Consider the following 476,781-nt stretch of genomic DNA (forward strand, 5'->3'; position numbering starts at 1 on the left):
CCCCAAAAACAGCCTATGAAAGTCAGGTTCCAGGCCAAGTGAAGAAAGCCAATGTTAAGATGTTAGGGAGTTCCCTGTCGGCGAAGCGGGTTAAGGGCCCAACGTTGTCACTGCAGCGGCTCTGGCAGGACAGGACAATGTGCCGCCCACGGGCCTCGGCAGGAGGACCACTCAGGACGCGCTCCCGCAGGAAGAAAGGGGGGCCATGAGGAGTTAAGGAAGCAGGAGTGAGGAGAGCCGCCTGCGTGCTTGGATTGAGGAGTAAAACCCCAGCTCTGCAGGGACCGTCACAGGGGCGTCTCGGGGTGGTCGGGGTCGGACCGTCAGCCCCGCTGACCAGGGCCTTGTCAGGCCTCATGCATGGTCACTGGGGGAGGCTGCTTTCCAGACCAGCCTACTCCGGGGTCCCTGACCACCCGCCACACCCCGGCATCTGGGGTTACCATCCCCCTGGAGCAGGAGGGAGCACAGCCACAGCCTCAGTTAAGGATTCGCACGTGGGAGTCTAAATTATGTTGAAATCATCCACCCATATTTTGACTTTGTACACACCCCTTCTTACCTGCCGTGACCCTTCAGGAGGTGGCAGCACAGGGCCCCAGGTGCACGGTGTCACGATGGAGACGGGGTTTCCTCTCCCAGCTCTGTCTCTTGCCAGCTGTGTGACCTTGGGCCAGAAACCTAACTTCGCTGAACCTCAGTTCCTTTATGGATTAACCACAGCGCTCCCTGTCCATGCTCCACGGGTGGAGCGGATCCTGAAAGTAATTAAGATGTGGAAATCCCTACGGCAGAGCCTAGAAACGCTCAGGAAGTGTATTTCCCGTTTGCACCATCGGTGCTCTTAACCGCGTGGCCACTGGCACACCCTGCACACGGGGTGGCGGGGTGGGGGGCGGTTCACAACCAGCAGAACTAGAAATGGAGCTTCTGTCCACTCTGGTCTAGACACTTGCCCCCCTGAGCAGGCTCCACACATGCTCTTAGCCGATGTCATTCTTGGCATCACAAGCAGAAAACAGTAATTCGGATTTTGGCCTCTTCATCTCGTTTCTGCCAACCGAATACCCAGTCCTTACCCGCCCCCCAGGTGGCCGCAGCAGCCACCCAGCCCTTCGGCTGCTCTGGAGCCCGCCCGGCCGTGCCTTCCTCAGACACATGGCTGTCAGGCTGGAGCTGGACTTCGATGCTGCAGCATCAGCGGGAACCCTCCGCTTCCTCTCTCAGGTCCCGTCCGATCGGCGTGTTGACGCTACTCTGTCTCTTTCAAAGCTCACTCCCAACAGCATAAAGTGGTCACGTACCCGAAAGCGAGTCCTTCAAATCGCCTGATCCAGCTCACGGGCAGAGACCTCCGTCCACACTCACCCTCGGCCCCTCTGCCGAGGGCAACAAGGTCACCCCATGAATCGTGGACCTTCCCTGGGCTGCCCTGGCCCCTCTGCTCTGCCGGCGGCTTTCCTGTCAAAGAACCTGCCGATGGCTTTGTGGGCAAAGAGAAGGAAGACACGAGCCCATGAGGGCAGCAGCCCTTGCGCGCACCAGGGGCTAAGTGGCCTGCAAAAGCCGCCGCGCCCCGTGGCCCTGGGGGGGACGTCTCTCTCCCCCATGCGTCTGCGAGGGAGGGCGCCTGAAACGGAGCTGGTCTCTGTCCCAACAGTAAGGAGCTGCTTCCTTTTTGGTAAATACAAGATACAGTAAGAGAGACACTCCGGGCCCACGGCAGAGGATGGCAAGACGCACGGAAACCGCCCCTTTCTATTAAACCTACTTGTTTTCTTCTCCGAAAGCTTGACAATGAGCCGTCATGGCATCCGCGCCCTGAGAACATGTGGGAGGAGCCCCTTCGTTTCAGCCCCCCCCCCGCCCCCACCGATGTGCAGCCCGCTGACCCTGACACGCAGCCCCTACGGGGGCCCAGGGCCAGCCAGCTCTCCCGCCTTCCAAGGCAGCCTCGGGGGTCCCTTCCTGCCCACCGGCCCCAGCTCCCAACTCCTCCATCCCCCGCGGAAATTCATCCTAGTCCTCGGATGAGGCCGATTTGATCTAGTTTTAAAGTCAGTTCCGTGTGACAAGGACTTAGCAGGTGACAGCTGCGTCTCTCCCACACGAGCGCTGCTTGAAGGGAGCATCCAGTAATCAGGCCTCTCCTGAGAGGGGGGTGAGGAGAAGGGACCGCGGGTCAAGGACGCGGCCAAGGGCGGAGGCAGAACCAGGCTGAGTGTCGGCCAGCAGCTCCTCCCTGCTTAGTGCCCCCAGGCCGAGACTGTTACGGGAGCCCTGCACAGGGACTGAGCCGTGCGTGGGGACTGAGCTGTGCGTGGGGACTGAGCCCCGCATGTGTAAGCAGACTGTACATCACATACATACGCGCTCAGCCCCCCAACCCCCACACGGAGGCCACCATCAGGGCCTCACTCTGCCGTCTATATGTGTCAGCATTTATTCCAGTAACGCCGTTTGATTCTAGAGGTGGCCCCTATACAGCGAATGTGGAGTCTTGGGAAGGCCGATTTGTAACGTGCTTCTAGTGCCTTCCAGCTCAGAGACGCTGTCCGACACACGGCCGCTGTCTAAGCTAAATGCATACGGGCGCCTCGCATGCCAGTGGAAACGCGCGGGAGGCGTGGGGCCCCGGATCCGGGTTTCTGCACAACGCCCGGGAGACGAGCGCCTCCCTGCGGGCCAAGCAGCGGCTCAGAAAGATCCCGGGACCCATTCCAGAACCTCTGGAAATGGGCTCGTTTTCATGCTCAAAAAAGAGAAAGAGGGGTTTGAATATTGATGAAACTGTTGCTGTAAGGCCGGCAAGGTACTATCAAGTTTCAACATTGACTTCACTCGGAGCTCTGAGAGCCATGCTGGGTTCCTATGGGGTGTTGACCGAGACACCCCAGCCGCAGCATCCCTCCAGCCCCCCCAACACTCACAGAGCGTCGGAGCCTCCGGCCCCCGCCCACCCCCAGTCGGCCGGGCCAAGCCCGCAGCGTGTGGGCGTCTCTTCTCTTCCAAGGCACCCATCTGCTGAAACGAATGATTTCTGACTATAAAACCCAAATTACTCTTTCACTCAAAAGACTTACAGCCTGTCTCCCTGGTCGGGTAGCCCCTCGGGAACACAAGCCGTGGGTGGCAGCCTGGGGTGAGGAGACCACCACGTTCCCCCACCACAGCCCAGGACAGGTTTGGGGGGACAAATCCCTCTTGATCGGAGCCTGGCCTCCGCGGCGCTTGGGCCCTGGTGCTGGAATTGGGGTCGAGTAAATACCACCACCGTCTGCCCTCTGCCTCCTCCCCAGTACTGGGCCCGCCTGTGCGGGGCTGGGCTACGGGAGGGGCCGGTCCCTGCCCGGAGCTCATGGAGGGAGGGGGTTGTGGGGAGACACAGCCGGAGCCTGGAGCACACTCCGTCACAGAGCTGGGGGAGCCCAGGAAGAAGCTTTGGGGAGCAGGAGGCAAGGAGCTGGCCGGGCTAAGGACAGACACGCACGGAAACGGCAGCGGGAGGAGGAAAGGCCAACACCTACAGCAGATAGCTGAGGGGCAGGCGGCCGAGGGGCAGGTGGGCAGGAGAAAAAAAATGCTCGGGCCACGGGGGGCCTGGCCACCAAGCCATGAGCCAAGACCCAACTGCTCCACCTGCAGAGGGGGAGCCACTGAGGGACCCTGGCAGAGCAAGGGGCTGGCAGGCAAGTGGGCAGCCTGCGGGCCAAGGCAGGAGGGCAGCAGGGCAGTGGGCCCCCCCGAGCTCCCGGAGCAAAGTTGCACCTGGCAGTGCCCAGAGTGGCCGGTCTGTGGCAGGGCCGCGTGTGCAGTGGGGAGGCAGAGGTCAATCGGGGTTACCAGGCCCCAGGCCGTGCCAACCCTGGGCACAGGAGTCAGAGGGAGCCAGGAGGGAGGGGTGCACACAGGGCAGCAGGCCTAGCCCCCCAGAGCTGCTGTGCGGGGCTTGTAGAAGGGGCCCGCTCCCTCCAGCTGCCCTGCCCACAGGGGAACGGGCGGCAGCACCTCCACGGCTCCCAGGAAGGGGGCGAAGCTAAGTGTCCCGACCAAATCCTACTCGACACCACGCGGGGGGTAGGGCATGAGGCGCCAGGAGCTCTGCCCTGGGAAACTCCCTTAGAGACACCACTGGCGTGCATTTCTCTTGCATAAAAGGTTTTATTTAACCACGAAGAATGTCTGCCCGGCCACACATGCACACACACGGACCCGCGTGCACACGCAGCCTTGCACGTCAGTACAGATGGGGCTCGTTCCCGCGTCCCGACCTGCTCCCTGCACCTGACTCCCTGCATCCATGCACTGGCTGCGCAGACCCTCAGCTCCACGGGCGGCGCTTGGGGAGCTCTCAGTTCCCACCCAGCTGCCTCCCCAGGAGGACCAGGGACGCGCCTAGAGACACCTTAAACCAGCGGGAAAGACACCCCCAGCGCCTTTGGGCTCACGCCTGGTCTCTGGGCTGAGGGTACACGTGTGACCCAGATGGTCGACTCCCTTTGTTTGGGGATTTAAAACGCAAAAGCCCGTGGGAGTTTGAGACCACTTCCAGGAGAGCCTCCAAAGCTGAGAAGCTTGTGCTTCTGGAAGAGTCAGGTGATGGAGCAGGCGCGGGGGCAGCGGAAATAAATGGGCCCACCCGCGGGCGAGATGCCAGCGTTGTCATCATTTTCCTTGAGAAAGTACCGCCGTCTTCCCTCTCCGCTCACGGTCAGCCTCGCTCCGTCGCTCCGCGCGGCTGGGCTGGAGGGGGTGCCGGTAGCTACGGACCCCCCCCCCATGAGGATGGACTAGAAATAAAGTTAACCGGGGTCGGGCCAGGAAGGTGCTTCCAATGCCAGTCGGAGTCTGGGTTTATGTTTTCATCTGAGTGACAAGAAAATGAGACACTTTTGCAGTTCAATTGCTTTAAAATAGCTGTGGCAGTGAGAGCACATTTCCATCCCTTGGGGAAGGGGCACACTCAGGCACGCCACACACACGCACACTCACACACCACACACACTCACACACACATGCCACACACACAGACACACCACACACACTCACACAGACATTCCACACACACACACACACTCAAACACAGGCACGCCATACACACACACACACACAGACACACGCCACACACATTCACACACACACACACGCAGACACACCACACACAGACACGCCACACACTCATACACAGGCACACAGACGCGCCACACACTCACACATACAGACACACACAGACACACACACACACACACACACACACGGAGCTGCCTCCCTACAGGGAACCCCCGCAGACAGCAGCCGCACCCACAGCGGCCTGTTTCCCACTGCAGATCAGACCTGGAGGGGCTGAGGGGGCCTCCTCCCAGGAGCGCAGGACCTTCCCTCCAGAGGGGGGCCGGCCACACACACCCCCCGACTGCCCACGTGCGGGTCTGTGGGAAAGCGGGGCCTGGGCAGACAGAGGGCAATTCTTTTTTTTTCATGGCTGCATCCGTAGCAGATGTCTGGGGATCGAACCCACACCTCTGCGGTAATCCGAGCCACTGCAGCTGGATCCTTAGCCCACTTGGCCCAGTCATTCTGAAGCGCCAGCTATAAAACTGGCCTGTATAAAATGGGTCAGGAAGAAGGAACGGGGCACTCTGGCTGCCATCCTGGGGGCAGGACGCCCCCTGCAGCTGGAGGGAGGGCAGAGCTGGAACAGCATTTATCCCCAGGGAACAGAGACGGAAGCCTCTGTCTGCGGTGCAGAGCTCTGGCTGGGGGAGGGAGCTGTCCACTCCTAGGAGTAAGGCTTTGAGAAATCGAGATGGGGGCGGGGAGCAGGCACCAGGAGAGGGATCCCAGGGCCCAGACACAGACCCTGGGCAGAAAGCAGCCAGGACCCCCAGAGGGGACTGGGGACCCGCCCCCAGGACCCTGTTGCCCAGCCCCTTGCCCGCGGTCGGGGCGGCTCCCGGGGGACTGATGATGCATGAATCAGGGCCCCATCCCACCCCGCAGCCCCGTGGCAATTTTTCAAGGCCAAGGCTAGCGGAAGAGGCCTCTTTCTGCAGGAGGGCGTCACCGGGCCCTCATTCCCAGATTCCCTGCGGGACCGTCACCGTCCGTATTTCAGAATTAGCATTTTGTACCATCGTCCAAAGCCGTTTGGATTGTTCTGCAGCCATAACGCGAAAGAAGTGAAGCCGTTCGTAACAGGACGTGGAGGCGACTAAAAGCAGCCGGACACACTCGGCTTTGCTGGGCCAGAGAGGAGGCTCCGCCAATGGCACCTTCTACATCTTGATTACTGATCGTCTCAAAGCAAAGTCGTAAACACGGAAAATAACGGCCATTACACCCGGAGAGAGGGACAGAGAGTTACAGCCGGAACCTGGGATGTCAGGTGCGCAGACCCGACCCCTGACCTCTCGCCCGCCAACCACTGCTGCCAGGCCAAGGGCTCTGCCAGGTGGTGAGTCTCTGCATCGGTGCCACATGAGGGGGACAGCCACAGGTCCCCAGCCCCGCCGGGCTCTGGCTCAGCCACTCCAGCAACAAACCTCTGCAGGAAAGCCTTGGCGGGGCGGTGGGGGGGAACGGGGGGGTAACCAAGACCCCAAATGAGAACGGCCGCGGCTCCCGTCAGAGCTGCTGCTGCAGCCGGTCCCATGGCACTGCGTCTGGCAGAGACTCAGAGGTGGGGGGAGGAGGGCAGGCTTCCTGGTGGAAGGAGGCACAGGCGGGCCCCACGGAGGCTGGGCCAGGGCTGGAGGCACCCACGAGAAGGGCTGCATCCCTGGGATTGGTAGGGACGCAAGTACGGGTCCCTGTCTTTCTCTGCTTGGTCCTGAGCTGGAGGCAGGGACAGAAGTCGGGGGAGCTGTCATCGCTGATCAAGTCCTGGCCACGTGGGGCTGCTTGTCACAGGCCGACCTGGTGGTCACTGAGGTGAGCGCGGGCTTCCCCGGGTGGTGGCCGCAGGGTGTGTGCTCAGGGCTCAGCCTTCTGCAGGCTCAGCCTCTGGGGGCCATGGCCAGCACTTCCACGGCCTGGGGATGGCCAGCAAGTGTCCCGGACTGAGAGTGAAGCCCAGGAGCAGGAGGCCCTGCTCAGGCAGCGGGTCCCAGCGGGAGCTGGACCCACTGAGCAAAGGCCAGCGAGGTTGCCTGGGCAGAGTGTCCGAGGGAGAAACGCTTCAGAGGAAGGCTCAGCGGCACCCACCTCCCTGGCGGGAGGGGACGGAGGAGGGATATGGGCTCCTGCGGGGCAGGGCTGCCCACAGTGAGCGTGGAGGCGGCAAGGTCAGAAGCACCCTGACCGCCCTCTCTGACCATGGCCTTGGATGGACAGAACCCCTCCCCCAGACTCACAACACAGGCCCTTTATCAGAGACACCCCGACACTCACTAGGCCACCTCGGCCTCCGCTCACGACAAGAGCACTGAGTAGGAGACAGCCGCCAGGCCAGCGCCACCCCAAGGTCAGGTGGGAGGCAAAAACAGGTGAAAACCTAACCACCAAATCCCAAGGCGGACCTCGGGAAGCACCTGATCTCCTCCGCAGAGGCGACCTGCCTGCCGCCGCGGCCTCGGCCAGGCGGAGCGTGCACGCGATGCTGGGGACGCGGGAAGGGCCCCTGTCAGAGAGTGGAGGGAAGCAGGCCACCACCGAGGGACAGACAGCTGCGCCCGAGACCCTGTCCAAGCCCTTCTCTCCTGCAGCCCGGAAGCCAGTCGGGGTGAGAGGGTCAGAGGCCCTGTGGGGCCGGGCCCAGCCCTGGGAGCCTGGGTCACCTGGCCAGGGACCGTGCCCCTACATGGGGGTGCGGTGGTCGCTGCTCCAGGGTCCGTGCCTGGAGATCTGCGGTGGGCACTCTGTCCTCACCCTGGCGTTGCTGCCCCTCCTTCCCCAGGCCGTGTCCCCACGCTGAATGGATGTGGGCATCAGGAGTGGCCCGGGAGCCCGACCTCAACCCCTAGAGGGATGCGTCTGCTGTGCTGTCGGTGTCCGAGGACTTGGAGGGACTGCTGGGAACGAGGCCGCAGTCACCATCTCCTACGCTTTCGGAGCTTTCCTCCTCATCCGTAACAGCAGGGTCTCAGCACAGCTACTCCTGGGACTGGAAGCAAGAGCCGCCCCTCTTCCTGCAGAGAGCGCGGGTTCGAAATCAAAACGGCCAGTGTGCACACTGAGCTCCGCCTGCTGTGCAGAGTGCGTGGTGATCGCTCCAAATGTCTCCGAGATTCTCATCAAATAGGAAGCTCAGCGGTCTTCCTCAGAGCTCCCCGCCCCTGCCTCAGCTTTAGACGGAAAGGGGATGAGGAGACAGGGCCTCCCAGCGGACCTCAGCTGCCCCGCGTGCCCACTTTCTTACCGGATCACCCTTGCCTGGTGGACCAAGGACCCCCTCAGCGCCCACAGGTGGAGGAGCGCCCCCACCGCTCCCTGAGGCCTTTGGTCTGGGCAAGAACTCAGCGTGGGCGTGGCCTCTGTGGGGGTGTGGCCTTAGTGGAGGTTGGGCCTTGGTGTGGGCGTGGCCTCCGCCTGGGCGGGGCCTCGCTCTGGGCCTGGCACCCCTGCTCTTCCAGGCAGGACCGTCGCGATCACCCCGGCCTCCCTGGCAGCGCTCAGTGAACCAGTCCCCTCGCACCTGCTGGGTGAGGACTCCAGCCACCTTGCTCCGTGTGTGCTCCACGTGGTGCGCTGTTCTGTTCTCACAAACCCTGGAGGACCCATCTCCCTGCGCGCCCTTTTACAGAAAGAGCCGCGGAGCCCTGGAGAGACCTGTCCTGTCACAGCCGGAGTGCGTGTGAGCCAAGCGTCCTGCCCCCAGCCCTTCCTCATGCTCTGCTGCGGCGTCTCCAGGGCTCGCCTGACTCCTTCCCTGCAGACTGCGGGCTGGACCCGCACCTCACGGCCCAGTGAGTTAAAAAGAACTCATGGCCAAGATCAGGTAGAAGGTCAGCAGTAACATAAGCCACTGGCTTCCACTGCTTTATTCCAATGCATTCAAACCAACATTGGAACAAAGCACTCCGCCACGTAACATTCGTTAATGACTTATGTTTAACCCCCCACAACAGCCCATAAGGCAGACACTCATCATTCTCAATTAACAGATGAGAACAACAGGATTCAGAAGTCACTTTCCCCAAGTCACCCAGCCAACGAGTGGCAGAACCAGCTCTCAGCACGGTGGGCACGCGGTCCTACTTCCCAGAGAGCCGAGCGGGAAGGTTAATGAGCCCGGGAGAAGGCAGGGGGCGTCCCATCCTGTGTGACCCACGGAGACAGAGAGCAGCTGTCTCTGCTCACACACCAGGCAGGGCCCCCGCCACCGGGCACAGCCGCCTCGCCACGACCACCCTTCCCGCCCACAGCTCTGGGTGGGCGTGGCGTCTGTGGGCACTCACCCCTCAAAAGCCCACATTGGCCATTAAATATGCTGCCACCATGGGTGGCATGTTCCCAAAAGTCCAGGTTTATGTCCTGGACAACGGCACGGCCCAATCAACATACACAATCTTCCCATTTATTTAGGGGAAAATAGTAAAATGTGTACATTTATCCGATGGGAATTCTTCAGGTAACCAGCGTAATCTAGCGGATTAGAAGTCATGGATACTTTTGAGAACCCAGGAAAATGCGGGGCTTCTCCCCAGAAAGCACACGCACGTGCACGTTTCTTGTGCATCTTGGACAGAGTGTGATGCAGGATGAAAGATACTTGTTTTAAGGAAAATATCTAGAAATTGATTTTATCAGATGATGCAAATCACAAGGCCTTGACGACAGTGAAAAAGAAACTTGGAGCTATAAGCCCCTGTGAGTTTCCCCAGAAGTCACGCCAAACGCATCTTGGTTCTATTTCATCTTGAGCAGGTAAAGGTTTACATATGGGTGATGTAGATACACGCACAGAGAGAGAGAATAAATAAAGACATAAGGTTCTTTTTTGGCAGTACCCATGGCATGGGGAAGTTCCTGGGCCAGGGATCAAACCCGTGCCATAGCAACCACCTGAGCTGCTGCAGGGACAAATCCAGATTCTTAACCTGACGAGTCACAAGGGAATTTCAAAAGTAAGTTTTTTTAGTTAAAGTATGGTTGATTTACAATGTTGGATTGATTTCTGCTGTAGAGCAATATTTTTTCCATTATGGCTAATTACAGAATATTGACTATAGTTCCCTGTGCTGTACAGCAGGACCTCATTGCTTATCTATTCTAAATGGAATAGTTTGCATTTGCTAACCCCAGACTCCCCGTGCTTCTCTTACCTCCCCTCCCTCCCTCTTGGCATCCACAAGTCTGCTCTCTGTGTCTGTGAGTCTGTTTCTGTTTTGGAGATAAGTTCATTTGTGTCAATTTTTAGATTCCACATGTAAGTGATATCTTCTGGTATTTGTCTTTCTCTTTCAGACTTCACTTAGTATGATCACCTCTAGGTCCATCCATGTTGCTGCAGATGGCATTATTTCCTTCTTTTTCGTGGCTGAGTAGTATTCCATTGTATATCTGTAACACCTCTTCTTTATCCATTCGTCTCTTGATGGACATTTAGGTTGCTTCCATGCCTCGGAAATTGTGAACAGTAGACACATAAGTATTTGTGTGTTATGTGTATGTATCCAATAAAAACATATTTTGTATAACTATTGAACACAGGAATTATTAATTAATATCATTTTTTACAATTTTCCCAAGAGTTTTGTGAGAAGAGGATTCATAAATTATAAACATATGCATGCCTTGTCCTAAAACTATTTATCCAAGCATAATTACAGTCTCATTGGCCATGGAGTTGTTCACAGCCCCAAATTAAAGTCCCATAAAATGACTCTGGGCAGTTCTAGATGAGAGAGAAGTAGCTTGAAAAGACTCCAAAGTATTCAGGTCAGAATAATTTTCACAATTAAATAAAATTTAATTTTTCATTCATACGATAAAAGATTATATCGGATTTCTCATTTCTTGGAAAATCAGGGAGAACTTAATAACAAAGCCCATAATTATCTGCAAAGACCAAATCATGATTAAATTATCAGGAGGCAGTTCCTCCTAAAACTATTTCTTTAATTAGCTAAAGCTGGAGTATATATGAATATTTCCAGAGATATTTGCATACACTCACAACAGGCGAACCCGATACTAGCTAAAATATAATTTTTCTAATATTATATTAGAAAGATGTTTAAATTATATTATCACGTTTTTTCCGTGATTATTAGACACTCTTGAAGTATTACCATAAACTCTCTAATTTAGAAACTGAAAGTGACTCTCATTCTCCTTCATGAGATGTTTTCGATTCCATTTACAAATAGAGGGAGGTTTTCTCAAAAGCTGAGATGTGCTTCCTAGAATATGATTTTCAACAGCTCTCCTGCCCAAACTGCTCACAGATGATCAGAGGAAAGTCCACCCAGATGGGCAGGAGAAGCACCTTGTGGCCGGTGAGCAGGTGGCGCAGGGGTCCCACCTGGAGAAGAGGACCCGACCACAGAGATGGGCGCCCACCGAGTCCATCTTTCAAGCCTCCGCCCCGGACCCCTCCCAGGCCATACGCGCTGACCCGCCCAGAGCAGAGGGCACCCTCGGACTAGGACAACACAGTTTGCTAAAGGCATGGTCACAGGTGTGACATGCTAAAGCCACAGTCAGTTTGCTAAAGGCATGGTCACGCTGCCTCTGCAGGGCCCGGCACCACCTCAGGAGGGCGCCACCGAGCCTAGCGGGGTCAGCTCCTAAGCGCCTGGAAGGGTCGGGGGATGGACTCTGCCCTCGCTGTCCTCTCCCTTCCACCCTCCTGCCCGCGTCCTTCCGCCAGGCCCTGCAGAAGCCAGGGGGCGAGGGGCCCACAGCTGTAGCCCCTCATCCAGGCCTGAGAGGGGAGTGACGGGCGAGGTCCACGGAGGCGCTAGGCGCGCGTCCCTGCGTGGAGACGGGGCGGCTCCACCTGCGGAGACCCCGCGCAGAGGTACCGCTCGGCCAGCGGCCGCCCTGGAACAGCACCTGCCCCTTGCACACGAGAGGACTTTCTTCTTTGGTCTGGGGAGACTGAGGGGAATGGCGACAGCTCTTTCCTAAGAGCTGCCCTCACGCCCCCACCAGGCTGTTAGCCCCAGGCCACTGCAGCCCGACGCTGGGTTGTCCTGGGAGTTTACCTGTTGGACTCCTGGGACCAAGTGGGGCGGGAAGAGGAAGGCAGGGATAAAGTCCGGAGCTGCTCCTGCAGGTGTGTGAGGAGGAGACATTTTTCTGTGGCCTCCTCTTCTGATGATCCTCTAAACGGCATTCAGACGACATCTGGGAGCCGGCAGCCCCCACCTCGGGCAGGAGTGGGCACTGGGCGAGGGTACCACTGGGACCCCACCCCAGAGCCCAGGAGAAGCCTGCACCCCAGGAAGGAGAGGACCCCAGGCCTCCGGAGGTGCTTCCTGCCCAGAACAATGACCAGGCTTGGCCTCCCAACCTCCTCCCACGCCCGCCCCTTGTCCAGACAAGCCACATGGGGACGTCGTGGCCTAGGACTCCTCCGGGGGGAGGAACAACTTCTGTAGCCTTTTGCCAAAATATTACAAAGCATCTGCAGAAGCCCAGTGCCCTGCGGAGGCCCCAGGTTGAGGTCCAGTTCCTTGCCCAGCCCAGAGGCCGACCATCCTGGCCCATCCTTCTCCTATAGGAGGACATGGCTGAGCCCTGGGCCCGGCAGAGACGAGGCACAGCCGCCCCCTGGGGTGTGGGGGCCGGGGGCTCGGCAGGGCCGCCCAGAGCTCCCCGGCCACACGGTCCTCTGGAACCTCTTCAAGCCGGACACGTTCTCAGCAGAAAGTCTGCCGGCTCGGAAGCAAGACGTGTCCCCGAAAAGATGCATCTCCCCTCCCACAAAGAGTAAAAATGGGTTTTAGGAATTAAAATGCAGTGAATTCAAATTACAGTCTATCCAAATCATGATACTAAAAAGGAAATGCAATATTCATACACAACGTGTCATCTTAATTAATTTGTCTGTATTATTTCAGGAGTTATAAAAAAAAACCCTGGGTCGTCATCTAGAGAGAACAGCAGTGTAAATAAAGCATTTGAATTAATTCACCATTCACCTAGTCGGATTCATGGGAGGGAACTTTTGCACTGGGAGGAGAAGTGGGCTAGACAACATATTCCCAGAAAAAGGTGCTTGAGAACAACTGTCTTTCACAGAGCATAAGATTTTAATTTTGATGAAGTTAAAATTTTCAATCATTTCTTTCATGGATTCTGTCTTTGATGTTGTATCTAAAAAGTCATCACTGGAGCTCCCCTTGTGGCTCAGCAGTTACAGAATCTGACTGGCATCCATGAGAACACAGGTTCGATCCCTGGCCTCGCTCAGAGGGTTAAGGATCCAGTGTCGCTCTGAGCTATGGTGAAGGTCACAGAGGTGGCTCAGATCTGGCATTGCTGTGGCTGTGGTGTTGGCAGGCAGCTACAGTTCCGATTTGACCCCTGGCCTGGGAAGCTCCGTATGCTGAGGGTGAAGCCCTAAAAATACAAAAGACAAAAAAAAAGTCATCACCATACCCAAGGTCAAGGTCATTCAGGTCTTCTCTTACGTTATCTTCTAGAAGGTTTATAGTTTTGTGTTTGCGTTTTACATTTAAATCTATTACTTTTTTTTTTTTTTGCTTTTTTAGGATTGCACCTGTGACATATGCAAGCTCCCAGGCTGGTGGTTGAATCCGAGCTACTGCTGCCGGCCTCCACTACAGCTCACAGCAGCACTGGATCCTTAACACAGGGAGCAAGGCCGGGGATCAAACCTGCATCCTCAAGGATACTAGTCGGATTCGTTACCCCTGAGCCATGATGGGAACTCCTATGACCTATTTTGAGTTAATTGTCCTGATAGGTGTATAGTCTGAGTCTACCGTTTGTTAAAGAGACTACCTTGGCTCCTCTGTGTTGCCTTTGCTCCTTTGTCAAAGATCAGCTGGCCCTACTCTCGTGGGTCTATTTCTGGACTCTCTCTCCTGGCCCGGTCTGTGGCCAGTACCGCACTGTCTTGGTTCCCGCAGCTGTACAGTAAATCTTGACAGTGGGGTGGCGTCAGTCTTTTAACTTTGTCCTGCAGTATTGCGCTGGCTGAGTTTTGTGCCTTTCCATTAAACTCTAGCATCAGCTTGTCAAAATCCACAAAACTTGCTGGGATTTTGAATGGGGTTGTGTTCGATCTATAGGTCAGTTTGGGAAGAACTGGCATCTTCACACTGTGAGTCTTCCTATCCATGGACATGGGATATCTCTCCATTTGTTTTGTTCTTATGTGACATCTTTCATCTTTTTTCCTCGGCTAGGCCCTGTGCATATTTAGTTAAATTCATACCTGAGGTTTTCATTTGAGGGCACGCTGATATTAATGATGATGTGTTTTTAATGTCAAGTTCCACTTGTTTACTGATGGTGTAGAGGACAGCGGTGGATTTCGTGCATTAACTTTGTATCCTGGAGCCTTGTTGTAATTGCTTATCAGTTCCAGGAGTTGTGATTTCTCCTGTTTTCAGGTTTGTTTGGTTTTTTTTTTTTTTTTAGATCTTCTATGTAGACAATTATGTCGCCTACAAACAAAGACAGTTTTATCTCTTCCTTCCCAGTCTGTACACTGCTATTTCCATCTCTTAGCCAACACTTCCATTACAATGTTAAAAGGCTGTGGCAGAGGGGACACCCTTGCCTCATTCCTGATCAGCATACATTTGAGCAAGAACTTCCTCTTCGTACATTTCCCTTCCTAAAATTGACTTGTTCTGCGTAGTCCTCTGGGGTGATGGCATACTTTCACAAATGCCTAGACTCGTGCCCTATGCGCCACATAGAGAATATCCAAAGCTGGTTTTGTTCTTAAAGAAATGAGCGTATTTTGTTTTAAAGAATCTGGAGCTTCCCATAGGTCCCACATCAGGACTTTCTCCAGGAAACTGGAGCTAGTAGTGCAGTTTCACCACAAAGGATGATGCCAGCACTGGAGTCTGGGTGCCGCCAAGTGCAGGTCTCAGCCTCCCAACGTCCTCACCCCAACATGGAGTCGCAGGACTGCAGGGCAAGACCACATGGCTCCTCAGGGGTTACTGTCCCAGGCCGGACCTCTGTGCCAACTCCAGTTGGACACGCATTCCTCCGCGCTGAGGCACGCCCCCCCGCCTCTCCCCCCCCCACTCTCCCTCAGCTGCAGCAGAGTAACGAGAACCCCTCCTCCAAGGATCATCCTGTCTGCACTAGACCTGGAGGCTCTGTGGTGCCCAGCAGCTCCTCAACTCCTCCTGCAAACAGTGCGTCTGCTTCTGACTTCACCCACATCCTAACCAGCCTCAAACGCCCGAGACTGGCCACCAGGTCCCCATTTCTTAAAGGAACTTCAGAGTCTTGAAAGAAGAAGTAAACCCATGCCAGTAAAGAGAACTTTCTGCTTTACAAAAACATCTGGGAGACAAAAGGAGGGAGAGACCTGGCCCTCCCTCTCCGCACTCCTTCCTTCCCCCAGAGACTCCTGAAGACAAAAGTGCCACCTGATGGTGCGTTGCTCCCCAGGGACCCACCTCGGGGAGATGGGTAGAGATTGAGTAGAGATGCTCGTTGAGTAGAGATGCTCAACGCCATTTGTCATGAGGGAAACGCAAATTAAAACCCCAATGAGGGAGTTCCCGCCGTGGCGCAGCTGAAACAAATCCAACTAGGAACCATGAGGTTGTAGGTTTGATCCCTGGCCTCACTCAGTAGGTTAAGGATCTGGCATTGCCCTGAGCTGCAGTGTGGGTTGCAGACGTGGCTCAGATCCTGCGTTGCTGTGGCTGTGACATAGGCCAGCAGCTATAGCACCGATTAGACCCCTAGCCTGGAAACTTCCATATGCCTCGGATGCAGCCCTAAAAAAGCAAAAACAAAACAAAACAAAACCCACAGTGAGATGCCACTGCACATCCACAAAAGGTTCAGATTTAAAAGACTGAAAAAAACAAATGCTGGTAAGAACGGGCAGCGTCTGGAACTCTCACCTACTACTGGTAAAAGGCAAAATGATGCAGCCACTCTGGAAAATAATCTGCCAACTGCAGCATTAAATATGTACTTGCCAGGCAATCCCATTCCCCCCGCGAGCCTGAGAGAGATGAACATACGTTCCCGTGAAGACATGCTGGCAAATGTTCATAAACGCTTTATCTCTAATAACCCCAAAGTGGCATCAACCCGGATTCTCACTGCGTGTGAACGCTGAATGAATTGTGCGTGTTCATCAGGGGAAGAGGTCTCGACATTTACAAGGAACGAACTACTGATGTCAGCGGTAACGTGGATTCATCTCAAAAACATTACGCAACGCGAAAGGAGCCAGACGCAGAAGACCACAGACTGTGTAGGTCCATTCATGAGAAAGTCTAGAAAAGGCCAGCTTTCAAGGGCTGGAAGGGAGAGGAGGGTGGGCTGCCGAAGAACCCAGGACCTCCGTGGGGCAATGGACCCGGTCTGTGGCGACATGACGATGAGCCGTTGGAACTCATGGAATCGTAGGCTTTGGGTTGGTGGATTTTCTTCACATACATTTTACCATAATAAGGCCGACTTGAAGGATCTATCTTGCCAGTCCCAAGTGAAAATCCTCTGAGTCCTCATTGCCCACAAGGCAGCATCAAGGTCCTGCGTGACCTGCTCCCTGACTGTCTCTCTGGCCTCATCTCCAGATGCTCACCGCTCTCTCCTCCTCCCCAAACCCCACACCCTCCACTGCAGCTGTAAAAACCCCCCAAATCCTCATTTCCACGGTGTTTCCCCCCTCTGAGTCCTCCGCCACCATCTCCTCCGCCTGGAACACCCTCCCTCATTCTCTCTCATCTACACGTAAACTCCCCTGTTCTCTAAGCCCAGTCCCAGCATCTTCAGAGACCACTGGGTAGGGTTTCTCCCAGGAAAGAGCGTGGGTAATGCCCCCTCCAGCCAGACTTTCTGCCAAGGCAAAGTGTTCATCTTTTTGAATAAGGTACACAAACTCCAAAAAAAATATATATATATATATATAATTATAATTATTATTAGCAGATCTTTATAACCACTTACAAAAAAGATGAAAGAAAATTTACAATTACAACTAATAAGAAGGTGTGGCAAGGCCGCCTCTCATAACCTCAATACACAAAGATGAAAGCATTGTCACACATCAGCAATAACGAATTAGGAAATGTGATTTATAAAAGGCCCTGTTTACAATCGCGAAAAAAGAGGGAAAAAAATAAGTTCTCTAAAACTAAATCCATCCTAAGATGTCCCAGATATTTATGAAGGAAGTACTAATAAAACACAACTCAAGGGCATTTTTAAAATGTGACTACGTAGAGAGTCATTCAATGTGGATGCGTGGAAGACCGAATTTCATGGAGATGTCAGGTCTCTCCTAATCGGTCTGTAAACTCAAAGCAATTTCCATCAACAAGTCCCAAAGGGGTTTTTGGTGGGAAAGGGGAGGGACTTGCAAAATATATTCTAAAATTTGTATGAACAATAAAGGTCCAAGAATAGTCAATTGCAGACAGAAGAGCGTGGAGGGCGGACCTTCCGGCCTTACAGAAGCATCCAGGCTCTTCGTAAAACTGCAGGGATTTCGGTGAGTCCTGTGAGGGTCCCGGAGCAGACCCCTAGGTCGGTGGAGCAGGGGAGAAACCCCGGGAACCGGGGTAGAGCCGCCGCCAGCACACCTGCGCTGCGTCCGTCACACAAGGACACTTTGCAGGTCAAAGGAGAAGAAGACTCTTCAGTGTTCAACTACTAATTCCAGGATGTTCGACTTTCCACGTCGGAAAGATCATAGAGCCCTTCTTCTCAGCAGAGGCCATCGGGAATTCCAAACGTGTGAACTGCCTAACGGCAAAAAAAACTGAGAAAAAAGGTCCGAGAATACTCTAATGAACCCCAAGGAAAGAAAAGGAGAAAAACATAAACCATGAAGGAAGGAAAAGACTCATACAATGTGAACTTTTAATATGACGGAAGACACCATAAACAAATTAACAACGTTAAGGCCCAAACTAGGAGGAAGGTGCGAGCAAGTGATTTCCTAAATTAGTGCTTACTAATTAGTACTAACTAATTCGGATCTAGGAAGTGTAATGATTTTCCTACGGCTCAATAAGGAAAAGAGAAAGAGCCCATTGGCCCCAGGGCACCAGGCCTCTGCGGAGGCCACTCCTGGGGTCAGGAGCTGGATGTCACCAGGAAATGCCCAGGAAAACCGAGATAAGCTTTTCCACCTGCGGGCAGAGGCGAAAGCCGGCGTCAGGACCCACAGTTCCAGAATGGGGGCGGGGGGGGCACATGTGGGTGGAAGAGCAGGGCTTCCCTCCGGAAGGAAAAGGAACCAAAAATGTGAGCTGCTCCGGGAAGAAAGCAAATCCCAGGGTTGGCCCAAACCAGGGTTCCCAGCCTGGGCGGCCCAGGGGACCCAGCCACCTGCGGTTCCCACGGCTGGGCTGGGGGAGGGGCCGCACCTGGTGGGTGGGGACCGGGGAGGAGTCTGTGGCTGCAAATCTGTGGCTGCGAATCTGAACCCGCCCTGCGCACACAGCCCAGACCTGGCAGCCAAGCGTCGAGTGACAAGCGGGGTGTTGTGTCACCCAGGGGGTTCATGCACGGTCCTTCTCAGCAGGACCAGTACTGCCTCAAAGAGCAAAACTGGAGTCTCCTCCGTAGGGAAGAGGGCGGCGAAAACCCTTACTTTGTGCACTTTAATTTCTCCTTTGAGGGAGAAACTAATTCATTTCATTACATTTTAAAATTAATTTTATTTTCCTCCTGAAAGGGGCAAGAATGGGAAGGGGTTGAAAATAGGGCCCTACGTGTACATTTTAAAATGCACACAAGCTGCACTCGTGTGTGAGTATCTGTGCACAGGAAGGAAGGTGTCATCAAGGCTGACAGGGCATCGGTTTCCGGGCTGCGGGAGGTCTCGGGACAGAAGCGTGGGATGGTGTCGGAAGCTTCCGTTTCATCTAAAATGCTCTATTTCTTGGGAAAAAATAAAGATGTGAAATAAACAGCACAAAATGTCAACATTTGCAACAATAAATACTTTGGTATTTCCAATTTTTTTCATCTGTAATCTTCCCTGAGTTTTTTTATTTTCCAAGTACAAGATATGATACTGAATTATTTACAGATGAAATGTGATACCTCAAATTTATTTTAAAAGGCTGCAGGAAAAAATGGAGTGGAAATAGATGAAACATCTTGGGCAAAATATGAGTTCTCTATTTCGGCAGAACAAATTACCCCCAAACTTAGCAGCTGAAAACAACAGGCATTTCTTGCCTGAGGGTTTCTGTGAGTTAGGACTTCGGGAGCGGCTAAGCAGCAGCTGTTTCCCGCTCAGGACCCGCTGGCCCCAGTGGCATCGTCTGCAGGCCTGGGGGCCGCCGCATAGGCCTTCTGGGGGCCTCAGGACATGGCACTGGATTCCCCCCCCACCACCGTGATGCAAGAAAGAGGGCGAGGAGAAAGCCAGGAGCCCTTCCTTTGACCCCAGAAAGAGGAAGCTGTAGAGGCCTCAGGGGGAGGCCCCGACTTTCCAGCCAGACCCCAGGATTCTGGTTCCAGAGGCCGAGACCCCACTCACTCCTAGCAAACACTTGGCCTTCACACATCAGAGGCAGACTCTGAGCCGCCTCTTTATCCCGAAGGGACTTCATTGGCTTATTTTAATCAGCTAGTTCGAGAGCAAAAAATCATGTTGCAAAATAACTATTCTTGCAAAATGGGAGCAGATATAAGTTCGACAAAGTTAGAAATTAAATGACTGTTCTTTTGCTGAGACATATGTTAAGCTGGTCTCTCATTAATCTTCTTTCTGCTCTAAGCCTGTAACAACCTGGCTACTAAATCTTTAAGCCACTGCATCATTACTCTTTTATAATCCCCAGTGCAAGGGCTCAGAGAGAAGCTCATCCTTCTCAAAGCTTTCAAAGAGCAGCGGTTCAGACGGGGTGGAGCGGATTTCCGCTGGACACCACTGTGCGGAGGGCCGTCGGGGAGCAGGTGCATCGCAGGGGCCGGAGGGGGGCCACTGACCTGCACCAGCACCTGACCCGGTGAACAGAAATAGGGGAAGAGAAAAACACGGAAGAGGGTTGAATACGATATTTACGCCCTCATGTGGGGGCGACTGAAGTGGTAAAAGTTCATCAGAGGACCCAGAAAGGCTCACGGAAGAAAGCAGACTCCCTCCCCAGTCAAGCTGTTGGTCACTCTGCTCCAGGGGTTAAACTCCGGCCCCACTGTTTCTTCTTGAAGCCCTTCTCCCCCCGCCCCACCCCACGGCATCCCCCTCCCCTGGGGCCAGAGGGAGAGGGGGCCCCCCTTGTTGCTGCCTCCCAGCCTGCAAGCGCCTCGCCCATGTGCCCCTCCCGCAGGCGACGCACCAGCTGCTGGGCGGCACACACTTGGTCCCTGTGCCCAGGGGTCCCGGCATCTCGGCCTGGCTTTTCCGACCCCCACACACAGTCGGCTGACCTGTGGACGCCACAGCAGCACTGAGCAGTTTCCTGGCACTGAGCAGTTGAGGGGCTTCTATTTCCTCATTGCTGCAAATCGTCTTCCACGCACGGTCCTGTGCAGAAATGACGTCTCCAGGATCAGCCTCTGGAGGCGAACCTTCTGGATTGGAGAGTTTGCACTGTGTAAAGCTCTCGACGCCCACAGCGGCCCGCCTGAGGCTTGTGACACGCCTGCCTTCCCTGGTCCCGCCCACCCGAGCTCCATTCATTGTCATTGTCGCAGTTTCAGGTGACACATGGTGTCGCTTTATTTCCATTTCTTTTGCCTGACTGCAGATGAAGTCAGCGTTCTCTCAGGAATGTGGATTTGGGTTTCTTTGACTTGGGCTGTTAGTGGTCGGGGGGTGCAGAGGGGAATTGAACCCACAGACCACAGTCAAATCCGTGGCTCCTCTTCAGTTTAGCTGCTCCTCAAGCCCCCGTTGTCTCAGCCCTATGGCCTCCGACCATCGGAGACAGCCATTACCAAGGCCGCTGTGCCAAGGGTGCTCCCAAACCTTCCTCTCAGCCACACGTGGATGCCAAGCTGAGGCCTGGTGAGGCGCGGGCTTGGCCTGGCCGCCAGCCCAGTCCCTGGGCGCGCTCCTCGTCAACCCGCACTGCTTTAGGTTGGTCATCACTATTGGCGTCAATGCCGTTCATAAAGGGCAGCCCCCTGGAAGATGGTCTGTCTGCCCACTTGACATTGATAAGGTGACGGTACCAGCCGCCTGTGAGAGCAACCTGGATTCCCAGGCTGGTTCCCCTGGTAGGGGCCCCCCGCTTCTGACTTTGTCTCTCCCTCCAGGTGCACAGAAAGCCAAGGGCAGAGGTTATTGATACAGACTTGAGGATCTCAGAGAGAAATGAGCCTCGACACAATTGCTCTGCAGTCTTTATTTCTATCCTCAGAACCTGCTTCCAGTGGAAATGCAGATAATGAGAAAGCACTGATTAAACGGTCCCTATGAATATTCATGGAATCACCTGGACTTTCTGATCATTTTGTTCCTTCTCCCGTGGCTGTCTCTGAATAGCAACGCTTCCTACCTCCTCCAAAGAGGGCACGTCAGCGCTGATTAGAAAACAAAGGGGAAACCGAGTTTGAATTTCTGGTGGGGAAAAGAAATAGCCTTCGGTAAACAAAATCATCGGTTTCAGGGTCTAATTTGGTCTTCAAATTTCCACCTGCGAAATCTAACCTCCCATAGTTTCTTCGTGCAGTGGACATGAGGAATAAGACGGAGCCCTCAGCTCTCAGGTGCCACCGGGTCAGCTTCCCTGCGATCAATCACTGAGGATCCAAAAAATTGGGGAAAAAAAATTGAGGACGTTGCAAACAGCAGAACTCGGATTTGCCGCTGACGCCCACTGATCACATGACATTTACACCGAATGAGCGACTCTTTGCAGAGAATGGACACTGCGTGAGGTCTCAGGGCGGCCTCGGGGTGGTGAAAGAACCAAGGAGGCGCGTGGCTCCCACACGAGCCCTTTGCCGTTTTACAGAAGGGATGTGAGCCGCCCCGGATGAGGGTGTCTGTGTGGGTCCTGCAACCGATAAGCCTCCTCAGATTCAGCGGCAGGACCATGTTTCACGCAAACGGACACGCCTTTCACCACGCCTTTCACGAGCGTTGCCGATGCTGTATTTTCAAGGGTCCTGATTCCGTGGCGGAGCTCCCTGGGAGAAAGGCTGGACCAGTGTTCGCACTTGGCCAAACATCGGAAGGGAAAACACTCCCAATGTTTCTTTAAGCTGAGAACTTGAATGCGTCTGGATTTTGACGGGATTTCTGTGTCCCAGGGGATGTCTGATCTAACCCACGCCTCTGCAGGAGGCTTTCTCCTCAGTCACCAGGTGGGGAGGGGGGTGCACTCAGCAGGTGCAGCACAGGTGACCAGGCGTCATTCCCGCTCACCCAGCCCGCTACCTCCCCCCACCCCGCAGCAGCCCGGAGGGTGGGGGTGAGGATGAAAGTTCAGCTCCTAATCACAGCCTGGTCCCTGGTGACCAGCCCCACTCAGAGTCCCCTCCATCACCCAGGAAATTCCAAGTGGTTAGGGAGCACTCTGTCAGAACCCAGGGGCAGAGGCCATTTCACACCCGCCCCCACCCTGGGTGAGTTTTCACTTATCTGACTCTACTGAGCGCCCCTCAGCCCGCAGTCCCTCACTCCCCTTGAAAACGCCTGGCCGCCTCCAAACAAATCCAGGTGGAGATCAATTTGTTGCTGAAACTCAGCCTCTGTGCACGGGTGCCAAATAGAAACTCGAGACAGAGTTTAGGGTGGAGAAAAAAAAATAGCTTTCTTGCTTTGCCCGACCAAGAAGGGTCACAGAGGGCTAAAGCCTTAGAGACGGTGCCCCCTCCCCACTTTGGGAGACATCGGGAGGTGGTCTTACAGTTTGGGGAGTGAAAAAACAGGGCCGCAGATAAGGATCAGAGGAGAGGCAGCTTGCGGTGTGTTCAAAGCTGGTGTGCGGCAGGTGGTCTTCCCATTAACACCTTCCGTTTGTTGGGGGTTTCGTTGTGCAGAAGAGCTCAGAGATATTAGGTGTAGTCCTCCAGGAGGGACTGGGACCGGCCCGGGCTGCAGGGTTGTCCCCTGACGGCTCCTCCCTGGTCTCTGCACCCCCCCTTCCCACGTGAGCAGCTGCCCTTTGGACTCAGGGAAGGTCGTGGAGGCGGAGGCTTCCTCCCTAAAAACCAGCAGAGGACACAGAAAGGCTCGTGTGCCCGGGAACCCGCGGGGCCCTGCTCGGTGACAAGCTCACGCTGGCCTCTTCCTTGTCACAGTTGCTCTTACTGATTAAAACCCATCCTCACCACTTAGACCAAGTCCGGCTTCATCGATCTTCCAAGATACGGCTTGTGTGACAATCATGAGCCGTGGTGCACAGAGCGCGGCACCCCCAGGGGACATGGCCTCGGGGCCAGACCAGAGCCCGTGTCTCCGCCCCCAGAGTGCCGTCTGGGACGGGCGCAGTCCCGCCACTTACTTCCAGACCCAGAAATACTGAGGGCTGGGTCTTCTCCGTTCTCCGAGGAAGGCAGCCCCTCTGAAGAGGAAGGAGGTCACGGAGGTGACTTTTATCGCTGGCTCCCTCGCAATGGGGGTGGCACCGTGGCTCTGTGCCCGCGTCCGCACCATCCCTGCCACTGCCGGGGCTGTGGGTCCTGTGGAGGTGGGAGAAGCAGCAGCACAAAGGGCCAGGCCCCGGCAGGAGAGACGTACCCCAGGTGCTGACACCCAAACGCTCAAAAAAAAGACAGAATCCTTGTCCAGGGCATCCAGCCAGAGGGGGCAAGTCCAGTGTCCTGCCTCACGCACAGACAAGGTGACCTGGTACGTGACATGGACAAGGCCAGAGACCACAGGACCTCCTGATGCAAAGGGCCAGGCTTGGGCACCGCCAGGCCCCAGGGGTGGGAAACGGCCGTGAGAGTGATAGGGACGGTGTAGACGCAGGCGGTTGTAGGGTCCCAGGAAAGGACCACAGACAGAGAGGGCAACCTAGGGGACATCGGGAGACTCTGAGTTAACAGCTGCTCCAGAAAGCCACCGGCACAGGCAGGCTGCTGGGCTAGTGCAAGTGCGAGAAGTGCCTCGGGGCGTGGGTGGGGGTGGGCTGAGGCCTGCGGTCAAGTTCAGACCAAGGGCAGGAATTTAAATCTGCTGACTTGAATACCGGACACCAAGGAGGAGCTGCTACTCCCGGACAGGAAGAGGCGGGCTTTTCCCACCCCCACGCCCCTTGGAGGATAAAACTGTAGCCCCCGGATCCTGGGGCAGAGCTTCCGTGCCTGCCCGCTGGCATCTCTCACAAGCGTCCTGTCCTAATAAATCCATCACTTTGTCTCTCCCTGAATTCCTTCTGCGTGGAGCCATGAAGAACCTGAGCCTCAGTGAGTCCAGACACAGGGTGAGGGATTCTCGTTTAAAACCCTGGGTTCAAGTCCCAATCTGGGTGTAGGCCGGGTTCGAGCCCTGGCACGTGGGTTCAAGTCCCAGACTGGGTTCAGACCGGGTTTGTGTCCCGACATGTGGGTTCAAGTCCCAGTCCGTGTTCTGGCCGGGCTCGGGCCGTTAGTTCTGGCAGTTTCAAAGGGGCGTGAAGGAGTCCCGACGCCACACTGGGAGTTCCCGCTCTGGAGCCATGGGTTAAGACTCCCACCGCAGCCGCTCAGGTCACCAAGGAGGCTCAGGCCCGACGAAGCGGGTTAAAGAGCTGCTCCTCGCAGCTCCCAGGCCAGCAGGAAGCTTCCTCGAGCAGACAGCTGCCCCCTGCAGCCAAGGAGAAGCCGCCCCCACCGGGACCTCTAGCTTCCGCTGGCGACCGTGTGTTCAGAACAGCCCCGGCCCCCCGTTGTCTGGGCCGGCCTGGCGCTGGCCGTCGCGTGCTTGTCCTGAAGTGCAGTCCCTCAGTGGCTCCCCCAAACTCGATGTTGCCTGCTGAATCGCTTCCCTTCTCCTTTAGAGGCTGGTGGCAGGAAGGACGGCAATTCCCAGGTGAGACCCGCTCATCCGCCGCAGGGCTGCCACGCGTGATCGCGGGCCTGTGCTTTGCCCAGGGTGCAGGACAACAAACCCCAGGGGGACATCATGGGGTCCTGAGTCAAGGGAGGGAGCCAGTGACTCGGGAACCAGCACTCCCGGTCTGGACCCTGTGACCGGGGAGCTCTGCAGGTGAGCAGCCCTGGGGAAAACGGGGCCCGACCAGGTGGCCCCCCTCAGTGGCGTCAGGGGTGGCCGTATGGGTCTGCTTAGCTGGCTTCCAAAACCCCAGTGGAGACAGAGCTGGGAGCAGTGGCTCCTGGGGAGCGCGGGTGGGGACAGAAGGAGGTAGCATGGAGCAGGTGGCTTGTCGGGAGGAGGGAAATCCGGCCAGAGGCCCTGCTGTCCAGTCACTGCTGTGGCTGACAGCCGATTCCAAGGGGCTCTCGGAGACCTGCGGGATTCTGGCCGGGGCGATGGCTAGCCCGGCACTGACCACCCACCAGGCACGAGGCCTCCAGGCTGTGCTGTGTGCTCACACCCAGGACTGGAGTTCCTGTCGTGGCTCAGCGGAAATGAACTTGACTAGTACACATGAGGACGCAGGTTCAATCCCTGGCCTCGCTCAGAGGGTTAAGGATCCAGCGTTGCTGCAAGCTGCAGTGTAGGTCACAGACACGACTCGGACCTGGCATTGCTGCGGCTGTGGTATAGGCCGATAGCTGCAGATCGGGTTTGACCCCTAGCCTGGAAACCTCCATGTGCCCTAAAAAGAGCCTCAGGACTGAAGCCACGTGAAGGGCCAGTTGTCACAGCAAGGCCAGTGTGAAGCAGGAGAGACAGACAGACCCTACGAGTCAAAGGGCATCTCTCAGAGGGGCCCCTCGGCCGATTATCAGTGTCCTGGTGACAGTGTGAACCCCGCCTTCAGAGAGGGAGGGTGAAGGTCAGAGGGCAGTACAGCCAATCATAAATACACGTAACCCGTAGTCACCCCGTAATTGTCACATCTTCACATTTATTTGTTATTTTGGAATGTCATTTCTACACAGTAATAATTATCCATCTTAATTACGAGTAGGTAATTCCAACTTAATCAAGACCTGTAGAAGCAATACATTTGATTTATTAAAATTTTGGAGGAAAAGATTGTCTTGAGTTAAATTTCCAAACAATTAGAAAAGGCACCTTACTGTCTCCGGCCCCGTGACCTGAGCCTCCGCCGTGGCATCACCCGAGGCCCCGATTCCACACGCTGGCCCGGCTCTCTGCTCCCTGTGAGTCCCCGCCCTGCCCCCGCTCAGCGGCCAGTGCCCAAGCTGCACCCGAGCTCCTCAGCCTGCAGGGAGGAACCCAGTGGGGGCGTGAGACACCTGCTCCTTGCCCCCCACCCCCAGGAAAAGTCAGCTCTGAGATGCGTGGTCCACGGAGGCTCAGAATCCCCTTCCTGGCGGGGCCCCAGTGTCCACAAGGACCCTCACCCCCCGACCCAGCTCCTACTTCCTGGTATCGGCTCCAGAAAAACGTACATGCCCTCCCATCTTCTGCTGCTCTCATTTCAATTAAGCGCTGCCGTGACCACTGCCGTGGACGTCGGCCTGTGTTTGGAAGCAGAAGAGCCCTTCACGTAGCAGCAAGATTGGGGCATTTTTCCCAAGTGACCTTGAAACAGAAAATGATGAAGAAAGCGCAAATCGCTCCAGGCATCCCCACTCCAGAGCGTCCCGGGTGAGCTCGCGGAGCAGGTCAGCCACGCAGGAAGCCGAGGTGGGGCCGACGGTCAGAACAGAGGCACCAAGAGGAGGGTCCTCGTTTCCCACCGGGAGCGCTGGTGGCAGGCGGCGGGGGCCCTCAGTGGACGTGTCCCCTCAGGTCAAGGGCATGGGCGGGTCCCCAAGGACAAGGAGCCACCTTCCAGGAGGCAGCACCAGTCAGGACAGACGGGGACCCACTCTGGCCAGAGGTCGGAGGGGTCCCCGGGAGGCGGGAGATGTCAGTCCCCAGTGCCTGAAATTGGGGTCCTTGGAGTCAGGAGTCCGCTCTGCCCCCCATGGCCACGGTGCCACCTGAGCCAGTCTTAAACCCCTATTTCCCATGCAGACCAGGGGAGGGGGTAATAGTTGCCCGGGTTGGTGCGATTGATGCATTAATGGGTTGGTTCCCAGCGCAGCAACCGCAGTGCAGTGGTCATGGGACAGGTACCATCTGTTGCAGGTCAGGTCCACCCCGGCCGACCGAGACGGTGCCTAGTGGGCAGGGCAGTGGTGGGAGGCCCTGGAGGGGAGGGAAGAACAGGGTTGCCAGAGGGGTTGGAGCCCTGGAGCCACCCCTGGGAAGCGTCCCCAGGCACCACACAGCGTGGAGGATGGGGTTGGGGTCCAGAGGCACATCGGAGGAACCTCCCCTGCAGCCTCCATCCCCAGCGGCCTCAGAAGAGACGGAGCGCCCCGGAGCCTGGCAGGGGCCCCAGGGAGGGAAGTCAGCTTCTGCTGGATGAGAAGCACTCTGGAACAGCAAGCAAGTGAGAGGGTGCTTCCGAGGCACTTCCCGGGCCGCAGACGGAAGGGTGGATGAGGACGGGCAACGAGATGGTTGGCGGCGTGACTGGGAAGGAGCAGAGACACAAGACAGGCGGCAGCCCGGTGCGCCTGCCACACTGAGGCATCGCACTGCCACTCGGCGCGCCCTGAGTGATCGCCGTGGGTTTGGCCTCCGCCACTCGGGTGCTCCGGAACCCACGGCCCCGGAGGCTGCTTTGTGGGGTCCCCGCAGAGTTCTGCCTGCTGCCCAGAGCTGGCCACGGCCTATGTTCTCGCCCCTTGTTTTTTCTCAAAGGCATTGTTGCAGAGGGCGGTCCCTGCGGATGCAGCCAATGGCGTCTTGGCCATCAGCTGACGCCTGGTGACCCTCCCCACCACGTGTGGGGTCTCCAGCTCGGAGGAATGCCCCTCCCCAGAGAACCGTGTCCTGGGTGTGCAAGAGGGGCTGCAAGCAGAGTGGTCAGGGGTGCAGGGAGGTGGCCGGGGGTCCTCAGGGTGAGAGTGCTGGGCTGTGGTGAGCACAGACCCGGATCCCGGGGGAGGGGGGTCATTAAAAGGGAAGCAGAGAATGTGCGTGTGTGTGTGTGTGTGTGTGTGTGTGCCTGTGTGTGTACCCATGAGCGTGTGCTTGTGTGTGTGCCTGTGTGCGTGTGCATATGTGCGTGTGCATGTGCCTGTGTGTGTGTGCATGTGCGTGTGTGCTTGTGTGTGTACCCATGAGTGTGTGTTTGTGTGTGTGCCTGTGTGCATGGGTCTGTGTGTGTGTGCCTGTGCACGAGCCTGTGCGCATGCACATGTGTGACCAAGGCCGTCGGTGGCGGGAGGGCAGAGGAGGCCCAGCTTAGATGGAGCCCCCACCTCTTCCTCCACTCGCCCCCCCGCCCCGCTCTCGTGGCCACTGACCCCGGGCTGATTGCCCTCAGAAACACCGCATGGACACACAGAAGTGGCTGACCAGCCGTGGGGCCTGGAGCCCAGGCCGGCTGACACATGAAACAATCCAGCACCGCGAGCAAGTTCAGGTCCAGGGTCGTCGCGGGAGGCGCAGAGCAGGTGGGAAAGAGACCGGAGACGCCAGGCCGCTGGCTTTGAAGGTGGAGCAAGGGCCTTGAGCCAAGGCAGGCAGGGCCTCTGAAAGGGCCAGCACTGCCCACACCTTAACCTCAGCCCCCGGAGACTCACTTCAGGCATATGACCCTCAAACCGTAAGATAATGAATTCATATACTTCTTTAGGTGCCAAGTTCATGATCATTTGTTAGAGAGAAAAAAGCATTTTTAAGAGATCCATCACACAGGTATTTCAAAGCTCTCTTTCCCTGACATTTTAAGTGGTCCGTATCAGCCGTCAGGGCATTGGGAATGATTAGAGGACATTTTGCTTGCAGTTCACTAGGTTTTTTTTCCTAACCAAAATCATGCCCCTCCTTGGTCTAAAGAGGCATTCTCCCTGGCTGATCTAAATTCTAAGGAGCCGGATTAATCTTAGTAAACTTCCTGAAAACTGCAGGTCTCAGGGATGAAAGTCATTTAAATTAAATTATTTATGCAGATATATGAAACCAAACAGAATTGCATGACCATGGAATGCATTAGAAGAAGGAAGTGTGGACAGTGAAGGGCGCTGGGATGCCAGGGGAGCTTGGGCGTCACCTGTGCGGGTCCAGCGGTGACCCCGATGCGAGGCTGGGCCAGGTGGGGGCGCCGGAGACCCTCATCCGCCACTGACCGAGCTCACAGCCTCCCCCCACCCCCCGCAGCAGGTACACTGGCCTTGGATGCTCCCAATCAAACAAGAACCAGCATTTCTGATCTCTCTTCGCTTGGTCAAACTTGGCAGGTAATTACTCGGATAACCCAAAAGTGGAAAAGGCTGGACATCACGGTCTCATCTCCAAATGTTTCCGCTGGACGTCGTGATGCACAAGCCAGTCTGCCCCACGTGTCCTCCAAGCCGTCCTTGCCACCAGATTTAAGGGGCTCGTGGGACCATGGTACAGCCGCAGACCTTCCCGTGTCCGAAAGGGACGGCGGTGGCACAGGGCCACGAGCATCTCGCACAGTGAAGTCTGGGCCTCGGTGATCACCCCCGCCCCCCAACCACAGGGATTTGGGGATGAAGAGACCCCGGTCGCCGAGGCCTCCACAGAGGGGGCAACAGAGGTCCTGGGCCACAGCCCCTCTCATCACCCCCCACGCGGTCCAGGGAACAAGGTCACACACAAGCGAGTGGCATTTGGGCTCATCTGGGACAGACCCGTGGGCTATAGATGGAGGAGGTGGAGGGCCAGGGAGGTCCCTCAGGCCTGGCGTCGAGCTTGTGCAGGGCAGAGGTGACAGGGAAGGGCCAGAGGGCACAGCAGAGTCGGGGGGCAGGAGGCGGGGTGCTGGGCTCCCGTCAGAGTTGGCTGAACAGGAAGCTGAGTTCAAAGCTGCACGGAGCTGGACCTCGTGGACGTCTGCTCCGGTGTGTTCCACGGTCACCCCTGTGCTCATCTGCCTCGGGTGGGTTCCAGGTACAAACCTCTGCTCCCGGTGTGCTCCGAGCGTGCTCCAGGTGTAAAGCTCTGCTCCCCTGAGGAGAGAGAGCTCTCATCTCCTCCAAGCCCAGCCTCCCTGACGCTCTACCAAGCGGGGAACTCAGGTATCAGGCTGACTCGGGATGAACAGCCACAGGCAGTTAGCAGGGCACGGGGGTGCAGAGGAGGGAGGCAGGGGTGGGGGTGGCGGTCCGGGAGCAGCAACCTCTGCCTGGGGCTGGTCTGCTGTCCCCCACACTGAGGACAAGGGCCAGGCAGCCAGAGGAAATGGCGCGGAGAGGGCCCTGGGGGGAGCTGAGCCCCCAGATCAATGGGGGGAGGGAGCTACAGAGGGCGACCCCCCAACTTCCGCGGGTTCAAGGGGCAGCCACAGGCCAAAGTGCCGAAGCGGGCAGCCCAGACTATGCACCACGCAGCCGCATGGACTGAATGCTCGAGTCTCCCAAATTCACATGCGGAAACCCCAGTGGGATAGCATTAGGGTGGGGCCTTTGGGGTGATGAGGTCCTGAGGGCAGAGCCCCCTGATGGGCGTGGTGCCCTGCTAAGATCGTGCCCTTATAAGCTCTAGTGCCCACGGAGCTCCCCCACTCCTCCGCCCAACTGGGGACCCAGTGAGAAGAAGGCGCCCGCAGTCCAGGAAGCCAATTCTAAGCCGACACTGAATCTGCCGACACCCCAATCTCAGCTTCCCGGCCCCCCAGCCTCCCGAGCTGTGGTTCCACGGGAGGCTGCGATGGGCTTGTCTGAATATCGTCCAGGCCGGCAGGGACCTGAACCCACTGCTCAGGGAGAAGCAGCCTGGCCCTCGGCCAGGAGGCTCTTTGCGGCTTTGCCTGCAGGTGCAGAGGGGGGAGGGGCCGTGGAAGGGGGCTGAACCCCAATTTTACACCTCCCATCGCATGGCCTCCTCTTCCCTTCATTCCTAGACCGCGTCCACCACCAGCCCTGCGCAGAGGCCAACGTCCAAGTCCTCCGTTGCTACCGGACTGGCTTACGAGACAAGCTATTAGCCCTTATTTGCCAGATTGAAAGCACATCTAATACGTGTCCCTTCCCTTGATGTTATAAACTTTGTCTGCAGACCTTCTGAGAGGAAGAAGATTACGGAATATTAATGGGAACCAGAAACGAAAATCAAACACTGGGTGGCATGATTACTTTAGAGTTCAAATTTTTGTCAAAGACTTGAAAATTCTTATTTCTTAATCCTGTGCTAGACAGGGCATCAAAAGTCAGGTCAATACTGGGCACAGGCGCTGGGTAGACCCTTCCACGAAAAACTCTGACGGCCACTTTGGGGCCAACAAGCCCCCAGGTCCAATTATAAGACGGCCCCTAAGTGTCCCACGCTCTGGGCCATGTCACTTTGTGCTCCCCTGGGGGCTCGTGGCCGTGTCACTTGTGCTCCCCCAGAGCAGCAGGGGGATGACTGGAGGCAGAGACCCTGTGTCCTAGGACCCGAAGGTCATTTTCAAAGACTCCATTGGGCCGCATCGCTTGGGGTTTTTGACCGCGAAGCTCACATCTTCTCAAATGTCTCAGTGGGTAGATGTGTTTCTTGAAAGAAGTTCCATTCTTCAAACAGTAGCGCGTAGTCACAAAAGCAGTTTGCAATAAAAGCTAAACAAAGCATCCCAAATAAAGCCCTGGATTCCAACGCTTTCCAGGTTCCGTTCCAAATGCAAGGGGGTATTTTCTGAAATCGGCAGAAGCTCGGGAGCTGCGTGGCAGAGCCTGGCAGCTCCCTGGGCTGTTTCCTAAGCCCCCTCAGCCCAGCGTTTCAATCCTCTCCCCAGGTGACTGGCCCCTTAATAAATAAAAACAGGTCTGATCCTGCAGCAAATGGAAACCATCGATCTCCTGGAGCTGGAGTAACAGAGTTTTCTTAGAGGGTTTCTCGGCCCATCCCCAAGCGCACCGGTTGTGGGAACCAGTTTGCTCCAAATAAAAACATCCACTGGCTCGGAATGACCTTGGGGAGGAAGCCAGACCCCTGGGGGCTCGCAGGCAGGACTGGTGGAGCTGACCTCCGCCTGGTGCCCCCGGCGGCTCCAAGGAGGCGCAGCAGCGCAGGCCAGGGAGCAGTTTCCTTCTGTTCCTGGATCCACTGGGCCGGAGGCCCGTCTCTAAGGAGCACGTCGGAGGCGCCCTCCTTGCCCGTCTGTGCCGTCCACGGTGAGGACAGGGCGTCCTCCTGCTACGGTCACACGTGAGGCGGAAGGGCTCTGAGCCTCGGCCGCTGCGGGGGGACGGACCCCCTGAGCACAGGCCTCTCCCCGCGTCCTATTTCCCTCCACGGACGCGCATCCTCCCTCTAAGTACACTTGGCCTCGGTTTCTTGCTGCACGACGTAAAAGCATCTCCCGCAGCTGTACCTGAATCCTGCCAGCGGCAGGAGGGGTTTTCGCGTTTAAGCTGTAACCAGGGCCCGAGTGGGGCAACGCACTTGGGGAGGCCTCCAGCCTGCGGTCACCTCCAGCTCTGCTTTGTCCCCGTGGAGGTCCCATGTGGGAATGTCCAGGGGTCTCCTGGGGACATGGGTCCCCTCCCATAGGACGGCTGGTGTGTGGGCAGCCATGGGGAGTCCAGCTGTGCCCTGACTGCCACGTGGCTTTATTTTTCCTACTTTAAATTAGATCTGACTCCAGACGCCCCTCCAGGCTGGCGGAAAGTCTGTCTCCGTCATTATCAAGGACCCCCACCCACTGTTCCACAGAGTAAAGTAGGCAGAGGCTGCCCAGCTTCCTCCCAGTGGGTGCCTGGAAGGTGCCACCGTCAAAGCGATCCCCCCACCCAGCAACCCCATCTGGGGCGTCTGCCCCGGGGAGTGGAGGCCCAGTGGCTGCTCACGGCAGCTTTCCCCCGACAGGTGCGTGGGTGAGCAGCTCATCCCTCGCGGCTCTGAGCAAAGGGAGCGACCCATGGCCGTGCAGCTCCACGGGGAGGAAGCAGCCTCACCCCGGCCTGCAGGCTCAGCTGCAGACGTCCTCAGAAAGACACCTGCAGTGCTGGGAGCACAGCGGGGCTGCCCGGGTCAGGCTTGGGCACTGACCAGGAAGGAGAGTCCCCGTTCGGCACCCTGAATCCCTACCTGGCCAAAATGACACCAAGAGAAGAAAAATCGCCTTGACGGAGTGTTGGCTGTAAACATACATATTTCTCAGAAAGAACAAGTCAAAGCAGAGGGTCAATGACTAGAAGGAGAAAAGCCCAAGACAGCGAAGCCTTCTTTTAGCCAGGGCGGGGGGGTCTCGTGGGTCTCGGTCCCGTCCCCTCTCCTTTGTCCTGCAGACGCCTGGCATCTCCCCCCACCCATGGCCATACCCTCCGACCTCATGTCCAGTCAGGAGAGGCCCTTGGCCAGGGCCACCAAGGCTCCCCTGTCCCCACGGGACAAGACAGGGCATCACCACCAATGGCCAGCCTCTCTGAGGACAGGCTTCTTTTCTGACCGTGGAGGTGCCCCCAGGGCAGGCCTGCTTCCCCAGCGCCCCTCGGCCACCTTCCCACACCAGCACGTGGCCGCAGGCGCTGGGCGCTTGGGGAGAAGGCCCCGCTCCGCCACACCCACAGGCCGAGGCCTGCGGTCAGCGCCACAAACAGCTGTGACCACGTGTGTGTGGAGGCAGGGGCGTTTACGGGTCCTGAGCTCCCCCTGCTCACACAGAGCACTGGCCCCCCACCCCACCCCCGACTGGGCTATGCTCGTGGGCCGCCCTTAGGCAGGGGCTCTCCTGCAAGGGCAGCTGAGACGCCCACACGGGCCTTTCCAGCCCACCTGCAGCCACTCGTGCCCAGAGAGAGCGCCCAGGCTGCTGCCCCCACCGGCTCAGGCCGACCACCCACACCGCCCGCAGCCGCGCCCCCGACCCCACGAACTTCAACCGAGAGAAGGGGACTCGCTTCCATCCGGAGAAGTCTGAATTATGTATGGCTTGGGAGTGGCCCTATTTCCTACATAAAATATTGATTTGATTCTTTTGAAAACAAACAAACAAAAAATGCAGGCAGGAGATGCGGAGGAAAGGTCAGCCGCGGTGCGGACAGAAGCTCCCAGGACGGGGCTCCATCCCGGCCGGAGCGCCAGCCATGGCCACCATCGGCAGAGACTTCATTTACCAAAAAAAATGAGTTGATTCACTCACGCAAGCTCAGGCCCTCAAAGGCGGAAGGAGCTGCTGCCTGTCTCTACTCCGAGATGTTGCTGCGGGACAAACCCCACCCGTCAGGATGACGGGAGACCCTTTGTGAGAGCAGGGCCCGTCCTGTCCCTGGACCCTAAAGCCCCTCACTGCTCCTCTAGCACCTGGCCCCTTCCCCACCTGGCCCCCGCTGGTCCACGGCCTGGACCCCGCCCCTAACATCCGCGGGGCCCCTCCCTACACCCCCCCATCCCTCCTGTCACCATAGCTTTGGGGTAACTGCGAGGCCGAGCAGGGGGTGGTCTGGCGGGTCCTGGCCCCCCTCGTGGGCACCTGGGCCCCCTGGGGAAGGCGAGCAGACCTCACTCTGGGTAAAGCACACCCCACCCTCTTCCAAACCGGATTTTGACATCTCTTTTTTTGTTTTTAGGGCCGCACCCATGCCACATGGAGGTTCCCAGGCTAGGCGTCGAACTGGAGCTGTAGCTGCCGGCCTACACCACAGCCAGAGCAACTCGGGATCCAAGCCACATCTGTGACCTACACCACCACTCATGGCCACGCTGATCCTCAACCCACTGAGCAAGTTCAGGGCTCGAACCAGCGTCCTCACGGATACTAGTCAGATTCGTTTTCACTGAGCCACAACGGGATCTCCACAAATGTGGAATTTGGATACTGGACCATGGAACCACCCACGCCTGGGAGGTGTGCACAGCACTCCGAGCACCGTTCCCAGACGACCCGTGCCTGACAGAAGGTATAACACGCATCACGTCACGGAAGACCTGCTCAGGTGCAGGACACACCTGTGGCGCTCCCTGCCCGGGGCGTGGCACCCGGAGGTGGAGTCGGGTGCTGAGGCTATAACCCCAGCACCCCCACTTGTGGGGTTTGGGGTTGCTCCAGAGGAGAAGTTGGCAGTTCTCTGCAAAGGCTCTAACACACCTCCCACTCTCATATTTGTGTGAGGCTGCATTTTCTTCAAAAGTTACACAACACCAGAGCATGAAAGAGCGGCCGCAATCACCAGAGCCGACTACAAGCCAGACAGCCCAGCAAGCAACACCTACCGGTAACACTGCCCTTCTCGCTACACATTTTTTTTGGACTTGGAAAATCTAGCTTTTTTTCCTCGTTAAAATATGTTACTGGAGTTCCTGTGGTGGCGCAGTGGTTAACAAATCTGACTAGGAACCATGAGGTTGCGGGTTCAATCCCTGGCCTTGCTCAGTGGGTTAAGGATCCAGCATTGCCATGAGCTGTGGTGTAGGTCGCAGGCATGGCTCAGATCCCGAATTGCTGTGGCTGTGGCGTAGGCTGGCGTCTACAGCTCCCATTAGACCCCTTGCCACAGGAACCTCCATATGCCACAGTAATGGCCCTAGAAAAGGCAAAGAGACCAAAAAAAAAAAAAAAAATGTTACTTATGTTAACACACGATGGATTTATAATTGTTATTTCTAAATGAATCCATTGATAACTATTTAAAATTCTCTCAGCTTTAATTTACGCTGTGGGGACACACATAGAACGGAGCCATGTTAACAGAAGCTCTTTGGAGGCCCCTTTAATTTTTAAAGGGTGTAAGTTTGAGACCCGTTGCATAGACGGGCAAAGGCCCCTGCAGGACTGGCGGTCGTGGCCACGGCTCCTGGCAGAGCAGAGGGGAAGCAGGTGTGTGAGCCGAGGCCCTGCCCTGTGCACCGTGGCTGTGACGGCAAATTTAGCAACCGCAGGAAAAGCACAGCAAGGACACCAGCGGTTTTGGATCAGGGCCCACCTCCAGGCCGGGGTCCACCTGCAGGTCGGGGCTCCTGAGGCAGCTCTGCAGCCCCTGCCCACCCCACCCTGCCGGCGGGCAGTGCGTTTCTCCGAAGCTGCTTCGGTCTGTTTGGGGGGCAGGCGTTTCTGTTCAAGGGGCAATTGCTGCGCTGCTTAAGCTAAAGCCCCATCGTGACGGAGGTCCCCGCCAGACAGGAGGGCTGGGGAACAGTGAGACTGGAAGGAAGAGTAAATGGACTACGTCTCTATTTTCTCACTGTGGATTAGCATCTCGGAAAGCAGAGAACAGCTGTGATTTCTTAAACCCATTTAATAGCAAGGAAGCTCTTTCTGTAAGTTCTTTATAATGTCGGCTATTAGATGGATTTTTTCGCTGATATTAAAATTGATTTCCCGTCATAGTCATTGGCCGGCTGGGTTTTGCTTGATGGACACATGGGTAAGCAACCCCCTGCAGTTCGCCCGCAGTTAGACCATCTGTCTGCACCACCGACTGTGGTTCACACGCCCCCCCCACCCCAGATCGCGGCCGCACACACAGGCAGGCTCCGTGCAGGCACTGGGGACGGATCTTTCTAGGAGGCTTGATGGAATCTGCGGGGGTCTCAGAGCCTCGATTTTCCCAGTGAGGCCAAGGCCAGACCTATTTCTGAACTGCGGTCATGCTTCTTTCACTGTGAGGTTGCTGTTTAAGCCACATGAAAGCCGTGAGCTTCTCGACCCCACTCGAGTGTCTCCCGGGCACTGGGCTCAGCATGTGGGTGGAGCAAGCGTGGATTTTGCTGGGGGAGGAACAACCTCTGTTCCTTCAAAGGCAGTCGGAGGCGTCGCACGGTGCTGGGAGAACGGGCTTCCCAGGTCATGGAAATGCCCCCGGCCCGGCTCCCATCTCTTGTGACTGGCTTTCTCCTAGTGAGAAATCAGCATTGACCAGAAGTGGCAGAGGCTGCTGTGGTCTGAGCTGCAGGACATATGAGGCCACGTGCTCAGGAGATGCTGAGATGGTGAGAAGGGTGGTGGGTCCCCAAGGAGAACGCATGAGGAGGCTCAATACAGGGGGCTGGTCTGAGAGGGCCTTGAGGGTTGCATAGGAGTCCGGTACACAGACGCAGGAACCAAGGGGGAGAAGGAACTTGGACAAATGAGCTGCTGAAATGGGGAGTGGAAGAGCCGGGGTGCTCAGAGGTGGGTGCACACGTCCAGGGCAGAGGGGACGCTGATAGCTGCAGGTTTGTGTTCTGTCTCCACGCAGTCGGGGCTATTAGGCGCTTTGGATTTGGAATCGGCTTGTCCCCCGGGTCCTCGGCTTCTTCCGTCCAGATGCTGCAGGGGACTCTGCATCTCGTGCTGCAGCGTGACCTTCCGCGGACACGGGTCTGCATCCCTGACTTGCTGCCCCTCCACTTTCTCCGCCTCACGAGACGGGGCGTCCTTCTCCCTGGAGGAGTCACAATTACCTCATCATCGAAACATTCCGGCGATGTTTTCATTTCCCCTCGTGCCTGGGTCATAGTTTCATTGGTTGTTTTCTTTCTAAAGCAGCTTTGATTCCTCACGAGGGCGAACTGGAGTCAGCACACCTGTTTGCCTGAAATCTGTGTTTCTGCTAAAAAATGTAGGTTGTTAAATGTATACTGATGAAGCTGATTTGAGCCCCCAGGAAATTAAGGATGACGACCCCTCCCCGCTCTGTCGATCCCGCCCCCACGTTGCTTTAATAATTGTCTTCACGGCCAGCTGCAGCGAGGATTCCCAGCCGTTCTGTTTGTGCTGGAAGTTCCTTTGTCACACAAAGGGCCACCCCAGGCCCTCTGTCTCTGGCTGTCGGGAGCGGTCAGTCACCTGAGCCACCAACTACAACCCTTGTCAGTGTGGCTTTCAGTTTTTTTCCAACAAATTGTTAAGAGATGAATGAGGATTTCACAACTGACGGGGTACAAACGCCAAGGAACTGGGCTGCATTCCCCCCAGGAGGTCACGGTGTTTGGTGAAGGTTCTGGGCAGGTCTGCAGTGATGGCTCGACCCCACAACTTCCGGGCCTGGCTGAGCACGGGGCACGACTAGCAGAGACCCTACTGTACCTGCAGAGTCCTGGTCCCAGAGGCCACTTGGGGAGGATGCTCTGGCGACAGAGTAGCCGTGCGAAGTGTCCTGCAAGGGCAGGGCGTCTCCCCTGCAAAGACCCTGAGGGTAGGGACACACCAGGCATCCCTGGGCTCCCGTGTCCCAGGGCCCGAGGTTTGCAGGTGCTGTACTTCCATGCAAGCCCCCTCCTGGGCCAGCATCTCAGGTGTTTGCCAAAGAAAGTGTTTTCTTGTCTCCGTGTTTGAGGAAGGCGGCTTCCCTTAGGACTTGGCAGGAACGTCCCTTTGACAGTGGGGGATTCTCAGCCCCACAGCACAGCAGACTGGTCACGCTCGGGGGTTAGGGGTGGAGGCCTGGGCCCCCACTGCCAGGACAGAACCTCTTGGGGTGACACTGAGTGGACACGGTGCTGAGAGCTGCTCTTCTCGGAGCCTAGCTCTTTTGGGGGACTCTCTAGGGTGGACAGGGGCGGGGAGGGGTTTGGGGTCACCCCCCCCGGCACACTGCTGACCTCTCAGACGCGAGCTTTCTTTGGAATGGGGGCTCTTAACTCCTGCTCCTTGGGCTACTGGGACAGTGACACTGTCAGGGGCGCCAAGAACCCTGACCCCAGGTGAGATTTGGGGCAGCCCTGTGGGCAGGTGGTGCCTCTGTCACATGATCCCTTGAATGAATTCTTCCTCCCCCCACAGACGAGATTCAGTGCCCCCAGGGAGGCTGGCCTGACTCGCGGTGATTTTGTTTGGCTGAAGCTACTACAAATGCCCCAGATCTATGGCTTGATAAATGTAATTTCAAAGGGTAACATCAAATAAATCATCGCAGTCGTCAAGTTATGTTTAAATATGCTCTGTTTACAAAACCGGTTGTGCTGGGCACGAACCAGATAACGTCCTTAGTGGGCACAGTGAAAAGGAATCGCCCCATCCAGTACCAACAAACGTGTTCTAAGGAAAGCATCGCTAAACACAGCCAGCCGGCCACTAAGTGAGCCTGCAGGTTTGGAAAGCACTACGCGTCATGTATGTTTTTGGGGGGTCGGGCCGGTACTACCTCTCCTTAATCAGCCTGTAGGAAGGTTTGCAGCATCGCTTTCTGCTTCCAAGTTCCCGCGTCGGCCTGACCCCGACCCCACCCCACGAAGAAGTGGGTGATGCTTGTCTGAGGTAAAGCTGTATTCCACTTGTCGCACAAACTTCTGGACACAGAAGGTACGGTTTGGAAACTGCTGTTGATAAAGCTGATGAAGCTGATTAAGCACCTAAGTTTGAGAATTCCCATGGGCCAGACATTTCCACACAACACACCGTGGGGTCTGAGCAGCCCCTCAAAATGCAAAGCATATTAAATACAGAAAGAATGGTTTTCCTCTAAAGGGTGCTGAATAATTGGATGTCCAGATGCAAAAAGAAAATAAAAAATCTCAACCCAGCCTTTGCACCATCAACAAGAAGTAACTCGAATGCATCAGAGACCTCAATGTGAATCCTAAGCCACAGAACTTCCAGAGGAACGGAGAGAATTTGTAAATTTGGATCCAGCGAGTGTTCTTAGATAACGATGCTGAAATCTTGACCTGTAGAAAGTTAAGAAATTAAATGTTCCCAAAGTTAAGAATTTTGTTCTTCAGAATAGATTGCCTGAGAATGAAAGGACAAACGCAAATCACACATTTATCAAAGGCCTTGTATTCAGAATATGCAAGGGACATCAAAACGCGGCAGTAAGAAAACAACAACCCGGCTTAACAAATGGGCAAGAAACGTGGCTGGACGCTGCACCCCGTGGGCACACAGGTGGACGAGACCCCGCAGAAGAAGCGCGCCACTGTCGGTCGCTGGATGTGCCCTCGGCGCACCTCAGGCTGCACTGCAACATGGCTTCACACCTGCGGGAGTGGCTGACACAGGGAGGAGGTGGGACACAGCTTATTCACAGATGACACCAGGTGCTGGCGAGGGTTCGGAGCCAACGGAACGATCCTAGGCTGCTGGGGGGAGGAAATGGTGTGAAAACAACCTGGAGAACCAGCCCGGAGATTGCTCATACAGTTACATACACCTGCCGTGTGGGCCAACAGTCTCAGGACTAGCCGTTCACCCGGCGGCAACGAAAACTTAGCTGAACCTCTTTGTGAATATTTATGGCCACCGAGTAATTGCCCAAAGCTGGAAACACCACAAATCTCCCCGACAGGTAAGTGGCTAGACTGGCCCGGGTGCAGTAGGACAGTGGAAATTTCCCTGTGATAGACGAGCTTGAACTCCCGATCCACGCCAGGAGTAGCTCAAGGGCTTGACTCTCCGTGCGGGAAGCTGGCCCCCAGGCTATGCAGTGCCTGGACCCACTTCCATCCGAGCCCAGGAAAGGCACAAAGGGACAGGAGCAGGTGCGTGGTGTGGGGGAGGGCAGGGCTGGGACAGAGGGCGGGGCAGGGGACAGAGGAAGGGGTGGACCACAAAGGCACGCTGGGCAAGGTCTTGTGTGTTGTGTGGCTGCTTAACGACGTTATGTGTTTATCAAACCTTAGGGAGGTGGCCGCCAAATCGAGTGAACTGCACTGTATTTAAACTCTAACCGAGCATCTCCAAAGGACCGAAAGAACCAGCATAGGTTTCCTTCAGTTGTTCATGCAGCGCCACGGCCCACAGGCCCTGCCCGCGAGCGCTGGGCTCTTGCTTCCCTTCCGAGGTGAAGCCGAGAGACGGGGCAGGGGAAGCAGACAGGTTCTCAGCGTCTCTGTGGGACAGGGGTGCTTGCTGGCCATGTGGGCCCCACATTGTGCGTGCAAACAGCTGGTGGCTCGTGCAGCGTGAGTGTGGGCAGAGGGGAGGCGTCTCACCAGTTGGGGGGTTGGCCAGGGTCTCGGCCGCCTATGCCTGATGTCACTTCTGGTCTCAGGCTGATCACATCCGCCCCTTTGGCTGGGAGACGCGTGGAGCCCAGCAGGTGGGCCCCGTGTCCTGGTCCGCCTGTGTCCTGAGAGGCAAGCCCCGTCCAGGTTCTCGGCTCAGAAGGGTCAGGAGGCTGAGCAGACCCGGGGAGGGTGGGAGGGGACAGGCCTGGGTCAGACGTGAGGTCGGCTGAGAGTCCCCGCGGGTCAGACAGCCCCTCCCCGGCGTCTCTCCAGTCCGAGGTCCTGGGAGGAGGCGGAGCCACGGTGTCGCCTTCCTGGTCCCGCGTGGGGACGTGGCTGCGTTTCCTCGAGCTGTGTTTGATGCACAGCATTTAGCCAGCAAGGCCCGCAAGCACCCCTTTTGTTGTCTTGGATGGACGGCCCTGACCTGGGAGATGTGACTTCCAGGCGCTGCCTGGGGGCCTGGCTGCGCTCTTGCTGGGCCGAGGTGTCTGCCGATGTCTGGGGAGGTGGGGGGCCTGCCATCTTCCTCTGAGAGACCCCTGGAGGTTCCTTGTGAATGTGCTCAGTTAAAAGGCCCGACTCCTCGCTGACCTCCTGGCCCGGGTGCGAGGGGAGCTGGGCCGAGCCTCACCTCAAAGCCGCTTCCCTCCCCACACGGCTGTGGGTCTCCAGATTCCTGCTTTCAGGGTCGGAGGGACGTTTGCCGGGAGCAAACGGGGATGCCAGTGAAAATGCCCTTCACACGCACAGCTCTGTGACTGCAACCAAATGCCCTGCCGTTGGTAACGGGCCTCTGACACGGGAGGAGGCCCAAAGAAGTTGGCAGGGCCAGGTCCTGCCTGGGTGATTCTAGGAGCAGCGACCCAGTCTGAAACCAGCACCCAGAACCAGGGAGAGGGCAGTCTAACCACCTGGACTGACCCTCCGGGGCCCACCCGCCTGCCCTGCCATCGCATGAGTGATCAAGCCCAGGCCTTATCTCCACGGCAGGATGCGCCCAGCAGGAGGACAAAGCTGCCCCCCGAAATGGCCCCAAAGTCCCGGTGGCTTTCAGTGGGACACTCTCTTCTTGCTGGGCCTTATGCCCGTCACAGGTGTCCCAGGGCATCTTCTCTGCCCTCAGCGCCCCCGAGAAGCAGACCCAGGTCAGGTCTTCAGGGGAACTCAGAGGAAGCCCGGGAAGGCTGAGTGGACCGTCAGACTGTGTGACCCTGAGAAGGGCGGGGGAGACAAAGGAGGTCGGCCTTGACCTCTGTGCAGCTTTGGGAAGTTGGGTCAAATCACCATGCGAGGCGTGAGCCTCTCCAGGGCCGGCCAGCCCGCCTCCGTGTCCTTCCCTGTCACTGTCCTGGGAACGAAGCCTCCGCGCCAAAGTGGGGTGCGGATTCCGGCAGATGCTCCTCCAACCGGGGGCTGAGAGCTGGTCCCCTGGATGCCACGGCTTCGTGCTGAAACCAAGCAGGGAGCAGTCCTGCCCGGGTGGGAGAGGACCCAGCTGGTGGTCTTCTGGCCCTGCTGGCGGGAAGCAAGCACACTCCTCACCCTCCTTCTCCGAGGGCCTGTCACCTCCAAGAGGGACCGAAAGAGGGCAGTGCTGTGTGACGCTGGAGCCGTCAGCCCCGGGGCTCTGCACACAGCTCCGGGGAAATGACCACACAGACGGAAGAGGGTTTCTCACTGCAGGACCCGACGTCACGAAATCTTCTTTCCCAAGAGGCTCTCTCATCCTCGGCCCAGGTCCCTCCATCCGGATGTCTGCTGCCTCTCCTGCTGGGAGCCTGGGGAAACGGGAGGAGGCCAGGCCACTCCACCAGGCTGTCCCCCGGCGGGTTCGCTGTGTGGATCTTGGTCAATCTCCAGCAGCAGCCACGTGGGGCGAGGGCAAGCAGAACCAGAGGCAGCGACATGGGCAGGAGCCGCCACGGACCACGGGGCTGGTGCCTCCACCCTGCAGGGTTCCCACCCCTGTTCGCCGCCCTTGCCGGGACACAGGACATCTCTGGGGGCCTCCACCAGGGCAGGGCTGGCACTGTCACTCCACCCAGCATCGTGGGGACCACTGCAGCAATGGGGGAACTGAGGCTGGGGTTCGCAGGTGGCCTGCGGGGTTGAGGAGCACAGCGCCCACCCGGGGTGCAGCCTGCTGGTGCTTCCAGACACGGAGGGAGGGCAGAGGACCCCCTCCCCACCTCCTGTGGACACCCCACATGGCTATCGGGGACTTCTGCGAGGTGCCATGGGACTGGAGGCTTCACCTCCCAAAGGTGTCCATCTGCTCCGTGCCAGTCAAACTTGCCCACCGCACCCGCACCCCTCTGCCCGCCCTCAGGCAGCCTCAGCATTGTCCCACCTGGGCCAAGCCCCGCCCCCCGGGGGCCCCAGCTCTCCCCTCCCCAGGACCACACGACGCCTCCTTTAGTCGTGCTCCTACAGTGACCCCACCCTGCTCAGAACAGAGGCCACCTGGAAGCTAGGCTACTGCCCACCTGCCCAAGGCAAGCTCTCACGTCAATCACGGCGCCAGCCCAGGGTGCGGGGGGCGGTGGGGGGCAGCTATAGTAAAAGTGAAAATATCACCTCCCTAGAACCATGCTTATAACTTGAAGGGGAAGGAAACGTGATTAGTTGCACATCAATCATCCTTTTTTTTTCTTTTTAAGGCCGCAGGTGCAGCCCATGGAAGTTCCCCGGCCAGGGCACAAATCAGAGCTGCAGCACAGAAAGGGATCCCAGCCGCATCTGCAACCTACACTGCAGCTCACAGCAATGCTGGATCCTTAGCCCAGTGAGTGGGGCTAGGGATCAAACCCGCATCCTCATGGATACTCGTCGGGCTCGTTTCCTCTGAGCCACGATGGGAACTCTGCACATCATACTTTTAAATGCAGTGGCCACTGAACAAAGAGCCTCAAATATGGGGCTTGGGGGGGGGTGCAAGGAGCTCCCTCTGCTCCACCCCCCTCCCGCCGCACTCAGGACCCTCTGCCCTGGGGCCTCAAACCCAGACTCAGGCTCCCAGGAGAAGCCCAGTGCTGTGCGCCGGTCCCCCCAACACCCAAGGGGAGCCGAAGCCTCTTCTCCAAGGGGCCATCAGCTCGGAGCCCTTTCCGGACTCACAGTTCCTCAAAGGCAGCCTCTGGCCACACCTGCCTTGGCCAACTGCCCAGCAGAGGCTCCCTTCCTGTCACCCATAGGCTCTGCCGCAGGCCCGGGCCTGAGAACCCCTGAGACTGAGATTAACCAGGAGGCCACAGGCAGCTGGCTCTGCCTGCAAAGGGGGTGCTCAGGGGGCACCAGAGTCAGGAAGCTGAATGCACAGAGGCATATGATGGGGGTGGGGGGGTGGCCTTCCAGCTCAGCGACAACCCGGAGGGTGGAGGGGGGCGGTGCTCCAGGCGTGGCTGAGACGGAGGAGGTGCTGAAAGTGCACCCCAGGGGGTGGACAGCATCCAGGGCCACTGAAAATGCCAGTCCCCCTCCCCTCGGCTGTGTTACAGCCCCAGGCCTGGGGGCAGGAATCCACACATAGCACTCCCCACAGTGACACTGACCAGGCCTGGGGACCAAAGGACCAGGACGTCAGTGCAGCTCCCTGGGGGGAGTCTTTGCAGCCGCTCCTTGAAGCCGTGCTTGTCAGGACAGAGAAGAGGCTTGACACCTTGAAGAGCACAGACACCTCCGCAACCTCCCCAGAGCTGAGTGACAGCTGGTGGCTCCTCAGACCAGCCCCCAGGACACACAGCTGTTGAGTGTGACCCGGAGGCTGCCAAGGGGGCTCCCTAAGGCTCACAGCTGGGCCCCAACCGTGTCCTCGCAATCTGAGGGAGGAGAGGAGATGGGGGGAGCCGCCTGAAGCTCCTCAGGCTACGTGTCACCCCTCCCTAGATCAGCCAGCCCCTGAGGGAGCCCTGTCCCCAGCTCTGCCTGCAGGGCTCCGAGGCAGTCGGCCTGGCGACTCAGATCCCTCTAATGAGGGCACCCGCCTTTGCAGGCAGACAGCGCCTCTGCGAGAGAATTTACAACGACACTTGGTAATTGAAACTCCAGGGGCTGATTCCAGTCCTTTTCGAAGTTCAGAAAGCGGCCTGCCTCTGTCATTAACAAGCCAGGCACCCACATCTCTGGAGTCCGCCCACCGTACAAACAGGCCGTCAGCAGGACACTCTGAGTCCTTGAGCTGTGTTAGAAAAATGTGGGAACAGGAACAGTGTCTGAGTCAGGCAAGCCCAAAACCGTGATGACAGCAGGAAGTCAGGCCACAAGCATGGGCTGTGCATCAAAGCTTGTCTCAGCCCAGCCACAGCATCCCTGGTGCAGACAGCCTGGTCCAGAGCCCTGCACGTGGGGCTGGGTAGGGGGGGCCCCAGGAAGGATCCCCCTGCATCTGGCTACAAGTTCAGGGAAAGCTGGAGGCCAAGGGGCCCAGGCAAAGACATTGGACTGAGGTTCACATGCTTTGTCCACAGCGTTTGGCTGAAAGCAATTTTTTTTTTCCTGCTTTTGAGGGCCACACCTACAGCATAGGCTAGGGGTCTAATTGGAGCTACAGCTGCTGGCCTACCCCACAGCCACAGCAACGCCAGATCCGAGCTGCATCTATAACCTACACCACAGCTCACGGCAACGCCGGATCCTTAACGCACTGAGCAAGGCCAGGGATTGAAGCTGCCTCCTCATGGATACTAGCCGGATTCGTTTCCACTGAGCCACAGCAGGAGCTCCCTGAAAGCAATGTTTTAAAAGAAATTTAGTCAATGTATTTAAGTCAAAGCAAAGTTGGCAAACAAGACAATGTTAAAAAGTGATGAAAAATGAGAAGATTCTGCTCTGGTTAAGATGTAGTCAGCACACTGCTCCCACCACTTCCACTGACTGCAAGTGAAAGCACCAGGCAGGAAAAGGGAGGAAGGCAATGATCTGAGAACCCTGAAAAGTAAATAAGAGCAACAAACTGGAGCCAGAAATCAAAAGCCAAGGGAGGTAACCTGGCAAAGTTCCTGGTTTATTCCCTCTCATTCTCCCAGGTTGGACTCCAGGCAGCTCCAATCCCAAGTGCCCCGCAGAGCAGCCAAGAATCTCACTCTCTGTGGTCAGAGGACCACTGCTCGCTACAGTCATGCACTGGAGGCAAGCCCCTCCCACAGTGCAGCATCCCTCCCGCAGTAAGTCCCGGACACCACTGTTGGGCCGCTGCTTCCTCCCAGAGGCACATCCCAAGCAGGGGCGGGAGGACCTGGTTTCACAGGGAGGTCAAAAACCAGAGCTGGGGCAGGGAACTGAGCCCAGGGAGATGGGTAGAGGGTGGTCACTTCTGCTAGACTCGTGTGGAAACACGAGTGAGATGGGTCCAAAGTGGAATACCAAGGGCTCTGAGAACCGAACCACATAGGATGGTGCCCATGGGTAGCACACGTGAGGGACAGATCTGAGTGACATGGAAAAGGCTTTGAAAGCTGAACCGACTTTGGTCCTATATTCTTCAGGAGGTGGGTCATGACTCATGGCCTGAATCTTATTGGCCTCATTATCTACTGAAACAAACCCAAATCAACATTCTCTCCAAGATGTAGACAGGACTCAGGGTCTATCTAGGGTACAACCCAAAATTACAATTTAAAAAAAGAAAGAAAGAAAAACAAATACTAAAACATCAGCAAATAGAACACAAAAAAGGCCATGAACTGATGCCACTCCCCAGATGACATAGATGTTGGAATGATTAGAGATTTAAAACAACTAATATATCCATCCTCCCTGACATAAGGATGAACTCCCATCAAAAATAAGACAGAAATTGGGGAGTTCCTGTCATGGCGCAGTGGTTAACGAATCTGACTGGGAACCATGAGGTTGAGGGTTCAATCCCTGCCCTTGCTCAGTGGCTTCACGATCTGGCATTGCCACGAGTTGTGGTGTAGTTCGCAGACGCAGCTCGGATCCTGTGTTGCTGTGGCTCTGGCGTAGGCTGGCAGCTACAGCTCCAATTAGACCCCTAGCCTGGGAACCTCTGTATGCCACGGGAGTGGCCCAAGAAATGGCAAAAAGACAAAAAGACAAAAAAAAAAAATAAGACAGAAATTGTCAACAGGGACATAGACAACATAAAAGCATCCAATGGAAATTTTACAACTTATAACAATTGAAGTAAAGAATTCACTGGATGGACTCAGCAGAATGGAGGAAATTGTGGGTAAACCTGAAGAACAATCAATAGAAATTATCCTAAATGAACAGAGAGAAAAACATTAAAAGAAAAATAAACAAAATCTCAGGACCTCTAGGAAAAATAGCAGAAAGTCTAATCACTGGAGTTCCAGAGAAGAGAATAAAATAGATGTAAATATATACACAATAAAATAACAGGTGAAAACCTACTAAATTGGGCAAAAGAAAAAAACTGGAGACTCAAGAATATTGGTAAGTTTCAGGATAAACTCAAAGAAAACCATACCCATACACATTATAATCAAACCACTAAAAACTAAAGATAATGGAGAAGTATTTTAAAATAGAGCAAAATGATGCATTGCTCATATGGGAAAAGAAGCTGAATGACTACAGATTTCTTATCAGAAACCATGGAGGCCAGGAGACAATAGTACAACATTTTTAAGTGCTGAAAGAAAGAGCTGCCAACCCAGAATTCTATATCCAGAGAAAATAATCTTCAGTGAGGGAGCAAAATAAAGACATTTTCAAAAGAAGGAAAACAAAGAACTCTCATGAGAAGACATACTCTGAAAGAAATTCTAGGGGCAGTTCTTCAGGTGGAAGGGAAAGGATGCTGGGGGGAAAGTGAAATTTCAGGAATCAATGAAGAGCAACACAAGTGGAACATATGTGAGTGAATAGAATAGATGTTCTCCTGTTACTTTTACTTTATTTTTTATTTTTGTCTTTTGTCTTTTTAAGGCTGCACACACTGCATGTGAAGGTTCCCAGGCTAGGGGTCTAATTGGAGCTGTTGCTGCTGGCTTACACCAGAGCCACAGCAATGCCATATCTGTGACCTACACCACAGCTCATGGCAATCCTGGATCCTTAACCCATTGAGTGAGGCCAGGGATTGAACATGCAACCTCGTCATTCCTAGTCAGATTCATTTCCACTGTGCCACGATAGGAATTCCCTTTCACATACTTTAAAATATGTGTAATAAAAACCAAGTATGATCTGGTGGCATTCTCAATGTGTGTAACTGTGACATATAAGATAACTCCAACAGGATGGGGAATAATAAAGGACCTGATTATAAGGCACTTGACGTGTAAAATATTAATTTTTCAGTAAGCTTGGGAAATATCAGTGCATACACACACACACACACACACACACACAAACATTCCCTAGAGCAACCACTCAAAAATTACACAAGGAGATATAATATAAAAGCAAATAATAAACTAAAATACAATTCTAAATTCAAGAAACCCAGAAGAAGGCAGGAAAATGGAAACAAACAGAACACAAATAATTAAGTGATAGAGCTAAATCCAACCATGTCAATAATTATATTAAATACACATGGTTGAAAAATACAAATTAAAAGGCAGAGATTATCAGATTGGATTTTACATACTGTCTAAAAGATTAAATGTAATGATACACATGAGTTAAAAGAAAAGGATGAAAAACAGTAATTAAATGAAAGCTCGGGTGGCTATATTAAGAGCAAACAAAATGGAATTTGGAACAAGAAAAATTACCAGCCAAAATGAGAGCCGTCACATGATCATAAAGTGTTCAATAAACTGAGAAGACATAACAGTCCTAAATGTATATGCACCTAACACCTGAGCTATAAAAGATACAAAGGGAAAACTGATTGAAGTGAAAAGAGAAATACAGTTATTACTGGAGATTTCAGCACTTTTCTCTCAGCAACCACAGAAAAACAAGGAGAGAGAAAATTAGCAATGATTTAGAAAACCTAAGCAACATCATCACCCAACTTGACTGAACTGGCATTTATAGAACACTTCTTCCCAAAACAGCAGGATACACATTCTTTTAAAATGTACATTGAACATTTGCAAAGATAAACCATATCCTGGATCATAAAGCAAGCCATCACAAACTATAAAAAATAGAAATCATAAAATGTATGTTCTCTGACAATAACGGAATTAAAGGAAAAATCAATATCTAGAAAATCTCCATATACTTGGAAGTTACAACATTCTAAATAATCCATGGGTGAAAAGCCACAACTAAAAGAACTAATATATTTAATTAAACCAAAATTAAAATATCATATATTGAAATTGGAATCAGTGCTTAAAATAAAGTTAATGGCATTAAATGCATATATTAGAAAAGAAGAAACCTCTCAAATCAATAATTTAAGCTTCCACCATAAGAACTAGAAAAATAATAGAACTACCATATGACCCAGCAATCTCACTCTTGAGCGTATATCTGGACAAAACTTTCCTTGAAAAAGATACATGCACCTGCATGTTCCCTTGCAGCACTAGTCACAATAGCCAAGACATGAAAACAACCTAAATGTCCATCGACAGATGAATGGATTAAGAAGACGTGGTATATATACACAGTGGAATACCACTCAGCCATAAAAAAGAACAAAATAATGCCATTTGAAGCAACATGGATGGAACAAGAGACTCTGATACTAAGTGAAGTAAGTCAGAAAGACAAATACCATATGATATCACTTATATCTGGAATCTATTATACAGCACAAATAAACCTTTCCACAGAAAAGAAACTCATGGACTTGGAGAATAGACTTGTGGTTGTGGAGGGGGAGGGGGAGGAAGTGGGATAGACTAGGAATTTGGGGTTAATAGATGCAAACTATTGCCTTTGGAGTGGATAAGCAATAAGATCCTGCAGTATAGCACTGGGAACTACATCTAGTCACTTATGATGGAGCATGATGGAGAATAATGTGAGAAAAATAATGTATATATGTATGTGTGACTGGGTCATTTTTCTATACAGTAGAAAACTCACAAAACACTGTAAACCATCTATAAGAGAAAAAATAAAAATCGTTTAAAAAAATAAAATAATAAAATAAAATAACCCCCAAAAAAGAAACTAGAAAAATAAAGAGAAAATTATCCTAAAGCAAACAAAAGGAAAGAAAAATTCAAATAAGACCAGAAATCAATAACATTGAAAACAGAAAAATAATATAAAAAAATCAATGAAACCAAAAGCTACTCCTTGGAAAAAGTCAGCAAAATTGATAAATTTCTAGCCAGTCTTACCAAGAAAAAAAGAAGATACAACCTGCCATTATTAGGAATGAAGGAGAGGATATCACTGTGGACCTCCGGACTTTAAATCATAGAATCATGAATAACGCTTAAAACAATTCTATGCACATAAATTCAACAACTTAGATGACAGGGTTTCATCTAAGTTTCATTTCTTTAAAGATGCAAATTATCAAAACTCCCTCAAAGAGGGAGTTCCATCATGACAGCAGGAGTAAATCCTACTAGCATCCATGAGGATGCAGGTTTGATCCCTGACCTCCCTCAGTGGGTTAAGGATCCAGTGCTGCCGTGAGCTGTGGCATAAGCCACAGACACAGCTCAGATCCCACATGGCTGTGGCTGTGGTGTAGGCCAGCAGCTGTGGATATGATTCGACCCCTAGCCTGGAAACCTCCAGCCCTAAAAGCAAAGAACAAAACAAAACAAAGATTCCCTCAAAGGGAAATAAATGATCTGTCATCCTAAATATGCTAAAGTAATTTATTTGTAGGAAATAATAAGGGTGACAATGAGGGTGGAAGGAAGGAGAGAGGAAGGGAGGAAATCTCCTTGGAAAAAAAAAGTGGGAGTTCTATTGCGGCTCAGCAGTAACGAACCCTACTAGTATCCATGAAGATGTGGGTTACATCCTTGGCCTCTCTCAGTGGATTTATTATCTGGTGTTGCCATGAGCTATGGTGTAGGCCAGCAGCTGCAGCTCTGATTCAACCCCTGGCCCAAGAAGTTCTGTATGCTACACATGCAGCTCAAAAAAGCAAAAAATGCAATACAATACAATATAATACAATACAATACAATACAATACAATACAACTCCAGGACCACATGGGATTCACTGGCTAGTTCTATAAAACATTTAGGAAGAAATAATACCACAAGCTAAAACCTCTTGCAGAAAATGTAAGAAGGGGTAGCTCTTCCCAACTTATTTTTATGAGACTACAATTACCTTGATATCGAAACCAGGCAAAACAGTACACAAAAGAAAACTGAAGACTACTAATACTCATAAACAAATCCTCAACACTAACAAATTGGATTCAGCAACCTATTAAAAAAAACAGTAACACACAATCAGCTGGGGTTTGTTCTGAGGATGCAAGCACATTTGTAAAGTAATCAAATAAATCTACCAGATTAATGATTAAAACCATTATGAATAGCATCACACTCAAAGATGAAAGACTACTTTGCTGTAAGACTGGCAACAAGCCAAGGATGTCTTCTCTTTCTTTTGCCATTGCTGTTAAACAACCTACTGGATCCTAGCCAATGCAATAAGAAAAGAAAAATAAATTAAGAGGCATAGCATGAAAAGGGAGAGAAAATCTGTCCCTATGCACAGAAAACATGATTAACTATGTAGAAAATTACAAGGAATCTACAAAACTTCTGGAACAAATACGTGAGTTACGAATCTCCTCACAGAATATAAGGTCAACATATAAAAATCAGTTATTTTTCTGTATATCAGCAGTGAACAATTAGAAAAAAAAATTTTAAGTAATGCCATTTAATATACCTCTAAAAAATGAAATGTGTAGGCATAAATCTACAAAATATATCAAAGACCTATAGGCTAAAGACCATAAAACGCTTGTGTAAGCAATCAAAGAAAAATCCTAAATAAACAAAAAGACATACTAACACGTTCATGGATTGAAACACTCCGTTTAGTTAAGATGTTATTTCTCTCCAAAATCATCTATAAATTTACCATAATCCCCAAAAAATTCACAACAGGATTTTTTTTTATGGACATTCCGAAGCTTATTCTAAAATTTGTATGGAAAGGCAAAGAAAGCATAATAGACAAAAATTTTTGAAAAAAAGACAAAGTTGGCAGGCTCATGTTGCAAGATTTTTACTTATTCTAAACCTGCAATGATTAGGCTTGTGTGATATGGATATACACAAAGATCAACGAAACTAAATAGATCAGAAATAGACTCAAATATGGTCAGTTGGTCTTTGACAAAAGTGCAAAGACACCTCAAGGGAGAATGAAATATCTTTTCAAGAAATGTTTCTGGAACAATTGGACAGCCATGTGCAAAAAAAACGAAAAATGGACCTCAACCTATACCTTACACATTATACAAAAATTAAGTCAAAACAGACTATCAGCTTATATGTAATATGAAAAACTGTAATGCTCTTAGGAGAAAAAGTAGGAGAAAATCTAATTATTTGGGTTAGGCAAAACGTTCTTGAATGGGACACCAAAGGCCTGACCCATAAGAAAAACTTGATAAATTAGACTTCATCAAAATTAAGAATATCTACTTTTTGAGAGACACCATCCAGGAAACAAAGAGACAAGTCACAGACCATTAGAAAATATTTAAATCACTTATCTCATTAAGGACCCATATCAGAATACGTAAATAATTGTCTAACTCATAAGAAATCTAACAACGTGGTGTTTTTAATGGTAAGACTTATCCTGAAAAAAAAAAACGTAGATGGCAAAAAAGCACATGGGACATGATGGTGTTTCTCGCTCTTTCACTGGATACTGCTCTCCTGCGGCCTCATGGGCAGACACGTCGTCTGCAGGTGCCCATCCCTGGGCACATCCCTGCCCCTGCCCCAGGTCTGTCCCTGCACGTTGGCACTGGCCACACAAGGGGAGACACAGAGCAAGTCAGGCCCACAAGCGGGGCAGACGAATGGCTGGGATGGCATCTCCTCTGTGGCCTTTTCTCGGAGGAGCTGGATTTATGAGCTTTGGTACCGCGCAGCGGCAGGAAGCCAAGTCTGTACAGCACAGCTGCCTTGTCCAAGGGCACCAGCTGTGAACTCCCAGCTCTGAGGACTCCAGCCTCCTGCCCTGGAGACGCTGCGGAGGTCAAGCACCCTATCCCCGCCACAGCTAACGTAGATCCCCGCCCTCTGTCCCCGTGGCTGAGATGGCACAGAACAATCTGCAGCAGACACGGGACCTGGATCATGCCGAGCTCTGGCTCCAGCTCCTGGTTCCCTGTGAAGCCAGCAGGCAGCAGGGAGCCAGGTCCCAGCCAACCCCCTCTGGCAAACCAGCCACCAGCCAGGGCGCTGCCCAGACGACCGGAGAGCAGGAGGGGCTTCAGCACTCCTGTGGCACACGAACATTCCACACACACACACACACACACACACACACACCAGCCCGGATGCCCACAGGGTGTGGGGCTGCCCCAGGCAGGCCGAGGGGCCTGACCCTCATGGTGGGAGTGGTTGGGCCCGTTAACCAGACCCGGACACCGTCTCAGGCTTGCGGTCAGCACAGCATCCCTTTGTGGCATTTCCCAGCCTGGCCAGCCCTGAGGCCCGTCCCCAAGCGCAGAGCCCTCCTCGGTGCCAGGCCACACTGCTGGTCACAGCCAGCCCATGGACCAGGCCCACGTCCACCACAGTCAGGGTGCTGCTGGCGGCTTAGCAGGTGGGGCAGGAGGAAGGAGGGGCACCCAGGGCCGGAGGGGCCCAGCCCACCGCCCCCGCAGGACACTGGTGTTTGACCCGTGACATCACGGCCTTGGCGAGCACCACCTTCCGGGCTGCGGGCGGGTGTGACGTTCAGCCAGGCCGCCGCCCCCGCATCTGTTCTGATGTCTGGGCAGGCCCTGTGCGGTCAGCGCCCGGCCACTCCACTGTATCCGCAGTCTCTCCTCCGATGCTGCAGGCCAGCTTCCCTGGTGGGCCTGGGCATGTGGTCCGAGACCCTCGGGCACAGTGAGACAGCACCAGCCTTTGCAGGTTGCCCGCAGTCCACGCTGTGAACTTGCCCATCCTCCTTCGGGAGTCTCACCTGGGTCTGACCGGGTCCCAGCAGCTCTGTACACCACCCACCTGCATGGCCCTCGTGAGCGCCCGGTCCCAGAGCAGGACAGGTTGACCTTAGCAAGAGAGCCTGAGAACAGGTGCGGGGGGTGGTCCTGCCCAGGCTGGAGCTGCCTTCCCAGGAATGTAGCTCCTGTGTGCCCCCCACAGGGGGGCGGGGGCTTGGCCTCGGGCAGAACACGTGAGGTAGTGGAAGGCAGACGTGAAGCAGGTGACTTCCGAGGCTGGGTCCTAAAACATGATGTCGCTTCTTCTTGCTCACCCAACCCCCGGGCCTGGCCTGGTCACCTCAGGCTCCCGGTCATCCAGCCATAGGAGCGCCCAGCCTCGGGGTGGTCCCAGCACCCGCTGCGCCGTCCCCCCCAGCCTGCCGGCCTTGCCAGCTGAGGTGCCCACACTGTGGGGTGGAGTTGAGCCATCGCCCTCTGTCTGTCCAACCCCCGAGCTTCGGACGCGTCACTGCAGTGAACTGGCCACTGACCCCTGGAGCCCTGGTCCCGCAGCTGCCGCCACCGCAGCATTGCCCGTTCCAGCCAGAGGGTGCGTTTTCATTTGCACCCCGAGATTCAAAGCTTTGGGCAGCGGTCGACGTCCCCAGACGCAAACCCCCAGAACCTCTTCTGTTACCTTGTGCTGACGAGGAAGGGGCCTCCTGCTCTAAGCCACCGTTAGGGCTTCCCCTCCCGTCTCCCAGCAAAGGATGTTGTATCTCTCTGTGCTGAGCCGGGCAGGGGCCACGCCTGGCTAACCATCCTCGGCCAAGGCCGTCGTGGACTCCAAGGGGTCCCAGGCCGCTGGGCAACAGCCTCTTTCAGGGGCTTTCTCGGGGACCTGCTGTTATTCACCCTCCTGCTCTGTGGGCGCCCCAGGCAGCAGCGTTGACGAGCCCTGTCTGCCCCTGAGGCGACACCTCTGTCGGGGCAGGTGGGAGGGCGCCCCGTGCGGCCCTGGGCAGAGCGGAGCAGCGCTGCGGCTGGCACTCAATCCAGAGACTGTTCGTTGCCATAAACACACCAAGATGTGTTTCTTCAAGGGTGTTTGACAATCTCCGGAGGCCACCTTCCCACGTCATTTTTCTAACAAAAACATGGTCTTTATGTCTTTATTCCAGAAGAAGGAGATTTACCTCCCTAATAACGGGAGACCTGACGTGGGCAGCGGGTGGCGCGCTGGAGTGAACATTTGCCTTTGCAGCGCCCTTCTTCCTGAGCGAGGTTTAACTGACAACTTGAGATTGAACAGAGCGAAGCTATGAAACATCTGGGAAACTCGAGAAACGCAGGCTTTTATAGCCTTAAGGCTACCGGCAATTTGATAAACATAAGATGTGGATAATTTAAATGTTTAAGCATTTAATTACTAGTGAATGGGAATGTTTTGTTTTATGTTGTGTGGCTTATTATTTCATAAGTTTTCGTTTAAGCATCCGGGAACGGGAGCCAACTTTCTGTCTCCACGTCTCTCTTCTTCGCCATTCTTCTTCCGAAAGCAGCGCCCTGGGGAAGCCGGGACCGGGTCCAGAGCAGACGTCTACTCTCTGCCACCAGCATCTTGAGCAAGACTCGCACCCCTCGGGTGAGGCCCCCCTCCCTGTGCCCCCAAGAGCATCGTGCAGAGCCGGAGCCCACACATGACCGGACAGAGCTCCCAGGCTGCTGCCTACAGCCCAGAGACGCTGTGCCAAGACGCAGAGGGAGAGACAGGGCCAGGCTGACCTTGGGGGCACAGACCTTACCCTCAGCTGATCCAGACATAAAATCTACCTCAACACAAGCTTTTAAACGTCTTTATACAGGTAGCCACAGACATACAGCTTAACAAAATTAAATGCCTCTGCTGGCGTTATAAAACCGTTTTAAAGCCTCACCTTTGTCCTTGCCACTTTGCACCTGTCTCCCTCCACCCCACCAGCTCTCCCACCTGCCCCCAGGTAACCGGGTTGAAAGTATCCTATGAAAGTGTCTATATTTTTCTCTTCAATCACATGGACATGAATATACAGCTACTTAGGCAAATACACATTCAGAGGGGGGGTTTGCCTTTCTACACTACAAAAATAAGAACATGACATGTACGTTTATTCTGAGACTGGCTTTTCTCCTCTAAGGAATTCCAAGACGCCCTGCCCAGGCCCGCCTAGCTCTTGGCATTAGTCAGCTAACCCTCCATGTCCATGTCCCTCCACCTGGGCACTTGAGGTGCTCCTAGGGCTTTGTCTCCATGAAAAAGTGCCAGTCAGCATCCTGGAACAGTAGCCCTTCTGGATGCAGGGTGTTTGTTGTATAAAGTAGATACTCAATGAAATTACTGGGTCAAAGGATTCGTGTATTTTCAAGGTTAATAGCTGATGCAAGAGAAAGCAGTCCTATGAACAAATGTGATGGGAAATGCCCACGTGTGGTCACTATGGTAATGGGAGGAGCCCACGTGTGGTCACTATGGTGATGGGAGGAGCCCACATGCAGTCACTATGGTGATAGGAGGTGCCCACATGCAGTTACTATGGTGATGGGAGGTGCCCACATGCGGTCACTATGGTGATGGGAGGAGCCCACGTGCGGTCACTATGGTGATTGGAGGTGCCCACGTGCAGTCACTATAGTGATGGGAGGAGCCCACTGTGGTCACTATGGTGGTGGGAGGAGCCCACTGTGGTCACTGTGGTGATGGGAGTTGCCCACGTGTGGTCACTGTAGTGGTGGGAAGTGCCCACGTGTAAACAGTCACTATGACCAGAGGGGCAGTCAAGGAAGATTCACCCCAGGGCTCCCTTTGCAGCCCCCACTTTCACCTCTCATACTCTGCCCCTGAGACTAAACTCTCCACGTGGGAAAAGAGTGAGAGCTAAGGTCTCAAACACAGTGCAAATGTTGGGTGCTAGATTCCCCGGGACTCCAGAATCTGAACAGGTTTCAGCCAAGCTGCCCGCTTCCAGCTCCGGCTCTTGCCGTGATCACCTCACCACGCTACACACAGCAAGTCAGCTTCTGGGTTGCTCTAGCACCGTCTACACCGCACCGCTCTCCCAGGCCTTGCTGACCAGAGCCCCTGCTGGGCTGGCTCCATCCATCACTGTGCACTGACCTGCCCAGGACTGCAGTTTGCTGTTCCTCCAGGGCAGTGCCCAGAGCCACCAGCTGCCCCTCCCCCAGGGCCCCCCACTCCACCACCCATGGCTTGTGGGCTGACAGACACTGGGCTGGGGAAGGGGGTGGTGAGACACAGACAGATCCTTCTCACATGGACAGCTGGGAAGTGACAACGGTGACCCACCCGTGAAACGGGAGGAGAGGCGGGCCGCCCGCCTGAGACAGGCCTCCTGACGGGGAGGATGAGAGGACAGACATTCCCACAGCGCATAGGTCCACCACGCCCAGGGCCGCTGGAGCCCAGAGGGGTGAGGCCGGGCGGTCACCGCAGGGCAGAGCCACCGTGGGATGCGGGTGTTCAGCCAGGAGTGACGTGTTCCCCAGGACCCCCAGGCACCCCAGCCCTCGAGCAGCTAGAGAAGGCCCAGAGTGGCCAACTTCCTGTCATCAGGCACCCAGGGAGCCAGAAGCTCCTCCCGGAGCTGCGGGCACCCCAGGCCAGTGACCCCAGCGCCAGCACGGCACCACCTGCCCCAGGACTCATTCCAGTTCGGAGTTGACAGGCCTCGTCCCGAACACCGCATGGCTCTCAGCCTGGGTACCGCCCGGAACAACGTCAGCAAGGGAGAGCCCGGGCACCAAGAACACGGTCGGGGGCGGCGGGCGCAGGCTCTCGCTCAGATCATCTACGACCTCATAGTGAAGAGGGGTTTCCGCTTTTCACAGCAATGCTTAACCCTCCAAAACCCCAGGGGAGCAGCCAAGCACCAGTGGCAGAGCCCAAGCTCCGCGACCGAGGCCACTGGGGAGGGTGGGCGGGCAACAGGTGCAGGACACTCAGCAGAGGCCTGGGCACAGCGCTACCAACTTGGCTGGGAGAGGCTTCCAGGGCAGGCTGGGAAAACAGAAAAGCCCACAGTCATGCTTAAATTATGTTAAACTCTGCACAGTTTTGGTGACCCCTGAACTGCAAAAGGATCAGGCAAAGATTCCTGCAGCGGAACGGGCTGTATTCCCCGGCTCCTCCCAGCTCGGCCGGGGTCTACGCAGGCAGAGAGTCAGGGCGGCCAAGGCGGGCAGCCGGCATCCTTGCAGCCGCACGCTCCATCTGAGTAATGAGGCCGGAGGAGACACCTCCAGCAGGCGGCCCGCGGGAACCTTCCTGGATGCCTCTCCTCCCAGTACCCACCCCCCAGGGCTCCCCCCACCCGCCAGGCACCGAAACAAGTCATTCCAAGCCAGTCTCATTCTGAGATTCGCAAATATGCTGCCTGGTTTTTAAAGATTTGGCATCCGTCAAATGCAAAACGTTACCTAGCCCCCTCAGAGGATGTGAGTTTCATTCAAGCCTTCTGTGAATTCTGTAAATACTTGGTAGCTTCCTGAAAATAGAGCAATTCCAAATTGAAATCAACAATGCAAAGGCAGGAAAATCTTTGTGAAAATATTTATTCATACAGGTAACTGATTCCCTCAAAGCAGAAAAAACACCAAAGGTGGACTTTAGCTGGAATTTCAGATCATCAGACAAAATAAATGGCTTTTCTACATTTTATCACTCACTTTATACCCACTGTAACAAACCCTCTGTGAGGCAAAATAGTCACGCTAAATAATTAATGCCCACACTTGGTGCCAAAGCCGCCTGTGAAGACGTGGCCTCTTTCGATGATGCAGGAGAACATTAATTCAGCTGAAATCACCAGATCTGAAGACGCCGGGGCGACAGGGCCAGTGGCCGTGCCCACCCCTGCCAATCCAGGCAGGAGGGGCAGGATGGGCCGCCCCAGCCCCTGGCTCCCCTTCCCCTGCAGCACCCGCCACCCGCAGAGGCGCACCTGCCGTCACACGCAGGCAGGGGAACAGGGCAGGGCGCCCCTCCTCAGAACCAGCCTCGCTGCGCAGCAGGACCAGGCGCTGGGCAACTCCATAAGGATGCCACCCCAGACGCAGGAGGTGGCGGCCCTGAGCCAGCCTGACTGCAGGCCTCACCTTCCTCAAACACCCTCAAAACCAGAGACCCTAACACGGAGGGCATGCCTGCCCGCTCCCCCTGCGCCCCGCCCCTGGACCTCTGGCTCCCACCTGCTCCTGACCTTTCAGAGGCCAGCGCCACCCTCTGCTGAGACAAAGGATGTGAGTCTTACTTTCAACACGCACACTCTCCAAGGTCCCGGGGCGGGGCGCTCTGGCTGCCCCTTCACCCTCTGTTCAGAGGGGTGCAGAGCCGAGCCCCAGCATCTTGACACCAGGTGACAAGCGTCGACCCGAGGAAGCTTGTCTGGTGACAGTGGGGCTGAGCGGGCTCAGGGGAGGGGAAGACGGGGCCCGGGTCCCTGAGCCCCGGGGAGGTACAGGAGGCCTCGGCTGGCTGCCTCGGGGCCCAGCAGGAGCGTGTGGACGCCTGTGTTGGGCCCTGCGCCGCCCTCCCACCTGTGTCCCAGGGTCTTGGTAGGTTCTGGGTGCTTCAGGCAGGCCATTTAAAGCACCAAACAGGAGCCCCAACCTAAGATGCACACACGCCGATGCACGAACTGCCGGAGAGAGTCCGTTAGGAAGTGTCCACGCACCTGGAAAGTGAGGGGAGGAGGCGGGCGCCCGGGTGTTCGGGTGACCGCTGTGGGTCCCCAGGGAGCCGGGCAGTCGTTCCCCCCGACCCCCGGGGGGCTCTGCTGGAGGCCAGCACGATGTTGCGGGAGACGGAGCTCCGGTGAGCCTGCTGCTCTGCCTGACCCGCTGGTCCGGACAGCAGCGCCTCGCGGCCCCACAGCAGGGCTGGCCCCTGGCTCGCACCCCTCCCAGGAGCCCCTGTGGGCCCCGCAGCTTCTGCTCCGCCTGCCCAGCCCTCGGGCTCCTTTCCGCCCTGGTCGTTGCCCTGGGGGACCAGTGCCTCTGTCCGTCCTGCGTTTGGACCGTGAGACGGAGCCAGTCTGACCATCGGGTCTTCTACACTGAGCCCAAGGTCAGGGTCACGGACCGGCCTGCTGCCCTTGACCCGCATCTGTGACCAAGGGCCCCCAGCGCGGCCTCGGAGCCCAGGAGAAGCGGCAGGAAGGGCGTTTCCCTCGGAGGTGAGCAACCCCGCCCTCCTTTGATCTGAAGCTCCGCCATCCTGAGAGTCTGTCGGGGAAACGAGTCTGGGGGTGGGGGTCCTGCTCCCTCGTCTGGGCCTCACCGGACACTCCCTCTCTGGCAGGTCCTTGACACCCCCAACCCCACCCCGCACCACCCCTGAACCAGCCCTGGCTGCCCCAGGAGTCACGTGTCCAGGGCGGTGGGCAGGGGGCTGCCAGGTGCCGCACCCACCCCTCCTCCATTCCTCCCGAGACCACCGCAGACCCCGGAGGAGCCCCACTGCCCCCAGGAGCCCCGAGGCCGCCCGGGGCTGTCGCAGGACGTCAGGCCCTCCGGAAGCTTAAGGCCGATCGGAGCAGTGAGGCCTGTGAGGTTGAGATGGTTCCGAGAGGCCAGGTCACAGAGGAAAACAAACGCTTCGCTTCAAACCCTCGGTTTCGCGAAAGAGCAGCTACTTTCCTGAAAGCACTGGTCCGTTAGCCCCATGAAGCACAAGCCAATAGAGCTCCGGATGAGGCTCCTGCTGGCCGCGTGGCCTGATCACAAGGCTTTTACCAGGGGGAGAGACTGCTCATTTCACCCCCAGAAGCGCCTTTATGCATGAAACACCTGCCCGCCACACAGACGGAGGGAGGAAGGGCCATTGTCTGCAGAGCCGCCCTTTGTCTTCCGGCCTGTGTGGCAGTGACTGTCCCGAGGCCTGAGCCACCGTGGGTCACCTGGCCCCAACGGGGTGGGCAGGGCGGGGCGCCCAGGCCTGGCCCAGCTCAGTGCCCAGTGCCACCTCCTGAGCCACCCCCTTGCCCCCCACCCCCCACCCATGCAGAGTCCTGAAAGCTCACGTACTCCCTACGCCTGGTGAGGAGAAAAGAGGCCCAGCCCTGCACCATGGGTCCCCCCAGGGGTCCTTACATGTCCTGCTGTGACCCTTCCAGCACCAGATGCAGTAACCCTAAACAATGCATCCCTAAGCAGCTGCAGAGCAAAGGAGGGGATTGTAGGGCGGGGCTGTGCCTCCAAAGCCTGGGAAATGCCACATTTCCCCAAAGCCATCCCACTCCTGGGCCTTGTGCTGAAGCACCACGGGGGGTTAGCTTGAGACAAAGGATGTGGCCTCTCCATCCATTGAGCCCACTGAAATGACTTAAGAAGCTGTTTTGTCTTTTTAGGGCTGCACCCACGGCATGCAAAAGTTCCCAGGCTGGGAGTCAAATCAGAGCTATAGCCGCAGGCCTCCACCACAGCCATGGCAATGCCGGACCCCCTACACACTGAGCGAGGCTAGGGATCGAACCTGCGTCCTCGTGGATACTAGTTGGATTCATTTCTGCTGCGCCACAACGAGAACTCCCAGAAGAAGCTTTTTGAATGTAAACCCACAAGCATGAAGCCAGCAGAAGGAGTCGTCAGAGAGAGACGGCGGAGGAGTCTCCCCAGAGCTGCCGAGGGCTGGCGGAGTGGTGAGCTCAGGGCCGGGGTCCGCACCCCGCCCCAGGCTGGGGGCATGGTCAGGGGCCAGGATGTGATCCCCAGAGCACAGCCCGGGAAGTGAGGTGCGGGTCAGGAAGAGCGGGTCTGTGCAACTGCAGACTCCCCACTGCCCACGCGGCAGAGGCCGGGTGTCCCGGGCTGCACAGACCCCGAGGGGACTGGCCCGGGGACCCTGATCGTGCGGTGGGGTCCAGTGCGTTTCTCCTCCTGGCTGAGACTGTGCCCCCAGAACGCTGCCCTGACTGACACCCAAGGCAGGAGGCCAAGGAAACAGACGCCCCGAGAAAGGGCCTCCAGGAGGAGCCAGCCCCCTGCCTCCACCGGCCCGCGTGCCCACCCCTCAGCCAGGCCCCCCGGGACACCCCCGCCCCGCCCCGCCCCTTCCACTTGCCTCCCTCCTTAGCAGTGATGTGCTACGGAAGACGGAGGAAACTGGAGGAAAAGCCTCTTAAGTGAACAGAAGTATAGTCGGGACAGAAAACGCAGGTACAGAGGGAAACGCTTTAAAATTATAACTAGTCCTGATAGTGACAAGAAAAATCCGAAGGCCCCTCTGGGGAGAAACAGGCGGCAAAGGATGTGTCCACGTTGCCCTGTAGAGCCGCCGCAATCGAAACACAGGACTAAAAACTAGGAGTTCCCGTTGTGGGTCGGTGGGTTAAGGACCCAACGTAGTGACCGTGAGAATGTGGGTTCAACCTCTGGCCGTGCTCAGTCGGTTAAGTATCCCGCGTTGCCGTGGCTGTGATGTACGCCGGCAGCTGCAGCCCCAGTTTGACCTCCGGCCTCAGAACCTCTACATGCCGCAGATTCGGCCCGAAAAAGGCCAAAAAAAAAATTAAAAAATGAAAATACAGGACACCTCCATCACCCCCAAAATTCCCTCCTGCTGCCTTTTTTTTACCTGTTTATTTTCTTAGGGCCACATTCGCGGCATATGGAGGTTTCCAGGCTAGGGGGTCCAATCGGAGTTACAGCTGCCGGTCTACACCGCAGCCACAGCAGCACCAGATCCAAGCCACATCTGTGACCTACACCACAGCTCACGGCAAGGCCAGATCCTTAACCCACTGAGTGAGGCCAGGGATCAACCCCGCGTCCTCACGGATGCTCGTCGGGTTCGTTCCCACTGAGCCACAGTGGGAACTCCTCTCCTGCCCTTTAATCAACCCTCTTCCCACCCTCAACCCCTGGCAGCCCCTGGTCTGTTCCTGTTCCTCTGATTTCACCTGTTTTGAATGTCACGCGAATGGAATCATAGCTTGTGTCGTCTGGTTTCTTTCACACTCGTAATACACTTGGGGCCCATCCTCGGTGTTGTGGGGCTTAAGCCAGCCCCTCTGCTGCTGTGTCATCACTGTCCACGGCACAGGCACACACCATCTGCTCCTCCACTCGCCCGCCAGCTGATGGGCTTCTGGGTTGTTCCCTGCGTGGGGCAGTTGAGAACGAAACCCTCTAGTGTGCGTGGACAGGTGAAGTGAAGGTACTTTTTATTTCTCTTTTCTGGGAGTGGTACTCTGCCTTTTGTTGTAAATGCATGTTTAGTCTCTTATAAGGAACCGCCTCACTGTCTTCCAAGGTGGCTGTGCTATTTGGATCCCCTGCCAGCTGCGAATGAGATTTCCTCTCGCTCCCGTCCTCCCCGCTCTTGGTCCTGGCGGCGTTTTTTGCTTGTTCTGTCTTTTAACCATTTCAATAGTGGTATCTCCTTGAGGTTTAAATTTGCATTTCCCTGATCTCGCCAGTGAAGCTGAACATCAGTTCATGCACTTGACATTCATGTCTATTCTTTTGCAAAGCATCTGTTCAACTTTTTTTGCCCGTTTTTAAATTGCATTGTTTGTTTGCTTATGATGGAGTGTTAGGATGTAGTTTCATATTCTGAAAACAAGTCTTTTTTCAGATACATGATTTGCAAAGAATTTTTTTCCTCCGGTTTGTGGCTTGCCCTTTTCTTTTCTTAACAGCATCTTTCAGAGGAGAAATTTTTAATTTTGATGAAGTTCTGTTTATCGGGGGGTTTTTTTAGTGATCCGTGGTTTTTATATCATACTTAAGAAACGTGTGGGTTTTTGTTTTTTGTTTTTAGGGCTGCACCCATGGCATATAGAAGTTCCCAGGCTAGGTGTCAAATCAGAGCTACAGCTGTCAGCCTACACCACAGTCACAGCCACTCCAGATCCGAGCCATGCCTGTGACCTACACCACAGCTCACAGCAAGGCCGGATCCTTAGCTCAATGAGCGAGGCCAGGGATCAAACCCGCGTCCTCATGGATCTAGTCAGATTCGTTTCTGCTGTGCCACGATGGAAACTCCAAGAAATGTTTACCAAACCCAAAGTCATAAAGATTTTCCCCTAGGTTTTCAACTGGAAAGTTTTCTGTTATTCCTGTGGACATTTTCCATAGGATGGATTTCGGCTGAATTTCCGCTTCTCCCATCCAATTTCTCTGGTCTCCTCCAAACACGGTCCATCTTCTCTGATAAAAATCTGCCTCCTGGGCCCCACGAGCATAGGCATCGCCCCCCGGGGGGGTGGGCCTTTCTTCCCAAAGCTCACATGTTACTCCTGTCGATGTTTCAAGTTAAATCGAGAGCTTGTTGGGACAAAGACGCAATGAAGGAAATAAAATGGGGGGAATAAATTAGCCGTTAATCAAGTAGGAAATAATTGGAAATTCACGTACATTTCCTGGATGGCTTAACTTGCGGATATGCTCAGAGTCGTACCAGGAAAACGCAATTGAAGCTGAACATATAAAATCACCCCCGGAGGGCATATATAGTCAGGAAATCAGAAAGCAAATGAGTAAAATTACTAAATTCTCGAAGCCACTGCAACCGCGTCGATATTGGAAAGCATCAGCAAAGCGGCCATGTCTGGACACCTCCCGTGAACTCCGCTGGCTCCGTTGTCAGGCTGGGACACGGTCCACGGTCCTGGCAGGTGGACCTTCCTTGCTCTTTCCATCACAGATGCTTCACCGAGCAGAGGTGGGAAACTTCCTGTTGTCATCCAAGGAAATTTCCTCTCAGAGCCAATCGTGACTGATTCACACACAAGTGGACAGCGACTGAATTGGTGCTTTTAAAAAAAGCTTCTGAGGAGCTCCTGTTGTGGCTCAGTGGTAGCAAACCTGCCTAGGATCCATGAGGACGTGGGGTCAACCCCTGCCCCACTCTGTGGGTTAAGGAGCCGATGTTGCTGCAAGCTGCAACTCTGACTGGACCCCATCCTGGGAAGCTCCATGTGCCGCAGGTGCAGCAGGTGCGGCCCTAAAGAGAAAGAAAAAGTCTGAGTCAGAGGCCGCAAAATAAAATAAATAAATCTCTTAAAGCTACACAACAAACAAGTTTTTTAAAGTTTATTTCACATGGGGGAAAAACGATCTCATTTGATAACCACTTCCTAGAGAAAAGAAGCCAGGTCCACACTGTAACAAATGCAGGGATTTGAAACATGGGGCAGAGGGAGGAGAGAGAAAGAGGAAGGAAAAAAAAAAATCCCAGGGCAAAGAGGCCGTGCAGATGGACGAGGCCGGACTGGAACAAGGAGCTGGGGACCAGCGGGAGCAGCAGAGAGGAGAGGGGACAACAGAGCTCAGGTCCACGACCGACTCTGGGGAAATGGGTCCCGTCCAACCATTTCGAAAATGCAGCCACTTTCCCAGCAATGTATTCTGAATTATCAATGTGTAAAGTATGCATTTTCTGTAAATGGTGAGAAGTGGGATACGTGTGCAGGGATGATTCAGGTTTTAGAAGGTTGTCTTGCAAGCCCAGGTAGGAGCCGGCCTGGATCGATTTCCTCGGATCATCGCACTCACCCCAGGGCATGATTTTTCATTTCAGGGATTCTCAGTCCACAAGACGGCTTCATTCCAGAAGGCCTGGCGGCTGGGCCGGAAACCTAGATCAGCGTCAGATGTGAAGGCATTTTCCGTGTCACGCCAGGCCCTGATTCAGTCCAGGGACGTTCGGGGAATAGGCAGGGGCCCGTCTCCCTCCAGCTCTGATCCAGAGCAGGCAACCGATGGAGGTGCAGCCTGGGCGGCCGAGCGCCTGCCATCCGCTTCCGGACGCTGCCCTCTGCTGCCCAGAGGGGGCACGGCGGGCTCTCCCCACAGCCCAGGAGGAGCTGGACCCCCAGGGCTCCACGCCCACCGCCACCACCCAGGAAGCAGGTCCCCGATCCCAGCACCCCTCCCAGACAAGGCTTCACCTGTACCTCCTGGCTGCCCCCCTGCGCCGGCCCCCCCACCCCGCCCGGAGGCAGGAGCCCTGAGCGTAGGATGAGTGAGCGAAGGCACAAGGTAGAACAAGCCAAGGCAAAGCCCCCCGTGACCCCGCCCTGGAGAAGGGAGTTTCAAATGCAACAGGCGAGTGAGGGCATAGCCACTGACCCACCTCCTGCTGCTCTGAGAGGAAAAACGTAAAGAATCGATGCTAACGATTCACAAGGTTTTTGCCTAGAACTGTCCCTGTCCCGCGGCGCGAGGGCCTGGGGAACATGGGGGGCGGCTCACGTGCCTCCCGTGGGGCAGGAACAGACGTCCCTAAAAGGATGATCAGAAAGAGTTAAAGGGAGTCGCCTTGGGGCGCGGCTGGTTCGGGATCCGGGCGTTGCCTCCCCTGTGGCACTGGCTCAATCCCCAACCCGGAGCTTTCCACATGCTGCGGGTGGGGCAAAAAATAAGAAGAAGATAAATAAATAAAGCTGTTCGGCAGGTGGCACCCATGGAGTCCGGGCTCCCGTGACCCCTCCTCTCGAGGGCCACCCGAGCAAGCGGCCAGCTGAAGGGTGACTGGCCGACCCAGAATGGAAGTGCGGGGCCCCCTCCATCCTTCTTTCTGGGGGAAAGGTTTATGGGAGGCATGGGGGCCTGGGGGTGGCCTCCGGACTGTGTCTCTCTCTGTGGGGACTGGGTCTGGGGGCCCAGCTGTGGCCATAGGGGGATGGGCAAGCTGGGCAGGGCCAGGGGTGACAAAGGGGACGGTGGGCAAGGCCTCCTCGGCCACCCAGCCCTCCACCTCCCTGTGACCTGAAGCACCCCGCAGCCGAGGGGATCTGACCGACACCTGCGGACTGATTCCTCCAAGGCCAGCAGAATACACGACTCTTCTCACACCAAAAGAATGACAAAGGTCCTAGTTTGCCTACTGACCAGCAATGAGCAATTAGCATTTGAAGTTTAAGAAACAGGAAACTCTGAGGTATATATTTAGGTGAGATGATACTGCAGGATCGGTATGCAGGAAACTCCAAACGCTAATGAAAGAAATCAAAGATCTTAGTAGATGGAGGGGGACTTCCCAGTGACTCCGCCGCGTAAGGATCCAGTGTTGTCACTGTGCTGGCTCAGGCCACTGCTGTGGCACAGGGGCAGTCCCTGGCCTGGGAACTTCCACATGCCTTGGGCCCAGCCAAGAAAACATTTTTAAATAAATGGGGAGTTCCCGCTGTGGCTCAGGGGGTTACGAACCTGACTATGTCTCTGTGAGGATGCGGGCTTGATTGCTGGCCTCCTTCAGTGGGTTAAGGATCCGGTGTTGCCACAAGCTGCGGCACGGTTTACAGATTCGGCTCGGATCCAGTGCTGCTGCAGCTCCGAGTCAACCCCAACCCCAGGAACTTCCACATGCTGCAGTGAGGCCCTGAAAAGGAAAATAAATAAGTAAATAAGTAAATACAAGGCCACTGCGAAGAGACTGACGCACGGCTTCCACAGTTCAGGCAAAAGACCCAAACAGGCCATTCCCAAGGAGGCCCGCTTTGAAGGACGCGCTCTACCCCATTTCAGGAGCTGCTGTAAAGCACAGACACACAGGCCCATGGACAGGCCAGGAACCCACGTCAATACAATTTCTGGATTTTTCACAGAGGCCAAAGGCAATTCAGAGAAGAAAGTGTGGTCTTTTCAAGAAGGAACAACTGGATGCCCACATGAAAAAAGAAAGAAAGAGAAAGAACGAATGAAAGAGCCAAAGAACCTGCAGGCAGACCTCACGCCATTCACAAAAATGAATGACCTCTAACGGGAATAGGGTTTGCTTTGGGGCTGATGATGCTTTTCAGGAATTAGCCTTCGTTTCCTCATCTGTTACGTGAGTGTGACATAGGACTTACCTCTGGGAAAGGACTGAATGACCCCAACCAAGCACAGACCGTGGCTTCCGACCCGGAGCAGGAGACACGGTCAATGGTGATGTTCTCTTACCTTCTCTACGCGGCTAGAGCTTCCTCTTTCACGAGTGCCTAAAACGCTGGCTTAGATCCTGCGTGGCTGTGGCTGGGGTGCAGGCTGGCAGCTGCAGCTCCGATGTGATCCCCGGCCTGGGAACTTCCATGTGCTGCAGGTGTGGCCGTGAAAAGAAAAAAAAAAAAAAAAGATTTGTTGAGAGACAAATATTGTAGGGGTGGATGCTTTCAATTAAGAGCAGAGAACATAAACTGCTTAATTAATAGATGAAATAATTGGGAAACACTTCTGTTCTCTCTGAAAGTTAAGGCACTAAGTCACGAGATGAAATGAAGAACAGAGAAGCCGAGACTGAGGAGCCAATGCCACGCTGGGCAAGGGCACCTCCAGTGCCAAACAGCAAACGCCATGTCCCAGCTGGGGGCTGTTCTGGGCAAAAGGCGGGAAGCCGGCATCTGGAGCAAGGGGGCTTTTGCGGGGTCAACGCCAGCAGCCAGAGTGCCTGGGTGCCCTGCCTGTGACTGGGCTTCTGAGGCCACGTCTGCCCCCAGGCAGGGCACATGGACTCTCTCTGAGGCTCCTGATGGCAGCGGCTCCCTGGCTGGAGTGAGGCAGACGCAGGGCGTCCAGGCCTAACTGCTGACAGTCGTCGAGGCCTCAGGGGGCCAGGCTCGCCAGGCCACCCACCCCCGGGCGTCGGGAAGGACCCAACGCGCGTGTCCAGGAGAGGGCTTGTCAGTTGTCGAGAACTAAATAAAGGCTGGGTTATTATTACTACGATTCCTTTACCAAATTAACCACCCAAGGCTCATGCTTGAACTGTGCTCCCGAGCAGAGCAGGCAGGGGCGGCGGTGCTTATTAAAAATTCCAAGGGGCTTGACGCCTTTTGTTGACCTTGGCCTGAATTCTTGCCTTTCTCGCCTCATTAAATCCTATTCCTGGAGCTGTTATTAGCGCCTCCGTCTCGCCCCTGATTAGATAATGAGCAGGATCCCTCACGTCAGTGGCCCCCATTCTCATGACCCCCCAGCCCGAGGCACCCCACTTTGGCTGCGCGCGAGTTTGCCGCGGGGGCAGGCTGATGAGCTGGGCATCGCAGACTATGCCTCTCATACCAGTTCTGAAAAGCTTGCTGTTTGCAGGGGGGCAACTAGTGACTTCTACAAATAATTAGGTTGGGATTTGATCTACCCCGCAGGAGCAGGACACGAACGACCCCCTCCATCAGCTGAATTCTCATCTTGAAGTTGGGGACACCACGGGGACAGTCCTCTCTGACAGCAGAGAGGAGTCGTCCCTTGGTTTCCTCTTTTGAGCTGAGCCGGGGCCACCTCAGGAGCTGCCGGCGGGCCCCCGGCCCCGCAGTCTGCGACAGTGTCCGCCCTCGGGCCCCAGCCCTTGTCCTCCCCAAGTATTTGCGGCTTAAGTTAGAAACACCGGCCCGGATTTCTTACCGGTGCCAGGACTACGGTGTAGGCTGCAAAGTCGGTTTGAGGTTTAAGGCGGGTGGACGAGAAAAAAATACACGCACCAGCTCAAAAGTGAGAAAAAGACTCAAATAGACGTTTCTCCAAAAAAAAAAAAAAAAATGGCAATTAAGTACAGGAAACGATGCCTATCCTTCCTTTTCAGGGAAACGCAAGTCAAAACCCCAATGAGATCCTCATCCGAACGGCTATCTTTCAAAACAAAAAAACAGCAAATAGCAGGTTTTGACAGGTGTGGAGAAACCGAAACCCTTGTGCACTGTTGGCGGGAGTGGAACATGGGGCAGCGGCCGTGGAAAAGAGTATTGCAGCTGTGCCAAAAGCCAAAAATGCCATCGGCACAGGAACCAGCAACTCCTTCGCTGAGTCTGGACCCAAAGAAGCAGGAGCAGGGACTCAAGCAGGTCCGTGTGGACCCACGGTGGTCACGGCACGGTTCCCACTCCCCCAGAGGGAGAAGGAATCGGGGCCCATCAGTGGATGCGCGGGCGGATACGCAAAAGGGGTCCTTCCGTTCAACGGAGCAAGTCACTCAGCCTCCGACGGACGGGGATTCTGGCTCAGGCTACCGCAAGGGCAGCCCTTGAGGACATCGTGCTGAGTCCCCAAAGGGCAAAGACTGTGATTCCACTTACATGAGGGCCGGAGATTCGTAGAGACAGAAAGAAGATACGAGGTTACGCGTGTGGGGGAGGAGCGGGGAGCTAGGGTTTAGTGGGGACAGAGTTTCAGTTTGGGAAGATGAGAAACTTCTGGAAACCACGGTGGTGACGGTTGAACAGCGATGAGAGTGTGCTTAACGCCCCTGAACTGCGCCCTTGAAAAGAGTTGAAACGGTAGGTTTTGTGTTGTGTGTATTTTCCCGCAATCTTTAAAAAGTACAAATAAAAAAACACTTTTTAAAAAAGTGCATGTGCCTCGTAGCTCAGTGAGTTAAGAATCCTGTGCTGGAAGTTCCCACGGTGGCTCAGCAGAAATGAACCCAACTAATATTCATGACGATTTGGGTTTGATCCCTGGCCTCGCTCGGTGGGTTAAGGATCCGGTGTTGCCGTGAGCTGTGGTGTAGGTCACAGACGCGGCTCAGATCCCATGTTGCTGTGGCTGTGGTGCAGGCCCATGGCTGTAGCTCCGATTCGACCCCTAGCCTGGGAACCTCCATTTGCCATGGGTGTGGCCCTAAAACAAAGAAACAAACAAATAAAAAAAGAATACTGCGCTGCCACTCTGCAGCTCTGGCTACAGCTGTAGCATGAGTTCTGTCCCTGGCCTGGGAACTTCTGCAGGCCATGGGTGCAGCAAATAAATACACAAATACATACATAAATAAAAAGTTCAAGATGGGTCCCTTAACCCCCCTGGACTGAGCTTGGACAGACAATAGCTGGGCTAGAGGGACAAGGCAAAGGCACATGCTCAGAAGGCTGCGGGCACTGCCCTGGGCCCTGGGAAGAGGTGAGGCCTGTGGCTGTGGTCCATCAGCCTCTGTGCCCAGACCCTCTGAGACCCGAGAAAGCCCTTTGCCAGCTGGTGGCCACAGGAAAGGGTGGAAACCCGCTTATGTTCTCACAACAATGAGCGCAAATTTTAACTGGACCATATTGAAACTGTCCGGTATCTATAAGCCACCAACACCGTAGACCCTGAGAGTCTTTGCTGTGTGATTCAGCAGATCCGCGTCCTTGAAGACCGCAGAGCAGCCCTGGACCCTGAGGCCCGGGGTCAGGCCCAGCTCTGCCCTCTCACACTAGGGGACGGCCGGGTGTTCCGAGGCCTGGGAAAGTCTCCATCTGAGATGTTGAAGAGCTTCCGTGGATCTAAAGCCTGAAGATCTGAGCAGAAGATCTGGACCCTCTAAGGGCCTTTATAGGCAGCGTAAAAACAGACCAATAGCCGAAAGCCTTCCAAACAGGTCTTCGAGTCTAAGGCCGGGAGACGGACTGGCTTCCCTGCCTCCATCCAGGGCAACGCCTGGGCTTTGGTGTCTTGAGAAGCTGAGGACAAAGGCGGGTACAAGTCAACACTGGCTCCCTAATCACAATCATTGTGACTTTTGTGCTGAACCTACATTAATGGATGGATTTGGGGAGGGCTGGGTAGACGACAGAAGAAAGCTGGACCTGCCAACAGGAGGTGGTGGTCATACAGTGCCACCTGATCCCTGCATGCCCTTAAGGCAGCCTGATTCTCCCAGCATGCATAGCAATGGTCTGGGCACCCTCACGATCCTGGGCTTCTCCCAGCATGCACAGGGGCGGCCTGAACTCCCTCTGATCCTGGGATTCTCCCAGCATGCACAGCAGTGGCTACACCATCCCTGGAGGCCGAAATGCAGACCCACTGCTCCAGAGGCTCCTTGCCCTTCTGTAAAGAGAGGGATGAGCTCTAAGCCTCGTTCTAGAGTATATGCCCCGTACAGTAACCATTAGCCACACAAACTATTACGCTCAAAGTTAAATTTTTAAAAAATTAAATAAATGTGCACGTCAGTTCTTCAGCCACATGAGCCACCTTTCAACAGCATCATGTGCTTAGCAGCCACTCTACTGAACAGTGCAGGCCTGGAACGTTCCATCTGGCATGAAATTCCCTGCACAGAGTTCTCCCAGGGTTAAAACCTCCGGCCACGTCCTCCCAGTAGAGCTGTTCCAGAAGCAAGAGGAGAAACCCCAGAGCCGTCCCGCCTCCTGCCAAATGCTCAGCTTACACACTGTTTCTGGAACATCTCCCAGTGTGGAAGCAGCGAATGAAACCACAGCCGTGGTGATGCCCAGGAAAACGGAGGGAGCTCGAGAAGGCTGGCTGGAGGTGCCACTGGCGGCCCTGCTGGGGCGCATTCTCAGATGGCACAAATCCGCGTTTCCTCATTAAAGCTCCAGCATTATCCATTTAAGGCATGGCGCTGACTTTTCACCTCCTAAAGTCTTCATAATTGCTTTATTATTATGCCAGAGTTTTATCTCCGTTGAAAGTTTCTTTTTTTTTGCATCCTATTAAAAACGTTAATAAGCTGTAGTTAAGACCTTACCGTGCAATTATATTGAGCAGACTAAATAAATCAACAGTGGCGCTCCGTCCGTTCAAGTGAAAAGGCTGAAGCGCTGCTGACTTAACGGACGTTTTCACAAGCCGGAGACGAGGAAGAATTTGGTGGTGTCCAAAATAAGCATATTTGATTGATGCTGATAAAGATGTGGGGCCATGACCTGCAAAGCCCCGGGTCGGGAATGGGGGAGGCAAGTGGGCCGGCTGTGCCAGACCCCGGGGTGGGACAGGGGAGGCATCCCAGGACGGGAAGAAGGCTACAAGGATGCTTCCACGGACCAGGCTCCGCCCGGCTTGGCGCCTCCACCTCGAGTGTTTCTGTCTCATTTACGAGCCTGTGAACCCATCTGAGAGCAGCATTTTTAACAAGCTGCACTCCTGCCCTTCAGTCAGCAGGGTCCCCGAGGTCTATGGGGGGCAAGCTCTGCGTGGGGCCCTTGGGGCGCCAGGGGGCAGCTCGCCCTTGGGCAGTGTCCTCGGCTCTGTTCTCAGGAACACGGCTTCCCCTGGGGGCAAAGAGAGATCTTCCCTGAGGGAGGAACCGGCCCTGCGACGCCGCGCTCATCCCTGCCCAGCCAAGAGTTTCAGCTCAGACTGTCGCATGTCCACCTAAGGCCACCAGGGGTGCGGATCAAAGGCCTGAGGGGCTGAACCTGGAGACGGGCCTGGTGGGCGGGAAGGGGCGGCGGCAGGGACAGGCCTGCGGGGTCGGGCAGGTGAGGCCCACATGGCCCTCCTGCTCTCAGACACTGAACCACTCACCCAAGGTCACCCAGGGAGAAGTGACGGGGGGCTACCACGTGGGTGGGATGACACCTGACCCAGGGCTGCTTCAACATTCTCCAAATCCAGAGTCCTTGGGTGCGACCTGGGGCTGCCTGCTACACGCAGAAAATATCATACAAGTTTAATTCACTTTTTTTTTTCTTTTTAGGGCCGCACCCGCGGCCCACAGAAGTTTCCAGGCTAGGGATTGAATTGGAGCTGCAGCTGCCAGCCTACACCACCGCCACAGCAACACAGGATCCTTAACCCATCGAGCGAGGGCCAGGGATCGAACCTGCATCCTCACAGACACCTGTTGGGTTCTTAACTCACTGCTCCACACGGGAACTTCTAATTCACTATTTTTTAGGTCCAGTATTTCACTCTGTGTAAAATACTCATCCGTCTTGGTACAGACATCCTGCTGGATGGGTCACCTCGGAGTAACGTGCGGTGCGCTGTGGGGCAGCGGGAAGGCGGGGGTCATCCAGAGGGAGAAGCGGAGGCGGAAGCCCTGCCAGGTGGCCAGAGACCCAGCCAGGGGCACTTTTTCTTGGCTGAACACTTGCCCTGTTGAGGATGAGGCCAAGGCAGCGGCCAGCATCAGAGCATTTGAACTCAACCTGCCTGCCGGTGTCCACAGGCGAACTCCGCTGCCATGGGGATCAGCACGGCCCCCCATGCCTATGATTATGTGTCTGACTAATGGCAACAACGACGGGGCGCCCGCGGGACCCAGGGCCCGGGGACCAGGGTGGGCGGCCCCCGTGTCCATCCGCCGTCCCGGGGGCTCTGGCCTGGCATCTCTCGCCTTGTGGAGCCTGATGTGTGACCCGAATTCGGAAACAGCGCTCAGACCGCTTCATCACACACCCCGTGAAGCCGTTTCCTGACCGCTCTCCTCGGCGCTGGTGGAAACCCAGCCACGTGGAGATGCGCGGCCGGGGTGGCCGAGGGTTCCCGGGGTCCCTTCGGGGCTGGAGCTTTGCCCCCAGCGGCCACCCCAGAGGAAAGGCCAAGGCCCCGAGACGCCTGAGAAACAGGCACTTCCTGCGGAGGACGGGCAAGGGCCTCAGGGTCCCTCCCTAAGACCCCTAACGCGGGGACAAGGAGGGGGAGACGAAGATAGGGCCGGGGATAATCTTGGAAAATAGAACCAGAAAATCCCATTAAACAATGCCACGACGTCTCGTCTTACATCCTCTTATTTTCTGCAAATTAGCCAAAGTCCAGCAAAAATTAAGGACCTTGAACCCACGGACGGGGCCCCACCCTTTAAATCAGGTGTGAGGGCGCCACCCAGTGGCGATTCCCTCCTGTCAGTGGTTTGCGGTCCCTTTTTAAGTCTGGTTTTAAAGGGCGCATTCAGCATCTTCCTTCTAACCTCACTTATTCAGGAGCCCGGACGTCCCACAGCCCACCCAGCACAGCACCGCCCCCGTCCTTCCAGAAGGGCCTCTCGGCTGCTCCTTCTTTGGCTCAGAGGAGGCTGCTCCCTAGCTGGGCGGAGCAGCCTTACCATAGGGGTCTCTCTGTGAGTCTCTCCAAGTGCTGCCAATGGTGGAAGGGGCTCAGGGGGCGGGGGGGGGGGCTTTCTGCCCGGGGAGGGCAGGTGCCAGGACCCTCAGTCAGGGAGTGCGCAATGAATCCAAATTACCTCGAGCTGGTCACACAGGTGGCTCAGACAGGATGTTTGGCTTCTTTGGGGGGCAGCCAGGCCCAAGGACAGATGCCAGGCTCTGTCTCCTATTGCTGGCCATGGGCATGACCCCATCCCAATCCTCCAGGCCCCCACGGTCCCCTCCAGGGCCCCGCAGCAGTGGGCCTCAGCAGGGAGCTGCAGCAGAGGCTCTGTGGCTCTACCTGGGGCCCTGGGCAATGTCACTGTCCCCTTCCCCTCAGTCCCAGGGTCAGAGAAGGGGACCCCCTCCCAGGTGGCTTTGGGGACCCAAGAAACCAACGAGGCCACAGACCTGCAGGGAGGGGCTGGCTGGGGAAGCTCGCTTCCCACTGCTACCCCAGAGGCGGGGCTGCTGGGCCCCAGGCCCTAGGGTGGAGCCTAGGGGGTTGAAGTGTGACCCTGTCCCATGGTCTGGGGGAGGGGACAGCACTCGCTGCTCCCCCATCCCCCCCTTGGCCCCCTCCCTCTCGCCCTGTGGCTGGGAGGCGGGCACTGTGGACCCCAGCCCCTCCCCTGGAGGGGGCCCAGCTTGGGGAGGGGAGAGGAGAAGCACTTTCACCTGCTCCGACTCAAAGTCTCCTCTGGGAGCCGGGGCCCCGGGAGCCGTGACCTCGGGCCTGGGACCCGGGAAAGGCCTCTTTTCTCCCTCTACCTCAGTTTCCTCACAGGTAAGAGGGAATCAGAGGCGTTCAAGACAAAAATGTTTGAAAAGAAATTAGATGCACACACGGCCCCAGGTGTTTGTATAACCAGAATGACCTAGAGTGTGTTCCGACTAGTTTTATTGAATGTATTTGACCTCAGGCACGGCCTAGAGATGGTAGCGGGTCTGGCTCGCCATCACTCCTGTGGCTGGACTGGTACGTGTGCCCCCTCCTCAAGGCACAGCCTGACCATACTGCTCATTCCTGGCCCATGCCCGGTGGGGGGGCGCGGAGATGGGGACCGGCCAGGATGCCCAGGCCACCGGCCCAAGACACAGGTCTCTGGAACTGGGATGCGATTCTGCGGAGGAGGCTGTCGGCTTCTTGACGGCAACCTGCCCTCCTGGACGTCCCTGGAGAGGATCCGGGTGTCCAGCCCCCGCTGGACCAGGAGCTCCTCGAGGCCAGAGACCCCCTTCCCAAGCGTGGGCTCCAGGGCAGAGCCCCGGCTCTGATCAGGGGCTGAGCTGATTGTGAAAGTGGGACGAGCGCCCCAATTCCCGCCAGGAGCTGCTTTAGAAGGAGGTCACCGTCCCCAGGGGGGGCCGCTCTTTCTGCCCCGGGGGGTAGGGGGCTGGAGAAGAGGCCCAATGGCCCCCAGCTGGATCCCCCCTTCCCACCCTCTGAGTTTTGGCCACATAAGCCCTTCCCGGTCCCAGCTGGCCAGTGGGGTACATCGGCCCCGGAGGGTCCTGGCTGGGGTCCAGACACGTGTGGGGGGCAGGTGTCCGCAGTGAGAGGGCAGGTTGGTACCGGCTCCCACCGCTGGCCGGAGACCCACCTCCCAGGCCCTGGAAACCCCTGATTTCCCTCCCCCCTTGTCTCACGTGCTCACCTCACACTTTGCCCCAGATCCGGGGGAGCCCTGCCCCCTCTTCTGGGGCCCATATTTAGCAACAGAGACCAGGCACTGGGCTCACGCCCTTCGAGAGTCAGGCCGTTTCTGTGGACAGAGCCAGGAAGATCGTGGGGCGTGGGTGTGTGTGTCTGTGTCTGTGTGTGTATCTCTCTCTGCGACTGTGTGTGTCTCTGCGACTGTGTGTGTGTCTGTGTCTGAGACACACAGTGACACAGCTGGGATCTCAGGTTTGCAGTTAACATCTTGGATGCTCCCTGCGTCTCTCATTTTGGAAACCCTGGCTCTTGCTTTGTCCCCAAGGGGGGCTGTGATGAATGGTGAGTTCCGGCTCTGCCCCCCCATCCCAGGCATCTGCAGAGAGGCAACCAGCATCCCTGGCTTCCTAGAGAGACCGGGGGGGGGTGGGGGGGGGAAGAGGCTGGGTCATTCCCAGCCATGGTTGGCCTGGGTCCTGAGGCAGCACAGGTGGCACCTGCCAGGAACTGGGCTTGGCTCCACTCTGCCCTCAGCCTGAGCCTCTCACTGTCTTGCCCACAGGGAGGGCAGCTCACACCTTCTCCTCTTGGCGTCTGGACTTGATTTTTCAAATTCAAGTAAAAGTCAATCAGAGGATGTGTTTCCTCCTGGGGTTTATTTGGCACGTTCATCAGCACATCAAACTCACAAACACGACAAGACCCTGGCCGTGGAGCTGCGGTGCCTCTCCGAGCAGAGGCCGTATTTCAAGAGCCAGACCCTTGAGACCAGTGACCCAAGGGCCAGCCCTGCCTCGCCCGGGCCAGCTACAGCCCTGGACACAGAGACCATGAGGGAGGAAGTCCTGTTTCTGCCTGGCTGTGACCGTGGGCAAAGGTCGGCTGTCAGAGGTGCCAGTTGAACTGTCCACCCCCAGGTCGGGCGTGGTCCTCAGCCACCAGGGCCACTCCGTCCTTAATGTGCAGCCCAGTGGTCCCCTCCCCGCGGGACGCGAACACAAAGGCTCTGCATTTGCTGCTGCCCCTCCACGCGGCTCACCCAGCCAGCACCCTCGGCCTCCCGCGTGACCCCCGCGCCAGCGTCCTGAGGGCCCCCGTTTATTTCCAAGATGCTTTCGTGGGCCAGGGGACCGCATCCGGGAGCGCCCACCCCCGCCTGCCCCGGCAGCGCCCTCCCGCATCCCCCCGCGCGGCCAGCAGAGGGCAGCAGGCGGACGCGAAAAGGCGGGGAGGGCCCGCGTCCACCCCGGCGCGGGGATGGGGGCGGCAGCCGGAGGCGCTCCCGCGTGTCCCCCACCCTTGCTTCCACTTGGGCAGCGAGGGCTGGGGGCTGTGACCTGCCTCCCCGCCTCTAAAGCTCAGCGATAACGGGAGCTCACCTTCACACACAGGTGACAGGTCGCAGCGGCCTTTCCCTGCGACCTCACGACCCCTCGTGGCAGAGCGGGAAGGCTGCTCCTGCCGCCAGGTGAAGACAAACTCATCGGGGGCGGATGGGAGGTGGGGGCGCCGGGCGGCATTTGGGAGGGGCGTGCGGCCACCGGCACCCGCCCCAGGCAAGCCGTCCGGTCACCACGCTCCCACCCCAACGGGGCTGGCTGGGGCCCACGTCCCGCCAACCGCGCCCAGGGGCTGCTGCGACAGCCGCCCCTCCAAGGTCAGGACCACGCGGGGGCGGGGGAGCGGGGGCCTTTCAGGGCTCGGACTGAGCGGCGGGAAAGGCCGGCTCTTTGTGTTTCAAGCTGGTCCCGGAATCTGACCTTGGGGGCGCCAGACCCGGGGCTGCCCCGAGAGTGAGCCGCTCTGCTGCAGGGGGCTTTGCGCCCCACCGGGGCACCTCTCAGAAGCCACGCTCGCCGCGGGCTGAAAGCAAAGCTCATCAGAACAGAGGGCAGGTCCGAGCGGGCTCTGGAGCGCAGGTGCCTTGGCGGCCCTTCGCTGGCTCTGAGGTCCCCTGCTCGGTCAGGCTGCCCCCGGAGAGAAGACTCAGACTGTGGAGGAGCCTTTGAAGAACAAAGATCCCCAACACGCAGAATTCCTAAGTCACTACGATAAATGGGGAAGATGTGACATGTATTGTGCGTAATTTAAAATTCAAATCGACTCCCAGAGAAGGGAGATTACAGGAGATTCTGAACTGGGCGCCTTTGATTGGGATGCTTTTGCTGTCCTGGGGGCGCCACCCTGCTCTCGGCCGCCTTAATTTGTACACGCTAGAGAACAAACCTCTCTGTGGAGTGTCATGAAGCTAATGCTTTCGGTTTTGAAAGGAAGGTATCCCCACCTGTGAATTATTTCTTTAGGAAAAAAAAAATGCTTACAACGAGCAAGTGTTTTTCCTTCTTTTCTATATCGGGTTCAAAAATAAGAGCCATGAAGTGGCTGACGTGATCCTCCACAAGAGACGCCCAACCTGGGGGGAAAGAGCCTCCCCCGCCAGGGAGGGGGGCTGTGCTCCCTCCACCCCACAAGGCAGCTCCCCTCACCCCCAAGACCCAAGTCAGGACCTGCCCCACGCTGCCTGCCGCTTCCCCATCGGGGGCCCCTCAGACACTCCCAGGAAGGACAGCAAAGCAGAAATGAAAGGATGGCAGTTCCTGTCGTGGCTCAGCCAAAATGAACCTGACTAGTATCCAAGAGGACACGGGTTCAATCCCTGGCCTCACTCAGCGTTGCTGTGGCTGTGGTGCAGGCCGGCAGCCACAGCTCTGATTCCACCCCTAGCCTGGGAGCCTCCATATGCTGCAGGCGCCGCCCTAAAAAGTTAAAAACAAAGAAAAGTAATGAACAGACGACAGGCATTTCAGCACATCCCTTGCACAGCATGGCTCTGCCATCGTGGATGGCCGCAGAGCCTTCCACACAGATTCTGCAAAACAAACTCTTTGAAAAGAAAAAAAAAAATCAAGAGAGAGCACAGACCCCAAAGGAAGAGCCATCCCTGTGCCACTGTGGTCACGACCTGGAGGGACAGCCACCTCCAGTCCTGCTGGCCTGGCCCCTGCACCTGGCTCCCTGCTGCCGGAGTGGCTATCCTGAAAATGCAAAGGCCCCAAAGAAATGAGAAACTTCTAACAACCTTCACACACAGCCCTGCCGGCTCCCTTCACCTGCAGGCAACCTCACCCTGCCTCGGGGGCTGAGGAGGGCAAGGCCAGGGCATGAAGCAAGGACCCTGCTGGCCTGCTAGGCTCTGTCCTCCAAGGCCACTGCAGGCTGGAGTCACTGCCCTCAGGGACTCAGCTTCTGGTCCCTAAACCAAGGGACCGCCCTGGGGTAGGATGTGAGGGCCCACCTTTCAACCCTGTGCGACTTCTCAGGAGAAGCAGGTGCTGACTCTGGAACAGGACTTTTTGCCAGGACAGGTTTCAGAGGACACGCAGGGCAAAGAGTTGCCTCGCAGAAACACCACCAACCACAAGCCAGCGGCCCGGTGGGCGCAGGAACATCGGAGTCTGTTTTGACAAGAGCGTCGGCGCGGCTCCCTTCCCGAGGAGGGGGGGCCCAGGGCCACGAGACGCAGGCGGTCGATGCCACTGCAGTCCTCCAGCCCGATGATGGGAGACCTTCCTGGAAACGGGAGGTTTTCTCTCCTTCCTCAGCTGTCAATCATGCCCATCTCGGAGTTCCCTTTGTGGCTCAGCGGTAACAAAACAGACTGGTATCCATGAGGATACGAGTTCCCTTCCTGGCCCCACGCAGGGGGTTAAGGATATGGTAGTGCCGCAAGCTGAGGCTAGGTCCCAGATTCGGTTTGGATCATGAGTGGCTGTGGCTGTGGCGTCGGCTGGCAGCTGCAGCTCCAATTCGACCCCTAGCCCAGGAACTTCCCTATGCTGCAGGTGCAGCCCTAAAAAGAAAAATAATGCCCATCTCTGCCCACACGTCTGAGGGCAGGGCATGCACCTCTGGCCTGCTCCCTTGAAGCTGCCTGAGCCGAGGCAGCCTTTGTCTCTGGTCCCCGATGCTCAGGGGTTTCTGACGACACCGGTGACAGCAGGACTGTGTGAATCAAGGGCTCCTGGCAGCTGCGTGGTGATGACCCATTTCAGAGATGGGAAAATTGAGATCCACGAGGGGAAGCTCACAGAACTGGTCCAGGGCAGGGCTCTGTGGAGCCAGGATGCGGGGATGAGCAAGGCGCTCTCCAGGCTGAGGGCGAGGGGATGCGGAACCAGCATGCGTGGACTTTGAGCCCCGGGGCGGGCATCACGTGGGCAGCTCAGCCCAGGCCACCATGCCAGCATTTGTGCTGTGGAAACTGGCAAACACGGCAGATCTGGGCTTTTTCTTTTCTTTGAAAGTTGGTTTCCCATTGCTTATAAATAATTAATGAGAAAGCTATTTGTGAAAACACATCCATTCGACTTGCGTTCTCTTCATATAAAAAATGTATGATTGCACCCACACGGTCACACATCAGAGCGGTAGTTTTGTTTTGTTTTATTTTGTTTTTTGTCTTTTTAGGGCCGCATCTGCAGCATATAGAGGTTCCCAGGCTAGGGGTGGAATCAGACCTGTAGCTGCTGGCCTCCACCACAGCCGCAGCAACGCAGGATCCGAGCCACACCTGGGAGCTACTCCCCAGCTCACGGCAACACTGGATCCTTAACCCACCGAGCAAGGCCAGGGATCGAACCTGCATCCTCATGGATGCTAGTCGGATTCGTTTTGGGCTTTTTTGTTGCTTTTTTTTTTTTTTTTTTTTTTTTTTTGCTTTTTTAGGGCCACACTCACGGCATGTGGAGGTTCCCAGACAAGGGCTCAAACTGGAGCTGTAGCTGCCTACCCCACAGCCAGAGCAATGTGGGATCTGAGCCAAGTCTGCGACCTACACTACAGCTCACAGCAGTGCCAGATCCTTAACCCACTGAGCGAGGCCAGGGATCGAACCTGCTTCCTCAGATTCATTCACCACTGAGCTGCGACAGGAACTGCTGATTTGTTGTCTTTTTCATGGCAGTGGTTTTAACCACAGCTTTCCATCTAAACATCTAGAACATGCAGCTGCCATCTGGCAGAAAGCTTCCTGAGCAGCCCTGGTGTTAGTGGGAACCCCACACCCTCAGGGGTCTTGCTAACTTTGGTCTAGTGCCCAGTTGCAAGAGAATGGCAGCCAGAGTGGTCTCGAGACAAGCAGTTCCTTCTGCCTGCTCCTCACACTGAGGCCCCTTCCCCAGGGCGCTGAGGAGGTGGGCAGGGGTCTCCCCGTACATCCACCTCTGGTGCCCCCCCTCTTCTCCCCCCCTCTGCTCCAGAAGCCCCCTCACCCAGGTCCTGCGTCCCACCTGCCCCCACCCCACGCATCCCTCTTCCCCAAGCACACCAGGGCCCTCCCGTGAGGCAAGCTGGTGTCAGCTCTTCACAGAGCCTCGTCCTCCCCACGACCGCTGCCCTGTTCCCCCCGTGACGTCCCTAATTTACATTACTCACCAGGCTGCTATAACCGGAGCTCGTGTGGAGACCTGATGTGTTCTGAGGGTGTTCTGATCAGGCTGGGGACCCGAGAGGGTTCCAGAAGGCTCATGGCCCCTGGCCAGGGACCCCAGGGCGGTGAGTTGGTCTGAGGTTCCTGGAGACAGAAGGCAGAAGGGTTTTGCCAGGCTGCGTGCGCTGCTCCGAGATGCCAGCACCGCTCCCCAGCAGCCCACTCGCCCCAGCGGCAGGTAAACCTCCTGTGTTCTTGCTCTTAGTTCATTGATGGGCACCGCTTTGCTCAAAATCACGGTGAGAGCAGTGTGCTGAGTGATCGTAGCAAACGGACAAATGGAAACAAAGAAGAGCAGGGTATGAGGAATGGGGTGCAGGACTGGGGTTACTCGCTTCTAAGACACGGGCGTTGCTCAGGACGTGGAATGGGCCACTTAACACGACATTTGGATGAGTTATAAAGGCTATATGGCAGGAGTTCCCGTCGTGGCTCAGTGGTTAACAAATCTGACTAGGAACAATGAGGTTGCAGGTTCGATCCCTGCCCTTGCTCGGTGGGTTAAGGATTCAGCGTTGCCGTGAGCTGTGGTGTAGGTGGCAGACGTGGCTCAGATCTGGCGTTGCGGTGGCTCTGGCGTAGGCCGGCAGCTACAACTCAATTAGACCCCTAGCCTGGGAACCTCCATATGCCGAGGCAGCAGCCCTAGAAAAGGCAAAAAGACAAAAAAAAAAAAAAAAAATTAAAAAAAATAAAGTCTACGGCAAGTTCTAGGACAACAACTTTAAAAAGTGAAAAAGAAGACGTGTCGATGCTAAGAAAGAAGACAGACATGGAATCATATAAAATGCTCCATTAAAATCAAGGCAGCGTTCTCCCTGTGGCACACGGGGTGAAGACTCAAAGGCAAGTGGCTCGGGTTGCTGCGGCGGAGGTGAGGGGTCGGTCCCTGGCCTGGCGCAGTGGCTTGCAGGATCCAGCATCGCCTTATCTGTGGCGTAGGTCTCAACTGCGGCTTGGACTCAATCCCTGGCCTGGGAACTTCCATATGCCACAGATGCAGCCATCAAATATAATATAATTTAACATAATTAATATAATATGATATAAATGTCAGATAAAAACAAGAAGCCAGAGAAAAAGTGGGCGACAAAAAAAGAAAAAGTGACAACACCGGGTCCGCACCCACTGAGCAGCCAGGAACTCCCTGGAGATGAGTTTTTAGCTGCAACACTAAAAGCATGACCCATAGGAGAAAAACTTGATAAGCTGGACTTCATTAAAAGTAAACACTTCCGTTCTGTGAAAGACACTGTCAAGAAAATAAGACAGGCCATAGACTGGGAGCAAATACCTGCACGACAAATATTTGATAAAGGACTCGTATCTGAAATAAAAAACCTGATTAGAAAACGGGCCGGAAACTGGACCGTCCCCGGTGCAGGTGGCAGTAGAAGCGTGCGGTGCTCGGTGTCGCACGTCATCAGGGACACACAGGGCTTCATCGCCTCCGAAAGCCCTGACGAGCTCAAATGCCAGCTACAGCATCAGGGGCGCCAGGCAGGCTCCTTCATCGCTGGCGGGAATGCAACACGGTACAGCCCCTCGGCCAGGAGCCTACGGAAGCGGTGACTTCAATCCCTTTCGCAGGACAGCTCTTCCGGGTCTTTGCTCTTCGACAGCCAGTTATCGTGTTTCATTTCTCACGCACGCCTGGACCCAGGGCCCTCTTCAACATATGCCTGCACATCTTTCCCTCAAGATGGATTCCAGAGCAAAGGGTTCTGGGATGGCGTCAGTTCTCGTGGCCTGGCGCCCCCTCCCTTTCTGACCCCTAGGGATCTCACTGCGCATGTGTAATGGTGGAGGTCTCCTTGACCCCGGGAGTGGTCGGCGTGGTCATCTTACCTCTTCCACTCCCACAGAGCTCAGCTCCCGCCATCACATTTCTCCTTGAAGTGTCAAAGAGAAGGCAGGCCCAGTTTACTCAGCCTGACAAGGCCCAGCCGTTCTCAGCCCCGAGGCCCATCTACCTCCTGCCTCGGCGAGGCCAGGCCTCTGTAGGGGCTGCTGCGTCTGCAGCTCCCAGAGAAAGGCTGCTCCCCCCACCTCAAATGAGCCTGCATGTGCATGAGTTTCCTGTGGCTGCTGTAACAAACTCCCACAAACTTAGTGGCTTAAAACAACACAAAGGTGTCCTCTTACAAGTTCTGGAAGTCAGACGTCTCAGCTAGATCTTACAGCCCTGCAAGCAAGGTGCTGGCAGGCCGGCTCTTCCTGGAAGCTCTGGGAAGCACCAGGCCTTGCTCTCTCGCCTGGGGCCACATCCCACCAACCTCCCCTCCTCCCTCCATGAAACGGCACAGCTGGTCTCGGGACTTAATGCAATGCAGGCTCTCCATGTCTCAGTGTGGAAGGAATTCAGCGAGAGGCAAAGCGATAGGTAAGGAATGGATTTACTGAGGGACAGACACACTCTGTAGACAGTGTGGGCCGTCTCAAAAGGCGAGAGCGGCCCTGCAAGAAACATGCCACAGACAGAACACAGGAGGGTTCATGAACAGAGAGTGGCTCCGGAATATGGGGTGGTGAGTTGTTAAGGGCTAGGTTAATTTTTGTGCCACTTTCTACAGCGAATGGAAATGCCTGGACCAGGGATCGAACCCGTGCCACCGCCGCCACCCAAGCTGCTGCAGGGACAATGCCCAGTCCTTAACCCACTGTGCCACAAGAGAACGCCTGGACTAGGTAATTTTATAGGCCAACAGGCGGGAGGATTATTGCAACTCTTTCAGGAGGGGGCTAGGGTGTTTCAGGAATAGGAAAACCGTCTACTTTTTGGTCTGTTATGGTCAAGTCTCAGAACTGTCTGGGACCTTGTGGCCATGTCATTTAGCATGCTGATGCATTACAATGAGCAAACAAGGAGACTCAAGGTTTACCGGAAGTCGAGTCTTAGACCCAGTTGGTTCTAACCAGTTTTTGCCATGTCCTTTAAAGGGTGTGCTCAGCCCTTTCGCTCCTGTTTCAGTATCACCGAAAGAAGTTATGATTTCAGACACATCAACGCCACAAATGAATAACCCCCCAACAGGCCCCAGGAAACGCGCTCACGAATGAAGGTACAATGGGCCACAGTATACCGCACAACCATTTCCTTAGAATGGTATAGGAGGGGCTCAAGAAACCCCTGAACTAGCGGTCTGGTAGACAACGGTGAGCTCTGCGCAGGTCGGCCGTCAAAGGTGGACACTGATCTCTGCAGTACAGCCAGGGGTAGCTGCCCACAGGTCTCAGGGCGGCGCGCCCCAGGTGCACACCTGCTCCGAAGCTCCGCCCTCCTGCCGCAGAGCACGCTCACCATTGGCTGCTCCACCAGAGGACCGCGCGCTCATTAGCCGAAGCCGCGGGGGACCCGCGGGCTGGGGTTCGGGGTCGGCTGGCGCCCTCCAAAACTGCGCAGAGAGGCGGCCGGGCCCCCAACAGATCTTCAGGGCAGCGCCAAGCCCCGGCTCACCCACAGCCACCGGTCCTCGGACGCCTCGCGGCCACGAAGCCTCCCTCCCCGGGGGGGCGGGGCGCAGCGCGGCTTGCGCAGGCTCAGTCGGCGCGTCCGCGCAGTCCCGCCCCCTCTCCCCGGGCCTTCGCCCCGCCCCTCTCGGCGCAGGAGGCTTCCCGGAGGCCCCGCCCCCGCCCCGGCGGCGGAAGTGGCGGAGGGGGATGACGTCATTGCGCGGGGTGCCGAGCGCTGGGTGCCATTTTGAAAAGGAAGAGGTAATCCCGCGGCGGCTGCTTGGCTGAGGTGTTCGCGGTGGCGGCGCGGCGGCCGCTTCCTTCTCCCGCCGCCGCCTCGGCGCCCGCCCGCCATGGCAGGTGAGGGGCCCGCGGGGGGCGAGGGGCGCGGGGCGGGCAAGGGGCTGGGGGCGCCGAGCGCGGGCCTGCTCCGACGCGCGCGCTGCGCCCGCAGGAGCGGGAGGCGGCGGCTGCCCGGCCGGCGGCGGGACTCGCAGTGGTGCTTCCCGCAGGTCAGAGGGCCGTGGACGAGGCCGTGGCCGCAGGGAAGGCCGCGCTCGGCGGCTCCTGGCCGGGGGCAGGTGCGCGGGGCGGGGGCCGGGGCAGGTGCGCGGGGCAGGTTCGCGGGGCCCGCGGGTTACCTAAGGAGTCCACGGTCACGGAGCCTGCACGTCTCGGGTCTCCCGAATGGACTCTGGGTTCTTTCCTCTGCAAGTGGCTGCTTCCCGCGTTTAGTGGAACTATGGAAATAATTGCAGAAATTGGAGGCTCGGGGAACATGAAATTGAGGTACCTGCACACTGTCAGGAACGGGGCGGGCGGTCTCGGTTCTAGACCAGCTTCTCTCCCATCACCGGTTCTGCTCAGTTTCTGCTTTAAAAACAAGGTTGAACCCCTTGATCCTTGCGATTACTTTCTAAGGTTCTGAAGTTCCCCAATTTATCGTCAGACTTTTCTCCCTCCTCCAGGGATGTGCTTTAACGGTCCTGCTGCAGATCGCATTCCTGAGCTGTACGGCGTTACTGGGAGTCGGTGGTGCTTCCTGATGACGGTGTCGGGGGTCGGGCCGCGGGCGGGAAGCTGCGCTCCGCCTTCCCTGGTGCGCGGCGGACGCCGAGGCGGCTTTGGAGACTTGGGCGGTTTAGAGCGGAGAGGGACGCTCCTGCTCCTCTCTCTCCCTCCACGTTGTGAACCTTGAACCTTGCCTTAAAAGTGTTTGTCTTTACGTGAACGCGAGTGGCTGACGCGCTGCGGTCGCGGGTCGCGTGCCCTTCCCCCACCTGGCCGCTTCCCACGGCCTTTGTCCTTCCCCTGTCCTTGCTCTGCACCGTCCCCGGCAGTGTGACACCTGGAAATCCTTGGCCTTGTGAGACGAACAGTGCCCGGAGTAAGCAGGCAAAACTGCCTGAAGAAACTTGTAAGGATGTAGATGATTTGAGATTGAATTGTTTCTTTTGCATTCATCTAAGGTCTTTTTTTTTTTTCCCTGTTTGCTGTGCCAAATGGCTTTTACTCAGTTTCTATTGGGAGCACAGCAGAATATGTTTATTTACAGGCGGGGAAGTGGGGCCCTCCATGCCTGGCTTAATTTCTAGTTTCTTTTCCTTTTGAGAAGAAGTATTAGGTGAAGTAATACAACTAAACGGTGTATTTTAAGTTTGATGTCACACTTTGATAATGGCATTTTACTTAAAAACATTTTGTTCTCTTTGAATTAAATTGGGGTTTTTTGCGACTTTAAAACCGTATTTTAAGTAGAATTTTGAATGTATCTGAAAGTTTGGTATTTTGAGTTTATACTTTTTGTAAGACTTCTTTGTAGTGATTACGCACATGTTTTTGATTGTTGTATGCATTGAAAGCTCTCTGTCTTACTCCACTTGTTTTAGCTTTAGTAATCTGTTGGGGCTACTGTGTCTGTTAACATTGACCATTGTATCAAATAGTTGGGATAGTATTTGTTTGAATTGTATTATTGCCATGAAACTTGACTATAAGGGAAAAGGGAAAAGTTTTGTTTTGTTTTGTTTTTCTTTTGGGGGCTGTACCCACAGCATATGGAGGTTCCCAGGCTAGGGGTCAAATCAGAGCTGCAGCCCCCGGCCTACACCACAGCTCACAGCAACGCCAGATCCGTACGTAACCCGTTGAGCAAAGGCCAGGGATTGAACCCACATCCTTGTGGATGCTCGTTGGATTTGTTTCCTCCGAGCCATGATGGGAACTCCCTGGAAAAGTAATTATTAAGAGCAGCGAGGATAAGGAAGCTGGTTAGGAAGCTGGTTGTGCCCAGACTCAACCTTGATGAGAGAAGTTGATAAGTGATCACTAATGGGAGATGCCTAATTCAGGGGAGGTTATTGTGCACTGAGACTTGGACTGTAGACCTGGAGGTGTAGGCAGTTTGTTTGTCCAAGTCTGTGGCTGGTGGAGTGTCTGGTTCTTTTCCACTTGGGGGAGTTCTCCGGCAGCCCTAAGCGTGGGCCGTCTGCTGCTTCCCCCGCCGTGGGTGATGAGAAGGTGACTGGATTGGCCTGGGCCTCTCTCCACTAGAGCGACACCTCGTGGGCGTGAGGGGTATGGGGGGGAACGTGCTCTCCCCTGACTGTGAAGGTCGCGCAGTGGGTGCAGCGGAGAGAGGCTTTTGACTCCTTGTTTTTAAAACTAATCGTTTGGGGGGACTCCTGAAGAAACGAGTGCGGGGTTGATGCACTGTGTAAAATTTGATGATGGCTTTTTTTTTTTTTTTTTAGAGTCAGGTCAGCCACAGTGCAGTCAGGGAGTCCCGACCCCCTGCAAGTAGAAATAGAGGTGGGTTCAAAAGGAAACTAGTGATTGTCCTGCTGGTGGCGGCCTGTGTGAGTCAGTCACTGGTGACTTGCCTCTGTCTCTTTCCCCCGCAGCAGACTGGCCATGGTGGTAGGTGTTGCCTCTGCAGGTGGGATAGGTGAACTTTTATGCCCACATGAGTGAGAGTCAAAAGAGTAAAGCTGGGAAGGCTTCCAGAAAGAAGGGAGAAAGAGGCTGTTAGCTTCTCCTCCAGCTGTTTGCGCCATAAACAGTGACTGCTCTTTGGAGGCTGTGAAATTTTTGTGCAGCTTTGCTGTGTCTGATGTCTAGTCACAGTCACCCAGCCCCTGCTCCTTCCACTACATGGCAGCTGTCATTGTCCATCTCAGTAGAACGTGAGCTCTGCCTAAAGCCTGAAGGCTGGTGTTCCCTCCCCACCCCACGTGGGAGCTCCGACCTGGAGGTGAAGGTGGCTGGCAGCTGGGGAGGCTTCTTATGCGCTGGAGCCTGCATCAGTTCAGTCTTCACCCAGCCCTGGGGAGGAGGGACTTTGTTCCCAGTTTCAGATGCGGAGGCCAAGGCACAGAGCAGCTAAAGTGGTCAGCGGAGGGGCCGGGCCAGGGTTTGAGGCCCCGTGTGCTATCCGCCTCGGTGACCAGTACCGATGAAGCCCCCACTGTGGCCACAGCTGCCCAGCCTTGGGATTGCTCTGTCCTTCCAAGACCAGGAGCGAGTTCACCACCAGGAGTTGTGGGAAAGTGCCCCTGAAAGTGAGTGGAAATGAGATGCCTTTGAAGGAAGTGCCTGTCCAGATGACCCAGGAGCAGCGCCCTCGGCTACCGGTGTGGCTCCCTTAGGGATCCAGCACTGTCGCTGCAGCTGCTCAGGTCACCCCGCTGGCAGGGGAACGTCCACAGGCTGTGGTCCTGGCCCCCCAAAATGATGCAAAGTTAGTAATAAGGGTTTCAGAGTGGCCATTCTTCTTTGGGGGGGCACACCCACGGCATGTGGAGGTTCCCAGGCTAGGGGTCGCATCGAAGCTACAGCTGCCAGCCTACACCACAGCCACAGCCACTCCAGATCAGAGTGCAGCTGTGACCTACACCACAGCCCTGGCAACGCCGGGTCCTTAACCTACAGAGGGAGGCCAAGGATCGAACCCGCAACCTCATGGTTCCTCGTTGGATTCGTTTCCGCTGCACCACGACGGGACCTGCGGAAAGGCCGTTCCTAAGGTGTCTGAAGAACAGACAGCACGGAGTCAGTGAACAGCCGAACCGCACGTGTGCAACGAGCGACGTGATAACCGTGCCGGCCAGGTTCCTCCAGCAGGACCGCGGCCGCCTTTTTCAGGGAGGCTTTTTCTCTGCTGCCTTTGTATGACGGTTGCTTTTCCTGATTTTCTGGAGGAACAGGAGGGATTTGCCATGAACTGCTATCTGGTTTTATATAGTTTTTGTATAGCTTAATAGCACCTGGTTCCTTTCATATCAGAACATGTAGTTTTAAGTGTCTAGACTTATTATTTGATGGTTTTATTTTAATCAGTTGGGTTTTGGGGTTTTTTTTTTTTTTTGGCTTTTTGGACCTGTACTCGGGGCATGTGGAGGGTCCCAGGCTACGGGTTGAATCAGAGCTGCAACCACCAGCCTACACCAGAGCCACAGCAACGCCAGATCTGAGCCACGTCTGCGACCTACACTACAGCCCTGGCAACGCCGGATCCTTAACCCACTGAGCGAGGCCAGGGATCGAACCCGCAACCTCGTGGTTCCCAGTCAGATTCGTTAACCACTGCGCCCCGACAGGAACTCCTCAATCAGTTTCTTAGTTCACGAGTCCATTGGTGGATTAGACAGTCTTTTTGTAAAGAAATAATGCTTGACAAGACTAAAGGTTCATCTGCTTAACTCACGCTTGAGTCTGGGGAGTCGTATAAGGAATATAGTTATCTGGTTGGTCTGGTATGGCCTGGTTGTCTGGTTAATCTGTGTGGCCGGCCTTCCTAGGAGGGTTTACATGGACATTATGAAAGGAAGAAGCATTTGAATTGGGGAAGGGCAACAAAGACAAGAGCACTTGGGCCTCAGTAGCGGGAAGTTGTTGTGTCTCCTTGAATATACGTACGTGAACGACTTCAGCTGAAGCGCGCTCCTTCAGGTCAGCGGAAGGCCGTGTCTGTGTGTCAGACTTCCCAGGCGTGGTCATTGTTTTCAGGGTATGGGTATAGTTTTCTCTGTGTTCAGAAAATGTGCATCTGGTGTTACTGATTTTTTTTTAAGTTGACGTGGGACATGGTATCTGATAACTTGAATTATTTTCAGTCTGTTGTCTACATTCCTTTGTAGAATTCCCGTTTCCTTAATGTTTATACCTGTGCCACGGAAAAGGGCCTTCAGGAAAGGCTCTTCTGGGGGAGCCCTCACGATGGGCCAGCCGTCTTGCAGTTTACCTTAGGGGCGGGTCTGCAATTAGAAAATCGGACATGGAAGGGTTTTCTTAGGACTCGTGCGTTCCTGCGGTGTCCTGTTTGTTGATCGAGGACAGGTTCATTGTGGTGTCTCTGAAATCAGGCTGTCCTGGTCTTCGTGATATAGTCAGTTAACATTTATGGTAGGTCAGGTTATACTCTTTGTTTTGTTTTGTTTTTAATTCCTTAATTTTGAAAATCTGTTATTTTGGAGTTCCTGCTGTGGGTCAAGAATCTGACTGCAGTGGCTCACATTTGATCCCTGGCCCAACACAAGTTGAAGGATCCAGCATTGCTGCCGCTGCAGTGTAGATTGCAGGTGTGGCTCAGATCCAGTCCCTGGCCCAGGAACTTCCATGTGCCAAGGGTGTAGCCATTTAAAAAAAAAAAAAAAAAAAAAAAAGTGTTTTGGTGGGAAGTTCTGGGCTCAGCTCAGTTCTGCTGTTTAAGTTTGAAGGCACATTCTTTTCTTTGGCTTTTTGTCTTTTCTGGGGCCGCACCCATGGCATATGGAGGTTCCCAGGCTATGGGTCCAGTCAGAGCTGAAGCCACCAACCGACACCACAGCCACAGCCACACAGGATCCTTAACCCACTGAGCAAGGCCAGGGATCGAACCCACATCCTCATGGGTGCTGTCGAGCTCCTTGACTGCTGAGCCATGACGGGAGCTCCTGAAGGCACGTTCTGAACATCAGCTTTTTGCTTGTGTAGAAACGACAACCTGAGGTTCTGCTGCGGTAAAAGCAGTGCGGTGCTTTTGAACCTGTAAGGTGCTGGAGGCGTGTGAGGCCAGCTGTTGGCTGAGTCTCGTTGCAGCTGCCCTGAAACGGGGAAGCAGCGGTTTCTCACTTGCTGCAGCCTCCACCTCTCGCCCTCGCCCAGGTGCCTCCCACAGGGCCTGGCCTCTCACGTGCCATCATCACTCAGTGATCGTCCCCACCCTTGGACCTGCGCGCCCATGCTGTGCCCAGCGTGATCGCGGGCAGTTTCGTGCTGCTGCCCTGCTTTGTGCTGAGACCCAAGCGCTTTTAACCACCGTTTACTCTTCGTAGAGTTGACAGCACAGTGAAAGTGGCAGAGGCTGTGTTCGCGGGTTGAAGACAGTTTGACCGCGAGACCTCGCGGAGGTTCTTGGACCCTCGGGGTCCACGGACCGCACTTTGAGAACTCCTGCTTTAAAACTAGCCATGGACATTAGGAATAGCAGACCAGGGCAGATTTCATGATTAACCCTCTCATCTTTATTGGATTTTGTTGGTTTTGCCTCAAAATATAAAAGGAGAGAATTTTCTATTCAGAGTGAACCAAATGATGCACCTGTACGGAGCGTAAAGGTGGACGCATTCCTCGCTCCGTGGCTGTCATGGGACCTCTTCACAGCGTGTTGTTTTTAGGCTGTTTCCTAGTCTGTTATCTGTGTCGTTTTGTTGTTAAATTTAGCTTGCGTATAAGCGGCAGGGTTTTTTTAAATTTTAGTTGAAGCGTAGTTGATTGACAGTATTACTTTCTGCTGTACAGCGAAGTAATTCAGTTATATATATATATATGTGCATTCTTTTAAATGTTTTCACGGTGGTTTGTGTAGGACAGTGGGTATAGTTTCCTGTGCTGTGTCGTAGGGCCTTGTTTATCCCTCTGGGTTTAAGAGCTTCTCTCTGCTAAGCCCAGCCTCCCCCTCCATCCCCCAGCCCTCCCCCTTGGCATCCACAAGTCTGTTCTCCGTGTCTCTGAGTCTCTTTCTGTTTCATGGATAAGTGCATTTGTGTCGTATTTTGGATCCCACGTGTGAGTGATATCACGAGGTGTCTGTCTTTCTCTGTCTGGCGTACTTCACTTAGTGTGATCATCTCCAGGTCCATCCACGTTGCTGCAGATGGCCTTGTTTCCTTTTCATGGCCGAGTAGTATTCCATTGTATATACGTGCCACGTCGTCTTTATCCGTTCGTCTGTTGGTGGGCATTTTGGTTGTTTTTATGGCTTGGCTGTTGAGAACAGAGCAAGCAGCCGTTTTAAAGGTCCTGACGGCGCGTGCATCCTGTTGTAGAGAGTTCTGCCGCTTGCTTGCTTGCATTACTCCCTGTGCTGTACAGTAGACCCTGTGGCTTAATTTATTTTATATGTAGTAGTTTGTTAATCCCCTTTTTCTAAGTTTTAATTGTTCTTCTCCAGGTATCTGTAATAATGAAGTAGATATCCATTAAAACGTATCTTATTACTAAAGTTCTAGTATCATAACTGTGAAACAAAGCAAAATAACAGCCCAGCTGGTGCTTTGTTGAAAGGGCTTCAGTGCCTTTGTCAACAAGCCGAACTCTTACTGCGCGGGGCTGCTTCGGGCTTTGTTCTGGCCGTTTGCGGTGACCTTTGTGTGTACATGGCTTTTTGTTGGTTTGTTTTGTTGTGCATTTTAGGGCCGCACCTACCGCATATGGAACTTCTCAGGCTAGGCATCGAATCAGAGCTACAGCTGCCGGCCTACCCCACAGCCACGCCAGATCTGAGCCCTGTCTGTGACCTACACCACAGCTCACGGCAGCCGGATCCTTGACCCACTGAGCGAGGCCAGGGATCGAACCCACATCCTCATGGATCCTAGTCGGGTTTGTTAACCGCTGAGCCATGACGGGAACTTCTGTGTGTCTGCATGTTATAAAGAAATGTCATGATTTCATTATTTTGGGGATACACCTTACATGTGAGGGAAATATTTTAAATCTTAAGACTCGGCCATCTGCCACCTCACATGTTGTTAACTCCATAGTTTGCTTTTAAAATAAACAGCAGTGGGAGTTCCCGTCGTGGCGCAGTGGTTAACGAATCCGACTAGGAACCATGAGGTTGCGGGTTCGGTCCCTGCCCTTGCTCAGTGGGTTAACGATCCGGCGTTGCCGTGAGCTGTGGTGTAGGTTGCAGACGAGGCTCGGATCCCGCGTTGCTGTGGCTCTGGCGTAGGCCGGTGGCTACAGCTCCGATTCAACCCCTAGCCTGGGAACCTCCATATGCCGCGGGAGCGGCCCAAGAAATAGCAACAACAACAACAAAAGACAAAAAAAAGACAAAAAATAAATAAATAAATAAAATAAAATAAACAGCAGTATACATTCATAATGTTAGCTAAGAAATGCTGACCTCTAACAGCCCACTGGGTCAGGAAGGCGCGACGCTCTGTGCTCTTTGCAGCACTGTTCACAGTCAAATGTGTCCCGAGTGAAGTAGTGTGATTGTATACATTGTTCTAGAAAAATCTCCTGACGTTCCCCGCCAGGCGGCAGAGCACAGCTCGGGGCAGGTGCCTTCTGCTGGCGGCCTCGGCTCCAGAGGTGGCATCTTTCATTGTGAGAAACGGTGCAGAGCTTAACGTGGACGTTTTGATCACTCCCACGTGTGCGGCGCGGGGGCGTGAATCACCGTCACAGCGCTGCGGTGGGAGGGCCACCACCCCACCGGAAACCAGGTCACCGTCGCCACGAACGTTGACGACACTCGCTAAATAACACCCCGCCCCTGCTCCTCTGTTTTCCGTCTCTGTATTTGCCTCTTCTGGGAACCTCTCACGGCTGGAATTAGGTAGTAGGTGTTCTTCTGTATCTGGTCTATTTCACTACAAGTAATGTTTTCAGGATCTACTCAGATTGCAGCATGTATCCGAATTTTTTTTAAGACTTTATTTTTTGAAGCTGTTTTGGGTACAGACGGTACATTTTAGGTTCAGGGATCATCCACGTTCCGCCCCCCTCTCCAGCCCCCCGACCATAACGGCGCATTTGCTTCAGTCAGAGAACCCCGACCTCTTGATGGTGCCCCGTCCGTGGGTTTGGACACGTTCCGGACACGTGTCCACCGGCGGGTAGTGTCGTGCTCGGCGCCTTCACTGCCCCCAGGTCCTCCTTCCTCTGCCTGCTGCCCCCCCTTCCCTCGGCCCCGGCCACCACTGACTGTCCTAGAGTTGGAGACGTCTTAGCCTCGTCCGACTGGCTTCTTTGACTGTGGATAAGCCTGTAAAGCTCTTGCGTGTCTTTCCTGGCCTGGTGGCTCGTCTTTTCTGTGTGTGGTCATGTAATGGCCCGTCGTCTGCGTGGACCACAGTTTATTAATTCACTCGCCTCCTGGTTGCGTCCGGCTTTCGGCAGTGCTGAACGAAGCTGCTGCTGCCCCGTTCGGGTGCAGGATTTTGTGCGGGTGTGTGTTTTCAGCTCCCCTGGGTGAACGCCAAGGGACGCAGCTGCAGAGGCAGCCGCACGGAAGCGTGTTCATCCCCCTCGATTCTCTGCGCGCCTGCGTCCTCGCCTCCGCCCGCGCAGGGGACTGCCTGCTCCTCGTCCTTCAGCACGGGCGGCGTCAGGGTTTGGGACCTGACCGCTTCCCTGGGAGTGGAGTGGTGACTGACAGCGTCCGGAGGGCGTGTGAGGCCGGGCATCTTCCACGCACTCTGTCATCTGTTTGTCTTGTTTGCCGAGGTGTCTGTTCAGGTCTTCTGCCCATCTTGTAATTGGGTGGGTTGTTTTCTCGTCGAGTTTTAAGAGCTCTTTGTGTGTCTTGGATAAGAGTCCTTTATCAGGTGTCTTTTGCAAATATTTTTTCCTAGTCTCCAGCTTGTCGTCTCACTCTCTTGAAAGTATCAGAATTTCCTTCCACTTTGTGGCAGATTAGATGTGGATTTTTTGAAGTAGGGAACGATATGTTTCAAGCCTAATTTTTGTAATGTTTTCAGTCCCTACACTTAAAATTTTTCCTCTGAAACAGTAACTGTATTCCTGAAGAGCTGTTTGGAAGTCGAATTATTTATATGCATTGAGCGAAATTACTGGCCAGAGTAGCTTGTTACGCGTTTATTCTAAAGTGGAGGATGACAAAGGGGGGGGGGTTAATTGCCTCCAGTTTGGTGAATCTGACTTGTTTTACCATAATCTACTTATTTTAGAATTCCTCTAACTTTGACATCTCTGAGTTCTTTCACATGTGCTTAAATATGCTTTCTGCTTCGTACAGGGAAGAGTCCCAGTGCCATGTGCCTCACAGGTGCCAGTGGAAGGTGGCGTTTAGGGAGGGACATTCACAGCCTTGTTTCCTCAGGTGGTGGACGAGGTTTAAAGGTCATTTCCCGGATTCAGAGAGAGCGTATGCTTCTTTCGGTACCGGTTCCTCAAGCTCATGACCTTTTTTATGTGGAAGACAAAAATTCCAGCCGCTGTCTTTTTGCTGGTTTGAGTCTGAAGTCCCAGTGAAGAGCCGCGTGCCCGGGCGGGCAGCAGGAGAGGCGGCCAGCGAGGCAGCGTTGCTGGGGGCGCTGAGGGCCTGGCATCAGGGGCCCTGTGAGCGCCTCTTTCTTTGCTTCTCGGTGCATCCATCCCGCAGCTGTGGAGGGGACCGTGAGCTAAGCCCTGCTGTGCCCCGGGGATGTGGTCCTAGGGTGGATGCCCCCGAGATGAGGGCTCCCCTGGGCAGTGGGCCTCTGAGCTCCAAGTGAAGAACGGGCGGGCCCCCCAGGGCTGGGGGCCGAGAGGCAGAGCAGCCGGACGCTGCTGTCCAGTGGAACCCGCCGGAGGGCTTGAGACCCGAGTCGTGGTGGTTCAAGGAACCGAGAGGCCTGGGCCATCTGGCGGAGGGGCGAGGAGAAGGGGCGTGGTGGCCTTTTCCAGAGGGCAGCGGGGGTGTGCCTGGTGCGCTTCGTGGGAGAAAACCTCATCGCGTTGGGTTGAAGACGTAACGGCTGGAGCCTGCCCTGGGCACAGGGGGGCTGGAGTTCCACTTGGGAAGAGCGGAGCGAGGGTGTTGGCGATTGCGTGACCGAGACACCGAAGCGAGCTTCGTGGCCAGCGAGGGCCCAGGCTGGCTTCGGAGCAGACGTGGGTCCTGGCGCGCAGAGTTCTCTTCACCGGAAGGATCGCTGAGCATGACGGGAAGCACAGGTCTCCTAGGCGCCACCCGAGTCGTCTGCGGGTGCGGGAGAAAGGAAAGTGTATCCAGACACCCCCGTGGGCGAAACTTGCTCACTTTTAGCACAGGGTGGGGGGAAGGGCATGAAATATTCTGTATGCGTCGGCTTTTCCTTGAAAAGAGTGGGTGTCTCTCCAAGGGCTGGAGTTGTCGTGACGCAGGTTAGTGTGGTTTCCGACGCTTTGAACTCTGCCGCCCTTCCTCAGGCGAGACGTCTAGGGAGGCCCCTGGAAAGACAGACTGGCTAAGAGACAGAACAGCGGATGCGCCATGTCCTCTGCTGCCTCCGTCTCTCCGCAGATGCTTGAGAGAAGCAGCTTTCAATGGAAAGGGCATAAAAAGAGTGGGGATGTCGCAGGAGAGGGAGTCAAAGATTTTAGAGCAGGGCTTTGTTTGTTTAAAAGAACTTGAAATGATTTAGTCTACTTTTAGAACAGTTAGGTGACAGGAGCAAGGTTACAAGCTGTGAGTGACCTGACCCGGTCGTTTTCTGGTGCGCTCGTGTAAGCGGTCCGTCCTGGTCCTAGGATCCGGGATCCAGTGGCGGGTCACCAGGTCCCCTCAGTGCCGACGCGTCTGAGCTGCTCACCGGCTCTTGGCCTCTGAGATCCTGGCCTAGGGCCCCGGCCCCTCGATTCCTCCTCCTGCCCCCACTCCGCCCTCCTCCCCGCTCTCCTGCTCTGTCCCTTCTCCCTGTTCCGCCCCCTCCGCTCGGCTGGATTCCAGGGCCGGTGCTGTGTCCCGTCCTGCCTCTAAGCCCGAGCCCATCCCCTGGCAGGACCCCAGACCTAGACGAGCAGAGCATCAGCCCGCACGGGGCACCGCATGCGGCTCCGGGGCCACGCTGGGTGGGTCCCGCACAGTCATTCGTGCCCAGAAATGCCAGCCCCAGGAGGCGGGCAGGGACCTGGCCTTGTTCCTTGTGTCCCCGGGGCCTCGCACAGCGCTGGCGGAGAGCCGGCCCCAGCCCGGAGAGGACGGCGGCGGGCAGCGGGTGCGCCCACGCTCTCCCCAGACCGCCTGCCCGCGGCCCCTGCGCCTGGGCTGCCCTCTCCTGGGCCCCCAACATTTCGTTGTTAAAATAGGCCTGTTGCAGCTCTAATTTTGATTATGTCCATGTACATTTAAAAAAAAGTTTTTTATTTTGGTCTTTTTAGGGCCGCCGCACCCATGGCATATGGCAGTTCCCAGGCTGGGGTGGGATCAGCTGCATCTGCCGTCCCACAGGCATGGCCATGCAGGGTCCTCAACCCATGAGGGAGGCCAGGGGTCACGTCCTCTTGGATACTAGTTGGGTCACTACTGCTGAGCCACAATGGGAACTCCGGAATTAAAACATTTTAATTGTATTTTCGATTTGGAACGGGGAGAATGCTTTTGTGAACATTGTGTATGTTACCGTTCATCCTTCTAAATCTTGGGGCAGCTTGGTGAGTTATAATTTCGCACTCTTATCTTGGCAGTAGATACCACGCAGCACTGCCTAAAAGGACCTGAATACCAGACCCTTTTCAGCAGGAGTCCCAGTGGGCGGTGGGGTTTGAGGGGTGATTCAGCAGGAGCATTTAGCGGATTGCTGAGCCAGGGCTGTCTCAACTTAAGTTCGCTCTTAGCTCCTGAAGTTTGCCGTTTTAATGATGTCTTTAGAGAAGATGAGTTTTTTGTTTTTGTTGGTCATTGTTTAAACCTAAAGAGATGCTAGGTTCAGATATGAACTAGCCCTACGGTGAACCTCAAGCCGCTGCTGTAAAGTGTGTTCAGTATTGCGGTTTTGAGACGCTGTCATGTTAAATGTGCAGTGACACTCAAAGGTCGAGTCAAGGTGGTGACGGATTTGCACGGTAGCAGGTCCCTAAAGGGGTTCGAATCGATAGGCCTAACCGCCGGGCAGCTTTCTCCCCGCTTCTCCTTAGTTTTGTGGGTAAGAGAAAGGGAGCTCCTGCATTCCATGTGCCTGTAAAATGCGCTGGCCGTTGCTGTGGCCCGACCGTCTCCAGGGTGTATCTGCATCCGCCGTCAAGCAGCAGTTGGGGCTGCAGCGCCACTGAGACGCAGCTGCTGCTGGTTAAACCGCCCCAGCTCTGCACCCGAAGCTGCGCTGAGGTTTCAGACTCCGAGGAGGCGTCCTGAGAGCAGGGCAGGGCCCTGGGTGGTCGGGAGGACAGGATGCTTGGGTGCGGGGGTGGGGGGGGAGGGCTCGAAACCTCCGGCTGCACAGGGGCCGGCAGGGCAGGTGATTTTCCTGCCCACGGTGCCCCCTCAGCCCTCCCTCCTCCCTCCCACATCTTATCATCCCTCCACTTCCCAGAGTTGGTCCTCGGCTTTTTGCTCTGTCTTCACTACAACGTTCAGAATTGTTCTGAATGTGAAAATACCTCTCTGCAGGGGTGCCCGTGGCTCCTGCCCCTCTGACAGGTGCCCAGGCTCTGGCTGCCTGCTTCCTTCGCTGTCACTGCTGTGGGGTGCTCACGCGTGACAGCCAACTAGCAGCCCCTGCCTGGAGGCTGGTCGTCACAGGGGATGGGGACACGTGCGTCCCCGCGGCTCACTCCTGGAGGATCTGGGCCAGCTCAGCAGACTCCACGTGCCAGAGGGTGACCGCTTGCACCTCTGTGGGCCCTGTGGCCTCTGTCAAAGCCGCTCCCCTGCCCGGTCTCACAGAGGCAGCCTGGGCGAGGGTGCACGCGGGAGCCCTGCCCTGCCCTGGGAGCACACGCTGGGTGGAGGGCTGGGGAGTCGGCTTTCTTACTTGTTTCTTACAAGTGGCGTACTTCTGAGCATCATTGTTTGACGTGGTTGTACCCAGGATTTTTATTAACGTTTAAACCTGTGTGGTGGGTCATGTGGTGTCAGATTGAGTGCTGGGTGTTTCTGCACTGTGCACTCTCTGTTCCTTAAAACAGCCCCACGTTTCCTTGCAGAGTAAAAGCCGCCCTCATTCTCCAGGAGAACGTAATGCTGACAGCAGCTGCCAGAGTCGCGAGCCAGAGTTGGACAAGAAATTGAAGAAAAATGAACCAAATTAGGTGGTTCCTGCAACAGAATGCTGCGCATTTTCTGCTCTCTACAAATGGTGAGGGCTTTTTTTTTTTTTTTTTTTTTTTTTTCCAAGAAAAAAATCTTCTGTGTGTAGAGTCCTCTTTATTTTTAACCGTTTTCTGGAAATTATTTCTGCTTTAAACTCAGGGGGAGGTTACATTATTAAGTAGATAGCAGGCAGCAGGTTGAAAACTCACAGCATGCGGAACACACACTGGCATGTTGGCTTCTCAGCGCTGCATGTGTTCCTGCGCCTTCGTCCTTCCTGCGCTGCAGACACTGATGGTGAGGCCCCGGCTGAGCGGGCCGCGTGGGACCCCGGAACTGCCTACTGTATGTAACAAGCGAGTGGTGGCGCAGGATGTGGGTTTTCTTTCGGTGTGGAGAAGGAGGTTTTTATTTTCAGATAAGACTGTTCGGCTGTGGGCAGTAAGGGACGGGATGTGAGGGCAGAAGCTGTAACTTCAAGGATGAAGTCGGGCAACGTGGAGGCCCGTTTAGAAGCACCGTGCTCCGGGCTGTGCGCTGTTCTCTTTAGACCGTGCACACCACTCGCAGACGCATCGGTTTAGAGGGAACCTTTCTTTTTTACTTTTTAGGGCCACACCTGCAGCATGCGGGAGTTCCCAGGCTAAGCGTCGCATCGGAGCTGCAGCTCCAGGCCTACCCCACAGCCACAGAGGCGGTGGGATCAGAGCCACGTCTGCGACCTGCTTCTGCTCACAGCAGCTCAGGATCTTTAACCCACTGCGTGGGGCCAGGAACTGAACCCACATCGTCACGGATACTAGTCAGGCTTGTTACCGCTGAGCCACAATGGGAACTCCTAGAGGGTACTCTGAAGTGAAGATACTGTGAGATCTGCTGCTTTTTTGTTTGTTTTTTGGTTTTTGTCCTTTCAGGGCCGCACTCGTGGCATATGCAAGTTCCCAGGCTAGGGGTCTCATTGGAGCTGTAGCCGCCAGCCTACGCCACAGCCACAGCAACGTGGGATCCGAGCCGCGTCTACCACCTACAGCACAGGTCACAGCAACGCCGGATCCGAAACCCACTGACCAAGGCCAGGGGTTGAACCCACCCCCTATGGGTCCTAGTCGGATTCGTTTCTGCTGGGCCACGCCGGGAACGGCTCCTCCTTGGTCATTCAGTTGAACGGTCTCTCTGACAGCTACTGTGTGACTTCGTTTAGACAACTGAGGACCAGCTCTTGGTGTCAGACACTTAGAGAAGCAGAATCTCCTGGGATGCGGCAGAAGTCGTGTGTGTGGGGGGTATGGACACCACAAGTGGGACTTTGGCGCAGGTGGCGCCTGCTTGCTCGTCCTCCTTGTCCCTCCGTGTTGCCCTGCTCCGGAAGCGCCTAGAGGGCACCCGCGGCTGCAGCGGGTCGGTGGGCTCTGGCCAGTCCGGCACGTGCTGGGCCTGCTTCGGGCCCCCGTGGATCCGCCCCCTCGGGCGCCCCCGGCCGCAGTGGGGTAGTCGCCCCCTTCATGGCCGTGGCCGCCCGCGCTCAGCCCTCCCTGTGCTTGCGGACTTCATGGACCTCGAGCTGGCCAACGGTAGGGGGTGCTGCCGGCCCCCAGGCCCCGCGCCCGTCTGCAGCAGCAGCAGCAGCAGAGAGACCGTCGGGCGGTGCAACAGGCGCCCCTCGGCCCCGTGTGCCCGGCCCTCCGAGCCTGAGTCCTGGCTGTTGCTGCGTCTCGCGCAGAGCCCCGTCCTCCCGCTGAGCCTCCTCTGGGACTCAGGCGGCCTCGGCTTGACGGCCTGGCCTTGCTGATCGGACACAGGTCGGCCCCTGCGCCAGAGGGCTCCCTGGGTGTCGCTTGTGCCTCTGCGCTGGGACCTCTGCTGAGGCCGAGACGCGCCCCTGACTGTGCGCAGAGCTGGGCTGCTCCGGCAGCCCGTTCCCTCGGGCGAAGTCGAGGCTTTAGTCCCCTGTGCCTGGAAGGCCCGCCCGCCCGCCCGCCTCGGCGAGGAAGCTTTGGGTTCGGTTTTTATCTTCAGCCCTGACGAGCAGGCCTGGCCTGTAGAAAACCAGGAGCCCGTGTGTCCTGGAAAGTGCCAAGGGCCGAGAGGTGACGCCGCCCTGGCCGAGGGTGCCGTGGGCTTCGTGTCCGGACGCTCTGTCTCGCAGGGAGGCCTATGCGGAACCTCCGCAGAGCCTGCTGTGAGGCGTGCTGCACGGCCAGTTTTCCAGACCCTTCTGCCCCGTTGCCGCTTTTATGGAGACTGAACTGTTTTAAAAAGAATTCTGTGCTTCTGGTAGAATTCCTGCCGTGGAACATGAGTCTTTTCTCATATCTGGGCTACATTTTCAAGACAACAGTCTTGGATAAACAATTTCCCAGCAGAGTTATTTATTTGAGCAGATGCTCAGTAGTACCGCCAGCTTGCTTAGAATCAGCTTCAAAGGCAAAGCTAACAGACATAGATTCCTACCATTTTTTGAAAAAAATCCAAAGCAGCTGAAAATGAGCAGCAATACAGACCCTGTGGCCTGGAGCTTCCTGACCCAGAGGCAGGCGCCACGGTCATGTCACTGCCGAGAAAGCAGATGTGTCGAGATAGGATGGCACCAAGGACGCACGTAGCATCTTTCCGAAGAGGGACTCGGGTTTAGAGCAAGTCAGGGCGCCCAGCAGGGACGGGGGACTCTCCCGGTGGGCTCTACTTGTTAAAGTCAGGACGGGGCCTGCCTGCTGGGGGCCCGCAGTGACTCACAGGCTCCTTGGCCCCAAGCAGCGTGTCCGCGCCTCGAGTGGCGCCCGTCGCATGCATCTGTGCTGGGCGGGATGTGCTTTGCTCCCCCGGGACCTGCAGGGAGGCGTTGGGTCAAAGCCGGGGCCTCGCTGGGACGCACACAGAGTGTCCTGGCCGGTGCTCTGGGTTCGGTCCCAGGCCGGGTCCGGGGAGATGTGGGTTTGGAGCCGCGGTGAGGCTGGGCTGGCGCTTCGGGAACACGGGAGGCTGGCGTGGCATCGAGGGAGGGCTCGAGCCCTGCTTGGACTTTAAAGTGACTTGTTCTCTGGCTTTTAAACAGAAGCTGAAAACAGTCTGTTTTCCAGGTTTTGAGGCGCCAGAAGAGCCCAGCAGTAGGTCCTTCTCCGAGACTCCCTGTCAGTGAAGATGCGGGACCTCAACGGGGAGAGCCGGCCCGTCCAGACCGCCAGGTGAGGCCACGGTGGGGATGCTACCCACCGTGCATGCGACCGTCCCCCGACCTGCCCGTGCCTTCACTAAGGGCCACGCGTGCCTCCGAGGCGAGCCGTGTCCCTGTCCGGGACGACTGCACCCTCGACACGTGTGGGCGCTGCTGGAACGGCTCCGACGGGTGAGGCCCGCCTCGGGTCCCAGAGGCAGCCGGGTGGGGCGCAGGGCCGCCCCTCACCTCGCTTTCGAGTCCATCCGTGTATGAACAGTGAGGGTCACGTGTGCTGTTTCCTGCTCAGCGAGCGGGTGACAGCTGTTTGTGTTGTTTCCAAGATGAGTGGAAGAGCAGGCGGGGAGTTATCCTGTGGCCTGTGGGACGGCGGCGTGTTCCAGTTTGCGTGTGCCCTGGGGACACGTGGAGCAGCACCTCGGAGGTCTGGGGTGCTCAGACAGGAAGTGGGGGTGGCCGGGCGGCGTCCTGTCCTGTCTGTAACGTTCTAGCAAAGGAGGGGTGTCGCCTGGGCCCGTCGTGGGAGCGAGCAGAGCGGGGACTGCCGCTGGCGGTGAGACCCGGGCCCTTGCCTCAGACACCTAGAGACGGGTGTGGCACCACCATCTCTTCCGGGGCAGTTGGGCTCACAGACAAATAAGGCCAGGAGCACAGAGGAGTGGCCTTGGGGCATCAGCTGGGACCAGGGGCCTGCAGCGCAGGAGGGCACAGGGGCCATGGCCTGGCACCCGCACCAGGTTGGCCCTGGAAGCTGGGACCCACAGGAGGGGAAAAGGCATCCGTTGACCTTCAGGCGGAGCCTGAGGGCAGTCTGTCTGTCCGAGACCTTGGTGGGGGGGGGGGTGTCACTGTACCCGCCCTCCCTTCTGCACAGGGCCGGGGGGCCCGTGTTTGTACCACCTGGGAACGTGTTCCACACGCTGCCCACGGGCCACCTCAGTGTCTTCGCTATGTGGGGGGGCTGCATCAGGGGCAGCGCAGCGCAAGCCTCACACAGGCCCAGGTGCAGGGTTGGCATCCTGGCCAGGGCACCGAGCCCGGGGCCGCCGCTTTTCAGAGCGGTAGACAGGCTGCTGGGAGCACATGCGCTGAGAACACGCACACCTGGGGGCGCCAGTGTGGGCGACGGTGGGCTGTGACCCTGAGAGCTCAGCTCCCGACACAGAGGGTGTGGGAACGTTCCAGCAGAGGAGGAGCCAGAGCCTGAACACAGAGACGACCCGCCCCCTCGGAGAGGAATCAAGCGGGACTCGCCGAGCTGAGCAGAGTCGTGGAGGGTCCTGGAACCACAGGCCCGAGCAGCACGAGGAGACCCGGAATCCGTGAACGGGAGATGGGATGCATTCTGAGAAAAACGTTAGATCATTCTAAGAAAAACCATCAGGAGAAATCACCCAGCATGCAGCTCAGGGACCCAGAGAGGAAGTGTGGACGCCGGGTGCAGGGCGACCGCGCAGCTCACCGCCCGCAGGCCCCACCTCTCCCAAGTCCAAGGCGCAGCACATGCCAGTGTCCCTGCGGGGTTCGGAGAAGCCAGGAGGCTGCGTGTCATTGTTCTCTCCCACGTTCATCCTTTCTGCCTGTGGGAGGTGTCCCATCAGACACTAGGGGACTTGCCCGCAGCCAGGATCAGCCCTGCGCGTGTGAACCAAGCGGCAGCCTTCTCGTGGTGTCTGGAAGCCCGGCCTGACGCTGCGGTGACGGCCCGGAGCGCGCAGGGCGAGCGGGAGGCCCCTGGTGACACTGCTGTCATGGCTGCAGGCGCTCGGAAGCCGTGGCTTGGACTCGGCAGCATCTGCCCTCAGCCCGCCATCCTCCCTTCTGTAGGAAAAGACCAGAAGCTTCTCCCAGCACGGTAGAAGCGGATCGCGTGAAGCACGACTCGCTCTGGAGACCCGGACGCTGTCAGAACGCATCCTGAAGACATGGGGCCTGGGCCCCGGCGCAGCTCTGGGGTGTGTGTGCTGTGTCGGGAGGTGCTGCCTTCCTCCGGTGACAGGACTCTTCCCGACTGCCCAGAGCCTGTCGAGTCACAAGGAAAATCTCCTTTAAGTTAAAATGCGTGTAAAGCCTGTATGACCAGCCGCGCGTGAAGATGGTGGCGGCGCAGTGGTGTCTGCGGGGCTCGGCTGGGAACCGCGGACGAGTGCAGGAGGGAACAGACGGGTCCAGGCCTGGAAGGGTGAGCCCGTCGGGGTCTGTACCCTGGCCGAAAACGCAGGGCGCAGGGAGAAGCACGTACCCGTTGCTCTTTCCTCTAATGAACAGACGGTGGTACTTTGTATCGACATGATTATACGTGTGGCGTTCAGTAGGCAGTTCTCACTGCCTTTCTCCTGACCATTTCCGGTTTTCATCTCTTACTCCTAGAAAGGACTGTTGCGTGGCCTTGGGGGTCACGGGCTGTGACCCGCTCCGTCCGACGGCTGGGCCGGGCTGGGCCGGGTGGGAAGGTGGGTTCCCAGTCGCTGAGTCTCCTGCTCTCCTGTTTCGAGCAGCGCGACCACGACCGGATCCAGCCACAGCTTCTTCAGGATGTTCGACGGGAACCCGCGGAGGGACGTTAGGCTGGAAGCGTCCAGGGAGAACAGCAGACCTCGTGCCAGCCGGAAGCCCCGCAGAGCATGCAGGGCGGTCGGAGAAAGACGAGAGGAGCGTGACCAGCCTGGACTTCATCCGGAGGTTCTCCCTGCCGCCTGGCGCCCAGCTGAGCGCGTCATGGCTGCGGCCGCCACCAGCAACCTGCGCGACCTCCAGGACAGAATCACCTGAGAGGCGACGGGCCCGCCCGCGGCTTGCGGCGTCGCGCCCGGTCCTCCTGGCAGAGGAGAGGCCTCCTGCTTCCCCGGGCAGACAGGGAAGCCCGGCGGGTCCCTGCACTTCTGCTTCAGGTGAGCCCCGGGTGCCGCCGCTCAGGCACGAAGCCCGCAGCCCGCTCGACGTGGAGCAGACGGACGGGACTGGGGAAAGGCCGTCCCCCAAAGCGGGCGTGTTTATGTAGGTCTGAGCCTGTCCTCCAGTGTATAGGTCAGAAATTAGCATCCAAGAGAAGGGGCCTCGGATCCGGTACCTCCCCCCCGTCCAGTCCTTCCCCCTCCTCTGCTGTCATATTCCGCCTCCGGAGCAGCCCGGCTGCTGTCCCTGGCCCTTGGCCTTCTCTGCGCCCAGGGCAGGTGCCAGGTGGGTGCGGAGCTTCGGCCGAGCAGGCTCAGGCAGCTTTAGGCCCACACACCCCTGTGTCTCCTGTGTTTCCTGTGACCATTTATTTACTCAAAGCAACACACTCTCCCGAGTGTTTTAAAAGCCAAAAGTAAGAATCGTCTTTTGGACTTAATTGCACATAGTGCAAGTCTGCAGAATTCACCTTGAGACTCTCTTGTCCTTCGTTGACAGAGCGCTGGAGCGTGTGCAGAGCTTCTGACTCGGAGCGCACCTGTCCCCAGGTGAGGTCTGGGAGGAGCCTTAACTGCAGCCACCCCTGAGCGGGAAAGGGCAGGAGCAGCAGCAGCACAATCCCTGCTGGGACGTCGCCACCTGCCTGAGCCTCCAGTTCGCCATGGCCGGCACGGCCACGCTCTGTAAACCTGTGTGAAAAGTACTACGGGGGGACCTGCACGCCGGACTTCGCGCTGCGTCTCAAGCCGTCGGAATTCAGCCGTTTTAACTGTTGGGTGATGCCACCTGGACCTTGGTGGTTTATTTTTAAAGTAGGGTCTTAAATAACAACGCAGATTTCCCAAGACCAAAATCCCAGAGGTGACACACTAAGTGACAGGAACCTCACCCGCAAGCCCAGGTCGAGGTGGTGTCCGGGGGCGGGACAGCGGGCTTCCAGGCTCCCGCGAGGGCAGGGCGCGTTCTGGTTACGGGCGCTGTGGACGGGCAGGAACGAAGCGTCTTGTCGTCCCTTCCTCTGAATTAACGCGGACGGGGCCTCCTCAGTTCACCTTCATTTGGGAATCGAGGGTCACGAGTACATTTAACTTAAAGCTGGCTCTTGCTGTGCGTTGCCGGAGGCATAGCTTACAGATCTGACATGGGGAACAGAGTTGCTTAAGTACCCGTCAGCCCTGGTCCCTAAGGAGCAGCAGTTCTGGGAGTTCCCGTCGTGGCACAGCAGTAATGAACCCAACTGGTATCCATGAGGACGCGGGTTCGATCCCTGGCCTCGCTCAGTGGGCTAAGGATCGTGAGCTGTGGTGTGGAGCGCAGACGTGGCTCAGATCCCGCCTTGCTGTGGCTGTGGTGGAGGCTGGCAGCTGCAGCCCCAGTTCAGCCCCTAGCCTGGGAAGCTCCACATGCCACGGGTGTGGCCCTAAGGTCAAAAAAATAAAGGAAAAAAAACTCTAGTAAAATGGGATTGATTGTATGTATTTGTTCAACTCTTTTGACCAAAAAGCGTAGTAAATTTGGAATGTTTAGCTGGACTTGTATCGCGTTCGGGACAGCTTCTCCGCCCTTCCCTTGAAGACACACTTCCCACCCACAGGAAACCAGCCTCTGCCTCCGGCGCAGCCTCGCGGGCGTGTGTTCAGGCAGCCGAGTGGCCGCATGGCCCGGTGGCTCTGCTCTGTCACACAGTTGTGACCCCTCAATGCCCCTGGTCCCTCCTGATGAGGGAAACCCTGTGGTTTTCAGATGTACCGTTTATTTCTTCCCGTTCTCTCTTTATGAAACATCTGTCATTTTTCTTGTTTTTCTAAAACTTGCCCCTCTTCGCTTGTGTATCTGTTCCTGAAAGAGAACATGTGAGCCTGCATCGTTGCTCTTATGCCCGGAGCGTGGGTGCTCGGGGCAGACGTGCTGGTGGGTGGATAAGCCTCACTCGTGTGGACTCGGATGTGCCCCTTTTGGGAGACACGGAGCCTCTGCGGCCCGTCCAGCCCAGACCCCGCGGGGGTGAACGGTCCGCGAGCAGCAGGGCCGCCAGGAGCCACCCCAGCGCCCACGTCTTTACCTAAGCGGGGGACGGGGACACAGACTTTTCTTCTGACTTGGCCGGAGGTGTGGGCGTCACCGGAAAGCAGGCCCGGGGCCACTGTGGCAAGGGCTGGTGGGTGCCTGTGCCCTGCGGGACGGCGCTCAGGCTTAGGGTCATAGCATTGTCACACACTGCCCCACAGGTGCTGTGCTGGGCACGTCCGGTGGTCAGGCTCAGACCTGCCAGCCGGCCATGCCCCAGGGCTTTGCCGTGGCGCTGGGATGCTGGCCTGGGTGGAGACACCCTCATACACGCACAGGCACACACGCACGCACAGGGTACTGGGCACTTGACTCGCGCCGGCACTGGCCACGGGGTTCCCGAAAGCCAGCTGGGGCCCCACAGAGGGACAAGCCAAAGCTCGAGGGACCCCAGGGCAGGAGGGCTGGGAACACAGGATGAAGGCTGCAGGGGGCTGGGCTCCACCTTACTCTCTCCAGAGCCGTGGTGGCCCTGAGTCCTGAGGACCTCGAGGCCACCACTCGGGTGTCACACCACTCATCCAACAGCCCAGCCTTTCCCTTCGTGCGGCCACCTGAGGTCCAGCGGCACTGGTGCAGTTCTGAGTCCAGGGCAGGGCCACGGCACTCGGGGAGGGACAGGCAGCTGGTGGTGGCCAGCTCTGTGTGTTTGGGGTCTGAGGGACCCCAGGCCAAGGCGAGTCCCAGGAAAGCTCCTGGGCCTGGGATCGATCAGAGCCGCAGTTGTGACCCACACCACACCTGTGGCAACACCACTGTGCCTCAACCCACCGTGCCTCAGCGGGAGCTCCGTGTCTTGAGATGCCCCATTATGAGTGGGATTGTCGGGTATCTGCCTCTGACCCCGCGCACAGCATAAACGCCCTCGAGGCCATCCACGCTGTCTCAAGGGGCGGGACTCCCTGCTTCTCAGGCCCAGCCGAGTTGCACGCCCTGTACCCCGTCTTCATCCCGTCCTGTCGGCGGGCACCTAGGGTGCTTCCCCACTTGGCGATGGTCCGTATGCTGCTCTCAACATCGGGGGCGTGCGTCTTTCCAGATCAGTGTCTCGTGCTTTGGGCGAGTCCCCAGCAGCGCGTTGTGGGCGGTATGTCAACGTTCGCACCTGGTCACACCTGTGCAGGTGTCATCTCTGAGGGGAGTATGGCGACGTCTGGTCCCTTCCGAGGCTTCTCTTGGGCCGTACTTTTTGTTACACAGACACAGACGTGACAGACCCCCACTCCCCTTCTTTCTGCACACGAGGCAGCAGATGTGGACACGCCTGCATCTCGCTCTTCGCGCTGCACGGTGGCCCTGGCCGCCTCCCGCCCTGCCGCCGACAGTTGAGAGGAAGTGCCAGCCCCTGGAGAGGCAGAGGCTGGACTGGGTGGGCCAAGCCTGCACCCCCGTGCCCAGGGGACCTGGCCCTGGTTCGGGAGGCTGAGGAAAGCGTCGTCTGTCTCCCCTCGTGTGCTGCCCTCTGATTCGGGAGTGACCCAGACGGGAGCCCCCAGCGCTCCTTCCGTCGGCGTCTGCCCTGCGCCTTTCTGCCTGCCCCCCAGTCCTTGTCTCGTTGCCTCGTCTCCCAGGCCCTACCAGCCCCCCGAGTTGTCTTGCACACTCAGCCTCGTTTGAGGACTGCTGGCTGTTTGCCGCGACGCGCCTGCAGCCTTACATTGCGGCGGGAGCACGCAGAAGAGGTGCCGGGCCTGGAGGGCTGCGGCCGCTGCTTTCCTGGGGAGGCCGCGGCAGCACCCCTTCTCCCCACCGCGTCTGCCCAGCAGGGGCGCCGCCGCTCCTTCTGGGTCTGAGCTGTATCTAAGGAAGAGCCGCCCCTTCATCCCACCTGCCAGATGCTCGGTCAGTGTGGGCTATGGCATCTGGGTGACAGCCTGCCACCCAACCTTGCCCCCAGGCTGACCGGGTTCGGGCCACTTCGGCACCTCTCCTCCTGGCACGTCAGGTGCCCCGTGTTGTAACACCTCCTGGGTTACTGAGGACGGGTTAGACCAGGGTCTGGCTCCTTGCTGGCCAGGTGTCCCTGCTCCAGGGCCTTCTCAGGGAGCTGGGGAGTGTCACGTACACACACACACACACACACACACACACACACACACACGAGCTGGGGAGTGTCACGTACACACACACACACACACACACGAGCTGGGGAGTGTCACGTACACACACACACCCATCCCTTGGGAGCCTGAGCGACGCTGACACATCCAGTCAGACCAGCTCTGCCGCCTCCAGCCGCCTGCGTGTCCACATCGTTGCTCTAACCCTGCGGCACCCGGAGTCGCCCACCCTCCCTGTGGCCTGCCCTTCCCACCTCAGCCTCCCCGGCCCCACGTGGACTCGATCACTGACCTGGCAGGAGGCACAGCGGCCCGGAGGCTCCAGGTCAGCTGCACGGGTCCCTTCTCTGCTTCCCGCCTCCCCACATGCCCCATGGGCAGCTCATTCATTTCTGGCATATTCACCCCAATTATTTTGCACAAATGAGTGGATCTGCATGCTTTCTTTGGCTCTCTCCTGCGTGAACGCTAGTAAGCCCTGTATCTCCTCTTTGCAAAGGCTTTTTTTTTGTTCGCCAGCCTGCAGCTTGGGCTCAGCAGATTGAGCTCTTGAGCCAAGGACCGGTCACAGATGGGTCACCCACACAGCTGGCGCCAGGCCTCCAGGTGGGCCTCCACTCTGGGTGGTTTAGCGTCCTCACCACCTGGCGGGTGGGGTCCGGGAGGGGGGCAGGAAGTATCTGCCAGTGTACAGCTCAGCCTAGAATCCAGGCGGGAACAGACTGAGCTTCTGAACTTGGCAGCTGTGTTAAGACTGCCTGTCAGGTCACTCCTGCCTGGGGTACATAGCTGCTTCCCCACCTCATTCACTTAGTCCATTCTGGAAACCACTCATGATCAGTTCCAAGGACCCTGACGTGTTTTCTCAAGTTGTCATCCTTGTGCATGTGCGTTTTCAAATCATTAGAGCTTCCTCTTCAGGGTGCTGGAAGTGGACTGTGCAGGAGGTTTAAGATACTGCCAACTGCCCCTGGAGCCAGCCCTACCTGCAGTCCTCCCAGCATCACTGCAGTCTGCAGTTGGGCTGCTGATTCAAATGTCTGGAGCAGGAGTAAGCTGCTTTTAAAGGAGCATCCAAGGGCTGTTTTTAATCCAAAGTGGTTCTGCTGAATGTTTTATAAACTTGCTATTTAATGAATAAAATGAATTAAGTGTCCACTCTAATGTGACAGCGAGATGAGGAAAGCCTCTAGGAGGCCTGGGCTTATGCCATCAAGACAGTAACAGGGCTGAGATGAAGAGAGAACCCAACACAGACAGGAGTGGAGAAGAGAAGGAACTAAGGTTTTTTGTTTTGGTTTTGTGTTTTAGGGCCGCACGTGTGGCATATGGAGGTTCCCAGGATAGGGACTGAATTGGAGCTGCAGCTGCCGGCCTACACCACAGCCACAGCAACACGGGATCCGAGCCGCCTGTGACCTGTGCTACAGCTCATGCCAACACTGGATCCTCAACCCACAGAGCGAGGCCAAGGATTGAACCCACGTCCTTATGGATACTAGTTGGGTTGGTTACCACTGAGCCACAAAGGGAGCTCCCAGAACTAAGATTTTTAAAAGTGAAGAAAGCCACTTGATCACACAGGAGATTTAGGATCGGTGCTCCAGGAGGAAGGCAGAGATTATACCTAGAACCCTAGTCATCCCAGGCCAGGGGATGGCCTGTACCTCCACATCCACGAACCTGTGGGAGACACTGGCAGGGCGCCAAGGCCTCCAGGATGCAGGCAAACCCAAGTGGGGGCAGAGCTGGGTGGCGGGCTCGCCGCGCCCTCGGGGCGCTGACTCAGGACCCCAGACCTTCCCGGGAGCACCTGGCGCCTGCTGAACACCAGACACATTTGCTCTGAAACAAGAGGGAACCCCCTTGGCCAGAGCAGAGCGGGTCAGTGGGGCTCAGGTTTATCTTAGTGGATAAATCAGTTTGGGGCCGTAGGCAGCTACTTCACGGTCATCGTTTAAACAGATTTTAAAAATTCGCATGTTAGGTTTATTTTCATGCGGCCCAATTTTAGCATGGAAGAGCGAAACACACACACTAGCCACTATCCAAGGGGAGCCGTCTCACGGCATCAGAAAGCCCGTCTGACGCTCGGTATTAAGCCACATGAAAGTACAGTCGCCAAGAGGTTGGCCAAGGTTTATTTTTTTCTATTCCAGCCTTTCTAAGTAGACAGAGGAGCTTAGACCCAAGCCGATTCTGAGCACACAAAGCCCAAGCAGGCTAAAGCCAGCAATGCAGACGGAGCAGCTTCCCCGTGTCCCCGGAGTCTCAGCAGCGGTCCCGTGTGGGCCGGGACCGCCCGCCTGGGCGGATCTGTAGCCTGGGTTCTACAGATCAGGTGGCAGAGCCACGGGCACAGCCAGGAGGGCTCTGCGGGAGCCAGGCGTCCGCTTCACACTCGTCCGCAGTAGTGAGGCCGTGGCGTCCATGTGGGTAACAGACCCCGCAGGCAGTCTTTTCCTATCGAGTGCCTAACTCAAGGCTGCAGATAACCTGTTACAATACTAGATTCGTCATGACTAGGTGTGTTAAAATTATTTATGCTGGGACGTCTGTCATGTCCAGAGACCGGTCGCTACAGGTGATTCAGGAGACGCGAACCAGTGACGTGCTTAGGACCCACCCCGGGAGTGGGTCCCAGGCAGGCGGGCAGAGTCGTGGTGTCTGTAACCTGGCGAGTCAGGACCGCGCCGCTTACACAAGAGCAGGCGGGCGTCGCGGCTTCTTCCGCGAGCTGTGCTGCGCGCCCACAGCCCCGACGGGCGCGCCGGGCCCCGCTCTTCCTCAGAAGCCGCTGGGGGACGTGGTCAGACGCCTCCCGATGTAGATCCTGAGAGGAGAAGGAGCGGGTAGCCGAGGGGGCCGGGGCCGGGTTCCAGCTTATTTAGGGAAGGAGGGGGCTGGCGGCCTCCTAGCGGACCTGTCCTCACAACCTGTGCTGGCATCTGCATCAGCCTGTGCTTTAGGGAGGAACCTGATGGAGGAAGCCCCCCGGCCTGCTCTAACCGCAGCACCACGCAGGGGACGCAGCCCGGACACGCCGCCGGGAGGGAGGCGTCTGCCCAACTGGACGCGCTCACTCCTCTCACTATGACTTGTCTGTCTTCACTTTCTGGGCCGTACCGGGGGCATGTGGAAGTTCCCAGGCCAGGGATGGAACCCACACCCCGGCAGTGACCTGAGCCACCTGCAGTGACAATGCCAGGTCCTTAACGTGCTCAGCCACCAGGGAACTCCCACTACTGTTTGAACTGACCACGCGGCTAAGCCGCCCATGGGGCCAAGTTTATCAGCACCAACCTCACAATGACCGTGCCCCCCAGGAGCTCAAGTGTGGTGTGGGAGGAAGGGGCTTCCGAAAGGGCTGCCCGGGGAGGGGGTGGGGGCGGGGCAGGGAGGGGGAGTGTCCTCAGGGCCCACGGGCCTGCCAGCGGGGGCTTCCTCCGAGGGAGGGGGTGCACGGAATCCTGACAAGTCCCCAGGGATCTGGGGCAGGAAGGGCAGAGACCAGCTGGGAGCCGGCTGCAGAGTCCATCCTGAAACAGCGGCCTAACCCCCGGCCAGCCAGGCCCCCAGTGTCTGACTGCAGGTTCTGGAGGAAGCTCCAGAAAGCAGTCCCTCTCAGCTGCCTGGGCGAGGCTGCCAGAGCGACTTGGGGTGGAGCCGGGGGGCTGTGCCCAGGGGAAGCCAGGACAGGGCCAGGAGGGCCCCGGGCTCCAGCACATCCAACAGGAGGCAGGCGGAGTTCTGGTCTAGGGTCTGCGGGTGGGAAAGAGGTGGTGGGAGGGCTGGCATCTCTGCCACATCCACGGGACCTGGGGGGTGACTGTGACTACGCCTGGCAGCACCCACCTAAAGCCCAAGCTCGTTGACAAGCCAGTTGTCCCCCGAGCTGCAGTCCCAGAGCCCCCACCCCCACCCCAGCCGGACTAGGCCCCTGGCCCCTAGACAGCACACACCCATGCTGCCCGTCCCGCGTGGGTACCAGAACCCAAGGCCTCGTTCCTCCTCCGACGAGGAGGCGCGGCTCCGCCGGGCCCAGGTGCAGCCGCCCTGCACACAGCGGTCCAGGCAGAGGGGTCGGCCCGAGCCCCCAGCCTGGCTCACCGCTCCCAACAGCTGCACTTCGGAGCCCCGGGGCGGGGCCCAGGGGGTCACCTACCCCAGCCCGATGGCCAGCAGGTGGGACAGCAGAAGAGACGGAAGGAAGACTTTGAGGAACTCGGCCGAGAAGACGCCCCCCTTCTTCATCACGCTCGTGTTCCTCATGCTGAGCGTGGTCGTGCGCTTCGGGTGCTTGAAGAGGAGGAACTCCCTGGGCGGGCGGAGACCCCCGCCATCAGGAGGCGGCCCGGCCCCGCCCCCAGCCCCGCCCCCGCAGGCCCCGCCCCCGGGGAAAGACCCCACGGAGCCCAGGGACTCACTTGGCGGGGGGGACGTTCTCCGGCCGGCTGGACCAGTCCCAGATCCAGTCCGAGTTCTTCTTCAGGAGGCTCTCCACCTCCCTCCTCCTCTCCATGTAATCCTCCTCGGACTGGGTGTCAATGGAAAGCGCCACGAGTGGGGTCCCGCGGGCTCCACGCCCGCCTGTGCTCACCTCCCACCCCGGTGGCAGACCCGCAGCCGGAGCCCGGAGCCGGCCGGGGAGGGGGACGCCTTCCCTCCCCTCCGCACCCCGCCTGGCTAGGTCCCAACGCAGACACTGCCCCCCGGCAGCCAAAGGAGGACACGGGCGCCCACAGAGACGCTGGCCACGCTCCTTGTCCTTCCGCGAGACAAGGAAGCGGCGGGAGCAGGGAAGGCCCGTAAACAACGCAAGGGAGCCACTGCTGCCGCGTGGGAAGGAAGGACGGGCCCCAGGCCCTCGGTACAGCCCTGCTTTCAGCCTTGACGCTCCCACGGACGCTAAGAGCTTGAAAAGGCTGCGGCTCGGGCGCTGCTCTCTCGGCCTCTGCAGTTCCCAGCAGCCGAGCCCGACCACCTCCAGCTCTGCTGACACGCGGCCGCGCCAAGCGGGCGGGACCCAGACGGGACGAGGTGCTTCTGGCCCGAGGACCCCGCTGAGCTTTGCCCAGATGCGGCGCCGCCGAGGTGAGCCAGCCGGCCGCGCTGGCCGCCGGCCCACAGTCCACACGGCGGCGGCACCGGCTCTCGTGGACTCCCTCCTCCAGAGGGTGTGGCCCCACAAGCGCCCGACCGGGAAGGCCCCCTGCATCCAGGGAACTGCTGGAGGGACGTCAGGAGAGTGGCCAGAGCCCGGAGGCACCAGCCTGCTTGGCTCCTGATGGCACGCGCCCGGCACGGCCTCGTCCAGCCGCCACGGCAGATGGAGGGCAGGCCAGGCCCCCTGGACCCACACCGCCCACCCGACAGACCCACCGCCTGGCTCCCGGCCTCCCTCTGGGTGACCCTGGGTGGGGGATGGGGGCGGGAAGCCCGGGAGCCCCTGTGAGGGGCTGAGGACGGCCCCGCCCGCCCCCAGTCCCCGTTTCAGAGGACCCCAAAGCCAGACCCACACGACTCGATGACCCTGCAAACGGCGCAAACAGATCACAAACGTGTGCACCTGCACAGCTCACCTGAGCGCTGTTCTTTTCTCCAACACTGTGTGCGTCCGTCTCAGAAGCTCTGTTCGTGTCCTGCGGCGTCTGCGAGCGAGGCGGGCTGAGCAGAATGACCACAGGACAGAGCGCGCGTTAACCTTCCCCCACGAGAGCAGCCCCCCAGGCCAGGCCAGAGCCGTCCCCAGCACGGGGGCCAGGCCGGAGCGAGCGACCCTCTGTCTTCGAGGAGCTCGGAGGCCGGGCCGTTAGCCCCGAAGCAGGGACCCCACGGACAGCCTGCAGGCACTGCCCCCGCCAGGGTCTGAGGAGGCTGGAAAGGAAGCTCGGGGCTGCGACGGCAGCGACCCAGCAGCTCGCGCTGAGACGCCCGCCTTCCCGCCCACCTGTCGCAGTGAGAGCTCTTGGAGCTGCTCCGTCCAGATTCGTGCTGGGCATCGAGCAGTATCTTCTCCATGTCGCCGTTATAAATAGAAACGGAGTCTGGAACGCTGCTCCCGCTCCCGTTACTGCCAAAGTGCAATTCTACCCAGGAGCCTGATGGGGACAAAAAGAGGGACACGGCTGCAATTTCCTACCCCCAACCAGCGCACCCCTTCCACCCCCAAGACTCCCAGGGAACCGGCCCTGAGCCGGGCAGGAAGACCGTCAGGCCGGCTCCCGTCAGATCGCGGGAGCCGGCCCCGCCTCGCCCTTCCGGGGGCCCAAGCGCCCCTGGGGAGCGGGACCCCGCGCGTGCAGCCCCACTGCCCCCAGACGCACTTCGGCGGCTCCAGGGCGCTCGCCGCTCACGGCGGGAGGAAGGCGGGTCAGCGAAATCCTAGGGATTTGCGAGTGAAGGAGAGAGGTTGAAACTGTCACCTGTCACCGACCCCCACCTCCCAGCGTCCCGCTCTGACCTCGAGGCGCTGTCGCGAGCCTCAGAGGCCAGATAAACACAGCGAATGCAACAGGCGACTGCTGCCGACCCCTGCCGCCACGGCCAGTCACCAGCGCTCTTCCTCACCCGAACCGACCTGACCTCGTTAGAGCCCCACGCAGATGGACCTTTCCAGATGGCACAGGAACAGAGCGCCAAGGTCCCCTGCCCACCTGCGCAGCCCATCCACAGCTTCCGCCCCCGACGCTACCAGCCGGCAGAGCCCCGCCAGCCCCACCACCCGCAGGCCCGGAGGAGCCCCGGGGACACGCGGCTGGGAACGGGGGCGAGTGCCAGGGCTGCGGGCTGGCTCTGCCTCGGCTGCCCGGGGCGACGGCCCTGGACTCCAGGAGGCTCTGAGGGGCCTCACACGCAGATGCAGGGCCCGGCGTGTGGGGCCCACAAGCCCACCGCCTCTGAGGCTGCGGGGCCAACAGGCGCGTCTGGGGGCCGCGCACTTGGTCTCTAAGGGCTGCGGCAGCAGCTTGTGCACTTTCTCTGCGTGTCTGATCTCGAGTGAGGTTGCGCCGGCCTTCCCGGGATGCTGGCCCCGGGGGCACTTTGTGGAGCTCGATGCTGGCGTCTGCTCCCTTGCTCTGCGCGGTCCACCCTCCCTCCAGCTCAACGCTCCGCCGCCGGGCCTTGCATCAGGCAACGCGTTCTCCTGGGTCTGCCGTCCGGGGTCTTGAGGTGGACGTGACCGATCCGAGTTCCAACGTGCAGCCTCCCGCTCGCCTGAGGTTGTGTCTCGCGCACGATGCACGGGCCTGAACGTGGCCCTGCACGAGTGAGCTAGACGCGGCTGGGATAGTCCCTGTGGCTCTGTGGCCAGGCCAGAGCCCCCTGCGTCCCCCCCTCCCGTCCTGCTGCTTATCAGTCAAGCTGGCTGCGCACGGGTCTCCGGGGCCCAGGTCCCCGTGGTGTCGCACGGGGCAGGGGTCGTCGTTAAGAGCACGGAGCCAGCCAGACTCTACCGACGACCGTCACCAGAGCACGGCAGCCACCACGGGCCACCAGGCGTCAGGCCCCATCCATCTGACGGAGCCTGGCCTGCAGCCCGCCCGCAACAGCAGGGGAGCGAATCCAAGCTCCAGGAATACAGCGCGAACGGCCGCCCACTTGGCCGCTAAGAGAACCGTCCATTCCAGGCCATGCGCCCTCGGCTCAGCCTCCAGTGGCTCCGTCCACCGGGCCCGCAGCAGGCGAGCCAGGCTTTGTCTGGGAGCCCAGGACCCACTGGACCAAGGCCCAGGCAGCCCGGCCCTCCGCGTCGGCCGAAGCTGCAGGAAGGACGCCAGGTCTCCCGTCCGCCAAGGACGCTGCCCGCCGTGACGCAGGCCCGGGAGCCCCAGGCCCCGCTGAGAAAGAGGCTCGGGTGTCAGAGCCCTTCCCGCAGGAAGGTGACACCCAGCCAGCCGGCCCGCTCTCCCCATGCGTGGACAGGACCGCGGGGCACTGCTCCGGGCAGGGTTCCCTTTTTCTAGGTTCTGCCTTAGGCGCGGGGCCTGGCTGCCAGGTCACGTCCCCTTACGGTGGCTGACGTTGCGAGTTGTGACACAGCGTCTGACGTGACAGTGTCTACACCAACCACCAATGTTCCAACACCCGCTAGCTGTCCAGTGTCCATCCTGACACTACCTGGAGTGCAGACGGTAGACGTCTACCTAGATGGCCCCGAGGGGACACCCAGGCCACCCGCACTGCCGCCTGGTGGACCTCCAGCTCCCCCCTCCCCCAAGGAACTCACTGGAACAACTCACAGAACCCGGAAAACTGCTTACCCGGCCCCATCCCAGAAAGAACACGACACAGGAACAGCAGCTGGGGCGAGGGTGGGGGGCTTCGGAGCCACGGGCCTCCTTCAAACCTTTTCTCACCCAGTCTCTAGGCTGCCCCCGGGTGGGTGCCCAGTGTCCACCCTCATCTTTGGTCTCTCCCGCCCCCGCCTGAGGCTACCTAGGCCCCCGTCACCCCGTTAGCACGGGCCCCGGTGTCTTCCAAAGGAGCTGCTGGCAGAAGGCGCGCTAGTAACTCTCAGCTGCTCCTGCGGCTCAAGGAAGTCCACCGGTGCCGGGGCTGAGCTCGGGGCCCGGAACCGGGGACAGCGATTCAATACAGGTGTTTCTCAACTGAAATACAAAATACGGGAGTTCCCATCATGGCTCAGTGGTTAACACACCCGACTAGGAGCCATGAGGACACGGGTTCGAGCCCTGGCCTCGCTCAGTGGGTTAAGGATCCCGCGTTGCCATGAGCTGTGGTGGAGGTCGGCAGCTACAGCTGATTTGACCCCTAGCCTGGGAACCTCCATATGCCGCGGGTGCGGCCCTAAAAAGACCAAAAATAAATTAAATAAGTAAACATCAAGAAATACAAACTTCTCAGTTTCAGGAGTGTCTGTTTATTACACCGGCAGGGTCTGCTCAAGCCTCTGTGGAAACGAGCATGTGCTCTGCAGAATCGTCTCGTACAAAGTCCCATCCTCAAGGAAAACCTCTCGTTCTGGGTTGCAGAGAGCAAACGCTTGGGTCCAAAAGCCGAGTTCTAAGAACGGATTTATGGGAGGCCAAGAGCTTGACTATTAACCCGCAGCAAGTGGGCGGCGGAGCAGCTTCCCGGAAAAGGAAGCCAGGGTTGCCACTGACCCCCTTCCACCTGCAGTCACGAGCGCCCTCGCCTTCCTGGGCCAGAAAGATGGGAGCCAGGCTGCTTCACGGCACTGCCTCAGCAGCACAAACAACCTGTCAAGTCACTGGTACAATGAGGCCTCAGAAAAAACAGGTGGTGATACCTCTGCCCAGACTCGGGCCCCTGCCCACACCTGCCTACCACGCACACAGCAGGACACAGGGCAGGTGAGCACGGCAGGTGAGAAGGATGAGCAGCCTCGGCTGCTCATTCGAAGTCACATCACAAAAGGGGCTGACAAGCCTTAGACTTGTTAGCCCGTCTTGATGTTCATTCGTTTTGTTAAAACACAAACTGTGACCCCCTTTCTCCACAGTCCTGCCTCCACAGTGAGACGCCAGGCCCTGGGTCCCAGAGCCCCCGCACCCTGGTCTGGGCTGGCAGGCCTCCACCCAGGCTACCGAGGACGGCCTGCGGCGCCCTCCCCGCTCTCCGGAGTCCCACCCCCGGTTCGGAAGGCTGGGTCAGAACCCAGTGGGGGCATTTCCTTTGCAAAAACTCTAGCGGTGATGAAGGTTTGGAAACTGCTAGGCAAGTTCCTACGAGACAATGGGATCGAGGTCCCAGAGCCCCCCCCCCCCCCGAAGCGCCCCCACCCCAGGCAGAGCGGCTCACTAAGCCTGCAGGCAACCACCACCCGAACCAGCTGGGGTTTTACGAAGTGACAGTTTTAAAAAGCTTCTCAAGCTGGGTGGGACAGGACAGAGGCCTGATGAACTGGGAAGTCGACCAGGCAGGTCACCGAGGCTCCAAGAAGCAGGAGCTGATTAGTCGCACCCTCCGCCTGCCTGGCGAGCGCCCTGTCGCTGAGGCTCCAAGCCACCCACCAGCACCCAAAGGAGGCGGCCCTGAGAAGTCACTGCGGCCTCATTCACTCCTCTCTGGGCCAGGACCTAGTGTCTGAAATGTCACCCTTCTGCACCGGACACATGCGCTACTCACCTTCCTCTCCATGCGCCCGGGCCCCTGGTGGGCTGCTGGTGACAGCAGAACCCTAGGGCTGCAGGAGAAGGGCTGGGGCGGCCTCGGGCACCCCAGGGCACCTCACGGCGCTGGTCAGGCCCCAGCAGAGCAGGGAGGGCGTTCTCCAGGACAGTAAGTCTCCCCCCCACACACACTCTAGCAGCTGTTTATCTGAGGAAAAGGTCGAGCTGCCAGTCAAGAGCTCTGAGTGGGAAGGACCAGGAGTCCAGAGGGAGCCATCAACTTGGCTGTGAACTCGGGAGACACCCAGTCAAAGGCGGGAGCAGAGGGGAGAACGCGTGCTGCTGTCCGTCGGTGGGGCTACCAAGGCTCAGCGTTCTTTCCAAGGTAAACAAGAGGCAGTCAAATCAAAACAGAGCTGAGGACAGGCGCCACCAACCCGGGCGGGGACTCACGTTTCTCAGGGCGGACCCGGGGCCCATGTGACCCTCTGGGCAGGACCCTGAGCAAGTGCCCCACAGCACGTACCCAAGAGGAGCCCAAAGAGCCCAGCAGGAGTTTCCACTCGGCCTGCAACTGTCTTTTTATAGAATAAACAAAACAGAAAAACAAATCTTTTAACTTGGGAGCTGGCCTTCTGCATTGCCAATGACTCAGCAGTTTGGTGTGTCAATCAAGGAACGGAGATGGGGGCTCTGGGCGCTTAGAACCCTTCCAGACACAAATCTCAACCACCAAAGCACGAGGTCAGAAGCGTAGACCACGGCATCCTCGGTGGTGAGAAAAGACAGATTCAATCTCAACCTGTTTCCAAGAAGATAAGCAGTGTTGAAATTTAATGAGATGACAGGATTTTTAAACTGTCGTCTTAGTTCTAAATGCACATTATACAACGCATTACACCGAGTCTTACTTAGGAAAAGCTTGTTGGAAGGCGTAAGAAAATGTGGCTCACTAAGTTCAGATAACAAAAAGGTTTTCAAAAACTTAAAAATGCACCCGCAAAGGTTTCGACGGTCCTCTCCAAACTTATTTACGTGCTCCCGCTGCCTAAACTCTTGCTTCAGAGGATCCAAAGGTCGCGCGCACGGCCCCTCCTCCAGCCCGCGGCCGCGGGGCTCCCCAGGGACAGGACCGCGAGGCCGGACCCCGCGAGCCCGCTTTCCGGGAGGGGCAGGGGGTCCCCGCCTCGCCGGCCGCCAGTCCGCGTCCAGCTTGGCTTTGGAACGACCCCCAGGACGAGAGAACCTGAGCTTCAGGGAAGAGCTGGCGGCGCGCCCCCGCCGTGTCTAAGCGGCCCCCCGACGCTGACCGGCGCCCCGCACCCCCGGCAGCCCCGGCAGCCCACGTCCCCCAGCCGCGCCTCCGGACCGAGCCGACGACGCTGCAACCACGTCCACGAACTCCACCCGCAAGCCAGGCGTTTGCTCGCCGGTACCGGCACGGGCCCTGGGCTGCGCCTCGGCCGTCCGGGGAGGCTGCACCCGCCGCGCCCCGAGCCCGCGGCGCCCGGCCTCCCGGGGGTCCCCGCGCAGCCCCTCCACCAGGCCGCCCGGGCCCGCTCACCGTGCAGGCTCTCCTCCTGCAGCCCGGGGGCCTCGCTCTGAGACATGGCGGCGGGGCGGCGGGGGCCGGAGCCGAGCTGCGGCCGCAGAGGGACGGGGGGAAGCGGCGGCGGCGGCGGCGGCGGCGGCGCGGGCCTAGCAGCTCGAGCGCGGTCGGCCCGCGGCCCGACTGACTGACGCTGGCGGCGGACGCACGGCGGATAAGCGGCGGCGAAGCGGCGGCGCCGCCCATTGGCCGCGGGGCGGGGCCTTCGAGGGCGCGTGCGGCGCGTGCGACGCGTGCGCGGGGCGGGGGCGGGGGAGGGGTCGCCTGAGGAGCGGAGCGCGCGTGCGCTGGCCGGGCGGTGCGGAGGGGGCCGCGCGTGCGCAGGCGGGACGGGGCGCGGGGCGGGGCGGGGAGACCCGGGCCGGGAGCGCGCGCCCTGGGGGGCGAGGCGTGGGAAACCGGCAGGTGCGTGTCGGACGTGCGGGCCCCGCGGAGAAACCGAGGCCGGCGGGAGGCGGGGCCTGGCGGGGCCTGGGCGTCGGTGATACTGCCTGAGGCCTGACCGCGCTCCCTCTGACCGCGGGGAGGAGAGCAAGGGAGGCGGGGCAGCCAGCCGACGGCGGCGCTGGCAGTGTGGCCGGCGTCCTGAGGCCACCAGCCGGTCGCCCCTCTCCTCAGTTGACCGCCTTTTGTACGTCAGCCTGGCGGGAAGTCAGATCAGAATCTCTGGCAACAAGTCCGGGATGCCGCACATCAGCCCTGTGACCACAAGGCCTAAATGGCCAGGACTTGATCAGCGATGACAGCTTCCCCGATTTCTGTCCCTGCCTCCAGCTCAGGACCAACCAGAGAAAGACAGATAGGACCAATATTTGCGTCCCTAGCCAATCGCAGGGACGCGGCGGATGCTCTTGAGAGGGGCGTCAATCTTGCTTTCTCTCTGGATGTCCAGGAGCTGGCCTTGCTTTCAGGCTGACTGTCCTTCTCATTTTCACTTGCTCATGGTGCGTGGAGCCCACGCCGCCCCTGTCCCAGCGGCATTCTAGTTGGGTGCAGCCAGGAACAAACAGAACAGCGTGTCCCTGCAGAGGCGCGAATTGCAGTCTCTCAGTGTTCCCACCCCAGCCCTCCCCAGGCGCCCCTCCCAGCTCCTCGGCCCCTCTTCCTGGGGAAGCAGCTGCGGTATTGAGCCTTAGGGCCCACAGACACCCTGTGTTTGGCCATCATTTAGGTGTTCTTTGACTTTTTTCTCAGCAGTATCTTGCAGTTGTCAGGGTTCAGGGCTCGCACATCTTTTGTCAGAGGCATCCCTAAATATTCATACTTTTAATGTTATGGTGACTACCGTTGTTAAATCTCATTTGATTGCTTTTTGAAAATATATAGGAATATGGATTTTACTGTCATCACGTCTTGCAACCTGCTAAGCTCACTGAAGTTTTTTATAAGTCCTCGAAAAGACAGTGGCACCTGGTTTTCCTTCCCCATGTGGAACCCTCTACAGCTTCCAGCAAGTTCCATCACCCAGAGGACGCCATGCAAGGAAGTGGCAATGCCGGGACTTGAAGACCTGCTCCAGTGACAGGCCCTACTCTCACCTGCCCTGCCCTGAAAAACAGCCTCAGTGGCCTAGGGAAGTCCCCAGGTCAGGGGTCACATCTAAGCTGCAACTGCAGCCTACGCCACAGCAACCCTGGATCCAAACCACTTCTGTGACCTACACCGCAGCTTATGGCAATGCAGGATCCTTAACCCGCTGACTGAGGCCAGGGATGGAACCGGTGACGTCACAGAGACAACGCTAGGTCCTTGACCAGCTGAGCCACAGCGGGAACCCCCAGTCTGGTTTTTGAAGCAGAGGTCATCAAACTTTTTTGCTCCTGTATCCCCGAATAAATTTTGAAAAACTCGCCCTTCCGCATTCCAAGCAGACGTCTAAGTTTTGCATCGTCAATGTAGAGAGTCGTAAAGGAGGTCGTGTCTGGCACATCATCGTTTTAATCCAACTTTTCATAACACTTTTAAATGTATACAGTGGCCACGAAGTCCTAAGGCAATTTGATATTCTCATCACCCAATTAAAATATGCGTTAATCAGTATCCTTCTAGGGAGTTCCCACTGTGGCTCATTGGTTTACGAACCCAGCTTGTGTCCATGAGGATGCAAGTTGATCCCCGGCCTTGTTCAGTGGGTTAAGGATCCAGCGTTGCCATGAGCAGTGGTGTAGGTCGCAGACACGGCTCAGATCTGGCATTGCTGTGGTTGTGTCACAGGCTGGCAGCTGCAGGTCTGGTTTGACCCCTGGCCTGGGAACCTCCATATGCCACAGGTGTGGCCCTAAAAAGCAAGTAAATAAATAATCCTTCTTTACAAGAAATTTTAAAATGCTTTTTTCTTCTTGAACCTACATTTCAATTTCACTTTTTCCTTGCAAAGAAGACATAATGTAATATCTTTTTTTTTTTTTTTCCGGTCCTTTTAGGGCCACACCCATGGCATGTGGAGGTTCCCGGGCCAGGGGTCAAATCAGAGCCATAGCTGCGGTCTACATCACAGTCACAGCAATGCAGGATCCAAGCCGCATCTGCAACCTACACCACAGCTCACAGCAACACCAGATCCTTAATCTACTGAGCAAGGCCAGGGATCGAACCTTTGTCCTCATGGATACTAGTCAGGTTTGTTACTGCTGAGCCATGATGGGAGCTCCTTTTGAAAGTATTTTATTAAGCACCCTATCATTTCTCTCTGTCAAATGGCTGTGGCTGTGCATTTAAATGTAATAAAAATATCCTCTGGGACCTAAGGCTCTTTAAAATTTCTTTTAATGGGGTTATCATTCTGATGGTCAGCATTTCCCAATTCAGCAAAATAACAAACCTCAAGTTTTGGTAAGTAATTATTAAGAATGGACAAGGGCGTTCCTGTGGTGGCGCGGCGGAAGCAACTCCCACTAGGGACCATGAGGTTGCAGATTCGATTCCTGGCCCCGCTCCTTGGGTTAAGGATCAGCGTTGCCGTGAGCTGTGGAGCAGGTTGCAGATGCGTCTCTGATCGGGCGTTGCTGTGGCTGTCGTGTAGGCCGGCAGCTGTAGCTCCCATTCGCCCTCGAGCCTGGGAACCTCCACATGCCGCTGGTGCGGCCCTGAAAAAGCAAAAGAAGAAGAACGAGGCCAGGAACAGCAGCATTCAGTTCACATTTTCCTTTCCGTGGCTGTCAGTCCTGAAAAGCCGGTCACTAAACAGACCCATGAGAACTGAAAGCACTGCGGCCCGTGCGTGTTCATGGCTCTGATGCCCCAGCCCCTGAACCGGTGGGTTCCATGCCAAAGGTCACATGGGGACCTTTCACCCAAAAACTGCAGCAATAACACCAGCTGACGATGAAACAGGTCCATCTTCAAGTTGGTTGAAACTCGAAGAATTAGAATCTCCCTGGATTGCCGAAGGGTTTACCCACTGGTGTGGTCACACCCTTTCGCAGCCCCAAACACCGCATTCCCAGTTGTGCCTGGGGAGTTTCTGGAAGTTTGCACAGCCCAGGGCAAAGCCGCAAGGCAGTCAGGATGCAGAAGCAAGTGGGAGGAGGCAGTGGTGGAGGGGGTGGGGGTCGATTTGGGCCAAGAACTTGATCTGGCCCAAACGCTCCTACCGCTCCCCTCGTTGAAAGGCCTTCGAGCGGCACACCCCAGCTTGAGACCCCTGAGCTGCGGGTATTCACCGAAGCCCTTCTCCTGCTGGTCTTGGTGGACGGGGAGGTGGGGGAGGTGGGGGAGGTGGGCGGGCAGGCCTCCCCAGGCACCCCCCCCCCCCCCCGTCCCCAACAAGGGAGGGCCACCAGGGAGGGGCCAAAGGAGGCTGGAAGGGCAGAGGCTGTTTCCTCCTCCAGCAGCGGGTGCTGGTTAAAGTTTAGAGAACCAGAAATAGACATTTAGGTATATTATTTTTTAAAAAACGAAGTAGAAACATCTTGAATTTGAATATCAACACTAAGGATGTGGGAGTTCCCGCTGTGGTTTAAAGGGTTAAGAACCTGACTAGTATCCATGAGGATGCAGCATCGATCCCCGACCTCGCGCCACTGAGGTTAAGGATCTGGCGTTGCTGTGGCTGTACTATAGGATCAACTGTAGCTCTGATTTGACCCCCAGCCTGGGAACCTCCATGGGCCGAGGGTACGACCCTAAAAGGACAAAAAAGTCTCCAAATGACAGATGTTTGAGGGGCACAGAGAAACAGGAGCCTCCTACACCGTGGGTAGCAATGTAAACTAGTGCGGCCGCTATGAAAGCAGTATGGCGGGTCCTCAAAAAACTGAAAACAGGAGTTCCCGCTGTGGCGGATGGGGATTGGTGGCGCCTTGGGAGCGCTGGGACGTGGGTTCATTCCCTGGCCCAGCACAGTGGGTTAGGATCTGGCGATGCTGCAGCTGCAGCTTAGGTCTCAGCTGTGGCTCCAATCTGATCCCTGACCTGGGAGCTCCATATGCTGCTGGGCGGCCAAAAATGACCCTCCCCCCAAAAAAGTACACTAAAAATAGGGTTGCCTTATGATCCGGCAAGTCCACTCCTGTGCGTGTATCTGGAGAAAAAGAAAAGATGCAGGCACCCCTATGTTCATAGCGGCACTATTCACAACAGCCAAGGCATGGACACAAGCAGCCTTCAACAGATAAATGGATGAAGAAGATGTGATACACACACACACGCACTGGAATATCACTCAACCATAAAAAAGGAGGAAATAATGCCATTCGCAGCAACACGGCTGGTGAAATGAGCAACGCTAAGTGAATAAGTCAGACAAAGACAAACATCATAAGCATCCCTGACCTGTGGGCTCCAAGTACTCCACAGGAGTTCCCGTTGCGGCTCAGCGGGTTACGAGACTGGCGAGTATCCGTGAGCATGTGGGTTTGATCCCTGGCCTCGATCAGTAGGTTGGGGATCCAGCGTTGCTGTGAGCTGCGGTGTAGGTCGAAGACGTGGCTCAGATCCTGTGTGGCTGTGGCTGTGGCCAGCAGCTGCAGCTCTGATTCAACCCCTAACCTGGGAACCTCCACATGCCGAGGGTGTGGCCCTAAAAGGTAAAATAAACTAAAATGAATACAATAAAATAAGATGAAAAGGAATTTATCTACAAAGCAGACTCACAGACACAGAGAACAGACCTGTGGATGCTGAGAGGGAGCGCGGAGAGGGGTGGATAAAGGATGGATAAACCAGAAGAGCCTCTGCGCAGCTCAGGGGTTTGCATCAGTGAGCTGTGACAAGTTATAGTGGAAAAGAATACAAACTAGAGATAGATTGATAACTGAGTCACCTTGCTGTAGACAGAAATTAACACAATATTATAAATCAACTATACTCCAAGAAAATTTAAATAAGAGGTAAAAATAAAAATATCCGCTAATGCCATAGTGATGAGGCTGTATTGCAAGGATCCTTGAGGATGCAGGTTCCATCCCTGGCCTCGCTCAGCGGGTTAAGGATCCAGTGTTGCCATGAGCTGTGGTGTAGGCTGGCAGCTGCAGCTCCAATTCAACCCTTAGCCTGTGAACTTCCACATGCCGCAGGTGCAGCCCTAAAAAGACAAAAAAATAAATAAATAAATACATAAAAGGGCAGGGGCCATGGAGGAGCCCTCCCCGTGCCAAGCAGGAACGCCGTGAACAACCCATGACAGCCGTCCCACGAGTCCACACTAATGTGAATCAATGATCGAATGAGAGTCGGGGGAGAACAGGCAAAGCTGTCGCATGGAAAAATTCCAAGTGACTTCCTCCCCCGGGAGGGACGCACACCTCCCCTTCCGTGTGGGCCACCCTCTCCCGCAGGGAGCCGGGTGTGAGCAGCGCAAGAGCCACCCGACAGAAGGGCCTCGGCGGCCACGTGAGGCCAAGGGCACCAGCCGAGGCTGTGCTGAGAGTCCGCGCCCTCGGACGGATGAGAAGCACATCTCCCTGTGCTCGTCCTTCCGAAGACACGCCACCCCGGTTCAGCCACGAGACCCTCGCCGGACAATTCCCAGGAGACGGACATCTGACCACATGCCTGTCCGTGCACAGGCCTCCAGCGGTCAAGCCATCAGCAACGCAGAAAGGCTGAGAAACGGTCACAGCCCGGAGGAGCCGAGAGACCAGAGACCGGATGAACGCTGGCGTCCAGGTCTCCTCCTGGGGCAGAAGGATGACATCGGGTAAAAAGGGGACAACAAGAATAAAACCTGCACTTTAACGGTAACGTGTCCGGGTTGGCTCGTTAATGATGACGCACGCACACCTCGATGGAAGCGGTTAGTAATGGGGAGACCGGACCCACGGCCATGCTTCGGATCACGTCCGTAACTCTTCTGTAGATCTAAGGAAGTCCTACCAAATGACAGTTATTAAAGGTAATACATGGCATGCCCCCTGTGGCACAGTGGCTGCAGGGTCTGGTGTTGCTGCAGCTGTGGCTCAGGTTTGGTACCTGGCCCGAGGTGTGGCCAAAAAAAACTTGCAGCAGGTGGAAGACGTTAATTACGTGATGAGCAGCCTGTATCCGTGACAGAAGCGCCTGCAATTCTGAGAACTGGCCTCAAGGAAATGGGACCAGACCCACCCTGGAACAAAGACGAGCTCTACCTGCAACAATCTGGGTGAGGCTGGTCAGACCACCCACAACCGACTTCACAGCGAAGGTCAGACTGACAGAGCCGTTTCTGCACGTAGCCCCTCCCTCCCGCTGGGAAAGCGCAGGTGCACTGGTTGTCAGTGGCGGAGGCTGGGGCAGAGGAGTCTGTTCTCAGCCCCGGATCCACCTTCTCCCCCGGTTGCCAGCTTCCAAGGTAAAGCGAACTTTCCTTTCCTTTCCTACCAATATTTGTCTTGTATTCTTTGAGAGTCAGCAGCCAGACCTGGGTTCAGTAACATAAGGTTGGTTTAATGGTATATGTATTCCCCATGTCCGTGTGTTTGTTTCTTTTCTGAACATAGGTTCATTTGTGCCGTATATTAGATTCCAGATATAAGTGATATCATTGACAGAACATTGTAAATAAACTACAATAAGTAAATAAATTTTTCTCTTCAAAAAAAATAAACCCAATAGTATATTTACATGTCGACGGCAGCGCTGGGGATCGAACGAACATGCGTCCTGGTGCTGCAGACACACCAGCAACCCCATTGCACCACAGCAGAAACTCCAAGATTCATCATCATTTTAGATGCAGGTAATTATTCAGGGCACCTCCATAGCATGACACACCCACACACACCGAAAACAGGCTCGGTGAGCTGGCAAGGGGCAGGCGTGCTGGCTGATTCATCTTTGGGTAGAAGACCGTAGTAGTTTTTGCTGACGGCTCAGCTCCTAAAGCCCTGCCTGAATCCCAACTTCTGGTTTATAGGAACTTAAAATGCCAGGTCTCTATCCTCAGCCTGTCTCCCGGCTGGGAGGGGAAGAGGAGCTCCAGCTTCCCGGGGGTGGTGGCAGTCGCAGGCTCCAGTGGCTGATGGGGCTCCAGGGCCCTGGCCATGGAACAAGCGTTTCCACTTACTAACTGGACCGGGAGTCCAGTCTGACTTCAGCCCTTCTGGCTGTGTGACTCCCCTCCGTCCCTCCCATTTTTCAGGGCTAGCCCTGGAGCCTTTCCAGCGATTCTGTGCACCCTCCAATATTCCTTCAGGAAATTCCTTTCCCACGGACATCAGCCGGAGCTGGTTCCCACCACTTGCTACTAAGAAGTCTTTACCAGAAGCATCATCCTTACTGTGAAAACTAGCTCAGCCCCTTAAGTGTGTGACAGGCCAGGGTGCCATGACTGTTCTGACCTGGAAGCTTGAGGCAACGCAGGAAGGCAGGAAAGAGAAACGAACATTTTCTCTATTTCTTTGTGTGTTTATGTATTTACTTTTGGCGGCACCCATGGCATGCAGAATTTCCAGGGCCGGGGATCGAACCTATGTCACAGCTGTCACCGGAGCCACAGCAATGACAACACCAGATCCTTAACCCACTGATCCACCAGGGAACTCCAGAGAAATGAACTTTTTAAAAAATTTATTTATTTATTTATTTATTTTGCATTTTAGGGGTGTACCGGCAACATATGGAGGCACCCAGGCTAGGGGTCCAATGGGAGCTACAGCTACCAGCCTACACTACAGCCACAGAAACGCAGGGTCCAAGCCACATCTGTGACCTACACCACAGCTCAGGGCAACGCCAGATCCTTAGCCCACTGAGCGAGGCCAGGGATCGAACCCGCAAACTCATGGTTCCTAGTTGGATTCGTTTCCGCTGCACCACAACGGGAACTCCCAGAAATGAACATTTTAAATGGCAAAAGGGAAAATGCAAAACTGTCACTGTTGACCCTCCTTATGTAAGTTCCATGAGCGTAGGAATTTTTGTCTTTGAGGTTCCCTGTTACACAATGAACACCCAGAACCAGGCCTCACATTTGGTAGGTGTTCAGGTAACCTTTGCTAATGAAATCAATGAATGAACAAAAAATAATACAATTGTTTACCTAGAAAATTCAAGATAAGAGTTCCCTGAGGGCCTATCAGTTAAGGATTCCGGGCTATCAGGGCTGTGGCTAAGTTTCCATCCCTGGCCTGGGAACAAACAACCAGAAACAAACAAAAAAAAATGCCAGACAATCCATGGAGTCTTTAAACAAATAGGAATCAGCAAAATGTGTGTTGTCAGCACATAAAAATCAGCTGCTTTCGAGCAATAAGCTGTTTGCAAATGGAAAGCGTTTATAAGAGCAACAACATAGCATCTAAGAAGCAACGTAGAATTGATCAAGATACAAAGAAAATCTTTGTATTTTGCAGGAAGATTTGAAAAGACGCTGTGAATCATTTGTAAAGACGCAGCCTGTGCTTCAAGGAAGACGTTGCTGGGACGCGCCTGGGAGAGCCAAGCCTGGGTCACCCTGCTGCGAGGCGCACGCAACTCCTGACCTTGGCTCTTCAGACCCCTCTGCTCTCACAACCACCCGGGGGGGGGGGGCTGCCGCTCGGTGGCACACGAGGGGGGTATGGGTCCCTGAGTGAGGGGAACCTGGGCGCAAGGGAGGGAGGGCCGCTGTGATGCTCAGAGCGGGCAGAGGGTCAGCCCGGGGAGCGTGGACGAGCCCAAGGCAGCCCCGGGGATGGGAGCCGGCTCCTCACAGAAGACAGACGCCAAAGCCGGCGACGAACGTTTGAGAAGATGTCCCACAGGGAGGGGGTGTGGGGGGCCGTTTCCCACCCTCAGCCGTGACAGTCGCTGGGCCGGGGGTCTCTGTCGGTTTCAGCCCCGACCCCCGACCGCTCAGCTGCACCGTCATCTTCTCCGTCATCGGCCGCTGGTTCAGCCCCGCCAGTGCCTAGAGGGCCCTGGTCCCCTCCCAGCGCTGCGCCCACTGGGCGCCCCCCCCGCCCCCGCATCGCAGCAGAGAAGGGAGGGGGGGCCCCGCTGTGCTGTGCAGACCACCTCTCCGCGCCCTGGTCCCACGAGCCTTGTCCGCGCTGGGTGACGCTGCCCGCCCTGCCCCAGGTCGAGAGGGCCCGGCTGGGAGGTGTCTGCTGGCCAGGTGGGCTCTGGGCTGGAGAGCCCGCCTGGGCTGGTCTGGCCCCTGCCTGGCAGGGTCGCAGAAGGCAAGCAGGAGGCTGGAGGCAGCCGTCTGGAAGGACGGCACGCAGCCCTGGCCCCCGGGACCCAGGTGAGAGGCGCAGCCTCAGAGCCCCAAGGGACAGCGTGACAGCCTCAGGGGCCCGGGCGGTGCAGCCCCTGCGCTGACCCCGGGGAGGTCAGGCTGTCACTAGGGAGGGGCGGGAGAAGAGTCGCTTCCCCGAGGTGGAGGAGGGCTTGAGGGTCACCCCGGCCAGGGCACAATAGTGGCCTGAAGGCCGAAGGGGCCGCGTGACCCGCAGGTGACTAGAAAAGTCTTCTCTCGGGGAGGGGGGACCGTCGCGGAGGGGCTAATCAGGTTCCCCGCCTCCCTGCTGCCCTGGATGCTGCTGGGGCGGGCAGCAGACGAGCTCGAGTGACACTGACCTGCGGCCAGAACCTCAGGGAGGGACTGTCCCTCCCGCCCAGGGCTCCTTGAGGAAACGCCATCCTGGCCTCGGAGCCGCCCTCTGATCGTGCTACTGTTCCCGGGCCTCTTCCTGGAACACGCAGCCTTTTCCAGGAATCCCCATGGACGCCCCGCTGTGCCGGGCTGTTTTTAGGAGCCACTGGTGATGAAATGCTTAGAGCCATAAACAGCGTGCACTCGCTGGGGCCAGTTTGTTCCAGCTCACGTCCCGAGGTTGAGAAACGGGACACTCCCCAAGGAGAGGGGGGCTTTGACGGGAGCCTCGCTGCACCGCGCTTGCAGAAAGCTTCAATCAGGGAGCGCCCGGAGAGGAGGCACCTCCAGGGTCCGGGCGGGGGGCTGGCTGGGCTGTGGATCTGCCCGTTTTATAGGAAGCAGGAGCTCAGATGCTTCTCTGCCGTGACCAGCAAGGTGGCCAGGGACCCACACGCCTTGCTCATGCGGCTTGGCAGCAGGCCAGCTGCCCCCACACAGCAGAGACCCTCTGATGGCGAACTCAGGCCCCACTCCAGGCCCACAGCTGGTAGGGGGCCCAGGGAAAGGGGGCTGGGGCCCCGTGAGGGCTGAGCTGCTGGGTCAGAGCAGCCCTGGGTCAGGGCCTCGCTGGGTCCTTGATGCTCTGCCCCACCCAGAGGGCAGAGGGCTTAGCGCTGGTGAAGCGCTGGGAGGCTTGACCAGGAGGAGCCTGAGGCCCGGGGAGGTCCAGTCGGGAGCTGAGGTTTGAGAACAGCCCTTCCTGGCTCCCGGGCTGGTCCCACGGGCTGGTCCCACTGCACGTTATCCCCACAAAGACAGGTACAGCTAAGGGGACCACTGTGAGAAGCCAGGGACCGCTGGCTGGAGAAGGCGGGGCTGCATCAGTCAGACCAGGGTCAAAGGGCCAGAGCCAGACTGTCCTGGAGCAGCGGGCAAGGATCTGCCCCTCGCTGGAAGCCCCTGGCTGCCCCCTGGGGGGCAGAGTTCTCCCCAAGGCACTGAGACCTTGTCCCCAGGCTCCATCCCTGCATCCCAGCGAGTAGTGGGGCTCCTTCCAGGAGGCACTGGAGGGGCCCAGGTGGGGACATGCAGGGAGGCCACAGTGACATTCGTCAGCACAGTGAGGCCACGTCGCAGGGGACAGGGCTCCCAGGGGACAGGGCTCCCGGGAGGCAGGCTGGGGAGCGGGGGATGCTATTTGTCGAATCTGGAGCCTATAGGAGCCGCTACGCAGGACAGGGTGGGGAGGCATCCCTCAGAGCTCAGGTGTCAGAGGTGGCTTGGAGCACGCATCCAGGAGCAGGTGGACACAGACTGGGGACAATCAGGATACATCAAGCTGGGCAGGAACACAGCTGCTGGATGCTACTGGTGCAGGTCTGTCCAGAGGGCAGGTGGGGGACAGAGGCCAGGACAGGGAAGGGTGCTGAGGATCTGAGCCAGTGGCCAGACGCACGCAGGCAAAGAGGGCGGGCAGGGGCCCCCAGCCGTCCCCACAGCTGGCCCAGAACCCCAGCAAAGGCCGGTTCTTCAGCTGGAGGGAAGTGCAGAGGTCACGGGGACACAGTGGCAGTGCTGGTGGCCCAAGACAGACAAGGGCTTCTGTCACAGTGCACGCCAGGGAGCATGCATGCACAGGGCCTGGCGTGACGACGCAGGGGGCACGTCCACGCAGGGTCCTGGGGAAGATGCCTGCAGGTGAGGGGCCTCTTCCCCATCCGACCTTCCTGCGCGGCCTCCCTGGACCACGAGGAACCCGCCACGCTTGGAGCCCGGGTGACATCTGCTAGATAAACGGCTTACTGACAAACCAGGTTTGTCCTCTGGAACCGCTGACTCCACGGCAGGATGACGCTGTCCCTGAGGTGGCTTCCGAGATGGAGGTGGCCAGAAGGGGGTGGGCACCGCGTGTGGGTGTCGACTTAAAAAAATACAACCCCCGAAAGCCGAGAGTTCAGTCTTATTTGGGGTGAAATGAGGACGTGAGCCCAGGAGACAGCATCTCAGGGAGCCCCGAGAAACCGTCCGAGGAGGCGAGGGGGGAGCCAGGATCTAGGAGTTTTTGCACCAAAGGGAAGGTGGTGGGAACAATGGGTTTACAGAAAACCCGGTTTATAGAAAACCCATTTCTATGCGAAGACGGACGGTCAGGGCCTCCTGGAGCCACTCCTTGGATGCGCCTCGCTGGGGGCCAGTCTCCTGGGTGCCTCCCCTGAGCGCCTCCGGCTCCCTGGCGCCCCCTTGGGAGGGGCCGCTCTCACGGATGACCCCGACAGCTTTTGTTTTGCCCACAAACTGCGGCGCAGCAGGCGGTTATTCGAGAGCGCGCCGGAATTCCGCCCCAAAGAGGAGAGGGGACCCTCGAGTCCGCCGTCCTGGGGCGGGGGGGGGCTGCGGCCAGGGACGCAGGTCACAGGATCTGCTGCTGGTCTCGGGAAGGTCACTCCTCGTCACAGACCTCTGTCACCCGGACGGATTTTAGTGTTTCTCTAGATACGAGGAGATGCAAGAATTGGGCTCATCAAGGCTTCGCCTAAAAATGTCCAACTCTCTAAGACCTGCTCCTCCCGTTTTCCCAGAGCACAGAGCCTCCCTCCTCGTGTCCGCCCGCAGCTCCGCTCGGGGGCTGCTGTGGGTGGGCAGCGGCCGTGGCTCACGTCTTACTCCACGTAGAGGCTGATGGCAGGTGCCAAATGCCCGTTCACACAGGGACGCGTCCTCCTTCCTGAGAAAATCTGGTTTCCGTCCACCGGCTCCATCCTGTCCAAGGTAGAGGAGTGTCGACCGCAGTTTCGTTCATAACAGAGGCAGATGGGAGAGGCCGCAGCGGCCTCAACAGAAGGGAAACACACCATGGAAAATCCGCCCGCCAGGACGCAGTCCAGAAACAGACGGGAGCTGCCGGTCCGGGCCGCGGGCTGGAAGCCGAAAGACCACTTACGCGGCCTTCCAGGCTGGGCTCATCTGTGGTGAAAGATACCAGAACGGTGGCCTCTGGGTGCGAGGGGCAGCACCCAAGGGAAGGGGTGCCAGGGTGCTCCGGGGACCCTCTGGGCCCTGATAGGGTCGAGATTACACAGTGCAGCCCACCGGGGGTGCTGGGCAGACGAGACGGGTGGGGGGACAGGCAGAGGGGGGCAGGAAGCCAGAGGGACACCGCCCGGCGGGGCCTGGGCAGAGGGCGGCGTGACTGCCCACCTTTTAGGGGCTCTCTGGCAAGGGTGGGGCAGGAGCGCTCCCCAGGGACAGCAAGAATCCAGGACAGAAAACCCAGCCAGGACAGAAAAGGTGGAAGCGTCAGATCTGAAGGCAAAGCCGTTTTAAGACACGCTGATAGATTCGTCACAGGGGGTGAGAAAAGAAAGGAAGTCTCAGGACTGCAAGCCTGTGGTCTGTGCCACAGGGAGGGTGTCTGCCGGGAAGAGAGGCTGGGAGAAGCCATGAGCCAGCCTGGCCGGGGCGGGGCGGGGGCTGGAGGTCCGCAAGGCTTAGGCCCTGGGCGTCCAGGCGGGGCTGGAGGGCCAGATGGGCTGGGAAGGGCTGAGAGACGTGGGACAGGTGGGCAGGGTAGAGGCCGAGGCGTGGCGGGTGCGTGGGTTGCGAGCTGGGAAACGAAGAGACGTGTGGCAGGTGCAGACCGAGCTGACGCTGGGCTGGGAGGAGCAGAGAAGCCCCGAGCCGCCTGCGGGTGAGGAAACAGAAGCCTGGAATGGGCAGTGCCTGTGCGAAGGCCACACAGCACGAGGCAGGCTTCCAGCACACACCTGCGAGGGCTGGTACCCACCACCGTGCCCGGCCCTGGTGGTGGTCCTGGGATGTTCAGCCTTTGACCCCACACGCCTCACCGTTCCTCTGTGTCGCTGGGTTGTGCAAGACCATGTCAGCTTTGACAGGTGAGCATACCTGTGACAACGCCCAGCGGCTCCCAGGTCCCTGCGCCTGCTGCCCCTGGTGGGGTGCTCCCGCCCCCAGACCCCTGCGTGGCCCCCACTTCCTCCTGCTCTCTCGAATGTGACCTGTCCGGTCAGCTGAGCTCCTTGTGGGCAGCACGACGCCCCTCCCTGCCGTGATGGCTGGGTCTCCTAACCTGCTTTATTTATCCTGCATCACTGTCTCCCCCACGCACGCATCAGCTGACCCTTTAAACACCTCTCTCACCATCCGTCTTTGCTGCTGGGACGGACGCCCCATGAGGGCCGAGTTTAGACTCGGTCAGTTCTCCAGCGGGTGTCGGAATGACCCTTCACTCCGGGGGCCGGGGGTCTCCTGTGTGGGGCTGGTTCGCTTCAGCTCATCTGTGTTAATTACAGCGAAATCCACTGCGAGATGGACCACCCAGAGCCTCTGACATTTGGTGTTGGAACAGACAGGGAACACGTGCGCAGCTCTCTGTGTTTGTCCCCGTGGACATCTGCTGTCTTAGCCGCCCACGGCTCTCCCTCCTGGAGTTGTTCTGGATACGCTCTGCTCTCCACCTCGACCACAGGTATGTCCCAGAACCCCTGCAGACAGGAGGCGCCTTCGTGCTGGTGTCCTTGCGCAGTGGGCATCCAGGGGCTGCGACAGCCACCGCCCCTCCACCTGGAGGAGCCCACTTGGACAGAAGTCGGAGGGCGGGCGGGGGAGGGGACGGGGAGGGACAGCGTCCTGGGCGCCTGGATTCACCCACCGCCGGTCCTGCTCCTTAGCGTCCGGCCAGCACGTTTGCTCTTGAGCAGAGCACAGCTGAGAGCCACACCCTGACCCACAGCAGCTGCGTCCAGCTGTTGTAGCCAGAGGACCAGGTGCCCAGGGCCTGCGGGGGGCGGAGAGCTGGGGTGACCCCGCCTCCCCTCCCCAGGCTGCGTCAGCACCGCCCCAGCCCCCGCTCGGCCCCCCAAGCCCAGCCAGGCCCGCCCCAGGCGCTGGTCCAGGATGCTGCTCCAGGACGCTGGTCCCACGTGGCATGGCTCTGGTTTTAAAGACTCTGGCATTTAAGCTAATGGATTTCAGCAAATACATCTTTCAGAATAAGATGTCCACACTCGCTGCGTTGAGAGACTCTGGGCCAAGCCTGTACGTGGCGGCTGGAGGCAAGCCGCGCTCTCCTTGGGCCTCAGTTCAGCATCTGGAAAACGGGCTGTTTCTAAACTTCCCGCCATTCTGGTGATTCTTGGCTAGTGTGGAAGGTTCCTGGTTTTCCGCTGGCATTTTTCAAAAGTGGGATATTTGATGTAATGCAAAAAGTCTATAGATCATGCATGTACCTCTTAAAGAAGAATTATAAAATAAATACTCCTGCGGAGTTCCCGTCGTGGCCCGGCGGAATCGAATCCGACTAGGAACCATGAGGTTTCCGATTCAATCCCTGGCCTCACTCAGTGGGTTAAGGATCCGCCACTGCCGTGTGCTGTGGTGTAGGCCGTAGATGCGGCTTGGATCTGGCGTTGCTGCGGTGTAGGACGGCAGCTGTAGCTCTGATTGGACCCCTAGGCTGGGAACCTGCATATGCCACGGGTGTGGCCCTAAAAAGCAAAATAAATAAATAAATAAATAAATACCAGTGGGACCAGCACCCAAGTCTGGAAGAAAACCCAGGGGACCCGGAAGCCCTCTGTAGGCTCCTCCCTGGGGCCCCAGCCCCTCCTCCAAAGGCGACCACTATCCAATTCGGATGGTAACACTTCCTCGCATTCTGTGAGTCTCACGTCTGTCGCCTTATAAACCCGAGCAGGTTCACTGCGGCTTAGTTTTGACTTCCGTACGGTGCCCTGCAGCCGGGGAAAGACGGACACGATGGACGGCAACCCAGGACACACGGCAGGCATCGAGCTCCTCTCTCTCTTTTTAACTGGGGCACGTGACTCTCGCGACCGCCCTCCTTCGGAACCGGGATGCTTCGGTTCAGTAAGAAGAGCAGTGATGCTCGTGGGTTTGCCTGTCTTATTTCTCCAACCACAGGATTTTCTGTCATTTTATTGCGATGGTCATTTCACCCGGATGATCTTGCTGTGGCCTTCCTTCCTTTCTTTGGCCACGTCCTCAGCCTGAGGACGTTCCTGGGCCAGGGGTCAAACCCGAGCCACAGCAGTGACGATGCCAGATCCCTAACCACTGAGCCACCAGGGGACTTTTCTTTCTTTCTTTTTTTTTTTGGTAGATACTTTTCACCAGCTTCCAAAAGTTCCTTTCTGAGTTCCTGTCCTGACTCGGGTAATGAACCCGACTAGGATCCATGAGGATGCCAGTTCAATCCCTGGCCTCACTCAGTGGGTTAAGGATCCGAGTTGCCACACGCTTGTGGAGGTCGAAGATGCGGCTCGGATCCCGCGTTGCTGTGGCTGTGGTGTAGGCCGGCAGCTGCAGCTCCGATTTCACCCCTAGCCTGGGAACTTCCATGTGCCACAGGCATGGCTCTAAAAAGCAAAATGTAAATAAATAAATAACAAAAAAATTTTAAAACCATTCCCTTCTATTCCAAACACGTGCAGGAGTGTTTGAAAGACCCACTTTGGGCTGAACTTACCCTGTCTGTTGTGTGTTTCCCCCATTTCGTCAAAGCTTAGGTCTTTGAAATTATGAATGGATGTTGAAATTCGTCCAGTTATTTTCCTGCCTTTATTTTCCCACGAACGTTGACTCAATCACAGACGTGAGTGGCATCGACCTGTGGTGCTTCTCTCCCTCACTGTGCTTATCGGGGTTTGTTTTTCTCAGCAAGTTCCCCGGGGGGGGTGCCCCTGTCTTCCCGTATCCGGAAGAGGCTGTGGAAGATTTATCTTTTGTTCCTGCACTATTGGTGGGAGCTGCTGTCTGTGCTCAGACTTTGATTTGGGAGAAGATTTTTTCTTTCATGACGGATTCACAGTGTTTTTAAGAATCCACTTTTTTCTGAGTTAATTTTGCTACATTTCCAGGAATTTATACATTTCACTTCCAATTTTCAAATTTATTGGCCTAAAATTTACATACCTTTCTCTCTCTCTCTTTTTTAATTTTTTTTCTGTCTTTTCTAGGGCCACAGATACATACAATCAATCCCACTTTACTAGAATTTTATTTTTTTGTCTTTTAGGGCCACACCCATGGCATATGAAGGTTCCCAGGCTAGGGGTCTAATCGGAGTTTAGATGCTGGCCTACACCACAGCCACAGCAGCACAGGATCCGAGCCCCGTCTGCGACCTACATACACCACAGCTCCCGGCAATGCCGGATCCTTAACCCAGTGCGCAAGGGCAGGGATCGAACCTGCAACCTCATGGTTCCTAGTCAGATTCGTTAACCACTGAGCCCCAACGGGAACTCCTCACTCTCTGTCTCTCTTTTTTATTTTTAAATACCTGAAGCATTTAAATAACCGTGTCAGGGCCTTAGGAGTTGCAGGAATGTTTGAAAGACCCTCTTTTGGCTGAACTCACCCTCTCTGTTGTGTGTTTCCCCCTGTTTCACCGAGTTTATTGGGGCTTCTTTCCCTTTCCTTTGGGTCTGGTTTGGTTTGTTTTCTTCTAAGTTCCCGAGACAGATGCTTCGCTCCTTATTTTTCCACTATTTTCTCCTGTCATTTACAGTCAGGCGTAAAAACTCTGAGTGCGGCTTTCGCTGAGTCCCACAGGTTTGTTATTTAGGATTTTCGCCATTTCTCATTTAAAATCATTTTCTAATTTTTATCATGCTTTATCCTTTGACCAAAGTGTGTTTATTAATGTCCAACCCATGGCTACATTCTAGTTCTCTTTTTGTTACTGCTTTCTAGCTGAATTGCGTCATGATTGGAGAAGATATGTCCTGTATGATTTCAATTCTTCCAACACTTTTGGAGACTTGCCTAGAATGTGGTTGAGCTTTATCCGTCTGTTTATTTCAGGGCCGCCCCTGTGGCACATGGACGTTCCTGGGCCAGGGATTGAATCCGGCTTCCGCAGTGACCCAGGCCACTGCAGTCTGATTCTTAACCAGACCACAGTGGGAACTGGGTGTTGCTATTTACGGAAGGGCTGCTTTGGCTTGAAGATGATGATAGAGAACAGGCTTCTGTGGGTGTCTAGTAGACCAAGTGTGTTAATGAGATTCTTCAAATCTCTATGTGCTTACGGTTGATTTTTTTTGTTCTAGTAATTATTGAGGCAGGCGTGTTAATTTCTTCTACTATGGTACGGATTTTTCTATTTTACTTTATACTTCTGTCAAGTTTTGTTTGTTTTCTTTTTTTTTTTTTTTTTTTTTTGTCTTTTTGCTATTTCTTGGGCCGCTCCTGTGGCATATGGAGGTTCCCAGGCTAGGGATCCAATCGGAGCTATAACCGCTGGCCTTCGCCAGAGCCACAGCAACGCAGGACCCCAGCCACGCCTGCAACCTACACCATAGCTCACGGCAACGCCAGATCCTTAACCCAGTGAGCAAGGCCAGGGATCGAACCCGCAACCTCATGGTTCCTAGTTGGATTTGTTAACCACTGAGCCATGACGGGAACTCCTGTCAAGTTTTGACTTAGATGTTTTAGAGCTATGTTTTTACATGCACATACACTTAAAATTCATTTATCTTCCTGATGAATTGAACCCTTTATTATAAATGACTATCTTGGAGTTCCCATCATGGCTCAGCGGTTAACGAATCCAGCTAGCACCCATGAGGACGCAGGTTCGATCCCTGGCCTCGCTCAGTGGGTCAAGGATCCGACGTTGTTGTGAGCTGCGGCTGTGGTATAGGCCGGCAGCTGCAGCTCCAATTCGAGCCCTGGCCTGGGAAACGCCATATCGCGGGTGCAGCCCCAAAAAACAGTAAATAAATAAATAAATAAATAACCGTCTTTGTTTCTAATAATTCAGGTTGCTGTAAAGTCTATTTTATCATATGTTAATGTAACTGCACTGGCTTTGGGGGTTGGGGTGGTCTTTGTCTGATGTGCTTTTTCCTATCTCTATTCTTTTTGTTGTTGTTGTTGGTTTTTTTTTTTTTGGTCTTTTTAGGGCCGCACCTGCAGCATAGGGGTCAAATCAGAGCTGCAGTGCAGGCCTGCACCACAGCCACAGCAATGGCACATGGAACTCCTCTCTCTCTCTCTCTCTCTCTCTCTCTCTCCCCGAGCCCCATCTGTGGCCCACGAGGTAGCTCACAGCAATGTGGGATCCCTAACCTGCTGATTGCGGCCAGGGATGGAACTCGCAGCCTCACGGAGACTGGTTGGGTTCTTCACCCCCCGAGCCACAGTGGGAACTCCGCTATCTCTGTTCTTCAGTTTTAGGATGTGTCTTTGGTCCTGAATAGTTTTCGGAATTGTAGTTTCCGTTGGTTGCTTCCCCTTGATGTCTCTTATCTACAGCAAGTCTGCTGACCACATGTGCTGATTTTTTCCCGTTATTTGGGGAGAATGCTACTTCACTGTCTTGGTCTGTGCGGGACACTGACAGGTCAGGACCATAGACAGGTGGCTGATCTACAGCAGACACTTACTTCTCACAGCTCTGGAGGTCAAGGTTCTGGCAGATGAGGGTCTGGAGAGACCCCTTCCTGGTGCGTAGGCTGGGTCCTCGTGGTGGAGGGGTCTCTGTTCTTAGGGCACCAGTCGCATTCATAAGGCTGGACCTCATCTCCAGAGACCCCTCCAAACACCATCACACTGGGGGTTAGGTTTCAACAAGTGAACTTGGGGCCACGAACGATCAGCCTATAGCACTTGAATTCTCAGCACCAAAAAAGAAAAAAATTCCCATTGCATTCTTCTTTGTATTTTCCCTTTCTTTCTGGCTTTCTTTCAGGCCACACCCACTGCACATGGAGGTTCCCAGGCGAGGAGTCCAATCGGAGCCACAGCTGCCAGCCTACCCCACAGCCACAGCCACACAGGATCCGAGCCACGTCTGCGACCTACACCACAGCTCACGGCAACGCCGGATCCTTCACCCACTGAGCAAGGCCAGGGATGGAACCCGCAACCTCATGGTTCCTCGTCAGATCTGCTTCTGCTGAACCACGACGGGAACTCCCGTTCTTTCTATTTCTTTGCTTAGATCTTCTCCCTTCCCATTTTTCCGGCGTGTTTACTCGTACGTGTTGGAGCATTTCTGTAATGCTTGCTTTTGTCAGATGATGCGCTTTGTGAGACCATCCCCCACCTCTGTCGTCTCCGCACTGCTGACCGTCAGAGCTTCACGTTCTAGTTGAGATGCGGTCTCGCCAGGGTGGGTGCTTCAGGTTGGCGCCCTGGACGTGGTGGCTCTGCTGAGACTCCAGTACTGTTCACGTTCTATGGAGATTGTTGCCGTATTTCGTCTCATCAGGCGTTTGATGCAGGTGAGTTGAGACCGAAAGCTCCCTTCAACCAGGCCAGGGCTGCTGGTGTCCGACCCTGAGTGCCCGTCCAGTGGGACCCAGCCCAGCCCATCACACTCTCCCGAAGTCTGTGGCGCACTGTCCCGGCCTGGACATGCCCGTGCAGCTCGGGGACGGTCCTGGGCACTCACGACAACTTCCTGAAGTGGCTTTTCTCTTTACGCGTCTCCCCAGTGCTTTCCCGCTTCCTGGAGCATCTCCTTCTGGTTATTTTTGCCAGAAACCTGGAACTGACTTACCTGCAGCATCCTACACTTCTGACTTCTGCACCTGCATCCTGGGCCACGTGGGAGACAGGACAGAAACAGCAACTGGCTCAACCCTCCTGGGGCAGAGTCCATCCCCCAGTTGGAGAGGGAGACGCTCCTTTGGGGCGTGAGGCCCCTGTGGCCCCTCTTGTGCCGCCAGCCCCCGTGGGCGATGGGGCCAGGGCACAGCAGAAGGCAGAAAAGGGAGCCCTGGGGAGGGGGCACCCCTCCTGCTAAGCCCTGGGAGAGCCTCCTCCGACCGCGGAGCCAGAGCTCAGGCTTCTCCTGGAATGAGCCGGGGCCGCCTCCAGGGCAGGGGGGACTCAGGCCACACAGATGACAAGAGAAGCATGGAAACTCACCACCAATTCGGGGGGCTCCAAGCTCTGGCTGTTCCCCCAGTCTACCTGCTAGAGTTTCCTTTTCTGGGTCCTCAGAGAGCTGCAGCTTTCGGTCCAGAGTGTGCAGCTGCAGCCGGTGGGGAGCGGGGGGGTCGTGCTAACCCACTTTGCCCAGAGCCACTAGTGGTTTTCTCCCCCCAACCCCACCCCAGCTGGCTTTCCTTTTTTGCTTTGGGGGCAAGCCTGCAGCCTATGGAAGTTGCAAGGCCAGGGATCAAACCCAGGCCACAGCAGTGACAACCCCAGATCCTCCTCAACCCACTGGGTCACCGAAAAAGCCCAGCGTTTCCTTTTTTTCTTTTTGGGGCTGCACCCCTGGCACATGGAGGTCCCAGGCTAGGGGTCGAATTGGAGCTACAGCTGCCGGCCTGCGTCACAGCCACAGCGGCACCAGATCCTTAGCCCACTGAGGGAGGCCAGGGATCGAACCCACATCCTCATGGATACTAGTCGGATTCGTTTCCACTGAGCCGCAGTGGGAACTCCTAGGGTTTCCACTTTTAGGTACATTTTTAGCCTGGTAAATCCTCACATACATTTGAAGTGTGTTTTGTGTTTTGTTATCTTAATTTGCTGCTAGAGATCCTGGACTGATACAGTTTTATGTCACGAAATTTTGTCATGTTTCTGTACCTTCGTATTTACACTTTTTAACTCGTGTTGAACTAATTTCAAGGTTCCAGGGCAGTTGTCACAGCAGTGACCACTCATCTGCGCCTCGTCCTCGATGGCCTCTGCCTTCTCTGTCTGCAAACACCCTGCTCGTTTGTTGCAGGTTAGCTGCCGTGTTTCTGACAGCCACCCCTCATCAGAATAAAGGCTCTCCTCCCCTCCCTGCACCTCCCTCTAAAACGTGCTTCCTCCCACCTGTGGTGCGGATGTGGTGGCCGTCTCACTTGTCGCCTGTGTCACAGAGGCTGAAAACTTAAACCTGATGTTTCTCCGACGCCCTTGCAGCTAGGGTTCCAGATGCAGGCCTGTTCCCACTAATCAATGAAGTTGAACAAGATTTGGTGCAGAGTGGGGTTACGTGTGAGCATCCATTTAGCTGCTGTGGCTCTGGCAGGAGAGGCGGTGTTCTGGGACTGAGCGTCGTGGCTTCCCGGCCCCAGCAGTGCGGCTGGGGAGGTGCCATCATGGAGCCACATGGGGCAGTGGCTGCCGAGCTCCCCTGCTCCCTGACTTTGTGGTGTTGTTGCTGGAGGAGGCACTGGAGACTCAGCCTGGCCCCCTCTTCCAGCCCTTCAGTGGTTTTATAAGCACTCAGTTGCTTGGGGTAAATTCATCTCTGCTAAAAATAGAGTTATTTCTATTACATGCGACTGACCCGTGACCATTCTGCATCAGTGGTTCAGGCAGCAGTCCTCAAGAGTGGGAGTCCGACTCGTGACTCGGCCTGGCTGACTGTGAACGGGAGGATGGGTGAGCAGTGACTACAGCAGCTGGTGGTGAAGCAGCCACCTGCCGTCCCCCCTGCGATGACGCGGGGCGAGGCGGCAGCGGAAGGCAGGGCTCGGCAGACCCTGCGGCCCTGACCTTGGGCAGGTAGCATAGACACAGGAGTGCGAGGACGCGGGGCCGTGAACTGGGATGATGGCATTTGGGAGCAGCTGGATAATGCTGGGACCTGAGCCCCGAGGCCCCCAGCCCCCGAGTCTCCCATAACCTAATGGTCTGAAGAGCTTGGTCCCACCGGGGGGTGGGGGACGCCCACCATGGCCTCTCGGGAGGCGGTGGAAGGGCACCCCTGCCGCCTGTCCTGGTCCTGGGCCCTGAGGCCCGTCGGGTACCAGCTCCAGGGACCGAGTACACACTCTAAGCTGAGCAGAGTAGCCTGCCACGTCAAAGGAATTGCAGAATTTGCTGATTTATTCGGCAGAATTATGGGGAATGTGTAGAAATGTGTTCTAAGGGTCCTGAGTTGTGGCGGGAGCCATAGCACGTTTTAAAAACGTCTGAATTTGACCGTTTCGGACTTAGTGAGACTTGTGAGCATGGTACAAAGAATTATTGCATATCCTTCACCTAGATTCCCCCAAATATTCATGTTTTTCCACACTGGCTTTATCTCTTTGTGTACACATTTGTGTGTGCCTAGATAATTTTTTTCTGAACCACATTAGAGTAAATTACAAGCCTGAAGCCGTTTCCCGGTAAATACTTGATTGTGTGTTTCCAAAAACAAAGATATGCTCTTATGTAACCTCAGTATAACCACCAAAATCAGGAAGTTAACATGGAAAGAATGTTACTGGCTCGTCCAATTTTCTCCCTGTCCTAAGGACGCTTTTTTTTTTTTAATGGACTATAATATAGAAGGAAATTTATTAATAAGTGATATATTTTTTAATTTTTTTTCCCACTGTAAGCAAGGGGGTCAGGTTATCCTTACATGTATACATTACAATTACATTTTTTCCCCCACCCTTTCTTCTGTTGCAACATGAGTATCTAGACAAAGTTCTCAATGCTATCCAGCAGGATCTCCTTGTAAATCTATTCTAAGTTGTGTCTGATAAGCCCAAGCTCCCGATCCCTCCCACTCCCTCCCCCTCCCATCAGGCAGCCACAAGTCTCTTCTCCAAGTCCATGATTTTCTCTTCTGAGATGTTCATTAGTGCTGGATATTAGATTCCAGCTATAAGTGATATCATATGGTATTTGTCTTTCTCTTTCTGGCTCATTTCACTCAGTATGAGATTCTCTAGCTCCATCCATGTTGCCGCAAATGGCATTATGTCGTTCTTTTTTATGGCTGAGTAGTATTCCATTGTGTATCTATACCACATCTTCCGGATCCAATCCTCTGTCGATGGACATTTGGGTTGTTTCCATGTCTAAGGGAGCTTTTTGCAGGGAAAGTCGGCCTCGGTTGTGACTGGGGCTTATTTCTCCTCAGTCGCCTATTGAGAATAATTCCTCAGCCTTTGTTTTTCAGGATCTTGAAGTTTTATTGCAAGATAACAGCTCTTTTGGAGAAACGCCCCTTGATTTGAGTTTGTAAGATTAGATTCTTGGGCAAGAATATGACAGACATGAAATTATGTGTGTGGTTTTTTTTTTCCTTCTCATAGTCTGAGGCTTTTTTTTTTTTTTTTTTTTTTTTTTTCTTGCTGCAGCTTCATGTGGGAATTCAGCTCCCAGACCCAGGTCTGAACCGGGGCTGCAGTGGTAAAAGCACCAAATCCTAACCACTAGACCACCAGGGACTTGATTTTGATCTGTTCCATTTCCAAGGTTAACGTCCATGTCGAGGTTAGGTTACTGTCTGCCTGGCTTCCTGCAGGAACGCTGCTTCCCCTTTGTGAGGGTTCAGTATCCTGGGGGAGACAGGTACTCGGTCACAGCTTAGTCTCCTACACGTTGATGGGTTCCTAGGGGGATGCGGATGCGACTGTTGGGTTGCGCGACACGGGGCAAGGACGTACGGAAAGAAGTCGCTGATCGAGGACTGACAGGCCTTCTGGAACAGGCCAGGCCTGAAAAGATCTGCATTCCATGTGCACCCGCCCAGGTGTCCCCGCTGTGTAGGACACCCGGGACAGTCGGGGGAGAGGATGGCCCATTCTGCAGGTGTTGGCCAGCTGCTCTGCCCGGTCTCTGTCTTTGCATGAAAAGCCCATGAAGGAAGTGCGGGTGGTGGCACGGATGCAACAGCCCCCGGGGTTGACCGCATGGATCTCCCTGCCAAGCCCATCTGGCGCCTGCCGCTGCCCAGGGCTCAGACCACCAGCACCCAGACCAATACAGAGCAATGGGCCCCCAACCAGCCACCCAGCAGTAAATAGGTCTGTCGGACCTCACTCAGTAGATCTTACCCTGGGTGTGGCTTTCCTTCCCTGCCCACCAGGAAGACCAGCCCGGGACTTACCAGAGTGCCCTCCCCACGGTTACACTAACCCACCCGCAGCTGCCTCTGACCGAGGCACCAGGGAAGGGCGGCGGGGCCTGACATCCGCGGGGCCTCTGAGTCTTGGTGGCATCCGCTGTCCAGGAGGCAGAGAGGAGGGACGGTCAGGTAAGGAGCCCAGGCTGCCAGCGGGGAGGATGCACCTTGAAGGCGCAGGCTCTGTGCTCCCCGAGAGGTTCGTAGCCAGCCGCCAACCAGTAAACGGTACTGGTTTTCCTGTGGCCGGAAAACTTGGGCTCAGGACAAAGTGGGAGAGGCCCCCTCGCTCCCTAAGGGTCCTCCTTGGCTCTGTGCGTGTGCAGCTCTGGGAGCCGCTGGTTCCTAAGTGTTGGTGTGGGGGAAGGGATTCATTCCCGGGGGACATTTCGCCCTGTACCCAGGGCTTCATGAATGGGACTGACCCTTCCTGCTGCCGCCCGGCTCCCTGCCTCTCCTCCAGCGACTGGGAGGAGTGGGTGGTATTCTTCCCACCCCAGGGATGGGCAGCAGGGGCGGTGACGCTGGGATCCCGGCGCCAGCAGGCCCCGGAGGCGCGGCTTAGCTGTAGATTTGTGGATCTGAGTCGCCGGCAAGGACATGGTTTGCTCCACGCGAGGCTGCAAAAGCTCCTCTCTGCCAGGGCGGAGAAAGGCGGCATCTGGAGATGGGAAGCCGCGAGTTAATGGTTAAAACACCCACGTGCCGCGATCCCATGCTTCTTCATGGCTGCTAATCTCCGACACGAAGTGTGGGTGAGTAATTCTCACCAGGTCCGGCGCCCGGGGCCGTGCGGGCCGAACCGGGCCGGCCTCTCCCCTCCCCCCGGCCCCCCTCCCCCGGCCCCGCCGCCGCAGCCGGGTTATTTGCAGCAACGCGGTTGGTTTCCCGATCTTCATAGACCCGCAAACGCGCTCCTTAAAAGAACAGGATGGGCAGAAGAGGAAAAGACGAGGTGGGGCCGGGGTGCCGCGGGGCCGCGCGCCAGGGCGGGGAGGGCGGGGAGGGCCGGGGTTTGGGGCGCCCGCCCGCCCGCCGTGACGCGCGCCCCCCGCCCGCCGCAGCGCCGCCGCAGCGGCTGAGCCGGGCCGTCGGACGCCGCCGCCCGGAGCCCCGGAGCCGCCCGCCCGCCCGCCCGCGGGGAGCCTCGGTGAGCAGCCCCGGCCGCCCGCGGCCCCGGCCCCGCGGCAGCCCAGCCCGGCCTCCGCGCTGCGCCCGCTTCTGGCACCGTGCGTCCCTGGCCGAGGCGCGCTGGGCGGCGGGGCGGCCGGGTGGCCGGGGGAGGGGGGGGTGGCGGGGGGGCAGCGCAGGCTCGTCCCCGCTCGCAGCCCGGAGATGGCTTGGGAGTGGCCCGGAGGTGGCCCGGGAGTAGCCTGGAGGGGGCTCGAAGGTGGCTGGAACTGGCCCGGGGGTAGCCTGGAGGTTGCTGGCGCTGGCCTAGGGGTGGCCTGGGAGTGGCATAGGTGGGCTTGAGGTGCCTCAGGGTTGGTGGGAGGTGGCCCAGAGGTGGCCTTGAGGTGACCCGGAGGTGGTCCGGGGTTGCCCGGAGGTGGCAGAGCGGCGGAGGGGCGGAGGTGGGAGAACAGGGGTCCTCTCTGCCTCTCCAGGCGCCCCCCGCGGGTCATCGGCCCCCTCCCTGGCTCGCGCTTGTTTCCTGGGAACCGGCGGGGCGCGGAGGCAGGGGCACCGGCCTGGGCGCGCGCGGGGACTGGGCCCTGACTGTGCGCGCAGGTGCTCGCGCCCGGGGACTTGCGCCTCCGGGGCCGCGACTCGGAACTTCCTCGTCGCGAACGGAGCCGCCGCCCTCAGGAAGGCGCAGCCTTTGCGATTTTTGCTTTTAGTTTGATTTTTTTTTTTTTTTTGGTGTGCGTGTGTATGTCCTTTTTTTTTTTTTTTAAATCTCACACGTCCCCGTTCGCGGGGGTGGCAGCGTAGATGCCCAGAGAATCAGAAGCTACAGAATAAAGGGATTGACTGGGTGGCAGGAGTCAGAGAGGAGGCACCGGCCTCCACAGTTTTCCCCAAAGAACCTGGACGTCCCTTTGACCTTGCATCGCGGGGTGGAGCGGTTGGCGTTCCCAGCAGTTCCTTCCTGAGGTACATCATAGGTCTGGATGCATTATTCTGCTCCTGCAGTGAGGGAATGGTGCAGGCGTCTCTGTTGGGTGGTGTCTGCAAATACAGGGAGCCCTGCTCGGACCGGCAGATCTGACGTGCAGAACAAGGCCGTATGGGAAATGCCCTCTCTGCCTTCGCTGCCCCTGGGGGAAGCAGGGCTCTGCGTGGTGCCCAGAGGACCACTCTTGGAGGCTGCTCTGCCTTGGGGAGGGTGGAGGGAGACGGTGCCAGGTGTCTGCGAGGGCTCAGGACTAAAAGCCAGGACAGGGGACCATCCTAGCCTTTTGTGCCTTTCTGAAGGCTGACTGTGCTCATGGATTAAGATGCGACTTGGCCGCCACCTGCAGGGTCCCCCCCAGGGTCCCCCCCCCCCCGTTAATGGCAGATAGAGCCCTGCTTACTTGCTTGTGAACGAGGAGCAGAATGTCTCCTTTAGAGTGTTTGCTGGAGGCACCGACACAGCATTGATGTGCTTGCAGGTGGCAGCGGCATCGCAGTCAACAAGTTTTAGGGTCTGAGGTTTTGGTTTACATTCATGATACTTATAAGATCTAGGCAATTGTGAACCATGGCATAATGATAAAAAAAAAAACAAACCTTACAAAAAAGATAAAGATGACATCCCCCTGTGGCTCAGTGGGGTATGGATCTGGCGTTGTCACTGCAGTGGCCTCGGGTTCCTGCTGTGGCTTGGGTTCGATCCCTATCCAGGGAACTTCCGTATGGCATGGGGCGCCCCCCCAAAAAAGAAGAAAAAGATGAGAAAGAGAAATTTGTGATAAAAAGTGACCCATTACAAAGCACCTGCTCTGTGCCAGGCACGCTTCTGATTTCTCTACCTGTGTTAAGGTGTGTAGGTGTGGCCCTGAGAGGAGGACCAGGCTGTAGGAGGCCCAGGTCAGGCCTGAAATAGAGGTGGCACTGGGGAACCAGGCTCGGAACACATCCTCAAGGAGCCTGCAAGGGAGGAAGGGCCAGCCTCGAAGTGACTCATCTGGAAGTGAGGACCCGGAGACCCGGGCGGGGAGGTCCTTGTTCTGAGCCCCAGAAGAGCGAGCATCCCCTGGCTCCTCCCCTGTTAGAGATTTTTTTTTTTTTTGGTAAGTTTTACGTTTAACTAGTTTTAGAGTTACAGAAAAGATGCAAAAAGAGCCTGGAGAACTGTAGGTTTCTCTGGCGTTAACATCTGAACCATCCTCCTGGAGTTTGGGTCAGAACGAGGAAGTTAATTAGCATTCACGGGACCGCGGCCCCTGCTCGCTCCCCACCAGTTCCCACTGACGCCGGGACCCCACGCTGTCCTGCCTCCTTGCGCTCTTCCGATCTGTGAGTCTCTCCTTGTCTTTCATGGCTTTGATGCTTTTGAAAACTAGGTACTGATTGGGCGTTTGACCAAATGCCCCTCCGTCGTCTGAGGTTCTCTGTCTGGGAAGGAGGTTATGCGGTTTTGGCCAGATCCCTGCCCCCACCTCGCAGCGCCCACGTGCCCATCGTCACGAACCGCGTGCCCACGGCTCATTGGTAGTGACATCAGGCTGCGTCGCCAGGTCCTCCGCTGGGAAGTGGCTGTCTTTCCATTTGTAGACATGGGGCCTGCTCCTTGATGCCTCCCTGGCGGTGCCAGTGTCGCGTTGTCACGGCGGCGTTTGCTGTCGGAGCTCCCGTGCTGTCTTCCCTTCCTCATTGCCGGTTGCCGTTGTCCCGGCAGAGAGGGCCGGGCCCTCCTCGTCCACGTCCTTGCTTAGTTGTTCCTGTCGGGAGGGACCTGTGGAATCAGCAGTGACAATATTCAGTCCAGCCGATGGTTCCGGTTCTGGCTCCAGGGACAACCCCAGAGCGCCCCTCCGCTGCTGGGCTCTCCACATTTTCTTTTTCTTTTTTTTAGGTTAAAATATGTATATCTTTTTCATTTTCTCACTTTCTGGAACCACAAGACGTTCCAGGCTTGGCTGGTTCCAAAACCCTTGGTTCCTGGTTTCTTTCATTGAGGTTTGTTTCTTTGTTTTTAGTGTCTGCTGTTGTTTCTCTGCTTCTGCGTTGGTTTTAAATGTCTGGTCCTAGTCTGATTCTTTTTGGGGGGAGGGGTTGATTTAATTGCATTTTTTTTTGGCCGGGGATCGAATCTGAGCCACAGTAGCAACCGGAGCCCCACTGCAGAGTCAATGTCAGATCCTTAATCCTCTGCGCCACTGGGGAGCTCCCACAGCGTGCTGGCAGATGCCCTTATAAACTGAAAATGATCCCCACAGCAGCATCAGCTATTCTTTCCATCTTGTCACACGGTTGCTCTTTCTCTTCTGTGGTGAGAACACTTGCAGTCTGCTCACTTGGCAGACCTCTGATGGGGTCTGGGCCCTTTGGTTCCATGAGCCCCTTCCTGAGTTGCATGAGGAACCCTCCTGGCCTTCATTCCTGTACCAAGCATGGCTTTCGTCTTTCGGTGGCCGTCCACTAATTGGTGCCAGCCCCACCCCCTGGCCTCCCTGCGCTGGGTGGGGGCTGGGAGCAGGTGGGGGAACTCCTGGCATTTGCTGAGGTTTCTCCTTTGCCTCACAGAGCAGCTTTGCCTGCGTCCGGGTCCCAGCCCTCCTCTCCTGTGTTTTCTTCTGTGCCCTTTTGATGGGACCCCGATGGTCTCAGCCTCCCGTGCTCTCTGCCCTGAGAGACTCATCTCACGCCCACTCCGGGCAGCCGGACCCGCCACTTCCCCTGGAAGCCCCAGGTCTTTCGGTGGGAACTGTTGTCTAAAATCCCACACAGCCTGTGCCGGGGGCTCCTGCTACTGGGTTGCTCACGACTTCCCAGACTTTCAGAGGACAAGACTGGAAACAATTCTAACACCAGATGTCATGGTTTTATACCAGAAATTTAAATTCAAATTTAAGGCTGTGAATTATTATTTCTTTCATTTGGTATTTGTCTCCTTTCTCTCAGGCTGGGATGCTTGGCTCCTGATGACATTTGTAAGGTTACTTCTTTGCTTTGTTCTATTAGTTTCAAGATAATATCAATATGTTAAAACATTGTGGTTGGTAAAAAAAAGTTTGAGGATTTCCTTGTGGTGTGTTTTTTTTGCATTTCTTTCTTTTTTGAAATGAATATGATTACTTTGTTGGAGACGCAGTTGACCGCAGAGATTTTTTTTTTAATTTATTGAAGTCTAGTTGATTTACAGTGTTGTGTTGATTTCTGCTGTATGGCGAAGTCATTAGCTGCGCACGTGCGCACACATATATTCGTTTTCATATTCTTTATTTTATTTTATTTTATTTTTCGCTTTTTAGGGACTCACCTGTGGCATATGGAGGTTCCCAGCTAGGGGTCCGTTCAGAGCTACAGCTGCCGGCCTACACCACAGCCACAGCAACACCAGATGTGAGCCACCTCTTCGACCCACACCACAGCTCACAGCAATGCCGGATCCTTAATCCACTGAGCGAGCCCAGGGATCAAACCCTCAACCTCATGGATCCTAGTCAGATTTGTCTCCACTGCACCATGATGGGAACTCCTTTCATATTCTTTTCCATTATGGCTTATCAGAAGATACCGGATACAGTTCCCTGTGTTTAGGGAACAGCACGATAGGGCCTTGTTTATCCATCCTGTGCGTACTCATTTGCATCTGGTAACCCCAAATTCATAGTCCACCACCCCTCCACCACTTCCTCCATCTGCCTTCCCCCGGCAACCACAAGTCTGTTCTCTACATTTCTTTGTGTTTTTAATTCTCTAGGTTCATTGGTTTCAATTTATTCTCACATTGTAGAAGTTGCTTTGGGGGAGTTCCGTCGTGGCTCCGTGGTTAACGAATCCGACTAGCATCCATGAGGACGTGGGTTCAATCCCTGGCCTCACTCAGTGGGTTAAGGATCCCCTCTTGCTGTGGCTGTGCCGTAGGCCGGCGGATACAGCTCCGATTGGACCCCTAGCCTGGGAACCTCCATATGCTGCAGGTGTGGCCCTAAAAAGACAAAACTAATGAAGAAGTAAAGAAAAGAAAGGAAAGAAAAAAAGCGATGGCTTTGCTCTTCTGTCCTGTTGATGCTGAAACAGACTGAAACAGACCCGGAACCAGGAGCAGAAGGGCTTTCGGAGCAGACCAGCCTCATCTTTGGCTTGTAACCGGCTCTCTCTTCCGTTGGTGATGGGTTTAGGGCTTTTGACGTCGGTTTCCTTTCCCGGCCACGGCGGCAAACGCCCGTGTCTTCCCTCGTCCCCTCCCCTGCCTAGCGAAGGGGCGGCCTCGGCCGGGGCCCCGAGGCGCTGCTCGTGGGCTTCCTCGGGGCTGGGTCTCGGCCCGTCCTGTCCCCGTGCGGGCTCTCCCTCCCTGCGGGTGGGTTCCCACCCGTCCCAGGCTCTCTGCCCGAGGACCTTTGGCTGCTTTCTGGTCTTTGGCCGCGGGCCGCGGGTCTGCACGAGGGGTCCTGTCCACTCAGGGTTTTCGTGTATTTTCAAGCGTGTCGTGGGCCAGCGTCTTATAAGTGGGCTTTCTAGGCCGAAAGGACAGTGCGTGCGTGGCTTTGCCCAAGTGCCCCCGGGGTGGCCCTGTCCCGCGGCCCGTCCTGCCTGCTTCCACCACCTCCCAGGCGACAGTGTCGGCACACTGGGGGGGGGGGTCCCGGGGCGGGGGTGGCCATCGCCGTGTGTTTGTGTCACGTCTCTCTCACTGGGGTGGAGCTGGGTGGCGTCTCGTCTCTGGGGCTCTGGGCCTCGGGTTCCACGAGGACGGGGTGTTCGCGCCTCGGGCCGGGTTTCCGCGGGTCTCTGGGCGGGTGGGGCTCTTTTCTCCTTGGTGTTCTGGGTTCCTGGTATCTGAGCCCTGACCTGTGAGAGCCGCGGCCCGTGTCCCCCGGTCTGTCGTGCGCGGTTAATGTGGCTGTGGGAGCGTCGCCTCTTGTCGTTGGCTTCTCCCCCACGTGCCAAAGCACCTGCTTGCCCTTTGCCTGAGGCGGACACGTCCCACCCAAGCCTCTGCCTCGGGGAGGCGCCCCCGGCGGGCTCCTGCGCAGGGTCCCGGGGCAGGGGCGGTGTGGGGAGAGTGGCCGGCAGGTCGAAGCCCCTCCTCTGGAGACTGGGCCCCGTTGGGGCTTCGACGGTGACGCCGGGAGGCACCCGGGCGGGTGGCAGTCCCAGATAGGCCCCTTGGAAGCCTTGCCCTCGGGACGGGTACCCTGGCCGCCCAGCTGCCCAGCCGCCCTGTGTAGGAAGCTTCTGGAGGGCCTCCTGAGCTCGCAGCCCCGGCCCCCTGCGCACCCCTGGCAGGGCTTGGCCTCCAGCTGCGCTCAGCCCACCCTCCTGACCACACAGCCCCCAGCGAAATACGGGTTCTAAGCCCGCACGTGGCAGGGGCGGGGGTCGTCTGTTGAGGCAACAGTTGTGATGGGAGGCGAGACAGAGCTTTGTCGTCTTTTCGTGGAAGATGTTTTGGTTTTTTGGGTTTTGTTTGTTCCTTTCATTTGGTTTTGGCTGTGCCCATCGCATGGGGAAGTTCCCTGGCCGGGAATCGAACCTGTGCCACAGCGGTGGCAATGCCGGATCCTTAACCCGCTGAGCCAACGGAGAACGGCCCTGGAAGACGTTTTTAATTTGGTTTTGGCTGTTGCGGAGTTTTGTTTTCTTTTTCTGGTCGCTCCGTTTGTGTTGAGAGGAAATTGGGGGAGGTTCCAAACGACGCGGGCCCTGCCCCTTTGCCTGCAGCTCAGAAGCGTTTTTCTAAATTCCCACCTAATGGCTCCCCTGATGGATTCGGGGTGAAATCTCTTGCGCTGTCTCTCCGGCTGTCGCCCCCACGTTCCCCCGCTCCTGCCTGCCGTGCAGTGACCCGGGCTCTTCCTCTCTTGTGTTTAAGCGCCGCGTGTTCTGTGTTCTGCTGTTTCCTGGTCCCCGTCGGAGAACAGGCGGAATTCACTTCTCAGGGGCTGCAGGGAAGCCGGACCCGCCTCCCACTTAACACCGGACTCGGGCGGCTCCTGCCCGCCCTGACTTGCCTGCTTTGTGTTTGGCGTCTCGTTTCTGCTAGTTTACCGCGTGGCACTGCCGGACCAGTGTCGGTTTTACCATCTTGGTTTCCCGTCTGCCCACGGTTAGCGCCCTGGCCGTCTTTCCGTTCTTTGGGCTCCGCGTGGGCCTGGGCAGACCTCTTGCCGCCTTTGTGGGGAGCGGGCACCCACGCTCTCGGGGCCCTTCTCCCTCTTTCTCATCTCCTGCCTTCCTTTCCTTCTCCTCCTTCTTTTTTTTTTTTTTTTTTTTTTTTTTTGGTCTGAAAAGTTTTTTTCTTTCAAGAACGAGGGTGAAATATATTTTTACTGGGCATAGAATTCTTGTTTGACTGGGTTTGTTTTTTTGTCTTTTTAGAGCTCCACCCTCCGCATGCGGAGGTTCCCAGGCCAGGGGTGGAGTCGGAGCTGCACCTGCCGGCCTCCAGCACAGCTCAGAGCAGCGGGATCCTGAACCACCCTGAGTGAGGTCAGGGAGCGAACCCGCATCCTTGTGGTTCCTCGTTGGAGTCATTTCTGCTGTGCCACTCGGAGACTCCCGGCAGGTGTCTTGCGGGCTTGTTTAACCCTTTCTCCCACTGCTGCTCTGACGAGAAGTTAGTTGTCAGCCTCACTGTCTTCGCTTTGAACAGAGACTGTTTTCTTTTTCTCTTTGGCAGATTTTACTATTTTCTCTTTGTCTGTGTTTCTTTTTTCCTCGTGTTTCATTACCATTTGTCTTGATTTTGACCTGCTTTGTATCGTTGGATGGCTGTCTGTCATCAAGGGCAGAGGCTTCTCGGTCGCATCTGCAAATTTGCATCCAAGTTTTTCCTCTCGTTTTCCTCCTCAGAGACCTTCCCATGCTGTCTCTCTCCTCTGTCTTGTGCATTCTGCCCTTCCTGGGGTCACTTCTGGGTCATTTCTTCCCAACTGTCCTCCAGATAACCAGTCCAGGCTGTTGCTTGGGATGCATTGTGTCTTTTTTTTTTTTTTTTTAATCTTGCAGCATTTGCAGCATATGGAGGCTCCCAGGCTAGGGGTCGAATCGGAGCTGTAGCCACCGGCCTACACCACAGCCGCAGCAATGCAGGACCCGAGCTGCCTCTGCGACCTACACTGCAGCTCACGGCAATGCCGAATCCTTAACCCACTGAGCAAGGCCAAGGATTGAACCTGCAACCTCATGGATCCTAGTCGGATTCGTTTCCGCTGAGCCATGCTGGGAACTCCTCCGTTGTGTCTTAACTCCAGTCGTTGTATTTGTTTTCTAAAGGGCTCTCTGTCTTACTCAGGTTTGGGAAGTCATGTTGCATCATCTTCTACCCCACAAAGTTGCATCAAGCTTGTCACTTGTTTCTTTAAAGAAATAGAAGGAGCCCGTCACAGGGCACTAGGGGTGGGGGGGGTGGCGCCCGGGGACTCTGCTCTCTGCTCCATTGTGTCCTGAACCCAAAACTGCTCCAAAAAGCAAAGCCTGTTTAAAAATAGAAAGAGCTGTTGTTTCGTACATGGTGTTTGCTAATTCCCGTCTGAAGGTCGTGTGGGTCTCTTGCTATTTTTTAAACTCAGTTCTTGCTCATGTGCTTGGTGCGCTGGCTTCCCTGGTGTCAGTAGCTGCATGTTAGTCATTGCCCTTTAACCATTGTCTGTGGGTCTCTCTGAGACCTCGGGGGAACAGCCCTTCTCAGACAGGGTCACCTGTGCCCCTGGCGGGGCAGCTGGGCACCTGCTTGGCACCACTGCAGACCACTTCTCCACCCCGAGGCCCCTGTTCCACTCTGGGCGCACCTGCTCCACAAGGGCTGCCTGTTGGCCCCACTCCTCAGGGCTGGGGTTTTGGTGTTTTTTTGTTGTTTTCGGTTTTGTCTTTTTAGGGCCACACCTGTGGCATATGGAGGTTCCCAGGCTACAGGTCAAGTTGGAGCTGCGGCCGCTGGCCTACACCACAGCCACAGCAACACAGGATCCGAGCCTCGTCTGTGACCCACACCACAGCTCATGGCAACATGGAGCCTTAACCCACTGAGCGAGACCAAGGATCGAAGCTGCATCCTCTTGGATGCTAGTCAGACTCGTTTCTGCTGAGCCACGATGGGGACTCCAGGACTATTTTCTTCCCCCTTTTTCTTCTTCTGCCACTGCTGCTTCCCACCATAGCAGCCTTCTCTTCGGCCCTGTGGAAAGGCGTAGGGGATGCAGGGGTGAGCACAGCTCTTGGAGAGCCCTGGGGCTTAGCCCTTCGGTCCCAGCTTAGTCCTGGGTGAAGCCCCACTGGGGCACGTGTTCTTTCGTGTCCCCTCCACGGGGGCTGATGTCTTTAGGCTTGTCCCCTCCACGGGGGCTGATGGCTTTTGGTCTTTCCATAATCTGCCATCCCTCTGTCCAGGCCGCCCTGGGACTTGGCTTCTCAGGGTCTTCGTGGCCTTTCGGGGAAGGCGCGTGAGTTGCAGGGGAGCCAGCCTGCCGCTGCCTGAGGAGCCTTCTGAAACGTGGAGTGTTGCACACCGCGTGGAGATGTTGCTTTCTGTCCAGAGTGGAGCCGTGGGAGCAAAAAGCTGACTGTCTTTTTTTTTTTTTTTTTCCTTTGGCTGCACTTTGGATGCAGAAGTTCCGGGGCTGGGGGTGGAATCGGACCCGCAGCAGTGACGATGCTGGATCCTTAACAGCTAGGCCACCAGGGAACTTAAAAAAAAAAAAAGCTGGCTGTTCAAAGTAGGACTGCAGCCTTGAGGCCACGTCGTTGCGGTTTTTCAAGGTCATTTTTGGAACGACCATGGGTGGACCAGGGGACGGCCATCCGTGAACTTGGAAGAGCATGTGGGCTGAGGCGTCTGCACCCTGAAACAACCTCTAACCCCAGTGCCCAGTGCCGGTGTCAGCCACGACTCAGAAAGCAGCAGACCAGTTGGGGGGGGGTCAGTTAAGGTGGAGGGGCTCCCTGGGAGAGGCCTGCCGCCTTTCTCCCCTGAAAACCCTCCACCAAGAATTTATTTATTTGTATTTATTATCATTATTATTGTCTTATTAGGGCCACACCTGTGGCCTACAGAAGTTCCCAGGCTAGGGGTCAAATCGGAGCTACAGCTGCTGGCCTACACCACAGCCACAGCAACGGGGGATCCTTAACCCACTGAGTGAGGCCAGGGATCGAACGCGAAACCTCATGGATGCTAGTTGGGTTCGTTAACCACTAAACCACCACGGGAACTCCCACCAAGAATCTTAGCGATGGGTTGTGTGAAGCCACCGTGGAGCTCCCTCTGTGGACAAGCTCAGGAAGTAGCTCTGGGGTTAATGTTTCTTGCAATTGGTGGTCGCAGGGGGTGCAGAACAGCACATAGGGGGCTGGCAGACCCGGAGGCAGGTGATTGGGCTGATGGGCAGGCGGGCGGGTGAGTCCAGGCAGAGCCCCCACTGGGCAGCCCAGCCAGTGGTGCAGGCCTGCAGAGCTGATGCCCAAGCCAGGGCACCGCAGCCGCCACTCAGGCCTGGTCAGCTGCCCCGCGGGCGGTCAGGGAGCTGTCACCTGGGGGCCCGAGAAGGAGCAGCGTCGCGGAGGGAGCCGCCCTCCCTCACCCAGGGTCCCGCACCCCCAGGTCGGCTTGGGGGACGGGGGACCCCTTGGGGCGCTGCAGGGTCCCGGCTGCCGTGGGGCTCACAGGGCAGGCTTCTGGGCACCACCGGCCTCTCTGTTGCTCCTGATTCTCCGGGAGGCGGTGCACAGTCTTGCTCAGCAGCAGTGGCTCTGCTGTGACCGCGTCCCCAGGAGTCGTGCGGGGTCACGCAGGTGGCCGTGCGTGCGGGCGCCTAGTCGCGAGAAGCCCCCGCAGAGCAGTTGGCTCGACCAGTGCGTGAAGCAATTCAAGTCCAACACCTTGTTTTAGGGCAGCAGTTGGGAAATGGAAGCAAAGCAGGTGTTGCCAGGAAGCCCACAGGCCGTGGGGGGAGCCGCCGGCCCGCTGCTTTGACCACGGCCGCTCTGCCTTCTTGGCCTGCAAAGAAGTGCCCTCTGAACTTGGGGCCCTGGTCGGCGGGGGCCTGAGCTGCCCCCTCGTTCCTCTCTGCCCCCAGCTCTGCAGCCCGCGGGGTCCCTCTGTGCCGGCCAGCAGCGGACCTGGCCTCCCCTGGGGGGTCCTGGCCTCAGACCCCCACCCCTCGCGTCTCTCAGACGCCCCCCCCACTGATGCCCGGGCGGCATCACACCCACCTCTCTGCTGCCACTCCCACAGGCCCTGCACACACCCCCACCGCACGCTTTTTCCGCTGGGGACCGTGGGTGGCAGTGCCCTGGGCTGCCCACCCCTGGTGGCATCACCTGCCCATCACCTGCTTGTTTGCGGTCAGTCAGCGCCTGTCTTTTCAGAAGCCCGGCTCAGAGTGAGGTCAGAGGGGGTCAGAGCAGGGTCAGAGCCAGATCAGAGCGAGGTCAGAGAGGGGTCAGAGCGAGGTCAGAGCAGGGTCAGAGAAAGGTCAGAGTGGGGTCAGAGCAGGGTCAGAGTGATATCAGAGCAGGGTCAGAGTGAGGTCAGAGCCAGATCAGAGCGAGGTCAGAGCGAGGTCAGAGCAGGGTCAGAGTGAGGTCAGAGCCAGATCAGAGCGAGGTCAGAGCAGGGTCAGAGCGAGGTCAGAGCAGGGTCAGAGCGGAGTCAGAGCGGGGTCAGAGCGAGGTCAGAGCGGGGTCAGAGCGGGTCCGAGTCAGGTTGGCCTTGTCGCCGGTGGGCGAGGTGACTCTGAGCCTCTTTCTCACTCGGGAGCCCGGCTGTGCTGGGCCAGGGCGCTGCGGGCAGGGCTGCGGGGGTGGGTGGGGGCTGGGCAGACCCGCAGGTCCCTCCAGTTTAAACGCAACTGCGCACAGCCCTCCCCGACCTGTTCCTGCGGAAAAACCGCCCTCGGGGGGCCTCGCAGTGTAGCTGCTGCGTCCATGAGGGTCTGTCCCGGGTGCCCCGGTCCTTTGACACCCCGGACGCACCCCTTCTTCCCCCGCCTCTCTCTTGCCTCCCCCAACCCCCGACTGGTAGCCGCTGGTTTGTTCTCTGTATCTGTGAGTTTGCTCCTTTTTTGTTTTATTCACTAGCTTGTTGTCTTTTTTTAGATCCCGCATGAAAGTGTTATTATAGCGTGTTTGTCTTTCTCTGACTTACTTCACTTGGCAAAATGCCCTCCACGTCCGTCCGTGTTGCTGCAAATGGCGACATTTCATCCCTTTAGTGGCTGAGTGGTGGCCACTGCTGCACGGGCCGTCGCCTTTACCCACGTGTCCACCTGCGACCCTGCTGCTCCCCGACCCTCTTGTCTTGATCCACCGCAGGGGCCTCATCCACCAGCAGTGGAGCCTTCACCATGCTCCACGGTGAGCAACCCACTTCTGGAACCCTGCCCTGGGCTCCAGAACGCTGCCCGCCCTGGGTACCAGGAGCCCGCCCTGGGTACCAGGAGCCCCCGAGGCTGCCCTCTGCACCAGTTCTCTCGGTGAGGTCCTCCCAGCACCCACCCCCCACAAGGCAGCCCCAGGACAGGCCCATGTCGGGGCGGGGCCCCAGGGAACAGGAACGGGGGGAGCGAGGCAGGGATGGGAGAGGCCCTGCAGCCGGTGTGAACACTTCGGGGTGTGACCCCACTGGAGCCGAGCTGAGGAAGGACAGACGGGGGCTTGCGGCACCCGGACGCGGCCGCACAGGGCGGTGTCAGGACCGAGTGGACGAAGCCCCGTGCTTGCACCTGCGCCCGCACGGAGCGCTGGTGGCCCCATCCACCAGCCGTCGTGCGTGTCCTTCCTGGCCTCTTCGTGACCTCACCCGCGGCCACCTCCTCCGCCTCCCCGTGAGGCTGGTGGTAGGGCCTGGCGCTGGGCGCCGGTGGCGGGAACAAGGCAGCTGTGTCCTGTCTTCGTACCATGAAAGGGGCGTCCTCTCTGGTGCAGCCTGGTCACCGCCCCCCCGCTCCCCAGCGTGAATGCGCCTATTCTTTGCTGTGGCTTCTGAGGACACACGTCCGTGACTGCCCAGCACGGGGTGCTGTGTTCACTTGCACACGGGCGCTGAGGGGCAGGGACGGGGCGGGGTGATGTCCCAGCCCGAGGACCCCCTCAGGCCGCCCCGGGGCCGGCTGGGGGCCCTGCCAGACCCCTCCTTCCAAACACTGCGTGGAAGCCCGGCCGGCCCACGCCCTCCCCTCCGTTCTGACCAAGGGCCCAGCAGGAGCCTGGGGCTGCCTGTGGTGAGTGCGCTTCGTCCTTGAGACTCGGCCGAGTGAGAGCCGCAGGGCGGTGGCCGTGGGCCAAGGTCAGGGCCGCACACGGGACTGACTTCAGGTGCAGGGCTTCTGGGGGCGGAAATGCACGCAGCGCCGAGATCACTTCTGCTGTGTGGTTAGCAGGGGCCTGGCCGGGTTCCTGCGGGGCGGCCCCAGGAGGGCCGAGGGTGGGGAGGCTGGGGTCCGCCAGGCCCGGCCTCCCGGGGGCCCCCAGCTCATGCTCCGGAAGTGAAGCTCAGAGCCCAGAATCCTGCAGGCGAAGCCGCAGAGGCCTTCCTGCCACCGTCCTCAGGGACCCGCGGGCACACGGGCTCGTGTGCAGAATGACTGAGAAACCGGCTGCGAGAAGCAGTGTGTGGGGCCGCGCGGGTGGTTGGAAAATCGCGTGAGGTCCCCGTAGCGGGCGCCCTCGGAGACAGGGCTCTGGGCCCGGACTCTGCAGACGGGCGCCCGCCCAGCTCCCCGGCGCGGAGGGAGGCGGGTGGGGCCCTGCATCTCTGCACCCACAGGCAGCCCAGTTCTCCAGGTGCTCGTGCCCCCAGGCTCTTACACAGGACGGAGGTGTCGCTGGACGGGGTGGGAGCAGCGCCAATTCGGAGCAGTGGTTGGCGCCGCTGCAGCGCCTGTGCTGAACCGGCTTCGGCTGAGCCACCCCCGCCCCGTCCCCCCGCCCCGTCCTCCTGGAGCGGGGCTTCCCCCCGACGGCCTTTCCTCCGGGGTGTCGGGTGCCTCGTGGCTGGGGGCCCGGTGCCTGCAAGAGCACCTGCCGCCTGGGAGGCTGAGTCCTGTCCTCCACGCGAGCTGACACTGGCCTGGCCGGGAGTCCGCTCCTCCCTGGCTGGAGGCCACTTGAGGATGCAGGTGTGACTGTCACTTGTCCGGGTCAGGAGAGGTGCTGCAAACACCAGGGTCCACGTGTTTCTAGGTAAAGGGTGTTGCAGTCGGTCCCTGTGGCCGCGGCGGACGATCCGCCGTCCTGGGGAGGGGCCGGGGCCCCCCAGAAACACACCTCGCCCACCCGCTCGCGTCGCTCTGGACCAGGGAGCCCAGACCCCCGGCAGAGGGAGGACCGGGTTTCCAGCACCCAGCGCTGGGGACGGGGGGTCCACACGCGGGAGGATGAGGCTGGGCCCCCACCTCACGCCGCAGACAGAACTACCTCCACACGCGCTTGGAGCCGGGGTCAGGCCACTCTTCCCGCCGTGTGGACCCGCGGCTCAGACCCGGGACAAAGGTGACTCTACCTCGGAACCGAGGGTGCTGGGAAGTGGACATTTTAAAGCTTTCCGTGTCAGGGCAGAGCCGCTGCCTGAGAGGGGAAGGGAGTCGCTGGCAAGCGGATGATGGAGGCAGTGGCCCTGGGTCGCACCCCCGGAGCTGCACGGAGGCGACGGAGTTTCCCCGCTCAGTTTACTGGGGGGGGCGGTGGGGGGGGAGAAAGAAGGAGGGAGGGGGAGAGAGAGGGAAGGAGGGAAGGAGAGAGAGAGAAGGAGGGAGGGGGTAAGAGAGAGGAGAGAGAGACAGAAGGGGGGGGGAGCCAGAAGAGAAAGCTCCCCCCCCACCTCCCGCCCTGGGGGAGGGGGCTGTGAGCCAGGGCTGCAGCTGCTGGGGTGGGGACGGCTGCCCAGGGCCAGAGGCGGCATCTTCACGCCACGTGGGAAAGTCTGCTGGAGGGAACTGTGACCAGGCCCTGGCACAGGGCTCAGACCCCCTCTGAGGATGGACTGAAAAGAGCTGCCAGCACCAAGAGGTGACCGCCAGTGCCGAGCCGTGACCTGGGCCCTTGTCTGTTTCCGGGTGGGGAAAACAACCTAAGAAGACTTCGAAGAGGCGAATCTGTGCCCGTCCCAAGGTGGAGGCTTGGCGTGATGTGACCCCTCTCCCCGCCAGGAGGAGTGGGAAGGTGGGTCCAGGCAGGTGCCCCTGGGTGGCGTGGGGCAGGGGCAGAGGTACACGAGCCGGTCGGAAGGACAGGGAGAAGCAGCACGATTACGCTAACAGGTGCAGTAAAGCTGTTTGACAAATGGCAACACCCATTCACAATAAAAAATAAAAGAGCACTTAGCGAACTTGAGCACAGATAAATCCTTTAAGCCGATAAGCGGAATCTACCCAACGTGATAGGCGGAGGGGGACCAGGCAGCTGTCTTGGAGAGCACACGAGAAAGATGCTGTACTATTGCTTGTCCCTAACGGGGCGCAAAAGTCCCACCCAGCCTAAGAACACAGGACAAAGAATGCGAGAGTCTGAAGGCTGGACTTTCTCCAGAGCACGTAGAAAGGAGCCAGCACGTAGAGATTTCAAGGGGTTGCTGGCACCACGTTGATATGAAAAAATCGGCAGGCTCCCTGTCAGCCCCCTTCTTGCTGCCTGTTTGAGGACGGCCGCAGTAACACACACAAGTACCTTTCATGAGAGTAACACAGATAGTTGGCACCTAAGAACATATTGAAATTGTGCGAAAACCTTTTGGAGAAAATGATACCATTTCATTGCAAAACCTTTTTAAAAGTCCTAAACAAGTGGAGCCCTGTGCTGTGTCCTGTGTAAGAAGATTCAACGGCAAAGAGGTCACTTCTCCCCCCAGTTAATCGCCGAGGTCAATGTAATTTCCACCAAAATCCAAGCCCGGCTCTGGACGAGCTGACAAAGAAGAATAACAGTTCAGTAAAAGCCGCTTTGAAGAAGGACGAGGCCAAGGAGATGAGCTTTGGGACTGAGAATGACAGAGACCAGCCCCAGGGCACAGACCGCCGAGAGTCCCAGGCTCAGCCCCCAAATGAATAAATTGTGTGTGTGTGTGTGTGTGTGTGTGTGTGTGTATGTTGTTGTGATATGTGACAGTAAATTGTTATCTATGGCAAAAATAACAGTGATGACAATGAATACATATATATATCCATTGTTACAAAACAGTACAATTCGGAAAGATGGTGAGCAAAGGTCAAGTCACCGGACAGCCCGTCCCCTAGAGAAAGAGCCAGTCGGTGCTTTCAGACTATTGGCTTTTTTTTTTATTACTCAACTGAATCGATCACCTCTGTGGTTGTATAATGATCGTAACAACCTGATTTCACAGGATTCCCACCCCACAGCCCAGGCACATCCCCCGACCCCCCAAGCTGTCTCCTCCAGAGACCATGAGTTTTTCAATGTCTGTGAGTCTATTGACTTTTCCGTGAAGGCGACACACACACACACACACACACACACACACACACACGCACACTTATTTTTTCCCATTTTATTGTGTTAAAACACACACAATGTTACATTTACCCTCCAAGCTCTTTTGACGTGTGCGCTGCCTTGGCACGAAATGCATCCACCCTGTGGCGCGTCCGTCACAACCATGGCCTCCGAGGCTCTTTTCATCCTGCAAGAGGAACCCCCTGTACCCCCCGCCGGTAGCGCCCCAGCCCCTCCTCCCAGGCCTAGGAGGCGGAGTCTGCGTTCTGTGTTGTGATCTTGACTCTCTCGGGACCCCTCGTTCGGGGAGTTTTACAGCGTTTGTCTTGTTTTTGGACGGTCTCCTCGCATGACAGCCTCGAGGGCCGCCCCGTCGTAGCAAACGGCAGGACGTCCTGCCTTTGTGAGTGATATTTGATCGCACGTGTCCATCGCGCTTTGCTCAGCCTTTAAGCACCTCGGGACCCTGGGTTGCTTCCATCTTCTAGCTGTTATACACCTCGGAGCGCAGAACACACATAGGCACGTCTCTTTTTTTTGAGCCACCACACCCGCAGCTGGGGAAGGTCCCAGGGCAGGGGTCGAGCCCCACTTTTGGTTCTTTTGTGTATAAATAAGCCCAGACGTGGGGCTGCTGGACCACGGGGCGATTCTACTTTCTGCGGAGCCGAGCGGCTGTTTTCCCTTCCAGCCACGTGCGCACAAGGGCGCCGCTGTCTGCACAGCCCTGCCGCCGCTGGCCGCTGTTTTGACTTGCATTTTCCCCGAGGAGCAGTGATGCTGAGCATCTCGCCGTGCGCTTCTTGGCCGTTTTGCTGTTTCCTCTGGAGAACTGTCTGCAAGTCCTTTGTCCGTGTTTTGGAGCTGTGGCCTAAGAGTTCTCTGTATACTCCACGTACTAATCCCTCCTCAGAAAGGTGATTTGCAAATACTTCCCAGTCCATGGGTTGCCTTTTTACTCTGTGGATAGTGTCTTTTTTTTTTTTTTTTGGGGGGGTCACACCGAGGCAGATGGAAGTTCCCAGGCTAGGGGTCGAATAGGAGCTACACCACAGCCCCAGCCATGTGGCTCCTTAGCCCACTGAGCAGGGCCAGGGATTAAACCCACCTCCTCACGGATGCTAGTCGGGTTTGCTACCCCAGAGCCGTAGCGGGAACGCCAGCCGTGTCTTTGAGGCACAAAGACGTTTAACCTTCCTGAAGTCGACTTGTCGATTTTTCTTCTCACTCTGCCTTTGGTGCCGCATCCGAGAAGTCATTTTTAAGATCAGCGTCCTGAAGCTTTTGTCCTGTTTTCTTCCAAAAGTTCTCTTGTTTTAGATCTTACCTTTAGGTCCTTGATCTGTTTTGAGGGAATTTTTGTCTGCTGTGTGAGGCGAGGGCCCAGCTGCACCCTTTGCAGGTGGACACCCTGTTTTCCCGGCACTTTTTGTGGAAGACGCTGCCCTTTCTCTGAACGGTCTTGGCTCCCTGGTCCAGAGTGACGCGTCCGGGTGCAGGAGGGTTTATCTCCGGGCTCTGCCTTCTCTTCCGTTGGCCTATTTGTCCTTAACGCACACGCTTACTTTCAAAATTAGACATGTGAGCACATCCTGCACACACACACGTTGCAGCTGGCTTCGAAAAATGTTGATTACGTGTCGGGAGCCTAAGGCCGTGTCCTGGTACGTGTGCGTCCCTGTTTATGTAAATTGTCTCTTGGACATTTAGGAGGCTTCCCGTTGCTCACTGGTGGGTTATGGGCACGTTGTCACAATCGTCCTCAAATGGGCTCTACTTAGGGTTCTCAGCGCCGTGCCTGGCACGGGGTCAGTGGCAGGAAAGGCGCGTGTTCAGCAGCCTCTGCGCAAACGCCGGTACCAGTGTCACTTCCTTAGGACACGTTCCTAGAAGTCACGTTTCCGGGCTCGAGCAGCGCACCTGCTGCCCCCCTCACCTGGCTGGGAGCTGCCCTGAGAAGGGAGGTGGGGCCTGGGCAGACCCCACAGACGGCGAGTGCTCCTGTTTCAGGGCCCAGCCGTGCCTGGGCATCGTGTAGGGTTTGGATCCTGGCTCCAGCCCTGCCAGGGGGGTGGCCGCGGCCACATCACCCGACCTCCCCTGGCCGGCAGTGTGGCTGCAGGGTCTGTCGTGCAGGGCCATGATCGCAAGGCCGTCGGGATCCCAGTCCTGTCTCCTTGGTCAGCTCAGAGGAGCTGGACTCCCAGGGCCTCCAGCGTGGAAGTCGGCTGGGTTTACTGAGGCAGCCCCTGCGCTCATCCGTGCATGGGTGATGCTGGCCTCCTTGGAGTCAGGCTGTGTCTTGCTTCCCCAGAGATCAGTGCATGCCAACCCCCTCTAGCCCCTCACCGTTAAAATAAAAAAGCCCTTGCAGCGGAGTTTCATTCATGTGACTGAGTCAGAGCCGCATAACCGCAGAGGGGGTTCTCTAGGGGACCGAGGACCGGAGGGCTGTCCCAACGCCCCGGAGGCGGAGGGGTGCCCCGTGGCGGGGGTCCCCCATCCCGTGGCGCCCACCTGGCTTCTCCCGGAGGGTGAACACAGCAAAGCCGCCTTCGGATGCCCGTCTCCACGGCTGAGCCCTCGCAGCGGCAGCGCCTCCGCTTCCCTCCCCACCCGGCGTCGTCCACGCAGCCTCCAGGCGGAGCGCTAGGCTGGAGCCGCTGAGCAGCGCTGGGCCCGCGAGCCTCCCGACGGCGGCTGCTTAGAGACGCAGGCAGACGCTCCCTCCCCCGGCCGCGGCCGCCGCGTGGTAAATTCCATCGGAGAAGCGGCGGCGCGAGCGCTTTGCTGAGTCACAGAACCGGGAGCGACTGGCGGAGTGCGGCCGAGCCGAGGGCGTCCCGGGCGGAGGAGCCTCCCCGGGGCAGAGGCGCCCGGGCCCGAGGGGCTGCGGGAGTAAGTGCTTCTGGCTCGCGGCTGCGGGGGGTTCGCGGGGGCTTCGCGGGGTCTGGGTTGGGCACAGGTCTCCCCGGAATCGGCTTCTGTATTTGCCGTGTGCGCAGACGTAGCCAGAGGCTCCCGGGGGTGGGGCGGGGGCTGTGCCATCTTCTGTGTGCCAAGGACCTCACCGCCCCGTTTCACACCCAAGCGCCCGCGTGCGTTTGGGGGAGGGCCGGGCTCGGCTGGGGAATCTGGGTTTTTCTCCTTAAACCCAGGATTTGTCTGATCCCTGCTCTGCGCTGGGGCTGGTTCTCACGCAGCCGTGGGGCGGAGAGAGGCTGGGCGTGGTGAGAACCGGGCACAGCCCGCAGGCCCCGCGGGGCCCCGTTCTGCTTCCAGCTGGTTTCTGTTTTAATAACAGGCGTGTTTACGCGCCCCCGCCCCCTCCCTGGCCCGCCTTTGGTGGGGTGCTGTCCTCTCCTTAAACCTTCATCAAGAATCTCAGCTGCCCATCGACAGACTTCACTTCCCACGCTTGGGGCTCAGGTGTTTGGAGTCACGGCAGCTTCTGAGCTGATTTCCAGCGCTTTTCCTTGAAGGAGGCGGGTGTTTCTCGTCATGCCCCAGTTTCACCAGTTCACAGAAAGTTGGGGTGCATCAGGGTGGCAGGCTGTGGTGGACAGAACACCCCGAGGAATTTGACGGCCCGTGAATTACTTTGATCGGAAAGGGATGTGGGTGAGATGAGCTGTCGCTGTCAGTGCGCCAGGCGGTAGGTGCTTTTGCTGCTGCCTCGGATCCTGAGTGTGGGGGGACCGGGCTCTGTCCAGTTCCAAACCCAGATCGGAGCTGTGGACCTAAGCCTGGATGGGCTCGATAGCAAATGCTCCCTTATTCCGAGGGGCGGCACGGCAGGAAGGTAAAGCCGGCCGTGGCACAACCTCGGTTTATCCACGGCGCTGCCAGCCAAAGGCCGGCCTCCGTCAGAGCTGCCCTGGGGACTTCGGGGCGTGGTTGAGTACAAGCCCCGCAGAGGATGGCAGCTTCCTCCCTTCGAGGGCTGAGGGCACCTGCCTGGGTATCTGGGCCCCTCCCTCGTCTGGGGTGACTAGAGGGCGTGCCTGATATTACATCCAGGCCACACGCCAGCTCCGTTCCTGTTGCCATGGAGACACCCGGGAAGAGCCGCTGCTCTGAGGTCCTGTCCGACAACAGGGGCCAGCGGGCGGGAAGGAGGGGGATTCCTCTCCAGCCCCCTCGTCGGGGAACTAGCCGCCCTGAGCTGGCGACTGTCCTGAGGGTGTTCTCGGGGGTTGACCTCGACCGCGGGCTTCCGTGAGCTGGACCGATGCTGGGTCTCTTTGGTTTTCCTTGCTCCTTAGTTTCTAGACAGTGACGCCCGACGTGAAGTGGGGGTGATGCTCGCTCTGCATTCGGACCCAAAACGGCCCCGTTAGCCCAGGGGTTGAAGAGGTCCAGGGCTCGGCCACAGCGACCATGTATCTTTTGGGACTGACACCCCCCATCCTCTTCCTTGAACCTGGCGGGTGGGTTTCCCGTCTCAGAAGCACTGGTCTCAGCGCCGCAGACCAGATGGGGCCCGTCCTGCTTGTGGAGGGACCCCCCTCCCCCAGCCTCCTCCCCGAGGGCCCCCAGGGGCTGGGCCAGGGCTGGCCGCCCCTTCTGACCCCTCAGGACGCCACCCCACAACAGACCCTAGCTGCCATTTTCCAGGTGGCACAGCCGACAAGCTGTGGTCGTGGGGACCACCTCGGGGACATAGAGGCCTGGACCCAAGGACCTCCTGGCCTCAAAGTGAAGCCGGGCCCCAGGCTGGCAGCGGGAAGGCAGCCCACGCCAGGATTCTGCCCCCCTTGGGGAGGCCCTGGAGGTTTGCAGCCGAGGGACTCTGTAGATCAGGCACCTCCCGGGTGGGTGGTCTCCGGGTATGGTGTTTAGCTGTGGCCTGTCCCTGCCCCTGTGGCATCTGGCGCTGTGGGCTGAGCTGCGGCCCCTCCTGAGCCCCGGCCACCTGGTGGGGAGTTGACCCCATGTGCCGTGGACTTTGAGGAACCCCCTGGGTCTTACTGCCTGCGGAGGGCTCTGTGTGAGCGCCCAGCGGGGGGCTGGGGGGCTGGTGGCCTGGAGGGGCCCGTGCCTGCGTCCTGCCCCGGTCCACCTGGCCACCGCTTGGTGTCACGCTGAGCTCCGTCCTCCGTGCTCCCCGTGGCGGGGGAGGGTCAGAACGCGAGGGCTTGGGAACCGTCAGCCCCACACCCGGGCCCCCCACGGGCCCCTCCTCAGCGCCGAAGTCTTTGGAAACAGACTCTAATCAGGAAGACGTGCACTGGTCCCGAAGCACCAAGGGGCATGTGCCCCCGTTGGGCACCTTCAGTCTGAGGTTCATCTCAGCGCGGGGCCCCTGGGTGTGGCAGCTGCTGATGCAGTTCAGAAGTTTGTTTGTTTGTTTGTTGTCCTTTTAGGGCTACACCCGCGCCACATGGAGGTTCCCAGGCTAGGGGTCGAATGGGAGCGGCAGCCATCAGCCTACACCACAGCCACAGCGACGCGGGATCCCTAACCCACGGAGCAAGGCCAGGGATGGAACCTGCATCCTCGTGGAGGCCAGCCGGGTCATTAACCGCTGAAGCCACGGCAGGAACTCCATTTCCGAAGTTTATTAAAAAGCAAAGGTGGGGAGTTCCGTTGTGATGCAGCAGAAATGAACCCACCTGGTATCCATGAGGATATGGGTTCGATCCCTGGCCTCGATCCGTGGGTTAAGGATCCTGCATTGCTGTGGCTGTGGTGTAGGCCAGTGGCTGCAGCTCCGATTGGACCCCAAGCCTGGGAACCTCCGTGTGGCGCGGGTATGGCCCTAAAAAGACAAATAAATAAGTGAAAAGCAAAGTTGGCTTGTGCCGTGCTCTGCTCTCAGGGCGGGAAGAAGGTGAAGGCCAGACAGGACGGTGATGACGCTGGGCGGGGAGCCCGGTAGCTCCGGGTGCTTCCCGAGCCCTTTGCTAACCCGCGTCCAGGTGGCGCGCGTTCGCTGAGCCCGGCACGCGGGCTCCTGTGGGCTCAGGCCTGACGGGCTGCAGGGGTGGGGTCCCAGCCAGCGTGGAGTCTGGCCCCACTGCAGGGTCCCCCGCCACCAGCCCCGGAGAGAGACTGGCCGACGGCTCCCCTGCGGTCGCTGTCCCCTTCTCCTGGCGCCCGCGTGCTCCACCTGTGATCCGCCGTCTAAACGGCGCTGTCCTCCTCTGAGAGCGCGTCGCACTTGCCGTCCGGGTTTCTACGTCCTTCCGGTCACCCACGGCCACACGTGCCCTCTGCCTGGTGGGGCAGAGCTGGCTGCCCCGGGAAGGCCTCTCGCTTCCTGTCATTCGTGCATGTGTTATTATTTCCTGCTCATCCGGAGCAGGAACCCAGCTCTGAAGCTGGCCCAGCCTCTGCCTCTTCACATGTTCAGGGCTGTTCGTTGGATGTAGGAAGAACTTTGTGCTCTCGGCTTTAAAAAGTGCCCAGAGCCTCCGGGGGCATCCCTGTCAGGGCGGGACCAGCGCTCCGGGTTGGGGCAGTTGTAATATTTGCTGGAGGAAACCTGGAGAAGACAGAGCAGGTGGTGGGAACCAGAGCCCCACCTGCCACTGACGTGGGAGGTGAGGTTTCCTCCCCGTCCCACCCCCTGGCTGGCCAGCATCGGCTCCGTTACCAGCCCGCAGAGCCGCTCAGGGTCTTTTCTGGGCACTGGGGGGACATCGTGGTCAGGGATTGAACCCACATCCTCAGGGGCACTATGTCTGGTTCTTAACCCACTGAGCCACAACAGGAACGCCAGGATTCGGAATGGCCTCTTTGGGATAGAATCTGAGATATGAAATTCCTAGTTGGTAGCACTTTGGAGCTCCCGCTATGGTGCAGTGGGTTAAGAATCTGGCTGCAGTGGCGTGGGTCGCTGCGGAAGCCTGGGTTTGATCCCCAGCCCAGTGCAGCAGGTTAAGCCTCCCACACAGCTGTGGTGTAGGTGGCAGCTGTGGCTTGGATTTGATCCCTGGCCCAGGAACCTCACTTTCTACACGTGTGGCCGAAAAAGAGAGAAAAAGCAGAGCACTTTAGGATTTAAAAATTCATATTATCAGAGTTCCTTTTGTGGCTCAGCAGTAACAAATCTGACTAGCATCCATGAAGACATGGGTTTGATCCCTGGCCTCGCTCAGTGGATTAAGGATCCAGCATTGCCCTGAGCTGTGTTATAGATTGTAGACACGGCTCAGATCTCGTGTTGCTGTGGCTATGGTGCAGGTAGGCAGCTGTAGCTCCAATTCGACCCCTAGCCTGAGAACTTCCATATGCCATAGGTGTGGCTCTAAAAAAGCCCCCCCCCAAAAAAAATCATATTATCATATTGCTTTCCAAAAAAACCACTCTAGTTAACCTGTCTCATCAATGATACCAAAAGCAACCGATTAGCACATTCTTTATGGCTTTTAACCTTCCTTGTGTAATGTTTAAATATGATGCGTTTGACAGTTTGCACCTGCCAAACCATCGCTGCTGAGCTTCTTTTTCCTCTTTGCTTTCCTTCCCTTCTCTGCGCCCCCCCCCCCGCCCCCGCAACCACCCAGCGCCTCCCCAGGCAACCTCTGATCTCATAGTACACAGTTAATATTTTCTGGAATTGAGGGAATTCCCACTGTGGCTCAGCGGTTACTAACCTGACTGGTATCCGTGAGGATGTGGGTTCGATCCTTGGCCTCGCTCAGTGGGTTAAGGATCCAGTGTTGCTCTGAGCAGTGGTGTAGGTCGCAGATGAGGCTTGGATCCTGCATTGCTGTGGCTGTGGTGTAGGCCAGCAGCTGTAGCTCCAGTTCGACCCCTAGCCTGGGTACTTCCATGTGCCGTGGGGGCAGCCCTAAAAAGTGAAATAAATAAAATAAAATAAAATAAATTTTCTATAATTTCACGTAAATGCAGTCACATAGTGTGGTTTAGTTCAGATCTTTTTCCACTCCGCATAATTTTCTGAGATTTATTGTTGCGTGTATGAATAGTTAATTATTATTATATGTATATTGTTTATTGTCTCCAGAGATTTTACTTCCACGTGTGTTAGAAGCCCTCTGGCACATTGTTCCAAGTTTCGCTTTGAATACTCTGTTATCTTTTAAAGGGACGGAAAGCGAGGAAGGGTCTAACACATACCCTCGTCTTGACTGCTTTGAACATCCTCCATTCCCTTGCGTAGAGTCCGTTTTTTTGTTTTTTGTTTTTCGGCTGTGCCCTCGGCCTGTGAAAGTTCCAGGGCTAAGGATCGGACCTGCGACACAGCAGACAACACCAGCTCCTTAAGCGGCTGAGCCGCCAGGGAGCTCTGACTCCGTTTTCTAACAGATGCCATTTCTTTGGCCCGAGCATTCCTTTTGCATGTTTGATGGTGCAGATCAGCCGGCAGCAAATACTTTCAAACGTTTGTTTGTCTGAAGTGGGAAGGTCTGTGGGGTGACAGCTTTAATAAAACATAGCTCGCGATTCGCAGAGCTGGGCAACTCTCACCGTGAATTTCCCTTCCCCCGGAAAGAACGCCTGTGCCTTTAGCAGCGACTCCCCGGCCCGTGTCGCAGCCCATGGCGACCGGGAGCCTGCTTTCTTCCACCGCAGATTCGCTGGTTCTGGGCCTTTCCTGTACGTGGGATCACACGCTGTTTGGCCTTTTGTGTCCGTCTGGCTTCCTTCGCTGAGCATCGTGCTTCCGAGCGGCGTCCACGGAGTGGCCGTGACATGCTTCCTTCCTTGTCACCGCTGAGCCGTCGATGGCCCGGGACTGCCGGGACCCCAGCGGACGGGTATTGGGATGTTTCCACTTTTTGCCTTTACGGCTCCGAGGTCTGTGTGGACAGATTTTTGTCAGTTCTCTTGGGCGTATCTCCAGGGTGGCGTTCCTGGGCCACACGGTAACGCTGTGTCTGAGTGTGTGAGGCCCCGCCGGGCCGCTGGCGGGAGCAGCTGCTCGATTGTACTGTCCCAGCGACAGGGTGGCCCAAGGGCCCCGACTGAGCCACATCCTCGCCAGCACTTGTTCTCTTGCGTTTTCTGTGGTTTGCTTTGGTTTTGACACTGGCCATCCCACCCGAAGGGAGGGCGTCCGTCAATTCCCGCATTTTCGAAAAGTGCACTTGCAGAGCCCAGGATTCGGGGTTGGCAGGTGTTCTGGTTTTCGTGTTGGGCTGGGGCTCGAAGCTGCCCCACGCATCCGAGGTGTCCTGCCGTCGTCTTGCCTGGTTTCTGGCAGGAAGCCTAATGCTCGCCTTCGTTCTCTGGGCGCCCCTTCCCCAACCTTCCTTCCTTTTAGGATTTGTTCTTTACTGTGGGTTTTCGTCAGTGGGTTATAATATGTCTGGGTTTAATTTGTCTTGGCTGCGTATGTGTGAGCTCCTTAGGCCTCTGGTTTGCTGTTTGGTGGATTTTGCGCAGCCCTCTGTCATTCTGTTTGCTTGCACACTTCCTCCCCGTTCTCTGCCTCTCTTTGCTCCGTGACCGTCGGCGCGTCCGCTAGGCTGCTGGCCGTGCCCGGGTTTCGAGGCTCTTTGTCTTCGTGATTGGCACTGAGAGCTTTCCCTCGGCCTGGGCTCACACTCCCTGCCGTTCCTCGGCGCCGTCAGGTCCACAGATGAGCCGAACCATCCGTCACCTCCGCTCCCGGGTTTATTTATCTCGTGTTGTCCGTGCGCCTTTCTCGCAGGTCCGTCTCCACTGTTGTCCATCTCTTGACCCGCCTGTCCGCCTGTCCCACTAGGTGCTAAATGTATTGATCAGAGCTACTTAGATCTTCTGTCTGGTAGTTGCAACAATGTCGCGTCTCTACTGATGGCTTTATTTGTTGACAATATGTGGTTTCCTTGCTTTTCTCTGAGTCTTGTCATTTTTTCATAGTTTTGTCTTTTGAGAAAAATTAAAGTGTAGGAGTTCCTGTTGTGGCTTAGCGGAAACGAATCTGACTAGCATCCATGAGGACCCAGGTTCAATCCCTGGCCTTGCTCAGTGGGTTAAGGATCCAGCATTGCCGTGAGCTGTGGTGTAGGTCACAGACACACTCAGATCTGGCGTTGCTGTGGCTGTGGTGCAGGCCAGTGGCTACAGCTCCCGTTTGACCCCTAGCCTGGGAACCTCCATGTGCCTCAGAGGTTAGACCAAAAAACAAAAGGATAGTTGATTTACAGTGTTTTGCCAATTTCTGCTGTACAGCAAAGTGCCAAGTCTTATAATTTTTAATTGACATCGTCTACCCAAGAGCAGCAGGGGTTGAGGGGGATAATACCTGCCTAGAAACGGGCCCATCCATCTGTGTGAGTGTGTGGGTTTGAGTCAACCCAGGTGGTAGCCCAGGTGGCTCAGGATTTGTTGTTTTTGTCGTTACCCCCCCTCGGTGGTGGACTTTTGCTGCATGCGGTGGGGTGCCCGGTGGTGGGGAGGGAGGTTATATTCTCTGTTCCTGAGTCACCCTCAGCACCTGCCCGCCCTCCCTGCCCCTTGCTCCTCGCCCGGGTCCAGGCTGCTGCTGCCTGTTACAGGTGCACACTGCTGGCTTGTTCGGGCGAAGGGGCTCTCCCTTCTCTGGTCCAGCCTTAGGGTCAAGGCCCATGGGCCTGAACTGGAGGGGGGTCTCCTGGGCCCTCCTGCCCCTCCCCCAGCATCCAGGCTCTGCTTTGAGTCTGCAGGGTCCTGAGCCAGGGCCCCTTCCCCACCAGGGAAGGTGGCCTCCACGCCTACCCAGAGGCAGGCAGCTTCTCCTAGTTCCCGGGAAGGAAGGAGGTAGGGGTCCCCCCACCCGTAACCCTGAAGACAAGAGGGTTTGGCCAAGGCTCTTACTGGGGGTGAAGGAAAGGCCTGGGCAGGGGAGGGTCCTGTACCCGTCTAGGCGGCAGGACCGCCAACTGCCCCTTGCCCCCTGTGCCCGGGGAGCAAAGCCCATCTCACGTCTGGCGCCTGCAATGCCAGGCTGCCGCCCTGCCCCCGCTCCGCCCTCAGGATGTGCTGAGGGTGGACCCCCCCCCCCGACTGCCCACGACTTTCCCCTGAGCTCCGCCCAGGCCACCAGCCAGGTGCCTTGTCTCCTTGGTCGGATGTGTCCCTGTTCGGTTCTCGGGACCCAGCCCCTTACGGGCCCACGACAAGATGCGATTTGCTAGACTCTGCGGCTCTTTCTTGTTTCCGGCGGGGGGTGGGGTGGGGGGCGGATGTTCTCCTGCGATTTTCTCCGTCTTAATAAACAGGGACTTCTCATACCTGTTCAGAACTACTTCTCTTTCCTTTTGTAAGTGACCTCTCTCGGTAGTTACCTGCTTCTCTCGTGAGCTCTCCGCTTCGCTGTTGAGTTTCACGATCTCCTAATACAGTCCAGACGCTTTTTCGCTGGATTTACTGCACACACATCGTCTCAGCTTGTTTTTAGCTGCTTCGCTGCGTCGCGTTGGTGATAACGGGTGGAAGTTTTATGCAGTGGATTCTATTGATCTTTCCTTGTGTGAATTCCTTTTATGGCCTTTACGCCTAGAAAGTCCTCTCTCTGGAGATTTGAGAAATGCTCATTTCTGCTTCTCCTCAATAGTTTTATTTTTTTATTAAAATTTTTTTTCTTTGCTTTTTAGGGCTGCGTCCTTGGCATATGGAGGTTCCCAGGCTACGGGTCGAATCAGAGCTACAGCTGCCGGCCTACCCCACAGCCACAGCCACGCCGGGTCCTTAACCCAGTGAGCAAGGCCAGGGATCGAACCCACAACCTCATGGGTCCCAGTCGGGTTCGTATGCACCGCGCCACGACGGGAGCTCCCCCGCAAAGTCTTAACACTTTGGCTTTTCACCCTCAGTTCTCCTTAGTCCATTTAGAATTCTACGTTAGAAAGGTTTGTTTTTCTCTCACGGAGCGTCTGCGTGTGACAGAACCGAGTGGCCTCCTGCTGCTTAGCGGAGACTGACATTCGACGTGGCCACCAGGAGCCGTGGCCCGAGCTGCCCGTTGGGACCCGGGTGCTGTCTGCCCCTCCAGCCGTTCGGTTGGGATGCAGGGCGGTGCTCCGTGGCCGGGGGCGGGGAGCGGGCAAGCTGCTGGACGACGCGGCCCCCGTGCCCACGGCCCACCCGGCGGCACCGCCTTCTCCCTCCTGCTCGCACGGTGGCCTTGGGGGCACTTCCCTGTGACAGGTGGCAGAGGAGAGAGGACTTGGGCCTGGCGTAGGGATGGTTCTGCCTACACGCAGGCGTTGCCTCGGCTCCCTGGGGACAGGGCTCGTCCGTTTTCTGTTGCTGCCACAATCAGCGCTACTGGGAGAGGCACACGCGTGTTACCTTACAGCCCCGGTCAAGGCGAAGATGGCCCTAAGCTGGAAGGAGGCAGGTGTGGCCCTCGGGATCTGGGCCCGTTTCCTTGCTGTCGCAGGACCGACGTGCTGTCTCCCCGGGCTGTGGTCTGGGGCCACACTGAGCTCCGGCCCGCTCAGCCCTGGGCGGGGCTGCCTTCTCCCTCTCGGGCGGGGCAGCGGCACGGTAGGGCTTCCTCCGGCCTGGGCCCTTGACCTTGGCGGGAGAGGCTCTGCTCGGAGAACGCACGTGGTTACCTTCGGCCCCAGGGACCATCGGGACAGCCTCCTGCCTCCAGCCGTCAGCGCGTTCACAGAACCCCTTTGGTCGTGTAAGGCGACGCGGCCACAGGCTCCGGGAGGACGTGGACAGCGTTGGGACCACGACCTGCCAGCCACCCGGAGTGTCCACAGTGTCACCTCTGACCTTCTCCCCCGGATGAACAGTTTGTTCTGCTGGATGGAATGTCTTGTTTCTAAGAAAACGTAGTTTGAAATAAATGGTTTTCAAGGATAAAACGTCAGGGGGCTGCCGCTTTCAAGTTTGCAGGAACGAGTCGGTTTCCGCAAAAATCTCCCGACAGCAGCACTTTGACAGTGTTTTTGCTGATACTCAGTGTACGCTGGCTAGTGGGAGAGACGAGCCCAAGCCTGGGGCTTGGAGTGGATTCTGAGCAGGAGAGCCTGAACCCACAGCAAGAGGTTCTTGGGCTTCCAGGGGAATTGAAGGTCCCTTGGCAGCTGCCAGAGCGAACAGACCAGCAGCACCTCCTGAGCGCTGGCCGCGCGTGTCCCTTGGGGCCGGCACTGGACGGCCCGCCTACGAATGCTAGTTCCCAGGCGGCTGCCCGGTGCCCACATGGGTGCCCACCAACCGCCCACACACCTGAACTCCTGGAAGTCCTGCCGTGGGAACGCATATCATTACCTGGGTGCGTTAGATGCTGTCCTGTGCGTCTCCTTCTCGCCCTGAAGGGCCGTTTCAGGAGGCACACTGTCTGGCCCGGGCGGAGCTGGTCCCTCTGGGCTGACACGGCCAGGGCCCTCCGGCAGCTGTCTGGCCACCTTGTCCCGCTGCTCAGAGTCTTTGAGGCTTTTTGTTTCTGTGCTTCGGTCAGTCCACCGCCCCCACCCCAGGCTTGTGTGGACATCTAGGTGCAGTTTTTCCTGTGCCTGCGACAGAACACTTGCCACCGGCCACGGTAGCCTTCTCCTCTCGTTCTGTTGCAAGATGCTGGTGCTGAGGTGTCTTCCGTGAACGAAGCGTTTCCTGAACTCCTCTTCTGGCTGCAAAGGAGGCTCGGAACTTGTTCTAGGAGCTCCCCGTGTGGCTGAGCAGGTTAGGAACCTGCCGCAGTGTCCATGAGGATGCGGGTTCGATCCCTGGCCTTGCTTAGTGGGTTAAGGATCCAGTGTTGCCGGGGTTGTGGTGCAGGTCACAGATGTGGCTCAGGTCTGGTGTGGCTGTGGTGCAGGTCACAGATGCAGCTCCGTTTGACCCCTAGCCCGGGAGCGTCCGTATGCCGCATGCGCGGCTGTCTAGAGAAAAAGAGAAAGAAAACAATCTGAGCTTGCTCTACAGCCATTGAACCCTCGCGACTGGGTGGAGAGTGAGACGGCCTGGACTCTCCATGGCAGCAGGACTTGGAGGCCTGGAGACGAGGAGACCTGGGGCGGGGGTGGGGGCTCCCGCTGCTGCTGTGGGGCCCAGGCGGCAGAGGTGATGGGGCAGGGCCCGGATGCGAGGGCGAGGTGGGCAGGGCCGGGGAGGGGTGTGTGGCCCCATGGGGTGGCGTCACCCGTACCAGCCTGGGCCGAGCGGCAGCCCTGGCCCACAGGCGAGGGGGGAGCAGTTTTGCTGCGTCCCAGCGCGCTATGACCACACGCCGAGCCCGTCGTTCTGTCCAGGGCTCTGGACGTCTCTGATGCGAGGTGACTGTTCAAGGCTCTGCTCATCTCCGATGGCTGTCCCCACTCCGTTCCTGTTGGCCTGTCAGAGCCCTTACTGTGCTCTGCGTCCCCTCAGTCCTGGTGGCATCGCTCTGCTCTGCTCTGGGTCCCTGCCATCCTGGTGGCATTACTCTGCTCTGCTCTGGGACCCTGCAGTCCCTGTGACATTGCTCTGCTCTGGGTCCCTGCAATCTTGGCTTCAAGTCCACTTGAGGGAGGGCTGCTGGTCGGGGAGCTGACTCCTCTCGCAGGGACCTGGCCGTCCCCTGTGGTAGCCAGTCCTGGGCCATCGGAACGTCTGGGGGCCCTTGCTGGGCCTAGGCAGGATCGGCCCCCAGGGCGGTGTAGGCCCGTGAGCCACAAGGCTGGCCCTGAGCACCTGCATCCTGGGCCTTCTATGCAGCATCCATGGTGGCAAAGGCCCCACTGCCCACGGGACCAGAGGGCGTCCAGCCGTGAGACGCGCCCCCGTGGGCACATAGGAGGCTCGGGCAGGAGTGGGCTGCAGAGACCACGGCGCCCACCAGCTGCCCCTTTCTCACCTCGGCTCCGCAAAGACAGCCCCCGCCGCCGGCAGGTGGCGGGGCACCCACCTGGGGAGAAGGGAGGGCTTTGGCCAGAGCCCCCGCCGCCAGCCTGCCGGCTTATGCGGAGATGCGTTTCTAGCACAGTTTCACCTTTCGTGTTTAATGATTTATCAGAACTGGTGATGTATTAGTGCTACATCTGAGTCCCTTGTCTAGCCACAGGAGAATCGCCACCATAGCTCAACCTGGAGACATTTTTATAGCCTCAGTGTGAAGATCACAGTGAAAAATTAAATTTCCTTTATAACATGTTCTCCTGCTCTAAAGATGTGAGCGGGTGATCCCTTAAAGGCCTTCAATTAAAAAAAGGATTCCGTCGGGGGCGCCAGGTATCCTTGCTTCGCGTTTTCCGCGTGGTCGGTAGACTTTCACAAAGGGGGGTCGTGTGAAGACCCCTTGGCGGGCGTTCTGGACACATTTTTAAAATGGACGACAGTGGGTTTCAAATCGCTGTCCCCTTTTAGATACTTTTTGTGGCTGTGTTTCAAGTTCGCGAACCTTTTCTCTTGCGGCGGCTCCTCTGCTGTGAATGCCACCCAGCGTATTTCTCAGTTCGGACTTTGTCGTTTCGTCTCCCTGTTACTGATTTGGTTCTTCGGAACTCATGCCGCGTCGCCAGGGCGTGTGGGGGGATCCATCCTGGCTGTTGTAACGTCCTGCTCTGTGGAGTCTTTTTTTTTTTTTTTTTTTATCTTTTGTCTTTTTAGGGCCACACCCGCACATATGGAGGTTCCCAGGCTAGGGGTCCAAGCGGAGCTATAGCTGCCTGCCTACACCACAGCCACAGCCACTCAGGATCCAAGTCGCATCTGCGACCTACACCACAGTTCACGGCAGCACCAGATGCTTAACCCTCTGAGCGAGGCCGGGGATCGAACCCAGGTCCTCAGGGGTCTCTGAGTGAGGCCAGGGATCGAACCCAGGTCCTCAGGGGTCTCTGAGCGAGGCCGGGGATTGAACCCACGTCCTCATGGGTACTAGTTGGGTTCGTTACCACTGAGCCACGACGGCAGCTCCCTGGGCTGCGGGCCCTTACACGGTTCCCCCCTTAGGGCTCATTCCCAGCTTCTTCGCCTGCCTGGTGGGTGACCAGATGCCAGATGGGACGATTTTACCTTGTTGGGGCTGAGGTCTTTTCGTCCTGTCGAGTGTTCTGAGCATCACGCAGGGTGCACTTGCGTCGTCGGGGAAGGGCTTTCCTGCAGGCTCTGAGTCGGAATCAGGTGGCCTCGCCGCTGCCACAGGGTCTCAGGCCCGCGAGGGGCGTCCCCCGGCCACGAGGTGCCCTGGCTGTGAGGAGAGCGGGCCTGGAGCAGCTCCGTGTCCTGGGGGACACACTCCCTTGGGACCCCAGTTCCCTGACTGAGAAGGCCTCCTGGGCGCGTCGGGTTGGCGCGTGGAGACAAGGGGACTGGGTGCGCTCCTGCCCCTTCTCCCGCACCCGGGGCTTCCTCGAGGGCGCACGGAAGGGCCTGACTCAGCCGCAGGGATCTAACCATCCGGAACTGTGACGCAGGGTCTGACGACGGCGCCTCCAGGTTTGAGGCTGCGGCTGGGGCACTGTCCCCGAGGCCCAGCAGACGACACGGCCCCTGCCCCCCCCAACAGCACCGTGACCCCTGACCTGAAGCTGAGTGGGCAGGAGCCCCAGGCTGCCTCTGAGTCTGGGGGCTGTTCTGCACCCGAGGCCCATGCAGCGTGGGCTGCGGCTCCTGTGCCGCCCTGCAGACCACCTGCTCCGACCCCGCCCCTCCTGCCCCCAGCCGCTGCTTCCAGAGGACAGCGATGCTTCCAGGCAGGAGTGACCGCCAGGCGCCAGAGCATTCAGCAGAGCCCGAGGGCTGCAGAGGCTCCCCGGAGGTCAGGGAGGGGCTGTTTGAGGCGGGGATGTGAGTTCGGGGCTGGGGATTGGGGGGTGGGGTCAGCCACCCAGAAAGGAGAGGAGTTGGGGGGAGCCGAGGCCTGATGTGGCCCCCCGGGCCAGGGGGGAGGTGGCTGAGAGGCAGGGGGCAGCCGTGCAGCCCCGGGACGTGTCTGCACTGAGCAAGCTGCTCCTGTGTCCCCACGGGAGGGACGGGCAGGCCCCCTGGTCCCCATCCTGACCCTCAGCACCACGTCTCTGTGACCTGTGACCAGCGTCCCTGCCCATCAGCCTCTGAGAGGGGCAACCTGGACGGACAGCCGGACTTTGGAGGTGGCCCTGAGGGTCTTGGCCAGGGACAGAGAGCCCCCGGGTCCTGACCCAGGCTTGCCCTGCGCAGACGGTTAGCAGGTCTGTGCCCAGTGGACGACGCACTATGTCCCTCTCCGACAGCCTGCTGCGGCCATCAGGCCTGCGCCCCCGCTGGCTCGTCGCAGGTCTCCTGGGGCAAGAGCACGCAGCCCAGGACGCTGTCCAGGTTTGCCTCAGGGGCCAAAGCCGCTGGTGTCCTTGAGGGGCAGGTGTGGGGACTCTGGCTGAGACCTCCACCCCCAAGGCCTCTGCCTGCCGCTGGCCGGGCTCTTCTGTCTCCAGGGTGGCAGGAAGGACGTGGGAGCGTGTGTTACGTACACAGCATCCGCAGGACTGGACACTGCAGCTGGTGCCTTGCCCCGGTGGCCGTGTGTGCGACAAGGCTGTGAGGTGCAGAGAAGCACATGAAACAGACCAGGAGACCCCAGAGCTTCCCGGACAGGGGGCTCTGTCACTCTCCTGGGATCGCATGGTGGCTCCATCCACCCAAGTGCTTGTCATCCGAGAGCACAGAGCTGGCCCCTTTAGTACAAACAGGACATGCGGGCGGGGGGAGGTCCCCTTTGCCGCCCTGCACAGTCGCCCAGTCCAGGGCCCTGCGGAACGAGCACAGCCCGGGCAGCAGGAGGGGACCTGGGGGCTCTGGGGGCACTTACGCTGTTCACACCCAGAACGATGACGTCAACACACTTGCCGTGTCGGTGCCCAATTGCTATTGGAGAAAACCATGAGCTCTGCCTTTGGGAGATGCCAGGCTGGGGCTGGAGATCCACCGCTCCTCGAAAGCTCTCGGTGCAGGAAGCTAGTGCCAGGGTGGGGCCTGGGGGCGGGCAGGGGTCCGAGCCAGCCAGAGCCGACATGTCTACAGAAATAAGTGAAGGTGGATGGGGGTCCAGACGGAGCCAGAGGCCAGGCTGGGGGCACGGAGGCGGCGGGGGGGCCTCTGCTGTCTAGCGGGGGCTGAGTTTCAGGGCCCTGGGGGCCCCCCCAGGGCATCTACCTCAAACATACCTGCCCTCAGTTACCTCTTAGACGGCTGGTGATGCTGCCCTCCCTCCAGGAAAGGCCTGCAGGGTTTCATTTTAAAATAAGTGAAAAATGGAGTTTCCTGGTGACGCAGCGGGGTAAGGATCCAGGGCTGTCACAGGGTCAGACCCCTGGCCCGGGAACTTTTGCATGCTGTGGACACGGCCAAAAAGGACAATAAAATCAAGTAAAAACTAAGAAGCCCCTTTGGAGGAAACGCTGCGTAAACAATAGCAGGACAGAGTGAGGCCGGCGGGTCACGCAGGCGAGCAGAATTCAGTGGGGGGGACGCGGGGAGGCGGGAGGCTGGGGCCAGGGGCGGCTCCAGGAGGTTGGTCGGGAGGCAGCTGTGGAGACAGACTGGAGGGGCCGTGGGGACCGAGAGAGCTGGGCTGAGGTCCGCGGGAGATGCCATGAGATGGGCCTGGGGACGCTGCGGGCAGAGGTGGGGCCAGGTCCCTGCTCAGAAGGCCGAGGGTGGGCCCATCAAGCCCCCGACCCAGAGCCGCTGGCCAGTTGGTCTCAGTGGCCCCCCAGGACCTCCCAGACCAGGCCTTGAAGAGTCTCACCAGGTGGACGGGACCGGCTGCCAGCCGGGCTCAGGGTGTCTGAGGCACAGGATGGTGGCCTCGGGGGACAGGGACACCCTGGTGTCTCTGAGCAGCAAGCGAACAGGCCCAGGGATTCCAGGCAGTGCGTGAGGGCAGGACTCAGGCCCGTGCGTTTGGACCTGCGTGAAGGTGAAGGGCGCACACCTGTCCCGCACTTGGTGCTGGGCTGGGACACGGCGGGGATGGGGCAGCCTGGCCCGCAGGCCGCGGGATTCAGCCTTGGTGCCGGCGGTGGATGAGCCGGCCTGGTGGGGCCTCGGCTCATGGGGTGGCCGAGCGTGCGAGCTCGCCCCTGGCGCTGGCTCGGGTCCGAGGGCTGCGGGCGTGGTCCCTTCCGCATTGGTCTGTGGGCCCATGTCCCAGCCTCCGCTCACTTCCGTGTCCCTTCTGCGCCCTCTGTGTCCCTTCCTTGTCTGAGAAGCGTGTGTTTCACACCCGTCAGGCGCCACATGTGTGAAAGCCAGGCCTTAAAGTTGGGGTCTTATTCCAGAGGGCGAAGAACAAGCGCTTACTGCGCCTGGTTACGTCGGGGCGGAAACAGGGTCTTGCCTGTGTGCACACGTGTGCATGCGTGTACGTGCGTGTGCATGTGTGTGCACGCGTGGTCTTGTGTCAGGTGCCGTGGGGAGGGCAGGCGGCCCCTGCAGCCCTGGCTGTGACCGGGGCCCTCGGCGGCATCCTCGGGGCAGTGCCCGCCTGCCCGCCCAGCGCAGCCTGCCCACCAGGCGTGTCTCCCTCCAGGTGAGAGAAGATGTAGACTCGCTGCCGTGAGCACAGCCCAGCGCAGACAGCAGCCCGCCCGGGCGCCCGCGGGCCACCCTCACCATGTCCAAGAAGGGCACGGGCAGCCGAGGCAAGGGGGACAGGGCAGAGGCCCTCGCCGCGCTGCAGGCCGCCAACGAGGAGCTGCGGGCCAAGCTCACTGACATCCAGATCGAGCTGCAGCAGGAGAAGAGCAAGGTGGGCCCCTCCCCTGCACCTTCCTGGGCCCCCAGGGTCTGCCCAGAGCCCCCGGGGGTGGGCAGGTGTCGGGGGAGGAGCCCCCAGGTGTCCCGGAGTCCCTGGGGCTCCCAAGGCAGCTCGGGAGCGGGCAGCGGGCTCCAGACCACAGACAGGGGAGCAGGTGGGTGTGCGCCCGGCCCTGTGGGAACAGCCCTGGTTCTCAGCACCAGGCCCAGGGCCCTTGTCCAGCCCTGGAACGCGCTCTGGCCCCTGAAGCTCTCACAGTGGAATTTAACCCAAATATAACGCCCGGCCCGCCCCTCTGCTGGAGAAGAAAACAGCCAGGCCCTGGGCTTCCAGCCCCCAGGTATGGGGAGCAGCTCTAACTGACCTCAGAAACCTGGACCCCTGACCACAGTGGGACCCCCTGCCCCGAGACCTGCCCTCGGGAATCCTTGCAACCTGCAGGGGGGCCAGGCTTGTGCTGAGGGGGCTTCTGGGGAGGAGCCTGGGGGCCTCCACACCGAGCACCAGGCCCAGCCTGGGTGGCCATCTCTCTGGCTCACGCCTCCTTCCCGCCCTCCCTGCCACCCTGTCCACTCCGCTCAGCCCTCCCAGGAGCCCCTAGGATGTGCACGGGCTCCTGGTGTTGGGGGGGTGCGCCGAGAGCGGGTCGGGGGAGAGGGCGGCCTGGGGAGGCTGAAGGTCCCAGGCTGCAGGCTGGCGGGTGTGATGCCCTGGCCTTGACGTTGGGAGGCCGAGGGGGGAGGGACCGGTGATGGGCGGTCAGTGGCTCCCTCTGAGTTACAGGACCTCCTGGCCGAATCACAGGGTGCTCTTTCGAGACACGTGATGATTACGAAAGTTCAGATTTCAGTGTCGGTACATGAGCGGCAGGACCAGCCCTGCCCCGCCACTTACACGGCGTCTGCGGCTTGGTTCCAGAGGCGCCATCCGAGCCACTCAGCACGCGGCCCTTTACAGACAAAGCAAGCAGGTGGTCCTGGCCACTCCCGCCTTAGGTCCTCTGCTCTGAAAAGGGGACAGAAGCTGGACCTGCTGGTGGTGCCAGAAAGGATACGCTCTCGAGCCCCAGGCGCAGAGCCTCTGGCACGGATGCTAGCAGGCAGCCAACCCCGCGGCCGCTCCCGTGGCCAGGCCACCTCGATGGGCCTGCAGGGGAGTCAGAGTCCACCAGGGACCCACAGTGAGGACCTGGTCAGCACTGCCCTGTGCCCGGCGGTCACAGAGTCCGCAAGGCCAGCCCGGGGCCCACGCTGCCTGTCTGGAGCGTGGGGTGAAGGCACAAATGTGGTGACCTGGGATGGAGAGGTGTCTCCAGATGCAGAGGGCACCCATTCTGTGCCCTAGAGGCATTCGGCCCCCAAGCACTTTGTCCTGTGACCACACTGCAGACGCGGTGTGGCCAAGCCGAGGACGCCACGCTGCCCCCCCCCGCCCCCCCGCAGATGAAGGAGAAGAGGAGCTGGCTTGTTGAGATCCAAGGACAATGAAACCTCTTATTTTATTGGTAAAAATACAACAGCGATTATCTTTTCAGCGGAAAGAAGCAGCACATGCTGGAGAATTCTACCATGGAACCACCCATGCGCCAAGCAGCACGTGCTAGAAACCACTACTGGTCCCTTTTGCCAAAGCTCCAGATTCTGTGTGCCACTGGCAGCAGCGTCATGCGTATTTCACATGCAGCTTGATCAGAGCCCATCCCTCCTGCGGCAGCTCACGGCGGGGGCGCCGGCCCCTCACTGGTCAGCAGGCCGAGTCTGGCCGAGTCCGAGCTTGTGGCTCAAGGCAGACAGGAGCCCGGGCCGGCGTCTGAGGTGTGTGATGTACACAAGGGGACTCACCGTTTTTTGAAAAGATGATATAAGTTCTTAGTTCAAAAGCCCAAAGAAAAGAAGAAAAGGCCCAGCTAGGGAGCGAGCCTCCTTTCTCTGAGCCCGCGCGCTCGGGTCCCAGCGGGGAGTGAGCTGCCGTTTCTTGAACACACCTGAGTCCCGTGTCCAAGCGCCAGCGGCACACACAGTTCTGCTCTCTTTTCCGGCTTCCTTTCCTGCGTGTCCGGGAGACCCGAGCTCCTCGGGCCCCTGCGTCCCACGACGAGCTCCAGCACACCTGGCAGCTGCAGGAGAGCATCCACGTCCATACGTCCTGGGCCACGTGTGCAGGAGGGTGTGCGACAAGTGTGACAGCGATCACGCCGGGGCCCGTTGAGAGCACAGAGGGCCTTTCAGGGCGGCGGACGCTCCAGGAATCAGATCAGCCTCGAATCTGCGCGGGGCTGGTCTGCTGGCGGGAGGACGGCTGCTCTGGCCACACCAGCCACCGGCGCTCCTCCCCGCAGACCCTCGTCGTCCCGCCAGGAAAGGACCAGATACCTTTTCCCCTCTGCCTCTGCTTCTTTCTAGTCGAGGTCCCCCAGAGTGGCTTCCAGACCCCACTGTGCATCAGAGTTCCTTTGTCTCCTTAGAAACACGAGGCCCTGGAAGACAACCTACCAAATGGGAGGAAGTATTTGCAAATGATATGACTAATAAGGGGTTAATACCCAACAGATATAAACAGCTCGTACAACTCAACATCAAAAAACACACACAACCTCATTAAAAAATGGACAGAAGAAGTTCCCATTGTAGCACAGTGGAAGCGAATCTGACTAGCATCCATGAGGACGCAGGATTGATCCCTGGCCTCGCTCAGTGGGTTAAGGATCCAGCATTGCTGTGATCTGTGGTGTAGGGCATAGACATGGCTCAGATCTGGTGGTGCTGTGGCTGTGGTGTAGGTCGGCAGGCACAGCTCCAATTTGACCCCTAGCCTGGGAACCACCATATGCCGCAGGTGTGGCCCTAAAAAGACAAAAAAAAAAAAAAAAAAAAAAAAAGACCTGAAGAGCGCCCACTTCGGCAGCACATATGCTAAAATTGGAACGATAGAAGATTAACCTGGCCCCTGTGCAAGGATGACATGCAGATTCGTGATGCGTTCCATATTTTTATTCTACGATCCCACCGTCACCCTAATACCAAAACCAGACAAAGAGACCACGAAAAAAGAAAACTATAGGCCAATATCTCTGATACAGTTGCAAAAATTCTCAACAAAATTTTAGCCAACTGAATCCAACAGCGTATAAAAAAGATCACACACCACGACCAACTGGGATTCATCCCAGGTTCACGAGGACGGCTCCACACACACAAATCACCGACATCCACCACATGAACAGAAGAGAAGTCAACAACCACATGCTCCTCTCAATAGAGGCAGAGAAAGCATTGGACAAAGTCCGACATCCATTCATGGGCAAAACTCTCACCAAAGTGGGTATAGAGGGAACATACCTTAACAGAATCAATGCCATTTGCGACAAACCCACAGCCAATATAACACTCAATGGAGAAACGCTGAAAGCCTTCCCACTAAAATCTGGAACAAGACAGGGATGCCCACTCTCACCACTTTTATTCAACATAGGACTGGAAGTCCCAGCCACAGCAATCAGACAAGCAAAAGAAATCAAAGGCATCCTAATAGGAAGAGAAGAGGTAACACTGTCACTGTGTGCAGATGACATGATACGATATACAGAAAACCCTAAGGACTCAACCCAAAAACTACTGGAACTGATCAACAAATTCAGCAAAGTAGCAGGATATAAGATTAACATCCAGAAATCAGTCCCATTTCTGTATACTAACAATGAAATATTAGAAAAGGAATACAGAAATGCAATACCTTTTAAAATTGCACCCCCCAAAATCAAATACCTGGGAATACACCTGCCCAAGGAGGTAAAGGACTTATAGGCTGAGAACTATAAAACATTCATCAAGTAAATTAATGAGGATGCAAAGACATGGAAAGATATTCCATGCTCCTGGGTTGGAAAAATTAATACTGTAAAAATGGCCATACTACCCAAAGCAATCTACAGATTCAATGGAATCCCTATCAAATTACCCATGACATTTTTCACAGAACTACAACAAACACTCCAAAAATTTATATGGAACCACAAAAGACCCAGAATTGCCAAAGCAATCCTGAGAAATAAAAACTAAGTAGGAGGCATAACTCTCCCACACTTCAGGCAATATGACAAAGCCACAGTCATCAAGACAGTGTGGTACTGGTACCAAAACAGACATACAGACCAATGGAACAGAATAGAGAAGCCAGAAATAAACCCAGATACCTATGGTCAATTAATCTTTGAAAAAGGAGGCAAGAATATAAAATGGGAAAAAGACATTCTTTTCAGCAAGTATTGCTGGGAAACCTGGACAGCTGCATCCAAATCAGTGAAACTAGAACACACCCTCATACCATGCACAAAAATAACCTCAAAATGGCTGAAAGACTTAAATGTAAGACAAGATACCATCAAACTCCTGGAAGAGAACATAGGCAGAACATTCTCTGACATCAACCTTTTGAATATTTTCTCAGGTCATTCTCCCAAAGCAACAGAAATAAGAGCAGAAGTAAACCAATGGGACCTCATCAAACTGACAAGCTTTTGCACAGCAAAGGAAACCAAAGAGAAAACAAAAAGACAACTTACAGAATGGGAGAAAATAGTTTCAAATGATGCAACTGACAAGGGCTTAATCTCTAAAATATGCAAACAATTTATACAACTCAACAGCAAAAAAGCCAACAACCCAATGGAAAAATGGGCAAAAGACCTGAATAGACACTTCTCCAAAGAAAATATGCAGATGGCCAACAAGTACATGAAAAAATGTTCAACATTACTGATTATTAGAGAAAAGCAAATGAAAACTACTGTGAGGTCCCACCTCACCCCAGTCAGAATGGCCATCATTCATAAGTCCACAAATAACAAGTGCTGGAGGGGGTGTGGAGAAAAGGGAACCCTCCTGCACTGTTGGTGGGAATGTAGCTGGTACAACCACTATGGAGAGCAGCATGGAGGTACCTTAGAAACTGATAAAAGAACTACCATAGGACCCAGCAATCCCACTCTTGGGCATATATCCGGACAAAACTCTCCTTAAAAAAACACATGCACCCACATGTTCATTGCAGCACTATTCACAAGAGCCAAGACATGGAAACAACCCAATGTCCACTGATAGATGATTGGATTAGGAAGATGTGGTATATAAACACAGGGGAATACTACTCAGCCATCAAAAAGCCAGAATAATGCCATTGCATCAACATGGATGGAACTAGAGACTCTCATACTGAGTGAAGTATGTCAGAAAGAGAAAGACAAATACCACAGGATATCACTTATATCTGGGATCTACCATAAGGCACAAATGAACCTTTCCACAGAAAAGAAAATCATGGACATGGAGAACAGACTTGTGGTTACCAAGGGTGGAGGGAGTGGGATGGACTGGGAGAATGGGGTTCATGGAAGCAAACTATGGCCTTGGGAATGGATAAGCAATGGGATCCTGCTGTGTAGCCCTGGGAACTCTGTCTGGTCACTTGGGATCGAGCCTGATCATGTGAGAAAAAGAATGTGCACATGTATGTGTGACTGGCTCACCTTGCTGTGCAGTAGAAAATTGACAGGACACTGTGTACCAGCTATAACGGACAAAATAAAAGTCATTATAAAAAAATGAAGGCATAAAAGCCGAAACGCATGCGGATGGCCAACAGGCGCATGAGGAGATGCTCGTCACCACTCGTCTTCAGGGAGATCGAATCGAAACCACAAGGGGAGGTCACTTCACACCTGCCAGGATAGCCATCATCGAAAAGACCGCAGGTGGCAAATGTTGGGGCGGGTGTGGAGAAAAGGGAGCCCGCGGACACTGTTGGTGGGGATTTAAATCAGTGCAGCCACGTGGGGAACAACGTGGGTGTTTCTCCAAAAACTAAAAATACAATCCCATATGACCCGGCAGTTTCACTCCTGGATATATTTTTGGGAAATATATAATTCAGAAAGATACATACACCCCACTGTTCATGGCAGCGTTGTTTGCCGTCGCCAAGTTATGAAAGCACCCTCAGTGTCCATCAGCAGAGGACTGAGTGAAGAAGATACTGTTCAGCCGTAAAAAAGAACGAGATAATTGCCTTTTGCAACCACATGGGTGGCCTCAGAGGGCATTATGCTAAGGGAAATAAGTCAGAGAAAGACAAACACTGTTTTATATCACTTATACATGAAATCTAAAATATACGACAAACTAGGGAAGAGAACCACAAAGAAGCAGGCTCACTGATACAGAGAACAAACTAGTGGTTACGGGGGTGGGGGGATAGGGTTAGGGGATTAAGAGCTACCGACTATTACGTATGAAATAAATGAGCTGCAAAGACACATCGTACAACATAGGAAGATGGCCAATACTTTGTAAAGACGGTAGGTGCAGTATAACCTTTAAAAATTGCCAATCGTTATGTTGTAAACCGAATCTACAGCAACTGTACTTCAAATTTAAGAAGAAGAAGAGGAGTTCCCGCTGTGGCTCATCGGTAATGAACCCGACTAGTATCCCTGAGGATGTGGCTTTGATCCCTGGCCTCACTCAGTGGGTGAAGGATCCCACGTTGCCGTGAACTGTGGTGTAGGCCGGCAGCTCCAGTTCAGCCGCTAGCCTGGAAACTTCCACAGGCCGCAGGTGCTGCCCTAAAAGGGCCAAAAAAGAAAAACGAAGGAGGAGAAGAAAACGAAGAAGACCATGCAGGGCCCATGGCCTCAGCTTGGACCTGCAGGATTGACCTCTCGGAGCCCCGGGCCCGGGTGTTCCGGCTGCCCCCGCTGCTCTGAGGCTGGGCCACTCTGGGCTTTGCTGCCTCGAGTCGCCCCCCCAGAGACTCAGCCGCCAGTACCGCCTGGCCCCGCAGCCATCCTCCCGCCCTTCCCCTGCCTCCTGGCTGAGCCGAGATGCGGGTGGAGGGCACGGAGGGGCTGAGGGGGGACCTGCCATCCCAGGAGCACCAGGTCTCCTACATAAAGGAACACCCAGGCGCTGCAGGAGGCAAGGGCTGTTCAGTGGTTTCTCAGCCTCCGTGGGCTGTGTGGCGTCCAGAAGCAGGGTGTGGAGTGGGGGGCAGTGGGCAGGCGTAAGGGGTCCAGGTGGACCAGGCACAGCAGGAGCCCCCAGCCACGGAGACCCAAGCACATTCCCTGAGCCTCCCCCCGACGTCATTACCTGCCCCGGCCCCCACTCCCAGCTCCCACTGGGGCCTCCAGCCACACCTGCACCTTCCCGGCCAAGCATCATTTAAAAACATTCTGGGTTTGGAGTTCCCGCTGTGGCAGAACAGGATCCGCGGCGTCTTGGGAGCGCTGGGACGCAGGTTCAAGCCGGGCCCTGCACAGTGTGTTAAAGATCTGGCGTCGCTGCAGGTGGGGCTTAGGTTGAAACTGTGGCTCAGGTCTAATCCCCGACCCAGGAATTCCTTATGCTGTGGAGCAGCCAAAAAAAAAAAAAAAAAAAAAAAAAAGACTCTAGGTTTTAAAATCTGCGTGTGCACACATACTTGTGTGCGGTGATAGCACAGCGGACAGGCCGGTGCCCAGCCCCAGGCATTAGCACACGCTGTCATCTCAGAGTCAGGATGAAGGAGCTGGAACCTGGCAGACCTGTGTCCACCCTTGTTTCCCGCCACGGTCCTGGGTCCCAGCCCCTCCTCGCCCCATGCCCACCTCCCTGGGGTGGGACGGAGAATGAGGGTGCTGCTCTCACAGGGCAGCTGGGACTGGGGTGCCGGCTCCACAATGGGCTCAGCTCAGGGGAGATGCCCCGTGGTCCCCGATGAGGCCCAGGGGGCGGGGTCCTCTGTTCCCATCCCCGCGTCACAGCCCTTGGTCTCCTTGCTGGGGCAGGGTGGCGGTGGGGACAGTGCCCCGCCGTGTTCTTTTCAGCTCTTGCCTGCATTTGCCTCCGAGCCCTACAGTCAGGTCCATGAGAGCTGCGCCTGATTAACCTCTGAGTCTCTCCTGGGAGGGTGGCTCTGGGTGGCTGCGAGCAGGGCCACGCCCAGCACTGCGGGGAGCACCAGGGAGCCCGTGGTTCCCTCTGCTCCGCCCAGAGACGGAAGCTTTACCCCAAACACACGGTGGATGGTCTGGTCCGTCTGCAGAATACGTGCCCACGCCGTCACGGAGGACGTGCAGGAATTGAGACCTGACAGCAAAGAATAAAATGATGAGGGGCCCAAGGGAGGGGCCTCATGGAAGCCCCACCCAAGGTCGCACGAAGTCGCCTAAGAGAGTGATGGGCTGGGGTAAGAGGAAGAAGAAACAATCGCAGCCACACGAGGTCACCTGGGTTCCGTCACAGGCTCCAGGTGGCTCCGGCAGAGGCTGGGCCCAGAGGCCCCACTGCCAGCGCCCTGGGTCCCTCCTGCAGGCTGTGCCCCAAGTCGCAGTGTACCTGGAACTGTGTGAGGAACAGAGCAGATACACCCAAGCACTACACCTGCTGTTAGGAAACACTCCAGTCCTAGCTGGGAGGAGGGACCTTGTGTGGGACTCCAGCAGCCCCTCCAACTCCAGGCATGGACTGCCCCTCAGGAAGGAGTCACCAAGTACCCTGCCCCCAGGACCACGTCTGCGTGGAGGGAGGCGGTTTCACTTCTAGGTAAAACCCTGCCCACTGCTTGGGGACCCCGCCCACTCCTAGGGGGAAACCCCGCCCACTCCCAAGTGAAATCCCTCCCACTCCCAGGGGAGGCTCCTCCCACCCCAGTGGGAAACCCAGCCTCTATCGGTTAGGCCCCAAACCCAACCCTAAATCCCAGTTAGGCCCCAGACGCCTGTGGGAAACCCTTCCCACTCCACTGCTCCTGAAGCGCTGGGCACCAGCTGGAGGGTGGCCGTGAGCGCCAGGCCTGCGGTGGCTCTGAATTCAACCTGAATGGTGGTTTAGCGGAGGGCTGGCAGGCATCGCCTGACAAGTTCAGGGGGACATCAAGAAAGCCATCGAAGCCACTGGAGCTCTTCGGGACAATCAGGTGGGCGTACAAAGGAGACGATGCAATGCGTCAGGGCTCCAAGAGCGCAGGGGCAACCGCAGGTGCAGACCGCGCCGCCGCCGCCGCCGCCACCGCCACCGCCAGGAACCGGGAGGGGACGGGCGCTGGCAAAGCCCGCGTTCTCAGGAGTCGCAATTCCTAGGCCTCCTGTGGCTGCTGAAGGCCTGTATTCCAGGAGCGTTGTGTGTCCCGTGCAGAGGAAATGAGTCGAGTAGACGGCCAATGCGGACAAAAGAGTAAGCAGGGAATAGCCTAAGTCTGTCACCTCCCGAGTTTCCTTGGGAACAAAGGTTCTCAGCGTGAAAATGTGGAGTCACAGAGGCCCTTCCGCAGAAGTGAAGTGGAGGCCCTGCGTTTGAGCTGGAGATCGTACGTGCCCGTGGGAACTTACGTGTAAGTAAGTTTTATTATGTATATGTTAGATACTCTGTCCAGCTCTGTCTCTGGAAAGGCCTTACAACCAAGACCACACCTGGAGCAGGAGCAGCCCTAGGGCCTGTGACCGTGAACTTCTGTTTCCCGTTAGAAGTGGTCAGGGCGGCCGGAGAACATTCGGGGCAGGAAATGCGCACGTGCGCCTGGAGCGTCCCGAGGGCCTGCTGGGGTCCTGTCTTGTCTAAAGGATTCACAGGCCTCGCTCGGCTTCCATGAGGGAGAGATTGGCACAGAATTGAAACATCAACCACGTTTAGATCCACCTACTCTTAGTGACACAGCTGGTCCGTTCCCTTCTGAGGCTGACCAGGAAGCGACACATCCCCTCGAAGACGCAGTGAATCCAGGAAAAGCCAAGCGTCTACCTGCCTTTGCACTGGGCGGCACCCAGCCTGAAGGGAGGAACCGCTCGGCCAAGCGCAGGCCGCCCTCTGGCCCCCGGCTGCCCCACCTGCTCGCCAATCATGTGGCAGCCTGCTGCCACATCCTCTGACCCCTGGAGGCATGAAGGAGGCGGTTACAGGATCTCAGCGCAACCTCCCAGCTGCTTCAGTGGAACAGCTTCCTTAGCAAGTTTGTACAGAAGCGCTGTGCAAAGATCGAGTTGTGGAGAAGCTATTCAAGCTCAGCCGTCCAGGTCTCTTGGGTTGGTTCTGAATTTTCAGTGTCATCTGGGGCCAGGGGCCTTTGACCACCCTGCTTCCCACCCACTGGGTGACCGCCGCTCCTGCCCACTGGGCTCGTACACCTGCGTGCCCCCCTCAGCCCTCTCCACGCAGGGGGAGCTTGGCGGGTCAGCCTGGGCACCGAAGGAGAGGACCTCACTGCCCCTCGGCGGGCGGAGCTTCAGAGAGGAGAGGCCGGTGAGCAGGTGGCAGAGATGGAGATGACAACCAGCCCACTTAGCCTCTCAGCGACTTCCCAGGGGGCCCCCGGGACGGGTCCTCACGCTCCAAACTGCAGGTGCGCAGGGCCGGCCTGACAGTCCCCAGCGCTCGGAAGTGGTTTGCTTGTCCCTCTCTCCGCCAGCCGCCAGCTCCCTTCCTGTGTAGCTCCCAGTCACCGCATGCCGTCATGGAGGGTGCTGGTCCCAGGGGACCCCAGCCGTGCTGTTCATGCCCGTGCCCTCAGAGTCGACTCCACAGGGATGCCGCATTGGGCGGGAGGGCAGGGGTTCATTTTTCACCAGGCTCTCCTGCATGCGTGATGCTGGCTCTGGCACCTTTTCTGCAACAGAGTCACAGGTCCCCTGTGAAGGGCGACCAGGAGGCGGGTGTGGTCTCCACCTTTGCTCCAGCCAGCTTGGCTCGGAGTCAGGATTAAACCCCATCTAACCCTGAACTGTTCTGCTGATAAGTTTCTTTCCTCCACTCCCACTGAAACACAGCAAAACCCCCTGCTCTGTGATACAGGCTGCATCCTTTTCCCTTTCTCCGCTGATTTCCCGTCCAGGGAGCCGTCGTGAAGGTGAGTGGTGTGTATTGACAGGAAGGAGGCTGGGCTCTGGATCTCGGATGCTGGTGGCATTTCTGGCTCGGCCACGTCCAGCTGCTGGACCTGCTGTGCCGACCCTCGGCGTCCCCGCCATCGCGGGGCAGCTGCACCTCCCACCCTGAGCAGTTTCTAAAATGGCACCGGCGGTTTCCCCTAGAGAGTCACCACCCCACACAACTGAGAAACACCACCACAAATCTTGCTTTTTGTTGATGTCTTGAGCTGAATTTAAACTGGAGAAAGAGCAGCTCCTACAGAAGACGAATAAATGCCTGTCTGCTGTCAGCATTCGACCCCAGTCCAGCTCTCCCGACAGCCGGGCCAGTGCTCATCCCACCGTGTACAGGGGGACGGTCGGGGGCCCCAGCTACTAGAATTTCTCCAAGCACTGGTGGGCCCGAGCCGTCCTGAGGGGGTCTCAGTCCTGAACCCCGCTCGATAGAACTGCCCACCAGCAAGCATCAGCTGAGTGAGTCGGTGTCACAGTCTGTCCCGATGGGGAATGATCACAGCCCCCGCCTGCTCCCGGGAAGCCTGCTCCGGCGGGGGAGGGAGAGAGCTCAGTCACAGAGAAAAAGAAATCAGACACCTTGGGGAGTAACTGCTGTGAAAAAGTGACACACAGTAATGGGGTCAGTGCAGGGGGCCCAGGGCCCGCCCGCTGAGACTGGGGGAGGATGCCCGGGGCAGGAGCCTGGCCTCCAAGCAGCATGAGCCAGATCGGTGGAGGAGGCGCACGTCCAGGGGCTGCGGGGTCGGCGTTTACACAGCTCTGCGGGGCAGGAACGCAGAGGCTCCGAGGAGGGGGCTGGACCCATGCCTCATTCTCCCGAGAGGATGTGCCCTGGGGGGCGGTGAGAGGTTGTGTGCATGGTACCCTTCCCAGGGGCCATGGGAGGCGCTGCTTTTATTCTAAATGCACTGGAAGCCAGAGAAACGTACACAGAGCGTGAGCTTTGTGCTTCCAGAGCTGCCTCCGTGGAGGGTGGACAGCGGGGAGGGGCGGTGGGAGGGGTGAGGCCTGGGGCGCAAGGGCACAGGAGTGGGTGACCCTGCAGGGGGCGTGGCAGGGCTGCAAACTTGGGTGTCCACCCCTCTGCCAGCAGGTAGCCCTGGGGTGAACCTGGATCCCAGCCACTCCTTCATTCCCTAAATAGATCGTGAGCACTGACCTCACGCCGCATGGTGGCGGCTGGGTCACTCAGCCCCAGGGTCAAAGCTTTTGGATGAACATCAGCCATTCAGTAAAAAAAATCAGAGTGTCCCCCAAACCTAGATGCCAGACATCAGGTAGACAGAAGCGCAGCTGCCTGCGCTGGCTTCTCGACCTGCCCAGAGTGTCGCAGCAGGTAAGCTGGCACCCCGTTATTTGGGCTGAAGGAGGTGGGGCCGAGGCGTGCTCCCCACAGGGCTGAGCCCGCTCCCTGGAGGATTCATTTGAGAGGTAAGGGTTTCACCCCCGGGCCGTCTCCTCCATCCTGCTCTCCCGCCAGCAGTGCTTCCAGGCTCGACGCCTGCGGGACTGTGTTCACACTCGCCACCGACGAGGCTCGACTCGGTTTTCAATCCACGTTTATTAAGGAGGCATTCTTCCGTGGAAGATGGCTCCCAAGGTTGCAAGAGAAAAAAAGCTTCCCCAACTGTGAGCTGGGCTTTCAGGGAGCGCAGGGCTCGGCTCACCAGCGACCCGGGTGTGGCGGGGCCCCTGTCTTGCAGGTCAGCCGGGTGGAGAGGGAGAAGAACCAGGAGCTCAAGCAGGTGCGGGAGCACGAGCAGCACAAGAACGCCGTCCTGCTCACGGAGCTCAAGACCAAGCTGCACGAGGAGAAGATGAAGGAGCTGCAGGCCGTGCGGGAGACGCTGCTGCGGCAGCACGAGGCCGAGCTGCTTCGGGTCATCAAGATCAAGGACAACGAGAACCAGCGGCTGCAGGCGCTGCTGCACGCCCTGCGCGAAGGCGCCCCCGACAAGGTGCGCACGGTGCTGCTGTCCGAGGCCAAGGAGGAGGCCAAGAAGGGCTTCGAGGTGGAGAAGGTGAAAATGCAGCAGGAGATCTCGGAGCTGAAGGGCGCCAAGAAGCAGGTGGAGGAGGCGCTCACCATGGTCATGCAAGCGGACAAGATGAAGGCCGCGGAGATCAGGAGCGTGTACCACCTGCACCAGGAGGAGATCTCCCGCATCAAGAAGGAGTGCGAGCGGGAGATCCGCAGGCTGGTACGTGCACGCGGGGCGCAGGGCGCGGCCAGGGCAGGGGCGCGGGCGGCAGCGTTGGGGGGAGGGGCGGCGGGGACGCGGGGCGGGGCAGGGAGCAGGGGGCGCAGGGCCGCGCTTGGGCTTTGCTCGCAGGCAGGCGGGGAGGGGGGTTCCTCTGCGCAGAGCCCCTCCCCGCCGACTGAGGGCTCCAGAGAGGCGAGGCTGCCACAGACGGCAGGATGCAGTTCAGAACTCACCCCAACACCGGCTTTCCTCCCCATTTCCAGCGTGGCCAGAACCACACACCCAGGAGGGGCCCTCCCTCTGTTTCCCCCCCCCCCCACCCACGAGGTTTATGGAAAGTTCCCTTTCTTACAGCCGGGGTGAGCCCAAGACAAGCGGGGCGGGGCGGGGAGGTGCTTGGTGGGGGAGTCGCACAGGCCACACCCAGCCGGTTCTGCAGCTCTGCGCCCAGGTGACTCTGCGAGGGGAGGCCAGAGGCCCTCCTCCTGCCCCAGCTGGGCGCTCTCTGGGGAGGCCGCGTCGCTCTCGGCAGGTTGGGACGTCAGCAGGTGCATCCTCGTGGCTCCAGAGCCCAGGTGCCTGATGTCCTCAGAGCCCCTGTGCTGAGGGCAACCAGACCACTCAGCTTTGTGAGGGTGGCCGGGTTCTCCTCACTGCCTGGAGCCGGGAGCCCGCCTCGGGCATTCGGGGGAGTGGAGCTGGGCACCTGCCAGGTGCTCAGAGACCCAGCTGGCATCGCCACCAGCCACCCTTGGGACCCCCAGGTGCCACTCCCTGGGGTTCAGCCAGCTTGCCAACCATCAGGGCCGTGCCCCAGGCCACCTTCCCCACCTCTGGCTTCCAAAGACTGCCGTGCCGATCTCCCGAAAGGTGGCAGCCATTCCGGACCCGCGGCCCAGAGGACGCGGGGAGCTCTGTGTGCCCGTGGGGGCCCTCACATCGTCACCCTGGATGGTCCCCTCTTTTTACAGAATGTCCGCTGTCCTCTCCCCCTGCTCAGCTCCCCATCCATCCCTGAGCCACGTGTTGGGCTCCTTAACTAGAGGCCGATTGCAGAACCTCCGCTCGCTGTGGTCCCCCCGCCCCTGCCGGCAGCTCTTCCAGCTGGTTCTTCTGGGTTTTATTCCAGATTGTCAAGAACATGCTTCAGCGTCTCCCGCTTGATTTCTCAGGTTTAGCTCCTCCTCTGCTCCCCCGCCAGCCCCCCAAATTCCGTCAGCCAGGTCTCAGCAGGAACCCAGCCCACCCCAAACAGGTGTCTGGGGAGGCTTCAGGGAAGGCTCTGTTCACAGAGGGGTGGGTGGCCTTCTGGAGGCCCAGGGGCGGCCCCAGGGAAGGGGCCAGAGCAAGCGCTGTCCCCGTGGGCGAGGGCCACGGCCCAGGAGGGGGCTCGGGGGCAACGCAGCCAACCGGGGGGAGCAAACACCCAGAGCGCCCCCTCCTCTCAGCTCCGGCCGTCCTGCTCCCCACGGCCAAACCAACTAGGGGCTCGACACCAGGGCCAGCTTCCCTCCCGGGCACGGAGCTGAGGGGGGTGCAGTCCCAGGAGACCCCCAAGACGCATCTGGGCTGAAATGAACCGTTTGTGCACCGCTTGCCGTGTAAAGAGCCATTCCCGTTCTCACACTCACCACACTCACCGTTAGGTCCCTTCGAATTGGTGTTTTCATTTGCTGGGTCCTCCGGGTGCCTCGCGCTGCTTCGCCCTCAGCTCCCGGGCCGGGGTGTTTAGGAATCCGGTCCGCGTGCCTTTCCCCGGCGCTCCTGCTGCCTCCGCCCTCGCCGTCCTGGGAAGCCCTTGCCTCCCTCCCGAGTCGCAGCCCCCCGTCCTCCTGCTCCTTGATGGATGCCTCTCATCTTGGGCAAACACCTTCTCTAAGAGCTCCCTGGACACTGAGAGGACGAGAAATAAATTGTGTGTGTGAACGTTTTATTCTAACCTCTCAGTGGATGTTTTAACTCAGTATGAAATAAGGGATGGAAACTTGTTTTTATCAGGAACTTGACGGTATTTCTGCCTTGTCTTCTGACTTTTAGTATTGCTCTTTTTTTTTTTTTTTTCTCTTTTTAGGGCCTCACCTACAGCATGTGGAAGTTCCCAGGCTGGGGGTTGAATCAGGGCTGCAGTTGGCGGCCTACACCACAGCCACAGCAATGCGGATCCTTAACCCACTGAGCGAGGCCAGGGATCGAACCTGCGTCCTCACGAAGAAAGTGATGGGTCCTTCTCCCACTGAGCCACAACGGGAACTCCTAGTCTTGCTGATTCCTGGCCTTCTGATTCCTGGCCTTTCCTGTGGCCCTGTCTCCTGTCCCCACCCTGCCCCAGCAGTTACGGGGCATTGTCCCTGAGCTCAGAGCCTCACTGAAGCTTCGGGTGGATGTGCCTTTGGCATGAGTGTTCATCCAACATGCCAGGTGGCCAGGCCCTTTCTAACTGGAGCCACGGCCGTCAGCTCTGGAGGCTTTATTCTGCGTCCGCCTGAATCCTTTGCTCCCCTCTCTTCCTTCTAGAACCCGTTAGGCAGAGGTTGGGCCTTGAAGCTCATGCTCTGATTTTCTTATTTTTCCCTCTAACCTTGGCTTTTGGTTCTGTTTTCTAGGACATATTCTCAACTTTCTCTTTTAACTCTTCTGTGTCCTTTTAAAAGCATCTCTGCTAATATGCATCTCATTTTCCAAATGTTTGTTCTCTAAAATAAAATTTTTGTCATTCCCTTCTTACTCATAAATGTAATGTCATCTCTTATTTTTCTGAGGATAATAATTCCAATTTTTTAAGCGTTTGGATTTTTTTCTGTTCCTTTCCCTGTCCATTCTATCTCAGAGTCCTTTTTGCTTCTTTTCGTTCTGGCTGCTGTCTCCTCTCATTTCCTTGAGTGACAGGGACACCCCCCCCCCCCCCCGCCTCGCCCCCGGTGACTCACTGGCTCTGGGCCCTGGGTCTGTGTGTTTGGAAGCGGAGGCTTTACTTGAAGGTGAACTGGAAGAAATTCTGCCGTATCGTTGGGGACTTTCCTCCTTTCACCTTTTTTGGCCTTTCTCTACTGAGGAATTCAAGTCAGGACCCCAGGGCAAAAGAGGAAAGGAAAGACTTCAGATTGGAAAGGAAGCATTGACAACTGCCTTTTTGCAGGTGCCATGAGTTTGTATGTAGAAAAAGCCCCTGTTTCCCCAAATGAACAGTTGAATGAGCTCGGCACAGTTTCAGGACAAGAAGCAAAATGCAAAATCAGCTGTATTTCATTTCCCCATGCCAAACAATCCAAATGAAATTTGTGGCAATGCCGCTCATAATGCGAAACATAGGCAGCACGTGGGAGTAAGTTTGACAAAAGATGCGCGTACGCTGGGAACCGCACGCCGCGGCTGAGGGGAACCGAGGAGGAGCTGAACGGAGGAGGGTGGGTCCCCGTCCGCGGACGGGGCGCCCGGTCTCTTGGGATGCGCCTCGCTCCGTGGCATGTGACGAGCAGACACGCGGGGCCCCTCCAAACCCAGCAGCCCTCCTTGCAGGCTGGAGAGCGGGTTCTAAAATTGGCACAAACATGCAGCGTCTTCCCCTGGGGGCTCTGGGGGCCGTCTCTTTGCATCTCAGTGATACCTTGTGATCTGAAGCTTTCATTCTAAAGGAGTCTAATTTTGAGTCTTTTCCCTTGGGGTTGGTGCTTATCGTGTGCTGCTTGAGAAACCTTTTTATTCTGAAGCTTGAAGACTCATCTTTTTAAAACTTTATCATTTTGTCTTTCATGCATAGGTCTTTGCCCCAGTGCAGTGTGTGTGAGTGTGTTGGGGTGTGTGTGTTGGTGTTGGTGTGTGTGAGTGTTGGTGTGTGTGTGAGCGTGCTGGTGTGCGAGAGTGTGTTGGTGTGTGTGTTGGTGGTGTGTGAGTGTCAGTGTGTATGTGAGTGTGTTGGTGTGTGAGTGCTGTGTGTTGGTGTGCATGTGTTGGTGTTGGTGTGCATGAGTGTGTGTGTGTTGGTGTGTGTGTGAGCGTGTTGATGTGCGAGCGTGTTGGTGTGTGTGTGTGTCGGTGTGTATGTGAGTGTGTCGGTGTGTGTGTGTCGGTGTGTGAGTGTGTGTTGGTGTGTGTGTGGGGGGGTAAAGGCCCAGTTATATTTTTTCATACGGATACACAGTTGTCCTAACAACCCTCACCAGAAAGACCATCCTTCTGCCCGGTCGACGGTGCCCCCTCCGTCTTGCAGTAGGTGTTCGTATAGGACGAGGCTTTCTCTTTGGCGCCATCGTCTGTCCCCCCTCAAAAGCCCACCTTATGCGAATCACGCCCGCTCTCCCGCGAGCCTGCGCTTCTGGAGGAGTGAGTCCTCTCCCTTCTTCAGGACTCAGCCCTCAGGTTTCCATGGCAACCTCAGCATCATTCTTCCTAAACAAAATACGGCTGGAGCTTTCTCTGGGCTCATAAGTAAACGGTTGAAGGATACATCTCAGTAGAGAGGAAGCACGATTCTCGGACAAATGGACCCGGAGCGCGTGCCAGAATCTTTATCTAACTCATTAACTGACGAGAAACAAGTAGGATGTTACAGCCGGTTCAAACAAAGATTTGATCCGAATGCGTTTAGGTCCCTCCCTGGCAAACAGCGTCGGTTGCACGTCTGTGGGCAGGACGTGTTTGCGTTGCTGCCAGCTTTCCCCAGGGAAACGCCTGTCCCTGCGGAGTTGCAGGAGGGCCCAGGTCAGACAGCCCTCAGAGGGCCCAGCCCTCCTAGAAAAGGGACCAAACGTTGGTTGTTTGTTTCCAAGTCTTCACAGTTTTCCTCTTTAGAATTGTAATTACTTGGGGGAATCTCCTTTAGCCATCATTTCACGTGTGTGAAATGGTATATCCAGATCTAGATCTCACGGATCCGTCATACGTGTATTACTGAAGACGTCCATGCCTGAAAGCGAGAAAAACAATACCTCCCTTTTGAGGCCGCCGCCCGCCCCCTCCAAGCTGGGAAGGCAATGGGCCACCTGCTGCAGTTCCCACCATGTCCACCAGGTGTCGCTGTTGGAGGCCCGTCCCCAGGGTGCTGCCCTGCGGGACTCAGGACCAGAGCCCCTCTGTCCCCCTTGGCCACTGTTCCCATAGCCCAACCTATTACAGAAGATACAAAATAATTTCCCCAGCATTTCTGGCGTATCATTGACATACATCACGGTGTATGTTTAAAGGAGAGCAAGGCGGGTTGGCTTACATGTATGAGAAATGATTAACTCCATAGGTTTAGTTAGCATCCGTCATCTCACAGAGTCAATAAAAGGAAAAACCCCAAAGAAAAAAAGGAAAAATGTTTTTCCTTGTGATAAGAACTCTTAGGATCTACTCTCTTAATAGCTTTCGTGTATATCACTATATAGCAACGTTCTGTCTTGCGTCCTTTAAAGCAAATGATGAATGGCACTCGTGAAGAGTTCCCTGCTGACTCAGCAGGCTAAGGAGCTGGTGGTGTCACTTCTGCGGCTCAGGGAGCTGCTATGGCACTGCTGAGATGAGGGTTGCTTCCCTGGCCCAGGAACTGTGCCTGCCAAGGGTACGGCCAAAAAGTAAAAAAAAAGGAAAACCCGGGGGGTCTCAGCCGCTTGCCCGGCACGCAGGAGGCACTCCTAGAGGTGGCCACAGGGAGAGAGCCAGTGTCCCCACCCGCCACCCGCGAGCCCGGCAGCTGGGCCCAAGCTCTCCGCCTGGGCACAGTGGCGGAGGAGGGTCGTCCCTTCCTTGCGGCACTGTTCCCAGGGGCCCTGGCTCCGTCTTCCGGTTCGGGGCTCTGGCTGGTGAGGCAGCACCCCGCACTCAGGGCCGACGCCCTGTAACCAGGCCCGTGCGCTGGCCTGGCCGCGGGATCTGGGAGCGGAGGCGGAGGCGGAGTCTGACGCCCCAGCCTGGGGCTTGGGGGGCTCGGCTGGGAGCTGGAGCTCCAGGGCTTTTTCAGAGAAGGGAGAAGACAGGGGTGGGAAGAGGGGGTGGAAGCAGGGCTGGAGCAGAGGTGGGGGAGGTGGTCCAGAGGCGCACCCGCCCCCCTGCAGGCCCGGGAGCGGGTCTGAGAACGGGACCTGGCTCAGAGGGGAGGCGGGCCGGGGGCTGCCAGTCAGCCGGCGTCGGGGCACTGGGGGCCGAGGCAGCATGCAGTCCCAGGCCCCAGGACAGCCACGGTGCCGCGGGGCTCACCAATGCGGGATGACGGCGGGCTCAGGGCTCCCCGTCAGAGAGACCCTGGCTGTGGTGGCCTGCGAGGGAATTTGACACCCCCGGCTCCTCGCAGACGTCGGGTACAGAGTCGCTGTTTCTCTGGCCGTGTCCCTGGCTGCCCTGGGTGGTGACGATGTCCCTGGGCTGGAGGAAGGCACGTGGCTCTGGAAGGTCAGGGTCCGCGGGTGCCCAGGGGACTCAGAACCCGGCCCCTGACCCAGAACCAGGGCGTGTGGGCACAGCCGCTGGCACAGGAGGGGACCATGTGCCAGCCAAGGGCCATCGCAGGAGCCCGGCCATGGCCCAGGCTCGAGGACAGAGTGTGGGGCCGTGGGCAGCCTGGCCCGGGAGCTGTGGAGGGTGTGGCCATTCTGGGCCTCCGTGGCCATGTGTCGCCGTCTCCCAAGCAAAGAGCACTGCTCGCGGAGGGGCCTGAAGTGCCTGCACCAAGGAGGGGGGTGGGACACGGGGAGCGAGAACACGGCAAGAACACAGCAACCCCCCGTGGCTGGCATTTCTGGCCAAGCCGCTGCCCGCTTGGCCCAGCCCTTCCGGCCCTTGCCCTCTGGTTCCAGCCTGTTGGGGTCTTCTCGGGTGTGGCTCGAAGGGCTCAAGGGGGAGGCTGTGGCCATCTGTGGCCACTCAGAGAGCCTGCAGCCACCCTGTTGGCCCTGGTGAGAGGTGAGACAGTCCCTGCTGGCCAGGCTTGGGCAGGAGCAAAAGGACCAGGCTGAGCCACCCGAGCCTGGAGTGCCATGCCCTGCTGAGGCCCTGCTTTCACCCAGGACCCCAGGTGGAGGGGGGGGCACACAGGGGTCTCACAGGGAAGCTGCTTGGAGGGTGGGGATGCAGATCCAGCAGGCACAGCCCCCACAGAGCCAGGGCGTGCAGGTGGAGCGGCTTGCTCAGAGGCTGCTCAGATCAGGGGCGCCCCTCCCCGGGGTCTCTCATCAGCATGCCGGGGGTCTCAGGAGATGACTGCGGCCTTAGGACCTCCCTGGACAGGCCTGGGCCTGTAGTGTTGGCTCAGCCCCGCAATTCTGCAGCGAGGCTCCCTCGGGTCTTACGGTAGTGGAGTCTGGAGCCCCCTCTGTGCCTGGCTGCACGGCGTCCCCGGAGAGCCTTGGTCCGGGGCAGCTCGGGGCTGCTGGCCAGAAGTTCATTCTGTCAAAGCGAGTGGGCAGGGCTTTGCTCTGGCTTCCTGGGTGAATGCAGGCAGGTCCCCGTGGCCCCAGCCTCACCTGGCTGGTGACACGCTCTGAGCACAGGGCTGCTGGAGACGTGGAGAGGCTGTGACTCTGGGCCCCAGGAGCAGCTTCAGGCAGGTTCGTGCTGTGTCATTATGGAGTCTGGGGCATGTTAACGTGTATTCACTAAAATACAAGCTCAGACGGTTATGAAAACGTCTATAAACCTGAGGAAGTACAGGCACTATTTCAGCTTTCTCGAAAGAATGATGGTATCGTCGGCCCCCACGGTTGTCTAGACAGTGAGTTAAAGGGGGATTCTGACAAACAGCAGGGATGGGACCGGGGCAGAGGCTGCTCTGAGCTGGCTGGGTTCTCGGAAGCGCGGCTGTGGCTCGGAGGGACCGCCCGCCTCTCCCACACTTGCGTCTTCAGGGGAGATGGGTTCCAGGTGAGCGGCCGCAAGGCGGGCGAGTCCTGACCCAGAGTGGAGCCTGGAAGAGTCTGGACATGAGTCTGTTTCAGAAGCAGCGTCCTCCACCGTGGGGACCGCATCATCCCAGTCCCGGGGCCCAAGGTCTCCCCAAGGTCAGCCCCGGACCAGATGCGGCCCAGCCCTCGGCTTGCTTGTCTGCTCTCTGGGACACGGCCTCCCGGAGCGGGGGTCCTCACCTGCCCCGTGGCGGGGAGGGGTCCCTGGGGGGAGCTGCCACAGCATGGGTGGTTCGATGGGGTTGTCGATGGCGCCTGGGATGGGTGAACACTTTTCAGGGGGACCTCAGCCCTGGGCAGGGTGGTTAGACCGTCACGGCCAGCTGAAGGCCAGTCCCAGGCTCCGCTTAGCGGGCTGGCTCTGTGCACCTGCCCCAAGCGCACTCTGTGCCTGGTGGGGGGCGGGCAGGTTAAGGCGAGTGAAGGTTGCCGTCTCTCCTTGACCAGGACCCTCCCCCAGGGACCCCATCCAAAGGGCTTCCCTCGGGCTCCACACAGGGTGGGGGAGCCTGTGGGGGTGGGAGGGGCAGGGGTGGCTGTCACGGAATCAGGCAGGCTCCGTGGGGATTCCAAATCTTGCTCCTGGTACCTGGGGCCACGGGAGCAATGAGATCTGATTCTCTTCCTTGAGATGCTCTGTGGTGTGAAGGGCGTGGGCGGTGGCAGGCACACAGTGGACACAGGGGGCCAGTTGGAAGCCACCACTCCCTCCAGGCGAGAGAAGGTGGCCAAGTTGACCACCTGTGTCAGCTTTGGAAGCCCCTGTCCTGGGCTCCTGGGAGGGCGGGCCACCTGAGGTGCATGTCAGAGCCAGTCTGGGTGTGGGCATGGGCAGTGACCAAAGGCAGGGAAAGGGGGTGTCACCCTGCTCTCGGCAGCACTGTCCTCCAGGACCCCGCAGCCCCATGGAGGGGAAGGGGGTGCCAGGACCCGGGGAAGCAGGGCTGCGGTTCAGGGCCGGGAGCCTTGCAGGACGACATGCAGGGCGGGAGCCACCTGCACAGGGGTGCAGCCCCCAGACCCCGAGTTGCCCTCCAAGGCTTCCCTAGCCACCCGCCAAGTGAGGTGGGGCCCCACTCGCCGACAAAGCGTGTCCCCGCCTCAGCTGGGCGTCCCCGTCGTGCACAGGCGCCTCCTGCAGAAGCGGACCTGTGTGTCCGAAGCGGCAGGACAGGAGGCACCGACGGGCCCTGGGCTGAGTCGCTGCCAGCGACCCTGGCCTCCACGCGTGCCGGGGGGACCCTCTGACTTGGCCACATTACGTGACACGTACGGGGACTTTCTGCGGAGGTCTGCTTCTGGTCGCCACCCCCTGCTTGAGCAGCAGATGCGAGTGGAGTCCGCAGACGCTGATTTTCGTGTGTCCTGGTGAGAGAAAAGCCGTGTTTCTAAGGGTCTGTGTGCGTGCAAACGGCAGAGCAGCTAATAGAGCTGTTTCCTACTGCGGTTTTGTTTTCACCGCCTTCTTCGTTTCCACTCACGGCTGGGCTGCCTCGTCCCCCTTCTCTGCCTGCTCCAGGCCATGGGCGTTTGGCCACTAAGGCTTCCCGCTCCTCCGTGCAGTGCACCGCCTGCCCGTGGACGCTGTGGTCTGGGCTGACCAGACGTCTGGACTCTGTCCCAGGCTGACCTCGGCAGATGGCAGGCTTCTAAGGCCTCCAAACCTTAAACAGCAAGTAACGCAGCAGTCTCCCATCCCGCTCTGCTGTGTGAAAATGTGTTTTGCACAAGCCTCCCTCTGAATCTCCCTCTGAGTCTGTCTGAAGAATGGGCGGTGTGGGGCCTGTTCTGCCTCCACCCGACCCCAAGGGCAGCGGCCTGTGCTTTGGCCGAGGTCAGGGAGGCGCTCGTGGAAGCGGATGAGGGTGCAGAGAGAGGGGCGGCAGTGTCTGCAGGCGCTGGCGGTGCTGGAGGGAGAGCGGGGAGGGCCAGGCCCCCCTCCCGCCTCCAGTCCGGGTGGGTCAGGTGCACTGGGCGCTCGCACCTGGAGCCTGGTCATCCCCGCCCCCAGCCCACGCCTTGGCTCAAAGGAGGAGGACGTAGAATGAGGCTTTGCCGGCAAGCAGTGGGCCAGCTGCCCTGCTTGCTGTCGTCGGAGCCAAGAGAGGCGAGTCCCACACACTGTCCAGCTGTCCCGGGCCGGGTGCCCGCGGATGGAAAGGGGCTTCTACTTCGTATTCACAGCTGGCCTGTCTTAACACGAGCCTTGCTGATCCTATCACGGGGTATGGGGGCCTTGGGGAGTCCCCCTAACATGCAGCAGAAGGCCGGAGGCGAAGGTGGCCTCTCTGGACCCTGTGGGAAAGTGCCAGCCCTGTGCCACCGAGGGCCCCTGCAGGCCAGCCTGGGGGAGGGGGAGTCCTGCTACAAGCCCAGGGGGGCTGGGACGGGGTGCACGGTGTCCAGGCAGGAGCCTGGTCAGAGCTGGGGCGCTGTGCCGCAGCCTGGACAGTGGGGCTCGCGGCTCCGGTCCAGGGCCCCCTGCTTTGCTTCCGGTCTCTGAGCCCAGGACGCAGCAGGGCCGCCCCTCCCGATGCTTGTGCATGTGTGTCTCTCCGCCTGTTTCTATGGTAACTGCAGATCTGTACCTGCCTGCGTGTGTGATTGTGTTCTTTCTCCTTGTAGATGGAGGAGATAAAATTTAAAGACAGAGCAGTCTTCGTGCTGGAGAGAGAGTTAGGGGTTCAAGCCGGGCATGCTCAGAGACTGCAGCTCCAGAAAGAGGCTTTAGATGAGCAGCTGTCCCAGGTCAAAGAGACAGAGCGGCACCTGGGCAGCCCCAGACGGGAAGTTCCTCAGGCCAGCGGTGCAGGAGACGCCTCAGACCACTCGGGAAGCCCTGTAAGCACCTCCCAAGCTTTGCCCGGCCGACCCGATCATGGTTGGTGCCGCGGGCACTCGACTCTGGCCCTGCGGGCAGCCTCTGGGTTGTCCAGAGCCCAAGCCCTCCTCCCTGGGGACGCAGACCGTGTCTGCAGCCGGCCGGCCAGCGGGCCCCCGGCTTCTGAGCTAAGGGGCCCTGAGACTCCTGTCTCCTCCTTTCGCTGCTGATGTGGCCAGCACCGGCCTTCGCCGGATCCTTCCACGGCCCAAGGCTCCAGGCTTCCAGCTGCGCCCGCCTGCAGCTGCTGGGCCCCCCGCTGCCACGGGCCCGGTACCTGCAGGGGGGTGTCGAGACTGCCCTGCTCCATTGCCACACGCCCTCGGCTTTGCCTTGCGGCCCTGGAGGCCCCTGCTCGCTGCTGCTGGCCTTGACCCTCCTCGGTGGTCCCCAGTGGCCCACCCATCCGCCACTGTGACTGCGCCACTTTCCGCTGCTCCTGGGGCTGCGCGACTGGGTGGGGCTGTGGCACCCTCTTCTCCTCACAGCGGCTCCTTCCTCATTCAGAGCCCCCTGGGGGCTCCGGGAACCGGGAGGGGCGCAAACCCCACAGGCCTGGGGGGCCTCCCTCGCCTCTCCTGCACCTGCTGAATGAGGAACCGTCCCTTGTCCTTCCTGGACATGCGTCTGTTTGCCCTGAGGACAGAACTGCGCTGGTTGAGCCAGCCATAGGACAGCGACATTTTAAGACTAGAACGTGACATTGAATGATCCTATTACAGGTGGCTTGACTGAATTAAAACCCTGGATAGATCCTGTTAACCCCAGAGAGGTGCTGAAACCAGATCAAAATGTCTTCATTGATTTTTGGATGAAGTTCGAGTGGTCCCCAAAGTGACCTTTCGAAACTCAATTTGAGGGACCAACTCTTGACAGTCTTAAGCTGACCTCTGTCTGTGTGCACGTCACAGTGCCAGGGAGTCAGGCCCCCCACAACGAGGGCAGGCCCCTCCCTGGAACCCGCTGCGGCCGTGGCCCCCTGAAGGCTGCTGCTGGTTTCTGCTGCCTTCTTGGCGTCACCCGCCCGTGGCCCCTGCCTCTGCCCGCCCTCACCCACCACGTCTGCACACTCCCTGACGTTTCTGCTCCTTCACTCTGTCCCCAGCGAGCAGTTTGCCGTCCCCACGGTGCTCAGGGCAGCAGGCGCCCGCCTCCAGGAGGGTCCACACCCGCCCCCAGCCATTCGGACTCGAGGGCGACCGAGGGGCCGTGGTGTCCGCGGTGTATCGGGATTTGCAGAGATTTGCATGTCTGTGTCTACGAACAGTTATTTGCAGTTGATTTTTGTTTTAGGAACAGCAGTTGGACGAGAAGGATGCTCGGCGCTTCCAACTTAAGATCGCGGAGCTGAGCGCCATCATCCGGAAGCTGGAGGACCGCAACGCCCTGCTGTCGGAGGAGCGGAACGAGCTGGTGAGCAGCCGGGGTCCGAGGGCCTGTGGCTTGGCGGCTGCGGTGCAGGGGCGCTGGGGCCTCCTCTTCGAATTCCCCTGCCGGGAGGCGGGTGGTGGCGACGGGTGGGACATGTGCCCGGGCCCCTTGGACGTTTCCTGTAAAACTTTATTAACCAAACCAGGTCGGGGGGCAGGTGCGGGCCTCAGGCGCGGGCTGGCGGCTTCCTGCTCTGCGTCACTGGGCAGAAATTCTCAGTCCTGGCACGTGAGAGGTCCTTGCCCTTCGTGGCACCATCGCCGTCAGTCTTATGGCCACAGAAGTTGCCTGGCGACCTGCGGCACCCGGCCGTGCGCGTCCCATGGTGTCCGGAGGGGTCACGGGCTGATCGGTTTACTGCAGCTTTATGGGCAAGCGTCGCGCTGGCCCTGGGCTGCTGCCCTTCGATGTTCTTGGGGCTTGTCTGCTGACTTTACTGCCGGGCTGGAGACTGCTGGTTCCTGGTCACTCGTAAGAAGCCCTGCTGCGTAACTGACTTTGTCTTCCAGCTAAAGCGCTTAAGAGAGGCCGAAAGTCAGTACAAGCCCTTGCTGGAGAAGAACAAACGCCTGACTCGGAAAAACGAGGACCTGTCTCACAGTTTACGTCGGATGGAAAACAAGTTAAAGTTTGTCACTCAGGAGAACATAGAGATGGTAGGGCCCCGCCCGTGACCGCCCCTCCCACACGGGTCCGGTGACCGGGGCGGGGCGGGCGACAGGGCCGCTGGGCCGTCGGGTGGCCGGGAGGACGCTGCTGCCCTTCGCCGGGTGGCGCTCACCCCACGCGCCCTGCGCTCTGCTTGGTTTTCAGAGACAGAGGGCTGGCATCATAAGGAGACCGAGCTCCCTGAACGACCTGGACCAGAGCCAGGACGAGAGGGACGTGGACTTCCTGAAACTGCAGATCGTGGAGCAGCAGCACCTCATCGACGAGCTGTCCAAGGTGCCCGCCCGCCCTGTCCCTCCCCACTCCGCGGCAGGTCCCCCGGCGCCCGGCCGGGCCTGCCCCCCGGCCCCGCCAGAGCGCTCCGCTTCGCCCCCTCTGGACCAGCGAGACCGCCTCGGCAGCCCCGGGCGGGACGGCGCAGAGGGGCTCACACCTCTGCTCTCTTTGGACCCTGCGGGCGCTGGCAGGGCCCCATACAGGGTCCTTGTCCCGGGGAACTTCTGGTGTCTCCGGCCCCTCCCTCGGCTGTCCTCACGGGGCTCTGGCTTCTTCTCTGCGCACTCGGCCACCCGGCTCCGGGCTGGGCTCCTGTCAGCGTCCATGTCGTCATGCCTGTTTCCAAACGAGCCCACGGTCCCGGGTTCTGGGGGCTGGGGTGTGAGCTTATCTTTCCTGGGGCCCCATCCGCCAGCCACGTCCTCCCCAGGCCCTCGTCAGCGGCATCAGCCCGTCGTCCCGTTACCCAGCTCAGGGCGCTTTCTGCTTCCTCTTTGGGATCCGACCGACTCCACGGTCAGAGCAGTTCAGAACAAGCTGCCTCGGCACTCTGCGCCCTGGGGACACAGAGGGCGCTCTCGGTGGCTGGCGTGGCGCAGGGAATGTATGGGGGAGGGTGGTTACAGGGGCATGGTCACCCTGAGCTCCTGCAGGTTCTCGGTGCCCTTGGGGGCATCGGCTCAGGGAGGGAGCAAGGATGGGGGGCAGGAGGCGGTGGGGGGCCCCCTGGTTCGAATCGGGAACTGGAGAGGCTGGGGCCGGGGGGCTCTGGGCTCCCCGGGGCAAGGTCTGTGCTCTCGCGGCTCCAGCTCCTTCTCTCTCCCCAGACCCTGGAGACGGCGGGCTACGTTAAGAGCGTGTTAGTAAGTGCACCCGGCCGTCCTGGGCGGTGGTTCCTTCCCGTCAGACACTCGCGGCCGCCCTGCACCCTGGGTGGGTTTTGTGACTGCTGTGCTGCCAGCCAGAGGCTTTGCCTGGTGGCCGAGGAGGCTCACACAGAGGCCAGGGACATGGCAAACGCCCCGGTTGGCTTTTGGCGATGCCCGCGGGAGCTGCCACTCTGGTCATTATTCAGGGCTGGCTCCCCTCTCCCTGGGCCCTCACCCCATGGCTTCTCCACCCCCAGCATGGACCCTGGCCTGAGCCTGGCTGGCTCCCCCTGGTCCCACAGCTGCAGCCCAGCTCCCTGGAGGAACCAGCTCATTGGTCTCCTCACGTGTGGGCGAGGTCTCTCCACTGTGCCAATGCCCTCCTGCAGACACATCTGCTCTGAGAGAGCAAGGGGGGGGCTGGCCCTCCACCCTCCTCGACTTTCCATTTCTGTGTGTACTGCTCCACCCTGCCCTGGAAGCTCCAGCAGACTGCGGAGGAAGCTCCAGCACAGGGAGCTCAGAGCCACCCAACGTGCTGAGAGATGCCCCATCCAACCCTCAGCAAACCGCCCTGAGCAGACTCTGCGGCAGTGTCTTTGGACAGTGGGCCCGTCCCAAGGTCACCTCTAGTCCCTTGATGATACAGGCAATAGCCAGTCCCAAGGTCGCCCTTGGTCCATTCAGATGACGCACAAAGATATTAATTAACCTACGTGTTTGAAACAGACAAGAGCTGTTCAACTACTCAAAAAATCTTCTCAACTGGTTTTTGCAGGAGCGTGATAAGCTTTTAAGATACCGGAAACAAAGAAAGAAAATGGCAAAACTGCCCAAGGTAAAGGAGAAAGCATTGACACGTGTATTTGAAAAAGCCGCTTCATAGGAATGAGACTCTTCCTTTAGATGTGAAAAAAAAAAAAAGATTTTATTATCTCTAAGAGTTGTTATTATAAAATAACCAAAACAGGACCCAAAGTAATTATTCTGTTCATGTTTTAAATTAAAAAACCCTACCTTGTTTCCCTTAAATTCCCAAGAGAAGATGTGGATTCATGACAGTAACGAGAAGGAGGAGGCGTTAGCTGTGGGCCCCTTCCTGGCCTTCCCACCCCCCGGGCCGGGTCGGGTCTGGTCCTGGTGGACAGACCGCCCCTGCCCTGTGTCCTAGAGAGGCCGTGAGGGGTGCGGGGCCGCGCTCCTCAGATTATTTAGGGTATTTAGGGAATACCTGAGGCCCAACGGCGCAGCTCTAAGAGTGGACCGACTGGGGGAGCCCCACCCTCTATGCCTGGGCCCCCGACGTCCGGGTGCCTCCGAGACGGGAAGAGGGAGAAGCCGGGTGTGTGGGGATGAAAGGCCGGGCACGGTCAGTGAGCAGGATGCACCCGGGGGCTGGGAAGGACGTTGGCCGAGGAAGCCTGGAGCTTCGGCTCCGGTGCCCTCTGGCCTCTGAGGCTGGTCAGCATCTGTGAGCTGGGACACAGGGGGCCGAGGGGGCTGCCACAGGAGGAGGTCCAGCCGGGGTGGCGGGGGGATGCTGGGCCATCTGGTCTGGAGTTAGGGAGCACATCAGGGAGATGTGTGCGGTTGTGGAGAGAGCAGGTGTCGGACACAGGTGACGGGGGGAGGCCGGCTGGCTGGCGTGCTTGGGGCAGGATAATCACAGGCCACAGGGCCCCGGGGGGCTGGGCTTTGGAAAGTCTGTCTGTGTTTGTTAGTCTGCTCATTTTCGAGCCACTTCAGTGGAGAAGTGGAGGCTGGGGAGCACTTCCGGGAGGGGCCAGGGCCCTGCAGGTGGGCGGTCAGCGCCCAGGTGGCCTCTGCACTCAGGCGGGGTGGTCCTGGGGAGAAGGGGAGGCTGAGGCCGCAGGACGTCTGGGGAGGGGTCACAGTGCCCTGCGCCGGCGTGGGGCCGGGCCCTCCAGCCGTGGTTTGTGCAGCCCAGGGGGTCCCGGGACCCCAGGCAGGAGTGTCGTTGGAAGGGTCAGGCACAGGAACCGGCGGGAGACCTGGCGACAGAGTCAGGGGCGCCAGGGAAGTGACTGAGAGAAGGTGGCGGCTTGGCCGGGGCCTGGGGTGGCCCGAGTCAGAGCTGAGCCTTGGGAGTGGCCACTCAGGCAGGGCTTCTCAAACTAGCTGGTGAAGGACCCATTTTTGCTTTGGTTTTTATTTTTATTCCAGTCTGTCCAGAACGGATCCGTTTTAGGTCCAGCAATGTTTTCTTTTAAGTGTAGTTGATACACAGTGTTGAGCCAATTTCTGCTGTAAGGAACTGATCCTTTTTAAACGAGTTACTGGAATGTGACCCGGTGCTGAAGCGCAGGCCCGTCTTCTCATCCTGACCGTGGCTTGGCCCCCTGAGACCGCTGAGAGGGTCCCATGGGGGTGCCTCGCCCCCACCGCGAAGGCTGAGCTGCCAGTGCGGTCCCCCCGGCTGTGTGCCACTCCGCCCTCCGCCAGCCCTTGACGGCCCCCCTGCCTGAGGCTGGGGTGGGGGGAGTCGGGACAGAGGCTGGAGTGTGCTGGGGGGCGCCAGGCAGCTGGCCCCACGCTGGGCAGCTGAGGAGGCCTCTGGGGAGCAGCCGGTCTGGGTTTGCTCTGACGCGGTTCCTTTGGCCCGAAGCCGGTTGTCGTGGAGACCTTCTTTGGCTACGACGAAGAGGCCTCCCTGGAGTCTGACGGGTCTTCCATCTCTTATCAAACGGACAGAACGGACCAGACCCCATGCACCCCCGACGACGACCTGGAGGAGGTAACACTTGTTGACGACTCCTGGACGGGCCCTGCGGGCAGTGAGGGGCGGGCGGGATCCGGCCGGGGCCTGCTCTGTGGAGGGGGCCCTCTCCGCTGTGCCCCGCAGCCCACGATCCTGCACAGCAGGGAGCACTCCCTGTGGCCATGCCCAGTCTGCCCCCACCCCGCGGTCCAGAGAGCCCCACCCTCTCAGAGGGCCCAGCGCCGGGCGGGGGGTTGGCCCCCACGCCAAGGGTGCAGCCAAGTCCTGCATCAGGGCAGCCAGGCAATGAGGAAGACTGTCTCTGAAAGGAGCGCAGACCGGGTGTCTGGCCCCATCTCACCTTCCAGGAGGGACACTGGCCCAGCCCTGCGGCTGGGGGACAAGGAGGGGCTGATGGTCCAAGGCCCTGACCAGGCCTGGGGACACTGAGGCCATGGGTCAGGCCTCCTTTGGCAGACCCTGGCACACGGTCCCATGGCCAAGGACCTGTGTAGACACCAGGACACCATGGCACGGCTGCCACCAGAGAGGACAGGGTGGGGGGCTGGGGGCCTGGGCAGGAGTGGAGGCCCTGGGTCAGCCCATCCAGGCCTCAGAGCAGGCAGCTCTGCCTCCCGCCCCAGGGTTCGGGGCTCGGCTCCCAGTGCCCAGGCAGAGGCCGCATGAATGCTGTGTCTTTGTGCCTCTGCAGGGCCTGGCCAAGGAGGAGCCGGAGCTGAGGTTCCGGCAGCTGACCATGGAGTACCAGGCCCTGCAGCGGGCCTACGCTTTGCTGCAGGAGCAGGTCGGAGGGACGCTGGACGCAGAGCGAGAAGTTAAGGTCTAACTGACTTCCACTCCGCCACGTTCCGGCTCCCGCTGGGCTCCCCCGCTTGCCCCGCCTTGCAGGGTCTCTGGCACCTGTGCCTCCCGGGCCGGCCCATCTCTCCCCTGGTCATGGTGGGGCCGGTGCTGCTCACCCAGGCGACTGACTAGCAGTGTTTGGGGGGCCGGGACCGGGGGGGGGTCCTGCCCTCCCAGAGTTGGGGCACCTCACACCCTGTGCCCCTGGCCAGACACTCGCATCTTTGTCCCCTGGAGGCTGTTCCCAGGGGGCAGGAGCGCCCATCAGGATAACGTCCCTGTGGCTTGGACCCTCTGAGGGCAAGTTAACTCAAGGGAGGCCGGCTCGGACCCCCGGGAAGCCAGGTGGTTCTGGGTGGGGGCTTCCACACAGCCTGGTACAGGGGCTGGTCTACACAAGGGGCAGGCTCTGGGGGAAGAAAGTGACAGCAAAATGCAGAAGGGAGGCGAACCCGGGCGGGCAGGGACGGTGCCGGGCCGTGCCGGGCTGGGCCAGGCGGTGCCGGGCGGTGCGGGCTGATGGCTCAGTGGTCGTGGTCGTCCAAGGGCTACAGCAGAGCCCCCTGGCCGGCGCCCAGCAGCTCGGTGGTCCTCTCTCGTCCTGTCAACGAGGGTTTTCCCAGGAATCCCTCCAGGGAATCTGTAGATGATCCCCCGGGAGCGAAGCCAGGTCACCAAGCCCTCGCGTCCTCCTTTCCTGGCAAAGGGGCCGCTTCTCCTCTAGCTGAACCCAAAGGCAGCTGGTCCGGAAGGTCCCCCCATGCGGGGCGAGTCCTGACCTTTAGAGAAAATTTGATGTCTGTCTCCTGCCATCCAACAGACCCGTGAGCAGCTCCAGGCGGACGTACAGAGGGCGCAGGCGCGGATCGAAGACCTGGAGAAGGCCCTGGCTGAGCAGGGGCAGGTGCGCGGGAGGGTCCCCGGAAGCTGGGGGGCGCCGGGCCCTTGACGGGGTGCGTGTGGACGTGTATGTGGGTAAGAGGGACCCCTCTGCAGACTGGAGGGCGGCACCCACCCTGTGCTGTGTGCGCATCACCCAAAGGATGTGTGTTTAAAGAGTCACACGGCGAGCCTCGAAGCCTGGGCGCCATACGCGGCCTTCTGGGCTTGCCCAGAGGTTGGGTCGTCCTCTTGGCTCAGGACCAGAATCGCAGGTCCCGGGAGTCTGTGGGCCTCTCCTCTCGCCCCCCCAGGGCCAGCGCCACCTCTGGGCTCTTCACGTCCTGGGGGAGGGCATCCGTCCCGTGACCTGCTGGGTAGCACAGCTCCGAGTGGACCCAGGACGAGGCTGGAGGATGTCCAGCAGGTTGGGGAGGTCGGACCAGGTAGAAAGGGGCCTGGCTCACCACCAGGCGCAGTGCAGAAGGGGCCCTGGGGCGTGAGCTGCTGCGTGGACGGCTGGATGGACAGTCAGGAGAAGGACGTGAGTGACTGTCTGCTCGGCCGCCTCCTCACCTGCTCACGTGTGAGAGCCGAGTTCAGTGCTCAGGCATCTGTGGCCCATTCAGCTGAACACACAGGACTGGCCTGCATCCGCCACCTCCATCCATGGGCGCTGAGCCCCCAGGGCCGCCTCAGCCTGTGGGAGCTGTGCCCCAGAGCTGTGTGTGTGCGGCCTCTGCAGCCCGGACTCTGCGCCCCGTCTCCTGTCCCCGCTATGCTGCTTGTGCCCAAGAAAGAACAGTGGCTGAAGCCTGGGATTCAAGGAGGGAAAACTCTTCCTTTCACTGAAAACAAAGCCCTCGACCTTGCGAAGAACTTCACAGATGGCTCTGCTGAGAAGAGATTTGGAGTCAAACTCAGTGTCTGAGATGCCTCCCTTTGTGACACGCTGCCAGTGGCGGAGGGAGTGCCAGGGCGTCGATCGGGGAGGGGCCGCCGAGGTCACTGGGCCCCCATGAAGGGAGGAGGCCGCCTCCGCCCCCCTGTCCCAGATGTGAAGTGGACAGGACCCCCCACCCTGCCTGAGCCCCCCGGCTCCCCTGGCAGCAGGTCCCTCCCCCGGACCCGTGATGTCCACGCGGGCACCTGGCCTGGGCTGGCACAAGCCTGGGCGCCGTCCATGTCTCCCCAGGAAAACGGGTGGATCCTGGGGTTCGCTGAGCTGCGTGGCAGAAGCTGCCGCTCGGTGGTGACGTTGGAAGCTGGGCGTTGCCTTCTTTGGTCAGATCCTCTGCTCTGCTGCGTCGCGGTTTAAATCACAACTGTGTCCCGGGCGAACTGACTTCTCCGCTTCACCCCCTTTTCCAGGACATGAAGTGGATCGAAGAGAAGCAAGCGCTCTATCGGAGAAACCAGGAGCTCGTGGAAAAGGTGCACCTGCCCCAGGCGGCCGGGCTCTGGCTGCTGCCAGGGAGCAGGGTTCCTGTGCGCTCGGGGCGTGTGGGTCCCCGTGTCTGGGCGCTGCGGCTCAGCCAGAGCTCCCCCGACGACCCCCCAGCCGGGCCTTCTGTGCTTCTCCGTCCTGGGGGCAGCTCCCCCGCCCCAGGGTCCCCCGCCCCGGGCTCTGCAGCCAGTTCCCGAGTCACATTTTGTTGCCTGACTTGTTCTGTGCTTGGTGACAGTTAGAGGGTCTTTGTAACCAGCTGCCCTTTCGAAACCACTGGAACCCTCCCACCAGGAACCTCGTGGGCCCAGGGCTGCACCACCAGCAGCGTCCACATTAAAGCCCCGGCCTCGGGAGGGGCTCCCCCCAGGGTCACAGGAGGCTTAGCCGCCGCTCCAGCCAGAGGTGACCCCTCTGGATAAGCAGAGGCCGCAGGGTGCTGTCACCTCCCCGTCCCCAACCCCCAGGCTGGCCTTTGTGATTGGAAGATTTCGTCCGAAGTGAGGTGGGTTGGAAGACTCGGTCGGGATGGCTGGCTCTCTGCCCCAGTGCCCTGAGCTGCCCGGGCCGCCAGCCCTCCCCGCTCCCCGTGGGCAGGCTGTCCTCCAGGTCCCCAGCATCTTCCCTGCCAGGCCCTCCTGCATCCCAGGTCTCTGGGCGGGGCACCCAGGGTCACGGTCTAGGCAGTTCGTGGCCCACCTGGCTGGGCAGGGCCCTGCGATGCTGGAGCCAGACGCGTGCAGAGGGGCGGGAGGTGGTGGCAGTTGCGTGTCCAGAGGCAGGAGAGCCAGTGGGGCCTTATAGCTCGCCCTGGCAGCCTGGTCATGGCCCGGCCTTGGTGAGGTGATCCTGGTGGCCCTTCACCCGGCAGCTGGCCTCGTCTTCTAGAGAAGAGCCAGGCTGGCCACCACTCCTGAGCCTGAGGGCACTGCCACAACGTGCTTCACACAGACAGAGCCTCCGAGCCAGCCCAGGGCCAGAGGCCGCTATGCCCACTAGGAGTCACCAGGCCCATCAGAGCAGCACAGCGGCTTGCATGGAGCTCTCTGCACACGTAAACATTCTGTGCACACAAACACTGCTGTGTGTGCAAACCACTCACACACGTAAATGTTTGTGTGCACACAGAATAGCTTGTTACACTCAGACGCTTGTTACATTTACACACGTGTGCACCAACACTGAACACTTACACATGCCAGTTAAATGCTCGTCTGTGCACCTAACACACATGCACACAAAAATGCTCGTTTGCACACTTACACTCGCGTACACACTTCAAACCTGTGCATTTCTCTGGCACGATGGCCGCGGCTCACATCCCTGGCCCGCAGGTGCGTCCCTGCAGCCCCAGTGGCCCCCAACGGCACCGGCTCAGAGGCTGTGATGCTCCGCATCCGTCTGGACCCGGCCCCCCACCCCGAGCAGGCCCCTCAGCCCCTGAGTTCAAGTCGGTGATGGACTGAGCCGCCTGCCCATGGTGGGCACGAGTCCACAGAGGACACGTGCCCTGGACTGCACTGTGCTTACCCCTTGGGTATGGTGGGCCCACACCTGTCAGTTCTGTGCCACACTGGACAGCCGTGGCACCGGCCCCTCCGTCGGACAGCGGTGTTCCTGAGGCTCGGGCCAGCCTGGGCTCCAAAGGGCCCTGTCCTGGCTGTGGGGAAGTGGGGGCAGCATGGTGACACCTTACTTCCTCTGCCCGAGGGGGGCCCCTTCCTCCCCCACCTCTGCTCAGACGGCTGGGTGGGCTGGGGCTGCTTCTGGCTCCAGAGCTCCCCGCCCGCCCCACTGCACTGGGCCCTGCATCCCCACGTGCCCCAGTCTCGCTAGGACAGCCCCTCGCCGACTCAGGCTGCAGTGAGGCCTCTGGGCTGAGGGTCTGGGCCTGTCAGCTGTCCCCTCAGCGGCCAGCAGCTGTCAGGGGAGCTGGGGACTCGACCTCAGGTGACCTTCAAGGTCTCACTCATCTTTTATTTTACAGATTAAACAAATGGAGACAGAAGAGGCTCGGTTAAAACACGAGGTCCAGGATGCGAAAGACCAGAACGAGCTGCTGGAGTTCCGGATTCTGGAGCTTGAGGTGCTGGCAGGGAGTGGATGGTGGGAGGTGCTCTCACCCCAGCCGGTGCCGTCAGGGCTGAGTCCCACCCCGGCACTTGGAAAAAAACAAATGCAGAAACGAAACACAACAAACAAAACCCAAGTCTGGGTTCGGCTCTGGCCCCCTTTGTCCTGGCCCCTCAGGGCTCATGGCCGTGACAGGTCACGCCTCACTGACATGGCTTGGTGTGTTTCTGCCCCAGCGCCCCACCCGTCTGGCTTCCTGGTGTCCGCGCACACCTGACATGTGGGGAGCGGGGCCCCTCGAGTCCAGACGGAGCTGCCCTTCAGGGTCCTCCGGTCCCCTCCCTGCGTGTGCCCCCCTAGGCCCCAGGGCTTCTGCACGTGGGCCCAGACGAGGATGGTGGCAGCACTGCCAGCCACTGTCCTCTGTGCGCGGGGCTCCCTGAGGTCAAGCCCGTGGAGGACGCTGCTCCCCGAGCCTCCCAGCCCCCTAGGGGTCCTGATGGAGGGGCTCGTCCGCACCGGGGTGGCCCCTCGGTAGGAGGGCACGGAGCTCTGCTCGGCGTCAGCGCGGGGCGGTCCCTCGGGCAGGTCCAAGGAAGCTTTGGCTGCTGCGGTGGCAGCCGGGGCCTCGTGTTCACAAAGACCACGGGACCGTGTTCGGTGGACTCGGTGTCTCACTGTGTCCCTGGGCGCCCCCCCCCCCAGCCCTCCCAGAGGGAGGGGTCGCCCCTGTGCCCAGCCGTCTGGTCTCTGTCCCAGGAGAGGGAGAGGAAGTCGCCGGCCATCAACTTCCACCACACCCCCTTCGTGGAGGGGAAGAGCCCCCTGCAAGCGTACTGCGAGGCCGAAGGCGTGACGGTAACGGCCTGCCCCCCGCCCCGCCCCCGCCCCCCGCGGGCTGCCCCCCAGCACGCCCTTCTCCTTGCCTCTAGGACATCCTGGTCACGGAGCTGATGAAGAAGCTGGACATCCTGGGCGATAACGCCGTAAGTGTAGGTCGCTCTCCTGACTTGTGCATGCCTCCCCCGCCACCCCCCGCCGCGGGCCGGGCCCCCCGAGGCCCACGGCCCTGCCCCCGCCTCCCGATGCCAGAGCTGGCTTTGGGGAGAAAGTCCATTCCTCCCCCAAAAGAATTGCCCCGTGCCCATCCAGGTGGCGCCCAGCATCCGGAAGTGGGGAAATGCAGGGCCTGTGCTCTCACACCTGCTTCTCCCGGCAGAGATGCTTCTAGACCTGGGTTCTCATTGTGTGGAATCGCTCTCAGTCTTGAGGCTCTTCCATGTCTTCGGTGGGGCTTAGACACCCCAACCTCAGGGCGCCCGCCTACCTAGTTTTAGAGGAGGGCAGAGCCTGTAAGTCACCCTCAAACCTCACTCAGGGCAGAGTTCCAGCGTCTACTGCAAACTTCTGCGAATTGCTGAGTTTCTGCGCAAAGCAACTCCATCCCTTCGCGCCATCCGCCCATCCATCTGCCCTCCACCCGCCCTCCGCCCTCCGCCCTCCGTCTGCCCTCCAGCCGTCCATCCGCCACCCACCCTCCGCCCTCCATTCTCTCTCTACCCACCGGGACTGCACGTAGCAGAGGTGCCGGCCCACAGCGGGGATGGCTGTCGTCACAGGGCACTCTGGGTTCTCTTTGTGTATCAGCCCCCACCATGGGCTCTTGGGCACCCTACGGGTTGCCCTTTCAGTTCACAGCTGGAGAGACTGGGGCCCCGGATGGCACCCACCCAGGGTCACAGAGCTGCTGGAGAGGTTAGGACCAGCCTAAGTCTGTCTAATCGTACCCAGGGCTCCTCCCCAGCCCCGTAGCTGCCCGGTCAAGAGCGCCCGTGGGAATGACTTCCCTGGGACCCTCCCATGGCCTCAGAGCACAGGGACCCTCCCATGGCCTCAGAGCACAGGGACAGAGGTGGCTGGGGACTGGAGCACACGCTGCCAGCTTTATGCATAGGTGACCCCGTGGCAGGTCCTAAGGGGCTGTGGGGCGTCCCTTCAGGTCTGACCCTGTGCGGGCGGACACTGCAGACAGGTGACAGGGACAGCCCGGCCTCATCACCTTCTCAGCCAGGGCTCACTGATGCTGTAGCCACTGTCTCCAGGCCACTCCAGAGAGGCTGCTGCCTCCCCGCTGGCCACGGACACGTGACCCCAGACCTAGGCTTCTTCAGGAGTCAGGGTCGGGGGGGACCCCTGTCCTGTGCTGTGGGCAGTGCAGTCCCTGCTGCTGCCCTGGACTGCAGAGGGGACTGGTCACCGGGGGGGAGGGGAGTGCAGGGGCACAGAGCAGATGCACGTTGCCAAGGCCGTGGTCACCGCCGGAGGGGGGAGGGAGCCCAGCCAGGCTGCTCACCAAGTGGCACGTTGCAGACCCTTCAGCCTGCTCTAACCACAGCCACGTAGATCCTCCGGTCACCCTGAAGCCCCTGACTCAGCCTCCCCCACTCCCCGTGCCCACAGCAGACACGCGCCTGACCCAGGAGGAGGGGCCGACAGCCTGGCTGGTTTCCTGGGACCAAGGGGTGAGGGGGACCCAGCCTTCACACTGTCCAGAGGCTCTACCTCTGTGCCCACAGCAGCTGGCCACTGGCCCCTCCCATGCTGACTGCTGCCAAGGCAAGGGGCTGGCAAGAGACCCCTGCCCCGGGCAACTCAGGCATTAATGAGAGAGGCAGGCAGGGCTTTCTGCCTCAGAAAGTTCTGGGGGCAGGCTGCCCTCAGCTCTGTCCAGGTGGGCTCCTCCCTGCCCGTCCCTGCCCCGAGCCTCTCTTCTGGTGTCCCACAGTTGGGGTCCAGCTGTGGAGATAGCGCAGCTCCCACCCTGGTGCTGTGGCAGGTGGCCCATCCTCTAAAGATGCCTATTGGCCCCAAGGCCAGAGTCACCTGCCCAGAAGGACCAACCAGGTGGGCCCTGCGGGACGAGGCATGAATAAAACATGCAGAAAAAAGGCAAAACAGCAGGGATGTGAACCATTTCATAGCCGCGAATATTCTCTCTTTGCCCCACATTCCTAGGTGAGGTTTTAATAATGCAGAGGCTGCATGTGCAGAGAGCTGGCTTTAAATAAAAATCCAGGAAGAGACAGAGTGGGGGAGTCAGGCTGCTCGTCCCACCACCCTCCAGCCCACCCGACGTCAGCTGGCTGACGGGGATGGGGTCACCAGCAGAGAGAGGACGAGAGGGCACAAAAAGGGGGGGCACCTTTGAGTCAGGATCAGAAGCTCCCAGGGGGGCCTTTTAGTGAAAGCGACCTTTAGCTGTCACCCCAGGACCCCCACGCCTGTCCCATCGGCCCCACCCCTCACCCAGCCCCACTGAGCACCCATCGCCCAGCCCCACTGAGCACCCGTCGCCCAGCCCCACGGAGCACCTGTCGCCCTGCCCCACTGAGCACCCAGCATCCAGCCCCACTGAGCACCCGTCGCCCAGTCCCACTGAGCACCCAGCATCCAGCCCCACTGAGCACCCAGCACCCAGCCCCACGGAGCACCCGGCACCCAGCTCAGCCACCCCAGAAGGCACCTCGCTGACTATACGTGTGTTCTGCTCTGGGTGCAGAATCTGACCAATGAGGAGCAGGTGGTCGTCATACAAGCCAGGACGGTCCTGACTTTGGCCGAAAAGGTGGGTGAGGCTGGACACGCTCAGGGGCGGGGAGAGGGCCAGGCTCCCTGTGGGGCTCCCTTGCCGGCTCATTCAGAGGGGCCGCTCTCCGGGGAGGGGGAATCCTGGCTGCCTCCCGAGGCCAGACACACGCACAGGTCCATCAGCACCAGTGCGTCTTGGCCAGACCTCTCCCCAGAGCAAGCGCTGCCTCGGTGCCCCCAGAGCCCAGGAGACGGGGTGGGTAAAGCTGTAAGACGGCAGCCCTCTGTTTGACCCGCCAGGACCCTCCTTGGGAGGCCACCAGGCCACCCGGACTCCCCACCCTTCTGCTTCTCTGCTCCCAGGGCAGCTGGCCTGCTCATGGTCGCACCCGGTAGCCAGAACCTGCCTGGTGACCTGCGGTCCGTGCCACCTGGGCCTCCAGCAGGACGCGGAGCGTGTTCCAGCAAATAGAGTTCGGGGCCCGGGCTTGGGGAGAACAGGCCACCCTCCCTGCGGCTGCTTCCGCTGGCCCCCACCTACCGTCCCTCTCCCGGGGAAGGGAGGGGACAGCTCTCCGGGACACGAGCTGTGGGGTGGGGCCTGGACCCGGCCTGCACACCAGGCGCCCGTGAGGTCGGAGCCCTCCCTGCCTGGAGGGAGAGGTCGGGGCGGGCCAGCCTCCCCAGGCTGACCCGGGGCCGGCGGAGGTGGATGGCTCTGGGGCTCACGGGCCCTGTACTTTCTGTCCGTGCCCAGTGGCTCCAGCAGATCGAAGAGACGGAGCTGGCCCTGCAGCGGAAGATGGCAGACCTGGAGAGCGAGAAGGTTGGTGCACGTCCAGCCACGCGGCCCGCAGCCCCGCGTCTCCAGGGCGGATGCTCGAGGCCCAGACGCGGTTCCTCCTGTGTTCCAGGAGCTGTTCAGTAAACAGAAGGGCTACCTGGACGAGGAGCTGGACTACAGGAAGCAGTCCTTGGACCAAGCGCACAAGGTAAGGCACATACAGCCGCCGAACCCCCGGAGGTGGGGGGCGTGGAGGGAGTTGCTCACATGCCGAGGTGGGTGTCGGGGGCCACGTGGGCCAAGCCCCAGACCCCGCCTGGGAAGAGCCTGCGCCCAGTGTGACTGGCGTGGGGTCCCTCGGCCTCTCTCCCGCTGGAGACCCTGGGCCAGGCGAGTTGCCATCCGTCATGCCGCCAGGCTCCTGCTTCTGGCCCTCTCCACCCAAGCGAGCCCTGCAAGTTGGATGTGGCTTGCGTGTCTGTCCGCCCCGTGGGAAACCATTTCTGCCACGTCCCCAAAGGGCTGCCCGTTTGGGGTTAACCCCGAGAGTGCGAGTCTCACGGAGGCCAGCTGGGGAAAATGGAAAGGCAGCTCCTTGGAGCCCCAAGCAGCCTTTCAGTTTCAAGGCGCTGACACCAAATCGAGCGTTGCTTTAGCTCCTGTAGGTTGCAGGGCAGGGCGCTTCCTGCAGGAGCTCAGCCCGCACTTCCTTTCCGGGGGGGGCAGCCACACCCCTGAGTCGGGGGCACGAGCAGGACAGTCCTTCCCGGCTGTGTGGGCGGAGCGTGTCACCGTGCTGGGTCGCAAGGGGCTGATCCGTGGCCCACAGGAGGCCGCCACAGGAGTGGCTGAAAGCGGCCGTGGGTCTGGAACTTGCCCCCTCTTTGCTGGGCGGCCTGGGCTCAGTGACCGGCCTCCCAGGGAACAGAGGCATAATTTCTGCCCCTGGGGGTGTTGGGAGGGTGGGGGGGGTCAGGTGCACAGGGGCTTGTGCCCTGGTAGCCCATGCTGCCCAGCTAAGAGGTGGCAGCTTGACCTTTGATGCCCCCTGGGGACCCGTGAGGCAGGGCGGGGGGCTTTACCCGAGTTTACAGCGGGCTTCTGGGGGGCGGGGGCGGGGTGCTCCCTCTGCCAGGTCACGGTGGTGACGGCCGCCTGACACCTGCAGAAACAGCCACAGACGAGGCGGCCTCTGAGCTGAGCCCGCACGGGTGGGCCTTCGTGGAAAGCCGCGCAGGGATCCTCGTGTCCCGTCCTCCGGGCGCCAGGTGGGGTGTGGCTCGGGGCGGGGGCAGCCGGGCTGCTCTGAGCCCCACGCCGACGTGCTCTGTGCTCTGGTCCTGCCGGCAGCAGGGGGCCCGTGCACCCCTGGGCCTGGGAGATTTTCGGGTCACAGCCTCAGGAATGGGCTTATTGAATGACATCCGCGCAGATGGGACGTGTCACTGTAGGTGGTGCCAGAGAGCCAGCCACGACACACACGTATGCATGGACACGTGCACACACACGCGCATGTGCATGGACGCACGCACACGCAACACACAAACTCGCACATATGCTCGGACACCTGCACACCACAGGAGACACTGCTGGGGGCAGGTGGGGCCCTGCGGCAGCGCTGTGGATGCTGTAAGGGCCCCGGGTAAGGCTGGGTCCCCTCCTTGTGCGATGACCCTTGTGTGATGTTCTCTGGGGTCCCCTTCCTCCAATTCCGACGGGAGGGCTGCAGTTCTGCCGCCCCGCCCTGGCTGCCTAACTCCACACGCACACCTGCACTTCCTGCCGGACAGTCAGCCGTGCTCTCTGCTGTTCACAAAAGCCGGGAGCACAGCGGTGACACCGACAGGGTGACGCCTACCACCTTGGGCTGCCCTGGGGTGGGGGCCGCGGGCCTGTGGGAACCCACGGGGGTCTCCCCCTGCTCAATAAGCACCGGAGCCACAGCTGGGTCTGGAGGGCAAGTGACCCCTGCCAGGCTGAGGGCCGTCCAGGCTGTTCACAGACGCACGAGGGCCGGGGCCGCCTGCGCGCGGAGACCCCTCGGGTGGCCGTGGTGGCCAGGGTGGCCGGCTGCTCCCAGCACAGGGCAGGTCAGAAGGGCTCCCCCTCCAGCCACAGGCTTGGGGTGAGGCTCTCGTGTTGTTCTGTCTGAGTGCCCCTCAGCCGCCTGGATTTCAGAGCTGGCGCTTAGCTCACGCGCCCTGAGCTGTTTCGCTCTAGAAGTGGCAGCTGATGTGGGGTGTGAACTGGCTGTGACAGCTGGGGACAGTTTGTTTTGTGGCTGCCAAGAACAATAAAATGTAAACGTGGCCCAAAGGGCTTTCTCCCTCATTTCCTAAAATGTCTCCTCAGCCAGAAGGCGTTCCCGCAGGCCTTTGCCTGAGAAAAAGGAAACATTTCTAAAGAAATGTTTCCTTTTTTTCCTTCCCGTTTTTCTCGGGAAGATGGAAAGAATTGGGGTTTTTTCCAAAGACCGTGTCTATGACATGTCCCGAGGAGCAAGCTTTAAAAGTGCTGCAGATCAGAGTTCCTGTCATGGCTTAGGGGTAACAAACTAGGAGCCATGAGGACAAAGGTTTGATCCCTGGCCTTGCTCAGTGGGTTAAGGAGCCAACGTTGCCGTGAGCTGCGGTGTAGGTCGCAGACGCGGCTGGGATCCCACGTTGCTGTGGCTGTGGTGTAGGCCAGCGGCTACAGCTCCGATTTGACCCCTAGCCTGGGAACTTCCGTGTGCCGTGGGGGCGGCCCTAAAAAGCAATAAATAAATAAGTGAATAAAAGTGCTGCAGCTCAAACTGCTAGGTGCTTAGGAATGTGTTTTGGCGGCTGAGTTGCAACTAAGGGATCGCGTCACCTGTGTGTGGGACCCGCGTGGCAGGCTGTCCACATCGGAGTCCCCATGAGGCGGCATAGGGCCGTGGGCTGGAGCCCCCACAGGGCCCTGTGCCCTCCCCTGGGAGGCAGCCTAGCTCCTGCCTCTTGGAAGGTGGGCACCTAAGGGCTTCGCGGAGGTGAGGGCCTAAGCCCCTGTGGGCGGAGCCGGGCACCAGCGGGCATGGACGCCCTTAGGGTTACCATCTGGGAGCATGGAGGTGGTGGAGGCTGGGCATGTGGGGTCACCAGGTGGAGGTGGGGCCTGTGTGCAGCAGGGAGACAGATGGAAGGGAGAGGCAGGGGGCAGGGCAGGCGTGCCCCCACAGTCTCAGGGGGACCCTAGACTCCAGGGAGCGCCCTCCCGCCTCTTCCAGCTCCCGGGCTCGTGGCCACGTCACCCCGGGCTCTGCCTCCCTCATCGCACGGCGCCCCCTGTCTTCCGTGACTGTCTCCAATCCCCCTCTTCTCCTAAGGTCTCAGGCAGAGGGTCCAGCCCTCGTCCAGCCTGGCCGGGTCTGCACTGGCCCTGCCTCCCAATGACCCGGTGCACAGGCTTCAGGGGTTGGACCCGAATCTCTCTTCGCGGACGCTAGTGACCCTGCGCGGGAGGCACCAGGGCTGCAGAGCTGACGGCCTGGCCCCGTGGGAGCCGCACCCAAAGCCCGAGGGCACTGCCCTCCTTCCTTCTCTGTGGCACAAACGCCCGGGTCTGCTGAGGGTTGTGAGGAAGGGCCCTGCCGTTCTTTCCTCGAGGGACACCCAGCCTCCCGCCGCCGCCTGGGCCGCCCTCTGACTCTGGTCTCAGACGCTGCCGCCCGCCCGCATTGTCCTGCCCTTAACGGGGTTCCCGGCGGGTTTACATAGTATGGGGGGCGGTGCTCTTGAGAGAATGACTCGTGAAGCGTTTCCAGGCAGAGCCGCCTTCAGGGGCCCGGGAGGAAGCCGCGCCCCCCGAGGGCTGGCCTGGAGGTGTGGTTCCCCGGGGTTGAGTGGCAGGACTAACGAGTCGCCTCCCCCCAGCACATCCTGGAGCTGGAGGCCATGCTGTACGACGCCCTGCAGCAGGAGGCCGGGGCCAAGGTGGCCGAGATGCTGTCGGAGGAGGAGCGGGAGAAGCTCAGGGTGGCCGTGGAGCAATGGAAGCGCCAGGTCATGAGCGAGCTGCGTGAGCGGGACGCCCAGATCCTGCGGGAGCGCATGGAGCTGCTGCAGCTGGCACAGCAGGTACGGGCAAGGGGGGGCAGTGGGAGCAGGGCCTGCAGCTGCGGGCAGGGCTGCCCAGGGCCTGGCCCTCTAATGGCCGCGCCGCCAATGACCGTCCCTTCCCATAGCCACGCCCCCAATGGTCAGGCCTCTTCCCAGCCACACCCCTGTGGCCACACCCACCAACAACCACACCCCTGGCCACACCCACCCACAACCACGCCCTCGTGCCCACGCCCACCAATGGCCACACTCTCGTGTCCAGGGCCTTCCACTGGCCGGGCCTTTCTCTTTTCTTTCTTTCTTTTCTAATTTTTATGGCCACACCTGTGGCATAGGGAAGTTCCCAGGCCAGGGACTGAATCCGAGCCACAGCTGTGCCCTATGCTGCAGCTTGGCAATGACAGATCGTTTAACCCACTGCACCCAGCCCGGAATTGAACCCATGCCTTTGCAGAGACCCAAGCCACTGCAGTCAGATTCTTAACCACTGTGCTGCAGCGGGAACTCTGGCTGTGCCTTGCTAATGGCATGACCTCCAGGGGCCATGTTTCCGTGGCCAATGGCGTCCAGTGACTGTGGCTGTGGCAGGGCCTCTGGCCAGACCTCCTGCCCATCTGGACCAGCCTTCCGGGCCATCCTGCCCAGGCCTCTGGGTGGCACTGCCCTTCCCCTGTGACCCCAGACTGCCCGGTCTTTTCCACGGCTCCTTCCTCAATGGTCAGATCCCAGTGACAGTGTCCTCAGGGGAGCAGCTGCTCATGCGCCAGGCACTTGGGACCTTCTGTTGGCCTACGGGCGCTTGGGGGCCTCAGGCCAGTCTGGCCTGTCCATTTCTAACTGGGGGTGGGGACCCTCGCAGACGACACAGCTCTGGTGTGTGGCAGGCCTGTACCCCCGCCTGTGCCCACGCGGCCTGGAAGGCGCCTGCGTGGCTGTGGTCCGTGCTGAGGTAAACGAGTAACCCAGGTTTATGAGAATGTCCGTGGGCTCGTGTCTGACCAGAGGCCTGGTCAGCTACTGGGACCCTCGTGGCCAGATCCAGGTGGTCGGTGCGAGGCCCCCTTCCTGCGGCCCCTCACTCCATCACGGGCTCAGAGCCCAGCCGCTCCCGGGGGCCGGCGTGGGCGTGCAGAGGAGGTCTGACCGGCATCTGACGCCAAAGTGAGGACGAGGGCTTCCACACGTGGCGTTCGCCTCGTCAGGAAAGTCCCCCCGAGGCGGCTCTGCGGCCCTTCCGGCCGCTCCTCCCGCCGCCATGGTGGTGGGACTTGGGCCGGACCCCTCCCGTGGGCTTCTGGCATCATGGTTTATGACCAGGACGGTGTCGGAGACCCTGGCCGAGGGACAGCTGTCCGCGCTCTCGTTGGAGCAGAGGACACACAGAGGAGGGCTGTGTCCGTCGGGGAAACTGGGGCAGGCACGTTGGCTCCGGGCCTGCGGCAGAGGCTCCTAGAAGTGTGCAGAGAGGGCAGCCTGACACCCGGCCCCGGTGGTGCCCAGCCTGGCAGCTGCTCCGGGGCAGGCGGTCCTCCAGGTACACGAGGGAACGTCTTTCCCGCGCGGTTTCCCAAATGTCTGATTATTGAAGATGTTCCTTTTTTCAACGTTGCAGAGAATTAAGGAATTAGAAGAAAGAATAGAAGGTCAGAAGAGACAAATAAAGGAGCTGGAGGAAAAGGTAAAATAAACGCAATTTTGGGGACTTGCTCTGTTAGCCAGGTCTGCACAGAATCCGAGCAGGTCACTCCCGACCTCATTAGCGCTCGGTCTGAGGTTGGGGCGTTGCTGGATAAGCAGAGGTTTCAGGGCCGAGTCTGCTCAGGATGGGGAGTCGGAGGCTGGGGTCTGGGAACGCCCTGTCTTTGACCGGCCTTGCGACCCGGAGGCCATGCCTCCCGCGGCCCCAGTCTCCCCAGCGGCCGCCGTGTGGCCGCAGATTTAGGAACCGCGGGTCATGGGGTCTGGCTGGTTTGGGGCCGTGGGGCTGGGGGCCAGGGAGGCTCCCAAGTGCAGGGGCAGGGAGCACGGCCAGAGAGCCGCCTGCCCTCTCCACGGGTGCTTAGCTCCAGGGAAGTTTGTCCTGCAGATCAGGATGTTTCAGCGACATCCGCTGTCAGACTGCTTGTTGAGGGCTTGTGATCCGTCTGCCCTGTGGTCCCGTGGGGCGGGTCTCACCAGAGGCCACTCTCCCCGAGCCTGCTGGCCTGTCCTGCCCAGAGAGAAGAGAGGCTGGGGTGGGCTGCCCGGGGGGAGCCAGCAGAGACTCTGTGCTTGCAGGACAGAGGCCCCCCCCCCAGGGAGGCCGGGCCTCCCCCTGCCCTACCCACTGCACCTTGGGACAAAATAGGCTTTCCCTGGCACCTCCCGGGCATCTGCAGAGCCGTCTTGGTGGTAACTTGCAAATCCAGTGCCCGTGGCAGGTCCCTAGAACCAACTGTGCCAGGCACAATCTGCAAAGCAGAGGGTTGCCTTGCAAACAAGGACGGTCCTGCCCCATGGAGGCTGGACAGGGGCAGCCTGCACCAGACACACCCGAGGCACTGAGGGTCCGGGGGACGCTGTTCTCGGGGTCCCAGCCTTGCAGTCTCTCCCCCAGAATGAACGTCTCTTGCCTTTCGCATCTTAAAGTGAGACCATTTGTTTGCGTTAAGCAGCGGGGCGTTTTAATTGCATCTTCTCTTAGTCGCGCTGAGGAAGCGCTGCTCTTGCAGGCACCTGCGCCGCGGCCAGATCTTCTGTCGGGTCGCGGTTGGCCCGGCCCCTCGCCCAGCCCAGATGAGGCTGCAGTGTGAACGCCTCGGCGTGGCGGTTGTGCTTTATCATTTACGATGGGACCAAGACCAGAGCATTGTCACGGGGTGCTGGTGTCCGCCTGGCACTTGGCACGACTCTCCCTAAGACTCTCGCCATCACTGAAGCCAATTAGCACCCTCACCACCGGCTTGGGCGACATGTCCAGATGGCAGGTCCCCCACCCCCCAGAGGCGCGGTGACTGGCAGGGCCTCCCTCTGGACCGTCGCCTACAACCTGGCCTCCGGGCGGCATCGGGTCCCCCGGGGGGTGGCAGCCCAGTGGCTCCAGACCCAGGCGCCCTCCCAGCCCCTCCCAGCAGGACCGCTGTACGGCTGGGCACCCGTGCGCCAGGATCTGCTCCCGACCCCCGACGGGCGGCTGCGCGGCGCTCTGCGATCCCACGTTGTGTCTTGCCAGAAGCTCTACAAACTCTTTTTTCTCTTTCTCTCCTTCTGTGTCTCCACCCTCCCCCCCTTTTTAGTTTCTATTTTTGTTCTTATTTTTCTCCTTAGCTTTCATTCTGTGGTCCTAGCTCGCCTGGGCACCCCGACGTGGTGAGTATGTCATTTGCGTCTGTCCCCCGCTGTTCCAGAAGCGAGAGGCGCTTCCGGAAGGCGAGAGTCAGGGCTCCCGGAGGTGCTTACGAAGCCCCCCGCAGCGCTGCCAGGGGTCGGGGCCCGGAGGTCTGCCGTGGTCGGAGGGACAAGGGAGAGCAAAGCCCCCCCAGGGGACTCCCCCGGCGGGAGAGGCGCCTGCACAGAAACCCCTCTGTGTCCTCTGCTCTGGGCATCTCGGCAGGAAGCAGTGCTGGTGGCATCCTGTCTTTCTGTCCTTCCCGTGGTGTGAAGCACAAGCGTGGGTCCCACAGGAGACTGGGCCAGAGATGCCCGCTTTCCCCACAAGGTCATCACCGTCCTGCTAGGCAGTGGCCTCGTCCCCGAGGCTTTCCGAGCGCGGCCGCACACGAAAGTCTGACCCCTGCTTCCTTCCCAACCAGACGGCAGTGGAGCAGGCTGTGACCTCGTCCTTCCTCTCGTCCACGTCCCCTGGCCCTCGAGCCCTCCCCTTGGAGGCAGGACCAGGCTTTCCCCTCGGCCTCGTCCCTCCAGCCCAGGAGCCCCCTGACCTGCCTCCTGCGTCCCTTCTCTTCCAGCTCCCAGAGGAGCCAGAGCCCTTTCCTCCAGCTGGACCGGGGAGCAGTGGGCGCCCGGGCGGCCGCATGAGATGCTGCATCTCATCCTCGAAGCCCCGAGAGGACCTGGCCTCTGCGGACCCCCTCCCACCCAGGAGCAGGGAGAAAGGGGGTCTTTGAGCACCTCTGACGGGGGCTGTCCACTTCAATGAGCTGGAGTTAGGACTCGCTCTCTGACCGGGGCTCCCTGAAGAGGCCTGGACTTGGCCGCAGGCCCTGGGCACCCTCCTGGGACACAGCCCCCCACCCCAGACCCCTGCCAGGCAGCGAGAGAGCCGCTTCTGTGCTGGAGCCCCGCACCCCTGCCTCCTTCGTTCCTTTAACAACCGAAACGTGTCTCAAAGGAAGCTTCTCAGAAACACCTTGGGCGCCTGCAAAGTGACAACGAAGCTGCCACCACGGGGAAACTGGGGTGGCTCCCGGGGCCAAGGACGGATTCCCCGGGAGCCCCGGAGGCCTTCGCTCGCGGGTCCCGAGCGCCTGCTTGGCTGCCACGTCCTGCCGTCCTTCCTTGTTTGTGCTGCTGCGTCCCTCCTGGGAACAGAGCCCCAACTGCCACGGTGCCACCAGCCTCCCGCCCTGAGCCGCCGGAGGAGCAGGTGGGACCCACCAAAGGGAGGCCTACAGAGCATGGAGGTGGGACGAGAGGGACAAGCAGACTGGCAAAGGACCTGACTTCGTCAGAGACGCGGGGCCCTCGGGCTGCCGGTGAGCCCAGCGTGGCCGAAGCTGCCCAGTCCAGAGCCCTGGCCTCCGCACTCAAGGGGCAGCGCCCGGCCGGGGTGACAGTGCACCGCGGCTCCGCAGGTGTGAGAAGGGGCCCGGCGCCCAGGTGGCCAGCAGGTGAGGCACCGCCCGCATCCCGCAGCACCGGGTCTGCCCTCCCTCCCGCCGTTTGGGCCCCGTGGTGCTGACACAGCCCCTTCTGGTCTGCGGGATCCCGTCCAGGTCGGCCCGTGTGGTGGGGGTTCTCTTTGCCGGGACCCTGGCTGCTCCTGTGGCCGAGCCCCGTGTGCGCCGATACGGGCGGGCAGGGCGGGCAGGGCGGGCTGGGCGGCTCACCTCCCGCCTGCCCTGGACAGTCTGCTCCCTGGGGGCTTCCAGTGTCCCTGCGGTGCTGACCCCATCGTGGTTGTCTCTGCCCCAACCCAGGACACCCCCAAGGCCAGCGCAGGTGCCAGGAGTGGGTCACAGGGCACAGCCCATGGGGAGGGCTTCTCAGAGGCGCCCGGCCACGTCTGCCAGCCTCGGTCCACCCCGCACCCCAGGGTCTGCCGGCCTCGGCCCCACCCCCGCCCCGCTGCCCCCAGAAATTCCAAGAGAGCTCCCTTGATCTTGACTCCTGGTGCCGCGGCCCCTGGGCTTGGAGGTCTCCCTGGGCCTCATTCCCAGGGATGGAGGATCTGGAAGGGGCCGGGCGCTCCATTGGTGAGTGTCCTTTCCAAGTGGAATTTCCTCGGCAAAGGACGTTGCTGTGGCGAGGCGCCAGTGGGGCGTGAACGGATCTGGCAGGTGTGATGTTCGGCCGAGTCTCCCCCACCTTCCTGGGCACGGAACTGCCTCAATCGGGGGTGGTGCAGAGGGCCCAGAAGGTGCACCCGCAGAGCCGGCCAGGGGAAGTCCCACCTGCTCCCTCGGAGGCTCGGGGTATGCTCCTTCACACGCTTCTCTGGGCGCCTGTCCCTCGAAGAGGCCCCTGTCCAGTCAGGGCTTGTAGGCAGCCTGGTGCGGCCCGGGCGCAGCAGCATCTGCCCCCTGCGACCCCCGGGGGTGCACAGGCCCAGCCTGGGGCTGGAAAGTTCACTTAGGGCTGTTCTGGGGCGAGCCGGGCCCCACTGGTCTCTGCCTGGTCCACCCCGGGGTGCCCCAGCCCGAACATGCTCCCCCCAGGCCAGTCCCTGGAGCTCAGGCGGCCCTCTGGGCTTGTGCCGAGGTCCTCGGGCTGTGCCACGTCCTGTGAGAAAGATGCCGAGCGCGGCACCACCGCGTATCTGAACATGCCTGGCAAGGATGCCCCACGGTCGTGGCCTGGCCTCAGAGCTCAGCCAGGGCGGGTGAAGGACAGTGAACACCGCCTGGCTATGTCAATACCTCTATTGAAATGCGTTGCCCGGAGCCCCCGGAAGGGCCCCATGGGTGTTGGGGTGACCTCTGCCCCAGGGCCTCGTCCCCACAGCCCTTCCCCCACCAGCCAGCCCCGGGGCTCCGGGGTCTGTTTTGTCTGGCCTGCCTGGGCCATGAGCAGGTCACACCTGTGGAGGGCACAGCTGGGAGCGTGAGAGCCAGGCGGGAGGTGGGGGCGCGGGCCAGGCGCGGCCTCCCTGGGAGCCGGGTGGCCTGCAGGACCTGGACGTTGGTAGAGGCCCCTTGGACAGAGCTGTTTTGTGGGTCTGGAGACCCAGAGGCGACTTGAATCAGCTCCTGCTCCCAGGAACTCACCCTGAGCGGCAGGCGTCCCTTTTCAGGGACAGGACTGCGCTCTCCCGAGGGCGCGTGGCGGGCGGGGACAGGGGTGGGGGGCTCACACCTGGACACTGCAGGGCAGATGCTCTCGGGGCCCCACGGAGCACATTCCCCTCCCCCGGGGCAGGGAGAAAATTCCCCAGTGCCAGCCCGAGTAGGAGAACTCCGGACGCAGTTGGCGCCAGGCTGTCCTCATACCGGGGGCGGGGGGGAGCCGTGGCCCCAGACGTCCCGTGAGGGTGTCCCCGCAGCCACGCTTAACCCGCACAGGGCGGGCGGGGCGGGGGCGGCTGCGTTGCGAGGCGTACTTTGGATCCACTTGGTCTGGGGAGGTGGGGAGCCGAGAGCCTCCTCAGCTGCTTTGTGGGGACACGTACGGCAGCGCTGGGGGCTGGGGGCTGGGGGCCGGGGCACAGAGGGCAGCTCCTGGGAAAGGGGCCAGTGTTACCCTTCAGGCTTCTCCCACCGTGTTCTGGTCTGTGGTCTCAGGGTGGGTTTAGGATGTCAGGCAAGAGCTGCTGTCTAAATCCAGGGTCTTTTGTGTCATCATCCCCTCCCAGCCCAAGACCACCAACCCCATCAGCTTGGAGAACAAGGCCCCTCACCCAGGCAGCAGGCTCGGGGCAGAGGGCCTTTCCCTGCGCTGAGACGTCCTTGGGGCGGCTGGTTCCACGCACCACATGCAACACGAGAAGTTACCAGCTCCCAAGCAAGCATCTCCCTCTCCCATCAGCCTTTTCTTTCTTTATTTCTTCTCCCTTCCTTTCTTTCTTTTCCTTTTTAGAGCCACACCCATGGCAGATGGAGGTTCCCAGGCTAGGGGTGGAATTGGAGCTACCACTGCCGGCCTACACCACAGCCACAGCAACGTGGGATCCGAGCCACGTCTGCGACCTACACCACAGCTCAGGGCAACACTGGATCCTTAACCCAGCGAGCGAGGCCAGGGATGGAACCCACATCCTCATGGATACTAGTCGGATTCGTTACCACTGAGCCACGGCGGGAACTCCCCTCCCATCAGCTTTCTAAAATCCCTTTGTTTTAAAATAGATTCAGACCTAAAGGAAAGTTGCTACGATGGTATAAAGTTCGTGTGCACCCCTCCCCCAGCTTCCCCACGGTCCGATCGCCTCTCGTATCTCGTGTAATCACAGCGCGCTTTGAAAGCTCGGCGAGTCCACCCACTCCGTGCAGACAGGCGTTTCCGTGCAGGACCCCAGGCTATGTTGAGTCCTTCTCCTGGTCCCTCTCAGTCGGTGACCCCCGTCCTAGCTTTTCCTCCTCACCCTTGACCGTGCGCCTGGACAGGAGCTGGTCCGTTGCTTTGTGGATTGTCCTTCAGTTTGATCCACCTGATGCGTGCGTGTGATTAGACGGAGCGACGCATTCGCGGCGCGTCTGCCCCCGGGCGATGCCGCCGACCGTGTGCGATCAGGGCGGCTCCGTGTGCGCACACCTTGTCCCTGGGGCGTGAGCCCCGATCGAGGCTCCACCAGCGTCTCCGTTGAAAAGGTGCCGTTGTAGGTATAGACATCTTGTGGTGCCGCTTCGCGACTGAGAGCCCAGATCCTCCCTCAGTGTCTGCAGGTGCGTGGAGCAGACTCAGTCCTGCCTCGGTGATCACCGCCTGGCCTTCTGGTTTTCTGTCCCCACGACCCTTCTGTGTTATTGCAATTTGTCTCTGGAGAAGACCTGTCTCCTTCTCTCATTTGTTTCTTTATCCAGTTATTTACATCAGTCTGGTCTCGTGGGAATTTCATTTATTCTGCGGGTTATAATCCGATACCGTCTCTAAGCGTTTTCTCGCTCAGATTGTCCCGCCGGCGCTGCTGAGCTTCCCGTCAGGCTGATGCCCGTCCTGTGAGCCCCTTCCGGCCCCCGAGCCCTGTCTTCCTCCGGGGCCGAAGGTGCTCAGGCCCATCTTGCATTTACCCTGCTTCGCTCCTGAAAGCAACCACTTCTCCGAGGAGCTCTGGTTGCTGCCGTCGGAGAATGCGGTTGAGGAACAAACACCCCTGCGCGGGCCACGCTCGCTGCTGCTGGGGGACCGTGTTTCTGGGTCTCGAAATCACCCACACTTACCCGCGCCTCTTTGTTTATCTATGCTTCTGTCTCTCACCTCTCCAGCCACGCAGCTATCATCTGCCTTCTGTCATTCATCTATCATCTGTGATCTAGCCATCACGTCTTTTATTTATGTGTGTATTTATTTATGTATTTAGTCTTTTTGCCTTTTCTAGGGCCGCTCCCGTGGCATATGGAGGTTCCCAGGCTACGGGTCTAATCTACTGGCCTACACCACAGCTCACGGCAACGCCGGATCCTTAACCCACGGAGCAAGGCCAGGGATCAAACCTGCCACCTCATGGTTCCTAGTCAGATTCGTTAACCCCTGAGCCACGACGGGAGCTCCAATAGCCGTCGCATATCTATCATCTATCACTTCTCTGCCGTCTGCCACCTATCGTTGACCCATCCGTCTGTCTGTCCATCCATCAACGGTGTCTCTGATAAGGCCATGACTTCGTCGCGATGCCTCGAGCTCCAGGCCAACCCGTCAAGACCCGTCCCACCCTCCGCGTTTCCCTTCCTGTAACTCCGTGCTCTGGAGACTCGGCTCTGAGCGGATAAACTGTACTACTGATTTGCTCAGCCCCACTCTCCACAGAAGGAAGGTCCAGAAGGGCTCTCACCCCCACGCCCTGCCAGCAGCAGGTGTACCAGCTGGAGGCATCGCGTGGGGTTCCTTTCATCTTTAGCGTTTACTGTTTTCCAGACAAAGTATTGCTTTCCAGAATGACGTTGGTTGGTTCTTTTCCTCTAGGACATGCTCCATTTGTGGTCATTCGGGTTGGTTTGTCACAGTTGGATTCCATTTGGGCTTCCCCCACAGAGTGATTTTTTTTTTTTAATTACACATTTTTTTTTAAATTACGCCCCCAAGACTGAAGTGCCATTGCCTCCAGACTCCCTCTGCTCCCCCAGCCCCACCCTGGGCAGCCCTGGTCTGTGCCGCCTTCTTTCAGTTTTGCCACTTACAGGTCTTCGAGGTGAAAGGTATGACGTGTGCCTTCAGTACGTAGCTTTGGGCTCTGGCCTGTTCACTTAGCAAGATGCATGGAGAACCCTGTGTGTTTCTGTATTTTTTTTTTTTTGTATATATTTTTTGTATTTTTTTTTTAATTTTTTTATTTTCCCACTGTACAGCAAGGGGGTCAGGTTATCCTTAGATGTATACATTGCAGTTACAGTTTTTTCTCCCACCCTTTCTTCTGTTGCAACATGAGTATCTAGACAAAGTTCTCAATGTTATTCAGCAGGATCTCCTTGTAAATCTATTCTAGGTTGTGTCTGATAACCCCAAGCTCCCGATCCCTCCCACTCCCTCCCCCTCCCATCAGGCAGCCACAAGTCTCTTCTCCAAGTCCATGATTTTCTTTTCTGAGGAGACGTTCATTTGTGCTGGATATTAGATTCCAGTTATAAGTGATATCATATGGTATTTGTCTTTGTCTTTCTGGCTCATTTCACTCAGGATGAGATTCTCTAGTTCCATCCATGTTGCCGCAAATGGCATTATGTCATCCTTTTTTATGGTTGAGTAGTATTCCATTGTGTATCTATACCACATCTCCCGAATCCCATCATCTGTCGATGGACATTTGGGTGGTTTCCATGTCCTGGCTATTGTGAATAGTGCTGCAATGAACATGCGGGTGCATGTGTCTCTTTTAAGTAGAGCTTTGTCCGGATAGATGCCCAAGAGTGGGATTGCGGGGTCATATGGAAGTTCTATGTATAGATTTCTAAGGTATCTCCAAACTGTTCTCCATAGTGGCTGTACTAGTTTACATTCCCACCAGCAGTGCAGGAGGGTTCCCTTTTCTCCACAGCCCCTCCAGCACTTGTTCTTTGTGGATTTATTAATGATGGCCATTCTGACTGGTGTGAGGTGGTATCTCATGGTAGTTTTGATTTGCATTTCTCTTATAATCAGCGATGTTGAGCATTTTTTCATGTGTTTGTTGGCCATCTGTATATCTTCTTTGGAGAAATGTCTATTCAGGTCTTTTGCCCATTTTTCCATTGATTGATTGGTTTTTTTGCTGTTGAGTTGTATAACTTGCTTATATATTCTAGAGATTAAGCCCTTGTCAGTTGCATCATTTGAAACGATTTTCTCCCATTCTGTAAGTTGTCTTTTTGTTTTCTTTTTGGTTTCCTTTGCTGTGCAAAAGCTTTTCAGTTTGATGAGGTCCCATGGGTTTATTTTTGCTCTAATTTCTATTGCTTTGGGAGACTGACCTGAGAAAATATTCATGATGTTGATGTCCGAGAGTGTTTTGCCTATGTTTTCTTCTAGGAGTTTGATGGTGTCCTGTCGTATATTTAAGTCTTTCAGCCATTTGGAGTTTATTTTTGTGCATGGTGTGAGGGTGTGTTCTAGTTTCATTGCTTTGCATGCAGCTGTCCAGGTTTCCCAGCAATGCTTGCTGAATAGACTTTCCTTTTCCCATTTTATGTTCTTGCCTCCCTTGTCAAAGATTAATTGACCCATAGGTGTCAGGGTTTATTTCCGGATTCTCTATTCTGTTCCATTGGTCTGTCTGTCTGTTTTGATACCAGTACCACACTGTTTTGATGACTGTGGCTTTGTAGTATTTCTTGAAGTCTGGGAGAGTTATGCCTCCTGCTTGGTTTTTGTTTCTCAGGATTGCTTTGGCGATTCTGGGTCTTTTGTGGTTCCATATAAATGTTTGGATTGTTTGTTCTAGTTCTGTGAAAAATGTCATGGGTAATTTGATAGGGATTGCATTGAATCTGTAGATTGCTTTGGGTAGGATGGCCATTTTCACAATATTGATTTTTCCAATCCAGGAACATGGAATATCTTTCCATTTCTTTACATCTTCTTTGATTTCTTTGATTAAAGTTTTATAGTTCTCGGCATATAGGTCCTTTACCTCCTTGGTCAGGTGTCTTCTGAGGTATTTGATTTTGTGAGGTGCAATTTTAAAAGGTATCATATTTTTGTATTCCTTTTCTAATGTTTCATTGCTGGTATACAGAAATGCAACTGACTTCTGAATGTTAATCTTATATCCTGCCACTTTGCTGAATTTATTAATCAGTTCAAGGAGTTTTGGGGTTGAGTCCTTAGGGTTTTCTAGGTATAGTATCATATCATCTGCATACAGTGACAGTTTGATCTCTTCTCCTCCTATATGGATGCCTTTTATTTCTTTTGTTTGTCTAATTGCTGTGGCTAACCCGTGTGTTTCTGGAGTGTGTCCTTCCTGTTTACGCCAGGTCATTGCTGCTGCGAGGAGGCGCCACATTCACTGACTCTTATCTGTTGGCTTCCCAGGTGAGTCAACGAGGACTCACAGGGCTGTGGACATTCGTGCGCAGGGTTTGTGTACGGACAGATGATGCGCATCTATGTGGACCACACATCTAGATGGACAATGCAAAGCCATGTGATGGAGAGATCACAGATTGTAGATAAACGATAGCGGTAGAGGCGTGGATGGAGAGATGATAGACAGAAGCAGGCGTCCGTTCCCAGGTAATTACCTGGGACCGCTGCGGGCTCGATTTTACGCAGAACTGCTGGGCAAGGTGGCCGCCCTACGTCTGGCGTCCCCACCAGCCAAGTGTGTGCGCGCCTGTCGCTCCGTGTCTTCGCCAACACTTGATGTGTCAGTTGTGTGTTTGGGGGGGGGGTCCATCCTAAGGAGGACCCAGCGGTGCATTATTTTGGTCTCAATGTGCCTTTTCTCTAATGACCCGTGACATTGGGCATCGTTTTACGTGCTGCTTCTCCGTCCGTATATCTTCTTTGGTGAAGTGCCTGTTCAAATCATTTGCCCATTTTTTAAATTAGATTTTTTTTTTTGCTTTTTTTATTATAGAGTTTTAAGATGCCTTGGTCAGATATGTGACACAAAAGAATTTTCTCCAGGTCTTTATCTTGTCTTTTGTTCTCTTAAGAGTATCTTTTGAAAATGTCTAATTTGGAGTTCCCGTCGTGGCGCAGTGGTTAATGAATCCGACTAGGAACCATGAGGTTGCGGGTTCGGTCCCTGCCCTTGCTCAGTGGGTTAACGATCCGGCGTTGCCGTGAGCTGTGGTGTAGGTTGCAGACTCGGCTCGGATCTCGCGTTGCTGTGGCTCTGGCGTAGGCCGGTGGCTACAGCTCTGATTGGACCCCTAGCCTGGGAACCTCCATATGCCGCGGGAGCGGCCCAAAGAAATAGCAACAACAACAACAAAAAAAGACAAAAAAAAAAAAAAAAAAAGAAAATGTCTAATTTATCCACCTGTAAAAACGGGGTTGTGTGGGGCTGGACCTAAGAAACTTTGTCTGGTTCAAAGTTCTCCCTTGTGTGCTCCTGGAACCGTGTGGCTCCGCGTCTTACATGTACACGCATGGTCTGCTTTGTGTTCACGTTTGCAGTTGGTGCAGGGTTTCTGTCCAAGCACATTTTCTTTTTTGTTTGTTTTTGTCTTTTTTCAGGGCCGCACCCGCGGCATATGGAGGCTCCCAGGCTAGGGGTCTATTTGGAGCTACAGCCGCCGGCCTACACCACAGTCACAGCAACGCCAGATCCTTAACCCTCTGAGCGAGGCCAGGGATGGAACCCGCAACCTCATGGTTCCTAGTTAACCACTGAGCCACAAATGGGAACTCCGAAGCACATTTTCTGGGTGGTTGTGTGGTCCTGTCTCCCCCACCCTCACGGGCAAGGACTCTTGCTCGTTTTGATTCAAATGCCTCCTGCTTGGCTGGACCAAGTCCCTGGTCTGTGGTCAGCCCCGTCCTCCGAGCATCCTCCCCGCCTCTGAGTCACCGCAGGCTGGGTGGCGGGGGGACAGGGCGGCTGTTTGCCCGCGTCCTCCATGTTCGGCCTGCCTGGTCCCCACTGGATCCTGGGGGCAAGCCTGGTCTCCAGGGACCTCGCCTGCCAGCTCAGGGTCTGGAAGCCAGAGTTGTGCGAGATTAACTGTCAGCAGATCCAGATTTACGGCCCTGGGCCGAGCGGCTCTGAATGCCGATGAGGCCCACGGCCCCGAGCCCGGCAGGGAGGCTGCGCAGAGAACGGCGATGGGCGTTTCCAGGCCTCAGGGCCGCGCTGCTCTCGCTCGGAGCACGTCCGCGGTTACCAGCATTGCGCCCGAACGGAAGAGGAGCCTTCGTTAAAAAGCCCCGGAATGTTCTCCATCCCAACTTGATGGCGTTTTCTTTCCTCGTGTGTCTGTTTTATGTTCAGGAGCAGGTGTGAGAGGGGAGCCGCTGATGCTGCTCACAGGAGTGTGAACGCGGGCTCTTCGGGTGGGGGCTGCGCTGGGGACGGGTCCCCCCCCGAGGCGCTGCCTGTCTGTCTGTCTCAGGAGTGGGGAGAGTGCGGACACCGGGCACGGAGAGGCCCGTCAGCCCCAAGGGGTATGAGGGGCGGCTCACACCTGCCTGTCTGATGGCAGGTGACAAGCCCGGGCGCGGAGCCGGGGTGGCTGCACCGCCTGCAGGGCTGCTGCCGGCGTGCGTGGAGACGCGCAGCCCTGCCGCCCCTCCGCGGCTCCTCGTCACGGCGTCGTGGTCATCCTTGCTTCTTGGTGTGGAGACTCGCACGGGTCCTGACGCTGGCTCCCTCGTGATCCTGGCCCGGGATCGGCCCGCTTGGTTGCTTTGTCTCTCGTGACGTCTGTGCGTACACGGCGACGTCCGCCCGGAGACCCGTCCCATCGCCTGCCCCTCCCCCGGGAGGTGGCTGCCTCCTGGACCCGGGGCAGCTGCCCGGGCAGAGCTTCACGGCAGACACTTGTGTCTCCAAAAGGTGTAATTGTCGCGGCAAAGTCCTTGTACGAGGCACTGTGCTGGCCGTGCCTCCGCACGCACTCCTGCACTGTCACGGGCGGACACTCACCCGTCCAGGGACCTGGGAGTCTCGTCCCGGCCTGGGGCCTCTTTGTGGGACCTCACCTCCCCCGAAGGCCCCGTGGGTTTTGCTTCATGAACGTTCTGTGCTGTGCTGGCGCAGGAGTTTCTTCGGGGGTCTGCCTGGGGGTCGTCTGAATCCAGAGGCTGCGCCTCAGGAGGTGCTGACCGACTTCCCGGTCATGGTGGCTTTGGAGCGATTATTTTTGCTCTTTGTTCAGAATTCTCCATTGCTCTTGGGGCAGAAGTTTCCTCTAACGCTCCTGGGAGATTTGCACAGACAGAAACGGGCTAACAGGCTGGCAGCGGACGGTTTGGTTTCCCCTCCCCCGACGCGCCTTTGTCGCGTCTGCTCTGTCCGGCCAGCAGCTCGTGGCCCGCGGCCAGCTGTCTAGCGCTCTGAAATGGCACCATCTCGGTGAAAGCAATAATGGATCTTTCCAGCCGCCTGACGGAGAGCCCATTAACAGAGATGCCATCATGAGAGAAGCTAGTGCCAGAAAAGAGAGCTGGATGCCCTCGGGCCGTGAGGGCAGCTCCTGGGAGCCAGAAGGAAACAAAACCAGAATCAGTGAGAGAAGACAGACATGCGTGCACGGGTGTGTGTGTGTGTGTGTGTGCGTGCGTGCGCGCACGGGTCTGTAGGTGTGGTTGTGTGGGGGGAATCTGAGCTTTTGGGTGTGTGTTTGGATGTGTGCCTGTAGGTGTGTGCATGTGCTTGTGTGTGTGGGGGGGACTGGGCGTGTGGTTGGTGTGTGTTGGGGGGCTGCGCATGTGTGCTTGGTGTGGGGGGGTCTGTGTGTGTGGCTGTGTGTGTTGGGGTCTGTGCGTGTGGTTGGTGTGTATTGGGGGGCTGCGCATGTGTGCTTGGTGTGGGGGGGGTCTGTGCTTGTAGCTGTGGGGGGGTCTGTGCGTGTGGTTGTGTGTGTTGTGTGGGGTCTGTGCGTGTGGTTGGTGTGTGGTCCGGTGACACCCGGCAGCCTCTAAGGAGCCGGGCGGGGGGCAAGGGTGTGGGGTCCTGGGGGCTCTGGGAGGCGGGCCTGGAGCTGGCGGCCTCTCTTGCCGGGAGAGCAGACGGCTTGCGCAGGGCCCACGGCGCGGGGTCCGTCTGCATCCACTATCTGTGGATGGAGGAGGGCGGGCTGGGGGGGCCTTGGGAGCCCAGCGAGGCTGCTGTGGGGCCTCCCTCCTGCTGGCCTTTCCGCTTGGGTCCAGAGAGGGCCTTTCTCTCTGTCAGGAGGCTGGCGTCTGGCCAGCACGAGGGGCAGAATCTCGCTGTTGAAAAGAGGCGCAAAGAGCCAAAGCCAAGCCCGCTTTGCAGGGAGCTGCCTGCCGAGAAACGCACATTTTTAACTTGGGCTCAACACACAGACAGAGGTGCCTCAGCTCGGCCCCCGGAGCTTTCGTGCCCCATGCCCACCTGCTGCTGAGCTGGGCAGGGAGGGACACTGGCTCTCGGGGAAGCTGGTGCTGGCTGCGGGCACAGCGACCTTAGTGCCGGACGGGGACGGGGCTTCAGACACACACCTGGGTCTGCTCTGCCACCGAGCTGGGCTCCGGCCAAGGACAGACTGTGAGCCTGTGCCCAGGCCCCCTCGGTGCCCCGCAAGGTGGGAGTGCCCGGAGGTGTCAGGCCGGCAGGTCCCAGCGGCGAGGTCCCAGGCGCCGGGGAGGAGGCAGGCAGCATGCAGGGGCGCATCGCAGTCCTGGAGCCACCCCCACGGCTGAGGGCGGAACCCGGCCAATAGACTGTCAAGCTCACAGTCATTCTAGAAGATGACGCGAGGGGAAGAGGCATTTGGAGGCTCGGGGACACAGCTCCTGGGGCCTTCGAACCGGAGAGACCCTGTGTCGCCCGCAAGACTTATTAAAGCAGGCCCAGGGCCCACCCCCACTCCCCGAGTGCCTCGTTCCGCAGGGCAGGGTGGCCCGGGGCCTGCGTCTCTGACAAGCCCAGAAGATGCTGAGGCCGGGGTCCTGGGATCCGACGTTGAGACCCACCGGGTGTCCAGTGGGAGGGCCCCAGACGGGGTGGAGGAGACCACGTCGCCTGCGGGCTTCAAGGCGTTTCTTCCCTCGGCTTTTCTAAGCGGCCCTCTGCTGTGCTCTTCCACGGGGTCTCTGGTCTGTCAGGTCACGCGTGTGAGGCACGGGAGGGGCCCCTGAGGAACCCTGGCAGCAGCGAGGTGGGAGGAGAGCGCTGCAGTCCGAGGGGCTGGGTTCAGGTCCTCTCTCGGCCAGGTGGCCACGACAGGTGCCCTGACCTATGTCCCCGCGACCTCCTTGAGGTGTGGGGGGGTTATCACTGGTCCTCGTCGGGCTTCTCCAGAGAAGCAGAACCAGTAGGCTGGTGTGTGTGCGTCTGGCCGTATCTCTCTCCATCTGTCCGTCCACACAGAGAAGGAAGTGTTCCCAGGGAGGCCGACACGTCCCCAGGTCTGTGGTCGGCAAGCCGGAGACCCAGCAGAGCCCACGTTTCCTCCACGTCTGAGCGCGGGAAAGGACCCACGTCCAGCACGGTGGCCACGCGGGAGGTCCCTCCTTCCCGCCCTTTCGTTTATCCAGGCCTTCAACTGATTGCACGAGGCCCACCTGCCCGGGGAGGGCCCGCTGCTTCGCTGACCTATCGATTCGAGCACGAATCTTATCCAGACACCATCCCGGGCCAACAGAATGACATTTGGCAAATGTCCGTGCAAACCTGGCCCAGCTGGGGTGACTCAGAATGAGCCATCACAGCATCCGAGGGCCGAGTCCACGTCCCCACGTGGGACCAGCTCCATAAATGTGGCCGCTGCTCTGTTATGTGTTTCCAGGTGGCAGCAGAACCAAAACCAGGAGGAGGCCTGAGCAGGGCTCAGTGGAGTGTGGGCTGGAGTGGCCCGTCCCAGCGGCCGTGGGAGCTGCAGCGGAGCTGGGAGGAAGCTGCTCGTGGGTGGCTGGCGGCCCCAGTGTCACCATCTGTGGGGTTGCAGGAAAGGCCCAGTGGAGAGCTGGCGGAGCGGTGGGGAGCTGAGCCGGGTCTGGGCGAGACTGTCTATTTCTTGCTATTTTCCCCCCAGTCAGCGCTTTGGGGAAAGGAGACCTTGGCCCAGACAGGCTCATTGCCATCTGTGTCTGCTCGTCTGAAAAGCTTTGGCTACAGTTTCCCAGAATAGTAGCACTTATGTGGGAAGGGTCTGGTTTTAGCTGATTCTCCATTGTTCCATAAGCCGATCACACGTGTGTTTGTGTGGGTTCCTTTCGAGGTCCTAGGGCCAGAGCAGGGGTGGTGTTTGGGGCCAGGGAGCAGGGATCTGGGCCGCAGGGCTGCACCCCTGCTCTTGCCCGCCCGGACCTCTGCCCGGCCCAGCCCGTGTGCAGACCCAGCTCTCCTTGTCTTGTGTGTATTTCTGGAAACCCCACGAGGCCCCGTGGGCTCTCCGTGGCGCCCACCCCACAGCTGGTTTGGACCCAGGAAGGTGCCGCTTGTCCTGGCCACCAGTTTCGTGTCCCCAACACTTGGGTTCCCAGCAGGAGCCCCCGGCACAAACACAGACGGCAGGGCCGGCTCCTCGGGCTCTGTTTTGACACAGATCGGAATATGCTGCTTCTTGGAGTTCCCGTCGTGGCGCTGCGGAAACGAACCTGACTAGGAACCATGAGGTTGCAGGTTTGATCCCTGGCCTGGCTCAGTGGGTTAAGGATTCAGCATTGCCATGAGCTATGGTGTAGCTCGCAGACATGGCTCGGATCCTGCGTTGCCGTGGCTGAGGTGTAGGCCGGCAGCTACAGCTCCGATTAGATCCCTAGCCTGGGAACCTCCATATGCCACGGGTGTGGCCCTAAAAGGACCAAAAGACAAAAAAAAAAAACAAAAAAAAAAAACGCTGCTTCTCATCCACATGCACAGATGCATTTGCACGTGTTACTGAGGTTCTGCTTCTGCAGCTTTGCATCAGGGTCAAGCTCTGCGGGCCTGCTGGGCTGGGTGCCAGCGTGAAAATGCCCCTGCTGCCCACTTCGTGGCTGTGGTTATCAGTGGCTTTCTGTCCGCTACCCATTCTCACCCAGCCTCGGTGCAGCCAGTGCGCAAATTCTATCACGACCCCTCCCTCCTGAAGGAAGGGCGAGGCTGCGGTTCTTGCCACCCCCTCTGTCAAGACATCACCCCGTCACAGGGCCGTCGGCACCAGACGCTGCCCACCGGGCTGTGAGCGGGCCAGGCCTCCGGCCAGCACCACCCTGTGCTGGGAGTCCCCGCCATGTCCCGTGTCCCTCCTCCCATGTACCGCTCATTGGCAGCCCGCCCCGTCCCTCAGACGTGGGCTCCATGAAGCGTCGCACCCAGGGGCCGGCCGGCTCCCTCGCTGTGAGCCCTCAGGGCGTTCGCCGCCGCACACTCAGGTGGAGTCTGGCCCCTAACACACTGTCAGTTAAATGCTCGCCATGTGAAGGACCCAGCAAGTGGAACGTGTGCTCACAGAGTCTGGTCTGCAGCCTCCCGGCCTCTCCCGGCTCCTAGAAAAGGCAGGAGCAGAGCCCTTCCAGGTGCCCAAGGCCACCCGCGGGCTCGGTGGCCCCGTAAGGTTCTCAGGACTCAGCACATAGTGGTGACGCGGCTATTGCAGCGATGCCAACACGCTTCACAGCCGGCCCCTAAGGGCAGTCGACACGGGTGTGGTCTGGGGGGATCCAGGAGCGGGCCTCCTGCGCTTCCGCCGTCTTGGCGGGCCCCACAGAGCACCCTCCCCGGTTGCAGCTCTGCCAGGGACCGGGGGGGGCCATCTGAGATTCGGGGATTTTGTCAGGGCTGCTCATTTGGGCACCTGCTGCCCGTTAAAATGCCAGCCCTCAGAAAGGAGCAGGCGTTTGCCATAAAGCGCACCGGCCCAGCCTCCTCGCTCAGGGAGAGCTTCCAAGCCAGCTTCCCTGATGCCCCTCAAGGGCCCACTTTGCCCGCAGGCCCTGTAGGGACAGCAGCTCAGCTCCTGCCCACGGAGGCCCTTGAACAACCCAGGTCAGAACCCCAGGGCCGGAAACCTAGCAGACACTTCAGAGGGCCCCACACTCCCCTCTCGCATGGCTTCCTCTTGAGTGAGATCTTGGGGACAGCCAGGGAGGTGGCCAGAAAAGGGAGGGGAAGGACACCACGTCCCCAGAGGAGGTGGCGCTGGGGGTCGGGAGGCACTTGGGAAATCTGGAAGCCTGGAGGCAGGACCGCACGTGTGCGCGTGTGTGTGTGCGCCTGTGCCTGTGTGTGTGTGTATGTGGGGAGCGTGGCAGTCCTAGACGAGGGCAGGACGTCTCTCCGCCTGGACACAGGGTCGGTGAACAGAGGACATTGGCAAGCAGGCAGGAGTGGCTCAGGAGAGGGGCTCCAGTGACCTCAGGGACTAAAGGCCATTGTCCCTTCAATCTGGGGGGTACTTTTTAGAATTCTGCACATGATTTTCAGTACGATTCTTGTTGCTCATTTGCATGTGCAGTGCTCATCCCCCAGGCAGCTGTTATCTGAGTTCAGGGAGGTGGTGACGTGGGCGGCCCAGCGAGCGGGTGGCCAGGACCCGGGGCTCTGGGCGGCCTCGCGGCGTGACCTTGGGGAATCCCTCTTCATCTCGGGGTTTCGGCTTCTCCGTCTGCAGAGTGAGAGGGTGCTTTCTAACAGGCTAGGAAAGCGTGGTTTGACTGGAACCTATTTAGAAATGGATCCGGCTGCAGGCATAAGGAGCCATGTGACTTTAAGGGCGCAGATTCAAGCATGATGCGTGCTGCGGGCCAGGGGTGCCTGAGGCTCAGCGCCCTTCTGCTGCGGCCCCTTTTCACTCCACTTGGCGGGATGCCCTTGTACTTAGCCGTGGGCTTAAAAGTTAAAAACCACAGACTGGGGAGTTTCCAATGTCTGTGGCCGTGGGGGTTCCACCCCTGGATCCCCCCCTCCCAGCACCTATGCGGCCGCTCCAGGTGCTGGTCCAGGACCCACCACCCTCTGTGTTAGAAGCAACCTGAGAAGCTCCCTCTTAACCTCCTCCAAATATTAAAGATGTAAAGAAAGGGCGAAAAGGGAGGACTCGTACCGGACAGAGGCCCATTTCCTCAGGGACGAGGAGGATTGAAAGTTGGGCAGAGGGGCACCCTCCCCCTGCGGGAGGCGCGGGCAGGGCTCTGAAGCCCCCTCTGCACCTGACCTCGTGGGCGCACAGACCCGTCCTGTGGCCTCGAGATTCCCGGGAAGAGCCGTTTGCATCTCCAGGGCTGGGGCTCGAACCGCCGTCACCTGGCTGTCCCCCTGCAGAGCCTGCACTGGGTCAGCACCCCCGCCTGTGGTCTTTCTCCAGACCTTCCCCCTGGGAGCGCCTGCCCGTGTGGCTCGGAGGCCTCGCACTAACACGAAGCGTCCGTCTTCGCTCTTTTTCAGAGGAGAAGCGGCGCCGCTGGAGCCGGTATGGAGCGTGATGTCCGGTCCCGCGGAGCGCTGGGTCCACAGCCCAGGAGAGCCTTCCGGCTTGGACACTCCCTGCCTCTCGGGTTGGAGGAGGTTCTTCTGCTGGCCTTGCACCCTTGGGGATCTGAGGTTGCCCCCTCCGTGCTGAATTTGCAAGGGATGCTCGAGTCTGTGTGTGTCCACGCGTGAGTCTGTGTGCGTGTGTGCACACGCGTGTGCTCAATCAGAAGATGACACCCAGGATTTAGCTCTTTCGAGGCACTTAGAAGTTGGCCCGCTGGGTAATGAGACGTGCAGCCACGTGGGGACATGACAAACCTTGTAGGAAAGGAAGGTAAATGGCTTTGCCCGGCGGCTGAGGGACGTCCGCCTGCGGTGTCTGGCAGTGTTAGGCTCGTGCTGTATTTGTGTCGGGAGGAAGGTTCGACTCCCGTGCAGATGACAGCGGCGGCCGGGCCAGGCTTGATTCCCGAGGATGGTCAGGAGGAAGCTTATAGGATCGGACAGATCCGCTTTGTCGCGGGTGCAGGTTTTCCGCTGGGCAGCCGGCCGTTCATCAGCTCTCACCCAAGAAGGACGTCCTTTCTGTTGTCATTAAAGCCACAGTTACTAATTCACTTGGACAAGATAGGGGGCCGGTTCGCCGCTCGTCCAGCTGAGTCCGATGTCAGGGTTTGTATCTCGAGTGCGAAATCCTGTTTAGTCCTCCCTGCACACCTTCATCTTGTTCTAATGACTGCATTCTCTTGGCACATTTGTTATACTCAGAACCAAATGGCAAACGGAGGTCTTGCGTTACTAAAAGCCGCCAAGGAGCTAAACTCCTAGATGGAAGCCTGGTGGACCGTATGAGGCAGGCGTCCAGAAAATACTCCTTCGCTCCGGCACGCCCTGCGGGCCTGCCTGGTCCCTGCGTGCTGCCTCGCATCAGCAGCTATGCGGTTGGCCGTTTCAGATTAAAAAAAAAAAAAATACGCGCGTTTGAAACCGAAATTCACATCCCTCATGTTTATTTGGGTCATCCTGGTTTTACATGTTGTACGTATGTCTGCAGGCCTTCAAATGCCCGCCCCACACACCCCAGACACGCTTCATCACAGCTTTGTAATTAGAATGAGAAAGGTCGGCTCTACAGGAAAGAGAAGCATGTGAACATGTGCCATGCTCAGGAAGCTGGACTTGTCTATGTAAGAAGGATGTGCGCAGGAAAAAGAAAATGGGTCAAGGAATGGCTTAAGGAAAATGCCCCCTGTACTAGACCGCGTTTGGAACCGAGGCTTCCCCAAAGCACGCATTTAGTTGCAAAGCCAGTTCTTCTCCTTCGATGCTATCGTTTTTATTCATGTATCGTAGGTACCTTCTTTTCATCCGATTACAAAACCCAGCGTTTTAGGACTGGGCTTTTGCAAGAAAAGGGAGGGAGGAGGGGAGAAAGACAGAGAGGAGGAAAGAGCATCTGTCACTGATTCCTGCTGGTCCAGCGATCATCTGAGGAATTCAAGTGTTTTAAAATAACAAGTGTTTTCCAAATCCTAGAATGGACCTTTTATTCATGACCAGTGGGCTGGATTGAATTTCCTACAAGGATTTGGGCTTTTTTTTTTTTTTTTTTTTTTTTTTTTCCTGCTGGCTCTTCAAACAGGGGAGGCGTGTGTGTGGAAGCATGTTCCCTAATGGAGGAGGGACCCGGAAAGGCGGACACACCGGGATGTCTGCTGTGTAACCGAGAGACGTATACAGCGTAACAGTTACCGCCATCGTCACTGTGTGCACAAGAGACCCACGACAACACAACTGTTTTCAATTGTCTAAACCACAAATCCATGTGAATCGCAGCTTCCTGGCTGACAACACGCGTGCCAGGTGCGCGTGCCTCGTCTCCGTGGTCTAGGACTCTAGTTGCTGAAGGACGGTGGCTCTTCCTTCATGTGCTCTGCCCGCGAGGAACCTGTCGCCTTCAGGACACCCCGAGTGCCTTACAGGGCGTGTGAGCACCAACGCTGGCCGTCAGGAGGGCGGGTGTGTCGGGACTGCGTTTGACACCCGTCTACACGGACCGTCACGGCGTCGCAGACCTTAAGGTGGATTGTGTGTTTTAACACAGTCGTGGATTTACGTTTAGGCTCAGGAAAATCAAGCTGTAAATATATGTATCAAATCATATATTTGTTTACCGTCTATTTTCTAAAAGCTTTATTGTCAATTTATGCAAAAATGAATTAGGACTTGTTTTCTCATGGCCACGTGCCAGGCCGTACCTGTGTTCCTGAAGCAACTCCTTAATAACCACTCTTGAAACATGCGATGCTCCGTTCAGTGCTAAACAGTATTCAGAGGCCCGAAAGAGGTTTGTATTGTGATCCACTACAAAATTTTACACATATTTTTGTACTGTGATTCCTATGATACATACCAGAGAATTTTTTACTCCTTTGTAAATTACGGTACCGTTTTTAATAAAAACTTGTTTTAAATCTTAGCATATCAGGGTTCTCCTCCTCACGAAATAGTAAAGTTTGGACTCACTGGCTGTGTCAGCCACGTCTGTGTTCTGTGTCCGTTGTCTGAAACGCAGTGCCTCTTTCTGCACCAGAAAGGGAGCCTAGGCCTCCTGCGCCTTGGGAGGGGAGCCGGGCTCCTCCAAAACAGCCTCATCCTAAATCATGGGAAGTTACCTGGAGGGCAGGCTCTGAAGTCAGAGTTGCAGCAGCACCTGGCTGAGGTCGGCCACCGGGAGGCCTGCTCCAGTAGCTGTTTATTAAAGGAGACCGGAAGAGAAAAGTCAGATAGTTGGGAAGTTAAAAGAATTTCTGAGAATGAACAGAATGCTGGGCAATGATCCCACATAGGTGAGCAAAGGCTTCTTGATTTCTTTGGGGAGTGGAAACCGGAGGGGGCGGGCGGGAAAGCTGCTGATTTAGCTCTGCGGCCAGCACTGGAGTGTCCTCGCACTGGCTCTTTGTTCCAACTTATGCTTTGAAATTCAGGCTTCGCAAAGGCTGGCATGTCTTTTCCTTAAAAACCGATCTTCAGGGCTGGGCAGAGTGACCCTGGGCGGGTCTGGAGTCTCCTGTCATCTCACTCCAAACCTTGAACTTGCTTTTGTAAGCTCAGTCAGGAGAAGTTCACACGAGTGCCCCGCCCCACCCAGAGGCGGTCTCCTTGCCTGGCGTGGGGTCACCCACAGGGTCTGGAAATGTGGCCGCAGTTCCAACAAACCGGTTTCTCGAGTGCCTGCTCCCGCCTGCCCTTCTGCGGATTGAGCCGAGGTCAGAATCCCCGTGACCTGGAGGGCCAGCGGCACCGCTTCGCTGGGACGAAGCGCGCTCCCTCGGCCCAGACCCCGCGCGCTCAGCACTGGCTGCGTGGACAGCGCAGCGCCAGCTCCCCTGGATGCCTGGCGGGGCAGGGGGCGGGCTAGGGGGATGGGGCGGGGGCAGCGCGAGGCCCAGGTCCGCCCCGTCCACGTCCAGGAGCCGCGCGCAGACCCCGCCCCAGGAGGCTCCAGGACCCACAGCCCCTCGCCCTCTCCGGCCATGGCAGCGCGGCGGCCGCGGGAGCCCGCGGAGGCTCTGCCCGCGTGCCTGGGGACGCGGGGCGCCGGCAGCCCCCAGGCCCGCCCCAAGCTCGGAGGGGTCTTCCGCTGCGTGGAGGACGCCTTTGAGAACAAGACGCTGCAGCTGGACGCCCTGGGAAGCAGCCGCCGGGGTCCGCACGCCGTGGAGCCCTGCTGCAGACCACACGGCGCCCTGGAGGGTCCCCGCGAGCCAGAGAGAGACAGCCCGGAGGCGGCGGCAAGTCTCCCAGAGAGACCCAGCTGTGCCGGGGCTTGCGGCCCTCAGCAGGTGAAGGGTCCAGTAGAGAGGCTGCGGCTGGAGGGGCCAGTGAGAGGGGGATGCCGGCCCTGGACTCCTCCAGGCGCTGCACACCTTCGTCCAGAGGCCACTGGGGCACGGTTCAGGGGCTCGTCCTCTTCCCCCACCCCCAGGTCCTCTAAGGCAGACATGCGGGCTGGTGGAGGGGCCTTCCTAATCCTGGCTGAGTCTGGGCCTGGACTTCCCTAATCCTGCGCCCCCTCCGCGGACCTCGTGGAGGTCCAGGCTCTCCTGCCCCAGTTCTGTGTCTCTGGTCTGTCCAGGGCTATGGTGGCTGTCTCTTTGTGTGTCTCCCCAAACTCCCTCCTGCCCTCCAGCTTGCAGGGCTGGCCCTAGGACAGCTTCACAATGAGGTGGCTCCACTGCTGGGTCCCAGAGCAGGTGCGTGGTCTGGGGTTCATGGTCTCCGAGAAGCCCATCTGAGACGTCTTCCTGGCCGGAGTTCAGCACCTGGAGCACCTGGGCCTGGACTTGAGATTGGATTCAAGCCCTGCGGCCTCGGGTGCCCTGGTCACCAAGGAGCTGGTGGCGGGCCCTCGGCTGACCGGGGCGACGGGGGCGCCCTATCGGGAAGGGCCAGACCTCTCTCGCTCTCCTTCTGGGGTGCAACTCGGCGCACACACACGGGCTAGGACCCGTCACAGCCTCCCCCTCCCCACGTAGCAAGCGTCTGCCACGAGGTCCTCGCGGGGCCGGGCGGGTGGCCTCCGCTTGTGCTTGGAGCGGGGGCTCTGGGTGCCCTGGCGGAGCCCGGCCGGGGCGGAGCTTGGAAACGGGCGCAGCTGCGGGCCGGGGGCGGGGCGGGGCCGGGGGCGGGGCCAGCAACGGAGCCGCGCGGCCCGGCGCGCTCCCACTCGGACGCCTGCCCGGCGCCCCCCGCGTCCCCGCCTGGGCTCCGCGCGTCCCCCTTAGGCCCAGCTCCTGCATCCCCCGCCGGGACCCCCAGGCCCGCCCGGTCCGAGCCAGACCGCGCGGGTTAACGAGGCGGCGGCTCCGCCCGAGGAGCTGAAAGATGTCCTTCCAGGGCAAGAAGAGCATCCCCCGGCTCACGGTGAGCGCCGCGCCTCCTGCCCGCCGCCCCGGGCTGGACCTGGCCTCCGGGCCCCAGGAAGGGCCCTTCTGGCGCCGCGTCGGGCCCCCTCCTCGCCGTGTCCAGTCCCCGAGCTGGCCTCTGTGCCAGCGCCGGCCCTTCCCGCCCAGCTCCTTCCCGCGCCGCCGGGGCTCCCTTACGGAGCCGGCGCACAGGCCCAGACCCCGCGGGCTCCCTCCTCTGCGCCCGGGTGGGGAGCGGGGCTGGGGGAGGCCTGCTCCCCAGAGCGCTTGCGTGTCTGGTCCGCGGTGGCCGGGCCTCTCGGAGAGTTCGGCTTGGAGGCCGAGGGCGCGCACGGTCCTTTGTTGACCCCGCGGTCCCGGCTCCTGCCTCGGGCGCAGAGATGCGGTTCCCCTGGCAGCCTGCCAGTCGGCCGCCCCCCTGGACGGTGCAGCCGCGGCACCGGGAGCTCTTTGTCCGAGACAAAGCAGCCCAGCCTCGTCGCTGGCAAGGAGCCCCTGGCGGCCGGACCCCTCCTGGAGGCCGGGTGAGGAAGGCTCATAGTCACTGAGGGACATCCCCGCAGCCCAGCTCTCACGCGCAGGGACCCTCCAACCCCCACACACGCCACCCGTGCAGGGGGTTGGACTGTCCACCCCGCAGCCACGGAAACAAAGCCACCCCCTCCAGGCGGCCAGGGCCCCTGTGGAGGGAGGGAGGCAGGGAGGTGCTCCGGCCAGCAGGACCTCCCCTGGGAGCTGGCAGGTTCAGACCCAACTCTGGGCTGGGCTGGGGGTGATCTGGGGGTTGTGCTTTCACTTCCTGAGGTGTTCTGGGAGGAAGGAGCCTCTCTCCTCCACAGACTGGCCCAGGGTCCCACCTGGTGCAGAAAGCCCGTGGGGCTGGCACAGGGGTGGGCGAGGGCAGTGACCCACCTCTGGGTGGGCCAGAGGCAAGGTGGCCGGTCCCGCCTGAGGAGCAGGGCGCCCCATCCCTGCTGTATTTCCGGCTTGGTAGCAAAGCCAGGGGAGCTCCCAGGGTCTCCGTCCGGGCTTCGGAAAGCCGGGGGCAGGGGACTGAGCAGGGGCCGCAGACCACAGTGTCCTCCTGCCCCAAGCTCCTCTTCCTCCTCTTGGGCTTCTTCGAGAGGGCACTCGTCCCCTGGGGCAGGGGGGTGGGGGGCGGTGGTGGTTATGGGGGCACTGCAGGGGGAGGCAGGCAGGGGCTGCACACTGGCTCGGAAGCTGGGCAAGGTGGGTCATTGTGATGGGACCGTCAGGGTGGGTCTGAGGGCCCAGAGGACTGGGCAGTGTGCCTCGCAGGACCCAGCAGGAGAGTTTTGGGCCCTATGGTCGACGAGGAGTCGGCAGTGGGTCACACAATATGTGTTCTCCGCTTTGTGGGCCCTGCTGCTTCCGGTGCCACTGCTCGGCCTGAGCCATCCCAGATGATGTGGGAACAAGTGGGTGTGACTCTTCCAGTCAAATTTTAGCCGTGGACATCGCAAGGCACCTTTCACATGATAATTTTCATAGGTCTTGAAATAGTTTTCCAACCGATATGTAATCCATTCTTGGCTCTGGCTGTACAGGGACAGGTCGAGGGCCATGTCTGGCCTGGGGCACAGCTGGCTACCCTGTTGTAGACGGTGGGGTGGTGGTTTTACCATCAATCCATAGATGTCTGAGAATTCACTCCGAACGGCTTGGTGTTAATAAGAATAGACCGTGATGTAATGAGGCTCATAAGCAGTGAATTATTTATCCTCCCAGCAGCTTCTAGAGCCCCGCCAAGTGCATAGGTCAGTTCTCTGGGCATCAGACTGCTGGTGTGTGAAGAGGCAGAGCCCTGGCTGGAGCCCTGGCCTGGCCTCTCGGTGGGCCCCCGGAGCCCCGGGCCAGGGGCCAGAGCCCCTGAATGAGCCATCGTTGCTGCCTGGTCAGGCTGCAGTGCGTGGCGAGGGTCAGCCGCGGGCATGCCCCCCAAGGAGCTGGCCTCACTTGCTGACGCTCTGTTCACCCACACGGGCTACCTCCAGACAGCACCAGCACCTGCGGTCGCCCCATGTCCTCCTGGCCCCACACCCCATCAACTGCCTGCCCCCTCCCAGCCTCTCTGGAGTCCAGCTCTCATCCAGCCCACGGTCCGGGCCCCTCGTCTCACCGGGCTTCAGCAGCCGCCACTCCAGCCATGGCCCCGTCGCTGTCCTTGAGCGCCGGGATCTCTTTAAGATCGCTGGAACCCTGGCTAAAGGCCCCCGGTGGTGGCCCCCTGAGTCCCCAAGCCCGGTGCGCCCCACCCCCGTCACCCCGTCCACGTCCCCTGAGAGGGTTCAGGCCCCCGTCTCTCTCCAGTCCTGAGCCTCTTTCCTGACTCAGGGCCTGTGTGTGGGCTGCTCCCTGGAGCACCGCGTCCCCCCAACATCAGCGCCTCCAACAGGCCCTCTCGTCCCTGAGGCAGCCGTGCCTTGTCTCGCATCACCCTGTCACGTCACCCTCTTTGTGCTCTCGCGTCTGTCACAGTCTGTGACAGCCGGCATGATTTCTCGTCACTGTCTGACTCCTTTTGCTGGGATGGGGCCTCCCTGGGGGTAGGGACCCTGCCGTAACCACCCACTCCCCGCCCTGGCACCATCTTAGCGGCACCATCTTAGCTGTGTGGGATGGCACACAAGGAGGGCGGGACTTCCAGACCAGCAGGACAGGTGACACGTCCACCTCCCCCGCGGCCGGGGCCCTATAAACCGAGTGCAGCTGTGACGATGTAAGCCCCGCCCGGCACCCTCACTAACGAGGATTTGCCTCGGCCAAGCGGGAAGCCGGCTGGTTGGCTCGCCCTGTGCCTTTGGGGGCCCAGACCGCCTGACCTGTGGGCACAGGTCTGGGTTGGGGGCAGGGTTTGTGGGCAGCCACCCCCAAGGGCCCCCGCCTTGGGGCGCCCTCTGCCCACTCTCAGGGGCCGTAAACCCTGCAGGCGTTGTGCGAGATTGCACCCACACAAACCGTGCCCCAATATCTGGTCGTAACGCTGGCGTGAACTTGCACAAAGGTCCCTTGGGCCCCCAGTTTGGAGGCGACTCACCTGCTTTTGGCTCTTGGCAGAGCGACCGCCTTCTGATCCGAGGAGGGAAGATCGTGAACCATGACCAGTCCTTTCACGCCGACCTGTACGTGGAGGACGGGTTGATAAAGTAAGTTTCTGCCTCGGAGACCTCCACGCAGCCCACGCGTCCCTGTGGGTCGCCCCTTATCCAGGAGTGTGCTTCGGGGTGAGATCTATGTGCGTGTTCCTGGAAGCAGGTTTAACCCAAACGCAGCCTTCAGGGAGGCCTCCGAGAGCAGCTTCCTTGTTCCTTCTTCCCACAGTGCAGCCGGGGGCTCCCAGCAGGTGCTTAACAAACACTGATTGGCCACACGCTTGTTAGCGTCTCTGCTTGTTTGAGTCAGGCAGCACCTGCCTCTGGTCAGTGAACAGCACGGGCCCTCAGTGGTCCAGCCAAGTCTGGGCGGCGTTGCCCTTTCTCTCGGGGCCAGGAGCCCAAGTGCGAGCTTCCGATCGGCACGGCTTCGCCCAGGAGCCCGTCCTCAGCGGATCAGGCGCCTCCTCACCAGTGAAATCTCTGTCGCTTTCAGACAAATCGGAGAAAACCTCGTCGTCCCCGGGGGCATCAAAACCCTGGACGCCCGCGGCCTGATGGTCCTGCCCGGCGGCGTCGATGTCCACACCAGGCTGCAGATGCCCGTCCTGGGCATGGCCCCAGCCGACGACTTCTGCCAGGGGACCAAGGCCGCGCTGGCGGGAGGGACCACCATGATACGTGAGTGTCTCCTTGGGGCGTCCGTCCTCACCCGGGTCGTGTGAGGAGTCTGTGCGTCCCAGGAAGGGCATCACCCGATGGCCCTGCAGGCCTGCGTCCCTTTATCACGTCTGCTCTGGAACCCCCGACGCCTGCGCCGCCTGCGGAGCCATGCGGCCCGGCGGCTCTGGAATCTCCCGGGAACCCCCGGGGCTCACGGCTGTGCGCGCGGTAACGTCTCACTTCCTGGGACGCGAGCAGCTGGCCAAGGGCCAGGGTCGGCAGACCCCAGGGCCTCGGGCAAGTGCAGGGCTGGGGTTGCCTGAGATGTCAGACCCGGTTGCCTGATCCTCACGCCTCTGAGGCCCGGTGTGTAGAAACTCCCTGCTGTGTCTGCAAGAGCTAAAGATGGAGGCTTTCTAGAAAAAGGATGGCAAAACGCTGTGATCCTGCCAACGGCCCCAGAGGTACCGTTCCTCTCGGGCCGGCTCTGTGCCGGGGCGAGCACAGTTCCGACGGGCTGCAGCTCACGTGCTCACCTCGCAAAGCCCTGTGAGCTCAGCAGAGAAGCTCCAGTCCCCGCTTGTGAGGTGAATTCGCTTTGCCCACCGTGAACGTGCTCGGGGTCAGCTCAGGAGCCAGGACGAAGTACCAGCACGCAGCCCCCTCCCACGGCCTCGAGCACCCATGGCTCAGCGGGGCTGAGTGCAGACTCGTCCTCTGTGGATGGACCTGGTCTAGCAAACCCTGTGGGCCCTGGCTGCACGGCGTCCTGGCTGTGGGGCTTCAGGCAGATGGGCCCGCTTTAGAAGCCACCCTTTCCGGGTCTGTCGGCAGGAGGGGCCGCCCTTCTTAGAGGCAGTGAGGGCTGAGCCAGTCAGTGCACCGTTGCTTTGCACTCGTGCCGGGCATGTGCAAATGCTTCCCGCTGCCCCCGGGGCGCTGCTCTGGGGCTCTGGGCTGCTCCACAGGTGACACCCAGGCCCCGCAAGGTCATGGCCTGGTGTGTTTACTGAACTGTGAGGTGGAGAGGAAAAGCCAGCAGTGTCCACTGCTCAGGAGAGGGGTCATTTCAGCCCTGGGTCCTGCTCGTCATTGGCGATCTAATGACTCTTGGCCTTCATGGCTATGTCACCTGCTCCTGCTGGTGCCAGGGCATCAGACAAGCTGTGAGGTGGCCCTGTGAGGACAGAGGAGCTGTGGGCTGCCCAGAGTCTGAGGCTGGCCTGTGAGCAGCCTGCAGGGCAGGGTCCTGGGCTGGTGACCTGAGCCATCGGAAGCAGAGGGGCTTGCGAGAGGTATGCTGCAGAAAGGTGGGTGGCATTTGCCAGTGACCCCAGGGGGGTCTTCCCTCCCCCGCAAGCTCCTCCCCTGTGCTCTGCAGAGGCCGTGAGTGGTGTTCAGAGCTTGGACATGAGGTTGCCAGCAGGGCAGGGGGGATGGTGCGGTGGCCATGTGCCCTCCCAGGTTCCCCGGGGTTGGGGGCACCATTCAAGATGTGTGCGGTCAGGGAGGCACTGGGGACGCCAGGCCTTGTGGGCCGGCTCACGGTCCAGCACCATGGACAGCGGTGTTGTGCCTGCCCGGAGCAGGTGCCTCCATCAGACGAGGCTGTGCTGGAGGTGAGGCTTGAATGGCCACTGGGCTCTTTGGGGCGGGACCCTGGGGAGCAAGGCCCTCCTCTCTGCCCAGAGAGAGAGGCTGGGGACGACGGCCAGAAGGTGCCACTTTGGGCAGAATGGAAGGCAGGTCCCCGCAGCCTCAGCCCAGTGTGAGCCTGAGGCCCGTCTGTCCTCTGCTGTCCTCAGCCTCCCTCCTGATCTGCCGAGCGGAGACGGGGGTCGGGGGCTCAGCTGACCTTGCTGTCCCCACAGTGGACCACGTGTTCCCCGACGTGGGGGGCAGCCTGCTGGCGGCCTACGAGCAGTGGCGGGAGCGGGCGGACCGCGAGGCCTGCTGCGACTACTCCCTGCACGTGGACGTCCCCCGCTGGCACGAAAGAGCCCGGGAGGAGCTGGAGGCCTTGGCCAAGGACAAGGGTGAGCAGGGCCGGCTGGGCCAAGGGGCTGAGGGTCCAGAGCTTCCTTGGCCTTGGGGGGCCCTGGGGCAGGTGGCGGGAATTGGGGGGAAGCCAGACAGGAGCCATTCGAAGGTCTCCTAGGCGGAGAGGTCACCTGTGTCCACGTCTGGGACGCAGCCGGTAGCCCTGCTCCTCATGAGAGGACACAGCTGTCACAGCCGTCCCCCGTCCCCTCGTCTCCTGGCCCTGTTGTGAAGGAAAAGCACCCAGAGCCTTCTTGGACCTTAAGGTTCTCTAGAAGGAGGATGACTTAAAACCCGCGGTTCTCTATTGCTGCCCCCGCTGAAACAGGACAGCTCAGAAGCAAGGCTTTTCTTTTCTTTTTTTTAATCAAATGTCCTGACGCTAAAACCACATCAGAGCTGATAGTGGATCTGACAAGAGTTAGGTGGCCATCTAACTGACCTCTGGTGACTGGGGTGTGCTGGCGGCAGACCCCTGGCCAGGCCCTCACCCCATGGGGTGGCTGCCGACCAGCTTGACCGCAGACCTGACGAGGCAGGGAGGTTACGTCCAGGCCATTTCCCAGAGGGACAGGCCTTACACTGGTGGCCTCTGCACTTAGGCCCCCAACCTGGGGGCGGGGGCTGGGGGGCTCTTGGCCTCTGTGCCTCATTCTGGGCAGTAGCTCTGCCACCCACTTGTTCTGTAGTCGGATCAGGAGGCCAGGGCCCAGCTCAGAGCGGAGGTGGAGACCAGGCACCTGCAGCCACCTCCCTCCTGCCAGGGCCCTGGGTGGCATCCTGGGTCGGGCCTGCATGCTGCCCCGTGGCCTCTCCCAGATCCCCCGGGGCGGGTTGCCACCTGCGGGATGTCATGTGTGACACTGGGTGACTCGTTCTACCCCTTGTGCCTTTGCTCCTCAAGTCAGCACTCTGGACCCAGGAGATGCCAGGGAGGGTGGAGGGGCACAGGCTGGGGTTTGGGTGGTGGGAGGGCCTGGTCCCAAGTCCCCTTAAAAGGGGAGACTCGACCCCCTGATGGGGAGCTGGCGCCGGCAGCCCGTCCTCTTCCCTCTGCTTTTCCTGAGAGCCTGGCCGGCTGAGGAGCCCCCAGTCCGCCTCCTGTGGCCGGGCTCAGGGCATGACTGGGACCCGCAGGCAGGTGACAGGCTTACGGCCAATGTGAGGCCACCCAGGCAGCCCCGTGTGGGTGCGTTCCTATGGAGTCCAAGTAGAACTCGGGCAGCGGGCCCGCAGCTCAGGGCGCCCTCCTGTCTGGGGGGGACTCATGGGGGAGGGGAGGAGAGCTTGTGGGGCTTGGTGATGGGGTGGGGTGGGGTGGGGGCCGTGGGCTGCTCACCCCGCTGACCACGGGCCAGGCCGGGGAACAGCAGTGTCTTGACCCCGGAGCACAGGCCGGGGGGGCGGGGAATGGGCACCCCTGGGTGCAGGGCCAGTCGGGGAGCCGTGGTCTGACGCTCCTGCCTCCGCAGGCGTGAACTCCTTCCTCGTCTTCATGTCCTACAAGGACAGGTACCAGTGCACCGACGGCCAGGTGAGGTGGGGCCCCGGGGGGCCGGCGGGCGTCTCGGGCCGGGGGGACGCAGCCCCACGCGGCCCTGCGCCCTCTCCGCAGATGTACGAGATCTTCAGCCTCCTCCGGGACCTGGGAGCCGTGGCCCAAGTGCACGCGGAGAACGGGGACATCGTGGAGGAGGTGCGGGCGGGGCTGCGGGGTGACCCTGCCCCTCAGGTGGGAACGCTGATCCCACAAACCCCAGGGAGGGAACCCTGGCCTTGACCCAGTAAATAGCTTGCCCGGGTCAGAGGCCAAGCAGGCAGGGCGTTAGGGAGCCTGGGGGGCGCTTGGCTGAAACAGTTTTCCCACGATCATCAGCCTTCTTAGAAAAACTTCTCCAAAGCGGAAGGGTTGCTTCGTGGGGGCTGCTGAGACTGGGGCTTCCGGCACCCTTCACCCCCTGTTCTGGGGCCCCTCTGGAGCTGTCCCTTCGGCCACCAGCACACAGGCCCTGGGCTGCAAGGGGGGTGTCCCCAGCCTCGGCCCCTCACTCTTCGTTTTCCCATCAGCGCCAGTGCCCACAGGTGCAGGGGAGGCGGGTGCCGGGGAGGTTCTGGGCCCCCCAGGGGCCTGGTCCCAGATCACACACACAGCCCCGCCCTGACACTCCAGACCCACAGGGCAGCTTGCTGGGACCGGTCGGGCTCTGCGCCAGCCAAGCTCAAAAGGAGGGTGGTGACTCCAGGGAGGGCGTGCGGGCCCCGGCCATTGCGCGTGCTCAGTGTGGCACACGGGGGGCAGGGTGTGTGGGGTGGCACCGAGCAGTGCTGGGAGGCTCGCTATGGGGTCGGTGGGATTCTGCTTCTCCAGTGCTCTCCTTGCTGAAGCTCGTTCACGTGCGCAAGGCCACCCTGGCTCAGGGCCTCAGGATAGACAGGCGGGCAGAAGCAGTAGCCCTGCCCCAGCCGGGCAGCCCCGTGCCCACCCCGGCCATGCACCCCTGAGGGAGACAGCACGGCAGGCACGGCTTGTCCTTCACGCAGGGGCTCTGCGGCCTTGGGCACGTCCTTCCCCCCAAAACCCCGTCCCCCGTTCTGTGATGCAGGCAGCTGGTCATGCTGCCCGGGCCTTCCCTCTGCTCCATTCCGGGTGCTCTGCGGTCAGTGGTTCGGGCTTCATCTCAGGGATTAGGGCTCACCTGAGAGGCCAGGGGTCAGGAGCTGTCTTGGGGTCAGGCCTCACCTGAGAGGTTGGGGGGCTCAGGCTCACCTGGAGGGCCAGGGTGGCCCGAGCCGGGGGCTTCACGCGGGGCCCCAGCTGCGCCCAGGCTGGCACGGGCTGCCCTGTGTGTGTTTAGGAGCAGAAACGGCTGCTGGAGCTTGGCATCACCGGCCCCGAGGGCCACGTGCTCAGCCACCCGGAGGAGGTAGGTATAACCTGCTGGGAACCGGCCCCAGGCCGGGCCTTCGGGCGGCTAGGCTGGGCCCCGAGGTCTGGGCAGGACTGTGGTCCCGCTGGCCCGGCCTGAGCTGTGAGTCAAAGCTCACGGCCCCCTGACCCCCGGGCACCCTGCGGCCTTTGTGCGGGGCTGAGACGGCGGCAGTCGGCCCTGGTCTGCATGGGTCAGTCCGCATTCGGGGCCTCGAGCCGCAGGCTGGGGGCCTCACCTCCCCGGGGTGACCGCTTTGGGCTCAGGGTCCGCGGGGCATCCTGGTCCCCCGTGGCCTGAGCGCCGCCCTCGCCAGGTGGAGGCGGAGGCCGTGTTCCGGGCCATCACCATCGCCAAGCAGGCCAACTGTCCCCTCTACGTCACCAAGGTGATGAGCAAGGGTGCGGCCGACGTGATTGCCCAAGCCAAGCGCAGAGGTGCGTGGGGCCGCGGGCCGCGACGCGAGGCAGGCTCCCCGGCTCCCTGGCACTGAGGCAGGCCTGACGTAGCTGCCACCCGGCTGGCCTCTCATGGGGGCCTTTCGTGGGCCCGGGGTGCGGCCTGTGGGCGGTGTGGGCGCTGAGTCCCTGGGTGGGTGGGCAGCCCGAGGGGCCCCTCTTGTCCAAGCAGCAGTGGATCAGCAGGGGGCCTGGAAGCCCAAGTGGGGCCTTTGGCCCTGTTTGCACGGAAGTGAGCATCAGAACCAACTGTTCTGTGTGTGTGTTGGTCTGAGTGCGTGCGTGTCTGTGTCGTGTGTGTCTGTGTCAGTGGCTGGCTGCCCCCCAGGTGGGGGACAAGCTGACCAGGGCCAGGAAATGGAGAGGCAGCGGGGGCGGCAGCGCAGCGCCGAGGCCTGGGCCCACGCGGGTCCAGGGCCCGCGGGCTGGCGGCGCCGCTCACGGCCTCGCCGCAGGGGTGGTGGTGTTCGGGGAACCCATCACTGCCAGCCTGGGCGCCGACGGCTCGCACCACTGGAGCAAGAACTGGGCCAAGGCCGCAGCCTTCGTCACCTCGCCCCCCATCAGCCCGGACCCCACCACCATGGAGCACCTCGCCTCCCTGATGTCCAGGTAGGGGCTGCCTCTGTGCCCCACCCTGCTCCCCCCGCACTGGCCCTGGGCTGGCACCCCCGTCCAGACTCCACCCCGAGGCCCTCGGTCTTCTGTCCCCCACCCCGAGACCCTGTGCTGCCCGCTCCGGCAGCCTCTGGCCCGTGGGCTGTGTGGCCGTGGGGGGCAGCCTCTGGCCCTCTGGCTGTGGTGCTGGCGTGGGTGGGCCTTCGAGGCTCAGGAAGACAGGCCCCTCTGGGCTCCCCTGACCCCGGCTTTCCTCAGCGGGGACCTCCAGGTGACCGGAAGTGCCCACTGCACCTTCACCACTGCCCAGAAGGCCGTTGGCAAGGACAACTTCACGCTCATCCCCGAGGGCACCAACGGCGTCGAGGAGCGGCTGTCCGTGGTGTGGGACAGATGCGTGGTGGGTGCGGGGGCCTCCCCGGCAGGCGGGCGGCCAGGTCACCAGAAAAGGACCCCCGACCAGGAAGCCCACCGCGGGGGGCAGAGAGCAGAGCGCATGGGTCCCTGCATGTAGCCCCTCAGGCCCGCATCCAGGGCTCCCCGGAGGAGATGCCATAGCCGCAGCAGCCAGGCCATGCCCTGGTCCTGATGCCCACGGAGAATGCGCGCCTGCGCGGCGGGGCTGCCGTCCTCCATGTCCCCCCGGGAGGCCTGGGGTCTCCTTGGAGCTCCATCTCACGTGGACACCCCCGAGCCCCAGCCTCGCCTCCGAGCCCTTCCCTGGGCCAGAACCCTGACCCCAGACTCCCGGCCACCCCCAGGGTCTGTCACGTCCTTAGGGACACAGACGTCATCGTAGAAAGGTCAGCACTCATCTGCCCACGAAGTGCTTGGTGCCCAGGAAAGGCCAGATCTGCAGGCCTGACTGAGACGGAGCGGCCCGCAGCCCGGGGCTGGGGCACAGGGGCCACCCCCGCACAGCCCCGACCAGACCCTGAGAGCGCGGGAAGCGCCGCTCACCCGCCTCTTTGCTTCTCAGGCCTCGGGGAAGATGGACGAGAACGAGTTCGTGGCCGTGACCAGTACAAACGCGGCCAAAATCTTCAATTTCTACCCAAGGAAGGGGCGCGTGGCCGTGGGCTCCGACGCCGACCTGGTCATATGGAACCCCAAGGCCACGAAAACCATCTCCGCCAAGAGCCACAACCTGGTAGGGGAAGCCTGGTCCCCGCGCGGTCAGTCAGGTGGCCTCAGGCGGCGCGCAGGAGGGGAAGGCTCGCGGGCGGGGGCAGCGGGGCGGACGCGGCCACTTCCCTCTGAGTCGCGGCCCAGCCGAGCGGTCCAGGAACAGGATGCGGCCCCGGCGGGCGCTCAGGGGGCCTCTCTCCCCAGAACGTGGAGTACAACATCTTTGAAGGCGTCGAGTGCCGGGGGGCCCCCACCGTGGTCATCAGCCAGGGCCGGGTTGTGCTGGAGGACGGGGCTCTGAGCGTCACCCCCGGGACCGGCCGCTTCGTCCCTCGCAAGACCTTCCCCGACTTCGTCTACAAGAGGATCAAGGCGCGCAACAGGGTAAAAGGCTGAGCCGGGCAGCGCACGGGGCCTGGGCCGAGCTCCGGGCATCCTCCCGGGCAGCCCTGAGGCCACCTGACCCCACGGTGCAAGGAAAGCCCCCTCGGGGCTCGGCCCACGTCCCTTCCCAGGCAGCCCACGCTGCTGTGGGAAGTGCGGGTACGAGGCACCTAAACCCCTAGGAGCCGCCCCCACCCCGGCGACCGTCCACCAAGACCAGCAGGGCCCTCCTGGGACTTCCCGGGACAGGCGTGCGCATAAACGAACTGAGAGCAGGTGACCACGGTGTTCGCCAACTTAGAGGAGAGCTGAGCGCCCGTCTTCCCGCGAGCGCCTGGCCCGCTGCCCGCTGGGTCTCACAGACCCACCAGGCGTCCCCCGGCCCCGCGCCGCAGGCCGAGTGGGTCCCACGTCACCCAGGCGCACACGTACCCGCACACGCACGGTGGCCGTGCACCCCGGTTTGCTGACCCCCGCCCTGGTCCCAGTGTTCTGGAAGGGTGTGGTCTGAAATGGTGAGCAGGGGCGGGCTTCGGGCCCTTAGCTGGCAGGGCCCGCACGGTCTGGGGCTCGGGGACCTGCACAGCTGCTCCCCCAGACCTGACCCGGACTCACCGCCTCCCTCAGGGGTTGAGCCGGGCCACGAGGCAGGGGCCGGGGCAGAGCACTGGGCACCCCGCCCCGGGGCTGGGGGCCGGGGCACTGGTCACAGGCAGCTCCGTGAGATGGTGGGCCAGGCCTACGTACAGCTGCCACCCAGAGCAGGCGGAGGGGACCCGCTCCCCATCACACACCCGCGTTGACGGGGGCGGGGGCTGGATGCAGACCCAAATCTTCGCAACTCCACACCCACCCCACCCTCACTCTCATCCTGTGCCCCTGCCCCCAGGTCCTCCTCCCCAGGGCAGGACAGGGTGGGAGGCCCTGGGGCTGGCTCAGGCCCCGTAGTTAAGAGGGTGATGCCGGCAGCCTAGGGAGGGGCCGCTGAAAACACGAGCGCCTCGAGGTTGTGCTCCAGCCCTCGGCCATTCGTCCACCGCGGTGGCTCCTGGGAAAGGCCTCTGATTTGGGGGCCGTTTCAGGGAGGACAGGACCCAGGGCCTCCGCTTTGGGTCCTTGGGTACCGAGTAGGGGCGGCATCGGGGCCCAGGACAGAGGGTACCGAGGCAGCAGCGACTACGTTGGGGGCAGCTTCTGATTCCAAAAGGCCTCCCCTGCAGGCTGCCCTGCAGCTTCTCCATCCAGGGCACTGCTGCCCAGCCTTGAGGGAGGGGGGGTCCGTGCTCACGGGGTGGATGCCCCCCAGCTGCAGGGCCCGCCCAGTGCCCTCACGCCCAGCCCCCTCGGCCCGCAGCTGGCGGAGATCCACGGCGTGCCCCGAGGCCTCTACGACGGGCCGGTCCACGAGGTGGTGGTGCCCGCCAAGCCAGGGGGTGGCGCCCAGGCCCGCGCCTCCTGCCCCGGGAAGATCCCAGTCCCGCCCGTTCGCAACCTGCACCAGTCGGGGTTCAGCCTGTCTGGTGAGTTGAGCCTGGGGTCCCAGCCTCTGTGGGACCTGGGACCACGTGGGAGTCCACCCGCCAGCCCCTCACGGCCCGCAGCTGACACCCCAGCCCTGGCATCACGTGTGAGGCCCGTAAGGAAGGGGCCTGGGGGCCTTGGGGGCCTGGAGGGGTCAGTGCGCAGCTGCCAGGCCTGGCCTCTGGCTGTGCCCCCAGGATGCTGTGGCACACGGATTCTAACAGAAGCACCCAGGTCTCCCTGCACACCAGAGCCAGGCCCCCTCCCAACCCACCCCGATGCCTCAAGCCGATGGGGCCGCGTGTCTGCGCCCCTTCCAGCAGCTCCCACTGCCGCCCCTTCTGCAGGATCTCAGGCCGACGACCACATCGCCAGGCGCACAGCGCAGAAGATCATGGCGCCACCTGGCGGCCGCTCCAACATCACCTCACTGTCCTAGGCGCTGCGGGTGCTGCCTGTTGTCCGCCGTGCCGCCCCCGTTCCATTCCCTTCACTGACCCTGTCTTGAACGGTGCTGGCCTTACCTTCCACCCCGGAAACTCTCCTCCTGGGGCCCCAGGTCCTGTCGCAGGGAGCCCCCGCAGGAGAGGTCGCATCTGGGGAGGTTTCACTGCCAGGGCCAGGGGGCTGGACGCGGGGGTGGGGACCGCTCAGGTAGCCCTGAGCCCAGGTGCTGGGTGCCCCAGGAAGACAGGGGCCTCACGGGATGCCCAGGGCAGGGGCGGCAGGCTGAAAGACTGGGGTGCTGCACCCTGGTCCCCACCCCTCATCACTGCCCCTGAAGCCCCCAGCTCTCCCGCCTGCTCCCACAGGCCAAGGCGCAGCCTGTCCCCGGCTGCCTCAATGCAGGGAGAGCCCCCCCACCTCCGAGCTGCTGTGACTTCAGGGACCCACCAGGAACCGTGTAGGGCAGCTTCTGGCAGGACTTTGCAGCAGACTCATCTGTACGCTTTTCCGAGGACCAAACCCCCGCTTGCGTAGCGCCCACCCCCAGGGAACTGTAGGCCCCTCTAGCTAAGGCGCTCCTTTTCCCACTGTGTGTGTTCGGATAGTTCGTTAGAGCAGCAGTTTTGAGTGGTGAGGGCACCTGTAGCCAGGACCCCGCATGCCACCCACAGCCCAGTGCCCCCCCCCACCCCCGGTGCTGTGACCCCGTCACCTGTGAAGCGGGTCAATTAAAGGCATCTGGGCTGGAAGCCACTGCGTGTGGAGAGCGCCGTCTCTGCCCCCACACCGTGCCCTGGGGAATGCCCTGCAGGACCCCCGCCTCCCTGGCTCCCTGCGACCTCCAGACCACCTGCAGGGCCAGCTTGCTTGGCCTCTGGGCTGGGCTGCGTCTGAGTCGTGGGGAGGGGCTCTGCCTGGGGGCGGGGCTGCTGGTCGGAGACGACTGGCCGTTCAGAGGGAGGGGCTGGCCGGGAGGACCCCCATGTTCTGACCTGACGGGCCTGTCCCCGAGGTCTCAGAAACACTCAGATGTAGAGGTGGGCATGAAGCCCCAACTCCCCCAGTTCCTGCCCCTGACGTCACCAGGTCTCCACGCAGAACTGTCTCTGTGGGTTGGCACCACCCACAAGACATCCTGTGATGCTTCCCCAGGGCACACCGGGCCCCGTGTCCCCCCACGGGCTCACCGTGCAGGGCTTCTGACCTTAACCCTGGGACCGGCAGCGAGCTGACCCCACCGGTCTGTGCAGTCCTGCCCGGGCCCCCCCGCCCCTAGCCTCCGTCAGCCGCCACCTCCACCCACCTTGCCCATCACGGCCTTGGGGCTCCCCGGCGGGAGACGGGCACCACTCAGGCCGAGGACCGGGCGCCGAGGCTCTGGCCTGGCAGGGGCAGCCCCGCCTCACAGACACGTTCTCTGCACAACGGCAGACAGAGAGCATGCAAAACGCCGCCCACACGGTGGGTCTCACAATGTGATTCTCAGGCAGAAACTATACAGAAACAGAAGTCACCAGAACAGTTTGTAAAACATTCTTCACACCCATGCCCCCCCCCCACCTTGATGTACAAGAACCCAGCAGACCCTGGGCCGGCCCACAGCTCCGGGCAGCAAGCTCACCCCGGGGGGCAGCCACGTCCAGGGGACCAGAGCGCCTGTGCCACCACGGCCCGGTCAGGGGGCCACCAGGAGGGCCAGGGGTGGGCAGCTGCATGCCTCCCTCCACCACCGCAGTCACCAGAGCCCAGGGGGCGCCCACCCTCCCTGCCCACCGCTCTCGGCCACATGACTGCCACTTGTCACCATGTTCCACCCAGAACCGAGGGCAGGCACGGTGGTCAGCTGTTCAGTGAGCACGTGGTCTGGATGCGCTGGGCTGCTCGGCTGGGAAAGGGCAGCCTAGGCTCGCCCGCCGCCCGCCCCCTGCAGGCCCTGAGTCTCTGACGTGACCTGAGTTAAGTCCAGGCCGGGGGCCGCCTAGCTGCTCCCAGCCGAGGGGCAGATGGAGCCGCACGTGGGCAGGGCGGACAGTGCCCCCTCGCTGTCTGCCGGGAGCTCCGCCGCCTCCCCGGGCTCGGGCGCAGGTGCGGGCTCACTTGAGGGGTCCTGGCTCCTCTTCAGCCTGGTGGGGAGACACAGGAGCCTTATGCAGCCTCCCCGGCGGCCCCGACGCTGCTCCCTGGCCCAGGACCTGGCCGGGGCCTCCTGGAGGGCGTCCTTAGGACCACAGCGTGGGCACCCAGCGGGGACACAGGAAAAGCCCCTCCAGCCACGCTGGCACAGCAGGGAGCTGAGAGCCACGAGGACCAGCCAAGGGCATGTGGGCACACGGGGCGTTTCAGCCCACACCCTGCCTGGACCTCGCTGGCCACCGGTCTCAGTCCGCTTCCAGCCAGGAGCTAAAAGGAGGCCCAGGGTAAGCGCAGGTTCTGTGGGTCGACAATTCTGGAACAAGGCTTTTCAGAGCGTGGCCGAGTCCGTTGGGACCCAGGCCTCTGATTCTAAGATGGCCAGTGTCCTAAACCCGGCTCTGTCCACGTGTCATCCTGGTCCCCGAGGCAGGACGGACCAGCTAACCCTGCTCAGCTTCCAGGCCAGAGCGCAGAGCCGCCTCCTCCAGGGAGTCCTCTGCACTCCCCCGCCCACAGCCCTGGCCCTCCGTCCGCCAGGGCAGATGCCTTAGCTCTTTGTAGCTTGTCATGTCTCCCCGCCAGCCAGCTCTGCCCTTTCTGTACTGCAGTCCCCGGCCCTCAGTAAAGGTTCGCTGAATGACTGAGTGAAGGATGGGAGCTGATGCGACTCCAGGGGCCGCCCAGGAAGTCATCCGCCCTCATCTCAGCAGCCCAGTGAGCGTCTGCCCAGGAGAGTGTGGCCACTGGCTGAAGAGGCCCAAGTTTAGAGCTGAAAGGTCAGGGGCCCTTCCCGCCAGCCTGAACAGGGACCCCCACCCTCCCCCCAGGGCTGCTGCTGACGCCCCCGGAGGGCAGCGGGTCAGGCCTCCCAGGCGCACTGCTGCCACGTGACTGCCGTGACCAAGAAAACCCGGCCCCTTCCCAGACTCCTCCTGCCCCCGTTACGGCCCCCAACATCCACACTCACTTTTCTCTGTTAAAAACCACAAAGTCTTGCTGGATGGCGTCGAGGCAGTCCTGAAGGTAGTCATTCTCCTGTTAGTGAGAAAGACAGACCTGAGAGTGGAGCGGACGCCATCGGTCCCCTCGGGTGGGTTCCTGGACACCCCTGGCCAGCTCCTCCTGTGTCCTGCCTTCTCCACCTGCAGCCACTGAGCGCCTGCCTTGGGGCCGTTGGCGAACCCTGCTCTCAGGGGCCAGAGCCCAAGCGGTCAGCCCAGGCCCATCCTGAGAAGCAAACTCAGATGGGTTCTGCACTAGGCCCTGCACTGGCCTGTCGCTGGTGGCACAAGCATGACAAAGGCCCTGGCAGACCCGAGACCCAACACTAAGACCCTGGGGTGCTGGGGGTGGTGCTGGGGGGTTGCGCTGGGGACCTCGATCTGGGTGGCTGAACCGCAGACTCAGGGCCACCCAGCAGCCCAAGGCACGTGTGGAGGTGCCCGTCCTGAGCCCTGACAGACCGGGCCGGGCTGTCCACGTAGCGGGACTTCGGAGAAGGCCAGACTCGGCCTGCAAGTTTCCTGCATCCAATTCAAGGCCCTGACGTGGAAGGCGCAGGACCCCGAGCACAGAGGGAGCCTCCAGGAGCGCCCTCTCCTGCTGGAGACGTGCGAGAGCCCCACCCTATTCCCGCTGACGTCACAGAGCTGCAAGCACAGCACCTGCCTCCAGGACCTGCCCCACCCCCAGCCACGTGCAGCACGGCCCAAGGGACCTGGGGGTGGGGGCTCCATGGCCAGACAAGGGGAGGGTCTGCCCTTCCGTGACCTGGGGTCTAATTCCTTGGCAAGAGCCCCTGGGGTGGGGCCTGATATACTGCAACTTGGAAACCTGGAAGAAATGATGCCCAGGTGAAGATTCCAGAATGAGAAGGAGGTCAAAGAAGTGGGAAGCTAGAATGGGTCAACAGACTCAAGACCAAAGACCCACGGAGTTCCCCTGTGGCTCAGCAGGTTAAGAACCCGACTAGCGTCCATGAGGATGTGGGTTCCATCTCTGGCCTCACTCAATGGATTAAGGATCCAGTGTCCCTGAGAGCTATGGTGTAGATGTGGCTCCGATCTGGCATTGCTGGGGCTGTGGTGCCGGCTGGCAGCTGCGGCTCCAACTGGATCCCAGCTCAGAAACTTCCATGTGCCACAGGTGCAGCCCTGAAGAGCAAAAAAAAAAAACCAGACCCTCAGGTAACCACGTTCTCCCGGAGGACCCAGACTCTCCCTCCAGCCAGGCGACGAGGAGGGGGCTTGTGGGGACAGGGCATCCGGGGGGCTCAGGGGGGGTCTGCCTTCTCCGAGAGGTTCGGCTCCAGAACCCCCAGTGGAGGCAATGGCGGGATCCACTCAAGGAGAAGCCTTCCCTCCGCCTCACCTGGCCCATCTGGTGGTGTAACCACTGAGACGGGCATCCAGGGTGGAGCGGCAAGCGGGGTGCCCGGCCCCAGGGTGTCGATAATGCCCAACGGGTCCCAGCGCTCCCACCTCCACCAACGCACAGGGAGTAAGAGCTGGGGTGCAGCAGCAGGAGGCTGACGCCGGCCTCTTGATGGAAAGTCACAGACCTTTTCCCGTTTTCACTGAATTCTGCTCTCAGACCTGGAACCGTGGCCTGAAGGAGGCGGGGCAGGCCTGGAAGGAAGGCCGTGCCACCCCAGCCCTTCTCAAAGGTGCCCTCGGCTGCGGCCCCACCCGTCTGCGGACAGGAGGTGGACCCCCAGCTGGGGGGCCTGCTGGGTGCAGGGTCTGGGCTAACACGCCCGCGCCCACCTCACAGCCGGCCCCCGAGGGGCCCATGGCTCACCCAGCAACTGTCTTGGCCACGCGTAACCAAGACGGACAGACGGCAGAATTCTCACATTAGTTCCTTGACTGGTGGAGTAACAGCTACTATCGTGGAAACACCCCGTGAGAGCCCTGACACTCCCCCCCAAACCCCGGCTTGAACAGGAAATGAACACACAAGCTCACGTGCAGACTGCAACGGCCGTGACAAGGGCCACCGTCAAGGGCTCTTGACGTCTTTGCCCGTCTGTGGGGACACGGGGACGCCGCTCCTCGTTTGTTCCCCGTTTAATTCGCGCGCGTGGCCCCGAGGAAACCCCACGGCGGGTGGCAGGAGAGGAGACCTCGGACAGATGTCGCCTGGGGGCGGCCTGAGGGCTGCTGCTGAGCCCACGTGGACGCTTTGCCAGAAGAGACCACACCGCCGCTGGCGGCCGGCTCGGGGCCACCGACGTGCCCGAGGCGTTCTCGCCGGTGCCTGTCGGCCGCGAGCCCGGCCCTGCGATGCCTGACTTTGCGGGGCGCGCGAGGGCCGCACCCACCCGAGAAACCATACGTCGCGTTTTGAATTGGGTTCTTTTCCGGGTCTAGTGTCCGCCGCGATGCCAGGCTGCCGCGGCCACCGCTCCCGTCGGCCCCGCCACAGGACGCCTCTGCGGACCCGCGGTGCCACGAACGTCAGCTCGTCACACGAGAGTCTCCGCTTGACTATCCAGTCGGCTGTTGGGTGGTTTCCCCCTGCAGGAGGCTGCGGGGGCCTGAGCACTGAAGCCGCTGGGCTGGGCCCGGCGGGTCGGATCGCCGGGTCAGGGGAGTTCATGCACGTTCGCCTGCGGGTGTTTCCAACCCCCTGCGGTTTGTCGGGACGTAAGGGCGCTGTGCGCGGAGGACACGCACTTTGGCATCTTGCCGCAGGGCCGGCTCTGCTCCTGTCCTCGGTCACGACACAGTCAGAAACGGCCCTCTCTCTGCTCGTGATGCCATCAGGCGAGCGGGAGGTGGCAAGTACTCTGGGTGCCCCAGGCCAGGGAGGGGCAGACACCCTCCAAGGACTCAGGAGCCTGTCCCCCTGGAGAGCTCCTAGGGACCCCGTGACACGGGTCTTGCCAGGACAGCCCCTCCAGGGCAAGGAAGAGTTAGCTGACCTCCCCTCCCCTCCCACTGAGAAAGCGGCACAGCACCTGGCAGAGCCGCTTGGATTTTGGAGAAAGCTGTTTCCCTCCAAGGACCCTGCTCAATGCCCAGAGGGCCTCCTCTCGGGCTGGGGGTCGCGGCCACTCCCGGCTTTAGGTGGGCTCTGAGGATGGCTCCGCTCGCTCATCTGCTCCCTCCCCAGCGAGCACAGCCCAGACCTGTGAGCCCTTGGGGACTCTCGGCAGGTTCCTGGAGCTGTCCCTTCTCCCCAGACGTGTCCCCACTGGCAGGAGTAACAGGCCTTACTCATCACGCAGAGGCAGGGCTTCTGGGCCCAAACGCCAGGTCATCCCCGTAGCTGCGTCCACGTTCCCCGGCCCAGCGCGGATGATAAACGGAGAAAGGCACAGACGCTGCCCTGAGAAGCTACTGTGTCCAGAGGTTCCGGCCACTCGGGAAGAGGGCCAAGGGCACACCAGGAGGTGAGCCTGACATAGGGACCGAAGGAAGAGCAGCTGAGGGTGGGAGGAGCTACAGTGGGGACGGACGTGGTGGAGACGCGGTGCCCGGGTGGGCAGCCAGGGGCAGGGCCAAGGCTCTTCTCATGACCCAGGTTCTCCCAGGACAACTGAGCACGTGCCCGGGGTGCCACTCAGAGGTTCTGATTGTGTTAGAGGTAGACCACGGGACAGCAACGTGCTCCTGGGCCCCTCCTTCCCCAGCCGCTGCTGTGCCTTCAGCGGGCAGCCCTGGCTGTGCCCCCCGGCCCCGTCGTCGTCAACAGGGAGCCCTGGCTGTGCCCCCGTCCCATCACAGCAGGCAGCCCTGGCTGTGACCCCCCCAGCCCCATCATCAGCAGGGAGCCCCGGCTGTGCCGCCCACCCCATTGTCGTCGGCAGGGAGCCCTGGCTGTGCCGCCCGCTCTGTCGGTGGCGGCAGGGAGGCCTGGCTGTGCCGCCCGTCCCATACACTCTAGTGGCTCTTCCTTCTGAAGCGCATGCCTGTGGTCTGGAGCCTTCGGCCAACACATGGAGTTGGGGCCACAGGAATGCACGTCCCTGTGGGTCCCTTCACGGGCAGCCTCTGGGTGCGGGAGTGGGCAAGTCCCACTTCCCGGGAGCATAATCCAACTCGGTTCCCGCGGTCCGGCTGCTGTCCACGGATCTGCCTGAAACCCAGCCTGGCCAGCTCCTCTGCTTTGCGTGACTGTTCCAGGGGCACGTCCAGAGGAAGCCCGTTCGCACAGTCTGCAGGGCAGACGTCCCCAGGCCCTATCGATGCTGACACGGACCCCGGATGTCACCTGAGGCGCAGAGTGACAACGGGCGTGGGTGTGAGACCAGGCTCCACTCCAGTGGCCTGTCCAGTGACTCAGATAAATCCACGAACCTCTCAGACTCCCTGGAAACGCAGGGACCCGGGCACCTGAACAATCTAGAGAAAGACGCCCACTGCCTGCCCTCGAAGCCCCCGCCCCCGGGCATCCAGGCAGCTGGGCCACCAGGACAGACACACAGATCTGGGAAGCGAAGGTCAAGGGCCCAGCCAAACCCTAGATTCGCCGTCATGACTCCTCGAAAATGATCCCGAGCCATTCGGTGCGGAACGAACAGCCCTTTGAGCGACTAGCCCCTGACGACCTCACGTCCACAAGCAAAGGACTGACTGGACCCCCCGACGCCATCCACGAAACTGCTGAGCGCATCCTGGACCCAAGTGTAAGAGAGAAAACTGCACACTTAGAAGGAAACGCCAAGAGCATGTCTTCGCGACCTTAGGGTGGGCAATGGTTTTGGAAAGACACCAAAGCGCAGACGAGGAAAGAAGAAAAGCAAAGACTTCTGCTGCGAAAGGCACAGAAAGAGAAGAGAAAGCGCACAAACTAGAAGAAGGAGCAAACTGGGTCTCTCAGGCACTCATAGGTGGAATATGCAAATAAATAACGCCCGCCACCCAGTAATACAACCGAAGTGAAGAAAGCAGCTTTAGGCATTTCACCTAAAGACCCTCCCACCCCCCCAGCAAGCGCGAGCCTGACGCGGGGTGTCAGGGCCCCTCCACGCCTGCGATGCCACCGCCGGACACCAGGGGCCGCCGTCAGCCCGGCCCGGGGACCGGCTCCGCTTCAGGGAAGACCCCACCCGGCCCCTCACCGCACAACAAGAGGGGCTGACACACATCTCTGCCCAGACCACGCCTGGGGCAGCACCGGGCCTGCCAGGGAGAGAGGCTGCTCCCCAGGGCGTGCCCTCAGCCTCTGAAGGGTCCCGGGGCAGGGGAACTGCTGTACGTGTCGCCGCCGTGACCCCCGCTGTCCACACCTGCGTCCCTGGCTGCGTGGTGAACCCTAGCCACAGGCTCAGGGACAGGCTCAGGCCGGGTGGCTGCACCTGCTCAAACTCACGCTCCCAGGACCACCCACCTGCCTCCTGGGGCCGTGATGGGGCCAGGACGGGGGCCAGGCCAGGCTGAACCTTGTCCCCCAGGGGTCCCTGGCCCCGTTCCTCAGAATGTGAAGTGAGGTCCCTGCAGAGGCCCCAGGACGAGTGGAGGGCAGGTCTTCCTGGAGTAGGGGTCCCACCCAGTGTGGCCAGGGTCCTCGTGGGAAGACACCCACGCACACGCACACCCACTGAGTTGGCTGGGCTCACCCTGGGGCTGGGCAAGGCAGGAGGCACCCCGAACCCCTGCCCGGGCTCCCACGGACAGCAGCCCCACAGCACAGCAGAGGGGGCAGCAGGAGAGCCCCACCCCCACCGCCCCGCTCACCGACTGGGAGCTGTCCCTGCTGCTGTCCCGCGACCTGTTCTTGGCCAGACGCTTCTTCTTCTTGTGCAGCGGCCGCGACTCCAGGATCATCTCCTCCAGCTCGAAGGTGGGGTCGCAGTGCAGGCGGCCTTTCTGTGGGGGACGGTGCTGAGCCCGCCGCTGGCCGCCCCGTGCCCCGTCCCCCGCCCCCAGGTCCGTAGGCTTACGTTGGGCACGAAGCCGGGCTCCACCTTCTTCTCGCTCAGCTCGGCCCACAGCACGTCGGCCAGTGCGGGGGCCGCCTGCACGTCCCGCAGGCTGGACATGCGGTGCTGGGGGTTCACGGTGAGCAGCTGGAACAAGGGCCCCGTCAGCCGGCCGGTGCGAGGAGCCCCGTGCGGGCCTCCCTGCGGCCTGGCCAACGGCTCGGACCGCAACAGGAGAGCAGCGTCACGGCCCAGGGCGCCTCGGCTCGCAAGCCCACGGGCATCATAGCGGCTGGGTCTCCCCACAGGCCAGGACCAGAGCCCCTGGCCGAGGCGTCTCCAGGCCTGACCCCTCATCTCCCACCGTGCGCCTGGGCCTCAGGGGGCCAAGGGCCACCGTGTCGCCACCTGCGCAGGGGTGGGCACCCCGCATGGGGCGAACACTGTGTTAAGAGCCCCTCTCGGGACTGGGGTGGGGAGGGCTCAGGTCTCTTGGCTACACTTCCAGGTCGCGTGGTCTGCAGGCAGGGCCAGGACCTGCCCAGGAGGACCCGTGGGCCAGGGGACAGAGCTGGGGTGAGGGCTGGGCCATGGGTGTCCAGCACGCCCTCCCACCCCCGGCCTGTCCCACCTCAACGCAGCAGCGTGTCTGAGGTGCGGCTTCCCAGTGGGGGCTGTGCTGTCCGCCGAGGAGCAGCCCTGGATCCCGGGGGAGCAGCTCCGACAGCTCAGGACCCACCCAGCTGAGGGCCACCCCGTCACATGCTCAAGACGGGCGCCTGTACGGGGGTCTGGGGTCTTCTCTGCTTGTTCCCGGCAGAGGGGCCGGAGCAGAGCAGGCCCTCGCTCTACATACACCCCATGGTGTCCCCCCCGCGTCTGGGCATCTACAACACGGAACCCGGTGAGATTTCTGACCCAGCCCCGCCAGGGCTCACAGGGGCCGAGCTGTCACAGAGGACAAGGGGCCCGCCGCCCGCGGCCGGAAAGGAGCACAAGCTGCCTTCCCTGCTGGGGTCTCCGCGCTGCCCACCCTCGGGCAGGAGGCTGGGTCCAGCCCCTCGTGTCTCGGGCCCCGGGCTCCAGGCAGGGCAGGGCTCACCTTCCGCAGCAGGGCCACCGTCTCCTTGGACCAGGTGGGGACGTACTGGACGCTCACAGTGCTGAAGAGCTGCACCAGGGACTCCACGGCGTTGCTCGAGTGGATGTCATAGGGCCTCTGGGGGCGAGGACAGCACTGCACCAGGGGCCCCTGTGACCCAGGGGCACCCGGGCGGCACCCACCCCCCAGGGCAGGCCCAGGGACGAGACCGGGAAGCGAAGCCTGTACTGTGGCTGGGAAGGGACCCGCGAGGCCGCGGACCGGCTGGGAAGGAAACAGAGCATCCCAGGGGCCTGGGCCGGTGGGACAGCTGCAGGGGGCAGGGGGGCAGCCTCCCTCAGGGCCAGGGGCTCACGGGGGGCTGAGGGCGCAGTGCCTCGGAGGTCCCCAGGGAGGGGCGGGAAGGCAGCGGGAGACCCAACCAGGCTCCCGGCCTGCTGGGCTCCAGGCTGGCTGGACGTGGCGGCTGAGGGGCGAGTGCGGGGACCCGGGTGCACAGGAACCTCGTGGCCGGCGAGGACAGTTCTCTGCCACCCCCTCGGCCGGCATGCATGGGGCCATCCCTGAGCGCTGGGGTGGGGCAGCCCCACCCCTCCAGACACCCGGGCCACCCCTGGGGACACGGCCAGCTCGGTGTCTGGGGGCTCAGTGGGGCCGTGGGAGCTCCATACCCATCCTCGCAGCAGCTCGTAAGCCATCACCCCCACCGACCACCAGTCCACCTCGAAGGAGTAGCCGGTCCCTCCATTGACGAAAGACTGGAAGATCTCCGGAGCTTTCCGGGGGGAAGGGGCTGGTGAGCATCCCTGATGGCTGCCCCCTGACCCAGGCCTCGCGACCCAGGCCCAGGGCTGGAACCTTGGGCCGGGCCCCAAACCAGGCTGCCCCCAGAGCTGGGCTCGGAAGCCACCCCCACTGGCCGGCCTGCCCGTCCCTCCTGGCCGCCTGTCCCCACGAACCACCTGGTTCTCGTCCAGGACCCACAGCCTGGCGGGGGCGGGGCCTCCCACCATCAGACCCACAGCCTCTGTCCCGTAGGTCCCTCTGCCGGATCCAGCATGGCCGTTCCTAACAGCCTGAGCTGTCACCTGCTGCTGTTGCTTTAGGGCGGTGACCTGACCCCCAGCCACCGGTCAGCCGGGGAGCCAGGCGGGGCCGGGCTCACCCATGTACGGCTTGGTCCCGGCGAGCGCGGTGGCCCTCTCGCCGTCCCTTATGATGGTGGCGATGTTGAAGTCGGTCAGGTGTGCGTGTCCTGTGAGGAGAGAGGACGGAGCGACCCTCCGAGTGGGCAGGGCCCCCCCGCCCCCCCCAGCTGCCTCGGCCTCACTCGGCCCGGCTCACCTTGCTCATCCAGGAGAATGTTGTCGGGTTTCACATCCCTGCAGAAAGAGCAGGAAGATGAATCCAGAAAATCCGGCAGGCCGAGGGTCCCACGAGGGCCCCCAGCCCCCAGCCAGCAGCACCCTGGGCACTGGGTGAAACCGGCCATCCGGTCCCTGGGGGGCTGCCTCGGCTCCCCACCTCCTGAGGCCGGACAGCAGTGAGAAGGCCTGGCACTGGACGCTGAGGGGCGCCACGGCCCCTGAGGACCAAAGCGGAGCCCCGCCCGGCCCGGCCCCCCGAGGTGGGCCCCTCCCAGAGCCCCGCGCGGCACCGAATTGTTGACCGGGGTCCGTGGCTCCACCAGCGGCTTCAGGCCTCGCCTCCCCCACCCCCGGCTCTCAGTCAGTGTTCGGGCCTGGACTGAGCCCAGAAAACAGAATCCCCCGGGGAACCGCGGGACTCGGGGGCCTTTCACCTTGTACAGCGCGGGTGCTGGGCTGTGGACGCAGCTGTGCCTTCCTAATTTCATCTGCCTTCAGTCGTGGGATTTTTTCCTTTTTTTTTTGGTTTTTATGGCCACATGCGTGGCACATGGAGGTTCCCAGGCTAAGGGTCTAATCAGTCCTACAGCTGCCAGCCTACACCACAGCCACACGGCGTCCAAGACCCAACTGCGACCTACACCGCAGCTCACAGCCACGCTGGATGCTTAACCCACTGAGAGAACCCAGGGGTCACACCCGCGTCCTCACAGACGCTAGTCTGGTTCACGACTGCTGAGCCACGACAGCAACCCCTGCCTTTGGGTCATGTTGAAATTAATTTGAATTTGCCGGGGACATGGCAGATGGGGAAAGGGCAGCTGCCAGGGGGTGCCAGGGACCCTGCAGTTGAACGGGCCAGGTGAAGGCCGTGCAGACGAAGGCCAGCGGCCCTCTGTGCTCAGACCCCCCGGCCCCGGGCGGACGTCCTCTGCGCAGGGCGGCTCCGCCCCGGGGCCACCCCGGGGCAGGTCTGTGGGCAGGGCCGGCGGGGCACACGCGCCGCGGCCTCGCCCGCCCCGCCCCCGCCCGGTCAGGTGTGCCCGCACCTGTGGATGATGTGCTGCCCGCGCAGGTAGTCGAGGGCCAGCGCCATCTCGCAGATGTACAGCCGCACGGTGTCCTCGGAGAACTGCACGTTCTGCTGCAGGTGGTAGCGCAGGTCGCCCCCCAGCAGCAGGTCCACTACCATGAACATGTCCTCCTCGTCCTGGAAGGAGTACCTGTGGGCACCGGGGGGGGGGCCTGGCACGCGCACGCTCGGGAGCCGGGGCGCAGCTCCTGCCACCCCTGCCAAGCCCCTCACTAGCCCCTGCTGGAGCGGGGCCTGCCCAAGGGGCTGACCCATCCCTGCTCAGGAAGACAGAGAGGCCCGTCCCCACGGGGATGCCCAGCTGGGGCAGAGAGGCGCCCGTCAGTGCCCCGTGGGGAGGGGAGGACGGCCCGTCTCTGTCACCTTCCCCGCTGCCCTGGCTTCCTCTTCTCTAAACGCAAATAAAAGTCGCTGCGCTAGGGGGTCGTTCACGCAGAAACGGAGACAGTGAGGCGGAAGGCTCCGGCCAGAGGCTGTGGTGACGGGGACGGGACGTGATGGGGTGGGTGACGCGGGTGCTGGCGACGGTGGCGGTGGGGCGCGTGCCAGGGGTGGCGATGGGATGAACGCGACAGAGAAGGTGTCAGTGACGACGGCGAAGACGTGGCGGGAGCAGAACAAGCGCTAAGGACCTCCTTCCACTTCGCAATTTCTGCCTTTTTTTTAGGGCCGCACCCGCGGCACATGGAGGTTCCCAGGCTAGGGGTCGACTCAGAGCTGTAGCTGCCGGTCTACACCACAGCCCCAGCCACGCCAGATCCAAGCCGTGTCTGCGACCGACACCACAGCTCATGGCAATGCTGATCCTTAACCCACAGAGCGAGGCCAGGGATGGAACCTGCATCCTCATGGCTCCTCAATGGGTCTGCTGAGCCACAGGGGGAACTCCTGTAAGCTCTTTTGTGTGCTCTCAGAGGTAACTTCTATTGTTAACCATCCGGCTTGTTTAAGACTCAAGTGACAAAGAATTCACTTCGTGCCTGATTTCACTTCCTGCTCCCCTGAAGCCACACTGCCCTCATTCCCCCCGCCCCCGGAGGCGGGGGCTGGGGAGAGGCATAGGGATGGGACCGCAGAACACAGGGGCCTGGATGCCAGGCTCTAGGACAGTCCGGGGGTCTGGAGGGGGGTGGGCATGAGCAGGTGCCTGCCCCCAGCGTCTGGAAGAGAGGCTGCAGGGGCCTCACCCTGTCTGGCCCTGGGACAGTGAGACACGCCCCGGGGCCAGCCTGTGCGGACGGGGACACGGGGACACTGGCTGCAGCAGGTGGGGAGGGGAAAGCTCCCCGCCCTGAGTCTCCCCACGCTCAGCGCTGGACCTGTGCGACCACGTCTAAAAGGCGCAGCCCCGCCCTGATCCACGGAGGGGGCTGGCGCAGGGCGGTCACAGCAGCATCTGCAGCAGAGCGGACGCCTTCACCCTGGAGCCTGTGCCCTGAGAGCAGCCACACGGCCGTCCAGAGAGGGGCCACGAGGGCCGAGGCCCCCAGGGAGAGAGACCCTGCGCTTCCTTCGTTGCAAGAAGCCCCAGAGACAGCACTGCGGCTGAGGGTCAACCGCAGATGGCCGTCCAGCCCCGAGGCCACGCGCTGGGGCCGTCCCTGTCTTCCCTGGCGAGGGCCTGGCTTGCCCCGGCCGTGGGGTGGGGGGCAGGTCTGGGGACTGGCTGAGCCGCCGCCTCCGCTGAGTGCACTCCGGGACACTCAGGCGGCAGGAGAGCACCTCAGAAGCTCATGCCCTGTGCCAGGGGCTGTGCGAGGCCCCTGGCTCAGCAGGCCTCCTGGAGGTGGTGGCGGGGGGAGGCTGGTCCCCCTGCAGCCCACAGGCCCCCCACGGCCGGGGCTGGTCTCTGTGACAGTTTGTGGAGGAAACTCAGAGGCCAGCCCTAACACTCTCCCTCAGTGACTTCGGTGCCAGTAACGCCAGGGGCCACAGGCGTCCTGGGTGGGGAAGCCTGGGCGTCCCGCCAGCTGGGAGCCCTGTGTCAGGGCCCTGTGCATGGGCAGTGGGCCGGCTGCCGGCCCGGGGCACACTGGGGGCGGGAGGGAGGGCAGGGCGGGCGACTGGCCCGGGGAGGGCACGGAGGGGCGCGGTCTGGGGAGGGCGCACAGGGGGCGGCGGGCCGGGGAGGGCAGGCCGGGGCGGCGGGCTGCGCGGCCGCTCACCAGAGGTTCACCAGGAAGACGTGCTCGATCTCCTGCAGGATCTGCAGCTCGCGGAAGACGTTGCGGACCTCGTCCCGCTCGATGCACTGCTGCTTGCTCATGTACTTCATGGCGTACATCTTCTCCGTGTCCCGCTTCTGCACGATGCACACCTGGGGGCAGAGGCCGCGGGTCGCGGGGTCGCGGGGGAGGGAGCGAGAGCCCCACCCCCGCCGGGCACCCCGCCCCCAGGAGGCCTGTGAGCCAGCGGCGCAGTGCCGTCCAGCGCGGGCCCCTGTCCCCATCACACAGGGCAGGCTCCTCGCTGACCAAGTTCCCGCGCAGCCCAAAGCCCAGCCCTCTGGGCAGCGAACTGCCCGCTCACGAGCAACGTGGACGCTGCGGACGCAGCGCGACCTGCTTGGCAGAAGGACCAGGGCGAGGAGAGACACGAGAAGCAGAGAGCGAGGAGAAACGCAGGCTGGGGTCCCTGGTGGCCAAGGGGCATCAGAACCCGGGCAGGTCTCCAAGGGAAACAGGAGAGTGCCCACGTGCTGAGCGGCAGGGCCGCCCCTCTTTCGTGCAGAGACCCCCCCTTCCGAGGACGGATCACCCCAAGCCATCTCCCGTGGTTTGTCTCCAGATCCTCAAGGAGTAGAAGCCGGGGGCCTGGGCGAAGTGGAAGATTCTGGACCTCAGGTGGGCAGGAGACTGTCCCAGGTGCCTCAGCCACAGGGAAAGAGCCTGGAGCCGACAGCGCATCTCAACGGGCACCAGATCTGGGGCCAAAGCTGCTGGATCCAACCCTCTGGGGAAAGCGCGTCCCTCAGGCAGGACGGCATCTCAGAAACGAAGGCCACTTTTCCCGGGGTGGTCTTCACAGCCGAACCAGCGGCGACACACTTTCAAACCACCTCAACGCCAGCATCCTCGCGGGCACGGGCGAGGAAGTGCATTTGCTGACCCACCCCCTGGAATGACATTTACAAAGACTTCTAGTGACATGTGACAATTTAAAAAATGCCAAGCGAAAGGGTCAAGCTACATTATTTAATGCAAACAGCGTAGAGATGACACAGCCACGTGGGCGGAAGGCAGACTGGCGCTCAGCAAACAGAGCAGCAATGCTGTGGCGGGGGGGACGAGGACACCCCCCTTTGCTTTTGTTCCTACAGCATCATCTTGGGGACATCTGGTGGCAGACACTGGTGGAACCCCCCAGTTCCAGGCCTGCTCTCGGGGTGAGGCGCCCCCGGTTCCTGAACACCCCACATCACCCCAGCACAGCAGCCTCGTGGGCACAGGCGTGGTTTCGAGGTAACTCCTTGCTCACCCCCATGCTGTCCACAGGCCCCGAGAGGCGCAGCTTGCAGGTGGCACCCATGAGCACAGAGGGTCTTTCACTGTCACGGCTAAGCTTCTGCACACCTCCAAGTCTGCCCAGCCTCCGCCTGGAACCTGCTCGTGGGCGCAAACCCCACCAGGGGCCACATGGGCCACCAAGACGCCCATGAAGCTCTGCCGAAATCTGCCTCGCCTGGGCCGACCTCCCTGGATGGCCCCAGCCCAGGCACGTGGGGGGTGGCCTGAGGCCTGCGTCCCTTCGTGCCTCCAAGGACGTCCTTGACACTGTGAGAGTTGAGGCCCCTCCTGCCACAGGGTGGGCGCAGAGGGAGCCCTGAAGTGAGGGCCAGTGGAGCACTTCTGACGTCCTGCTGCATATCCCTCCCCAGCCAGCGGGCCCTGCCTCCTGGGCCTGTCTGCTCCTCACTGGCCCGCTGGTGGCCTCTGAACTCAGCCGACCCTCCGTTTCCCCATCTGGCTCGTGAGCTTGCAGGGGTCAGTGAGTAGCCGCGGGTGAGAGCCCTTGGCAAACGGCCGGCAGTCAGGGTCAAGTGCAAGCCTGTGCCAACATGCCCTTTCTGTGGCCAATGATGCCCAAGGATGTCCCCAGACCCTGTGCACATGTGACCTCACCACAAAAGGGACTCTGCACGTGTGGGTGGCCGGGGATCTCCAGGCGGGATGCGGCCCTGGAAAGTCCAGGCGGCCCCGGACGGGAGCACAGGGTCCCCGCCGGGGAGGCACCACAACGAAATGCCTCAGGCTGTGCAGCCCGAACAGACACCACTTCTCTTGTGTTCTCTGGAGGCCGGAGGTCCGCGGTCAGGGCGCGGCAGATCTGGTCCCTGGCGAGGGCTCTTCCTGGCTTGCAGGTGGCGCCTGGCTGCGTCCTCAGGTGGCCTCTTCTCGGCGCGAGCGCGAGGCGTCTGAGCCAGCCCTGGTCTGTGGCTCGTCTTGCAAGGACTCCACCCCGTCTCGAGTTCCCATCCCCACAGTCACAAACACCATCACCCTGGGGGCTGGGCTGCAACAGGGAATCTGGGGACGCAACCCAGCCCACGGCAGCAGGAAACGTGACCACTGGAGGGGCTGCAGCTCCAGGAGCCGGGAGTGGCCGGGAGGCTCCCCACACTGGCCTCCGAGCGAGCGTGGCCTCCAGGCACCTGGATTTCAGCCCAGGCCTGCGGCCTCCAAGTGATAGGAGTGTGTGTCGTTTTGAGCCACCAGGTCACTGGTGACAGCAGCCACAGGAAACAAATGCAGTCACTCAGCGCCCCGGCCACCCCTGCCTCGAACCACGGCCCTCCCGCTGCCAGGGCTGCTCTGGGCCATGAGGGGCAGCTGCTCACCGAGGTCACCAATTAAAAGCCAAATCACCTGCTTGTCACATCCGCTCTCCAAATGCCTTCTTGGGATTCCTGAGCTGGTGGCAGAGTTGGGGTTGGGGGGGTACCGGGGTCCTCCCGGCCCCACTGGCTGAGGAAGGGAGCCGGCTGCAGGGCCCCAGGGGACAGGTGGGCTGCCCTTTGGGGATTCCCGGCCAAGGTCATGAGGAAGAACCCCAGAGCTTCGGCCCCCAAAGCCTGCCTGGGGCCCCTGGGAGGCCTGAGGGCCAGTGCCTGCCCTTGGGGGGCCATCCCAGCTCCCTGGTGATCCCATCACGTGGCAGGAAGAATTACACCTCAGAAAAAGGCCCTCAGGCCCTTATAAGAGCAGAATTCCAGCCTCCCCTCCCATCCTGGGCCTGGAGCTGGGAGACCTGGCTACCTCGGTGCTGGGTGCCTGGGGCTACCTTTGCAGACTGCCGCCCAGGCATGAAAATGGGCCTGTTATGTAGACATCAGCCAGAAACAGAAGTAAAATTCTGCCACTGCTGAGACTCGAGGCCACGGGCTCCCTCCCCTCTAGAGCCCTGATGTGGAAGCTCCACGTCCCTGAACACGAGACCCACTCTGACTGCACAGACCAGCCAGTGCCACGCAGGGGACGCTGCCCTCGGGAGGAGGGTGCCAGCCTTCCCAGGGCTGTGGGTGCAGCTGGGCGGCACCTGCCTCATCAAGAGGAACTCAAGGCAGCTACAACGCAGCTCTGTGTCTGAGTTTCCAGTTGCAGTAAAATTCTGGAAGAGGAAGTCCGCCCCCCCCCATGTGCCCACCCTGTGGCCTGATGACAGAGGGGCGGGCCATCCAGGGGCTGGGGTTTGGTCCAGAGGAAGCTGCTGGGCTGGCCTCGGCCTGAGAATCACCTGCGTTGCCAGGACAGGCAGGGCCGCCTGCTGGGTCCCCACCTGCCCAAAGGCCAAGAGCCCCTGCAGGCGCCCGGGGCTGCCCCACGGAGAGGACAGCAGGAAGCCCGGAGGTGTGCCACCCACGTCCCCAAGGCTGCCCCACGACAGCGACTTTTTTCCCTGAGCTTCCACGTTCAGTAGACCACTTTTACCTTGACTGTTTTGAAAGCCCGTCGAAAGTTTCGCAGCGGAAGGAAGTGCGCGCTGTGGCGGGCCAGCAGCCCACCCCAGGGGCAGGCCCAGGGCCCTTCTCGGGCTGGGGCTCCACTCTGCCCTGAAGAGCTGCCCTCCCTTGGGTCCCGGCCGCACAGAGCAGCGACCGTCTCCGAGCAAGTGCACGGCATCGAGTGGGCTGGCGGGGGACCCCGAGCACCCGCGGACGCGCTCACCCTGCACTCAAGTCGGGGGAGGGAGATGCCTCGGGCCCGGCACGCAGCCCTGGCCTCCCTCCCGCCCGGCTGCCCTGCACACTCCCGGGGCCACAGTGGCCGGGCCCGGACACAGCTCCGGAAGGTTCCTTCTGTCTCCTGCCTGGGAGGGGACGTGGAGGCAACGTGGGCTCCGAGGGCACCGGCACCCAGGGGCCCTGCGGGCCAGAGGGAGGCCCGGGGCGGAGCAGGGCGGGACCGGGTCTGCTGGATCCTTGGGCTCTGCGCTGTGCAATGTGCTCAGCTGGACTTGAATTATAGCCGATAACCCATGAGGGCAGAAGCCAAATCTTGCCCCCTCGGGTCTCTGGGGGCACGGAGGGCAGTAACAGGTGGGTGCCCGGGAGGGTCCTGGAGCTGAGAGAGCTGCGCATCCTGTGGCACAGCTGTTGGGAGGGAGGGAAGGCCCCGCCTGGCTCCTCTGGGGACTCAGGCTGCCCTGGGCTGAGCTGGTCTGTGAATGTGCCTCCGGGGCTGGGTGTTCGGAGCCCGCTGGTCACCGACACACAGCCTTCCAAGGACGGTCCCCGCTGCCCCATCTGTCTTCCGTGTCATGGTCATTCTGCGGCCATGCAGGCCTTGGCCAGCCCGCCCCTCACTGCCTTGTCTGTGCTGGGAAAGCTCGGCGCGGCCTGGCCAGCAGCACGAGCAGGGGTCAGCAGGTGCTCAGCTCCCAGGACCCGGGACACGAAGGTCTCTGCTCTCCTGGGCGGCCTCTGGATCTCAGGGAGGACCACGTCCTTTGTGTCCTCCTTGGGGACGCCTCTGTGTCCACGGCTGCGTCACAAAAGGCTCACTGGCTTAGAGTCACACTAAAATAGGTATCCACGTAAAGATTTAACTTTTATCCACCAAAGATTATCCCAGATCACGTGAACGTGAAAAACACTTGCATAGTTCCTGTATTTCTGAGTTTTAGAAATACTCAGTTTACTAAGTGTTTATTTTTATTTTTTATTTCTATTTATCGTCTTTTGTCTTTTTAGGGCCGCACCTGCGGCACATGGAGGTTCCCAGGCTCGGGGTCGAATCGGAGCTGTAACTGCCGGCCTACGCCAGAGCCACAGCCACGCGGGATCCAGGCCACGTCTGCGACCGACGCCACAGCTCACGGCAACGCCGGATGCTTGACCCATTGAGCGAGGCCAGGGATGGAACCCACAACCTCATGCTTCCTAGTCGGGTTTCCACTGCGCCCCGACGGGAGCTCCTTTCGTGCTTATTTTCTATCCCTAGGATTAGCCGCGACCCTCTTCGCATCCGCTTTCGATTTAATCTTCCCATCATGAGACACACAGAGCGTATTCATCAAAAAGAGATCACAGGAGTTCCCACCAAGGCACAGTGAGTTAGGAATCCGATTGCTGTGTCTCAGGCGTGGGGTCGACCCCCCGCCTGGGAACTTCCATATGCTGCAGGTGCAGCCAAAAAAATAAACAAAAAAAAAAAAGAGAGAGAGAGAGAGGTCCTAAAAGGTTTTTATTCACCTTTGGAGTAATAATTTGCCTAGAAAACAAAGATTCTGTGTGTTATCCAAACATGTCTTTATCAGGTCTTGGATTTCTTAGGAAACTGAGTCTTCTCAACATTGAAGGAATGAAGTGTTCTTATTTCTCAGGTATGTGACTTCCTGCATTTGCCTTGAAAATCTTTGTCACTTTGGATCAATGGTTACATATTGTTTCACCGTGACCTGCAATCTTGTTTAAGCATGCTTTCAACCTCTTGACGTTTTTTCCAAACTTCCCAAAAGAAAATCTGAAATAAAGTATTTTTGACCTCAAACTGACTTTGGGATTTTCAAGAGGGCCCTTGAAGAATGTCAAAATATTTGTTATCTTGCCTTTTATTTATTTATTTATTTATTTATTTATTTATTTAGTCTTTCTAGGGCCCGACACACAGCATATGGAGGTTCCCAGGCTAGGGGTCGAATTGGAGCCGTAGCTGCCAGCCTACACAGCAGCCATAGCAACGCCAGATCCAAGCCGTGTCTGTGACCTACACTACAGCTCACGGCAACACCAGATCCTTAACCCACTAAGCGAGACCAGGGACCAAACCTGAGTCTTCATGGATACTAGCCAGATTCGTTTCTGCTGAGCCACAACGGGAACTCTTTTTTTTTTAATCTTGCCTTTTAAAAATAGAGATATTAAACTGATTATGCTTAGTTGACGTGTTAAATTACATAGGAAACACTATCAAAGAGAAACCAATAACTGAAATGACTCATTTATAAATCTCTAAATCATATTTGTGTGGATAGATGTGTTTCCAAAATTATAAAAAACGGCCAGAAATTTTTCAATGTCCTCACTGTCTATATAATCAGTCATAATTCTAATTATTATCTTAAAATGTAACGTGCCTCAGAAATAGCCACATTTCTGTGTTAACTGTCCCCTTTTTGCAATAACCTCATCAGCCCTTTGACCCCGGCTAATTTTCAGTCTTTCATCACGTACGGAGTGTTACTGCTTTTTACTCGGATGGTTGCCTGAAAGCTTTTACAACCCGCCCCACACAAACGCGCCTCATCTTCCAAAAGCTCCCAGAAAGGCCTCCGGCAAAGGACCCTGGATACAGGTTTCTGGTAACTTGAAATCACGTCGCTTAACCAGATCCTGAACTCCTCGTGGGAAAGCGGATCAGTCCAAGGTCAAGCTCAACAATTAATCACTGATGAACCCATGAAGACGGTGAATCGCTTTTACGACTTCTCGTTTGAGGCTTTGCTGGGTCTGCTTCGTCTGGCAGCTTCGGAAATTCTTTCTCTTGAGCCATCAGAGCTTACAGAAATCTGGCAAATTACCCCTTTGTAGACAGAACCCGGATACTCATCTCTTCTCCCGACCTGACCCTCCCCAGTTCCGAAACGCTCAGTAAGTACTCGCTTCTCAAGTCCATGTGTTATCACATCGGGTCGATGAGAACACGCCTTGTCACAGGAGGCGCTTTAAATCATTAGCTATGTTCCCAAGACTTTGACTGGAACGTCACAGCTTAAAATGACGTACAGGGAGTCCCCGTCGTGGCGCAGCGGAAACCAGGCCAACTAGGAGCCATGAGGTTTTGGGCTCGGTCCCCGGCCTCGCTCAGTGGGTGAAGGATCCGGCATCGCCCTGAGCAGTGGTGTAGGTCGCAGACGCGGCTCAGATCTGGTGTGGCTGTGGCTCTGGTGTAGGCCGGTGGCTACAGCTCCGATTCGACCCCTAGCCTGGGAACCTCCATATGCCTTGGGTGCGGCCCTAAAAAGCCAAACAAAATAAGTAAATAAAATAAAATAAAATGACATTCCTGGAATCAAGTGGGTCTAGGCATCTCCCCATAAGAATCTCTGACACAAGCAGTTTCATTGCAAAGCTCCTTGGCCAACGACCATTTTGCCGAAGAAGAGAAAACAATGAAAATAAAACAGACGTTGAAAGGGACTTAAGAAAACATGAAAATTAATAAAAATGTTTCAAGATTTTACTGTGGAATGAAAATACTGAAAGACGTCGACGCATTTAAATGTGTGTAGACTCAAGGTGACAGGTGTATCTGGTTACGTCTTGGAGAAAAGGGGGGCGACGCCCCTTCTCAGAGCCGACCGCGCACAACTCAGGGTCTACCTGACCTGAGCCGGAGGTCAGTTCCTCTCGCACTGAACAGCCCGCTCTCCGTCTCCTCCGACGTCCCCGGACATGAAGCGAACAGTGGGAGGTGCCGCTCTTTCTTTACTGACGCACGGAACTCGTCTAACTGGTACCCGCTGGGCCGCACCGAAATGCCCATCGCCTGACCAGACCTGGCGTGCCATGCCACCACCTAAGCCGGATCCCGGCCAAACACCGGCCTTCCGCCTATACCATGGGTCCCACCATCAGACAGCAAAAAGGTTTCATCTTCTCCGGGAAACGTAGACCACCGGGAATCACGTGACCACGGTTTTAGGGGAAGAGGAGGAGCTGGCGTCTCCTTTTCCCGCCAGTGTCTGACCCCGCAGGTCCGTTTGGGGAAGGCGGAATGAGACGGCGTTTCTAAATCAGCTACAGCATCGATAATTAATGCCTCCGAGACTGTGACTCACTCCCCGCCTTTTTACGTTTGCTGCAGTTTGGGAAACTTTGGGTTTGCCCGGGTAGGAGGGACAGCTGTGCCCGCGCGGGATCTGCCGCCTGACGTGTGGTTTCTTGCACTGAGTGATCTGCCTCTTACGGCACTGAAACCCCACTGCCGAAGCCTGTCGTTGACCAGGTATTTTATCCCTCACAGCCCATGAGATGGGCAGGGGAACTGCTTGGCACACGGATGTTTATGGAGAAAATAGCAGGCCCTCAGCCAGGTGTGACCGGAAACCAGGGCGGACTGTACAGACGAGGTGATGCGGGGCGAAGCTCGGGCCTGGGGCCGGCCTCCGGGCTTCCCGCCTGTGCACAAGGAAAGGCCCCTTCTTGGCCGGCCCGGGGACCTCAGGGACATCGAGAAGAGAGGAATTCATGCAAATTCAAGGGCACCGAAAGCACAGTCTGGTGACACATTGCCGATGTGGCCTTTTGGCCTCGAGAGCCTTTTAAAAGTCTAATCTGGAACTCCGTACAAAAGTTCCAGCAAAGTGGACTTGAAAGAACCCACATGGAGCTCCTGCCATGGCGCAGTGGGTTAAGAACCTGACTGCAGAGGTGCGGGTTCCAGCCCCGGCCTGGAGCAGTGGGTTAAAGGATCCAGCATAGGTCACTGCTAGGGCTCAGGTTCAAGCCCTGGCCAGGACACTTCCAAAGGCGGTGTGTGCGGCCCTCAAATTGTTTTAAAAAGAAGATCCTACGTGTTTGCTCTTTCTGTACTTCTGTCGGTAACAGGCGAGGTTAAACGAGACGAGACTTATTCTGCAAGCAAGTCAGCCTTTGAGTATCTTTAAGAGGAACGGGGTGACTGAGGCAGAACCGTTTCAGTGAAAGTACAGCCCGCCCTGTGGGTGTCGAGCTGCCACATCTCTGTCAGCAAGTAGCATTTCCAATCGCTCCACGCTTCAGACTTGGAATCACGAAATGTGAAAAACTGCCCTACCAGCTGAAGCATGGTATAAACATCAGAAAAGGCACCACAGATGACGCGTGGACAGCCGCCGTGCCCACGGTGGGGGCCGCTCAGAGACCCCAGTGCCCTCACCAGACACCCCCTCAGGCCAGGGCACCAGGGCACCTGGACTGCCAGTCCACCTGCGCCCGCCCTCCCAACGCCTCAGGGTGACCGACTCGGGACTCAGACCCAGGCTGGGAGTTCCCTCCAACCATTCCCCCCCTGCTTTGCTTCTGTTTCCATAGAAACGCCGCCTATAAACTCCGATGGCTCAGACCTCACTCACTTTGGTGGGGGCTCCACCCCCAGCGCCGCCTACGAAAGTGACAAGGCTGTTAACGAAACCGACCTGCTCTCGGGACTCAGAATGGGTTTGCTGGCGCTCTGCTCCGGGCCGTGACACTTCCTGGGGACGGCAGGCCAGGCCGAGAGAATTCTGTGCAGACGCACCTGTTAAGACACTTCTCCTCATCCTTCAGCCCCCACCCCCGGGCCCCCTGCGGGCTCCGGGTACCTTCCCGGCTGCCACACTGTCCAGCCCCGGCAGAAACGGTCAGCCTTCGCCTCCTCCCTGGGTCTCTGTTTCCGGACGAGGCCCGGGTCATGGAGAACTCACACTCAGCCCGTGTGCACACTTTTCTCCTGCTCACCTGCCTCGAGTCACCTCACCGCTCAGTCCTGCTGAGAACCCGGAGAGGAGCCGCGAAACCGGCCTCCCCCGCAGCCCCCAGGAGCGCCCGCCCCAGTCAGCTTGCTTTCGGACTCGGCCCCAGCTGGTGGGAGACGGCACCTCCGCCGTCTGAAGCCCCTGGTCACGGGGCTTTGTCTTGGCCGCTCAGGACGCATCTTCCAAGGCAGCCTGGCCGCCAGAACACCTGCTCCCTCCAGGCGTCTGTGACAGGACGGCGGGCACCAGCCTCCGCCCGGCTGAATGCCCGCCCCCCCTCCCTCTGCAAGTGGCCCTCCCTCTGAAAGCCTGGCCTCCCGACCCCCTTCACCAGCATCCAGCCCAGGCCCAGGGTGGGCAGTGTGGTCCCAGGCTGGCCCCAGAGCGGCTCTCGGAGGCCCAGGGCTGGGACATCACAATTGTTTGGGCCGGTGCCGGGTCCCCCTTAGAGTCCAGCGCATCAAGCGCTCTCAGGGGCGGCTGGAAAGGGCTTTGGGCAGCCAGCGGCCCGGCTGGAAAAGCAGGACCAGACCCGGCCCTGCGGCTCCAATTCGCGGCGGTTTGAAGAGCCCGGGTTAGTTGAACGCTGTTGACGGGGTTTGCAGATTCAGGGATTCACCGCCAAGCGTGTGTTCTTTCCAAGTCATTTTTTTCTTCAGAAACCAAATGCCTGACCAGAGGTACAAAAGCCTCTGAAATATAATGAAACCACTTCCTGGTCCCGCCCGGCAGCCTCTGGACCCTGAGAGCCTGAGGCAGGGCCCCCGGCGGCAGGAGCTGGATAGCCCCCCGGGGGCAGAGGGCCACCTCACGCCCATCGTCCTTCCTGTTGGGTTGGTCCTGCCTCCCGGCCCCTTGCGTGCGTTTGAACAGCCCCAGAGGGCCTGGGATGGGCCCGCACAGCTGCGCGTGGTATCTGTGTGGGGTCCTGCCGAGCCCGGGTCCCGCTGTCTGTGGACACCGACCCCGGCCACCCCAGGCCGTTGAACAGTGCACGCGGATGGGCGGGCTGGACCCCCTCCCAGGCGGGGCTTCAGGAAACCACCCCTCTCCCTTCACAGTCGGGGGCAGAAGCGGCAAAGCCACTGGGGCCTCGGACCCTCTGGGCTGAATCGTGAAGGAGGGTCTGAGCTCCTCAAAGACCACCCTCCTCCGTGAGGGGCGCCCTGAAGGAGAGGGGGAGGCCCGCCTGCCAGCCCAGCTCAGGTGAGCATGCAGCACCCCCACAGCAAACCCCCCAGGGCAGAGAAGACCCCCCCCAGAGCCCAGCAGACACCTCAGGGTACAGCGGACCCTCTGAGCACAGCAGACGCTGTACTGTGGACCCCAGGCACCGTGGACCGGCCCTCCAGCAAGCAGGCGCCGCCCCAGGCACCATGGACCAGGCTCCCCAGGAAGCAGGCACCGCCCCAGGCACCATGGACCACGCCCCCAGCACAGCAGGCCCCGCCCCAGGCACCAAGGACCAGGCGCCCCAGGAAGCAGGCCCACTCCCAAGCACCATGGACCAGGCCCCCTGCAAGCAGGCCCCGCCCCAGGCACCGTGGACCAGGCCCCCCAGGAAGCAGGAGCCGCCCCAGGCACGGTGGACCAGGCCCCCAGCAAGCAGGCCCCGCCCCAGGCACCGAGGACCAGGCCCCCCAGCCCAGCAGCCTTGCACCCCTCCAGGCCCAGCACAGGGAGGCCCACAGCCCTGAGAGGCTGGGCCGGCAGCTCCCTCTTGGCGGTTTTGACGTCGCCCCCCACTCCGCGACAGCCGGCGTCCCCCGGGGTGTGTGTGCACACCAGGACACTGGAGGGCCTTAAACCCCGCAGGTCTTCCCAGGCTGCGGGTCTTACTCAGATTAGGGACATGGTGGGTGTGTGGTATTTTAATCGTAAGAAACATAAGGTATTTATAGCACAGAACACGACATTCCGAAAATCTTTCAGAGGATGTAGGAGCCTCGAAGAAACTTTGGCTTGAAGCAGGCTGCTCCGGGCCGTCCCCAGGCCCCGCCCTCACACCTCTGCGGGGACCCTCGCTCCCTTGGGCCAGCTGGAGAGGAGGCCGGGCCCTGGCCTGCGTCACCCCCCTCCCCCCCCCCAGCTCAGGGACCAGGGTTGAGGTCCCCAACCCAGGTCTCAGCCCCCAGCTTCAAGGCTGGCTGTGGAGTCAGAAGGAGGGGCAGGGGGACAGGTGGACAGGGACTGAAAGGCCCTGGACACATGCCTCAACGCAGGACTCGCTGCCCAGAGGGGGACCCCAGGAGGTCCCAGTTCCTCGTCAGCCCTAGGCGGCACTCGTCTCTGCAGAGGCTGGATGTCCACACACCTGGATACTACAGCGGGGCCTTCCCGGAGTCGGAAACCGGCAGCTTCACACCTGCCCTGGGCTGAGCTGTCAGGGCCTCATCTGTGCCACAGAGAACTTGGCCTTGGGGCCCTTTGTCCAGCTTGGAACCTGGATAGACGCTCAGAGCCCCCCAGCCCCCGAGGCCATGAGGGCCCCCTCCTGCAAGCGTCTGGCTGCCCCGACACTGGGACCCCCATCCAGACCCCACGGCCAGGAGAGCTGGGGCCGGTCCCCCGTGGCCTGTGCAGGAGGAGGAGGCCGTTTCCGCTCACCTGAGGCCGCCCCGCCACCAGCGGGCAACAGCCACAGCCCAGCTCCCCGGACCTGCCCGTGTCTCCAACAGACCAGCCCCCACGGAGCGGGGAGCCCGCCTGGTCTCCGGGCATCTCCGGGCGTCTCCGGGTGCCCAAGGCTGGCACAGAGTGACAACTACCCAGTAAGCGCCGGGAGCAGAAAGGCCCCAGCACCAGCCAGGGAACCTCCTTTCCAGGCCGAAGGAAAAGGTGTGACGGACCCCACCCCAGAGGCCCCCCAGGACGCTCGGCGAGCCCACCGCAGGCAGCGCGTGGCCACGCAGGCCCCTCGTCTGCTGACAGGTCACGGGCCCGCTGTCTGCGTGCCAGGCAGGGGGCCCGGGGCCTTCCTTTGTCATCTCTCGCCCAGCACGCCTGGGGGCGGCCTCCTACAGCTCCAGCTGGCAGGTGAGGGGACAGGACCAGAGCACCCTGGGCCCCACGCAGCCCCATGCCAGCCAGCGGCAGGGCCCAGAGTCATGGCCAAAACTGAGACAGAGTCGCCTCTGCTTGCAGAGGCTCTGGATCCGCAGAATCCAAACAAGCAGTGGAAAACTACACCAACCTCAGAAAAGTCAGTAAAAACAGGTGGTTGTGAAATCATACGGAGAGCCTTCGCACAAGCAAACCAACCCCACTTTGAAGATTTAATGAAAGAGGGGTTCCCGTCGTGGCTCGGTGGTAACGAACCTGACTAGAATCCGTGAGGACTCGGGTTCGATCCCTGGCCTTGCTCGGTGGGTTAAGGATCTGGCGTTGCCGTGAGCTGTGGTGCGGGTCCAAGACGCCGCTCGGATCCTGCGTGGCTGTGGCTGTGGGGCAGGCCGGCAGCTGCAGCTCCGATTCGACCCCTAGCCTGGGAACCTCCACATGCTGTGGGCGCGGCCCTGAAAAAAAAAAAAAGATTTAATGAAAGAGAAAATGCTTTTATAAAAGCAAAATAAGTAAAATACAGCAACAAAACCCTCGTGAGGGAAAAGGTGACGCTCTCTGGAAGGGTGACACAGCGTCCCTTGGGCAGAGGGGAGGCACCACGGCCACCACGCAAACCCTTCCCACGCGGCTTCCTAACCTCAACACGTGGGTCCCAGTAAAAATACCACCAGGGGTTTTCCTGAGCTGACAGCTCGGTCATCCAGTTCACAGGGAAAGACAATCAGACAAAAATCACCCAGGGGGAAAAAACAAAAAAACCCAAAAACCTTCAAAGGAGCAAGGCTGGAACGCGAGCCCTGACGGGTACTAGAACACGTGACATAAACTTCCAGGAAAAAAGGTGTGGTCCTACAGCCGAACAGCAGGTGAGCCAGCAGAACAGACGAGAAAATCCAGGAATAGACCCAAGCGCACGGGGACATGTAGCGTGTGACAAAGGAGCGTCTCAAAGGCGTGCGGGAAACGGACTTTTCATGCAGTGAGTGGGGCTGGGGTGACGGAACAGACGAAAGAGACAAAACCTGGTCCACTCGTGACAGCAGAAACCAGAATAAATTCTGAATGCACGATGGTTTCAACCTGATTCAGGAAACACAGTCGTGGCGAAGGAAACAGGACGGTCCTTTGTGACTGAAAGGGGGACACGTCCCTGAGCCCCGGAACCTATAAGTGACAGGGAGAAAGACGACAGACGCGGCCACGGAAAAGTCAAAATGTTTTAAACGGGAAAACACAAACCAAGCTGAGAGACAGTCGATAGTCTGGGAAAAGTATCTGCAGCTTATTCAGGAATAAAAGGTTCACGTCTTTAACCTACAGCGAGGCTTTAAAAATAAGAAACCATCAGCCCAGGGGACACATGGGTGAAGGACACACAAATGGCCTCTAACAATTTCGGAAGATATTCAGACGAGTTTATCCAAAAAATTCCACGTAAAGCTCCAGGAGACACCGTTCCCTGCCTGTGGGGCTGGCAGAGACCCAGCCTTGGCAGCAGCCCCGTGCAGGCGCCGAGGGGGAGCCTGAGCCCCACGGAGGGAATGGTGCGTCTGCCAGCATCACACGTGCCCCCCCAGCCACGCAGCCCGCTTCTGGGAACCAACCCACAGATACAAAGATCCACTGGCTCCGTCGAGAGACGGATACCGCGGTCCCGCCTGTGATGGCCAGCGGGAAGCAGCCTGGCCCTGACCAGGAACACGTGCGGTCGCAGGACAACGATTCTGCATGCCCCCGTGCCAACCCTGGAACCTGCGAACGCGTCACCTCTTGTGGCAAAGGGGTCGTGCCAATGGGGCTGCGGGAAGGGTCTGGAGATGCAAGATTCTGGGTGATGGCAGGTGGCGCAGGGAACCCCAGGTCCCGGGACCGAGGGAGGCAGGAGGGCCAGAGTCAGAGAAGGGGTGTGACAAAGGATCAGACGTCTAGGAAGGCAGGGCCACTAGCCAGGGAACAGAGCCGCCCCTGGAAGCCGGCTTCTCCCCGAGCCCCCAGGATAGCCCGGCCCTGCCCTGCTGCGACCCCAGCCCAGGGCCGGCCGGTCTTGAGACTTCTGACTCCGCAACTGTCGGATGTCATTCCTGCCACGTCTGTGGCAGCCATGGAAGCTCGTGAGCACGCACGCCCGGTGGCATGGCGTGTGCGCAGCAGCCAAGGGCAGTGGCTGGCATTGGCTTTGCGGGTACAGCGTGACATCCAGAAATACCGTCAAGTCAAAGGCGGGGTGTGGGGAGAGTGAACGGTAGGTAACCGTGTCTTCAAGAGGCAGGGCACACGAATACCTTACCAAGGATTCGGGGACAAATAAACCAGTCTTTTTCAAAAGGGATGTTTACAGGAGCAAAGTGGAAACAGGACAGAAGGAACAGCAGCCGAGGCTAGACTTTCCTGAACGTACCTTTGCCTCAGAGACTGGATTCTGGCAGCGCTCAAGTATCTGTGGCAATCACTGCATTTTCCACAGAAGGCAGTCCCTGAACGCGGAGACCGAAGCTGAATATCCGGTTAATTGTGCGCCTGGGCCGCCAGCGCCCGGGGGCTCCGGCAGCCCCACTGTGCCTTTGGTCCCACGGGGACAGGCGGTCAGCTCAGCACAGGAAAACTCCAGACCCGGTGCCCCCATCACCTGTCTCCCAACCAACACACAATCACAACTAGAAGAAGCAACACGACCTTGAACAAGACTGCGCAATGTAGAGAACGATCCAGATTGAGCCTAAAAGGAGTTGAAATCCTGAAGAGGCCAATAAACAGGGAGTCTTTATTTTTTTAACGGCTGCATCCACAGCACACGGAAGTTGGGGACAGAAGAGGGGCCATGCGAGGAGACGGGGCTGGGACAGAAGCCAGAGCTGTGTGGCTGTGAGGGCAGCGCCTGGCGAGAAAATCTGGGTGTGGGTGTGAGCAGTGACCCCCAGCAGGCAGGCCAGCGGCCGTGGGGCTTCTGCAGACGCTGCCGGCCATGGAAAATTTGGTGCCACCGCTAGCTTGCTTCAGCGAAGCTTCTCGAGGTCCCAATACCTCGCGCATGGTCACAGTCAAGGGTGGATGGGAACATGGCTCCTAGGCCTGATGTCTGCAGCCCGGCACACAAGCACGGGTTTCTAAAACCCAGAGTCGAGATCTGGCCCCTGGATGTCTCAGGAGAAGGGGCTTCGAGCCCAGTCAAGGAGCTGCACATTGATGGCAGGGCCAGAATGCAGCACTCGTCACCAGTGTAAACACCAAAGAGCACACGGAGCCAAGCACGGGCTGCAGGCAAAGCTGTCTCCAGCAGCCCCAGCAGTGGCTGCTGATGGCCAGACTCAGATCCCAGAACCCAAGGCCTCTGAGCGCTCGGCCACAGCTGCTCTCCCCCTGCAGCGTTTCCGCTGTAACGGAGGCACGGAACCCCAGAACGGCCCTCCTGTGTTAACTCAGCGAGGTGTCACGGCAACGCGCTGGGGGGCTGATCCTTTGCCATCCTGTGAGGCGTTGCCATAGCAACTGCAAGCACTGGCTTCTCGCTCAGCTGGCAGCAGAGGGAGGGAGACCCGGGCAAGGTGGCATCCCTGCGGGCGGGCCTTGAAGACGGGGTCCACAGGAAAGAGGCGAGGCCAAGAGCCCCCGGTCTGTACTTGCTCCGCCTGCAACCACTGCCTGGCCCTCGGCCAAGTCTCCGACGCCCGCCTCAGGACCTGGGGTCAGGAGGTTCCTCGGGGCGGCTGGGAGCATCCTAGTTCTTTCCCCGCAAACCGGAGAAACACGACCGCATGTGCCTGGACTCTGGCTGCCTCATCCCGAGCTGGTCGGTGCCGTCCTCCCCCCAGTACCCGCTTGGCCAGCCCTTCCGCAGAAGCAGGAGGCTGGGGGAGCGTCTCACCCCTGGGCAGGGCCCAGGTGACCCCAAAAGGGTCCCCGGGCCTCTCAGCTGGAGAACAGCCCCCATCCTCGCCCTGGGTGGAGGAGGCCCGCCTACGCACACGGCAACGGCAGCAGCACCTGGGAGCCCCGTGTGGGCTCAGCCTGGCCTTTGTGCCGGTGTGGGGGGGGGGTGCATGGGGCGTGGGGTGCAGGGGGAGGGGCAGGCCCCGCCAGTGGGGCAGAGTCCAGACCAGGCAGGGGGCCAGAGGGGCTGGGGTGCAGGTGGGGGCCTCTGGGACTTGGGAAAGGACCCCCAGCCCCAGCCCAGGTGACAGCCTTCCCTCCCTCCGCCATCTGGACATTCGTTCACTTCCCGACGCCCCTCTGACCGGCGGCCTGCCCACCGTCGGGGGCTCTGCAGATCCAGCCTCTGCTCCCAGACCGCATCACGGAAGCCCATCACCTGCAGCTTGAAGGCTACTTCGCCTCAAACACCCTGTTTAAGCCAGAAGCAGGCTCACCCACAGGCTGGCAAAGCCAGACCCCACCCTCCGCCCATGCCCACAGCCAGGGACCACCCACGTCCCCGCCAGGCCACAGGCACAGCACCCCCCTCCGGCAGCCGAGGGGAGTGTGGTGGGTGGGGCGGAGCCACTTTCCAATAAACTGGAAAAGAGTTGGTAAATAAACCTATTCACAATAACAAAAGGATAAAATATAACAGCTTAACAGAAAACAACCGTAAGAGCAACGTATAATAAACACGACAGAGCCCGAAGGATGCCCAGGTGCGTGACATACCCACCTTCCTCCCGTTTAATCTGGAAGTGTCATTCCTACCCAAATTTCGGTGAGTTTATTTTTGATCTTGAAATTTATTCTGAAGTTCAACTGGAAAAATAAATACGTGAGAGCAGCTGACGGTTTGGAAGAGCGCAGGCGGGCGGCTGTCAAAGCTCTGAAGGCGTGTGGATCAGAGCAAAACCGAGCCCCTGGGTGAGGGCGGAGGCCAGGGGAGAGGAGGACAGGCGGGCAGATGGACGGAGAGGGCAGCCGGGCTTGCCGAGGGAAAACGTGACATTCTAAATGGAGTGAAGTTCTTTTCCAAAACAGAATATTTCCATTGTAAACAGAGGCCCAGGTGAGACAAAGCCCCGGGCCGCACGTGCAGATGGGATGGCCTGGGGTGGGGGGTCCAGGGCCAGGGGGAGGGGGGCGGGCGGCTGCGCTGGGGCACAGGCGGCAGGTTCTGTCTGGAAAGACCGGGCACTCGGTTCTTGCCTCCGCCCGCCGCCCACTCCAGGAAAAGGCAGGGAGCTGAAGACCTGCTCTGAGAGGGAGACGTCTCCCACGTCCCAAGTCACCAGGGCCCTGGGAGGGTGGCCTGGCCAGCAAAGGCTAGGTGACACGGCCCCCGCACAGCAGGTGGGCACAGACCAGGACAACCCCGTGCGCAGGCGTGAGCCCCTCGGCCGAGCCTATCCCAGGTGGGTCCTGGGGGCCAAGCCCCAGCGCTGGGCTGCAAACACAGCTGATCCCTGGGGGTTGGGCCGGGTCCAGGCCCACCAACAGGTCCTACAATAATCCCGTGGGGCCTGCAGCTGGAATTCAGTTTCCTGGATGCAAAACCCGCCTGGCTGCTGGTGCCGGGGCAAGGCCTGGCTGCACAGACACACACGGATTTGGGCGTGGGGGTATATCTTAGGGCTGGACGACCCCCGATGCCTGCGGAAAAACTGATTTTTCTCTAAGTCTTGATCATCCCACCTGAATAATCTGCCTTGGAATAAACTGTGGCCCCATCGTCCAGCTGGACAGAGCTGGGGGGACCCAGGCAAAGCCACTGAGTGCAGGCTGCGTGCCGGGAGCCTGGACGAGGCCTGGAGGACCCACCGGGCCCGCCTAGGCTCCTTCCGCAGCCCCGCCACCGGCAGGGCCCCCCTAAGTCCCAGGGTCCCCAGGGCCAAGCACATGGAGGGCAGGGCGGGGCCGAGCAGAGGGACTGGGAGGGTGCCCACGTCAGGCTCGACCGGGCAGTAGCCAGGGTGACGAGTGCCCAGAGGGGGGACCGAAGTGAGGTCCAGGAAGGGGCCGAAGCTAGGACACAGCAGCTCAGGTGTGGCCAGAGCGAGGCCGAGACTGGACACGTCGAGGGTGGGGCTCGGCAGTGCTGCCCCCCCCGCCAGGGGAGCAGGAGCTGCTGTGGGGTTGGGGGCCCACATCCCCTGTCCCCATGTGGCCCCTGGGGTCAGCACGAGCACCCTGTGTGGAGGTGGCCCGGAAAGCCAAGGGTCCAGGCCCCGCCGAGCACCAGCTGCAGGCTGAGGACCAGCTGCGTCCACGGGCGCTGAGGGCCCGGGACCGGCGGAGGGGTGCTTGGTCCGGCGACAAGTGGGAGTGGGGGGCTTCTCGGAGCCAAGGATTGGGGAGCAGGGGCTGTGGACGGGGTGGCGTGGGGTCTCAACCCCAGCGGACCCCCAGCTGGAAGGAGGGGGAGGGCGTGTCTGGAAGGAATTCTGGGGCAGCCGGGTGGCACCCGGAGGGGAGGGTGTGGTCCTTTCGAGGAAGTGCCCAGGGCGGCAAGGAAGACCTGCCTTGGGGGGAGGGAAAGGCCCGGGGGCTCTGCTTGCAGGCGCCCCTCCCTCCCCCACAGAACCCCGGTCTGGGGCCGGAGCCCGGTGTTCCCGAACCAAGGAGAGACAGAGGCACAGGAAAGGCCTCTGGGAACTTGGGTTTTATGGAGCCAGACCCCGGACCGGGGGCAGAGGCGGGCACGGCCCACATGCCAGCCCCGGCGGCAGGGAGCGGGCACAGGCTGCGCCTGGAGTGGGCACAGGCCGGGGCTGGCGTCCCCACACGGACCCAGGGGCCAGCTGAGGTTCCCAAAGGCAGCCAGGCTTTGTGGGAAGTGGAGGAGGGGGCAGGAGGGGGAGGGGGAGGGCCAGGGGTGCCCACAACGCAGGCCGGCCCCGCTGACATCTCTGCTTCTGCGGAGAGGGTGGTCATCTGCCAAAAAGCTGCTGTGTTCACAGTTTACCCTCTTAATAACCTCTTCTTTGCAGTGGGGGTCCTCCCTCCGCAGACCCGATGGAGGTGGCAGCTGGCTGAGTCCAGCTGAGCTCAGACCCTGTGTCCCTCCCCAGGCTGGCTGGGAGGCCCCCAGAGGCAAAGGTCTGAGAGCTCCCCCCGCACCGGGCTCCCCTCTCCATGCACCCCGCCAATGCGCCCTGCCTTCGAACCCCCCCCAGCCGCTGCTTCTGCTGGGGAAAGACCCCGCCAGCAACGCTCTGTGCAGGCGGTGAGCGCCAGGTGCGGGCTGCCTTGTAGCAGGGACTGTGGCCATGACAGCCACACCTACGGTGACTGCGGCTGGGAGGAGCACGTGCCTACGCCACCCCATCAGAGCTGCCCTGAGCCAGCTCAGGCTGGGCCGTGAGGACAGCAGGCTTATCTCCCCACTGTGGCATTCAGAGGGGTCATCCAGGGCTGAGCCAGGGACAGAGGGCCTGGGTGGAGAGACACCGTGAGCCCTGGCGGGATCCCAGCCCACCCGGCCACCTCGGGGGCCGGCCACCCCGCCCTCCCCCGCCCAGGTGACGTTAGCTCACATGTGTCCCTTTCTCAGTGCTCCTAAAGCGAGCGTCCATCACCCGCAGTCTGAGTTTCCAGGCACGACAGCGGGGATGCGCTTCGGGCCGCTGAGCTGTGCACTTAAAAACGGTTCAGGGGTAACCTTTATGCTGCGTGTCATTTACCGCCGAAAAAGCTGGCAAACACCATCTCTGGTCTGTTCCCAAGGCCAGTGCGGCCGGTCTGGATAATCCATCTCCGGGAGTCAGCGCCCCTGTGGGCACCGCCACGAGGGAAATGGCCCTCTCCCTGGGGACAGACTGCTCATGTCACACACACCAGCCATGGTGCCTCGCTCATGGGGAGGGCCGCTAAACGTCACAGCCGCTTGGCGAGAGCGGCCCCCAGCAGTTCCCAAAGCTGGGCTTCCCCGTGTGTCCAGGTGCCCCTGAGCCCGTGCACAGCCTCTGGAATGGGCCACGTGTAACAGGTGCGCGTGTGACCCAGCCGCGCGTCCGGGGGCTGCCTCCAGATCCTGTTCCCTGCCCTCCCCACTCAGCCGCAGGGAGGAGTGGAAAGACCAGAACCACGTCTTGCCCACGTTCTAAACACACCCCAGCACGGCAGCCCAGGACCCCGAGAGGCCTCACGAGGCCGCCCAATGAGGGAGCGGGAAGCCGCCCTCCGACTACGCCCCAACGTGCGCACGAAGATAAAACCCTGGCAGGAACCCACGCTTCCTCTGGTCACCCCTCTCGGCTCAGCCGCGTTTCTGGGGCCCTGCAGCCAGCTGGCTTTTCAAAGCCAAGAACCGGTGGGAGGAGCCAGAATCCTGGGCTCTGCAGAGCCTGCGGGGGAGGGGGGGGGCTGCCCAGCCGCAGGGGTGAGGAGCGAGGACCACCCCCAGGCAGGGGTGCAGGAGGCCCAGCCCGGGGGGTGGCGGCGATGGTGCCATGCACGCCCGCCTCGCTGCCCCAGCCTCCCTCCCACTTGTTGTGGGAACACCCGGCTGACCCCACCCCTCCCCAGTCTGGGCCCCGAGGGGAGGAGAGGGCCGCTTCCCCTAAGCAGCTCCCGCCCAGGCCTGCCCAACTCGCCTCCCACACCCCTGCGCCAATGGGCAAAGCCGGGCAGCAGCAGCCGTCTCAGGCACCCTCTCCAACCAGGGACCTTGGCCTTTGGACCCGCCATCTCAGCGCAATGGACAGAAAGCCCGGGTCCACTGGCTACTCCGGACACGGAGACGTTGAAAACACCCTCCCCCGATGCTAAGCCATCTCAGTGGATTCGTGCAAACGGGCTAGGCTGCTCAGGCTTCTAGTTACCCCAGGCCCGTAAGCTAAGGCAGCGCACACCCTGCTACAGCGAGAGGGAGGGACCCTCGCACTGAAGCCTGCACGGCCCGCTTGGCAGCACAGCCCTCCCGGAGAGGCTCACGGCGCGACGGCAGCTGGGCGGCCAGGGCCTGAGCAGCCGAGGCCTCCGAGCTGCAGAGAAACTTGTCTTCAGAAGTGATTCACTCACCACAGGCCCAGCAAGGCCAGTCCTGGGCGCCCCCTCGAGGTATAATTACCCCCGAGCTCCAGGCAGGACAAGGCAGCACTTCAGGGAGTTAGAACCGGCCAAGAGATGCTGAAGCCAAGTGAGGCACGGGCTCCGGTCAGGCCTCCTCAGGACAGAGCAGCCTCCACCCTCGGTGTCCCCCCGGCCACATGGCCTGCAGGAACCGGCAGGGCGAAGCCTGGCCTCGGCTCCAGCGGCACCCAGGACGTCCCGGGGTCACTGTGGCTCAAAGGCCGTGTATCAGCCGCACCACGGGGCAGCTTCTCCAATGCTCCCCTCTCAGACCTCGACAGGCTGGTCTCTAAGGAAAGCTGTTCGGCTGCAAGACGGGCCTCGGCAGGGAGGGAGTGGGTGTCCGGGCTGTGCCATCTGCAGCCTCAGCTCCCGGCGGAGCTACAAGACCCCAAAGACCTGGGCCAAGAGACCCCAACAGGGGTGAGCTCGGCTGGCAGCCACCCCGAAGCCCCCAGCCTCACAGGCAGGCTGGGCGGGAAGCACACCCACACCGGAGACCAGGGGCCGGCCTTTCCCCGGGGCGGGCCAGCCCTGCCCCACCGCCGCCTTACCTTGCCGAAGCTGCCCTTGCCGATGGCACGCAGGATCTGGAAGTGGTCCAAGTTCACTGCAGAGAAAACAGAGGATGCTGGGTGAGGTGGCGGAAAGGCCCCGTGCCCGCCCCAAGTCCCCGGCCGGAGCAGCTTCTCGAGTGCCCCCCACGCTGCAGAGAGCCCAGTGCTACAGGGAGGCCCACTGCAGGGACCCCCAATGGTTCAGGGAGCCCCCAGAATGGCATCCCCCAAACTGCCAGGTACCTCCAACACTGTGGAGAGCCCAACACTGCAGGGACCCCCAATGTCTCAGGGAGCCCCTGCAGCCCTCGGAAGATGGTCAGCATGGCGCTGGCTGGAGGCTGAGCTCAGGCTGGGGCGCCCCTCTTCCAAGGCCCCTGTGGGGCGAGGCCAGGCCGCAGCTGGGATATGATCGGACCAGACGGGCCCTGGAGCTGCTGAGCTCAGACCCAGGCACCCAGCAGCCCCCAGGATAGTGGCCCCCAACCCAGTGGGGACCCACAGAGAGGCCCGCAGGACCCTCAGAAACACCGCCCCTTCTGCTGAGTCTTGGGGGGCCGTGCCCTGCCCAGCCCCTGGCCCCCGGGGTTGTAACAAGCAGTCCACAGCTTGAGGAGAGCAATTCCAGGCCCCGCTCCCAAGGCCTCACTCCACAGAATCGGCCAGCGAGGCCCCGGGAGAGAGGTCGTGGAACCGTAGCTTCCTAACTGTTCCCCCCCCGCCAGGAGCCACCCCTGCGGCCCCAGCAGCCTGTCAGCAGCGTGCCCCCTGCAGAGGGAGGGGCGCGGACAGGTCCCCGGGGCCCCTCCTTTTTCACACCCGCCGCTCTCCTTAAAACGCATGTCCACACGCTTCTCCACCTCGTTCTGCTCAGCGCCCCCGCAGGAGCCGGTCTCTGCCCAGGGCCTCCAGGTCTCTACTCCAGGGCTGCCTGGAGGGTGGCCAAGAGTGGGGGGCCCGAGACAAACAGGTCCCCATGTCTCCAAAGAGCAACGGAGGCGGGGGTGCCTGAGCTGGCCCAGCCCCTGTGAGGGCAGCTCCAGGCCGCTCCCGCCATCACCTCCCCGTCCCCAGCGCCCACCCGGCTCAGCGGCTGCCTCCTTCCCCCGCTCTGACACGCAAGCACCGTGCTCCATGTGGTCCTGTGTGCCCACTGCACCCCAACACACTGAAAAGGACACAGCCCCCGAGAACAGCCAGGACGAGCCCAGGTCCGGCCCAGTGGGCCCTTCGGGGGCAGGGGAGCTTGCTGGGGTGCGCCCCCCACGGCCGCAGCAGCCCGCCCGATGCCACGTCCCAAGCAGGAGCACCCGGGGCCGTGAGTTAGCGGGCTGCTCAGCAAGAAAACCACGAATTCTGGACTTGAGTCCTTCCAGCAGAGGAAAGGTAGGAATGAACCTCATTAACAGAGGCCAGAAGCGCGGCCTGTCCGGCCCTGCGGGAGCGTATCTCCCGGCTGAATGGACGGGGCCGAGGGAGAGGCGTCCGGAAGCCTGCAGGCACCGAGCCCGGGCGGCGAGAGCACTGCACTGCGGGGAGCCCGGCCCGGCCGCCCTGCGGCCTCCCCGCCTGTGGTCTGCGCGAGGCACCCCCGCAGCCCTGTGGTTTTGAGCACAGCGATCCCCACTTCCTAAGACGCCGGCGGGGCGGCCGCAAGACGGGATCCCAGACAGTAGCCGTGGCCGGCGGTCAGGGAAGATGCAGGGGCGGAACCTGGCCTGGCCGCCAGCCACCTCGATAGCAGGGGGGGGCCCAGTGTCCAGGCCGGTGCGGGGCTGGGAAGGGAGCCGCGGCCAATGACCATGCAGAGGGTGGCGGCCCGGCCACAGTGACCCTGCTCCAAAGCTCGGCCCACCTGGACCCCTTCAAGTTGGCCTCGAGCCCGCGGCCAAGCAGGGTCTCTCCCCTCCAGCTCTCAGCCTCCTCTCCGTCGGTTCTGGATGGAGGCAGAACGAGGGGGGAGCCCACCGGCAGGGATCTGTCCAGACAGCGGCAGGTGCAGACAGCAGTGCTGCCACTGGGGGCTGTACAGACGGCCATGCACGCCGCACACAGCGCCGTCACCCGGGCGTCTGCCGGCTCCTGAAGGCGCACTGGCAGAGTCTGTCAAGTTCACCCAACCCCGAATCTGGGCGCCTCCCACCACCGAGGGAGGGGCTGAGGCTGTGGGGGGGGGGCAGGGGGAGGTGTGTGGGAGGGGGGACGGGGGTCCCAGGGCAGAGGAGTCCGGGCACATTCAGCTCGTCGGCTCCCCGACCCAGCTTTCCAGCCACTGCACAGAAGTCACAGCCACTTCCAGGCAAAGTTCAACCCTCGCTGTCAGCGACCCAGGGAGGGGCTGGGGCCACCAGGGTGCCAAGATGGAGACCAAGGGTGTTTTCACCCTGGTGGGGGGCAGACCCATCAGCCGGAGGGCACCGCCCCTGCAGTGTCGGGGGGGGCAAGCCTGGTGCTAGCAAAGTGGGGTGGGGGCAGCGAGCCCCATCTGTTCCCCCCCAACCCAGGCTCAGCCCCCGACAGACCTGGGCTCCAAGCTGCCTCGTGGGTATGAAACCTCCGTCCTCTATGGCCCCGCCCTGGGGGCCCCACTGCTGTGCAGGCGGTACCAGGAGCTGCCTCAGCCCTGGGGTCCCTCAAGCACCCACCGTGTGGGCACTGCTTCTCCGAGGCCTTGGAGCTGGACCTTGGCTCTGTCTACGGAGGGCTCGGGCCACAGATCTGTTCAGGAGGCTGAGCAACCCCAGAGCCAAGGTCAGAGGCCGTGGCAAGAACCAGGGGCCAGGCCTGTCCCCGACCCTGGAAGAAGGCAGGAAGGTGCCCTCCGTGGACACTGGACTGTGGGAGACGGGCACTAAGCCAGCAAACAAAAGGGTGCCTGGCGCCTGGAGGAAAGCCAGGCAGGAAGGGGGGCAGGGTTGCTTTTTCTTACAAGGTCATCGGGGAGGCAGCTGGAAGCTGACAAGCTGACTTGGGGGTACAGAAATGGGGCGTGAGCCGGGCTACCTGGGGGACGGTCACGGCGACTCCAGTGTGACTCAGGCTGCAGCGGGGGGCCCTGCCCCCACACCTCGGACGGCAGCGCGGGGAGAGGAAAGGTCCCACCCGACCTTCTGCGTCTCTGCCAGGGGGGCCCACAGGACCCCGCCACATGGCCACACGAGCAGGGGCAGCTAAATATTTAAAAACGAGGGCTTAAAGAATATTTCTTCAAGAAGGCCTTTTATTTTGCAGAGAGGCCATCGGAAGCACAGCCACTGCTATGAAAATAGGTCATCTTGATTCAGCCAAGCGAGCGAGCACGAGCGAAGGGAGGTTTTCATTCTGTTTCACGAGGCTCCCTTGGGGGAGCCCACCCAGGTCCCCTCCGCAGGCCACTTTCTGAACAACGTGTCTCAGTGCTAAACCCAGGAGCCCAGACAGCTCTGTGCCCCCAGGGAGCCTGCGGCCGTTCTCATCCCAGCCCAGGGCTTCCCAGAAGACGACCCCCTGGGGAAAGGCAAGGCGCACTTCTCTGGAGGCTGGTGGGCCACCGACAGCTTTGTTCCCAGGGTGTTTCCTGGTCGCTGTCCCTATGCCGTCCGGACGCAGGAGCCCCTGGCAGTGTCACACTCAGCCCACGTGTGCGGATGCTGCCAGGGCTGGAGGGCAAAGCCAGAGGAGGGAGAAGAGGGAGCCGCTGCTCCTCCAGCACCTGGTGAAGGCACCACAGAAGCCAAACGCTGGCTCTCATGCAGGGTCCACGCGACCCAATACAGAAAGCAAGCTGGGTGACATCTGAACGCTTCCCTAAAAATAAAAAGATCTGCCCTTCGTGCCTGGTCCATCCCTCTCTCCGACTGGAGGAGCAGATGCTTGGGCCCCGACCGCTGTCAGAGCCCATCCCCGGGGCCGAGGGCCCTCCCAGCAGGGCCACGGTGGGAGGGCAGCGTCCTGGTGTGGTTTCAGTGCTTTCCTAGGCCGGCGCTCTGCTTAAAGCAGACAAGCCGCTTCCCCGAAGAGGAAAGCAAGAGAGAAGACGGGCCCTGAGGGTAAAAATAGCCCGGCTGACGAGCTGTGAGTCACTGCGAGGGCGGGAGCCGCGGGCGGAGGTCTCTGCAGGCCTGGGGGGGCTGCTCCCCACCCCACCCCCCGAAGGCTGCATGTGGAGAAGCCTTGCGTGCCCACAGCCAGGGGGCAAGTCCGGGCACGGGCTGGACCCAGAACCCAGACCAGGCCTGCCGCTCCTGCCCGTGTGACCCGGTGCCCGTGTCCCCATGAGAGCCCAGACCAGAACGACGTGGAAGGCTACAACATTACCGTGGCCTTTATACCAAAGGCCACGAGCTGTGGAAATCCACGCAGAAGTTGCCTGAATTTTGTCCCCCAGACACTCCAAGTAAATCACCCCGTCCCACTGAGGCGTGTCCCCCGCGGGGCCGTGTGGCCACAGGCAGCACAGCGTCACTCCGCCTCCTACGGTGCACGGCCAGCGCCCCCGTACACGGGACACCTGCATACACGGGGCAGCGGTCAGCAGACGGGCACCTCACAGACACACGGAGGCTGGAGCTTGCCAGCAACACACGTCCTCTGAGGCCGCAGGTCCAACAGGCCGAGAGCCGCAGGTCAGGACCAGGCCCTCTGCGAAGGGCAGGTGTCCCCGTGTGCCGTGGGGGTCCAGCGGCGCGTCGGGCAGGCCCCTGTGCGGGCCCAGGGGAGGGAAGGGACAAGCCGCCGCCCCCCCCAGTGCTCGACGCCCGGGGGGCCTCCACCCCGGGTTTCCTTGAGGACGACTCGAAACCCCTGGGAGGAAGGTCAACCACAGCGACTGGGGGTGCGGGCACTGCCCCGACCTGGCGGCCTTGAGGTCCTGCCTGGGCCCCAAGGGCAAAGCCCACTGGTCAGGGCGGGGCCGTTAGGCGCCCCACCCACTCCTCATCATCCTGCCAGTCAGGCCAGGCAGCAGGCCCCAGGGATGGGTCGGGCATCTAAAGCTGAGCACCCGCGGCCCCTGGCCTCCTGGCTCCGTCCCTCCCTGGGGGAGGGGCAGGCAGGGCCGCTTCCCCGTCCCCTCCCCCACAGCGGCGGCCCGCCCTCCCCGGAGGCCACCTGCCGGACCACCCCGCGCACCTTCAGGCTTCTCCCAGGGAAGCCTCTGCAGGCCCGTCTGAGGACCCCACTCCGCCCCGAGCCCCCTGCCCCTCCGTGTCCCCAGCCTGTCCGTGGGGCAGCCCCGGGCCCTTCCCATCACAACGTCCGCCCCCCCATCCCTTTGGAGAAGCACTCAGCCAGCATGTGACAGCAGCCAAGAAAAGGCAGAGGCTTCGGGGCCCAGGTGCCGGAAGAATCTGGCTTCTGTGCCCAGGGGTGTGCCCGGAGCCATGGGGGGGGGCCCTGCCTGGCTGCAACCCACTCAGGCTGGACCGGGGGGGGGGGCTCTGTGGGAGACCCCCCCAACACAGCTACATCCAGATAGAGCTCCAGCCCATAGAACACCTCAGCGCTCTGACTGCTCATCCCAGACCCCGCCTGGTCTGAAAGAGTCGGCAGCTGCGATCCAGTGCTTCCTATCGACAGCTCCAGAGGCACCGGAAACGCTCATAAATTAGGGATGAAGGCAACAGCCAGATCAATAGTATCGCCGGCCGGCTGGGCCCAGCTCCTCCAGGCCTGCAGGGAGGTCGCGGGACAGTCGCACGGCAGGGAGCCAGCCCCCCACCTGCCAGGGGTGGGAGAGTGGGGGCCTCCCTGGGCCGTCCAGAGGGTCCTGCCGTCCCAGGCTCACCGCTGGCTGCTCCCACCACTCGGGGTGTTCAGCCCACCAGAGCCACCTGCAGGACAGCCCTCCCGGACCCCAAGGCCACTGGGCTCCCCGTGGAAACTGCCCCGGGGGGCTCCTGGTGCAGCTGCAGGAGTGCATGGAGGACCCGCAAACAGGGAGGGCGGGTCCTGGCTCAGGTGTCAGGTGGGGGCGGGGGTGGGGAGAAACTGCCCTGGGGAGCAGCCCAGCCCCCAGCCCCACAAAGCACACTGACCTCCACCCCCAGCACTGCTGGGAGGCCCTGGCATACGCGTGCGTGCACACACACATACAAACACACACACGTAAACACACACACACATATACATACACACAAACAGGGGAGCCCCGAATTCAGGGTGTGTGCTCCTGGGAGCTGGAGGTCAACAGTGGGAGCTCAGCAGGGGACCCACCAGGGAGGGCCGGGCCCTGGCACAGCCCAACGGGAGAGGACCAGAGCGCCACCTCCTCGGAGAACACGGCTCCTGGGCGCCTGTGTCAGCAGCAGCCCAGCCCCCAGCCCGAGAGCGCGGGGCAGGCAGGCCCAGCAAGGCCTGGACTGGGCGCCCGCAGGGTCTTGGGGGGGACGGGAGGGTCGCACCCCTAGGTCTGTGGGGAAACTCCCAGGTCAGCAGGCCCAGGGCTGCACGAGCCTCTCCTTCTTCCCTCGTCTGCCCAACCGCAGCCTCTGCTCCCAGTGCAGCCTTGCCGCGCCCCCCGCTGCCCCCCAAGAGAAGGACAGAGGGGCCTCCGTGGAAGAGGTGGGAGTTGATGACCGCTGCATGGAAGGGAGCAGCAGCTGCCAGCAGGCAGCAGTGCCAGGAAGAGGGGTCGCGGGCCAGCGGGGGCAGGGAGGGAGAACTAACCCAGCACTAAAGAGGGGGCCTGGGGGTTGGGGAGGCCTCCGCCCTGTGGGAGGAGTGACGGCCAGAAACGCCACAACCCCGTCAGCCAGCAGGCCACGTGGAGCTGCCACAATGGAATTCTGCACCTGGGAGCTGGGACAGGTGGGGTGGCAGGTCCCCATTCTGTGCTGGCCCAAAACCAAATCCCCTGGCCCACTAGGTCCTGCTCCCCGACCCCTCTCCACCTCAGTCCCCGGGGGCTGCCTCTGTGAGCCCAGGCCTGACACCCCACCACCCCAGAGCCAAGGCCCCACCTCCCCAGAGTACCCACCAGCTGCCCCATGGACGCCCTTGATACCCGGTGAAACCCACATGGGCCCCCAAGTTGCAGGCCTGGGCTGGGGGTCTGCTGCACCTGTAGCCTCTGGGCCCCCAGACCAGAACACGCACCCGCTGCCCACAGCCCCCGCCTGGTCCCACAAGCCCATGCAGAGTCTGCAAACCTCAGCCCTGAGGACGGAAGCAGAGGAAGCAGAGGCTCCACGAGAGGCCCCAGGGGGCGGCGGGGACCCCAAGGCCACACAACGTCCTCCCCCGAGGCCAGGGTGCATGCGCTCCTGGCTGATGACTCCCCTGATCCTTGGGGAGCTGGGTGGTCTTTTCAGAGGTCACCCCGGGAACCACTTGGGTCTGGGGACAAGAGGGAGGCAGTGGGCAGAGGGCAGGGCACCGACGCCCACCACCGCCCCCAGGCGCACCTCCCAAGCCGGTCCTGCGCATCAGCGGGGAGAACCGCCCTGGGGAGACGGGGCTCTGAGGTCCTAACTTCAGAACCAAGTCCCGTCCCTGAGACTCGGAAGCCCGTGGGCCATGACCTTCGCGTGACCTCGGCGAGCAGCACATCAGAGGCACCCATGGGGCCGAACCAGGCAGGGGCCGGCGTGGTCGCCAGGGCACACCGACCACACACGCATGCAGTCCACGTGTCTTCGCCCGCCCCACCCCGGGCCGGGCCTGCCTCTGAGGAGCCCGGCGCCCACAGGGGCTGGAGGCTCCAGGGGAGTGGAGGGCCAGCCCGGGAGCCACTCTCAGGAGAGTCCGAGAAGGCTTCCTGGAGGAGGTGCTGCTCCTGACTGAATGCTGGGCCCCCAAACTCGCATGTGGACCGTGCTAGCGGCGGGTCTTCAGGGGGTGCTCAGGTGCTGAGGGTGGAGCCCCGTGAATGGGATCGAGGCCCCCCCCGAGGAAGCCCCACAGAGCCCCCTGCCCCTTCTGCCCTCGGAGGACCCCCAGGAAGTCCGCGGCCACACCGGCGCCCTGACCTCAGACTTGCAGCCTCCAGACGCGAGAGACAAGAGCTTCTGCTGTTTGTAGGTCACCCAGGCCGTGATGGGGTTTTTCAGTTATTTTGTTGTGGAGAAACACACACATAAACCTACCATCGAGCATTTTCGAGTGTAGGTTCAGTGCAGTAAGCGATTCTGCTGTGAGCCTGCATCCCGCCCTCGTGCCCTTCCATCTGCCAGACCGAAACCGTCCCCTCAAACTCCGACGCCCCAGCGCCCCCAGCCCTGGACCTGCCGTCTACTTTGCGTCTGGGTCTGACTGCTGGAAGGACCTCCTGGAGCTGGGGTCAGACGGTGTTTCACTCAGCACTCAGTCCTCGGGGTCCTCCAGGTCCAAGCTCGTGTCCGCGTTTGTTCCCTTCTCAGGGCTGAAGGGCGTCCTGAGGGGCAGAGGTCCGAGTCTGCCCGCCCTGCACCCACGGTGGACCCCGCGAGCCCCCCGCTCCACTGCGGGAGCGCCGAATGCAGAAACCGCGTGGGACCTGCTCACAGGGAGTTCCCGTCCTGGCTCATCCGTAACAAACCCGACTAGGATCCATGAGGATGGGGGTTCAATCCCTGGACTCACTCAGTGGGCTGATCCGGCGTTGCCGTGAGCTGTGGTGTAGGTCGCAGCACGGCTCAGATCCTGCGTTCCTGTGGCTGTGGTGTAGGCCGGCGGCTACAGCTCCGATTCAACCCCTAGCCTGGGAATCTCCATATGCAGCAGGTGCGACCCTAAAAAAGCAAAAAAAAAAAAAAAAAAAAAAAAGACCTGCTTATAGTGCCTTCGGATAAATACCCAGAAGTGGAACTGTTGGGTCATATGATACACACACACACACACACACACACACACACACACACGTGTAGATGTAGATGTTTTTGAGGGATCACACCCTCACCAGCATGTTGTTTTCGGGTTTGGGGGAGGGGCTGCATGGATCCATGAGTAATGAGCGCTTGGGTGCCAGGGTGGGGGCGGCACACGCTGCCTGCTCAGGAAGGTGTGTGTGCGTGCACGTGTGTCTGCACTTGTCTTTGCACATTCACACACACATGCATACACAGTTGTGCATGCAAACATGGACCTGTGGCCCGAGCCTGGTGGGCCCCCCACCCACTGAGTTCCAGCCCCCCAAGGCTCCCATGTCCTGAGGCCTCGGGATGTGCTGCCTGCAGCGCCGTGTGGACATAAAGCTGCTTCCGCCCCCTCTTTCCCACGTGGGGCCCCCACCCACAGTCTGGGAGATCACCCTGACCCCACCTGGGCACCTTCCCCGGCAGCCTCGCCAGACGCCCCAGCCAGGTGGTAGCACAGCCCTCACACACTGTCCTCGTGGAGGCGGGGGCGCCACGGACGGGAGGCACAGGGGACATCAGAGCGCCCCGCGTTTCCCTGAACTTCCCTACAGACGCTCACATGGACCTGAGGCCCCCGCTGGGCAGGCAACCCTGGGGCAGAAGCAAGTCTACACCTGCCCTTAAGAGGCATCGGCCTTCGCACGGTGGCTGGTTAACCACTGATCCCGCCCTGCTGGCGGCCTCGGCTGTTGCCATGGTTTCCCGTGTCTGGACCAGGCAGGGCTCACGTCACCAAGGCCCAGAGCCACGCACAACACAGCACAAACGACATTAAGTTTAATGCAAGAAAGAAAAAGTGCATGCAGGGCCCTGGTGCCGGGAAGGAGAAGGCCACAGGCTGGGCGCCTGCGTCTGCGCTGCCCCTGGCAGCGCTCCCGCCACCCCGTCCCCGCCCTGCAGACCCGGAGACTGCCCCGCCCCCACCCCCGCTGCCAGCCTCGCGGGACCTGCCTGCGGAGCCAGGAGAGACTCACAAAGGCCACCTGAAAGGCCAGACGGGGTGGGGACAACAGCAGCTTCCGAGCACACGGCCGGCTCAGACCAGCCGTGGTGTCGGCAAGACTGACCCCTGGGGGGCCGGGCGGCCTGTCTCTGCTCACCATCACCCAGCCTGTTCCCGCGGCCAGGGGAATGGCACCACCCAAGCCCGGCCCCGCTGCACGCACACAGGCCCCCACGCCAGAGGGCCTTTCGATGGGCAAAGTCCCACAGTGTGTGGGCACAGGACCTGGCACCAGGGCTGCTCAGGCCCCCTCAGGAATCCGGGCCCCCACCCAGCCAGTTGGTCCCAGGTGGCTGCTTCCCACCCTCACCTGGGGGGACTGGGCCACCCAGGGTGCACACTGGGGTTCACGCTGACACGGGGGCCATCAGGAGCCAGGGAGGACAAAGCCCTGCTCTCCCGAGAGTACCCAGCTGGGGGGATGCAGGCACCGGAGGCGAGGCCCCCTGCACTCCTCACTGGCCACACCAGCCATGTGGGACACTGGTCATCGTTGTCGTCAGGGGCATTTTAATCAGGGGATGATGCATGTCATCGTATGGGGAGGGGGGTAAGACCCGCCTACATGTGCGCCACACACCACACAGCGCCCGCGGGCTCCACACGAGGCCGAGGCCCAGAGTCAAGACGCCCAGGGGACTGGCCAAGCCCCTTCTCCTTCCAGACCCCCCCGTCACAGGACCTTCCCCCTGGACCCACCTGCAGGCTCAGCCCTTGTGCGCACAAGGACAGGGGCCAGACCATGTGGGCATGGGGACAGCGGCCAGACCGGCTTCTGCCCCTTCAGTGGACCTCAGGGCAGCCGTGTGCACACGTGAGCCCCGGTCACTGCTTCCCTGGAGCCAGCAGGCCAGCCCAGCGCCCATGTGTCACACGCATGGCCTGATGTGTGGCTGGCCTGTCCTGGACAATCCCCCAAGTAACCTTCCCCTGAGCCCTGCATCCAACACCACACCCCACCCCAGGCTGGAGCTGGACAAAGTAGAGGCAGGCGTGTCCTGCACTGCCAGGCTCCACCGAGAGGACGCAGAAAGGGGTGGGCTTGGGGCTTCTCAAGGGGAACTGGCACACACGCTCCCTGGAGGCTCCCCAGGCCCATCTGAGCCACACGGAGGTACAGGACTGTCCACGCTGATCCCGAGAAGCCTCTGACTTGGAGATGAGAAGGCAGGTCCAGGTCCCGGTGCCTGGTTCTGTCCCAGCGCATGGGGGCACCAACACCCCATGACCCCGAGGCTGGTCCCTGAGCCTTCGGGTGCCTTGCTCTCCCGAGTGCAAAGTCTGGAGCCCTGCCCGGCCAAGACAGGGAAGCCTGGGGGCCGGCCCTGCCCAGGCCCAGCTCCTGGTTCCCCGGTGGGGACAGGCGCCCTCCAGCAAGTCCCAGGAGATGACGCACAAACAATGAAGGCTTTCAAAACTTAAGGGGTTTACAGTCACAAACCCGGCTGGGGACTGCCTCGGGGGGCGCACAGGGATGGGGTCGCTGGTAGGGTCCAAGGTGAGATAAGACAGAAAACAGGACATTCGGGAAGCAGGCGGGGCCCGGAGGCGGTGCTGGACTCGCTGACACAGACGCGGCTGCAGGTGGGGCCCAGCGCCTGGAAAGGTGGTGGAACAGAGCGAGCAGGGAGCCCCGCGAGCGGTCTGGAGGTGCTCCTGTCAACACAGACCCCAGGGGGACCACAAGCCAGCCCAGAGTGGACCTATCAGCTTGGGGACATTATTCAGCCATGAAAGGGGTGCGGCTGTGACCTCCACTGGGGCAGGAGAACCTTGAGGGCACTGAGCCGAGTGGGAGCGCCCCCCACTCCCCCATGAACAGCACATGCCAGGCTCAGGCGCCCCGGTATCCAGAACAAGCAAACCAGAGCCGGAGAGGACGGCCTGGAGGGGGTGTGACCGCTGTCCTGCAGGTGTCCCTTGGGCGATGACCAAGCCCTGGACGTAGGTGGAAACGGCTGACGGCTGCCACGTGGGGCCCCCCCGGGCCTCCTGGGTGGGCGGCGGGACGGTCCTTAACCCTATTCTCTCTCCACGGGTGAGGCGAGAAGCCACGTGTGGGGCTGAGGCAGCTTTGTTCTGATATTAAACGATGCTAAATTCATAAAAATCCAGGCCTCATCCATCAAATCTGCATTTTATTTATATTCAGCCTAGTTTCAGAAAAGGACCAGAGGCAGAGTCCCACTTCCCGGCCCGTCGCAGCCACCGAGCAGCAGGTTCTGCCGGAAAGATGTGGGAGTCGACGGTGACAGCCCGCACAGGCCCTGCCCGAGGCCCCCCGCTCTCAGGACCCAGCTGCCCGGTCACACACTGCCCGGGCCTGGCTGTCAGACTGAGGCGGGGCTTCTGGACCCTGCATGGCAGGGGCTGGGGGGGGGCAGTCGCCACATTCCGAGAGCTGGTCCGAGTCCGAGGCTGGCAGAGGAGAGCTTGGCCCCCTCCTGGGCCAGTTCCCCCCGCGCCCCCACACCAGGGCTGTCTAGTTCTCTGGCCAGGACTGCTTCTCAAGGGGGCCTGTGAGTTAGCATCCCTGAGGTGAGGGGCCACCGGTGGCTGGTGTGGCTGGCATGGCTGGCCCTGTGCCTTCCCTTGGCTTGCTGTCCATCCTGAACGGACACCAAACACCCTCAGTGTCCTCGTGGTGACGTCCGAGAACATCCCCTGCGCACCGAGGCCCCTCCTCTCCAGGGGCCGGGTCCCTCCGCACAAATTTTCAACCAGTCTGTCAAGTTCCACCAGAGCTCCGAGGGTTGTTTTTCCTACGGAAGCCAGTGACTCTGCACCACAATTTGGAGGAAACTGACATCTTTTCCCGTCTTTATATCCTTCACTTATTCAGGGCCCCATTTCACCACACAGACATTAGTTGTTGCTATTGTCTAGGTATTTTAAGAGCTTTTCTGAAGCATAAGTGACACACAACCAGTAAACATGCTGAGATGTAGGACTGGTCAGCCTGACATGTGCACATGCTCTGGGACTGTCACCACCATCGGGAGCAGCTCGCCACAGGTCACCATTATGAGAGTAGAGGGCCACTCCCAAGGGGAGAATGTACTTGCCACATATATATATCCACAATATCCAGAATATATAAAGAGCTCCCACAAATCAATAAGAAAAGGACTAAAACAATAGAAAACCAGCAAAAGTCCTGAAAAGGCACCTCATGTAAGATGATGTCCAGATACCCGGCCAACTGGAGAAGGAGCTCAAGGCTTGTCACGAGGGATGTGACACCAGACCCGGGTGGACACCACCCCACCCACCAGAGGGCCTGAAACTACAGAGGTCAACAAAGCAGAGCCTGGCCAGGGTGTGACCAACACGGCTGCTGGGAGTGAAACTGTGCAATTACTTCAAAAACCATTTGCCAATAGCTGGTAAGGTCCTATGGCCCCACCAATCCACCCAAAAGTAGACACATATGTTTTCCAAGACATGCACAAAAAATCTGGAATGGCCCCAAACTGGGAGGTCCCCAAGATGCCCAACATCAGCAGAACAGAGCAACAAGGCGAGATCAATTCACACAAAGAATGCCCAGCAGGAGGGAAGGGTGGACTCCACTTGCAGCCAACAGCTCAGGGGAATCCACCTACTGAGACAAAGAGACCAGACATATAAGACTAAGAGCCCATTCAAATAAAGTTAAATTTTCGGAGTTCCCATTGTGGCTCAGTGGAAAGAAACCTGACCAGCATCCATGAGGATGCAGGTTTGATCCCTGGCCTCGCTCAGTGGGTTAAGGATCTGGCGTTGCCATGAGCTGTGGTGTAGGTCGCAGACGCAGCTTGGATCGCGCATTGCTGTGGCTGTGGCGTAGGGCGGCACCTACAGCTGTGATTCGACCCCTAGCCCAGGAACCTCCATATGCTGTGGGTGTGGCCCTAAAAAAAAAAGAGAGAAAAAAAATAAAGTTAAATTTTATAAACATTCCTTGTTTGTTTTAGGAAAATACATATTTTCCAGTTATTGGATGCAGAATTCTACAAATGTGCATTGTTGCTTTTGCTGTTCACTATGTTTTTTTATTCGCTTTCCAACTTGTGTTTCCTCAACCTGAAATAATAGAGATATACTGAAATCTCCCACTACAGTGTCAGATTGACCGATTCTTCTCTGCAGGTCCTTCACACATTTAGAGGCTATTTGGTCAGGTAAACACAAACTTGAAAGCAAGACATACGAAAATGCGTAGGACGGAGCCAAAGCGGTGCAAAGAGGAAAATTCAAGCTCTAAGTCCTCACATTAGATGACAAGACCACAGAAGAAGAACAAAGTATACAAAGAAGAAGGAAGAGGCCAGTAAAGAATGGAGATGCGTGAAATAGAGACGAACCACACGGGAACGGCAACAACGCCAAAAGCTGCTTTTATAAGATGCATAAAATCCATAAAACCTTTGGCGAAAACACAAATATTCAGGATTTTAGAAAGAAGACGTCACTGCTGAACCTGTGGGCATGTAAGGAACGGTGCAGGAGTATCACCCACAACTTGACGTCAGCAAATCACACTTGCAGATGAAATGGGAAAATTCCCGAGATACACAATTTACCAAGCGAATACCAAAGTAAGCACCCACCTGAACAGCCTTATGTCTTTTTTTAAATAATGAGCTCATCATTGAAAACCACGACATGAAACAAGAACTCCAGCGCAGCGGCTTTAGCAACCAAGTCCATCACCTTTCTAGGGAAGGAACGATATCAACCTTCTAACTGAAGGATTTCCGAGACTAATTCAGAAAATAGAGAAGGTGGGCACTTCCTAACGCATGTTAGGAGACCAACATCCCCAGACGCCAAAACCCGACGGCGATGCGGCGAGACCAGCACCCGTCGGGAGCGCAGACGCAGAATTCCTCAACAAAGTATCAGCAAATAAGCAGCAGGATGTGAGAAGCCGAACCTGCCATGACTGAGGGAGGCTTACGCTAGGAAGGCAAGGCTGGTTTGACTTTGAAACTCCATCCCCGCGAGGCGCTACACCAGCAGAGTAAAGAGGCAAGGCAGCGGATCACGACCAGAGCCCCGGGAATGTGGGAAGGGGCCGGTCTTGCCGCAGGAGTACCGCTGCTGCAACACCCCGCACATTGGACCAGGCACACAGCCGCCCACGACGGAGCCTGTCAGCCAGCGCCCGCAGAGCAGAACTTCTCTATGGCAGGACAGCCCTCTGCAGGACGCCAGCAGCTGAAAGCACGTTTCCCAGCGACACAATGAACACCTGCCTCTGAGATGCGAACAGGGCCGGGCTGGCCGCTCACCCCTCCTCAGAACATCGTGCCACCCCAGCCAAGGACAGGAGAAAAAGAGGTGTCTTGAAAACCTGGGCAAGAACACGTCCAAGGTCTTGCTTCACAGCGGACATAGCTATCTACAGAGAAAATCTTAAAGAAACAGCAAGTGTCTTCTAGAAGTAATAAGTGAATTAAACAAGGTCACAGGATACGAGGTCTGAACAAAAACGTACTGGACTTCCACTACAACAGCAAGAAGCCACGGAGATGTGTATTGATGGATGGATGGATGGATTTTTGATTTTGATTTTTTCATCACAGCTGGTTTACAACAGTCTCAATTTCCCACTGCACAGCAAGGTGACCCAGTCACACACACACCTACACGTTCATTTTCTCACATGATCAGGCTCCATCACAGGGGACCGTGTGCTACGCAGCAGGACCCCATTGCTTAGCCGCCCCAAAGGCAATGGTTTGCGTCAATTGACCCCAAATTCCCAGTCCCTCCCACTCTCTCCCCTCCCCCTTGGCATGGCCACGATTTTCTTTGCTACTGAGATTCTTAAAATTCCACCTACAGTAGCACCAGAAGCATCAAACCCTTAGGAATATAGCTGAAGAAAAGCGTGCAAGACTCCCACTTCACGCTCGCAACACTGCTAAGAGGCGGTGAAGACCTGAGCAGGCAGCGCGGAGATGCAGCTCGCCCCAGGACACTGAAAATGCCACTTCTCCCCGGATTTATCTGCAATCCCAGTTAGATCCCAGCAGCCTCTTTGGGTATAGAAACTAGCAGGCAAATCCTAAAATGGATGTGGAAATGGAGAGGTCCTAGAAGAGCCAAAATCATCGCTTTTTTAAAAAAGGAAGAGCGCAACCAGAGGACTCACACCAGCTGATTTGAGACTCGAGACTGCGGTGCTGCGCTGAGAGACCCAGAGCAGAGGGCGGGCGCGCTGTTCCGCAACAGCCCGGCCCACCCACGGCCAACCGGTTTTCGAAAAAAGCCCCAATCCAGGTCTACGGGCAACACACACCTTCAACAAACGGAACCAGAAGAGCCAGGCAGCCACCGAGAAAAATATTACCTTTGGCCACATCTTCTACTGTGCCCCGAAATAATTCTCCAGGAACCGCAGGCAGAAACACAAAAGTTGAAAGTATAAAACTCCTAGGAGCGGACTCATGGCCCAGTGGCTCAGGTCAGTGCTGTGGCCTGGGGTCCATCCCTGGCCCGGGAACTTCCACATGCCTCAGGTATGGCCGAAAAAATAAATAAACAAAAAACAAAACTCCTAGGAAAACTCTGCTGTACAGAAGAAATTGGTACAACACTGTCATTCAAAAAAAATCCCCCCCAAAAGAACAACAACAGCAAAACACTCCTAAGAAAAAACGAAGGATAAAATTTTTGCAAGCCAAACTCAGGCAAAGATTTCTTAGACATAATGCCCAAAACAACCAAAGAAAGAAATGACAAGTTTTGCTGGATCAAAATTTAAAACGTGTGATCTCCGCAAGTCGCCATGAAGGAAACGAAAAGACCAACGGGGAGAGTTCCTCACCTTCCCTGCAAAGGACTTGTGCACAGATCACATAAGGAACGCCCGCAAATCAGTAACGAAATGACAAACACCCCACTTAAAAATGGGCCCCGACGAGGAAGGCAACTCGCACAGGAGGACGCACAAAAGGCCATCAAGGAAGGCACACTGACATTGCGACATGGTGACACTGTGACACGCCCGGCGATGCGAATCACCCCGACAGCGTACCGCTGCCCCCCAGCAGGACCACCGCGATGCCCCGACACACCAAGTGTCACCCTGGACACGGAACAGCCAACCCCACACCCTGGGGGGGGGGGCGCACGGCAAGTGGCTTTGGAAAACTCGTTGGCAGTTTCCCACAAAGTTAAATATACACTGACTGTGCTGCCGAGCGATTCCGTTCCTAGATATTTACCCTGAAACCAAGCAGATGTCTGCATGGGAGGGTTCTTTGCAACCTCACCCCTCACAGCCACATCCTGGAAACAACCCAAATATCCATCTGCAGGAGAGGGAGAAGGAAACTGAGTGACACTCATACAACACCGAATGGTACTCAGCAACGTTCTTCAAAAAAAGAGCAAACTACGGACGCATCACAGGACGGACAGACCCCACCACGGCTCTGACGAAAGAAGCCAGACGTGAAGGCGCGCGGGGAAGGGCTCTGACTAGGTACGCGCAGGGCAGGAAAGCCGCGTCCGCGAGGAAAGAAGCAGGATCAGCCTGGGCCGGGGGAGTGGGGGTCGCTGCCGGCACCGAGGAGGAGGGACCCCAGGACGAGGGAAAGTGGGTCTGTGTCGCGCAGACACTCGTTTGTCAAAACCCATCGGCTGCGCACAGCTCTGCACACATTTCACGGGTCTTCTGCAGAGGGGCCTCCTAGTATCCCACTACCTCACCGCAGACACAGGTCTCCCCAGCGAGAGCAGCCAACAGGATCAGAGAAGCTGAGCGACCTGCCCACGGTCACGGGGCAACGAGCAGCGCAGTCGGGATCAGAGCCACGGCTCAGGATCAGGGGAGAGGCGCAAAGGGAGGCCAGCTCCGGGTGGGGGGGGGACGGAAGTGCTTTCAGGGCCAGGGGTACTGGGAGTGGGCTCAGCTGGTGGGACGGGGCTCCGAGGAGCTCAGGCCATCACACCATCTCATCAGCATCTCATCCTGTGAGCAGCCTGGGGTCTGGGGCTGGGGGAGCGGGCAGGGCACAGGCCAGGAGGGGCCTCAGCTGCTGGCTCTGTCACTGGCCGAGGAGCACTGGGAGGGGCAGCTGGGCCGGATGACCCCCCACCCCTATCCCGCCACCGCCGTGGAATAACCACTGCCGGCCATGCAGCCCACTCGGAAGCCGGTCCACCCTGAGGCTGCTCTGTCAACAGCAAGCTGGGCCATCACTCAGCCTCAGGACCAGCTTGGACCCATGCGGAACCACTGCCCTCCCAACCCCATCCCGAGGGCTGTGCCCAAAGGATGTCGCACATGTGGGTCTTGCCAGCCCAGCCCAGGCCTGCCCGCCCCTCCCCCCATGTGGCTTCTCCGGCCAGTGACGCATGTGCCCTGGACTCAGTGTGCACCGACCAAACGGTGAACCAGGGAACCGACCCCCAAGAAGCAGGGCACTGGTCTGCTTCTGGGGCCCCGGGAAACCTGGCCGGGGGGGGGGGAGATCTTGCACAACACGGCGTCCGCTTTTATTCTGGAGCCCAAGCACGTGCCTCGGAGCACACCTGTGTGTGCGCAGGCCCGTGGCTGCAGCTCCCTGCGTGAGTGTGCACCAGGCCTGCCTGGTGTGCGTGTGCGCACGCTGTGGGGTACGGAGGCCCCGCAGGTACAAGGCCTCTCCGAGCGGCTCTGCTGGGCTCAGCCCCCGGTCTGACAGACCCATCCTGCGGCCCCTGGGCCTCCCTGCGGTGCCTGCAGCTTCCAGGTTGTGAGAAAGAGATGCAGCCAGAAGCCACACGGGAGGTGTGAGGAAAAGGCGGGTGTGGGGTTCACAGCCATTTATCACCCCCGCCAGCCCGTGCCACCAGCTGCTGGGCCGCAGGCTGGTGGAGGGACTGCTGTATCCCCAGAGGCACCAAGGCCACTCGCAGAGCTGACAAGAGGGGGCAGCCTCACTCCTGTGCCAGCTTCCAAGTCAGGAGCTGCCAGACTGCCGGCTGTCCCCAGGCCCCACCCCGTCGAGAGCACCTGCCTGCCTGGCAGAGGTGGGGCTCACAGCTCCGGGCGTTTATCATCAATTACCCCTGCTATCTCCCCAAGCGCGAGCCCACTCCCCTCTACCCAGCCTCCCAACGCCCCTCCAACAAGCGGATGGGAACGGGACGGCCCCACGCAGGGGGCGGCCTCCAGTCAGACAAGGAAGCTGCTGGTCCCAAAAGGTGCTCTGAGGCTCCAGCTCCAAGTCCCTGGCACGTCCAGGTAGGGGTGACTGCAGTGCTGTCTGAGCAACCGGCAGAGCACCCCTGCAGCACCAAGCCTGCGCCTCTGCACGACGGCCGTTTGTTGAGTGAAGGAGTGAGTGAGGGAACAGGTGTGTGAGAGACACGTCACAAAGCTACCCCACGCTGACCTGGGCCCCTGCCCACCGGGGCTCTCCCCCAGGTGGGCTCCTGCCGGACAGACCCTGGGCCTCGCTTACTTGTTTGTGAAGATCCGCGGGATTCTGGCGCCTGGCAGGGAATCCAGCCGTTTGCAAGATGATGCGCGTTTAGGCTGGAGTCAAGGAGCGAGCGGCCACGGCTCTGCAACCCTGAGGGTCTTCGCACGGGACGGGACGGGACGGGACGGGACGACGTGGGCCCAGACCTCTCCAGGGCCACGCAGGAGGGGGGATGTGGGGGGCTAAGACCGTGCAACCCCAGAGCTGGCTCCCTGGTCCAGCCCTGGGGGTGGCCCCCCTGGGGCTGTGACTCTGACCAGGCTGGGACTCAGTGAAGGGGACAACTCCTGTGCTGGGAAGGCCATGAGGGCAGAGGGCCTGGCGTGTGCGTGCCGCCCCCCGGGGCGGGGGGGGAGCGGCGGAGAGCCAGCCCCACAGCGTCACCTCCAGCAAGGGCAGCTGGAGTCTTAGTCAACGCCAGTCCCACGCTGCGTTTGGATAAATAGAAGCAGTGCTCACTGTGAAGGAAAAGTTGCTATTTTAAATTCCACCTCACAGTAAGTGCACGGTTTTATTTCAGACCTCTTCTTGGAAAAGAAATTTGCATAAGCTTTTGATGGAAAGTGGATGTTTAAGACAATAAATCGCACGGCCTCTTATGCAGATAAGTGGTGACAGAGCCTTTAGCAGCCTGTGGCGGCCACGTCACCTGACGGACACGTACCCAAGGCTGGGGACCTCGCGGGGCCCAGCCACCGAGGGTTCCTGCCCCTGGCCCGACTGAGCCCTGGCCAGCCCCGTGCCACTCGATCCCGCAGGCGCCAGCCAACCTGTGGACTAAACCTGGGCAAACGCAGACCGGAGCGCACGCCAGGCCGGAGGCGTCCTGGGCCAGCCCCTGCGGTGCCTGCTCACCGGGGGACCTCTCCCCCTCCAGGCCATCGCCCGCCGGGACCACCTGCCCTGCCGCTCCCCAGAGGACATCCAGCTCCATCTCCGAAGACAAACCAGAGGCGACAGCCATGGCAGGGACCCTAAGAAATCAGCCCTGGGCCCGTACGCCCCGAGGACCCAGCCCTCACACAACAGGACAGCTGTGACCGCACAGCCACAACGCTGCCCAGAGGCGGAGGGGAGCCCAGGCCCCGCGGGCGCCGTCCGGGTACTGCCCCAGCGCCTGCCCGGCGCACGGGGCAGGTGCCACACGTGTACGTCCCGGGAAGGGTGGGATGAGCGACATTCGTAGGGGGACCTGGGGGCATGAGGGCCAGGGCCATGGGTGGGTTTGTTCTGTCTGCCCTTCGGGGAGCCACGGCCGCCCTGGCCTTGGAGAGTCTAGACTGGGCGCCAGGAACAGGCAAGGAGAAGCCGTCCCTTTATCGGAATCTGAGCTGACAATGGTTTTCTCCAAAAGCAATCAGAGCCTCAAATCCGCCTTCTATTTCCGACCCGTCTGCCTTCCGATCTCCCCACAACGCGCTCTCCGGGAGCAGCAAACCCCTACGCCAGCGCCCTCCTGGCCAGGAGCTCCTGCCCCAGGCTCCCATCGGAAGCACCTGCGCCTTCTCAGGGGTCAGCCCCTCTCCCCCCAGCAGGAGACCCTCAGCCGACCCCTCCCACTAGAGACACCAGCCCAACCAGTCTCCCCAGGGCCCGTCTGTGCCTCCCCGGCATCTCCTGAGGAAGCAGATGCTCTAACTCTGGGGGGAGACGAGAGATACAGGGAAACCCAGCCCCTGCCCCCTGGGGCTGCGGCCTCTCTGATGGAAGCCATGAAGACTGAGCAAGCAGAGCAAGGTGGGGAGGGCTCGTGTGCATCCAGGAAAGCCAGCCCCCCATGTCCCCGCTACAACCTACCCCACTACAGCCCCCCCCAGTCCCCCGCCCCGAGCCTCTCCAGTTCCACCCAGAACTTCTCCCCAAGGCTGGACACCATTTTCTCTTCTCTTTTCCTTTTTTTTTTTTTTTTTCTTTTTTGCTTTTTAGGGCCATACCTGTGGCCTATGGAGGTTCCGGCTGGGGGTCGAATTGGAGCCACATCTGTGACCTACACCACAGCTCAGGGCAACGCCAGATCCCTAACCCACTGAGTGGGGCCAGGGATCGACCCCGAGTCCTCATGGATACTCCTCAGGTTCTTAACCAGCTGAGCCACAGTAGCAACTCCTGGACACCGTTTTCCAATGACCAACCTTTTGGACGCCAACTTTCCCAGGGTACAGACATTAGAAGGTGCACAGCCGGAAAGCAGCACAAAGACAGCCGGGGGAAGGGTCGAGAAAAGATACAAGGCGGTGATTTTTGAGTCATGAAATGCCAAAAAGCTCCGTATTCTGGGGTGGGCCTGTGGGAGCCCACGATTCTGCAGTGGGACCCTGGCCAGCAGCCCAGGCAGGATGGGGTCAGGGCCCAGACCCCAAGCTCGTGCCCAGGCGCCTGAGTGCCAATCAGAGATCCGCCACACGCACAGGCAACAGGGCGCTGCTCTGAGGGTGGCGTCCTGGGCCACCGGGCGCAGTTCACGAGCCCCGACCACACAGAGCGCACCCAGGGCTCAAGGCCACAGCCCTGCTCCCAGGGGCCACAATGCCCCCCGCTCTGCTTCCGGCTCAAGAGGCTGGATTATCCCAGAAAAGGGGTGGGTCTATTTTTGGCCAAACTGAACAGAATTAAGGAAAGACATTATTTCGAGACGGAGCCCAAGACTTCTGTTCCCTTTTACGTTTCCAAAAATAAGAGTCGAAGCACCGAGCAGAGTTGGGCCTGCATCCTCGTGGGCACCCAGGTCTGTGGTTTCCAGGATGAGGGTCTCGGCCAGGAGACAAAAACAGGGTGACGTTGGGATGAGGGGGCCGGACACAAGGCTCCCTCCGAAAGCCACCGGGGAGAACGCCGGGCCTGCCCCCTCCCAGAGGCCGGGGCACAGTGACAGCTACGAACAGAGTCCAGCCCCACACGGGCCCTGGCAGGGAGGCTGCAGGCGGGCTTTGCTGGGATGGAACCTGGGCCTCTGGCATGCAGGACCCCCAAGAGCCTCCGCTGGATGGAGGCCTGAGAGCCTGGATCGCCTGCTGCCCGGGGGGCCCTCGGGACTCACATGTGACAGTGAACCCGTAAGAGTCCTAGGGGAAGATGGGTGCATTTATTTGAAACTCTGGAGTCAGAGGGGCCTTTCCGAGGAGGAAGCAAACCCAGAAGCCACAAAGGAAAGACTGTTTTTCAGATGGATACATTTCACCACATAAAAACTGAAAAACTTCTGTATAGAGAAAAAATGAAGTTTTAAAGACATCAAAATGCTGCAAACTGGGAGAGGTATTTGCAATAAATATGGCCAAACTCGGGGTACACTCCTTCGATTACAGCAAATCCACACAAATTAGTAAGAAAGCCAGCCCGGCAGGAAAGGGCAGAGGCCCTGATGGGCAGGTCCACCCGGAAACAGGGGTCCGACGTGGGGCGGCCCGGCTCACAGCCATCGGCACAGCAAGGAGGCACACAGGACTTGGCACCCGGGGCTGCAGGCGGCCAGGAGGCTGATGCCCACCCCACCCCCGTCGTGCTGGTGTCCTTGAGAGCGGCCCAGCCTTCCCGGGGCCGTAAGCGCAGGGACCGGCGCCAGGATCGCCCACCCCAAGGCCACAATGACGCGCCGAGCAGCCCCACACTGACAAACTCGCAAAGGTGCGCCCAGACCCACGTGCAGCGTCGTCCACGGCTCATAACTGCAAAATCCAAACAGTCCGGCGCCCGGGACCAGGGGCCTGGTCGCCACCGCCCGGTGGCGGGTTGTGTGGACGCTCAGCACCAGGCAAACGGAGAGACAGGAAAAGATTCTGTAACCGGACAGCGGGCCCTGTGCACACGCTCCTTCCATGGAAACCAGAACCTCCACGTCGGCGGCACACGCGGAGACGCACACGCGCATGTGTGCGTGTGTGTGCATGTGCGCACGCACGTGTTAAGCACAGGTGCGCGGTGTGTGTGTGACGCGCGTGCACGGGCGTGACTCGGGGCCTCCACTCGCCACTTTCGGTCGTCTGCGGAGTGTTCACGTCTGAACCCGGCTTGGGAATGTGCTTTTTTATGCCCATGGGGATAACCCGAGCACGAGAGTATGGGCTCCGTTCTGCCTTCTTCTTTACGTGTCCCTGTTTGTTTCTTTTCAAGGTCCTTTCACATGAGATATAAAAATAGCCCCAGCTTCTCCTACGTATCACCCACCTCCTCTACCGGGTCAAAGAAATGCACCTGCCGCCACCTCAGGTCTTAAAGGGTCTGGACCCATGTTTCTCATGCTCGGGACGAATGCTTGTTTTTTTGAGAACAAAACATACTCACACAGCCAAGAATATGCTCCTGGAACCCGGGCTGGAAAGCACTGGAAACGCTGCCTCGTGACATTAAAATCCTCCCCCTGAGAGAACGGCTTCCAGTGCAAAAGGCCGCCTGCGGGGGGGAGGGTCTCTGCAGCGGGCGCGGGGCTCCCCCAGGCCGCTGTCCAAGGAGACCACCTGTCCCCGCACCAGGGTCCTTCGGGGGCAGCTCGGGGACCACAGATCCCCGCCCAGCAGGAGAGGCCGAGCATCTCCTGGGGCTGTTCCCGCGGCCAACGGCCCAGGCCAAGCGGGGAGGGGGTGTGAGACCCTCCACGAGCCTGGAGCCAACGTCTGAGCCCTGGGCCCGGGGGCATCCTCCCTCTCCGCCTGCCCGGGTGCGAGCACATGCGGCACGGCCGGCAGGGCAGGCGGGGAGAGGCGCCAACCTGCACCCCCAGCCCGGCTGTGCTCAGAGCTCGCGGGCTTGCGACGAGTTCCAGAGGTGCCTGCGACTGCTGCACCCGCGAGGGCTTTGCACAACCACCCACCACGGCTCCCAAGAAAAAGCGGACTCGTGCCACCCCCTCCCCAGGCCACGTGTCCCCTGGCAGAGCCAAAGCGCCAGCTGGGACTGAAAAGGCTTCCGTGTCACCTTCCCCAGGTGGCAGGAACCGCCGCCCCCAAACGGAGCTCAACACCCTCTCTGAGACAGCTCGGGGATCGCGGGCAGCGCTGGGTGCCAGTCACCGTCTACGTCTGTGCCCGTGAACCTGTGCCGAGCGGTTGGCCGGCGACCGGTTCCTAACCGATGGCCACAGGCGTATGGGGGTGGGGGCGGGATAATGTCCTAAACAGCGCACTGAAGCCCCCACTTGAGGACCAACGAAGGTGCTGACTGTGCCCACAAAGGGCATTCTGATCACGCAGCTGCCCTATGATGAGACCGGGGCCATCGGTTAAATGCGGTGACCACCAGCTGCCACTCCTCCAGGGAGCTCGGCCCGAGGAAATGATTCTGCTGCTCCTGCCTGTCGCCAGAGGGAAGGTGCGATCCCCAGGAGGATGGCATGAGTGCAGCGACAGCCCGGCTGCTCCTTTCTCAGGCCCTGGGCCCCCCTTGGACGCGGGCCCTGCTCCGAGTTCTCTGGGTCGGGGCACTTACATCTTACGTGTCCCCATGAAGGGCCACCACCAACCCGAATGCCCCCCCACCCCGCCACAGGAAACCAGGTTGGGGGGCACCCTGGGGAAAAACGGGGAGGCCTGGGCAGCACGGGTAGGTGCCACGAGGGTGGGTGCCACGCGGGGTGGGTGCAGGCAGGGCCAGACCAAGGCACAAGGGAATCTGGTGTGGCTGTGGCTGTGATATAGGCTGGCAGCTGCAGCTCTGATTCAACTCCTAGCCTGGGAACCTCCAAATGCCGCGGGTGCAGCCCTAAAAAGACAAAAAAAAAAAAAAGCAGCTGTTTTCAAACTGGATTTTACCATGCAAGAGCCCAGAGTTCTCTGGTGGCCTAGGTCAAGGATTCAGCTTTGTCACCTGCTGTGGCTTGGGCTTGATCTGTGCCTTGGGTTAGATGCCTGGCCTGGGAACTTCCGCATGCCACAGGCACGGCCAAAAAATTTTTTTTTTCTCCTTTTTAGGGCCAAACCGGCGGCATATGGAAGTTCCCATGCTAGGGGTCAAAAAGGAGCTGCAGCTGCCTGCCTACCCCACAGTCACAGCCACACCAAATCCGAGCTGCATCTGTGACCTATGCTGCAGCTTATGGCAATGCTGGATCCTTAACCCACTGCGCAAGGCCAGGGATGGATACTAGCTGGGTTCTTAACCTGCTGAGCCACAATAGGAACTCCCCCCAATTTTTTTAATAAAAAAATTTTTAAATACAAAATCAAGGGTCAACACCCCGTGCTATTTATAAAGGAACCGCTTCCCACTGGAGGTGAGAGGTGAAGGGTAGAAAAATGATGGATCGAGCAAAAGCCAAGCAAACAAACCAGGCGGCCGCACCGATGTCAAGGCAGGCTTCCCGCCGAGAAATGCCATCAGTCATTTCCCAGGATGAGCGGTGCCCGTCGCCCCAAAGACACAGCAGCCTCCCGTGTGGATGCAGCCGAAGACAGACCGGCTGTAGGAAGCAAAACCAGCAGAACGAAAGGAAGAAACAGACTAACCACAGGGCTGGAGATTTTATCGTCCTCTTTGTTACGGACAGAAAAAGCGGGAAACCATCAAACTCAGACATCAGGAAAGAAGGTGAGGCATCGCGACAGACACTGAAAGAAAAGCAACACTTTATGCCAACAAACTCCACAACGGGGATGAAAGGGGCAAATTCCACTCCCTGAAAAACACAAATTGCCAACGCTCGCGTGAGACGAAACACACCATGTCCATCCAAGAAACCGTTGGTGAGGAAAATCCTCCCACGAAGACAACTCCAGGGCCCGTCGGCTTCGCTGGTGGCATCTCCTGATGTCTGATGGAGAAGTGACACCCACTTGACACCAGCTTTTTCCGGAAAGAAGGCAGAAGCCCCACTGCATGAGGCTGGCGCAGACCCGGTCCCAGACCAGGCAAGGACACATCGAGGAAGGAAAATCCAGACCAACGTCCCCCCCCCCGCCGCCCCCCGGTGAGTGTGACGGTAAAACCAAGAAGTGTTAGTAGACTGAACTCAGCAGAGTCTGAAAACAAACCTGAGGATGTGCCATCGGTGCCCCCTCAAAAGCCAATCAGTGCCGTTTACCTGGTTGGCAGAGTGAAGGCCATTTCCACAGAAACGGAAAAAGCATTTGACAAAATTCAACAACCACTTTGACGGAAAAACAAAACACTCGGCACACTAGGAAGAGAAAGGCACGCCCTCAATCTGATAAAGGAATCTCTGAAAAAGCTCCGCTGACACACTTAATGGTGAAACGTGTGTGTGTGTGTGTGTGTGTGTGTATCTTTTTAGGGCCACACCCGCAGCATATGGAGGTTCCCGGGCCAGGGGTCTAATCGAAGCTGCAGCTGCCGGCCTACACCACAGCCACAGCAACGTGGGATCTCAGCCACACCTGCGACCTACACCACAGCTCACGGCAACATCGGATCCTTCACCCACTGGGCAAGGCCAGGGATCGAACCTGCATCTTCAGGGTACCAGTCAGGTTCGTTACCACTGAGCCACGATGGGAACTCCAACGGAGAAACTGCGAACGCGTCCCCCTTTTTGGCTCTCAGGAAAAAAGCAAGGATGTCTGCTCTCAGGGCCTCTATTCAACATGTGCTGAGCTCCCGGACAGTGTGCGAAAGCACGAAGCTGTGAAAGAGGAAGAAGCAAACCGTCCTGATTCACAAGTGGCGTGACAGTGACATAGGAAACCCTAGAAAATCGACCAACAAGCCGCTGGAACAGGCACGTCCAGCAGGGTTTTAGAATACAGTCAATAGGCAACAGTTTAAAAAGTAAAATATCTAGGGATTAGACGAAATACGTGCAACCCCGCACACTGAAAGCTACGAAACCCTGCCGACAAAGACTAACAGGCAAGAACAAAAGCAGGACACGCCACGTTCATGATCTGGAAATCTCAGCATGCCAAGAGCTTCGTTCCTTTCTAAGTGAGCAAAGTCTCACTCAGTTCCAGTCCACATCGGCCGGCTTATGTTAGGAACTGAGCCACTGCTTCTAAAATATGCAGAGAAAGGCAAAGCTTCTAGAATAGTCAAAACAAGTTGGGAAAAAAACAAACAAAGTTGGAGGGCAAACATCTGCTCTCAAGACCTATTTTAAAGCTACAATAACCACTGCAGCGTGGCACTGACGTAAAGACAGACAAAGAGACCCACGGGGCAAAACAGAGTCCACAAGGAGCCCCACGACCGCAAGTTCAACTGACGTTCAAGACAGAGGCTGACAAAGTCCGACGGGAAAGGACGGCCGTTCCAACCGGCGGTGCTGGGTCCAACAGCCACCACACCGCCCGGCCAGGGGCAGCGGGGGAAGAGAGCACCTCGGCCCTTCTCATCGCTACGAACTTCAGCTTGCAATGGAGCATCAGCAAAATTGAACTTTACGGCTAAAATCATAGAAATTCTAGAACAAAGGGGAAGAGTACCTTTGTGGCCAGGAGCTGGGCAGATACTTCCCAGAAAGGATCCCAAAAGAACACACCACAGAGGAAGAAACGGATCAAGAGCTGGACTCCACTAAAGGAAACACCTTCCCCTCCAGAACCACCGCGAAGAGGGAAGGAATGACACGGGCACGCGGCACGGGCGCCCAGCTCCGGCACGGTGGTCCCGGCACGGCGGTGCCAGCACAGCGGGGCCAGCACATCAGCGCCAGCACGGCGGGGCCAGCATACGAGCGACCGGCCAACAAGGAGACAGGGAAACTTCCTGAAATGACAGAGCTCTTCCCGGCTTGACTGCAGCAGTGGCTCTATGACTGGATACATTTGCCAATCTCATGGAGGCACATCCTTAGAACTGCTGAGTTTTGTTTTATGTTAATTAGACGTCAATAAAATTGACTTTAAAAATTAACTGTATTTCAGAGTTCCTGCTGCGGTGCAGTGGAAATGAATCCAACTAGGAACCATGAGGTTGCGGGTTCCATCCCTGGCCTCCCTGGCCAGCTCTGGCGTTGCCGTGAGCTGTGGTGTAGGTCGCAGACGGGGCTCGGATCCCCGTGTTGTTGTGGCTGTGGTGTAGGCCAGCAGCGGTAGCTCTGATTCGACCCCTAGCCTGGGAACCTCCATATGCTGTGGGTGTGGCCAAAAAAAGCCAAGAAAAAAAAATTAACTGTATTTCTATGTAGCAGCCCTTTAAAAAAATCTAAGAATCAAACTATAAAAATGATGCCACTTACAAGTGCATTAAGTAAACATCAACTACTAGGGACACATGAAGCAACAGATGCATAAGACTTGCATGCTGAAAACCGTGACCCAACTGCGACCCACTGCGGAGAGAAACTGAGGCAGATCTACGTCAACGGGAAGGCGTTTACGCCGTGTTCGCACATTGGAAGACCCCGTGTCGCTACGACGTCATCCTCCCTACAATCAATGTACGAATTTCACACAATCTCAGGCAAAATCTCAGCAGACGCTTTTTGTAGAAATGGACAAGCTGACGCAAAATGCATAAAGGAATACAAAGACCCAGAATCACCCAAATAAATGTGAAAAATGCACAAGCCGGAGGACGTAGGCTACCTCACCTCGAGTCACTCTAAAGCTACAACGATAAAGATGACGTGTCTTCCATCAGTATAAGGACGTGTCACCAGTTACAGCAGCATCAAAGTTACACACATAGGTCAAGGGACTTCGACAAAGACCCCGAAGTTATGAAGGAAAGTCTCTTCAAACCATGGTGCTGAAATAACAGGGAACCCACACAAGGGAAAAGGAATACCCCTACCTCACGCCAGGCACAAAAATTAATTTGAAATTTCTCCCAGACCTAAACTTGAGTTTAGGGTAGACGGGCATCTCCAGGCAATCACTAAACACGGCGCAGAGAGAATGAATGCGAGGAAAAGTCCACGACGCGTCCATCCGCCCAAGCACTTGAGCCCAGAAGGTTTAAAGAACCCCTGCGACTCGACGTTAACAGGACACACAACACAAAACAGGTGAGAGACCCGAACAGCCGCTTCACAGAGCAACTGCCCACACGGCCAGCAGGCAGACGAAAGGTGTCCCGGCCTCCGTCGCCGGGGAAACGCGCTGTTCCTGCACCAACATTTCTGCTGTGCTCGTCACTGTAGGAAATGCCCCCACCTGCCAACATAAGAGGCGTAATTTTTATTTTTTTATTTTTTTGCCTTTTTGCCATTTCTTGGGCCGCTCCCGCGGCATATGGAGGTTCCCAGGCTAGGGGTCAAATCGGAGCTGCAGCTGCCAGCCTGCACCACAGCCACAGCAACACGGGATCCGAGCTGCATCTGCCACCTACACCACAGCTCACGGCAACGCCAGATCCTTAACCCACTGAGCGAGGCCGGGGATCGAACCCACAACCTCGTGGTTCCTAGTCGGATTTGTTACCCACTGAGCCACGACAGGAACTCCAGAGGCGTAATTTTTAGATACCTGTATAGTCCCCCAGAGCGACCGCTATGTCGCCGTCTGCTGGACGGCCTCTGGGATCCCAGCCGTCTGCCCTGCGGTCAGCAGATGCCTTCACCCTGGGCCCCATGAGCACCCCTAGGACCCAGCCAGAAAGGACAGCAGGGCTGGGCCACACCTGCCCCGCACGCTCCAGAAGGGTCCCTAGAGGAGAGGGCGCATGCGCCATCCAAAGCCACCCCGTTGCCCCGGGGCGGTCTAAGCAAGGCCACCTCCACTCCTTGATCAGTTTGTTGAATCCAGTGAGCACTTCTGAGCTTCTCGCGTGCAGGGGCCTGTGGCGTCCAGCGTGCACACGAGGAGGCCTCACCCTGTGTCTTTCCTGGCACTGGAGACAGACCCCTAGAGACGGCATCTGTGCCACCCGGGACCACTCACCCGGGACCACCACACTCCCAGTCACCCACACCACAGCCGCCTGCTGGGCCCCCAGCACCCGGGCGGCCCTGGGCAGAGGTGCGACCGCGTGAGACCCGCCCCCGCCGCGCTCCCTCTAAAGACCCTCCTTCCCAGAAGGGTTCACTCTGCTGAGCACGTTTCATCGTTGGTTGTCATTTGTCACCTTCTGTCAGCTGACAAGAAGGAAAGTGACTGCACTTGGGAGAGAAGGGCTGGCTGGTGGAGGGTAATTAACACACCTTCCCAGCCTCTCAATTAACACGATCTGCACACGAGCCGGGCGGGGCTCTCTGGAGCAGAGCTTTTTTTTTTTTTTTTTTTTTAATTAAAAGCTATTTGAGGAGTTCCCGCTATGGCAGTGGGTTAAGAATCCAACTGCCACGACTCAGGTCGAAATGGAGGCACAGGTCTGATCCCAGCCCCTGGCAGTGGGTTTTGGATCTGGCGTTGCCATAGCTTCGGGGTAGGCCAAAGCTGTGACTTGGGTTCAATCCCTGGCCCGGGCACGTCCATGGGCCGAGGGAACTGCCAGAAAAAGAAAAAAAGCAACTCAAGGTCAATTTGCAAAGGCTTCTCGAGGCTCCACTGGACACGTCCACATAGGTCCAAGGCCGGGACCAGCCCACCTGGCTCCAGGCGACTGTCCCCTCTGCTCTATCAGCCCAGGTGCTCAGGCTGCACGCGCTGAGCCGGAAGACCTGCGCCACCGCAGTGAGAGGGGCCGGCAGGACCGTCCCTGCCCTGGGAATTGGCCCCCAACCAAGCCGTGATGAGCAAACCTTACTTCCCAGCCCAAGGCACAGCCCTGCGACCCCCTGCCCCCGGCTCTGACCTTGCGGGCAGCTCGGCGTGAGACTCCAGCCGGCAGAGCTGATGGACTCAGCCAGCTGGCCTGTGACGAGATGGCCATTCCTCACCTCCAGCCCCGTGACTTGCCTCCCCCCGAAACCCTGGGTGTTTCTCAGGCTCCCAGGCTTCCCCTGCAGGAGCCCACACGGTCCTGCAGAGACGGGACGTCCCAGGGCCCCAGTGACTCCAGCTGCTTCTTCAACAACAGCAGAGGCAGCAGCCCTCGAAGGCTGCCCCCAGCCCCTGCCCTGGGGAGGCCAGCACCACCAGGGCACCTGGGCCCCCTCGGGGACCAGGCAAAAGGGGAGCAGCCAGGGCAGCACCGTGTGGATCCAGTCACGGCGTGCACGCCCCAGGTGCCACATTCATATGCCCGCTGTGCTGCGGGCACACGCAGGTCAACCCAGATCCCCAGCAGAGCCCAGGCGTCCTGAGAGCACACTCCACACCAGAGCCCCCAAAGCAGGTCCTGGAGGTGGCAAAATCAGCCAAGTGAGGCCAGGCTGTGGCACCCCAGGGACACCCGGGGAGGGAGACCAAAGCTTCTCTGAGCCTCTTCCGGCCCATCTGCACCTTTCTGGCCCAAGAAGCCATAAAGCCTGGAGCGCCAGCCAGGGACGGCACCTCCCGGAGACGCTCTGGAAGTGAGACCGACTGCCCCAGACCGGCAGCCACAGCCTCCACCGCCCTCCCCAGCTGCAGCCACAGAAAAAGTGTTCTCACTGCTGGGGACACTGTCACCCCCAGGGGACATGTGGCAAAGTCAGAAGGCATGAAGGGTTGTCATGAACGTGGAGGCAGCTGTGCTGCCACATCGGCGTCAGCTGCTGACCCCCAAGATGGTCCAAGGCCTGATGGGAGGCAGCCCCGCGCTCCGGGCCTGGGGACATCCCGGGGTTCTGGGGTCAGAGCCACACCCAGCCGAGGCCTGGAGCCGCCCACATGGCAGCCGCGGCCCCAGGACCCCGGCGCTCTGTCAGGGAAGGGCCCTGGCCCTGCACGCGAGGCTGGCATCTCCCATCGGCCCCTCTCCTCTCCGCCCTGTCAGGTGCGTGTTTCATAACCAGACCACAAGCAAGTTTCCAGCCTCATTCGGGAAGGACTTTGAGGGCAGCGGCGCCTGCGGCCGCGAGAGCCATCCATCACGTCTGGCCCGAGGGAAGGTGCCGCCAGGCCTGGGCAGCCTCCCCGGCCCCACAGCTGCTGCTCCCCAACGTGACCTGAAACCAAGCATTCCAGGCCTATTTCTACAACTGACCCGCTGGGCGGGGATGGGGGTGCTCAGGGCAGGTGGGGAGGGCCAGGACACAGGCGGCCCAAGCTCTGTCAGGCCGAGCCAAGAGGCCATGATGGCTAAGCCTGTGCCAAGTGGAAGAAGGTCCACGGAGGGGTCAAAGGGCATCTGAGAGGACAAGGTCATGGAGGTGGGACTGCAGGGTTCCGGAGAAGGGGGTGAGAACTTGATTTTGGACATTCTGCATGTGAGGCGTCTGTGCGACGCAGGAGTCAGAGAGCAGACAGAGAGTCTGGAGTGTGGGGGCAGGTCCGGGCTGGAGGGACAAACGGGAGTCCTTGGCATATGGCTGATATTTGAAACTGCAAGACTGTCGGCGTGAGCGCAGCCGGAAAGGGAAGGGCCGGCGCTGCAGAGGCGCCCAGGCGGCAGAGGAGGAGGGTCCGCAGAGGCGCCGAGGCGCTGGGCGTCCTGGAAGCCGCAGGAAGAGAGGGGCCCCGGGGTCCAGAGAGTCCAGCTCTGCGGTGGCTCAGGGTGAGGGGCTGTGTCTGCGCTTCGGACTTGGCCACATGCAGGGGGACTGGGCCGCGCGGACACATCCTGGCCCCTACACGGTCAGGGAGAACTGGAGGGCAGGACCGCGGACCGCGAGGACAAAGTCTGCTGAAAATGGGGGGCAAAGGTTTCTCCGAGGGGACTCGGGAAGCGGGCTAATTCCACCCCCAGGGACCCAGCGCACGTTTTCCGAGAGCTGGCCTCGAGTTCCACGTGTGGCTCACCCCGTCCACCCTCAGGAGACCGCGGCGTGATGAGTCCACAGCTGGGAGGCGTGGACGGGCTCAGCGCACGGCGCGGGCCCAGCCCTGCAGTCTGGGGCCAGGCCCCCGCAGGCCGCGTCCTCCCTCCCACAGCCCGCACCTTGGACAGCTCTGGCCAGGCCCAGGCTCCCAGGGGCCTGCTGCGGCCGAGGGGGTCCCGCCCCAGCACTGTGGAGGAGTCCTGGACAGGCAGGGACAAGGGGCAGCACCTGGCCTTGGCTGGGGGGGTGGCCCAGAGGCCAGAATTCTGGACGTGAGGCGGAGGGGGCGCTCAGGGGAGACGGGGCACAGGAAGTGGGACCAATGAGCCGCTGGGCACCATCCGGGCCGCTAGAGAAGAGTCTGCAGCTGGGGACCCGGGTTCCTGGGCCCGGCCTGCGCGGTGCGCCCTCAGCACGGGCCCTGCAGCAGCCCGCGTCACGAGGCAGAGGTCGGGGGTGGGCGCTGGGCACCGGTGGTTTCTTTGACATTCTCGGAAACGCTCTCTGAGAGCATCGCGAACCTGCAGGGAGAGCGCACGTAACGGAACAGGGGGGCGAGGCCTCGCACGCCCCCGAGTGCCACGCCCTGGGGCCACGAAACTGATTCCACCCAGCGAGGCCCAAGACTGAAGGAGGCCTGGCGTCCAGTGACCCCGAGGCTCGCGAAGCAGGCGAGGTTGCACGGGAGCATGAGCGACACACACACGGGCACCAGGACACGTCCGAGGCCGACTGTGGAAGGGCACGAAGGGGACAGTGGCCTCGTTCCTGGAGCCCCCGCCCCTCCCCCAAAGAGCTGGACTCACCCTCCCGCTCCTTCGCCTCTGAAATCACCCAGCCCATGAAAACCCGCACTGCGGGGCCTCCCACCTTCCACGACAGCTGGCGCTGTCTCGTTCGCTCTCTCAGTAAATCCACTTCTTACCTATCACGTCGCCTCCTGCTGAATTCCTCCTGTGCTGACACCTAACCAGACCTTTCGTAAGTCCTGGGACCAGGTGTGTGATTTAACTAGAAGACAGTGGGTTCGAGTCCCGGTCTGGGCTGGGTGGTTTCGGCAGGCTGCGGGGCCATCAGGAGGCAGGGCGGTTTACGGCTGGGCATTTAACCCCTTGATCGGGGTGAAGGGCGAAGCGAGTCGAGAGCTGCGTCAGGCGACGCAGCAGCCGGGACCGAGCGTCTGGTCACCCGGGCCTGGACAACGTTCAGACGGCAGAGCCTAGGGTGCGTCCTGACCCACGCGGTCAGAGGGCTCTGCTGTGGGCTCTGCGGACTCGTCTGCGTGCGACAGGAGAAGGTCAGGGCCAGGGGTCAGCGCCGGGCCGGCTGCCGAACCTCAGGGCTGTGCTCGCTCCCAGCAGGTGCGGGCGCGTGCCAGGCCGTCCCCAGGTGGCTGTACCCACGCGCCCACCCTCCCGCCGGCAGAGGCAGGGCAGGCACGCAGAAAGCACGTCCCACTCAGCGAAGCAGGCGACAGGCAAGAGCGGAGCCTCCAGCCGGGCGTGGCGCGTCAGCTCTGGGCTGAGCCCGGGCGCTTCCCGTCCCAGAGAGAAAGGGCAACAGCAACAGCAGAGAACAGAGAGCTCGGCGGCCCCAAGGGACACAGAAGCCACCCGAAGGACGCCCACGGGCCAGAGCTGGACCGTTTGAGCCAAAAATTAATAAATAAATACAATAATATTGGATTGTAATGGAAAGCATAAAACAAACATCCACGAGTGGACATGGGGTCAGTTGACCATCTGAATGACCACATACTGGGCGGAACCCACGCATCGTCCGTGCAGAGGAATCTAGATATTTTTATAGACCCCTCCCCCTACAGGAAGTGGACCTTAACCCCCAAAGTGTGGCCACGCAGGGTTAATCCTTCCGAGGAGCACGGTGGGGGGTGGGGGTGGGGGGATGAGCTGCCCGTGGGTGCACCTGACAGGTGGGACCCCGGCCGTGGTCGAGGCCGACCTTGGCAGCAAGGAGGCCCGTGGAGAGTCCGTGCCGATGACAGCGTGTGGGGAGAAGGGCACGTCTGCAGGCAGAGAGCTCGGGGGTCTAGAGGACGGCGACCAGCGCGCTGCCATCGCCGCTGGGGCACCCGGGGGGACACGTGTGCGCATCAGTGACAGAAAACGAGGCGCGGGATATGGAAGTCCCTGTACCAGCCTCGTGACTTCCCTGTAAGCCAACAGTGCTCTGAAGCAGGTTTGAAAAGGTGCAGGTAACATGCATTGTGTCCGTATTCAACTGAGGACTGGAAGCTGATGTGAAAAGAGCAGCGGTTGTTCTATCAGTGCTTCGATTACAGAAGACGCCGAATTTCTTAACGTTTTTCTTGTCACTTTTTGTTCTATAATAAAAAGCGCTAAAGGAAAGAAGATCATCTGGCAACAGTGGCGGCTGGAGGGGCACAGCCACACTGTCTATCATGCAAACTGGGCCTCGTCTAAGAGTGAAAGGACGCCCTGATAACGACGCCGGGTCACCAGGAGGGGCGGGATGGGCAGCCACGGCAGTTGCGCGGCCACGTAGGAGCTGCAGGCCTGCGCCACCGATTCCAGCCAGGGCAGGGACGCCGAACGGGAGCCCAGGGCCGAGGGGCGGCTGAGGTGAGGGCCGGGCAGCCTGGGACAGCAGGAGTTGACCCCAATTCTCACCCCTCCCACCACGTCCTACAGCACAGGGTCTGCCCGACAGTGGAGCCCTCCTTCTCCGCACGCTCCAAGCGCCGTGGCTCCGAGAAAGGGCCTCAGCATCCAAACAGCTGACGATCCAGCTTCGGGCTCTGCGTCCACCAGAGCCACCGTGGGAGCAGCACCTGGGCCGCCCTTCTGTCCCCCCAGGTCCAGGTGACATCCCCCCACCAACCTTTACAACTTTCTGTAGCTGTATTATTTTGGACATGACGCCCCCACCCCCAAGGGACAAGACTCTGCCAAGGGACATGACTTTCGGGAACCTCCCAGCAGCCTCCCAGCCCCTGAGCTGACAGGACACGAGCCCCGAGCACCATGAACTTGAATGGGGAGCCAAGCATGTCCCGCCCACAGTCATCACAGAAAGCGCCGGACCGTCCCGACTGGCCCTGTCCGAATGCCCGGAATCATTAGAAAGAACAAAAAGGCCGTTGTTACGTCACTAAGTCGCAGGGTTGTTTATTACCAGTAAAAAAAACACAAACACACGGGGCTGGTTGGAGGGACCCGGAGCCCAGACCCGCCTCCTGCCCCCAGGGCCCAGGTGCTCGGCTGACAGGGGGACCCAGGCTGGGCCTGTGCAGGAGCCCCCATCCCTGAAAAGGCCCAAAGGTCCTCTGAGTAAGTCACAGCCACATCTCTCGCTTTTGTGACACGTCCCACCGGGAGCCTGGTGTGAGCACAGAGACCTCTCCAAGTCAAACGCTGAGACACCAGCAAAACTGCATGTGCTCCGCTCCTATTTTTAATAAATTGGGGGCAACGCTGACACCCACCTACACCAGCTCCTTGGCTTCGGAACTTAAATAACACCAAGCCGGTTTGCACAGGATCGACTGGGCCCGCACTGGCTCTGGCCGCGCACCGGAGGCCACCGCCAGCTCCGCGTCACACCTGGGGAAACGGCTGGCAGGGGAAGTGACCTTCTGGAAGCAGGACAGGCCACACGGCCCTCGGTCAGCTGCCTTGGTTTGTACATAATAGATTTCAGGTCAATGAGCAAAACATTTTCTAATAAGGCAGGCATCCTGGTCTTTAAAAATAATTTTATTTTATTTCATTTTTTTTTTTTTTTTGTCTTTTGCCATTTGTTGGGCCGCTCCTGCGGCATATGGAGGTTCCCAGGCTAGGGGTTGAATCGGAGCTGTAGCCACCAGCCTACGCCAGAGCCACAGCAACGCGGGATCCGAGCGGCATCTGCAACCTACACCACAGCTCACGGCAATGCCGGAACCTTGACCCACTGAGCAAGGGCAGGGACCGAACCCGCAACCTCATGGTTCCTAGTCGGATTCGTTAACCACTGCGCCACGACGGGAACTCCTAAAAATAATTTTATTAATTGCAGCTTCTCCCAAACGGTCTCCACTTCACACCATTACAATCATTCAGGGGCGCTCCCTGGTGGCCCAGCCGGTTAAAGATCCAGGGTTGTCACCGCTGTGGGCACGGGTTTGATCCCTGGCCGCGCCCTCGCCAAAAGCAAACAGCATGTTGGACCCAGCCAGGGTCTAGGGGAGACAGAGGAGCCCAGCGGGTCCCCTGGGCCCGGGCAGTGTGTGCCCACACCCCGGGCAGGAAGGGGGGCCATCTCCGGACGACTTGTTGACCCCGACCAGCGGGTAGGGAGCGAGGCTGGAAAGAGTGTGTTTCCAGCCTCTGCTGGGAAAGCATCACCGGGTAGAAGGAGCGGCCACCAAAGCCCGGTTCTTCCAGTTACACGGAGGGAGACGCGTGAGGCAGGCACAAAGAATTGGTCTGCGTATTTTTTCCACAACGAGGAAAAATCTGATTGGGAAGAGGAAAATGCCAGCAGGAAGAAGGCCTGGGCCTACAGCACGGTGACTGTCAAACCTGGTTCTGAGCTCCCAGCCCCAGGGCCACGCGCACAGGCCCCGGGCACAGGAGCCTGGGGCGCAAGGGAGGCCTGCAGGGCTGGCCTGGGCCGGGGAGCCTCCGAGAAGCTTCCGCCTGCAGGACCGAGAGCCCCGGGGGCACCCCACTGTGTGTCCCCCAGGGAAGGGCTGGACTCCCCAGGCGGCTCTGGGACAGGAGGACACAGGACCAGAAGTGGGTGTCTAACAGCCCTGGCCACCTGCCCCTGGCCACAAGTCCTCGGCCAGGCCTGGGTGGAGTGGGGGGGTGTCAGAGGCACCGTAAAGGCAGAAGTTCGGGCGTCAGGGGAAAGGCAGGGTGCAAACCGGGGCTTACATTCTGGCGAGGCGCAGCAGGCTCTGCCAGAACAAAGGAATACACAGAAATAAAAGCAAAACTAGAAAAAAATAAAAAAATAAAATTAAGGAGTTCCCGTCGCGGGGCAGTGGTTAACGAATCCAACAAGGAACCATGAGGTTGCGGGTTCCATACCTGCCCTTGTTCAGTGGGTTAAGGATCCGGCGTTGCCGTGAGCTGTGGTGTAGGTCGCAGACGGGGCTCGGATCCCACGTTGCTGTGGCTGTGGCGTAGGCCAGGGGCTACAGCTCCAATTCGACCCCTAGCCTGGGAACCTCCATATGCCGCGGGAGCGGACCAAGAAAAGCCAACACACACACAAAAAAACAAAAAACAAAAAAACTAGAAGCGACCCCTGTGCAGGAAGAGCCAGCCTGTCTCCAGACAGAGGGCGGGCAGTAAGTTGGAACCTCCCGTCCAACGCCGCTGCCATCGCCCGGCTGAGCGCCCTAGCGGAGGCACCCTTCTGCTCTCTGTACACTGGGGACGGTGCCGGGGGACCAAGCCCCGGGCGCCGTCCCACCTGCTGGGTCCTGGCTAAGCCCCCACCCCAAGCCAGCGCTCTCTTGCCCGGCGGCGCTGGCGCTGCCGGCACCGCCCAGGGATCAATGTGGGATGCAGCCCCTGAGCCCCACTCGAGAGCCACAGAATCAGAATCTCGCCTTTTCGCCAGGTCCCCAGGGGCCCCGGGCGGGGGCGACAGTTTGGAAAGCCACCTTGAGCTGCCCTGACCCTGCTCCGGGTGACGCTGGCCCGTGGCTTTGCCTCCCTCAGACCGTCTCGGAGCCTCAGGGCCTCACCCTCAGAGAAGCTGCAGGAAAAGCACCTTCGGTGCATCTTACATCACTTCTCAACTGCTAAGATGGGCGGTTAAATTTTTAAAAGAAAATCGACTTATTTTTAGCATTTTAAAACACACAACCAGATGGATAGACATGCAGAGCTGACATTTGTTACATAAAAAAGTCCTCCAGTGGGTCCCAAGTCCATCCCAGACCAGCCCATCAGCCCGGGAACACATCAAGCTTGGTGCTGCCCCAAGGCCCCCAGGGGCACCCGGAGTGGAGGTGCCTGGCCCACGGGGACCACTCGCCTCCTCCCCCCTGGGACCCAAACACCCACCCCTGCACCAGGGGCCTCTGTACTACTTCTGCCCGCTGATAAAGGACCCCAGAGTCTGCAGCCACCAGGCCACAGGCCTCCAAGGCCCCAGGTGGTGGGGGAGGGGTGTGAAGCGCCATCAGCTGTACCACACAGAGAGCCGATGCCCCCACGCCCTCTTCCCAGGGCCAGGACGGAAGGGAAAAGGCCCAGCCATTCCCTGGTGGTGCAGCAGGCTAAAGATCTGGCGTTGCCACTGTTGTGGCTCGGGGTGCTGTCGTGGTGAGCGGGTTCAATCTCTGATCCGGGAACTTCCGCCTGCCACAGACACAGCCCAAAAAACCCGAGGTCCACGCACCACTGGACAGAAACTCAGCAAATGGGGCTAGACTGACACTTTAGCAGCACGGCTCCATCAGCACCATCGGGTCAGCCCCCCACCCCCCAGCCCGCCCCCAGGCGCTCCAGCTTTCCTCTGCTCGCCAATCCCACTGCTAATCAAAAAACTGAAAGGGCGAATACAGACTTTACACCTTTCAGACCGTCAAAAAGCAAAGACATCACTAACACCCAAAGGTGGTGAGGACAGGGAAGGAGGACTTGCGAGCAACCCGAGAGCAGGCGCTCAAGGCCCCTCCCGCCGTTCACTCATCCACTGCAGGTCTCCCCGCCTCCCCCTCTGTCCGGCACCCCACACCCGCAGCAGCCACGTCCATTCGGTCACCAGCACGTAACACGCACCCAGGACAGCGCTGGCTCGCGCAAGGACGGTTCACCTCCCAGGAAGCTGGCCAGAGGCGCCAAGCTACTCCACGTGCACACGCTGGACTCAGCAAGCAATCCTAGGGCTGGATCCCAAGGAGATAAGGTCAAGTGTGCAGAGATGAGCATACAAGGATGTGGACGGCTGATGCCTGAGCCCCAGCCCCCCCAGCCCCGCCCCAACAAATGCCACCTGGATTTTGGCGGAGGGGCGGCCCCCACAGTTTTTAGGCCCATCCATTGAGTCTAGTCCACAGCCGGGGTTGAGAACGCTCTTGAAAGTTAGCCAACAAAGGGCGCTGTGGATCCTAAGACAAAACCGTGCACGCAGCACGACCCCATTCCCATATCAGTGACCTGCAGTTTCTGTGCGGCTGCTGTGTGAGCGCATCCCTAGAAGACAGCGGGGGAGAGGCCCTCGGAAGAGGTGCTGGACTTAACGCGTCTTGGTTTTCCGATTTAGGACAAGTTTAGGAAAGTATAAACTTTTTACAAATTTACACACTTTAATGCGTCTATAATTCGAAAAAAGTTTTATACCTTTTCAAAAAGCTTATGAATCTGGTACCTCGTGTCCCACTTAGGCCCGCCCCACACGACGCGCCCCGGCCAGGCCGCCCGCGGGCGCCCTCGCTCCCGGTTCCCTGGGGAAGGCAAACCCGCTGGCAGCTCATGCCACCTTAGGTTGGAGACCAGCTAGACCCCTGAGCAGGACAGGTGCCTCACTGGTCAGCAGTCACTGAGCTGCTCGGCGGAAGGTACCGGAACGCTGCTCAGCACCCTCAGCCCTCTGGCTTCACATGAGACAAGAGGAAGGAAGGGGCCTGCAGACGCCCCGCCCGCTGGGGCGGAGAGCAAGCTCCACCGGGAATGCAGCTCTCCTGGAGTCCGAGAGGAACTGGACGGGAGGAGGTGTGGGCAGCGGGATGAGGAGACGACGGAGCCCCTGGTTCCGCTGTGAGGAGGCGCGCCTGCCAGGTAAGGGCAGCGGCTCAGACACCACGGGGCTAACGGGGACCGGGGACGCTTCAGGTCCCATGTGCCCCAACTCTGCTTTTTAGCTGGATTTACCTGACCCGCTGTTGAACTCACTCTTATTTCCTTTTTTCTTTTTCTCTGCATACCAGCTCTGATCTATTAATTGGGTGTTTTAATCTAAAAAATTCATCAGAAGGTCTCAAGTCACCATGGCAACCATGCAGTCCCAGTAAACGCACAGCCTCTTTAGCCCACCCTGCACGGGGCCGAGGGAGTGAAGGATCCGGGGGGGGGGGGTGACTTCACATCCGGAAGAAAGGTGGGTGCGGGGCCACGGCCCCCCTCCCGAAAGACTGGCCTTCCTCCTGTCCTGACACCTCTCTTTCCATCTAAAGAACCCATGGCCTTCAGGCCAAAGCCGCACGCACATTCTCTGCAAACAGGGCCTGTGACGCCCTGACGGTGACACTAAAACATGGAATGAAGATAAAACAAAGTGCCCCTGCCCCAGACTCCACGGCCAGGCGTGGCCTCCTGAACTCACCAAGCCGAGCCCAGGTAGGTCTCGCCCGTGTCCAGTTGGAGGCACGCGGGTGATGAGCACGATCGATGGTCACGTGCCCTAAAGAGCAAAAGCACCTGTAGCCACAGCCACTACCACCCCTCACAACCCAGAACTGCCGGCGACTCCGCCAACCTGCCATGGGCAAGCGGCGGGGGAGGGTGTCACTACCCCTCAGACCAGACCGGCAGCATCCCACACAGACCCTGTGCTCTTTGGCCTCTTTCACGATGCTCAGATTCCGAGACGGAGCACACTGCGAACAGGCAGAAAAATCCCACCTTACTGGAGGCAGCCACCATGCTACACCAATTTGTCTCTTCCTGCATCATCAGCCTCGGAGAGCAGAGCGCTAAGGCACGAAAGAGTGGCCAGCTTCTGGCCGACACAAGCCAGGGCTGAAATCAGATGTTCTCAGACATTCTCTCATCAGGCAGGCAGAGCAAGACGCCGATCTGCTCCCGATGAGTCCCTGATTCACACTGGGCTCTCCTCACTTGGAGTGTTTACGTTAAAAACACACACAGATAACCCGTGGCACATTCCCAGCAGGAAGCTGCGTCCCCAAGTTCTGCACACAATGCGGGCTCGCCCCAGAACGCACGGCACGAGGGCGGCCACGGGTCCTGAGTGTTCCTCCGCCACGTCCAGGCACCCAGGCCGCCGCCCACCGACCGTGACCAGGCCCGTCAGAGCCCAGGCCCCCCTGGCCAGCACCCCGGCCAGCTCCCCATGGCTGCCCGCAAGCCCTGCCACATGGCCCGCACATCGCCAACAGTGGCCGGAGCTCGTAGCATTGGATTGTAATTTCCTATAATGCTTAAATTATTTATCAGAAATAAATAGCCTGGGCTCTTTCGCTGAGCTGTGCCGTGAAATGATAAAAGATCCATCCTACCTCTGCAGGCTGCCTAAAAATGAAAAATGCATATTTCAACTATTTTCAGAAAATGTCAAAAAAACATCAAATGTGTCATCTTGTAGCATTTAAATGAGCTGCATGACATCTGTAGAGAAGAGCTATATGTTTGCCTGTGAGAGTATCACAATGGCCCCTGCGTGGACACTGCCCAGCCACCTTCCCCCAGGGTGCTAAGTGAAAGGTCTCCATGCCCAGCGCGGCTCCAGGAGCTGTGCCCGCAGGCCTGCTGCCAGTCTCCTGCTTTCCACCCGCGCCCACCTCCGGGTCACTACTTTACCTGTGGGAGGACCTCAGAGCAAACCAGTTCCCCCAAAGGGCAGGTCTTTGCACAAAGGCAAGCCTCCACCGCACATCTGAGTGCAAAGGTTGGCACGCTGGCAGCCACGCGGTGCCGTCACCCGCACTGTGAGCGCCGAGGACCCGGCCCCCGCGCCACCTGTGGGGCAGGCATCTCCCTTAGAAAACTGAGCACACTACGGTGCGGAGTGAAAACCGAGCCCGCGCACCGCGCAGCAAAGGAAAATGGAAACCGCGCCCTCGCTAGAGCGGGGGCTTCGCGTCTGAGCCCGAGCCGCTCTGACCGCCGACCCTCACGCCGCAGGGCCAGCCGGCCTGCTCTGCCCGCGGCGCCTCCACTGGACTCGGGGGCCGCGGGCGCCCTGGGCGCGCGTGGCACCGCAGGCACAGGCAGCGAGTTTCTGGGAAACCGAGACGCCCCGACACCTTCCCAGCGGAAATCCCCCGACCGCGGCCCCCTTGTTAGAGCGCAAGGGGTTCCCACGCGGCGCGGGTCCCAACGCTGTCCCGGCGAGCAGCCCAGAGGCCCCGCCGCGCGCCCGTTCTCACCGTCTTCCTTGTCATCAAACACCGGCCTCCGCGCGGTGGCCGCCGACATGGACGAGCCCATCCTTTTCTTCCACTTGCTCCACGGAAACAGGGGGCGCGGCTGCGCGCGGGCATCTCCCGCGTCGCGGGCCCGGGGCTGGCCGGCGGCCGGCGGCGGCGGCGGCGGCGGGGCCGGGGGCGCGTCGTGGCCGGCGGGGCGCGCGCGTCCGGAGGGCGGCGAGCCGGGGGGCGCCGCCGCGCTGCTGCCCCTGCGCTCGGCGCCGCTCCTCATGGCTGGGCCGGGGTGCGCGCTGCGGCCAGAGTCCGGAGCATGGCCCGCCCGCCGGGCGGAGAGCGGGAGTGGGACGACTAGCAGCGCCCGCCTTGCGCCCCAAAGCTCGGTGCTCGCGGGTCCTGGCCGCCCGGCTGGCTCCGCGGACGGCGAGCGCGCGGGGGCGGGGCCGGGGCGGAGCCGGCGGGAAGGATCCGGGGCGGGGCGAGCCCTGGGGGCGGAGACGGGGCGGGGCCAGAGCGGGGTGAGGCGAGCGGTACCGGGTACCCGCGCACAGCTGCGCGGTGCAGGGACCAGAGCAAAGGAGAAGGTCCGCTTGGCCTTTGCGAACAAAGGCGACCCGCAGACTGCTCCCGCCCAACCCGGGGGAGCCTTAAACCTCGTCCTGCGGCTCTGCGCTCCGCGAGGCCGCGCGCGGGCCCCAGGATGAGGCAGTGGGCCGAGGCCGCGTCGGCGTGAGGTCGAGCAACCCCCGAGCGGTCCGGGTCCCGCGCGGATGCAACCCTCTGGCCGCTCCCTGGGAAGGAGGGTGGGAGGTGGCGTGGCTGGGGCGGGCCACTTGCAGGAGCCCCTCCCCGCTTGGCCAGCTCAGATCCCGGCTGCGAGCGGGCGCACACGCACTTACGGGCGACGCTGAGCACCTGCGCCCGCGATCTCGGGGTACCCACAACTGAGTCTCGGGTCCCGCTCCCTGGTCCCGATCAGAAGCCTCTGGCCTGAGTTCGAGCTTCCGGCCCGCCCAGAGGCCTTGTGCAGCGTATTTGGGGTGGAGGGGGTGCCCGAGGTGCAGTTTGACCCTGCGCCTCCCTGCGTGGCCCAGGGAGACCTCGCTGGAAAAGCGTTCAGCAGAGCCAACACCCCAGGAGGGGATTCTGAGTATCGTCTAGCTCCCTGTGCTTAATACTTTGGCACTGAAGACTCGTTTTTTGTTAAGGATTTTCTTTGATTTTTGGAAACCTTGCCTCCTTGAGGAGTTCTGCCTGCAAAGGTGGCCCATGAAAGACAGCAGACCACCCACCTGGCCTGCAACCAGGCACCAGGCCCAGCCCATCTCTCCCGCAGCTGCCCCTCTGTCCGTGGGCCTCCCTCAGCTGCCCTGGGCTCTGTCCTGCCCTCGCAGCCCCTCATCGGGCCCAGCCCCACCCTAGGTTGTGGTACCCAGGTGAGGCTGTTCCTGCCTCCCATCTCCTGCCACATGGGATGACACTTGTCCTGCACCCCACTTTTGCAATTCATTGTAGCCCCCTGAGCAGTGGGGCCGGCGCGACCAAAGAAAGCAGAGCAGGTTATCTGTCTCTTCTGGGCCACACGCTGGGAGCCAGCGTCCAGACTGGCCATACATGCCCCCTTGGCTAAGAGGGAGTCCTGATCACTGGGGGACCACCTGCCCTGAGCTTGGACATGTAGTGCCAGGGAGAAATCAGCCACTGTGGTGAGCCATGGAAATGCGCTCACCTTTTTACCGCAGCAGGACCTGGCTGCCTGCCATGGGTCTCCCTGCCTGGCTGACACGTGCATCCAGTCTTGAGTTAAACTCCATGGGCGCAAGTTCCTGGGCTCCCACGTCAGGCTCTCCGAACACGGCCCCTCTTACAATTGCCGTTTCCTAGCCTGCACGTTGCAGGCACCGTGCTCAGCGCCCGCACGGAGGGGGTGCCCTGCAGACCTCCGTCCTGGGTGGCAGTGGATGCAGGAATGTTGCCGAGAGGGGAGCCACCCAGGCAGGCCAGAAGCTAGGGGCGCAGCGGGGGGCAGGAGACAAAGCCGGGGTGGCCTCAGAAGAGACCACCCCCCACCCCCCAGGACCTCACCTGTGAACAGAGGGGGCCGGTGAGGACAAGAGCACATGCCTGTGCTCAGGTGCCCACAGGACCAGGAACATCAGAGGTGGAGGACAGGGAACCCTCCACCCTGTTCCAGTAACAGGGGAGTCTCAATGACTAAATGTGCCCGCAACGCGCAGCACATGGGAGCACCCATGCGGGGTCAAGGCGTGGACGATCACAGGACGTCCGCAGCTGGAGTGCTCGGCAGGGGGCCAAGCAGGTGACCTTGTGGAGGCCTGGGGCCCAGGAGATGGGAAGACACTGTGCCTGAGATTGAAATGAGCTAATGTGTGAAGACAGTGTCCGTGGGGGATGGCGCGTGCCTGCTGAGACAGGCCTCCGCAGAGCAGCTGGGGTCTGATTTGTATGCGAGGCCCCGTCCCTGAAACCCAAACGCCACACACAGCAGCCTGTAATTAGCCGCAGAGCCAAGCCTCCTCAGAAGACAGAGTGGTCAGATAAGCGGCCTGCAGCAGAGTCTCCAGCTTTCCCGAGACTTGCCTTAGAGCATCGTGCACTTCAGTGAAGCTCCCCTCCTACTGCCCAGGCACGTGCTGCTTCCTGCTGGGAAACTGACCAGAGCTGGCCCCAGGGAAACAGGAAGCAAGCCCACATGGGGTGCCCATCCTGAGTTGCCAGAAGTGGGGAATCCAGGAGCCCCTTCCCGGCAGGAAATGGAAAACCGATCATTGCTGGATGTGGCCCCATCAGACGCGGCCCTCGGGGGACATGGGCCAAAGTGTATGCCGAAGGCAAGAACGTGGGAACTCAAACACGGGTGCTGGGTGATGGGTGATGGGATTGATCCACGAGGTCCTGGGGCTGCCTGGCTTCTGATGACACCCGAGAGCACAAATGGGGGACAGGTGCACAGAGGAGAACAGGAGCCTCACGGCCATGAGGAGGGAACCCCTGCCCTCTGCTGTGAGGGCAGCAGGGCTGAAGCGGGAACCCACCGCTTACCTCGATCAGACTCAGGCGAGTCAGTGTCCAGGGCTGCTGTGACCAGCCCCACGGGCTCCCCCCATGTCTGGAGCCCAGCAGTCTGAACTCAAGGTGTCAGCAGGGATGGCTCCTTCTGGAGGTCCTGAGACGCCTCTCCCAGCTTCTGGAGGCTCAGGAAGCCCTTGGCATGGCTCCAAGTTCTGCCTCCATTACCACGTTGCCTTTTGTCCACATGCTCCCCTTTCTTTCCCTTATAAGGACGTGTGTCGCAGGACTTAGAACTCACCTCAATGCGAGAGGGCACTATCCTGAGATCTTTCTACATCTGCAAAGACCCTCTTTCCAGATGAGGTCACGTTCACAGACTCTGGGTAGACATATCTTTTAGGGACCGCCACTAAACCCATAGTCCACCCGTCTGGTCCCTCAAATCCAAGCCCATCTCGTGTGCAGAACATGTTCACTGGAGCCCAGCTCCCCAAAGCCTCACCATTGGAGCTTTGACTTTCAGTCCAAAATCCCATTTAAGTATCATCAGCTCAAAAGTCCCAAGTTCCATCATCCGAATCAGGTACAGGTGACACTCCGGGTATGACCCATCCTGAAGCAAGAGTCCTCTCCATCTGTGGACCCATGAAGCTAGAAAACAAGTTATCTGCTTCCCAAATACCATGGTGGGCAAGTGTGGGATGGACGGTTCCGCTCCAAAAGGCACACACTCGAGGGAGTGGCGGCGTCACCCGTTGCCGGCAAGTTCACAATCCTGCAGGGAGGGGCCCATTGAGTTTCAAGGCCTGAGAAGAATCTTCTGAGACCCGATCCGCTACCCTCTGGGCCACACCGGCCCCGGCCTCACTCTCGGTCATACTTCCTTTTGCCTCGAAGGGCAGCACATGTTTGCAGCTGGCCGTGCAGGGTGGGGACCCCGTGGGGTGAATCATTGCTTCGGAAGCAGCTGTATACAAATTCTCCTGAGGCTTCAGACGGAAGGGCCGCCTTCTCGGTTTCCAGGTTGTGGGCTTCCATCTCCCAGCCCTCCAGAGCCGTTGCTGAGGCCAGTCTTGCAGCTCCATGCCCGTCCTTCTGGGCCCTGGACAAACATTGTCTGCTTGTGGGAAGCCAGCTGCCCTGCATGGGCAGCTGGGGTATCTGCCCTCCAAGGGCAGGGCTGCGCGTCCGTCTCTGCAGGCGCCTTTTGCTGCGTGCTTCAGATGGACGTAGCCCCCACCCGGCCGGGCAGCCTTTTGGGTGGAAGGGCCAGGGCCTGGAGCAGAGAGGTCGGGTCAGCGGGAGCGCTTGCTCAGATTCCCCCAGGACAGAGCACGTGCTGGGCAGGGAACGCATCCTCAGTGTCGCTGTGGGGTCTGCTCTGCCCGGGCACGGCGGGCCGAGGGGCCCCGTGGAAGTCAGACCCAGGCCAGGGGCCAGCGAGTGTCATTGTTATGGTGGATTTGTCATCAGATTGTCAGGCTGCTGTGTCTGCGGCCCCAGAAAGGTCCCCGGGAGAGGTCACCTCTACTCTAGAGTCTCGTTGTGAGGTCGGACCCCACCTCCTTGTCTCCCCTCAGATGTGTCTGGAAGGAGCAGGTGGCCCGAGGCAGGGGGCCCGGACCCGGGTGTGACTCTAGTTCCTCCCCGGGCGCGTCACCCCCCGCTCTCATTTCTCTGGTGCAGAATCGAGGTAACAGCCCCCCTCCTCTCCGCATCGAGATGAGCTCTGGGCGTTTTGGCCCATCGGGCCCTGCGCTCTGCCTCCTGCTGAGCTCCTCACTCAGAGCTCCCAGCCCCCCGACAAAACACCTCTCGCGACCGTCTCACATCACGGACGTGTGGCCGGAGGCCTGGGAGGTCATAACTGCCCAAGGTCCCGGCTGGAGCTCCAGGACGCCTCCCCGGGCCCAGGCGTGAGCAGGAATGAGGGTAAGGACACCCCCCCCCCCGGCCCCGCTGCCACCACTGCAGCTCTTCTTTCACTGTGTAAGTGGCTGCATTCAAAGTGACACCCACTACATCCGGGTGTTCTGAAGGGTAACAGTGATATACCCCTTAGGGGCCACCCACCTCGCCAGCACCCAAGCTCTGACCCCACCACCCACACCCCAGCCGGGACCGAGCGACCACCTGTCCTCTGACCCAGCTCCTGGGGCTGCGGTGACACATCCTGCAGACAAGGCAGCCTAAGTAACCAAAGCCCGACGTCAAGGAGTCGGCAGGCCTGGCTCGCCGGGGCTTCTCTCCTGGGCGTGCGGACACTGGCTTCTCCCATGTCCTCTCCTGCTTGTCCCTCTGTGTGTCTGTGGCTCAGAAGGACACCAGTCGCACTGCGTAGGGGCCACGCGAGGAAACTACTGAGCATCAGCCACCTTCGTAGGACCCTGTCTCCAGACCGATTCCAAGGCTCAGGGCTTGGACTGGGGGCACAGCTCAGCCCGCCACACCCACTGGGTGCAGCCCTCTCCTGCCTCCCCGGACTCAGATGATGGGCAACTTGTCTCTGGATTTTTTTCTGCTTAGAATTTTATCATTCACGGCTACGACTTTAGTTTTTCGTGGGTGAAAAACATTTGGAACTCCACGAAGTCTACTGGAATTTGCTTTTTTTCTGTGAAAAGCTCTAAGAGTCATCCTTGAGGTTGGGAGCAGCTGCTCTTCCTCTTATCCTGCTTTGTCCTGTCTTGGCCTCTGGGGGCCTCTCCAGGTTCTGCTAAAGTGCTCAAGGCTGCTGTGAATGTCACTGCCCACGAGTCCACAGGCATTTCTGATTGTCTAGAGATGGCAGAGGGAATGCTGGGGTCACTGCACACAGAGCCCAACCTGACCAGGAGAGCAGGCTGCTTTCCCAGATGCCCCAAGGTCAGACGGACACCGAGATGGCAGAATAAGCCCCGGGCGTGAACACAGGCGCGCCCAGCCTTCTTCCTGTTGGCCAGTTGAGCAAAGGTAAAATGGTGTCTCATTGTGAAAAAAAATTCTTTTTCCCTGATAGCTGGTAAACTGAGCGTCTTCTTATATCTCCATTGGCATTTTTTCCCCTTTACCGGGAGCTGTTGGTTCATACCTTTTGTCTATTAATCTAAATGTAACTACTATCTTAATCTTAAAAAACCTGGCTCATAGGCATTCTTTATATATTCTGCATGCTAGTCCTTATTGGATTACAGACTGTGAATACTAATCTTTATGGGATATAAGAATGGTTAGTTCCCATCGTGGTGCAGTAGAAACGAATCCGACTAGGAACCATGAGGTTGTGGGTTTGATCCCTGGCCTCGCTCGGTGGGTTAAGGATCTGGCGTTGCTGTGAGCTGTGGTGTAGGTCGCAGACACAGCTCAGATCTGGCGATGGCCAGCAGCTGTAGCCACGATTAGACCCCTAGCCTGGGAACTTCCATATGCCGTGGGTGCGGCCCTCAAAAAGACAAAAAAAAAAAAAAAAAAAAAAAAGAAGAAGAAGAAGAATTGCTATTATCTTCTCTCATTTGGGGCTCAACTTTTAATTTTCCCATGGTGAGTTTTAGGCAAACAGGGGTACTTTTAATGTAGTGACTTTATCAATGTTTTTATGCTGTTTTTATATCTGGTTGAAGAAATTCTTTCTTGGCCTAAGAGCAAAATAAAATTCACCCACATTTTTTTCTAAGAACGTGTACAGAATAAACTCTAGTATGGGCCTACAGCATGCACCTGGGAAACATCCCTCCCTTGTACGTGGGAGGGTTGGTCTGAACAACCCAGCCCGCCGTCACACAGCAGAAGCCCAGAGTGGTCTTTTGCACGCTGGACCTTATGTTACAATCTGTGTGACACTCTTCAGTGGTTCTGCAGCTGACTCTTGGGGTTGCCTGCTCAGTGACCAGTCGCCCCTTCCCTCACCTCCATTTATTTTCAGGTATTGTGGTGGCTTTGTGACACCAGTGTGGCTAGGCTGAAAGAGAGCTCAGGTTCCCAAACTCAGCCCCAAGAGGCATTTTTCCTGAGATTTGGGGGCCATGGGGGGAGAAGTGAAGTAGCAGCTGGAATGTTTTCATACTTGGTGGTCCGGGCAGGGGCCTCTGGGGGTGGCTGCTGCTCACACACCCTCTCCTCTGCACCTGACCTTCTGGTCTTTGTCTCTTAGCTTCTCCAGCTCCTGGGCTAGGCCTGTGTGTAGTTCTCTGCCCATCGGCACCAGCCTCTCCTTCAGGACATCTTCCTGATCCATCCATCCTGGTGGGCTCCAGCTGGGGCCGCTGGCATCCAGTTTGCTGCTGGTTCATTTGTCCTCACCCCCCCTCCCCCACCTCTATCTTCCCTTCCTGGCTACCTGATCTGCACGCCACAAGCTGCAGCAGCAGGCGCAGGGCAGCAGCCTTCAGAGACTGTCAACCAGCCCCGCGACGGCAGGGCAAATCCCTTAATGACGTCATCCCCTAGTGGCTCTGCAGACCCTCTACCTGAGGGCTAGAGGAGCGGGCCCAGACCCGAGAGAAATCCTGGTCGGTCCGAGCCAGGGCGGTGGTCTCATTTCCCATCTGGCGATTGGTCTGGGTGACCCAAGCGATTCCGGGGAGATCTCAGGGGCAATTACTGGGGGGTCGGGGGTCTGAGAAGGATGCTTCCTTCTCCTCCTGGGTGATGGGTGTCCGAGTGACGACCACAACGGGGACAGCCATCCTGTGACCCCAAAGGGAAGCAGGTCTGCCTGCTGCAGACAGGAGGTAGAAACTGGGAAGGACTCTAGTTCTCGACGCCGGCCGGTTAACCCGAAATGTGAGCGTTCTCAGGTGTAGGCTGCGCTCCACCCGAAGGGCCCGCCGGCCGGTGCCCCGCCGCCCCTCCCGCAGAGACGCTCGCTCGCGCCACCCCGCGACGCCTTCCTCCCGCATCCTGACTCGGCACACACGTGCCCTTTGTCCGGGACGCTCCAGTCTCTGTGTGTGTCACCGAATGCCCGGCAAAGGAGGTCCCAGGCTGCAGGTCGGCGCCGATGCCCGGGGCGGAGCGGCGCAGCCCGGACAAGTACCGCGTGCGCAGGCGCAGCTCACTCCCCGCGCGGCTTGGCGCCCGCGGGCCCCCGTACGGCCGGCGTCTCCATGGCGACCGCGTGGGCCCGGCGGCCTCCATTGTTGGGCCGGCGCTTTCCGCGCCCCAGGCGTGCAGGCGTGGTGGTGGGCGGGCGCCGCAGGTGAGGCGGCGGGGCGGCGGGGCGGCGGGGCGGCGGGGCGGGCTGAGGAGGGCAGGCAAGGCCCCCCGACTGACCCTGCGCGGTGGGGAAACCGAGGAAGGGGCGGGGACCAGAGCAGCCCCCAGACCCCGCCCCGCCTTCTTTAGGTGCGGTCGTTGGGCTCTTGGTTCTGAGACCTCCCTGCTCAGAAGGTCTTAGGAGGTTGAAGCCTCCCTCCACGTCGGTTCACAGGAGAGGGCCCACCCGGGGCGGGACAAGGTCTCCAGGAAGCGCGGGCCGCCTGAGGGGGCACCCGCGGGCTCGCCCCCACGTGTTAATTGCTGGACCTTTGGGCAGTTCCTTAAGGAACCCTCACCTCACATGCCCCATCTCTAAAATGGAGGTGTGTGCACACACACGTGCCAGTTGTTGACTGTCCAGAGTTCTGTAGCAGTGAGCGAAGGCTTCTAAGCTCTGAAACGTTCCAGTGTTGATGGTCATCGCTGGATACGTTGAGAATTAAACGTGGAAGTGTGTCTCTCCGAAGGAGGTTTTGGTGGGCTGCCGTTCTTGGTCTTTGTGTTGATCAGAAGTATTGCTGAAAAACTAAAATTCAGAGTTCCAAATTGACCCATTTCCCCCAGTGCCTGAGTTGGGTGCTAGCCAGACCCAGTGCTGGTCACTGAGCCAAATGGTGAACTGGACTGTCAGGACCGGGCGGATGGAAACAGCACAGAACCAAGGCGCAAATTAAAAGGTGCGAACTTCGGAGCCCCCACTGCATCTATGGGAGGTTTTGCTGGCTTGTGGACTCTGAAAGTTCTGATCTGTTTTCATCTCTAAAATAGCCGTGTCTATCTTGCATTTTCCAGGAATTAAAAATTAAAATCTTGGGACTCCATGATGCAAAGGGAGGAGCAGAACATTTTAATCTGGACCTTCTGGCAGTCCAGTTCATGTTAGAAAAGTCAAACTTATGATACCGTTTGTTAAAAACCACGGTTTTTGTAAGCAAGCGCAATCGCTGCTGACCTGCCACGCAGCTGGCGTCTGGCCTCGTGAATGTGCCCGTGTGCTGAGCTGTTGCTTCTCTCCCTCCCGGCTCCAGGTGACTCCAGACGCAGGAGGATGAGCCGCGTCCTCAGAGAATCGTCTCCTCCTGGCTGACGGATGGAGGGAAGCAGCGCCTGCAAGGATCCCGGCTGGGCTGCAGATGCCGGGGGCGGGGCTTCCGACGCCGGGGGCGGGGCTTCCGACGCCGGGGGCGGGGCTGGTCAGGCTAGGAGCAAGCCCGCACTCCCCTCCAGAGGCGCGCCCGAGGGGGTCGTCCTTTCGTCCGCACCGATTTTAGACTTGAGTCAAAGTGGTCTTCACCATTTAGGAGAGATCTTCAAAGTTCCCACCCTCAAAGTAAGTGGGGCGTTCTTCTGGGCCCTGTGCCCACCTGCTGCGTAGCATGAATGAAGGCTCCTTACGTGTAGGTTTCTTTTCAGAGAAGGTCTAGAATGACACGAGCCTTAACTGGAGGTTTCCCGTGCTGCTCTCAGGGGAAGGAGAGCTTCATGCCTGGGACCGGCCGCTGGAAGCACCACGCAGAGTCAGACTCTGGCATCTTTTCCCCATCCTAGCACCCAAAGCCGGTGATGTAAACCAATGCCGAAAGCACCTTTGGGCGCTCTCTCGCGCTGTCTTTTTTTTGATCTTTTTAGGGCCTCACCCACGGCATGTGGAAGTTCCCAGGCTAGGGTCCAATCAGAGCTGCAGCTGCCGGCCTACACCACAGCCACAGCAACCCAGATCTGAGGCACATCTACCACCTACACCACAGCTCATGGCAACGCCGGATCCTTCACCCACTGATCGAGGCCAGGAGTCGAACCTGCATCCCCGTGGATCCGAGTCGGATTTGCTTCTCCTGCGCCACAAGGAGGGGAACTCCTCAGCCTTGGCCTCTTAATCAGAACACAAAACTCCTTAAAAATGCAGTGACACTGTTCCTCCCCCACGGCTTTCCAGGTGTTGTGTCTCCCTCGGGCCCAGTGCCTTTGTCTGCTTCGCATCCAGTGGGCACTGTTTCCTCCCGTGGTTTCTAGAATACGTTTCCATCAGAGCACAGCTCTGACGGAAGCCAGTCGAGAGGGCTCCCCAGCTCTGCTCTCGCGGCTCAAGAGTCGTGTGGTTTCCTCAGACCTCCCTTTGTCTCCCTCTGGAGGGTCCCTGCAGGTCCCCCTGAGAACGAAGTGCAACATGTAAAGCACAGTGTCCACAACACAGCACACACCTCAGCCACCCACCGGTACGCTGTTGATGGACAGCTTGGGGGCTGTTTCAGAAGCCGTGTGCTGAGATCTTCAGTGGCAGCTTAATTCGCTGGGCCCGGAGTTGTGTGACCCTCCCTGGCCTCGCGGCCACGCCTGCGCGGGTCTTGCCGGGTCTTTCCTGAGCGCTGACCTCTCTGGCTCTTCCTGCGTGCGCTGCTTTGAAGGTCACCCGTCCTCAGCTCCGAGCGAGGAACCGGCGGAGTCATGAGGCTCACGGTGCCCCCGGGCATGAAGGAGAGCAGACATTCCAGAGCCTTCTTCAGGCTTAATGAAGGAACTTATTTATGCCTCTCAGAAAACAGAGATACCACTGTAAATATTACCGTGGCAATGAATCATTGAGGGAGGTGACCGGGCAGGGCCGTGGACTTTTGGGGGTACGGGCTCATTTTGCAGCCATGGCAACAATCTCCAGGGCCACCGGCAACACCTCCAAAGACCCTTGTAATCACGCCCCAGGCCCTCATGCTCACACAGCCTCATGGAACCCAGGAGGAAAGCTGGGCTCAGCTGCTGCGAGCTCCCAGCATCTCCGTGGAGACGGCTCTGCCCTGTCTCTGCGAGCTCCCCTTTCTGGTGTTGAGCAGGATCTGTGGCCTCCACGCTGAGCCCTGAGGGGAAGAGCAGCCTAAAGCAGACTCGGGGGCTGGCCGGAGGGCCACCTCGTGGGAAGGTACCTGCATGTTGTGTCCGTCGTGGGCACATTGCTCCCAGGGGCTGCGCTGGCCACCAGCAGGGAGCGATGGTGCCCGTCTCTGCTGACCCAAGATTGTGTTTTCATGGTATTTGTGGAGTCCGACTTCACGCCAGTGTCTCTCAAGTGGCTCCTGGAAACGCGAAGGGACTTGGGAGGTGGTGCTGGCCGCAGAGCTGGGAGCTGAGAGGGTGGGATAGGCAAGGCATGGCCCTAATAGAGCAGCACAGTCTCCATGGCTGCTGCTCACCTGGTGCCCTGTGGGCTGTTGGGCCTGTGACCCATGTTACAGGCAAGGATGCTGGAGCACAGAGAGGTTCAGGAACTTGCTCAAGGCCACACAGCTCATGGTTTTCAAAACTTCAGTTTGAACCCAGGCAGCCTGGCTCCCAGGCCAGGGCCCTTGACAGCTGTGCTGGTAAATGGAGCTGTGTAAGCGAGTGTGCAACATGCGTGCTAGGAACCTGCGCAGCCTAGAGCCGCAGCGTCGGAGGTCATTTTTGCAAGACTGTGAGATCTGTATATTTTTCATAGGTGGCTAGAGTCAGTGTGTGGTCATTTCATCCACTGTCCTGCCTTACTTATGACAGGGACCTAAGGGTCTGCTGAGTGGACGTGTCACCCTTCTTGACATAATGGTTGCTGGCCATGTTTGCGTGGCCCGTTCTTACCCCAGGTGGCACCACAGCCAACAGCTGTGTCTGGGTCCTATTGTCTCCTTTTCATTGTCTCCTTGGGTGACAGCGGAGGCCCAGAAGTGGCTCCCGCCTTCATCCTCTGGGCTGAGGGGCTGTGGACGCTGAGAGTGGCATCTTAACTGCCAGCCGGGAGAGAAGCAGCGTCTCCAGGTTGGAAAGCGGCTCCAGAGGCTGCGCAGTGAGGCCTGGCCTCGTCTTTCTACTCTCAGTATAAACATCACGTTTTTTCTTAACCTGTGGGATTGCAATCATTAGTGGTTCTCTTGGAAATGCTTTGAAGGTGTATCCTTTTTTTTTGGCTGTGCCCATGGCATGCAGAAGTTCTGGGGGCAAGGATCGAACCCGCACCATGGCAGTGACCCGAGCCACCGCAGTGACAATGTCAGATCCTTTACCTGCTGAGCTACCAGGGAACTCCAGGGTATATCGTGTTTTAAAATTTAGTTGGTTGACAAAACATTCTCTTCCCCCCCTCCCCGGAAGCAATTGCATCTTCAGCGAAATGCCCTCTGCACGATTCCTGAAGACTTCTTTCAACTATTGCCAAACCTCACGTGGCTGGACCTTCGCTACAACAGGATCACAGCGCTTCCTTCCGGGATTGGCTGTCACAAGTGAGTTGCACGTCTGCTTTCAGGTGGGGGACGCGTCCTCTTCCTGAAGTTCTGACACCTGTTCCTTGTCTGCTCAGTCCCCGCCCCAGTGGGATCCTGACTTTAGGGTAGAAGCTCGCAGCGGCGTTTTAAAAGCCAGCTGGGAGGTGCGCTGGCTGCAGGTGCAGATGCACGCGTGTGGGTGTGAGGGAGGGTCCCCCATCCCGGCGGCTGCCGGTGCCTCTGCAGGACGGTCCAGACGGCTTTTGCCACAAGCTGGTTCCATCCCTGCCTCCCGGACCCTGGAGCTGCCTGAAGGGTCAGAAATACTGTTAATGAATTAAAACCTGTGGCTTTGCTCCCAAGGGCCCCTGTGTCTCTGTACTGGTTCCTGGTAAATAGAGAAGTTCTTCCCATTTTGGAAAGTTGGAAACTCCAAAGCAGGCACTGTGTGCCGTCCTGCCCAGCCCGCCCTCGGATTCCAGGCCTTTCCTCGCAAGCCTGCTTCCAGACCCTCTGCCGAGCGGCCCCGCCCCCTGCTGCCTCTCCCAGTAGCTGCCCCCTGGGAGCCGTGCGCGCTGAGGCCAGCCCTCATCCCTTCCCCTTCAGGGCCCTGTCCTCTGCCAGCTTCCTGACCTTTAGAAGACGTGAGATGCATTTCACACCCCGCTTTATCGTTAATGCATCCAGGGCAGAGGAGAGGGCAGGTGCTAGGCCCTCTGGTGGGCGTGGCCTTGAGTGGAGGGTGTGGCCTCGAGTGGAGGGCGTGGCCTCGAGTAGACCTGAGACGCGCGTTTGAAGCAGGTCCAGTGGCCAGAGCTTTAGGTGTCGATGCCCTTTGGGTTTGTAGTCAAAGAGCCGGGGGTGCACCGAGGGTTTGCGTGGAGGGGCAGAGTTTGACTTGGTTCTGTGTCACGCTGCCAAGAAGGGAGCCTGGCTGCCCACGCGGGAGCTGGTGGCGCTCCGCTGCTGTAGGGCGTGGTCAGAGATGGGGGTGCCCTCCCACCATGTACACGCAGCAGGGCAGAGGGTGCAGAAGGCCCTCCTCCTCAACCACGGCTCACTGTTTTTAGAAGTGTTTTTTAAGGAGTGAGGGTTTTGGAGTTCCCACTGTGGCCCAGTGGGATCCGTGGCGTCTTGGGGCGCTGGTTGGATCTCTCGCCTGGCACCACGGGTTAAGGATCTGGTGTTGCTGCGTCTGTGGCTTAGGTCCCGAACGCGGCTCTGATCTGATCCCTGGCTGGGGAACTGCATATGCCTCAGAGAGGCCAAAAACGAAAAACAAAAGTGAGTATTTTGTAACATGTAACAGTGAGAGGAAACCTCCATGGATCACCCGCTTTCAGGCTCTGCTGGGTGGCAGCCGATCCCAGCGGGTGGGGACCGAGCCAGGCCCTGTCTGCCTGGAGCTCCTGGGGAGGTGGGTGTCTGCAGGGTGGACTGCCCGCTGTGGGCCTATCCCCGGTCACCTGGTGCTGTGTCTTCAGCTCCAGCCAGGTGTCCGCCCGCACGGGTGTGGCAAGGGTCTGTGCCTTCTCTGGGCCTTGTCCCTGCCGATGTGACCCAGGCGGCCGCGGTGAGGTCCCAGGTGCTCCTTGTCACAGGGTCCTCACCTGCTGGGTTGGGAGCAGCTTAGTGCTTTGTGTCCATAAACTGTCTCAGCAGTGGCGCTCAGCTCTGGAGAGTAATTGCCACTCGGGGTAAAAATAAACTAGTGCTGTTCTTCTGAGCACCCTTCTTCCTTCTAAAATAAGCACACGTCTCAAATTTTGGAATTCTGTGATTTTGCCAGTCAAAGCCAGCTGCTTAATGTTGTCTAAGATATAATTTTGCATGTGATTTATAACCTGTTATATCATTAAAATTAGACCAGCTTGCCGAAGAGCTGAAACATATTCATTAGAAATTTTCAGTAATTATGGGCTTATTAAGAGCCTTAAACTTTCCAGAAAGCCTCATGAAAACAATGCCAGTGTTCATATTCACCCCTTCTCAAGGCCTCGGCCACGTGGGCTCTGGCAGCAGGCAGCGAACGTTAAACAACGGGCATCGGGAATTCCTGTCGCAGCTCAGTGGTGAACGAATCCGACGAGGAACCGTGAGGTTGGGGGTTCCATCTCTGGCCTTGCTCAGTGGGTTAAGGATCTGTTGTTGCCGTGAGCTGCCGTGTAGGTCGAAGACGAGGCTTGGATCCGGCGTGGCTGTGGCTGTGGGGTAGGCCGGCAGCTGCAGCTCCGATCCGACCCCTGGCCTGGGAACCTCCACATGCCGTGGGTGCGGTCCTAGAAGAAGACAAAACACAAACAAAAACACAAAAAAGCGGGCATTGGTAGACGTGCTGCTTTGGGCAGAGCAGCTCCAGTCCAGCCTGCAAATGCGTGCATTCAGCTAAGAGCCAGTGAAAGGGCGTCATCAGTGATTTACTGCCGGTGTTGGTAACGCACCACTTACAAGTATCCACAAGCCGCTGTCAAGCGTCATTTTACAAGGCGGGAAGATCCCTTGGGCACGTCCAGGTTAGCAGTCGGCTCACATGCCCCCGCCCCACAGACAGACGCGCGGACGCGGGGGCCAGACCATCCCTGCCTCTGACCCGAGAGAGGCGCTCGGGGAGCGGAGGCACTTTGCCGCCGCAGCTCCTGTGGGTCTCGGGAGAAGCAGCGCTGTTCTCCGGGCTGCTCTGCTTCAGCGGAATTAAAAGCGGGCCCGAAACATTAGGCTGAAGTAACAGTGTTTCAGTAATTTGTCTTTGTGTTTATCAAGGAAAGTTTAATTCACAAGGTGTACTTTTTAAGAACTTCAGATAATAGGAAAGCCGAGACATTAAAGGGAATGGAAATTGCCCAACCCTCGGGCAATCCGATTTTCCTTGGGGGCCGCCCGTCCAAACGTTAAAGTTAGTTTAAATGAATACTTACTAGAACTCTCAATCCCGTGTCTGTGAAATTGTATTTTCTCCCTTCACATCTCGGGGTGATGCCCTGGGGAGCGGGGTGTTGATTTGAACCTCTTCACCTTCCAAGGCGGAGCGAGGCGTGTGACAGCACCCCCCGCCCAAGCATCGGTCCCTGGGCACTGGGAGGGCGTTCCCCGCACAACGGTACTGGGGAAGAAGCCGAGGATGTGGGAGGGTGGGCCGACCTTCCAGGCTGCTCTGTGCCCCGCTGGCTTCCTGGAGCTGCTGTGGGCGTGAGCCTCGGGTGCCAGCGCTGCAGAGAAGGCCGTGGGCAGCCGTGTCCTCTGCACTGTGGGCCTCGGGGTGGTGGCCCATCCTAGGGGTTACACAGGGCAGCGTGGGGTGAGGCTGGGATGCCGCCAGACTCCCCACGGGCACAGGCTGGTCCCCGGTGTCCGCAGCGCTGAGGCCCAGGGCTGAGGCTGGAGTCCCGGCCGGTGGCGGCAGAGCGTGCGCAGAACGTGGGCCCGTCTGCATTGAAGCTGCTGCCGTAAAGGGACAGCAGCTGGAGAGTCTGGAGGTGTGTCAGCGGGATGGTCATTTGACTGTTTGCTTTTTAAATTACTTACTTTTGGTTTTGTTTTAAAGGCATCTGAAAACTTTGCTCTTAGAAAGAAATCCTATCAAAATGTTACCTGTGGAGCTGGGTAAGTGTTAAAACGACAACCTGCAGATGGTTTAAATGTGGCTTCTGAAGTTACTGGAGCCTGAGGTGGGATGTCAGGCAGGACCTGGCAGGGGAGGCCAGCTTCTGCCCCGTCCTGCTCAGGCCGGAGGTACCAGGCCCTCAGGAGCTGTCCCTGTTACGATGTGGCCCCGAGTGAGCCCAAGGCACAGACAATGCAGATGACGCCCGGGGAAGGTGAGCAGCCAGTGTACCTGGGGGCCCCGGTGTGCTTCCCCGCCTCCCTCCCCAGGGGCCGGCGTGGAGCTACGCAGGCTTCACAGGGTTCCCGGAGAGCCTCGCGGCTTCCTGGCCCTCAGCAGCACCTGCTCAAAGTTGCATCGTCCCACGTGTATTCTCGGTGCTCTGGCGTTTGGGGATCAGCACTGTGTTTTGAGGTTCACCCACGCTGGCCTGGAAATCTGGAGCACGTTTCTGTTCATTTTCCGGCTGTGAGTGCTGATGGGGGGCGGGGAGGTTGGTTTCCTCTGTCCTGCGTCCGTCTGTCCTAGAGTTTTGCTCGTTATTATCTTTGTTTTCTTGAGGTTGAGTCACTGTGCCTTTTTTTTTTGACCCAGTGAGCTGGACGCTCAGATCATTGGGGTTTTTGTGGTTGTCTTTTTAGGGCTGCACCTGTGGCATGCGGAAGCTCCCGGGCTGGGGGTCGAGTGGGAGCTGCAGCTGCCAGCCGAAGCCACAGCCACGGTAACGCTGGATCCAGGTTTCATCCGCAATCTGTGCCGCAGCTTTGCAGCAACGCCGGATCCTTAACCCACTGGGCGAGGCCAGGGACCCAGCTCAGCATCCTCACAGAGACGGCATTGGGTCCTTAACCCACTGAGCCGCGGTGGGAACTCCTACATCTCTCTTTTCTAACCCGGGCAGTTGCAGCTCTGGTTCTCTCCATTGCCGCCGAGGCTCTGTCCCAAGGTTTTGGCGACTGGTGTGTCTTCATTCAGCTCAGATGTCTTCTGATGTACGTTGCCCCCTGGACTCTTGTAAGTTTCACTGACTTTTCTAACAAGGAGAGATTTGCGACGCTCCTTCTGTCACTGGGTCCTAACTTCATACCACACGGACCTGGGATTCTGGCTACTGCCACGTGCTGAAGCTTGCTTTCTGGCTCAGGATATGCTCCGTCTGGTAAATGGAAGCTGCCCTTGAGAAGGGCGTGTGTTCTCAGCGTGTCGGGTGTGAGGTCCGTGTGTTCAGTGGGGCAGCTCGGCTCGTCTGAGCGCTGGGGTCCTGCATGTGCCTGAGCCTTCCTCGGCCCGTCGGGACCGGGGAGGTGTGTCGAACCTCGTGCTGCTGGTGGGTTTGTCTGCCTTTCCTTCTTCGTCTGTCAGCTTTGCGTGGTGTACTTTGATGCTGTGTCGTTGGTGGAACACAAACGTAGGATTTTGCTGTTTTCTTGTCGTTTTTGCTCTTCTGGTGTGTGGGTGGCGGGACCGCATCGTAGCGCACGTTCCCGATGGCGGGTGACGTGGGCTGGCCCTGCGGTGGGGCTGAGTGGATCCACTCGCTGCGCCACGCGTGTGTTTTCATGCTCGCTCTCCCAGCCTCTCCGTGTCCGAACGGCGCTTGCAGCCCGCCGGCTCGTGGCGGCGTCTTGCTCGTTTCCTGCCCGACCGTCCCTGCCTTTTACCGGAAGCGTTTCGGCCTTCAGTGTTAACGCGGTTACATGCGTGCACGGATTTAGGTCCATCATTTGATGTTTGTCTTGTTTGCTTCTCGTTCATTCGCGTTACCTTTGTGCTGGTTGGATGTAATTTTACTTCTGCTGTAATTTTTTCCCGACTTTTTAGCTACGTCCTTTATGTTCCTGTAATACTTCACTAGTCACTCTCGGGACCGCAGTGTCCCCCTTTGAGGTAGTGCTGCTCCGGGTCCCAGAAACGTGGTCCCGGCTCCACACCCAGCTGCTCGGTCCAGTCTGCCTCCCGTGCCCTGAGCCCCGCGTGTCGTGTCAGCCTGCAGACCCACAGTACAGTATTACAGCTCGGGTTTCAAGCAGTCACGTGAATTTTCTAAAAAACCGAGAGAGGCGTTCCCGTCATGGTGCAGTGGGAACAAATCCGACTGGGAACCATGAGGTTGTGGGTTCGATCCCTGGCCTTGCTCCGTGGGTGAAGGATCCGGCGTTGCTGTGGCTGCAGCTCTGATTTGACCCCTAGCCTGGGAACCTCCATATGCTGCAGGTGCAGCCCTAAAAAGCAAACAAAACAAAACAAAACAAAGAACAAGCGAGAGAGAGGAGAGACGTTTTCCTGCTGACTCGCTGCCTGGCATCCCTGGTGCCCTCACTCTCTCCCGGAGACCCGGCTCTCCCTTTGGCCTCGTTTTCCTCCAGTGGAAGGGCTTCCATTTGGATTTCTCAGTCAGTCACTAGCCAGGGATCCTCTCAGGTGGCCTTTTTCCTGCTGATCATCTTTGATGGCACTTGACCCCGGAACAAGGCGGGGGTTGGGCGCCCCGCCGTGTGCGGTGGGGAACCGGGCGTAGCTGTGCCGTCTCTGCGCGCGGCCTCTGCCGTCGGAGCCCGCAGGGTCGCCGCCGCCCTGCGTGGGGTCCGGCTTCGCTGAAAAGAGCCTGCGGGCAGGCGGGAGCGGCGCACTTTGGCCCGCAGTGTCCGGGGCCAGCCGTGCCTTCAGGATGTGTCTCCGCATGTTGGCCCGTGTGTCATGTCTTTGTATTTGTCTTGCTCGGGGTTTGTCGGGTTTATTCACTTTTAAAATCTCTTGCCAGATTCGGGCTGTATTTTGGACACCCCTCCCCTCGGCGCCCTCACCCCGCGTGGCGGGCCTTTGGTGCCAGGCCCCCAGCGCCCGGAGGCTCTGCATGTTGGCACAGCCGCCCTCTTCCTCCTCAGAGGCTACAGATACATACCTCCGAGTGTGACCCTTTGCCCCAGTCGCCTCCAGGGCGCTGGAAAGGGCATCTAGATGGCTTTTTTCAGATACTGTGTTTTCAGTCCTGGGATTTTCATGTTTTAAAAAATTCTTTTTTTCTGCCGAGAGTTCTTATTTTTTCACTTGTCGCAAAGATGTTTTCCTTATGTCCTTGGCATCACGACCGCTGTGTGCGTTGGTCTGCCGGGGCTGCCGGACAGACGACCCCGGACGGCCCCGGGGCTTGGGTGACAAGTGGACTTCCCGCGGTCGCAGAGGCTGGTCGTCCACCATGGAGGTGCCGGGGGCTGGCTCCTTCCGGGGTCTCCTCGTGGCTGTAGGCGTCCCTTCTCCCTGTGTCCTCTCTGTCCTCGGTGGCTCCCTCTTATAAAGGACATCAGTCAGGTTGGGTTAGGTCACCCCTTAATCTTCAAAGGCCCGGTGACCTTTGGCGGTTCTGGCTGTTAGAACGTGGACCTGAGCTTGGGGGATACAGTTCAGCCCATAAATAGGGAAGGTCTCATCTGCTGACCCGGCTCAGCTCAGGGTTGGTCTCCACCGTCTGCCCTTTCTCTCAAATATGGGTCACCTTTTCCTGTTTCTTCATATGCGCAGTAATTTGGGGTCTTTCCCGGACGTCGTGGTGGATACAGTTGGGGTAGAGATTATGGGTCCATCGCATTCCTCTCTAGAGTACTGATTTTTAAAAAATAAGCAGTTTGGTTCACGGGACTAAGACTCCAAACCCTGCCCTCCTGCGGGGAGCAGGGGGTGACATCTCTGCTCACTTCTCACAGCCGTGGCCGTGCCGTCGGCCGTCTGTCCCCTGAGCGGTCAGCTCAAGACTGCAGAGTTCAGGGCTCCCTCGGCAGCGCTCTCCCTTCTGGGACATGCCCTTGGCCGTTAGCTCTGGAGGCTGTCCTCCAGCGCCGCGGGCATTGTGACTGTAGCTTCCTCTCCACGTGGTGGCCGCCTGTGTGTGCCTCATTCTGGGGCCTGACGTGGCAGGAAACCTGCACGGATGCTCACTCCCCTGCTGTCAATCTCTCCCTGAAGTTGTCCGCCCCCAGTTCACCTGCCCTTTTTTTCTTTCTGGCTGCACTTGCAGCATGTGGAAGTTCCCAGGCTAGGGGACCAAGCCTGGTCCACAGGAGCGACCTGAGCCGCAGCAGTGACAATGCTGGATCCTTAACCCACTGCACCACAGGGGAACTCCTCTGCCTGCTTTTTGCTGCTCTCCTGCCTGCAGGTGGTTTGCGTTTTGTTCCCTTTCTCGTTGTCTGCAGAGTTGATCTGATTGGAGCTGCAGCAGCGCTGCTGGGGGCAGAGCCCCTCCCGGCCCCATTTGCATCAATATCTTAGGGCTTTGCTAGAGTCTGAGCTGCGCGTCCTTGACTGAGTCCTGTCCACCTGCAGCAAGCGCCCCTCCTCTTCCCGACGGGCGCCGTGTCAGCAGTGAGCTCCCGCCTGCTCCCTGCCTTTGTGCCGTTGTCACGATCTCGCTTTTACACGAGCTGGACACCGTCAGGCTGTCAGGATGCACGTGTCCTCACATGCTCCCTGCTGGTGCTTTTCACGCCATCTCTCAGTTCCAGGTTCGCAACTGGGGAGACCGTGTTGGCCTGAAGATGTGTCTTGTGCTACGTTGAGTCTTCCGGTAATGAATTATTACAGGGTTTTAAAAAGGTCAACTTTATTTTTCCTTCGTGTTTGAGAAATGCCTTGGCGGAGTAGAGGAATCTAGACTTTGGGGGTTGTTCCTACTTTAGAAACGTCTCTTGTCGTCTGTCATCTGCTGAAAGGTCAGCCGTCAGTCTTGCTGCTTTCTCTTCGGAGAAATACATCTTTTTTCTCTGGCTGCTTTAAAGGTTTTCTCTTTAAGTTTCAGCGTTTGTAGGTGGCGTGTGCTTGGGTGTGGTTTTCTTTGAATGCGCTCTGCTTGGGGCTCACGGAACTTCTTGAATCTGTTAGTTAATGTCTTTCGTCAGACTGGGGCAGTTCCTGGAGACGCAGCTCTTCTCTGGGTGTCGTGTCTCCACTGTTCTCTCCTCCTCGCGCCCTAGGCCTCCAGGTCCGTGTGTGCGGAGACCTTGCTTCTTCTCCCTCCTCGGATGCTGCCTTCGCCCACACTCTCTCTCCTCTCTGTTCCACTTGGGGTGATTTTCTGTCCACCTGCCTCTGAGCTCGCAGATTCATCTCATGCTGTTTCCGGTTTAGTGTTAAGCTTTTCCATTTCATTCATCGGTTTTCACCTGGACTTGAGAGTGTGTGGGGGTAGGGGCAGGAGTGGAAGATAATTAGCAATGCTTTTTTTTTACTTTTTAGGGCCACACCTGTGGCACACGGAGGTTCCCAGGCTAGGGGTTGAGTGGGAGCTGCAGCCGCAGGCCTACAGCCCAGCCATGGCAACATGGGGTCCGAGCCACATGTGCGACCTACACTGCAGCTCACAGCAACGCCGGATCCTTAACCCAGTGAGTGAGGCCAGGGGTTGAACGCACATCCTCCTGGATACTAGCCAGCTTCATTACTGCCGAGCCATGACGGGAACTCCACTAATTCATTTCTCATATTGTTATGGGTCAGTTCGCACTCTCTGTTTCTCCCTGACCCAGCTCGAGAATTTCTTCCTTTTACGGGACAGGTTTGCTGGATTCTGGTGCCTGATGAGCAGGTTTCCCCGCACTTTGGCTGCTATTCTTCCACTGTCTTCTGGCCACCGTTGTTTTGGACAAGAAGTCAGATGTTAGTCTTATTGGTGGTCCCTTTACGTGGTGACTTGTTTTCAAGATTATTTTCTTTGTCTTTCAGTAATTTCACTGTGATGTTTCTTTTTTCTTTTCCTTCTTCTTTTTTTTTTGTCTTTTTGTCTTTAGGGCCACACCTGTGGCATATGGAGGTTCCCAGGCCAGGGGTCCAATCAGAGCTGTAGCCACCAGCCTACACCAGAGCCACGGCAACACGGGATCCGAGCCACATCTGCGACCTACACCACAGCTCACAGAAACACCAGATCCTTAACCTGCTGAGCGAGGCCAGGGATTGAACCTGCGTCCTCATGGATGCTAGTCGGGTTTGTTAACCACTGAGCCACAACGGGAACTCCCCTCCCCCCCCTTCTTCCCCTCACTCTGATGTTTCTAAGTGTGAATCCCTCTAAGATTCTTACTCGTATAGATCAAGGCGTGTCATCAGCCGTGTGATGTCTTGGGCCTTGGCTTCGCTCATGTGCTTGCCGCTCGTCTCCTCCCTCCGTTGCTGCTCTTGTCACGTGTACACCAGCACACCTGCCGTGGCTCCGAGCTTCCTCTCGGGACGAGTCTCTTTTCCTCTCCGATCTTCAGATTGAACGCTTTTGTTTATCTCCACTGTTGTCTGCTGTTTTCTTCCGCCATCTCCTCTCTGCTACCGAGTCCCGCTAGTGAATTTTTCATCTCAGTCCTTGTCGTCCTCAGCTCCAGGATAGTATTTGGTACTTTTGTGTCGTTTCTTTTTTTTTTTGATGTTCTGTGCTGGTTGTGTCTTGGTTTTATATCTTCCTTTACTTTCCTTGAATTTTCCCTTAATCATTCAAACATGGGTTGGTTTTTTTCCCATTTATTTTTTTAATTTTATTTATTTATTTTTTTTGTCTTTTTGTTGTTGTTGTTGTTGCTATTTCTTGGGCCGGTCCCGCGGCATATGGAGGTTCCCAGGCTAGGGGTTGAATCGGAGCTGTAGCCACCGGCCTACGCCAGAGCCACAGCAACGCGGGATCCAAGCCGCATCTGCAACCTACACCACAGCTCACGGCAACGCCGGATCGTTAACCCACTGAGCTGGGGCAGGGACCAAACCCGCAACCTCATGGTTCCCAGTCGGATTCGTTAACCACTGTGCCACGAAGGGAACTCCTCCCTTTTATTTGAACCTATTTAAAATGACTGTTTGGAAGGTTTTTTCCTACTTGAAGACCGCTTCTCCCTACTGCTTGTTTCCTGAGTTCAGGTCACATTTTCCCCTTCTTTGGATGGCCCAAGGTGTGTTTTTGTTGTTGTTGAACTGAGGGTAGTATGTTCTAGCAACTTTGTGTTTTGATTTTTACCTGAGGGCTGTTATTGCTGCTTCTGTTTGTTTAATTTTGTAACTGCCCCGGTCTCAGTCCACAGAATCTGTCTTCTGTTTTGTTTTTGTGGTTTTTTAAGGGTTACACCCTTGGCACATGGAGGTTCCCAGGCTAGGGGTTGAATCAGAGCCTCGGCTGCCAGCCTACACCTCAGCCCTAGCAATGCGGGATCTAGGCCGCATCTGCAGCCTGCAGCACAGCTCACAGCGACGCCAGAGCCTCATCCCACTGCGGGAGGCCAGGGATCGAACCCGTGCCTTCATGCATCCTAGTCAGGTTCTTTACTTCTGAGCCACAAGGGGAACTCTTTTTTTTTTTTTTTGAAGCAAATCACAGTCATCTGTTATGACAATTTACCCCAAATTCTGAACAGTATTTTTTCACAGTGCTGGGCACTTGCTGTCCTCTCGCCCGCGTCTCGGCTGCACAGGGGCACATAGGTCCTGATGGGTCTCTTCTCCTCGCAGGGACTGTGACCACCCTGAAGGCGCTGAACCTGAGGCGCTGCCCCCTGGAGTTCCCCCCGCAGCCGGTTGTGCAGAAGGGCTTGGTGGCCATCCTGAGCTTTCTGCAGGTCTGCGCGGCCAGGCACGCCCCCGCCGGCGACGTTACCCCTCGAGGTCTGTGGAACTGTTGGTAGGACAACAGTGTCAAAGCCCAAGTGAGAGCTTTCTGACGTCAGGGCCCCGGGCGCTCTGCTGACTCAGGCAGCGCTGCGTCTTCTCCTGGTCCTGTGCGTGGTTGGCACCCCCATTGCCCATTAGCCTGTCAAGGGTGGGTTTTGGTAAAAGTCCCCGGGGGGCAAGCAGTGGCATAGCCGTCACCATGGAGCCACCTGGCCGGTTTGCAGCTCTCTGACCTCCAGCACGGTGTCCTGTCCCTCGGAGGTGAGGCCCCCCTTCACTGTGCTCTGTGTGGCCACCTTGGTGGTGAGGGCTCACCACGCACGTCCGGGCCGTCAGTGCGCTGACCAGCCAGCCGTTCTCCGACACTCACCGTACAGTCTGCTCTTGACTGAGCCGTCCGGTTATATTCACGCAACGTAAACTCGAGCTGAAGGAGAATCACAGTCGATGGCTCGCCAGAGAAGGAAGCGTTCTGAGTGTTAGCGTCAGAATATCTGGATGTTTACTAATTAAAACCTAGCTTCCATAATTAAGAAAATGTATACACTGGAAACACTTAGCCAAGATACTTAGACATGTGATTAATGTAAATAACTAGGTCTGTTTCAGCAGGACGTAGGGAACAACCAGGGTGATCAGGAATTGACAGCGTACCTCGTTCATCTTTCGATCTCAGGCCCAAGCAGACAGCTCCAGAAGCCTCATTTAAAACACTGATTAGGAGGAGTTCCCGCTGGGGCTCGGGGGCCGAGAACCCGACCGACATCCGCGAGGCCTTGCTCAGTGCGGGGGTCCCTGCTGCTGCGGGCTGAGGCATAGCTCACAGACGCGGCTCAGACCCAGCCTTGCTGTGGTGTAGGCCAGCAGCTGTAGCTCTGATTCCGTTCCTAGCCTGGGAACTTCCATATGCCGCGGGTGTGGCCCTAAAAAAGTCAAATGCTGATTATGTTGTAAGGTGTCTTAGCATGTGTCCCCCGGAAATAACTAAGTAAATTAGGCTGAAAAGCTGAAAACGCATTCACTTTGTACAAGAACGTACCTTGCAGGGGACGTGCTGGTTCCCTGTTTCGGGGCCCAAGGGGTCACTGTGTCTGGAGAGCACGGGCGCGCAGCTGAGGCCGGGCGTGGTGGGCGAGCCCCACAGCCCGCAGCCCATCCAGCCCTCGCTGTTTGTTGTAGCGTCTGTGTGCCTGCCTCCCCAGAACCAAGGCTTGTTAAGCCAGGTGACACGGCGGGGGGGGGGGGGGGGGGGTGGCCCTAACGCCTGATGAGGGATCTGGCCCAGCAGGTGGATGAATGGCTTTGGGCCCGGTTTCCTGTCCTTAACTTCCCTAGAGATCAGTGTTTCAAAGTCACCGAAAGCATTGCCTTCAAAACCGACAGGTGTGGGCTGAGCATCAGTTAGAAGCAGATGCTGGAAGGTTTAGGTGGTGCAGAAAACTATCTTCATTTCTGTGGATTTTGTGGGGCACAGGGACCCCCCAGGACTTCCCTGCACAGGGACCCCCCCTCAGGCCTTCTCTGTACAGGGCCCCCCCCCGGCCTTTTCTGCACAGGGACTCCCCCCGAGCCCCGGCCTTCTCTGCGTAGGGAGCCGCGCTCCAGTTGCGAGCGCCGCGGGCGTGGAAGGGCAGGGCACTGAAAGGGCCGCGTTCCCCGTCCTTTCCCCAGCTGCGAAGTTGACCGTGAGCGATTTGCCTGAAACCCGGCTGGATTTGCCAGAAGACTGTGTGTCTAACGAAGCCCCGAATTCCCAGGAGCCAAGCGGAACTGCGGTAGCAGAAGAGGCGGGCTTTCTCCCGCCTCTTGGGAAGCTGGACCTGGGTGACCTCGGAAAGGCCCCCGACCCCCTGGAGGACTGGCCGAGCCGGGAGGAGATCCAGCGCTTTTGGAAGCTGAGGCAGGAGATCGTGGAGGACGGACAGGCGGGCGTTCTGGAAAACCAGCTCTTGCCCGCGGAGCTGCCCCCAAAGCTCAAGGCGGCGCTGAGCGCCGGGGAGGAGCAGCCCCCCGCCCGGAGGCCTGTCCTCAGGTACGGGCTCCGCTCGGGGAGGTGGCATCTCGTGACGCTCTGCCAGGACGTCGGGAGACGCGGCCACGTCACCGCTGTTGTTCTGCGGCAGATGCCAGCCCCGCCTTGGGGCCAGAGTCGCCCAGCCCAGGATTACAGGGGCCCAGGAGAGGCCCAGTGGAGGGGTTGCAGGAGAGAAGCTCCAGTCCTGTGTGTGTGTGCGCGTGTCTGTGTGTGTCTGTGGTACGCGTCTGTGTGTGTGTGTGTGTCTGTCTGCTGTGGTGTGTGTGTGATGTGTGCACATGCCGTGTGGTGTGTGCAGAGAGAGCCTGTGCCCCAGTAACACTTGCTGATGGACGCAGCTCATCTTTCGGCCCCCGGGGGTGATGCCGAGTCAGGGTGCAGCAGGGTCTTGGCGGTCACTGAGGCCCGGGGACCGTGGGAGCCACACCTCGTGGCTGTGAGGAGCCCGACTGAGGAGCCGCGGTGCCAAAAGCAGGTTGAAGAGCTTGGAATCTGTGAGCAGCGTTCAGGTGGTATTGCTGTTGTGTCGCCTGTTCTGTGGATTTGGAAGATTTCGAAGCAAACCCGTGTCCCGGCCCCAGGGTCCTGCAGGCCTGCGGGCGGGTCTCCCCAGCAGCTCCCGGGGTCCGCGGGGTGCCGCCGGCCAGCTCGGGCTGTTCGATGCTCAGCTGAAGGGCCTGTTTCCTCGCAGGACGAACACGCCCCGCTTCAAGGGCGTCCTGCCTGACCTGGCCTCGTCGCACCAGGCCCTGGCCCGCGCCCGGCTGCAGGAGAACCGCAGCCTGGCCCTGCAGGGGCTGCGGGACCGGCAGGCCCTGCGGGCGCAGCGCAGGAGGTGAGTGGGGCCGCGGTCCTGGGGTCCTGGGGTCCTGGGGTCCCGGCTCTGGCCGAGGCCATGGCGCTGCCCTTGGGGGCCCTCCGCCGGCCTCCGCCTCCCTCCTCCATCCGCCTCCTCCTGTCGCTCCCCCGGCTCAGGTCTTTTCTAAGGGAAGGGACCGGAAATAACAAGCCCTGTCCTCACTGTCCCTCTGTCCCCAGCCCCGCTGACCGCCCGCCTCTGCCACGCTCTGAGCCCAGGAGGCCTGCCCGCATGGACAGTGTCCGCCGCGTCCCAGCGCCTCTCAGCTCCTGGTGGGGTTTGGCCAGCGGGGGCGTCCAGCAGGAGGTGGGAGAGAAGGGGGCGGGCAAGGTCTGTCTGCACCCCCCCCCCCCCCCGCCCAGAGCCCTGGTGGCGACAGGCTCTCCCCTCCCCCTCCTGAGAGCCGGCAGTCGCCTTCTGCTCGCCCCAGGGGCCTGGGGTGGCCGCGGCCCCCTCCTCCTAGGGCTCGGCTCCGCCCCTGGGGTCCTCCCCCTTGTGAAGAGTCCCTTCAGGAATACACCCTCCAAAGTCGTCCCACACAAGTGTTCTCGCTCGGGCCCGAGGACGGCCTGCACTCCGGGGTGCAGCATGGTGGTCCCCGACGGCAGACCCGGCGGCAGCTCTCAAGTCCCTGCTGTGGGGCCGGTGTCCTGACCACAGGGAGGGCTGCTCCTGGTCACGCAGTCACTGGCCACAGGCCTCCCCCGCCATGTCCCTAGAGTGTCCCTCAGTGGAGTCCGGGCCGCAGGGTGGGGTGGCGTGCGGGCGCAGCCAAGGAGCTTGCGCTGCTCTCCCCTGTCCCCCGCGTCCTGTGGGTCCCACTCCCACCTGGCATCTGTCTGCGGGGGCCCTTTTCTGAAGCCCTCCACCCCTTCATCCGCGCCTCTGCCCCTGTTGCTCAGCACGCGCCCCGAGCCCCACAGCCACCTTCCCAGATGGCGGGGAGCACCGAGGGGCCACGGGCTGGGCTGGTGGGAAGGGCTGCCCTCCGGGGCCAGGCTCTTCCCACCTCCGCTGGGGGCAGCTCTCGGATCAAAGGGGAGCTTGGGCTCCCTTCCTAGTTGCTCCACGTGGTCCTGGGACCACGTTTGTGGCCTCCTTGGCCACGGCATGGGGGCCCCTGTCCTGCGGCCCAGACCCCGCACAGCCCTGGGGACTGTTCCGCTGCCTCCTGCAGCTCCGAAGAAGCCACCCTGTGCCCCTTCAGGCAAGGGTCCTTTCCAGCTGGCGCATGAGGGGGCAGCGAGAAGATAGGTCCCCCACGGCCGGCAGGGCCCTGAGGTCCCAGGTCACACAGCTCCATGCGGGGCACTGGCCAGGGGCTGGGGGCTCGGGAAACAGCCTCTGTGGAGGTGGGGAGGGGGTGCCTGCACCCCCCCCCCGGCTCTGAAAGAGCAGAGGGCTATTCCAGAAACGCCAAAACCCCTGCCTCACTTGGGCCAAGCCCAGGAGGACGAGTCACCGAAACCCTGCCTCAACCCGAGCCCAGGACAGAGGCCGTGGGCAGGGAGGTGGCCAGGAGCCCAGGAGGACTGGCCACTGTGTCCCTGAGGGTGGAAGAGCCCCCAAACGGGGGAGGGGGCGCCGGGGGAGCCTGAGCCGTGACGGAGAGCCCGTCCCAGGGCGGGGACAGAGGGCCAGACCTGGCGGGGGAGAGCGGTGCTGACAGAGACTCAGGTGGGAGATACAGGAACTGGTCCGAACGGGCACAGAGACCTCCCCTCGGCTGGACAGACGGCAAGTGCCGCGTCCACGGCGGGTGAAGCCCCGGGCCCCATCCCATCCCAGCGTGGGAGCCACAGCCCGCACGGGGTGGGTGCCCTGACTGCATCCTGGGCCCCAGGGTTTCACTGGCACTGAGCCAGTGGTGGCTCCAGGTGGCGCTGTGGGTGGCAGGGCTGGAGAGTCGAGGCCCACGCTCCAGAGCAGCTCAGGCGACCGAGAGCAAGTGGATGAGTTGGCAGCCCTCTCGGAGCACGTGCAGACCCGTGAAGGGCTTGGATGTGGAGCTCGTGGCTGTAGCCCCAGCCGGGCGTCCCTGGAAAGGCCTCGGGCCTGTGTCTGGGCAGGGGCTGGGAGGCCTGGCCCGTCCCCGGCCCCAGGGGGCTTGGGATGGGCTCAGCTGTGCCTTGCTTTGCCCAGAGCTGTGTCCAGAGCCCCCAGGACGGCCCGTGTGTTCAGCCAGTGCCCGCCCTCTGGGCAGGGGCCGGGGGTGCAGGGCTTTTGTGTGAGGCCTTAGAAGTGGGTCGAAGCCCTTGTAAGCTACACCCGCAGCTGCTTCTTGCCACCTTAACAATCCTGTCTCCGCAGAAACGAGGGGGCGCTGCCAGACTGGCGGGAGCAGACCCTGGCCGCCAGCAGGAGGAGGGAGGGGCTCTGCCGACGCCCACCCTGGCTGAGGAGCCCGGTACGTGGGGCCCCGCAAGGAGAGGGGGGTGCTCGCGTCCCGAGTCACGGGACAGAGGCCACTCGCCTGGCAGATCTGACCACTCAGTAGCCTGTGTCATTCAGCCAGCAGAGGCCACCAGCAGACACCCCTGCACTCTGGCCTCACCGACCCCGGCCTCCACTGGCACCCCCTCTGCAGCCCCATGGTCCTCTCCTGGCCTCCTGGGAGCTTCCTTGTTTGCGGCACTCAGACCGCCCCCCGCTGCCCTTGGTGCATCCTCGTGGAGCGAGCATCACTCCCCACACCCTCCTCTGGGGGGGAAGCCATGTCCGCCTCCTGGGGGCTCCCCGACCACCTTGTGCCCAGGCCCAGGGAAGCCGTCTGTCCTGGCCTCCCCGGCCTCACCCCTGGGCCTCCCCAGGCTTTGTCTCGCCTGCTGCGGGCAGGAGCCCGTGAGTGTCCATCCCGACCTGCTGCAGTGTGGGCTCCAGCCAGCCAGTGCTTTTAAGAGAGATTTTCTAGGAGTGGATGCTGGGACCTGGTCCCCGTGTCCCGCTGTCCTGCGGCGCCTGCAGCCTCCCTCCCTTCGCACCTCCGGCAGGGGCCCCGCGGCGGGGAGGTATGGACTCCGGGCCCTGGGCAGCAGCCCGGCTCTTTTCTGTATTTACCGCCCTCTGGCCCCCGCTCGGGAGCTCCGGGAGCCGCCTGCCCCGCCCCGGTCCAGTCCTCTACCTCATTCTTCGAGTTAGCAAATCCGTTTGAGCTTTTCTTTACGTTTCAGGTGTTACCTTTTTGTCACAAATGTGTGTCACAGTGTCTCCCCCATATTTGGACTTTGGTTGCAATACCTTAGGCCACATTAAGCATTTAGTACGTTCTTTCTGGGGCCGCACCCGTGGGACATGGAAGTTCCCAGGCTAAGGGTCTAATGAGAGCTACAGCCGCCGGCCTACGCCAGAGCCACAGCAACGCGGGATCCGAGCCGCCTCTGTGACCTGCAGCACAGCTCACGGCAACGCTGGATCCTTGACCCACCGAGCGAGACCAGGGGTCAAATCTGCATCCTCATGGGTGCTCCTCAGGTTCTTATGCCACTGAGCCACAGCGGGAACTCCTGCCCGCTTTTTAAAAGCATTGCATTTTCATTTTCACGGGGCCTCTGGCCCAGCAGCCTGCCTGTGACCTTGGTGAACCGGTTTTATTGGCCTGAGGAACATCGCTGGTGAGCTTGACCCTTGACGGAAGGGCCAGCGAGGCCCCCCTCGCGGGCGTCTCCCTCCCTCTCCTGCTCCTCGTGTTCACAGCCCCTCCTCCTCCTCTGGGCAGAGGAGGCTGTGGCTGTGGGTTCCGCCCAGATCACACGCTTTTAGTGTTTTAAAGATGAATGTCTGCCTTTAAAAAGCAGCCCTGCCGGCTGCCACGCTTGGTCTCTTCCCTTTGGCACAGCCCCAGAAGAGCCCTGATTGCGCGGAGTTCCTGTTCCGCTGCCTCCGCAGCCTGGCCCCCGGGGAGGCTGGAGGAGGTCGGGACCTGGCCCCCCACCCTGATCTTAAGCACCTCCTGGGAGCGGAGCCCGTGCTGGGCTGGAGCGGATGACGCAGGTGGCAGGTCCGCCTGGTAATCCACTCAGAGGCCACCTGGCAGATAAGCCCGGAGCTGATGCCCGCTGGCCTCCCGGGAGTCCCCGCGCCCCCGCTTGCCCTGCCGCTGCAGCAGCTCTGCAGCCCCACACGGGCAGGTGCCCTCTCTCACACACGTCACAGCTCCCTGAGCGGCGGTGTTGGTCTGGTTCTCAGACGGGTCCAGTCGGGGCAGCAGCGGGCCTGGTGGTTCCCGGGGGGAGAGTCCCAGCTTCTGGCCTGAGGCAGAATCCCATCAGGGCCCCGTGTAGGTGCGAGGCCTCGTGGAATGGCCGGGCTGGCAGGTGGCAGAGGGCGCGATTCTGCAGACGCCCAGGGAGAGAGCAGAGCATGAGAACACGCCAGGCAGGCCTGCACCCAGCAGCACAGGTGTCAGGTACCCTCAGCGGTGCCAGGCCGTCTCCAGGGGGATGTTTGAGACGGGCTCACCGGGGTGGGAGCTGAGAAGGTGGGGACGCAGGAAAGCACTGGCCAGACGTCCAGACATGCCCAAGGTGGGAGGAGGGGATGGAAGGTTCCTGAAAGGCAGACCCAGGGACAGCAGGGGAGGAGGCAGTGGAGGAAATCCAGGCGCAGCCCCCCAGGTCCAGGTGACCAGAGTCCAGGTGCGACATCCGCAGGCCCTGGACCTCATGGGTTTTCTAGCATTTGTAGGGCTATTTAGACATTTCGTGTAATTCTGTAACCGAGAAGTTTTAGGGAATTTGTTGTTTTCAAAGTAAATTTGAGGGCTTTTTGCTCTTTCAGAGAACCCCGCCTGGGACGTGCCCCCATTCACAGTCAGCCTCAGGCCACCTGCACCCAGTAAACCCAGCGCTGCGGCTGCAGGGTCGGGTCGAGGGAATGTCCTGTAGGAGATGCTAGACCGTTGCCCGGGGCCGCCGTCGTGTGGGGGACCTGCCAGCCGCGGCTCGTGGGGTCCCTGAAAGCAGTTGGCGCTTGCCTCCTTTTGGCGCAGCGGGCCGGCTGGCGGGACACCCCTGCGCTCTAGCCTGGTCCCTGCAGGCTCAGGAGACGCCGACCTCGCTGGAATCACAGCGCTGGGCTCCTTCTCACACGTTTTCAGAGTCTGTTTGTGCCGGTTTGTCAGCAAAGCGGGCTCTCTTTCTGCAGCACCTTTTCTGCTTGCACCCCCCTTCGTCAGCTGGGAGTGCTTCCGTGTCAGCGTGGCCTGCTGGCTTGATGCAGGCAGGTCTGTGAGACACTCAGGGCCCCTGGAGGTGTGTTTCTGCCCTGGGCTGGCCCGGGCCACTGCAGGAGCCGCCCACCTGCCCCGTGGCCCAGGCTCCAGCCTCGCCCTCCCACTGCCCGGCCAACAGAGGCCCAGGGTGGGTGGCAGTGAGCCCAGGCCAGGGGCTGGTGACACAGACGTGCTGCAGCCGAAGGTTGGCGCAGCGTGGATGGCTGTGTCTTCTCGGATCCCTGAGAACATGGTGTGTGTTTTCCAGGTGGCGTCAAAGATTCCTTTTGCCACCGGTCTGCTAGATAATGAGAAAACGCCCATGAATTTGCCCGGAAAAATGAGACAAAGCAAAGAGAAATCATGGCACACAAGTCCGGAGGCAAGGTGGGTCACGGGTCGGACTCTGTTCCAGACTCAGCTTCCACCCGCCCCTGCAGGTGCCTCTGCACTGCCCTGTCCCCTGGGCCCCTCAGCATCCAGGCGCCAGGGCGCTCGGGAGGGGGCAGCGCTGAGCCGGGGAAACAGAGCTCCCTGCCTTCCAGTGAGCACGTTTGCAGTGTCCCCTCGGCCCTTGAGGCCCGGCCCCCGGACAGCGGCGCCCAGGGTCCTGGCAGGCTACCGCCTCCCGCGCTCTTGGCTCCATGCTCAGCCCACGTCTGCACCAGGAATGGTCCAGCGAGGCTTCCCGCCGCCCTCCCCGCCTTCCTGGCCATGTGCTCCAGCTCTGGTCTGAGGGGCTGGAGGAAGGCTGTCGTGGTGTGACCCGGGGACTGGGGTCGTGGGTCATTCTTCCCACCCGCCTGGAACTGGGAGAAATGCCGCAGGCCTGCGTTCAGAATAACCCATCCACGTAGGGGTGGATTGAAGCAACGTGGATGGTGTTGGGGTGTCCTCTCACGTGCTCGGGGGAAGCCACGTCCCCCATGGGCCCTCAGCAAGCCGCCTGCAGACCACGTCTGTCCACCCACAGCCCCTGCCCTGTGGCGGGATTTACTAAGGGCAGGGGTCGAGGTGCTTGGAGGGTGCGGGCCGTCCCCTTGAGCCTGCCCTGCAGGACTCAGGAGGCCACGGTGCTGGCCTTAGGGTCTCAGGGGGCCACACCCAGGCTCCACGCTGAGCTGGTGCCAAGGGCTCTCCTGCCCTTCCCGCCACAGGCCCCAGGTAGGGCTTCGGGCCACACCGAGCGTCGAATTTATACGACACGCTACCAGCCGAGGTCGACAGCCTGCGAGGCCCCACTGCGCAGCACAGGGAACTACACTCAACACTTTGTAATAACCAGTATTTCATAATAACCTATATTCCTTCCTTTCAGAAGGAACCTGAAAAAGAATAGACACGTGTGTGTAACTGAATCCCTTTGCTGTACAGCTGAAGCTAACACAACCCTGTAAACCAGCTCTGCTTCAATTAAAAATAAACCAATAAGAAAGAAGAAAAATCAATGTGTACAAACCCAGAGCTGGAGCCCTGGTGCCAGCAGAGCAAGATATGTTTAAGGTCCCACATAGTGCTGTGCTCTGTTCTGTTTAAGGACTTATCAAAACTGGGCATTTCACGTGAAAACAAAGGCACATCCTCTTCCTTCGAGTGGCGCGTGTGCAGCGTCCTGGAGTGCAGCGTCTTCCGTGGATGTGATGTGTTTAAAGCAGAGCCGACGTCTGGTGGCTGCGAAGCGGGGCGGGGAGGCTGGAGCCGAGGGAGGGGCGGCCTCGGGAAAAGGGAGACCTCTTCCCGCTTCTTGGGGTGGAAACGGCTCCACCGCCTAATGCGCAGCATCACGTCCTTGTCGCCCTGTTTCCCCAGCACCTTCCACGAGGGGAATTTACAGGAAAAGCTGAACCAGCACGTCCAGCAAAGGCACGACCGCAGGAGCAGGCCCCGGGGGCTGGCGCCTCTCGGGGAGACGAGGAAGGCCGTCCGGGACTTGCAGACTGTAAGTGTTTGTCAGCTCGACTCGAAAGTAACTCGTTTTATTAAAAATCCGAGGGACGCACACTGTCTCTCCGAGCACCCGTTCTCTAAAACTGGAGGGGCCTCACTGAACCCCCGGTGGCAGAGGGGGCGGCACGTTCTCCCGAGAGAGAGGCCTCAGGCGCGCGCGGCATCCCCCGAGAGGCCTGACCTCCGAGGTACTAGAGCCTCACGGCGGAGAATCCGGGGAGGTTTCCAGGAAGTTTCCAGGCTGTTTCCCGGTTGGAGGTGGCCACGTGCCCAGACCACAGCTCGGCGTCCTGAATGGGCTCCAAGGTCCAGGAGCTCCCGGGGAGGGGCCGGATGCACAGTCACATGCAAAGGCCAGGCAAGGGGTGGCAGTGGCCCTCTCGAGGGCAGGGCCAGGCGCCCCCCCCGCCCCACAGCCCCCTGGAGCCGGCAGAGCACGTGCCAGGCTGGGGGGACCCTGGAGGAGGGAGCAAGCCCCAGAGGAAGGGGAGCCGGGAGCCCAGAGCCCAGACGGAGGGTCTCCCAGGGGACAGGGAGGACCTCGAGTGGCTTCCCTGCCTGGGGACTCCAGGACAACTTGGGGGACACGGAGAGCTAAGGACGTGATGTTACAGGAGCACAGGCTTCCCTGGGGGGCAGAACGGAAGCAGAGGGTCCAGGGCAGCAGAGCCCTCCCTGGTCCTCACGACACAGGCCCGGGTGTTGGCTCTGCCTGGGGGGACGGGGACCTGCCTGGGGGGAGGGGGGTCTGGGGTGCTGCCCCAGGGAGTCAGAACTGAGGGAGGAGGGGGAGGGGAGGGGGGCTGTCACCACCTGCTGGCGGGGGGGCTCTGCCTGGGGACACACCTGCCTGCCCTGTTCCTGTCCCCCTGAGGCCCACGTGCCTCCCTGTCCACCTCCTGGTTTTCTGGCCCAGCCGATGGGGGCGAGCAGGGGCCGGAGACGTGCACGCCAGGCCCTGCGGGACGGGCACTGCCCACCCCACGGCACCAGCCCGGGTCCTGCCGAGCTAACCTCTGCCCGTCCTTTCTCCCCAAAGGCCAGGAGCCTGCAGGCCGAGGTGATGAAACTGAAGCTGAGGTCGACCCTGAGCAGGAACCCCCGATGCCCGGCACTCTCTGGAAGCCACTCGCTCGGCCCGGCGGCGTCACAGTCTCGGAATATATTTTTTAACACGAAATATTGAGCATCCGAAGACGTGTACACATCCTGACAACAGAGCGTCACTCTCCCGTGAGCAGACGGCGGCGTCTTCTCCCGTGGGGAGTTGGGCTGCCACTCGCTGCCCTTCTGGGGGGCGCCTCCGGTGCGCTGGGGCTGCGAGGGTCACGTCTCCGCCTGCTCTGCTTTGTCCGAGGCCGCAGGAGGCTGAGCTGCATTAAAAGGACAATATTGTGAGCAGCTGCATGGCTTCCACTTGCAGCCCCCCTTCCCCAGCCGCCACCCCGCTCACTGGGGCACCAGCTTGGCCGCTGGTGAGCGACCCCGCCCCCCCGGCCCAGCGGTGCTGTCCCCTCACCCTGTCCCCCCCGCCAGGCACCCAGCTCTCACCAGGCTACACGGCCTCGGCCCCACTTTGTCTCTGGCGCTCAGCCTCTGACAGCAGGTGAGATAAGGGCTTGACCTTGAAGAGGTCTTTGACTGCATTTCTTTAACAGACGGAAGAGAATTCAAACTTTCTGTTTCTTCTTGTGTCGCCTTTGGCGAATGTGTCTCCAGGAGTGGTTCCGTGTTGGGTTTGTCCGCATAGACTTCACCGTACCCTCCCTTCTCCTCCGACACCTGGGCTCTGACTCCGGCGCCTTTCTCGCCGCCGCAGTTGGCGTCTCCTTTCTGTTTTCCTTGCTCTCGCCAGGGGTTCCTCTTTTTTGCATATTCGAAACAACCAGTTTGTTGAGTTTCACCACCCCTGCTCTCTGCCAGCCTTTCTACTTTCTTTGGGCTCCCTTGGTGCTTCTCGGGAATGTCACCACTTTCAGACACGTGTGTCCGAGAGGAAGGATGAAATGCGTCACCTGGGCTTCCGACTCGGGGAGCCGGCTGTGTGGGTTACTGCTGCCGCCCGACAGGTGGCTCCAAGACGTGGCAGCTGGAAAGGAGAATCGCCTCTTAAGATTATTCTCGTGGTTTCTGAGGGTCCGGGAGGGGAGCGGCGTGGCTGGATTTCTGGTTCAGGGTCTCACGGGGCTGTGGCATCCGGAGGCTCGCGGCCGGAGGATCTGCTTCCCTGTGGAGCGCGCAGACCTGCCCTTGGCCGCCCTTCGGCCTCCTCCGGAGAGCGCCCCGAGCGCCCGGGACCTGCTGGCTGTTTTGCACACGTCGGGCCAGCCAGTGGCCCTGGCGCTTGTCCGCCTTGTCTGCTGGTGGGCATTCGCCATCCGCTTGGTTTTGGACTTAGCGGTCTCCGCAGAAACACCAAGAGGTTCTTTCATGTTAAAAATATCAGACTCGCCTCTAGGAGAGAAGCCGTGAGCCAGCGGAGGCTCACACGGGGTCTTCCTTCTTGGCAGGGGCGTGGGTGCCTTTCCTCACCCTCGTCGGGTGCCTCCTGAGCCGTCGGGAATCTGGCAGCGTGACCGTCAGGTCTGGGGTTGCTGTTCGTTGCCGTCTCAGCCGAGGCCCCTGTCCTCTCACACCTGCACTCGGCCTGCCCGCGGAGGCCTTTCACATTCAGCAGGATTTTTTAAGATCAAGTTTTTAATTTCGATCAATTTTAAATTCCAGATATATTTTTCTTCACCTCCAAAATGCCAGTGTGGCTCTTTTATAAATAATGTTATATTTGTATATATAATATGTAAATGTAAATATTAAAAAACATGTATATATATTTGGCCTTGCCCAGGGCTTGCAGAGGGTCCCTGGCCGGGGATCAGACCCCCGCCACAGCAGGGACCCCAGCTGCAGCAGGAAGAGTTCCGGGTCCTTGTCTCGCCGAACCACCAGGGGCCTCCTTTTTCCTCGCCGCTGCTGTGTCTGGCTGTGGCTCCTCTGGGCGGTCAGACGCCAGTTCTCTGTTGGGATCTCCCGCCTCACGCCCTCATCCCGCTTCCTCTTACTCCACCGTCGCGGATCGCGCATGGGTCGTGGTTGTTTGTCGGGTGCCTGACGGTGTGTCTGTTTGTCAGGCACGTGGGACTGTAGAGGTGTTCCCCCCCCCCCCCCCCAGGACCAGCTGCCCCTCTGATGGGCAGGTAAGGATTCCATCACCTGACCCGGTCAGGCTCAAACTGGCCGAGCCTGCCTGGCAGCTTCAGCTGGACTCTGGTCTCTGCCTCCAAGGGACCCAAGGGTGAGAGCGGGACGCGCTCTCCTGGGCCAGCCCCTCAGCCACGCTCAGCACGTGACATGGCCACCAGCCGAGCACCTGGTTCGTGGCTCCAGGCCCCCCACTGCCCTCCCTCGGCCCCGTCTCTGGAGCCTTCAGCAGCCTCTGTGAGGTGGGGTGTGTGTTGGAAGGTTTCCAGTTGCTACAGGAGCTGAAGCTCCCACTAGTTCTACCCGGAAGTTAAACCCACTTTTAAATCCCTGCTCTGGCGTTCCTGTCGTGGTGCAGCAGAAACGAAACTGACTAGGAACCATGAGGTTGCGGGTTTGATCCCCGGCCTCGCTCGGTGGGTTAAGGATCCGGCGTTGCTGTGGCTGTGGTGTAGGCCGGCGGCTATAGCTCCGATTCGACCCTTAGCCTGGGAACCTCCATATGCTGCAGGTGCGGCCCTAAAAAGCCAAAAAACAAAAAGACAAAAAAAATCACTACTCTAAGCATGACTCAAATTCAGTAGTGGGTACACGTCAAGGACTGTCAGACTGAGTTTTAGAAAAAAGAGCTGAGGGGACGGTTCGCTCGGCCGTTCCCCCCACCCCCCACCCCATGTTCACGTGCGTCCGGCTTGGCCTTCCTGCCGTTTTGCTCGCTGCTCACTTGGAGCGCCCTCCACCTGCATCCCGTCAGCGTCACGGTCCCTGTGCCTTTCTTTGGCTTTGGAAGGCCAGCCTCGCCTCTCCCTCCCTGCTTCCCCAGCCCCTCTCCACTGCCCTGCCTGTGACCTCCCCACCTTGTCACCCGGCCACCTGACGCCTGTGGCTGGGCGACTCTCTCGGGCTCGGAGGGCGACCATTTGTGTCGCTCATGACCCCCGGGTGACAGAGCTCAGCGGGCTCGTGTTCCCTTGTGTGCCGTGGGCCTCTTCCCGGCTCCGGTCCCCAGTCCCCGGTCCCCAGCGTGGTCTCTGGGGCAGGTGCCATGCCCTCCTCTGGGGCCGCCTTCACGAAGCTCAGGCCATAAACCAGCACAGCACGCTGCCTCCATGTGCCCCAGCGGTTTGTGTGGCGGCCGGCACCCGGCCTGCCCTGCGAGTGTGCCCAGCCCCGCCGGGAGCCCCCGGGAGGAGCCGCTACGACAGGGTCCCTGCGTGGGCAGCTGGGCTGACGTCCCCTCCGAGCCCATCTCCTGCCCCGGGTGGGCGCTGACCGCAGGGGGCTGCCTCTGGAGTGGATGCCAGCGTGCGACCTCTCCGGACACCCAGTGTCTCTGGGGTCCGTGTCTGTCTGTCCTCTCAGGGGGCCTTGTCACCGGCCCCCGGATCAGGGAGCCCTGGCTGCAGGCACGGGTCTCCCCGCTTCAGGACCTGTGTCGGCCTCCCTCCTCCCGTCCCCCCGTCTTCTGGGGCCCTTCCTGCCCTCTTGTCAGCGCCCCCGGCTCTGTCCCCTTCCTCGGCTCAGGACCTCGAGACGCTTCCTGGAGGACCTTCTCCACTTGTCGTCTGCATCGCACAGAACTCTGCTCTTCATCAGCTCCATCCTGATGTCCTGGGGAGGGCCTCCGCGGTCCACCCTGGAGGTCTGGGGGTCCCCAGGGCCTGGCTCTCCTCCCGGGAGGTTGGCCCCCAGACAGGGTCAGTCTGGCCGCCAGTGATGGGCTGTGACCGCCCCTCCTCCCCCACCGTCGTGCGGCTCCTGCAGAAAGTGCTGGGCCTGGCCTGCTTCCTGATGTTTCCCAGCCTCGGGAGTGTGGGCCTCAAGCAGCTTCTCAGCTCCTTCTTGGTGGGGGGAGGGGGCAGGGTTGACCAGGGACCCTGGGCTGTTGTCCCCAACCCGGAGGGAGCAAGCACCACCCGATTTCTCGTCCAGGGGCCCAGAGGACCCGATGGCCCCTGTCCCGGCTGCCAGCCCCATATGACCCAGGTCGGGGAGCCCAGGGCCGTGGCCTCTGCCCCCAGATGACACCCCCCCCCCTTCTTAGGTGGTTTGCCTCTTCTCTGCCGAGAACAGGCTGCTGGGTTCCATCCTGATTCTGTCACGACATGACTGCTTGCGCCTGCCCTCCCGTCACGAATTCCGACCTGCCCGAGGGACCCACCTGCTCGGAAGGTCGCTCGAGCTGAGGGTGGGGGTGGTTCTGGAGGCCTGTCGTAGCGCAGCCCTGCTCCCCTGGCAGACTGGGGATGTCTAGGGTGGGTGGGGGTGGCCCTTGTCACTGTCACCTGTCTCCCCTCTGCTGCTTTGTCCTCTCTCCTTCCTTCACCGAGTGAGAGCATCCCGCAGCCTGACTGCCCAGATCTGCGCCCCCGGAGACGGGGGGGCTCAAGAGGAAGAGCCCCAAGAAAGGCGCAACCCCTGGGGGGCAGAGACTGCTGGGGGCAGGGACTCACCTGCGCACAATTATGGGGGTGCCCCCCAGTTGCTCCCAGGTGTCGGCTGTGAGCCGCAGGCGACACCTCAGGCAGGACTTGGCCTGAGCACATGGCCCCGCGGGGCTGCATGGCCGGACCTGGACCCTCCTCGTCCACAGCCCAGCAGCTGCCCCTGCTGGCACCTCACGCCTCGACCAGACACCTGCACCCTCATCAGACGCCACTAGTGGGGGTTCCTGAGTCTTGGCCCTGAAACGAGTTCCAGGTGGGACGGTCAGGCCCGGCCAGTGGCCCCAGCCCCTTCTCCTCCCACAAGCTGCCTGTGGACCATCGAGCCCACAGCTGCGCCCTCCGACCCCCACACACTGGCCAGCCCGGGGGCACCACCCCGCCAGGCCCTCCGTATCTCAGAAGGATGCGTGGTGCGGGGGTGGCGTGGACACCCGGCCTGGGGACACCTTGCCTGTAGGGAGGCTCGGGGAACAGGGCAGGCTGCCCCCAGGGCCTGAGGGAGGTTGCAGCATGTGCTCAGGGGCTGGCTGTGCCTCCCCACCTCTGCCTCCTGGGGGTCTTGCTGTCCCCTCAGGGCTGGGAGCCTGAAGCTCAGGGAAGGAGCAGACCCCACTTGGGGCTGTGTGTGTTGCTGCGTGTGTCCAGCCTGCAGGGCCCAGTGTCCTCACGGAGCAGAGCTGGGGCTCCGGGCAGCCTGTGCCACAAGGAGGGCAGGACTCGGGAGCAGCACCCCCAGCACAGCCGTCGCCCTCCACGTCTGCCTGGGTGGGGCTGAGAGGTAGCAAACAGCTCTGGGCCTCCCAACCCTGGGGGTGGAGGGTTGTCCCCCAGGCCTGAGACCCGCAGCCCCGTGCTGGGTTAGGGTTGGGGGAACCTGGAGCACAGGGTCCCCCAGGCCTCAGCAGGCACTTGGGCAAGACTGAGGCCTGCCCCAGTCCCTGCGATTGGCAGGACAGGCTCGGGAGGTGGCAATGAGCTGTTCCCTGGACTTGGCCTCCCTGGCCCCCTGGGCGCAGCTCGGGGCAGTGAGGCCGCCAGACTCTCTGAGCCTCCGCTGCCCGGCCATCTGCTGTCCCCCTAGAGTTTCCCCCTCCCGAGTTATTTAAAGGTATTTGGTGCCTGCGCTTCCGGGGCTGAGTGGGGCCGAGCCCCCCCACCTCCCAGTGATGGGCCCCAGCACCCCCCAGCCAGTGGTCAGGGGACAGTGGTGATGGCGGGGACACACCTGCTTTTCTGTGCCTCATGGCCTGTAAGTCCGAGTTTCTCAGGCACGTTTCCACAAGGAGCAGCAGCCCTGGGACTGGAACCGGCTCCGGGCTGCTGTGTATACTGCCCTGTGCACACTGCCCTGCACACACCGCCCCTTGGTACAGGTGGCCACTGGAAAAAATACATGACCTACAAGTTGAGATCTTTGTTTTATTTGGTGGACAAAACAGGCTTTGAGCCCAGGACACGGCATCTCAGGTCCATCTGAGAGACCGCGCCTGAGAGGCAAGTGGGGAGCCAGGATGTACAGGAGTTTTTGGCAACAAAGACCAGGAAGTCAGAACATCAAAAAATCACTGCTAATTCGAGAAAATCAGACATGCAGGCGACGGTGCTGCGCACTCGTCTGCGTGGGGAGACGCGAGGTCTGGCCGCACTGCAACCGTCTCTTTGGCGCGCCCCCGCGCTCCGGGCCGGCGGCTGCCCTCCTCCTCCCAACCCCCTTCGTGGTGGGCATGAGGTTTCCACCCTGAGCCCCCAGGTTCACGGTGGGCCGTGACGCTCCGGCTCGATGCCTGCAAGGTGCTTTGTCTCCGGATGCAGGAGGCAGTGCTGCGCAGTCTCACGGGGCTTCGCAGGAGCACTGCCATCCCGTCCAGCTTCGCCTCTCACAGGACGGCGCACCCGGGGAGGGTCCTCTGTCTCTGCTCCGGGACGTCAAGGGCGGGCAGCAAGCCCGGCGCGGTGAGGGCCGGGGCGGGCTTGCGGGCGCGTCCCCGACACCCACACTTCTCCGGGACCCGGCCCCCGCCCGGAGCGCGCGCTGTTTCTCCAACAGGAGTGATCAGGCTCCGCTTGGAGAGGACGCGGCCGGTTCAGAGAAAGAAGGGCTGCAGACCGACTGTTCTGAAACAAAAGCGGTCACTCGAGGAGGAGAGTCCCATCCTAAAGACGTTCTGCTTCCGGTGCCCGCGACCTCTGGCCTCTCGTTCTGGGTCTGGGGGATTCGGGCTCCCGGCGGAGAGAGCCGCCCTGCTCACGGGGCTCCCTCGCCCCTCTGCCGAGGAGGCAGGAGGGTGGGCTCATGGGACGCTCTCTAGGAGGCACCAGACCCTGACCGGGGCCCTTGGGCTCCGTGCTGGCCGGGGCCGATGGGGCACCGGGGATGGCCAGCTGTGGGGAGGGCCGTGACGCGGGGTGCCGATGCGGGTGGTGATGACAGCGTGAGGGTGAGGATGCCGAGAGCAGCGAACTCGCAGTCCCCACTGGCGGCTGGTGCCCTGCGGAGCACATCACGCGTGTACAGCGCACTTCAGCGCCGCTGTAAGGAAACAACTGGCGTCATTTCCCCTTTGCAGACGCAGACGCCCAGGCGCAGGGCAGGTAGGCCAAGCTCAGCCAGCAGGACTCCAGCCGTCTGGCCCAAGGCCACGCTCACAACCCCCTCTCCCTATGAGCCCGGGAAGGCTTGTCCTCAGCCAGGCCTGCAGATGTGACAAGGGCAGCGGCTGAGGCTCCAGGCCTGACCCCGTGGGGCGGTCAGACAGAACACAGGCAGGCCTGCAGACCCAGGGCTTCCGTCCGACAGGATCTGTGGCCTGCAGGGGGAAGGGGACAGTGACAAGCACGACCACCGCGAGGGCTGCGCACCGGCTCCAGCCTCAAGGAGCCCCGTCGGCGCAGGCACCACACTCGGCCCCGGAACTGGGGTAGCCGAGCACGTGGTAAGTGGGTGCTTAGTGAGATGGGCACCCTGGCCCGGGCCCTGTCTCCTCCCTCCCTGCAGCTGGGGGGCTGACACGCCCCGCGGTGGCCTGGCCCGAGCACCCGGCCCTCACACGTTTTGCTCTGGGCGCTGGCTCTGGAGAAACCGCGACTTCTGACCCATGGCCCAGGCCCGAAGTCCCCTGACCCAGCAGCCTCGGTTCCATCTCGGAAGCACCTGTCTCTGGAAGACTGGGCTGTGCTGCAAAAGATCTGCCTGCCAGGCTGCTCTGGTGAGCGCCAGGGAAGGCAGTGGGAGCAGGCCGGGCTTGGAGAGGGGCAGGGGCAGGGCCAGGACAGCAGCCGCCTGGCCAGGCAAACCCGGAACAGGCTGGTGACGGCGGCGGCTCTCGTTCCGGTCAGAGGGAGGCTTCTGGGAGCCTCCCATCTCATGTTGAGTCAGAGGATGACAAAGGCATAATTCTGTTCTTGGCGCTGGGCAGGCTCGGGGGCTCTCCTGTGGGTGAGGGCCCCAAGGAGGGACGCTGAGCTGGGACGGCCTCCCCTGCCCTCCATGCCGACGCCCAGCCCATCTGACCAGGCCAGCCAGCCCTGGTCACTCTGCTGGTGCCCTGAACGGGCCAGGCCAAGGCCCCGGTGCTGGGTAGGCCTGGCAGTGGCCGTGGTGGTGCCCGCAGCCGGGGGAGGGCTTTAGGGCCGAAGTCCAGAGACCCAGGGAGAGGCCCAGGCTCCTCCCAGGCCCTGCCCGTGGGCAGCTCTCAGAGGGCTGCCGCGCAGGGGTTTCCCTCCAGGATCAGCAGGTAGAGGCCAGCCCTGCGGGGGCCGTGCAGGAGGGGGCACCAGGTCAGGAGGGGGAGGCAGCGGGTGGGGGCGAAGTGACCAGGCCCCTCTGAAGGACTCTGCCCTTTAGTCTGCGAGTCTGGAAACTCCCCAGGGCTCCCGGAAACGGGCTGGGTGGGGAAGCCGCAGGAGCAGGGGTGGGGCCGGGCTGGGAGTGGGCGGGCCGCCGGGTGAGGTCCCCACAGCCACCCTTTAAAATGCAAATCCGTCTCCTGTCAGCTGACTCTTCTCTCGCTATTCTAGCTCCTGGAGGAGGGGTTTTAAAAATGGCTCCCAAAGGAGGTTCCACTGTCCGCGCCAGGACGGCATCCCCTGTCCTGTAACAAACACCAGCGGAAGAGGCGATGGGCAGGCCCTGCACGTCCGTGGGCCGGGGTAACCTTGCTGAGCCGAACACAAGGTTCAGGCCAGCTGCGTGTCAGTAAATTAAAGATTGAAAGAAAGGGCTTGCAAGTTCACGCTCAGAGTTCAAGACACACAGCAGGCTGGGGCCCAGTGCTCCCCTCTGGGCTCTGACAGACCTCAGGAGCTGCAGGGTGGTCCCTGCCCCCCCCCCCCCCACACAAAGCCCAGCTGGTCGCCAGTGTGTTTGTCCTCCTACCCAAGCTGGTCCTGCAGACACCTGGGAGCCACCCCCGGGGACCCCCTTCCTCATCTCAGCCTCTGCACCTTTCAGGGCCCCTCCCCAGCACCCCCACCCCCGCCTCTGCGGTCCTGCCAGTACACATTTCTCTGGTGGTCGCCTGCTCTCCTGGACACCCCCCTCTGCACACAGTTCCCTGTGCACAACCCTGACCGCCCCACCCGGCTCCCTAGTGTGTCCGCAGCTCCCGGTGTGCTGTGTGTCCCCAGTGCCCAGGAGGAGTGGTGCCCAGCAGGCATCTCCAGCAGGCTGGCACCTCTGCTGAGCGGGTGGACAGGCTCTGACCAGTCCCCCCTCCCAGGGCCACCAGGGGTCCCTGTTGCCTGGCCTTTCTGCTCCAAAGTCAGCCTGACAGCTCGGGAGAGCTGAGGTCCAGCAGTCACCGGCAGGGCCGGCTGACCCTGGAGAGGTGGCTGTGTCCAGTGCTCAAGCCCCCCACCCCTTGGGGTCCCCTTCTGCGGGGTGGGGGTGGCTGGTGTCTGCGGTTAACTCAGGCCTGGCCGAGGGCAGGCGTTCTCTCCCCCTGCGGCCTCCTCTGGGGCTGCTTGGGGCCCCGACTCCGATTTGTAGGGCCTCGGTCCCCAGCGGTGTACAGGGCACGGAGGGGGCGGCGAGACACTGCGAGAGCCCCGGGGGGCCCCTGGCTCCGCCCGGGCTCCTCTCGGCCGGCTCCCCGCGCCGCGCGGCCGCCGGAGGGCAAGGCCGCGCGGCGCGGAGGCGGCCCCAGTGTCCGCGGCGGCGCCAGGGGTGGCGGCCCCGGCTCAGGTCCGAGCCGGGCGGGCTGCGGCCGGCTGGGAGGGCGGGGCCGGGCGGCGGCGTCCGAGTCGTCAGGACAACCGGCCGCCCGCGGGTCTCCCGCGCCCAGTCAAGCGCAGTGAGGCCGGCGTTGGGGGCCGGGCTGGGCCGGGCGGCGCTCAGGGCCAGGTCGCCGCAACCGGCCGGGCCCTGCGGGCGGCCCGAGGGGGTCCCGAGCCCCGTGGGGGGCGCGGAGGGGCTCGGGAGGGTCGGGAGCCGGCCCCGGCGTTAGGCCCCCACGGCGGCTCAGCGCCCCCCACGCCCCCCACCCGCCGGCCGGCTGCACGCGCCGGGGAGCCCTGCTCCGGCTCAGCGAAGGCAGGCCCTTCCATTGTCCACTGGCTGTGTGGCGCCCCAACCCCTCCGGCCGCGGCCGGGTCGCAAGGAACCTGCCATTTCCCGGGCGCCCCGGGGACACGCGAGCGAGATCGAGGACCGGATAACCCTCCCCAGCCCTGCTGCGGGCGGGCCAGGGCCGGGCGCGCGCGCGCTCTCGTCACCCGGGGAGTCGCCGAGCCCGCGGGGGTCAAGTGCCCCCCATGCGGCGAAGGCGAAACTGGGCCGCTGCGGCGCGCCCGCTGGTGTCCCCTCGGCGCCCGCGTCTCCTCCGCCCGGCCTGCCGGGCTTCCTGCTCGCGCCACCGGGACTTCCTCCCCGCGGTGCCCGGGTGGCCACTCGGCGCCAGACCCAGAGGCGGGGAAGCCGGGGCGATGGCGAGGGAGGGAGGGCCGCGGCCGGGAAGAGGGGAGAGTAAGGAAGACACCCTGGGGCCGGGAGCGCCCGGCGACCCGAGTGGGCCCCCCGGCAGCGGAGGCGGGGTCCCAGGGGCCGGGGCCGTCCTCCCTGCGCCCGCTCTCGGGTCCTTTCCGCGGGCGCTCGCCGCCAGCGTCGCCGGGGGTGGAGCGCAGCCCTGCCCCGTCCTGCCCCGTCCTGCCCCGTCGCGGTGGGGCTCCGCACTGCGTCTCCACGCCGGGCGTGGAGGCCGCACGGCCCGGCGCGCGTCTGCGGGCGCCGGTGGCCCGCGCGCCCCTCCCCGCGCCCCCGGCCCGCTCGCGGAGGCCGCCCCGAGCGGAGCTTTGTGACGTCAGGCGGCCGGCGGGCGGCGTCACGCGCGGGGCTGACCCGGCGCGGGGCGGGGGCCGGGCCGGGACGCGGAGCATGGAGCCGCGGGTCGGCTGCCGGCTGCCCGTGCGGGTGGAGCAGGTCGTCAACGGCGCGCTGCTGGTCACCGTGAGCTGCGGCGAGCGCAGCTTCGCCGGGATCCTGCTGGACTGCACGAAAAAGTGAGCGGGGGCGAGGGCGCCGGCCCTGGGACACCCCCGGAATCCCCTGGGGACCCCCCCCTCCCTGCTGGCCCCGGGCCGGGACCGGCTCCAGGGCGGGGCGGCGCGGGGCTGGCGCCCGCTTTCGGTTTCCCCAGCCCCGGTTTCGGGGTGCGCGAGCGCGGCCGCCACTCGGGGGGCAGAAGTGGTGCTCAAAGTCGTCGCGACTTTTCGGGCGGGGGACCGGCCGGCCGGGCGCGGAGCGCGGCGGTGGGCGCCGAGCCGGAGCCTGAGCGCAGCGCGGGGAGCCCGCGCCCCCGCGCCCCCCGCCGCGCCTCCGGCTCCCAACTCCGCAGGTCTGCCATAATTAACTCACTTTTCTTTGTTCAGACGCACTGTTGAATCCGGCTGTCTTCGGAATTGTCATCCGTTGGGGTGGGGGGAGTGGGTTCAGATGCGCGGCCGCACTTGCCCTGTCAGGTACTGACGAGTGGGGGTGACGTGGCTAAGGTCAGGGGGGCCTCGGGCTCCCGGGAGGAGTGGGCGCCGAGGCTTGGCTTGGTGGCCCGCAGTGGTTTCAGCGGCGGGGTTTAAAAACACTGTTTCAGTTTGAGGAGCTCTCCGTGGAGCAGGAATGGAAAGACACAAGTTGCAGAGCTGCAGGCTGCGGCCGGGAGCCGGGTTTCTCCGGTGGAGGGGTGCCCCCCTGCAGCCAGGGGCCAGATCCATCCTGAGAGGCACCTGTGCTCCGGCTGCAGGGATTCTTGCAGCGGGAAAGAGTCTCCTGGATACAGTGTCACATGGTCGTGAGCTGTCGCCCAGATAAATGATTAGGCATTAATCAGGCACTAATGTCTCTGGGCTTTGCCTGGGCCTTATTTTGAACCGGCTTTCTTCGCAGAGGCCCAACTTTTCCCCTTAGTGGAACCCAGATTTTGTACCGGCGGCGTGGATGTGGCAGGCACCCTGCTGGCGTTATCTCTTCATTAGATGTGCAGAGCCATTTATGTGCAAGTCATGTGACTAAACATACGGCCGTCCAGGTGGCTGTCGCCCTGCTCCTCCTTGGCTGCTGCAGCGGCTGTTTGGTGGGACGGAGTGACCCTCGGGGGCTGCAGGAAGCTGCCGAGCCTGTGCCCTGGGGTGGCTGGGGTCCCCAGCCACTGACGGCCACCACGTCCTCCCTCAGGCAGGGTCTGGGCCTGGGGCTGGGTGGGCTGCCCTCCTGCTTTCCTCCCCAGCCCCCCTGGCCTTTGCGCCTCGGACAGGAGCACTTGCAGGAGAGGCCGCGTCACCCCCGGTTCTCTGGGCTCCCTGACTCAGGCCCTGGGAGGCTGCAGCCTGGGGGTGTCAGCCAAGGCGCAGGCTCCTTGCTCTCTGCCTCCCACCGGGGCCCCCGCCCCCGAAGTCTGGGCACAGCCTGGTTTGGAGATGGACGCTCCCCCACCCTCGTGAAAGGCAGCAGGCTCAGCTGGGATCCCAGCACGGGAACTGGGAGCCGTAGGCCTTGTGGGCGTCACCCCTGCCGTGGCCACATTAGGCTGTAACTGGAGCCGCCACGGCACCGGGAACTGGGCCTGGGACGGGGGTGGGGTGGGGGGTGGGATAGTTCTGCTCAGCAGCGCCTCTTTCTGACCTGAGTTGCCCCCCCCCCATCCCTGCAGAGAATCTGAGGGTCAGCCTGGCCTCTCCCCAGCCCTCTGGTTGTCCAGGGCTTCTGCCTCTCTCCGTGGTCACCTTCGGCTTCCCCCCCCCCCCCCGGTCCCTGTGTCTCACCATAACGTCATGCTCGTGTTTACGGCCTGCTTGGTGGGCCGGGGCCAGGGCCCGCTGGCACACGCTGGCAGAGGGTGTCCAGCCCCAGGCCTTGGGGTCTGCAGCACCCAGCCCCCTTCCCAGGGCCAGTGTCTCCTCAGCGCCCGCTCCCCTCCCCCCGTGTCACGGTGGCCGGGCCAGTCCGTGAGGCCCGTCCTGTCCCGGGGGGACACTGACAGGCAGGCGGGAGCAGCTGGGAGCTCTGAGGGCAGGCAGCCGCCCCGCTCTGGGAGCCTGCAAGTCCCAGGACCTTGAGCTGGTGCTGGGGCTGTTGAGGCAGCTGCCGTGTGCCCGCGCTGCTGCAGCCGGCCGTGTGCCAGTGACTGGCATAGGTCAGCACGTCTCCAGGGCGAGGGCAAGCCCGGGGCCTAGGGAAGCAGAGCAGTGCCCCAGGAGGACTGCAGGTTCCCAGTTCTCTCCTGGGGCACCCCCCCCCCCCGCCACCAGTGTTAACTGTTAGTCATGGGGCGGTGCCCCTCCCTCGGCGCTCCAGGAGGCCAGGCCAGGGTCCCAGCAGGTGCTCAACACCCCACCCCTCTGCCCAGCTGCTATGTGAGCTGAAGCAGGACCCTGGGCTGCTTGGAATGCCTGCTGCCCCGTACCAGGTACATTCACTGAGCACCCACTGTGTGCCAGGAAGTGGCCTGAGTCCCAGGCGCACTGCTGCTGTGAACAGCCCTCTCAGCATGCCTGCCAGGTGGTGGTTCCTTCCGACCTGCAAGGATGCCAATGGCTCAGGCCCGCCCTGACCCCACAGCTGCTTCCCTCCAAGCTGGGGTGCTGGGCGGGCGTGGGCGTTATTTTGTGGGTGATTTGGGAACATACTTCTGCTTGAGGACCTCAGGTGGGATAGCCCTGGCTTAGGGGTGGCCCAAGGACAGCAGAGGGACAGTCTCACAGACAGTGGGCATGCGGGCCATCTGCCCGTCAGGGCTGGCCAAGCCCAAACCTCTGCCCCAACCGCTAAGCTGACCGGTCTTTCTCAAACTTCCCCACTGAGTCACCCAGGGGGCCGTAACCACACAAGCACCCCGGGCCCCTCAGTTGGAGCGGCTGCGTTTGGGCCTTTGTGATCCATTCCCCACCCTCGGGGTGGGGTGGGGGCTGGGCCTCTGGAGATTTGGCCAGCCAGGGGTCCCAGCCACAGCCTGTTCCTGGCCAGGAGTGCTCCCCTGCTCCGTCCCAGGCACACCCCTGCCGGTGGAGGCTTGGCACCTGGGCCAGGCCCTGCTGGGCTCGTCCTCTCTGCCCCCAGAGAGGTAGAGGGACCAAGAGAGCTGTCCATTGCATCGTAGGGTGGCATGACCTGCTGCCAGTGGGCTGATGCCACACAAGGGGACCTGGCCCGTGTGGCTGGTCTCGGGAGCTGCCCCACCAGAGGGGGAGGGGTGTGAGGGCTGGAGGCCTGGCTTGTGCTCCTGGGGTCCCCTTGGAGGGCTGGAGAGGAACGCAGTCTTGGAGTTTGATCAGCATGTTGCTGATGCTTCTTAAAGCTTTGCCCCGGGACTCTGGGGGGCAGCCATGACGGCATCGCCCCACGCTCTCCCCTCAGACGCTGGTTGATATCTGTGGGGGGGTGCAGGGTTCACGGGCGGCCCACCCTGCCTTTCCTGCTGCAGGGGGCTCCAGCGCTTGGCTGTCTGTCTGCAGGGCTGAGGGACAAAGAAACTGCTGTGTACTTGCTAAACACGGGCGTGTGGCCCGGCCACAGGGTGGCCTTGCCGGCAGCACTCTGGCCAGTCTTAGGGCTGCTGGGGGTTTCCAAAGGCACCCGGCTCCAGGTCTGGTCTCTGGGATGTCTCTAGTCCCCATGCCACCATCCTGTCTCGTCTTTGCGGGACACCAGGGTGGCCCCTCCCCTGCAAGGGAGGTCCCAGGCAGCCGGGGACCTGGCTGAGGTCAGGCTGCCCTTGGGCACCAGAGACCCTCAGGCTCCGGGCCTGCAGAACCAGGGGCAGGGAGGCCCCACGCTCCAGCAGGTGGTGGGCTGCGCTCCTGGCTGGGGACCCGCCCATCCGGCTTCTGGGGGGGCTGCCAGGCCGGACGCACACTCTTGAACCCCAGAGACGTGGGTGAGCTGCGGCTTGGCTCCGGGTGTCCCATGGAGGCCCGAAGGCCAGGCCACTTCTCTCTGGGCCCCTGTATCCAGGCTGGTGACCGGGTCCTCACCTGGGTAGAGCAGTGGGCGCCCCTGGGGACTCTGTCTCCTGTCCTTTTGGGGACAGAACTCTTTTGCTCTGGGTCTGACCCCTGTGAACGCTGAGGGCCGAAGCTCCCACAGGAGGTTCTCATCCCTGGCTCGGTGCCCAGCCTCCCCTCGAAGTTCAGCTCCCCTGCCCCTCCCCCAGGCCCTAAGGCCGCGGCACCGAGCTTCCCTGTGGCCGCTTTGTTTCCAACCGGGGCTGTTGGCCAGCCTGGCACTCCCCGACGAGGCTGGGCCATTCTCACCCCCGGGCCACCCTGGTCCCCTGGTCCTCTCTGTGATCTGTGTCTCCACCCTTGGGTAGGGCCCAACTGGGGGGCCCAGCGGGTGCAGCAGAGCGGGGCAGTGGGCCTGGCAGGCCATCTCTCTGGCCCCAGGGCCTCCTCAGCCCTTTGCTTAGCAAGGCCCTGCAGCAGCCCCGGTGGGGCCCTGTCCCTGGGTGCAGGCGCCGTGGTATAGCCTGGCCTCACCGAGGCCCACCCACAGGCCACAGTGGTGCCACGCCTTGTTCCCCACCTGGGACAGGTCGCTAAGGTCCTTCCCAGAAAGAGTGGCCTGCCCGGAGGCAGCAGAGCTGGGATACGAGCGTGGCTCCCTGGCCTGCTGGGCCTCTGGTCTCCCGCAGCCTCACTGCCCATCCGAGAAGTGGGCCTGCAGTGACGGGCGCCTCCCAGGGCCGTTGGCCTGCAGCCAGGAGCTGGAGGTCCTGCTGGTCCTGTTTACCCACCCGGCAGGCATGGGTGTGGCCTGGGCAGGGCGGTCCCTCTGGGAAGGAAGTGCCAGAGTCATGGGGCCTGTGTGGCGGCAGGGGTGCCATTGCACCGGCCACAGCTGCTGTCTGGGGGACAGGCTGTAGCCTGCAGCCCTGAGGCCCACTGCAGGGCTCTGACCATGGGCCTGTGTCTTTCGACCCCCGAGGGGCTTGTGGGGTGAGCAGGGCAGAAGCCTCCCTCGTGCCCCAGCTGGGTTGAGGTTGGGGAGCTGAGGGAAGGGGCTGCTCGGGGGTCTGGCTCCCGGGGTCCCTGGGTCCCAGCTGGCACTGCAGGCTGTGTGGGCTGTATGGAGACTCCTGGGGGGAGCCCGAAGAGGGGAGATGGGCTGGGTCCTAGTGGGGTGACAGCATGAGGGCAGGGGGTGTCACGGTGACCCCCCCCAGTGCACGACTGAGGTGGCCGTGATGGTGGGCAGCAGGTGGGCTCAGGGGAGGCCTTGGGACAACCCTCCAGGCCCCAGGCTTGTGACCCCCCCGGACCATGGAATTCCCTGGTTGGTAGGACCTACTGGTGTGTAGCTCCCCCGAGTGGGTGGACCCCCTGCCCTGCAGGCACCCCTGGTCTGTGGCCCTGGTGCCCGTGTGCACGTGTGGGTGCCCTGTACATTCACGAGCCTGGGCCTCTTTGCCGACCCCTCAGCCTGTTCTGAGTGGCCGGGGCTTGGTAAAGGGGACGAGCCAGGTGCCAATGCCAGTGTGGGGTCCAGCCCCGCTCAGATGCCTGCGACTCTTGTGAGGGTTGGTGACATATCAGCCTGTCACGACCCCAGCTGGGACTTAGCTCCCAGACCTGGACTGGGGCAGAGTTTTTTCCGTAAAGGCTGGGACCATTGCAGTTTCAAGACTGCTGGCCTCGCAGCGCCTGCCCCGTGTACTCAGCAAAGCCTCGGGGGCAGTCTGCGGCCGGCTGGCAAGCGGGGCTGTGTGCCCGTCACACCTGACTTACCAAAACTGCTGACGGCTGCCTCAGCCGGTGGGCTGTGGGGCGGTGGGCTCTGTGCCCAGTGCCCATCCGGATGTGGGTCATGCCTGCCTTGTGAGGTGGCCGCAGGGCCCAGCAGTAGAGATGCGCCAGCACGTGGCCGCCACTCACCACGACGACTCTGTGGTGGTCCCGCTGTTGGTTGGCTGGGACATGGGGGCCTGAGGCTAGGGGGACTGCTGGGGGTGCCGGTTGGTTGGAGTTGGCTTGGTCCTTGGGGAGAGGGGCTGTGAAGAGTCACAGGCCTAGCAGATGGGTGGGGGGAGGGATTGCCCCCCCCAGAGCAGAATCCCACCTCACAGGGAGCGAGGTTCCCTGCTGCTGGCCTGTGGCTGGTGCTGTACCGCCCCCTCCCCCATCTGCACCCCCCCCCCCCGTCAAGGTTCCAGCTTCCAGGTTCCAGGTGCATATTCTCTGGGGCCAGGCAGAGGGCAGGGGATCATGACCCTGTTTGCTGGACCCTCCGGCCACTGGAGAGAGGAACTTGACCCCCCTCCCTGACCTAGCAGCTCCACCCAGGAAGACTTTGGGTTCAGGGGAGGTGGCCTTAAATGCAGGGAATTTGACTTGATGGGAAAAAGAAGTGAAATGTGTTTGTGATTTGGAGGCTTCTGATCTTGAATTAAACAAAAATTGGGTGGTGTTCCCACGGCAGACACGCCCTCTCACATGGGACCGTTGGGGAGTGACAGCCCCTGTGGCCACTGTGCCTCCTCCTCGAACCCACGCACAGGCCCCCGCCCGGCTCTGTGTTCCGAGTGTCTCAGGTAACCTGCACGCCGCTCCCGCGTCCCTGGGTGCCTGTGCCCTGGAGGGTCGGGGAGCCTTCCGGCCGTGGGCACCCAGGGCACCTGCTGGCGACCGTCTGTCACGGCTGGCTGGCCCACGTTAGCCGCCCCAGGTTCTTCTGGAGAGCAGTAGATGCAGACGTCACGTGGGAATTGAGAAACGGCGAGGCTCAGGTCGCGTGGCGACTCTGATTATGCTGCTACCAAAGGGGGAGCCTGAGGGGCCGCACTCTCAACCTCGATCCTCTTGGCTCCGAGTCTGGTTTTGTGCTTGAAAACCCACAGCTTTCAGCTAAAGCAGCCTCGCAAATTAAACTGCGTGCGTTTGAATCACGTGTGTCAGCCCTGAAGCAGGTGCAGGCCGTGGGCTCGGTTCTCTGTGCTTGGGACCTGCGTGTTCCTGCCACACAGGAACAGCTTCTTGGCTGGAAAGGGCATCCGGGCGTTCCCAGCCCGGGGGCCTGGGGTGACTGTTGGCTAGAAGGGCACTGCCACCAACTTTTGACGGCAGACCCCGAAGCCATTCATTCAATGGCAGGACATCTGAGTGGAGGCTGCTGGCCCCGCGCTTCCCAGGCACAGGGTCCTGGCTGGGGACCCCTGGGGCAGATGGGCTTCCCGCCTCCTCTGGTCCCTTCCTGTGGGTCACGAGGTTTTATGGGTGCCGCCTGGCCGACCTGGTCCTGGAGCTGGAGGTCCTGCTGAGGGAAGGGGCTGGGGGCGCAGGCAGGAGGAGGGTGCTTCCAGGTGGGGTGGGCGGGGTCAGCCTGGGTGACACCCTCCCAGGAGGGCGGTGGAAACGGAGGCCCACGAAGCGTTCAGGAGGGAGCGGGCTCCTGCAGGTCCAGCCTGCCCTGGGCCCTGGGAGGCCCGGTTGCCATGAACTGAGGAGTGACACTCAGTGCCCGTCAGAACCAGACGGAGAAGTGGCCGCGATGCTGGTCACGTGATCTCAGAGAGCCGAGGCCTGTCCCTGGGAGGTCCCCCCGGAACTCCGGGGTGTTTGCCCCAGTGTAAGGCCAGGACCTGCTGGGCCCTCTGGGGGTGCAGGTCGGGTCGGGGTCAGGGTCGGGGTGGGGGCCTCGCTGTCCTGACCTCCCTTTCTGTCTGCCCACCCCCAGGTCCGGCCTCTTCGGCCTGCCCCCGACGGCTCCGCTGCCCCAGGCCCAGGAGCCCCCCGTCAACGGCTGCCAGGGCCCGACCCCCACGGAGGGGGCTGCAGAGGCGATGCAGCCGGGGACAGGCCCTCCGCCACCTCCCACTGGAGACCAGCCCACCGGGACCGCCAGCCCTGAGCTGCCCCCGCCCCTCGTGCCCCCGCTGCCCGCTGGAAGCCTGCCCCCGTTCCCGCCCTACTTCGAAGGCGCCCCCTTCCCTCCTCCGCTCTGGCTGAGAAACACGTACCGGCAGTGGGTGCCGCAGCCGCCCCCCCGGGGCATCAAGAGGACCAGGAGGCGCCTGTCCCGCCACCGAGACCCAGGCTGCCTGGCCCTGAGCCCCATCCTCCTGCGGCCGCGCCAGGTGCTCTGCAAGAAGTGCCAGAGCGCTCTGAGCCCCCCGGAGGCCAGCCCCGGCCCCCCCGCCGCCCCCCGGCCGCGCAGGGAGCTCCGCAAGCCCGAGGACCCCGACGGCGGGGGCGACACGGCGGCCGCCGGGAAGAGGAGCAAGAGGGAGCGGCCGGAGGAGGCGGGGGCCCGGGTGCCCCGGAGCCCCGTCATCAAGATCTCCTACAGCACGCCCCAGGGCACCGGCGAGGTGGTGCAGATCCCCTCTCGCGTGCACGGCTCCCTGGAGCCCTTCCGCCCCCCGCAGGCCCTGCCTGGCAGCCAGGACCCCGAGGCGCCCCGGGACAGGCCCCCCGCCGCCATCCCCAAGCTGAAGCTGACGCGGCCCCTGCCCCCTGGCGCCTCCCCGCCGCCCCCCAAGATCCGCCTGAAGCCGCGGCGCGGGGGCGCAGGCCAGCAGGAGCCGGTCTACAGGGCGGAGCTGGTGGAAGAGCTCAACGGCCGTGGGTGCGGCGCCCTGGCCGACGGCCCTGCCGGCCCGGGGCTGGCAGACCTGTCTTCTGGAAGCTCGGGCGAGGACGATGACTGCAAGGGGTGCCCCCAGGGTAAACGCAGGCGCCAGGGCCTGGCTTTTCTCGCCACCTGCCCCAGCGGAGCGGGGTGTGCCAGCGAGTCCTTGTGGAGCAGCGACAGCCTGGACGAGTCCAAATCGTCCAGCTCGGAGGTGACGTCACCAGACACGTGCGACCTCTCGTCCGGCGATGGCGCCTCTGCGCCGTCCTCGTCCAAGGACGCGCGGCCCACCGTCCCGCCGCTGACCGTCAGGCTGCACACGCAGAGCGTCTCCAAGTGCGTTACCGAGGACGGCAGGACCGTGGCCGTGGGGGACATCGTGTGGGGTAAGGTTCATGGTTTTCCTTGGTGGCCAGCCCGTGTCCTGGACATCAGTCTTAGCCAGAAGGAGGATGGGGAGCCCTCCTGGCGAGAAGCCAAAGTCTCGTGGTTCGGGTCTCCGACGACGTCGTTCTTGTCTCTCTCCAAACTCTCCCCTTTCTCCGAAAGTTTCAAACTGAGATTTAACCGTAAGAAGAAGGGGATGTATCGGAAAGCCATCACAGAGGCGGCCAGTGCCGCGCAGCACGTGGCCCCGGAGATAAGGGAGCTCCTAACCCAGTTTGAAACGTAACCCGGGCTCCGGACCAGGTGAGTGGGTGCGTGGAGGGTGGCCCCTCTCCCGCGGCCGGAGCCCGTGTCCGTGTCCGGGCCGTGCCTCTGCCCTGGGCCTCCGCGAGCCGGGGAACCGGGTGCCACCCGGCTCGCGGCTGCAGAGGGTCTCGCCTGGAAAGCCGCCCAGCTTCCCTGGCAGCACCGTCCAAGCCTCCGTGCACAGAAGAGCTGCCGTGCAGGCGGGCGGGCTGTTGGCCGCTTGCGCAGAGGACGGAGCTGGTTTGGGTTTTGTGGCCATTCCTCGAAGGCCGTCAGAGAGCTCCTCACTCTGTCATCAGCCTCGTGGGGAAGGGGAGCGTCTTAAAGACGGCAGCTTTGGAGGGCCCGTCGTAGTGCGGTGGTTAATGAATCTGACGAGGAACCGTGAGGTTGCGGGTTCGATCCCTGGCCTTGCTCAGTGGGTTAAGGATCCGGCGTTGCTGTGAGCTGTGGTGTAGGTCGCAGATACGGCTCGGATCCCGCGTTGCTGTGGCTCTGGCCTAGGCTGGCAGCTACAGCTCTGATTCGACCCCTAGCCTGGGAACCTCCACATGCCGCGGCAGCGGCCCTAGAAAAGGCAAAAAGACAAAAAAAAAAAAAAAAAAGGATGGCAGCTTTGCCTGATGGGGCGGGTGAGCGTGGGGAGTCCTCCTCCGTTGCTGCCTCTGCAGGGAGCACCTTCCTCTCTTCCCGGAGGAGGAGGAGCCGGGCCTCCTGCCCTCGCCCCTGCCCCCCTGCCCTGCCCTGCCCTCCCCCTCCCCTCCCCTCCCCCCACACAGGTACCTTCTTAGGATCTGACTTTGCAGGAAGAGGAAGGCCTCGCGCTGCCTGCCCTCGGATGTGGCGCCTACGCACACCCTCCTCCCCTGGTGCCAGGGCGGGCTCCCCTCTGTCAGCAGGCACGGTGCCGGGTGCTCCAGGCTCCCAGGGAGGCTCCGGGGTCTGTCCCCGGGCTGATGCCTCACCTCGGTCTCCCCCAGGAGAACTTTGTAGTATCTCTGGCCACAAGCCTTAGCTGGAGCCTCTGTGGGGTTGGGGCGTCACCACGTGGACTTGGAAGCGTCTCTGTGGGGTTGCCGTGTCACCAGGGGGCATGGCTGCTCCTCTCGCAGGCTGTCAGGACACAGCCGAGGGGCTGAGGCTGTGCTGTGAGCCTCCCTTGGCCCTGAGATGCAGGGCAATGGTGGACTGTGCTGCCTGGCGCAGGAGTGTGCCCAGCCGGCCATGGGCCCTCGTGGTCACCCTTCCCAGTGCCGGCTCCCCTCTTTCCTGCCCTGGTTGGGCCCCTGCAGGCCTTGGCCGGAGAGGCAGGATGGGATCTCCTGTGCAGGCAGCGAGGGCTGCTCCCTGGCCCCGTGGCCCCTGCCCCAGCTGACAGCAGCAGGCAGGGTGGAGCTTGTGCCCAGAGACCGAGCGCAGTCATCCGTTCCAGCTGGGCTTCTGCCTGCGTCTCCAGACCTTCAGGCCTTCCTTCTGCTCACCCACCTGTCCAGTGGTGCCGTGCCTTCAGGCTTGGCAGGGTGGCTGGCATGTGGCTGGGGAGGGGGTTGGTGGGGTGCTTGGTGCCCCTCGCTGCTGTTCCTGGTGCAGCAGGGGTGCCAGGATTGAGGGAGTGGCGATGAGGGGTGCATCTGGGCAGGGGTCACTGCCAGGGCTCTTTCGACCTTGTCCTCACCCCTCCCCCACCTGCTCATGCCACCCCCTGAATCGCTGCTGGGTCTTTGGGCACAAACGTCTCTCGGGAGCCAGGCACATAACATCCCCACCAGTTCTGGGCCTTTGTGCTGGGGTGTGGGAGTGGCACCAACCTGGTGGCATCGAGCCAGCGAGCATCTCAGTTGAGGGCCTCCTGTGGGCGGAGGTCCACAGGAAGCCCCTATGCCCTGGCATCGGGCTTCCCAGGTGTGCCTGCCTGGCTTAGGGGCGCCCTGGCTGCAGCGGTGGCCCGGGGGCCACTGTGGGGTCCTGCCTGTCTGTGCCTTGGCTGCTGCTGGCCCAGCCCCTCTGTGCACCCCCAACCCCACCTGGGCCCGGCTTGGGGCCTGTGTGGAGGGAGGGCCTCTCACGTGCTCCTGCCTGCGGGGACCCCAGGCGGGGAGAGAGCAGCTGGGGTTGAGGGCAGGTTCTGTTTCTCCGGAAGCAGCGCAGAGGAGGAATCTCGCCGGACGGGTTTGCTGGCTGCAGGGGCCTGTGCCACAGACGCAGGCGGGCAGGCGTCTCTGGGCTGGGGGCTGTGCCCGTGGCCCCCAGCCGTGCAGGGGCTCTGGGAGCCTGGGGTGCTGGATCCTTTTGGCGCCGAAGCACCAAGTGCTTTTGCCCGATGGGCTTTTTGGGTTTATTCTCTTGAGGATTAAAGACTGAGCTGAGGTTCGTGCGGCCAGGTGGTGGATCTGCTGGCGTTGGCGAGCCGGGGTCTCCCTCTAGGGTGGGGTTGGCGGTCTCCTGGTGACGAGTCTGCTTTGAAGCGTCGGCCGTCCTCCTTGGAGGGGAACCTGCCTTCACTGGGGAAGGTGGGCCTCGCCCGCCGGCCGAGGGCTGCAGGGCTGGCGTGGAGGAGGCCTGCAGAACTACAGTGGGACCAGCGGGTGCCCAGCAGTGGTGCTGAGAGAGGGGCCGTGCTCGCCGGCACCTGGCACTTTCTGGGAGGAGGAGGCTGGCATGGGGCCACCGGGCCCCCAAAGGAACAACTGGGGGTTGGCGCAGGGGCCTGGAGCCTGGGGACGGACGGCCGAGGCCATGCCAGGAGCTCCTGCTGCCCACAGGATGTGTCAGGAGAGTCTCAGACCTGTGAGGCTGCGCCCCTCCGGGATGTGCGCCCAGCGTCCCTTCCCTGAGCCACCCCCCCCCACCCCGCGCCACAGGGCTGCTGGGGGCTCAGCTGAGAGGTGGGCGCCCACGTGGATGTTCGGGGAACTGCTGAGCCCATGGGTCTGGCCGGGCACACGGCCCCTTGGTGCTCCAGTGGGCACCATGGTGGGGTGGGGGTGCTCCCCCAACAGAGGCCTGACCCCGCCCTGGCCCCAGCAGGCCGGCATCTCTGGGCCTCAGGTTCCTGCTCTGACTGGTGGTGGCAATTACCTGCCTTTCGGGGGGCGGGGTGAGGGGCTCATTAATGACCTGTCAGCAGCCGCCTTTCTGGCTCTTTCCTGGGGCTCCTCCCATGTCCCCCATATCGGGGGGGGGGGGCAGGACCCCATGGGGACGGGCGTGGGGGTCACAGGATCCTGCTCCTGGCTGGCTGGGCTGGGCAACTCTTGCCGCCCCTGGTGCAGCTCAGAGACCCCGCAGAGAGGGTGCTGACGGGCCAGGGCTCGTCCTGCAGGTGGGATGGTGCCCGTGGGTGCAGAGCCGGCCCCCAACCCTGACGGGGGTGGTGTGAGCCCCAGGGCCCCTTCCTCATCTCCCTAGTCCACCTGCCCACCAGGGACACATGCTCTGCTGGATGGGGACAGAGGGTGCAGTCACTGAGGCCCTCACCTGGGGCTCGCGAGAGGGCTGTGACTCACAGCCCCCAAGTTCATGGATAATCACACACGGGAATGTGCTGAGAGGGGGTGAGGACCTCCCAGCAGAGTGTCTGACATGGAAGTGGATTCGGACTAGGGATCTGGGAAGGCTTCTTGGAGGAGGTGACATGGAGCCAAGGTTAGAACAGTGAGCTAATCATGACCTAATAGGGTAGGCTCAGCATCCTAGGCGGCAGCAGGGGCCTGTGCCGGGCCAGTGGCAGAAGGAAGCCTGGCATGACCTCAGGGCCTGAGTCACCTGTGGCCTTATCCCGAGAGTGGGGTCATGGCTGAACGGTCGTGTGCTGGAAAGGGCCCAGGGCCAAGGGGCAGCATTGAGATGGGGGCCTGGAGGCTAAAGGTGAGGCGTGAAGACGCGGGCCCAGAGGCTGGAGCCTGGGGGCCAGAGGGGCTGCCGGGTGCTCCCAGACCTTGGGGGCCCTCTCACCACGGAGGGTGGCCCCAGTTCCTGGCATCTGAGCCTCAGGAGCCCAGGGCCCGTTCCTTCCCCTGCTCCCAGAGCGACTGGGCTTCCCGCAGGCAGGCAGCTTTCTGGCCACACAGCAGAACCGCTCTGGTGCTGGGTTCTCTGCGCCACTGAGAGGAGGGCACCCTGGGTGGGCCTCGTCCCCTGGGGGCTCCCCAAGGCCACTGCCACAAATGACGTCACACTGGCCAGCGGGAAACAACAGAAATTCAGTCTCACAGTTTGGAAGGACAGAAGCCTGAAATCAAGGAGCTGGCAGGCCCGAGCTCCCTCTGAGGGCCCCGGGGGAGGGTCCTTCCTGCCTCTTCCGGCTGTGGGGGCTCCAGCGCTCCTGGACTTGGGACTGTGTCGCCCAGCCTGGCCTCGTCCTCGGGCCTCTGCAGGGTGGCCAGTGCCCTGTCCTCTCACAAGGACCCCGTGAGCCATTCGAGGGCCACCTGCCCAACCCTGCGTAATCCGCTCATCTCACGCCTGCCGCACTTCCCCGCAGAAGGTGGCGTCCTGGGGTCCAGGGGCCCCTCCCGCTCATCCGCCTCCCCCTCGGCCGGCCCACCTGGGACCTGAGTGCATCTCGCCTCCCAGCCTCTTCCTGGGCCGACGGCCACCGGGCTCGGGGGCAGCTGGTGTGACGTGGCCGGAGGCTGCCGGGGTGCTCCAGGCGAGGAGGGACCCTTGTTCAGAAGGACGCGCTGCCCCGCGGGGTGGCCGTGCACACGGGTGGGGTCCCGCGGCACCAGGGCCACCTGCAGCTCCGTGATGCACCCTCCTGGGAGGGGACCAGCCCAGGACCCGCCCAGCGTCCCTCCCGGCGGCCGGCTGCGCCCCGGGTCCCTGAACGCGAAGCTTGGCGGTCCCGCGGGTCCAGGCATCTGGGCCCGTCTCCAGGTTCGGGCTTTTCGTCTCTTTCCTCCTTTTCGAGCCCACACCGGCCTCTCCTCCAGCTCTAAGCAAAACGGCTTCTGCTGCCCAAGTCGGCTTTCTCCGCCGACTTCCTGCAGCGCTTGCAGGGAGCTCAGGTCCTCTGTGAAGAGGCTGTAATTATTTTGTTCCAGAGGAAACTAAGGCCTGTAATTCCGAGGCTGCTGTGGGGGCTCAGTCCCCGTCCCTGCTCCCGGGCCGTCCCCACGGCCTCCCCAGGTGGGCGCGGGCAACGGGGCAGGAGCAGGGGCCCAGTGGCCCTGCGGCACAGGCCTAGGGGTGTGTGGTTGCTCTGCTGGGGTCCGCACTGGGGTGCGGGGGGCTTCTCCCGGCCCGGGGGGGATGGCTGCCCTGGGCCCGGGCCTCCAGGCCACGTGCGGCCCCTCCCGCTGGCCGCATGCCTTAACCACGCTTTGCCAGCAGCCTAGCGTCAGCTCCAGATACTCGCCCCCGGTCCCATCCTGCTTCTGCCCCTGGACGGGTCACCGGGGTCAGAGGTCCAGGGCCCGTGGGAGATGCTGAGCTCTGCACGCCTGCACCTGCACTTGGGCGGGCTCCTCCAGGGAACGGTGGTCCCTCCATGGGACCTAACCTGCCCCTCAGCAGCCCTGCAGTGACACTTCGATCACTTTTAGATGGAGTCTTACAGAAAGGAGGGCAGGTGTCCCGGCTGCTTCCCGGCACCCTTGCGGAGTGACCCGTGTGTCTGTTTTGAAGGTAGTTGACTCCCTTCCGCCCATGCAGTGTCCTTTTGGTGCCTAGATGTCCCTTCCTTGGCCGCAGGCTCACTGCTCCCACGTCCCCCTGATGGTCACAGCCTCTGGGGCAGCGGCCTTGCTTTCTGCTGGGATGTGGGACTCTGGGTCTCAGGGGCATTCCCTGCCCAGGCCAGGGTCAGTGTTTCCCAGGAAGTCCCATGTCCTCACCACGGGACAGGGATCCCGTGACCCTGCCTGGCGCCAGGCCTGCCAGCTGCTCCTGGGGCCACGTGGTCTCCGGGCCGTTTCTTAGCCGGTGCAGTTGGGGGGCCTTGGAACTGCTTTCTTGCAGGAGGAAAGAAGTCACGCCTTCACGCTGATGTCTTGAATTCAGATGTTTTGTTTCCTTGACTTTCCTCCTGCGAAGGTCTCTGGCCTGGAGACCACGTGGCCCCAGGAGCAGCCTTGACCTTCAGTTTCCTCTCTGTCTCGTAAGCTGCAAGTCTTGGTTCCTAGTGATGTTGACACAATAATGTCATGTGTGGAAGTGAACCTATGTGATGTATTTAGTACCAGGAGAATATGTCACATATCTCGTCACTTCAGATGATGACGTCACAGCTCACCTGGGGGCGCCTCGTGGGGACACACCAAGCTTTCCTCGCAGCCCTTCTGTCCCTGGAGTCTGGCTTTTCAGGGAACACGTGGAATTCCTGTTTCAAAGGCACTGGGACCTTCCCTCCCCGTGGTTGTCATGACCTCAAACACCCTTAGGGTCACCGATGTCATTTTTCTTGCATTTCTAGAGACTCCGTTCCATTGGGGTTTCTGCTCTGAGATCCGTGAGAATTTCCAAGGGTCCCGAGTTGATGCGGGGGCGCCCCGGCCCCTGCAGCCTGGCCTCCCCGCCGGCCTCCTGCTGCGGTGTGTGCTTGTCCTTCTGTGTTGGGGACACAAGCAGACACCCGCGTGCCTCCGCTGCCGGCTCCTGGCTCCGTGGGGCAGCACCCACCCGCTCTGTGCCACTGGCCCGCTGCCCCCTCGGGACTGCCCTCCCGTGACCGCGACGCGAGGCAGGGCTCAGTGCTCTGCATCCGGCTGTTTCTGTCCCGGCTTCTTCACACCCGCTTCTTCCATCTCTGCTGTGCTGTCTGGTGTTTCCCCTTCCAGGAGGGGCGTTCCTGCCCATTCAGACCCGTGCGCTGCCCGGCCTGGGCTGCTGGCCCTGTGCCTGCTCTGCACGCTGGGGCCCGCCCGGCCTGACGTCGGGTGCACGGCGCTCTGCAGCTGGGCGTCGTCACCAGAAGGGGCCTGTGATGGGAGGCCGGCCCCGGGAGGTGCAGGCAGGGTTTGCTCCCAGGGCAGGCCGTCCCCTGGATGCCGGCTGTGCGTCCAGCGCCCTCAGCACCTTGGGCACCGGGAGGTCTCTCCTGGGAGAACAGGTGGGCTCTGCGTCGTTGGCTTCCACCCTTCGTGCCTCCGGGTTGAGAACCCTGAGCTGGTGGCGTCCACAGAGCAGCTGGACGGCGAGGGGAGCCCCGGCTGGAAGAAGGGGCCACCTGGGGGCTGGGCCATGCGTCACCCCTCCGCACATCCTGGGGAAGCTGGACTTCAGCCACCCTCCAGGCCCCCAGCCCCGAGGAGCCAGCATTCCTGGGTCCACTTCCCCGGGACCAAGCAGCTAACTGGGGAGGTGGGTGCTCAGGGCCGCGGCCAGTGCCCGGCTGGTCTCGGCACCATTAGGCAGTGGCTGTGTCTCAGGTTTTCCTGAGAGCCACGCTGTGGGGGCAGAGCCGAGTGGCAGAGGCCCTGTGTGTGTGGTCCGAGGAAGGCCATGTGCCTGCAGAGCTCTGGGGTGGACATGGGGTCACAGCCCAGGATGTGAGCACGGGGTGACCTTTGCCTGGCGGGGCTGTCAGTGACGGACACTTACGGCGGGCGGGGGTCTGTGTGTGCTGGGGGCCTTCTCGGCTGCCTGGGGGCCTTGCCCCAGCTCTCTGCCCAAGGACAGTGACATTGACGATGCCAGGCCTTGGGCCACCTTCCTGGGTGACATCTGTGATGCCAGGCTGTGGCCACCTTCCTTTGCTTCCTTTTTATGATCTGGTGGTTCTCTCTTGCGACCGTGGCTGCTGTGTTCTTTGCTCGTGAACCGCACTGGTGTGACTGTTTCAGGAGGCCTGTGGTTGGGGGACCAGGCCTTGTCCTTCTGGTCTTGTGTTGAGAGCAGCGGGCCTGGTCGCCCCGGGACCTGGGCACTGGCAAGGCCCTCCGTCCCTCCCGTCCTGAGGCCCCCGCAGCCCAGGCCCTCTTGCAGGGAAGGGGAGCCCCTCACCTCCCACCGGCTCAGTAAGCCCTCAGGCCTGGGCAGCTTAGCCCTCATGAGGGGGCTGAGCCTGGGGGTGCTGCCCAGCCCACCCCCGCCCCAGGTCAGGCATGGGCTAGGGGTTGCTTCCCAAGCCGCAGCCCTCAGGCTGGGATGATGGTGAGGCTGCTGCCCACGGCACCCTCGTAGGGAGACCCAGCCCTGGTCTTGCTGATGAGGTCATGCATAGCGTGGCACCTGTGTCCGAGGCCCCTTCCCCCTGGTGGCCCTGTGGCCTGGAAGCTTCTCAGTTACCCCGGTTCCACCAGAGAGAGAAGCGGTGGGGACGGTGGGGACCAGCCCAGCAGGAGCCACGTTGCCTGCAGGTGGTTCTCATAGGCCTGTGGTTCTCTCATGGCTGCGGCTCCAGACCCCCATGTGCCAGGGCAGCTGTGGGGCACGTGGCCCTGTGCCTTCCATTCAAGGCTGGGGGGCCAGGTGTCAGGGTGGCTGTGGGTACTGGGCGTGGGAGGCAGAGGCCCAGGGAGGTGGGGCCCGTGCGAGGTGACTGTCGGTGTGGTGCCACCTGCGTGGACGTGAGGGGTGGACCAGGCTGAGCAGCATCGGGGTGATTCTTGGGGAGGGGGACCTGGGGGGACGGCCGTGGAAGGGGAGGACGCCGTGCTGGGCATGGAGTCGGGTCCTGGCCGTGGGGCGGCTTCCCGTGTGGCAAGTCCTGGGAAGATGGAGCTGTTCTCGAGATGACAGCCAGCAGCAGCTTTTCGAGGGGGAGTTCGGCAGGGCTGAGTCATGTTGGGGGGCTGCCCAGGCTGTTGTGGTGAGGGGACGGGGCCACCCCGCCCAGAGGGAGGGTCCCCTGGAACATCCCAGAATTCGGGAGGGCGGGCGTCGGGCGTCGGGGTGGAGGCGGAGGAGGGAGCCAGGCAGAGGCCCCGCCCGCTTCGCAGGGACTTTCGCCAGGCTCCGCGCTTCAGAGGAAAGTTCAGGGGATTCTGGGCTCGTCTCCAGAGTTTCCAGAACACCTGCTGTCATCACGGAAGCCCAGACCAGCCCGAGGCTGCGTCAGGCCAGGGGGTGGGCCGGACGCCTGGTCACAACCCGTCCCAGGGCCTGTGTTCCTCCTGCCGTGAGAGGCTGGGCCCCCGAGGCCTCCGGGTGGCGGGGAGAGGCCTGGGGGGTGCGTTTCCCTGAGAGGAGCTCGGCCCCCACATCCGGAAGGGCGAGCTGCTGAAGCGGCACCTGGGCAGCTTTAATCGAGGCCCAGGATTGAGGGAGAATTGCGGCTCCTGCGGGTACAGGATTACGAACATTCGTGTCTCCCTTCGGCTCTGTGCTCTGCAGAGCCGAGGCGCCCCCTTTGGGTGGCGTTTTAGTGGCACTTACGGGTCCCCAGCCCGAGAGAAACCGAACCCTCTCGGCAACTCCAGATGTGCGGGGCTCACGGTCACGCTGCGGACAAACGTCCCCCAAACGTAGCGTCTTTGGACGACGCGGCTCAGTCACTTCCCGTGACTCCACAGGCTCCTGGGCGGGGGCAGCGGCGGGGCCGGGACATCCTGCGGGCTCCCCGCCCGTCTGAGGCCTCGCCCCACCTCCAGGCACACGCACACACAGACACACACACATGTGTACATGCAGGCACCGGGCGGGGGAGGAGAAGGCCTCCACACACCTGGCCGGGCTTCCTCCCCGCATGGCCGTCTCAGGGCGTTCGGGGCTTTGTCACAACAGCTCACAGCTTCCAAGATCCGTAAGCAGACACCACCGTCCTCGGGGTCTGGGTCCGGCCGGGCCCTTCTGCCTCCTGGGTTGATGAAGTCACTGGTCGGGGGCCTGCAGCCGGCAGCCCCTGGGCCCCCTGCTCTTGGAGCCCCTGGTTTGGGCCGGCCTCTGGGGCCTCCCGCGACCCGCAGGGCAGGAGCACGGGGCGCTCTGGAGGAAAGCACTTGCCCTGTTTGCTGGACTTGGGGCGGCTCCCCTCCCCGAGAGCTTTCCTTAGGGAGGGCTTGGCCCTGAGACACTGGGCGGAGGCGTTGTGTCCCTGCGGCCAGGCCTGCTGCTCAGGGGTGGCCCCTGCTCCTGGTGGGGGTGCTGGAGCCCAGGCTCCCACCCTCCTGGGAGAGGATTTTCTTGTCCAGAGTCTGTCCCCTGGGGTCTCCGAAGCCAGGAGGGCGCATCTGGACTGGCAGGCATCCTGGCTGGAGGTGTGTCTGTCCGGGGGTGTTGGGCACACGGCACCAGTCCCACACTGCATCCTTCTGAGCCCTGAGCCCGGGGGCTGGAGGGCCATCAGCTCCGCAAACCCCCATTCTGTGAGCGGCTGGAAGGACCCAGGCCGGCCGGCCTCTCTCACGCCTGTGTGCGGGTCTGAGGCAGCGGGGCTGTAGGGCAGCCTGTGGTCTGGGTCCTTGAGCCCCGGAGGAGCCTGTGCCTTCCTCGGGCAGCTCAGGGGTCCTGCCCCAGGAGAGGTGCAGGGGTGCCAACAGGGGGCGGACCTGCCGAGGTGGGGAGGCCTGGTGCGAGCTGCGGACTTGGGGGTCCCTGAGGGGCCATAGAGCCTGGGGGGCGGGAAGCTCAGGAGAGCCCTGCTGGGCAGTTCGGTCTGGTGCCTGGGCCGTGAGCCGCCTGCCCCATGCGTTTGACCCTGAGGTGACCTCTGCTCCTTTCTGCTTCCCCAGGTCACCGACGATGAGGGCGCGACTTTTCTCCTGCAGCTCCCGACCTTGGGGTGTCCTCTGCACCCTGGTTCCATCCGAGGACCCTGCGAGTGCTCTGGCTGGCTGCGGGCGGAGACGCCGGCCCGCGGGGTTGGCCTGGTTCGAGGCCTCCTGGTGGGGAGCAGGTGCATCTGGCCTGAGGACACACCCCCAGGAGCACGGCGGCCCCTCTGGCTGAGGGTTTACTCCTGCTGCTCAGACTCGAGCTTTTCTGGTTTGGGAAGGACCCGGAGCTAGGCAGCGAGAGGCCCCGGGGTCGGGCGCCAGCGGGGAGCAGGCCACCATCCACCTCCCTGCCGGCTTCAGGACCACCAGCTGCACGTGGGGGTCCTCCCCCGGCCCTCGGGCACGGGCTCTCTGTGCACTTGAGAACCAGGGACCCGCCTCCCCCCCCTCCTCGTTCACCCCCAGTGTGGGTCCTGCTGGCACCTGCACCTGCCCCCAGGGCCACCCTGTCCCCTAGGCGCTGCCTGTGTGGAGCCCCTGTCCTGTGCGGAGGCGAAGGGGCCACGCTCGAAGTCAGATGGCAACGTTAAAAGGATGGAAACCTCACCTGTTGTCTGTCAGAGTGTGTTCCGTGCCCCTTCTTGTCCCTTTAGAGACCAAAACGGAAAAAAAAAAAAAAAAAGGAAGCAAGTCCGGCTTTTTGTTTAAATGTAAGAAAATAAAGAGATCTATGCCGAGGTGGCACCGCTCGGGCGTGTCTGTGGTGCGTGGGTGTGGCTGGACCCCGGGGAAGCGCCTGATCGCGTCGTAGTGGCGGTGGTGGCTTTGAGGAGCGGGCGGCCAGCGTCCCTCCCTCCCCGGGAGCTGGGCCGCTGCTCTGGGCGCCACGGCTCCTCCCGGAGGGCACTTCCAGCCTCATCCATGCTCCCTCGGGGCTTTGGAGCCAACTTTGCCAGGCCGACCGGAGCCTCGGGAGATGGCAGGGTTTTGCTCCGCTCCTCCCTGTGAAACCTCGGACCTCCCGGTTTCCTGCTTTGCTCATTCAGAGCCGGGAGACATCCCAGAGTGGACGGCGGCGCCTTTGCCCGTTCCTGGCTTTACTAGAACTTGGTGCTGTGAGGGTACCAGGCCCCAGCAGGACAGCTCCTGGCCAGGCCGCGGGTCCTGTGCAGGACAGAAGAGGTGTGGGACCCCCCTGCCTGTGGTGCCTGCGGTGCCGGCCAGACTCTGGGGGGGGGGGCGCAGGTGGATGGTGCTTTGGGGCAAAATCTCACCAGAATAAACCCCCAGGAGGAGCTGTTCCTCTTGGAGCCCTTCCACCCGAGATCTGCCAGGGTCCAGGAGAGCGAGGAGGGGGACGTTGGAGGCAGGAGAGGTGGCCCCATCCTTTGCCTGCCTGCCCTGGAAGTCCCTTCCTGCTCATCCGTGCCCGGCAGGTCCAGCAGAGCAGAGCAGCCCTGCCTCTGAGTGCACCAGACGGGCCATCTAGCCCCACCCTGATCAAGGCTGCCCAGAGCCCAGCCCCAAGCCCGTGGTCCTGAACGGCTCCCTTGGGTGCCAGAGGAGGCCGTGCCCACGGTGGGGGAGGCATGGCTGCCCTGGGCTGGTGCCTGGAATTGAGGAGGCAGTGCCGGCCTTGGCAGAGGGAGGCAGGGCATCTGTGTGAGCTGTCGTTGCTCCTTGGTGATGGGAACCCAGGCCTCCCAAGATGACAGCCACATGCAGCCCTGGCCCAGCCACTGTCACTCCTGAAAGAAAGAGAAAGGGGAGGGTGGCTCCTGCCCGCCAGCCTGGGTCTCCCAGCGGAGTCCCTGCCGGTCACAGCGCCGGGGCCAGCCCCAAGGTCAGGGGCGAGGATGGCATTTGGAGGCCTGGCGCCCCACGGCGGCGGGGGTCCTCAGCAGGAGACAAAGCAGCCCCTGGCCCTGCAGTCGCCCTCAGCCATCCCTGGCCAGCACCCTTGACGGTCCAGCCGGGGTCCAGCAAACTGCTGGAGGTGACCCTCAGGCCTGCGGGCTCCCCGTTCCTGGTGACCTGGCCCCGTCTGGTCCTGCTCAGCGTGTCTCTTGCCCTGGGCGGGGGCCTCTCCCTGCCTGTGGCTATGAGGCTCCCCCCCAGCTGCCTGTGGGCCCAGAGCCCGGCATGGCACGGCCCCACTGGAGCCCTCGGGACGGCGGACCTCAATCCCCAGGCCCTCCCCTGTGGGGGTGCCCTGCGCGCTGGGCGTGGAGGGTCGGACAGCAGCTCCGATTCAGGGGAAGGCACTTTCCCTCCCTCCTCCCTCCCTCCCTCTCTCTGTCTTCGTGCTGTTTCTCTAAGTAGCAGATCAATCCTGTTTTCTCATCAGCTGGATTTCCTGGTACCTCACAACCTCCCCCCGAACTGGGAGGCAAGACCCCACACCTGTTGGCGGTCCCTTGAACCTGGGTCAATGGTGGCCCAGAGATATTGGGGTCCCACGCCGATGTCTGACCCTCAGCGCCTTCCCGCCAGCGGCCTCTGCCTAGATGGCTTTTATGAGATGCAGGAAGTGAGTGGGGAGCCCTCCCAGTGGCTCCCTCGCTGGGCGCTGGGTCGGGAGGCTCCGTGGAGCAGGGAGGCCCTCCTTGAAGGGAGCTGGGGGGGTCCTCTCAGCAGAGGGACCCCCGCAGGAGGGGCCGGCTTGCTCTGGTCATTGAGTTCCCAAGTGTAAGGTGGGGTGTGGGGCAGTGAGGCTGCGGCCTCATTGGGCCCGGGGAGCAATCCTGGGCCCTTCTTGCTCTGGGCCCCCTCCGCACGGGTACCCCGCAGGAGAACAGAGCTGCCTGGCCTCCCCCATGGCCCCTGTGGAGAGGGTGCTGGTCCTTTAGACTTGGAGGGGGCTGGGGTGGGTGAGTGTGGCCCCAGAAGCCAGCTGGGCCCAGCGAGGCGCCTTCCCTGGCTGGGCCGCCCCATGAGGGAGGGAGCCCCGGCTGTGGCCCTTCAGCCTCCGGCCCCACAGGTCCCTGCAGGCGCCCAGCTGTGACTCCCTCTGGTCCCCAGTGGCCCTGTTCCCCTGGGGCCTGCTGACATCACTTCTGCCATGGGGCGGGCTGGCCAGGGCAAGGTCGGAGGGTAGAAGATGATGTGTTACAAGGAGCAGGGTTTGTTTTCCGTCTCACGCCCCCCGACCCCAAGCGGCCGCTGAGGGGCAGGGGCTGGCGTGGAGGGTGAGGGCCCGCTCCACTCTTCATCCCTGTCACTACCCACTGGAGGTCCTCCAGCCAGGTGGCCCACTTGCACCAGTCCCCTCCGTCCTGGAGGCCCCAGCCCCGACCCCCGACCCTTGACCCCTGGCCTTCAGAAACCAGAGCAATCAAGGGGCATGGCTGCAGGTGCACCTGCACCACCAGGGTTCCTAGGTCGGGGGCCGGGGTCTCTCTAGTGAAGCCGTTTCCAGGCTGAGCCCACTTGAGAGGGAAGGAAGGCAGAGGCCCACAGTACCCGGCCCAAGGTGGCCTGGCTTCCAGACACTTCCTTGTGACCTTGGGTGTCTGTCTGAGAGGAGCCATTAGGTGGGGGGACTGCTGCCTGATGTGGTGGGGCCCACGGAGGCAGTGGGGGTGGGTGTGGGGGCCGGAGGGGCTCCCTCTGGGATGGAAGGGCGCCCTCAGATGGAGGAACCGCTGAGCGGCCCCTGGCCCGCCCCCTGCTCAAGCCTGGGAGGGCTCTTGTGGTCCCCACACAGCACTGCTCCTGGTCTCCGTGGCAGCCTGGGGTGGAAGGACCATCATTCAGATGGGGCAGTGAGGCCCGGACACCACACCGCTAGGCTGGAGTGATGCCAAAGGGGCTGGGGACCTGTCCTCTGGAGGAGCAGACCCGGCTCACCCTGCCACCCGCCGGGGAGGCCGACCCCCGCTCCAGCCCTTGGAACCCCCGGGGTCCGTGACTTGGCCATTCCGGGCAGTGTGAGACTCGACGTGGCCTGGGCCCTCCGGAGGGCTGGGCTTGGAGCAGGGGGCAGGGGTTGTGCGGCAGAGGTGGGGGGGTGCAGCCTTGGCCCCGGCATGACCCGCCTCTGCACCCCTCAGTCCCTGAACCCCTTCCCCACAGGGCCTCTGGTCTCTGCTCCCCAAAAAGCACACGGTGCAGGACCCCCCACAGGCCACCTGCTAAGCTGCTCTTGGGGTGGTGGGGGCCCAGAAGCAGAGCAAACATTTACGGGGCTGTCACCGTGGGCTGGCCAGTCACCTCGCGGCCCACATCTGACAGCTGGGAGCCTGGCACTGGGGTGTCCCACTTGGTCCCCGAGCCCGTTGGCAGGGTTAAAGGCCCTGCCACGGACAGTGTGGGTCCCGCTGTGCCAGGAGCCCGGCTGGTGCCTTCCCTTTTCTGCAAGGTTTTTTTATTTTTTTATTTTTATTTTTTGCTTTGATTATAAAATAACCCCTGTGGGTGGTAGGAAATTAGTAAAATAAAGCAGAAAAGAAAAGAAAAATCTCCTACGTGTCCCTCTCCCGCAGGCCTTCTGCCCACTTCCCCCGGGTGACTTTCTGGGCATTAGCAGACATTTGCCCTGCATTCCTGGCCTCCTGCCACCCAGGAAGCTGGGCCCAGTTCACCTTCCCGGCCCCCCTGCGTCCTGGGGTTCCTACCCTGCCCCCCTCCTGCCTTTGGCCTGGAGGGTGCTTAGCAGCATCTCAGCCGTGGGGGTGCTGCCCGTGGTCTGGGAGGGGCTGGAGGCAGCCTCTGCTGGGCTCTGTCCCCCAGGGGCCCCGGCATCCACAGCCTCCCGAAAGGAAGGGAGGCCGACATGGGGCCAAGGTAAAGAGTGAAGGTGCTGGGGCCAGAGTGGGGCAGAACCCAGGCGTGGCCGTCCCGCTGGTGGCTGGGGCACCACCCCTGGCCTGAGAGTGGCCATCGTCTGCTGGGCAGAGCTAACTGGCTTGTGTCTCTCCAGCACCCCCAGAACCCTGAGGAAGCTTCCAGACTGGAGCCCATGGGCACCCAGTGGAGAGCAGGGGCGGGGGATGGGGTGCTGCCCGCGGCCCTCGCCCCACTTCTCAGGTGGAGGCTATCAGCCCTCTGGGGTGGCCTTGCTGTGCCCTGGGTCCCGCTGGCTCCGCGGCCACCAGGGCCTCCTTCCTGCCCCGCCCTCGGAGGCATCCTGGCAGCACTGGTGATTTATTTTTAGCTCCGCCTGACGCCAGGGTTGCCTTTCGCCTCGGAGATCAGAGGCCTCGCGCAGTGCCCTTGACCCTGTGCTGCTGCAGCCTGGCCGGGACAGAGGGAGCCTGAGCAAGGGGCTCCTTCCCTTCCTGGTGTGACGGAGGGCAGAGGCCCGGGCCTGGGCAGGGCAGGGGGGCCCAAGGAGCCTGACGCGGGGCCGGGGGTCAGTGGGGATGGAGGGGAGGGTGTGGGTGGGGGTGCATGTGGGGGTGGACGAGGGGGTGCACTTGGGGATGGGTGGGGGGGTGGGGAGTGCCCATCAGCTCCTTGTAAAGTCCTGGAGACACGAACTGCTCACAGCGTGGAGGCGGGAGTCCAGGGTCAGGGTGCGGCTGACCCAGTGTTGGGTGGGAGACGGCCCCCTTCTGTGGAGGGGATCCCCCCTCAGGACCTCAGTCTAAACTGAATCACCCCTAAAGCCCATCTCCAAACGCCCTCATGTGGGGACTATATTTCACCACGTGGATCTGGGGGGGCAGGGGGCTTCCTGTGCAGGGCAGGTGTGAGCTGGGCCTCAGGGAAGGCTAGGAAGGCCAGCAGGTGGAGGGGTGGGTGCTGGGGCCTTGCGGGGGCTGGGAGGGCCGTGAGCAGACTTGGACCCCACCTGCGGGGCCCTGGGGGGGACAGCGTCCAGGAGGCAGTCCTGCAAAGGGGGTGGGGTCCTGGATGAGTGTGGCCGCACGGGGGTGGGGAGGGCAGGCTGGGTTTCAGGGAGAGCATGAGCCCCTGCGCTCCAGGCCACTCTGGGGCGAGTGCATGGGGGCTGCGGGGGGTGGGGGGCTCCTGGGCTGTAGGACCTGTACTGGGCCTGAGCAGGCAGGGCCCCGTGCTGCCCACAGGGGGCTGGGGGGAGAAAGCCTTGGGGTTTGGGTGGGGGCGGAGCTGGGGACAGTGACCGACACAGCGCCCATGGGAGAGAATGGGCCCTGGTGACCCGCTGGGTGAGGACTCACGACGGAGGCGAGCGGAGTCGGGAAGACTTCCGGCTGTCCCGGCCCCGGGGAGGGGCCGCTGCTCACTGGTTTATCACACCGCCAAGACAGCGCAGACCAGCGGGTTAAGGGCACTCACAGAACTCCACAAGCAACACCACAGCCCGTTCCAGAGCCCCTGCCGCCAGCCATCCCCCTGTGACCTCTAACCCGACTCCTGTCCTCCGGGGGGAGTCACCTGCCCTGGAGGGCCACACGGGTGGGTCACACAGTGCGCAGGCCCAGCGCCTGGCTTCCCTCGGTCCGCCAGTGAGCGTGGGGTTTCCGGCTCCCGCGGGGTCCCCGGGTCCCAGCTCCGTCCCTTCCATGGGGAGTTGCAGTCCATGGTCAGACGAGCCCCGTCTCGTGCCTCCGCCTTCTGGGGATGGACCCTGAGGCGGTGGGCTCTGTGAACGCTCCGAGCCGTCTCCCCACGACGTGTTCTCACGGCTCCTGGCCATTGGCACCTGCTCCCAGCTTCCATCTGAAGAGTGGGTTCTGCGATGCTGGCTGCTGGCCTGTGGCCCTGCTGCCTCTCCTGGCCTCCCCGAGCCCAGGCCTCTGCGTCCCACCGGAGCAGCTGCAGAGGGTGGGCTCCGAGGGGAGGTGCCCAGGCCCAGCTGGTCATCCTGACGCCCGCTGCTGGCATGCAGTTCGGAGACCTTCCCTTGATCTCGCTGTGGGTGTGCCAGCCCTTGGGGACAGTCCCCAGCCAGCGGCTGCCCTTGTGCTGAAGAGGGGCCTTCTGGCTGTCACAGAGGGTCCCATGGACGCTTGGGGGCGGGGTGGGGGAACAGCAAGGCAGCTCCCTCCCTCCCACAGCTCCTCCCGCCTCGATGGCCTGGCGTTGGGCCCCGGACCCCCGGAAGCGCTCAGGCCCAGCAGGGGTGACCCCGCAGCGCTAGCTGGGCCCACCCCGAATGTAGGGCTTCCTGTGACCGGGCTTCCTGTGACTGGGTTTTGTCCCGCCGCTTTCCTGGCCACCCCCCTGCATTGGTGTCCTGTCCACGCCATAGGCCTTTCTGGGAGGGCAATGAGAACTCCCCAGGGACCTGGCACGTGCCTTTGCTGGGACGTGGGTGCCCTGGCCTGGGCTCTCCTATGGCAGCTTCGTTTCGGCAGAAAGGAGGGCGCAGGCTAACTTTCTTTTGGTAGCAAAATGGACTGTAAACATGCGGTCCAGTCACTGCACTGGGCGCGGCTCCGCTCATGGGAGGCACGGCCTGCAGGCAGCCAGCTCTCTGGGTTCAGTCCTAGGGGAACCCCTTCTTCTTGGTCACGTGCACTTTCCTCTGAAATAGTTCACGTGTTAAGTCCCAACTTCAAACACATTAGCTCCAGGGTAGACTGATCGTTTAGCTTGATTGTTAAACTAAATTTGGCTCTGAGATTTATTTTATTTTATTTTACCTTATTTATTTATTTTTTTACCTTTTTTTTTTTTTTTAGGGCCGAACCCGTGGCATATGGAAGTTCCCAGTCTAGGGATCAAATCGGAGCTACAGCCTACGCCACAGCCAAAACAACTTGGGATCTGAGCCACGTCTGCAGCCTACACCACGGCTCAAGGCAACACCAGCTCCTTAACCCACTGAGCAAGGCCAGGGATCGAACCTGCATCCTCATGGATCCTAGTCTTGTTCGTTAACCCCTGAGCTATGAAGGGAATTCCTGGTTCCGGTTCTGAGATTTTAAAACAGAAAAAAATTCCAGCCAGAACTATATATCTAAACAGACAACGTAACTGATCTTTCGCAAGAAAACGTCTCTTTTTCTCCAGGTATTTGTGGTTGGTTTGGGGCTGATTTGTATTTCTGGGGAGTGGGCTTTTTTACCATCAAGGAATCGTCTAGAACGTCGGGGCACGTGGCGCATTGATGCAGAGCCTCAAATACTCCATCTCTTTTCAGAAATGAGGTTTGGTTTAGTTGCTCAGAATGCACGGGCTGAGGTCCAGCCACATGGCCCTTCAGGACGGAAAACACTGTGGAAGAATCTCGGATTCGTCTGCACCGTGGGGGCTGGCAACGGGGCGTGCCCTGGCGCGGGGCTGCGCGCTGGCCCCGTGCCCCTGGGCATGTGTGCACGGGTGTGACTGGCACTGGCAACGTGATGGTTCTCCCGCCCACCCGAGGTGCTTGCTGTCCAGTGGCTGCGGCCCGGGTGCACGGGGGTCCTGTCATGTCCTTCCCGCTCCGCTGACCGGTGGGGGTGCTGGCTGGGGAGGGGCTGGCCTGAGCCAGGGCCGCCGTCCCCAGGTTCTGCGGGCTTCTCGGGGGGCCCCTTTGGTCATTTCTAAGGGGGTGATTTTTTTCATATTTAATAAACTTTAGCAAATGGATCAGCTTTATATTTTAGAGCAGTGTGGGTTCCCGGGGAATGTTCAGAGGGTACCCGCCCCTCACCGCGTGCAGGTCTCCTGTTATTGGGCACCTTTGTTATGGCCGATGAATTGGCATCAGTGAGGTCAGCCAGCCACACCCGTGGTGTCCACGCCGTGACTGGCCGTTTGCGTTCCACATCCTGTGGATTCTGACGCACACACCTGACCTGCACGCACCGTCACAGCCGCGTGCAGGATCCTCTTCCCGCCCCGAAGACCCCGCGCGCCGGCGCCCATCAGTGTTTTAATGCGTAAAGGCACACAGGAAACTGTTTATGTGCAACAATCACCAAATGTTAACGAAGCAGACTGCGCCCCTCCTGAGCTGGGTAGGAAGCCCCGATGGCCCACGTGGACGACCACGTGCCGTTGAGGTTGTGCTGAGAGCGGACCCGGACCTGAGGGCAGCCAGCCTGGAGTGCTTCCTGGTGGAGGCAGAGTCCCGGGGCCGTGGACCTTCCTCGGAGAAGGGAAGGCTCAGATTCAGTTCGAGCTCAGCAAGAGTAAAAGTGTCATTTGTGCCTGTCCCTGTTCAGAGAACCCCTGAATAAGGATCCCTGCTCTAGAAACATCGGAAGCTGGAGAATCAGGAGCACGCAGGCCAACAGGAATGGAAAATGTGTTTTCAAAAGCAAATCTGTGTTCTTTCTGGAACCTCCGTCGTGACAAGCAGCCAAGTGGGTCTCAGACCGCTCTGTTTGCACAGCCAGCTCAGAGCAAATTCAGTTACCTACATTGACAGAAAACGGGTTAATTAGGAGAAGCTGATCGGGCTTTGCAGGAAGGACTGTGGTTAACGCCCATCTGTCCCACAGGCATGGGGGCTGCGTGTCCGTGTCTCTCCAGGACGTGACAGCCGCTGCCTGGGCGCTGGGAGGGGCCTCAGAGCCACCATCCAGCCCCTCCCTGTGCCCAGCAAGATGCAGGCTGGGCCTGCCAGCGCCTGGCCATCACCCTCACCCCCTCCATGTCATCGCAACCCCTCCTGGTGTGCAGGCCGCCCGGGATGGACAGGGCCGCACAGGCAGGCCCCGCAGAGCAGCGTGGGGACAGCGCGCTGCAGGGGTGGACGTGCAGGCTCAGCGCAGGGGCGGGGTGGCGCCTTCAGGTTGCTGGGAAAGCTCGATGGGCTCCAAGGACGAGAGTGTGGGAGGTTCCGCCTGGGCGAGTGGGTGCTGGGGGATGGCTGCCACCCACCAAGCTCGGGGCGGCACAGAACAGCCTCCTGCTTTCCCGACCCCGCCCGGGCCTGCATCCCATTTTCTGCCTCAAGGGTCCTGCGTCCTTCCTCCAGGCCCTCAGAGGCCCTTCCCTCCCTGATCCCAGAGCTCGGAGACCTGCGCTCCCAGCCGCCGGGAGGCCCAGGCAGGACTTGCGTCTCCTGCAAGCAAGGGAGGGGGCCGTCCGTCAGGCCGTGACCTGCGGGGACTTGCATCCCAGCCTCCTGGCGCCATGTGAGTGAGGGTCCTTCCCGGTGGTGGGGGGGTCATACAGACCCTCTCAGGGTCCACACGACAGAGAGGGTGGCGTCTGCCAGGCTGAGCACCATCCTCCTGGAAGGACAAGCTCCAGGGTGAGGCGTCCTGGGCCATGTGCCCACTGTGTTAACCCCTGGGAAGCCGGTGCCACAGCACAGGCCCCTCCGCACATCGGGGCCTGGCCGGGCCCCTCCCACCCCGGCCCGTCTGGCCTCCTTTAGCGTGTGGACACCTGGGCGCATGTCCAAGGGAGATGGCTCCTCCCCAGGCCCCAGCCCTGCCCCCCAGACCGGCTCAGTCCCGAGCCCTCAGTCCCTGGGCTCTGCCCCATGGAGCTCGGCCCCCACTGCGAGCCGGGACTCCCCCTCTCCTTCTCTCGGGCAGACGGGCCCCCAGCCCAGCTTTCTCCTTTTGCTCCCTTCGCTCAGAGTTTTTATTTCCAGGAAAGCAGGTGTCTCGGGAAGGGGTTCTGCCCTTGGGCACAGCCCGTGGGCTGAGGGCCCTCAGGGCTGGAGAAGGTGTGGGTGGGGCAAGGAGGATGGGGGGGCAGAGCTTTGGGCTCCCGGGGTTGCTGGGGTGGGCTGGGCCTCGCCTCTGTGATCTCAGGGCCCATCCCAAGCTCACCGGGGCCCCTTCGGCCACCAGGCATCTCTTCTGCCTCCAGCCCATGGCCACCTGTAGCCTGAGTGCCAGGCAGGCTCCAGGGGGTTTGTCTGGCACTTGATGGAGGTCCCTGAGACACTGCGATGCCGCGACAGTGACAGCGTTCCCTAGGAAACCGCAGCCAGCTGCTGGGCCGCCTGCCTGTGGGGGTGGGGCTGCCGCCGGCGCGGGCAGGGGACACCCAGGCAGGAAGCTGTGTCCCTGTGGGTGCGTGAGCATGGTGGGTGCTGTGTGCATCTGTGCGGGGTTGTCTGGGGGTCTGTGGGAGGCCTGCCATGCCAGGTCTTTGTGGGCCCTCTGTCTGAGTCCCTGGCTGTGTCTGGGTGTCTCAGGGCTGCCTGCGGGGGTGTGTGTATCTTGGTGTGTGTGGGTTGTGGGTGCGTGTCTGTGCCTGGGGTTCAGGACGCAGCTTCCCCCACGGCACCAAGCTTGCTGCGTGTCTGCCGGCAGAGGCCATCCACCCTCCTGGTCCGCCTGGCAACTTCCGGGCACTCCCTTTGGCAAACAGCAGGGAGGCAGCCTGTGGCCTGGCCCAGTGGGAGGTGTGATCCCCTGGGGGACGGGTGAGGCCAGAGCCACTCTCGGCAGGAAGTGGACGGGGCCTCCAGACTCAGGGTGGTCCTCCAAGTGCCCCCCACAGCTTCCCACTGGCTGCAGGTGTTGGTGACCTCCTGCCCACCATCCCATCCCTGTGGGCAGCTGCTGCGGCCCAGGCTCTCAGGGCCCAGGTCACCGTGGGCGGATGGGGGAGCAGGTCGGGGGGGGGCTGCGCTCACACCAGCACCCCCCCTCCCCTCCATCTGAGTGTACTCTGGGCCACGCACCATGTGTGCACAAGGTCAGGGGGCCTGAGACACAGTGTCACCGTCCACAGGGGACGCAGACCTGCTCAGACCACGGGCTGTCCACACAGGCCCTGGTGGGGAGCCCCAGTGCCTTTGGTGGCCCCTCCTCTGGCCCCTGTTTCTGGCGAGGCTCATGCTCAGGCTGGTGACCTGGGGTGCAGACCTGGGACAGGGCCCAGAGGGACAGGGTGGGGGTGGGGGCAACCCCTGGGAGGCAGTAAGGACAGGGCGGGCCAGCTCGGGCACAGCTGTCCCTGTGGCCCTTTCCAGCCCCAGGACAGCCCACAGAGGCTCGGGGCCTCCAGGCCTGCCTAGCTCCGGGGCCCTGGTAGAGGGGCGCTTTCTCTTTGTGGGGAGGCTGTGCCCCGTCCAGGGGCCATGCGGCAGGCGGGGCACCCCAGGCGCCTGGCGGCTCAGAGCCAGCACCTCTTTCCTCTGTGCCTTCCTCCCCTCTGCTCCATTGCTCCTCAGCCCCCGTGGGGTCCAGGCCCAGGGGACTGAGGTGGACCCAGAGCAGGTGCTGGCGCCTTGGTTCTCAGGCCCAGATGCGTCTCTCTTGGAGGGAGACCCGTGAGCGGAAGTGCGACATGAAGAAGGAACCAGCCCCCCTCCCCGGGGAATCCCGGCGACTTCCTGGAGGAAACAGTCTTCAGGCTGATGCTGAAGCAAGAGTGGGAGTTTGCTTGGCCGGGCTGGTGCTAGAGCAGGGAGGAACTTTCTGGGTAGAGTTTGAGGGCCTGGGGCAGGGAGCGAATCGGGGGAGTCCTTTCGGTCCTGCCCAGACCTGGGGGCCACCCCAGGACTTGCGTGTAGGGGGTGCTGCTGGAGGACAGAGCAGGGCCATGGAGGGGAACCAGGGCAAAGGGCTGGGAACCTGGAGGCCTGGGGCGGGCCCTAGAGGAGCCAGACTGGGCCTGGGGGCCTGGGGGGGCTGGGGGGCTGGGGGCTGGGGGCTGGCCATTGGGGCTGAGAGCTGCCACAGGCGGGTCTGCAGTGGGGGTGGTGGCGGAACCTCAGGGGCTCCCTGGGGGAGAGCAGTGTGGGGACAGGCTATGAGGCCACTGGTAGGAGGGACGGAGGTCACAGGCCGAGTGGGCAGGGGAAAGGTGGCCCCCCCAGCCCAGGCCTGAAAGCAGGGCCCCATCATGCCTTGTCCTGAGGCCTCCCAGGTGCAGGCGGTGGTGAGAGGGGAGCCTCAGCCAGAACCGCGGGGGCCGCTGAGGCCCATGAAGTGCCCGGAGGCGCTGTGGTCCCTGCTCCCCTCCACGCTCCCGGAGAAGTGCCACCTCCTCGGGACGGGCACAGAGCAGGGGGGCAGGCAGCCCGTCCTCAGGCCCAGCCCTGGGCAGCAGAGAGCTGACCTCCAAGGCCAGGGAGCAGCCCGGGGGCCAGGACTGGGGTGCACAGTGATGGTGGCCTGGGGAGGACCTTTGTGCAGCAGCAGAGGTGGCCACCCCCTGTGCCCACGCCCAGGAAGAAGGGGGCTGCAGTGTGGAGAGCGACAGGAGGGGAGAGGGCCGGCGAGGGGCAGCCCCCAGGGACGGTCCCTCAGGCAGCCCCTCCTCCCGCCGGGCCCCCCTCTGTGGCGTGGGCTCCCGCACCCTGTGCCCGCCCTCCCCCACTCTGCTCCCCGCCGTGGGGCGCAGTCCCGCAGGGACCCAACAGGGAGATTTTCCTCTTCGCTAATTGGAATCTGTCTGCCTTAGAGGCACATGAAAATTAAAACTGCAGGATTTAGTTCTCATCTTAAAGAAACCCGTTTCGCCCTTTAAGCTGATATTGGATGAGGACAAACAGGATGTCAGCCTGCACCCGACGGCAACGAAGGGCTCTGGGGCCGCCGGCGCTCAGCAGAGCCTCCACCCCGGGGGGCCTCCGCCCCGCACCCAGTGACCCGGTGCACGAGCCCTGGAGCAGGGCGCTCAGACCTCCTGCCGAAGCCTTTCTGGACCCGCCACCCCTACTCCCACCGCCAGCCCAGGAGCTCAGGCTTCTGTCCGGGGAACGCGGGGGGCCCCTTTCACGACGGGATCCTTCTCGGCTCTGAGTCAGCAAAACCGCAGCCCAACCATGGCTTTGACCTGGAGACTGGCCTTGGTGACGATTAATGCGGTGCCTTGGACACCGGGTTGGCACCCGAGCCACAAAGCCGGGGCACAGTGGGCCTATGGGCCTCCAGGGTGGGGGCTGGTGTTGCCCGGGGACAGAGCGAGTGGGTGCAGGGCCCCGTCTGGGGCTGGGGCTGTGGGCGCAGTGCGCAAATTGGCAGGGTGTCCGGGTCCTTCCCTGGCTCGAGGGTAGCCCCCGTGGGGGGCAGCCAGGACTCAGCAGTGCGACCCTCTGGAGCCTTGGCTGCTGCCATGGTGAAGGTCCCAAGTCAGCCAGGCTGGGCCTCGGGGCCAGCTGTGTAGATGGACGGCCGTCCAGGGGGCTGCGGAGGGCTTTTGGACGCGTTGCAAGGGCTGCCGTCGGGCACCCCTGAGGGAGGCGAGGGCCCTCCATGGATAAATACAGGCCCTATTTCTCCTTTTCATTCCAGGGTGCATGGGCCCTCAGGCCTGTGGCTCCCTGCCCCCAGTGCAGCCCCGACACCAGCTGAGTGTCTTTTGTGACTCAGTTCAACTCCGACAGCAGCCAGTTGGCCCAGCCCCGCACGTGAGGGCTGCACCCTACGAGACCGTCCCCACTTCAGATGCCCCGTCACACATTCCCAGGTGACACACAAGTGCTGCTGCCCCAGCTACCAATTCAGAGCTCCCTGGTCAGGACTTAGTCATTTGCTGGTCAGGATTTAGTCATTCGCAGGCCCCAGGCCGGCTCGTTGAATAATAAGTGTGTAGAGGAACTGCCAGCGGAAGAGCCGGCAGGGTGGGGTCTGCAGGGCGCGGGGGGTGCCCCCCTCCCAGCACAGGGGTGGGGGTCTCCCAAACCCAAGCCTCTGAGATGGTTGCGGGGAACTGGTCATGAAGCCAGTGTCAGCGCCCCCAAACCCCCATCTCCCAGAGAGTGGGGCCGAGGATGAAAGTTTCAGCTCCCAGGCACAGCCTGGTCCCCCTGGGACCAGCCCGACCCGAGAGCCACGCAGAGTCACCTCGTTGGAACAAGACACCGCCAGCCCCCAGGAAATTCCAAGGGATTACCACGCGCAGTGTCAGGAACCAGGCCGAGGCCACTACCTGTGGTTTGTTTCTCAGGCCCTCGAGCCCGGGGTGAGCGTCATGCAACCAGTCACAGGATGTAAGAGAAAAGGGCTGAGCTTCCCTGTGGAAGAGGGAATTCTGCCTCAGACGTCAGCTGGCCCCGTGTCTGCCTGCTGCCTGCGGCCCCGCAGACTTCAGACTTGCCACCCGCCGAGATAACCCGGGCACGCGCGAGCGCAGCCCACTCGGGATCCTTCTCAGGAGGTTCCTGACCAGTGGGACAGTGATGCTGGGGGCGGGGCACCCCCTGCTGGGATGTGGGCGGAGCCCAGGGGCACCCCAGCACACCCCTCTGTGCTGCCCACAACCCCTGGGGTCCTTCTCTGTCTGCAATAAGGCTCGGCGTTGGGGTGGCCAGGGAGGGGCGAAGGGGGAGGGGTGCCAGATGAAGTACAGGTCCGCGGTTAAATGCGAATTTCAGATTAAACAGTGAATGAGGCAGATTTATACGAAAATTCTTCACCTTGACCAAAAATTCCAAGTTCATCTTGCTTTCACTTGGAGTTTTGTTTTTTTTTTTTTTTGCCATTTCTTGGGCCGCTCTCGCGGCATATGGAGATTCCCAGGCTAGGGGTCCAATCGGAGCTGTAGCCATCGGCCTACACCAGAGCCACAGCAACGCGGGATCCGAGCCGCGTCTGCGACCTACACCACAGCTCACGGCAACGCCGGATCCTTAACCCACTGAGCAAGGGCAGGGACCGAACCCGCAACCTCATGATTACTAGCTGGGTTCGTAACCGCTGAGCCTCAAGGGGAACTCCAGCTGGGACCTTTTCAAAACTACTGTCACAACCATGTACACGGGGACCGCTGCGCCTCTGCCAGCAGGGTGGGTGCAGGGAGGGCCACTGCTTTGCGGCAGGGACAGTCAGTGGCCTGGGGAGTGACTCTGCTGAGTCTGGCTGCCAGGAACGGCAGGAGCCTGGTTCCCGTGAATCTCTGCGTGGCCTGCTGGATCCGTAGCTGTTCCCTCATTGTCCCGGGATGTGCAGCGTTCACAGGACACGAGCTCCAGCCAAGAGGCCCCCTGGCGCTCACGGGGAAGTGGAGGCGGGGGGGGGGGGGACACCCACCAGAGCCGCACCTTCCACTGGAGCTTCGTGAAACAGAAGTGTTCGCCCCTCGAGGGGCTCTCTGGGGTTCGAGTGCTGCTGGACACCCCGGGGGACACCCACCTGAGACCTCTGGTGCCCACCCCCCACCACCCGCAGGCCCCGCGTCCAGGCCCCCCTGACGACAGAGAGCAGCAGGAACCTGACCGCAGGCGGCCTCCAGACCCCTCCAGCCCCCTCGAACTCCAGTGTGGGAACCCTCGTGTGGCCTGGCTTTCAGGGGCACCGCGGGGGGCCGGTCCTCTCAGGCTCGGCCAGGGCCACCGGACTCCCTGTGGTGTGTTGGCCTTGCCGGGCTGGGGCCCTCTTCAGCCGCCTCGTCCCCGAAGCCGGGGCCGCTGGTCACAGTGCAGGCAAGAGGCCGCCTCTGCACCTGGAGATGCCGGGCCCTCCTGCCCCTTCTTGTTCTGCTCCGATGACAGCAGTACAGCTGCTCGTTGGACTTTATTGAGAAAACATGAAGATAAATGTTAGGAACCAAATTAAAATTACCCGTGATCACACCCAACAGAGGGAGTCATAGACGCCGCTCTGGTAGGTTTCTTCCAGAGGAGTCTGTGCCCACGCACACTGGTAGAGACACACGTACACAGATGCGTGCTCACAGGCATGCACACATGTGCACACAGATACACACTCGCACACATGTACATGCAGCTCCGTACCCACGTGCACACACACAGTTGAAGTCATTCTGTGCAAAGAACCGTTTTTCTCATGCATTAAAATTTGTTCAGAGGAGGAGTTCCCAGCATGGGCGGTGGAAACGAATCCGACTAGGAACCACGAGGATGCGGGTTTGATCCCTGGCCTCACTCAGTGGGTTAAGGATCCGGCGCTGCTGTGAGATGCGGTGCAGGTCGCAGACGCAGCTGGGATCTGGCGGGGCTGTGGCTCTGGCGTAGGCCGACAGCTGCAGCAGCTCAGATTAGACGCGGAGCCTGGGGACCTCCATAGGCTGTGGGTGTGGCCCCCCCACCAAAAAAAAGCAAAAAAATAGAATAAAATTTGTTCAAAGGAGCAGGATTTTTTGTATAACAACCTTGTAAGTCAACCATGCTTCAATGGTTTTTTAGAAAGAGCGGGTTTTAAGGGACCGTGGGGCACGGGGAACTTGCTGCTCTGACTTCCGGAGGTGCCGTTTGATTCCCTGACTTTGTGTTTACAAACCAGCCCTGACAAGCTCGTCTGCCTTTGTCTGAGGAGGCCACGCTCCCTGGGAAGGCCTCCCCTGGGAGTTCTGGATCCAGCCCTGAGGACACTTCAAAGACTCTTGGTATAGAAAGCCAAGCAGCTCTTTGCAGGGGGTGGGGGACATTCCTGGAGTTCCCGCTGTGGCACCCTGGGTTAGGGACCCAACTGCAGCGACTTAGTTTGCCCAGGAGTGTGGGTTTGATCCCTGGCCCAGTGCAGTGGGTTAAAGATCTGGCGTAGCTGCAGCCGTGGTAGAGGTTGCAGCTGCAGCTCAGATTCAGTCCCTGGCTGAGGAACGTCCATATGCTGCAGGTGCGGCCGTAAAAAAAAGATAACCTAAAAGGGAGTATTTGAAGTGGAATTTGACGCGATTTTAAATAAGTGGCGGATGCGCGTGTGGGAAATAAAACCATGGCTGTGCTTCCCTTTTTGTAATGTGAAGGAGTTGTCCCCAGTGTCGAAATAACAGCAAAATATCAGTTCATTAGGAAGAATATTGTAGCCGTCGTGGCTACTCCCCAGGCTGAGCCCCGCCCTGCTCTCCCTTTGGACGAGAAGTGCGGCGAGGGCCCCCCGGCCTCGGGCCTCTCGCACGCCGACCACGGGCCTCGGCCTGCCTCTGACCTCTCTGACCTCTCTGACCTGGTCCGTGCTGCACGGCTGTGGCCCAACCCTGAGGCTCAAGGAGACGGCCCAGTCAGGCAGGGCTGGGAGGGGTGCCCTCACCCCCCAGGCCACCAGCTCTCAGCCGCTCTTCCATCTGCCCCAACCCCCCGAGATGCACGCTTTCCCAGGACCCCGTGGCTGTCGCCGCGTGGCCATAGCAAACTGTCCTCCTGGCTGTCGGGTGTCACATGTCTGGGTGGCCTCGGGTCTGGGTTGTGTTTGCAGAGGCAGCCGCAGCTGCCTCCCTGGAGCCGCTTCGCACGTGGGTTGGGGACTGCGGGCTGGGGGGCCGCCCGCCGCTCGGGATGACGTGTGGCCCTGGACCCCCCACACCCCCATTCCCCGCTGGCCAGGGGCGAGCACACGTGTGAGGCATGTGAGTGTGTGTGAGGGTCGCTCCCGGGAGGCGGACGCAGGCACAGTTGGGGTGTGAGGGGCTCGGGGGGACGTGCTCCTGAGAAGTGGCAGGGGAGTGTCAGACGGGACAGTCTGGGCCAAGCCAGCGGGCGATGTCGCCAGGCAGCTTGTGGGTCTTGGTGCCTCCTCCCAGGCCGGCCTCTTCCCGCTTGATTCTCTGTCTTCAGGAAGCTGCCGTCTGATCCGTCGTGGCGGCTGCATCTGAAGAGGAAGCTGGCAGCAGCTCAGCTGTTATCAGGGATGGATGGCACAGGGAGGGGGCAGAGATGGGGTGGGGTTGGGGGGGTCATGTGGGCACCGGAGGCACGAGTCATCTCGCGGTGGACCCTTCCTGATGCCCACACCGAGAGCCCACTTTCCTAAAACCTGCTAGTTAAACGGTTTGCACCAAGTCCCCCAAAGCCTCTGGCGGTGAGAGCCTGAGGACCAGGACCGGGGCCGGGCAGGGTGCAGCCCGCTGTGGGCATGAGCCGGTGGGCCCCGGATGGCTGGGGTCAGGAGCAGAAGCCAGCGCTCTGGGTGTAGCGAGGTGGCCCTTACGTATCTTCAAGTCCTTTTGTCCTGTTTTCAGAATTTGGAAGGTGCCCTAATTTTATTCTTAACTCTTTAAAAATAGCTTTATAACTCACACACCATACGATCCACCCATTTAAAATGTGCAGTTCAAGCGCGTGGGTTTGTTCATAGACGCCACACCCGGCACAGCCCTCAGCTCGGCCCACTGGAGGCGTTTCCATCTCCTGCAGCTGCCCCCCGCCCCCCAGCTCCTGGCAGCCACTTATCTCCTCTCTGTAAACGGATTGACCCTTTCTGGACCTTTCACGGGGACCTTTGCATCCGGCTGCTTTCGTCTGGCGGGATGTTTTCGAGGTTCGCCCGTGTTGCGGCGGGTGTCCCAACTCCCTTCTTTCGCCGGCTGAGTATGTCCCGCGAGTGGAGGGACCACATTTAATCTCATCCGCTGACGGAAGGTACCTTCTGTCACCTTTGGGCTCTGTGACTAACTCTGCCCTGAACACAGGCTCACCTTCTCTGGGGCGCACACCCTGGAGCGGAATTGCCGGCTCACGTGCTCCCTGCAGGGGGAGCGTCGGGGAACCGTGGGGCTGTGGTCCAACGCGGCTGCACGGCTAGGCGTCCCCACCCCATGCAGAGCCCGCGGCTCCATCGCGCCCCTCCCAGCGCTGCCCACCCCGTCTTTGGTTCTGGCCGTCCTAGAGGACGTCCCCGGTTCTTGGGGCTCCCAGCACGTCCCAAGGAAAGGCTGAAGCAGGTGAGTGTCCAACAGTGGGAATCGGAGGAATAGGTGACAGTGGCCGCGCATGGCGCGAGCCCAAGGACGACCACGTCTGTGAACTGCGAAGGGCGAGCGAAGACCCCTGTGAACCATCAAGATCCCGAAACGATTGCAAAACTTTTAGGCAGAAACAGAGTTAAAAACGAAACTGGTGAGAGCCTCTAGTTCTCCTGATCCTGCATGCTAAAGTTTGTTTTCTTCCTTTTCTTCCTTTTTCAGAATATTTAATTTTTAGAGTAAAATGGGCACATACAAAGGGCTCAGAGCAGTTTCTCGGTATTGTTGCGGATGTTGCTTTTGCCGTTATTTTTAAGTGTTACTATTTTCTCCTTCAGGAAAGGAAGTAGCTCTTGATTAGTTACGTATCTTCCAAGACATGCATCATAGTATCAATCCATGATTTGCATTTACATCACTGGCGAGATTTTTCAACTCTTGTATAATTTTTTTTTTAATCATTTTAGGGCTGCACCCACGGCATATGGAGATTCCCAGGCCAGGGGTCGAATCGGAACTGCAGCTGCCAGCCTGCACCACAGCCACAGCCACACCAGATCCTTAACTCCCCGAGCAAGGGAAGATATTGAACCCATGTCCTCATGGGTACTTGTTGGGCTTGTTACTGCTGAGCTGAAATGGGAACTCCAATATTTTTAATTCTAGAGGACAACGCAAATCTACACATTCACCCCCAACTTGTCTTTTTTTTGTCACACCCGGAGAATGTGGAAGTTCCCAGGCCAGGGATCCAACGTGTACCACAGCTGCATCAACGCCAGCCCCTTAACCCGCTGCACCCCACGGGAACTTCCACAATGGGTCCTGAAAGAGCATCTTTAGCAATAGCAGCTCCTGGGAAAGGAAGTCTCCTGGGAGAGGACGAGGGACCTCACCAAAGGGGAAGTTTCTTTCTGCCTGTGCCCTCCAGTCTAAGAGGTATCTTTTAATGTATTTTTTTAAATATATATTTTTTTTGCTTTTTAGGGCTGCACGTGCGGCATATGGAAGTTCCCAGGCTAGGGGTCAAATAGGAGCTGTTGCTGCCAGCCTACACCACCGCTCAAAGCAATGCCTGATCCGAGCTGCGCCTGCGACCTACACCACAGCTCATGGCAACACCGGATGCTTAACCCACTGAGCGAGGCCAGGGATTGAACCCGCATCCTCATGGATGCTAGTTGGAGTCCTCTCCACTGAGCCACAAGGGAACTCCTCTCCTTTCTTTTTCCCTTGATCCCCCTCACCCATTTCTGCCACCACCAGCCCCCGGCCCCCTCCACTGCTGGCTCTTGCAACCTCCAATCTGTCTTCTGCGAGTGTGTTCTTTCTTTTGTTAGTTTGTTCTTACTGTTTAATCCCACATGCAGATGAAATCATGCAGTCTTTGTCTTTTTCTGCCTGATTATCTCACTTAGCTCGATGTCCCTGATGTCCATCCATCTCGTCATAAATGGCAAGGTTTTCTTTTGCTTCATCTGAATATTAACCTAGGGTAGGCGTGTACCCTACCTTCTTTTTCTATCCGTCTGTTGGTGGACACGGTGGACATGAGGGGTTTTTCCATATCCTGGCAGCTGTAAACAATGCTGCCATGAACATGGGTTACGGACACCTTCTTGTTTTCTCTTTCAGCTGCCCCCATGGCATATGGAAGTTCCTGGGCCAGGGATCGAATCTGAGCTGGAGCTGCGACCTATGCCACACCGGCAGCAACGCTGGATCCTCAGCCCGCTGTACCCGGCCGGGGGATTGAACTGGTGCCTCCGCAGTGATGAGCCGGATCCTTAGCCCACTGCGCCACAGCCAGAACACCCAGACATCTCTTCGAGTTGAGAGTTTGGTTTGATTCGGATAAATACCTAGCAGTGGGATTGCTGGACCAGCTGGTAGAGTCACCTGTTTAATTTTTTGAGGAGCCTCCCTGCTGTTCTCCACGCCCGCCGCCCCGGTTTGCGTTCCCCCCACCAGCGCGCGCCGGTGCCCTTTGGCGCACGCTCTCTCCGGCGCTCGCTCTTTCTTGCCTTTTTGGTGACGGCCGTTCTGACAGGGGCGAGGCGATGTCTCACTGCGGTTTGATTAGATTCCCCGACAAGGAGTGACACTGAGCATCTCTTCCTGTGCCCGTGGGCCATCTGTATGTCTTCTTCGGAAAAATGCCTCTGCAGCTCTTTTGCCCACCTTTAAATCAACTGTTTGGTTTTTCCTATTGGATTGTATGCGTTCTTTATATATTCAGGATACTGACTCCTTATCAGACCTGATCTGCGGAGATTTTCTCCGCGTCCGTAGGTCGCCGTTTTGCTCTGGTGATGTTTCCCGTGCTGTGCAGAAGCTTCTAGAGCAGTGTCATCCCACGTGTTTATTTTTACTTTTGCTGCCTTTGCTTTTGGTCTCAAATCCAAAACGTCACCGCCAAGACCTGTGTCACGAAGCATATGCTGCCCAAGGTTCCTTCTAGGAGGTTTATGCTTTCAGGTCTTACGGCCAAGGCTGTAACCTGTTTTGAGTTCGGGTGTGTGTGTAGGCCTCATGCTTTGGCTCGTGGCCGTCCTGTTCCCAGCACCACTTATCGAAGAGACTGTCCTTTTCCTAATCGCATATTCTTGGCTCCTTGTCTTGAATGAACAGATGATCCGTGGGTGGGTTCATTCCGGACTCTCCAGTCTCGTGCATCCTTCTACGTGTGTCCGTTTTTACGACAGCACCACACCATTTGAATGCTGGAGCTTTGTCACATAGACTGAAATCAGGACGTGGGATGCTTCCAACTTTGGTTCCTTTTCCTCAACTTCCAACTTTTGTTCCTTTTCCAGTTCCCCGGTCATCATCCCAGTTCCCCAGCTTCCAGCCCTTCCTGCTCCCCTTCCCTTACAGCTAGCTCTTCCTGCTCTTTGACCAATGCCGCTGCTCAGCCTCTCTCTTTAGGCCCAAACCAAGTCCTGGTTCCAAAGATTGAGTGGATGAGCCAGGCCCTGCTGATGGTAGACACAGTTAACGCGGAGAACTTGGTCGAAATCACAGTCTTCGGACGACCAACTGTACAACATCGGGTGAAGAACGTCCTCCTTAGCCTAGCGTCGAGGCACCGAGAGCATCGTGCCCGAGCTGAAAAGATGGAACAACTCGAGGAGTTCTTGAAGGCCCTTGCATCAGGTCCCTAGAACCCCCAGCATCCTGTTGCATAAGCATTGTCAGGAGCATGAGAACAGTCCTGCTTCTGCTACTCAAGTTCAAGAGAAGCAAATATCCTTAAATCTCTGCATTTTTTTCCTGTGTCCTGATGGTTTATTATTTTGATGTAAATGTGAGTTTGTAATGCCACTGAGTAAATAAATGAATTTCCTTTTTTGTTCAATAGCATAAAGACCTTTTCTCACTAAAAATAAAAGCAAATTTATTAAAAAAAAAAAAGGCATCTTTTCCTCAAGATGCCTTTGGCTCTTTGGGGGTGTTTCGTGGCTCCATACAAATTTTAGGATTATTCATTCTATTTCTCTGAAAGAATGCCATTGGAATTTTGACAGGGTGGCACTGAATCTGTAGATTGCTTTGGGTAGTGGGGACATTTTTAACAGTGTTGAGTCTTCTGATCCATGAGCACGGGACACCTTTTCAGTTACTTGATTCTTTGTCAATTTCTTTCCCGAATGTCTTGTAGTTTCAATATAAAGGTCTTTGACTCTCTGGTTAAAGTTGCTCCTAGATATTTTATTCCATCTTACGTCATTATAAATAGGAATGTTTTCTTTATTTCTCTTTCTGCTAGTTGTTAGTGTACAGAAATGCCGCCGATCTTTGTGTATTGATTTTCGTGTCCTGCGACTTTACTGAGTGCATTTATTAATTCTAACATTTGGTGGCGTCTTTAGGGTTTTCTGCATACACTACCATGTCACCTGCAAATGGGGACAGTTTGACGTCTTCCTTTCTAATGCGAATGCCTCATATTTCTTTTTCTTGCCCATTTCCCTGGCGAGGACTTCCAATTCCCTGCTGAATGGATTGGTGAGAATGGGCATCTTGTCTTGTTCCATGTTTTTAAGCTGATTTTCTCATTACAAAACCAACCCATGCTTCTTAAAGAACACGCACAAAACCCCGACAGTCAGAAATCACCTTCAGCACCACCCCCATCCACCCAGGACGACTCCTGTTAAGCCTGGTCTTGTCTTCTCAGAAACGTCATGGGGCAGGCATGTGTGTGGGTAGGTGTGTGTCTGTAACCCAAGTGAGCTCATAGGACACCGCTGTCTTAGAGCCAGATGTTTGACCAGCCCCAAAGGGTGAATGCTTAGTTCTTTTGAAATGTGCCCCTTACCAGCAGCATCAGGCGGAGCAGCTGGTGAAGGAGTGGAGGAAAGAGCGCGAGAAGACGGGGGCTCGGGGCCCTGTAGAGAAACCCAAGGACGTGTTTGCAGAACAAGAGACCAGGGGGCGTAGCTTGGGCCCCACGGCCCTCGTCTCTGCTTGGGTGTGGCTGGGCTTGTCCACAGGAAAATGTTTTAAAGTGTGGAAAGGGGCCAGAGCAATCTGGAAAATGGAAGAAGATGTATGGTTCTTACAAGGTTGCTCTGGCGGACCCAGCGGGTGGGGCCGGAGGGCCCCTCCCCACCTTCTTCCAGCCAAGCTGTCCCCACCCTGCTCCTCCCTGAGTCCCTGGCGCTGACCACAGGCCCACATGGGCAGGTGGGAGAAGGGACCCCAGGCCTCGCTCAGAGGGGACCCCAGGCCTCGCTCGCTGGCATTTCATATTAAAACAAAAGTAATTCACAAGCGTCAGCAATGAGATAACCTTTAATGGGACTTTAATTTTCCAATGAATATTTACGAGCTGTTGCCAGGCTCAGCTGAGCGAGTGGGTGTCCTGGAGCCTGGGAGTTCCTGATTCTCGGCTGAGGGGTGATGGCCTGCTTACCGCTCCCAGGAGCTCCGGAAGGGGCCGGCCTCCCTGGAATCCTGTCCTCCCAGGCCAGGGCATCGGCCTGGCGCCCCCCACACCCCTTCCCACCTGGGCTGAGCACTCAGCCTTGGCCTCACCCCCCCAGCCCAGCCAGGGCTGGGACCCAGGATGTTCCCCTGTCCTCCAAGGGGGGAAGCGTGAATTCTCCAGCCCACTTCCTCTCCCGCCCGCCCCCAGTGTTATCAAGCAAAGACCTTGAGGTCTAAGCTTCTGCCTGTGTTTAAAGGGAGGCCCAGTGGTGAGAAGGGGCCTCTGGTTTGAAAGGGAAAACGCGAGGGTTTTTCTGAGTGACAGAGTAGCCGAGATTTAGGGTCTGTCCCCTTCCCCCTTAGGAGAAGTGCCGGGGCCCCTGAGTCCTCAGAAACAGTGAGGAGTCCTGGCGTCCCAGCGAGGACGCCCTGGTTACAGACGGTGCTGGGCCTTCTCTGCTGTGCACACGTCCTGCAGATGAGAGCTGGCTGCGTCCGTGGTCAGGGGCTGGCCCAAGCGAGAGCCTTGAGGCAGGAGGTTCCAGCAGTTTCCTTGGAGAGGCCCAAGGTGGAGGCCACAGCTGGAGAGCTGTGGTGACAGGCAGTCCGCCCTGGGCAAGGCTGACCTTGGGGGACAGAGAGCCGAGGCTCCGCAGCACCAGGCCGGCAAGGCTGCTCCCTGAGCCTCGGGCTGCTTCGTGGGCACGAGGCCCTGACACTGCCCCGCAGGGCCTGCCCCCCCCACCCCCTGGCCTCCCTCCGCACAGGCCTCACAGGGAGCAGAGCAGCAGGAAGGTACTTCTGGTCAGGGGGGGAAGACCCCCGCCCTCCTCCACCCCGGGGCCCAGGTAGATGAGGGCGGGGGACAGGAAGAGGCGGGACCCCAGGGTCAGCTCTCTGGCTGGTCCTTCCTGCACCCCCACCCCAGGAAGAAGCCTGATGGGGGGTGGGTGTTGGGCAGGGCTCCACCCTGGGTCAGCGGGTCAGCCTCAGCTGCAGAGCATTCGGGAAGCGAAGCGGCCTGGCGGCCAGGGAGGGCTCCCTGACTGCTGGCCGAGAACCTCTCAGCTCCGTGCTGACTCACATTGCGAGAGGAGCAGAGGAAGTGCAGGGAGGGGCCGGGAGGGAAAGGGGGGGGAGGAGGGGCAGGGAGAGGGGGAGGAGGGCCGAGGCTGGGCGCCTGGTGGGTCCCAGGGCCCTGGGCGCTGCAGGTCACAGCCAGGGGTCAGCAGGCAGCTCGCTGGCTCCAGGCCACAGGCCCAGGATGGGTGGGGGTGGGGGGTCTCCTGCCTGAGGGGAGCTGTGGGCTCAGGGCTGGACTTCCTGGGGGGGATCTTTGGCCTCGGGCTTGGTTTGTTCCGGCCGGAAGGGTCCCCAGGTGTGTCAGCTGGGCCGAATGGCCTGGGGTCCAAGGACCTGGGAGGTGGGCCTCTCCCTCTGCAGGCCCGGGAAGGCCAAGAGGGGCCCTAGGAGTGACCCGTGTGGCCCAGGGGCCTGCCCCCCACCCACAGGTCACAGGAGGAGGTCGGCCTGGCAGGGGCTCCTGGGGCCTTGGGCAGGGCCTGGGTGGGCCCGCACAGGTGGGGGCGGGTGCATGTGTGTGTGTTCCTGTGTGCACATGTGTGCATAGGTGTGTGTGTGCACGCGTGCACGCGTGGCTGAGTGTGTCGACGTGTTGGGGGGGTGGGGGGATGGGTGCGTGTGCGCACGTAGGTAGCCGGTGAGCCTGAAGGAGGGTGCCCCCCTCCCTCCCCAGGGACCCACAGGCATCCTGGGGTTCCTTCCCCCCCACAGACTGCAGAGGCCCCCTGGCCAGGAGAAGCGCCTTCCTCCCCATGGGCCGCCTATGCACCCCGCACCCCAGGGCCTGGGCGAGGCCAGGCAAGCAGGGTGGCTGGAAAAGCCGGTTCTGTGGGGCCACCTGACCCCAGCTGGCCTGTGCTAACAGGTGGATCCTGGGGCCAGGAAGGCGGGGCCCGGAAGGCTGGGGCGGCAGCGATCCCAGGGGCTGGGCCACCCCAGGCGGCAGAGGAGGCCCCCACCCCTGGACCCTCTCACCAGCTCCCAGGGACCAAGGGCAGCCACGTCTATGCGGGCCCCGCAGCCCCATCAGGACAGCTCTGAGACTCCTCAGACCCTGCAGGCAGGGGGCAGTGCCAGGGCGGCCAGGAGCGGTCCCCTGGTCTCCAGGAGAAGGCTACCGGCCTGCCCCGCGGAGGCAGGAAAGAAACCGCCCATCAAATTCTTAATTAAAGTCCAGCCTACGTGATGGCTCTGTGCCGGGAGCAGGGACCGCGACCCTGCAGGGCGGCCGGCCTCCTGCACAGGGCAGCGTGCTGGCTGCATACCCTGCTGGGACCGGGGGTTTAGCCCCAAAGGAAGGAAAGAGCCCCCCCCACCCCAGGGGAGCAGAGTGAGGCTGGCTCTTCCCTTCCCCCCCGCCCCTGCTGGGAGGGGTCCTGAGCCGCCTGGGCTCAAAGCGCCTCTGGGAACCTAGGGCTGTCCTGTGCTTTCTGGTCTTTAAATAAATTGTAATTTGTAATGAAATAAAGTGCTGTAAACGCTCTCATTATGGAAAGAGTGAAAATACGAAGAGACAGTGCCGTCTCGGGAGAGATGGAGACGAGGCCCGAGGTGGGGCGGGTGGCCGCGGGGGGCTGTGAGGGGGGTGCCGGCCCGTGGGGCTGTGAAGAGGCGGGTCAGCTGCTCAAAGGTCCAAGTCCTGGAAGCTCATCTGGGCCACGATGAGGACAGGTGGGGACAAGTGGGGTCAGCTGGGACTGGGTGGTCACAGCCCCAGGGGGCGTGGCCTGCATGGTGGCTCTTCTCCACCCCCGCCTTTGTGTGGCCCTGTGGACTTGGGGGTGTCCCCTGGCAGTGTAGCCCCCTTTTTAAATGCAGCTGAGTCAGTGTATAAAACACCACACCATCTTCCTAAAGAATTGCCTGATTTGTGGTGCAGCTCTTGAGATGGTCACCTGAGTTGTGCTGGCCTGGCCTGGCCAACACCACAGGCTGGACTTTCCCAGGTGCCAGGAGGGCACTGGGGCTGGGACAGGTGTGCCCAGGGTGCTGTGGAGGCGAGTCCCCCCACCACCGCCGGTGCTGGGACCCTCCGCATAGGCTGCCTTCAGGTGGCTGGACGGCAGCTCCCACAGTCCACACCCACCGGGCAGGCGGGACCTCAAGCAGGAGACGGCCTGTCCTCCCCGAGACCTGGCTGTGGTCTGGCAGGGGGCACGGCCCTCTCCCTGCGCCAGGCTCGCCATCCCCACCCCAGGGGTCCCAGCCAATCCAGCACTCCCCCCTCCCAGGGACCCTGGGGAAAGGGAGTCCCTGGAAAGTCAAGGGTGGTGGGAGGGGGCCCGGCCCTCTGCTGGGCAGAGGGGTCACCCGGAGCCACTGAGGAGTCCCTGCCCCCCATGTCGCCCTGGCCCGGAGTCCCACCTGCCCCTCTCCTCCCCAAGCCCCCTTCTCCTTGCACCAGCTCGGGCCCTTTTCCAGACGGCGGCCATGAGGCAGCGTGGACCCCCACGTCCAGGAGGCTCGCCCGGACTCGCAGGAGTGGATCCATCTGAGCCCCGACTTGGGGCCGTTGGCCGCTGGGCCTGGACCCGGGGGGAGAGCTGACCTCCGGCCAGGACTGTCACCACATCTCCACTGCCTGTGGTCTCGGGGTGGCCTCTGCAGGTGGCTGAGCCTTTCGGTGGGGAGAGACCCCGGGAGGAGCTGCTGGAGGACGGTGTGTGCCAACCCAGCCCTGACCAGGCAGGGGTGTGACCGTGCGGCCAGCGGAGCAGGTGGGGGCAGGTTGCAGAACTGGAGCGTCCAGGCCTGAGTGTCTGTCGTGGCGTGGGCCTCCACCCCCGGGCCTCAGTCTCTTCCTCTGTCCAGTGGGGCTGCCGATGGCTCCTTTTCGGGGTGAGTGAGGGCGAGGCGGGTGTCTGGAGAGGCTGACAGTGAGGAGGCCCCAGCTTTCCTGGGGGCGGCCCCCTGTCAGGGCCTGCAGGTGCCCCCCATGCTGCAGGCTCACCCAGGCAGCTGCTTGCTTTACGCGTGCTCAGCTGTGCCCACAGCCAGAGGCTCCGGGCCTCTGCCCTCAGCAGCACCACCGGGGCCTGGCCCAGCCCCATCTCGGTCTCTGCCTTCCCGTTCGTGTCCTCCAGTTCCGTGACCCGGATTTCTCGGGGGCCACGGCTACAGAAGCCACTGGATGTCACAGACGCGTGAGTGTGTGTGTGTGTAGGCGGCGTGTCTGAGTGTGAGCACCTGCAGGTGTGCGTGTGCTTGTGAAGGATGTGCATGGCAGATGTGTGTGCAAGCTTGTGTGCACGTGGGTGTGGTGTCTGCGGAGGGACCCCTGTCCTGGGAGGCCCCAGGGCGCTCAGGTGGGGCACGTCCTGAAGCGGACAGGTCCTAACGCCTTCTAGGGGAGTGACCGGCGGGCCTGGGTGACCGTCCCCGTCGGGCGACTGCCCGCTGGCCTGCCTGCCAGCCCCACCCGCTCCGACAGGGCAGGGGAGAGACGCTCACGTGCCTCAGAGGGACATTCCTGGGAGGCTGTCCAGGGGAGCCAGGCGCCCAGCGGAGGGCTGGACTTCGTGTGGCTTGGGGCTCGGGTGGAGGGGGTGCGGGCAGAGGGAGGCAGGCCCCGCCTGGTGCTCGTGTTGTGGAGACGTGGTTGGGAAGCTCGCCGGCAGCGGGGGAGAGGAGGGAGACAGGGATCCACTTGGGTGAACCGGGCACCAGCCTCGCCCAGGTGAGCTTGGCGCTGGCACCCTGTGGACAGTAGTGTCAAGGCCTGGGGGGCACAGGGAGCTGCGGCTGTTGGCAGAAACTGTGAGCCTGAGGGGGCCGCAGGGGGAGAAGCCCTGCAGGCCCCCAGACCCCTGGCCCAGGCACCTGTATTCCTGCAATACCCCCGGCGTGGCCCCTGAGCTGTCTGGTGTCTGGGAGCTGCCGTCAGAGCCCAGCTGAAGGAGCCACCTGGGCTCCAGCCCAGCCCTGGGGCCCTCTGCTGCCTGCTGAGCACCCAGCAACCTGGCCTGCAGTCTCTGGGAGTCCACACTGTACGGAGGTGTGGGGGCCTCTCCTGGCCATGCTGCAGAGGGCACAGCCGCTGCCAAGCACACAGCCCCCACATGCACAGGTAGTTGGGTGCCCACGCTGGCCCCGAGCCAGGCCCAGGCCCCTCAGCTTCTGGGGAAGGTGCTGGGCCAGCTCCCCGCCCATCAGACCTGGCCTCCAGGAGGCAGGGCTGACCCCCCATCCATGGGGAGTCGCTCCAGCTTGTGGGGGCCTCCCTGTTTCCAGCAGCCCTAGGACTGGCCCCAAGGCACACCTGCGTGGAGCGCACGGTCCCTGGGCTCGGCTGGGGGGCCACGGGGGGAGGGGAAGCCAGAAATGTGAGGCTCCGCTTGGCCCCCTGAGCCGGGTAACAAGGGCTTCCTGCCTCGGGTTCCTCTCTGGGCCCAAGTGCGCGGAGGTCTCCGGAAGAGTGACGGCCCCGCGACCTGCAGAGCCCTGACCGCCTCTCAAAGCCCGGGAGTCTTTCACTGAGCCCTTTGGGGACAGTCACAGCCCCGGCCTGGGCAGTCACAGTCGAGGGCAGGGCCTCGGGCGGCAGGGGACCCGCGCCCCCTGGCGGTGCGCCTTTGAAGCCGCAGGGCAGCTTCACCACGGGGCCGTGCTGCCACCTGCAGAAGCTTTCAGCATCCGCCAGGGTGGCCGCTGCCACGGGGCCGAGCCGGCGAGGGGGGCTGGCGGTGTGGGGGTGCGGCTGTAAACTGGGTGGAGAGGCTGGGGACACAGCCACCCCCTCCTGAAGGGAGCCTTTAGTAAGTGAAAAGCCCTCAGGTACCCATTTGCGAAATCCGGGCGGAGGCACCGGGCAGGTGGGCCTCTGGGCTGGGCTTCCGGGTGCGGGGGGCGGGGGCGGGGTTAGGGTTGGGGGCGGGGACGAGGGCTGGGGTCGCTGGACCGCAGGCCGGAGGTTGAGCCCCCGCCACCCTTAAAACCCGGACTTCCAGACTTTTGAAAACCACCTGTTTCTCAATTCAAACATTGTCACAAGATCTTTGAACAATTGTTTCCTCTTACCAACTGAGTACCTTCCAACCTCCTAAATTGCGTTTATTGGCTTAACTCACTTGGCTCCGTAAGTACAGCAGACGCACCCTCGCTGTGTGTACGGTGACTCCCACCGACCTAAAGCAGCCGTTACAAGAGGATTCTCAGTAAAGGCTGAGCTCCTGCGTGACTCACGGATTAAAATGAGCGCCCGCTGGAGATGTTTACTCGGGAATCCAGGGAGGGCCAGGCAGCTGCTATAAGCAGCTCCGAGAGAACGTGCCAGACAGACACACAGGGAGGTCGCTGATCCTGGAATCAGTGGGGAAAACCTGGTTTCTGCGTGGGGTGGGGGGACGCTGCACCCCTCCCGTCTAACGGAGCTGAGCCGACACTGACTGCTGACCGTCGGCGCAGGTGCCCTCCCCTCCCCCACAACGCTCGGGTTTCCACCGAAACACACGTGTTTGGTTTGACTTACAAGTGTGAGCACGGCAAAGGGTACATCACTTGGTATTCCTGTTGTTTTCTTTTTTTCTTTTTTCTTTTTAGGGCCGCACCTGTGGCGTGCGGAGGTTCCCAGGCTGGGGTCGCATAGGAGCTACAGCTGCCGGCCTGCACCACAGCCACAGCCGCATCTGCGACCTACACCGCAGCTCCGGGCAACGCCGGATCCTTCAGCATCTCCAGGCCTGGAAGGTTGACTCTGTTACACGGTTGGCAACACGATGAAGCTGGTGCTCCGGCCGCAGAAGAGACCAAGTGGGCACAAGCACATTCAAAATAGTCCCCAAAATAGTCCCAGTAACATGGGCTGGACTCTGACTTCCCGCCTATTCCTGTGCTAAATTCCAGGCGGTCCTGGGCAGGACAGGTGACCTCCACGGGCCCAGCCTTGGGGCTCGTGGGCCGAGACCCTGGCTGCAGAAGCCCAGCTCACCTTTCCAGCTGCTAAGAGGAGCCTGGCCCGGGCCTGGCCACCCTGCCTCCCGGAGGCACCAGCTGATGATGACAGCGCTCCCGAAGACATGTCTGGGGGGTGAAGGCTGCTGAGGGTCCAAGGGCCAGGCTGCATCCCGGCGGGTGGGGGGGGGCACTGCAGAGCCGGGTGGAGCTGGGAGAGTTGGGGTATGGGCCTGCCCCAGGGTCCCTTCTCTCCTTCCCCCTGGAGACCTTCTTCCTCGTGGGAGGGTGCTCCTGGCCGGCCCCAGGCGCAGACACACGCCCACAGGCACTTGGAGGAAGCCGGCCCCCCAGGCTCACGGTCAGCTTCCACGGAACGTCCTGGGACCGGGGCCCAAGGCCCCAGCCTGCGGCTCCTCTGGGCAGCCACCCCACCCTCAGGCACTTGGGGTGGGCACAATGTGAGTGTGTGGCTCTGTCCTGGCCGTGCAGCAGCTGCTGCGCCTGATAGGAACTGGACGGAGCCACGCCTGCAGGGGGCACTTCCTGGGGCTGCCTTTCCCTGTCCTCACAGCCAGGAGGAGCCTGTCCCTTAACCGTCCTCGGGAACAGGGCCGTGGTGCGGGAAACGGGGCGGGTGCAGCCGGGTGGCCTCTGTTTGCAGAGGAGCCTGCGGATGTGGCTCTGACCCTGGGGCAGCCCCTCCCGCAGAGACACCTGTTGGGCATCACTGGAGAGGGGCCGTCAGGGAGCTCCCCCCCTTCCCACCTCCTCTGGGGCTCCCTCCCCAGCCTCCCTTCTCCCCGCCGTCCAGCAGGAGGCCTTGACGTGGACGGAAATGCCTGCTGGGCTGCAGGCAGTCATTCCCAAGCCTGGACGGGAGCCTGCTGAGCCTCGAGCGCAGGGTCCTTGAGGGCGAGTCACGCTCCGATGTCAAGCGTGACCTAAAAACATGAGGCCTGCAATTACGGCCCCACAGTGGCGGGGAGGCCTTCCAGACGGGGTCACAAGCCCCAGGCCCGCAACTGGTGGCCCATCTATTATTAGAAGAGCTAAAAATTCTGCCACCCCACATCGTGCAAAGAGCGGCTCCGACTTCCCCAGATGCGGCCACCTCAACCTCAGTCCAGGGGCCCACCCACCGCCTGCTGGACAGAGCTGGTGTGGTGGCCTCTGCGGGGGCAGGGTGGGTCCAGTCCTGCCCGTTTCCAGGAACGCTCCCCTGATGTGGGCAGTGCTGGGGCAGGAGGGGTGGGAGAGGAAGGGGGTGCGAGGCACGTTCCTAAGAGAGCAGTTGGCCACGGTGGTCCACGCCAAGACCCCCTCTCTGGGAAAGGCCCAGGCGTCTCAACCCTCCTGTGACAGCAACAGCGAGTCCTCAGCAGGGCTGGTAGCACCTTGGGACATCTGGACCAGGCGGCCTGAGCGGGGTAGCCAGACCCTGGCCCCGGGCTCCTCCAGTGCAAGTCCAGGAGCAGCCCACACGAGGACGGGGCTCTGTCCTGCCGCTTGATGCAGTGCCCACCACTGCCAGCAGAGGGCGCCCACCACATGCCAGCAGTGGCCGCGTAGCCTGTGCCCTGAGCCCTGGGTGACTCCACCAGCCCTATGGTGATCCCCAAAGCCCCAGCTTGACCCCGCAAGCCCTGTCGTGACCACTCCCTCCCCTCCCAAGGCCCTGCCCTCCAAGGACCCCACACCCTAGGGGACAGGACCTTCCCCGAGGAGGGGGGCTTAGAAGGGACGAGGCAGGGTCACAGAGGCCTGAGCTCGGCAGTTTGGACCCTGGCATGGGTTTGGCGCAGATGCACCTTCTCGAGGGGCAGCGAAGGACTCCTGCTGTGTCTCGGGAAAGCCGTTAGGACGCAGGTCGCCCAGGCTGCTCAAGGCACAGTCCAAACGTACCCGGTGGCCTGGGACGGTGGGGGCAGGGTGACAGCAGGCAGGGTGGGCTTGTGGCAGGACCCCAGTGGGAAGAAGGATCTGTCCCGGCCTGTCCCAGCTGTGCTGGCGAGCACAGAGGTGGACAGAGAAAGCACAGTGATTCCGGGGCCCGGAACCCTGGCCCGGGGGGGCAGCTGCAGGCTGCATGGCCATCGGGCAGCTGTCACATGGGCGACCTGTCTGGGCAGAGTGGCCTTCCCCAGGGTCAGCTAGGGACCCTGCAGCCTTCCTCTCCAGCCTGCGTCTGGAGCTCTGTTCGGTCCTAGAGGCCTGGGCTTGGCTGAGGACAGGGCAGGACCTGTCCACATCCTTAGAACCTGGGGGGGCCCCCAGGAGTGGACTCGGGGCCTCACCTGCCAGCAACAGCCAGGTGGTGCTTCCTCTTCTGCTCTGAGGCCCCGCCCCAGGTGGCTCCTGTGCCGCGCCCCCACGATGCTCCCCAGCTCAGGCCTCATCTCTTCCAGGGAGCCCTCCTGACCGGACTGTCCCCCTTTCCAGCAAGGCCCCAGCCACCCCCCTCCACTGCCCCTGTCCCCTCCCCTCCTGGGCTGTGAACCCCTCTGCGCCAAGTCCCTAGCACCGCCTGCGTGCTCACGTGGGGCTGCTCGAAAACACCGGACTGATGAGTGAGTGAGTGGGGAGGGCGTGGGGCCCAGAGAGGGTGACGCTCTGGAGGACCGGGTCGGGCAGTGGGGCTGCCGGCTACGGGGCCAGTGGCTCTAGGGCTCCAGACTGGGGTGGACTTTGGGTTCAGACCTCTTAGAGTCCTGGTGGGGGTCCCGGGAGCAGAGACTCGGGGTCCACCCAGCCTCGGTGACATGAGTCTGCACCTTGCAATCTGGGGCGAGCTGGCCGGGTTCCCCTGGGATGGGGTGTGCAGCTGTGGGGGGCACAGCCAGGCCCCAGGGGGCACCCCTGCAGAGAGGCCTGCCATGCCCAGCTGGCTGCCTTGCAGGGCCTCCTTCCGCGGGTAAATCAGGTTACTGCAGCTTCTCCTGCGGGATTAGGAGGCGGCCCCTAAACCAGGACAGATGGCAGCCCTTCTCCAGGGGGAACGGGCTCATTAATCATTTCTAAATTAGACAGAGGCGGGGTGGGACTGCCCGGGCCCTGGAGCCCACAGCCTCACAGTCCCAGCCCAGCAGGCAGGCCTGCTCAGAGCCAGCTTCTGGGAACGGGGTGGGGGCTGGAGACAGAACTGGTGGGGGAGGCGGGTGGTCCCTGCTAAGGAGGGCAGGGCTGCCCTCGGCGCCAGATCCCCAGACACGGCCGCAGGCCTGAGAGCATTTTGTGCCCAGTGGCCTGCGTCTGCCCAGCACGGGAGTCAGGGTGGCCGTGGGGATGCAACGGCCAAGCCCAGACCTTCCGGAAGCTGCTCACCCCGAGGAGCTCGACAGGAAGCGGGGTGTACCTGCAGCCCCTCCAAGTCGCCTCCGAGGACAGTGATGCCAGGAGCCAGCTGCTGCGGGCAGTCCGCGGTCATGGGGCCAGCACGTCCAGCCTTGATTCCTCGGAGTGAGTTGCAACACTGGCGTCCACGCTGGTAGGGACCTAGATGCCCCTCACCCATCACCTGCGTTCTCCCTCCCTCCCTCCTCTCCGCAGGGCTCGGCAGCTTCTAGAACTCTCTGGGAGAGAAGAGCCAGCCTGCAGGGAGACTGGGAAGGGCCGTGGGCTAGGCGGGAGTCCCCGCGTGCTTTGGGGGGGACAGCACCTCTATTCCAAGGCTTGGGGCTGCTCCCAGCCTCCTTCTTAAGGGCAAGGGATGGATGGGGCAGGCGCAGCTGTGGTGATGGGCCAGGCGGGCAGAGAGGCCAGTGGGACCAGCGGGGGCGCTTGGCTTCAGTTTCAGGGGCAGAGCCCTGCCCTGCGAAGGCTCTGAGGCTTCTGTTCTCGTCTCCTCCAGCGCTGGGGCTGGCAGCCACTCGCTCTGGTTCTCCGGGCCATGCCAGCCCCTGGTGACCTCCAGCTGGCTCTGGAGATGGAGCGCGGGGCCCTGGCACCCTGGGACCTGCGGTCCAGGCCCACCCGCCGTCCATGGGTTTGGGGTGGCCTTGCCTCGTGGCCTCCATCTCCTCCCCCGTAAATCTGCTCGAGGACTGGAGCAGCACGAGGTTGGATGAGAGGCCGCCAGTGACGCTCAGGGAGGCTTCGTGCTCAGGGAATGTCTTCCCTGTGCCCCCAGCAGAGACCCCTCCCCGCCTCCCACCTGTCTCCCCGGGGTCTCTCTCCTCTGCTGGACTCGGTTCCCAGGGCAGAGTCCACGCAGGAGAAGAGCCTGGGCCCGATGAGGGACGCCCCGCCCCACCCATCCCCCAGGAGGGAGGCAGGGCCCCCCCGCACCGCCTCTGAGCCTCCCACCTGCTCACAGCCTCACTCTCTGCACCGCTGGGGCCCAAATCTCAGATGGGAAAGTGAGGCCCGAAGCTCGTCACCCAGACCCAAGCGGCAACTCGGGACTCAAACCAGCCAGTCTGGGGCCTGGCCCCCGAGGCTGGTGGAACCCCACTTCTGCCCCTCTCCCTCCTGGCCCAGGGGCACCCAGAGCCCCCACCATGCTCCTGTCGCAGGCCCCTCAGGCCGGTGGATGGGATCGAGGCCAGGCAGCAGGCGGGCTTGCTGGAGGCCCACGTGGAAGCACCCTGGACAAGACACTGCGAGGCCTGGCGGGCTGAAGGCAGCTGGCGATGGAGGCCACCCGCCCTGCCCGCAGGCCCTGGAAGGCCGGCCCGGCGCTCTCGGCCAGAGCCTCATGTTTTCTGGCTTCGGTGGAAACCAGCTTTTTCTATCCAAGCCTGGACCCGGCCCAGGCTCCCAGGAGGGGCTGAGCCAGCACAAGGCCCACACTTGGCCCTGGGCAGGCCCGTCGTCTCCAGGATTCCAGAGCCTCTGAGCTGCCCGCTGCCCGCAGGTGTGCAGGCCCGGCCAGCCCAGCAGACACGGCTTTGTGGAGGCCCCCTCCGCGCGGACGTTCGTGTGGGCTCCAGCGAGGGGACTGAGGCCCAGGGTTGCTGCATCCCCCTGGTCAGGCTGGCCCCCGATTCTCGGCCCCACTGCTGCAGACACGCCTGCACTGCGTCTGGGGGCCTGAATTGACGGGGCTTCCTCCCCTGTTGCGAGAGAGCTGATGGGACGCGGGAGGGGCTCACGGTGGTGAGCGTCCCCCATGCCCCCGGGGTGTGGGACCCCCCCCAGAGGCAGACACAGCCGTCCTTCTCCAGGAGCCGCGTTCACGGTGGGCCCGATGGTGGGAAAGGCGGTGCCGTGCCAGGCCCGGCTCCCAGCAGGCCCAGCTGGTTTTCTTCTCTGGCTGGAGTCCACGGAGCCCTGCCTGCCACAACCCGGAAGCTTCCAGGACGCCCTGCAGGCCAAGCCAGCCCGCCCACAGGCCAGGCCAGAGGAGGGAGCTGGGACCCGGGCCCTGGACTCAGCCGCTTGCTGGCAGGAGTTCCGGGCTCTGGCCTGGCCTCTCGGTCCTTTGCCTGTGAGGTGGTGACAACAGGTTGGCACCTCTAGATCAATCACAGGGCAGGGTGGGCAGGGGCTGGGCTCCGGGGGGCCACCCAGCCGGGCCAGAGGTGGTGCTGCATGCCCAGCTCCCTGGCTGCTGGCCCTGCCCGGCTTGGAGCTGCCACAATTTCTGCTCTGAGAGCTGGACTAGAATCCTTGGCGGCCACTGACTGGCCTCGTCTCCAGGTCTCTCCTGGAGTCCGCGCATGGATCCAGCCAAGACCTCTGGGCCCAGTGCCCCAGGGTGAGGGGCCCACGTGAACCTAACACGACTGGTGCAGAGCCGTGCGCGGAGGCCGGAGCTCTGCTCTTTCTGGCAGAGACCACGGACGCTCTCCGGAAGCAAACATCGAGCCCTTTCTGAAAGTCACGGGTGGTCTGCCCGTTGGTGCCCAAGGCTGTGCTGACCGGCACCCCACCCACCTCCCCTGGCCCCCGGGGGAAGGCCTGTGGCTGTGAGCTGAAGCCCCACTGGCCGTGGACCCTCTGCTCTAGGCCCTCAGACTTCAGGGGCTCAGCCCCCTCCAGGGGGCATCTGCTGCTGGGCCATGAGACAGCCCCAGAAAGATGCACCTGCCAGGGCGCACCCCACCCCAGCCATGCTGTAGCTCACCCCCGCCAGGGCATACCCCACCCCAGCCAGGCCGTACCCACCCCCACCAGGCCGTACCCCATCCCAGCCAGGCCGTATCCGACATCAGCCAGGGCGCACCCCACCCCAGCCAGCGTGTGCCCACCCCAGCCAAGGCATACCTGACGCCAGCCAGGACATACAGCGCCCCTGCCCCCCTCCCACACACACGGCCAGGCCAGGCCAGCTGTCCACTCTTTAACAGGGAAAGCTGAGGGGGTCAGGCCCCAGAGTGGCTTCCCCGGGAAAGAAGGCCCCTCTCCTGGCTGGGAGAGAAAACCACTGGGCCTGCAGGAGCAACACCTCGTTCGCCAGTGGAGCTGTCACCCTAAGGTCAAGGTCATGTGTCCCCCATACCTGGTGGTCCTGGAGATGGACAGCAGGCTCCGGTGGGTGTCCCATGTGGCTGGCCGGCCCCTCGTCCTCCGAGCACACCTGGAAGGGTGGGGGCAGGGCCCTGGGCAGCACCTGGTCTGGTCTGATCAGACCCTTTTGTTGCCCTTGGGACACTGCGGCCAGGAGGGGTCAGCCTGCCTGAGGACACCTTGGGGTGTGGGTGGAAGGACACAGCGTCTCCGTTGGGCCACTCTTGGCTGAGGTCCTTGGGTGCCAACTGCTGAGCTGGGGGCTCCTGCAGGCAGGTGACACCCTGGGTGGCCACTCAATGGGCAGGCTGGAGGTCCAGGCCATGGCCTGTGGAGACCACATGGTCACCAAGGCACCTGCACCCAGCCATTTGCCTAATGAAGGGACCACCGGAGGAGTAACGGTGGGCTCAGAGGGCGGGGCGGGCTGCCGCTCGCTCCCCAGCGTTTGGGCCCAGGGCGTGCTCGGCAAGACAGGGGCTTCGGACGACCAGGGTGTGTGCCCGGCCAGGCCAGGCTGGGCACCCGTCTCACCCCGAGATCCCCAGCCCGAGCCGACCTCTGCCCTGGCCACTCCCGCTGGCCTGGGTGCTGGGCAGGGCGGAGCATGTTGGCCACGGGGGTGGGAATGGAAGTGGGAGTGGGAGTGGGGATGGGGGTGGGGGTGGAGGGGAGACTCTGCCCCCCTTCCCCTTGGCCCAGCCCTCCCCTCGGACCCACTCTCCTCACCGTGCCCCAGATTCTGCTTCTGGAAATACACTCGCAATTAAACCGAGAAGTCGGAGAGCCGCCTGGAGAGCCAAGCGGCAGTTACACAACCCTCACCGGGCTCCCAGTGGCCCAGCGCAGCGGGAAGACGCACGTGCCTGCGGCCACTCCGGTCCTGCTGTGGCCTCCCGGGCAAGGATGAGCGCAGGAGGTGGGGGGCGCTGACTGCGGGAGGGAGGTGGGGGGGTGCTGTCTGCAGGAGGGAGGTGCGGGGGTTGCTGACTGCAGGAGGGAGGTGGGGGCGCTGACTGCAGGAGGTGGGGGCGCTGATGGCGGGAAGTGGGGGGGGGGTGCTGACTGTGGGAAGTGGGGGGTGTTGACTGTGGGAAGTTTGGGGGCTTCCAGGCTGCCACCTGCTTGGAGGCAGGTGCGGGGCAGGGAGGTGGCGTGGTCCAGGGCCTGGCCCCCTTTGCCCGGGAAGCTACGGGCCCTCGAGGCTTCGAGCGGAGGGATGGCTGGGAAGCGACAGCATAGAACAAGGTGACCCGGTGAGCAGGCCGCTGCTTGTTTCCAGGCCGAGTCCCGAGGGAGCCCATATGCTGAGCAGAGCGTGTTGCCGGAGGGTGGGTTTTGGGCTGGGAGCGGCCGCCAGGCCTGGGGCTGGACTCCCAGGGCCGAGAGAGCTGGAGCCCCAGGAAGGGCCTGGAGGCCGAGAGGCTGCTAGAGGCTCAGACACAGGGGCAGTCCTAGAGCTCGGAGCCCCTCAGGGACCAGGCTGGGAGCTGGGCAGCCTGCAGGCGGCCCGGGCCACCCCCTACCCCATGCAGAGAGTTGAGGCTCTGAGGTTCTTCGTGGCCAACACTGAAACAAATTCAAGGCCCAAAGCCATGAAGGGGGGGCAGGGGGAGGATGCTGGCACCGGGAGAGCTGCACACAGGCCTCGGGGACCGCCTTCCAGAAGGGGCCACGGCACCAGCTCTGTCCCGGCCTGGGGTGGACTCTCTGGGCCGGCTGACCCTCCACCATCCCGGGCCTCCTGCTGCCTCCTGGGCAACAGCTGGGTGTGGCTGGGGCAGGAGGGGCTGTCCCTTGGCCACATCACAGCTGGCAAGCTCTGGCAGAGCTGGCACTGGTCACTGGCCCCTGGCAACCAGACCTTTCCAGGCTGGGAGGTGTTTATGGTCCCTTGACCCAGAGGGGCCCAGCCAGGTCCTGTTCCATGGCGGCAGTCCGGCGCCGGGCCTCCTCTCTGCGCCCACCCCAGGCCCCCGCTGCACTCCGGCCCTTCCTCTGCTAAGGAGTCTCAAGGTGGAAACAGTGCTTGGCCGGGCGTTTGCTCTGTTGAAACAGCGCGTGGTGCCTTCCGCAACGACGGCTCTGTCCCGGGGTCGGTCTGCAAAGGCAGAAGAAAACCCAGGGTCACGTGTACGTTCAGAGCTGGAAGGACCCGTGGTGACCACGGTGGCTGTGTACTTCTAGCCTGTCCCCTGGGCCCCCTTGCCAGCTCTGTGTCTTCTCCAGCAGTGGACAGAGTCCTTGTCACCACCGTGCTCACGCTCTGGCAGAGTCCTTGTCACCACCGTGCTCAAGCGACGGGGCACGCCTCGGATCAGGCACCACCAGGGTTGGAAGGAGTGTGGCTGAGCATGCGGGGGTGGGGGCAGCTGGGGAGGGGACATTGGATAAGATCTGACAGCACAAAGGAGGCAGCACGGGTACATCTGGGCAGAGGGCAAAGCCAGTGTGAAGGCCCTGGGGCAGGAGACCGTTAGTGGCGGAGCAGAGAGGGCCAGTGAGCAAGGCCGCAGCGTCGGGCAGGTGCGGGGAGGTTGGGGGGGGGTTGGGGCAGGCGGGTGGGGGAGGCTGGGGAGGGGACGCGCCAGGGCTTGGCGTGGGAGGGCATCTGCAGCAGGGGGCAAACCTGGCCCCCTGGGGTTTGCTTCCAATGGCCCTGCCTGCACGGGCTGGCCTGCCAAGTTCGCCTCCAGGGGAAACTGCTTATTTGTTTAGGAAAAAATGTTAAGGGACTTTCGTTTCTAAAAGGAGAACCCAGAGCTCGGTCTGGACCTGGAATCAAGACAGAGTGGAAGCGCTCCCCCTCAGAAGGAGGGCCCCGAGGGGAAAGCTGCTGAGCGGCCCCCCTTTGCCTGCGGGGGAGGGGAGGGGAGGGCAGGGGAGGGCCGGGCAGCGCGGGGAGGGGTGCATCAGACCTGGTTTTCATTTAATTTCTCTGATGGCTGGGGAGATTACTTTCACTTCGGACGTTTGAATTATTTTATGTAAACTGTTTCACCCTAGTCCTTCTCCATTTTCCATTGGGCTCTCTGTCTTTTTCTTCTGTTTTGGAACCTCTTCTTCTGTCACAAATATTTTCCCAATTTGTCACTGTGTTATTTTTTTATTTATTGAAGATATTTATAGATACAAAGATGTTAGAATTGTACACACTCGAATTTATCTGTATTTTCCTTTCATGATTCCTCTTCGGATTAGTGCCTAGAAAGGCCTCATCCAATTAAAAACTGGTGCAATACTTCCATATGCCTTTTTAATTTATGGAGTGATTTTCTTTTTGATGTGTTCTCTAATCCATCTGAAATTAATTTGTGTGGATACTTGGGTAGGGATATAACTTTATTTTTTTTCTTCCGATAATTAACCAATTCCCCCCGCGTCGTGTGTTGAACATTCGCTGTGGAACAGTGCAGTCCTCCTGGGCCTGGACTTTGAGGGAGACTCTTGGTGAAGGGGCCCATCGGAGCTGTGGGCAGGGTTTCTGGAAACTGAGAGGCCTGAGCCTTCCCCAGGAGCTGGCGCTGGGTCGTCCTGGGCCTGAAGCTACCCAGAGTGTCACTGGGATGGCACAGGGGAGCTGTTTGCAGAGACACCCCCGCAGGGCCCTGCCCCTGGGGTAGAGACGCAGCCTGTCCAGAGCAAGCTGGCAGAGCGGTCAGGAAGGAAGGCCCCGCACCCCCACCCCCGTGCCCCCTGGCGGGTGGCCCCAGGAGGCTGAGAGCCAGGCTGAGGAGTTCTGGAAGGCAGAGGAAATCTGAGTTCCAGCCATCCCTCGGGGGAGCCCTGAGCCCCTCCCCCAAGGCAGTCACCGGATGGCCACCTGCACCCTCGCAGCCTTGGGGCCCGAGGCTGACCTGCTGGGCAGACAGACGAGGCCTGCAGACCAGGCTTTGCTTAAGCTGCATTCGGCCCCACCAGCTCCACCCCCGCCCGGATGGACAGACGGACAGAGTGGCAGGTGTTGGGGAGCCCTCCTTCCTCTGCCTGGAGCAACTGGGGACGGAGAAACATCTGGACCTCACTGGCTCTCACACACACCGTGTTACGCTTGTAACCAAGTTACCAAACTTGGGAAGAGGCAGGAAAGTAGGACCCACAATTAAGAGGAAAGTACAAGTGGACCAGAGGTGATTCGGAGGTTCGAGTCAGCGGACAAAGGCTTTAACGGGGACGAATCTGTTATACCACAGGAAAGATGGAATAAGTAGGTGAAAAATGGGAATTGATGTCTTAAAAAAATTAAGGTTTAGATGATAAAACCATCACATGGAAATCGCCAACTTCAATCTTCAGGCTCTGAAATGAGTAATTCACTAATGGCTTTAGCAGCGGAACACAGGCCTGTGACCTGGAAAAAGCAGGTGAATAGAAAAAACCCAGACTGTGGCACGGAGAGTAAAACCAGAGAAGCAGGTGAGGGACGCAGGCGGTGGGCGCCACGCTCTGGTCGCCTTGCGGCTGGAGCTCCGGAGACACCGGTGCAGACGGCCGAGGGCAAAGAGGTGACGCCCTAGACGCTTCCAGAAGGGGGAAAACCGCCACCTCGGGGATTCAAGAAGCTCTGCAAACCCTGGCAGAAAGATCAAGCTAATGAAGAATAAAAGATACTCTTAATTCCAGGAAAACATAAAGCAAAGGAAATCGAATCAAATCACAGTTCAAAGCTAAGGCCTGAATGACATGCACCCAATGTGGGAACACAACCACCAATGCGATGGAATGAAAAATCGTGACTGATCCCCAAAAAGGGGGGGGGAGAGAGGTTCGTGGGTCTGTGGCGGTGGAGCCCATGGAGGAGGCTTTATCCTTCTCCTTCCACTCGGGGAAGCCGAAGCAGAACACCTCAAACTGGAAAAGCGAGCAATGGTAGGGCAAGCGTGCCATTAGAAATAGATCTGTAAATACCAGGGGAATTTCTAGAAGGAGCTGAAAGCAGGGCCTCTGGGGAGCAGGAAGAGAGTCATTTTCTGTTTGTGTTTTTTTGGTTTTTGTCCTTCTAGGGCCGCTCCCGCGGCATATGGAGGTTCCCAGGCTAGGGGTCCAATTGGAGCTGTCGCCGCCGGCCGACACCACAGCCACCGCAACGCCAGATCCGAGCCGCATCTGCAACCCACACCGCAGGTCACGGGACACAGGATCGTCATTCAGGCCTGAGGGAAGGCGGGGGTCGAACCCGCGTCCTCATGGAAACCAGTCGGGTTGTTAATCCTCTGAGCACAGTGGGACTCCAAGGAGTTAAGCTTATGTTATAAACCCTCAGACAGTTCTGGCTTTAAACATTGAGTACGTGTTATTTGGATTAATACCAAGGTTAATGAACATTAAGAATGACCGGATGCCTTTTGTGGTGTCTATTGATAATCAAGTTATCATATTTCTAATCGAACCTGTTGATGTGATTAAATCATCGATACAATTTAGGCTGTAATTTTAACTCATTCCCATCCCTCCTCAAGGGATACACTTAACATACTCGACACACTGTTAATTTACTATTGTGTTTGAACTTTATGTGCTAAGAATTTATCCTTATGTATTTATTCATAGCCGAGATTGTGTCATAAGATTTTTCTCGTTAATGCCATCTTTGCTAAATCTTAATATCAAGGTTAAATTCGAAGCGTAAAATTTATTGAGAAGATTTGCATGTTGTCATCAGCTATCAATTGATATATATATAGATAGATAGATAGCATTGAAAATACCTATCCCATAAATTTTGAAATAATTCATGTATACATTTGTTTTGATCTGGCACCACTTATGCGAATAATTCCTTGGCGACCCTTCCCACTTGTCCATGGTTGTTCATCTATGAAAGTTTTCAAGTTTCCTGGTGAGACAACTTTGCAAAAGTACATTTTCCTGGAAAATTACCCCTTTCTTTGAGGTGCGTAAACTCATTTTCATAGTGTTGTCTATGTTTCTCCTATGATTTTTATGTTATTATGCTATTTTTAAGGATTGTTTTTGAGCTTTAATTCTGTTTTGGAACCAAATGCCGTTGTTCAGACTGACTCCATGTGTGCCTGACTTCGAGACTCGCTACACGGTCCAAATCTCAGGACGTGCCCTCGCCATCCCGCGCGGTCCTTTCTCCAGCGGTGGCGGGAGGGGGCCCCCCACCCCTCGCCGCCCCGCAGCCAAGTCTCCCGCGGATGCCAGTTCGTTGCTCCGTGGCTCTCCTGCCTCCGTGGGCTCGCCTCTGCTTCCTTTCTGTCCTGCAGCCCTTTCAGTTCCAGCGGGTGTTTGGGCGGCCGTCGGCCCTTTGCAGACCCTCCCTTGTTCCCTGAGACGCGTCTGTCCTCGCGCTTCCTCGGTCACGTGGTTTTAATGAAAGCACCTGCTCTTCTCTGTTGGAAGCTACTTGGTAGAATATCTTTTCCCGCTTCCTCTGGGCAGCTGTGTTCTCCGTCTCTTTGGATGGAGGATTTTTTCACAGGGCCCAGAGGTATTTGGGGGTGTGTCACGGGTGCGTGTGTCTGTGTGCACACACCTGTGGGATGCCCCGTGCACGCCTGTGTGCACACGTGTGAACACAAGTGTGTGGATGCGGATGTGGATGCCCTTTGGCGTGTGTGCGTTTGCATGTCCGTGTGCCCGCATGTGTGTATTTGTGTGTTTGCGTGTGTGAATGTGTGTGTACAGCCCAAGTGTGTTTCTTACGACCTGGAGAAGGTCCCTGTCTGTGCACAGAAGCTGCCAAGACGCTGACACCCTTGGCTTCTGCTGCAGCTGAGCGCTCGGTGCCCGCGCCCTGGCTGCCCCTACCCCGGCCACCCCTCGGAGAGGCCCCTTGAGAACCTGATGCCAGTCCCCCTGCAGCGAGTGTCTGAGCAGGTGACTCCTAAGGCCCGGCTCTTCCCCAAGGGTCCGAGGGGAAGCCCAGCCCCTTGGCTGCCTGCAGCTGGGCTGGGCCCCAGTGGACGGGCAGGTGGACGCCTGGGCTGGGACCAGGCCCTGCCTGCTGCCTGCCCTCCGGGGGGAGCGTGTCCAGCCCCACACTCTTTGGGGTGTGAGCTCCCACCGCGACAGATGAGCCCTTCACAACCGCAGAAAGGGGTGGGGCTGCGGCCCGTGGCACTCAGGGGAGAAGCGTTTGGCAGCAGTGACATTTGCGGTCACCTGGCTGGCCCGTCACAGCCTTGGGTCCTCAGCGACTGGGAGGGGCTTGGGGACTGTGGCTGACTCCTCTTGAGGCCCAGGCGCATGGGAACAGGGGCCCTCCTGGACACCCCCCCCCCACCGGCTGGCAGCCAGGCCCCTGGTCCACTCTTTGCCCCCAGGCGGGTCTCAGCCCACGCCTGCCCGACCTCTAACAGGTGCCATCCCACCCCCATCTCACTGCTCTGGCCTTGCTTCTGATGCCACCTAGTGTCAGGCCCTCCGTGGCAGGGCCTTTGGGGAAAAGCAGGCTCCTGAGCCGTCTGCCTCAGGCCTCGCCCCGCCCAGCCCTCCAGGCCTGGCCCAGCTGGGGCTGTCAGCGGAGCTGCCAGCAGAGCTGCAGTGAGCCGTCACGGTGGGTCCCACTAGTGCCAGCTGCTCTGCTCCCTCCGAGGTGACCTGGAAGACCCCCGCCCCTTCCAGGGCCTGTGTCCTCTGACGGGTCCTGAGAAAGACCCCAGCCCGGAAGAAGTCGGAATCACCTGCTTCCTGGGAGCCTCCTGGTGGAGCCACAGGACGTGGGATTCCGGACACCCAGGATGCTACAGGGACAGGCCACGTCCAGGAAGTGCTGGTTCTCTAAAGTTCTGGCCCCAGGAGCCCCAAACCAAAGGTCTTTTGCTCGGAGGCAGCCAGGATCGGAGATCACCGAAGGCCAGCCTGGTAATTCCTGCAAAGCCACCAGCTTCCCCCACCTCTGAGCACAGCATGCTCTCCAGATGGCTCCTGCTATTTTTAGGCCTGTAGTGTGCCCAGGGTGGGAAGACCCTCCCACTGCTGCGGCCCCGGGGCCTGCAGATGGACAGCCCTGCTTCACGCTTCTTGAGCCTCTGGGGGTCACAGAACCACAGTCACAGAGCTGGGAAAGAGCTGAGGCCGGATGGGGAAGGTGCTGAGCCAAGGAGCCTGGAGAAAGAGCAGGGCCCCTTCCCATGTCCCCGTGTCCTCCCGAGGTCAAGAAGGCCAGGCCAGGGGGAGGCACAGGGTGCTAGGGAGCCTGAGCATCCCCGGGAGGAACCAGGCTGCTGAACCCACCGTCACCTGCACCTGGGCGGGAGTGGCCTCTGGGCCACTGCACACGTCCAACTGTGTCCTGGGCCCGAGGCAGAGTGAGGCGCTCTGGCCCTGCACTGGGGCTTAAAGAAGGAGCGGGGTCCTTGGAGCAGACCCAGTTCCCGGCCTCAGGCCGCTGTCCTGCCCCACAGAGCATTGCCAGCTGTGTGGCTCTGAGCCCAGCAGGGCCACCTGGTCCCCGGGTCACTGAGCAGTTCCTCATGCTCCTCAGAGGCACAGAAGGGGCACTGTGTGCTCTCACAGGTCTGGAGCCCAGCAGCGAGCTCGGAGGTTCTGGAAACACCACATGGGGCACAGCGAGGAACTGCTGCTCCAAGGCTTTGTCTACACGGCAGGCGGGGGGTGGGGTGTGGGGCCAGAGACAGGCCCAGCCTCCGGGTGGTTGGAAGGGTAGCCAGACGCGGCCGGCAGACAACCTGACCTGGTACCCGATGAAGCCAGGGGGGTCCCCCAGCCCCCAGACTCCAGAAGCATCGGGATGGGTGGTGGCTGTCTACAGGAGCCTCCGGGACCCCACCCCAAGGCCCCTGGCTTGTGGGCCGCATCAGAGCCCCAGCCCGGCCCTGCCTGACTGTAGTGCCTGACCTCCAGGTCCGCTGGGGTGGCCCAGTGTGGAGGAGCAGAGTCAGAAATGAGAGCCTCCATGCTGGCCTGTTCTGAGCCCTGAACCCAGCAGCACTCCCTGTGCCCACGCTAGGCGGGGCCCCCCTGCAGGCCAAGGAGGAGGGAGGAGCACGGGGTGAGAGGGAGGCAGGAGGGCCCTCGGCCTCACCCAGCAGTTACTCCTCCAGCTAAGAGCAAGCAGGACAGGGTCTCCTGAGCCCCCAGCCTCACCCCACAGATGCCGCTGGGCCCAGGACCCCGGACACAGCCTCTTCTGGGCATCCGCTGAAGGGGGCGACCCTGTCCTCGGCACCTGCTGGGAGCTGGTGGGTCTGGTGAGTCCTGCGGGTCAGAGGCTTTCTGTTGGGGGTGAGGGGGTCGGGGGGGCTCGGCTCACGGGCCATCACCTGATCAGGATGAGGCCACCCTAGTGGAAACACCTACCCCTGGGTCACACGGGGGGATCAGAGCCAGGCGGGGATCCAGGCAGGGATCCAGGCAGGAGTCCGGATCAGGCTGGAGCCGAGAGGAGCCCCCGGGCCCGCGGCAGCGGTGGGGGCGGCGCCTCCCGAAGCGCTGCGGGGTGCCGCGGAGCCGGAGCCCTCCAGCCGCGACCGCGCACGTGGTCGCGTCAACCAAGGACAGCGGACGGCCTTCCCGCCGTGGCGGCTGCGGAGCCCGGAGCAAGCGTCCTGTCCCAGGTGCCCATGACGCCCTTAGGGAAAGCAACTGCCCCGGGGAACACGGCATAAACCCCAATCCCATGAAACGGCGTCACACAAGGAGCATCCACAAGCGACCCTCCCCCCCAGGACTCCCCGCTTCACAGAAGAAAGTGACAGTGGCCTTCGCGGGGCCTCCCCCAGCCCTCGCGTCCTGGGCCTCCAGCAGGACCCAGAAAATGCTCAGCCTGTTCCTCTCTCTTTGGAGAGGCACGAGCCCCCAAAGCCTCCGCAAGGCTGGCCCCGTACCAGGGCCTGGGGGCGCGCCCGGGCCTGGACAGGCCATAGGTGATCCCAGAGTCTCGTCAGGAAGCCCGCTTGGCCCAGCAGCGCTCGGGTTTGCAGCAGACAGGGTTGCGTCAAGGGCCTGGAGCCCGAGCCAACAAGATGACGGCTGAGAGCGTCCTCGTGCAGGCACCGGGCACCCCAGCCGGCCAGAGGGCAGGACCCTGCCCGCTCCTCGTCGGCAGTCCTTCTCCTACAGGAAGGACGTGGAGCCCGGGACACTGCCGTCCAGTGACACCTCGCCCCACCCTCCGCGGGCAGGACCTCCTGGCCGGCGCCGGGGGATGGAGGGTGGTCCCTGGGGCCTTCCTGGAGGAGGGGGCTGGAGACTCAGGACTCACTTGGCCTCCACTCCCCCAGCGCGGAGCCAGCCCTTCTTTGCCCCAAGCCCTGGTGAGCGGGAGGGCGGGCTGGGGTCCCTCTGGAGGCTCTAGGCCCTGCTCCCATCGCTGGGCCCCTCTTTTCAGCCACCAAGGGTGGACAGAAGCCGCAGCTCTGGAGCTGCCCCAAGGTCCGGCCCTCGTGTGTGTGGTCCCTGTCACCCCCCGCCCTGGCCCCACCGCCTGGTCCATCTTGTACCTTCACAGAGCCTGGCAGAGGTGGGCAAAGTCAGAGCAAAGTAGCCCCACCCACAGGGTCTGAGAGCTCCTGGGCCAGCTGTTGCGGGACCCAGGGCCGGGCTGAAGCTTCCCCAGACCTCACAGCCCATGGCCGCGCCCTCTCCCCCCCCCAGCTCCAGGCCTGGGTCCCGCTGCCTTAAGCCTTCGGGCCTTCATCCCAGCCCAGGCATGTGACCAAGCCACTTCCACTGGGAAGGAGGGCAGAAGCCACAGCTCGGGGTTCGGCCTCAGCCTCTAGTGGAGGAAGCCTGACCTGCAGATGGGGGGGAGCTGGAGGGGGCTGGTTCCCTGGAAACAACTCGCAGCCCTCCCCAGGTCTAGGTGGGGGAGAGGGAGGGGGGAGGAAGGAGCCGCTCCTTGGGGCTTGGGGTCTCCCCACACCCCTTCCTTGGCGGTGAGGGGACGGCAGGGGAGGGACTTTCTGCCCAGGGACTCCCTCTTTTCTGGCAGGACACCTGGTGTGGGCTCAGCTCTGGGTGGGGGCAGGCACAAGGCCCACGTGGCTTGGCCTGACCTCCCAGAAATGCTGGGGCGCTCTGCATGGGCTGTGGCACCGCTTTCCTGCCCCAGGGCCGGCAGGCCTCCAGATGCAGCCCCAGCGAAGCCACCTGTGCCTTGGGCTCACCCCTCAAACTCCCCAGAACCTTGGGGTGCTGCAGAGACCAGGACCTAGGCGGTCTGGTGGGACCGGCAGCACCCAACGGCCCCTGGAGGAGTGGCTTGGGCCAGCCGGTTTCGGTGGCCCCTTTGTCCCTGGCACTGAGAACCCTGGTGGCAGTTGCCACCTGCCCAAGGCCTGGGAGGGAGGTCACCGGCCCCAGAGGCTTGTGGGGCTGCAGGGGACCGTCCAGGCAGACTTCCCGGGTGGGGTGGGGTGGGGGCGGCGACTGGTCTCTGAGGGTGCACCAGCTGCTCCAGCCCGGTCCCTGGACCTACCTTGGGGACGGGCCTTGCACGGTGCCACCTGGCCCCTCCCCACAGCGGGCCTGCTGTCCTCTGGCCCAGCCTTGCCCGGGCCTGCAGCCACTTCTCCCCATGTCGTTCCTCCTGCTGGGCTGAGTCTGCGGTGATGGTGATGTGTCTGCCTGGAGGCCTCCCCGCAGGACCGCCCTGCTCCCCTGCCTGAGTCCACCTTCCCCCCGAGCCCAGCGGGAGGCCAGCAGCTCTCGCGCCCCTGCTCACATCTGGCCTGGCAGGCCCTCCCCACTCACCCAGCTCGCGCTGGCCGCCCAGGCGCTGGCCCGGCAAGCCCGGCTGCAGGTGCCTCTGCGGGGCCAGCTGTCTCTGCTCTGCTGCGGGGCTTGAGCCCCGCCTCCTGCCGCAGACGGTCCTTCTCCTGTCAAGCGGCCGCCGCGAGGCTGGACTGTCCCCCATCTGAGAGCGGCTGACGCCCTTTCCCAGATGGTTATCGGGCCGCCGCTTCCTTAAACTAAACGGCCGTCTCCCCTTGCCTCTAAGTGCTTTCAATTGTTGAACTAAGATGGTTTGCTTTAAAAGCAATATCACTTTATTATGAACATTTGGCGACGCGTGACGCGGAGGCTCCCCCGGCCTTGGCCCGGCCCACGGTCCCGACCCCGTGGGACGTCACGACAGCCTGAGTTATCAGCCCGACGCGGACCCAGCGCGCGGGCGGCGCTGACCTCGCTGATGAGGTTTTGTGGCTGGAGAGGCGCACGTGCTCCTTACGGAGGACTGGAGCGCCCCGGAAAAGTGCCAAGGAGCCAAACCTTGCCCTGGACGCCCCCTCTGCCCCCCTGCACCCGCGCCTGCCTCCAGATGCATTTCCCCGCCATCTCAGGGGCTCCAGCCTCGAGATCTTTCTGTCGGCCCTGGTTTCGGAGCCGGGTCAGCATCAATACATCTGTGCTCCCGGAGGAGGAGGCGAGGAGGAGCTGGGTCTCTGACCGACGGGGAGGAAGGCGTGGCCTTGCCGCCTCTGCGCATAAAAACCAACAGCTCCACCAGAGGTTTCCCAGGCATCTTTGGCAAAAGCGGACCCTGCTCTTACGCAACGGTCTTGCAAGGAGGGGGGCTGTCTGCTTGTTTGGTGCTTCTGTCCCCCAGGGTCTCAACGGTGTGTAGGTTCTACCGTCGCTGGGAGGGCCGGGCTCGGGCTCGGGCTCTGAGCTAGGTGGTCCAGCAGGCAGAGACGGGTCTGCCCTCGGGCAGAAGATGTATAGAAATGCTCCTCCCGGAACGGGCACAGGGCACCGGGCCAGCCCAGCCCTGGGCTGCAGAGTCTACACCAGCCGGGCGGCTACAGACCCTCACCTGGGGGCACAGGGTTCATGCTGCTTCACTCTTCATTTGGCCAAAGCCTGTCCTGAAGGACACTTGGACAGGAGTTCCCGCTGTCACTCAGCAGTGACCAACTCGACTAGTATGCATGAGGACATGAGTCCGATCCCTGGTCTCGTTCCGTGGGTTAAGGATCCGGCGCTGCTGTGGCTGTGGGGTAGGACCTCTAGCCTGAGAAAGGACGCCACGTACATTTTCATCAGCACCGTCACTATTCTTTTACACGTTGATGTGCTAACAAATTCCCTTGGTTTCGTCGATAATAAACGGTACTGTTATTGTCCGCATTGGGGATGATGCAGTAGCTGCGTTTGCCTATCCGGTGTGCGGGGGGGCAGTATCGGCAGGGTTTTTGGGCAAACTGTCTTGGGGTCTCGGTCCAGCCGCGTCACCTGACCTCTTCTGCCCTGAGCCCTGCGGGGAGACGTCAGGCCTGATGCTGCTTCTGTGAAGACCATGCACTTGGTGCCTCGGACGCTGCGTGTCTTCTCCCCTTGAACTCTGCTGAGTCCAGCCTGGCCCTCTGGCCTCTCCCGCCACCTGCCCGCCTGGCCCTTGGCGCCCTCCGCTCCCTCTCTTGCCAGCTTTGCCAGTGGAGCCTCGAGCCCTGACGTTGCGCCTGGGCATCTGGATCTTCATGCTCTCAGGGGCTTCATGTCTGAGGGACCCGGCCTCACCAGGGTCCTCTCGCTGCCTCCCTGTATTTCAGCTCCTCTGTCTTTTTCTCTCTTTGGTCTTTTTGTCTTTTAGGGCCGCACTCGCGGCAGATGGAGGTTCCCAGGCTCGGAGTCCAATCGGAGATGTTGCCGCCGGCTTACACCTCAGCCACAGCAACGCAGGATCCGAGCTGCGTCTGTGCCCTACCCCACAGCTCCCGGCAACGCCGGATCCTTAACCCACGGAGCGAGGCCAGGATCGAACCCGAGTCCTCATGGAAGCTAGTGGGGTTGGCTAACCGCTGAGCCATGGCAGGAGCTCCTCCTCTGTCTTTTTTTGGGCTGTGCCTGGGGCATGTGGAAGTTCGGGGGCCAGGATCCCACCCACAGCTGCGGCAATGCTGGATCCTTAACCGGCTCCGCCTCCGGGGCCTCGTCCGCGCATCCGCCCTGACGACTCGCCCCGCTTTGCGTGGGCCTTGGCCTCCGCAGCCCACTGTAAATTCCAAGAGCGTCTTCTCTCCCCAAGGGTCATCTTCAGCCACGGCTGTTCTCCCGAATCTTCAGAATAAGGCCTCTCTTCTGCTTTGTACTCTCTCCCCTACCCACTGAGTCCCTCGTTCTGCTGGGCAGGCCATCTGTCCAGACCGCTGACGCCCGCTGGTGAGGCCACAGGGCTTCCTCCGCCCTGGCCCGTCCCCCGACCTGGCACCAGTGAGCCCGATGGCGCTGGAGCATGGCGTTGGTTCCCCTCGGCCCCCCATGGCCCCCAGGGCCCTCTGAACCGGTGGCTGCGTGCAGCCCGAGGCCGGGCTGGCTTTGGGCGGGCTTGGCCCTGCTGCTCATCTAGACTCAAAGGTCCAGATGACGGCTGAGCCCCTGCTCTCCCCCTGCAAGCCAGCAAGCGTCTCCCCTCCCGCCACTTGTCCATCTCCGAGCAAGTGGGTGCTGGGCGTCTGTGGAGGTCAAGGTTTCCCAGCTCAAGAGGCCTTGGTCAGTGGGGGCAGGTCTGAACCAGCGAGAGGCCGGGGCGCAGAGGGGAGGCGGCCAGCCGCTGGTGGGCTCTGCACACCTCCTTACAGATGCAGAAGCCCAACCAAGGAGACGCAGGGCCGAGTGAGTCTGGGGTGAGCCTCGTAACTGCCACCCCAGCCAGACGCACCTGGCCGGCTGCTCCCAAAGCCTCTGGAGGAGGAGGGGCTGCCCCCGACACAGGCCCAGCCCCCAGAGTGACTCCTGGCCGCTTCCCCGCGGTTCTCTGGTGCAAACACCATAGTTCCGTCCTGCCCAGGCGCAGATCTGCCGTGTTTTAGTCTTGTCTAACCTGCAGGGTTCCTTCCCCTTCGTTTTGTCGACTTAAGAAATATGCAGTTTGATTTTGGGCAAAGTGAGACGAGAGGCAGCATTCAGAGAGCTCTGGGGACGGCGCCAAAGGCCCGGCCCGAGGGGGGTCACAGATGTGATTTGTGGGGGGCATGTAGCCATGCATACGTTGTGCAGAAGGTCACTGCAGGTCTCACGAAGGTCACTGCTTCAGCGGAGCAGACGTCACCATGAAGGATTTTGGTGCTTTTCTAGATAAGAGAAGATGCGAGAATTGGGCTCATAAAATCTGAAAATGTCTCTCGGAAGCCCTGTTCTGCCAGGTTTCCCAGAGCACAGAGCTCCTCGCTCCTGGTCTCACCCTGGGCTCTCGGGCGTCTTGCGGGTCGGCAGCTGCAGGGGCTCATGGTTCAGTCCCTGCGGAGGCAGCTGGCAGTGCCTGGCTCCCGTCCACAGGTTCCCTGTGTTCGTGCGAGATATGCTGAGGGGACCCGTGGGGCAGTGCCCGTGCTCCCCAGGGCCCCTGACACAGGACAGCTGGCCCCAGGGGCTCCATTAGACGCAAGCGGGGTCCCTCTGGCAAGTCCCGAGGGGGTGACTGTTTCTCAGGAGGCGGGTCGGGTCTGCCACTGCCAGTGCCCAGCTCCACCCTCCACGGGGGCTGCAGACAGGGTGCGGGGATTCTGCCCGTCCTTCTTGAGCTGGCAGGCTTATAACCTGCTGCTTTTCCTCATCTCCGGTTAGGTTGCCCCGGGGCCCAGGCCACGGAGTAAAGGCAGGAGAAATGCTGGATTCTTTCCTTTTATTTGCCGGCTCTCAAGATAACAAACTGGTTCCTGCCACCTTCCAGGGTACAGCAGGTTCGATCCCAAGATTATAAACCAATGGATTTCAATGAGATGTGTCCATCACACCTGTCACCTCTCTTGAAAGTCAAGGTTCCCCACCCGGAGACTTGCGTGGAGGGTACCGGGGAGGCCACCTGCATTTTGGGGCTCAGACATCCCCATACCTAGGGGTGTGAGTTCATGCCACGTGGCTGGTCAAGGAACAAAGCCTTGGAAATTTTCCTGGAACCAGACTAGCCAGGCTGCTGGCGGGCACAAGGGCCATGTGGGGGCGGTGTTCCCAGGTCCCTGCAAAGAGAGCCCCGTGGTTCAGGGAGGCCTCGCAGGCGGCACCGGCTCCCCTCTCTGATGCGAGCTGGGTCATGGCTCCCTGAGGCCCTTGACAGCTGATTTTAACCATCTTTATAGAAATTCTGATAAAGGTTTCACAGCAAAGAACAGGGACATGGAAATGAGCTTTAGACATCAAATGAGCTCCTCCAGCCGGGCCAAAGGCTGTTCCGGACAAGCGACATTCAAATAGAAAAAGCAGCAGAGCCCAAATTTAGCCACAGTTGCCTGGGAGTCTCACAGGGGCTCCCACCACTGCCCAAGGCTTTGGGTGGAGCCCAGGAGCCCAGTGCAGCTCCACCAGCAAGATGTGGGGACGCTGCCCCAAGCCTGTCCATCCTGGAGTCGCACCATGATTAGAAAGCCTTCTTACCAGCCTTGACCAGAGCAGGTCTTTTCAAGGGTGAAAGTTCCCAATGGCACTGGCCCCCAGCCCAGGAGACCCCAGACGGCAGGGCTCCAGACGGCAGAGCCTGGGGCAGAGGCTTAGGTCCAATCACCTTATGAAAGCGGGTTGCTCAGGGATGCGGGTGTGAGCTCTAGGGCGTGGGCCGAGGAGGGGGCGCAGCTGGACCAGGGGTGCTAAGAGCCGGCCAGACTGTCTAACTGCTGAGCTCCTGGAACGTTGCTCCGAGAAGCAAATGTGACACACCTTGGACCCGGCCGCCCTGCACAGGTGATGGTGGTGACAGGAGACAGGGGCCGAGAGAGGGCGGGTGGCCAGGCACCGGCCGTGGGGCTGAATTGGACATTGTAAAAACTGTCCTGCTCCTTTGCTCTGTCTCCCAGGCAACCAGGACATGTTCCGAAGGGCATCACGGTCAGTACCTGCCCCTCGAGGTGCAGAATGGAGGTTCTTCAAAAACCCAGAATTCCCGCACGATGCAGCCGTTCTATTCCTGGGGTGCGCCTGAAAGAAGTGGGCGGAGGGGGGGGGCTCGAGGAGATACGTGCACACAGGCTCACAACAGGGTCAGTCCCTGCAGCAATATTTCATACCAGGACTATTTCTCAGCCTTAAAAGGACACAAATTTCTTTTCTTTCCTTCCCTTCCCTTCCCTTCCCTTCCCTTCCCTTCCCTTCCCTTCCCTTCCCTTCCCTTCCCTTCCCTTTCTTTTCTTTTCTTTTCTTTTCTTTTCTTTTCTTTTCTTTTCTTTTTTCTTTTCAGCTATACCAGTGGCGTGTGGATATTCCTGGACCAGGGACTGAACCGAGCCACAGCTGCCACCCATGCTGCAGCGGCGACATCAGTGGATCCTTAACCCACTGCACCAGGCCAGGGGTGGAACCTGCGCCTCTCCAGCGACCTGAGGTACTGCAGTTGGATTCTTAACCTGCTGCGCTGTGGTGGGAACTCCCACAAATTCTTATTTTAAAAAAATGTTGTTGGAGTATAATTCATTTACAATGTTGTGTTAGTTCCTGCTGTGAAGTCAGTTATACCCACACTGTGTGTATATATATATATATATATATTCCTTTTCCTGGACTTTTCCATTATGCCTTATCACAAGCTATGGCGTATATTTCCTGTGCTGTACTGTAGGAGCTTGTAGTTCACCTATTTTACATCTAATGCGGTGCCTCTGTTAGTCCCAAGCCCCTGCATTATCCCTCCGCTGTCCCCTCTGGTGACCCTGAGTTGGCTCTCTGTGTCTGTGTGTCTGTTTCGTGAAGTCAGTCCATGTCTGTCATTCTAGATTCCACGTATGAGCGGCGAGGCCACACGGTATTTGCCTTTCTCTGTCTCACCTACTTCACGTTGTCTGACCATCTCCAGGTCCACCCGTGTCGCTGCAAACGTCCTGTCTCACTAGAAGGGACCAAGAGCCGACCGTGCTTCCCCACGGATGAACCCGAGGACACGTGCACAGCGAAGTCAGTCCCTGGGCGTCGTCTGGTTCCACTTCCAGGAGGTCCCTCGAGCCGCCAAATCCACAGAGACGGAACGGAGAGGGCGGGTCTGGGGGCTGGGGAGCCCGTGCTTCGTGGGGACAGAGACGCAGCCTTCAGGGGAAGAGCCCTGGCGAGGACGGGGGTGACGCTTGTGTCCCCTGAAAGAAATCGATGACGCTGAGCGACACGGGCTGCTGGTTCAGCGGTTAAGAGGGCAGAGTTTATGGTATGTGCATTTTACCCCCAAATTGAAAAAATCCTGAATGTAACGTTTATGCAAATAAGAAACGTGAAACTCAAGCTCTTTCCCACGGCTCGAGCCTGGCGCACGCGCCCTCCTCTGTCCTTAACCCCGCGGCCATCAGCATTTTAAGCGGGGCGTCTGATTATTATTTGGTCCTATGTGTAAACATACTTAAACTTCTTTAAACATTTTAAGCTGAAATTACAACAATTTAAAAATTCCATCACTTTTTACTCTCTTGGTCTGACTGACAAACCTTCCCAAACACGTCTCGGCCTCATAATGAAATACACGCACACGTGGGGCTGTTCCGGTTTCTTCAACATCCAGAACGGAGCATCGGTTTGCTGAGATACCTACCGATGGTCTATGTCAGCGCCGATCCCCCAATTCCCCCGTTTGAGCTGGACTCCCAAGCGCTTTGAAGCTTTGCAAAATGATAAAATACCAAAAATGCACAAAATCCTCCAAAAATATTCCCATGTTGGGTCTGATGCTCTGAAACCTGTCTACACTGAGCCGCACTTCGTCCCACACCTGATGATGTGTAGACACTCCTGCTGGAGGCAGTGGCTTCTGGGAGCTTCTCCACCCCCTGGCCTCCTCTCTCTGGGGACACAGGCCTGTCAGGGCTGCGGCCGTGTTTGCATCTCTTTGGCCATTAGAAGTTTGAACATCTCCCACTCAGCTCTAAAGACTTCACTAAACACCTACTTTCTTCTGTCCGGACCTCACAACTCAGAGCTACTAGAAGGCCCTCTGGTTGCCTTCTGAAGGTCGTGGCCTGTGGGTTGTGTGAACACAGCCTCTCCTCCAGCGGAGGCCCGGCAGGGAGGGCGTGGGTGGGGAGGGCTGGACGGAGCAGGGAGAGGGGAAGAGAGCCTGGGCACGGCCTTGGTCCTCATGGGAATTCCCAATAGCAGGGACTGTTTTCTAGAAGCATGGGGTCCCGTCCTGGCAAGTGGCAGGTTCAGGGGGGTTCAATTAACACATGTGACTAAGAAGCCAGCGTCCGGCGGGGACAGGGAGGCCCAGCTGCCCTTCCCCCTGCAGAGTGCCAGCCTCTCCAGGGCCTGGAAACTCATGGACTGGATGCCCAGGGGCGCTGGGCTCTCTGAACCTGTACAGAGAAGTGGGCCCCTGTAACCTGCTCAGTTTAAACCTTTTCCTAGAAATCAAAGACCCACCGAGGGCACGTCCTCTGGGAGCAGGAGGGCCGCTGTGTTCAGGGGTGAAGTCAAAGAATGGGTCCCCTCCCCGGAAACGTCCAGAGCAGAGAACACAGAGACAGAAAACAGGTCAGTGTTGCCCAGGGCGACGAGGTGGCTAAGGACACAGGTTTCTTTTTTGGGTCACAAACATGTCCGAAAGTGGCCTGGGTGACGGTTGCAGGATCGTAGACACACGAGAACCACCTGCTCGCTGTAAACAGGTAAAGTGTGCGGGATGCGAATTACACCTCAAAAAAGATGTTCTTTTTTTTTTAAAAAAAAAAAAAAGATATTGTCCTGAAGTTCCCGTTATGGAGCTGCGGAAATGAACCCGACTAGCAACCGTGAGGTTGTGGGTTTGATCCCTGGCCTCGCTCAGTGGGTTAAGGATCCCGCACTGCTGTGCCTGTGGTGTAGGCCGGCAGCTACAGCTCTGATTAGACCCCTAGCCTGGGAGGCTCCACAGGCTGTGAGTGCAGGCCTAAAAAGCCAAAAATAAAAGTTAAAAATCATTTAAAAAATAAAGATATCGTCTCAATAAAAAGAGTTCTCTCACAGATGTTTCTAAAGGCTGCCCGGGCGAGGGTGGGACCCCAGCCCAGGACCGCATCTCGGCGGCCGTGCACAGAGGCGGCTCCGCACAGCCCCACGTCCCCCATGTCCCCCGCGTCCCCGTGTCCCCCGCGTCCCCCGGCCCCAAGGTTCTGCACTCCAGCCTGACCTTGTCCTGGAGGAAAGCGCTGCGGTCGCGCGGAGCAGCCACGCCGGACTCCCCAGCAGGCGGCCGCCCTCCCGTCCAGGCCAGCGTGCGCTACGGGCACTTGGCGCACGTGACACAGCGGTCATGGAAATTTCCCACAATATTTAGGCCAAGATGAGTCAAAGGCAGAGCAACCTGTTCTTAGATTTCTCTCTAGTAACGAGGACTTGGAGGGTCCGGGTCTGCCCGGTCACCGTGCGTGCGACTCTCAGTCACAGGGCGCTGATGCTCAGGGTGGGGACGCAGCCGGCAAGGGGGTGGCGCCCGGGAGGGCATCCTTCCTCGTTAAAAGGGGCATCGATAATAGTTCTGAGGCTTCTGGTTTTTCTGCCCAGAATGTCCCCTTTTCTGGAAGTTTCCAGACTGTAGCTTCTCCCGTGGCAGCGCTTTTGGGCACAAGGGCTGTCTGTGTGTTTGGGCTTCCCGTGGAGGGTGCAGCTCCCTGGGGACCCCGGGAGGTTCCAAGGCCCTGGGCCCCAGGTGGGCTCCTTCAGGATCTCGCCAACACCCTGGGGTCCTGTGGGCTCTGGCTGGGCCTGCCCGCTGAACCCCTGGGAGAGGCCCAGCTCAGCGCAGGTCTGGGGACAGAAGGCACATCCCACGCGTCGGCTGAGTCACACCTGGGAAGCGGGTCAGGTGGAAGGGCGCCGTGGCCCCGGGGCTGGGGTGCGCAGGGAGGGCTGCCGGCAGGAGCTGAGAGGCTCCGTTGCCCACCTGAGCCCCGCCCGGGCTGCTTCCTCCCTCAGGGCTGGAGTCCCAGGAGTGCCCTCAGGCCAGACCCAGGGCTGCACAGCCGCCTCTGGGGACTCCAGCCTCTGATGCAGTGGCCCGGCAGCACCCTGGCTGGAGCGACCCCAGGCCCAGAAGCCAGAACCCGCCTGCCGGGTCTTGTTCCCTGTGAGCTTATGGTTTACCGTGCAAAGCTCTGCGTCAGCGCCCAGGGCTTGGGGAGAAGGCCCAGCATCCTCTGGAGGAGAGCCCTGGTGGCGTCTAATGTCCGTTCGCAGCCTGCGCGGTTAGAAGCAAAAACTTCAGGCTGCAGAGGCGCGTCCTGACAAGCTGGCCCTGTAGGCCACTCTGGGCTTCCTTCATTGGCTGGGGTGAGGCGGTCCATGTCCTTTGCTGCTCCAGCTGCTGCGGCTGGGTCTTGAACAGGGGCTGAGGTCTCCCTGGCAAGCACAGACATCCGTCCATCTCGGGACCTCGTGCCCCCCCCGCCCCGGGCCCCCACGGCCTCTGCTCGGCCTAGGTACTCCCTCCCAGGAGGCACTGACCAGCAGCTAATGCTGCACCTGCCCCTCGGCCAGGCCCTCCCCTGTGAGCCCGAGACTGGGTGGGGCCCTGTCCCATTGTCCCTGCCCCCACCACCTGGGGACTCACCTGTGCTCTTGCTGGAAACGCTTGGGCAGAAACCTCCAAAAGCCATGCGGGGCCGTGTGGCACTCGCATGTGACCTCAGGCCAGTCACTTGTGTCACGGAACCTGGGACACTCCTCCTGTGGAAGGGAGGTGGCACAGGATCAAAGCCCTTGTCGTGGCCCATGGCACACTGTGGACACCGGAGGGGTGTCCGCCAGGGTTCAGCCTGATTTGGAATCGGGGGAGCTGAGCTGGCACCAGATGATTGTAGTAGAAATGATGGTTTCATCAAGTAGAAATAAACATAAAAACCTATATTTTAGAACAATATTAGTTAACAGTGGTGAAGACAGCTCTGTTGCGACTGAAGCCTGTATGGATCCAGACTCTTGATTACGAAAGACAGAAAACCCGACTAAATGAGCTTCCAGGGCGTTGACTGATTCGCAGAGCTTTACGATTCAGGGATGGCGTGACCAAGAATCCCCGTCTAGTTTCTAAATGTGTTTGTATGTTCCAGCTCGGTTCTCCTCTTTGTCACAAGACGCCGGCCGCAGCTTCAGACTGTGTGTCCACTCAAGGGCAATATAAGGGAAGAATGAGCCTATTTTTTCCAAAAGTCCCTGAAAAAGTCTCATTTTTCCATCGGCTCTCATGGGGTCAGTTGCCCTTTGGAGGCCAGGTGTTTTGATTGACACGCCTGGGTCTCACGCCTCCCCCTCGGAGTGGACTTGCCGGGGTAACTGCTGCTCCGGATTCTGCACCAGTCTATTCGGAGTGTGTTAAGAAGGCTGGGGATGGATTGAGAAGTTTATCAGATGATCTTTGGCTTTTGTTGACAGGATAAGATTTTTCTTCTTTGACCTTTGGTGTCTTAGAGCTTATCCATTTCTTGAAATTGAACTATCTTTCAATTCCTGGGCTAAACCCTTCTTGGACATCATAAGTTATTCTTTTCATATCTTTTTGAATTTGATTGACTGCTGTTCCAATTATGAGTTTTTGCACCTGGGTATTCTATAATTTTCTTTGTTGAATCAGTTGCATTTTTTTGATCAAGGTTATGTTGGCATCATAAATTCAATTAGGAATTATACAACCTTTTCATCAGAAAAGTTGATATACCTTGGGAATTGCTTGTTCTTTAAGTGTCTGAAAGGATTGCTCAGGGAAGCTTGAGGACAAATTTTCAAAAATCTTCTCTAGTTATTTGCCTGTCTAGTCTTTCCCATGTTTCCTAAAAGCCATTTAGTTCACCTATATTTTTATAAAGTTATTTTTATTGAGATTTTCCTATTTTAATTGCGTGTGTGCTATTGTATTATTTTGCTTATTTCTAGGGCCTTGCCCATGGCACATGGAGGCTCCCAGGCTAGGGGTCAAATCAGAGCTGTAGCTGCCGTCCTACACCAGAGCCACAGCAACGCCGGATCCCTGACCCACTGAGCGAGGCCAGCGATCGAGGCCGAATCCTCACGGATACCAGTTGGATTCGTCTCCGCTGCGCCGACGGGAACGCCCATAATTGCGCTTATTTGTATTTTAGTTCTTTTCCTGCTTCTAATTGCCATGGATTTCCTTACGTTTATTGTTTTTCCATAGACCAGCAGCTGGAGTTATTGATCAGTTTTGATTTTTTTTTCTAACTTCTTTTTTTTTCCTCCTGGGATGTTCTGTCTTTCCCCAAGCTCGTTGGTCACTCCCGCCGTTGGGCCAGTTCTGGATCTTTGCTCTTCGGAACTGACCCTCAGGTCCATCCGTGTTCCTCTGGGAACTGCTCCGCCACATCCTCAGACTGTAATGGGTAGTATTTTCAATGTCGTTATGTCCTGCCCGTCCTGGGATTGTGGTTTCGCCAGCCTCTGTGACCCCGCCTCTATTTGGAAGGAATTCCTTGAATTTCTAGCAGCTGGGGGTCCTAGGTAAGCCGATGGGGTGGGGGGCAGCCCAGCATTGAGGAAGCCAGCCCTGGAGTGACCTCAGTCTATAGCGGGTCCCTCTGTGCCCTAGCCTGAGGGTGCCTACCTTGTCCCTGTCGGAAGTGATGGGCTAACATTCCCGAGGCCTTGACCCCAGGTCCGGGTGCTGAAGCTCCTCAAAGGCCGTCGCCATGAGTAATTCACATCTCGTCTATTTCACCGAGGGGGAAAAATGTGGGCGCGACCAAACGTTGTTTGAAGTTATTGACGTCGAGGATTTGAACGACCCTTAGAAAGACGTTTGCTCGACGGGAAATGATTCTTCATGGGACACATGGCCTTTCTACGACATTTCTACTTCTATGACTCATGGCATTTATAAGCGCTCTGCATACGCACATGGCACTTCGTTCATCCTTGCGATTTAAGTTTTAATCTTCTTCATGTGTCAAGAGCGAGCAGGAGGACCCTGTTACGTTCGTGCGAATAGATGCCTCTAGATGGAGCGCGGCATCCGGGGTTTGCGGCAGGTCCTTGAATGCCGTTCTTCAAACCAGGGCTCCAGACCATGCTGCTCCCTCCTTTCCTGGCACACCTGCCTCTGCCGACCTCGCTCGTGCCCACAGCGGCCTCTGGGGCTCCCTCGTGGAGACCGAGGCGCCTCCATAACCTCCTGGTCTCCCCGACGTCCTGCAGGGCCCTGGCTCCAAATATTTGTCCGGGAATGCTCAGAAGGACGACCTTCTGTTCCCCTCAAAGGACTGATGGTGAGCTCTGTGCTGCGTGTGTGGAGCCGAGGGTGGCGAGGCGCGTGCCCGTGGATCCACGACGTGTTTACCGTGCCCAGCCCAGGGCAGCTGGTGCTCTGCCTTCCTGGTCCACCTTGGGGGCTGCTTGCTCCCCCGTCCAGGGCTCCTCTGTCCTCCAGTCACCTCTGCCCTGGCCCTGGGGTCCTGGCTCCCGCCCGCCTGGCCCACCGTCCCTCGGGAGGCTTCTGGACAGGGTCCACGCATGCCCGGGGAGGGGATGTGTCCTCGGCCCTCCGCCCACCTGCAGCGACTTGGAAGCGCTGGAGCCCTGTGGGCCCTCGGGAAGTGGCACCTCTGCCTCAGGAGCAGCCGCTGCAGCCGGGGAGGCCACTCGGGTTTCCAGTGAGCACAAGCTGGGGGCCTGAATGGGGGGAGGCCCCCCCTTCCCAGGATGCCCGGTGGGCAGAGGCTTCCTGCCAGGCTCACGGCAGCACACGGTTCTGCCGGATGCTCAGAGCAGGGGGTGAGCCCGGGCCCCGGGTGCCGTGGGGTTTGGGTCCCTCCCGGCCCCTCAAGGGCATCTTAGTGGGAAGTTTAAGAGGAAGCTGGGACAGGGCAGCCAGCCAGCTATTTTTAATAGAAGCCTTTTTTTCTAAGTGATCTTAAGTTAATGAAAAACAATGTAATGCTTTCATTCTGGAAAACGGCTTTTATAACTCTTTATTTGCCATTACTTCATGAGAGACAGACTTAGGAATAAGAAAAGAGATGCAGAACCAGCAAGGTATAATTTAACAGTTACTATCCATCTTTAGCGAAAGCAATTTCTTCCCTAAATATAACAGCATCCTAACACTTGAAACAGAGGAAACCACCGACAGACCAGGCGAAGGCTGTGAATCCGAGGGTGAGCCCACAGAGCGGTCCTCTCAGAGCCTCAGCCTGGGAGCTGCCTGACCGCGGGCGCCTGCCGCCGGAGGGCATCTGGACAATTTGTGGGGCAGTGGGAAAGACACAGCAGGTGGGCTGGGGCACAAGCCGGCCTCCCAGCACCCGGGAGCCTGGCCTCGCCCCTTCCTGGCATCTCCTCCCTGCATTTGCCAACGCGATGACCAGCCAAAGCCACACGGAGCTGCCAGGAGCATTCAGGGTCAGGCTTGTGTGAACCGCCACTTCTAGCCAGGAACTGGCTCACCAAGTCCACCCCTGGCCCTCCAGGCGGCCCACTGCAAAGTCACCCCACGCCCCACCCCACTGCCAGGCCCAGGGTCCCCTCAGAGCCACCACCCTCGCCCAGGGGTGGCCCCGGCTCCCAGTGGCACTCCTCCTTGCCTCTTGGCCCCGGGGCGTCGGAGGCCTACCCCACGGGGACTGGGCCATCCAGGCCTCCTGCTGGGTGGGAAGGTGGCCGCGAGAGAGGAGCACCCCTTAGGCCGTGGCCGCTGGACCAGAAGATGCTGAAGAAAAGGCAGTTTACTCCCAAGAGGCCAACCTCCCACGTACATGAGTCGGCACACGTGTGCACACGAGCACACGTGCCCACACCCGCCCACACCCAGCCCGCCCTTCCGCACACCCTTCCCCAAGGAGTGGACGCGATCTCAGCCGGTGACAGAGCTGGGCTGGGAGCTGGCCTCCCGGCTCTGCTCTGCCCTGGTGACCTGCTCCAGAAACCCTTCCTGCGACGAAGGGCCTGCGGGCTGGCCGCGCGGGGGATCCGGGCTGCGGGGCAGGACCAGCCTGGGACTCTGGGAGCACCTTCAGGCGCTCGGTGCCAGGCCGATCCCATGTTGGGGGCCAGGGAGGGGAGCGGGCTGAGTGGCCTCCGGGATGCCTGCAGGGAGGGGGAGACCCAGGCCCAGCCCCCCGTGGGCCACGGCTCCCCGGGAGGTGAAGGTCAGGCCACATTCTTTGCCGGGGCTGGAATTCTGTCATCAGATTTTCCATGCTCCTCGGCCCGGGGGAGGGGCTGGCCATGTAGGGAGGGAGCAGCGGGGCGGGGCGGGCAGCGGGCCGGAGGCTGCCCGGGCATCCGGGGCTCAAGGCCCTGCGGGCTCGCCTGGCTGTGTACGGGGCCCGGCCTGCCCACCTCTCGCCTGGCGCATCCCAGCCATCGGCCCTCCTGCCACTGCCTCGTCCCAACACGGGCCTTGCTGAGTCACATGGGCCTGGGAGGGACTCTAAAAATAGCCTGGCGGCTGCGGCCAACAAGAAAGTTATTATTAGGCTGGGACCGAGCCTCCTCCCAGGGGGCCTCTCTTCTTGGGCCGGAAGAGCTGAGGACTTGGCCAGGGGAGGCCAGGCTGCTGGGCACCAGGCCCTGGACACTCAAGCTGACCCCTCCCTCCCTGGGCCTGGGGCTGCAGTTCCTCCATCTGATGCCCCCTGCTTCCTCGGCTCCCCCCAGTGCACCAGGGCCAAGGTCAGGGGTCAGAGTGCCCCCCCATGGCCTGCAGATGTGGGTGCCCCTCATTCAAAATGATCAAGCATCTCAGAGAGAAATCACAGCTGGGGGCCTGCAGGAGCCTCGGCCGCATCAGGGTGCAGGGCCCCCAAAACACCAGGCCTGCGGTTTGCCTCCACGGGAAAAGCAGCTGCCAGGCCAGCACCTCTCGGGCACCATGGCCGTTCACCGAGACCAGGTGAAGAGGCAGTGGCCGCTGGAGGTGGTTCTTTATGAGCAGATTCGGATGAGAGGCCTGAGCTCGGAGCTCCCCCCTCAGAATCAGGGGACTGACCCGAGGGGCTCAGGCCTCACCCCCCACCTCCCCCGGGGTCCCCAGTCCAAACTCAGCCAGCTCGATGTCCAGCCCCGGCCCCTCCAATGCCAGAGACCCCTCAGACGTGGGCCGTCCTGTCCACGCGGTCATCTCAGTGCTAGAGCTGCAGCCACACGGTGCTCAAGTGCCAGAGGGGACCTGCGG

The 476,781-nt window shown here is 60.0% G+C and overlaps 8 protein-coding genes, 4 long non-coding RNA genes and 2 other non-coding genes across 68 annotated transcripts; 9 read left to right on the forward strand and 5 right to left on the reverse strand.

Moving 5' to 3' along the window:
- Positions 1 to 77,074: 77,074 nt before the first annotated feature.
- On the reverse strand, positions 77,075 to 95,059 carry LOC110256827 (uncharacterized). Its single transcript, XM_084997509.1, has 4 exons — positions 94,883 to 95,059; positions 85,228 to 86,020; positions 81,872 to 82,010; positions 77,075 to 80,008 (listed from the first exon to the last, which is right to left on the reverse strand). Exons 1-4 carry the CDS (start codon positions 95,057 to 95,059, stop codon positions 79,807 to 79,809), a joined length of 1,311 nt encoding a protein of 436 aa, XP_084853635.1. The 3' UTR covers positions 77,075 to 79,806.
- Positions 85,595 to 107,128, forward strand: LOC102167448 (uncharacterized). The gene is given in 5 exon segments (NR_201408.1): positions 85,595 to 85,739; positions 99,501 to 99,652; positions 102,684 to 102,788; positions 105,277 to 105,669; positions 106,172 to 107,128. It is a non-coding gene; the product is annotated as an uncharacterized LOC102167448 (long non-coding RNA).
- Positions 107,129 to 111,925: 4,797 nt separating this feature from the next.
- On the reverse strand, positions 111,926 to 121,635 carry BNIP3 (BCL2 interacting protein 3). Its single transcript, XM_003359404.5, has 6 exons — positions 121,462 to 121,635; positions 115,751 to 115,901; positions 115,383 to 115,467; positions 114,228 to 114,337; positions 113,966 to 114,118; positions 111,926 to 112,633 (listed from the first exon to the last, which is right to left on the reverse strand). The coding sequence occupies exons 1-6, from the start codon at positions 121,505 to 121,507 to the stop codon at positions 112,588 to 112,590; spliced, it is 591 nt and encodes a 196-aa protein (XP_003359452.3). The 5' UTR covers positions 121,508 to 121,635; the 3' UTR covers positions 111,926 to 112,587.
- A 195-nt stretch (positions 121,636 to 121,830) lies between these two features.
- LOC110256840 (uncharacterized) lies at positions 121,831 to 124,248 on the forward strand. The gene is made up of 2 exons (XR_002338864.2): positions 121,831 to 121,911; positions 122,833 to 124,248. It is a non-coding gene; the product is annotated as an uncharacterized LOC110256840 (long non-coding RNA).
- Positions 124,249 to 128,203: 3,955 nt separating this feature from the next.
- Positions 128,204 to 144,793, forward strand: LOC146397152 (uncharacterized). Of its 4 annotated transcripts, XR_014826878.1 has the most exons (8): positions 128,204 to 128,275; positions 130,282 to 133,317; positions 134,213 to 134,272; positions 134,377 to 134,501; positions 135,140 to 135,396; positions 135,814 to 135,989; positions 141,571 to 141,777; positions 143,142 to 144,607. XR_014826878.1 is itself a non-coding variant. In XM_084995406.1 (5 exons), the coding sequence occupies exons 2-5, from the start codon at positions 134,183 to 134,185 to the stop codon at positions 136,215 to 136,217; spliced, it is 555 nt and encodes a 184-aa protein (XP_084851532.1). In that variant the 5' UTR covers positions 130,282 to 133,317; positions 134,083 to 134,182; the 3' UTR covers positions 136,218 to 136,787. The 4 variants fall into 4 exon arrangements, 3 of the variants coding, with proteins under 3 accessions (XP_084851532.1, XP_084851530.1, XP_084851531.1); XM_084995406.1 differs by lacking the exons at positions 128,204 to 128,275; positions 134,377 to 134,501; positions 141,571 to 141,777; positions 143,142 to 144,607 and adding an exon at positions 136,192 to 136,787 and having other exon boundaries at positions 134,083 to 134,272; positions 135,134 to 135,396; XM_084995404.1 differs by lacking the exons at positions 128,204 to 128,275; positions 130,282 to 133,317; positions 134,213 to 134,272; positions 134,377 to 134,501 and having other exon boundaries at positions 134,910 to 135,396; positions 141,991 to 144,793.
- Positions 144,794 to 146,920: 2,127 nt separating this feature from the next.
- Positions 146,921 to 250,353, forward strand: JAKMIP3 (Janus kinase and microtubule interacting protein 3). 41 transcript variants are annotated; one of them, XM_013981817.3, is made up of 23 exons: positions 146,921 to 147,106; positions 183,280 to 183,498; positions 196,126 to 196,623; positions 207,126 to 207,341; positions 208,675 to 208,794; positions 209,322 to 209,468; positions 209,626 to 209,757; positions 210,585 to 210,620; positions 211,405 to 211,464; positions 213,253 to 213,381; positions 214,058 to 214,186; positions 215,030 to 215,113; positions 216,460 to 216,522; positions 218,523 to 218,621; positions 219,368 to 219,466; positions 219,541 to 219,600; positions 222,168 to 222,233; positions 222,954 to 223,022; positions 223,111 to 223,188; positions 226,874 to 227,077; positions 228,672 to 228,737; positions 231,007 to 231,888; positions 247,848 to 250,353. In XM_013981817.3, exons 2-22 carry the CDS (start codon positions 183,364 to 183,366, stop codon positions 231,163 to 231,165), a joined length of 2,649 nt encoding a protein of 882 aa, XP_013837271.2. In that variant the 5' UTR covers positions 146,921 to 147,106; positions 183,280 to 183,363; the 3' UTR covers positions 231,166 to 231,888; positions 247,848 to 250,353. The 41 variants fall into 41 exon arrangements, with proteins under 41 accessions (XP_013837271.2, XP_084851493.1, XP_084851494.1 ...); XM_084995367.1 differs by having other exon boundaries at positions 219,541 to 219,594; XM_084995368.1 differs by having other exon boundaries at positions 214,058 to 214,180.
- LOC146397153 (U6 spliceosomal RNA) lies at positions 186,396 to 186,498 on the forward strand. The gene has a single exon (XR_014828642.1). It is a non-coding gene; the product is annotated as a U6 spliceosomal RNA (small nuclear RNA).
- Positions 250,354 to 252,553: 2,200 nt separating the features above from the next.
- Positions 252,554 to 266,850, forward strand: DPYSL4 (dihydropyrimidinase like 4). The gene is made up of 14 exons (XM_003483576.5): positions 252,554 to 252,800; positions 255,881 to 255,969; positions 256,412 to 256,596; positions 258,450 to 258,614; positions 260,091 to 260,152; positions 260,234 to 260,314; positions 261,474 to 261,542; positions 261,862 to 261,982; positions 262,459 to 262,615; positions 262,880 to 263,021; positions 263,601 to 263,771; positions 263,954 to 264,133; positions 265,488 to 265,653; positions 266,002 to 266,850. The coding sequence occupies exons 1-14, from the start codon at positions 252,762 to 252,764 to the stop codon at positions 266,091 to 266,093; spliced, it is 1,719 nt and encodes a 572-aa protein (XP_003483624.2). The 5' UTR covers positions 252,554 to 252,761; the 3' UTR covers positions 266,094 to 266,850.
- A 768-nt stretch (positions 266,851 to 267,618) lies between these two features.
- On the reverse strand, positions 267,619 to 354,293 carry STK32C (serine/threonine kinase 32C). 4 transcript variants are annotated; one of them, XM_084995413.1, is made up of 13 exons: positions 346,614 to 346,644; positions 346,252 to 346,351; positions 303,204 to 303,259; positions 280,830 to 280,981; positions 278,621 to 278,794; positions 277,549 to 277,586; positions 277,370 to 277,459; positions 276,876 to 276,979; positions 276,205 to 276,321; positions 275,124 to 275,249; positions 274,918 to 275,049; positions 269,202 to 269,269; positions 267,619 to 268,224 (listed from the first exon to the last, which is right to left on the reverse strand). In XM_084995413.1, the coding sequence occupies exons 2-13, from the start codon at positions 346,310 to 346,312 to the stop codon at positions 268,080 to 268,082; spliced, it is 1,263 nt and encodes a 420-aa protein (XP_084851539.1). In that variant the 5' UTR covers positions 346,313 to 346,351; positions 346,614 to 346,644; the 3' UTR covers positions 267,619 to 268,079. The 4 variants fall into 4 exon arrangements, with proteins under 4 accessions (XP_084851539.1, XP_020929534.2, XP_003483625.3 ...); XM_021073875.2 differs by lacking the exons at positions 346,252 to 346,351; positions 346,614 to 346,644 and adding an exon at positions 349,312 to 354,293; XM_003483577.5 differs by having other exon boundaries at positions 346,252 to 346,644.
- Positions 354,294 to 354,356: 63 nt separating this feature from the next.
- On the forward strand, positions 354,357 to 382,859 carry LRRC27 (leucine rich repeat containing 27). Of its 8 annotated transcripts, none has more exons than XM_084995411.1 (11): positions 354,357 to 354,457; positions 355,545 to 357,430; positions 358,633 to 358,763; positions 362,287 to 362,345; positions 369,823 to 369,975; positions 371,653 to 372,013; positions 372,708 to 372,851; positions 375,186 to 375,282; positions 378,353 to 378,471; positions 379,894 to 380,023; positions 381,071 to 382,859. In XM_084995411.1, exons 4-11 carry the CDS (start codon positions 362,327 to 362,329, stop codon positions 381,215 to 381,217), a joined length of 1,170 nt encoding a protein of 389 aa, XP_084851537.1. In that variant the 5' UTR covers positions 354,357 to 354,457; positions 355,545 to 357,430; positions 358,633 to 358,763; positions 362,287 to 362,326; the 3' UTR covers positions 381,218 to 382,859. The 8 variants fall into 8 exon arrangements, with proteins under 8 accessions (XP_084851537.1, XP_005654210.1, XP_084851535.1 ...); XM_005654153.4 differs by having other exon boundaries at positions 355,545 to 355,846; XM_021073877.2 differs by having other exon boundaries at positions 354,394 to 355,193; positions 355,545 to 355,846.
- On the reverse strand, positions 375,967 to 383,297 carry LOC146397154 (uncharacterized). Its single transcript, XR_014826879.1, has 2 exons — positions 381,583 to 383,297; positions 375,967 to 381,404 (listed from the first exon to the last, which is right to left on the reverse strand). It is a non-coding gene; the product is annotated as an uncharacterized LOC146397154 (long non-coding RNA).
- A 3,784-nt stretch (positions 383,298 to 387,081) lies between these two features.
- LOC110256841 (uncharacterized) lies at positions 387,082 to 393,745 on the reverse strand. The gene is made up of 2 exons (XR_014826880.1): positions 392,527 to 393,745; positions 387,082 to 388,483 (listed from the first exon to the last, which is right to left on the reverse strand). It is a non-coding gene; the product is annotated as an uncharacterized LOC110256841 (transcript).
- Positions 392,013 to 412,756, forward strand: PWWP2B (PWWP domain containing 2B). Of its 2 annotated transcripts, none has more exons than XM_021073878.2 (3): positions 392,013 to 392,171; positions 399,832 to 401,418; positions 412,035 to 412,756. In XM_021073878.2, the coding sequence occupies exons 1-2, from the start codon at positions 392,047 to 392,049 to the stop codon at positions 401,399 to 401,401; spliced, it is 1,695 nt and encodes a 564-aa protein (XP_020929537.2). In that variant the 5' UTR covers positions 392,013 to 392,046; the 3' UTR covers positions 401,402 to 401,418; positions 412,035 to 412,756. The 2 variants fall into 2 exon arrangements, with proteins under 2 accessions (XP_020929537.2, XP_020929539.2); XM_021073880.2 differs by having other exon boundaries at positions 399,832 to 401,114.
- Positions 412,757 to 430,527: 17,771 nt separating this feature from the next.
- Positions 430,528 to 434,849, forward strand: LOC110256842 (uncharacterized). Its single transcript, XR_002338865.2, has 2 exons — positions 430,528 to 431,414; positions 434,351 to 434,849. It is a non-coding gene; the product is annotated as an uncharacterized LOC110256842 (long non-coding RNA).
- Positions 434,850 to 476,781: the final 41,932 nt, after the last annotated feature.

Source organism: Sus scrofa, chromosome 14 (assembly GCF_054392235.1).
Source record: "Sus scrofa isolate SSC_HxYL_T2T_F1_AM1 chromosome 14, Sscrofa_HxYL_maternal_Yorkshire_Landrace_v2.0, whole genome shotgun sequence".
NCBI lineage: Eukaryota > Metazoa > Chordata > Mammalia > Artiodactyla > Suidae > Sus > Sus scrofa.

Excerpts from the sequence above, each read along its gene's own strand:
- LOC110256827 (XM_084997509.1), bottom strand. The coding sequence starts at position 95,059 with ATGCCCGGCCTCACACGCCCTCCGGACGCTGTCAGTCACCACTCCACT. Across the intron at positions 82,011-85,227 it reads CTCTGGTGGAGCAGCCAATG|GAACCTCAGACCAACTCACC; the intron begins GTGAGCGTGCTC and ends TTCTGTCTCCAG. Across the intron at positions 80,009-81,871 it reads GCTCCGGTTATAGCAGCCTG|GAAGGTCTCCCATCATCGGG; the intron begins GTGAGTAATGTA and ends TCCCGTTTCCAG.
- LOC146397152 (XM_084995404.1), top strand. The coding sequence starts at position 135,029 with ATGGGCTGGGAAGGGCTGAGAGACGTGGGACAGGTGGGCAGGGTAGAG. Across the intron at positions 135,397-135,813 it reads GACCATGTCAGCTTTGACAG|CGAAATCCACTGCGAGATGG; the intron begins GTGAGCATACCT and ends TGTTAATTACAG. Across the intron at positions 135,990-141,570 it reads GCTCTCCACCTCGACCACAG|ATGATGCGCTTTGTGAGACC; the intron begins GTATGTCCCAGA and ends TGCTTTTGTCAG.
- DPYSL4 (XM_003483576.5), top strand. The coding sequence starts at position 252,762 with ATGTCCTTCCAGGGCAAGAAGAGCATCCCCCGGCTCACG. Across the intron at positions 261,983-262,458 it reads TGCCCAAGCCAAGCGCAGAG|GGGTGGTGGTGTTCGGGGAA; the intron begins GTGCGTGGGGCC and ends GCCTCGCCGCAG. Across the intron at positions 264,134-265,487 it reads GGATCAAGGCGCGCAACAGG|CTGGCGGAGATCCACGGCGT; the intron begins GTAAAAGGCTGA and ends CTCGGCCCGCAG.
- BNIP3 (XM_003359404.5), bottom strand. The coding sequence starts at position 121,507 with ATGTCTCAGAGCGAGGCCCCCGGGCTGCAGGAGGAGAGCCTGCACG. Across the intron at positions 115,902-121,461 it reads GCAGGAGGAGAGCCTGCACG|GCTCCTGGGTAGAATTGCAC; the intron begins GTGAGCGGGCCC and ends TGTCCCCATCAG. Across the intron at positions 114,119-114,227 it reads GAGAACGTCCCCCCCGCCAA|GGAGTTCCTCCTCTTCAAGC; the intron begins GTGAGTCCCTGG and ends CCGCCCGCCCAG.
- LRRC27 (XM_005654153.4), top strand. The coding sequence starts at position 355,607 with ATGGAGGGAAGCAGCGCCTGCAAGGATCCCGGCTGGGCTGCAGATGCC. Across the intron at positions 355,847-358,632 it reads TCAAAGTTCCCACCCTCAAA|CAATTGCATCTTCAGCGAAA; the intron begins GTAAGTGGGGCG and ends CCTCCCCGGAAG. Across the intron at positions 375,283-378,352 it reads CACCCTGGCTGAGGAGCCCG|GTGGCGTCAAAGATTCCTTT; the intron begins GTACGTGGGGCC and ends TGTGTTTTCCAG.
- JAKMIP3 (XM_013981817.3), top strand. The coding sequence starts at position 183,364 with ATGTCCAAGAAGGGCACGGGCAGCCGAGGCAAGGGGGACAGGGCAGAG. Across the intron at positions 215,114-216,459 it reads CCCTGGCTGAGCAGGGGCAG|GACATGAAGTGGATCGAAGA; the intron begins GTGCGCGGGAGG and ends CCCCTTTTCCAG. Across the intron at positions 218,622-219,367 it reads TCCGGATTCTGGAGCTTGAG|GAGAGGGAGAGGAAGTCGCC; the intron begins GTGCTGGCAGGG and ends TCTCTGTCCCAG.
- STK32C (XM_003483577.5), bottom strand. The coding sequence starts at position 346,522 with ATGAGGAGCGGCGCCGAGCGCAGGGGCAGCAGCGCGGCGGCGCCCCCC. Across the intron at positions 276,980-277,369 it reads CGGGACCAAGCCGTACATGG|CTCCGGAGATCTTCCAGTCT; the intron begins GTGAGCCCGGCC and ends CCCCCCGGAAAG. Across the intron at positions 268,225-269,201 it reads GTGGTTTTTAACAGAGAAAA|GCTGAAGAGGAGCCAGGACC; the intron begins GTGAGTGTGGAT and ends TCTCCCCACCAG.
- PWWP2B (XM_021073878.2), top strand. The coding sequence starts at position 392,047 with ATGGAGCCGCGGGTCGGCTGCCGGCTGCCCGTGCGGGTGGAGCAGGTC. Across the intron at positions 392,172-399,831 it reads CTGCTGGACTGCACGAAAAA|GTCCGGCCTCTTCGGCCTGC; the intron begins GTGAGCGGGGGC and ends GCCCACCCCCAG.